General features: G+C 36.4%; 1 long non-coding RNA gene across 3 annotated transcripts; it reads right to left on the minus strand.

Annotated features, from left to right (window-relative positions):
- Positions 1 to 197,003: 197,003 nt before the first annotated feature.
- LOC105485348 (uncharacterized) lies at positions 197,004 to 469,531 on the minus strand. 3 transcript variants are annotated; one of them, XR_011615103.1, is made up of 6 exons: positions 468,955 to 469,531; positions 412,389 to 412,429; positions 388,732 to 388,832; positions 212,755 to 212,816; positions 197,940 to 198,004; positions 197,004 to 197,401 (listed from the first exon to the last, which is right to left on the minus strand). It is a non-coding gene; the product is annotated as an uncharacterized lncRNA (long non-coding RNA). The 3 variants fall into 3 exon arrangements; XR_011615104.1 differs by lacking the exon at positions 212,755 to 212,816 and having other exon boundaries at positions 197,005 to 197,401; positions 468,955 to 469,527; XR_989527.2 differs by lacking the exon at positions 412,389 to 412,429 and having other exon boundaries at positions 197,006 to 197,401; positions 468,955 to 469,527.
- Positions 469,532 to 476,929: the final 7,398 nt, after the last annotated feature.

Consider the following 476,929-nt stretch of genomic DNA (forward strand, 5'->3'; position numbering starts at 1 on the left):
ATTATTGCAAATAGTGCTAAGATGAATATAAGTGTGCATGTGACTTTATGGTAGAACACATACATCAAATATTTTCTAGGCAAACTGGGATATATGGTCAGCCTGACACATAGCTTTTATCTTGTCTTGCAATGGAATAATTCTCATTTGGATACTATTTATTCTTCAAATTATAATGCAAATATTACTTTCCTTCTATTTTTTCATCCTCTAAGCATTAATTCATTAATTAGACTTTTTCAGGTTGCAAATAAGAGTCACTAAACTCAAATCAATTTATTGTCAAATCCTCAGATGAAACTAGACTCAAGCATGCATGACTGAATCATGGACCCCACCTCACCAACCTGTAGCCTCTTTCTGTTTTACTGTGGATTTTTTTTTAATGCAGCAAGTGGAGGAGGAATATGGTGTCAGAGCAGAATTAGCTAACGTTATCACAAATAGAAATCCAGGAGAAAAGAAGGATGATCCTTCTCTCAACATCACTATAACATGCTGCAAGGAAGGGATTTTACTGACTTGACTTTGCCCTTCATTATTTCCATTCTAATTACAGTGGCTTGGAGGCTTGAGTCATATTTCTGTACACCCTTATGTACAGAAAGACAAGGTGTCACCATAATTGACATCCATCAGCGCTACACCCACAAAGGCTTTCACCAGAAAAAGGGAAAGAAATTTCAGACAAACAAAATAAAAGGAGTTCACCGAAGCAAGTAGTTATGTGGTTGTAACAAAGACGTCTTTGTGTTTAAAAGTGTGTTTGAATCTTCACTCTATAACTTGCCAGCCAACTCGCTCATCTTTAACTTTCTTATCTATAAAGTCCATTGTTTGGGAGATATGAGATCATTTCTGTAAACAACTTACATAGTTGCTGTCAGAGTTTAAGCACTTCGTAATTACTGATATCAGTATCACTGCTTCCTCTTTTGGTGTCTCATTGAGTGTATTGTGCTTTCTCCTTTTTAATAAAGGTGTCTTTTATCTATACATGTCTTATGTCTTTCCTTAGACTAAGTTTGCTGCAGTCTATGTCCCTATCTTCTTTGTCTTCTTATCCCCACAATACCTAGCGTGACACCCTGAACAAATGAAGCACTTTGTCTGTATCTCTTGATCGTACAGTACTTTGTGTTTTCGTATAGCAGACATTGAGGTTGTTCATCTTTACCCAGAGCTCCTTAAAGCCAAGCTCTTGCTTCATTCTTTTAATGTCTCAAAGGAGTTCAGGCAGTGTTTTCCACACCGTAAATATATAACACACTTTTGAATGAACTCAGTGGAAAATCTGATGGATGTAACATTGCGGGTGATCCAATGATCATGTGCTCTCCTACCGAAGCCTTGTCAGAGCATGCCTCATCTATGTTTACATAGGGTGTATCCTGTCTAACAGCCTCTGGTGTGTGGCTATTGGTTCCATGCCCTCTAGATGACATTAGCACGCCCTTGAGAATGCAAGAGAGCTTTATGTTAAGATTATCACAAATCTAAGGTCATTTAAGTAATTAAAAAAAAAAAACAAAAACTAACGACTATATGTTTGAATTTTTAGTTAGGAAAATTTTTACAAGAATTTTCATATTTAAAACCTCCTGCTTTCTGTTCCCATAACCGTAAAGCTGCTAACACTCTCCCAATTTTGATGTGTTTAAAGGGAAAAAAAGGGGGTGAAGAGTTCATGCCGTCATTTTTATATGCCACAAATAAAATAACTCGGCTTCTCTTTCGGCACATGCAGAAGTCTGAAAAGCCTCTCAGATTCCTGACAGAACTGTCATTGTTTACCATTAGCACTGTCATATTTGTGTGCCTTGTCATTCTCTACAGCGGAGCACGGCCTGGCACCGGGCCTGATGCTGACTTGCACAAGGGAAGCCTCCTGTCTCTGACTTCCCAGGATAATTCCTGGGGAAAGTGTGCTCCCTAGTGTTAAGAGCGGTTTAATGGCTGGAGGGTTTCAGCTGGCTGACCAGGCGGAGAAGGCGGGTGAATCACCTTTCGGCACTCTCTACCTAAGAGTTTGCGTAGTCGTCGGGTGGTCCCACCTTCTAACTCGTTGTATCGCAGATTTGACATTCCAGTGCAAACGAAAAATAGAAACACGATTTTCACATGCTGTCCAGAGATCGTCTGGATATCAGATAATTCCATTTTCAAGTAAGTTGACACCTTTGTGAAAATCATTAATTATCCTGTTTATGACCAAAAAATAAAATCCCAATTTCTTCTCTGCATTTCTTATCTGTTTTAAAATTGGATCCAAAGTGTGGAAGTCAAAGATTCTTCTGTTTATTTTTCATTTGAAATCAGTATTTTCCTTTTCATGTATTATGACTTTTTATAAATAATTTATTTTACTTATATCAAAATGAAAGAGTTAACAATTGATAAAGAAATTAACCTCTAAGAGGCAAAAGTTAGGTGTACACCCCACTATTTTTCTATTTTCTAGTTAATAGCTATTTAATTCAAAGTATTTTCATTTGAGGATTTGTTTTGCTAGAATAACTACAGAATATAGCTCCTAGAAGTACATTTTTGTCTTTTTATTTCAAAATAAGTCTGCCTAATGTCTTGGATTTTTAAAATTTAAAAAATGTGTTGGAGTTTTTTTATGCACCTGCATATATGCATTTTGCTTACAGAGCAGTTTGATGAGAGAGGACCGGTTTAACATGTCTAAAATAAACACTTTAACATTACTTTGCTAGTATTGGTACCTCAAAAACAAATACAACCCAAAACAATCTTAATAAATGTGCTAGAGACATATATTTTAATATTACTCTTGGTCAACTGTTAAGTAGTTTAATGATTTGATAGTCATCGTGTAAAATGTTAGTTGTAAAATGGTAATGTTATTACCTCAAGATTGTCATGCCTCAAGATTCTTTAGTCATCTGTTTCTTCCAGGATATGCACTATACGTTACTTCATGAAATATGAAAATAAATGTTACTTTAAGTACTTATGAATGAATATTAGAAATATTATTGTTATAAAATTAGGGTAAAAAATACTGTTATATGTTAAATAAATGTTTTCTAGGGATGTAATATAACTCCTGCCATCCAAAGAATCTGAGGATGTTAAATAGCCTCAAGAATAGTCCGGTGTTTTGGAGAATCAGGTGTTGAAAATTATAGAAGTTGGAACAACACTAGAACAAGAACATTTTACTGAGTTTTTACGATAAATCTTACTTTGTGCAAGGACCCTGGAAAAAGATAGGATAAATAAATACGTGTGAAATTTTCTACACTTACACCTGAATAAGGCAAAAATACAAAAATGAATAACATTTACTTGGTAAATACTGGAATGGGATACTAGGAGAGTGCCTGTAATTTCCATCCTTAACTTTCAGAGTTATTTATCTTGTTATTGATAAAACTTCTCCAATCTTAGGGATCTGCAGTACCATCTCAACATTTCTTACAAAACCTATGTATTTTACAACAGTGTGAGTATATATTAGGTGAAAATAACCAATTTTTAAAAAATAGAATCTTTGTTTGTTTTTAAATTATTACCTATGAGAGAGAATCGTAATCCTGTTTTAGATATCAAAGTGAAGTAACTTTTGCGTTTAGAACTTTGTTAGACATTTGTTTTTCTACAAGAAGGTATTGAATCCAATGATGTTTTAGCCATAGCTCAGTTGTAGGGATCTGTGATGTGTAAGTTAAAGTTTAAAATAAGGGAAACATATAGAAAATACTAAAAGTAGTGAATAAAATATTTGTTCATTTCCAAAAGATGCAAATTATGTTACTTGCAACCAGTGTCTGGCCCTTGTTCCCACCTTCTTCTTAACATGTTGCTTCAATAAGTTTGATTGGTGAGGATACTTAAAAATTAGACTTCATAGAAATAGTTTTTTTCGTAAATATATAGTTATTTTGGTATCATATGTTTAGCCTCTTTCTAAAATTTATTTTTTGATACTGCGGGGAGAAATAGGGAGTTATTAATCAACAGGCATAAATTTTAGCCAAGCAAAATAAAACAGCTGTAGCGATCTGCTCTGTAACATTGTACCTACAGTCAACAAGTATATGTTGTCCACTTAAAATGTGTTAGATCTCACAGTAACTGTTCTTAACACAATAAAGTAAAAATTCTGAAAGAATAAGTGAATACATAAATAATAGAAATAAATACAATATTTTAGTTTTGGGCACTTAATAAATGAGAGCCCTATTTGTCATTTAGAGATCATCACAAGTTAGACAGATGACAGTAATCATAAAAGTTACACTTTTTTATGACCCGCAAAGTCTATGTTGTAGAAGGTAAATTTTCCAATACCCACCCTAAGAATTAGATACTTTCTGGCCAGGTGCGGTGACTCACGCCTGTAATCCCAGCACTTTGGGAAGCCGAGGCGGGCGGATTATGAGGTCAGGAGTTCGAGACCAGCCTGGCCAATATGGTGAAACCCTGTCTCTACCAAAAATACAAAAACATTATCTGGACTTGGTGGCGCGCGCCTGTAGTCCCAGCTACTCAGGAGGCTGAGGCAGGAGAATCGCTTGAACCCAGGAGGCAGAGGTTGCAGTGAGCCGAGATCGCGCCACTGCACTGCAGCCTGGGCAACAGAGGGAGACTCTGTCTAAAAAAAAAAAAAAAAAAAAAAAAGAAGAAGTAGATACTTTCCTTTAAATTTACATAATGGAAAAACAGAGAGAATGAGCATAATCTGTAGTTAGGCAGATACGGAAGAAATGAAGAAGAGAAAGACTTAACCAAGCAGTCCAGGAGCCTCTCCCAAATTCCAAACTCACCGATGAGACACGTCATTTCTCCTCTATGAGAAGAAATAAGTGAGGCACAGCAGAAAGCCCCGTCTCTACTGAAAATACAAAATATTAGCCGGGCGCGGTGGCGGCACCTGTAGTCCCAGCTACTCAGGAGGCTGACGCGGGAGAATGGCGGGAACCCGGGAGGCGGAGCTTGCAGTGAGCCGAGATCGCGCCACTGCACTCCAGCCTGGGCGACAGAGCGAGACTCTGTCTCAAAAAAAATAATAAAATAAAAAATAATAAAAATAAATAAAAATAAAAAATAAGAAAGCTGCCAGGGATGTTGCTCTAATTGAGGTCCCTCTATGTAAAAGCGAAGGAAAGAAGCACTCCCAACCCCACTCGCTCAACAAAAAATCACTTTCCCAACCAATAACTGAAATTACTGGCCGGGCACAGTGGCTCACAGCACTTTGAGAGGCCGAGGCGGGCGGATCACCTGACGTCGGGAGTTCGAGACCAGCCTGACCAACAGGAAGAAACCCCGTCTCTACTAAAAATACAAAAATGATCCAGTCGTGGAGGCACACGCCTGTAATCCCAGCTACTCGGAAGGTTGAGGCAGGAGCATTGCTTGAACCCGGGAGATGGAGGTTTCAGTGAGCGGAGATTGTGCCACTGCACTCCGGCCTGAGCAACAGAGCAAGACTCCGTCTCAAAAAACAATAATAATAAAATAAAATGAAACAAAAAGTAAAGAAAGAAATTACTTAGATTTACTTGAAACCACTGAACCTTATAGTTAAGTGTGATCAGACATGTTATCTCACAATTTTTTTTTTTTTTTTGCCCTAGAAAATCGCAGTTATTAATGTAAACTATTTCAATTCTGTAAGAAAATCAGGGAGGACTTATACTTGCCAAAGATAGTATTCTAAAACAAATTAATTACCTAAACATTAGAGAGCTACTTTGATTCTAACGGTGTTACAAAATTGTATGAAAATTTAAATGGCATAATATGCAAGTAAAATAGAATTGGTTTCTTTGTGTTCTGATTTCAGCTTCATTTTTTAAATGTAGTATTTGATCTTTACATTTTTTTTCTAGAAATGTAGTGAAATTAATGTTTTCATTTGCATAGGTACTACAATGCCATATGAAAATATATGATATCTTTTTCGTCCAATATTTCAAATGACATACATTACAATTCAACTATAGATATTAAATCACATTAAAATCTACATAAGAATATCAACAATCGGTCTACATTTTATATCATATCCACACGATACCATAAATATTTTTGTCGAAAGTGAAGCTGAAACTGCTTAAATATTTTCTGTCTGCGAAAGATAGCTCTTAGAATTAGGCAACAGTCTATGCTACAGACTTGGATCAATTGGCTCTCCACCTGTGGAGGAGACAGCCTGAAGATTATGAACAAGGCTGAACGTGTCACTTTTCAAATGTGAGAGGATACAAAACTGGAAGGCATAAGCAATGTAACTGTTGATGACAAAATTGAGATTCAGGTTATCTCGAAAGACTGGAATGCTGGGTGAATACCAAGAACGTGGAATTTGATAAAAATTAATCTCAAGGCATGCTTTAGATTACAAAAAGAAGAGAAAAAGAAATGTAAAGTAGTAAATACTGCAGACAGTAGTTTATGGTTATCAGACCTGACTTGGATGTAACTCAATAATCACCAACAGTGCCAAGAAGCTGCTAAAAAGAAAAGCATATGTTGCCTTAATAAAAGTTGATTGTACATAAATGTGAAAACCATAGCCTTTTCTTGGAATGTTAAGTATAAATATCTGAAATGCTGGGCTTGATATGTCAACAGAAGACTGATGGATAAAAACATAATTTTATATAAAAAACAACTGGACATATTAGATTGTTAACTTGGAAGAAATATCATATTCAAAGAAGAAAACATAGCAACTAATTTCAAATAGTTAAAGATTTCCCTGTGGAAACAAAGGAATATCTTTGTTCTAACACTTCAAAGAACGGGGTTAAAAAATAAATGCACAAAGTAAATGCACAATTGACACTTGTGAATGAATTAAAAACCAAACAAAATATTTTGTCAGTTTTCTAGCTATTAAACTAAGAAACAGTCCTCCTACTAAGGTAATGAATGTAATTCACAGAGAGCATTCACGTATAAGTTTCATCCATGTTTCAAATTTCATTGATTTGGTCAATGGGTTATTCTAATACCCTCCCTTATTTCTTCTGAGATTCTCTTCACTTTTATAATCATTTCATTTTTCCTTGAAAATTAGCTCTATATGAATTTATGTTTATTTCAATTTCTTGAAGAGTCTTAAGAAGATTGCTTAATATTGAGAAAATAATTAACTCTCCAATATAAGATTCTTAGGGATTAGTAATTTTACAACAGCTAAGACCAATTAATTAGCAAGCTAGTAGCTTCATTTTAAAACATGCACAGTCTAGAAAAAGAGATGTTCCCTTGTCACCGATCACATTTATGTCTCTGCATGGGGTGATCCATTTCACGTGGAAATCTCTTGATTTGGGTGTGTGTTTGGGGGTGGGGATTACAGCCAAAATGGCAAAAATTCTTAAAATCTTTGACTAGCATGGTTTTCTTCTCATGAGCCACAGTTGACCAATGCTTCATTTGCCATGTTTCTTTAACATTTCTCTTCTTTCTTCAAGGTCTATTATTCTGTTATAACAAAGGTTATGAGGGCAAGTTTCTATTTCTCTCTTCGTTAAGAGAATATTATCTCCACCTTTGGTAAAAATGCACACAGCAGCAAATGAGAAAGAGTTTAAAGCTAGAAAGATAAAGAGTATGTTTATATATTTGGCATAAAATCTTTTAAGATTTTTAAACGGTTAATACTTAAATATTCATAATGGATTACACTATTTCTGCAGTGACACTAATTGATTATTAAAATGACTTAAACTATTGATAAGAATGTGCTAAGTGTGAAGTTTTTTTGGACATCCTGAAACTGCCTAAGGTGAAAAGGACTCAGGTGTACATAATGTATGAATTGATTATCATACTGTCCAGAAAAGCTTATATGGCCTCCAGGCTATTTGGGTGCTACCATATCAAGTGCACCTTATTTAAATGCATCAGCTTTCTATTTCCAGGTTCATGGTTTGCCATCCTGTATGAAATACTTCAAATTAAATAATAATGGAATAAGAAAAGTAAAATGGATAATAATAAGGGAACAAACAATAATATGCTTAACTTCCAGGTCAAAATAATTTTGCAAGATCTTTCATATTAAAAAGAAAAAATTCTGTAAGGGATTAAAAATATTAATACCCTTTCTAAAAGAAAAATAATGGTAAGTATAATAACTAACCATTACACTTTTCTCTATGAAAGTAATAAATAATTAGCACAAAAAGATGATATTTCCTGAGAAATAAGCTTAAATAGATCAACAAAATTAAGACTCAAAACTTTTGCCTTTGTGAAGATTCAGTAATTCAGCTTAAACTTAATTCCAGTTGTGGAACAGAAAAGAAACACTTTTTATTTTCTTTCCAGCTCCTTAATTTGTCACTGCTTATACATTTTTCTCAGAATCTCCTCAACAAAAAAATTAAACTATCATGGAAATATGAAATAACTGCCACATCGTATGCTTCTGCTCACTGAACTATGGGATTAAGATCAGAAAATATTTGCTAAAGTACACGAAAGTGGCACTAATAGTTTAAATTCCATTGACATGTCAATGCTGAGAATGTTTCTCTAAGAGTCTAAAACTGCCTGGAAACTGTATAAAGAAGAAAAAGTGAGACTCTATTAAATCAGAATATGCAATTTCTCTTACGGCATATGAATCAATAAATGCTGCAATGAGGGCTAACAGAATAATTTTGGCTTACCTTGCAACTCCGTGTTCCCTTACTTTTTATTTTTATTTATCATGCGGCTTATCATTTGATTTATAAAATTAACATACCTTTGATCAACTGTATCTAGAGCAACGTCCACTAATAGTGGTAATGCAACAACTTAGTTACATGGTTTAAGTGAGGCATTTTTTAAAAAGAGAGAAGCATACATTTACATATAAGATTGCATCAAAATTTTAATTACCAGTACTATTCATTAGTTACATTAAGGAAATCTCTTTGCGGCTGACATCTATGGATGTTACCCACTTTGTTTGCATTCCTCTCTTTGTTTCTAAGAGAAGCCCCGTTTTGTTAACAATGGCGATGTATCCAGTCAACCTGACTCACCTCCTTCTGAACTTGCTTAAGGCTGGGAATAGTTATGTGATGTAATTCTGGCCAGTGCGATGTATGTGCAAGTGAACACGGTGGAGTCACTAGTAGGCTATTTCTTCTCAAGATAAACAGTCTCAGCTACTGTACACCTTCATTTTTCTCCTCTTCCCTTTTTACTGCATGTTATGACGGCAGAAACCTAGAGATGCAGAAAACCTGACAGCCATGTGGTAGCTATGAAGACAAAGTGCCCTTTGAGGTGATGTTAGGACTGGAAGCAAGAAGGACGCTGAGTCCACAGTCACTTTTATGTGAGCGGCTGTTCACGTTCTGAATATTCTTCGTCTTTCTTGATAACTTAGAGCTGCTGGGGAAGTGCTTTCTGGTTAAGTCATGATCCTAAAAGGTTTTGTCTTTTACAAACAAAATAATTAGGCTATTTCCGCATTTTTTCTCTGGATATGGATACAGAATCACTAATCTGAAAACCTGAAATCCAAAATTTGAAACTTTGAGCACTGATACGATGTCACAGTGGAAAATTTCAAACCTGACCTCCTGTGAATGGTAGCAGTCCAAATGCAGTCAAAACATTGTTTCATACACAAACATATTTAAAATATTGCATAAAATTACCTTCAGGCCATGTATATAAGGTGTAAATGAAACACAAATAAACATTTCTGGTCCTAAGCATTTCAGATAAGGGATACCTAACCTGTAATTAGATAATTTGTGTGTTTGGAATGATACCTTGTTTAAAGCCATTGGGGAGAATTGTCAGGAAGCAATTCAAAGTACAGAAAATAATAGTACTACCCTAAAATAATAATAAAATAATTTCTTATGGACAGCACTACTGCTACTGCCTAGAAGTGTTAAAAATCTGAAAAATATTGATGAACAAATCAAATGTTATGATACAAACCCAGGGATGAGAATTAAAACAAGAGAAAGGAAGACTACATATATTAGAAAACTTTGTTGGATGGTATAACTTATTTTTCAGTTATATCAAAAATTGAAGTATTTTTAGAAATAAATGAAATGTGTAGTATTCCAAATAACATTTAAGTAACACAATATAAAGATCATGGATGTATTGATAACCCATATAAGGACCAGGCGCAGTGGCTCATGCCTGTAATCCCAGCACTTTGGGGGACCGAGGCAGGCAGATCATCTGAGGTCATGGGTTTGAGACCAGCCTGGCCAGCATGACAAAACCCTGTCTTTACTGAAAATATAAAAATTAGCTGGGCATGGTGGTGTGTCCCTGTAATCCCAGCTACTTGGGAGGCTGAGGCAGGAGACTCGCTTGAACCCACGTAGCAGAGGTTGCAGTGAGCCGAAATCACACCACTGCACTCCAGCCCTGGCAACAGAGTGAGACTCTGTCGAAAAAAATGAAAATAAATATAATGGTCAGCTTTATTTGGAGTACATTTATTTTATTAATACATTTACTCATGAATTTCATTAGCATGATTTTGTATCTTGTGCAAAACAAAAAATTCACATTTCACACTCTTATAATTGGTGCATTATTTGTCACCTAAGCAGTGAATGTTATCTACACAGCAAGGTGTTGTGAGACACCAACAATGTAGAAAATGAACAAAAAATGTTTCCGCCTACAATAGCTTACATCCTAGAAGAGAAGATGAGCAAGTAACACGGAGCAAGTGACAGAATTCTTTTAGAAGGAGATTGTCTTTCATTATATAGTACATCTTGCTTGATCGGTCGTTGTGATTGGGTTTCATAAAAATGTTACCTGACAAAGAGACGTACTTTGCCATGCAGGAAAAATAAGAAATTGGAATAGCATGGGGTAAATGTGCTGAGACTGGCAGAACAAAGAAGGAAGAACTAAGCAGTACGGTACAGTGCTCAGCCCTGACCATTGAGAAGTGAGCAAGAACAGAAATGTCTCACATTTCAATTTAAAGGCTTCCCTGATGTGTAATTGACAGCCATTCTTCCCCAGTTTCCTCTGGCACCTTTGTTCCTTAACTTAAGTGGCCATGAGAATCACTTGTAGGACACATAGAAACAGATTTAGGGACTTAACATTGAGAGTATCTGATACAGAATGTGTGAGGAAGAGACAATGATTTGCATTATTTATTTATTTATTTATTTATTTATTTATTTAGACAGAGTCTTGCTCTGTCGCCCAGGCTGGAGTGCAGTGGTGCCATCTGGGCTCACGGCAACTGCCACCTCCCTGGTTCAAGGAATTCCCTTGCCTCAACCTCCCGTGTAGCTAGGATTACAAGCGCACACCACCACGCCCCGCTATTTTTTTTTTTTTTTTTTTTTTTAGATACTGGGTTTCACTGTGTTAGCCAGGATGGTCTTGATCTCCTGACCTGGTGACCATCTATCTTGGCTTCCCAAAGTGCTGGGATTACAGGCGTGAGCCACTGCACCTGGCCTGTGACTTTCATTTCTAAAATGTTCTCTTGTAATTGATTCTACTGATCCAGGGAGTATGCTAATCAAGAATAACCTTAGATCAATGAAAGGATGTTTTGACATATGAAAACCAATAAATGAGATTCACCACATAAACAGAATTAAAAACAAAAACCATATGATCATCTCAATAGGCACAGAAAAAGTATTTTATAAAATCCATCATATTTGGCCAGGCATGATGGCTCACATCTGTAATCCCAGCACTTTGGGAGGCCGAGGTGGGCAGATCACGAGGTTAGGAGATCGAGACCATCCTGGCTAACACAGTGAAACCCCGTCTCTACTAAAAAAAATACAAAAAATTACCTGGGCGTGGTGGTGGGTGCCTGTAGTCCCAGCTACTTGGGAGGCTGAGGCAGGAGAATGGCATGAACCCGGGAGGCGGAGCTTGCAGTGAGCAGAGACTGTGCACCACTGCACTCCAGCCTGGGTGACAGAGTGAGACTGCATAAAAAAAAAAAAAAAAAAATTCCAACGTAACTTTCTGGTAAAAACCCTCAATACACTAGGCATCAAAGGAAAATATCTCAAAATAAAAGAGCTTCTATGATGAAACTACAGCCAACATCATACTGAATGGGAAAAAGTTGGAAACATTTCCACTATGAACTTGAGCAAGATAAGAATGTTTACTGTCACTATTCTTATTCAACGTAGTATTGGATGTCCTAGTCAGGGCAATCAGGCAAGAGAAGGAACTACAAGGAATCCAAACAGAAAAAGAGGAAGTCAAATTATCTCTACTCACCAATGGTATAATTTTATACTTAGAAAACCTTAAAGACTCCTTCAAAAGACTCCTGGATTTGATAAATGTCTTAAGTAGAGTTTTAAGATATAAAATTAACATACAAAATCAGTAGTATTTCTATAAACCAATAATGTTTAACCTGAGAAGCAAATCAAGAATCCAATTCCATCTGCAGAAGCCACAAATAAAATACGTACAAATACATCTAATCAAGGAGGTGAAAGAGCTTTGCAAGGACAACTACAAAACACTGAGGAAAGAAATTATGGATGTCACAAAGAAATGGAAAAACATTCCATGCTCATAGATTGGAAAAGTCAGTGAGTACTCATGCTGTCAAAAGATTCCATAAACTGCCTATAAAATTACCAATATAATTTTTTACAGAATCAGAAAAAAATTATAAAATTCTTATGGAACCAAAATAGGCCCTAGCAGCCAAGGCAATCCTAAGCAAAAATATCAAACCTGGAGGCATCTGGTATGTTTTAGAGATCTGTATCCCCATCTATATCTCACATGGAACTGTAATCCTCAGTGTTAGAGGTAGGGTTTGATGGGAGGTGATTTGATTATGGGATGAATTTTCCCCTTGGTACCGAGTTGAGATTAAGATCTAACAAGATCCGGTTATTTAAAATTGTATAGCCCCTCCTGTCCACTACCCACCCCCCCCCCCACATACATGAACATGACAGAGATAATTTAATCTGGCAGCAGAAATTTCTAAACAGCAAAGCTTCAAGATTTGGCCTATGCTCATACGTGTGGGCAAAGAAATTACATAAAACTGAAACTTACGTTTAAGGAGTAACAAGAGTTCAAAAGTTTGGAAAAATTGCAGTCCAGCCATTTTATAGAAAAAAAAAACTCATTTTCAGGAGAGGAATGGGGATGCAGAAAGTTGCATAACTAAAAGGAAGACAAATGCTGATAGCCAAGACAATGAGAAAAATGTCTTAAAGGCATTTCAGAGGCTTTTGAGACAGCCCCTTTCATCACAGACCTGGAGGCCTAGGAGGAAAGAATGGTTTCCTGGGCCAAGCTCAGGGCCCTGCCACTCTAGAAAACCTAGGGACACCACTCACTGCATCTCAGCCACTCCAGCTCCAGCTGTGGCTAAAAAGAGCCCTAGATACAGCTCAGGCCACTGCTTCAGAGAATGAAAACCATAAACCTTGGTGGTTTCCATGTGGTGGTAAGCCTGCAAGTGCACAGAGTGCAAGAGTTGAGGCTTGTGAGCCTCCACCTATATGTCAGAGAATGTATGGAAAAGCTTGGATGTACAAGCAGAAGCCTGCTGCAGAAGCGGAGCCCTCATGGAGACCCTAGGGCATGGAGACTAGGGCAGTGCAGAGAGATGCAGAGTTTAAGCCCCAACAGAGCATCTCCACTGGGACATTACATAGTGGATCTGTGAGAAGAAGGCACTGTCTTCCAGATCCCAGAATGGCAGATCTGACAGCTTGCACCATGAACCTGGAAAATCTGCTGGCACTCAATGCCAGTTAATGAAAGCAACCATGGAGGCTGTACCCAGCAAAACCTCAGGAGAAGGATTTCCCAAAACCTTGTGTGCCTGCCCACCCTTTGCACTGGCATACCCTTGATGTGAGACATGGAATCAAAGGAGATTATTGTAGGGCTTTAAGGTTTAATGGCTGTCCTGCTGGCTTTCAAACCTGTGTGGGACCGGTAGCCCCTTTTGGCTGATTTCTCCCTTCTGGAAAATGTGTATTTACCCAATGCTGTACCCCCATTGTATCTCAGAAGTACCTGGCTTACTTTTTTTTTTAACAGACTCATAGGCAGAAGAGATTAGCCTGTCTCAGATGAGACTTTTGACTTTGAACTTTTGAGTTAACATTGGACTGAGTTAAGACTTTGGAAAACTGTTGAGAAGGATAACTGTATTTGGCAATGTGAGAAGCACATGAGATTTGGGAAGGGACAGGAGTAGAATGATATGTATCTTTGACCCTACTCAAATCTTATGTCAAATTGTAATCCTCAATCTTGGCGGTGGGACCTGGTGGGAGGTAATTGGATAATGGCAGAAATTTTGCTCTTGGTATTATGTTGAGATAGCGAGTGAGTCCTCACAAGAACTGGTTTTTAAAAGTGTGTAGCACCTCTGCCCCCTTTCTCCTGCTCCAGCCATGTAAAATATACTTTCTTCTCCTTTGCCTTAAACTATGATTGAAAGTTTCTTGAGGCCTCTCCAGAAGTCATTATACTTCCCATACAGTTTGCAAAATCATGAGTCAATTAAACCCTTTTTTCTTTATAAATTACTCAGTCTCAGGTATTTCTTTATAGCAAGGCAAGAAGAGAGTAATATAACATCCCATTACCTGGCTTCAAACTACACTACAAGCCTATAGTAACCAAAACAACATTGTATTGGTACAAAGATAAACACATAGACAAATTAAAAAGAATAAAGAACCCAAAAATAAAGCCACACTCCTACAATCAATTGATATTTGACAAAGTTGACAAAAACAAATAATGAAAAAGAGACACCCTATTCAATAAACAGTGCTGGGAAAACTGGCTTGCCATATGCAGAAGAATAAAACTGGGCCCCTCCCTTCTATCATGTACAAAAATTAACCAAATATGGATTAAAGACTTAAATATAGCACCACCAACTATAAAAATCCTAGAAGAAAACCTAGGAGATACTCTTCTGGACATTGACCTAGGTGAATAATTTATGACTGAGACCTCAAAAGCAAATGTAACAAAAACAAAAATTGATAATTGGGATTTAATTAAACAAATGAGGCCATCAAAACAGAAGAAACTATCAACAGAGTAAAAAGACAACCTACACAACAAGCAAAAGTATTTGCAAACTATGTATCCAAAAAAGGACTCATATCCAGAATCCGTAAGGAACTTAACAATTAAACAAGATAAAAACAACTTAATTGAAATGTGAGACAGACATGAACAGACACTTCTCAAAAGAAGGCCTATAAATGTCCAGCAAACATATTAAAAAAAGCTCAACAAAGCCTGTCACCAGACAAATGCAAATTAAAGCCACAATGAGGCACCATCCCACACCAGTCAGAATGGCTCTTATTAAATATCAGAAAATTACAGATATCAGTGAGGATGAGGAAAAAAGGGAATACTTATACATCATTGGTGAGAATGCAAATTAGTTCATTTCCTGTAGAAAGCAGTTTGAACATTTTCCAAAGAACTAAAACTAGAACCATTCAACACAGCAATCCCACTACTGAGCATCTACCCAAAGGAAAGGAAAGTGTTCTACCAAAAAGACATTTGCGTATGTATGTTTACTGGAGTACTAGCACAATAGCAAAGTCATGAAGTCAACCTAGGTGCCCTTTAGTAGTGCATTGGATAAGGAAAATGTACATATATGACACAGAATACTACAAAGCCATAAAAAATAATAAAATAATGTCCTTTGCAGCAATATGGATGCAGTTGAAGAACATTATTCTAAGTGAGCTAATGCAGAAACAGAAAACAAAATACTACATGTTCTCATTTATAAATGGGTACTAAGCAATGGGTACACATGGACATAAAGATGGAAACAATAGACACTGGGGACTCCAAAAGGTGGGAACAAGGGAGGGCGGTAATGACTGAAAACCTACCTGTTGAGCACTATGTGCACTGTTTGAGTGATGGCTTCAATAGAAGCCGAAACCCCAGCATTAGGCAATATACACATGCAACAAAACTGCACATGTACCCACTGAATCTAAAACTTTTTAAAAAAAGAATAACCCAAGATCTTGCTAAAGTTTGAAGTCTTTTCTGAGTTTTCCCCTTAAAGTATTTCTTCTTTATTTGAATTTGCCTACCACATATGTGTATACACAGTCCATGCACTGCTTAATACATTTCTTTGGAATTCTTGTTTAGCGTAAATATGTATATATCTTTTTATGTGTGACATATTTCACTTTACCTAATGTCTTTCAAACTCATCCATGTTGTTACCAATAACAGCACTTCATTCTTTTTTATGGCTGGAATTGTGTATATATGCAATATTTCCTTTATTTATTCATACACTGATGGGCTTTTACGGAGATTTTGTCTCTCTATAGTATATATTGTAAATATGTATATATTTATGCTAAACATGTATATATATGGGCTACACACACACACATATATATATACACACACACACAGAGAGAGAGAGAGTGAGCTCCTCTTGCACAGTGTTCACCTAACTTAAGGTGGCTATCAGAGAATATGGATATATATTCATACACACACATGCATACATAAGATAGGTAAAGAAATACTTTATGTTACTTCTTTGATTTTTCCTGAAGCAATTTATTTATAGCTATAAATGCAGTTCGTCATTAGCAACATAATTGTTTAGTCTAAAAACAAAATAAATAAGTGGATATCGTAATGAATTTTGTTTTACATATTAAAATTAAATGTTTATTGTTGGTATACACTTTATATATTAAAAGAGATAATAAAAAATTAATTTTCATGCATCATTCTCCTAAACCCTTTGGACTTTTTAATCCTTAAAACCACCCTTTGAGGTAAGTGCTATTATAATGAGCCCGTTTTATAATATGATGACACTGAGCCATGGAATAAGGTAAACATCCCCGGGGCACACATTGGGAAACTAGTAGAACCTAGAGTTGAAATTAGGCACTCTGATATGAGAAAACCTGTTCTAAACTACTCTATGCTCTACTGCACTTTATGAGAAATTATTTCCCCTAAAATCCTGTTTTAAATTAATTCTTTACATTTGAAGGCCAGAATTTTTAATCCAGGTTAAGTCAGTTTTCTTTTTCCTTTTTTCTTAAATTGCTTGACTTTTTTAGTTTATTAGTTGTGTTGATATGTAATAACTGTACCTATTTATGGGGTGTATGTCATATTTTGATACATGCATATAATGTGTAATGATTAAATCAGTGTAATTGAGATCTACAGCACCTCAAATATTTATCATTTTTTGTGTGTGTTCAGAGCACTCTGTATATTCTCTTCTAGAGAAGATTAATACAAAACATCTTTATGCCTATAGTTACTCTATGGTACTATGCAACACTAGGACCTGTTTCTTCCATCTAATTTTATATTTGTACCCATTGACCAATGCTTCTTTACTCTCTTTCTGTGCTACCGAAATACACCCTTTCCAGTTTCTGGTAACTATCTTCTACTTTCTACCTCCGTGAAAGGTAGAGAGTAGCTCCCACCTAAGAGTGAGAACATGCAGTATTTATGTTTTCATGTGTGACGTATTTCACGTGACATAATGTCTTCCAAACTCATCCATGTTGTTGCCAATAACAGAATTTCATTCTTTTTTATGGCCAGAAAATGTTCCATTGTGTATATGTATGTGTGATATTTCCTTCACTTATTCATCGATTGATAGGCTCTTCGGTAGATTTTGTCTCTCTATTGTGAATAGTGCCACAATAAAGCCAAGATGATAGTCATTTATAATTTTCTGAGAGTTGAGAGAATGCATGCTCACCAGCATCATGTAGGAGCAATTTGTCACAGTCTGTCATGGCACAAGTCATCATTGTTGCTCCTAAGTTGGCAAGTTTTATCATCTACTAAGTAATAACAATAATTATAATGGTAAATATCATCCAGAGAATTCTTGCTATTGCATTGTCTAATTTAATCTTAATCACACAATGATGTAGGAAATGTTATTTAGCAGATGAACAAATTGAAGGAGAAAACATCATACTCAAGTTCATATAGCTCCTCCAAACACAATATGGTTAGTGTCATGATTTCTACAAAATTATCAGCTAAAAAATGTGTTGAATTACAAATGAATGAAGTACAATAAACTACAAAATTATGATTTAAATATAAAACCTATGAAAAGAGTGGGTTGTAGAAACTGATAAACCTGTAACCAATAACCAAAGATGACCTAAATGCTGACTATGATGCCAGATGACACGGTGACTTTACCACTTAGAGGTATTTATTGAATAAAACCCCTAAATAAATAAGTCCACAATTCCTTTCTCTTTTAATATTGGCATACTTTCTGTCAATTAAACACATTTGTCTAATTATTACAATCTCAGAAATATTAATATTAGAGATTAATATTAAAGATTATTTTGCATAGTGTATTTCAAGAAAGAACACTAAAGACTGAAATGACAATAATGATCACACACTTATAAAATCTCAGGATTGAAGGGAATCTGGAAGATCATAGTATTGTACATCTTTTCATTTAAGCGTAAATTTCCTCAGCACTGTTCTTAAACATTTTCAGATTTGAGAAATTATTGTCCATCTTTTTACAAATTTAATTATTAATGCCACTGAAATGAATAGCGAAATCATAATATGCATAAATAAAGTAAATAGTTTTCTATGTTCCTATTGTAGTAGACATTAATTATTGGTGCTTAATATCTGTTGCTCCCTTTCCCTTGGCTAAGCGTCCCTGATTTCAAATTATGTACTCTTTAACCTAGCCCTTACTCTTTTCCCCAAAAAATGCAGACCACGATTATAGCACTTTAAAGACACTGACTGAAGACATTCATCATGATTCAGACCAATACGAGCAAAGAAAATGTGTCTATGGACTTCTGGGAAGTTTGAGCTTTCTCCTCTGTTAACACTGCATGAAAAGTTCACTCCTGCTAGTTAGTCCCATTTATAAATATGTGGGACTGATACTGTTGTAAACAGCAGACTACCAGAGAGAGAAGTCAGTTGTCTGAAAGAGAAAACCTTAAAGAATCCCAGGAATCCCTACTATTGACTCCAGCACTAAATTTCAGAAAATGAAAATAGAAATTTTGGTTTCCTCAAGCGAATTTGATTTAGATGATACACATTTGACCTAGCGTGTTCCTGAAAAAAAAAAAAAAATAAGATAGTATACACCATGGAAAAATATTTTCTTAGTCGTGCTAGGTGTATTAAACAACAAGAATTAGTTTTTGCACAATTCTGGTGTCTGGATATCGAGATCAGGGTGCCAGCTCAGTCAGTTTCTGGTGACAGTTCTTTTCTCAGGGCTGCCTTTTTTTTTTGCTTGCAGGCAGCCGACATTTTGCTGTGTGCTCACGTGGCCTCTGCTTTGTTCACATGGAAAAAGAGAGGGCAAACACTCTGGTGTCTTCTAGGTTTTGGCGGAGGTACTTGAGATAGGCTGGTAGGAAAAACAAGAACCCCACATTCAAGACTTCATCTGATGCTCATTTACTCCCAAAGGCTCCATCTCAAAATATGCCATTGAAGGTTAGAATTTAACATAAGAATTTGAAGTGGAATGGGGCAGAATCATTCAGACTGTAACAAATACATTATACATTAGGAGGCTGATTCTATCTATATAAAACAAAAAATGGGATTCCTCATGACCCATGGACTGAAAATTTTTCATACTCTGTAAATGTGTTCTTTTCATTCATAATTAAGCACACGATTTATTGGGTTAAGTTCATTGAGCATCCAATTGAGATTAAAGATTCCTTGCTTTAGCATTCCTGATAATTTTCAATTTAACTCATTTATATTCTGTGTATGAGACTCACAACTGAATCAGCACATCACTTTTGTCCAATTTTTTTTTAAAGGAGCAAATACATTGGAAATATTAAAATGAGCAAGTGTATTAAATAGCTAAAAAGAGAATACTACAAAAAGTGAACTTCAAGTTGTATTTTTCAGTTGGTATACAGAGTTAAGGATGATATACATAGAGAGATAAGTACTTGTGGACATCAGTAGGAAATTTTATCATACCATAAATACATTGACACTTGAGTGAAGGAAAAAGAATAATACCACAGATTGATGAAAAAGAACAGTAGGGGAAGAAAAAGAGCAGGATTTTATCTACACGATGGCCTTTGCAATTCATTTAGTAAAATATTTATAGTACAAATAATTAAAAGTTTTCAATAAATATTTGGATATTGAACCGTGTTGACAGAAGTTTTATTTTAAAAACTTATCTAATATTTCTCACAGCAAAACTGTAAAAACCCAAATCCAGAAGTCCTACTGAATTTTCATACTTTTCAGTCATTCTATTTTAAAATGAAATATATTTTTGTTCTGATGAGAAATATTACTTTTTAAATCAAGACTTTGTTAAAATCATTTATTTACTGGACAATGCATTTTGAGTGCCTTCTAGTTTTAGCATAGGCAGTTGGGATACATTGGTAGGTAAAACAAACACCTTCCTTACTTTCTGGCTTGGCACATACAAAGCACCCAACAGGCAAGTTTTAATGGATACTTAGGAAATGATGCTTGACTCCATAAAGGAATATCATCATGTAGAATAGACCAACATATAAACTTTTCTTTTCCTTTCTATTTCCAAGTAAACAAATTAGAACATTGGTTTATGCAGTTTTGTGACAATAGAGTTGTTGAGAATAAATTAACAGGAAAAAATATGTTATTGATGATTTTTTTTTTCTTAGACTGGCTGGGTGTATTAGCCAGGGTTCTCTAGAGGGAGAGAACTAATAAGATAGAGGTAGATATAAAGGAAAGTTTATTAAGAAATACTGACTTGCCAGGTGCAGTGGCTCAAGCCTGTAATCCCAGCACTTTGGGAGGCCGAGATGGACGGATCACGGGGTCAGGAGATTGAGACCATCCTGGCTAACACGGTGAAACCCCGTCTCTACTAAAAATACAAAAAATTACCCGGGCATGGTGGTGGCCGCCTGTAGTCCCAGCTACTCGGGAGGCTGAGGCAGGAGAAGGACATGAACCCGGGAGGCGGAGCTTGCAGTGAGCCGAGATCGCACCACTGAACTTCAGCCTAGGTGACAGAGCGAGACTCCGTCTCAAAAAAAAAAAAAGTACTGACTCACGTGATCACAAGGTGAGGTCCCACAATAGGCCATGTGCAAACTGAGGAGCAAGGAAGCCAGTACGAGTCCCAAAGCTGAAGAACCTGGAGTACAGTGTTCCAGGGCAGGAGACGTCATCAGAAAGATATAGGCCAGAAGACTAAACCAGTCTCGTCTTTCCACCTCCTTCTGCCTGCTTTTATTCTGGCCTTGCTGGCAGCTGATTACATTGTGTCCACCCAGAATCAGGGGAGGTCTGCCTTTCCCAGTCCATGACTCAAATGTTAAGCTCCTTTGGGAACACCCTCACAGACACACCCAAGAACAATACTTTGTATCCTTCAGTCCAATCAAGTTGACACTCCGTATTAACCCTCACTGGGTATGGAAAATGTAACAATAGGTTTAAACATTGGCTCCATTTTATTCTGTGGAACAAAATGATCTTAATCTCAGGGACTTAAAAATATTTCATTCAACAGACACTGACTTGATGCCTGACTTATCCCACAGAGATCTAGAATCTTTTGCACTATGAGATGAGTAAAACACCATTATTTACTACTTTGAGGAATGCATGCTATACTAAAAAAGAAGGGCATACAAACAGTGATTGCAATAATTCCCAATGCTTTGCCCTTCTCAACTGTGGGCTCTTTGGAAATAAAACTGGGAGCTTGAAAGGTTTAGAGGCTACCTTACAAAAACTCGTCTTGGCACAACTCTGTTTTTTCACACAGGCTTAAAACCACATGTAATGAACTAAGTATAACCTCATCCCTGAGATCAATCACCCATTCATCTTCAGTTGCATTAGAATTTTCTGTTCTTTGGTTGAAAAACTCTTCCAGAAATGACTGCATCCTTATTTTCTCCTTTATTCTGGGCTTCTACCCTGGTCAGAGAAAACTTCTCTGATCACCAATGACAGTACATCAGTTTCTGTTCATACCCGGACCCTGCCCAATTACCATTCAATGCTCATATCATGACCTGAAATTGTATCTCATGTTCATTCACTTATTTACCATTAAGGTTGTCAACATTCCCAACAGAACAAATATCATGAAAGCAGAATCTTCCTCTCTCTTGGTTAATCCTATTATCTTAGTGGCCAGGTTAGTACCATGTATACAACAAGCCCTCACTGTATGTGTTAAATTAATGAATTAATATAAAATCTAAAATGTACAATAATTGTATAAAAATAACAAAAGTTTTACTGTGGGTACATAAGGTGGATGCATAGTGCTGTTTTTGGAAAAATAAGCTCACTGAAGTAAATATTTACTCTTTGTTGCCTTTTATTAAACACGTTGGAGTTAAGCAAAATAGAAAGTGGAAATGGTGCTCTAGGCCAAATTACACAGTATATTTGGCCTGAGGGATTATGTCCAGAGAGTGCCCTTGCCTGTTCATTTCAAAACACTATCACCAAACTTTGTTCTCTACTCTTGGGACCCTTTAAAACGTCCAGAAATATTTTAAGGTTTCAATATGTTTTGAAGGTGGTTTTGAGGTTTCCTTTTTCTTTATATTCAGCACAGTTTTATATTCGATTTGGAACCAGAACTTAAATTATTTGAATACCACCAGTGTATTTAATGGAAACAAGTTTGGCTAATTTTTTACAGATTGCCATGAAATTTCTCAGACATAGGAAATTTAGGCACCACACTGTTCATATCGGTTGGCTCATTAACACTCTCCTTCAATGTCTTGACTAGCCCTTCCAAACATAAAATAAATTTTATAAGAAGGTTCATTCCTAGGAATTTTTAAAAAATGTCATTATTGATTTTTATAAACAATTATGTATATTAATAATGATTGAAACAGTTGAATGCATTTGCTTCCAAAACCCTATAAAAGTTATTCAACTCAGTAATAAATATTCTTAGATAACATCAGTATATTTAAGCATGAACATTTATTCTACAAGAGAAGAAGTTTAAGAAATACCAAATATACGGGAAAGTGTTTAATATGACTGGTGTCCAAAGTTATGCAATTACAATAATAGCTAACATGTATTGAAAACTCATTGTTAGTTGTAGGTCTAAGGACTTGTCATAAATTAACTAATACATTCATCACAATGATTCCATTTGAAATAGCATCATTGTTATTATAATCTTCATTTTTATCAATGAGGGTCTCATGAGTAGCAGGTTGTGAAGCTCATATATAAAACAAAGACATTTTGGTCTCAGAGAACACATCCTTACCCATAACACAACCCTGTCACTCTTAGCTCTATCTACTTTTGTGTGTCTGAATAACCACATTGCTTACCAGACAACCAAATATATGCACTTTTGGTTTCTTATTTCAGAGAAACATAAATTTATGTTCCCCAAATCTTGTACATATTAACTTTATGTATAATAGTCAAGAATAAGGACAACCCAAATTTTTCTCGATAGAATAGTTACAGAAATTATGGTATTTCACACCATGAAATAGAGTAATGAAAGCTGAATAACTATTGATGTACACAACTACAGCAATTTGGAGGAATCTCTCAAGGACATAGTGCTGAGTCTAGAAGCTAATTCTCAAGAGACATGCATGAATCATACTGTATGACTCCATTTACATAAAATTCTCGACCTGGCGCGGTGGCTCATGCCTATAATCCCAGCACTTTGGGAGGCCAAGGCAGGCAGATCACCTGAGGTCTGGAGTTTGAGACCAGCCTGACTCCATGGAGAAACCCCATCTCTATTAAAAATACAAAATTAATCCTGCATGGTGGTGCATGCCTGTAATCCCAGATACTCGGGAGGCTGAGGCAGGAGAATCACTTGAACCCGGGAAGCAGAGGTTGCAGTGAGTCGAGGTCCCGACATTGCACTCCAGCCTGGGCAACAAGAGTGAAACTCCATCTCAAAAAAATAATATATATATATATAAATATATATATATATAATATATATAATATATGATAGATACTACTTTGCAAACTACTTATTTAGCAGTACTCCTTTGTACACTTAATGTCAAATTTACCCCAGAAGTTGTTAAAAGGTAAAGATGCCCAACTCCCATCCATAGAGATGAGTTTGTATTGACTGGGATTCACACTTGGGCAATGGCATTAACTTAAAAACAAACATCAGCAACAAAACCCCCGTGATCTGAGGTGCATCCTGTAGCTTCTCTACACTGAGCTGCAAACATGAATACTTTCACTGAACTGCATGTACCTTTGCTTTTTCACCTGATGTTTATAGGAGACTTTGCAGCAAACAATCTGGTTCTCTAAAAACAAGATATATATAAAATATATACATCTGGTTCTCTAAAAACAATATAATATATATAAAATATATATGTAATATATAATATATAAAAAATATATGTGTTATATATAACATATATATAATATATAAAATCTATATGTGTTATATATAATATATAATATATTATATATAATATATATTATCTATATCAAAATGATAAAATTATAGAGATGTAGAAGAGATTAGTGGTGGACAGAGTTTGGGGATGTTGACATAGGGCATGAGGGAATCTTAGGGTGAAGAACAGTTTTAAATCTTGATTATGGTTGTGTTACAAGAAATCTACACATGTAGCAAAATTGCATGGAAGGTCTCTCTCACACACACACACACACACACACACGCACAAACAAATGAGTGCGTGTAAAACTGGCAAAACCTGAATAAGCCATGCATATTGTACCAATGTCCATTTCCTGGTTTTGTATTTAGTCACTTAACCTCTTCAAGCCTTTGTTACTTTCTTTCAATAAACTGAGGATGATAACATTTTCCTTCACAGAAACATTGCTAATTTACAAAAATAAATGGAGTATCACACGTAAAAGCACTTTATTTCTTTGAAGGGGGAAAGCTATTTGTGACAAATGATAATAGCCTCACAATTACCATTGACATTCTTCTGCTCCACAAAGGCAGGTGATAATCTTGTGAAAATCATAATGAAATATACTTTACAAGGTGATGAATTTAATGTATCTATATAAACTGGATGATAAAGCCCTTTAACATAAACAATCTACAAATGCTTTTTGCTCTATCCCCAAAGGTGATTCTCTTTGTAGCTATGATCCCTTTAACTATCGACATCCATAAATAGAACTTTCATGAGATCTAAACAGTACACAGTGCTTTAAAGCATAAGGCTTCCTCACTCCGTAAAAACAATCCTAGTTAATTCAACTTGTGCCTCATAATCATGCTGTAGTAAGACTTCTCTTAGTGAGTTTATGACTACATTTGCTGTATTGCCTGTGACAACATATGTACCACAAGCAAGAGGAAGACTTTTAAATGATAATTTTCACCCAGGAGACTTCAAGGGAATCTTCTTGAATAATGTGCTTCTTTCCATGGTATAAAAGTTGGCTGAATCCCAGTGGTTTTCAATTGAAGAAAACAAATACATTAAATTATAAGCTCAGAGTTTCTCTTCTTAAGGGCAGTTACCAAGCAGCAGGACAGTAGTCAGGATTTATATTTGTAGTTAAAGTATGGTGATATGTGAATTAAGGCTTTTCTGATTCAAAATGTATTTGTAAGTATTCCAATCTGAACATTTTATCAGACATTAAGTGTACTATTTCATGTTCAGTATGATGTGACTATGTGTGAACCATGAGTTGCTCTAAAGAATGTTGAAACTAGAAGCAATAACACTTTTGCTCTTATTTTTTTGCTGGGAATAGGCTGTTTCTATTTATTCTGCTTTTGAAGTGAATATTTTTGTAATTACAAATGATGTGAAATTTGCATTCACACTGAAAGAGTGCAAGTATCTGACAGCTCATGGTAAACTGGGCAATTATAAAATCAAAAACATTACTATAATAACTTTATAAGGAATTATTTTCTACTGTCACTATTTTTCTATGTCCTTTCTTATTACTGAAGCGCATCCACTTATTAAACCAAGAACGTATCTGAAAATATTCTTATCAGATTTTTTAATTGTAAATAAATGTGTAAGCTAGGTTAATCATTAGAAAAGCTGAGTCTTAGAGTCAATAATTATGTAACTATACAGTTTTAAATAACTAAAAGAGTATAATTGGATTGTTTGTTACACAGAGATAAATGCTTGAGGGGATGTATACACCGTTTTCCATGACGTGATTATTTCTCATTTCATGCTTATTTCAAAGTATCTCGGCCGGGCGCGGTGGCTCAAGCCTGTAATCCCAGCACTTTGGGAGGCCGAGATGGGCGGATCACGAGGTCAGGAGATCGAGACCATCCTGGCTAACACGGTGAAACCCCGTCTCTACTAAGAAATACAAAAAATAGCCGGGCGAGGTGGCAGCGCCTGTAGTCCCAGCTACTCGGGAGGCTGAGGCTGGAGAATGGCGTGAACCCGGGAGGCGGAGCTTGCAGTGAGCTGAGATCCGGCCACTGCACTCCAGCCTGGGCTACAGAGCGAGACTCCGTCTCAAAAAAAAAAAAAAAAAAAAGTATCTCATGTATTTCATAAATATGTACATCTACTATGTACCCACAAAAGTTAAAAATATATGTTTATATTAAAAAGAAGTCTTCTTAAGAGCTTTTAAGGAAAAATCTTTTGTTAATTTTTCCCAGTTGAGATAGTTACTCCTGTAAGCACTTAAGAGGAAGAGAAAGCAGTATGTTGCAGAGCCAGTTAATACAGAAGTGGTAATACTGCACGTATGTGACAAGCATAAACCCTACTGATTGGGGCAGTACTCATTGGAATGTTCTTTAGAAGATATCATGACCTTTATCTTTACTTTGCAAACTACTTATTTAGCAGTCCTCCTTCATACACTTAATGTCAAAATTACCCCGGAAGATGTTAAAAGGTAAAGATGCCCAACTCCCATCCATAGAGATGTAGTTTGCATTGACTGAGATTCACACTTGGGCAATGGCATTAATTTAAAAACAAACAAACGTCAGCAACAAAACCCCCGTGATCTGAGGTGCATCCTGTAGCTTCTCTACACCTAGCTGCAAACATGAATACTTTCATTGAACTGCACGTCCCTTTGCTTTTTCACCTGGTGTTTATAGGAGACTTTGAAGCAAACAATCTGGTTCTCTAAAAACAAGAGGAAATTAGCAGGGAAACAAACAGGGTCATCCATAAATTGGTCAGTCAGGTCTGTGAATGGCAAGGTAAAGGAAGTAGAAAAGTTAAGACGATTTAGAAAGAAGAATAAAGTTTAAGAAATTAGGTTATATGGCCAGGTGCAGTAGCTCATGCCTGTAATCCACGCACTTTGGTAGGCCTAGGAGGGAGGATTGTTTAAGCCCAGGAGTTCAAGCAGAGTCTGTTCAATGTAGCAAAAGTTTGTCTCCACTAAAGATTAAAGAAGAAAGGAAGGAAGGCAGGGAGGGAGGGAGAGAGGGAGGGAGGGAGTAAAGAAGGAAGGAAGGAAGGACGGAAGGAGGGAGGGAGGGAGGAGGGAGTGAGGGAGGGAAGGAAGGAAGGAGGGAAGGAAGGAGGGAAGGAAGGAAGGAAGGAAGCAGGGAGGGAGGGAGGGAGGGAGGGAGGGAGGAAGGAAGGAAGGAAGGAAGGAAGGAAGGAAGACAGATAGGAAGATAGATCCAGGCATGGTGGTGCATGACTGTGGCCTCAGCTGCTCATGAGGCTGAGATGGGAAGATTGTTTGAGCCTAGGAAGTCAAGGCTACAGTGAGCCATGATTGCACCCCTGCATTTCAACCTGGGTGACAGGCGATGTAGTGATATTTTGTCTCAGCAACAACAAAAGAAAAGTAAAAGAAAATCATGCAATACAATTTTAAGACTTACTAGAAGGCTACAGTTATCAAGACAATATAATACGGTATTGCAAATTTAACAAAAGAGCTGTAGAGAGAGTCCTGATATCCACACATATGTTACAAATTCATTTTAAATTGAGGTGAAAAAGTAATTTAATGAGGAATGAATAGCCTTTCAACAAATGTTGTTGGAAAAATGGGATATTCACATATTTTAAAAAATGAACCTCACACCATATATGAAAATTAACTAGTAATCTATTATAAATGTAGATGTAAAACACGCAAATGTAAAGCTTGTGAAAAAAAAGAAAATAATTCCTCAAATGTGGTTATGCAAAGAATTCGTTAATAAAAAACAACAAGCAAATCCCCCCAAAGAAAGACAAATTGGAGAATAAAAAAAGTATTTTCTTGTTAGAAAGTCAGAACAATAAAGAGGTAAGCTATAGACTTAAAGATAATATTTGTAAATCACATATCTAGAAAGAATTTTAATTCAGAATTTATTTTTTCAAAACATTTTAGTACTCAACATTTTAAAAATCAGCAACCTAATTACAAATAAGCAAAAGACTTGAACAGATTCTTCAACAAAAAGAATATACAGATGGCAAATAAGAAATGAAAATATGTTCATCATTGTTATTCATGAGGACGATGCAAAGTAAAATAATGATAAGATGGCACTGCACCCCATTAATATTTGCGGACATATAAAATATACCTTTTATTTAAATAAATGAGGTTTTACCTGAAAATCTTAAGACATCCTCCTCTGAATTATGTGCTATTTGATTGTGTTTATGTGCACTATGTATACACACACACACAAAACACACACACACACACACACATATATATATATATTAGAGACAGGATCCTGTCACCCAAGTTGAAATGCTGTGGGACATTTTTTATGTTGTTGTTGTTTTTCTGTTGAATTATCTGAATTCCTTGTAAACTCTTCATATTAATTCCTTGTGAGATGAATAGTTTGCAAACACTTTGTCCTATTTTAGAGATTGCCTTTTTTACTATTGATTGTTTCTTTTGTTATGCAGAAAGATTTTTGGTTTGATATAATCCCATTTGTCGATTTGTGCTTTTGTTTCTTATGCTTTTGAGGTCTCATTCATAAAATATTTTACCAGTCCAATGTCCTAAAGCATTCTGCCTTTGTTTTCTTCCAGTAGTTTTATAGTTTTAGGTTCTCGACTTAAGTCTATAATTCATTTTGAGGTTTTTTTTGTTTTGTTTTTTTGTTTTTTGTATATGGTGAAATAGAGGAATCTAGTTTTATTCTTCTGCGTAACCATTTATTGAGGAGCCTGTCCTTCCCCTAATTAATGTTCCTGATATCTTTGTCAAAAATTGTTTGGCTCTATATATGTGGATTTATTTCAGCGTTCTCTATTCTGTGCTATTGATCTACGTGTATGTTTTAATTGCATATAATTTTCAAAGGAAAAAAATACAGTGTAACGTACAATATACAAGAAAATCCTGCCTCCCCCAATCTTTAATGACACCACCCAGTAGTAGCCAATACAATTTGTGGCGTAGTTTATTAATACCATTTCTTTTGTTGTTGTTACTGTTTTAATATTTGTGATAAAATATTATTTAGCTTAGGATTCCACTTACAGCTAAGACGGAGGAAAAGGAACTGGATTTACCCTTACATTTGAAGTATGAACAACACTCAGAACAGACGGCATACATACAGAACAGTTTTCAAGACCCTGAGCTTCAGGCAGCGAAGAACAATGATCCCCAAGAGGTAGAATACAAATAAGGTGAGTTATACAATAACTCTAGCTTATAGCCTTGATAATCTCCAGGCCATGGCTTAGAGGAACTGAGCCAAGAAGCAGTCCAGCAAACTCCCTGAGTGGAGGAGATGGAGCTGAGAGTCAGAAACCAAGGTGACTAGACTTTACAGGACAAAGTACTGGGCAGGAGAGAGCTGTGAGGAGTGAGGCTAGAGATCTACAGAAATCTCTTTTGTATATGTAACTGAGAGCTAATAAACACATGCTATAAGGAGTAAAAGAACCATCCAAAATGATTAGAAAGAAAGCTGCCTATCGTTTATATTGGGCAAAGAATAGTCCCTGTTCCCTCCAGGTAGACTGGAAAAACCTCATGTTTCACTGGACATTGGGGAAAGCGCATAGAGGAGTTTGCCTCGATAGTGGGCTCTACTTAGTCTTATAATACTGCACTATTCCTACTTAAATAATTTCAAAAGCAAGAACCAAACAGATAAAACTGTTTAATTGTAGTTTAGCTGTGTCCCAAAACAAAGACTAAAAATATTTATAAGAATACAAAATATGCAGCACCTGACAATATACAATTTATAATATCTGGCACCCAATCATAAATTTCCAGCAAGTAAAGCAAAAAGGAACATTTTACCCATAAATGGAAAAAAATATCATTCTAAATCAACCCTGAACTGCCAAAGATGTTATTGTTAGCAGACAAGTACATTAAAACAGCTATTGTAACTGTATTCCATATGTTCAAAAAGTTAAGTAGAGACACAGAAGTTATAAAAACAACACAAATGCAAACTAAACAAATGAAAAGTTGTGTTTTCTGAGATAAAAATATATTGTAAAGGTTTGATATCAGAGAAGAAAAGGTAAGTGAACTTGATGATATTGCAGTAAAATCAAAATGGAAAAAGGAAAAGAGATAAAATCAAACGTCAACAAACAGTGGGATCATTTCAAGTGGCCTAATATACTTGTAATATGAGTCTTCAAAAAGAGGAGAGAAAGAATGGGAAAACTATTCCAAAACTTAATGACTAAAACATTTCCACATTTGTTGCAAGCTATAAACCCACAGATCTAAGCAACTTGATGAAAACTCCTCACAAGAAACATGAAGAAATGTACTGTCAGCCACATCATAGACAGATTACTCAAAAAGAAAAAACATAAAAAGCAACCAGAGCAGGAAGAAGGGGAACATATACAGAAGAACAAAACTTATAATGATAACAGATTTCTCTTTGGAAAAAAATTGCAAACAAAACGTGAGTGGAGCACCATATATAAAGTACTGGAAGAAAATACTATCAACCTAGAATTCTATACCCTGCAAAAATACTACATGGCAAACCCTAGATGAAATTAAGAGTTTTAATGTCATATGAAAGCTGAAATAATCCACCACCAGCTGATCCATGCTACCAGAAGTTTTCAAAGACACGCCTGGAGGCAGAAGGAAAATGATACCAATTAGAAAGATGGATTAAAAATATCAATGCCATGCTAAGCCATACTGAAGCCTGAGGCAAAAGGTAAAATTTTGTCCCCATCACGCATATTTTTAATGTATTTTACAATATTAGTTTTCCTAGCACTGAAGTGGTTGAAAAGTATTAAAAAATGGAAAAGTGAATAAATGTATCAATGCTGTATTTCATTTATTTATACTCAATACAGAATTAACTATGACTTTACTTTTGTGGCTTTAATTGAAGCAAAGTCATCCACCATGTTTTCCTTATTACATTGATTGTGGTGGTGTTTTCATGAGTGTATGCATATGTCCAAACTCATCAAGTTGTATGTATTAAATATATGTAGGTGTTTTATATATAAATAAGCACTCAATAAAGCTTCCAAAAAAGTACTGCTCTGATTATCTCATTTACAAATGACAAAATTGCACTGTCAATTTATCTTAACCAAATAAAGACATTAAATAAATTTTAATTACCTTAAGCTTAATGCAACTTCTATTACAGGATGTCAATGTGAATAGATTCTTAAAAAAAATTAAAGATACGTCAAAATTTGAATAAGATTGCACTAAGTAAAGTTTATAAATTAGTTTTAAAAGGCAGACACAATGAAGATTTCTAAAGGGCAAATTTTGGTAATGCAGACTGTTTACAACTAATAATCATTTCAGCAAAAATTTCTAATTAAGTAATAAAACTACTTAAAAACCAGGCAAGGATTGACTTTTTGAGAAGTATTCACAGATAATAACAATTCCTTTGTTAAAAATTTCAAATCTTAAAAAACATGTTTTTTTTTCATTTATCCATTTATCCATTGTGAACTTAGGGTATGTATAATCCTTGTAATTTCTATTTCATTTGTGATTTCTCCCTAATATTTAATACTCTTAGATCTGGTAATTTATTACTTTTAAATCTGGTAATCTGAACTTTTCTAATTTGTTTACTTTTAATTTTTATTTATTTTCTAATTCAGGTAATATATTTGTCTCTTGCTAACACTTTACATTTGTCAAATGTGCCTTCAAAGTTACTTTCTCATTTGTTTCACAGAAAGTGATGGTGTTTTATTAATCATGCAACTTTACATGTAGTCAGTTTTTTTTTCTTTGTAGACTTCTATTAACTTTCCCCACATAATTCAAACTATCAAGAGACATGTTACTTTAAGCTCTATAGTCTATTTGCTATAAATGATAGGGTATTTTATGCACAAAACATAGTATTTAAATTTTCACAGAATATTTGGTCATTTCTGTATCCCTAATTTTATTACTTTCTGCAAAATGTTATTAAACAGTTTGAATGTTTCTAAAAACATTTTATAAAAGTGTGAAAATGAATTATGAATTTGTACAGGCACAAATTCTCTTTAAATTTTTTCCAACATTTAGAATTTCCTCCTTTTTTTAAAACTTGCAAATATTTTATTCTGTTTTATGTAGGCAAGAAACTGTTTACAGAAAACAAATAAAGCCAAGTCTTCTTTGGAATAAATAAGCCTGTTCCTATGAATCAACTCACGATTAGATCATTTTTCTGAACCATCTTCTAAAAATATTCAGATATTACATGAAATATTTTTTGTGAAATTGTATCTTTTTCTTGTATATGTCCATGTTCTATCACAGTGTTTAATTTTAAACAAGCTATCGGAGGCCATCTTAGTGTAGTACTAACATTTCAAACTGCATCTTCTTATTTTCTTGATCACCTACCTATTTATTGGTTTCTACAATTTCTACTTTCTACTTTATTGATTTTTTTATTGGACCTCAAAATTATTTAGTTAACCCTGAATTTGCTTATTTTGTTTTAATAATATCAATCCTAGAGACTCATTTATGTTAAGATCAATTTCATCAAAATGATGAGATACTGTGATTTTCTGGCCAAGCATTTTAGTTATCTTTATAATTCAGATGCTTTTTTATACCCATATTCCTTCTTTTTTTTTTTTTTTTTTTTTTTTTTTGAGATGGAGTCTTGCTCTGTCGCCCAGGCTGGAGCGCAGTGACCAGATCTCGGCTCACTGCAAGGTCACCTCCCGGGTTCCCGCCATTCTCCTGCCTCAGCCTCCCGAGTAGCTGGGACTACAGGCGCCCGCCACCTCGCCTGGCTAGTTTTTTGTATTTTTTAGTAGAGACGGGGTTTCACCGTGTTAGCCAGGATGGTCTCGATCTCCTGACCTCGTGATCCGCCCGTCTCGGCCTCCCAAAGTGCTGGGATTACAGGCTTGAGCCACCGCGCCCGGCCGGCTACCCATATTCCTTCTTTCTATAAACATTGAATTACTTGGCTTTCTAGATGCTATTATTGTCTACAAACTTTGGTGAAACTTAAAATATATACACTTTAACGATGCATATTTAATTAATGTAAAAATACCATACAATAAATATTTAATTAATTTATATCAATTAACTTATTTCATATAAATTATAATACATAACAAGTAGGCATATGTAAAATTTGTATAAAAGTATAAAAACTGTCATTAAAAATGACATGAAAGTATACAGTGTGTTTCCAGACATATTTGGTTAAAAATAGTGAAAAATGTGTTTTTAAATATAAAGAAGTAACAGCCAACTATTTATCACAGTCTTAGGTAAATAAGCATGCATATTCCTGATAAGCTTATTTTGCTGATTAAAATTTTTTTTTTCAGAAAAAATTTGATATTTTATTAAATCTCATGAATGATAAATTTTAAAAATTAATGCACGAAATTTGAATTAAAGTTCTCTTAATTATACTTTAAATAATGTATGTAATGTATTTGTTAAGAAATAAACCTTTTCTTTTACCAGTCCGTGCTATGAATTGTCTCTGTAAATAGCAGAAATAACTTGTCATCTTCCCAAATGACAGAGCAAGCCTTGTCTGCAGAGTTGCAAGTGAGAGCTGTGTTTGCTTTGTTGTGCCTCTCTGCTGCCTGAGTTGCAGGGCCCTGGCCATGCACGGTCACATCCCAATTTTATTTTAAGGGTTGGATATTGGGTTCATCATGGATATGTTGCATTAATTTTAATATTAAATATGAAATTAAATATTATTCATCTTTGAGTTTTCCTGCTATACTCTTAAATATTTTCCTTGAGGCAGATGATTCAGTCATCTCAACCTCATCTGGGACCAAAGGAATAGCTACTTGGGTAAATACTTAAGATTTTTTAAAATTTAAATTTCTTTACAAGGAAGTGTACTATATTAACAAAACTAATTGCAAGGTAATGTGGCATTTATGAAATAGATAGAAGAAAATGTGAAACTATAATAGTACACATTTCAGGAGAAGAGACATGGAATATTCTAGAGATGAACAAACGTGTGCTAAACATGAAGTGGCACATCACCTGAAGGTCAGTTGTGATAGCTTAAAAATGTGCACTATAAACCCTGAAACAGCCACTAAAATCACGAAACAAAGACGTATAGCTAACGTCCAATAAAGGACATAAAGTTGCACCATAAGAAATAGTTTAAAAGAAGGTGGAAAAAAAGAAAGGAAAAAAAAAGAAAGGCAGACAAATAGAGAACAAATGATGGACCTAGGGTGAACCAGATTGATGATCATATTACATGATAATTGTCTAAATACCATTAGCAAAAGCAATAAATTGTTGGATTGGAAGCAAATTATGACCTCATTATAAGTTTCCTATGAGAAAGTCACTTTTAACATGAATGGAAAAATAGCTGAAAAGTAAGGAGAAGTGAAAAGATATATGATGCTAACACTAGTCAAAAGAAAACTGGAGTGGCTATGTTAATATCATATAAAACAGTTTTGAGAATGAACGAAAAATATCATCATGGAAAAGCAAGTCATTTTATAATGAAAAAGGGCACAATTAATCAAGAGGATGTAACAATTTTAAAACTTTATGCATCTAATAACAGAACTTCAAAATACATAAAGTATAAATGGATGGAACTGCCAGAAGGCAGGAACAAATCTGCAATTATAGTTAAATATTTTCATATCCCACCCTAAATAATTTATAGAATGACAGAAAATCAGGAGGGATACAGAAGATTAGAATAAGATTATCAACCAATGTCACTAAAGTGATATTTTAGAACAATCTTATCAAACAACAGTAGAAAACATACAATTTTTATTGTACGTGGAACATTTACTAAGGCACACCAAATGTGTAAAAAGTTTCAAGTCATACAAAGTGTGTTTCCAACCACAATGGAATTAAATTATAATCTAACAGAAAGATCACTCGAAAATCTCCATAAATAACACACTTCTAAATATCCCATGGGACAATAAAGAAATTATAGGGAAATTTTAAAGAATTTGGAGCTTAATCAAAATGATAACACAACATAAAAATTTGTAGGAAGCCACTATAACAGGTTGCAAATCACATATTTGAAAATGACTTGTATCCAAGTTATATAAAGCATTTTTAAAATTCAATAATATTAAATAAAACAAGTGAGCAAAAGTTTGAAAACTTATTTCACAGAAAAAATAATGATGGCAAATAAGCATATGGATATTTTATCAAATAAAATATTTAGCACTATTGGATATTAGGAAAATGCAAATTATAACTGCAACATAATACAAATAGACACCTCCTATAACGACTAACTTTTAAAAACTGGCTATTCTGAGTGTTGGTGAGAATTTCAAGGAACAGGAACACTCTCATAGAGCTGAAAAACATGTGAAATGATGCAATCACTTTGGAAAACAGTTTGGCAGTTTATGAAAATGTAAACATTTGCCAACCATTATATTAACTCCACCCCTGGATAATTCAGGAAGACAAAAATAAGAATATGTTTGCAAAAAGTCAAATAAACTCATGTTTACAAAACCTTTACTTGTAATAGCCAAAAACTGTAAGTCACTTAAATGTCCACCAGCAGTATGAATAAGTAAACAAACTTGGTATAACTATACAATAGAACATTACACAGCAATATAAAAAGAATAAACAATTCATATATACTACAGCATGGATGATTCTCAAATTACGAATGCCCGTGAAATATGTTAGGCAAGAAAGTGCAATTGCTGTATGAGTCCATTTATATTAAATCCTAGGAAACACACATTAGTGTTTAGGGAAATAAAGTAGTTGAGTGGTTGCCTGGCGATGAGGTGTGGTGGTGAGAGAGTGGGACAAAACTGTTAAAAGGATTATGACAAAGTTTGGGGAGCAATCAGTCTGCTCCTGATTTTGAACCTGGTTTTACAAATGATTGCTAGTATTAAAACAACAAATTTTACACTTTAAATATTAGCAGTTGACTGGATATCAAATATTCGAAATAAAGCCTTTTTTTTTCTTAAAAAGAAAGAACTTTGGGACTTGTGTCAGATCTGATTTAGAGCCTATTATTTCCTCGATAAGTTTATGACTTTGGTCAGGTGATTTTCTACTTACACACTTCAGTTTTCTCATCCATAAAATGAACAAAATGGTACTTAAGTCATATTTGCATAGAAGCAACTAATAGAGATAAGCTCTATGCCCATTTTCACCATCTCAGTCATTTCAAACCATGATTCTGCCTATTTCAAACTCCTGACTGGAAGAATTGTAGTGGTTCATTAAATGGGATTTTTAAACAATTTATTTCACCTTAAGCTCTGGAATACTTTTGCAGAACATGCAGGTTTGCCACGTAGGCATACATGTACCATGGTGGCTCCCTACACCTTTGGAGTTAGTTTATATTTTAATGTGTTTCCAAACAATATACACACTGCTTCTTTCAAAATATGTCTAAGGCCATATCTTGCAACTTTAAAAAATTCTTGTACACAAGTGGAAAATATTGTTTTACACCAAAACCTTCTATATCAAACCAGATAGCCAGTAGTAGTCATATGTATACTGATTTTGTGTCCATATTTGTAAACATATATTGTATGCTGCCCACATGAAGAATTCATAGATATAAATTTGCTACGTGCATGCATGAATGACAGCATCAATGTTTTTTCCTTTGTTTTGTGATTTTGTCACTAAATCTCAAAATAACCTTAGTAAACATCATTTGGCAGAATGTTGTTAATCTGAACATCTTTGAAACATTTATTGAAGGTGCATGTTGTGAATCTGAAATGTCTGGAAACTGAAGCTCTAGCCTCTTAAAGCAACGGCAAGACAGATGGCCAGTTGTTGCATAAGGCAATAGTTGACGAATATGCCTCTCGGCAACCCTCTTAAAGCTAAGAGTCAGCATCTGGTGAGAATGCACGAGTCACTGAGTGGACTACAGAGTCTGGGAGGGAAGCCACTTGGCTGCTCTAAGTTACCCAGGCTTTCTTAGAGGCAGCACCATATGGATCTGTGTGGAGAGAAGAGTAGCTCAAATGGAAACTGAATAAAGAGATGAGCTAAAGCAAATTAGAAACAGAAGGTGAGTAGATCTGTGAAGAACTAACATCAGAGACCTAAACTTGAGCTCATAGCTTTTTTTCCTTCGTTACACAAAGTGTATGTCATGACATTTCCCTGCCAATGCAGTGCCATTTAAGGACCGACATCGTGTGATTCATATATTCCTTCACAAAGAGCTATTTTGTGATTGTTTTGGATGTTGGGGTATATATGTTTATTTGTTCTCTACATATGTACGTCATTCTGATATCAACCACTTCTTTTGTAGTCTTTACTTGACAGAAAACACGTGTTACCATTTTGTTAAGAACAATGCTTAGAAACTAATATACTCTTTCAAAATGGTAAATGTTCAACATATTTATGTATATATGTATATGTGTGTGTGTTTATATCTATGTACGTGTTGATTTTATTCAAATGCATGATTAGAGGTTACCAGGAAAGAGCATTTTCAGTATTGTTTTAAAGTTCTTCTTTTCACTACGTGTTTTCTGAACATTTACTATATCTGTGGTTCTGTGCTCTGACATGAAAAAAAGAATTTTGAACCTGAGTGTTTAACCTTTATGAGTAGGCAGTGTCTGAGCAGAGACAGCCACGTGAAGAAGGACATGTCGGACATCGTGGTCAATTCTGTAATGGTGATATGTACATGATGCCGGGAAGCAAGGATGGATACCAAGCCTAGTCTGGAGTCAGTGGTAGCAGAGGTCAGAAAGGTTTTCCTGGAGGGGTTGGGCTACAGTCTGAATGTGTTCCCTAAAATTCATGTGTTAGAAACGTAATCCCTAGTGCAAGTATTGGGAGGTGGGGACCAACGGCAGGTGAGATCATAAGGGCTCCACCCTGATGAATAAATTACTGCTGCTATAAAAAATTCTTGAAGGAGTGGCTTGTTCTCTTCCACTCTTTTCTGCCATGCAAGGACACAGCGTTCCTCTCATCTTGAAAACGCAGCATCAAAGCGCCATCTTGGCAGCAGAGTGCAGCCCTTACCACACACCAGATTTGCCGGTGCCTTCATCTTGGACTTTCCAGCCTCCACAACTATGAGAAATGAATTCTTCTTCTTTGTTAATGACCCAGTCTGTGGTATTCTGTTATAGCAGCAAAAACTGACTAGAACAGGTTGACATCTCTGCTAGATATTAGTCAAGTCAAATATGGTAGAGAAGGAAGAAATGCATGGAAGGAAAACAGCATTATTTGGAGAGACACGGAAGCTTGAGAGAGCTAAGCATTTTAGAAGAATTGGTATGTCCTGAGGTTAGTGGAGAAGTAACAGGGATGCAGTTTGGTGAAGAAGGTGATGAGCTCATAGCAAAACGGTTATGTTCTGTTCTGCTCATCTTGAGGTGTAAGTATGGATTCTGCTCTTTGCTCTCCCTGTGGCTTCCAGTCCCCGCTGTCAGGTTACCTGCTATTTCTACCATGCTCTAAGGCCCTGGCTTCAGGAGACACTGAGATGCACACCTGCACTGAGGCATACATGCCAGCTCTGTTTAGTGCTACCCCTTTCCTGGATATTTGCATTTTTAGGGCTTAAAACACATAAAATCCTTTGGAATTGCCCTGATTATCTGTAAATGGTCAGGTATTTGGAAGACTGTCTTAAATCATACTACTTTTGAGTACATTTCCTGTAAGTTCAGGACAATCTTGTTTTGAGGGGACAAAAGTGAGCAATCTGACCAATCAACAGCTTTCTTGGAGGTTCCGAGTGCTTTAAGGTCTCGCAACATGGAAACAATGCGTCTGTTTGAATACCTTCGATGTCCATATTTGCACAATTCACCTTTCTTTCACCTCTGGGGTGAGCTTTTCTTTGCTTGCTTTTGTTCTTTAATCCTGCGTTATTGGTATTCAGACTAAGGCTGCAGTAGAGGGCTTGCCAATGGAAATTAATCTTGAGCAGCCACTTGCTACCTGCTTGCTTGAGGCCTTTTAAAATTTTCTTACAGCTACCTCATGACAGGGCAAATGAGAACAGCATTGTCAGCTAGGAAGAGTTCATTAGCCAGAGTTCAAACCTCCAGTAAACAGCGCACAGCAGCTCTCCTTCAATCATGGCATCCAGAGGCAGATTTCTGAAATAATGCACGCAGACTTCTGGGGAGAAATGGAAGCATCAGATCCCACTTCCCATGGTTTGCCCTGTGCAACTCAATTTACCTGCTCACTAGTAGAAAGAGAATGCATTTGCCAGGCTAGAAGGAATCCTGCAGCCTCAGCCTGTGAACGTTTTACATGAATAGTTTCAGGCTTAGTATACTTTGCCTCGATTAATGGGATTATTAAGAGCATATTATCACTTCCATTCAATAGTTATATAATCTTTGCATCTCAACATGTCCCCCTCATTATAGGTACTTAGAGGTTACTTTCAAAGCAGTATGTCACTCGAGAAGGAAAAAAATTGGCTATGGAATAAAAGCCTTCTACAATATTAATATTTGATTTGGGGAAATAAGGTTTAATTATACCATATTGATAAACTAAAATTGTCAAGGAATAGTCAACGATCTTTGGTATTGGTTACACATTATGTCCCAAATAAGACGGGCATTGCTACTAAAACATTTATTGTAGGAAAAAAAATTAAAAAGGCAAATAGGGCAAATGATCTAATGGTTCATAGGTGTACAGAAGTTCCCTCTGTCACCTCCACAGTTATAACACAATTTTATTAAAATGTAGAATTTTAATTGAAAAGTACAAAAATAACTTTATCATTTAAATATGTACATACATGCATAAATGTTGATATATTATACTGAGGGTCATTTAATAATGTACGATATAAATGGAAGCAAGAGCTTATAAAATACATACTTTTCTAAATTAGAGGCTAAAAGTGGTTTGCCATAAATCTTTTGCATGAGAATTTCTGCGGGTTTACATACATTGTTCATGAAGGCAATAGGCAGTATTTTTCACTTTTTTTTTTTTTACCATAAGAAATCTAATTACCATGTCTCATCCTTAGCAGCAATGCCCCATTCATGGTAAAACAATTTCAGAGTAGAAGGGCCCAGAAGTCTTGTATGTGAAAGACTGCATTTCCTCTACCTCCACCCCACCCAAATTTTAACCAGTTCTTTTTTTTTTTTTTTTTTTTTTTTTTTGAGACGGAGTCTCGCTCTGTGGCCCAGGCTGGAGTGCGGTGGCCGGATCTCAGCTCACTGCAAGCTCAGCCTCCCGGGTTTACGCCATTCTCCTGCCTCAGCCTCCCGAGTAGCTGGGACTACAGGCGCCCGCCACCTCACCCGGCTAGTTTTTTGTATTTTTTTAGTAGAGACGGGGTTTCACCGGGTTAGCCAGGTTGGTCTCGATCTCCTGACCTCGTGATCCGCCCGTCTCGGCCTCCCAAAGTGCTGGGATTACAGGTTTGAGCCACCGCGCCCGGCCTTTAACCAGTTCTTAACATTGAGCTATTACCGTCATGAAATCAGGCATCTAGGTGGTATACCCGAAGAAGAACAAATTAAAGTAGGGAAATGGGCCAGGTGCGGTGACTCACGCCTGTAATCCCAGCAGTTTGGGAGGCTGAGGCAGGCGGATTACTTGAGGTAGGAGTTTGGGACCAGCCTGGTCAACACTGTGAAACCGCATCTCAACAACAACAACAACAACAACAAAATTAGCCAGGGGTGGTGGTGCATGCCTATAATCTCAACTACTTGGGAAACTGAGGCAGGAGAATTGCTTGAACCTGGGAGGTGAAGGTTGCAATGATCCGAGATCACTCCACTACACTCCAGCCTGGGAAGCAGAGTGAGTGAGAATCCATCTCCAAAAAAAAGAAAGAAAGAAAGGGAAAAAGTATGGAACGGGAATGGGCAGGGCCAATGTTTCATTATTTCAGAAACTATTGAACATACTGAGAAAATTCAGGAGGTGATCCAAGAGTGTACCTGAGGTCCAATGATGACTGCCATTAGGGTTTCTTTGCTTAATTCATTAGCTCTTGCCTTGGGCAAGTCACTAACTTTAAAGTGATAACAATACTAGCTTCGGTTGATTGAATATTTTCCATGGTACTATTACTGTGTTCAATACGTCACATGCAGTCTATTTTACAAGTGAAAAAGAATAAAAGTATCCATTCTTTCACCAACTATTTCACGTTGGGATAATTGTCCCCATTCGATGGAAGAAATAAATTAAGTTTATACAGGTTAAATGAGTTATCAAGTCCATAGTGCTCTTAAGTGGCCATCCCAGAATTCAAATATTTGTACTTTTAAATTTTCTGTATTTTATTTACCTTATTATCCTGAGTAGTATCATTTCAGCATGGTACCCATCCTATATTTCAAGTGCTGTGGCTAGTGGCCACTGCATTAGACACTTTGTTTTCTTATAACTCTCCAAAAAATACCAATCTCCATGACTAGTTATTTACACTCCATCTGCTTAATCATCTGGTATCACTGACTCCAAATTTTTATAACATCTTATGAATTTTGAAAGACTCCAGCCCCAACCACAACTGCAAAAGCTTACCCATATCCTCTGGTATAAAGTGATCTTTTTACTGTTTTCTCATTGTGTTTTGTAGTTCTTCACCAACTTAACCTAAACCTTTCTTATTGTAGTTGTGTTTGTGTTCATAGTTGTCACCTACTGTGCTATTAGCTATTATAAGCCACAAACTGGACCTAGTTGATCTATGAATACCCCATATAGTCCTTAATACGATACCTTATATGCAGTGGCTAATCGATAACTGTCAAAATGAATCAAATCAAATGGCCAGGGAAGGAGAAACAGTAAAGCATATTTGAAAAATGATCCATTTTGTTATGTAATTTGTTTGATGTTAGAATGGTTCAATTTACATGATATTTTAAGACTGATATCTGTAGTGTACTAACCATTTTCTGATATATTTACCTTCTAGAACACAATAAAAGAAAGAGGCTACAAATAAAAATGTCTGAGGATTCTACTGCTAGCATTCAAATTTGTATTGGAAAATCCATTATTTATGTCCCTCATAAGTGCATGTATATTTATTTCAGTAACCAACTCATGACTCTATCATCTGAAATGACATTTTGTGATGGCCACATTATGCTAGGTAATAGAAATCATATATATGGAAAATAATTTCAGATGGATCAAGCAATCCACATATTAAGAAATGAATGCAGAGGTAAGAAGCAACAAATCAGTAAATAGCTTATACGTCCACCTCACACAAAGAAATGTCATAATTTTTCTGGCCGTTGACTGTAAAAATTATGAATATTCACATACAATCCCCAAGAGGAAAACAAATGAAAAAATAAACAGGTTTTTCAAATCAATGAGAAACTGTGAATCAAACTGAGGCAATGGCATTTTGATGACAACTGTATTTTAAATTATTTCTTTAGCTAAAACTTCCAGCATTCTTTCCTATTGGCTTGCATTAAAGATGTACTCTTGCTTATTCTTGTTCATTAAATCGAGACACTCTTTATACTAGGGTAATTTTTAGTTCACGAAAGAGAAATAAAAGCTATCTTAAGCTTATCTTTAATTGCATAGTTGATATCAACACAATGGAAAAAAGAGCAGATCAGAACAAATTGCTGTAATAAAAACTGGTTTAATTTTCCCATGATTTCCAATATCTTACACAAAAAATTACAGAATTGATCAAACATAAGGTAGTGTTAACCAAAAAAAATCTATTATTTTTCCAGTTATAAGTGTTCACTCTTATAATTATGGTTTGCTGTTATAATTATTTTCAGTTTCTTATTTTTGTGTGGTGTGTGTATGATTTCTCTCTAGCAATGAAAGCTATAGTATCACAATCAGGATCAAAATATTCAGCCATTGCAGTTAGAATTAAAGAACAGCACTACACGTTCTTAATATTTTTTTGTATTTCCAAATTAAGTTTACATAATCCTCCATACTACCTTTGAGGAGAGGCTTTTAATATAAGTTCAACATATTTCTGTAATGATATTTCTAAATATATGAATTATGTTTTATTTTAATGTTGGTGTTATTGAGATGAGTTTTATCCCCATCCCTTAATTCATCTTTGCTGTCATGTAGAAAACCAATATTTTGTGTATCTTTACACAATTGAATATTTTACTAAATTTTCTTTAAATTTGCTATTAGCATCTCTTAATTTACTTTTAAATTGAGTCATTTTTTAAAGGTGTATAGGCATACCACTTAAAAAATCAAAGTGTCCACCTGATTATGGAGAGCCTTCTGTCCTTTCTTCTTCCATCTTGTAGCATCACCCAGAAGAAATTGCTTTTAATAATTTTCTAATCATTCATCAGGTACCAAATTCCATATCTCAACATCGATTATGTTGTTAGTTCTTGAATTTTCAGGTTTCAGTTATGATTTAATGATTTCCAATTAGGAAATTGAGAATTTCACCCTATCACATATTTCCAACTCTGACATGCATAACACACTTTCTTTTCCCCTTTACTCAAACTAGTTCTCCGAATTTCATTTTAACAATGTAAGTGTTTACATAATTATGTTGAGGCACACATCACCCTGAGGAAAGTTACGCAGTACCTAACATTGCTTGTTCCTTGTGTTACTTTGTCTTCCCAGGAGTTCCTCAGGGTCTAATTTTAAACTATTTTACTCTTACTCATTTTTTAAATTAATTCATCTCCTAACACTCCCCATTTGAATACTTTCAGACAAATGAGTATTTTCTTCTCTCTCCTATGTCAAGTACTCTGTCAAATGGATCTTTCCTGTCTTCCTGTTTCATGTTTTTTTTTTTTTAAAGGAGATTATGTCAAAAATAAAGGTAATGGTTTTGAGAAAGTGCCATGTATGAAACTGCCTTTATTTTAGGCTCCTACTGAATTGGTTAAATATAGAACTAAGGTTGGGAATTTCTTTTCTCTACAGTAATACCTTTTCTTTAATCCTCTCTAGTCTCCAGAATTGAGTTTAAGACATGGATAGTTATGTTAACGAGTTCCTTGGAAGTCTTTAAGATTATCTTCCAGCTCCTGGTAAACCGAAATTTGAAAAAGTGGCCCTTCTTGCAGTTCTAATTTTCATTCATTGTTTGGAAAGTAGGTGACCCTAACAGTTAGGAAACTCTTTTTTTTTTTTCAGTTTCAAGAAATTTCCTGGGCTTACAGTTTTGATTATTTCATCTCAATTTTCTCTCTCTCTCTCTTTTTTTTTAATTGAGAAACTAAAATTTGAGCTCTGAGTCTATTATACTGATTCTTTAGTAATTGAATAATTTCTTTCTTATTTCATTCCATCTTGTTTGTATCTTTATTATACTTTCTGTATTGTTTCCTTAACTGTGTATTCCAGGCATGTTCCTTTTAAATTTTATTTTTGTATTTCTATTATTTTGTTTTTCTATGCTGTTGGATTTCTATTACTATTTTCTTTTATTTATTCTCAAAATGTTGTCTTGCAACTTAAAAAAAAATTCCTATTTTATTCACCTAATGATGTGTTTTCCATTCATTTTATTGTTTGTTTTAAGTTAGGTAAATGAGTTTGCGTCTGTCTGCATGAATGCGTTTAAGAAATTGTGACTTTGGTTTTGGAAATTTTACTTAGTAAACAATAGTCACAGAGGAAGAACTACAAAGTTTCTGGAATAATTTAAGTTTGCTCCCAAACCCAGATAGTTACTGTGCTGAGCCGGAAGTTGAGAGTGGAAGTGGAGTGCACAATCTCCTTGATTTATGAGGAAGTTCCTGTTTTTTCTTTGTATTAATACAGCCTGCAAGCATTATAGTTAGAATAAAATGATCTAGAAATCTGATATTGATTTTACTTTACTATTTTGAGGGGTGCTAGTGATTTGCATTGCAGATTTTGTGCTACTACAGATATTTTTGTAATTGGCAAAGGCAAGGTGACATCTTAAACTAGAACAGGAAGACTTGCTTTGTTTGATTAAAGGTAAAACAGAAAATGTCCACAGAAATAACTTAATTATATGTAGCACTACTTTGTGTAAAATTTTAAAATACATACTTACACTAAAAAGTAATGCTATTTGATACCAAATTTATTGTTCACTATTTAAGGACCTTGCTCCAGAATCAAAATATGAAATCAGATATTCATCTTTTCAACGCCAAACCAAGATGGGTAACTAAGAACAGGGAGAAAAGGAATCAAGCATTTGCTGCTATTCGAGATTTAGACCTTGTGCAAATAAAACAGAAAGAGAGGAAAATGCCTTTCTTGCTTTTGTTCTAATATTTTACATTTCTAATTTTTTTAAATCAAAGAAAATATCTATGATAAATCAATGAATAAACATATTCTCAAACATGGAGAGTAGAGATGTAGTGTGTGCCATTTTGGAGTAATTTCTACTCTGAAAATATTTACTGAAGATTAAAATATAGTAATTTTTCAGTTTATCTACAATATTATCATAATACATTCCATCTTTTGCTTATACTCATTTAGTTTTTTAAAATATGTAAGTTTCAGGAGTTTACATTTCTCATCTATATATGTATAACTACACTTTTAAAATTATGATTCTGAAAAATAAAAATGTCCATTTCTATCTCTGTGAAGATATGAAAATCCCTTGTGAGGAGATAATCAGCTAGCAAAGGACTTCGATTTGTTGGCAAACATCACTGTTTTTAAGAATGTGAAGATTGTTTCAAATGAAGACATTTTTATTTGGATAGCTTTTCTATTTCTATTAATAGGCTTAATGACATTTTAATATTTTCCATTTGATTCTAATTAATATTTGCAAATATATATTTCTGATTGCAAATAGATAAAATATCAATATTTTTTGTAGACGACAACCCCTGAAAAAGTCATACAGATGTGTTTAAAGGTGACATGGGCCACCGGAAAATGGAAAGAAGAGATTTAAATGCTACTAATGATTCCAGAGAAGGAAATCTCTACCTCTCCTCCTTCCCTCTAGGATAATATTTTCTGGAAGGACCAGCATGTAGTCAATTTTGTAAAATGATCCAGATCATCTTGAAAACTGCCTGTCTCCGAGTAGGGTAAAAGAATCTGTTTATGTCATTTAGTTCCAGTGTTTTAACAGTATCATTCAAATGTCTGATGATCTTATGATTTTTAACTTGATTAGATAAGCATTTACTCAGTTGGTGTGTTAAAATGCCTCACTGTAAATATAGACTTGTCTGTTTCTCTTTGCAATCATTTTATTTTGTGCATTATTTGAGTCTGTATTACTATGGATATGCCATTTATATAGTTACATATTGCTGTCAAGTTGACATTTTACCATTATAAAATACCCCTATATTGCTAATAATGGCTTTTGCCCTAAATTATACTTGTTGTAATTTATTATAGATGTAACACTTTGTTTGTATGTTAAAATTTTTCTGTTCTTATGATTCAACACACTCTGTATTCTTATATTGAATATGTGTCTCTTTTAAGTGGAGAGGTTATTGTTGTGTGTCTTGTTTTTATTGAGTCTGACAATGTACACTGTTCAATAGGGCATTTATGAACAGTGTACATTGTCAGACTCAATAAAAACAAGACACACAACAATATCTGCAAAAACATCAATTACTGATACATTGCAGTTTAAATTTACTATCTAATCATTTACTACTATTTTATTATTTTGTTTGAATTGTTGTTCTGTGTCTCTTCCTTTTTTCCATTCTTGGTTTGAATGAATACTGAATATTGTATCATACACTTCATGTATGCCGTTTCAAATCTTCTTGGTCTCAACTGTCACTCCATCCACTGCTGAACCTACGACATTCTGCTTCATTCAGGTACAACTTGATAGCATGTTGCTTCAATTTCGTGCATTACTCTTCTTGCTTCCTGCCTTGGGACTCATAGATCATCCATAAGCAACCTGGGAACAAGAGGTGTTTTAACTCCAAAAGGCTAGACTTGACTGTGGCCTGATGAATGTCAATGAATTAATGTTTTTGCAATTTCTAGCATAAATGAAAGTCTCAATTTGACCAGTAATTGGAAGGTGTGGAATCAGAACTTAGGAAGTTTGACTCGAGTTTTTGCTCTTACATTCTGCACTAGTAAGATTTATTTTCAATTCTTTCAAAAGAGCAGTCAATCATCCCATCACGAATTACTAAACAAAATATTATCTCATTGCTTTGAAATGCATCCTTTGCATAGAAAATTAACTGTTTCTAAAATATAAGCCTCTTTTAACCCTAAATGTCTATAGTCCTGAATGACTGCCATCCTACATCAGTTACTATAATTGCATGGTAGTGTCCACATCTGAGAGGAAAAATGATCTTCATCATTTCTTTGTTTTTAGCTTTTCTCTTTTAGAAACATTTAAATCTTTTATCAGAAATTTATTTTACATTTACAATTTAATTGTGAATTTACTAAATATATGGATAACTTGGAGACGGTATAATCTTTTTATCTGAAATGTAGTTCATATCTTTTTGTCATTAGATCTTGTATCCTAAAGAATGTATTTCATCAATTTAATTAAATATATCTTGTAAAGTTTATGAGTTGATAACTTAGGTACTTCATATCATATTTCTCATTAAATTATTTCATAATGTGCCTAAATTAATAACATTGAAATATATTTAAGATAATGTTAAATTCTGAAATTTAATTCGAAAGCTAACTACTAGAACAGAATAGGCATTTCGTGTGAAAAAAGATAATGTCTTAGTTTACTACACACAAGAAAACTAAAAATAATGTGGCTTTTAAAATAAACTAGTAAATTATAGGTAGACTTAAGAAAGTCTTGTTTTCAAATAAAAGAAGTTAAGGAATTTACAATATTTTCAATAAGTCAGTAAGCCTCTGGCCTTTTACATTTTATTCCATGCTTCACAATTTAGGGATTTTAATGACTGTGTCTAGTTATAGCATCTAATTCTATATTAATTTCTTGTTGTTGGGAAAACAATTGAAGTAACTTTTAGGACATCCAAATAAAGAGAGGTAAAAAAACAAAGCACTTCAAATGCTTTAATGTCATCTTTAAAACAGAATATATAAAGTGAAAGAGAGTAAGGTGAATTATAAACATAAAAATAAAATTATTTAACAAGATTGAGCACAAATGACTCCTTCTTAAAACCATCGAAAGTAAATTTGCTTTGACCACTATTTTATGTTTACCATATTATTGCACTCTCACAACATATATGTATAGTGTTCAAATATTCAATTCTTAGATTTTTATATTCTGAAGTATAGACTTAATCCCCACTCGTGTTTCTAGTCTGAGATACTAGTATTGCAGTAAGAAAATACAGAAACTAAATAAATGTATGCCAAATGAAGCAATATTAATCTATCAAAGATTTTTGCATCAGATTGATTTTGAACTAAACTTCAAAATTTAATATTACCTTATTAGTGAGAAGTAAGTTTGTCAGGTATTGAATAAAATATAAAGCAAGACAACTTAAAATAATAAAGTGAGTAAAAAGTGAAAGAAATGAGATAAGAATTGTTCATAAGAGAATAGCTAAAAAGGAAGAAATACAGGGAACAATTTTCTTCACTGCATTTTAAAAAGTTGTTTGCCTTAGGCATTTTCTCTGTACATTAGCAATTTTATGAACTGGATAAATAGATAAACACTGAAATCAAAAAGAAAAGTAAAAAGCTAAATTTACATATATATCTAATTGACAAGTTAATCTGCACATAAACATATTAGAATTTTGTAGATTTCAAAATGAATCATTTAAAAGGACCAGTAAATCATTCTATAATATTGACTACATTAGACTTAAGAAAAAATAAGACTAAAAGAAGCAACATAGGATCATGTGAAAATGAAGCATACACTAACCAAAACATATTACAAAAATAATGCAGGAATTGCCAACGATAAAATATGTCTGTATGAGGAATCTATGTCATCTTTCTTTATCACCAAGACTCTCTCACAAAAGGATGGCATTTCAAGCAGGCTTGATAAAACATAACAGAATCAAAACTCTGTTGAAAGGCTTCAGGCATCTTTCTTTGAGCATTGAGAACTTTTCCTTCACACAGTATCTGTCTCTGTCATTTTGGGAGGAAACAATATGAGGAAGAATAGCACAATATTCTTCAAGGTGATTTCATACAGAAACCAAACTCTCACCTGAATTTAAAAAAGGATTAAAAGTAACTAAAATATGGAATTACTTGCTATTTACATTGGTTATTTTCACTTAAAAAATGGGCATTCACATTCAGTGACTATAAACTAAATAGACTTTTTTCTTAGTTTGAATTCATTTCTTAGTTTAAATTCATTTCTTAGTTTAAATTTATTTCTTAGTTTAAATTCATATTTTAAATAAGTAAACCTTAAGTTAAAAGACCACTCTCTTTAGAACTCAAAAGAAATGGAACCTATAGTCTCTAATTTCATTTTGATCAGACTAAAAGAAACATCTGTGGTTATTTTTAAAGTGTGATGACTGTCAACACAAACCAAAAAAAGAAAAAGAAAAAAGTGTGTCACCTAACACCTGTCCATCACAAAACAACAATAATTTTCCTTTTGTAACTATACTTAATTTTGATTGAAGAAGAATTACTATTATCACTAACTGATATGATGTTAGTCATTTCCCTGTCTATCAAAAGAAGAAAGTCCCTATTACAACTGAATCTAACAAATAGGTAAGGCCTCTGACCTTACCATGCACAGACATTTCTGTCTCCCATTTGTCATTTGATCTGAAGTTGTCAGCAAACAGATGTCTCCCTTAGCCCAAGGCATACTCAGAGCTACTAGGGCAGCTGTTGCTATGACATTTGATGAAGGTATGGAAAGTGATGATAATGTGATTTGTAGGTCTATCCGCATTAAGTGCTTGAGAGCATAAGATGGGAATGATGCATTCATTCCCAGCTAATTTGTTAAAGCCCATTTTAAAAAATGCTTTTAGTTAAATGCAATTTCCTGTGCCAAACATATTTTTTCCTTTAAAGTGCCTCCTACAATAATTTTCAAGGAGTTGATCTGTGCCTGGAAATGCCTCTATTTAACATCCAAACTTTGAATGTTATTTGCATGAGAGAATATAATAGAACTTCTAATAGTCTTGTTTTTTTAAAGGCAAATGTGTTCTAATCATCAACACCACCTTCTCATAATGGATTTATATACAAACAAGGGATAATTTATTATAATAATAATATTGCAGCGGGATTCTAATATGCTTTAGTGAACTTAAAATAGTCAATAAAAATTTTTGGTTTGGGGGTATGAGATAAAACTCCACATATGGGGTGTGTGTGTGTGTGCGCGTGTGTTGTTAATAAGAGTATAATTTCTACTTTAAAATCATGGACCCTAAATTTACCTAGACAGGCATTTTCAAAGTGTGCATAATTGTGTTTCAAGAGATGAAGTGCTATGCATCTTAATATTTTTGTCTTAGAGGATTTTTTGCTTTTGTTTTTAGTTCATAGAATAGCATTGAACATGAAGATAAGATTGTAAATAGTGATTTCTTTATTTTTAGAAATATGGCAAAATGTATCTTTGTGTCTGTGATCAACAATTTGTTATTTGGTATAGTCACATGAGTGATTGAAATTCATCCTAATTGAAGTCAGAAAGCAGGGCCATGAGAACTAGTTAAAATCTCATACTATGAATATGTTTATCATACTTCTCTAAAATCTACGGGAAGAGAGAAAATGTGGAATTTAAAACTAAGCAGACATGATCTCTAGTACTTTGATACAGGTAAATGCTGTAATCTCCTTAAGCTCTATATTCTTGATTTTTAAAATGGAGCTAATAATAACTATCTTGAAAGATTATTGCCATCACTGAAAATAATATTCATGAATCAACCAATACCACAATTTCTCTATAGGACATGAAAGAGTATTATATATGACAAATGATAGCTATGAGTGTTATTATTATTCTAATCCTAAGTGATCCAATAAAAGAAAAATATATCTGTGCATGTACATATGTGCACGTGTGTGTAGTCAAATACATATTGAGTAAAGGAAAAGTCTAACTGTATTTAATCAACCTACCTGAATCCTCAGGAAAAAATTCTAAACCTAGTTTAAAACATGCAAACTCTAGGCTCTCTCCTTATAGTAAGTTAGTAGCAACACATCTTAAAATCTATTGTGAATGTTCTCTTAGTTCTACATGGGTCTAACTAAATGGAGGATTATTCTTAGGTGTTTGAAAGAGGCATATGTGACACTGATGTTTTGAGAAAAATGTAAATGTTGTCTTGTCATGTACTGCAGTTGTCACGTTACTTTATATAAAAGGTTGCATAATTGTTTTACAGTAAATAATAGGCTGACAATATTTCTAGGATAACTCCAAAACAAAATTTCCTAGAACACATTTTGAAAAGGGTGATTTGAATGACAGCTCAACTGAGAATTACTAGCATACTTGGATAGTCCTGCCTTCTATAATATAAACTAATTTGATTTTAAAAAAAGACTTACTTCACCTGGTACCAAGTTATTTTTTAAATTTTTATAATGTAGTTATCAAAAACATATGTTAATATTTTTGTAAAATAATTATCTCCAAATATAAGTTGATTTTAAACAGTTCTAAATCATAGCTATTGGTTTTAAATAGTTTTTTCATAGAATATCCAATATTGTATGACCCTGTTGACTAATAAAATGTTGTTAAAATTCACTGCAAACAATGTAAAACACAAATTATCCCAGTTAAAGTAAAAATATTAATAATATGCTGCTGTCAAATATCATTTTGTGAGTAAGGTAAGAGGCGTAACCATGAAAACTGTTTGACACTGAAATTTTTAATAAGAATTACTGTCAATAAAAACTTTGTGAGTGAAAACAAATAAAATTGGAAAGCACGTATTTCATAAATGCCTTTGATACTCTTTAAAGCTTATTCTTTTAAATTTGTTAGGATATGTTCACATTGTGGTTGAAATAAAGAAGAGACTATATTTATAATCTTGTCAGTTATTCTAAAATGTAATCAGTGAAAATTAGAATGAAAGGGTTCATACAAGTTGTATGAAAGACATATTTAGGTTTTAATGAGATTTTCAGTTCAATTATATCCATAAATGTTCAATTATATCCATAGATTCTATTGAATCTCCAGCCAAAGATATTAAAAATGCACTCTCATAAAGTTGAATACACATTGCGTTAACAATGTTTTTAGAATATTATGAAGAAGAAATGAAAACAGTGAAAGATTTATACAAGGCTAATATGGCTAGAACCAGTCATCTTACCACAGAGGTAAAATTTCTTAGTAGATTGTACCAGTTTCAATGAAAAAGAACCCAAGGACTGTATACTTGCCATTAATTGCATGTCTGTTATGATAGCACACATCTGATTCCCAACAACGTTTGCAGCATTTAGTGAAGTAGACATTACATGACCCTTGATGTAATAAGTATAGAGAAAATGATGATAAAAACACAGTGAGAGACTTAATGGATAAGCATCAGGAAAATGATCATTGAATCAATAAAAAATGTTGTAGATAAAGTCATTGCTGATAAGTATGTAAAACCCACCAAAAACGACACAACAAAAATTTTAACAGATGGCAAGTCATCTTAATCAAGCAAATTAAGGAATCACACATTTAAAAAATAAAATAGTGGGTTATTTGACATGCACTATAATTACATTGGATATATTGCTTTCAATAAACACTAAAGGACAAATTAACATTAGTCGTGCCAACTGCATTTCTAAATCTGCTTTTCAGGCTTATAATTAAAATCCTAAATTATTACTGCCACAAATTAACAGTTTTAATATAATGCAGACATTGTAATCATCAGCATTTAGTTGTTTCTTAAATGGATTGTCTAATGCAAATTTAAACAATGTTCACCTCAGTAAACAGTAAATACTAATAGCCTTTTCAGTGTTGCAAGAGAAAACTGTATAAGGCGGACTCTTCTGCTGTATTTTCTCAAACAAAAAAGGGAGCTTCACTCACTAGAGAAACAGTGTAATCCTTAGTGAAATAATCACGTTGGCCTCACCTAGACTCTTACAATACAGTTGTTTAGAATCTTCCAACTCACAGGAAGGACAGGAAATACCATTATCTACTGTTTGAGTGAGCAATTCCCTGAGTTACCGTATAGGAATGACCCCTTTAGTTACAAGATGACTCCAGTTGCATACCAGGGCTTTGCATCCCAGCAAGATTCCCATACACTCATTGAACCAAGGATCTCATTTAATTCTCACAACTTTTAAAAGTCTTTTCTATATATCATCTTATAGGGAAATACATTTTAAGACATTTATTACATGTTTGGAGTTTGGTCAGATTCCGTTTGAAGCTATCCACGTTTAAGCATGTTGATGCAAAGTGATGTTTTGTGGACATTTGTCTTTATTCCTCTGCCTCATAGTGTATATCTTCTGCTCCTTAAATCATTTTAGATTGAACGATTGAATAAACGCTGAAGTTAAAAAGTGTGATTGGAAGAAGCAAGGTGTGATAATAAAACGATTTATAATATAAAGTTTGGTATAATAAAATTTCATTTTAAATTATTGTAAAATAAATGAAGACTTGATTATAAAAGAAATGAATTAAGAATTATGTATAGAGACAGTGTTTCCTTTTTTAAAAAGAAGAAATGAATAGGATATACTTGCAAATCTTGGATTTAAATTTGTATTGGTAAAAGTTTTATAAATCAAAAATGATTATGGAAATGCACACTTGTAGTTATCAGTATTGTTATTTATTGTTATTTGCATATATTATTTTACTTAGCGTCTACAACTACAATATACTTTTAGTCTCCACTACAGTTTTAATTATAATAATCGCTACGTGATTTAGCAGTAGCTCATTTCTAGAATTGCTTTTAATTTTATGATTGAAACAGCATGAAAAATCTTTAATACCTTATGGGGCAACCCAGAATTCTGAAGACAAAATTGTAATGTTATTCTAATTTATAACTGCCAAATTAGAATTAGAAAAAAATGTAATGATAGAAAAGAGAAAAATATAAAAATCTCATCAGTTTATTTCTGAACCTTCTTATCTGTACTTTGTATTAATAACAACACCTTTATTATTAAGTTCAAAGGCATCTTTAATGATTTCTTATTGATTACCCCATACTTTTGTAAATGGAGATGATGGTCATGATAATGATAATGATGATGATGATGATGATGATAATGATGATGCCATCAATTCATTTATTGTGAAAGATATTGTTGTGAATACAGGACAAAATGAAAGTGTCTTTTCAACTGCACAATAATCTACAAATATAATATTAGTAATTAAAAGCTGAATTTATTCTATTTTACTTTCTGGTTAGTTGGAGAATCATTAGGATAAGATATTCATCTTAAATAACTCCAAGATATATTAACTTTAACAAGATAATCTGGAAATTAAGTTCCTTTTAATCTCCATAGCATGTATCTTTATATATGTTAAAAATATTTTATAATGTTTACAGTCCTGGAGTCTGTAAGGAAGATAATTGCATAACTTATTAAAAAAAAAACTCATAAACCTGGAAAACCACCTGTATTAGTCCATTGTCACACTGCATTAAAGGACTGCCTGAAACTGGGTAATTTACAAAGATAGAAGTTTAATTTAATCACAGATTTGCATGGCTGTGGAGACCTCAGGAAACTTACAATTATGGCAGAAGGGGAAGCAAACATGTCCTTATTTACACCATGGCAGGAAGGAGAAGTGCCAAGTAAAATGAGGAAAAGCCCCTTACAAAACCATCAGATCTTGTGATAACTCACTCACTATTATTACAAGAACAGCAGCATGGAGGTAATAGCACCCCATGATTCAATTACCTCCTGCTGGGTCCATCCCATGACACATGGGGATTATGGAAACTACAACTCAAGATGAGATTTGGGTCAAACCATATAATTCCACCTTGGTCTCCCCCAAATCTAAGGTCTTCACATTTCAAAATCAATCATGCCTTCCCAACAGTACCCAAAAATCTTAACTCATTTCAGTGTTAACCTAAAAGTCCAAGTCCAAAGTCTCATCTGAGACAAGAAAAGTCCCTTCTGCCTATGAGTCTGTAAAATCAAAAGCAAGTTAGTTACTTCCTAGATACAATGGGGATACAGGCATTGAGTAAACACAGCCATTCCAAATGGGAGCAAGGAGCTAAAATAAAGAGGCTACAGCCTCCATGTGGGTCCAAAAATCCAGCAGCACAGTCAAATCTTAAAGTAAGCTCCAAAATGAACTACTTTGACTCCATGTCTTACATCCAGGTCACACCGACGCAAGAGGTGGGTTCCCACAGCCTTGGGCAGCTCCACCCCTGTGGCTTTGCAGGGTACAGCCCCACTCTCAGATTCCTCCATAGGCTGCCATTGAGTGTCTGTGGGCTTTTTCAAGAACATGGTGCAAGCTGTCAGTGAGTCTACCATTCTGAGGTCTGGAGGACTGTGGTCATCTTCTCACAGCTCCACTAGGCAGTGCCCCAGTGGGAAAACCGTGTGAGTTTTTTCTGTTCTGCACTACCCTAACAGAGTTTCCCATGAGGGCTCCACCCCTGCAGCACACCTCTGCCTGGACATTCAGGCATTTCCATACAGTCTCTGAAATCTAGGCAGAGGTTACCAAACCTCAATTCTTGACTGCCATCCACACACAGACTCAACACCACAAGAAAGCTGCCAAAGCATGGCACTTGCTGAATAGGAACAGCTTTAGTCTGCAGCTTCTAGCAATATCGACACAGAAGGCAGGTGATTTTTGCATTTCAAACTGAGGTACTTGGTTCTTCTCATTGGGACTGGTTGGACAGTGGATACAGTCCATAGGGGGTCAAGCCGAATCAGGGTGGAGTGTCACCTCACCCAGGAAGCACAAGGGGTTGGGGAATTTTCTCCTCTGCCCAAGGGAAGCTGGGAGGGACTTAGCCTGAGGAACTCTGGCACAGATACTCTGCTTGTCCCACAGTCTTGGCAACCTGCAAACCAAGAGATTCTCTCCAGTGCCTACCCTATCAGGTCCTGGGTTTCAAGCACAAAACTCAGCAGCCATTTAGGCAGATACCAAACTACCTGCAGGAGTTCTTTTTTTCCATACCCCAGTGGCGCCTGGAACGCCAGCAAAACAACCATTCACTCACCTGGAAAGGGGTGCTGAAGCCAGGCAGCTAAGTGGTCTGGCTCGGCGGGTCCCACCCCCAGGGAGCCCAGCAAACCAAGATCCACTGGCTTGAAATTCTTGCTGCCAGCAAAACAGCAATCTGACATGAACCCAGGATGTTTGAGCTTGACTGGGGGATGGACGTCTGCCATTGCTGAGGCTTGACTAGGTGGTTTTAAGCTCAAAGTGTAAACAAAGTCACTGGGAAGTTCAAACTGGGTGCAGTCCACTGCAGCTCAGCAAGGCTGCTGTGGCCAGACTGCTAGATTTCTCTCCTCTGGGCAGTGCATCTCTGAAAAAAGGCAGCAGTCCCACTCAGGCATGTAATAGATAAAACCCCCATCTCCCTGGGACAGAGTACCTGGGGGAAGGGGTGGCTGTGAGCACAGCTTCACCTGACATAAACATCACTGCCTGACAGCTATGAAGAGAGCAGCGGACCTCCCAGAACAGTGTTCAAGCTCTGCTAAGGGTCAGACTGCCTCCTCAAGTGGGTCCCTAACCCTTGTGTATCCTGACTGGGAGACACCTCTCAGGAGGGGCCAACAGGTACCTCATACAGGAGATCTCTGGCTCGCATCTGGCAGGTGCCCCTCTGGGACGAAGCTTCCAGAAGAAAAATCAGGCAGCAATCTTTGCTGTTCTGCAGCCTCCGCTGGTGATACCCAGGCAAAGAGGGTCTGGAGTGGACCTCCAGCAAACTGCAGCAGACTGGCAGCAGAGGTGCCTGACTGTTAGAAGGAAAACTAACAAACAGAAAGGAATAGCACATACACTCAAAGACCACATCCAAAGGTCACCAATATCAAAACTGACAGTAGATAAATCCATAAAGTTGAGGAGAAACCAGTGCAAAAAGGCTGAAAATTCCAAAAACCAGAACGACTCTTCTCCCCAAAAGGATGACAACTCCTTGCCAGCACAGGAACAAAACTGGACAGTGAATGAGTTTGACAAACTGCCAGAAGTAGGCTTCAGAAGGTGGGTAATAACAAACTCTTCTGAGCTAAAGGAGCATGTTCTAACCCAATGCAAGGAAGCTAAGAACCTTGAAAAAAGGTTAGACAAATCGCTAACTAGAATAACCAGTATAGAGAAGAAAATAAATGACCTGAAGAAGCTGAAAAACACAGCACAAGAACTTCATGAAGCATATACAAGTTTCAATAGCCGAGTTCTATGAAAATGGCCATACTGCCCAAAATAATGTATAGATTCAATGCTATCCCCATCAAGATATCACTGACTTTCTTCACAAAATTGGAAAAAACTACTTTAAACTTCATATGGAACCAAAAGAGCCCCCATAGCCAAGACAATCCTGGGCAAGAAGAACAAAGCTGGAGGCATCACGCTACCTGACTTCAAACTATACTACAAGGCTACAGTAACCAAAACAGCATGGTACTGGTACCAAAACAGATATATAGAACAATGGAACAGAACAGAGGCCTCAGAAACAGCACCACACATCTACAATTATCTGATCTTTAACAAACCTGATACAAACAAGCAATGGGGAAAAGATTCCTTATTTGATAAATTATATTGGGAAAACTGGCTAGCCATATGCAGAAAACTAAAACTGGACCCCTTCCTTACACTTTATACAAAAATCAACTCAAGATGGATCAACGACTTAAACCTAAGACCTAGGACTATAAAAATCCTAGAAGAAAACCTGGGCAATATCATTCAGAACACAGGCATGGTCAAAGACTTCATGTCTAAAACACCAAAAGCAGTGACAACAAAAGCCAAAATTGACAAATGGGATCTAAGTAAACTAAAGAGCTTCTGCACAGCAAAAGAAACTATCACCAGAGTGAACAGGCAACCTACAAAATGGGAGAAAATTTTTGCAATCTATCCACCTGACAAAGGGCTAATATCCAGAATCTACAAAGAATGTAAACAAATTTACAAGAAAAAAACAAACAACCTAATCAAAAAGTGGGCAAAGGACATGATCAGACACTTCTCAAAAGAAGACATTTATACAACCAATAGACATATGAAAAAATGCTCATTATCACTGTCATTAGAGAAATGCAAATCAAAAGCACTATAAGATGCCATCTCACACCAGTTAGAATGGCGATTACTAAAAAGTCAGGAAACAACAGATGCTGGGGAGGATGTGGAGAAATAGGGATGTTTTACACTATTGGTGGGAGTGTAAATTAGTTCAACCATTGTGGAAGAAAGTGTGGCAATTCCTCAAGGATCTAGAACTAGAAATACCATTTGACCCAGGAATCCCATTACTGGGTATATATGCAAAGGATTATAAATCATTCTACTATTAAGACACAAGCACACGTATGTTTATTGCAGCACCATTCACAATAGCAAAGAATTGGAATCAACCCAAATGTCTATCAATAATAGACTGGATAAAGAAAATGTGGCACATATACACCATGGAATACTATGCAGCCATAAAAATGATGAGTTCATGTCCTTTGGAAGGACATGAATGAAGCTGGAAACCATCTTGCTCAGCAAACTATCACGGTAACAGAAAGCCAAACAGCACATGTTCTCACTCGTAAGTGGGAGTTGAAAATGAGAACACATGGACCTACGGAGGGGAACATCACACACCAGGGTCTGTAGCGGGTTGGGGGTCTAGGGGAGGGATAACATTAGGAGAAACACCTAATGTAGGTGACGGGTTGATGGGGGCAGCAAACCACCATGGCACGTGTACACCTATGTAACAAAACTGCATGTTCTGCACATGTAGCCAGAACTTAAAGTATAAATAATAATACTAACAATAAAATAAAATAAAAACGGAAGTTTCTGTGCACAAGCTCTCGTTTTGCCTGCCGCCATTCCCATAAAATGTGACTTGCTCCTTCTTGCCTTCCACCATGATTGTGAGGCCTCCTCAGTCATGTGGGACTGTAAGTCCATTAAAACTCTTTCTTTGGTAAATTGTCCAGTTTCAGGTATGTGTTTATCAGCAGCATAAAAAACAGACTAATACGCTGCTCCCATGATTCAATTACCTCCCACTGGGCCCCTTCCATGACATGAGGTTTATGGGAACTACAGTTCAAGATGACATTTGGGTGGGGTCACAGCGAAACCATGTCATACCTGTATTATATACACTCTCCTGCAATCATTCAAACTTTTTACATGAAAAACCTTTAAATAATTGTACGACACACAATAACCCTAGAGAGAAATATTGTAATTGTTCTTATTTTCTTCTCATTTTTTAAGACTCCCAAGGCTATTTAGATTCCATAATAAACTTGTATGTTAGCCATTTTACAAGAGAGAAAGTTGGCAAGTACCATGCCACTCTTTACTATGCCACTTTTCATTTGTTGCACTAATCATTTAAAATAAGCTTTCCCTGCTAAGCATTGTTTCTGTGGATTCTGTAGGTAGTATGTTGACCTTCCAGCACAATTTATACATCTTTCAAATGTTCTGATTAGCTTGTATTTCCATACTTGGGGGTGTGGAGGGCTTTCTAAGACTCCCTGAATCATATACAAAAGAAAATGTGGAACATTTACTATGAACCCTTCACGAAACTTCTGTGCTCCTGCATCCTGTGAACTCCCTTTCACATATTTCACTGTTTATTATTTCATTGAACACTTTAACTATTTAACAAATTTGGTTATTACTTAATGACTAACCAAAATAAAGCCTAGTACATTCACACACTAAGGTTCACACAACTCGTTTTTATGTTTGTTTGTTGTTTATTCTTTTAAACTAGCTTAGTTTTGGTTTCACCCAAAATAAAACTCACATCTCTTCCCCAGAGTAACCTCTGTTCTTCTCTCTATTGGTCAGCAACCTAGAATATAACCAATTCAAAGTTTATCATGTAATTCTTGCCCCAGTAATCTTCCATCCTTGCTAAGACATTTTAGTTCATTTGTACACAAAAGAAGCCGTCTCATATCTTCAGGGTTTGACAGACCAGCCAGAACATCAATGAGGAATATGTACATCCATGAATACTAGCTTACATAAATTATATAAAAGTACTATTAAACACAGGTTAAATGGGCAAAATCATTTTTAGTTCTAGAGATTAAGAACACACAGTCTAGAATTGGAAGGCTTGAACTCGAATCTTGAGTGTGCTCTTGATCATATGACAGCAGCTTCTGCACCTGTTTCGTAATCCCATTCACAATCTATATTCTTGAGCCATGATTGCCCTCGTTGGGGTTTATCACTTGACAGCCTCCATCCCACATCCCTTGATATAGCATCCTGGGCTTGGCACAGACTTTATGTCATTCCTCTACTTATAGATTTAGAATGACTTTCTATTGTCCATTTTTGCAAACCAAATCCTTCCACACAAGTCAGAGGATTTTTGTATTGGTAATTAAGGAAAAGCTTTAAGTCACTGTCAAAAGTGTCAGTCAGAGATGTGGCAGCTGAAATGAAGCTGGGTGCAGTGCTGACATTGCTTATGCTTTGTGAAATGTTGCAACAGCCACGAACCACAGATGACAGAAAGATGACGATGGAATTTTGTGGACTAATAGACTTTATCGATCAAGGAAAGTAGTTACAAAGATGAAGGTAAAAACCATAAACACCATCCAAATGTGCTATTCCTTATATAGGGTTGAATATAATAAGGTAATTATTCATTCATTGAAACAAACACCTGCCCACAATATCTTTATAAATGTATTCTTCAGAAAATAATTTTCAAGAGAAGGTCTTCGTAATGTACTCTTTAGTCAAATCGTGAACTTTGTTAGAGATGTATCTAAGAGTGAATGGAGTCATGTTGCTGTATGGCATAATATTTTGAAGGCGTGTGGACTCTGATAGCCATAATATGAAACAAAATGGAATGTAAATAAGAATAAAAGAAACAAATTTAAAGTAGGTTTAACTATCTTATTTACATGTTCAGTTTTCACTTTCTTTTTTTTTAAATGAAAATTAACCTTGCCTAAATATGTAAGCATGAGAATGTCACACATAGTAAAGAAAATATATCATTGCAAGGATATCCTGATAATGAATAAAAATTATGGTATCATAAATTTATTTGGGGGTAAAACTACAAATCTTAAGAGTATTGGATAAGGGAGCTCACGGATGAGCTATATTATTTTGAAAGTTTCATGTTCCTCATTTTTTTGTCATTAGAAATCTTTAGGTAGAGCTATAACTGGAAATATAATTTCATGTCTTGTTTAAATCATGCGTTCATTTTGCACATACATTAAACTGACAAAAAATCATATTCTATTTGATATTCATGCTAGACTTCAAATAGAGAATATTCTTAAAACACGAAGTGATGAAGCATAAAATAACACCATTATGTTCCCTAAACGCACAGAATCACATTTGAGATATATTATTCCTAAGTTCAGCACTGATGCTGATATCACATTTTCTTTACCAACTGTGAATAGCAGTTTCAGAAATTTGATATTTTCAAGGGATACTTGAACTCTCTGACGCTTCATTCATTGAAATATTATTGCTCATATTTCTATCATGATTGTCGAAGTGAAACATGATACCCATTTTTTCTCTGAGAAAATTTCATTGTTCCTGTTTGCAATGATATGAGATATGTGAGTTGAGTTCTTATTGTGACTTCTTGCTACTACAAAATTTGGGGCTCAGTCTTATCAAATTCTATTGAATATTTCTGATAATCTAACAAAAGAGAAAGTCAGCATATTTTTGTTAGGGGGATCTTCAAAATGATTAAACACATGGTAGTTTTGATAAATTTATCAATATCTAACATCTTAATATATTGTGAAGGAAGCATTTATTGTCTCAAAGCTTTGATTTTGAGATATTATTGTTCAAGATATTTTTGTGCCACTTGGTCTTGTGACAAAAGAATATAATAAACAATAGCAAAAATAAGAGACAAGGCCAGGTGCAGTGTCTCACACTTGTAATCCCAGCACTTTGGGAGACCAAAGTCGGGGGATTGCTTGAGCCCAGGAGAAATCAGCCCAGGCAACATTGTGAGACTCTATCTCTGCAAAATATTAAAAAATTAGCCAGGCATCATGGCATGTGCCTGTAGTCCCAGCTCCTCAGAAGGCTGAGGTGGGAGAATTGACTTGAGCCTGGCAGGTTGAGGCTGCAGTGAGCTGTGATCATACCACTGCACTCTAGACTTGATGACAGAGCAAGATTCTGTCTCAAAAAGAAAAAAAAGAGAGACAAAGAGTGAAGTTTCATCATGAAAATAATTATAGACAATGATGATAAAATTATAATTTACATACACATGTGACAATTGAATCGAAAATTTTGAAATTTTTAAATGATGATAAAAATCATTTGTTACAGCTAGATACTGTTCTCTAATAATCACCTCATGGTTTTAAATTTATACTTCAACTTATCTTTTTCATTTCTTTGCATAATAAAACAACCATTTAAATTCTTAGACAAAAATATAAATAAAACAAAAAGTATATATTTCTCCCACTTTCTAAACCAAATATTCATCTAATGGTTAATTTTACAACTATGGGGTTGTTTTTTTTCTGAGACGGAGTCTTGCTCTGTCTCCCAGGCTGGAGTGCACTGGCGCCATCTCGGCTCACTGCAAGCTTTGCCTTCTGGGTTCACGCCATTCTCCTGTCTCAGCCTCTCGAGTAGCTGGGACTACAGGTGCCCACCACCACAGCTAATTTTTGTATTTGCAGTAGAGACAGGGTTTCACTGTGTTAGCCAGGATGGTCTCAATATCCTGACGTCATGATCCACCTGCCTCAGCCTCCCAAAGTGCTAGGATTACAGGCGCGAGCCACCATGCCCATCCAATTATGAGTATGTATTATATTTGATGAACAAAAAAATCAGATTTTAAAAATTAATACACTTATTATAATTAAATAGAAATGGTATATATTTATCATATACAATACAATGTTCTGAAATATTTACATGTTGAGGGCCGAATAAATCAAATTAATTAATATGTATATATTATTTCACATACTTACCATTTTTGTGGTGAGAACACCTAAAATCCCTCTTATTGATTTTTTTTTTTGAGACAGAGTCTCGCCCTCATTGATTTTTAAGGTAACACCATGTTGTACAATAGATCTCTAGAACTTATTACTCCTAGGTGAAATTTTATAATCTGACTAACATCTTCCAAACTCCTCCCCCAAGTCCCTGGTAATCACCATTTAACTCTCTATTTCAATTAGTTCAACTTTGTTAGATTCCATATGCATTGAGATAATGCAGTATTTGTTTTTCTCTACCTGGCTTATTTCACTTGACATAATGTCCTCCAGATTCATTCATACTGTCAAAAATGATAGGATTTCCTTCTTTTTAAAGGCTGACTAGTATTCTGTTTTGTATCTATAGCATATTTTCTTTATTCATTTTATATGGTTTCAATGTTTGTCCCCTCCAAATCTCATGTTGAAATGTGACCTCTAAAGTTGGAGGTGGGCCTAGTGGAAGGTGTTTTGGTCATGGGGGCAGATCCCTCATGAATAGGCTTGGTGTTGTCCTTGCAATAATAAGTGAGTTCTCACTCTATTAGTTCATGTGAAGGTTGGTTGCTTAAAAGAGCCGGGCATCTTTCTTGCTCCCTCTCTCACCATGTGACACACCTGCTCCCCCTTCACCTTCTTACATAAGTAAGAACTTCCTAAGGCCTCACCAGAAGCCAAGCAGATGCTGGTGAAGAACCATGATCCAAATAAACCTCTTTTCTTTATAAATTATCCAGTCTCAGGTCTTCCTTTATTGTTCCGCAAAACAGACTAAGACACCATGTATTTATCTGTTGATGGACACTTCATTTAATTCCATGTCTTGACTGTTACAAATAATGTTGCAATGAACAGAAACTTAACTATTAATGGTTTAACTAAAAAGGAGTGTATTTTCCTGACGTCACCGTGCAATTATTCATTTGTTGATTCTCATGTCCAAATTCACCCTCTTTGTACCAGCTTCACAATAATAGATAATTTTTCTTAAACATTTCTCTTTTATACTGGGCACCCTCATAAACTTTATCAGCTGAAAGACATTGGAGGTACCCTGTGGAAGGAGGAGGTTCTTTCTCCCAGCTCTGGTGGCTGTACCTCCAGCAAGTGTGGCTAGGAGGGTCATCAGCTGGTACTCTGTCACAGAGAGATGCCCAGAGTGCCTGGAGAGCAACAGCTTTGCAGAACAACATGGCAATCGCCTTTGCACTTTGATATGGTGTGGCTGTGTCCTCACCCAAATCTCATCTTGAATTGTACCTCCCATAATTCCCAAGTGTTGTGGGAGGGACCTGGTAGTAGGTAATTGAATCATGGATGCAGAAATTTCCCATGCTGTTCTCATGATAGTGAGTAAGTCTCATAAGACCTGATGGTTTTATAAAGAAGAGTTCCCCTACACAAGCTCTTGCCTGCCACCATATAAGACATGACTTTTCTCCTCATTAGCCTTCCACCATGATTGTGAGGCCTCCCTAGGCATGTGGAACTGTGAGTCCATTAAACCATTTCCTTTATAAATTACCCAGTCTCAGGTATTTATTAGCAGCATGAGATCAGACTAATACACACTTGATGCAGACATCATATGTCCCAGACCTCCTGCACTGTGTGCTCCTGGTCTCCTGCCTAAACTGGTGCCCCACACCCTCTGACTGCACAGCTCTCTCTCCGGGTTTATCCCCTGCAGCCTATCCTAAAGAGAACACTGCCCGCTACATACCTCCTCTCCCCTCCCCACTGGCTCCTTTCCCTTCTGCACAATGGTGCATGTAGACAAGGCTCAGCAGTGCCCCAGAAACTGCTTCTCACTTGCCCAGCAGCTGCACACCAGCTCTACTCTGTGCAAACCAGAAAAGTTATCTGCCATTCACTGGCCTGCAAATACAATTCGGAAGAAATCAGAGCCCCAGCCTTGGTGGAGAGGGTCCATTCCAAAATTGTTCATCTTTGGATATGCTCTCTAAGCTGTAGGGTAGCATATCGTACCATTATTTTTTCTTATACTACGGTAATTATTTAGATTAAACCTCTCCTATTTAAGTAACCATGTAGGTCATGACTGGACCCAAACTGTCACAACACCATGAAGCAGAGATTTAGGTAGAGTTGGTTAATTCAGTGCCTCTAGGACTTCAACAAACTCCTGCTGACTGAATGCAAGGGTAATATAGAGTGAAGAATGGAAGCTGGAAATTACAAACACTAACTATGTACTCATGACCGGCTGCAGAAATGAAGACATTATAGTTGTGCATATACCCTTTCATGCATAAGTATAAACATAACAATTACTATCTAATTTCTCCTCTACACTATCCCAACAATGTAATCACCAAGAAAAGGACTAAAGGAGTATAGGGCATGTGTATCCCCATTTTGCATCTCTCCCTTTTGGGGTAGGGAGGAGCATATCTTAGCTTGTATGAAGCATAGGTTTATCACTCTGGATGACAATGCTGTTCTTTTTAGGGCATGAACATTTAGCTTTGAGTAAGAGTGTGTGGAAGATTACGAATAGTTTCACACATTTCTACCATCCCAGATTGCATACCTCTGTTCAGGGACTTTGCCTCTCCTCCAAGTAATATATAGAATCTTGAATCTCAGCTGGCTCAGTGACTTAACAAAATGTAACTGATCACTGCTCCATAACTTCTGAGACTAGGCGTTGAGAGAACATGCAGCCTCCAGTTTCACTCTTTGGATTGCTGGTCTGAAAGGAAGTTAGTCTAAGCCTTCTGTGCCTGTGAGCTCGGGTGGAGGACTCAGTGTCCTCTGTCACGTGCAGGTACCAACTGCCAGAAATGTGAGTGAGCCTACCTGTACCTTCCACTTGGATGTAGCTGCATCAGTAAACCCAGGTGAAACTAGGAGAGAAACAGAGAACCCATCCAACCACACCACAGAATCCTAAGAAATAATAAGTCATTGTCAAGTCACGGAGTTAGCAAGAACTAACTGAAACAAAGTGTGTGTGTGTGTGTGTGTGTTTATTGACAAAGAAGTAGACTGTGCTGGGTCCTGTTCTCTGTGGTTGATTTGGCACCATTGCCACCCCTTTCAACAGTCTCTGCCTTATTACACTCACTCTGGGAAAGTGCATTTCCCAAGTCCCTGCCCTCTATGCTAGACAAGAAATTCCAAAAATAAAAGCACTTCCCTGAAATTTGGAAATGAGAAGAGATGGGAAAATCTACCTCTTTCATAATTATATATTATTACCTATGACTGTATTATTATTTTATGTATATTATTAATTGTAATTATATATTATTACTTTTATTCTATCTCCAATTTCAAAGCATATCTGATTTTTATTCTTCAAGACAGATGCTTAGAATTTGGATTTCTGAATCACAGTATGTATACTTCAAACATGAACAGATACTGTCCACTTACTTGGAAAAACTAGCATTTTATATTAAAATTGGTATTACATGATAATGTTTTTTCTTAATTATACTAGTAATACATTTTGTCAACTCTTCCAACAGGGAAGAAATAGTATCTTAATGTTATAAGTTGCATTCCCCTGATTAGCCATGAAGTTGGGTATATTTTCACTCATGTATTGACAATCTGTATGTTTTCCTATAGATTGTCTATTCACATCCTTTGTCAAAATACATTTATTTTTATTTTTCTAGGAGCTACATGCAAATAATGACTATTGATTGTTTTAAGTGCTACAACAAATTTCTCTCAGGCTATTTTGACATTTCTTAAAAACACAATTAAAGATACTGAAATTTCTCATGCCTATAATTACAACATTTTGGGAGGCCAAGATGGGAGGATCACTTGAGGCCCAGAGTTTGAGACCAAGCTGGGCAGCAGAGCAAGACCCTGTCTTATCAAATAAATAAATAACATAAAGGTATGAAATTTTCAGTTGATTCTTCATCATTAATTGTACTTGATTCTTCATGTATTTGTTTCATGATTCCTGGGGTTTTCCCCAACCATTCATTTTACTAAAATTCAATCTTCAAATAAAATTTAGTCATCTCTCTTTGCCCTTATTCATAGTTTTCGTTGATTTTTTCATTCCTCTGATTAATCGGTTTAAAGAAAACTCTTCAAGCATTTACTGTGTAGCCAGTATGGTTCATTTCAACATCTGTCACCACATAAAATGTCTTTCCAACATTATTGGGCCATCTGGCTTAGTTAGGCATCGTCTGTTTGCTAGAACAGCGAGAAATTCAACCTTACTTAGGCAAAAATCAAGACCCATGATATGAATAAATGGATATGCCACATTTCCTAGTAAAATGAAATATACAAAGCCTTCAATAAGAGGAAAGGAATTTGGCATTATCTGTCTTTTTCATGGCACAATACTACTCAATTCTACAGGTCTCTGTATTTCTGTTCCCTTTGCCTTCTTCAAAATGCCAGAAATTCTCTATTTATTTGAAACTTTTCTTTGTCTAAAAACAGCCACAAAAATGAAACGCCCAGGTCCTGAGTTTATATGAACACACACATTTCACTATAGCATCTGGGTGGTGTAAATCTTACCTGTATATACTCTTTAGAGGTAGAATGCCTGTATTCAAATCTCAGCTTTGCCACTGAAAATTCAGCAAACTATTTAACCTGTGACTCAGGACTGCTTTAATGAGAATTAAACAAGTTAACTGATGTTAAAAATTTTAAGAAGTATCTGCATACATAAATGTTCATTTTTCTTACAGAATGATTAATTCCTAACTTGTTATTTCTTTACTTCATTCCAAAATGCTAATGAGGCAAACTCGTTCAGAAGTGAGTATGTCAGCTTTTCTGTATTAGTCAGCTTTCACAACAGTAACAACTAACCAAAATGCTTCAGTGGCTTATGAGAACAACTTCTACTTCCTGCTGAGAGGTGATAGATAATGTGCTAGCAACCCTTGCTCTTGGTGCCTCCTCAGCCTCAGAGTCCACTCTGGGTGCGCTTGAAGACCCTTCAGCCCTCCAGGCACTGTGGGAGCCCCTCTCTGGGCTGGCCGAGGCCGCAGCCTGCTCCTTCTGCTTGCCCAGAGGTGTGGAGAGAAACGCCTGGACTGGAACTCAGGTTGTGCATGGCGCTCGTGGGCCAGCACGAGTTCTGGGTGGGTATGGGCTCGGCAGGCCCCGCACTTGCACTCGGAGCAGCCAGCTGGTGCCACAGGCCTGAGCAGTGAGGGGCTTAGCACCCGGGCCAGCAGCTGCAGAGAGTACACTGGGTCCCCCAGCAGTGCCAGCCCGCTGCCGCTGCACTTGAATTCTCGCTGGGCCTCAGCTGCCTCCCCGTGGGGCAGTGCTTGGGACCTGCAGCCTGCCATGCCTGATCCTTCCCCTCCCCCTCCCCTGGCTGCAGGTTCCTGCATGGCCCGAGCCTCCCTGACGAGCACTGCCCCCTGGGCCACAGCACCAGTCCCACTGACCACCCAAGGACTGAGGAGTGCCGGCATAAGGCACGGGACTGGCGGGCAGCTCAGCTTGCCGCCCTGGTGTGGGATCTCCTAGGTGAAGCCAGTTGTGCTCCTGAGTCTAGTAGGGACTTGGAGAAACTTTATGTCTAGTTAAGGGGTTGTAAATACACCAATCAGAACCCTGTGTCTAACTCAAGGTTTGTGAATGCACCAATCGGTACTCTGTGTCTAGCTGTCCTGGTGGGGACTTGGAGAACTTTTCTGTCTAGCACTCTGTGTCTAGCTAAAGGATTGTAAACGCACCAATCAGCACTCTGTATCTAGCTCAGGGGTTGTAAACGCACCAATCAGCACTCTGTCAAAATGGACCAATCAGCTCTCTGTCAAAATGGATCAATCAGCTCTCTATAAAGTGGACCAATCAGCTCTCTGTAAAGTGGACCAATCAGCAGGACATGGGTGGGATCAGATAAGGGAATAAAAGCAGACTGCCCAAGCTAGCAGTGGCAACCTGTTGGGGTCCTCTTCCCCACTGTGGAAGCTTTGTTCTTTTGCTCTTTGCAGTAAGTCTGGCTGCTGCTCATTCTTTGGGTCTGTGCCGCCTTTGTGAGCTGTAACACTCACCCTGAAGGTCTGCAGCTTCACTCCTGAGGCCAAGAGGACACGAACCCACCAGGAGAAATGAACAACTCTGGACGGGAGGAACACACAACTCCAGACACACCACCTTAAGAGCTGTAACACTCTCCACGAAGGGCTGCAGCTTCACTCCTGAAGCCAGCAAGACCACGAACCCACCAGAAGGAAAAAACTCCAAACACGTCCAAGCATCAGAAGGAACAAACTCCAGACACACTATATTTAAGAACTGTAACACTCATCGCGAGGGTCTGCGGCTTCATTCTTGAAGTCAGTGAGACCAAGAACCCACCAATTCCGGACACACTGCTGATGATACATTATGATTTCTGGTCAGCACTGACTACTCTGAGCTCAGCTTGGCTTGATTTCACAAGTCTTCTGTAACTCACGTGGAAGGGATGTTTCTCTTTGGGCCTCATGGTGATGGAGTAAGAGAGTACAATATGCTTTCTTGTATTAGGTGTGTATTGTAGTCCTCATTAGTCTGGAGTTTTGTAATTAAGTAAATAGGTCTACTCCCTTCAAAGCACACATGCCGTCCAAGAAAAATATTAAAGAACAGCAAGAAGATTCTGGATTTTTCTAGAATACCTTTCATGGCCTTAGTTCTGATGGGCTACATCTGGACTGTTCTTTGCATCACATTCCCCCTGACTTCTTCCATCCCATGTTCTCATCATTGCTTGACATCTCAAGTCTGACAGGCTTCATATTTTAAAACACTAACCTTATCATTTTCTTTATAAAAACAATTTTTGAGTATTAATAAGTTGTATCATATTTTTTAATGCTCTACAACTCTAGGAGATTTTAGAACATGGAAGAATCTGCGACAGAGACCATATGTGGTTCCCAAAGTCAAAAATATTTACTATCGACCCTCTTCAGGAAAAGTTTCTAGAATATAGTTAGGACTTTGTTCTAGAATATAGTTAGGACATCAAGAGGAAGCTCTAAACAAAGGTAACTAAATCTAGTTAGTCTAATGGAAAGCAGAAAAGAAGTTGTGGAAACACTTTTGATGATATGTCTTCAGATTTACTGGATGGCTGTAAATTCACCAGCTGCTGTGAGTACTGGCTGTACAAGTTGCCCTCAGTGAACCAAAGCCACCCTGCTGAATGAGGGATTATGCGACAGATCTCCCCAGCACCCCATCTCACCTCACACTGAGCTCTCAGCCAATGACTGACCAGTAGATTGGTACGATGAGCCACCTGACCCCTTAACCCAATGGGAGGGCACCTCGGGAATGCAATTTTTTCTACATAGTTTCCTGTGGAATCGGGTTGAATCTAGACTGCACCTTAGACCACATTCTTGCTTAGATATTTTTCTGTGCCTTACTCTTTCATTCTTTCTCCAGAGAACACATTCTGAATAAATAATGACTCACACAAGATTTCTTGTCTAGAGTGTCATTGTAAGGAAAATACCCTAAAAGAGAAGACAGTAAGAATAGACCAATGGAACAGAACAGAGTCCTCAGAAATAATACCACACATCTACAGCCATCTGATCTTTGACAAACCTGAGAGAAACAAGAAATGGGGAAAGGATTCCCTATTTCATAAATGGTGCTGAGAAAATTGGCTAGCCATAAGTAGAAAGCTGAAACTGGATCCTTTCCTTACTCCTTATACGAAAATTAATTCAAGATGGATTAGAGACTTGACCTAATACCATAAAAACCCTAGAGGAAAACCTAGGTAGTACCATTCAGGACATAGGCATGGGCAAAGACTTCATGTCTAAAACACCAAAAGCAACGGCAGCAAAAGCCAAAATTGACAAATGGGATCTCATTAAACTAAAAAGCTTCTGCACAGCAAAAGAAACTACCATCAGAGTGAACAGGCAACCTACAGAATGGGAGAAAATTTTGCAATCTACTCATCTGACAAAGGGCTAATATCCAGAACCTACAAAGAACTCAAACAAATTTACAAGAAAAAACAACCCCATCAAAAAGTGGGCAAAGGATATGAACAGACATTTCTCAAAAGAAGACATTCATACAGCCAACAGACACATGAAAAAATGCTCATCATCACTGGCCATCAGAGAAATGCAAATCAAAACCACAATGAGATACCATCTCACACCAGTTAGAATGGCGATCATTAAAAAGTCGGGAAACAACAGGTGCTGGAGAGGATGTGGAGAAATAGGAACACTTTTACACTGTTGGTGGGATTGTAAACTGGTTCAACCATTATGGAAAACAGTATGGCGATTCCTCAAGGATCTAGAACTAGATGTACCATATGACCCAGCCATCCCATTACTGGGTATATACCCAAAGGATTATAAATCATGCTGCTATAAAGACACATGCACACGTATGTTTATTGCGGCACTATTCACAATAGCAAAGACTTGGAATCAACCCAAATGTCCATCAGTGACAGACTGGATTAAGAAAATGTGGCACATATACACCATGGAATACTATGCAGCCATAAAAAAGGATGAGTTTGTGTCCTTTGTAGGGACATGGATGCAGCTGGAAACCATCATTCTCAGTAAACTATCGCAAGAACACAAAACCAAACACCGCATGTTCTCACTCATAGGTGGGAACTGAACAATGAGATCACTTGGACTCGGGAAGGGGGACATCACACACCGGGGCCTATCATGGGGAGGGGGGAGGGGGGAGGGTTTGCATTGGGAGTTATACCTGATGTAAATGACGAGTTGATGGGTGCTGACGAGTTGATGGGTGCAGCACAGCAACATGGCACAAGTATACATATGTAACACACCTGCACGTTATGCACATGTACCCTAGAACTTAAAGTATAAAAAAAAAAAAAAAAAAATGAAAGCTATGGCAAACCTTTCTATGTTTCTTACCACAATTTTACTGAGAGAATGAAAGAAAACAGTTCTCTGGCTTATGTGTTGAAACATGACATCAAGACTTTATTTTGAACTGGTTAGCTAATTGTCTGGCCACAAACAGATAAACATAAGCCAATATACTTGAGATTGTCTTGGAATTAAACTTTCCATTCCTAAGAAAGCACATACTAGTGTAAATTCAAGCCCCCCCCCCCAAAAAAAATAGTCAATGTATTATAGAGTTAGATATGTAAGGGTTGCAACAAAATTAAAGTACAAAAACACATAGATGTATATATGCATACTTGTGTGATGACAAAGCTAATATTTATGTAAAATCTATTTTCTTGACACTGCCATATATTTTACAGAATAACAGTTTATGCAAAATTATTTAATAAATTTAGTTTAATTTCATTATTATAAAGATATATTTTCAAATGGAATATAGGTCTAAATAATTTGCCAATTACAAAGATAGGAAGGGATGTTTAGGGCCCGATTCAGAGAATTTGTAAGATATGCTGAATTTTTTTTTAACCATTAAACTTTTCTTCAATAAATACAATGTACCTATAAAATCATTAATTCTTTTTCAAAACAGATGATTACATGGTAAAAAAAAATAATAAAGAAATGGCTGACTCAATTACTACTTCTTTTGTTTGTTTTCCAGAATGGATTTTTAAAAACTGAATTGACTAAACGGAACAGCTAATTTTGGAAACAAATGGACACAAACATGGAGTTGAATGGAATGGAGGATATTGGAAAGGGTTTGGAAGAGCACCAAGAATAACTTAACTAAGCTCCCGAAGGAGCACAAAGGAAGAATGTGTCTCAGCATTTATTGTAAGAACACATTTTGATACAAAGTTGCTTGTATTTCTTAATGGCTGTGCCCAGGAGAAAACCCCTCATATTATAATAACACATGGGCTTTCTTTTTCAAATAAAATGTAAGTAGGTAAAGAGAATGAAAGGTTTGTTCAACAAAAGAAATATATATGCTGCTGGGTGTGTCTAGTTGAGTCTGCCTCTATGTCTTATACATGTATTTTACTAATCTATCTTTAACTGTTTTTTAATGCATTTTTGTCTACATTTTAATTCAACTCTCAGAAAAGTCAATTATGTGAACCTCTTATCTAAAAAGCTCTGTTATCTGAATTAGGCCATGTTTCTGTACATGCATCATTTACGTTAAGAACTTCCCATCCTTATCTGAAGTCCTCATTATCCAAATTAAGTCTCTGACCTTCTTTCCATTTTGCTAATTGAGGTTTAACGATATCAGAATTCATATTCTCTGATTTATGAGAATAAGGAGAGAATAAGTTTCCTGTGTAACTGGACCAAAAAAATAATCTTTACTCAACTGTGTAAAATGGCTTATTTTGTGGCTGTGTTTCAAGTTTTCGGTTCATATATTTAAAAAAAAAAATCACAAAAAAATCATTTTTTACAGGACACAAATTGTAACATATGAGTCATTGGTGAACTGTCCTCTAGACAGGAAGAAATCAGTAACAGGGGCAGTTACTAATTTCTCTGGGAAAAGGTGAGGGACAGAGAGGTAGACAGAGAAAGCTTTAATCACTTTAGATCTTGCCGCATCTCCACATTGGCATCCAGGCTTTCTTGGGAAGGGAGGCAAGGAATCTCTTGGGGTACCAAGAAAGGTAAATCAAAGAGCAGTGGAAATGGTGAGGACTTCCAGAGTTAACCCACCTCAGAGCGAGCAGGTGACAGGAACCAGGAACACTATACTGTGACTCCAGTTGGCCACTCTGCCCATTTTCCTCCGGTTTCTTTCTATCTCTCTCTTCTTTTTTTATTTTTTGTAGAGACAGAGTCTCAACTCTATTGCCCAGGCTGGAGTGCAGTGGCAAGATCACAGCTTACAGCATCCTCCAACTCCTGGGCTGGAGAGATGCCCTTGCCTCAGCCTCCCATAGCCGGGACCACTGGTGTGCACCACCATGTCAGGATAATTTGTTAATGTTCTCGTAGAGATGAGGTCTCTATATTGCCAAGCTGATGTCTTCTTTGTTTTTTATACCCATTTTCAGCTTTCAAAATAATGACCAATAACAGGAACTAAAGAAAGTTATAAATATCCATAATTCATAATGTTTAAGGTCTGCAAGTTTAGATGGACAAATATAGAGATATGTAATTAAAGTATAATTATGTTCAAACATAGGTTTATATTTATTTTATATTTTATTAATCTATTTCAGAACCTAGAAATACATGGGCTGCAGTAAAGGAAGGAAATCTGAATGCCTGTGAAATGCTTTTTTAAAATACATGATAATATATTATCTTGATCAGAAACATTATTTTAGCTTGTATTAAACAATATAGTGTCCATTATTCCTGATTAAGTATGCTTATAGGATTATACGAGAGACCCATAGGATTATACGAGAGAACCAAAGGGTCTCTCGTATAATCCTATGTGGTTATGTAATCCTAAAAGAGCCTTTGGTTGTCTTGTATAATCATGTGTACTAATTTTGTACAATCCTGAGTGTACTCGTTTTGAGAAATGTATCTGCAAGACGAAGGGTTAATCATATAGTAAGAATAAAATACAGTCCAAGTGTTATGTTATTAGAGGTTACATACTCTGAGAATGACTTTCCTCTCACTGGTTTCCTCAAATAACAGTTTAAGTGGAAACCAACATTTTATTTCTCAGTTAGTTAGATTAAAATGAAAATACCATTATTAGTAATCTACATCACATTTCTTTATAGGATGGTTTTATAATGGCAGATTGAGGCAATAAAATAACATGAAAGGCTTGATCCAGATTTACTCAGTAAATTGAGTTCAACTTATTATTATCTCTTCAAAGAGCAAACCTTCTGTAATAGCAGCTCAACTTAGACATTATGCATCCAGTAAAACAAAAAGAATGAGTACATCCTGGAATACTTTAAAGGAAGGAAGGGCTATGTTCTGGTACTATCCACAGTGCTCATATAATTAAGGCTTCACACTGTTCCCACCTCCCAACGGCTGCCCCAAGAATCTGGACAAAGTAGTGAAATGTATCCAGTGCATTTCCTCCGTGCACTTAGTAGGCCCTGCTCCTCACACCCAGGGTTCCATCCAATCTTTGCAATAGGCTTAGACATTAGAAGTACGATCACTTCCGTTTAACACGAGGACTGTTAGCTAGGGCAGTCAACAACCCTGCCCACTGCCGGTCTGCAAGACTGAGGTGCTGACTCCAGGGTCCCTGGCCTTAATCATCGAATAGCACTGCCCCTGAAGCAAATTAGGGAAATGTGGGATCTCCAAGAAACACAAGATTTGAGAACGAACCTGAATAAAATCTCTTACCTTCTCCATATTCTCATCCTATGGCTAGGACTCTCTGTATCTGATGGAGAGAAGGTCCTATCACTCTCTATTGAGGAGAAAACTGCAAACATTTGAGAACTAGGACAACTTTTTCTGGAAAAGCCTGTGTTGACAACAACAGTAACAAAAATGTCATGAGAGGTAGGAGGCTTGCATTAATCAGGATTCTTCTGGTTGCATTTAACACACATTAAATCGGGGATGCTTTCGGCAAAAGGCTGCATTTATTGAATCGTAAAATACTTCAAAGGGCACAAGGCCTCCAGAACAAATGGATGTGGCATTCAGAAATTCCTTCCCGACTCTCCACTTGGTCTCTGCATCTGTCTCTGTTTTTGTAGAACACATGGTCCTCAGCTGACCTGAGGTTTTGCAGCAGCTTCTGGGCATTTTACGGTGAGACTCTCACCTTGACGCAGCAAGCAGGAGTGATTACAGAGTAGTTTCCAAATTCTCTTCGAGACAGTGCTTAAAATTAGTTTTCCGTGGCCTTCTCTGAGGTTCGCTCCTTCCAGCAGTCTTGTAAACACATAATTTTCAGAATTAAACATAGTTTCACCTGAAATAACCAGAGTTGTTTCAGTTTTCCTGTGCAAACCCTGAGTGATGCAGAATCTTAATAAAAGAATTTTAAGTTTTGAGTAAATGGCTGTTGGGACTCTGTTACAAATTGCCTTGCACTCTCAAAGTCGGCCTTCCAAAGTCTTGCCCATCCCTGGGAGGATGTGCTTCTTCTTTGATGCATTTCCAAATCTCCCAATCCAAATTAGGCTTAGTTCTAATACAGATAATAGAATCATAAAGAATATTTTTATAACATGGATTGGAAAATCTTTTCTATAAAGTAAATAAATGGAAAAACTTTTACAAAGGATGCTGTTCTTTTTACATGAGATTAATGTATACATTAATTTTGTATACATTGTTACTCAGCTTCAGAGAGTTCACAAAGAAAAATATCCAATTCTGTTTCATCTTTATATGGTATGGAATTCCACGGTGTGTTCGCAGTTGTTGTTTTAATACCATAATTTAACGTATTCATCCTTATATTCCCTCACCTTCCGCTGACAGGCATTTAAAACACCCAAATGAAACTTCCATTACAGTTATGTAAACATGATAGCAACTTCTAGTAAGTTTTCAGTTCTTGGCAGGAAGGTCCTGTGGTTTATTTATTCTCATCAATATTGTGACCCACTGTTTTTTCTACAGTAGGAACTTTTGAACTTTTAGATATTTTTGAAAATTAATAAAAATCAATTATAATGATAATGTCTTCATAATTATATAACAGCAAAACAAAACATTATTTTATTAATTCATTGATGTACTATTAAAGGCACCAAATATTATTTTTAATAAAAATTTTGAAGCAACCCAGTCTAGTCTCTTCTTTAAAAATATTGTTAACTGCAAGTAAATCTCTCTTTTATTTAGGTACTTATAGATTCTTATTTGGGAATATAGATGAGAAACCTGGGCTGTTGTTTGTTTTATGTATGCATGAATGTATGTTCATAACATTTGGGGTTTCTCTGATAGTTTTTTTTTCCTTTTGATTTATAAGAATGCTTCACAAAATAGAGATAAAAGCCCTGCTCTCTCATATGGGATACCAAGAGTTTGCAAGGTTTATCTTGATTTTAAGCTTTTTTTGATGTTTTTACTGCTTTCATGGGCTGGTGTTGAGTGTCTGCAGATTTTCTAGGCATGCAGTACAAGTTGTAAGTTGATCTACCATTCTGGGGTCTGGAGATCTGTGACCCTTTTCTCACAGCTCCACTAGGCAGTGCCCCAGTAGAGAATCTGTGTGGGAACTCACACTGCACATTTCCCTTCTGCACTGCCCTAGCAGAGATTCTCCATGAGTGCTACACCCCTGCAGCACACCTCTGCCTGGATATCCAGGCATTTGCATACATCCTCTGAAATCTAGGTGGAGGTTCCCAAACCTCAATTCTTGTCTTCTGTACACCAATAGGCCTGGCAACACATTTAACCTGCCAAAGGTTGGGGAGTGCACCCTCTGAAGCAACAGCCTGAGCTCTGCCTTGGCCCCTTTTAGCCATACCTGGAATGGCTGAAATGCAGGGCACCAACTTCCAAGGCTGCACAAAGCAGCAAGACCCTGAGCCTGACCCACAAAACCGGTTTTTCCTCCTAGGCCTCCCAGGGTGTGATGGGAGGGGCTGCTGTGAAGATTTTTGATATTCCCTGGGGACATTGTCCCCATTTTCTTGGCCATTAATATTTGACTCCTTGTTACTTATGCAAAGTTCTGCAGCTGATTGGCATTACTCCCCAGAAAATGGAGTTTTCTTTTCCACCGCACTGGCAGCCTGTCAATTTTCCAAACTTTTATGTTTTGCTTCCCTAAAATGATTTGCTGCTTAGAAATTTCTTCCGCCACCTAACCAACATGGTGAAACCCCATCTCTACTAAAAATGCAAAAATTAGCCAGGTGTGGTGGCATGTGCCTGTAACCCCAGGTACTCAGGAGGCTGAGGCAGGAAAATCGCTTGAACCTGGGAGGCAGAGACTGCAGTGAGCTGAGGTCACACCATTGCACTCCAGCCAGGGTGACAAAAATGAAAGTCTATCTCCAAAAACAAAACAAAAAAACCCCCGAAATTTCTTCCACCAGATACCCTGAATCATCTCTCTCAAGTTCAAAGTTCCACAGACCTCTAGGGCAGGGTAAAATGTCACCAGTCTCTTTGCACAGCAAGAGTGACCTTTACTTCAGTCCCAAAGTTTCTCATCTCTGTATGAGACCACCTCAGCCTGGACTTCATTGTGATTGTCCATATAACTACCAGCATTTTGGTCAAAGCCATTCAGCAAGTCTCTAGGGAGTTCCAAACCTTCCCACATCTTCCTGTTTTCTGAGCCCTCCAAGTCTCTGGGAAGTTCCAAACATGCCCACTATCTTCTTCTGAGTCTTCCAAACTGACCCAACCTCTGTCTATTTCCCGGTTTCAAATTTGATTCCACATTGTCAGGTATCTATTTAAGAGCATCCCATTCTCTGCAGTACCAGTTTACTGTATTAGTCCATGCTGACACTGCCAGAAAGAACTGCCCGAGTCTGGGTAATTTATAAAGAAAAGACGTTTGATTGACTCACAGTTTTGCGTGGCTGAGGAGGCCTCAGGAAACTTACAATCATGGCAAAGGCACCTCTTCACAGGGCGGAAAGAAACAGAATGAGTGCCCAGTGAAGGGGGAAGCTTGCAATAAAACCATCAGATCTTCAGACAACTCTCTCATTATCATGAGAAATGCAGCATGAGGGTAACCGCGCACATGATTTAATTACCTCCCATCAGGTCCCACCCAAGACAGGTGGGGATTATTAGAACTACAATTCAAGATGTGATTTGCATGGAGACATAGCCAAACCATCTCATCAACTAAATTATTATTTAAAAAAAAGAAAACAATACTTTCCCAATATGATTATTCAAACATGTTTGATTCTTTATAGTCAAAGTACTTCATTAAATATTAAATACTTCAGCATTATCTATTTTTCAATCTCAAATTGAGCTAATATTCTAGATGGTCATTGCATCATAATTAACGTTAGCTTTTTATTTAGACCTTAGACCAATCTCCATTCCAGATCCATTTCTGACACTTATTATCTCTTTGAATTGGGCAATTAATTTAATTAAAATTAAAACATTTTAAGGATCAGTTTTTTCAATTTTAAAATTAGTATGAGACTATCCATATCTCAAGGTTTTTGCACAAACTAAATGAAATAAACTATCTAAAATGCATATTTCTGAAGTGAGTAGTAAATAAAACCTACTATTAAGCATAATTATTGTTTTTCCCCTTCAGATGAAACTATAGACATTGATGCTTCCTATTCTTTTATTTTGACATGTAAAATTGGATGCCAATATTTTTCTGAGTAGATATAAATTTAATTAATTATTACAAAACACTTGGTGAAACTACCAGCCTCAGAATAAGATATCATAACTGCTGCTGAACTATACGATTTTTATAAAAATTTTATTCTGCTTTTGCACTCAGTTTTTTGGGGAAAAATTAATTCCACCACTGAGACTTAAAGTACAAAAAAAAAAAAAAACCGTAGAAAAATATTGCAGAGGTAGCTCTGTGCTCACACACGTGATCGGCACCCAAATGGCTTGCCATTACATTCTGGTGATGCTAAGTTCTCCACTAACTGCTTATGATAAAAAGGGGTAGAGGGGAGACAGATTTTACAATCACAGCAATTAAAAATAACCCCTGCTACTGCAAACATTTCAGTAATTTAAAATACAGCAGAGTTATGAGGAATGGTTATTGATTATATGAAAATACCGTAAAATAAAAGTGACAAGTATAGACCTTGAAATTGTTTGGGGTCTGCTATTAGGTCATCTTAGTATTGTGAATTAAAGGGGCATACACTTTTCACGATGTCAATAATGAAGCATTTGTTCTCACTCTTTAAAATTCTTACAATGGCTTTTCTCTACGATCAGGTGCCCTTTAAACGGATGGCAGTTTGTATCAGATAAAAAGTCAGTAGCCATTTCCTGAGACAGAAGCTTTTTAGATCCTTAGATTAATATGCCTTGCTCTGTACTTTTAGCTGTACTTTGCTGCAGACTAGCAAGTATTTTCACAAGTGGAGATAAAGCTGAAGTCTACGCCGATGACATGTTAGTGGCACCTCATGGAAATGTGGAGGAAGGGGATTATTTAGAGTTCAAACTCAGGCCAGCCCCACCCACTTCCCCGATTAAAAGTAAGGGTAAAGAGAAGGTCTTTTATATTTTGGGGGGTAGGGGAATCAGTACCTGTGAAATAGAAACTAAAAATATTGTGTGTATAACAATTATTTGAAAGATTGAGTGTAACATTTCAGGGGATATGAAGGTTATAATAAATTCAGTCAAATTGGTTCAAATATAATTATGTCAATTACACTTCACGAAATTCTCTGATATGGGTCCATGTTCATCGCTTTATTGTTTGTAATATGCCAATCCATGCCTTGTTTCTATTATACAAATGGAAATTCTCTTCAGACTCTCATAAAGCTTTAAGCAAATTAACAGTCAAGTTACATTTCTGAACTCAAATCCAATGGCCATAAATCACCTTCAAACATGGCCGATTAATAATTGATATGTTTTGATTTTGCATTATATTTGGTGGTCTTAGAAAATAATAGGAATGATTCAGTATGAAATTACATTTTTGATTTGTTCTCATGAATTGAGCCCACAGGCATAGATGTGATTTACTCAAAAATAACTGTTTTGTGAAACTTATTCCTTTCGTGTTAATTTTATCTTTTATCTTAAATAAACAACTATCTATCTAAATGTATATTTCAAGTAAAGATTACTAAAGGGATATTGTGCTGAAGTTACCAGCAGGTGAGGAGATAAAGATTTATTTATTTTAATATCTATAGAAGCATATTTTGCCAAACTGGAAAAGTTTTTTCCCTGTTATTTTTCTCTTACATTAAGTGGATTTGATATGGAAAGACATATTAAAGGATAGAAGACAATTAGCCTAACAAATATCTCAGAAACTGGATTAAAAACTTGGTAAAACTCAATAAACTTAATTTATACACATGTATCTCATGACCAGTGTTGTATTGAGTAAATAGAGATAAAAAAAGATTCTTATGTTCATGATTTTCAAGAGTGTAACTTTGAGCACTGTATTGAAATATTCGAAATGTACTAAATACTATTAATTTTCTGAGTCAAATGAAATAGCACATTTTCATTTAGCAATCAAAATGGCCATGCATAGTATGTAGTCTACAAAGATTAGTTTATTTTCACCTTCTATGCTGAAAAATGATAGTTTTATCTATGATTTTCTAAATACCTGAGAAAATGGAAGCTTTATACCAATGGAAGTGTTGATATTTCACATGGCCCCATAGTTCTTCATTAATAATGGCCAATCTCTTATTGAGCAAAGGAAGATTAGTTTTGCATGATAGGGTTTCGGGTTATAAACCATTTTCAGGTTATGAGGTGATACTACTCTATCTCATTTATTGTAGTAGGCTATAGTCAGGTCTTCCAAAAGAGAAGGATGTTTTCTAATGTGCTACATTTGATGAGAAAGTTGGAGAATGGTCAGGAGAACACTCGGTCTATCTCACTGCATAACTTCAATTTGTTCCAGATCATCTGAGTATTCTAACCTGCACCCAGCACATCAGAGGCAGTGGTAAATGTGCTGGAGAGAACTGTTTTTGTGAACTTTGAGAGTTGCTTGAGTAAATCTCAATGATCTTTTATCTGTTATCATTTATTTTTTGTCATACTAAAGAGAAAAAAATATATAGCATGCTTTTAAGCTTGCCTCCCCACTGCCCCATCCCACCATAGTCTATTTCTTTAAGATCTTGTTCACGCCTTTAATTTTCAGTTGGGATTAGAAACAGGAGAAGGGGAGCACATTTAGTTGATGTAAAATGCCTATATCAATAGTGTCAATCTGCAGTGCTTTTATACTTTTATAAACAAATGTAAAATGATTAGGGAACATGGCAGCAAAGAAATTGGTGTTCCCCATTAGCATGCAACATTATATGCCATTGCCCAGGAGCATTTCTCAATATCAATTATTTTTAGGTGTATCTTTCTCCCAAGTAAGTCATCTATAAAAATGTGGGTAAAAATAAAACAGCTTCCAAACCAGACAGTGATTTAAAACTCTACACACAGACCCATAACATTCCATAATTTAGAAATCCCAGACTTTGGGAACTGAAGGCTCAGAGCAGCATGCTGAAAGCATGGAGAGGGCTTCACCCTGTGCACCTTGACCTTCCGAACCAAAGCTGACAGCCAGTCAACTGCGAGCCTCAGTGGTGCCCCAGTCTAACACATGACACGTGAGTATTAGCTGCAGTGACAGGCTGCTCTAACTTAGCTGTCATCTGGCCCATTCTCTACACAAACCATCAACATAATTCACTCTAAAGGGCTTTTGCAGAGGGCTTAATGCTTTCTCTTTCTTCCCTTGTACAGTGCAGAATTTAGGACAGCTTATTTTAATTTGATGACCTGAACTATGATCTAATAAGGGACAGCTGTGGCAGCTAAATCCCCAGGCTACTTATTGTCAATTAGAATGAATCCTAAATAAACTCCCTTCATTCCAAAGTTGACCCATTCTTAAACGGTAGGCAGAAATGACACTTAGAAAGGGAAATGCAGGGAACTGGAAGAAAGAGCCAATGGAATGCAAATACTATGAAAGAGAGGACTCTTCAAACAAAATTAGAAGGATGAGCAGTGATAATGACATTTTGATGTTGAATAATTGCTATTGAATTTTTTTTGAATTGTGAAAAATATCCATGGGGAGAACACAAAGGAATATCAAGCTGTCAAATAAAATGTACCATGTTATTAGAGTTCAGCTAAAAATAAATGTGTTCATGTGAATAAAAGTTATTTATTTAAATATAGAAGATAAAATGCCCTAGAGCAGTGGATTACAAACTTTCTCTTCTTGTTATTCATAACAAATATACATTTTGCAACAAGACTCAGGATATCAGTACAGAAATCTATATATATCTGTTAAACAAAAGTTTCTTGAAATAATATTGATCTTCCCATGTGGTAGGCACTCCAGCTGGTGTTCTGTTCTGGTTTCTCACTTTGAAGGAAAGCTGATCACTACCCATCAAATTCATATCACCACCCCCCAAAGGACAGGACCCGCAGATTGAAAAACGGTGTTTCAGAACTGGGAACAAAATACAAAGAGAAAATTTCCAAACCAAATTTAAAGCACTTTAAGATACTCGTAATAAGAGACGATTTAGCAGCCCCATGCAGAGTCAAATACATTATTGACTCCTGCAAAAGTAACTTATTATAACATTGTTTGCTGGTTCCTTGAGTGTGAAGGGCATACAAAATAAGTGAACAATGTATGGCGTGACTATTGCTCTCAAACCCCAGCCATGTACTGTTCGTAAGCACTTCTTACTTAAGTTTATAAAATATGAAGAGATAATCTTTTAGTAACATTGGCAGCCCTCACCCATGTAAACACTGGAAGTGATAATGGATGCAATCTAAAACCAAGATGCAAGGGAACTTAGAATCTGAGTAGGTAAAACAGTTGTTTCTCCTTGTTTTAAGGAGATATAAGGCTTTTAATGGGGTTCCCTTGCCAGAGCTATATTGAGCTTGCAGAATCGTTTTCAGAGTGGTTGTAGGGGCAGAATTGACAAGTGGAATTGTTTAAAGAGACCAGCATTCCCTCTTGGAGGACCAAATGCTGAAGAGTATTTTCAGTTTTTAGGCAGAATTACTTGCTATGAAAACATTTACTTGTCTCTCAGTCAGAACTAGCAATCAGCTGTGTTTCGGCTGGTTGTCTCAAGAGGACACCTCTCTAAGGCAAAAGGTACCACTGGAGTTCATCACTTTGGACTTAAAATGCAGGAAAAAAAAAAAAAAAACCTCCTTTTCAGTCTGGTAGGGCCTTTGGCCTAGAATATTTATCTGTAGTTCCCTCAGCTCCTCCAAATGTGATGGACTTCATTAGTGGGCTAGATCTTAAACTGTGAGCATTCCATCTTTCTTTATGTGCATGTAAACTATTACATCAATTGTTTGCATTGTTTATAAATTAAAAAAATAAAAACTATCAAGAAAACGGATGACCAAGTAATACAGTCTAGATAAGACTTCAAACATTCTAATATGAATCATAGTCAGGCAGATTTCTCCAAGTTATAGATCCCACCAAAAAGAATACTTTTACTGTGTCAATCATATGCAAAAACAGAAATATCTTTAGAGAAGACAAGATATTTTGTAATGTTTCTCTCTATGCTAAAAACGGAACATGTATTTTATAAGCCAAGCTATAGGCCAGATATTATTTGTACTGGTAATATGCCCTTTACATGCCATTAAAAGTCACGATGAAAAATCAAAGGACAAAATGCCTAATGTTCATTTTGTTCTGGAAAGGAGCCCAGTTCTCAACCAACATACTGACTACAGAGATGCCTGAAACGACAAAAGGAGCATCAGACAGAAATGACAATGTCAATAGCTGAGATTCACCGTAGTGCAGCAGTGAGACGGGTCACTTAATGCAGCCCCATGTAAGCAGAACAGAATTTCACAACCACTCGGAGACTCTCTGACTTCTCTTACTTATCCTTGCAGAGAAAGGAAAACCGGTGGCCATCATTTAGTAAGACTTAATGTATGTAACCTTGCTGCTTCTCTTTGGCGCTTTCCTCTCCTCTCCTTATGTGGGGGACCTTAGTCTAAGCAATAAAGACTTTGAGACTTCACAGTTCCTCAAATTTGAACTCATGTAAATTATGGGGATTAAGAAGCATCACATGTTACTATTATCTATTTTTCTACCTTGGCCTCAGTGATGGAAAAAAAGCATACATTTAATGCTTCCGTTTTATGAAACAGGGCAATCAACCAGGCTAGTGTTTTCATTATTAGTAATAACTAAGCGGAGAAAAACCAAAACCATTGCTGCTGAATTTTATTATTTAGGAATTATGAAAAATAAAGACTAGCCCTGCCCTGCAACCTACCCCCTCCACACACACGTAGTAAAATAAATAGCCAAAACTTAATTTTGAAATACAAATTACCCTCTGTATTTATTTTCTGTTCTTTTTTTTTCTCCCTTTAAAAAATGTAAGGTAAAAATAATCATAATTTTACTTGTCAGAAAAAGCCTTTAATATCAAACCTGGATTCACCTTCTTTCAACAATAGATGAATGGTTGAGAATTACCTCATATTGTCTTAATGGAATCTTACATACCCATTATGTAGTGCTTAAGAACCATTTAAATAACATTATAACACCTATAATATGTAAGCAAAAAATAAAAATAATATGACCTCAACATAGCAATGCATGTAAGGATAAAAATACGTTAACCTATCTAGATAATATTGAGTGTCGTAATATAATGGGCACTTTCACTTGCTTAGCAATAGGAAATGTATTTTATTTCCAAGTATATTGAATCTATACATACGGTTATCCACATGTAAGGTGACTTCTTAATCAAGGTAACACACATTGGAGTTTCAAAGCTCTCAATACCTTTGTATGCAAGACATACACACAACTGTATTTTTCCACAAAGTATGGGGCTAAGAAATACAGATGTAAAACACGATGCCAATCTCACTTTCGATCGGAAAAGTGTGAATTAAAACAGCATTGTGACACCAGCTAATAGGTAGAATATTAAGTGTGATAATTTCAAGACTGGATGGAGTTGCAGAGATATGGAAACTCATATGTTGCTAGTGCAAGTATAATTCGCTAAAGCCATTTTGGAGAGAAATTTGGCAATATTTGGAAAAGTTGCAGGTTCAACAATTTCACTTTTAGAATTCCATGCCATAAAAGTAATCCTCCATATGCAGAAAGAGAGGTGTATCTAAGTGTTATTCTTAGGGTATGATTTGCATTAATGCCAACTTGGAAATTAGGAGAGTGAATAAATGATTTGCCATAAATTGTGACGAAGAAAAGCAGCTAAAATGAGTGAACTTGATCTTTATGTACCCAAACGAATAAATTTTGAAAGCAAGATTGATTACGGAAGCAAGCTTCAAGAAGATACTTACATTACAACAGTGTTTATATTTTAAAAAGGTAAAAATACTACACATTTTCTGGATATCAACAACCAATAAAGAGAAAGATAAAAATCAACGTAAGAATAGAAGTTACCTCTAAAAAAGAAGGGAAGGAAGTAGAAAAAAATGAAATTACAAGGATTTCATTGCATTTAAAAAGCTGAGGTAATTGCCACACGGTTTTACCTTTATTTTTACCTGAGTTCAAACTGTATAGGCATCTGTTACAATATTCTTTCTGCTTTTCCATGTGTTTGAAATAATTTGTACAATAAAACTTTAAAAGTATACAGCTAAAATTAATTCAATATGAAGTTCTAAAATTGGGTTTACCTTCCTCTAATGATTTCTGTAATCGTTTTATCTTATATCTTACAAGAGTACAATATAGGTCAGGTCATGTATGAGGAGAACTCGTTTACAATAAGTGCGATACAATAAGAAGCCGTTTCCTCTTCTGCTGTAAATTCATCTGCAACGCCTCCTTGTGTTTTCTGTTGTTTCCTAGATGAGAACTGTAACTGGTACATGTGCACACAGTTACAGGACTCGCAGTCCTGCCAAACTAACATCCCTGTCACTGGGACGCTTACCCCCAGCACTGCGAAGTGTGCCTTTTACAAAAGAGTCTCTTCTACCTCCACTCTCCTCACGTGATCTGTGACCTGTGAACAACTGGATGGATTTAGTGATGATAAGCCAGTCTTCTTCACAAAGAGCAACTCAACCTAATCCGACGATGATAAAAGAAAAATAAATGATTTGACAACGACATAATAGTTTCCTAAATTACTTTAGATTCTAAAACAAAACGACACTGCAGACAGGCCAGGAAATGCATTATTCTGAGTGCTGAAATAATTAAACCCCCATTTTGACTTAAGAACTCCATTTTAAATGCTGAAGAACATTATGAAAGCTAAGTTTGACGTTGGCCTTTTTCTATCTGAAAAGTAGTCGTTTTCCAACTTCTGTATAGAACTGCTTTCTTAAAAGTAACAATCTCACTTTCGTTTCTGTTGCAAAAACATTATCAGTATGCTTAGCATTTACATTGACTGAGTATTTTACTTGTTCCAGGCTGACACTATGTTCAAAGTGACTTATAAATTAGTGATACATTTTATAGGAAAGATATTTGAGGCTTAGAAGATGTAAATATTACCCAAGGACCCGATGGTTGGAAAGTGGCGAAGTGTGGCTCCGAGGTGGGTGTGGTTAAGCAGGATGTGCCCTGCACAATGTTGAGTTCCCTGCAAATGGTGCTCCCTGAGAAATACGCTATCCCACTCACTTGTTCCAGTTGTGCTGAGAGTCCCTGCGTTGCACTGGCCACTGCTGCCTGCTTCTCGCTCTGAGCATTGCTTGGAAGGTGAGTGGGTTGGATTTTACACCTTATTCCATGGCTAGTTTGAAAGCTGGTGAGCCCAGTAACCTTCCTTGGATAGGTCTAATACCAGGCAAATTGTCCTAGGACCTGACCTACACTAAGTCACCTACATCAGATAAACCTCATCACCGACACGCACAGCATCAGCAGATGAAAACACATGCAATGCAATGATGGGCTTCTTGTTTTTGTAGTGAATGATCTTGATGAAAACTTCTGAAATAGACCACAGTGAAAACGGACTGTGAGGACTTTTTTTCATTCATTCATTCATTACGAGTATTTGATAAAGACTTAACGATAGGCCAGTTACTATTTAGGGCACTGTGGCTACATCAGAGGACAAAACAAAGAGAACAGCTTATGTTCAGGTGAGATGAAAGGCAAATGAGAAATAATAAGCCTAATCAATCAATTATGTATTCATTGATAAGACGATGAGTGCTATGGAAAGTTAGAGGAGGGTAAGATGGTGGCCTCAGGAGTGCAATGAGAGGGCATGAGCTGCAGTATTAAATAAGGTCACCAGGTGGTCTATGGGGATAGGGGCAATAGGCAAAGCCGTGGAGCTGAGGAACGGAGTCACACAGGAATCTCAAGGATTGCATTCTAGTCAGAGACCGGGCCTACAAAGGCATTAACCGGGGTGTGTCTTGCCTGTTCACTGCATGGCAGGGAGGCTGCCTGAACAGTACTCACAGGCGAGGTCAGAGTGCTGGGGGCAGATCAGCTGGTATACAGAGAGCCATGTTTGGGTATTTCACAGTGAACGGTCATACATAGTACTTTCTGGCAGTAAAATTTTTATCAGTGAAGTAAAAATTATATGTGTGTATGCCTCTCTCTGGGTGCGCGTGAATGTATTAAGGATATGCTCTTATCTTAAGTATAAGGCAGGTACACACTGTTTTTGAAGATTATTATAATAAGAGGTAGTTATACAAAAATATTAAGTGTTCTGTTTAGTAATAGAAAGTGGTATGCATTTAACTTGTTTTCGTTTTTGTTTTGTTTGTTTGATGCAGTGTCTAGTTTTGCTGCCCAGGCTGGAGTGCAGTGGCTCCGGTGTGGCTCACTGCAGTGTCAATCTCCCCGGCTCAAGCAATACTCCCACCTCCGCCTCTCAAGTAGCATGCAGGCTACCATACCCAGCTTTTCTTTATTTGTGTATTTTTTGTAGAGACGGGGTCTCACAATGTTGCCCAGGCTGGTCTCAAATTCCTGGGATCAAAGGATCCTCCTCGAGTCCCCAGCCTTCCAAATTGCTGAGATTACAGATGTGAGCCAGCACACCAAGCCTTGGTTTTGTTTTTGAAGAAAGGTAAATGATTTCAAAAAGAGAAATTTATCCTAGACTCATGTGTTTTTCACTGAGGCTTTTGGATGGAAAAGAAAGATATTAAAGGTATTTTCTTTTTTTGGTGCTAAAATATATCTCAGTCAAGCTTTGGAGTAGATAATGAAAAGGGCTATGTTCCTGCTTGGAGTCAGATGGTAGAGCAGGAAGTTTGGGGGACCATGATGAATGGACAATGGTAGGAAATGCCTTCATTTAGTAGCCTTAGGTAATGCTCTGTTCAGCAATATCAGTAGTGAGCAGGAACTGTCCAGACTGCCTGGTGGAGAAAAGAGCTCTGTGGTGGATTAACAAATTGTCTGATATCAATAGTGTGCTTTAACCCTTTGAATCTGTAAGCAATTCTAGATGACTTTGGACATGCATAAAAAAGACATCCATTAAGAGGCCCAGGAAATAACGGACCAGCTTGGCATAAAAAAACTGAAAACAGTATCAAATTTAATAATCAAGAACTAGAACTTTACTCCATAACTCTCAGCTGGTGATGCAGGCATTCCAACTATGACATACCTTCAAACCAACAGATGAGTATCTTAGTCTAAACATCTTTTTCTAATAAAATGGATGAATATTGGTGTATTGTTCATGACTTATACTCTGTTAGGAAGAGCTGGGTCGTCAGACCAGGACTTGGCACTGCCCATGTATGTCTGCCTTATCTGAGCTTGTGATCATAGAGTCCAAAAGCAATGATAACCTCTGCAGATCACAGTTGGATGGAACATCTGTCTCTAATCTCTATGTGAGCTCTATAAACAACTGAAGGGAAAAAAGAGCACTGACCAAGGGACCTGACCATCTTGCCAGTCATGGCAAATCTGTGAGGCTCTGTTTATTCTCTTAGTGCTAATAAATAATTCAATTTACAGCAAACATATTTAAACATTTCTATGGAACCACTATTACAGATTTATAGACAGGTAGATAGATAGATAGATACATACATACATACCTACATACATACATAGATACATAGATGGATATGAGATTTTCTTTATATCTTATATATATAATTTTTGTGATAGATACATTACATTTATGCATTTACTTGGCTGAATAGACTGTTAATGCATACTTGTTCTAAAACCTAAAGACTTTTAATCAGTTTGGGTTTGGGTAACAGCTACATTTTACAACTAATCACATTTAAGAATATAAATTGCTACTCTTTATTCTTATCATTTCTTTGCTAATCTGCACTACAACTTTTGCTTTCCAAGTCCAAACCCACCATTATTTTTTCATTTATTATTTCCATGTCAAATTTTTTTTCTAATTTATGTGGACCAACTATATAAGTAACCTCTGCTATTGCGAGAGAGGTCACATAGAAAGACAGTTTGAAACACAGCTTTCAAAAGATCCAAAAAATAACTTTGAAATCAAGGATTTTAACATGCATTAGTATATTTTTACCATAATATCTTCTGAAAAAAAAACGCCTATAATTGCATATATTTATGGTGTACAACGTGATATTTTTGATGTGTGTATAGATTGTGAAGTGATTATTATAATCAAACTAATCAACATATCCATCATCTCACATAGCTACTATGTTCTTGTGTGTGGGAAGAACACAGATCTGCTCTCTGAAATTTCAAGTATACAATACATTATTTTTACTATAGTCATCAGGCTGTATATTTGTTCTCCAGAACTTATTTATCTCATAGCTAACTTTTTTACCCTTTGGCTTATATTTTGAATTAATGGATAGCATCCCAAAATAGTTTTCAAAAAGTTATTAATTTTGTCTAGCTTTTAAAATCATATTCAGAGTGGCAAATACTGCAATTTTCCTTACACAATATCTGTTCTCAAATGCATTATTTCTTACCTTTCCCCACTTAACATCTAGAAAGCTAAATACACAGGACTTCTAGCCACTCTCTAGGCATGGAGGGCCATTTGATTAAATTTCATCCAGTAATTTATTAATGGAAGTTTTCTGAGAGGAGTATCCCTTTCCAAATAGAAAGTTCAGTGGAGGGCAGGACTTCCAAGCCATCCAAACCCTCTCTGTCAGGAACTCAGAGATGACCCTGGAATTTTGTCAGGAAGCACAAAGAACAGGAAGAGAGCAGCACTCTGGCTTCTGGATGTTATCCCTCATCAGCCGAACATTTGTTGGACTGCTTCATCCAGGCCTAGGCATGAAAATAATCACATGTAGTTTAACCTACTGCAAGTCAGGATTTCTCTCACTGGTGGTGGATGTGATCATAACTGATATACAAAAATGACCCTTAGCCCATTAGTCATCGGGCTTAGTGTTAACTTTGCATAAGCTAAAATTATTTAGGCTACATCTCTTCCTATCTTTACTAAATGCATCTGAGGCATGTGTTTTTTCAGGAGATGAAATATTTGTGTGAGCAAATGAACATCCCTGCTTCTAACAGATGGAGCAGGGCAGGAGCAAGGCATGGGGAGAACTGAATCTTGCAGCAAGCCAAGTCTTTTGTCCACTTCATTCACATCAATATCTTGTTGATAACAACAAGATGCGTGGTGCAGTTTCCAAAGTGGCTTTTCAAGGATCTTGACTGTATGCCAGCTCATTCATGGTAGCCAAATTCAACTGTTGTTAATTTAGCCCACAATTGTCTTTCCTCCCATTCTATGCACCACAATGCCGTGATTTCAATGTGGTTAAAGATAACTTCTGCTGTACTAAGAAAAATAGTTGAAGTGGCTCTCCATCGTATAGACATGCATTCCATCTCATTTCCTTTCTGCCATCGCCTTTCATGTGCTATAAATATCTCCTACTCTGTAGAGTAAATGGTTTTACACTCTCAAAGCATATTGATAAGGTTTCATGTAACAATCAACTTAGCTGTGTTGAAACTGACAAACCATGTTCTAGAACATAAGAGTGATGTTGCTGTAATTCAAACCCAATGATTACCTCTGGCCCATACACTAGTCTTAATGTGTTTTTGTTGTTCGTAATGTCAACAGATGCCCTGAATTAAATCTCAGAGCTTGATCATGATGCTGCCTGTCTCAGTTCACCTTGCAAGAAACTTGGAGGCAGACTACCGTCAGCAAACACAGTGTTGTTTCTCATTGACATAGTAAGAAATGTTATTTGTCTTGCTGTTTTGAGTGAAAGTCATGTGTAAGTAAAATAATAAAATAATTCCCAACTGCTCCTTGACCTTGGCATTTCTGGGGAGGGGAGCAGGAACTGCAGAATAGCACTAGGGAGTAAATACTAAAACCTATTGACAGGGTTTTGCTGTGTCCCCACCCAAAGCTCAACTTGAATTGTAGCTCCCAGAATTACCACGTTTTGGGAGGGACCCAGGGGTAGGTAATTGAATCAAGGGGGCTGGTCTTTCCTGTCCTATTCTCATGGTAGGGAAAAAGTCTCAGGAGATCTGATGGGTTTACCAGGGGTTTCCCTTTTGTGATCTTTGAAATTTATCTTTAGATCTTCTCATTTATTTCATGTTCTCATTTTTTTCTTGCTGCTGCCATGTAAGAAGTGCCTTTCACCTCCTGCCATGATTCGGAGGCCTCCCCAAGCCATGTGGAACTGTAAGTCCAAATAAACCTCTTTTTCTTCTCAGTCTTGGGTATGTCCTTATCAGCAGCATGAAAATGGACAAATATAGTAAATTGGTACCAGTAGAGTGTGGCATTGCTGATAAGAAACCTGAAAATGTGGAAGCAACTTTGGAACTGGGTAACAGACAGAGATTGGAACAGTGTGAAGGGCTCAGAAGACGACAGCAAAATGTGGGAATGTTTGGAACTTCCTAAAGACTCGTTGAAGGGCTTTGCCCAAAATGCTGATAGCAATACTGACAATAAGGTCCAAGCTAACATGGTCTCAGATGGAGAAGTGGAACTTGTGGGAAACTGGAGCAAAGGTGACTCTTGTTTTAGCAAAGATACTGGTGGCATTTTGTGATTTTGATAGAGATTATGGAACTTTGAACTTGAGACAGTCTATTTAGGTTATCTAGTGGAAGAAATTTCTAAGCTGCAAAGCATTCAAGAGGTGACTTGGGTACTGTTAAAGACATTCAGTTTTATAAAAGAAGTAGAGCACAAAAGTTTGGAAAATTTGTAATCTGACTATATGATAGAAAAGAAAAATCCATTTTCTGGAGAGAAATTCAAGCCAGCTTTAGAAATCTGCATAAATAGCAAGGAGCCTAATGTTATTCCCCAAGACCATGGGGAAAATGTCTCCAGGCCATGTCAGAGACCTTCATGGCAGTCCCTCCAATCACAGGCCTGGAGGCCCAGGAGGAAGAAGTGATTTAGTGGGCTAGGCCCAGGGTCTCTGTGCTGTGTGCAGCCTAGGGACTTGGTGCCCTGTGTCCTAGCTGCTCCAGCTGTGGCTGAAAGGGGCCACAGCTGAGGCTGTGACTTCAGAGGTTAGAAGACTCAAGCCTTGGTAGCTTCCACATGGTGTTGAGCCTGCGGGTGTACAAAAGTCAAGAACTGAGGTTGGCAACCTCTGCCTAGATTTCAGAAGATGTATGCAAACACCTGCATGCCTTTGGCAAAAGTTTTCTGCAAGAGAGGTCCCTCATGGAGAATCTCTGCTAGGGCAGTGCAGAAGGGAAATGTAGAGTCAGACACCCCATAGCGAGTCCCTACTGGGGTACTGCCTAGTGGAACTGTGGGAAGAGGGCCACCACCCTCCACCCTAGAATGGTAGATCCATTCTGACTGACAGCTTGCACTGCACACCTGGAAAAGCCACAGACACTCAATGCCAGCCATGAAAGCAGCTGGGAGGGAGGCTCTCCCTTGCAAAGCCCCAGGGGCAGAGCTGCCCAAGACCATGGGAACCCATCTTTTGCATCAACATGACCTTGGGAACCCACCTCTTGCATCAGCATGACCTGGGTATGCGACCCGGAATAAAAGGATATCATTTTGGAACTTTAAAATTTGACTGCCCCACTGGATTTGGACCTGCATGGGCCCTCGTAGCCCCTTTGTTTTGGCCAATTCCTCTTATTTGGAACAGCTGTATTTATGGAATACCTGTACCCCCATTGTATCTAGGAAGTAACTAACTTGCTTTTGATTTTACTGGCTCAGAGGTAGAAGGGACTTGTCTTGTTTCAGATGAGACTTTTGACTATGAACTTTTGGGTTAATGCTGAAATTAGTTAAGACTTTGGGGGACTGTTGGGAAGGCATAATTGGTTTTGAAATGTGAGGACATGACACTTGGAGGGGTAAGGGCAGAAAGATAGATTTTGCTGTGCCCCATCCAAATCTCAACTTGAATTGTATCTCTCAGAATTCCCATGTATTGTGAGAGAGACCCACGGGGAGATCATTGAATCATGGGGCCAGTCTTTCCTGTCCTATTCTCGTGGTAGTGACTAAGTCTCACGAGATGTGATGGGTTTATCAGGGGTTTCTGCTTTTGTTTCTTTCTCATTTTCTCTTGCTGCCATCAGGTAAGAAGTGCCTTTTGCTTCCTGCCATGATTCTGAGGTCTCCTCAGCCATGTGGAACTGTAAGTCCAATTAAACCTTTTTTTTTTTCCCGGTCTTGATTATGTCTTTATCAGTAGTGTGAAAACAGACCAATATACCTATATCTTCTTTTTCAATTAGAAATAATCATTATCCTATAACCACAATCACTAACAAGCAGCTACATGGTGACATACATTCTCGGTATCTCTGTGGCTCAAAAAATGTCCAGATTGAATCATTTACATTACAAATGTGTGCGTTTGAAAAGTAAGATATTTTATTTTCCTCCATAAAAATACAAGATTTGTTCATTTTTTGGAAACTTTTGTTACCTTAAAAACATCCTCACAACTTTCTGTCAGTGTTAACTTAGGTAACCTGCATTGAAACTTTGGTCCCTAGCTATGTAAAATTTAATGATTCATTAAATATTAATATATTTATCTAAAATCAATATTTTAAAGCATTTGGCTTTATTACTGTTGGGAAGGTAAAAATGAAGAAGGCTTTACATATAATATGATAAAGGTAGACTTACCTTTATCATAATAAAAGGAGATATTTCTGCAAATACACAAAATAGTAAATTCAATAACTAAAAATTTGTGAGATATCTTATATAAAAATATATGCTATTTATATTTACATATTATAACTTATTTATATTTTCATAATATTATATGTATGTTTTTTTGGAATTTATACCATAAGAGTCACAGATGGCAAAAAGAAAACTTTTTCCTGAACAATTGCCTAATTTTGTATAGGAATTTTATGTTATCACTGTTATAGTCTATATAAATTCATCTAAAATGTGTGAAATGATTTTATTCTTCTCATCTTCTATGAAGTTGAATTACTGAATTTCTCCCTTCTGAATTTCACTGTAAATGCTGAGAATTCTAATCAACAATCTACACACTATTTATAAACATGCAATCTGGGCCACAGCCACTCCGTGTTGGGTCACCCTGTGGACCACCTGCACTCCCCTGAGATTTTATACAAAACGTTTATGCTAGGGACTCTCCCTAGACTCTTGCTGATTCCATAAACTGATTTACACTTGTATAATGTAGACTTCTAAATGAGTATTACTGTAAATTTCCCAGAGTGGGAAATGTGGGCTACATATTATTTAGAACCCTATTATTTTTTCTTATTGATGGAAACATTGCATTAACTTAAAATCTCTTGAGTTCATGCTAAATATAACTTTATTAAAGTCTAATAAAAACCCAGTCCTAGGCTGAGAAATAGCATAGAATACACTCAAGTGAAAAGTCATCGGAATATTAAAAATGACAGATATAAAACAGGTTGTTTTCTGATGGACTGATAATAGAAAAATGGATATCTACAAGAGGAAATAGGATGAGCTTGATGTGTCATGCTGCTTCTCGCCAGATAAAATATTTAGTGTGATCAACAGTATTTCTCAAATCAGCTAAGAATAAAGAGGTGGGCGGGTCACACAGCAGGGAAACTAACAACTGTCTGGTGTCAGTGTTCTTAGCTGACCTCCAGCCTCTGACATCGATAGCTGCTGGGTGACTTTGGGTAGATTATTTAGTCCCTCCAGATCTATATTTATTGACTCACATAATTATGTTGATGAATGTGTTTTGATTCTTTGCTGAGATATGGTGAATTAACCATAATTCACAGAGGAAACACAGAATGACTATACAACTGCCATCTACAAAAATTTTGGACCTTTACATTATAAAAAATCCAGAATAAAGGTTAAAAGGACTAATGCTAAGGTATTTCATTAATAAAAATAATTTTACAATACTGAAGAGATAAAAATCAAAACTAAAATCTACACCTCAGGCATCAACATCCTCATCAATGTATGATAGTTTTCTGGGAATAGAACCCGTGCTGCTCTGCTAAGTAGAGAGTCTTATTTTTGTAGAGGGCTGGCTGCCTTCTGCAACAAATGGAATCATGGCTGTCTGCTTCATGAAGTCTTCTCCTCTTACTCTTGCCTGGTGTTCAGTGGATGACCAAGGACAGGTACTGCAGGGCTTCACCCTTCTCACCCTCTCCCTCCTTTTCTCTTGTCCTTTTCCTTCACTTCACAAGAAAATTGACTTTATTCTGCCTCTTCTGACCACCTGAACACCCCTCAATCATTTCAGTCTTTTCAATTAATCCCTAAATGGACGTTACCAAAAACTTTCACTGTCGGTTATTTTTTTCATTTGGGAAAAGTGAATGTGTAACAGAGAAAGGAATAAAGTGACAGAGAAAAGTGAGAGATATAGAAAATGCTTTCTGATACCACAGACATTAAGACAAACATTTTAGAAGGTGCTTCAATAGAGAAATAAAATTTTTAAATGTCTGCAAAAATAAATGTAAACAATTACAACTGTTTTTGAACATATTTGAGTTTAAATAAAAATTGTATTATTTTAATATTCACTGCATTTAAAATTAAAATTTAAAAATTATGTGGAAAATGGTCACTTAAAAGTCTCGAAGTGTCCACTGAAACAATAATGGCAATTCCATTTTTACTTAGAAGCTTTTATCTTTATATCTTTTTTCTATTTTTTAAAAGAAAAGTGCTAAAGGAACATAGCTATACTAAAGTTGATGGGTATAGACAGAGATAGATAGACAGATAAGATACAGATTTTTATATGCTGTATATAATGATATATAATTAAATTACATAACATTCATGTTAATTATTGATCAAAATATCATGTAAAATGTTAACTATGTATCACTGTATTAGGCAGAAAAGGCTATGCTGAGGTGAGAAACACAAATATCTCAGTGGCTTATCACACAAGCTCACATCCTTGATCATGAAAAATCAGCTGTGGATTTGGATATTCTCCAAGACATCAGCCTTTAGGTAGAGACTGAAAGGCCCAGGTAATATAGATTATGCATCTCTGCCATCTCACTAGGGGGCCTCTTCCACAGTTTTCAACAATCAGCCTGAGGTTGCTACACTGCCACTGGGAAGTGTGACTTCTCTGTGTCTTTGACAGAACAGCATGAAATAAGACACGAGTTATGTAAGCTGCAATAAATCCTCTATTTTGGTATAATAGCCAAACTATTTGCCAGATGAAGTAAATAGTTTTATTCACAACGTCCATGAAGAAGCCCCAGAGGCCACCTGGTGGCGCTGTGGAGTAGTGGGTCATGGAGCACCATGCCAGTTTGACATTGAAGTTTTGCAAAGCTGTCAGTGCTGAGTCTGAGGCACCTTGCTCAGGGGACACAGAAGGACTGATCCACAAACACAGGCTAGTAATCAGGAGAAGAAAAGCCAGAATGAGATAAAGCCACAAAAAGGGTGAGGAGGGTGATTCAAATATTAAATAGGGTTTTGGGATGAATTCATTCGGAAGTAAAACACTGCCTTCAAACTTGGAGATGAGGGGATGATATGGTTTGACTTTGTCCACATCAAAATTTCATCTTGAATTACAGTTCCCATAATTCCCACATGTCTTGGAAGAGGCCTGGTAGGAAGAAATTGGATCATGGGTATGGTTTCCCCCTTGCTATTCTCGTGATTTGAGTTCTCATGAAATTTGGTGGTTTTATAAAAGGCTTCTCCCTTCGCTTGTCTCTAATTCTTCCCTCTCCTGCTGACCTGTGAAGTGCTGTCTTCTGCCATGATTGTAAGTTTCCTGAGGCTGCCCCAGCCATCTGGAACTGTGAGTCAATTAAACCTCTTTTCTTTATAAATTACCCAGTCTTGGGTATTTCTTCGTAGCAGCATGAGAACTGACTAATACTGAGAATTGGTACCTGTAGTGTGGAGTGCTATTATAAGGATACCTGAAAATGTAGAAGCAACGTTGGAACTCAGTAACAGAGGATGGAACAGTTTGGAGAGCTCAGAAGACAGAAAGATGTGGGAAAGTTTGGGACTTACTAGAGACTTGTTGAATGGCTTTGGCCAACGTGCCAATAGTGATATGGACCATGAAGTCCAAGCTGAGGTGGTCTCAGATGGAGATGAGGAACTTGTTGGGAACTGGAGCAAAGATGACCCTTGTTATGCTTTAGCAAAGTGACCAGCGGTATTTTGCCCCTGCCCTGGATATCTGTGGAACTTTGAACTTGAGGGTGATGATTTAGGGTATCTTGAGGAAGAAATTTCTAAACAGCAAAGCATTCAGGAGGAAGCAGAGCATAAAAGTTTGGAAAATTTGCATCCCGACAATGCAATAGAAAAGAAAAACCCATTTTCTGGGGAGAAGTTAAAGTCTGCTACAGAAATTTTCGTAAGTAACAAGGAGACAAATGTTATTCATCACGACAATGGGGAAAATGTCTCCAGGGCATATCAGAGGTCTTCACAGCAGACCCTCCCATCACAAGCTGGGAGGCCTAGGAGGAAAAAATGGTTTCATGAGTCAGGCTCAGGGCCTTGCTGCTCTGTGCAGCCTTGGAAGTTGATACCCTGCATCTCAGCCATTCCAGGCATGGCTAAACAGGGCCAACGTACAGCTCAGGCTGTTGCTTCAGAGGGTGCAAGCCCCAACCCTTGGGGGATTACATGTGGTGTTGGGCCTATTGGTGCACAGAAGACAAGAATTGAAAATGTCTCCAGGGCATGTCAGAGACCTTCACAGAAGCTCTTCCCACCACAGGCCTGGAGGCCTATGAGGAAAAAAAATGTTTTCCAGGGCTCCCCTGTTGTGTGCAGCCTAGGGACTTGGTGCCCTGCATCCCAGTCCCTCTAGCCATGGCTAAAATGGGCCATGGTGCAGCTTATGGCAGCTTCCACATGGTGTTGAGCCTGCAGGTGCACAGAAGTCAAGAACTGAGGTTTGGGAACCCTTGCCTAGAGTTCAGACGATGTATGGAAATGGCTGAATGTCCAGGCAGAAATTTGCTGCAGGAATGTAACCAACCCTCATGGAGAACCTCTGTTAGGGCAGTGCAGAAGGGAAATGTGGGCTCGGTGCACCCACACAGAGTCCACACTGGGGCACTGACTAGTGGAGCTGTGAGAAGATGGTCACCAGCCTCCAGACCCCAGAATGGCAAATCCACCAACAGCTTGCACCTATGAGCCTGGAAAAGCCAGAGGCACTCAACGTCAACCAATTAAAGCAGCCTGGTAAGGGGCTGTATCCCACAAAGCCACAGGGACAGGGCTGCCCAAGGCCGTGGGAGCTCAGCTTTTGGATCAGCATGACCTCAGTGTGAGACATGGAGTCAAAGGAGAATATTTCAGAGCTTTAAGATTTAATTACTTCCTCATCGGATTTCGGACTTGTGTGGGGCCTGTAGCCCCTTTGTTTTGGCTAATTTGTCCCACTTGGAATGAGTGTATTTACACAATGTCCGTACCTTCATTGTACCTAGGAAGTAACTAACTTGCTTTTGATTTTACAGGCTCACAGGCAGAAAGAAATTACCTTGTCTCAGATGAGACTTTGGACTTCAACTTTTGAACTAATGCTGAAATGAGCTAAGACTTTGTGGGACTGCTGTGAAGGCATAATTGTGTTTTGAAATGTATGTAAGGATATGATATTGGGGGTTGGGGGAAAGAATGATATAGCTTGGCTGTATCCCCACCCAAATCTCATTTTGAATTATAGTTTCCATAAACCTCATGTGTGGTGAGAGGGACCTGGTGGGAGGTAAATGAATCATGGGGACAGTTTTCCCCATGCTATTCTTGTGATAGTTAATAAGTTCTCATGAGATCTGGTGGTTTTATATGGGGCTTCCCCCTTCACTCAGCTCTCATTCTTCTCTCTCCTGCCACCCTGTGAAGAGATGCTTTCCATCATGATTGTAAGTATCTGAGGCTTTCCCAGCCATGCGGATATGTGAGTCAATGAAAACTCTTTTCTTTATAAATTATCCAGTCTTGGGTGTTTCTTCATAGCAGTGTGAGAATGGACTAATACAGAGGGTCACCATGGGGATGTTAAGGCAGAGCATGCTGAGTAGAGAGTGCAGCCAACCAAATCCTGGGAGCCAGGAGTGAGTCCCATGTGCTGATTTATGAGGCCCGCAGTCAGCGCGGTGGGAGGAGCAGGAGGCAGTGGTGGAAGATGAAGTCTCTTGAGTTATGAGGCAAGGGAGAGCAGAGAGAGAACATGACATGACGGTCTGCACAGGTCTTCAGCTGTTTCTCCAAAAGAACTAGAAAGATATTGGGAGACTTTGAGCAGAGTGAAGTGATGAGATCTAATTCCAAAGGGTCACCCAAGAAAGGGTCAAAAACCAAAGACCACGTAGGAAGCCATAGTCTTAACCGAGATGAGAGCTGATGATGATTAGCACCAGATGTCTTCTGTGACTGTTGTGGTAAGTGGCAAGTTCTGGATCAATAGTCACACTGAGCCATCACACATTGTTTATTGTGTGTGGGTTTTTTTGGTTATTGTTTGCTTGTTTGTCTCCAAGTGGCTATATATATGATCTGTGTAATGGGCAAAAAAGCCAAGGATTAATCTTTCCTGTATCTGGGGTGTGTTACCTGTGCCTTCACAAGGCACCCTGTGTGCAGAAGCGTCCAGCATGTGGCTCAATGCTCTGTTGTCATCATCTTGGAATTGTTAATAATTTGTGAACAAGGGCCCATTTCTGCATTTTCACTCTACACTGAGTGCCACAAATTATCTAGCCAGTTAATCCAAGGTTTGACTTCTCAATAACTGGAATAAAATCCTTTCATTGAATGTACAGTGTTGCTGGTGAATATGATATTAGGGGAAATAAGTTGAATTCATTCTGGGCATTTGAGCTTTAGGTCCTTACATAGACATCCAAAATATATTTTCATATAATTGCTATGTGAGTGCATAGTTCAATAGTGAGTCTATTCTGAAGTTATAAGTGTGGGAGTCATCAGCGTATCAGTGGTATATAAAGCTAAGAGAGTAGGTAAAACCACCAAAGGAGTGAGTGTACCACAGGGAATAGAGCCACAGTGGGTGGGGGAAAGATCTGTATCCTGCCTTTGGTAACTTTGCCTGGCAAAATGTATGAAGCAGAACTACAGGGATTTCTTCAAATAAATAAAACTCTGAGATAAATAGTAAGCCTGAACTGTTTTCTAGTTTCCCTCTGTGTTGATTTATTCCCACTCTGTTAAGGCAGTACTGTGATCTTGCAGAACTGCTGTAGAGCATGATTTTTCATTATCAAAGAATATTTTTTAGGCTTTATTCTCAGAAGAAATCATCATAGCTATTTGAAAAATGCCATTCCCTACAGTATTATTGACAATGATAATGTAATCTATTGATTTTGGGTGGTTGGTACAAATATACATATATTCAAATAAATAACGACCTATAGTTTTTTATTTAACCGTGTATCTAATGTTTTACATTTATGTTTATGAGCATTGCCTTACATAATTAATGCTGCAATGAATATCTTTGTGTACAAAAGTTATTGACCAATACATTACAAAGCATAAAATTGTGGGTGCATTATATCTTTTGAAAAACATATATATATATGCATTTATCTGGGTCTTTTTCTCATGAGATAGCCCAAACTAACTGTAGTAACATATCTTAGAGCTTTGTGAGCAGTGGGTTTTATCTCTTACACATATATTTTAAAATTGATGTAACCATTGTTCTAAGATCCATTTCCAATAATGTATTTTCATATTTGTTAATGGTTTTATTTTCTAATTTTTGGATTGTTTTCACATCATATTTCCACTTCTAAAGAAACAAAATTTTGTGTTCTTTTGATGAAACCTCTTTTGTATCATATTCAATGCAAATAAAATTATACATTTCTATCTTTTTTCTTAATTATGAGATATATGTAGATACTTACAATAAATATGAAAATAACCTTGATATGATTTGGCTGTGTCCTCAGCCAAATCTCAACTTGAATTGTATCTCCCACAATTCTCATGTGTTGTGGAAGGGACCCAGTGGGAGGTAAATGAATCGTGGGGGCAGGTCTTTCTCATGGTAGTCTCATGAGAGTGAATAAGTCTCATCAGATCTGATGGTTAAAAACAAAAGGAGTTTTCCTGTGCAAGCTCTCTTTTGCCTGCTGCTATCCATGTAAGACATGACTTGCTCCTCCTTGCCTTTCACCATGATTGTAAGGTTTCCCCAATCACATGGAACTCTAAGTCCAATTAAACCTCTTTCTTTTGTAAATTGCCCAATCTCAGAAATGTCTTTATCAGCAGCATGAAAATGGATTAATACAAATCTATAAACACTACTATATAAATTATGTCTGAGTAATATATTCTTATTCATAGGGTACAACTGACATTTTTAGAGACAGCCTTTTTTTTTTTTTTTTTTTTTTTTTTTTTTTTAATGTACAAGCATCTATCTGTAGCTCAGCAAGAACCCATCTCAGCATTTTGGTGTTGCAACAAATTATGTTTTAGCTCATGGGTAATAATAAAATAACTTAGTGTTACATTTAGATTCAAATAATGTTTAAACTTAGGAGTTTAAGTTATATAAATATATCTTGCAAATTCAATTATTTATTTATTCCACAATTACTTATCGAATACTCTAGGATGCCATGACTATTCATAATATTAGTGCATAAATTTGCACCTGAACCCATAACATAGAACATAGTTTATATGTTTAAATAATATTAAATATATTGTTAGTTTCCATAGACATGAAGAAATTAGAAAATGACTGGTATAATTTAAACCTTCCTTTAATCATGTCTTTGAAGTATTAAAGTAGCTTGAAGCTCTACATGTTTGATTTCCATCTAGGGATAATAACTTATTATTTATTACTATTTGCTTTAAAGAAGGAAAATAGTAATGCATTCTACAGCCAAATAAAGATATAAAGATATCTTACAAGATTTCCAAAATATTTGAATCATTTTGCAACACGTTGGAGCTGTTTTTGCAAAACTAGAAATTAAAAGGAGCCGGGGAGCATGTGATTATTTATCTTTTTTTGAGAACTAAAACAATATGTACTGACAGGGAGATCAAATCTAGAAAAAAGGTTTTGTAACACATCTTACAAAAAGAAAAAGGTGGATAAAAAAAATAGAACCCTGGAGACTAGCACAGTTATCAACAATTTTGCTTCTTTTCTGAAGTATATCTTACAACTAGAATGATCGTATGTTCTGGTCAGCTTGGGAAAGCCCTGGTTTAGAATTACAGGTTCCACCAATTTACTATTATCAACTATTTTCACTTTCACAAATGTCCCTGTTTGAAGTTAAATTATGTGTTCATTCTTCTTATAACCAATACAACAGGGTTATGGTTGAAACATAAAGTGCTTTTTGGCTCAAGCCGAAACTGAAAATGAATTAATGGCATAACTACTGAAAGAGACATATGTACAAATCTCTGAATTTGCATTTAACAAAATTACCCAAAAACATGGAATCCTAGGCAACAATCACGTCTTTTCTTGTCACTTAGCCTTTTGCCTGCAGTGTGTTAAGTGATGATTATACTATAATTACTCCCCTGCATCAAATTTGGGGCTCCCGCCTAATGTTTACCACAAGACTTTTCAAAGGATAGTCAACTCAAGATTGATGAGATGGTAGTTATTGGGCTCCCTAATCTTGTTCAAAATAAATAAATACCAAAATAAACAAACATCAAATAATAAAGCCAGTTCCTGCTAATTGGAGGCAAATGGTAAAGTCTTGGAACAACAACAACAACAAAATGCACTTTGATTAACAAAAGGTAATATTAAAGCACTGCCTTCAACATCCTTAAGATGATTAATAATTTCTATTTTTATTCTGCAACTCCATTAAATGATTAAAGTAAACTGAAAAAAGAAAATAAAAGGAAATTCAGCTAACAAAATAATACATAACTCTAAACAAATCTGTATGGTATTATATATAAAACTGCATCAAAACACATATTTAATGTATACCTTATAGTTCAAAGGAGTGCCAAACATAAATTATGACGGTAAAACTTTAATAATACTCATCAACTAAGTGTCTCCTTTAGTCCATTTATTGTCTTTATTGATTTTCCAATAATGCAAGTTCACATTTTTGCTTTATGTATACTCAGTCATCTTACATATATGCATTTTTATTTGTCTATAAAATTAACTTTAGCTTACAGTGAAAGACAAAGTGTTACCTATAGTTATAGTATCAAATATGTGATATATATATAATTACTGCAAATTTTATTTTATACAGATATTTATGATTTACTATATAGTATTAAATAATACTATATAGTTTTGGTGCAAGTGTCTGAGTTTAATTAAAAAAACACATATAAATAATGCTGCTTTGAAAACTCAAATGAAGATTTCATATCTCTGGTTACTGCTTCGTCAACCGTTATTCTCGTATCAGTGTCTCATAAATCTTACTGAAGAAGATTTAGTTACATCAATATCTTGTTGATTTTATATGGTATTTTGGGCTTAGGATAAAGAATAACAAAATAATATTGATTTAATTCAAACTAGGTAAATCTTCCATGACCTTGTTGCTTAACAAAGTATAATGTTTATGACTTCTATATTAAACCATTGCAGAACACACTCACAGCTGTTCTTGAAATTTGAAGTGTAAATGGAGGATAAAATAACTATTTCTGGCACATAGATTATATGTCCTGTTTGCATCTTCTGCCTATAAACTCTCTTCTCATTTATTCATCGGCACTACCATCCTCATATGCAATTTTATTCAGTATAAACAGTTATTTCAAAATTTTTCAAAGAGTAAGTTGATACAGACTGGAAATATGTCATGAGTAGTAGAAACAGATTAGAACTGAGGCAACAAATAGTAGACAAAGAGATGAAGGAGCAAATATAAAAAGTATAGAAGAAATGACTTGGTCACTGGTGAGCATATGGTGATCATATGGGGACATATTTGAAGGCATAAAAATTTAGAAGAGGGAATAGGTGAGAATAACAAGATAATACCATGGAGAATAATATCTTGGGTGAGTATGTTGGTGATACTTAAATTAACTGAGCAGCAGACCACAAGAGTTTAAATAGATATGAAGGAAAAAAATAAATTTAGTTTTAGGTTGGAAATAAGGTGCACAGCATGGGGCAGAATTGCACACTTTTGAAATGACTGTGCCGGTGATGACTTTTGTGCTAAACTCTTCACTCAGTTTCCACATTTAGGGTGACTTTTTTTTTTTTGAGACGGAGTCTCACTCTGTCGCCCAGGCTGGAGTGCAGTGGCCGGATCTCAGCTCACTGCAAGCTCCGCCTCCTGGGTTTACGCCATTCTCCTGCCTCAGCCTCCTGAGTAGCTGGGACTACAGGCGCCCGCCACCTCGCCCAGCTAGTTTTTTTGTATTTTTTAGTAGAGACGGGGTTTCACCGTGTTAGCCAGGATGGTCTCGATCTCCTGACCTCGTGATCCGCCCGTCTCGGCCTCCCAAAGTGCTGGGATTACAGGCTTGAGCCACCGCGCCCGGCCTAGGGTGACTTTTTAAATCAAGTTACAATACCCACTCATTTATACCAAAGAGTAATACAGAAGAACATATATGTATAAAGTTCAAGAAAATACGTATGACAATACTAGCACACAATCAGTGAATGCTTTGGCATTGACATAATCTCAGTAAAAGTTGAATAATGTATATAAAATAACCATAATACAACTCACATGATTTTAGAGCTATAACGAACACTTTATTTAGTATTAGTCAAATTGAGTTTAATAAATATCATACAGAGATACTACCAGTGTTTAGGAAAAGACTCTTACGTGTTATAGAAAGAAGAATTTGTAAAATGTATGCCACAACACATATAAGCATACCTTGTTTTATCCTGTTTTGCTTTCTCATGCTTGGCAAATATTATGCTTTTTAAAAATGGAGATTTATGGTAACCCTGCGTTGAGCAAGTCTACTGGCACTATTTTTCCAATACCATGTGCTCATTTCATGTCTCTCTGTTACATTTTGCTAATTCTCACAATATTTCAAACTTTTTCATTATTATTATACCTATTTTGGTGGTCTGTGATCAGTGATCCTTGATGTTATGGTGGTCTGTGATCAGTGATCCTACTGTAATTGTTTTGGTGCCATGAACCACGCTCATATAAGACAGTAAACTCAATCAATAAATGACATGTGTATTCTACTCCATGGCTACTCTATGAACCAGCCATTGTCCCCAGTCTTTCTCCCTCTCCTCAGACCTCCTTATTCCCCAAGGTACAATGTTGAAATTAGGCCAATTAATAACCTACAGTGGCTTCTAAGTGTTTAAGTAAAAGGAAGAGTCTAATATCACTCACTTTAAAACAAAAGTTAGATATGGTTAAGTTTAAATGATGAGCAAAACAGGCTTATTGCTGATGCAAATTTCTGTGGTTTGGATGGAATATCAAATCAGAAAAAATATTCTCTTAAGCCAAAGTGCAATCTAGATCAAGATCCTAACTCTTGTGCATCCTATAAAAGCAGAGAGAGGTGAGGAGGTTGCAAAAAAAATATGTGAAGCTGTCAGTGGTTGGTTCATAAATATTTTAAGCCCACTGTTAAGACCTACTGCTCAGAAAAAAAAATATTCCTTTCAAAATATCTGCTCATTGACAATGAACTTAGTCACCCAAGAAATCTGATGGAGCTGTAAAGGAAAATTAGTGTTATCCTCTATGCCTACTAACCTAACACTCACTCTGCAGCTCATGGATCAAAAAAGTAATTTTGACTTTCAAGTCTTATTGTATAAGAAATACATTTCATAAGGCTATAGCTGCCATAGATAATGATTCCTCTGATGCATCTGAGCAAAGCAAATAGAAAACCTTCAGGAAATAATTCACCATTCTAGAAACCATTAAGAGCATTCACAATTGAAGGGGGAAGGTCAAAATATCATCAGCAGGAGTTTGGAAGAAGTTAATTCAAACTATCATGTATGACTTTGAGGAGACTTTTGGAAGTAACTGCTGATGGGGTGAATATAAGAACTAGAATTAGAAGTGAATCCTGAAGATGTTACTGAATTGCCGCAATTTCATGATAAACCTTTAATGAAAGAGAAATTGCTTCATATGGATGAAAAAAATATAAAATGGTTTCGTGAGATGGAATCTACTTCTCTGTTGAGAGGCTGCGGACATTATTGAAATGATAACAAAGGATTTGGAATATTCCATAAACTTAGTTGATAAAGCAGTGGCGAGGTTTGAGTGGATTGACTCCAATTTTGAAATAAGTTCTACTGTAAGCAAAACGCTATCAAACAGCATCACATGCTACAGAGAAATCTTTCATGAAAGAAAGAGTCCATTGATGGAGAAAATTTCATCTTTTTCTTATTTTAAGAAATTTCCACAGTCATCCCAACTTTCAGTGACCACCAACCTGATCATTTAGCACCCATGAACATCCAGGTAAGCCCCTCCCCAGCAAAAAGATTAGGACTCATTGAAGGATCAGATGATTGTTAGTATTTTTTAGCCATAAGTTATTTTTAAATTAAAATATGCATATTTTTAGATATAATGCTGTTTCATACTTAAAGACTATAGTACAGTGTTAACATAACTGTTATATATACTAGGAAACAAAAAAATGCGTGACTCACTTTATTGCATTATTGACTTCATTGTGTGGATCTGAAACTGAATCTATAATATCTTTGCATACAGCATAAAAGGAGAAAATGTCTTTCAGTAGCTACCTCTCTTACTGAAGGCAGTGCTTATATCTCTAAATAGATTATCTACTCTTTCTAGGGTGATATGACTTTAACCCTAGACATGAGTTTTCTAATTAGAATATAAAAAAAAAAAAGAATTAGATGTAATTTTTAAAATGTTACATATGTAGATATAACTTTATATACATACAGAATTAGATGTGATTTTTAGAAAGTCATATATATAGTTATATGAAGTTATACACATACATAAAACTATCTAAAAATTAGATTTATGAATTAATGTAATTAGGTGTCTTACAACGAATGGGTGGGCTGCCATTTATCAGAGGTATTTATGGTGAGGCTCTATGACTATAGGTCAAAGATGTTATTATAGGCAATGAATTGACTTGGAAAAAGTGTTGTATAATTACCTTCCGTTAAAAAAATTTGTACTTCTCAAATTATATTGTTTAATATTTCCAGGCTGTTCTTGGGGTTTCTCAAATGCTTTTACAAAGAAAATACCAAAGAGTCTGGAAATAAACCCATACAGCTACGGTCAGTTGATTTTTGAAAAGGGTGCCAAGACCATTCGATGGGAGAAAGAATAATCTCTTCTACAGCTGGTGCTGGGATAATGGGAATGAAGTTGGACCCCTAATGGACAGTATATACATAAATTAACTTAAAATGGATCAAAGACCTAAATGAAATAGCTAAAAATATATAACAACTTCAAAGCAATCAAAGGTGTATAACCTTGGATTTGGTAATGAACTCTTGGATTAAGCAAAACAAAATCACAAAACTGTAAGAAAAACACATTAAAAATAGATAAATTGGACTCATTACAATTAAATAAAAACTTTTTTTGCAACCAAGATAACTATTAAGACAGTGAAAAGACAACCTACAGAATGAGACGAAATGTTTTCAAATCATATTATCTGATAAAATGTAGTATCTAAAATACATATAAATAAGTCTCTCAGCTCAAAAAACAAATATTAAACAACCTAAGTTAAAAATGGGCCAAGGTCTTGAATAGACCTTTCTCTGAAGATATACAAATTGCCAACAAATACAAGAAAAGATACTCAACATTATTAGTCATTAGGGAAATGCAAATCGAAGCCATAATGAGATAACAATTGAACCAACTAAGGTGATTTATTAAACAACAACAACAGCAAAAAGCACAAAAGAGCAAGCATTGGTGATGATGTGTAGAAATAAGAACCCCCATATGGTTGGTGAAATGTAAAATGGTGCAGCCTTTACAGAAAGCAGCTTTGTAATTTCATTGTTACATGATGCAGCAAGTCCGCTTATAGGAATATATCCGAAATAATTAAAACCAGGCATTCTAACAAACATTTGTACACAAATAAATGTAGGAAAAGTATTCACACTAGCCAAAAGCTGAAAATAACCCAAATGTCCATCAATGGATGAATGGATAAAGAGTGGTATATTCATACAACGGAATACAGTCTAACCAAAAAAGAAGTAAAGTTGTGATACGTGCTACTATCTGGAGGAACCTAGAAGGCATTATACTAAGTGAAAGAAGCCAGACACAAGGGATACACACTGAATGATTCTATTATTCCAGAACAGGCTAATCCATAAGACAGAAAGCTGACTAGCAGTTGTCAGGGACTGGGAAAGGGAAATGGGAAGTAACTGCTTAATGGGTACAAGGTTTTATTTTATGGTGATGAAAATGCCTTGGAGCTAGATAGAGATGATTTCTACACAATATTCTGAAGCATATTTGATGCCACTGAACTTACATTTTAAAATAGTTAATTTTATGTTATACAAATTTTACCTCAGTTAAAAAAAATAAGTTCCCAATTTATTCAAAGTACAGTTTCTATGTTAATCTTCTATCCTGGTTCTACACTTTTCTAGAGGCTGTACTTTAAAAACACATAAATAAAATATAATTGTTCCCAAATAAAATAGATATTCTTTATTTAAAATGTGTCTTTTGGAAAGTACTAATGTATGTCTTTATTCAAATAGAAAAAGCATAAATTAGAGTGAGATGTTTGCTATAATGTAGTCAATTTTAATGTAAAATACAAACTCGAAAACAAATTTTAAGAAATTAATCCACAATTTTGATAATGTTTATGTGATATTTTATTCTATTTTAGATTTTACTGTTTCAATGGTTATCAGCATTTCAATTCATAATAATTATTTGTTAAACCTAGTTAAGATAGAGTTAAGAACTTTTCTCTGAATTTAAACATTTAAGTTTAGCTACGTTGAAAAATAACAGTGTTTCTGAAATGTCATATGAATTAATATTATATTGTCATTGACACTAACCCTAGGAAGTGCTTATTGCACAATTTAAACTATGGCTAGCTAGGCTAAAATTCTCTATAATTTATTTAAATAATGTATTAGCACTGCTTCAATAATTAATTAATATTGTAAACCTGGATTCAATATACTGCAAGTGTGTATTAAAGCATTCGACACGGACACAGTCAGGGAATACCCAACAGTTTTCTCCTGCATTCCTCTCCTCCACTTAGGTCTTAATTGACCTCAAACATGGCCTCGGGTCTAGCTAAATGTTGACCTTAGTGTGGTTCACAAATCAAAGTCATACTAGAGACTGGCTCCAGGATCTGCTTGAATTCTTCCAATCTGTCATTTAGACATTTCCTAAGAATCCATTAGTTGCTTTGTATTTGTAAACTTCTTGTGACTTAAGGCAATGATGAATAAAGCATGGCAAATAATCTCGAAGATGTGTGGTTTGATGGAAGAAAATGACAGGTTAAATAACGCTAGTGAAATGGAATACATTTTTAAATACCTGAGGGAGAAGAGAAAACAGACGATCCAACTCAGCAGGTGAGACACATGGTATGTACATATTTAGGGAAAAAGTCGCAGAGAAAACAGCCTAATAAAATGATTCTCCAGGGATGTATAGGAGTCACACATTCAGCATCTCAGGCTTCAGCCTGGCTTACCTAGTGAGAAACTGCAAGACCTCTCTCCTTTCTTTCAGCACTACTCTTTTGAACTCTGTGGCTGTACTTGGACATCTGGTCCACCTGCAGACTCCCGAGTCTTCACTAACCTCCTCTCAGGGACCTTACACTTCACCAGACTGTCAGGATCTATCAGCTGTTCAGCAAATCCCCTAGTCAGACCTCTTCAGCTTGCTCGTCTCACAGACAAGTGGGAACTTACCTGTGAGAAAGAAAAGTCCCATCCCTTTGAATGAGCAAAGCTGCAATACTCAACACCTTACGGCTTTGTTCCTTACTACGTTCCGAATCTTTACAAAACAAATAGAAAGTCCTGAATTGTAGAGCAAAGCATTCTCATATCCTCAACAGCTACCTTCTCAAAACTATCATCTTTTAAAGTTGATACTACCTTTTCTTCATCAACTTTTTCTACCCCCTTTTTTGTCTTTGCAGAAACCTCCATCAGTTAGGTCTAAATCCAATGTTACCTTCCCTAGGTGACTTCAGTGAAACACATTCACCCCACTTACAACTAGTTACCGGTTCCTACAATCTCTTACAACAATTTGTACTTGTTCGTGGCATTTGTCTTTGTCCATCTTATTGAGCAAATACCTGCCTTTCCCACAGATAACAGGAGAAATTTGAGAGCAGTAGTTACTCTTTATTCTTGTGTGCATTCTGTAATGCCCATAGTCATTACTTGAGTCCACAAATTCATGTATTCATTGAACAAATATGGATTGTGCTACATACATGTGCCAGGTACTCTCACTGGTAGTGAATTGAACTGAAGTAAGTTGTAACTTCTAGTAGGGAGGGAAATAGACTTACTATTATTATTAAAGTTCTAGTTAATGAGGAGAATATCAAAACACAGGACATTCCCCTTTAATTCCCAAAATGACACACAACTAGAATCCCGGGCTCAAAGGGGAGAATCAAGGGCTTTATAATAAATCTTGTCATTCAGCATACTCATGCGAAATCCTGTGATTTAAATATTTTTTTATATATTTCAATGCTCCTTGTTCACATGTCATTTTAATTCTCAAATCAATTCCACGTGTTAATACATTGGAATGAAGAGGTCACACTGCATACTCCTTGAGGAGTTATGGTCATGTCCCTCTTGCTTGAAATTCCAGATTGAAAACTGAAACGTCCCAGGATGCTTTAAGCAAAAAGATGTGATGCAGCTGTGCCTTTGATACTTAAAAAAACTCATGGCATCAGTAGTTTATGTTTAAGACATTTTAGAAAGCTTGTACACCCTTGTGCTTCAAGGCCCAAAACAAAGCCCAAAGGCCAAAACAGCAGCTGTCTGGAGGTGAAAGTGCTTATGGCTCTTGCCTGTTTCAGTTGGGGTTAGAGATATTTAACATCAAGCACTTTCTTCATAATTGACTATGTTGGGGAAGGAGTTAGTCTTTTTACAGCATGGGTTTGTCTGTCCAGAGCAAATAATGGGGCAGGGGTTGGGTAAGGGGAGTGGGAGGAACATGTCAATATCGCTGTTAACACCACTAGAAAATGTAAATTGTGAAATAATTGTAAACTTTCTAATATCAGAGGTAAAGGCATAGAGCTACAGAACAACAAAAAGTAAAAATTAGTTGAGCCAGTAAGGAAAACGTTCTGTCAGGGAACACAGAAAGGACATGCGGTCAATTAAAAGCAGAAATGCCACTCTGCTCCAGCATCGGAAGAACACATTGTGTGACTGGCCTTTCCCACAGCGCTAATGAACCAGCCTTGATTAACTGTCGCCTTCTCATCCCGTGCCTGTGATCACTAGCTCATAATTTTTTAGGAACCTGACTGTGAATTTTAGATTCCAAAATGGAGTTTGTACTTGGAGACCCTCTTATCTATCCTCTTGCAGGAAGTGCTTCGTTCATCATCTCAATGAAGAGTTGTCTATCTCTAACGGGAAAGTTCTTGAAAGTTTATCTCACTCTAGAGAGGACTTAATGCTCAGAATTCCGACAGTTTTCTATGGTGAATTTTCATGCTGTTTCTTCCTTTTGAATACTCAAAAATATGTGAGTGCAAAACCTCTTATCCCCTCCTTTACAGGCCACAAGAATAAAAGACAGACAATAATGTCAAAAAAAAAAAATAAGACAATAATATCCAAGGAACACAAATAGTAACAACAATAAAAAACATCTAGTCTTTGTCTTTGGAAAAACTGATTAGGTGAACAAATATCCTGACACTATCCATTGATTCATCAAATACTATGGCTGGGTCACAGGCATACCCTGACTTCTGCTTTCTCCTACCATCTTCAGTTCCACCACCACGCGGTGGACTTAATCTGCTGTTATTTCCACCATCAAACTCGAGATGGACATCAACATCTCGATGGTTTGTGAATCATCGAGTGGTTTCAGAAAGTACTGATGCTGCCTATATTGATGTTAGTTATTGCAGGCCTGCTTGTTCCATTGTTTTCTCAAAATGTGACCATTGAATTTGTTAGAGGAGATAAATATATCTTCTATTTATTTTCTATCATCTTTTACATAATCATTACAAACACAGGCAATACATGTTATAAGATGATCAAGCAGATAAAAAGTACATTTCATCTCCCTGTTTCTATTTGTTCTTTTGCTTTGTTTTTACAGCAACATTTCCAAGATCATGCCCTTTTTATTTTGCCTATCTTTCAGCTTCTCTCTAAACCCTTATCCGGGTAGAGCATGATGCTCTGGGATCTGCAATAAACACAGCTATATTTGCATGACTTGTAAACCAAAGCATCTGCAAGACTTAATCATGGTGTGTTTTAGAGACTGAAGGTTGTTCCCCAAACTCATTTTTGCCTTCCTCAAAAACAGCTGCATGCCCAGCTAGAAACTGCGTTTCTCAGCCTCCTTTGCTTTTAGATTTGGATGCCACTCTATGTTCTGTGTGTTCTCACCACTGGAGTGTGAATAGTGATGACTGGAGTAATCTCAGAAGCTACATGTTGAAGAACATGGAGATGCCTATTAGTCCAGTTTCCTGGAATACATCTGTGAATAGGCCCCCAACCAGCCTAGATTACAACTCTAGGAAAAAATGACCTTAGATTTTGTTTGAAGTACTGCGTTTGGAACCGTGTTTGTTATAGCAGCTCAGCCTTATCTTCATTCACACACATTCTCATTTGTACTGAGTGGACCCAGGACATGTGTGAAATCAGCACCTAGAGAATCTCCTTGGGTAAATGGTATTGTTTCCATGGTCAAACATGATAGGAAGTATGGAAAAGAGACTATTATATTTGTTATTTAGAAATATTTATGTACAGGCAACAGTATATTAGATACTTTGTGTTTAAAAATGAAAGCTAGGACATAGAATACCTTTTCTGCAAACTGTACAGGTTCTTGACAACATTTTAACATGATTAAGAATCGTGTATTTGTGCATGTGTGTGTGTTGCATGTGTGTGTATCTACCTAGACAGAGCAGCAATAGAAAGACAAAGAAAGAGGGAGAGAGAGTTATATGTGGAAACTGAGGACATTTTTTGGACAGCAAAGTATAAAAAGAAAATGAAAGTAACAGAGTTAATCAAATTCTAATATTCAACATTTGAAAACCTTGATTTCAGGTTTTAAATATTTAAATGTTTTATTGAATATATTTTAAAATTAATATTATTAATATATTTAATTATAAATTGATACATGCTACTATAACATTTCTTAAAATATAGAATGATAAATAATAAAATGTAAACGCATTGTCTTACATAATATTCCCATCAGAAGAAGTAACCGTGCAAGAAGCAGTTTTAGATTACAAGGTAGGTGCTTTGCCATTTAATGCAATTGACTCTCCCTTAAGGAAATATCTTTTAAAGCTTGTATTTGTTAGAGAAGATAAATACATCTTCTGTTTATTTTCTATCATCTTCTACATAACCTAGACTGTCTACATTACTGTCTACATAAACTGGGCTGTCCATCCAGTAAGATACAGCTCTTTGTTCACCCCATCCCTTCCTTTCAGAATTACCATTCGTGGTATCACATTTCCATTCAGTCTTTGATAATTTTGGTCTTCTATCCTCAAGTTTTACTAGGTTTAATTATAAAAGAAAGTTAAAGATCTCACATATTATCTGTCCTTTGCAACAACCTGTTAATAATAATAAAAAAATACCTATTATGTGTAACCTGAATGTTCCTGGTCTGTGGCCCTAGAACATTTCACAAGGGACTTTCCCTTATGTCAATAGGGAAAGGACCTCAGAATCACCCAGTATCTTACCTGTAGCCAAGAGAGTAAAAAAAAAAAGTCTGCGTTTGCTTTTGGAAGGCAGCTATCTTTATATTACACCTAAGTTATTCAGGGACTTGGGCAAGGAGTCTGAACTATTTCTAAAGTTTTGAGAGGTCATGTTTCTCTCCCTAGAGCACATTGAATCTTTCCAGCTGTCTCTAATTCCATTTTTGGTAATGATGTTAGGAGATTTTACTTTGCAATTAGAAATAAGAGCATTCATATGAACTTCGTCACACAAGGAAACAACTTCCAAGTAATGTAAGGTAAATATTCTCAGTTTAAGGTTTAGGGTCATCAGTTGTAACACCAATGTTACTACTACTACTGATGATGATGACAGTGATAAGAACAAAGGGTAGTACTTATTATATAGTACTTACCATGTGCCACATAATGTTATATGCACTATATTCTTATATAAATCATTTAATCTTCATCCAAAGCAACACTATGATATGAATACTACTTTTATCCCATTTAACAGATGAGGAAAATGAGGCAAAAAGGAGATATGTGATTTTGGCCAAGGTAGAAACTGCCGCCACTATTTGAAGGCTCTGAAAGAATCTGATTTGGGAATGGATACCTGCTATCACAAGTCCACTGGAATGAAATGCTAAAGCAGAGAACAGAAACTTGGGGAATGAGAAGAAGAGGCTGAGTCTAGCGAGAGATGTGTTGTTGAGAAGCATAAGAATTCACACTTCTGTGGCAGGGTCTTTAATACACATTTGCCATTTTCCATGGTAGGACTTAGCAGCTTATAAACAGAAAAGGAAAATAGATCTATTTCGGTTGAATTAATCCAGGAAGCTGCTCAAAACATAGTCCCAAACTCAAGTTTCTACATAATATAGGTTAAGGATTGCCAAACAGAACATGAGTTAGTGCCAAAATTCATCAGGGCCATACACCAGGGGTGCCTTATTTAAAAAGTGAATTTGTAATTAAATTATTTGACTGGGTGGAACTAAGCACATTTACCTTTTTTTTTTTTTTTTAAATTTCCGACTGTAATCTCAGAGTGGAAGCTGAGCATACCACAAAGTTAGGCAAAGCATAAACACTGTGATCTACCATGTATAGACTTCAGTATAATAGACTTGTGAAGTGATATGGTTTGGCTGTGTCCCCACCCAAATCTCATCTTGAACTGTAGTTCCCATAATCCCCATGTGTCATGGGAGGGACCCCATGGGAGATAATTGAATCATGGGGATGGTAACTTCCATGCCATTCTCGTGTTAGTGAGTGAGTTCTCACAAGATCTGACGGTTTTATAAGGGGCTGTTTCCTCTCTTTGTTCTGCACTTCTCCTTGCTGCTGCCATGTGAAGAGGGACATGTTTGCTTTTCCTTCCACCAGGATTGTAAGTTTCCTGATGCCTCCCTAGCCATACTGAACTATGAGTCAATTAAACCTTTATAAATTACTCAGTCTCCAGTGCATCTTTATTAGCAGTGTGAGAACAAACAACTAATATAGTAAATTGGTACCAGTAGAGTGGGGTGCTGCCATAAAGATACCCCAAGATGTGGAAGTGAGTTTGGAACCGGGTAACAGGCACAGGTTAGAACAGCTTGGAGGGCTCAGAAAAAGACAGGAAAATGTGGGAAAGTTTGGAGCTTCCCAGAGACTTGGAGGGTTCAGAAGACAGGAAGATGTGGAAAAGTTTGGAACTTCCTAGAGACTCATTGAATGACTTTGACCAAGATGCTGATGGTGACATGGACAATTAAGTACAGGCTGAGGTGGTCTCAGATAGAGATGAGAAACTTGTTGGAAACTAGATTAAATGTCACTCTTGCTATGCAAAGAGACTGGCAGCATTTTGCCTCTGCCATAGAGATCTATGGAACTTTGAACTTGAGAGAGATGATTTAGGGTATCTGACAGAAGAAATTTCTAAGTGGCAATGTATTCAAGAGGAAGCAAGGCACAGAAGTTCAGAAACTTTGCTGCCTGCCTATGCAATAAAAAATAAAACCTAGTTTCCTGGGGAGAAATTCAAGCAGGATGCAGACAATTATATAAATAATGAGGAGGCAAATGTTAATCACCAAGAAAATGGGGAAAATGTCTCCAGGGCATGTCAGAGACCATCATGGCAGCTGCTCCAATCACAATCCCAGAGGCCTAGGAGGAAAAAATGGTTTCCTGGACTGGGTCCAGGGCTCACCTGCTCTGTGAGCCTCGGGATTTGGTGCCCTGGGTCCCAGCTGATATAACCATAACTAAAAGGGGCCAAGGTAGAGCTCAGGCCATGGCTTCAGAGGGTGCAAGCCCCAAGCCTTGGCAGATTTTACATGCTGTTGGGCCTGCAGGTTCACAGAAGACAATAATTGTGATCTGGGAATCTCCACTTAGATTTTGGAGGATTTATGGAAATGCCTGTATATCCAGGCAGAAGTTTGGTGCAGCACTGGAGTCCTCATAGAGAACCTCTGCTAGGGCAGTTCAGAAGGGAAATATGGGGTCACAGACCCCACACAGAATGTCCACTGGGGTACTGCCTAGTTGAGTTGTGAGAAGAGGGCCATGGTCCTGCAGAATGGTAGATCCACTGACAGCTTGCACTGTGTGCCTGGAAAAGCTGCAAACACTCAACACCAGCCTATGAAAGCAGGTGGGACGGGGGTTGTGCCCTGCAAAGGAATGGCAGTGGAGCTGTCCAAAGTCATTGGAGCCCACCTCTTGCATCAGTGTGACCTGAATGTGAGATATGGAGTCAAAGGAGATCATTTTGGAACATTAACATTTAATGACTGCCCTACTGGATTTTGAACTTGCATGGGGCCATTAACCACTTTGTTTTGGCCAATTTCTCCCATTTGGAACAGGTGTATTTACCCAATGCCTGTACCTGCATTGTATCTAGGAAGTAACTAACTTGCTCTTAATTTTACCAGCTCATAGACAGAAGAGAATTGCCTCGTCTCAGATGAGACTTTAGACTTGGACTTTTTGGTTAACTCTGGAATGAGTTAGGACATTTGGGGGACTGTTGGGAAGGTATGATTGTGTTTAGAAATGTGAGGACATGAGATTTGGTAGGGGCCAGGGGTGGAATTATATGATTTTGCTGTGTCCCCACCCAAATCTCATCTTGAACTTTAGTTCTCATAATCCCCACATGCTGTGGGAGGGACCCAGAGAGTGGTAATTGAATCATGGGGGCAGTTACCTCCATGCTGTTCTTGGGTAGTGAGTGAATTCTCACAAAATCTGTCTGTTTTATAAGTGGCTTTTCCCCCTCTCTGCTCCTCACTTCTTGCTGCTGTTGTGTAAAGAAGGATGTGTTTGCTTCCCTTCTGCCATGATTGTTAAGTTTCCTGAGGCCTCCCCAGACATGCTGAACTGTGAGTCAATTAAACCTCCTTCCTTTGTAAATTACCCAATCTTGGGTATGTCTTTATTAGCAGCATGAGGACGGACTAATACATGAAGTATATACTCAATATATCAAAAAGCCCTATTCGTGTGGACTTCATTCTTTAGAGATTACACTGGTGTGCTAATCATGTAATTACAGCACATACTTTTACTCTATTAATGTATAAAATTGAATCAATTTTCCACTTTGTGATAGTTAATACTGAATGTCAACTTGATTGGATTGAAGGATACAATGGATTAATCCTGTGTGTTACCTGTGTGGGTGTTGCCAAAAGAGATTAACATTTGAGTCAGTGGGCTGGGGAAGGCAGACCACTCTTAGTCTGGTGGGCACAATCTAACAGCTTCCAGTGAATATAAAGCAGGCAGAAAAACGTGAAAAGGAAACACTGGCCTAGCCTCTCAACCTACATCCTTCTCCAGTGCTGGATGCTTCCTGCCCTCAAACATTGAACTCCAAGTTCTTCAGTTTTGGGACTCAGACTGGCTTCCTTCCTCCTCAGCTTGCAGGCAGCCTATTGTGGGACCTTGTGATCGTGTAAGTTAATACATAATAAACTACCACATATCTATATCTATATCTATATATATCAACACTATCAACATATATATCAACATAGGATATATATGTATATCTCCTAATATATATAGGTAATATATAGGTATAATATATATATCCTATATATAATTGCTGCTACTATATTTCTTGATATATCCTAATATATAGGATATATATAGACAGAACTAATAGGATATATATATGTCCTAATAGTATATATATATTTATACTATTTATGCTATTTATAATTTATAATTATACTATTTCTATTTATAACAGCATACATATATCCTAATAGTATATATTTATATATAATATATATAATAGTATAATTTATAATTATATATAGTAGTATAATTTGATTATATTTATAAGATAAATATTCTAATAGTATATATTTATATACTCTGACATATAATATATTATATATATATATACACACATACACACATATATCCTATTAGTTCTGTCCCTCTAAGAGAACCCTGCCTAATACACACTGTATGTGATCTGCATGTATAGTCATTGTCCAGGTGGGTAACTAATTAGATAGACATCAATTAAAGCATTTGCAGCTAGGCGTGGCGGCTTATACCTGTACTCCCAGCACTTTGGGAGGCTGGGGCGGGTAGATCATTTGAGGTTGGGAGTTCGAGACCAGCCTGGCCAACATGGTGAAGCCCCATCTCTGTTAAAAATACAAAAATTAGCTGGGTGTATTGGCGGGTGCCTGTAATCCCAGCTACTCGGGAGGCTGAGACAGGAAAATCACTTGAACTCGGGAGGCAGAGGTTACAGTGAGCTGAGAGTGTGCCACTCCACTCCTGCCTGGGCAACAAGAGCAGGAACCCATCTCAAAAACAAAACAAAACAAAACAAAAACAAACAAAAAAAGATTTGCTATTGTGGTATATCTGTTCTTTGCCTGAATGATATTGAATGAATGATGTGGTTCACTAAATGAATTCAAAATATAAAAATGAATTATGCAAATTGCAGAAACTAATAGCTAATTGTTACTAAAATAATTTACTTTTTTCAACCATAGATTAGTTATTATAGCAAAAGTGTTTTATGTCATTTATAATTGCTGCTACTATATTTCTTGAACAGCTATAGGCTGAGTCCAGTAAGCTGTATAAAAGCATGGAATTATGTAAAAAATATGATACTCTAGGCAAAACGAACACATTTTATGTAAACACTGTGCCAGAGACATGTTTAGGACAAAGATTATGATTTCAGTGTTGGCTCTTCGATATGCCTGAGAGTCAGAGAAATATAGCTGTCAAATGAATATTTAAACATGTGTACAGGAAGATCTTTCGAGAGATTTGTATTAAAGATACACTTTGAGAGCCCTTGAAACCATGAGGATGAATGCAATCATTCAAGAAAACAATATTAATTGAGAAGTAAAATAAAACTTATAGCAGAGTACTGAAAAACTCATTTTTCAGTGATGAAAACCTGCAGAATATTCAGCAAAAATTACAAACAATAGCCAGAAAGGATGGTAGAAAAGGGGCAGGGCTTGTAAGTACAGGACAAATTCAGTTCACGTTGTAGGACTGCTTGTTTGCAGACTGATCAAAGGAGGCTTGGCCCCAGTACGATTTTCCTCTAACAACTTTAAATTTGTCTATGTTTGAGGCCTAAACTAGACATAAACACACACAAGTACACATGCACAAATGTACATACACAAGTGTTCACAAACACACATGCACACATGTGCTTGCAACAGAGCCTAAACCTCCACTAGGAAACTGAAAAGTAATATACAAAAGGAAGTGAAAGGAGCCAATTAAATTCTTTTGAAAAGACATGTAAGATAATGACCAAACAGAACCAATGTCTTTTATTTAGGACATAGGTAATTATGAGCATTAATACAATGAGAAACCAGATTTGTTTGATTTGAGGCAAGACAATTCATCTATAATGTCAAAACCAAAAGGCAAAATCATAATTGGAGTCAAGATTTACTGTGTTAGATAGGGGGGATAATATTAACAGGCAGTTTTATAGTAGATGTTCAATTAACAACTATATGAAGCAGGGACAAATGTAATTTTTTATATAAAGAAAATTGATGTATATGTGACTTTAGTAACTTGTTAAAGATAGATTAGCTAATGAGTGAAAGAGAAATGATGTATATTCAGGTGTGTTGGGCTTCAAAGCTCATGAGTTTCAAACAAATGATCACCATTGCCTGTGCTTCCATAGGAATAAAATGAGAATATGATGACGCTTCCCCTTGTAGCAATGGCACTGCCCAATAACTTTGACAATGTGTCCCTGACCTTCAGTCAGGCCAGGTAAGTGTCTCTTCAACTCTCACAGGAGGGTGGGTATGTACTATAATTAAAGGCTCCATCTAAAGCAATTCTCCCAACTGAATCACTGAGTTCTCAGGAAACCACAAGGATTTCCAATGAAAATGATAAAAATTAAGATTCAGTGTGTGTGTGTGTGTGTTTTTTGGTTGGTCTTAATTTTCTTACAAATACGTTTATATTAACCAGGTCTAAATTATTTGAGAGTGTGTGTGTGTGTGTTTGTGTGTGTGTGTTTGTGTGACTGGGGTGGGGGGGACGCATGAGTTTCTTTCCTAATGTATATCCCATAACATTAGCTTAAATTTCCTCCGTATCATCTTTGTTGTTATTGTAAGTGTCTTTGCTTCTTATGACATCACCTCTCTTAAGCCAAAAACATGTCTAACCAAGATTGGTTAGGCCAAAGAATATTTCTGGTGCGCAGATAATAATAATAATACTATGTGGAATTCTAAAATGCAATTTTAGTTTATTAAATTCACTGGGAATAAAAAGGACTCTTGCATTAAGTGCTATTAGGGGCAGGAGAAGAGAAAGAGCATTTAGAATGCTCTGGAGAAAACATTTTGTTCCATTTTAATATATCAAGATTAGCAAACAAGCAACATCTGAAATACTATTTTCACAAATGAAAAATCTTGCTTGCTAGAACAAGGGGATGAAGGTATATAACTTAATGGTAAACTGGCATTAAAAGGAATTTTTAATGTAAAAAAGAGGCATTTACTTGTGTTTTGTGGCTACACTCTCCTGGTGATATTAACGCAAATGCAGTTTCCTAATACACGTAGGAAGAATTAATTTCCCTTCCATTTGTATATTAGCAGTAAGATTGTTCACAAATTAAACACAACACAAAATCATAGATAACATTAGTTTTAGGGTCCTACAGCAAGTAAATACGTTTTTTTAAAACTCTGCAAACCACCAAACTTCTAAAACAATCATTTAAAAAATCAGGTCTCATGAATATTATTAAGCTAGTCATTTCAAAATTCTGAATGAAATCTCCTAAGTAAAATTTAATTGCACTAGCTAAAATAATTATATTTATTTGGCAGCTAGAGTCTTCATTATTACTGTATCACAAAGAGGAGCAAGATTTGACACATGGCACGTTCTTAGACATATTTTCTTAAAAATCTAAATCTGTAGCATTTAGTTTAAATTAAATAAAGAGAGAAAGAAGTAGTCAAGGGAGGGACTAGGAAAGAAGATGAGAGAAAAATAATAATTTTATCTACAGTTATGTTTATTTCCTGCATGGCTGGATATACATTTCATATAAGGATACAGTTTTTATGTTACTTTCAGTCATAATTTTAAAATTTGTCATTCATAACTTTTAGATCTTTAATTAATATCAATATATATTCATCAGATAGGATAAAATGGAATTAATGTCAAAATGTTTTAATCAAAATTATATTAATTTTGCAAGATAATGGAGACATTATATACATTGTAGAAGACAGGCTTCAGAAAAAGAACAAAGAATAAGAATCTGTATGCCAGCTCAGTGAAATCCTACTTCTAGTGAGCGATAGCCTTTATATAAACAAAAATATATCTCTAGACTAGATAAATCTGTCTTTATAAAGTGGCCGTACATGCTTTGCTCCAACTGTGAATTCTCCAAATACATTTTGATCCGTAGTTTTATCCTAAGTAACTTTGCTCCTTTAAAATGGCTGCACCATGTAAATGAGCATTATTGGGTATGTTAAAAGGTAAGATCTCCATTGGTGAGTAAATACTTTAGCATTTATTTTATCAATTAATCTATTTATATTAGATGTGATTTAATTGGTTACTTCAATATAATCCCTCCTTGAATTAGCTGGCTAAATACCATTCCTAGAACTCTGATGCTTAGGACTGGACTATGAACTCATGGTTAATGGCCCTGATGTTCAATTAACGACTGTATGAAGCAGGGTTGTTCTATTATAATAAACAGTTCTAGGTGTACTACCGCCCTGCTGGCCATATCACCCACCAGGAATAAAGCCAACATCAACTCAGAGAAATGACTCCTCATGCACTCCATTCTAAAACAATTTTCGAAAGGTACATTATTGTAAAAATGTGAGAAATACTTCACTAAACATAGATTGTGTGATTTAGACAAAAGAAATATATATTTTTTTGAAATATAATGGCTATTTATTGGACATAATTGAATAGCAACTTAACTCTTTCCTTAACACATAGAAGACTTGAAATTTTATGTTTTTAATTTTACTTTTTTATTGTGAGATATAATTGTATGTATGCATTGTGTAAATGATGTTTTGAAGTATATATATATTGTGAAATGGTTAAGTCTAGCTAATTCACATATACATTACCTCACAGAGTTTTTATTTTTGTGGTGAGACTGCTTAACATCCATTTTCTTAGAATTTTTCAAGAATACGGTATAGTTAATGGAAATATATTTTGTTTATGAAATGCATTCTAGCATCTTTTGTATAATAAATGTGGCCATTTCCACATTGCTGTCACTTCTTTTAGAGAATACTATTATAGCATAATGACTCTTATGGTCAAAGAAATTATTTTTAAATCCAATATGCTTTTTTAACTTATTTTTATCACTTCAGACTCTAGAATGCTTTTTGCATTTATTATAGAGGAATTATATGAAATGGAAAATAGAATTCAAAGAGTAGTAGTTTAAACTTTCCCTCAGACCATACACTAAGAGTGAAAACTGTTTCAGCTAACTGAATCAGCAGTTGTCAACAGGAGTATCAATGCTGTCCATCATTTAATATTTATTGAGGCTCTACAATATCATATTAATTTCATTAGGTAAACCAATATATTTAAAATATACTGATTATAGCTCTAATTCAATGACATTAACTTGGTAGTCTGAGTGTCTTCTTTGACAATTTCCAATTGGCTAAGTACCACCATGAGGATAACTTATTATGTCATTACTGTGATAGCTAAATGTTCCTCTTAATATCAACTATCAGCAAAGACACCTGGTATTTTGAATAGGTACTTCTGTTTTATTGAAATATTTTAAAATTCAATATAATGCAGTACAGCAATTCAAAAACTCATAATAAACAGCATTGTGATCTTCCAATGCAAACACTGTTATGTAAGATTAATGATAAGGTTCAACATTTATGTTGAAATAAAATTAATACCTCATTATGTGATTATTTTAACACTTATTCAACTCATTCTAATAGCATATCTTCTACAATATCTGCTCTATCATGAGAACTATGAAGTTAAAACAATCAGGAATATCTGACTTTCCCTGAAGAATCACACAATCTTCTTAGAAATACCATACACACAGATTCAAGCTGCTAGAGAACAGATCAATGCCATACCTAAAAGAATGTGATGGTTAATCACTCATGGCTCAGTGCGACGTTTTCATTTCTTTCCCTGTTCCATGAGTCCAGTAATGGGTAAAACTCTGTGTTAGTCTGTTTTTATGTTGCTGATAATAACATGCTCAAAACTGGGTAATTTGTGAAGAAAAGGAGTTCAATGGACTCACAGTTTCATCTGTCTGGGGAGGCCTCACAATCATCGCAGAAGGCAAAGGCATATCTTTCATGATGGCAGGCAAGGGAAAGAATGAGAGCCACGTGAAAGGGGAAAGCCCTTATAAAATCATCAGATCTCATGTGAATTATTCACTACCACGTATGAGAGAAACCGACCCCATGATTGAATTATCTCCCACAGGGTCCCTCCCACAACAGGTGAGAATTATGGGAGCTACAATTCAAGATGAGATTTGGGTGGGGACACAGCCAAATCATATCACTATCTAATTTTACTTTTTCAAGAACATTTGTGCTTTTCCCGTACTATGAAGCCAATTACTTGGGTATATGGAAAAAACACAAGATGTCTTAAAACTTTCATTCTAAGGATTAAGATTTAGTGTAAAGAACCGGAAGTTTTTCTCTATAAAGTGTCAGGTACTACTTTAGGCTTTGCAGGCTACAGGTCTCTGTTGCAACTACTCAACTCTGAAGCTATAGCATGAAAGTGGCCATAGACAATACCATGAGAACACCAAGGGGGAAATCTGTCCCCATGATCCCATCACCTCCCACCAGGTCTCTCCTCCAACACTGAGGGTAGATTTGGGTGGAGAAGTAAATCCAAACCATATCACCAGGTTATCTGATTTGTACAAAGTTTTCCAGAGGCTTCCTTGCATTTTTTATACTTTTCCTCCATGTTATAAATTAAGTCGAAAGCAGTCTTGAAATTGAAACCTTTCAGCCAGCTTGTCTGATGTCACTTTGGTTTTTGGCATCTTCTAAGTATTTTTCCTCATTATCTGGTGCTGGTTTGGAAGCAATCATCTCCATCAAGTCATCTTCAGTTAACTCCTCTGGTGTGGTATCTATCAGTTCTTGAATTCTCCAAGATCTGTGTCTTGAAACCCTTCACTCTCCTTTTTTGCCATATCTGCAGTCTCTTTCATGATTGCCTTGATCAACTCTGCCATAAATCCCGTGAAGTCATGCACACCATATAGATGCCTTTTTTATCCAGCAGGAATTTATTGCTTCAGGCTTGATAGCTTTCATGGCATTTTCTATAAAAATGATGACATCTTTAATGGCATAATTCTTCCAGATTTTTATGTTGTTCCCTCTATTGGGGCTCTTCCTTAGTATTGGGAATCCCTTCCATAGAATACCACGTAGAATGAAACTTAAAGGTTCTTATGACCCCCAGTATAGAGACTGAAGTAGGGACATTGCGTTTGGAGATAAGTAGACCACATTGATGCCTTCCCATGTTGAATCATGGGGTTCTGGGTGCCCAGAAACATTGTCAATATCAAACTTTAAAAGGCAGTCATTTACTGGCAAGGTAGTTCCCAACTTTAAGGACAAAGCATTGATGGAATCAATTCAGTAAAAGGGTTCTCATTGTCCAGACTTTCTTGTTGTACAACTAAAGACTAGCAGCTGGTATTTATCTTTCCCCTAGAAGACCCAGAGATTAGCAGTTTTATAGATAAGGGCAGTCTGACAGCACTTGCACAAAACAGTAGAGTTGGCCTATTCCTTCCTGCCTTAAATCCTGGTGCTTGCTTCTCTTCCTTAGCAACAGATATCCTTTGTGATACTTTTGTCTGTATTAAAAATCTGTTCAGAAAGATATCCTTTGTCCTCAATGATTTTCTTAATGGCATCTGGGGATTTGTTTGTTTCCTCTTGGTCAACAGAAGCTGCTTCTCTTGCTATCTTTACATGTTTTAAGCCAGGCCTCTTTTTAAAAATATCAAGCCATCCTTTGCTGGCATTATATTATCCAGATTTGGATTCTCCACCTTCCTTTAGCATGAAGTTGTCATACAATGATTTCACTTTTTCTGGAATCACATTAGAATCTGTGAGTATGTCTTTTCAGAGCAATTCTGCACCTATGTAGAAGCTCCATTTTCAGTACAAGATAGAAAGGCATTTTGCAAGAAGTGTAAGGTTTTTGATCCCGCTGGTATAGCTTCAGTGATAGTTTCACAAATTTCCTTTTCTATTTTAACATTTGTCTTTGTACCGAATTCATTTATCTTGAAATGATGGGCAGCCACAGATACAGATCTTAATCTATGGCATATATCAGAACAACTTTTTATTATAATGTCATGAGTTTTCTCTGCTTCTTGGGAGCACCTCCAGCATCACTAGTGGCAGTTTGTATGGGTTCCATGGTATTATTCAAGGTTTACAGTATTGAATTAAACTCGATTGAAAACACACAAGGACAGTGAGTGATCAGTTTTTACCGGGATATCCAGTTTACTGAAGAGATGAACTGCTCACACAGAGATAATTAGTGTCATAGGACATTTTTAAGAAGATGCTTGCAACACTTGGGCTCACCGCAATAGCAACAGGAGGGGGCTAAGAAATAATTACAGTTGTGTAGTATTACTACATTTAATTGTATGTAGTTATGATTTAATATTATATCTTCAAATTTGTTTACCTTTCTCTACACTGCAAATAGTGTCATGTATGGTTTGTATTTATATGAAATATTTACACTCATGTGAAGTGCCAAACATATAGTAAGGATTCATTAACTATTATTATTAGTAGTATTTTATATTTCATTGCATAAACCCAAGACCAGTCCCACTCCACAACCTTAAATGTTCTGCTTATAATACTTTAATTTTCTTTTTCCCCAATATTCTATATTGCTTATTACGAGGTGGAAGCTGAGTAACAGGGAAAAAGATCATCACCAGATCAGTCATTATTGAGGCAGAGGCTGTGGAAACCAGTCCTTTATGCTTCATAGTGTCCCATTAAGCTACAACAAAATATAATTAGCTTGGAAAATTAAGCTTTTAGATATAAGTTTTTGAAAATATGATTGTCATATATATATATAGATAGATAGATATCTGGAAACAGAAACATATTGAAGTTTGCTTTTTAAATATTTTTTGTCAAAGTGCAGATTATTAAAACTGGATATAGTACAATCTAGAATGGAGAGCATGTGCTGGCATCAGTAGAAAATTTGAAACTTTAACATGCATTATGTTTTTCATTAACTTCTAATCTGCAATATAACTTTGTACAAATAAGATTTACAACTTGATGCATACTTCTACATTCATACCTAGTTGCATAAATAGGCTTATTAACGTATTGTCTTGACTCAAAAGAATGATGGCAATGCCAATCATAAATTTCATAATGCAACAATTTTATTGTTCTTTTATAAATGTTTTCTATTTTCTTTTTCGTTCTTCCTATATTTCACTCTTTTTTACTCTTTCCTCTTTTTTTACTTGGTAAGATACTTAAAATTTATTTTGTCTAAGTTAATGCCATGCTATCTTATATGAATTGTAAAATTGTATAAAATAATTTTATGTAGAAAATAGCATCAGTTACACATGGCATCATGTCGTAATAACTCAGAAAGCCAGGGCATATTCTCACATTACATCTCTGCCAAATTGGTTTCCATGCTGGTAAATGGAAGAATGATTGATCTGCTGCTGCCTAAAAATCTACAGCCTTTTTTCTGTCCTAAGGGTGACAAGATGTCTCAATAAGCAAATTTTCATTGCTAGTAAAATAATGCAGAAACTAGAATAAAAAGAACTCTGATGAGGATGATTTCACTAGACAAGAAATCAAATAAATTGCTGTGGAAGAGAGAACCAAAATAACAGATGAATCTTAAAATGCAAATGCATTATCCATGCAAAATATGTCTGGAGAGGACCAAGTCGCAGCTGGACCTGCACAGTGGCAGAAAAGGCACTTAAATCTGGAGAATGCAATAAAAGACTATTTTTACTGTATTTATCAAGTAGTGACAGACTTAAATTCTCAGACATACTGTAAGTGTTGAGATAGTATCTAAAAAGACATCAAAATCCTAAGTGAATTAACACAAGAACAGACAATCAAATACCGCATGTTCTCACTTATGAGGTGTTCCCTCCCCCCACCCCTCACCCATAATAGATGAATAAATGGTGATGCAGAGATGATGATGATATCCCATTTGAAAGTACCACATCCTGAGAACTAAGCTCTTGCCAGAATTGCAAAGGGCAAATTCATAAAATTCATAGGCCTCTCTTCCCTAAGGTAAACATGGAATTTTTGAAATAGATCTTTTCCTAGAAATATATCAGCTTGGAGGAAGCATTTAAAAAGGCAATTGAGAAAAACACCAGTAGAAGAAAATGCGTATTTATTTTCTGACTTTTCTAAAATATATCTTTAAATTTATCTACTTTAGCAAAATTAGAAAATATGTAGGGAAATCTGCATCATCAAATCATGTCTATACAGTATCTACCAGTATTATCCTTGCCAAACAAGGATGAAGAGAGTTGCTATAAAAAGTAGAATACTGAGAATGAGATGCAGGAAATACTAGGCAATGTAGCAATAAAATTCTATTTATAGATTCCCTTTGTATATCTTTCTCTACCTAGCATTTCAACAGATGTTTAAATCTAATTTTGTTTTTTTGAAAAACCTGAACTTTGAGTATACTAGTTAATCTCAACTATGATCACACAAATACACAAAACAAATAAATAAGCGTGTGTCTATTAATATTATACATTCATTCCTATGCAATCTAAATATATTTGGACATTAAAAAAGATATACCAAAATATTAATTTTAAAAGAGTAAATAAATGTTCACATGGTTTTCCTACAATGACTTGTATTTTCTTAAATACTGACTGAGTTATTGCAGCCTAATTTGGAGGTTGTTATCTACCATTTGTGGGATTTAAGAAGGAGACAATCAAGATGAGACAGAAGAGGCTGTAAGGAGTGTAGGCATTTGCTGAACAGGGGTCCATAAAAATAATTAACTCTGTGTAACTAGTGAGGAGTTCACAACACATATGCTGGACTTGTTTTCCCAGACATCCCAACTTTGCTTTTCCATAGATCAAAAGATCATCTTACTTCCTGTTACCAAAGTGTGATCAAGGAGGGGGCTTAATAATCTCCTGGTATATTTAAAGGAAGTGAAGTATGTGCATGAGCAAAATTTCAGTGACATATGACTGAAATATTACTGCCCAAGTAAGTACCTACTGCTGGATTACCTAGAAAGAAATTCAAAGAACACGGGCTGATGTTTTTCCCTGCACTGATGATCTTGCATGTTCTCCAATGGCAAAAATATTTTCCAACTATTAGCTCTGCTTCCAAGTTGGCTGTAATTTAAGTCTCTCCCTAGTAAAGAGCAGCAAATAGGCCCAGCATTGTGAAGATACTAACCGTCATCTACTGTTCCCAAGTCATTATTTCTGTTTATGAACATTCAGACACACATGTCCTTGAAAATTAAGTCATATGTATATTTATCATAATTCTAACCCAAGTAACCTATTCTAGACTTCTCACTGTAAACACATAAAAATGTACTTGCTTTACTCCCTTTCCAATTCTGCTGTTAAATTAGAAACTCAGATTACCTAAATCTAAAACTAAAAGTTCCCCTTTTGTTATTATTTAATTTCCCAATCTAACAGTTGAATTTTGGGCATTGTTGCCTTTACATCAGCTCCTTTATACAGATCATGAAATTTTTAAAGTTGAGCTCTTCTGTCACAGATCTAAAATAAGTTCAACACCAGAAATTATTTAAACAATGATATATCAAAATGGCTTACAGAAATCACCTACATATTTTTAAAGAGATTGGTTTATATAAGAATTTTTCCCCAGGGTATGCATAAATAGTTTATTGAACTCAACACAAAGCAAGTGGATGGTATTTTAAAGAGCAAATTTACATAGGCATATAAAAATCTGATGACTTAATAGACACAGTCTTTGAAAATAAAATACTGATAATGGGAGCATAAATTTTTGTCTCTTTCAAACAAATAGATTCTAGAGGACATATATTAAAAATAAATTAGACTTCCTTACAGGAATAAAACATAGCTTTAAGCAAGAATTTCAAAATATGATCTGTAGAAAAGGGAGCAGGATTCAAAGATTTTATTATAAATTAATTCCAGATAGTGTTTTGTAGGTCTGTCTTTTCTTGAAACTTTGTGAAACATGTCTATTTAAAGCTCTGATGTTTGTTTTTACATTACAACCTGAATCTTAAAATGCTTTATTTTTACTTCAATGGTGTATTTCTTAATGTCCTAGATAGTAAAGTTATGTGTATCTTGGTTTAAGTTCCATCAAGCAAATGCAGATACATGAGGTAAAGTGCAAGAAAATGATCAATGGTGACTCTGTAAAAGGGTTCTTTCAAATTGATTACTCATTTCAATTGTGATTTAGTTGCTTTTAACAAGAAAGGCATCTACTTATTCTCCATGGAAGTGGTACCACATTTGTTGCCTTAAAAATATATAAGGAAATTGATTGTGTCCCCGCCAACATTCCACTTACAAATACTATCATTTCTGATACTCGCTTATATTATTAAATAAAGGATTTTTTTTTCTGTCAAGCCCTCCATTTGTTAGATTTTGATATGTATTATTTTAAGTTATGTGCTTGTTTTACTGAAGAAAGTTGGAAGCACAGGGCATTGCAACTGGTGACAATTATTTTACTAATTTTATTCTCTCTGCCTAAATGCCTTCTCCCATACACATTAGTAATTCCCATGGCTTCCTTTCTCCCCTCTTTCAGGGCTTCTGGTTCAAATGTCGTTTTATCATGATGTTTTTCCTGACTTCTCACTTCTAACGGCAAACTTACCCACAGGATGTTGTATTCTGACAAGATAGCCCTTTTCTGCGCTTTTCTTGATCAGAAATCGTGATTACCAAGTAGATTCTAAACTCCACTGAGCCAAATGTCTTGCATCAAATGCTTTTGTCTGAAAGTTCTTTTCTAAATTAGTTGTAGCTGCATTCATCACTTCTCCCAACCTTGCCTCATTTCAGAGACAAGCCATGGGTGGGTGAGAGATGACAGCTGCTACTCGTCAGGAGCCCCCTGAGTTTCTCTTTACCATGGATGACTGTAGCCCCAAGTACACATTCTTTATGTGTTGACTGGGGTTGATCAGATTGAGGTTCTAGTCTCTCTTCTACTTGATACAAACAGACATCTGCTGGGCCAACATGCGGTTATGTGAACACCTTCTCTTACCCATCTCCACCCTTCCAATGCTTACTGTAAAAAGAAGAAGTAAACCAAGTTTACACATATTTATATGTGGCTATGAACAGCTGTAGACAACTATATTACCAGGACAGATACCCAGTATAAAGTCTCCACATAGGAAATAATTCTATGGTATTTTTTTCCTTTATCTATATTGATTCTCTCCCTGCTTTTATGTCTTTCTTTTATGAAGATTTTACATAAATTTGAAAAGAAAATACATTTATCAACAGTAACATTTGAAAAAGGAGAGACAATTCTCTCTGCCAGAAGTGTCAGGGAAGTATGCTGCATGAGATGAATTTCGAACATCATTTTGAAAGAAGTCAGTGTTAGAAGGAGAATTCTAAAGCTAATCTTCTCTCTTCCATATTTCATCTGGAGCTTGCCCAGTAGACAATTACATGCATTGACCAATGTGTCTGGAATGTGACTCAGACAGACATAAACTTGCCTTTGAGGGTCGGTGATGAAGACCATCAAATCTGTCAGCTCTTTTATGTTGTGATTGGTCTAGTATTTACTGAAGATTTTATCTTCTGTAGATAAACAGGAATGTTTTCTAAAAGAAACAACTTGATATCTGTGGTAGTGTTTTATATACAAAAGAAACTCAATCAATAATTTTAAGCTTTCCGCTACAGTACCTGTGCAATCACCTGTAAACCTCTAAAAATTAAAAATTCTAGATACCTATATCTGTGCACGTTTGTATTTTTGCATATCTGTCAAATGTAACTCACACATATCTCACAATATTATTTGGGTTGCTATTTATCTTGTTTGAATTATGTCTGCAAACATGAGGGCCATAAAATGATAATAAACTGAGCTTTTTGAGGCTTACCTATGTCAAAATATGCTAATAAGTTATCTCTGTATTTACCAAAAAAAATGCACCTTATAACTGTATGCAAGCAAAAAGAATAAGTTTAACAATATGGCAATTAGTTTAGAAAAGAGAGCAACTCTGACCCAGTCAGAATGTCTTCATATGATAAGAGGTTTGGACTTGTGAGAGTTAATGGGGCCTCTCCAGCTGTTGAGAAGATCTAATATTCACTGCCCTGGAGGGCCTCACTCCACACACACCGCCTTGTCCATTAGGCCCCTGGGAATAGCAAAGAGACATCAGGGAGCCCTATCTCCTTAACATGCATTTTTAAATATTGTATTTATACTTTGCACTCCAATTTGTTTGCTTGGTGGAAAAGGAGATTAACATAGTCTGAAAACAGGTCCAGTTGCCCATTTGCTTCAATTTTCAAAACTGGACTACCTAAGCTGACTCTCAAAGCTAGTGCTAAAATGATAGTGATGACCTTCTCGTCATGTGAAAGAATGAGTTAAATGAGACGTTATATGTTAAGACCTTTATTCAGCCCTTAAATATCACTAATAAATATTTTTTCTTGTTGTTACTATTGTTAAAAGTAATTTAACAACATATTACAGTGAAATTGTTTTTTCTATATGTCGAAAATTGGTAGGGAAGGGTATATAAATGTATTTCATTAATTTGTTAGTGATAGATTTGCGGTAAGTTTTCCAATATTCTCCACAATATTATTAATAGAAGCATACAATTTTCCTAAAATCTTAATGTCTTTCAGGATTTAAGTATCCTATATGAAAATGAATATGTCCCATTACCCCACATAAACATTAATATAATCTGAGTGAGAAATTTGAACCAATTCAAATTATTGAGATATCTTTTACAAGACACTTATAGGCATAGTGACAAATTCAAAAATGGAAAAGACTTAGTACTACCAGTGAAAGGGCTCTAGTTTTAGCAATAAAAATGCCCAATAAAAAGCAAAAAGAACATGTTCTGTTACGTTAAGGTGAGGCTAACAGCTTGCTTCTCAATAGCTTTTACAGATATTTACTAAAATCATGGGGTTGGAACTTGCTATAAAATGGTTTCAATTCAATGTTAGGTAGGGTGATATTCTCTCACCTCTTTTCCTCTCTAGAGTTTGCTATCATTCATTCTAATCTTGCTTTCTCTCCCTCTTTCCTGATCTCTGCCAAGATTTAGATTTAAAATTATACTCTGTGGTTATGCTTCAGTAGATTTAAAATTACTAAGCTCATATGTTATGATTTCACATGGTCAGTTATCGATGGGAGATTAGTTTATCCTCCATTACCTTCAAAGAGAACTTTGACTAAAGTATTTCTAATATAAAATCCAATGTAAAGCTACAGTTTTTCCCATTATTTTAAAAAGCTGAACACTCTTATCTTTCTCTTTTAGCCACTGTTAGTTTAAATGACCTCAATACTACAGCCATAAAGACACTTCCAACAAAAGAAAAATAATTTTACTTTATGTATTTTTTCTCACTAAAATCGGATTCATTTGAACCACTTTGAAATGGGTTTAATGGTATTACCTTCAATTTCCACTTGATTTTGGAGGTTATTGTACAAAGTAAATTTATCTGATTCAAATTGCTTACAACTTTTTGAATTGGAGCTAGCTTAACCTCAAAAGTTAATATACCCTAAAATGTTCTAAAACGTTTTTCTAATTTAATAACACAACTATAAAGCATGTTCTTACAGAAGTGAATTTGTAATCTGTCTTTACAATTTACAGACTGAGAAAAGTTTGCTATAATCTCTATTGAAAATCATTGATTTTGTTTATGTAATGTCTCTCTGAATGCAAAATTTGCTCTGAGGTGAACAAAGAAATTTGTAAGTAACGAACTATTTAGACTCTAATCAAAAAAGAAATGACACTATTGTATCTACAAATTACAAATAACCACATATCAGATTCCACTTATGTAAGCTTCTGTAGTTAATTTTTATCTCTTTTGCATAAATCAACTTATCTTATCAGGAGCATATATTATGTAGTACAGAAAGTTTAAATAGTTCATCCAAGGGCATGGTTTTGGTAGAGTTGGAACCAGAGACTAGGCTGTCTTGCTGTATAATTCCATTAGGTTCTTAATCAACATATGCTGATTTCCAGCCTGAACATTTCCAGGCTGGTGCCCTTTCAACTAGACCAAAGTACCTCTCAATTATAGTAATCAATGTGTTATATAAAAAATCCTTCAGCATTCTGATGGATTACGTCAGTAGCCAAACCCATTCAATATCTTCTAAATTATACTCGTAAGTGGTGTCTTAAAATCAACTTATTGATATACTTATGCCAACTTAGGAATAGCAGGATACTTGTTTTACCTTGCAGTATTTACTTAGAGTTGTATGTCTTACAATGGCTATTATAACAAAAAGGTGGACTCGCTGGGATAATATCCAAGAAGAGTTTGCACTTCAGTCATTGCTGTGGTTTGAAAGTGTCTCTCAGACTTAATCCCCTATGTGACAGCGTTGGGAGGTGGGGCCTGCTAAGAGACGATTAGGTCATCAGGCAGAGCCCCTGTGATGGATTAATGTCCTTACCATGAATGGGTTAGCTATCAGCAGTGGGCTTGTTATAAAAGCTAGCGGGATTCCCTCTTGCTGTTGCAAACATGATCTCCTGCCCTTCCGCCTTCCACTGTGGAATGATGAGGCGAAGAGTCCTTCACGTGATGTGAGAACCCCCACCTTTGACTTCCCAGCCTCTAGAACTATAGGAAAAAATGAAATAAATGTATATTCTTTAAAAATTACCCTGTCTGTGGTGTTCTGTTATAGGAACACAAGGCAGCCAACCCATATAATTTTTTAATATGAATGTCATATTTTATTTTATTGAAACTATTTTCAGAATGTCTCCCTTAGATAAAAAGTTAAAATAATCTAATGACAAGGCTCTTCAATGATAGTCTGGTAACAGTGAATTTGCAAGCTGATATTCAAATCAAAGTGAAAAGTGCTGATGGCTGTCACTGCTGCTGATGTTACTGTATGTGTTGAAACTTGAGGGATGCAAGGTTAATATTTGTAGAAACAGGCAAATGTGACTCAATTTTTTTATCCCATTCTGTCCTCCTATATGCAGGAAATTTTAGGCATCAGCTGTTTCTGCCATTGTTGTAGTTGCCTGAAAAATGCAGTTTTTTTATACTCTGTGTATAATTGTACGAAATGACACATAGCAGTAGGTATTTGGTAATACCTCATACAAACTTCCTGCCTTCAGTTTATTGTGGATCCTTCAGAAAATTAGGTTAGCAATCTAGATGTGAGAAGGATGCAGATATAAGCAAAGGTGGTACACAGACGCACAATACCAGGACTTCTTGTTAATCTGTCTGTGTTGGTTAAATTAAGCTTGAAAATGCTACAAGCCTTGGAAATTGAGCTGCTCACTGGTTTGAAATCATTGCATATGAAATACTATAGAGGGTAATTTTAAAGAAGCATTTGCTTTGAAAAGAGAGGGAAAACCCTGGCTATGTAAAGTCAGAGTAGCAGGACAAATATTTTATAATAATTAGAGAAAATTGATGGAGGTAAAATGAATTGTTGCAAACTCAAGGTATAACTATCAGGATTGGAGACTCTACACAGAAAAAAGGGGTAGCCAATAAATAAATCCTAATTTTGGTGTGTTAGGCCAGAGAGATTTTGGCTAAGTTAGAAACACTAGTGTTTACAGAAACACCAGTTGTATCCTGGAATTGGAGAATTACACTGGAGTTCAGGAAGCTAAGATTACGGATTTCTTTGAGAAATCTGCAATCACACAGAAGAATAGAGAGAATTGTTATTTACCAAGACTAAATCTAAAAATTTAAATGTAGGAATGAAATGGCCAGAGAATAAAAACACGAGGCTCATAGACAGTAACATTTGATGCTTTCAGTTGTGAATATGCATTTGAGTAATAAGAAATTATGCATCTGTCACTCATCTAAATTGAATAATTCTTTCACTCAGACACTTTATTTTTAAAAAATCCTGTTAAGAAAAACAATTATGTTGAAAATAATAGTTTGTTGTACATTGTTATGCAAACTGACAAAGTAAAGCAAGGCATGGAGTAGTGTGAAAAGGTTGCTAGAAAGCAGATTCACAACCTAAAATAAAAGGACAATTTCTGGAAATAAATATCAAAAAAACTATTATTTAAATATACATCTGTATTTTGTAATCCAAGGGGTTGGACAACACATGACATTTTCAGTGTAATTTCTTTTTACATAGTATTGTAGATATTTTTATATTTCAATGATTATGTAAGTCATAATTTTGATGGCTCTGTAGTGTGTCATTGTATCCCATAATGAATTCAATCTCACTCTTTTTTTTTTTTTTTTTTGAGACAGAGTCTCACTCTATCGCCCAAGTTGGAGTACAGTGTCAAAATCTCAACTCACTGCAACCTCCACCTCCCAGGTTCAAACGATTCTCCTGCCTCAGCCACCTGAGTAGCTGGGACTACAGGTGCCTGCCACCATGCCTGGTTAATTTTTGTATTTTCAGTAAAAACAGGGTTTCACCATATTGGCCAGGCTGGTTTTGAACTCCTGAAATAAATTGTCCCCTTAATAGTTACCTAGTGACTATCTTTGACTCTCATAAGAATTTTGGACTGAAAGATTATTTGGTTGAATGTTAGGATAGACATTAAGGCCCTCATTTGATGACTATTTGCGCAGAATATCTTTTTTTATTTTCCACCTATTTTTGTTTGTGGATCTAAAGTTAATTTCTTGTTCACAGCATATAGATGGATCATGAATTTTTAAATTCATTCTGCCAATCTCTGCCTTTTGATTGCAGTTTAATCCATTTACATTTGAAGTAATTACAATTAAGATAGGACCAAATTCTACTATTGTTGTTTGTTTTCTGTATATCTCATAACTTTTCTCATTCCTCATTTCCTCCATTACTGTTATGTATTATATTAAATTGACTTTTATAATTTACCATTGTAATTCCTCTTTCAATTGCTTTTGTGTATGTTTTTAATATTTTCATAGTTATTACCATGATGATTAAAATTAACATCTTAAACTCATAATTATCTAATTTGCATTTTAACAACTTAACTTCAACAGCATACAAAAATTATTCTCCTATTTTTCTCCAATACTGTCCCCCACTCCCCACATTCTTATGGTCACATTTATATCTTCAAACATTTTGTGATTTTTAATATAAATTTAAAAATAATGTAGCAAATTAAAGCAGAGTACAAACTAAATATACATTAATGCTGGTTTTTATATTTGCCCATGTATTTTTCCATACCACACTTCTTTTTTTCTTTATAATGCTTTGGGTAACTGTCTAGTGTCCCTTCATTTCATCCTGAAAAACTGCCTTTACCATTTTTTTCAAGGAAGATCTACTGGCAATAATCTCCCTCAGCTTTTGTATATCTACAAGTGTCTTCATTTCTCTTTCCTATTTGAAGAATAAGTTAGATGGATACAAAATTTTCTGTTAACATTCTTTTTTCTTTTAGCAGTTTAAAAATGTCACTCCACTGTTTTCTAGCCTCCTGCTTTCGGATGACAAGCTGGCTATTAATCTCATGCAGCATTGCTTTTACGTTAGTTGTCTCTTCTCTATTGGTGCTTTAAAGAATCTTTCCATTTTTGTCTTTCAATAATTTAATTATAATATGTCTCAGAGTAGATCTTTTTGTGTTTTTCCTTTTCAGGGTTTGTTGATAATTTTGGATTACAGATTCATGCTTTTCTTCACGTTGTTGAAATTTTCAACTATTTATATTCTAGTATTTTTTCTGTCCTTTTCTTTAGTCACACTTTTAGGACTCCTATTATGTGCATTTACTACACTTAATAATGTTCACTGGTCTCTTAAACTTTGTTTCTTTTTCTTTATTCTTCCTGTTGGCTCCTCAGTCTGAGTAATTCCAACTGAACTTTCTTCTAATCCACTTACTCTTTCCTCTGCATATTCAAAACTGGTATTGAAATCCTGGGGTACATTTTTCATTTCAGTTATTGTATTTCTTAGTTCCAAAATACCTGGTTCATTTTTCTATATCTTTATTCATGTTCACTATTTGTTCATACTTCATTCTCCTAGTTCATTTAGCTATTTGTCCATAATTTCTTTTTGAGCTTTTTAAGAATATTTCAGAGTTGATTTAAAATATTTGTTTAGTAAGTCCAATATCTGTGCTTCTTCAGGGTAGGTTTTGTTAATTTCTGCTGTCAGTAAGACATTATGCAATGTTTCCTGTCTTGCTTCATAATATTTTGTTGAAAATTGAACATTTTGAATTTTATATTGTCGTCATTTTCTTCAGGGTTCATTTTTGTTGTTTGCTGTGGGTTGTCACTATTTATTTAGTGACTTTTAAAATTTATTTCTGTTAAGTCTATATTTTTGGTATTATGTGGTCTCTGCAGTCTCTATTTCTTGAGATTTTGTTCAGGTGCTATTTACAGTTTTTATTTTTTTTTAATTTTAATTTTAATTTTTTTGAATGTGGGGAGCTAAAGAAAGAAAGAAGGGAGAGGAGAAAAAAGAGAGAGAAACAAGAAATAAAAGAAAACAAAAAGAAACTTCTCTTCATTGCCTCTTGGCTTTTTTTCTGGGTCATTCCTTCAACACTTATCCGGGCTACTTAAAACTCTAACTCAGCCTTCATTTTCTATCTGTGCTAAGCTAGAGATCAGGTAGGGGTGAAAGCTTCAGGTTCTCTCAGATCTTTTTGAGACTACATCGTTCCCTGGGCATGTGCGTGGCTTTCTAAATTTCCCACTGTATTTGGGCTGCTTTTGAATATCCTCATTTCTCATATCTTCTACTTGCTTTTCCTCTCAGGCCTTTAGTGCTTTATCATTACCTCACCTGAAATGTTCGACCTCAGGTAGCAGTGGGTTGTTCCTTTACCTTAAAGTATGTTTAAAGAATACCTCTGCTTTTTTGCCCTGACTGAGTTCCAAATGAGGCAAAACAAAGGCAAGCTGCTTGTGCCAGTCATTCAGGCAACAGCCAGAATGATCAGACACTGGAAGCACAGTTTTTTCACAGGAAGATCTGCTGTGCTCCCTGCTGACTCGGGGATTAGGGTCCCACACTGCAAATGTGGGCTCCTGTCTTCAAGATTAATTTGGAACTGGACGTGATGTGGAGAGGCAAGGGCATGGAAAATTGCACGATTTCAATTGATTTTTGAGTTGTCTTTATTTGGATTCAGTGATTTCCCTGGTTGTTGAAAACTTTAGACTGTTTTCCAGAGTTCTGACCACTGAATTTTGACAGTTTTTGCTTCATTTTTAAAGTTCTTAAAGAGGGATGGGTTTTTGGAGCTAACTACTACACCATTTTCACTGCTATCATTCTTGTTATCCATTATTGGTTACAAAAATTATGTGAAAGTATAGACACACACACACACACATATATATAAAATATGTATTGGTATACTTTATATACCAGTAATTTACATAATCTATATTGTATGGTACTAATACACATACTATAAAATATACAAACATCTATATATTAAGTATGTTTAATATATATAAAATATACATATATAAAATATATTAGTGTATTATATATAGTAGTAATATATAATTATATGGTAGTAATATATACTATATAATATATATACCTACATCTATATATTAAGTGTATTTAATGTATATATGTTATTGTGTATAGTCAATATTATATGTTTGACATAATTTTATATAGTAAATAATAAAATAATTTGAGATTTTGGAGACATGCTTTTAATTGTGGATCTACAATTGCCATGACATTTATGGTAAAGTGACTTCCTATTGAAAGTAGCATTTTAGTCCATTCGTTCTTTAAAATGACAGTTATTTACTTTACCTCTACATTCTACACGGCAAACATGCTGTATGTCAGAGCACTTGTGTGATCAAATTTCAGTGTGTCACTGCAGGTTTATACCAGACATTTTCAGCACCACCAACCCTTAGTTCTTAGCAGCAAATGGTGTGCTTTTGCATGGCACCATTTTAAAAGTCCATTCATGATATTACCAAATATGGAAAACAGTTTGTTCCATAGACTGGCAAAACAGAGAAGTGTTAGAGTTGCCTTTGAATTGCATGAGTCATGAAAATATGAAAACTAAGTAATGTATTCTGAATAAGCTAGTCTTAGCAGTAATGACTATTCATTTATAAATGTGGTGTGAAAAAGCCCATGCAATTCATTTAAATCCTCCTAAGTAAACTTAAAGTCTAGTTTATGTGAAACATTTTGAAATAAACTACAACATAATTTTCTATTTGAATCATCTCAGTGGTTTACTTTTCCATCTTATTGTTTTAAATTTTTACTCTATATATAAGCAGAGCAGTACCTAGCATGAAGAAATTACACAAGGAATACATATCTTGTAAAGTCATCTTTAAATCATGTCTTATTCAGAATTATGTTCCAAGAAATGAACACTGCAAAACTAAATATTAAATTCCTTTAATATTACAAAAAATTGATAGTCTATTTTAATTCCATTATTAGAGCATTTTCAAAATGTGCCATAAATAATTGACCATTGTAAGAAGCAGCCAGTTGAAATTTTGCTCTATCAACAAAAGCATGTAGTATTCATATTAGCAGTAGGATATCCACACATTTAATTATGAATAGGGCATATATGTAAGACTTGGCCCATAGTATATATCAACAAAGGCCTCTGAAAGAATGAATCAATGAATTAAAAATAGGTAAACAAAGAAAACACATAATCCTTATCAAATTACTTCATACTCATAAATAAAATGTTCCCTTTATCCTTTTTTTTCAAAATGTTGATTTTATAGTGCTGTAAATTTTAAATTCTTTAACATTGATTAATGTATAAGGTATTGAAAATTTCGGCCGGGCGCGGTGGCTCAAGCCTGCAATCCCAGCACTTTGGGAGGCTGAGACGGGCGGATCACGAGGTCAGGAGATCCAGACCATCCTGGCTAACACGGTGAAACCCCGTCTCTACTAAAAAATACAAAAAACTAGCCGGGCGAGGTGGCGGGCGCCTGTAGTCCCAGCTACTCGGGAGGCTGAGGCAGGAGAATGGCGTGAACCTGGGAGGCAGAGCTTGCAGTGAGCTGAGATCCGGCCACTGCACTCCAGCCTGGGGACAGAGCAAGACTCCGTCTCAAAAAAAAAAAAAAAAAATAAAAAAGAAAATTTCAAGAGGAATTAGACACATTTTATCTGAATTATATATGAAAATGAAATTCACTTGAGAAGTTAAACTCTCCAAAATAAAATATTAAGTATATAAGAACATAGATTTTCTGTTACATGACTATTCTATTGTATTCAGATAGAAGAAACAAAATATTGATGGAAAAGCTATTCCATGCTATTGTTATAACTGTGTTCAATGACTTCCTTTAATTTAGAATGCAGAAATTCTAAGGCATCATTGCCCTCATGTTATTATTTTATACGCCAACATTTATTAAGGGAATTTTCTGTGTCGTCTAGTTAGTGATGAACATCTAAACATCTTCTATCTCATTAAGATGGACATTGCACTCTTAAGGGAAAAAACTCTGTTCTTTCCACTTTAACAAGATAGATGCCATGTATGAGCAGGTGGCATATAAAGAAAATTTTCATGTCAGGAATGAAAGAAGCAAATGAGAATATAATAGATCAAAGTTCAGTTTAACTAAGGAACAGTGAGTTGATAAATGGCTAGTTTACACTAGTTAGTCTAGATTTAATATATGCCACAAAATGTAATGTCATCAAAATTTATTAGTACTAAAGTTAAAGAAAGCAATGAGATACTATTGAAATATTTAAAAGTACTACCTTTTAGCTAATATATATTGAAGTATATAAAACGGAAGAGAGATAAAAAATAAAAAAAAGTCTCCCATAGTTTTATATATCAAGAGGAAGAATTCACCACTGAAAACATAATACAATTTTACATTTCATTGTCTAAAATTTTGTCTGTAAAACACTTTTGTGTACTGCTTTTTGCTTTTGATTATGTTATGCTTTTGTACTTACTAGGAGTTCATTCATTCACTCATTGCATAATATGTGTGTTTAGTACTTGCTTTGGAAAGAACCATAGATGACTAGATAGTATCTAATTTAGCCAATGACAAAAAATAAAAATAAAAAATATATAAATATTCATAGCAAAGACTAAAAATGAGATAGAATCTTTGAGCTCAAAGTTTTAAGAATCTTCAATACTTGCATCTCACATACTTTTCCCAGAACTTCTTACCAACCTATCAAAATTAGCCAAGCCCCATTCACACTGTAACTTCAAATGCAGTCCTTCGGATCACTGAGTTTATGATTCTCTTAGCACTGACGATTATCTCAGATAATCTTGTGTATTTCATCATTTACTTCTGCATTTTCCCTCTGCTCCCATTTGGAATATAAACTCTGTATATTAGATAATCTTATTTCTCTCACTTCTGTGTGTTTAACTCCAATAAAACTTCCCAAAGCAGCCAGGTACGTCGTCTCATGCCTATAATCCCAGCACTTTGGGAGGCTAAGGTAGGAGGATTGCTTGAGCCCAGGAATTTGAGACCAGACAGGGGAACACAGCGAAACTTCATCTCACGACATAGATGATACATTAGACATATATGATTATATATATTTATTAAATAAGTAAATATGTACTTAATATTGAAAATTAGGAAGTTGTTTTATATATACATGATATCACATATATATGACAGCAGATCTGTTATATCTGCAGACATCTGCTGTCTTATATATATATATATCATATATCTGTATAAAATAATTTCCTAATTTTCAACATTAAATGCATATTTACTTATTTAATAAATCAAATGAAAAATATAAGACATGCTCACATACTACCACAATACAAGAGCTTATGTATTAGTTGCTACAAAGAAACTAGAAAGTGACAGCATCTTGCAATTTCAGAGCAAGGTTTGGAACGTTTTAGCTTTACTAATACTATTCGTGAATCCAGGGAGAGTTTAAATGCAGATGGCTTTGACCTACAGCAGAGCAGAAGACAGTCTGTAGAAGCAAAGAAATGAAACAGGTTTGAGTGTACCGCTTTAAAAAGTGGGAAAGTATTTCAGGGTAGCTTTTGTGAAGAATGCAATAGTATGATAATAAAGACATGCCTACTAGGAGAGCTGAACAAAAGTGAGGGTTTAGCTGAGGCTAGACAGCCAGACTTGCTGGTAAGCACACTTTCGTTCATTTATTCAAAATGCAATGGACATCTCCTTTATTATGAACTATCCTGTCCAATTGCTTCTTTCTTTTCCAGAGTTTTAAATCTATGCCCAAATGGTCCTCATTATTTGCTAGACAGACACTCAAAAGCTAAGAATATTAGACTTTATATTTGAACATAAATATGTGACAGGTGCTATACCGTGTCTTTGGAAAGGGTTCTGAAGCAATGAATGATTACTAAATAACTTTATATAGTGTATTTTTATAAGCATATCAAATTTTAGTGAGTTTATTCTTTAAAACGCTATAGACTCTAAAGTAGAAACGCTTGTTATCATAATTTAGCTTTACAGTTGTTTCCTTGAACATAAATGTATCTATTTCAAGGTGCCCATAAAACAAATTCATCAGTATTCTCTCTTGTGATGTATATTTACCATTTTACGCACCGAAATAAAGAAAAGCTTGCTCAGTCTGTCTCCATCTCTTTCTCTCTGTGTGCCTTGGCGAGAGTCACATGCTGTAATAAATGGCTGGGGGGAAGTTGTACATATCACTGGATTTGGATGCTACAAATAAGAGAAATCGGAAGACTTTTTGCCGGAGAAATAGACAAAAGCATAAACATCATTTGGAAAGAAGAAATGACAAGACAGGAAGGCACAGGAGTACAGTCTTTCAGAATGACTGAAAAAGGAAAAGGTGGCAATGTTTTGTCTGGTGGGCTCAGACAATACTCAGGTATGAATATAGGTAGAGTATGATGTCCTCTCCGAACTCACATCTACTGATGCCATGTCTTTCTTCCTTTCCCGGTACTTGTTTACTCACAAGTGAATGTTTTGCAGTATTTTCCGCTACTAATTACACTGAATTTGTTTTTGCAGGCCCGGGGATTCTCTGAAAGGAATGCTGCAGCTGTCTTATACAACGTGGCCCTTATTACCTCTAAGCACTTCCCCTTGCTCTTTCCCTTGTTCATGGATCTTTCCAGAACACTGGCCTCCTTCTGTACTTAGTATATAAGAGGCAGCTTTCTACAGCCTTCTCCTCCCGCTGGAATACTCCACTGCCAGAGAGCCTTACTTCCCTATCTGGGGCTTCCTGAAAAAGAAACAAATGAGGGAGTGGAAGGTTAAACAGAGGAAAATACTAAAGAATGGAATATTGCCGGGGTTGCTGCTAGGCCCTGCCTAGACACGTTCAGAAGGGCTCCAAGAACTGTCTGCCTAAGTCATCCACCGGAGGCTTCCGTCTCTGGTTGGATGAAGGCTTCTGCTATGATGGAGAAGGCCCTGGCACAGAAAGTCCGACTCACAGCTAGTGCTGGAAGTGAGATGCCATTAGCCAAAATGAGCCCGTCCTTGCAGACAAGTATCTGCTGCAAAAATCAGAAATGGGCTGAGGGATGCCAGAGGACTCTCTTCTCCTCCCGCACCCCTTCAGTTATGTGATCATATCTGACTGCCCTGGATAAAATCCCCGTAATCTCCGTATTCCCAGCTTCTTGCCCTGTGCCACCTCCCCCTGCTCTGTTTATCTTCCGTAGTACTTATCACCATTTGCTACCTGTCAGTGGCATACCACATTAGGGAGGCGGGGTGAGCCTGCCTGGGTACAGGCAATGAAGGGTGCAACCGTAGAAAAATTAAAGACGTGATAAAATAAAATCTTCCACTTTTCATTTTCACCATGCACTCCCAATTCTAAACAAAGTCAATGACGAAGCCTACTTTTTCTCTGGGAGATTGACCACCTCACCACTGCCTAGCCTCCTTGAGAGTCTTATTTATTCAGTTAAATTCTGTCTCACTTACTAAAATGTGCTTTCTATGAACAGATCATTTTTTACCTATTTTTTCAGTGATGTAACATTAGGGCTTGAAAGACACTTGATGTATTCACATTTGTTGGTTGAGTGCGTGAATGTCCTGCCTCTCCTCTCCAGGCCCCACTGTCATCAGAGTTAGGCCTTGTGCTTCAGGACTGGGGCTCTCCTTTCCCTTCTGCTGGAGAGGAGCAAGTGGATGGGAGGTTGGAAGTGTCTTATTATATTTCACATTTTAAAAAGAAAAAAGAAAGAGAAATTCTAGAGTTGCTAGGAAGAATTCCTAAAAAGAGAAAAACTCCTTCTTTGTTGAAAAGTCTAGACCCAACTTATAATCTAGCCACATTTGTTTACAACAGAGAAGGGATAAAATAAGCTGTATTGCCACCGGATAGATAGGGGAGCAAAGGGATCTGGGTTCTTTGGAAAAGTAAAGAACTGGGCCCTCCTCAAAGCCACCCTTTGCACAGAGGTGCCCTGAGGACTCTCTCCTAATGCTCTCATCCTGGAGAGGTTTTGTGATGTTTCTCTATGGCCTGCATGGCTCGGCAAGAAAGAGTCCAGTGGAGCTCAGCTTTGAATACACTTGTGAGTCTTCACCAGACCCAGTGCCTGCTGTTACCATCAGAAACCAGAAAACAGAAAACAGGTTCCTCCTTCTGTCTAGAACCTGTTAAGCCTAATACTCTTCTATGATAAAATGAAGTTCAAGACCCACACAGGAAACTGATATTGAACCTCAAGCCAGCTTCGAGGTCAAACAGAATTAAAAATTCAATTTTATGTTTAAAATAGAGGTGACAATTCTTGCTTGCCAAAAGTACTAGTACAGTGAGTAAAATTTACATTCTCATCCCTTCTTTTTGTCCTCCTACATTCTCTCCTCTCCCCCTCTTTTCTTCCTTCCTTCTATATTTTCTCTTTTGCTTTCTCAAGAAATATTTTCAGAATACCTTCAATTTACTATTTTCTCATTATTTTATTTATCCATTCATCTCACAGGCTGTGGAGAAAGAAAAAAGAAAACATAAATCACCTGACCAAGTCCACGCAATGATTAAATGTTAGAAGTTGAACTCAAACCCAAGTTGCCTGGGTTCAATTTCTCCAGTCTTTCTCCGGCAGTACTTTACTTCTGCTCTGTTCTTCCATCCCTTAAATCCTATTAGTACGCAGAATATTCTTGTGCTACTTACAAAAAGCTACAGGGGAAAGCCGTTTCAAAAAATGCTGTGGCCTGGGGAAGGACTCTGGATCCCAGCCCCGATCTGTGCCATCCACCTGGAACTCTGCAGAAAGTGACTGCCCCCCTGAGTCTATCTCTACCCTCTTCTAGTACCTCTCCCTTTCCTTCTTCCTCAAAGGTCCATTGTGCTTATTCAAGGTGCAAGGTTCTCTAAGCAATGAAGACATTTATACAGGTATTCTTTTTAGCTAAATTGTCAAAGCAAACTCTAGGACTTCAAAAATCCTATTGATAAGGACAAAGCAGCGCATCATCATTGCACCGGGATGTAGACATTCCTGAAAGGCCTCCGTTTCATGGAATGTGCATAAGCGATTGGGCAGAATCCAGTGGTGTGTGGGTTTGCCCAGGGAAACAATGTGCTCAGCTTGTCTTTACCATCTTTCTCCTCCCAGCTCGAGATAAAAGTGAGGCGTTTGAATATTATTTGTATATAGAAAACCATCATTCTCAGCAAACTATATCGCAAGAACAGAAAACCAAACACCGCATGTTCTCACTCACAGGTGGGAATTGAACAATGAGATCACTTGGACACAGGAAGGGGAACATCACACACCAGGGCCTGTTGTGGAGTGGGGGGAGGTAGGGATAGCATTAGGAGATATACCTAATGTAAATGACGAGTTAATGGGTGCAGCACACCAACATGGCACATGTATACATATCTAACAAACCTGCACATTGTGCACATGTACCCTAGAACATAAAGTATATTACAAATACATAAAATAAAGAAAAAAAGAAAATCACTGTTGGTGAAAGAGAAGAAATAATAGGGAAGAGACAGTGCCAAGAGATAATCAGAGGCACTAGGAGCTGCCCATGGCTGCCATTTTATAATTCATCTCTGCTACAGAGGAGCTACTCCAAATGATTATGTAGTACAGGAAAAAAAAAAAAAACCATTAAATTGCATGATTCAAAGAAATATATACTTACAGTACAGTTATAACCTTTTCTGAAATTATACTAGATTCACTTAAAACTTGATTGATCAGGTCTTAACATTTCTATTCAATAACCAAAGATTGTAAGAGGAACTAAAAAATGATTTGGCCTAAATATAGCTTATTAACCATCCCCCTAACCCACCCTCCCCCCACCCACAAGACCTGCACTACACTTCCCAGCCTCTGCAAACCTTTGTTCTACTTTCTATGTCCATGAGTTCAGTTGTTTTGATTTTTGTATTCCACAAGTAAGTGAGGACATGCGATATTGGTCTCCCTGTGCCTGGCTTATTTCACTTAACATAATGATCTCCAGTTCCATCCATGTTGTTGCAGATGACTGGATCCCATTCTTTTTTTATGGCTGAATATTACTCCATTGTGTGTATGTGCACATTTTCTTTATAATAAATTAAAGAGTGTAATTGAATTGTTTGTAACTCAAACGATAAATGCTTGAGGGTACAGATACCTCATTCTCTATTATGTACTTATTTCACATTGCATGCCTGTATCAAAATATCTCTCGTACCCCATAAATATATACACTTACTATGTACCCACAAAAATTAAATAATAATAGTAAACAAAAATAACATAAATAAATTTAGCCTAACTCTTTCTTCCATTGGTGGCCCAATCAAACTAACTGATTTTAAAACACAGTATATAAACCACATATCCCTGGTGAGACAGTTTCAAAAACAATGAATGCAAAGAAATTATAAGCTCTTTCATTATTAATATTTTATCTGGAAATTATGAGATTATATATACATAAGTTAATAGGTGAATATGAATAAATTGATAAATGTATGATAGAGCAAATTAAAATTGCATTGTTAAGATTTTCAGTAGAAGAAAAAGATACAAATATAAACTCAAAATATAAATTGATAAATGTATGATAGAGCAAATTAAAATTGCATTGTTAAGATTTTCAGTAGAAGAAAAAGATACAAATATAAACTCACAAAAGTCAAGTAAAAATTCAACACTTTTAAGTTTGAATTAGAAATATCTATCTAAAAATATTTTGTATATTAAAAATAAAATTATTAGCTCTGCCCACTGGAAAAGGCCAGTAGCAATAGCAATCCTAGTTAGCTATCAAAAAACAACATTGGCACTTTGGGAAGCTGAGGCAGGCGAATCACTTGAGGTCAGAAATTTGAGACCAGCTTGGCCAACACGGCGAAACCCTGTCTCTACTAAAAATACACACACAAAAATTAACTGGGCATGGTGGCTCACGCCTGTAATCCTAGCTACTCAGGAGCCTGAGGCATGAGAATCACTTGAACCTGGGAGGCTGAGGTTGCAGTGAGCCAAGATCGCACCACTGAACTCCAGCCCAGCCTGGGCAACAGGGTGAAATTTGTCTCAAACCAACAAAATAAAACAAACAAACAAAAAAACCACATTGATAAGCATATGTGATCAACCTACTATATTTAGCTTCAGTCAACTGAGCTAATTTTCAAAGTTGAAATCAAAGTTAACTTTTAATTTTAAAATCGAAAAATGATGAATTCACTTTATAAATGTTATGTTCAGAACTTAATGTATTCTGCATATCCTATTATGATTTTCAACCATCTTCAAAAATCTGTCATGTTTTATACAAATATTAACAGTTAATTTCATTGAGGTTAATATGGAAGTTTCTTGGGTTAAAAAATTGCCAATGACATTTGTTACTCCTTTGGATTTCACCTATTAACTCACATTTGCCTCTATTTCATCAATTAAATACAGCGGCACTGTCTAGTAGTAGAAATTATCTCCACAATCAATATTTCTGCACATATAGGACTTATCTTTGGCTTTTTAAAAGAATATACACAAGCTAATGAGTGAAAAAAAGCACTTTGTCTGTGATCTAAATAATGAATCTAATATTGGGACAAGCCTCATGCCAATTGCTTTTTAAATAAGCATTGTCATGCTAGGAAGTTAATTGGAGGTATTGTTCTGCTTTGCAATAAGAAGAAAAACAAAACAAAACTTCTGTAAAGCAGAAAGAGATAAAGGATTGATTATTTTGTCTATTAATCGTGTTTCCTAGTTCTCAATTTGTTTAATAACCTATTAAGACGCATTGTATTTCCAGCCTTTCTTGTTTCTCTAAGTGAAACTGTAGATAGCTTGAAAAAAATCTGCTATGAGTATCGAGGTGAAAGACTATATATCAAAAGAATGGTAGCTCAGAAAATATACAACACTGAAATCATGCAGGTATCAGATTGTCAGTATTATTTTATGACAAGAATTGGCCACTGAACTTGAGACAGGCTGCCTGGATACCCCACCTCCAGCTTTTACTAGCTGTGTGACCCTGGACAAGTAAGTTAACTTCTCTGAGTTTTTGTTTCTTCATTTCTGAAGTGGAACCTACCTGATGGGAATGTTGAAGATGCAATAGATTGACAGTGGTTGATAGAACACATTTAGAGGGGTGTCTTCCATATGGAAAATATTAGATAGGTCAATATCTCCATGTTGTCTGTGCCTTTTTTTAGTTACCATGCCTTCTTTTGCTTTGCCATTCTTTGTATTTTCAGCGTTATTGAAATGCCAGATTTACTTATTTTTTTAATTAGAATCCCCTTCTAACAAAGGGTGAAAATCACATGTGTAAAAGCTGATGTTTGACTTTTAAGTCCTATGCCAGAAGAGTGCCTGTATTTATCAATTCAATTTGTTACTAGATTCACTTGACTTTTGGAGACTAGCAAATATTCTCAGAATCAATCGCTCAAACATTTTCTTCTACTGCCGCCTTACACATACATCAAACATAGCGGCAGATGTTGACGGCACCTTCAACGACCACATTCCTGACCTGTTCACAACCACTCTTGCCCAGCTCTTATCAATCATCAGAGATGGCCTGCAGGGCAGCTGGGGTGCGGAGCCACCTTTCTCAGGGCTGGTGTGGCATCTTGCCACGCGTTCCTGCTGACCTATTTCTGAATATATCTTTGACCTTTAAAAATATTGCGGATAACTGCTTCTTCTTTCACAGGTATAATAGCATCTGAAAGTTATGCTCTTGAGTTCAACTTTAAGGTCCCCTTTTCACTTTTAAGGACAGTTGATATTTTAATAGATTGCTTTTACTGTATCACTTTGTTTTAAACCTGCTCATCCATCTCAACCCATTCTTGTTTCCACTTCAATTTTTCTTAAATGTTTTCCAGTTTTTATTAGGAATTAAAGGATTTTTTATGGTTAAATAAATCTAGGATAGGTTTGAGAATTATCATTCATTTACTATCAACTTCATATATTTGAATTCATAAATTGTATACACATTATATTGTACCTAATGGGCAATAGCACTGATTTTTTTCTTTTATATACTTGATTCTGCACATATTTATTCACCTCTCTGTACTTAATGTATTACCGCCAATACGTACCTAAGCTTTTAAACTGTACGAATCAATATATGCTCTTTGAATGTGATTTCATATTTGAATGTTATTTTGATAAGCACCTTAACTCAAATCCTGTAAAATAACAATATTTTCTTTCAAATAGGTTGAACAATAAATCAGTGGAGAGAAATTGCAGTTGGCATGAAAAACTTGGCAATTAGACAGTTCTTTAAAAGTGTGTTACCATTCTTGCAGGAAATAACTAATGATGTTCAGAAAAAAAAGAATTCAAGTAGCAAACAGCGTGAGACACACTGAGACTTAGAAATTGTTAATTGTGAGTATCATGTCTCTCTGTCTTGTAAGAAAAAAGATGACTCCATTGTTCCAGACAATGAGACAAGCCAATTATGTACCCGGTATTTTCCTCTCTCGGTCTGAGGAAGTTTGTTTGACTTTTGATGCTGGACAATTAGGCGATTGGACTTCATCTTCTTTTTAAGCGCAGAATCTGAACCACTGGGCTACAGCCTCCGCCCAAGAGCTGAATGCCTGAGGATTTTTGTCTGTTGCCCAGGCTTTACTGAAGTTCCACGTGCAGCTTAAAACAACAAAAATATATTCCCTCATGATCTTAGAGACCCAGAAATCCAAAATAAAGGTGTTGGCAGCGTCATGCTCCCTCAGAGGCTTCTCGGAAGAATGTTCTTGCTTAGTAGAGTGACTGGTAGCCCTCGGTGTTCCTTGGCTGGTGGTGGCATAATTCTGATCTCTGCCTCTGACTTCTCATGGCTCTCTTCCTTCTGTTCCTCTCCCTTCTCTCTGTACCAAACTAGATATACTGAATCAGAGCCCATCGTAATAACCTCATCTTATCTTAACAATATCTACAAAGATTCTATTTCCAAATAAGGTCACCTCCCACGTGTTGAGGTTAAGAGTTCAGCATATTATTTTAGCAGAAACAATTCAACCTAAAATACAAGACTACTTCTGATTATTTTATATCTAGCAGGATTTGAACCTTTTACAAATTAAGAATAAGATTACGGTATTTGATTACCACTAACTTTAGACTATAATGTCCTTTACATTACTTTGTTATATTTATGATGATGGGTGCATTCATTGAGTAAGAAAATATTTATTGATCAGTTATAGTCAAGCCGAGCTGAGCAGTGAACCCTATACATGTGATTTAGACACAGAACTTCTTTTAAAGGAAATTACATTTTAGAGACAGAAATAAAACATGCATAAAATACCACCAACTTAAAATAAAACATACCCGGGTGCAATGGCCCATTCCTGCAATCCCAGCAGTTTGGGAGGTTAAGGCGGGCAGTTCACTTGAGCTCAGGAGTTTGAGACAAGCCTGGGCAACATGGAGAAACCTCGTCTCTACACAAAATACAAAAATTAGTCGGGTGTGGTGGCATGTGCCTGTGGTCCCCGCTACTTGAGGGGCTGATGTGGGAGAATCGTTTGAGCCCAGGAGGCCGAGGTTGCAGTGAGCTGAGATGGCACCACTGCACTCTAGCTTGGGCAACAGAGGGAGACCCAGTCTCTAAATAAATAAATAATGAATACCCTAAGAGATTCAGGGTAAGATTCTAAGAGGAAGGAGAGCATTGCTAACTAATAGGTGTGGTCAAGAGAGGGGGTTTTGTCTTCCCCATCTAATTCTGAGCTTTGTGAAAAGCTTCATCACACTCCTTAAATACATCAGCCTGTAAGTCTTCAATCTGACCATGACTTAAAGCAGCGCCGCTCAAGTGTGGCCCAAGGACCAGCGCTATTCTGTGAACTGTGTAGGTCCACGGCAAGATAAATACAGAAACTGAGAGTCCGTATTTTGAAACTTGTAAAGAAATTTCAATAATTTTGAGTAAGTTGAATGTCGTAATAATAAAGAAATGTTGGTTTGGGTTTTTTATGTACTTTTTTCACATTCTTTTTCTAGTCGTTACTTTTATTATGTTTTATAGAGGTATATCATAATATATGGAAAATTTTAATTAATTATTTGCCTCATTTGAAATGCTCTGAAGCAAGGACTTTCTTCTGGAGAAGGCCCGCATTTAAAAACACAACACTTGAGGGCCTCAGGCCAAATCCCTTTTTCACCCTCCCATCCCACAAGGCTGTAGCTGACAACAGCTTTGGTGACTAGCAAGAAATTTAATTATTTTTCTTCATATCCAGACTTGCTCAGAGTGTCTAGAAAGGCATCCCACGTATAAAGATAATTACTTTTTTAAACAGAGAAAATGCTTGACCTCATTATGTGCAGGTCTTGAAGTCATATTCCTATATTCAAAGCAGAATGGCAGTTAAAAAAATAAAACACTCAACTAATTGTTGAAGGACTGGTTCCACTTTCAACTCTCTCATGTCCTAGTTGAATGACCTTGAACACTTCTGCACTCAATCTTTAAAATTTGCTACCCATCTACCACAGAGAGGTTCGTATTAAGACAAGTCTTTATGAAGAGAATATTTTCATATACCAAATCTTTGAGATCTGATGACAGTTTTCTGTGGTATCCAAAATTTCTTCAGACATGCAAGGAGTTAATATTTTATGGCAGGCATATTGCTGATTCTTCAGGAATATGCCAATGAGAAAAATGTTCCTTAAGTTAAATCTTAGACAAAAACGAACACATGAAGTTTTCTTGAGCCTTTCTATAATGACTTTTGAGCTAAGACATCATGAGGACTCTTAGTAAGGTAACAATTTTCACTTTTTAAAATAGCCTGAATTTAAGATAGACCTAGATATATTTTTCTACCACTCTTCAAAGATGGACTGTAAAAGCATCCTAATAACCTGATATTTCTGGACCACTTTATTTTGTTCAAACTGAAAATATATTGAATGTAGTTAAAAATTTTCCCAGAAAGGTTTTCAGAGTAAACACAGTACAGCCTGTTGGGGTCACACTATTATGTAACCAGCGTGCTCCCGAAACTACTGGGAAAGTCAATCTCCAACGGGAATCCAGAGTCCAATCATGATTCCTCTCGCACTAGGAGCGCTATAGTGAATATTGACTATGGGAATCCAGAGTCCAATCATCATTCCTCTCGCACTAGGAGCGCTATAGTGAATATTGACTATGGGAATCCAGAGTCCAATCATGATTCCTCTCGCACTAGGAGCACTATAGTGAATGTTGACTATGGGAATCCAGAGTCCAATCATGATTCCTCTCGCACTAGGAGCACTATAGTGAATATTGACTATGGTAGAATCTTGCATTTGTGAATTTGTGTTTTGGTGAAAATTTGTGTTTCGGAAATGGTAGATAGCTGAGAAAAAAATCCTTAGCGTTTTTATATAGCTCTCTAAGAACTTCTGGGATGGTATAATAGGTCAGTTTAAGACCAAGAACTTAAACCAGCTTAATTCCTGTCTCTGTGTTAAACAATACTAGGACCAAGCATCCTTATTATACCAAGGTCAAGTAAAAATAGCTTATATTATTGTTCCAGGAATTACTTGTTCCTGGAAGATAAGAATATGAACCAACTAAACCACTTGTCTATTAAACTAAATTAGCTCATTAGGGCTTACTTCAAGATTCTCACTTCTTTGCTGTGCCTGCAAAACCAAAGGTATTTTATCATACAAAATTTTCCTTATTCCAACTAGCTCCACACCTTGAAATATCTACCTTTAAATCACATATCCCAGGTTCTAAAGCATCTATATACTTCCATAGTATCACTGCTTAGAGACTCCAATGAGACTCTGTTAAGGTTTTTCTTTTTTCTTACTGCTACAGCCTAACAAACTTAATTTGCTTAATCAATAGGTTTTTATGCCGGTCATTTGGGGAAAAGATAGAAAGAACAAAGTCTATCAAAATAGTTTAGTTAATATAAAATTTTACGTCAACCTATGTGGTAGCATTTTTCCACAAACAATGCCCATTTCCCTCTTATTATTCCCTATGAACCAATATTGTTAGAGATGTCGTTTCAACTATTTCCTTTTTACTTATTAACTCTCTCCCACACTGTATGAAAATTGAAAGCCTCTTTCTTAGATAACCTCCAGTATAAATGTATTCAATCTATTCATTACCGCCCCCTAAATGTTTTGGTGCCCTTCTCTTCTTATAAAACATAAAGGATAAAAGGAATATACATTATGTCAATACCTGTATGTAGACACTACCTACACATAGAGAAGTTGAGTTCAGGCATGAGTCTCCCATAGAAAATGAAGTATGTTAAAACTGTTGTTGGAGGCACCAACTGGGAGCAGCTGTAGCTTGAGATAACCAAGTAGGAAGACCATAGCCTGGAGACCCATAAACAGGATATGAGAAGCACAGTTTCTACAAGCAATGAGGCTGAGGAAGTAAGGAGCCAATGAACGGCTCTTCTGGACAATATTTGGTACATTTGTGGCCTTAGAATAGTTATTAGGATTCAGAGGTCAGAAGCCAGTAGTCCCAAAGAGCAACGGTTTTACAAATGTGTCAAATTCGAGCATGTTTTCCTAAAGAGAATTTGCCATGAATCCAGTCTCCAAGGAAAGTTTTATTATTCACAGAAGAAAATTTAAGGCCAAACTAATTTCCCAACATAGCAACAAAAGTTTATAGTCAAGGAGGTAGCTCTGTTTTAAATCTAAGAAACAACTACAACTTTAGTCCTACACCACACATTCACACAATTTAAAGGATTCGTATTAGTTAACTTGTCATTGTTTCTCATTGTTTTAGGGGTAACATTATAGGTTGTTTGAGCATAGACATTACTTTTTAAGCTTTTAATTATTAACATTACAGATCTAAGTCTTACAGCACAGGAAAAACTCCATGGGTGAGACAACATTGAACAAAAGTCAAATACTAAGAATCCTCTTAATTTTACAATTACTCTTTTGCCAGACACTGAAAAAAAAAAAAAAAAAAAGCATCCTCTTTATCTGCATGCCATTTCACTTTGTGGAGTTTATGTCTGGGAAAAAAATGAGAAAAGAAAAATATTTACACAAAATTAATTCTGAAAGTTATTAAAAGACAAATCAGCAGATATTAAAACTGCTAAAATTCTTATAAATTCAGATTTTTAATATTTGAATTAGACACATTTTTAATGGAGATATATAAATGTTCATAGTTTCATTTCTCTTGGAGAGATTTTCCAAGTATGTCTGGACACTTTGTTACTTGAGTTATGGTTGAATAACTTCATTATTTGAGAGATCAAAGACTAACTGAAATAAAGAAGCCAGACAAATAATATATTTTTAAAAATCGGATTAATTAATTAAAAACACCATCTAATGTACTTTCACTTAGGATAATTCTTTAAAATTTTCTATTAAAAGAAATACACATTTTTACCAAAATGTTTATCATTAACTTGTCAAATACAGTTTTTTCAATGTTAATGAATAGTTTATTCTGTATTCCTTAATGCTCATGATAGAACAAACACAGTGCTTCCCACTAAGAACACATAGACCCAAAGTCTTCGTCTTAGTCATTATGGAGTTCTAGGTGTTCTAAATGCAAACTGTGATAAATTCACTACTGAAAGTTGTCATGATTAATTTTTTGTGTCAACTTGCCTGAACCAAAAGGTTTCCAGATATTTGGTCAAACATGATTACTGGTGTGTTTGTGAGGATGTTTCTGGATGAGATAACATTTCAATCAGTAGACTGAGTAAAGCAACTTGCTCTTTTTTGTGTGGATGGGCCTCATTCAATCAGTTAGAGGTTTGGATAGAACAAAAAGCTGACTATCCCCCATGTAAGAGGAAATTCTTCTTGCTCAACTGCCCTTGAACTAGGTTGGCTTTTTTCCAGTATTTGGGCTCAAACTGAAACATTGGCTCTTCTTGAGTCTGGCCTTTGAAATGTAAGGCCAGACCCACTGGCCTTTGAAATGTAACACTATCAATAGCTTTCCTGGGTCTCCAGCTTGCTGGCTTACTCTGAAAATCTTGGGACTTACCAGCCTCCATAATCACTTGAACCATTTCTTTATATTAAATCCCCCTAGAAAGACAGGTAGATACATGGACTTATAGATAGACAGACAGACATCTTATTGGTTCTGTTTATCTGGTGAACCCTCACTAATACAGAGGTTTGCACAGAATATTATGCGATGTGTCGAAAGATCATATACTTTATCATGGGGTGATCACAAATGACTTCTCACTGGAGTGAAAACACAATAAAAATCTTAATTTAAGTATTTTGAAGACATATCAGAATTGTAGCCTTCATCAAAGAAAAAATACAGTTCACTTTAGTATATTTTAATATAGTTAAAGACAAAAATTAAATGAGTATGACACATTTCAATAGGTAAGAAGTCACTTTCTCCTTTACAAAGGTATTTTTCTTCCTTTTTTATGACCAGTTAAAAGATTAAGAACTCCCTATTCATTCAGTCTTCTCTACCCAGCCTGACATGGTTTGGCTCGGTGTCCCAAACCAAATCTCATCTTGACTAGTAATAAGCCCCAAATGTCAAGGGTGGGACCAAGTGGAGATAACTGAATCATGGGGGTAGTTTCCCCATACTGTTCTCGTGACACTGAGTGAGTTCTTACAAGATCTGAGCCCTGTGCTCAGCACTCATTCTCTCCCCTGCTGCTATGTGAAGAGGTGCCTTCAGCCATAACTGTAAGTTAACTGAGGCCTTCCCAGCCATGCAGAACCTTGAGTCAACTAAACTTCTTTTCTTTCAGGGTATTTCTTCTTAACAACATGAGAACAAACTAATATATGGTCTTTCTGAGCTGTGCTGGATGTTTGTGTTGACAGCTTCGACAGAGGCTTGTTTTACAGTAATTCTCCAACAGTCATATTTTCTCCAGGCTGAGTCATCTCCACTCTTTATTTATTCTCTGGCTGCATTTGAAATTTGAATTTTGTCATTCTGCTTTCCAAAGGCAACAGATTGGGAGAACTCCAGAGTGTTAGATAATGGAACATAGGCTGCTAATCTTTGATAAAAGACTATAATCCTAGAGAACATGGTGCCAGACTTTTTTTGTTCTTTCATTTTAAATCTGAGGAAGAATGGCTGAACACACTTAACTGATCAAAGCATATAAACATACTTTTGGAATCATATTGCTTGAGTGATAAATACCATAATTTAACCTTTATTTTGGAACATGTGGCAATGAAGTCCATTTCCTTCTTTCCTGTAATTTTGTTCACTCTGATAGTCACACGATCTCCACCCTGCCATCTATACTTTTCTGTTGACAGGAAGAATAGTGATTATTCAGGTGGGTGTGTGATTAAGGTGGAGTGACACTGAAAACTGAACGTTCACACTAACATTTAGCCCTCCACCTTTCTTCAAAATTCAGTGTTTGCATCCAAGTGTTATGAACATATAGTACAAATTTAAAAGAGAAAAGAAGTGGAAACACCCCAAAGTCATGATTCCACATAAAACCGAGATTCTAAAATCACTAATCTGAATACCACAGATAAGTTCTTTACCCCAAAGACTGCCTGTTGAATCCTGGTTTATAGACCTGAATTATATATAATATTGAAGACCTTTCTTCCAGTGGACACAGAAATAAAAGCAGACTAGGGAAAATCTTAGACTAAGGCCATTTTTGCACTGTTTCTGGTCTTACCCAATTTCCACTCTGCTCTTTGCAAAGCACCTCAAAATCTGAAATAAATTCCCATTCTTTATTATACACCAACTACACAAACCTGAAGAAAATAGCACACAAAGAAAGCAATTCGACATCTATTATGTTCCATGTATATAACTTATCTCCTCCAGAAAAGGACCAAATACCTTCTTCTGTTGCCTGTCTGTGGATTAGTGAACTCTATTTTGTCCTTTGACCTCTGTCAGAGCATTTCTTCCCTTGAGGCGGAGAACACAATGGCTACGGTGTGGCATTTTAGCAATATATAAAGCAGGGATTCTCAAGGGTGGTTTCTGGCCCTGCAGAAAGTAGCAGATTCAATCTTTGGATTTAATTCATTTATTCTCCCACTGTAAAGTGAGGGTAGAGGATAGTTGAGCTATGAGACTTCTGCTGTACTTATGTTGATCACATTGCACGGGCACAGAGGCTGCTGTCCTGTGGTTAGGGTGTGATGTGTGATAAACACATCTTTTCATCCAACAGCTTTTAAAGCTTAAACCTGATTAACTTCTCCATATAGGAGAAACATCATTCCTGAAGAGTTCTGCCTGCTCCTTAGGGAAGCTCTCTCCTAATAACCTGTGTCACTCCAATGGATCAACAGTCTAAACAGTAAGTGAGTCAGGTCCCATGGCCTTTTCTCGACTCTGATCAAAGCTATGCATAATTGTGATAGCTGTCTGGAGAATGGGATGTTGGGTAATAAAACAGAAGCAAAGAGACTAGGCTGAGTACGATGCAGTAAACCAGGTGAGGTTCTTTGGTTGGATGGTGATGCTTTGGAGTAAGGTAATAACAGCAGAAATGGCAAGAAGTGAATGAATTTGTGCTACATTGTGAAGGTAATATTGATCGCATTGACTAATCAATAACACATTATTAATATGTCATTCCCATTCCTCACCAAGTCAGTCCTTGATGTCACAGAGAAATTGGAAGCACTACAAAAAGTAAAAGTTCACCCAAAAGTACCATAGCATTACCCTCACATCCCCTCAGTGTGGAAACAACGTTAATGTTAAGAAAAGGAAGCCTGATGGATGCTACACGTGATGTGAATTTGGCTTGAGCAATGCAGTGAACTGCGACGTCATTTGCTGAAACACAGACGGTTGGGGAAAGAAAAGTTTGTACAACTGTTGGGAAAAATCAGTTGTTCTGCTTTGTACAAGTGAACTCAGAGGCTTCTACATGACGTCCAAGTGAAGTCATTGAGTAGGCAGTCAGACACATGGACTCAGGGCAGAGACACGGGGTGGAGGTGTAACACTAGGCATCACTAGAGAAGAGACTGAACGAGGGTCCTGGAACAGAGCTATGCTCATGCAGGGAAATTGTGCCGATAAGCAATATGCAACACTATAAACTCCCTCTCGTCACCAGGTCAGTCCTTATTCTCATAGAGAAATTGGAAGCACTAAAATCAATCAATCAATCTATCATAGCCCACTCTCATGCCCCCTCAGATCACTTGGAACATTGTGAGTACTAACATACATACAAAAATCAAACACACCACGTGGCTTCTTATTTCAGCTGATGTTCAGTGTGGGGAGGAGGAGTCAAGTGAATGAATGGCATTCCAGGTATTTCTTCAACATCTGAAGCCTGGACCATTTTCCCATTGAAATTATTTCAGCACCTCCAAAAACAGCTTTCACTAGCCCCATTTTTGTATAGCTTTTGGTAACACTCAAAACACCCAAGAGTACCATAACATCACCCTCACATCCCCACAATGTGGAAACAACGAAAATATCCATTAAATGTGACAAACAGCAGTTTATAATCTAAATTCCAATTACTCTATGGTAAAATTTTGTTGCAAAACAAGACATGTGTGCCTAAAATTAAAGATACATTGTAAATTCTAGAACTGAATTTTCATGACCAGCTGCAGACAATTATTGTTACTTAGCAGGAGGTAGGGGGAAGAAGATGTGAAGAGAGTAAAAGGAATAGATTTCCAGATTTCTGAGTCCTTGAGGGAATTATTTCATCTGTGCCAACAAGTTTTTCATTGACACCTTGTGTAGATAAAACCAATTGCTTGAGATGCTGCTATAAGAATAAACTAAAAATGTAACGATTAGTAAAGTGAATTTCAGAGCATGGAATACTGTGCTCAGATCTCAATTTTGTCAACTAATTGATGTTTACGCTCAGATAACCCAGCTTCTCTCTTTTTCAAAGTGCTCACCTTGGAAATAGTTACGATAATACTGCCTAACTCATATTCCTACACAGGACCTGCCCATGGACTAGGGCTGTTCAAGCTCCCCCTCCACCTCCCCGCCGTTAATGCATATTCACTCTTGTCCGTCCCCAAAATGCCGTAGTCCCATCATTTCTCTAAGACATAACTAGAATTTATTTTTTCTTTCCCCTTCATATTTACATTTTTCTCACTTGGCATGGAATAAAATGTGCAATTCCAAAACTCAGTAAAGATGTCTAACCAGCACAAATAAAGGGAAACATTGTACTTAATTTGTATTTTACACAAATATTGTTCTCTATGTAATTTGTTTTTATCTATAAACTATAGCTTACTTATCATTTATTATGTGTCAGACTCTTCTGCTCTGTGAACTTCATTTCATTTCGTTTTCACAGTGACCCCATGAAGTTGGTAGTATTTTCATCCCCATTTTATCAATAAGAAAACTGAGGGATAAGTGAAAGTGTGTGTGGATGTGTCTGGAGAAAGAGAGAGTAAGTGATTGCTCAAGATAGCACAGCTAGAGAGTGGTAGAGCTGGGATTTGAACTTAGACACTCTGGCTGCAGGATTTGTGTCTTCTTAATCTCCCTGCTGTGTTGCCTCTAGTTGAAGACAAAAGACATTGTGCAGTCACTTAAAATACTTGGTGAAAAAATAAAATGGCCTCTCTGAGCTAAAGTCTTCTCTTGTTCACTTTGGTCAAATGATACAACATCCCTCACAACACAATTTATCCTATTAGTGGTTTCAGGGTGTGATGATGTGAAGAAGCTTGCCTCATTTGCAAAGCTAGCATTTTGCAAAATAGCTACAGTTTAATTTTTAGTATGAATGTTTGTTGAGCTCACATATCTACTAGTGTTCTCAGAAACTGAGTTTAGGAAATGCTGATCCAAGTTCCCAACTCTCTTCTTTTGCAGAAATATTCTGAAAAGGAACAACTAAATCTTATTATCAAGAAACATATTTATGAAAAAATAGGAAGGGTGATTTTTAGGGGGTCCATTTCATTTGTAAAAGGGAACTTAAATATCCCTGAATAGCGGAGGTTATAAACTCAGTCCTAAATATTAACTTGAATTTGGTTAACTAGGTATTGGCAGGTTTCTGACCGTATTTATGGGGTTGGGAATTTGGAAGGTATGGTGTCTGACACGGTTTAGCTGTATGTTCCCTCCTAAATTTCACATTGAATTGTAATCCTCAATGTTAGAGAAGGGGCCTTGAGGGAAACTTTTGGGAAGGCATGATTGTGTTCTGAAATGTGACAAGGATATGAGATTTGGGAGGAGGGAAGCAGCGGAATGACAGAGGTTGGCTCTGTGTCCTCACCCAAATCTCATGTCGAATTGTAAACCTTAATGTTGAAGGAGGGACCTGGTGGCAGGTGACTGGATCATGAGGACAGATTTCACCCTTGCTGTTCTTGTGATAGTGAGTTCTCATGAGGTCTGGTTATTTGAAAGTGTGTAGCGCTTTCCACTCCTCTTCCTCTCTCTCTGTTGCTCTGGTCATGTGAAGACTGTGCCTGCTTCCCCTTTGCCTTCCACCATGATTGTAAGTTTCCTGACGCCTCGCCAGAAGCAGAAGCCTGAACAGTCTGTAGAACCATGAGCCAATTAAACTCAGCTATGTCTTTATAACAGTGTGAGAATTGACTAATACAGTGTCTGATGAGACAAACAAGATGTGTCATCTATGTTTACACATTTTATCTGCTCTCCTGTTCCTTTTCAGGATGAATCTTGCAGTAAATCTCTCTCTCTCTCTCTCTCTCTCTCTCTCTCTCTCACACACACACACACACACACACACAAAAAAAAAAAAAAAAAATTCATCTTTACCTCTGACTCTCCTCCCCAAACCACTACCTTGGTATCACAAGGTGTGCATGTGAGTCCAAACTCTATCACAGAACCAACCCTACACACTGTCCATTAGCCCAGCCCCTCCCAAGTTGAGTCCTGGCTTTCTCTGCAACCCTCTCTCAGTGTGGCTGAGTTCTTGTCTGCCTCACGTTTAAATCCTCTTTAGACACAACAGTTATGATAAAAAGACAGTTTCTTACTTTTTTGTTTTTTTGGGGGGAGTTCTTTTTTTGAATTTTGAGACAGAATTTCTCTCTTGTCACCACGACTGGAGTGCAATGGCAACTGCAACCTCCGTCTCCTGGATTCAAGGGATTCTCCTGCCTCAGTCTACTGAGTACCTGAGATTAACGTGCACGCCACCATGCCTGGCTAATTTTTGCATTTTTAGTAGAGACAAAGTTTCACTGTCTTGTCCAGGCTAATCTCGAACTTCTGACCTCAGGTGATCCCCCACCTCGGCCTCCCAAAGTGCTGAGATTACAGGCATGAGCCACCGCACCTGACCGACAGTTTATCTTTTAAAATGAGATGCTATTCTGCTATATAAGAAGTTAATATTAATCTGTTCAGATGAGAGAGAACATTTTAACATCAGTGCTTACCAAACCAGAAGATTTAAAACATCTAAAATAAAAATATTGCTAATATTAAACGTTTATTGTTTACTCTGTGAGGCACCAGAATTTGCATATCAAATTCAAGGGCACACAGTTAGTATCAAACCAAAGGGCCAAGGGAAAGAAACTTTCTTATGAGATTGAGAACCTTTCTTATGATCCTATGAGATTTCTTGTTATCTCTTTTTTTAGTTTTCTTCCTGTGTAGCTGGCGTGGAGAGAGAGCTTTGTGTAGGCTACCATTTGAGGGAAGGCTGGAAGGCTTCTGCTATAGAAAATCCTAGGGAAGGCATCCAAGGAATGTTCCACCTTACACAATATGGAACTGTTCCTGTACCTTCGTGAGGAGTTGTTCTTGGATTCATCTTTCTCTCTCTTTCTTGGATTTGGACATGAGATAATAATTGCTATTATTACAATGTAAAACAAAGAAAAAGGGGGCAAGTTAAGGGTAAATAAATTCCTGGTTTTCTGTATTGTTACAGCCCCATGTGCTAAGGTCAGATGTCCAATAGATAGATTTAGAAACAAGTCCCCCCATGTTTAATGGCTGTGTGAATTTAATTGAAAGCACCTCTCCCGTGCACCTCCCTTTGAACCTGTGGCAGCATTAACACCTGGAAATGAATTCAGCCTCTCACGGTTCTAGTGGCTCTTCCACCTATCCATCACAGAGACAAAAAGAACCAGGTTGGCTATTAAAATGCTTCTATGTGGAGAAGGTTGAGTAGCTGGGTGTGTTGTGTAACAGGGGTTGAGTTTCTGCTCAGCATCTGGGAAGAAGGTTTGGTCTGCATTAAAGACAGGGAGGGTCATTCAGGAAGTAAGGAGCTCATGTGAGGAAAAGACTGTTGTAAGACACAGCCACTATCTGCCATCTATCTAGAGGTTAATTACGTGAAGCCTCAGAAGCCTCTGGGAAAAACCAATGGGGAATTAAGTTTATGTCCTTTGGACACAATTGACACAATTGACTTTCAGGAGGCCGTAGCATGGATGGCTACCTGTTGGAACTGCTGTGATTGGCATTCACTTTCCAATCTGGTGGCATTGGCTGGTGGACCTTGGGGCAGCGAAGTGGCAAAGTTAAACAAGGATGAGTAGCACTAATGGGAGATGAATCAAGGCCAGAGGTTTCAATGTCAGTTCGGTGGAAAAACAAAATCTGCAAAAAGATGAATGAAAATAGTGCAATCTGCTCCCCAGGTGAGTGGTCTTCTGGACTACATATAGGAACTCTACTGTGGGCTCTTGGGACCAACTTGTTGAACCTTACTCCGAGGGCAATTGTGACTTTCCTGTTGTCACAAGACAAAAGCCACCCTAGATTTGCATCAAGGACACTCTAAGCGGGACAAAAGCATTGGCTGAGATGAAGCTAGAAGCCTAACGACATCATAATTATGATGAGTAAATAAGTACAGCGTGGTTACCATAATTAATAATAACAACATATTGTATACTTGAAACTTGCTAAGAAAGTAGATCTTAAGAATTCTTAACACAAAATTTAAAAAGTAACTATGTGAGATGATTGATATGTTAATTTGCTTGATTGTGGTAATTATTTCACAATGTATACATATATCAAAATATATTGTGCAACTTGAATATATACAATTTTTGTTTGCTAATTATACCTCAATAAAGCCAGAAAGAAAACCTCAGAGCCATCAATTTTCTCAGTGGCTTGAATCACTTGGGAAAAAATGGCTTAGACATGCAAGTACAAAATGATACTTGTTTACATAACAGAAGAAGGCCAGGCAGGTGGATTCCGTGCATGAAAACTGCATTTAAAACAACAATGTGTTTGATATTTTTGAATATTGCAGAAATAATATATGTGGGTCATTTTTCATTCAATGGAAATAATTTGAGATAAGAAATAGAAGAAATTGGCCTGGCGCGGTGGCTCACATCTGTAATCCCAGCACTTTGGGAGGCCGAGGCGGGCGGATCATGAGGTCAGGAGTTTGAGACTAGCCTGGCCAACGTAGTGAAAACCCATCTCTACTAAAAATACAAAAATTAGCCAGGCGTGGTGGCGGGTGCCTGTAATCCCAGCTACTCAGGAGGCCGGGGCAGGAGAAACACTTGAACCTGGGAGGCGGAGGTTGCAGTGAGCCAAGATTGCACCATTGCACTCTGGCCCGGGCGACAGTGACAGTGAGAGACTCTGTCTCAAAAAAAAAAAAAAAAAAAAGAAAAAAAGAAAAGAAAAGAAAAGAAAGAAATAGAAGAAATTTGATTTTATACCCTTAAGGTAAGTGAATATTTGATGCACAATTGCTCAGGTTCATATTTTATACGCAGTTGGAAGGTGCAGAAGGGTTTTTTTGAGCCTGTGGTTTGGAGTTTGAAGACAGCAGAGGGCGTGTGTCTGTAAGCACTCAGAACCACAGAGCTGAAGAGCCATCACCAATTGTCTGAAAAGAAATGGCAGCAATAAAGCAAAGCAGAACTGTCAGAAGTCCTAAGGCCAGTTTCCAGGTGTGCCTCTTTAATATGTTTGGCTTGGACCAAATTGTTTAAGTTTTCAAGCCTAAGCTTTTCTAACTGTAACTGAGGATGATAATAATTGTTTCTATTTCATAGAGTTGTTGTGAAGAGCACTTGAGATACTATATATGAAATGCTCAACACAGTGCCTGGCACAAAATTCGTGCTCATTATAAATCAGCTGCTGTGGTGTAGGTTGCTAGTTGCCTAATACACATGCTACTCTTCCATTGATCTAGCAAAATCACAGTTTTGTTGGGAGTTGCATTATATCTACTAAAATCTGTTTTCCAGGCTGTTTCGCAAGTAGAGGTGACCATCTGAAATAGATACGATCAATGAGATGCCAGGTAACTTGTGACATCCAGGAAAGCTCAAAAGGAACAGAGGCAGTTTTTACCAGCAGCATTCATTTTGCTTTTCCCTTTCTCCCTGGCTGGAGTCATAGCTGTGTTGCATGAATGTTAGAAGCCATTTTGTGACCACGAGGCAGCCTAGAAGGTAAAAGGCATGGTATTAAAACTGATGGAACAAAAATACTGAAAGGGCCACGCACCGTGGTTCACAACTGTCATCTCAACAATTTGGAAGAATGAGGTGGAAGATCACTTGAGCTCAGGAGTTTGAGACCAGCCTAGGAAACATAGCAAGACCCCATTAAAAAAAAAAAAAAAAAAAAGTACTGAAAGACCTTAGGTCCCTGCTGGTAGTGCACAGCTGCCATAACAACCCTCAATTGCCCACCCGTGACAACAAATTTTGTGTGTGAACTTGGCTAGGCCATGCTACTTGGATATTTGGTCAAACATGTTTCTGTGAAGAAATTCTTACAAATGAGATTAACATTGAAACCAGTAGGTTTTGAATAAAATAGATTACCCTCCATAATGTGGAGAGCCTTATCCAATCAGTTGAAGTCTTTTATAATTGAGACTGACTTTCCCTGACGATGAGGAAATTCTGTCAGCAGACTGCCGACTGCCTCTGGGCTTGAGATTTGAACTCAAACTGCAACTCTTCCCTGGACCTCCAGCCTGCCAGCCCCACTGCAGATTTGTATCTTGCCGAGTCACCATCACCACATTGGCCAATTCCAGTTAAATCTCTCTCTAGATAATTACATAAATATAGATATAAAAGCAGATACATATATAGATGTGTAAAAATATGTATATATACCATATATAATCTTTTTGGTTCTGTCTCTCTAGAGAATTTTGACTGGTAAAGCACCAAGAAATATTTCGTTTCTCATTTAGTAAAATAAAACCTAATCTATTTACACCTCATTTCCATGTTTTAGGCTTCTGTTGCTCACCATGGAGCACACTCCTTACCAGTACATTAACCGTTAGGAATTGGTCCGATGTTATGAGCATCACCTTGTGTCAAAAAGACACAGTTGGTTCCATCCTTAAATCCTATTGGTGATACACTGTCTCCAGACTTCAAATATGTCACAGAAGAAAGCAGTAGAAACAATAAAAACTAAAAATAAAAAGATGGAGCCTCACTGAACTTTCTTTTGGTTCTGCTGTTATTCTCAAGTCATGATTTTAAGACACCAAGGTAACACTTGTGTGTCAAAAAGTGTCAGACAACGAGGAAGACAGATGGATTCTCACTTTTAGAAACCCAGTCCCCTCTCTACATGTGCAGGCTACATGAACAACCCTGGAATAAAACTAAGATGTTCACAAAGTTCTTTGAACTTCCTGTTTACCTGATATGGCTTAAGAGCAACGCTGCTGAACACACTGAATATTCTGGTAGTCTAATTAATGTAATACCAAAGAGTACTATTCAAATATTTTTAAGCTTCAGGTTCAGTTTTTAAGCGTGATTTTACACATGTGGTCTGTAGAGATGATGTTAAAAAGATAGCTCCGCTCTTGGGCATCTCTGACCCTGCCGTCTCCTTCTCAGTCCTAAAGAATTCTTGTGGGACCCCTAGGGCTCTGTATAGCCAAGATTGAAAAAGAGAAAAGCCTGACCTACAGTTTCCACTGAGGATATGTGTCCTTGTTCAGTATCTGAGCTTTGCAAAGACTAGAGTCAGGTCTATTTATCTTGATCCCAATTCCGTTTCATCTGCCTCATTCTATGTATTTACGACCGTCTCTATGTTTCATACACAGCTTGTACTGAAGGTTTATGTTTCCCTTTTTTGTCGCTTTTGGCAAATATTCATTCATTCATTGTTTTACTAATAGCAAAAGTGCTTTGCATGTGAAATGATTCTCATCATACAAGTAATTTCAAACAATATTGTTTACAATGAATGCTCATTGCTATGTAGAAACAATTTGGCATATCAGAAATCTGGGAATCTATTGTGAGCTACAATCATGCAAGGACAAGTTGATCAGACATTCAAAAATCATAGGTAACAGTGACCTGTTTTGATCCTTACAGACAATTCTACTCTTGTTTTTGAAAGATAATGTGAAAGTTGACTCATTGGAAACCTTGTAATTTATTTACGTATTTAATCATGTGTTGAAGAATGCTTTAAGGGTTTGGATTTATGTTTGAATATTTTAATGACCATATCAAAATACTGAGTCTGCTACCATTCAGCATTGCAAAGTTGCTCTCCTTGAGGAAAACAGGATTATTCATGTCACAACGTTATTTGAGATAACATATGGAATAAACATATGAAGATAATAAAATGTTACTCATGCGGTTTCATCCACCCAGACAGATTTATCATATAAAATACTCCATGCAATTAATTTTAAGGCATATTGTTAAATATTGGTACTATTTTCTGAAACACAGGGATATGTTACTTGGCAAATTTAATTAAGAAGTGATAAGGAGCTTCTTTGGGTTCGAACATGGAGGCAAAACTTTAGTTTTCTATTATCTCATCTCAGAGGTCAAAAAAAGAAAAAAACACTCATCAAAAAGAAAAAAATCCCTTTTCAATAAAATAAAGAGACAGCTGGGAAGCCAGACACCGAAACAGATGGAATAGCTACCAGGGAAAACACAGATGAAGCTAGCACACAGGAAAAAGTGAAGCTAATTGACCAGTAGAGAAGACTCAGATTTAATGGATCCCCAGCAAAGACAAAGGAAGCACAACCCTCTAAAGGTGAGAAGTACACACTTACTTAAAAAAACACTAGGTTACCGTTTGGATGGTCGGTCCTAAGAAACAAGGGAGGCAGAAGCAAGTAAGGACTGATTTTTTTAAAAAATGAAGAAAAGAAAATAAAGAAAGCAGCCATTTATATGGAACGTACGCTTTCTCTAAAACAGTAAAAGAGAATCTTTGTATTCTGGGTTTGGTTTTGTAATAAGCTGTTTATCTTGTTTAAGTAGGAAGAAGGAATGCATGATCAAACTCAGACAAAAAAAAAAGCGGATTGACGAAAACAAACAAACAATAACAATCAAAACTCCAATTAGCTTGGAACATGTCCAGACAACTACCAAAAAAAACATCACTTGCAAATAGTTGCTGTGGAAAGGAACATTTATCTCCTTCCATGATGTATAATGAAAGAGGAATAGCACAGACTTTGCAAATACACTACCTGAGAAGAAGGGAATGGAATGAAAAATAACAGATTAAGTGTCTGCAATACAAAGTCTTGCCATAGAAAAGATGAGATTGGTAATCAAAAATACAGTCAGAAATATTTTTTCAATTGGAAAAACAGCAAAAATAAGAAACATGGAGAGATAGCAAGATAACTAGAGGAATTGAAAGTGAGGCCAACAAAACACATTTTTTAAAGAAAGAAAAAAATTCCAGAAATAAGGTGAAAACTTGAGGGGAAAGGAAAAGACACCACTTCGGTAAAAACTTTCAGGAACATTGGAGATAATAGTGAGAAATCCACAAGGATCTAGAACTAGAAATACCATTTGATCCAGCAATCCCATTACTGGGTATATACCCAAAGGATTATAAATCATTCTACTATAAAGACACATGCACATGTATGTTTACTGCGGCACTGTTCACAATAACAAAGACTTGGAACCAACCCAAATGCCCATCAATGATAGACTGGATAAAGAAAATGTGGTACATATACACCATGGAATACTATGCAGCCATAAAGAAGGATGATTTTTATGTCCTTTGCAGGGACATGGTTGAAGCTGGAAACCATCATTCTCAGCAAACTATCACAAGAACAGAAAACCAAACATCAAATGTTCTCACTCATAAATGGGAGATGAACAATGAGAACACATGGACACAGGGAGGGGAACATCACACACCAGGGCCTGTTGTGGGGTGGGTGGCTGGGGGAGGGATAGCATTAGGAGAAATACCTAATGTAAATGACGGGTTGATGGGTCCAGCAAACCACCATGGCATATGTATACCTATGTAACAAACCTGCATGTTCTGCACATGTACCCCAGAACTTAAAGTATAATAATAAAAAAAGAAAGCAAAGCAAAGCAGAGGTAAAGAAAAAGATAAAAGTTTTTAAAGAAAAAATGTACTACATCTCATACTACTCACTGGAATGAATCCCTGGTGGATGGATGGTTATATATAAAAAACAAAAACATAAAATATTCAATGAAACTGTAGATAAGTTTATAAGAAGGACATGAAATTATGTTCATAAAAATTAACCTCCTGCATGGTAAAACCCACTGTAAGTAACACAAACACTTGGATATAATATTTGCCACTCATAGATAGCCAAAGGGCTAGCTGAAAGATGATGGTATGATCCCACTAAGCACAGCAAAGGAAATATCATCAAATGTTTGAAAATGTGTTAGGCTGAAAACACAATATGTTAAATATAAATTAAAAGTTTATCGATATAATATTTTTCCTACCAATGGTCAAAAGATCTACATTTGTGGCAGTCAATATTTGGTAAATGATATAAAACACAATTGGCAGTCAATATCTGGTAAATAAAACACAATTTTGTACATTGCCAGTGGAAGTTCACGTCTAGGAATTTATCCTCTAGATACAATTGTACGCCTTCAAAATAATGAACAAGTGAAGTTAATATTTCAGAATTCTTCATAATAGAAAAAGAGTATAAAGAATTTAATTGTCTAACAATAGGGGTCTTTTATAGATCTGTACAAAAATTAGACTATACAACAATTTTAAAAAGGGTATTTTTAGACAATAATATGGAAGTCTCACTAAAGGATATTAAGTAGGAAGCCATAAACGCACGGCAGTGTGTACGGTTTGGAAAAAGTGTGTGTGTGGTGTGAGGACTGGTGGAAAGAAAAGAGAAAGAGAGTGGATGAACGAATGGATGGATGGAATCAAGGGCAGATAGGTAGATAAACAGAAGCACGATAGAATCACATGCTTGTATATGCATCGAATATCTGGAAATACATACAAAGAACTTGTAATGCTAATTATTTACTGCAGGTGAATCAGGTGGCTGGCACAGGGTTTAGAGGGATACTAACCATACCTTGATATGTACAACACTTACATGTTTGAACTGTGAACAATGTGAATATAATACCAAATCAAAACCTAAATAAATTTTAAAAAAATACTGTAAGCAGTTAGTGGGTAAGTAACGTATAGGAAATTCCTGGACGATTTCAAGACAAAGAACTTTTACTTAGCTTGCAAATTATAGCAGCTCCTTCTTTTGTCCAAGTTGATATGTGAACTCTTGAGATGCATGGAGTTTGGTGTTAAACTTTCAAGAATTTATTCAGACTTAGCACCCACCAACTCTCTCTTTCCTGATGTTCTCTCTCCAGTGCTGATGTTCCACTCCGATTTCCTATGTATCTGGTTGTTTCTTCAGTTGTTCTATCTTCAGTTGTTCTATTCCAAGGAGTATCAGGCCACACAGAATCTCCACTTAATTTATTTTATTACATTTTTTCCTGTCTCTCTTTTCTTGTTTATTTGCTTCAGAGTCACTTCCAAAGGACCGAATCGTAAGACCAGTCATGTGTTCTTTTGTATTTAAGAAAGTTGAACCTAGAAAGATTAAACACTTTGTCCCAAGTTCACACAGTGTAAAAACAGAAGTGCAAAGGGCATGCCTTTTTTTTTTTTTTTTTTTTTTTTTGAAGACAGAGTTTTGCTCTTGTTGCCCAGGCTAGAGAGCAAAGGTGCGATCTCAGCTCACTGCAACCTCCGCCTTCTGGGTTCAAGCAATTCTCCTGCCTCAGCCTCCTGAGTAGTTGGGAATACAGGGGCCCATCACCATGCCTGGCTAATTTTTGTATTTTAGTAGAGCCGGGGTTTCACCATGTTGATCAGACTGGTCTCGAACTTCTGACCTCAGGTGATCCACCTGCCTCGGCCTCCCAAAGTGCTGGGAATACAGGCAAGAGTAACCACGCCCGGCCGCAAACTGCTTGTCTTGAATCTCACGTTCAATATCCTTTATTTTACCTCCTATATTCTTTTAAATATGAGTCACTTTTCATCTTGCAGGAATTGTCACTATAAACAAATATTTAATTTCATTGACGTAAACAGCAATAAAATCAACTTCAAAATGTAAATAAAACATGCTTCTTTTCTTATCATTTAGGAGACATACCTTCTATGTTATGGACTAAACATCATTTTAAAGTTTCAGTAGTTTCAAATATTATATTTGGATGGGGGGAAATAAAAAACACATATCTTTTGCTCATATTTTACTCAGATTTTTTATACCTCAGTCAGCAGTTTGATAAAAACCACATGCTTACTTTGGTTTTAGTGCCTTTAAAAAAGAAATCTAGTTATTCCCCAAGGATGTCACGGTTTGCTGACTCCCAGATCTGACATCATAATCCTTTACTCCCACAATTTGAATTAATAAGTATATAACGTATAGAGCCATCTTGAATGTATTTATTATTTATAATCTACCACATATCCTGACTGTGTAATTATGGTCTCCTCCCTGATTTTCGCAAGGGATAAGTTATCGTTCCTTTATTCTATGCACAAGTAATTTCACCTCTGCATATATTTTCAATCAGTCGGGATTTCACCTTCTATCTATAGCTTACCTAGAGCCTAATGAAGGACGAAGCAAGACATCCTCTCCATCTGTCTTAAGTCAGTTTGCTGCTATAACAAAATACCATGAAATGGATGAATTACAAACAATGAACCTTTATTTCTCACAGTTTTGGAGACAGAAGTCAAAGACCAGAGTACTGGCAGCCTCTGGCGAGAGCCCACTTCCTGGTTTATAGATGAGTCTCTTGCTAAGTCCACACATCTACACATAGTGGAAGCACTGAACTAACTCTCTGAGGTCTCTTTTATAAGGGTGCTAATTCCCTTACAAAATCCATTCATGAGGGCTCCGTCCACTTCTCAAAGGCCTCACTTCCCAATATCATCAGCTTAGGGGGAAGGATTTTAACACAGGAATTTGGGGAGCATGAAAATTCAGATTCTAGAACCACCTGATGCTTTAATGTTTCTGGTGTTATCACTTTCTTTTGCTTTCAATCAGAAATTCATCGAATGAATCATGCAATTACAATTTCTTTTTTTTTCTTTTGAGATGGAGTCTTGCTCTGTCGCCAGGCTGGAGGGCAATGGCACCATCTCGTGTCACCTCAACCTCTGCTTCCTGGGTTCAAGCGATTCTCCTGCCTCAGCCTCCCGAGTAGCTGGGACTACAGGTACGTGCCACCCCCGCAACCCCCTCAAGCTAATTTTTGTATTTTTAGTAGAGATGGGGTTATCCTGACCATGTTGGTCAGGATAGTTTCAATCTCTTGACCTCGTGATCCGCCCGCCTCAGCTTCCCAAAGTGCTGGGATTACAGGCGCGAGCCACCACATTCGGCAGCAATTACAATTTCTTAAATCTCCCTTTCCCCTTTTCTCAGATCTAATATTGATCAACGCCATGCATCAGAAAAAGGATCCCTTGGAGTAGAGTATGTGAACATAAATTTTTATTCTTTACTCAATCCAGTTCCTCCTCCTTCATGCTCAATTCCACATCTTCCAAAAACTTAAGTTTGGAATAGAAATTTCTCTATTTTCTGTGTATAGATGATCTATAGCTGTAATAATGTTTATATTGTATGTCTTCTGTAATCTTTTTAAATAGAAGCAATGTTATTCATTTGTGACGTCTCATTGTTTTAAAGCCAGTATAAAAAAATCATTTCCAGTCCGCTAGAAAAGATATATGCTACATATTGTGGGTGATTGAAAACATTAATATGTCATATCTCTAATTTTCAAAGCTCCCAATCTAGTTGTAGAATATCCAGATATAAAAATAGCTCCACAACAAAGCAATTGTTCTTCAGAGATGTACTATAATTACCAACAACGCCCAAGGGATGACACAGCTCATTGCATTCAGGGGAATATAAGAATGGTTAGACACTGTGTGGAATTTCAATTGTCTCATAATTTTTGCAGAATTTTACCTAAAGGCAAAAGAGGGTTAAAGAACAGAAAGTATAGGACGAATCCATTCCAACCCTGAAGGCGAACTTCAAGGGTGGAGGAATCATGACAAACCAGTATGACAAGAAAATAAAGCAGGGTAAATAAATGTCTGCAGTGAGATATTAGTCTCAAGCATAAAGACTTGGAATTTGGAGCTTAACAAAAAATGTAAGGTATTTTAGTTCATGCAATGGATGAAGAATACAAGATTGTAAAAGTGCATTGCTGGCATAAGGTCACAAACATGAACAGGGTCAAATTCAGCATTTGAATCTATATTATCCGTATTCCAAGCAAGGGGTCTTTCGACATGATCACCTGCAGGCCAAAGGCACATGCTCATGAATATCAGGAGGAACCGTTTTGCCCTTGCTCTGTAATATTCTTTGAAGTCAGTAGAGATGTAAACGAAGCTATGGAAACCATATGAAATTTCCTTTACAGAGTTTTAAAAAGATTCCACTTTTTATGTGACACATTTTGATAAAATCAAGAAAAGAGACTTGATGTGAAGTGTGGCAGAAGCTGAGAATGTCATTCTAAGCCTGTAGAATGTCCAAGTATACCGTTGCATGAAGGTATCTCAGCAGCAGAGGAGCAGGTCATAGCAGGCAACAGAGCAGAGGCCAAAGGAAGAGTGAAGGGCTCCAGTTCCTAATAGGAGCATCAGCCACTATGAATCATTAAATCTAATGAGAGATTTAAGCAACTTCCAAGCCATGATGACCTTCTAGAGTCAGACATTTGTTATTATTATTAGTGTTGTTGTTGTTATTTATCTATAATTACCATCACTACAGAGGGACCTTGACTATATCCACTTATTATTTCTGAATGCCCTTAAGTCCCCAAATTGCAGGTTTTTAAAAAGGGTTTAGAATTCATGTGTTGTTGTATGTTTATTTTGAGGTATGATATCTAACAAAGATTTTACATGGATTTTTAGCTACGTACATAGTCATTGAAGTTTTAAAATATCTTCACAAGAAAGCATGTCTTCAGCTGTGTTTCCATACTACTTCAAGGCATTATTAAATAGGTTTAAGATCAATCAATTTTAGAGCCTTGCTGTCTGCGCTGAAATCCTAGCTCTGCCATAACTTGTGGGACTTCTGAGCCTTAATTTTCTCACTTGTAAAATGGGGATAATTATATTAGCCCCCATCATTCAGTTGTTGTAAGGATTGCCTATTAATATATAAAGCACCTAGAATGCTGCCTAGTATGTACTAATTTTTCTAGTGTTAGTATTTTTCTATTATTATTGCCAATGTGAAGATAATCTACAGTCTTTTTATAGTAGTTGAGTGAATTAGAGCTATAGTGTATAATTCCTATGATTCTTTACCATTGTAAATAATTCAAACAGAAAAGCATAAAGATAATTATTTCAGCTGGGCAGGGTGGCTCACGCCTAAAATTCCAACAGTTTAGGAGGCCGAGGTGAAAGGATCATTTGAGCCCAGGAGTTTGTGACCAGCCTAGGCAACCTAGGGAGACCCTCATCTTTATAAAAAATGTTTTAAAAAATTATTTACTTTTTTGTTTATTTATTTTGAGGTGGAGTCTCACTCTGTCACCCAGGCTGGAGTTCAGTGGTGCGATTTTGGCTCACTGCAACTTCCGCCTCCCGGGTTCAAGTGATTCTCTTGCCTCAGCCTCCTGAGAAGCAGCTGGGACTATAGGTGCATGCCACCATGCCTGGCTAATTTTTGTATTTTTAGTAGAGATGGGGTTTTGCCGTGTTGGCCAGGCTGGTCTTGAACTCCCAACCTCAGGTGATCTGCCTGCCTCAGCCTCCCAAAGTGCTGGGATTAAAGGTGTAGACACCGTGCCTGGCCAAAAAAATTTTTTCAACATAGCCAGGCATGGTGGTGTGCACCTGTAGTCCCAGCTACTCAGGAGGCTGAGGCAGTAGGATTGCTCGAACCTAGGAGGTTGAGGCTGCAGTGAACTATGATGGCACCACTGACTCCAGCATGGGTCACAGAGTGAGACCCAATCTCAAAAATAAAAAGATAATTTATTCATAAAATGTTCATGAATTGAATTGAAATTCTGCACATTTTACAACTTCATTTTGTTTGAACACATGTGAATAACACAAAAGCATTCATACATGATTTATTTTGCCAAGTTAATTTGCAAAAAAAGAAAATATTGAACTTAGTAAGAAATTTTACTTGTATATGGAAAAAAGTTAAAGCTAAAGTTCTTAATATCACAGTGAATAGCATAGTTCCCTCCATCCTTCTAGAAGAGAGAATGACCATGAATACATTAATTAACAAACTCTAGAGTAAGCAATTGCACATTTACTTTCATTGACCAATATGTAGTAGTTTTTTATTTGGTTCACTCAGAGCCTAACTACCATTTATATTGCAAATTTCTGCACATAAAGAATCAGATATTTACACACATAGATAGAAATTTACACCTCTTTTTAGCTTGAAGTATCCCAAATTAAGTGAACCTCTAGCTATCCTTTCTTTCATGACATGTATATTTTTAACCCTCTCTCCAGTTCTACCACTCATCAGCTGTTCTGCCTGCATTGTGGCCACCTACCCAAGCAGGCCCATCATTCAGCCATGGAACTGGCTGTACCCTCTAGCTTAGGCACCTCTCCACAGGTAACTGCAAAAACTTGCAAAGGAAGAGAAAACCATTTTAGTGAAAATTTTCAGAGCTACTATAATTTCAAAAAATTTTTTTTTCTTTTTTGTCACATGCCTCACTCCCAGTAAACACATTTCTTTGAAGAAATACCAATATTTTGGCCCCCAGTCTATATCTGTTAGACTTCTTCTTCCTACCTGGAAATAACACAGAAACTCTGTCACTTAGATAAAGATATGCTTGGTGTATACACAATTAAACTCTGCTTTCACTGTGTCTCCTGATATAAGGGTCCGTATGGGACCCTCTACCCTCTCCTCCCATGGTAAGACCATAGGTTACTTTTTTAAAAATTCTATTCATTTAATAGTATATCATTTTAAAACAATCTTACGTTTAAGGTTAAAAAAAAAAAAAAAAAACCTTTGTAACTTTTGCTTTACTGTTACAAACCAAATGAAATTAAAGGTGTTAATTGTTAATGTTACAGAAAACAATTGACATTATTAGTTTTATTAACCTTATACAATTATTATAATAAACTATCTTCTGGTTCACATCAGATAATTGTCAATTTGCCATCTTAAAAAACATTGAACTAAAAATTTGTCTATTGCTTAATTCAATGGATTTACACTCATTTTAGGACCCTTGTGTTCCTCTCAATCAACAAGTGCAAGCATAGGAGACATGTGATGTGTAAATAGCAAGAAAGGAGACTGAGAGAAAAATGGATGGAATGCAGAGCTGAGGTCTCTGACATGTGAATCTCTAGCAGGAATGAATAGAGAGCCTGAGTCCAGCCTCATGCCAAAAGCAGGTGGATGCAGTGGCTAAGGAATGAATTTTTTCATCACCCTCGAACTTCCTCCTGTGCCTGTGCCATGGACCACCTCTCCCCACCCCGAACCCAGGTGACCATTGATCTGTTTTCCATCACTATAGCTGTGTCTGATCTAGAATTTCATTTACATGAACCATATAGTATTATAGAATTTATAATGTCTGGCTTCTGTCTTTTTCCACAATGTTTTTGAGATTGTAGTTGCATGCATCAGTGACTTTTTTCTCTCTTTATCTATCTATGTGTCAGTGGTTTTCTTTGTTTGTTTATTGCTGAGTATTCTATTTATAGACATACCACAATTGCTTTGTCTGTGAATTCTTGATAGCAGTGGAGGTTGTCTCCAGTTTGATGCCATCATGAGGGAAGCTGCCTTGAGCATCTGGTTACAAGCCTGTAGGCATGTTTCTGTTTCCCTTGATTACGCAACAAGAAGTGACCACACTGAGTTTGGTGACAAGTGTCTGCTGAGCTGTTTCCCAATGAGGCTCTGCCATTTTGAATTTCCACCAACTCTGAAGGAGCTTTTCAGTTTCTCACATTCCCAACTACATTTGGAAATAAATTAATAAAGTAGCTATTTTGGGGTTGTAGGGACATCTGAGTTTTAATTTTCATTTCACTGCAGATGGTGGGAATCTTCACAAGTGCTTAGCTGACTTTATGCATCTTTTGGCAAAGTGTATTTTTAAATAATCTGACCATTTACTTATTGAGTAGTTTAGTGATGAGTTAAGGAGTTCCTCAAAAGATATATGTCTTTGTGAATATTTTCTTAGTAGTTAAGAAGCTAGTGTGTCTGTGCATAACAGATATGCAATAAATATTGAAGAATCTGATTCCAAAGATATCTGAATCTGAAAGATTGTAATTTGATTATAATTGATTACAAAAGAAGACGAAAACACTTTATAAAACACACAGATACAATTTCGAGGTTGTTTAATGTACCTAGATAAAAAGTAATTCCACTGTTGCTGAATCAAATGTAGAATTAAGGTATCTCTACTTTCACCAGATTTTAATAAGAAGCTGTACAGGAAAGCTGTTAGCGTTACTCATTATCATTGCGGATACAACAGTGCCAAATGTGACACCTTTAAAACTTGCTTTGTGTCCCTTATTTAATCCTTCTTGTGCCTTATTTAAATTATTATGATATGAAAACGTAAGCAAAATAATGCAGCATTTAATAGCCCACACCTGGGAGTCAGATGGTCATGTGTTTCTGACTTTGACACTTGACTTAACCTCTCAAAGCCTCAGCTTGTTCATCTTCAAAGTGAAGGAAAATGTCTTACCTCATAGGGTTGTTGTGAAGAAAAAAGAAAAACATCTATAAAACACTCAGGATGATGCTTGACACATAGCCAGTGCCTAAGACACCTTAGTTTGTTATTTTGATAATTATTATCAGTTTCAGTGAAAATGTGAAATATAAATATTAGCATAAATTAGTTGGAAATCTATAGAGGGAAGTAATGAGATACAAATGCAGGCTTTCATTTCTATGGTAATTTTAATATTACAAATGTGTCTGAGATTATACTGTTTCATGACACATAAACTAACTGATTTTCATCTTCTTCCCTGTCATATCCCAAATAAGCTGTGATGCCGCATCTTAGGGTGTTAGGTCAGTGGCCTTAATTTCTCTCCATTTTTTTTTTTTGTTTTTTGGACAATATGCATTCACACCATTTGTTTTCCATTCCAAAAAGGAAATGAAAAAAAAAAAAGAGGCTGGAGCTAATGACATTCTCTAATGCCTTTCCAATTCCTCTATATGTTATCTAATGTATGTAGAGTAAAGGAAATCACTCCTTGGACGTTATTACTGGTACATGCCCAGAGTTTAGAGCAAAGGAGTCGGGTAGGCTCCAGCGATCAGTGTGGACTGCAAATGTCATGGCGGGAACTCAAAGAACTGTGTGTGCAGACAGTGGGAGAAGAAAACTTCAGTGCTAGGGTCAAGAGCAGTAACTGTGAGCAGCACTTTCTAATGAGCAAGGTTCACACGGGTTATAGACTTTTGACCTGCAGACTGTGATGACAGCTATGGTTCAGGAGACATTCTGTACAAAAATCTGGACAAGTTATTTCATGTGGATTTGTTTGAACGACAGAAAATGATTCAGGTAGAAGAGGAAAACCTTTAACTAAAAATACATTTAAATGTATATATGTAGAAATATATCACATACAAACTACTAAGATATGCATATAACACATGTGAATTTTTAAGATGCATATTATATTATAATATATATATTGCTACTTTATGTTTCTTATACTAAATATCAATCTCATCATTCTAGCTTATTGGGACAATCAGTAGCTAAATGAGATGAAGGATTTAGGAACAGGCCATTTATCTTCTATTTTCATCTTCTGGTTCCTGGTCACTCCAGTCTGCTTATGTTAATATTATAATTATAACTATAATTAATATTGTAGTTACAATAATATTAATTATAGTTATAATTATAATATGTTGATTTAATTTCCTACCTTTCTGTCCAAATTTCTTCTCAACCTAAAACACTCTAAGTTAAATTTTGAAAGTACATGTACTTCATTAGCAATATTTGCAATGTGTAGTGATATTTAGTTTTCTCTCCTTTTGCAAGAGTATCTTTAAATGTGACCACTCCAAGGGATGTTTTGTAAATGCACTCAGGAAAAATGTCTGGTTCAAAATTTCTGTGAATTTCTGTCTGCTGTTGAAATGATAGAATTGTTAGAGTGGCACAGCATTAGCCAAGCATAGAAAAATTTTCCAACTAGTTTTCTTTTTGAACACTCTATTCGAATAAACATTAGCATTTTTTATGATCATGCCCTGTTAGTCCTTCTTCCACTCATCCAAAGTACCCTCACCACTTAAGGGTGTCTGCGCCACTGCTCAGGGCCCATCCAAACACTGGTGCTGTTTCCTACATTCACAATTGTCAGGAAACTTGGCCTCTTTTCTTTTCCCATTTTTGTGGTTGTGTGCTTTTTGTTTTGTTTTTGTTTTTGTTTTCAAATGAAAACAAAAGAGATCTTTCAAGGAGAAGAAAGATCTGTAGGTTTTTGTCCTAATGATCTGCAAACAAATAACCTTACTGAACAATTTCTTTGGCCCATACTTTTGCAGGCCTCCTGCTGGAAACCTTGAGTCTAATGTCCACCTATTCCTCCCTAAATTATTTGGAAAGACTGAATTAATGCTTGGCGTAAAGTGCTAAAATGGAAAATGTTAAATATCAATGAACAAATCTGGATTTGACGCAGTGGACATAATAACCTCAGCTAAATCAAAACCCAAGGATAATTCAAATTTAAATAAAGCTTTTGTTTGTTTGTTTGTTTCTGATCGGCAAGGAAACAAACATGAGAAATAACTGAGGTTCAGTTAAAATGTCATTGAATTTCCATTAGTAAAACCAGAGCATTTTATGCATACATTTAAAAATCTCTAGTAAATTTTGAAAACAAATGGTTGAAAATCCTGATTAAGCACAACCTCCACCCAGACAACTGCCCATGATTGGTGTTTACTGTGAGGGTTCAGCTCCCACCATGGGGTCTACCAAGAAAAACAGTACCATTGATTTAATCCCTTTCTGGCAGACCTTTAACTGCAACTTAATTATGTTGTTTTTTGTCTGCAACCTTCCCCCAAGGTTTCTGTGATATTAGAATACCTCCTTTAAGTGTTATGAAAAGAGCATTAGAGAATTTTTTCTCTGATTATTTCATAACATAACATAGCAGTTCCTTCTGCCAGCAAGCCCACACAACTGTTTTCAATAAAGCAGCTTTTTTTTTCCATTTTATAAAATATAGATTAAACATCAATTAGTCATAGCTAAGTTTTCACATTTTCCTTTTACAATAATCTTTTTATGGCTAGTTCTCAAACAACACAAATAAGGTCCTATAATGTGTGAACAATGGCATAGTATTCTGTTTAATAAAGGGTGAGGATACTTGGTTTTGTCAATCTTGAACTGTTTTGCAATAATTTCATGCTGAGCAATTATTTCTATATTTCTTAAAAATTGGAAATTTTGAAAGCATGGAGTAGTATGTATTTTTATAGCTAGAAAATCCTACTAAATGAGTATGGCCTTCTGAATTTCTTTCCTTCCTCTTTTCTAAACTCATAAAATGGAAAGCGGTCAAATCAAATGTGTACTAACCATAGCAGCTTGCACATCTTATGGTCACCAGTGTCGATTCCTGTCATTTTTGTTTACTATTATTGGCTTGTCACAGTCTCCATATATCCAAAAATAATGGAAAATGAAAACAAACATTTGTATGGGTCCTTCTTCTCCCCAGCAATGTGTCAGCCTGGGAAAATGCTCTCTTTGAAAAGAAAGCAGAGCTGACATATAATTGTTGCCTTTACCCCAGCTGTTACTGACATTACACGCTGAACCTTCCTTGGAGACACAAAACCAATTTTGATGTGACACTCTGAAAAGTCACCACTGGTACTTTACAAATAGTTCAAGGTCACAGAAATCTTGCCCTGGACACCTTCGTGTAAACCTCTGGAGGACTTTTCTTTCTTAGGAAAAGCTGTGTTTTTATTGATTTTGCAAATTGTAGACTTAACGTCTAACAAAGGAAAAGCTATAAAGAGAAAAGCTAAGTATAAAATCAATGCTTTTGTATTGAAATTTTACAAAATCTATACCATGCAAATATTATAGTGAAAGAAAAGTTGAAAATATGCTTAAATTTCAAAACTTGTGTACAGGAATAGACAAACACAGTATGAATTTGACTAATGGGACATTTGGTAAAATATTTAACTTTTATTACTTACATATAATTCAAGTTTTTTATTGCCATTTAGAGTATTCTATTCATTATATTGATATTTTGTTAGTAGTATTTTTTCTTTATTGTAACTTTTCTTATTCAATCATCAATGTGTCACTCAACAATATTCTCATCAAAACTATTTTTGCAGTATCATCTGATGAGTAACTAGTGCTGTGTGAGTTTCCTTTCTTGTCAGTAATTTCTAAGATAAAAGAATCTGCCTTCATTTCATTCTTTCCTTTGACTCCTCTTATCAAGGCTGAAATACCTTGTAGCTTCCAAAGTATTAAGTTGGCCAATCCTCTAAGAAAAAGAGAATTGGCCACATCATTAACACAGCAAAGGATCAAGACCTCAGTGGTCTTACTCTATTTCTGAGGTTGCTGATCATCTAATCTAAACTGGCCAATAACCAAAATAGTACATTTGACTCAGAAATAAACTGGCCTAATGCTCATGCTGTAAATTATATTTTTTCTCTCATTTCAATGCTTGAGGAAATTTACACTTACCCACATGGATTGAGTTGCTAAAGATCAATTTCCTAATAAAATGTCACTATGAATAAATATCCTTTTGAGAAATAATGAACTCTTATCTATTCTCTTTTCTTGTCATCATCTTTTAATGATATTCTCATTATACGAGAGCCTTAGGGTGAGAAGAAATACATTTAATTTATAAAGTTTATGATTTACCTTCACATTACTGCTATTTCAAAGACAGCCATTTTTATACTTCTAGAAAATTTGCTTTGTCCTAAACCAATATAGATAGATTGATGGGTAGCTGGAGAGATAGGCAATAGATCGATAGATCAATAAACAGATGACTGATAGATTTTTTTTTTTTTTTCCCTTGAGACAGAGTCTCGCTCTGTGCCAAGGCTGGAGTGCAGTGGCACGACCTCGGCTCACCGCAAGCTCTGCCTCCTGGGTTCACACCATTCTCCTGCCTCAGCCTCCCGCAACTGGAACTACAGGCGCCCGCCACCATGCCTGGCTACATTTTGCATTTAGTAGAGACGGGGTTTCACCATGGTCTCGATCTCCTGACTTCGTGATCCACCCGCCCCTGTAATCCAAAGTACTGAGATTATAAGCGTGAGCCACCGCGCCCGGCCAACTGATAGATTCTTTCACATTCACTACAAGAAACAAGTTACCTAACAAATTTTGATATACTTAGATCGGTAAAGACACAATGACAAATCCCATTACATTTAACAAATGCTTATTTGATGCAGGATAGAGAAAAACATTATATTTGCACTGTAATAAATAAGGAAATGATTGTGATCAGCTAACTTACACACTTTTAGTGATAATTCTAATTACAGTAATTGATTGAGTTTTTTCTAAGTGCTATGCATTGTTCTAGGTTGCCCAAGGACATGTGGGTTTTAAGTGAAATAACCATAATTTGAACCCTTGTCTGTTGGACCTAAAAAAATCCATATTTGGTATATTTGACCATACCAATCCAGGAAAGAGCTTGACAGTTATACAAATCGCTCTGTAATTGAGCAAAATGTGATCACTGTCATTTGACATATAAATATTTTTACTGATACTCACATAGATTCGTGGTCACCCATGGCTAGGAAGGCTAGAGGGAAGGAGGGGATAGAGAGAAGTTGGTTAACAGGTATGCAATTATAGTTAGATAGGAAGAATAAGTTCTGCAACAAAGTAGGGTGACTATAGTTAACAACAATTTTCAGTGTATTTTCTAATACTGTATTTTCTAATAGATAGATGAGAGTATTTTGAATATTCCTAATACAAACAGATAATAAATGCTTGAGGTGACAGGTATGCCAATTACCCTAATTTGATCATTACGCAACACATACATGTATCAAAATGTCACATGTACTTTATAAATATGTACAATTATGATGAGTCAATTAAATCATTAAAAAAGAAACTGATCTTACTAAGGTTGCCAATGGCCTCCACATTTCTGAATCGAAATTTTAGTTCTGACTCATCACTTTACTCTCAGAATTATCCAGCATCCTGCTACTTAATATTGTGAGCTGGATTTTTATTTATAATTTTAAAAATTGAGGTGAACAGAAGCATTTGCACAACGTAGGTGGGGTTTATTAGATCACTACTTTGTGTCTAGCTCCGCCATCATTTCACATAGTAGTGTGTGAGATGAACATATCATGAATGTGTTCTCAATTTTAGTTGCAGTTTAAATCAGAAAGAAGCACATCAAACATGCTTCACCCATTCTCTTTTCTCAACCCTGTCCAGCTATAACATAACTAACATCTTAATTAGTATCATTATTATTTTAGCTAACACCTTTGAAGGACAGAATGCAGAGTGCTAAGATAGATACTTCCTTTGGTCTCGGGCGATTTTGAAAAATTTAGGTAATGCTGCTCCTTGCTGGTCACTATTAGTACCAGCCAGTTCAATAACCTGGGAGATGCATGAACTCACTGGGCCTCTGTAAATGGTGTCAGTGAGGAAAACAATGGGAAATTACAGATTAGGTATTCATGAACTAAAGAGTCTGGATGGACGGTGGTCTGGAAGCTATGTACCAACAGTATAAATCTACAACTTTCAAAGTATATTTCATTATGGGTAACACTTTGCAAATTATTTCAACAAACCTTTTAAGCGAAAATGAACACAAATCAAATAAAATAGATGTTTCAGGGAATTTTATTTATTTAAGTTGCACTACTTGAGAAAGTTAATGATGAACTATAATTTTTATGAAGGTATTGATGATTCATTTATCATTCCCCATGAACACCATCTTAATGTCACTAACCACATGAAAACCAAAAACCGTGAATTCGCAGAAGAATTAGCATCTACTTCAAAGGGTCACATTTAGTTTAGGAGAAGCATGCCTAAAGAAAATTTGGCACATGAAGCAGAGGCTTGCTTATCCGTCACTCTGAGAGTGCCTGGTTATTAAGATCAAATGACTGTTGTTCTGACTGAATTTTGTTTAAATCCAAAACCAAATCGTATTAATTTTCTAGGGCTGTCATTAAAAAAAACAAAAACAAAACAAGTGCATGCATGCACACACACACGTGCACACATACACGTGCACACACGTACGTGCACACACGTACGTGCACACACACACAGACTGAGTGGATTAAACAATGGAATTTTATTTTCTCCCGGTTCTGGTGCTTGGAAGTTCAAATCAAGATGGCGGCAGATTTGGTTCCTTCTGGGGCCTCTCTCCTTGGCTTGCAGATGGCAGCTTTTTTGCTGTTTCCTTCCAGGCCCTTCCCTCTGTGAACACCCATCCCTGGTGTCTCCTTGTGCATCCAAATTTCTTTTTATAAGGATGCCAGTTATGTTGAATTAAGCCTCCCCACCATGTCAGGTGATTTTGACATAATCATAAAGGCCCCATCTCCAAATACAGCATGTATCTCAGTCACATGCTGAGGACCTGGGAGTGAAGGCTTCAAGATATTAATATATTTGGGGGAATAATTCTCCTCATAACATAAATTTTCTTGTACCCACATGTAAGTGACATGATTTCTACTTAACAGTTGGCTACATTAACAGAAGAATTATTTTAAAATTCAATGATGCCAGTTTAAAATCTGGTAAGCACTTGCTTCAAATTGATTTCAGTTAACTTATTACCAAAAATGGTTTATTTTGCCAGGCACAGTGGCATGCACCTATAGTATCAGCTACATAAGCATCTGAGACAGAAGAATTGCTTGAGCCTGGATGTTTCATGCCAGCCTGGGCAACATAGCAAGATCCCGTCTCTAAAAAATTGCTTATTTTTATCCGATGTATAAAATAATAAAAATAATACCATATTGGAAAAAAAAAGCGTCAAGAAAATTCCAGTGGCCTGTGACTAAGAAACTGATTAAAGTACATAAAAATGTGTTAAGAATATTTACTGCTTATATTATTTTTTATATTCAAATTATAAACAAAATAATTTTTCCAAGGTACATAGCCATATGTTATTTTTATTTTTGAAAATAATTTCATTTTAAAAATCATTTTAAGTGGATTGTTTCAACATTTCACCCAATATAATGAAATTAATTTGAATACTAATTAATAAAAATTTTCATAAAACAATATCATTTTAATATGTTTAGCACTCCCTTTACTCTCAAAAGTGAAGGTGTCCTGCTTTGGGACACTTATGTGGTCATTCAATAGCATTTGACATAGATAGCATCCTTCTAAATATACTCTCTTTTCTTGATTTTCAAGTTAATGCACCCTCACTGGCCATTTGCCAGTCTCCTTTGCTTGTATCTCCCCTTCCTATGAAACTCGTAAAGTAGATTGTCCTTAGGGTCCCTCTTGTCATTTTCCCATCTGTCTCGCTCCCTCTTAGTCAATCCAGGCTTACCACATTAAACACTATCTGTAACCTAATGGTGCCAATATTTTCGTTTCCAAACAATACCTTTCTCCAAAGTCCAGACTCATATGTCCAACTGCCCACTCAGCATATTCACTAGGATGTCTAGCTCTTATCTCAAGGTTACAATGACCAAATCTGAAATTTGTATATCCCTTCCATTCAAACCTTCAACACCCACAGTATTGCCTCAACACTGTCATTTCTATTCTTTGGGAAAACACTTTGGCAAAATCCTTGACTTCCCTCTTTCACACTTCACATCTTATCCACCAGGAAATGCTCTTGGTTCTACCTTCAAACTATATCCAGGATGGCCACAGCTCACAAACTCCACTGCTACTACCATTATCTGAGGCCCCATTGTCTCTAACCCAGATTGTTGCAGTGATTGATCGACCGGTTTTCTTCCCACTGATGCAGCTCTTAGTGGAGTAGCCAGAAAAGCCTCTCTGAAATATCAGTTAATTATGTTCATCTACTGAAAATTCCTGGAATGCTTCTCATTTCACTCATTATTAAAAGCCACAAAGCTTATAGGGACACACAGGTGTTACATGATTTGTCTCTATTACTCCCTGTCCTCGTGTATTAGTCTGTTCTCACACTGGTAAAAGACATACCCAAGACTGGGTAATTTGTAAAGGAAAGAGATTTAATTGACTCATAGTTCCACATGGCTGGGGAGGCCCCAAAATCATGGTGGAAGGCGAATGCGGAGAAAGACACATCTTACATGGTGGCAGGCAACAGAGTTTGTGCAGAGGAAATCCCATTTATAAAACCATCAGATCTAGTGAGACTTACTCACTATCACAAGAACAGTATAGGGAAAATCACCCCCATGATTCAATTATCTCCACCTGGCTCCACCCTTGACAGCTTTGACATGTGGGGATTATTACAATTTAAGATGAGATTTGGGTGGGGACAGAGCCGCCTAACCATATCACCTCATATCCCACCTTTTCTGTGCCTTCTCTCCACTGCCTGCTGCAGCCACAAGTTTGAACTTGGAACTTTGCCCTTGCTGGTCTCACTAATGAAATATTTTTTTTCAGATGTCTCCAGGGCTCCTTCCCTTCTCTTCTTCTAATCGTTCCTTAAATGTTGCATTTTCAGTGGTCATGCTATTAAAATTGCGATTTACCCCTCAAACAACAGTTACTTTGGATCACTCTTGCCTGGTTCTACTTTTCTTTTCATTTTCATAGCATTAGAATCACTGAATATTTTAGTTTAAAGACAATGGATTATAACTGTTGTCCTAACATAATTATAAGTAGGACAATCTTTCACTCTCCAAATGTGTCCTGTAGCGAAAAATAAGTAGTTTGTTCACCCCATATATGAAACACTTATTTACTGTATCTATTGTTTTCACACTCTAACATGAAATCTAGGGGATCAGGGAGTTCTGTGTGTTCCATTCACAGTTATGTCTAAAGTGTGAAGAATATTTTTGGCACAGAATAGTCATAATAAACATTTTTAATAATTCAATTGACTTTAGGAAAGTAAAATAAAGATGAAAAAAGCTTAAGATAATGAGGTATTTTTTTTTAATTTATTTTTTATTATTATACTTTAAGTTGTAGGGTACATGTGCATAACGTGCAGGTTTGTTACATATGTATACTTGTGCCATGTTGCTGTGCTGCACCCATCAACTCGTCATTTACATCAGGTATAACTCCCAATGCAATCCCTCCCCCCTCCCCCCTCCCCATGATAGGCCCCGGTGTGTGATGTTCCCCTTCCTGAGTCCAAGTGATCTCATTGATCAGTTCCCACCTATGAGTGAGAACATGCGGTGTTTAGTTTTCTGTTAGTTTGATAGTTTGCTAAGAATGATGGTTTCCAGCTGCATCCATGTCCCTACAAAGGACACAAACTCATCATTTTTTATGGCTGCATAGTATTCCATGGTGTATATGTGCCACATTTTCTTAATCCAATCTGTCACTGATGGACATTTGGGTTGATTCCAAGTCTTTGCTATTGTGAATAGTGCTGCAATAAACATATGTGTGCATGTGTCTTTATAGCAGCATAATTTATAGTCCTTTGGGTATATACCCAGTAATGGGATGGCTGGAGGCATCACGCTACCTGACTTCAAACTATACTACAAGGCTACAGTAACCAAAACAGCATGGTACTGGTACCAAAACAGAGATATAGACCAATGGAACAGAACAGAGTCCTCAGAAATAATACCACACATCTATAGCCATCTGATCTTTGACAAACCTGAGAGAAACAAGATATGGGGAAAGGATTCCCTATTTAATAAATGGTGCTGGGAAAATTGGCTAGCCATAAGTAGAAAGCTGAAACTGGATCCTTTCCTTACTCCTTATACGAAAATTAATTCAAGATGGATTAGAGACTTAGATGTTAGACCTAATACCATAAAAATCCTAGAGGAAAACCTAGATAATGAGGTATTTTTAAAAGCACCGTGGCCTCTCAGACTAAAGTGACCAAGTCTATTTGAGGGAGTGAAGACAGATTCTCAGAGAAGTTGACACTTGACATATGTTTTAAAGACTGATGGATTGTTTGTCACACAAGGAAATGGTAAATGCTTAAGGATGGATACCCCATTTCCCGTTTATGTGATTATTACATATTATATGCTTGTATCAAAATGTCTCATGCATGCCATAAATATATATTTATATACCAAATATGTATCCATAAACATTAAAAATGTAAATAAAGAATGATTCTGAGAAAAATAAAAGAAGAGGAAGAAAAGGAAATATCAGATATTAAAAAAATCAGTACCACATGTAAAACATGATGACATAAAATGCTATTGTGTGTTCAGAAAACAATGGGAGTTTTGACATGGATGAACACAGGGTGTGGGAGGCATCATGGAGAAGATACTGGAAACAGGTTGAAAATAGAAGATAAGCTTTCGGACAACAAGAATTTTGTATCTAATACTGGGATTCAGCAAGGAAGAAGCAGGAGCTGGGGTGGTTTCCCACATTGCTCCCCACAGACTTCTTGTTCTTCCTTGGGACAGAGGGTAATATCACAAGGCCATACTCTTTTGAAGTTAGATGTGACCATGTGACTTGCTTTGGCCAAACAATGAGCAGAAATGGTAGGTGCCACTTTCAGGCAGGAGCTTTAGGAGTCAAGGCACAACCTCGTGATCGCTTTCTCCTTTCCTGGCAATCATGGATTCATGAAGGAAGAGGGAGCCTCTTGCAGCTTGGGTCGCTGAGTGTGGTTGGTATAGAGAAGAGCACCCCACCCAAGCCTGCCATAGTTGTCTGCTGCGAGAGAAATGAAGCATTCCTGTTTTAGGCCTGAGCTATGCTTTTTTTTCTTTTTTTTCAATCATAGCATAGCTTATTGCATTCTAATCTAAATATCTTTAAACAATGAACTAAAATAATTACCCAAGCAATCATTTAATTACTCTGCAAATTGTGATGTAGAATTTCTGCATTAAAATATATGCAATATAATTACTTAACATTTTAAAAATTATTTTTGTAGTAAACCTAACTTAAAAAAAGGAAAATACATGGCTATTGACAATTTGAAGTTCTTAATCCTAAGTAACACATCAAATATGCTAAATATGCTCTAACTGAGTTAGTAAACTGTGGTGTTGCATGTGCCCACATATTTAAATAAACAAATAATATATTAGAAAGTGCTTTAATTTATACTTCACAAAAGGTGAAAAATATTATCTATGTCTTTGTTCATTTCTTGAAATCCTTATATTTCATTTATATTACATAACAAAAATTAACTGTTATTTTTTCAAGTATCTATGATTTTATGATTTAAAAAAGGCATATTCTTATTGTAATCAACATCTTTAGTACAAAATACATGTTTAATTCCCGGTTTGCTGTGCCAAGGAAATCATCAAAGTAGACAAGGGGTTGTCTGGGTATGTAATAGCTCAATAAGAGTTGGTAAAGAATGGCAGACATACAAAGGGTTGGCTGTTTTATTTTATTCCCATATAGTATGAAAAGCAATAGTGCATCAAGTATTTATGCACTGGAAAGCTAACTCCCTAGAGCTTATGTTTTTAAAGGTTCAGCAACTGAGCAGAAAGAGTCTAGATCAACAAATTAAGTTATATTCACACTGATTGGCAGGGGCAGATGCAATTCCATTCTATCTTTCTACCAATGATACTGGAGGTCACATCTCAGAGGAAAATGAAAATCTCTGCATCTCAACCTGACACATTCCATTTGGTTCTCGAACATGATTCACCTAAGTAGTTATGAGTATGACACAGTTAATTTAGCAAGCACAATGGTTTGTTCAGTAACATTAACCTTCTATAAAAATATCCCCACCTGTTCCCTAGAGTAAATACTATAAGATGTAGGCACAATTAAAATGGTAGGCCATATTCTACTCTATGGAATGTCAAAACATCCAATAAAATGAAATGACATAAATATTTTTCATAAGGTATAATGAATACAAAGTTTAAATAAAGGTGCCTGCATTTTTCAGGATATGCTTTTTTATACTATGCAGAAATAGTATTTGGTGGTCAAAGGCCATTGAGACATTATTCTTAGCTAGAGGAAGATATTATGTCTCACTAAAATATTAGAACAAAATGGAAACTCTCTAACATGGCCCACAAGACTTTACATGATCTTATCCCTTTCCAATTTAATTTTATATCCTTTTGCCCTTATTTATTCTTGTTAAACCACATTGGCTTTCTATTTTCTTTAGAAATCAACTCTCATTCCCACCTGAGGGCCTCTGCTCTTTCTATTGCTTGGAATCTTTTCATGATGGACTCAGCCTTTCACTCTCCACTCCAGTGTTGCCTGAGAGAGGCTGTCGCTGACCCACCAATTGGAGGTAACTCCCTTTTTGCTCCTTTTATTCACATATAACAGTGTTGCATTTTTCTCTTATCAGTTACCAGTATCTAATACCATCATTTGTATTTTAATAGGTTATTATGTGCCTTACCTATGAAAATAATAAATATTATGAAAGCAGGAAACTTCTCTGTCTCATTAAAATGTTCCTTATATTCCACTTAAATTTGTTGCATGAGAAATGAAAGCTTCTTTTTCCCTTTAATTTCCATGAATTCATTTTATGAGCAGTGCTTAGATATATTATACTTCCTTACCTTTTACATTGAAACTACAGAAATAAAATTACATAATATATTTTCTATAAAGGTGCTTATGTATATTTTCAAAAAGCTCATATGGCATATAATACAGGCAGGTATGTAACATTGAAATCATCAAGATAATTTGCTACACAGATCTTTGACCTTCTGTAGTGACCAATTTTATATCTATTTATTATCTTTATGCTGAATATTTCTATTTTAACATACTGGAAAAGAGATAGTCAGAAGGTGGGTATACCATCTAAACGTGTGATCTTAATATCGTAAATAATGATCAATGCTCAACCAATATCAATGTATTAATTTTACTATCATGCCAACTGCTTAGATTATTCTGAAAGATGCTTAGCACCATTAAATTCTGTTATGTGCTCATTATGCTTAAATGACAAAAGCGGACATTGACTCAGAACAAATGTAATAATATTCTTTAATCATTTATGATTTGTGAAGCATAAGAAGTAGCAACTATATCTTAATTATTTTATTATTTTATGAGGTAGTAAAGCAGTAAGATTAGAAAGCAGGTAAATAAAATCTTCAGAAAGTGAGAGATTTTTCTTAGTGTGCTAGTCAAAATATTTGGTAGAGTTACTTCTTTGCCTTTTTTTTTTTTTTTTTTTTTTTTTGGGAGTTTTGCTCTTGTTGCCCAGGCTGGAGTACAATGGCATGACCTCATCTCACGGCAACCTCCACCTCCCGGTTCAAGTGATTCTCTTGCCTCAGCCTCCCGAGTAGCTGGGATTATAGGCATGTGCCACCACTCCCAGCTAATGTTGTATTTTTAGTGGAGATGGGTTTTCTCCACGTTGGTCAAGCCGATCTCAAACTCCCGACCTCAATTGATCCACCCACCTCGGCCTCCCAAAGTGCTGGGATTACAGGCATGAGCCACCACACCCGGCCAAAGTTGCCTCTTAAGATTTGATCCAGAAAATACAAGATGAGATTTTGATAGATGCAAGGATGGGAATTCAATCCCTGTGGAAGAAATGTCATAAGTAAAATTATGGTAGAAAGATGAGAAACCTAGTTTATCTAGAAGATAGGTCATACATAAAGATAAAAATACAGTGAAGGTAGTTTGAAACAAGGTCCTGGATAAAACAAAACATGAAGCAAATGGGTTTTGAATTTCACTTTTCAGGAAAATGAGGTACTATTGAAGGCCTTTGAGAGAGAGAATATTGGATCAGTTTAGTGTTTTAAAATTAATAAATATGTGTGAATCAATATCTATTGAATAAACTAATAAATGAAATAATGGTTCATACAAATGAATACTTCTCAATAGATTAGGAAGACTAGGAAAACCAATGTAAGAATGATATACAGGGAGAATCACAAGAGTAATTCTAAGTAATAAATATTTTTAATGAACTATTACTGTTGGAAAGAGAGTAAAGTGGTATCAAGACTTGAATTAGGATAGTGGTATTATTTATGTTTGGACTATGGGACCACCACAGCTGGGACAATGGGAAAGAAAAGTATATGAAAGCTAGATTGGATTAGATACCACAAAGGTAAGGTAGAAGCAAAGGGAAACGAACAAGCTGTCAAACCTGGTCTCAGAGAAAAGTAGTATGAATAAAACTAGAGCAATCTCAAGCGTGACTTTGGGACACCATGGTTCTTGAATGCTGCAATCACAGTGAACAGAGGACCGCACTGGGAAATCGATGCTGCAGATGCAAATCAGAAGCCTATTGAGTGACAGTTCATTCAGGGATGTTTATCCAACTACAGGAGAACTTTGGCCAGAGGATAGGGATAGGTAAAATGTAGATTACAAACCCGAGGAAACGCAACACAGAAATGACCCAAACACGAGCTGGTTTAGTGTGGGATCCCAAACCTAGCAAGAAAGCTCTGTTCTTGATAGACAAACTAGGGAGATATAGTTCAATCAGAAACCAAATTTAGAGAACTGATTCAGGTCCAGGAAATAAAATACTTGGTGGGTGCTGGGCATATGTCTGCTTGCTAGGAAAAAAAAAAAATATATATATATATATACACACACACACACACACACACATTTCATACATATATTTTTTTCAAACATAAATATATATTTTTATATATAAAACTGTTATATATGTAACATGTTATATATATAGTTAGTAACTAACATATATAGTTAGTAACAGATATAACTATATAGTTATATATTTTATATATATATATGTGTGTGTGTGTGTGTGTGTTAGTGCAAAATGGAACCCAGAAATACAGGCTGGCTTCCAGATCCAACATCCGTCATAAATGATGGACTTCATGACTTGATTGTGAGTATGTAGCTATTGAAATATATCCTAACTCACCAGAGACTGTTTTGAGAACTAGAATTGAGTGATGAGTAAACATTTGTGAATGATCAATGTGGAGAAAGAAAAACGTGGAAGCTGAAAATAGAGGCAGAGGATAAATGGCGGAGGAACTATGAACACATGAACAGCTGAAAGAGTCAAGTGAAGGAAAGATTTCAGTGAGGAGCACCAAGAAGACAAGATCGGTTCCATAAGGTCTTAAGTTTAGTTGATGGAAAAAGTAGACAGCAATATATGGTCAAAAGGAGGAACTGGTTTTGTAGCAAAATGTAATGAGTTAAATAATAGCTAAGGTGAATGGCTTTGATTCAAATATAGCACTGTAACTATAATGACAGATCACAGCAAAAGATGAAGCTGTGTGGAATGCATGAAATTACCAAAAGAGGGAACGTATCAGAAAAATATGTTTTGGGGAAAAACTTACAGAGTAACATCATTTAGAGTGTGAAAAAAGTAAGAAGTGCAAACATGGTGATAGACAAACTATGTTCAAAAAGGTAGAAAGGCAAAGCGGTGCATACAGTGTAAAAGGGGGATTTTACTCATGATTGAGTGGTCAAAACTGACGTAGTAAATGAGGACAAAACAGAAAAATTATTTTCATGTCATATTTAGAGGACAATTATTAACATGCGAAACGTGGTTTTTCTAGACTAATAGACATAATGTCAGATTTTAAAAGGTTATCAAATGAGTTTAAGATTTACAAAAGTATCGGCAGTGAGTGCGTGATTCTCTCATTGTGAGTTTGGGTATAACAGTAACAAAGGAAGACACATAAACCATATGAAGAATGTTAATCTGATAAACAACACTGGAACACGTTAGTGTACAGGAAAGGAGACAAAGTAGGTGAAAATGGAAGACTAAATGGAAGTGATATATTTAGAAGAAGGTAGGCTGGCTGAGATGGAACTAAGAGCACTTAAATAAGAGTTTGCCTTAAAGAGGACAGACACATATCTACCAGAGCAGAGGACAAAGAAGAGGATGAGTGTAGATGAGCTGAATAAGCATTTTGAGGTGAGAAGAAGAAAACTTAAGCAGGTTTTTAAAACTGTCTTATTTAAGTAAGAGACAAAAAGATATTTCTCCTAAGAATTGAGAACTAAAGTTTGGGGGACCGAGGTTAAATATTTGTTTTTTGGAGAAGCTACTTCGGGAAATTTGATAGCAAATCAATAAATGATATGTGAAACTATAGAATAGCACTTATACATTTATTGTATTTGCCATTTTTATGCAGTTATATTCAGTATATCACCCTTTACATAAACTTTTTGTTTTAAATTGTTTTATAATTCAACTGAAATAATATATGCACACATGGTTTTTAAAAAATTCTAATAGCAAGAGAATTTTAATAAAGAGTATGAGGCCCAGTTAACACCAACTCCCAGTTCCAATCTTAAAAGGCAAATATTATTAAATAATTATGAAATGCTCAACCTATTTTATTACTACATTCTGTTAACATATGTGGATTTATAACACTATATTTTCTCCTACCCCTTTTCTCCTAATTTTATTATATCCAACTTCATAGTTCACTTGCTGCTCAACTCAGAAAATTCAAAAATCAAACTTCAGCTTCTCTTTTTATTCCTTAAGAGGTAAAAATGGTTCCAAACTCCAACTTTAGAAGAAGTCTGTTGCTCCCTCCGCTTTACCTCTCTTCCTTCACTTTTCACTTCAGTGTATGTGTAACTTTGTCTGTGATGTGTCCATTGTTGATTCTACCAGGAAAAACATTTGTTTATGAAGTTAAAATATATAAATATAAATATATAATATATATAAATATATAAAAATATATAAATGCTGTTCGATATAAATCCAAGTATGACACTTAAATTAAGAGCATCTCGATGTAAACTCTTCAATGCAATAATCATAATTCTTTCAACGTCACTTCTCCTATGCCATGCAAAAAAATTTCTTTTATGTATAGGTCAAGTAAAATTGTGTGTGATAATGACATTCAATGAGTTGCTTAAGTTAAGTCACATTTCGATTTGCTTTTTATTTTTATCATGTCATTTTGAGAGCCATCGTTTGTTTATCCTGCAGTTTACAGTTACCTATTTGCTTATTTAATAATAATTATGTTTATTATTTACTTTTTAATTTTCCTAGGATTTCACTTACTTGAATTTTAAACATATACTCCTCTGTTTACGTCCTATCACCCCAGCTTGTCCCAGAATCTACTGTCCTGCTCCAAACTGAACTGCTTGGGGACCTTACATCCCCTGTAAGATGTTTGGGGCCTACCTTCAACACTCTCCTGAGTCAACTGATTTTTCTCATTTTGCTCCAGCACAATTTCAAGTAGCTTTCTAGGAAAAGATAAATTGGAGACAAATTTTTTACGTCTTTGAATATCTGAAAATATCTATACTCTCCTTTTCATTAATAAATTGAATCACGTAGACTTTTTGGCGGGTCTTTTCATTCCATGATTTGGAAAGCACTACCATTGCATGCATTTTTTTGTTCCATTTAAGGAAGTTCTATTAACATTTTTAGCAAAAATAATGGAGATTCAAAAACACACCTGCAATAAGAGATAGTCATAGGTAGTTCCTAATAGAATATAAGTACCTCAAATGAAGAGCCTGATTTATTTATATTTTTTAGCCATAATATACCAGTTGGTTGCTTCTGTTTTGGTCTTTCCTGAATACAGTTCCACTTCCTCTTGATGACTGGGTAGTGCCATGTTTTTTTGGTTTGCATTTTGTTTTTTGTTTTTGATCTTGTTTTCGGCAACTGGCATAGTCTTCACAGCCCTAAGACACTGGTTACACATCCATTAAGAAGCACAAGTCCACTTCCTTACATAATGTGAATTTTGGTTATTATAGCACATGCATACAAAAAGGAATATGAAAAAATTCTATTCTGTGTCAAACTAATATACAATCTATTTCTAGTATGTCTGATTTGACTTGGGGCACATTTTAAAACTGTAGTATAAGACTATGAATTATCAGACTTTAATTAGACTCCAATTAATGAGTTTTTAAAAGGATTTACCCAAATATACCACGTTATAAGTTGTATGTATATGAACTTTATTTAGTGTACACACTACGTTATGCAATTTGTATATTTGCACCACATATTAGGAAAGAAAGAAGAAATAAACAATGTTTCTTCTTTGTAATAGTTTATTTGGTTCCCTTGTGATTTTTTTTCCATGACACATTTCTAGGCCAAAATAAACATGCATAAGAGCTGCCATTACTAGCTGTTGACCTAAGTATCGCTAATGGTATTGCTGTTACAAGTTAGGAAAATTTTTGAATGGAATGCAAAAGGAAGAATGTTTCCTACCAATCACAAGATAAATTATGGTTGTAGCAATCTCCATATGAAGTGGGCCATGAGACTGGAGACATTTGACAAGACACTAAAGGGAAGGCACTGAGAGCAAAGGTTCAGGGATTTGTTTAAAAGTAATTTATTTTTGGCTTCATGCCATCTTTGAAAATCTTTCCCCAGGCAATAAACATTAGAAATTTTATTATCAATGACATAGTCTCTGGCTTCTCTGGGAATCAGATAACTTGTCTCATTGTAGCCTAAGGCTACCTCGACGGTTTCCTTCAGGAAAAGTGGTCCTGGTTTGCAATAAAAGTCACAAGGTTAATCTGGTACTTGGAGTTACTTTTCCCTATAGATAGTAATTCTTACACTAAATTACACTTTTGTCATTATCTATCTCCCTCATTAATATTATTTGCATTAAAACCTTTCAAATTATTGCATAGTCAGCCCCATGTACTCTGAGAGATTCTGGCATTTATGTTGTGGTCATTCTCTGCTATAAATTCTTTGGTAATTCAATCAACGTAAGCTTCATTTTTTATTTCATTAGCATCTCTTGGTGAAGAGATGTATGAGAGGTTAGTCAAACAGCCAGAGCTGTCTTATATGTACCCAATACTATTTCATGAATGAGGAAGTTCCATTTTATTTTACTGACAGTTTTATGACAAGTGCTATCATTTCAGTGACATCTCTACTTTAAAAATACCCTTCTCACTCAAGCATTACAAAAACCAAAAAAAACCCACAATAACAAAAAAGGTACGAATACATTATTTTACCCAAAGAAAAGTCTTTCTGATGTACAAATCTGTAATTATGAAAACTGATATAACTACACAACATAAATAATACAACTGTATACCCAAAATTATTTTTGTATGTTTTATTTTCCACATTGTTTTATTATGTTTTAGGAAAATAATAAGAAAGAGAGTGCACAGTAATTCAGATGAGAAATGATAATTTTTTCCCAGAAAGAAAAGAAAGTAGGAGGAGATTTAAAAAAATCTAACACTCATATAATGTTGACCCTTGTCTAATGGAATCTTTACATGTGTTATATCTTTTGAACATCTGTCAGTCAGGGTAAGATCAGAAAATTTAAAGTGATTCTAGTTGGTTCTGGTAGAGACAAACTTAATACAGGCAATCAAAGACCACCTAACAATTAAAGGAGTTGGGCACCTGAAGGCCAGGAGGCTGCTTTCAGGAAATCAGGATTTTCAATAATTAACAGGAGCTGCCTCTGACGACCCCAAGGGTCTGCAGCACCAAAATGGATAAGAAGAAAATGAGAAGTCGAAAGCACTTCTCACCAATGATCTAAGCTACCTGATCAGAACTGTCCTCATTCAATGCCTTTCATTGTTAGTATTTAAGTGTAAAGAGGTTTTAGGAAACTGTAATTTCAGGGTTCTCCCTGTTATGCAAAACTAAAAGCAAAAGTGAGTGGCAATGATGCTGAGTTGATAGGAGACAACCCTGCATATAGCCATCAAGATGAGCAGAGATGGAGGCTTGGCAGTCATGCGCAAAGTCATTTTAAACACGAGAGACTGTGATTCATAAAGCTTCAATGACTTCGGGAGGTAAATTATACCAATTATAATATAGGTATATTAGATACAAAAATATGTACATATAAACATGTATGGTAAATATATGTGTGTGCATGTATTATTGAGAGAGTGTGTGCACTTGTAAGAGGTTTTTTGCAATATAATATACATATTTTATATCAGTTAGCCATTACACAATCTTCCTATTACAGATGAAATAAGTGACATCCAGAATAGGGAATCTATGTCTGAATACACTGCCAATAAATGCAAAACTGAGATTTGAACTCAGTTCTATCTGACTTCAGAGTGTATGCTTTTGACCAGTGCTATCTGCAGACGGATTAATTTCAAGGGGCATGCAAGATGATTCATTGGATTGAAGGAAACAGATATTATTATTGCAATCCCAATCAGTTTTACCTTAAATTATTAGGAAAATGCATTATTTATATTTAATATTCAGGTTGCCATGAGGGCTCACAGTTCTTCCACATAATACTTTTATGTTACTCAAAACACCCGGTGGAAGAGAGAAAGTTCTGAACTCTATGGAGTTGATATAGGTATGCCCACTTTCTTCTGGTTTTTTTTTTTTTTTTTTGTATGTGTGTGAATATATCTGGTGCAAGTTACATATAACATGATTTCAATAAAGATAAGATTTTTTATTTTATTTTATTTTGAGACTGGGTCTCACTCTGTCACCAAGGCTGGAATACAGGGCACTGTCTCAGCTCACTGCAGGCTCAACCTTCTGGGCTCAAGCAATCCTCCCACCTTGGCTTCCCAAGTAGCTGGGATCACAGGTGTACACCACCACATCCAGCTAATTTTCCTATTTTTTTTTTTTTTTGTAGAGGCAGGGTTTTGCCATATTGCCCAGACTGGTCTCAAACTCCTGAGCTCAAGTGATCTGCCTGCCTCAGCCTCCCGAAGTGCTGGGGTTATAGTCACAAGCTACTGTACACAGACAAAAAATAAGATTTTTGAATGCTTGAACCTTTGTAATACTTTGAAATCAAAAGCGCTATCCTTAAAAACATACAGTGCAATTGCTGAAGTCCACTGGGTAATTCAGAGTAAAATAATTTGGAGTATTTGAATTTAAGAATGAGTCTCATGGACACCCAGCGCTGGGTAAGATGGAGTAAGCTCCTTACACTTAAAAATGCTGGGTGGGATAGAAAAAGCAACTGCCAGAAGACTTTGAAAAGGAATCAGAATCAAATCAACTGGAGAGTGGAGTCAAAACTTGAATAAGCAACCTCATAGAGTGACATCCCAGAATTTTGTAACTGATTTTTTTTTTCCTTTTCTGCTTTGTGTCCTGACATTGTTTTGAAGATGAGTCCTGTCTATGTCCATACCACCCTGAATGCACCCAGTCTCGTTGGAAAATGAGTCCTCAGCTAGATTGCATGGACAGCAACACTCCAAGAGGAACCTTGTCTTTCCAGACAAAGGCCCAGGAATAGGGGCCACTGTGGGCAAAAGAATATAAGAGAAGTCTTCTTCCCCTCCCCTCTCTCTTTTTTGCTTTCTTGGTTATGACCCGAAGGCGGTTCCAGTTATGAAGCTGTAGCAACCAGGGCAAATAAAACTCAATCTATCTGGCTAGAGGAATGGAAAATGGAAATGCTGCAAGTAGAAGACTACATAAGAAATTCTGAAGAGGTGGAGTGGGAAAGGCAATCTCCTCTGTCGGTGCGTTAATTAGCAAAAGGGCCAGATTTACCCTTGGGCTGTGCCTGATGGTTCCCCCCAAAACATAGTAAAAATCATAAAAAACTTCATAATTATTAATGCTCTATACTTAGAATTTCTTCTTGTTCAAAAATATTCTATTAGGGATGATAGTAAGAAGAGTTAGAAAAGAAAACATATAAAATAAAAGTCTTCTAAACAAAGATTTAAATAAGTTTTTATTTATAGATTTTTCATTCGTGTATTCATTCAATCTACATTGATTTCATGTAGAAAATAAATGTGGACTGCCTACAGTTTTTCAAGCACTGGAATATAGCAGAGAAGAAAATGAAAAGGAAGAGGGGCAAGAGGAAGGAGAAGGAGTTAATGATGAAGAAAAAAAGAAAATGGATCAAAATATTTATTATATGGAATATCATATTCCAGTGAAGAAGAGAGATAATCAAAATATAAATAAGTAAATTATATATAATATAAAGTATTGATAAGTACTAAAGAGAAAAGTATGGACCAGAAAAAACTATATATAAACATCTAGGCTGGGACTGAAATTTTAGTGTAGCCAGGAAAGACTTCATTGATTAAGTGATTTTCATGAAATACTTAAAGATGTGTGGGAATAAGTATGCCAGTAATTTTTAGAATATCCCAGGCAAAGGGAAAACAAATAGAAAGTCCCAGAGTTGTTTGAAATATGCCTGGTGTGATGGAGAAACAACAGAAGAGCATAGGCACGAAGCAGCAGGAACGAAGGGGACGAAGTCAGAGAGAGCGCAGGATGCCAGGTCATGTAAGAAGAGCATTTAGAGTCATCAGTCCTGGAAGGTACTGAGAACTAACATGTCATAAAACTAAGGTTTCAATAGGACCACTCTGGCAATTGTGTAGAGAATGGACCAGTTGGGTGCAACAGCAGAAATGGGGAGATCAGGTGAGCGGCTCCTTGGAATATCCCAGGTGAGAGTGATGGGGATAGCAGTGTGGCCATCACGAAGGAGACAGATTCTGAAAGTACTTTGAATCGAACCAAAGTCTTCCCCAACGGCTGATTTGGAGTGTGAGATAAAGAGAAATATCGAAGATGACTTTGAGTTTCTTGGCTGGAATACCTAGAAAGCTGCAGATAAGGAATAGGAACTTTGGTGTGGGAGGATATTAGGAGCACAGTTTTGGGGAAGATACTCCTGAGAAAACTATCAGATATATAAATGGATGTATCAGGTACACATGAGAGTGTAAAATTCAAGGAGAGATCTAGACTACAGGCACTTGCAAACACAAACTCACACATTTGAGAGTTGCTGACCAATTTCCGGGGTGTGAAAACTCCCACACGGCCCATTGCCAGTTACTAGTGTGACTTCACTGAACACAAGTGAGAAGAGAGAACACCGGTGGAGCTGGTACAAGGTGGCTGCAGCACATCGCTGGTGGCTGTTGGTATACACATGTGAGCAGCTATTAATCATAAAAATAAGTTCGAGGACTAGCTTCAGAGAACTAAAATAGTAAGAGGTCAGAGCTAGGATGAAAACCAGCAGAAGAGACTGAGAACAGTGGTCAGGATGGGAAGATAGAAATATAAGGACAGTGAGCTGTCCTGAAAACCAAGTGAAGAAAGCATTTCGGGGCAATTTTGTGATTAACCTTGTACGTTGCCGATGATCGATCAGATTGGATGACAGGTCGGAAAGGCCATGGACTTAGCAACCTTAGGTCATTGGTTGGCTGATAAGAAGATTAGTGGAATGACTAATATGCACGCCTGAGTGAAGTGGTTTCAAGAGAAATCAGAGGCTGGGCATAGTGGCTCACACCTGTAATCCCGGCACTTTGGGAGGCAGAGGTGAGCAGCATACTCAAGGTCAGGAGCTCAAGACCAGTCTGGGAAACATGGCAAGACCCTCTCTCTACTAAAAATACAAAAAATAGCCCAGTGTGGTGCACCTGTGGTCCCAGCTACTTGGGAGGGTGAGGTAGGAGGATCAGCTGAGCCCAGGGGACAGAGGTTGCAGGGGCTGAGATGGCACCACTGCACACTTCAACCTGGGTGACAGAGCGAGACCCTGTCTCTGTCAAAAAATTTCAAACAAGAAAGAAAGAAATCAGAAAGAGAATTTGGAGACAAAGTCTAGACAACAGGTAGATGCTGAAGAGAGAATGGGAATTGAGAGGATATTGAATATATTTGCTAAAAACAAAACAAAATGAATGAGAAAGAAAAAGAAAGAAACAATGAAGACAAAAGAAAAAGCAAGAAAAAGACTTTCCAATTAGATTGACGGAACAGATCACAGATACCAAATACAACAAATTGATACTAGTCAAATCTAGGAAAAAGACTTGTTGGTAATTAAGTTTGAAAAACAAGCCCGATATTTAGCAAATGAAGCCTTCAGAGAACTTTAAAAAGTATTTATATAGTCACTTCTTTGAAAACTGTGATAAACATTGAAACAAAATGTATTAATAAACTGAAATGAGGTATAAACTTTCCCAATTTTGTATCACAAATCATTGAAACAAAAATTCACTTTACTTAATTATATTGTTCCCACCAAAATATTATTACTAATAAGATGTAATATTTACCAGAAAACAAAAAAGTTTTATCTTATTTAAAGTAAATAAACTATTTTATTTTTAAAGTGATGATTATTTTATATTTATTCATCATTCAAAATACTATGGTTTCTGCATACTATATTAGTGAATGTGTAAAATAAATTGATAAAAATTAATGAATGACGGATCAATGATAGATGGATAAATTGATTGACAGAATAATTTCCTGAGTGATTGATTTTTAGATAGTGTTCAGAATTATGTTGCTTATAAAAGTAAACTTTTGTGAGAACAGTGCTCTTAACTATTATAATATACTGCCTCTATATACACACTATTTCTCCTATTAGAAAGACTATAAAATTGAATACGGGAAAAGGAAAAGAGCCAATGGAATATCAGTTAAGTACATGAAAGCAAAACAGAACAAAATACAATTGAAATCATTCTATTGTATAGTCTTCAACAGAGAAGACCTGTTTCCAAACAATAGAGTTTTATCTCTATTCAGATCTTCCTTCAACAGGTACATACTTGGTTATACTTTTCAGCTGCTGCAAAAGATGGATTTTTGACTTTTATGTGTCCTAAAATGATAGAAATAAAAGTGATTGTGAAACCACAGCTTCCTCATCGTTGCCCATACATAATCTTTCCTGCTTTGCTGTTTTCTCTGCCTATGTGGGATGATTACAGTTACAGACTGAAGGAATATGTCTATTTCTGAAGAGTTCACTCATCAATTTTCTATTTTATATTTCTACATTTTTGTAACATCAAGAATAGTTATGGAATTATTCATTTCTTTTTATCTTACATGATAACATGAGAGCGATGGCAGATTTGTTTTTGTTTTCCTTTAAGAGTGATACATAGATGAGGCAAAACTGTACAGCAACAACCCATACACAAAATGAATGAAGAAAAATGGACAAAGAAGTGGATGTGAGTAAATAGGTAATGTTTTCTTCAAGGGGAAATTAGAAGAAGGGAGAAAGAGAAAAAGGGTAACGCATAATATATCGCTTCGAAGAGAACGAAAACATTAAAAACACTTCTTTCTTACCATATAACATATTATCATAGGGTATATTACCATAAAGTTTGTTCACATTTATTTATTACCATAAGAAATAAAATTTAAATAATAAATTTACTCATTCAATAATTCAACCAGTATTTACCAAGCATCACTGCAGGCCAGATCATTTTTCTGACACTGAGTATCCAATGGTGGACAGAAGAGTCACGATCCCTACCCACATAGAACTTTTAATTTGATGCTGGGAATAGATATTAAACACATAAATCTAAATTTTCGTATGTGTCATAAAGGAAAATAGGCTAGAGCAAAGAATAACAAAGAGTAAAAGAATTTAGGTTCTAGGATACTATGTTTAAGATGCTATTTAAACTGAGACTTCGTGGCAGGAAAATGGGGACGAAACTGGCTCATGAGCATAGTTGAATAAATAAGTAAAGAACTAAACAAAAGGTATTGTGGCTGGAACTCAATGAATAGGAGAGTTAGAGGAGACAATACTGAAAAAAAGGCAGAGATTGAATTATGCAGCACTTGGAAGGTGAAGTCATTGACCTTTGGTGCTTATTACAGTTGAAACAGCACTCTAATTGCTTCTGTAATTAACTAGTTTTATCTTCTCAAGCACTCTCTGAGAAATAAAGTTTCACTATGAACATTCCCATTTTAAAGATGAGCAGACTAAGGGTTGTGCTGAAGTTCACACAGATAATACCTGGAAACAGCCAGAATTCTATGCTGCCAATCTTTGTTTTCTCATACTTAAATACTGTATTTTGCTGAATCTTAAAGAGTTCCAGCTTGCATTCTAGAAGTAATCAAAGGTGACTACAGGGTTCTGGGTGGTGAAGTAATGGGTGCTTTTGCTTTTCAAAATATATCTGGTTATTATGGAGCAAGTGGATTGAAGTCGGGCAAGAATGAATTGGGAAACCAATAAACCAGACAGGACATAATGGAAGCTCAAGATAAAGGGTGAGCATTACAAATAGAAACAGAAGATTTGGGAAATATTTTGCAGGTAGAACTAACCCAAGTTGCTAGTGAATTAGATGAGAAATGTGTCAAGGACAATTCCCTGAAGTCTTGCTGGCACACTTAGTTGGATAATGTGCCCTTTACTAGATGGAAACACTAGACTAATTGCAAGTTCAGTTTATGACATGTCACTTGAGAAATAACCGTGGCATTTCTATGTACTATTCAAATAAGCCATTGTATAACTATGTGTTAGATATGACTTCTAAATTTCTTTTCAAAGAATTAATATGTCAGTATGTTCAATTCTCTGCCTTCTACTTTTAAACTTAACTTCCTCCTAAAGCAACCTTTTTTGATTACCTCCTCCACCCTGACTCATTCCAATTACCTACTCCACCCTGATTCATTCCGATCACCTGCTCCACCTTAGCTCATTTTGGATCACCTGCTGCACTGTGACTCATCCCAACTACCCGCCAGCAGCTCTGCCCCGACTCCCACCACAGCACTCACCCCGCCATTCTCTTTAAATTAGCTGATCAGAATTAGGTTAGCCTGTGCTGTCTAACCCTAGCCAACAGGGGAAGGACACAGCATCAGGGCCCACATGTGTCAGGGATAAGAACCCCTTCCCCTCCCTTGTCTAAGTGTGCGCTCCCCATTGCTCCACCTGTAAGGGCGCACCCTTCTATAGAAATAACTTGCCTTGCTGAGAATTAAAAAGAAAATTTTATATTCAAGTGCTATTCCTTTTGCAGCATCAACACTTTTTATATAACATATGCACCTTAGAACATATACCAGGACTAAAAATGTAACTTTAGGTGTCAGAAAATATCGATGGCATTGAAAGCAATGAGAATGAATTTGATGACCTGGAGGGAAGGTGTAGAAAGAGAAGAAAAAAGAAAGTGGGAAGTCAAGGCTTTACTAACACCTCCATTTAGAAAATGGTAAAGGAGATACTTTTGGCCACAGAATGTTCCGGTTTTCCTTTTCTCTCTGAACACTTTTCCTACTTATTCCTTGGCTTTTAATCTAGTAATGTGATACACTCATGTTCTTCCTGTGCTTATAAATCAGTCATGAAGAACAATGGTCATGGTTGATCAATGTTCCTTAGAAGTTAAATGAAACATTTAAGTAACTAGTGAATAATACCCTGCGAGACTGCCTTAAGAGTCCATTCCTCCTTGACCTTGGTTTAGCACTCTACAGCAGAGGTTGTTGTCACAAGAAAAATGTCACACCAAAAGATTGTTAAATCAAGGGAAGATCTCTTGTTGGCTGTTTGTATACACTTTGTTGTGGAAATGCTAAGTCCTTTAGTCTTTAATCTTAGTCTGCCAGCCTGACAGCTTTGAAATTGCTGCAGAAAAGCTTCCCTGAAAGAGATAAATCAGTATATCATCTGCATAAAAAAGACAATGTGTCCTCATGGTAAATAAGAGAGCCAAATGAAGTGAGATACTGGGGAAAAGCTCTCATAGGAGGCTCCATAAGAAGAAGAGGGAATTTAAGAAGTTTAAGAAAACCAAAGCCATATAAACCATACAGTAATATAAAATTTCATCATGGAATTTATACATACACATGCACACACACACAAATCTAATTATGAGCTTCAAACATTTCCTGAAAGTCTCAGGACATCCTGAGTCTGTAATTATAGTTAAGGAATAAACAAAAATAAAGATCCCAGGCATCTAGTGAAAAGGTCAACATAATAAAAATAATAAGCTTCTTCAGATAAGAACTCTCTGTAGGACCAAATTCAATTTGGCATTTAAGTAATAATTTGATACATCTGATCCCCATGTCTAAATGGATCCGATGTGAGGAATACAATATGACACATAAATTGGAACTACCATACCATGATACGCAGTAACATCTTTGTGTAAAAAGAGGGTGGCTTTGAAAAATAGCAGAAACTTAATTAATTTCCTGAAGTCAAGGAGGCTCCTGCTTTATTGAAAGCCTAACTAACCATTACAATCTTGCTCGACTGAAAAACTGTTTGGTAATGGGAATGTTTTTCAAGGCTACAGGGTCTCTTATGAGCTAATCCATAAGCCCTACTGGAAGCAGAGCCTGATAGTGGTATTGTACGGCTGCTCTCATGCCCTTGTGGTGATGAAAAGCAGAAGAAATTTCAATATATGCTATAGGACCTGAAATAGGTCAGAATAAATGGATCATTCAATGTCAGAAAAAAACATGACAATGGTTGGAGGTGCCAACTAACTGCAAATGTTCTCAGTTTTCTTCAACAACAAATTCCAGTGGTTGAACTTCGGCTCAGTGCACTGTTAACCATCTGAGAGATGAATTAACACTGAAACAACTATTTTCATCTTCATCTTTTTTCACTTCATTTTTCAAGAAACATGATAAGACTTTTTTTTTTTTTTTTTTTTTTTTTGAGATGAAGTCTTGCCCTGTCACCCAGCCTGGAGTGCAACGGCGCAATCTCAGCTTACTGCAACCTCCACCTCCTGAGTTCAAAGGATTCTCCTGCTTCAGCCTCCGGAATAGTTGGGATTACAGGTGCCCACCACCATGCCCAGCTAATTTTTGTATTTTTAGTTGAGACAGGGTTTCATCATGTTGGCCAGACTGGTCTTGAACTCTTGACCTCGTGATCCGCCCGCTTGGACTCCCAAAGTGCTGGGATTATAGGTGTGAGCCACCACACCAGCCATGATAAGCCTTTTATAAAAACCAAAGACTCATTTGGAGAATATCACAATATAGCAATAGTTGCTGAATAAAACTACAAAACAAGAACAAGAATGCTATAGGGAAAAAGGTGGGGACAACAAAGTAAAATAAGCTTCATTTTATTTTATGTATTTATGTAGATATGTAGTTATTTATTTAGACACAGTGTCTTGCTGTGTCACCCAGGCTGGAGTATGGTGGCACCATCATAGTTCCTTATAGCCTCGACCTCCTGGGCTCAAGTGTGTGTTCCACCATGCCCAGCTAGCTTTTTTCATTCTTTATAGAGATGAGGTCTCGCTATGTTCCCTAGGCTGGTCTTGAACTCCGGGACTCAAGTGATCCTCTGACCTTGGCCTTCCAAAATGCTGGGGTCAGAGGCGTGAGCCACTGCACCGGGTCAAACATAAGCTTTAAAATGATGTTTTCAATTGTGTACTGCACTTGAATTACTCTTAATACTACCGACCAATGCTACTATTGACAATGCTAATATTTAGACAACTGATTAACATTGTCAGGGAGAAAAACTGAATTTGAGGAAAACAGCCAAAGTATCTTTTAGAAAGCTGATTGGATATGATATTGGTGTTGGCATAAATTTTCTAGGTAACTTGAGATTTCAGAAAACAGCGGTTAGAAGTTTCCAACTAATGATGAAATACACGATGTTAATTTATTTTATCTCCCTTTCCATACCCATTTTGTTTTCCCTACATTATCATACAGGTAATTTGAGTTTCTCAACATTGCATCATCACAGAGCATCCACACTTCACACCCTACTGTCTCATTTTAACCCTCCCACCTACCAACGTAAAGCTCTTTCTGTATCTCATTCCCTCCACACCTACCCTTTTCCTAATATTAATGCATAGTTGCAAGTTAGTACGTTGAAGACACATTTTAATATTAAAAGTTTGGACTCAATTCCCAGTTCTGTTATGTAGAAGAAAGAAACTGAGAACATTATAAAACCTCTCTATATGTATTTTCTGTTCTGTTGAGTAAAACTAACAACAATATCTGAGAGTTTAAGTAAAGATAAAATGAGAATGTGGATGTAGAAAATTGTTTTCCATATATGAATGTCACTATTAGCCATGAGCTACCACATTCAGGTATCCATGCCCATTAGAAATGAATCTAAATTTAAACTTTCAGGCACAGAATCTAGTTAACACATAGAATTCTTGTGACATTCCAGAACCTATGTGCAGAATTTGTTTTCGTTTTGGTTTTTGGTGTTGATAAAGATCCACTAAACCTCCAGCGTGAATGTTGGAAAGGATATGAGATTGTGAACATCGTGTATTTTCTCTGCCAAGAACATTTTGAACATCTTAGCTATGTTTGGTTAATTTTTAGACTTATGAGTTGACCCCCTCAAGGAAAAACCCAGAAAACATCTCAAGAACTTCAATTTAACAGTGAAAAATTTAGGAAGTAGACTCATCAAGAATTTATTTTGTTCTCAAGGGCAGTAGTGGTGAGGGCATGCAATCATGAGGCCAGCAGTGATGACAGTTCCCTGGGACAGACCTAGCTTCAAGCGAGCAGTGGCGGTCATGGTGTCTACTGACATTGCTCCATGGGGTGGTGGCAGCGTCAGTAATGCTTCATCAGGTGAACTCTGCAGGAAAGGTGTTGGCATCATTCCTGGAAACATAGCCTGAAGCTTGGTTTTTCCATGCCAAAAAATTTGTGTGAGTTACCCAATATTCTTTTAATAGACACCATTTCTGCTTAATCAGCCAGATTCAGTTTTGGCTCCTGGCAACAAAGAACCCTGACTAATGCATCCATTCATTGCCAGTTTGCAACCATTGAAGTGATATTCAGAGTAGGTGCACAAGCTGCAGAGAATAAATCCACAACCAGACTCTGAGTAAAGGTGAAACTAAAAGAGAAGCACCCACTAACTCATTTTAATTGGACAAAATGTCCCACAGAAGAAAGGCTAAGTGTGTGGCTCTCTCTCCAAGGCCTGATCAGCTTAGCTGCCCACAATTAAGTAGAAACACACACACATACACACACACACACGAGAGAGAGAGAGAGACAGAGAGAGAGGCATAGGGGTAGGAAAGTCCATAGGTATAATTGAAATATGGATCTGCCCATTGTCATATGGGGCTATCTTGAAATGAAATCAATAAGCAGACTTAGTTTTTAAAGTGTTTTACTATCTAAACTACAATTTTCCGGGACTAAAAGAGACTATTTGAGACATAAAATGACCCTGATCCCTCAGTAGGTGACAAGCAGGAGGCAGGATGAGAAGGTTGCTCAGCCCCCGAGAAGGCCATATCCTCCAAGTTCAGATGTGGCCAAGCAGAAGGGTGGAAGAGGAAGAGCATTAAAAACAGTGGATGTGGAAGCACCTTCAAAGACCAAACAGAGCTTAATCAGCGAACATTCCCCACCCTTGGAGTAGTAGAACCACCAGGCAGCTCCAACTCACTGACATTCCAGATTGCTCTGGCTAATGTCTGCTGTTTGCCCAGTATTTCTCCTCTCAGGATAAGATCATCTTGTACCTATTCCACTATTGTGTATCTGGGGTTTGAAGGAGAGGAGAGGACAGGACAGCAGATTTCTTTTTAGTTCACAAGTCTCAGGTCCCAGGGGATGCTCCTGTGAACTTGGGCATAATCAAAAGCTCTAGGACACTGAACTGGATTCAGTGGGTGTTTAAGACATTTAGGCTTTCCCGCTGGAAAAGAGGTTAGTGTGTTCTGCATGTAAGAAGTCTAGTGAACTGACCATTTTGCAACCTGAAGGGTGGATAGTGATAGTCTATGTTGCATTGGTGTCGATCACAGATATTTCTAACTGTCCAACATGCATGATATAATTGTGCTCTCTGGGCCTTAGGAATAATGAATGGTAAGTTTATTTCTTTGCTCACTGTAAAGTAAGTGTCACTTATGATAAGAAAGCTAAAGAGACAGCGCGCAATTTATTACTCTCTCTTTCCTCCCCTGCCACAGGGACAATATTCCTGGTAGTGGCTGTTCCACCAGCACAGGACCCAGGGTGGCAATGAGGAGGAAGAGAAATCCCAATGACTCTTGCTAGACACACAGCAAGCGCAAGAATAAAACCTCTGTTGCCTTACGCTGCTGAAAGGGGAGGGCATTGTTTTTACCATAGCATGTTTGAGACCAACCTGCTTGGCAGAGATATCATGAAGCTCAGTCTCTAATCCTGTTGCTGCAGGCCATAGGTATGCTGGAGAGGGGGATAAGGTAAGAGACAGACAGATTGATATCTTGCAAAGAAATGATCTATGCTGTCTTAAATCTAAGATTTCTTAATGCTAAGTGTAAGCGCTACAAAGCAACAGAATATAACCTTGCAAATACAAGGTTTCCACGTGTCTGGAAGTAAAATAACTTTCATTAGAATTAATGTTTTGATTCCAATTGCCACGCATAAATAATGAAAAAAGGAAAACCTACACAGCAAACAGTTAACTGTACTACTGTCTATGCACGTGTACACAAAACCTACACTCACACGAGGAAAAGCAATGAATATTGGTTAACTGGCAGAAGACCCCTCTGGATTAGGAATATGTGGGCAAATAATATTAAAACTTTACCAGACTATAATCTGATTTCTAAAGTTAGTTTTATCAATCTATCAAAATAAAGTTGATAAACTGAAACCCTTCCCAGAAGAAATGAGAAGCTTCATCCCAGGTTCACAGGTGGGAGTGACTTATAAGTCTCTAATCTACCCACTCACCTAAACCACAGATCCTTTGCTGTCACTAAATCACACTCCTTTTATTTGCTTTCTCTTAAAAGTAAATATTCACAATCTGTTCTGATTAACATTATTATTTCTTAGCAATGTTTATCTTTTTAATGGTAATACAAAAGCAAGTTTATATCTAGTATTTTCAGAATTAATATCGGCCAGGAGCAATGGCTCACATCTGTAATCCCAGCACTTTGGGAGGTCTAGGAAGGTGGATCACTTGAGGTCAGGAGTTCAAGACCAGCCTGGCCAACATGGCGAAACCCCAGCTTTACGAAAAATACAAAAATTAGCTGGGCGTGGTAGTATGCACCTGTAACCCCAGCTACTTGGGAGGCAGGAGAATCACTTGAAACCGGAAGGCAGAGGTTGCAGTGAGCCGAGATCCTGCCCCTGCACTCTAGCCTGGGTGACAGAGCCAGACTCTGTCTCAAAAACAAACAAACAAACAAAGGTTAACATAGAGTTTTATTTCTCCTGGAAGGTTAATAAGGTTAAGGATCTAACTTTATTTTTCTAAAGAGATAGTTTGCTTAACTAACATATCAAAGAAGTAAATAAGCATACCAAAGAAAGGAAATCAAAAAACACTTACATGAATTAAAAACAAAAGCAAAAATACAAAAATGATTATAGAATTAGGGAATAAAGGAGCTATTTTGATTGAGGAAATACCCTGAACAAATAAACAGAGAATAAAAGTAAATGCTCATATTTCTAAATGAGAAAAACTCCTGGCAAAATCGTATTTATCATTCTTCTACTTGTGACATCTCCATTGTCTTGCTTTAAGAAGAAATCACTGAGGAAGTATCAAGTTTGTGAATCGCACTGTACTCCTTTAAACTCTTGTTTTTCTCATCTTCCTAACTCTCTCATTTAAATTTGATTTTAAAAACTTAAATTGCAGAAAGACATCTACCCATAAACATTAGGTTTATTTTCTAGGTTAGCTATGGTATCAAATTATTAAGGCCTAAGCTCATGAGGAAGGTACTTATTTATGTTCTTATTCTTAGAGAGATCAACTTTAGTATAAATAGTACAGATTTCCTCCATTAGTCCTAGAGAAAATGTAGTTCCACAGCGAGAGAAGTGTTATTAAGCAAAATAAATAAATAAATAAAAAGGGAGATATGTGTTGAAATGAAGTGTCTCTTGCAGAACCAGCATAAGAAGAGTCCGTACATTCATCTGATAATCATGTTGTAGCAGGCCAGGAGTCTGAGTTTTGTAGTCCAAGTCGGATATAGGACTTTCATAGCTGTCGTTGCTACATCTACCTTGGAAAAGTTACAAATCAGTTCTTGGATGAGTTTCACAAGATTAAGGGGCATTCCCAGTCTGTCCTGGGAGGTCCTTTTTGAAGGCACAAGACTTTGCTCTCACACGGTTGCTTTTTGAGATCTTAAAGTCCCTGCATGTTCAAACTACCATTTGAATACCTGACAAGTAAAATATGAATTCACTAAATGACAAGTTAGCATAGGTAATGCCAAAAAAATATTGGTATTGGAATGGTGTAAATGAAAGGAAAATGACAGATAGCATGTTACATTTGGAGAAATATAATTTTAAGGGTACTCACTGGGAAAAGGGCTAAGAACCAATGTCAGCTTTAAAGAGACTAGACCTTCCTGCAGACCAGGGGTTCTCACGAGAGTGATTTTGACACTCCTCCACCCCTATCCCTTGAGACACTTTGGCAATGTCTGAAGCTATTTTTGGTTGTCACAACTGGGTGGAGGTCAGAGATGCTGTTAAACATCTTACAATGCACAGAAGAGCCCCATTAAACCAAGCATGATCCTATGATCCAGCAAAAAGTGTCAAAAACTCAAGGTTGAACAACTCTTCTGTGAACAGTTCCAGAATTACAGAACTGCACATATTCATCACCTTCCCAAATCCAGAAAGAAAACAAACAAACAAAAAACTATATTTAATATATCTTTGGAAATGTTTCTTTAAATAAAAAAGAGAGCTAAGTTTTTCTTATGAACGTTTATATCACATCACATCACAACACCTTGAAGGAGTATAAGTGCTTTGATTAGCCAGATCTCACTTAAAAAAAATTCATTTTGCTGATTATCAGCTTTCTACTTTGGATGCACTAAACTCTTAGTACCAGTTTTCTCATTCGAGAAAATGGACGTTTCAAAGCTTCATTTCGGCAATGCTATAATGAGTAAATGACAATATTCAGAAGGACCATTCAAAGCAAATAATACCAAACAGTATTATTATTGTTATCATTATCACTATTTTGTATGGGATAATACAGGCTACTAAAATCCTATGCAATTAAAATGGAAAAACTCTAAAGAATACTGATATTGTTCTAGTGGAAGATCTCAGTATGAAAGAATAGACACAAAATACATTATTCTCAAGCCTCAAAATTTCCAGCTGACATGGTTCCTTTTGGAAAATGGGACACTAAGTGATAGGGTTTGGCTCTGTGTCCCCACCCAATCTCACCTTGAATTGTACTCTCATAATTCCCACATGTTGTGGGAGAGACCCAGTGAAAGATAATTGAATCATGGGGGCAGTTTCCCCCATTCTGTTCTTGTGGTAGTGAACAAATCTCATGAGATCTGTTGGTTTTATAAGAGGCTTCTGCTTTTGCTTCTTCCTCATTCTCTCTTGCCACCGCCATGTAAGAAGTTCCTTTCCCCTCCTGCCATGACGGTTAGGGCTCTCCAACCACATTGAACTATGAGCCCATTAAACCTATTTTTCTTCCGTCTCAGGTATGTCTTTATCAGCAGCATGAAAATGGACTAAGACACTGAGCTAAGACTAGCTTGTCTTCCATATGAAAGAGAACATGCTCATAAAATAGGTACTTGCTATATTTTAAACTAATGGAATTCACTAATGTAATGGGGGAGGGATATGTCATGTGCAGACTCTAAGATAAATCCCAGTGAGTTGCACTTTGTATAATCCAGTCTACTTGAGTGGGAGCAGAAACTGACTTGTCTCTAACCAATAGAATATGGCAAAGGACATACGCAACTCTGTGATTATGTCAAATTATGTAAGACTCTCTTAGCACTCTGAAAAACAACTCTTGTTGACTTTAAAGAAGCAAACAGCCCCAGAGCAAGGAACTACAGGCAGCCTCTAGGTTTTGAGGGTGGCCTTTGGTCTGTAAGCCTGTGTGACTGGGACTCTCAGTCACAGCGCCACAAACAAATATATTCTGCCAATGCTGAACAATCATGGAAGTGCATTCTTCCACTTAAGCCTCCAGTTAAAACTATATCCCAGATAACAAATATCCTGATCTTCATTTGGGGAGACCCTGAGCAGAGAACTAAGATAATCCATGTTCAGAGCACTGACCCATGGAAACTGTGAAACAATAAAAGTGCATTGTTTTGAAGCCACTAAGGTTGTGGTAATTTGGTGTGCAGCAATAGAAAACTAATGCAAGAGGACTGGCTGATTATATAGCATCCCTAAAGTATGAGTAAAATCTTGGATATTTACGGTATAAAGGATCATTCAATCAAACTAGGACATAAACAGGTTCTATGAGTCATGGATCCAAACCAGTTAGGCATGATAGACCTATCTTACAATTGTATTGTGTGAGTACACACACAGACACACACAGACACACAGTGATACATAAGAAAATAAGAGTATTCAGAGCTGTGAAAATATTTCATACTTATTTTACTAAAAATTTACAAGTGGATCTTCAAAATCTTTGTTTTAACGCATGAATTTCATATCCTCTGGAGATAAATGAGAACCAATTAAACCAATTTACTACGCAGGAACTCTTAATTGACAGTACTCCTACAACATATTATCATGTCAGTAATCTGGATGGAGTATATGAATATTTCAAAATTATAAAGGTTATAGTAAATATTATAGGTACATGAAAGTCAACATGAAAAATCAGAATGCAGTTATTCATTGACAAAACATAAGATCAAATTAAATAGGCCTAGGGAAAAACTCTTGCAATTGAATAATGCTGAAGTCAAGGTCAAGTTTTAAAGGAATGCATGATTGTATTCCACCTTACTTTTTTATCAGCAGCCTGGAGAGGACATTTTAATTGACTCAGAAAACATATCACTATGGAATTATATATAAATGTAAAAGAAAGTCACTTAACCTGGTAATCAGTAGGGAAAAAAACCATACACGAAGCAGCATTACATTTATGCACATAATAAATATAGGCAAAATGTGGAAGAGAAAATTGTGAGCAAAATGAAAGATGATCTTGTCTGAAGAGGACAGCAAGCCTCACAGAGGGACATATCTTCTCTCTGCGCCTGTGCATGTCTTCCACATAGTTCCCTTCCTCACATTTAAGTTAAAAGATGATTTTCAGATAAGGGTTGTGATTTTCCTGGTCTGAAAACCATACATGGCTTTTAGGGACTCTGAATCCTTATTAGAGTTAGATGATAATACAATCTGGGCAACATTTACACTAATTAGCTTGTTTTATACAAATGCACCAGGCTGATATTATTGATGTCACCATGAACACTTGGTTCCTTTTGTATTTAAAATAAACATGCAAATGGATAATTAGGTAGAAAAGCCTCCCAAATAACTTTGAACAGGGTGAAGTCACAGCAGCAATCAGTATCTGGTTCAAAATCAGGACTGAAAATAACAATAGGTGAATAGGTTAATCTGGTGAGTGTGAGTTTTCTATGTCTATAGAATACAATAATAACACATATGCTTATTGTGCTAGTCAAATCGTATTGTGTTTATTAAAAAATAATGTCTTACAAATGGAACAAAATTTCATTTCTTCGAATGTTGTTCTTGCTGGTTTTAAGTTATCCAATCACTAAATAAAACCACAGCCACCATTTCCTTTGATGAAAATAGCAGTTTTCACACTGGATTCCATTATAAAAGGCTCTCAAAAAACATTAGTTTTAAAGAAATATTCCCTTTTTATTTAAGATGCCAAGATTGTAGATGAGCACAGAAAGCTATATGTCTTCTTCCAACTCAGTGTCATTGACGGCATGAAAGTTCTGTTGGCAACAAATCATTGCAGTGTAGCATCGAAAGGAAGAAAACCCAAGGTTATACTACTTTGTAGTGTGGATTAGGATATTCACGATAAAGCAAGAGACTGCAAAGCCAACCCCAGTATAAATGATAATCACAAACCACTGGATTGTTTCTGTACTATTCTGGGCAAACCTTCCCGTGTAATTGCCACAACAAGGAAGGACCAGTCTTTTCCATCTTTGCATAATGCGAGGAAAATGTTGGGTCAGATGGCAGGATACTTTCTTTCATTATTGTTCCATGATTGCTGAAGTGAAGAAGTATAACAGCAACCCATTTTAGAGACAGGTGCGTTTCCTAGTAGCAAATTCAAATGGTGTTGGTTTTAGTAGTATTGGTAATTCCGACAGCAAATATCTTTGCACAACTCAAATGAGGTAGATAAACAAATTCAGATAATGCTACAAGGCGAGTGCCTCCTGCGGTTCTCTCAGCCTCCTGAAGCTGTGGTAGTGACATAGTATAATTCACGGACTCTCTAGAGTGTCACAGTCTAATGGCATTTCACAGCCATGGAACATCACATTACATTATGCTCACAGTGTCACCACGTAAGCCACAGCACCATAAAGTGATAACATCACATAATGAGACATGCAAACTCAATGTAATGTGACATACAAGAAAATCAATGCAGCATATCACTAAAAGTACCCCAGTTTGGAAGGGGTGGGGGTACCTATGGGCATTTCAAATGAATTTACAGATCATTCATTTCCTACATAATTTTACTGTATTTAATTTCTGTGCATCTACAGACTTCCACAGAGAAATCTCATGTTGAATTTGCAAGCTGTACAACTACGCAACCATATTTCTTTTCCATAGGAAGCCATGTAGTAAAATGTAAATACGTAGCATAAAATATTTGAAAAGAATTTAAAGAATGGCAAGAATTTCATTTTAAAGGGATGTTCTCTTTGCAAATATTGTGTAAAGGGCTACACATTTCTTAAATTAACTGGCATAATTCTGACCTCTCAACATGAGAAAAGACCCTTTCAAAAGAAAGAAATAGCAATTATAAAAGGATTAAAAGGTAGGATTTATCAGGAAAGACTACGCAGTACAGGGAGTTCTGGGTAGAATTAGAAACTAGAGCAACAAGCATTTCTTCAACAATACAGTCTTTTGTTGTAGGAGGAAACTCTCTCAGCTAATATTATCCCAAAGCCAGGCAACCAGTTACTATAGGAACTCTCTAGGACTACATTTCTAATACCAAACCACTGACAACATTGCCTTTGCATTTTACACCAAGAAGCCCAACAGTGCGCCCTCAAATATGATAATGAGCACACCAGTTATAGCAAATAAAATGAAAGATAGAGTTAATGTCATTAAGAAATAGTTTAGGGCCGGGCACGGTGGCTCACGCCTGCAATCCAGCACTTTGGGAGTCCGAGGTGGGTTAATCAGAAGGTCAGGAGTCTGAGACCAGCCTGGCCACCACGGTGAAATCCTGTCTTTACTAAAAATACAAAAATTAGCTGGGTGTGTTGGTGGGTGCTTGTAGTCCCAGCTATTCGGGAGACTGAGGCAGGAGAATTGCTTGAACCCGGGAGGCAGAGATTGCAGTGAGCTGAGATGACGCCACTGCACTCCAGCCTGGGTGACAGAGTGAGAGTCTGTCTCAAAATAAATAAATAAATAAATAAACAAACAAACAAATAAATAGTTTAGACAATTGATGGTGTTTCTAAACAACAGGAGTCACTGCATTTCAAGGTAATAAAACATGCCTAGCAACATTGAATTAGACTAGAAGATACTCTTTTTTGAGACAGAGTCTCACTCTGTCACCTAAGCTGGAGTGTAGTGGCGTGGTCTCGGCTCACTGCAACCTCCGCCTCCTGGGTTCCAGCAATTTTCCTGCCTCAGCCTCCCAAGTAGTTGGGACTACAGGTGCCTGCCACCACACCCAGCTAATTTTTGCACTTTTAATAGAGATGGGGTTTCACCATGTTGGCCAGGCTGGTCTCGAACTCCTGACCTCAGATGATCCGCCCGCCTCAGCCTCCCAAAGTGCTGGGATTACAGGTGTGAACCACCACACCCAGCTGAAGATATTCTTAAGATAATTTTTCACTTTTGAGGGTATTGTTTTCTAATTTTCATGGCATAGTTTTTCAGACTGAGTCAAAGAAATTCGGTAACTAGATTTAAAATAACAGAAAAACGTAATGAAAGAAAAAATTAAAGCACTGTTATATACATTTATGCAAGTTCGAAACTCTCCCTTGTGTATTTTTGATGGAAATACGTTTTGCCATGTACCTTCTTTGATTCTGTCCAACATAAACATTAGGAAAACAATCACTTTAGCACTGTTTCCAATGTGGGAATGCATGTGGATCACACGGAACAGTTGTCTATCCCCTTCCTCTGCAGTTCTAAAACCATCTCCTTGTCTATATTGCCATGCTTGACAAGATACTTTGGGGTTGAAATAGGCACAGCCTGAAAGTGATCAAAGTTTATTTAGAAGCTAATGTAGACGGGAAATCATAGAAATTACAATTCTGTTGTCAAATTTTAAAAAATTCTGGATTTTCCTTATTTTCTTTTTGTGTGTTGTAAAAGTAACACAGCATGAAATTTACCTTCTTAATAAATTTCTATTAATAGTAATAGTGCAGAATTGTAAACCCGAAACACAATGTTGTATAGCAATTTTCTAGAATCTTTTCATTTTGTACGACTGGGTCTTTCGACCCATTGAACAGCAACTTCCCACTTCTCTCTTCCTCCTAGCAAGTGGCAAGCAATTCTCCTTCCAGCTTTAAAGAGTTTGACTACTTTAGATTCTCATATAGAGGAATCGCACACATTTATCTTTCTGTGACTGGTTTATTTCACATAGCATAATGTCCTCAAGCCTCATTTACATTGTAACATCTGAGAGGAGTTCTTTCTTTTTTATGACTGAATAATATTCTATTTTATGTATAAAATACATAATCTGGGTAAATCATGGGGTAAAGCCATTGATGTGGAACGTTTAGATATCCTTTTAGATCATTTGTTAGCAGGTTTCCTGGTCCATTTCTGGTAAATATAATATAAACGTATGATATGTAAAAACTGTTCACCTTGGCTTACATGTAGCTTACTCATCAAGTTCTCCAATGCTGGGCTCTGTTATGCACCTGCTCTGACTCAATCCTGTTCTTGTGTGTTGTGATATATTATTTGAGTGTTTATGGCATGCCCCCCCTCCCCACTCAATAATGGCAGGCACCTTTAAAATTAAGTTAACACTGAGTTGCAAACCAAATCATGCAAAATAATATACAACTTAAAGAAACATATAAATTAATTTTTGGCAAATGCAGGCAACACTCATCTTAGAAGGATAAAATCAAGGTATTAATCACAAGTATTGATCCATTAAAAGCAAAGCTCTTTTAGACTCAAGTTCCCAAGAGGACGGTATCTAAACCTCTGATATCCCTAAAAACTATAGCACATGACAGTCCCAGGGTGTGTGACAAGATGTGCATACAACACATGTCAGTGCATAAATAAATAATCACCCGTCTCTGGGAAACGCACAGTTTTCTGCTCCAACCAAGGACACATTCAGTACAAACATTGCATCCGTGTTCCCTCCCCCACTCCTTTTTGGCCTATTCTCTCTGCCTCAATAACAGGAACACTGTCATTAGACCTCCCTGTGAGCATTCAGAGCCCTCAAGTCAGGGACACATTTCACCAAGAGAGACTTAGTCAACAGTGCAACGCTGGTGCCATTTTCCGCAAAATTAACTCTTTGATTTGATTTTTTTTCTCCACTCCCATAACGTGGCACACCTTAATCCAAGGCCATTAGAGAGAACCCACATCCCCCTTCTCCTTAATGTGGCACACCTTAATCCAGGGCAATCAGAGAAAAGCTACTTCCCCCACATCAACCAAGCCCCAGCCTCTCCCATTACACATTTAAAAAATGTGTCAGAGGCCGAGCGCGGTGGCTCAGGCCTGTAATTCCAGCACTTTGGGAGGCCGAGGAGGGCGGATCACGAGGTCAGGAGATCGAGACCATCCTGGCTAACATGATGAAACCCCCGTCTCTACTAAAAAATACAAAAAATTACCCCAGCGTGGTGGCGGCGCCTGTGGTCCCAGCTGCTCCAGAGGCTGAGGCAGGAGAATGGCGGGAACCCGGGGGGCGGAGCTTGCAGTGAGCCAAGGTGCCGCCACCGCACTCCAGCCTGCATGACAGAGCAAGACTCCGTCTCAAAAAAAAAATAAATAAAAGTATCAGAACCGTTCTGGCTATTATTTGAAAGGATTATGAAGATGTTGTTTTGGTGTTTGTTTTGTTGTTTACTTACACAGGTTGCTATCTACTTATTAGAACTGGGTTTTATTCATTATCATGTTTTGATAATTTCAGAAAAATGATCAGATTTTCTTAGTACAATTAGCATTAATTTATTCTATCTTATTCAAAACTACATTTCTAATACTACATTATCTCTTATTTTGCCTTACTTGATCTTATTAAATTTTTACCTTTTTTGGATGCAAAGTTGCTCATCAGTTGTATTTCTAAAGAGTAATGTAAAAGATTCATTTTCAATGGATGTCACCTACAAATTTCAAGGTATGAAATATAATCAGGAGTGTTTCTGTTTGCTTTCTTTCTTTCTTTCTTTTTGAGGTGGAATCTGGCTTTGTTGCCCAGGTTGGAGTGCAGTGGCGCGATCCCGGCTCACTGCAAGCTCCACCTCCCGGGTTCCCGCCATTCTCCTGCCTCAGCCTCCCGAGTAGCTGGGACTACAGGCGCCGCCACCTCGCCCGGCTAATTTTTTAGTAGAGATGGGGTTTCACCGTGTTAGCCAGGATCAGGAGTGTTTCTTTTGTGCTTAAAACATCATTTCATTATTTAAACAATGTTTACAATATGAAATGAAAACTCAAATTATCTAGATAATTCCTACTGGATAAGGAAAAAAGGCTTTGCTTGAAACGCTGGCCAATCAGAATGAAACAAAACAGTTTTTTTTGTGTGTGTGTGTGTGTGTGTGTGTGTGTGTGTGTGTTTTTTTTTTTGTCTGCAAATATTTTAATAGCCTCACTTTTGCCCTTATAAATACACAAAGATACTTTCTGAGAATAAAACTGCACTTAAAAGTATTTTTTCATTAAAAATTAAGTTATCAGCTTTCCACAAGGTTGTCAGTCCCTATTACCTATCATAAGTTACCTTTTAACAAGCTCTTTATGGACATAACCTCTCATCTATCACACCATTCAATTTATTTGACCTCATTTTGCTTAAAAGAAAAGCATCCTACACATGTTGGTTTTTTTTTTTTTTTTTTAATTCTAGACGAAGGAAGTAAAATGAAAATAAAGTTTTATAATTTTTGGATATTAAAGTGTTGGTACATTGACTTTCAGGAGACCAATATATGCCATAGATTTAATTGTCAAAAATTATACTTTCACTTTTAATCATTTGTGGCTCAAACAACTGAATAGAACCTTTAGGTTCTCCATGGAACCTACAGTAGGACAGAGTAGACAGAGTCTCTGGAAGGACTTTCTTCTGCTTATTAGAATGAAGTGTCACTACTTATTCCCTAAATGGCAAAGGGAGGTAAAGGAAGATCTGATAGGGGGACGGAAAGAGATCCTGAGCTCACATCTTTCCAGCAGATGTGGGTGACATTTTATTACTAAAAAGAAAACATTTATATAAACGTTGATCTCAAAAGTAAAATCAAATGCTAAACTTGGTACCATATTGGACTCTAATAAGCCTTCCTCTCTTAACGTTTAAAACTATGTTTTTATATGGTGACAGTGACATTTTATATATTTAGCCCATAGTTTTAACAGCTCCTAAATATTCATAATGCTAATTTTAAGTCACAGCATGATTTGTTAATTCTTATAACTCTGCCAAACCTTGATAAATTGGGCTAAATTTGAACCAGATTTTCTAAGGCTTGCAGAGACATATTAATTCAATATTATTACTGTCAAGCATAAAATATGTTCAGAAGCTTCCAGCATCACATCACACCACTTCACAGCTGAACTGGCACTTCATTCCCTTAAACTGACTAACTTATCTGCCATTGAAATAACCAATAAGGTTGTCTATTGTTCTTGCATTTAATAGGGTTCATTCTTTTGACCAAAATTGTAGAGTAGGGAAAGGAAATAGAAAAATTCTTTTGAGAAAAGTAATAGCTTAGGTAGTTAATAAATATGAATGACCATGTTTCACAAAATTTAAAACTGTCAAGAATGAAAAAGAAGCTAATTGCTGTTGGTCTACTGAAAGCTAAATATGGTAAATGACTCTTAATGAGCACAATGTAGAAATGTCTGTTCTTTCCTTGGGGCATTTCAAAGGAAATAAAAATAGTTTACTGGGATTCTATCATTTACAGTACATTATAAATATGCCAATATCTGTTTATACTCTTGAAGAAAATTTTATTTCTTGGATATAAAACTGTTACTGTGACATTGTTTCATTTTCATAGCAAGTCTGAACCTGATTTAGATTTTGACTCTAGAGAAGGAGAAGTTGCCTTGTTTTTTTATCTGACTCCCAGGACAAGTTCTTAGCCTCTATGATTTTGAAAATATAACAGCAAAATGGTCTTGAGTACCAATAACTTGGAAGATAAATGATATAGATACTTCCCCAATAAAGTTCTTCTCTTGAAGTATCACTGCTATGACTTTTCACATAAGAGACTATCCCTCTGTCTCTATCTGAAGCTCTTTCTCCAAACTTATGCCTCCTCTCTCATGCCCTTAAATCTTATCCTTTTTCACTTACTCAAGACTTTTTTTTGAAATTGTGTTCCTCTTACACACGTTTAATATTTCACTCTCTGCTATGTTCTGCTTTAACTGATGCCATCTTGTGGGTAGAGGGTATTTCCCTGGACCCCACTTGTTCCTCTGGCCACCATTTCATTCTGTGGTCCTCTTCAGAGCAAAACATCTTGAAAAAGGTATCTTGGTTTCTTTCTCAAATTCCTCAATATTATATACCGTTTTTCCTTTAAAATGATGCATTTAAAATGTACTTGCTTCTTTAAAAAATTGGTCTTTATTTTTTAAAGTAGCTTGAGTTTTACTGCAAAATTGATCAGAAAGTAAAGTTCTTATAAGCTGCCTTCCTCCACGTACTCACAGACTTTCCACTATCAGTTTCCTACTCCAGAGTGGTTCATTTGTTACAATCAATAAACCTACATTGGCACATCACTATCACCTAAAATCCATAGTTACATGAGTGTTCCCTCTTGGTGTTTTAAATTCTGTGGGTTTTGACTAAAGTATAATAACATGTATCTACCATTACACTATCATACAGAATAATTTCACTGCCTTAAAAATCCTCTGTGCTCTGCTGAACTATTATTTCCCCTCCCTTAACTCCTGACAACCACTCATCTTTTTACTGTCTTAACAGTTTTGCCTTTGACGTTCAGTTTTTAAGCCATTTAAATGTTTCCAAGCCTACTACTACAAAATTGTTTCTAATAGGATCACTAATAATTTTGTTAATCAATATACAATGGTCAATTCTTAGTGCTTATCCTAGTTCAATATTTCAGCACCATTGACAGTTGACCATTCCTGCACTGATGAAAAACACATGTATCTTAGTTTCCATGATGCCTCCTCATTCGGTTTTTAGCCACTTCCTTTCTAGACATTTGTATTCAGTCTCATTCATTGATTATTCCTTTTCTGAAAACACTTAGATGTTAGGACAACCTTAGACTTTGATCTGCTCCTCCACTCCATTCTAACTATATGACTCTAATTTACAGCATTTAAATGGAAGAATTCAAATAATTTCTATTTGTTAAAGTTGCTGTCACTGTATATGATCCTAGTCTCCAGACATGATAGGGTAGATACATTCCTCCCTAATTAAAACTGCATATTACACATAAAACAAAGTTAAGAAGACTCTGAAAGATAGAGAGGAAAAGGCAGGCCTTACAGCAGCCTGGGTGGTTACCCCGTATTTATTTTTCTGAGTCTACATTTTGCCTAGTACGTTCCATACTGGATGCTAAGGAATCCAACAATCTGCAAACATTGAGTACAGATAACAAAGAAAAAATGCCAAAGGAAGCTGCTCTTTCTAGGCAAAGGACCAAGAAAGGGGCATCCAGCTCAGACAGTAAACCTTCAGAGAATAGACACTCTACCCAAACACCATGAACCAAGCATGCCCCGTTATTATCACTGTTGTCAAAGACCAAACTGAAAGCCTCGACTTCCAACTTTACCCTGCTGTCCTAAGGTTCCTCTTTTTCCCCACTGGGGTAATTCTTAAGAAGGCTTAGAGGGAATAAGGATTTCCATCCCTGCCTGGCAGTAAGAAGGACCCACCTCACACACTCAGAGTGTCAGTGGAGACCACATGGGACGCAGTAATAAGGCCTCTCTTTCTACCCTAGCTGAAGTGGTGTCCGCAGAAGTATTCTAGGAAGCCTGAACTATCATCGCACCCAGCAGTCATGAGGTTAGTTCCATTGCCGGGATGATGTTGAAGGAGGACTGCTAAAATTATATATGTAAATAAGATCCAGAATATTATGACATAATATTCAAAATGTCCAACATATGTAGAAAATCATGTATCATGCCAAAAAGCAAAAAAAAAAAAAAATCTCAAATTAAATTAGAGAGACAATCAACAGACACCAATGCTGTGATGACACAGATGAAGGAATTATCTGACAAGTATTCTAAAGCAGCAGTTGTAAACATAATCCAATGAATAATTACAATCATGTTTGAAGACCCACCAAAGAACAGAAGGTGTCACCAAATAAAAATATTTGTAAAAAAAAAAAAAAAAAAAAAAATCTAACAACAAATCCAAGAAGAGAATAAGAACGACATAGGAAATAATAAATTAACTTGAGGACAAAAGATAAAAATTACACAGTCTGCGGAGGGGGGTGGGGCTTCAAGATAGCTATCTAGACACATTTCATGTCCACCTCCTCCACTTAGAAGAACCAAAATCATGTGTAGATAGTCACACTCACAATACATTATCTGAAAGACCATGCTGGATTTCAACAGAGAAGTGATAGGAAACACCAAAAGCAGGGAGGGAGAAGGAAGAGAGGTCGCCTGCCTGGCCAGGATTGACTGGGAACTAACAGTGACCTCCAAACACAGGGAAGGAATGAGTGAAGGACTTCCACGCCACTCACATCCTCACCATGGAATCATGCAATCCTGGCGACAGGACAACCGCTTGATCCTTCCAACCCTGAAACGAACGTGAGGAGCTTCCAGAAGACTGTAGGACAAAACTACTCCAAAGAGGGAGCTCATGCTGTCTCTGATACCCTTTCTAGGCATAAGCAGCTACAGCAAGGTGCCACTGTCCGACTGTGCTTTTGGCCAACTGCCCGCTGTCCGGGGACCCAGCAGCACTGGGACCAAGGCATTACAAAAATTCAGGCTGCCACTACGGAGCCTGGGGAGTGAGCTAAGAATGCTCCTGTAGCCAAGGCTAAGAAGCAAGTGAGGCACGGGCTGCAGCTGCCAGTGCTGGGAAGGGACCACTAGTGGGACTGAGAATGGGATGCAACTGGAATGTGAGGTGCTGTTGAGACTTGATCAACAGCGAGGTGGGGAACCCTGAAGCCAGGAGAGGGGTGCTAGCTAGGCATGGGTTACCACCACCAGGGCAAGCTCTGCTGAGACTGGGACATAAGAGGGATGTGTGTTTCTCAACACAGGCTGTGGACGTCAAGGATGGCCTCACCCTCTGCAGTAACAGGGCTTCAGTGTGGTTGCTACTGCCCCCAACTTGAGCACTTTGCCTGGAGTCTGAGGATTGCCTCATTATCATCCACCAAGGCTGGGGCCTGCCCTCACCTTTGAGCAGCTTGAAAATAAGCCCACCCAGTCAAGTTTTGCCACTACCATCCTCGAGACAGAGCACAAAGCCTGGTGTTCGGGGGTTTGCCTGACCCAAACCAATCCTTAGGCACCTGAGCACTCCTCTCAGAGTCCTAGGGTTGGGCCTAAACTTCTGGCTGCAACAACTTTCGCTAGCATCTGTCTGCAAATGCCATCTTTGGGTCTGGAAACTGGCCGGCTCATTCCTTGGAAGCCACTGCCAACATCAGTGAACACTGTTTGCACTTGAGAAAGCCACATGAGGGCCCAAGAATTGACCTGCCCATAAGCACCAACACAGGCGCCAGTGCACGCCATCCTGGGGTAAAAACATAGGCACACTTAGCCCATTGCTACCACTGCTAGGGCCTGAAGAATGGCCCACCTAGAATCCCAGTCCCCAGTACAACTTCTCCACAACCTCCACTAATAACCTCATCATAACCCATCAAGAAAATCACAGATGCCACTAATGTGGTTTACAGCCAAAGACATCATACAGAGAGTACATTACTGCACACACGCAGAACTAGAAAAGAACAAACTAAACCCAAAATTAGCAAAAGAAAAGACATTAATAAATATTAGAGCAGAACTTAAAGAAATAGACTAAAAAATACAAAGGATCCACAAAATAAAAAGTAGGTTTCTTGAAAATTTAAATAAAATTGATAAACTGCTCCCTAGACTAACAAAGAAAGCAAAAGAGAAGACCCAAAATAAAGAGAATCAGAAATGAGAAAGGACACATTACAACTGATACTACAGAAATACAAAAGATCATCACAGACTTTTTCCTTTTTCTTCAATTTTTATTTTTTAAGTTCCGGGGTACATGTGCAGGATATGTAGGTTTGTTATATAGGTAAACGTGTGCCATGGTGTTTTGCTACACAGATCAACCCATCACCTAGGTAGTAAGGCCAGTATCCATTAGATATTCTTCCTGATGCTCTCCCTCCCCTGACACCCTGCAACAGGTCCCAGTATGTGATGTTCCCCTACATGTGTTCATGTGTTCTCATTGTTCAGCCCCCACTTACAAGTAAGAACATGCAGTGTTTGGTTTTCTGTTCCTGTGTTAGTTTGCTGAGGATAATGGCTTCCAGCTCCAGCTCCACCCATTTTCCTGCGAAGAATGTGATCTCATTTCTTTTTTTTTTTTTTTTTAAGATGGATTCTCGCTCTGTCTCCCAGGCTGGATTGCAGTGGTGCCATCTCGGCTCACTGCAAGCTCCACCTCACGGGTTCACGCCATTCTCTCGCCTCAGTCTCCCTAGTAGCTGGGACTACAAGCGCCTGTCACCACGCCCGGCTATTTTGTTTGTTTGTTTTTTGTATTTTTAGGAGAGATGCGGTTTCACCGTGTTAACCAGGATGGTCTCAATGTCCTGACCTCGTGATCCGCCTACCTCGGCCTCCCAAAGTGCTGGGAAATCTCATTCCTTTTTATGGTTGCAGAGTATTTCATGGCATCCCAGATGAACAACTATACACTGACAAACTAGAAAACTTAGAGGAAATGAATAAATTCCTGGAAACATACAACCTACCAAGATTGAATCAGTAAGGAATAGAAATCCTGAACTAACCAATAATAAGTAGTGACATTAAATTAGTGATAAAAATGTCTCCCCACAATGAAAAGTTCAAGACTAGTTGGATTCACAGCGAAATTCTACCAAACACACAAAGAAAAACTAATTCCAATTGTTTTCAAAGTATTCAAAAAAATTGAAGAGAAAGGTATTCTTCATAACTCATTATCTGAAGTTGGCATCATCTTGATACCAAAACCAGACAAGGACACAACCAAAAACAACAACAACAAAAATCTACAGACCAATATGCCCAATGAATATATGGAAAAATCCTCAACTAAATACTAACAAACTGAATCCTACAGCACATTAAAAAGATAAGACGTAACGATCAAGTGAGACTTGTCTCAGGGATGTAAGGATGATTCCACATACACAAATCAATAAGCATGATTCATCACATCCACAGAATGAAACACAAAAACCATATGATCACCTAAGTAAACACAGAAAAAAGCATTTGATAAGTCATCCCTGCAATCTGCCTGCATGATAAAAACTCTCAACAAACCAGGGATAAAAGGAATATGCCTAAAACCAATAAAGACCACATACAACAAACCACAGCTAATGTTATACTGAATGGTGAAAATTAAGTCATTCCTCTAAGAACTGGAATAAGACCAGGATGTCCACTTTTACCTCTCCTGTTCACCATGCTACCAAAAGTCCTAGCAAGAGCAATCAGGCCGAGAAAAGAACAAAAGGCATTCAAACTGGAAAAGAAGATAAATTACCTCTCTTTGCTGATGATATAATCTTATACCTGAAAAAAGACTCCACCAAAAAACTCTTAGATTTGACACACAAATTCAGTAAATTTGCAAGATACACCAGTGTCCAAAACTCCGTAGCATTTTTATACACCAGTAACCATCTAGCCAAAAAAGAAATGAAGAAGGCAATCCCACTTACAATAACTCCAGAAAATAAAAATAAACTACATAGGAATATACTTAGTCAATAAGGTGAAAGATCTCTGCAGGAAAACTACAAAACACTGATGAAAGAAATTCAAGATGACACAAATAATTCAAAAAACACACCATCCTCGTGGATTGGAATAATTATCATTGCTATTAATGACCATGTTTCTCAAAGCAATCAAAAGATTCAACACATTCCCTATCAAAATGTTAACCTTATTCTTCACATAATTTGAAAAAAAGCAAACCTAAAATTCATATGAAACCAAAAAAGGGCCTGAAAGGCCAAAGCAATCCTGAGCAAAAAGAACAAGGCTGGAGGCATTACATTACCTGACTTCAAAATATATTACAAGCCTACAGTGATAATAATAATACAAAACCTGACATTGGTATAAAATGGATACCTAGACTAACAGAACAAAATAGAGAACCCAGAAATAAAGCCACATATTTACATCCAACTAATCTTTGACAAAGCCAACAAGACCTTACATTGGGGAAAGGACTCTTTTCAACAAATGATGATGGGAAAATTGGATAGTCACACGTAGAATAACGAAACTGGACTCCTATCTCTCACTACATACAAAAATCAACTCAAAAAATGGAATAAAGACTTAGATGTGTGACCCCCAAACACAAAAATACTACAAGCAAACCTAGGGCGAACTCTTCTAGACATTGAGCTAAGAAAAGAATTTATGACAAAACCTTCAAATGCACAGGTAGCAAAAAAATAAAATAAAATAAACAAATGAGACTCAACTACAAAACTTCTGCTCAGCAAAATTAAAAATAACTGACGTGAAGACACAGTCTGAGAAATGGGCAAAAATATTTGTAAGCTATTCATCCAATATAGAAGTAATATCCAGAATATAGAAGGCAACCAAACAACTCAATAAAAAATACCTCATTAAAAAGTGGGCAAAGGACATGAATAGACAACATTTCTCAAAAGAAGAAATACAAATGGCCAACAGTATATTTAAAAAGTGCTCAACATCACTAATCATCAGAAAGATGAAAATCACAACCACAATGAGGCATCATCTTACCCCATTCAGAATGGCCATAATAATAGCCAATTTAAAAGACAAAAAAAAAAAAAAAATAACACATGTAGGTAAGGATCCAAAGAAAGTAAACTCTTATACACCGTTGGTGAAAATGTAAACTAGTAGAGTCACAAGGGAAAAAAATATGAAGATTTCTCAAAGAACTAAAACTGGAGCTACTATTCGATCCAGCAGTCCCACTACTGGATATTTATCCAAAGGAAAAGAAATCAGTAAATCAAAGGGATACCTGCACTCACATATTTACTGCAGCACCATTCACAATAGCAAAGATGTGGAATTAATCTAATTGTTCATCGGTGGATGAATGAATAAAGAAAATGTGGTATACATACATGATGGAATACTATTCAGCCATACAAAAAAAAAAAAAAATTATGTCACTTTTGGCAACCTGGATGGAAGTGGAGGTCATTACTTTAAGTGAAATTAGCCAGGCACAAAAAGACAAATAACACATGTTCTCACTTATATTTGGGGGCTAAAATATTTGATGATGTGGACGTAGAGAGTGGAAAGAGAAATAACAGAGATTGTAAAGGGTGAGTGGAGAGAGGTTGGGAAGGATAAAGAGAATTGGTTTAAAAGATACGAACATGTGTAAGCTGTAAGAAATAAATTCAGTTTTTGACTGTAGAGTAGGGTGATTATACCTGACTAAAATGTACTGTATTCAGGTAACGGATACCCTAAATACCCTGACTTGAACCTTATGCATTATATACATGAAACAAATTTATTATGTACCCTATACATTGGTCAAAATAATAAAAGTGCTGTTTTAAAACCTGAAAAAAGTAATTGCCCTATGTGAACAACTGTAAGAAATTATGCTAAAGTAAGGTGAACAGAATCTCATGAACCTGTAGGACTAAAAAGCCATCTAACATTCGTGCCATTCCCATTTCAGGAGTGAAGAAAGAGAGTAGCGCTAAAAATGCATGCAAAGAATGAATGAATGAAAAATTCTCAAATTTGGCAAAAGGGAAAAATGTACAATTCAAGACCTGAGTGAACTCCAAATAAGACAAACTCAAAAAATCAATTCCAATACACATCATAATCTAACTTTCAGAAACCAAAGGCAAGGAAAAAGTCTTGAAAGCAGTAAGAAAGAAATGGCATCTTACCTTTAAGGACAAAACAGTTCAAAAGACAACAGACTTCTTATAAGAAACCATAGAAACCAGTAGGAAATGGCACAATATTGGTCCAGGGTTGAAAGAAAAGCACTATCCTTTTAACCAAATAAACACACGAAAAAAAACTTAGGAAATTATGATTTTTTAAGCCTTGTGTACTTGATTATATTATTTTGTGAGTATTGTATTATTTTGTGAGTCTCAAGGAGCCAATTATTCTTGATTAGCTTATGTAGCCAAACATGTTAGTGAAAGCTCAGAGTTTTAGTCTAATATCTAGATTATTTCCAATGTGTGTAATCTTCATATTGCAATAAAAGGAAGCTCAGAGTAGATGACAGAGCATTAATAGCTGTACTCACATCCTTGTTCAAGCACTTACTATGTGAATATGGACAGGATCTTTTGTCTTTAAGCCTTACTTTTTTCATTAAATGGGACAATAATATCTGTTGCATATCTAACAATGAGGATAAAAAAGGACAGTATATGACAGTTTCAGATTGAATTTAATTATGGGATTATATAGAGATGTGGATCATTTAATTCATTAAAATATATTGAGCATAATATTTCCAGTCATGGGAGGAACACAGAGGTCCATCCCTTTTTCTTAGGGTAGACAGTTAATTCGAGAGATAGATAGACTTGTACACATTCAATAAAGGGCAAGCAGGGGATGCAGGATAAGTTTATAGATGCATAAATACATTTCTATGGTAGCAACATGTGCCTTAATATTAAACACATGAATGTAAGTCCTGACTCTGCCACTTATTAGCCATGAATTATGGGACAGATTGTTAATATCTCCAAAATTTTATTTTCTTATTGACAAAATAGAAATATAAATAATGTCTTCAGTGGAAGGACTGTAAAGCTCAAATAAGGATAATTCCTTTGAAGCACTCAGCCAAGTGTATGATCCCTAGGATTTTAGAAAGCAACAGATGATGGTTGCTATTATCACTCGTAAGGCTATTTATCAAGGGTATCTTTGCCATGAGGTAGGCTTTAGGGACAGCAAGCTTTCTAGAGGCAAGTGTATCACAGACTGCAAATGCATTCCAAGCTACTATCGTAGGATGCCCAAATCCAAAGAGCTGGAAAGCTTCAGGATAAATTCATCCTTCTGATAGGGCTGAAATACAAACAGAAATGGCAAGAGAGGTACATTTCCATTTCATTTTAAAACATAATTATTGACAAGAAAGAGCTATTAAGAGTCCTAGAGAAGAGACAGGCATGATAATCACTGCATTGCTTAAAGATAATTCTGATAGCAGAGAGAACAGAGTATACAAAAGTGGAGAGGCTAGAATCAAGAAAATCAATTCTAATGTGGTTTAAATAATCCAAGCAGTAGGTGATAAAGGTATGGAAATGCGTAAAAAATCATGATATAAGCAGCAAGAAAAAGAGATCTTGGAATAATACAAGTGAACAGACTCGTTGAAAAGAATCACACACAGCAGTAATGGAAAACAAAACAGAAAAAGATCTTCTGATCTTGACATTTTACCACCAAAAAACTTTGACCTCAAAGAGTTTGAGAATTGTGTCAAAGACTCAGATCATCTATCTTAGATAGTCTTTTATTTCACCTTTGTGCCAAGCCATCTGCTCCCTCTCAAGGGCAAATACAGTGCTTTACTGACTGACTGACGCAAATATCCTGAATGCCTAGTTATTGACATTTAAGACTTACATCTTTTCTAATGACTCAGTGGGTGTGATACTCAGTAATGGAAGTTTTCATTTGTGATTTTGATACACCAAGACCTTTCTCTGCAGCTGGAATGTTGTCTGGTGATGTCATGGTCTGCAGGGATCCCATCCACATATGCTGCATGCAATTTCCTATTATGTACTCCACATAATTGAATGATGCTCTCACCATTTGTTTTCCAATAAATATCACTCATGATGACCTTGAAAATACCTTTTCTCCTTCAGATATTCTTTTTGAAGCCCTAGTCATTAATCAAAAGAACTAACATAGTAATGTTTATGTTACTCAGAAAAGTAGCAAAAATAGTGTAAACAAGATATTCCGGTGGTTGTTTTTTCCTAGCACTGTATTAAATGATACTTTGTTAGAATAAATATATCTGTCTATATTAACATGTATGTATCTACATGAATACACATGTTTATACTCAATGATGTTATCCAGTAACTATTGACAGTCGCTATGGGCCAGACCCCGTATTAAGCACTTTACATTTGTGATATTATTTTCGTCCACAGAGGTAGGTAATATTGTTAGACCCATTTGACAGATGAGTAAAATGAAGCTTAGAGGGTTTAATGGCACTGCTCAAAGTTGAGAAAGAAAGGTGGCGGATTTAGCAAACTGGACACAAAGATACTTCTTAACGCTATGACATGACAGCGTACATTCTAGCCTGTGCATATTTGTGTAAGTATACATGTGTACATATGTGGAGACATAGATGTACTTGACTATATACAGTGTTGACATGTATACAGTATATCTAACACAGGTGTCAGGAAGTGTGTGCCAAGGCCCTGTTATGGAGTAATCCTTTGAAACAAAAGAGAACAACTACAGTTTTAGTTTATTATTTATTTCCCTCTTAGTCGATTTATTCAGAAGTATGATTTAAACTGCATAAAAATTTCTACTATTCCACTTTCATCAACAATTACTAGCAACGCCAATCCAATTAAATGTCCAGAAACCTCGTAAGAATTTCTAAAAATAGCAAGATTTAGAATTTCAGTTTTCTATAGCAACAACCTTGCAAAATACCTGTAATCGGGGCATTTTAACTTAACTTAGGGAAGTATGAAAGTGTAATTTGCAGGTCACTCAGTTAGTTAGAAAAAAGTCTGAGTTACTCTGAACAGCAGCCTGAGGTATGACTACACATTAATGAGAGTGATTTAATAAGCAATTTTTAAAAATCAATCTTATTATTGTAGAGCAGAGGTCAAAAACTGGCAGGCTACAGGACAGATTTTGCCCTGAGATATGTTTTGTTTGGCTCACATAACTGGCCTGCACAAGGTTGTAAATCTTTTGAAATAGTTGCCAACATTTGAAAATCAGGAGATACATAAAAACCTGGGTTTCTGGCTTCTTTTAAAAGGCCCGGAGGTCTGGCAAGCTGGGCACTCATTCTCTCAAGACAAGTCTAATTTGTATCTGGGCAATCTCATAGCACTCTGTTCCCTATAATTCTGTCTTCTCTCTATTGCTCTACCTTTGTTATAATTTCCTAACACTCAGTGCTCCTTATTCATTTACATTATCTGTGCAAGCTCTGTAACTATTTGAGTCTAGCTGTGCTGTTTGAAATTTATAGCTACTATATGGGAACGTCTGTTCATCCATCCAAATTTTCTATTTTTCAAATAGTACTGTGGGGTAGAATTCTAAGATTCTACCATCCCTAACTCCAAGACACCCAACCCTGGTGAACCCACCCTTTCTTCTAGTTATTCAATCAAGCACTAATTGGGGTGCTGCCATGAAGGGATTTGCAGACGTAATTAAGGCCCCAAATCAGTTGACCTTAAAATTGGGAGATTATCAGGGTAGGCCTGATCTAATCACGTGAGCTCTTTAAAAGTGGAGAATTTCCTCCAGCTGTTTACAAAAGAGGATATCAGTAATTGCATTCCAGCTGGAATGGGAGAGGGCAAAGATCCTGTTATGAACATCCCCCAGTGGCCAGTTAGCAAGGAATAGAAGCTTGAAGAGGTCTTTGAAAGACAGAAGGAAAATGGGAACCTTGATCATACAGCCATGGGTTCTGCCAAAAACAGTGAGCTTGGAAAAGGACCCTGAACCCATATGAGAAAAACAGCCATGGTGGTCACCTCGATTTCAGCTCAGTGAGACCCTGAACAGAGAACCCTGTCATGCAGTGCCTAGACTTCTGACCTGCAGAACTGTGAGATAATACATTTTTGTTGTTTTAAGCCTCTAGCTTTATGGTGATTTTTAAAACCACAAAAGACATCTAATACAATATCCAATCATTCTTCCAACATCCTGACGTGAAGCTTAATATTAACATTAGCATCCCTACTTGCAATTAGTTGCCAAGATGGGTTGATTTTATTTACTTTGCTACTTCACTGACCTAGTTTAAACTTTTATCCTCCTGTGTCTGAAATTAAGTTATCATTCTTTCTGGTTTCTATATATCTAGTTTTTGCCCCACAAAAAAATACATGATTTGCAATATTTCCATTTTAAACTTTCAGAAGCACTTTTCGAAGTCTTTAGTGAATCCCTATTGATTCATTAAAAAGGTAAGATTTCTCAGCCTGGCCTTCCCAGTGCTTCATAACCTGAGTCCTGCTGACATATGCAGGTTCAGTAATACTACCTCCTTTCCAAGCTGCCTACAACCCAGTACAATTAAGTCAGGCAGTCTTCACATTGTATGTATGTATTTTATTAGATGGTAAACTCACTGGGGGTGTGGTGCCTATCTGAAAATTACCATGGTCTTGAGGCATATGGACACACATTCATGGATCTCAGGTTTCTCTAGAAGACTCAAATTGTATGCTTCCTAGTTTCACTACATCTCAGACTGCATTAACAAATAACAAAAGTATATGACTAACAATTTGAAATACAGATTTATGACCAAGTTTTGCCACTCAATGTCTGTCCTTATTTACACTTGTTTGTATTTATGGTCCCTGCATTAAGTTATGCTACACAAAATGTCTTACACAGTGAACTTGGGAATAAAGGAGGTTTTAGTAAGAAAGTTGTGCTTCAGACCAAAAGTGAAGGCCTAATAGTAAAATGCCAATGAAAATTTCAGTGTGGCTTAAATGGAAAGCAAAAGAAAGATGAAAGAATTGAGTGACAGAGGACCCATAATAGCATAAATTCACTCTGTTTATTTTGTGATTAGCAATTCAGTTTTGGCAAATTATGCAATTACGTAATTTTGTTGGTGGAAATTTAACTGGTTTGCCATTAGATTTATATTTAATTCATAAATTTACTTTAGATTTATAGCTATTTGTGAACTGGGAGTTTATGTACAGATTTATGTTCTTGGATGTTTCTGAAATAATATGCCAAATTAAGCTAATATAGAGATAGGAGTATATCTGTGAATACTATTTTTCTTTGTAACGAGTTCATATTTTAATTAAATATGCAAACAAGCTTAGAGCTAGGAACAATGGATTTCCAATGAAAAAGGATAGTTTCAAGTGCTGCCTTTGCTATTTGTAATCTTAGAATGACTGAATTTATGACTTGAGGTCATGGTTTTCTCATCAGTATAAGAGGGTGTTCAATTATACACATTTTAAGTTAGCTTCTCATTCCTAAACTTTTAAATTCATTTTTGTATTCTCCATGGCAGTAAGTCTAAAACCTGGTCAGTTGTTACAATTACCTGTGGAGATTTTATTTTATAAACCTTGTATTATAGAAAAACTTTAGATTCACCAAGAAGTTGCAAGTTAGTGCTGAGAGTTTCTGTATACCCATGCCCAGTTTTCCCTATCATTAATATCTTACACCAGCATGGTCCATTTGCCACACTAATCAACCAATATTGACACACAATGCTTAACTAATGTCCACACTTTACCCATGTTTTCTTAGTTTTTACTTAATGTTCTTTTAATGTTTCAGAATCCTGTCCAGGATATCATCTTGTGTTTAGTCATAGCATTAGTCAACATTCTGCAGAGAATCAGAATCAATAGAACATACTAAAGAGATTATATTAGTTTGTTCTCACGCTGCTATAAAGAAATGCCTGAACTGGGTAATTTATAAAGAAAAGAGGTTTAATTGGCTCATAGTTCTCCAGGCTGTACGGGAAGCATGACAGCATCTGCCTGGGGAGGCCTCAGGGAGCTTTTCCTCATGGTGGAAGGCAAAGCAGGAGCAGGTGTCGGCAGAAGCGGGACAGAGGGGGTGGAGGTGCCACACTCTTTTAAACAACCAGATCTCTTGAGAACTCACTCACTGTCACCAGAACAGTACCAGGAGATGGTGCTAAACCATTCATGAAGGACCAAACTGTACACTCTCATGATCCAAAAACCTCCCACCAGGCCCCACCTCTATCATTGGGGACTACAATTTGATATGAGATTTGGGTGGGGACACAGATCCAAATCATATCAGACTTGGTATAAATAATTGGATAATGCAATTATGGAGGCTGAGAAAGCTAAGAGTTGCAGTCAGCAAGCTGTTGACCCAGGAGAGCTGATGATGAAATTCCATCCTAGCCAAAGGCTTGAGAACCAGGAGAGCAGATAGTGTAAGTTTCAGTCCAAAAGCCTGCAGGTGCAACACCCGAAAAGAGCTGTTCCTGTCCGAGTGCAAAGGCTGGAAAAATAATGTCACAGCTCACAGAGTCAGGCAAGAGGAATTCCTTCTTACTCAGCCTTTCTGTTCTTTCAGGTCTTCAGTTACTTGGTTGAGGCCCACATACATTAGGGAAGGCCATGTATGGTATTCAGTCTATTAAAACAACTGTTAAACTCATCCAGAAGCACTCTCGCAGACATGCTCAGAATAACATTTGACCAAATGTCTGGGTACCCTGTGGCTCAATCAAGTCAACACAACCTAAAATTAACCATCACAGCCACCATGTTTCCTTAGCCTCTTCTTGGCTGTGACATCTCAGGGTTTTCTTGTTTTTGGTAACTTCGGTATGTTGAGGAGGATTGGTCAGGTATTTTGAAGAATGTGAATAATGAGAGATTTGGTTAGGGTTTTTCTCATCATTAAGGTGTGGTTATGTTTGGGAAGGAAGGTCACAGAGGTAAAGTACCATTCTTCTCATATTGTTTCAAAGGTTCCCATTATCAACATGATTTAGCATTTTTTTTTTTTTTTTTTTTGAGATGGAGTCTTGCTCTGTCACCCAGGCTGGAGTGCAGTGGTGTAATTTCAGCTCACTGCAACCTCTGCCTCTGGGGTTCAAGCGATTCTCGTGCCTTCAGCCTCACAGGTAGCTGGGATTACAGGTACGCACCACCATGCCCGGCTAATTTTTGTATTTTTGGTAGAGACGGGGTTTCACCATGTTGCCTAGGCTGATCTCAAACTCCTGACCTCAAGTGATCCGCCCACTTTGGCCTCCCAAAGTGCTGGGATTACAGGTGTGAGCCACCTTGTCTGGCCACAACTTAGCATTAATCACTTGAGTGACATAGTGAATTAATTATTATTACCTCTTTGAGAGAAAATTATTTACATAAATTATTTGGGATTTTTCTTCAGGATATGGAGATTTTTAGTATAAAGAATCCCATTTTTCAGAACAAGTGAGTTTGAATATTTAAGGAAAAAAACTAGGTTCTCTCAGGAAACTATTATTTAAATCTTTCTAGCGATTAAACTACCAGATTTCCTTTGTCAAAACTCATGAAACTGTTCCTTAAAATGCCCTCATTTGTTGTGTAAATTATACCTCAATAATGTTGATTTTTAAAAGCAAAATACAGACCAATTTTTCAAGATTTTTAAACTCAGACAACAGAGAAATGCCCAAAACTGCGAGGAGAAATAAGTCTAGAAAATGATCAAATGAACCTAAATTTACTAGTTAAAGGGGAGTACGTCGGAGAGACAATCATTATGGCATTATTATCTGCCATCATAATGGAGTCGTAGCATGTAGCAAGCAGTGTGTACGTATTTCTGGTTCCTTTTGTTCATAGTTATCCAGCCACGTACATGTCTTCACCAAATGATTCTGCACAGAAGTGATGTGTACAGCTTCTACCTTGTTGCTTTACAGAAAGTAACTTGTGTGACCTTCCCCGAGTTCCCTTTCCTGACAGTTACAACACGGATGTGCCTGTACCCCAGCTTTGATTGTGCAGATTAAGATAAGAACCTAGAACCTAGGTACTGATGAAGCTAGTTATTAAAGAAACTTGAGTCACTGAATATCCATATGGAGCAGAGCCTCCCAGGCAGCCCTACCCAGGAGGTGTATGTGTAAGTGAAGCAACATTCTTTCTTCTTCGAGCCACAGCTTGTTTATTCTGCTGTGAAAGTTAACCTTTCCTCTAACTGAAAGCAGAAGGACTCAGGGCATTTCATGTTGAGGTAGTAAGACGAATAAAGGCAAATACGTATAAGCGGTGAATACACATGACTCCCTGTATTAGAAAAAGGATTGGGAAAAATGGCTAGGAAAGCAGGGTAATGGCGAGAACTGATTATTGAAGAATTTATAAAATACAGTTCAATTAACACATGATATTATTACAGAAGAAATGAACATGAACATTGCAGGGACACAAAATCATTTCTTCAGGAATATCAATTATACATATGCAACTCATTGGTAAAAAAAAAAAAAGAGATGCTGGAAAAATAAAAATATAGTAATTTTTTCAAAATAAAGTGATATGTATGTAATCAGGGCCTGACCATAAGAATAGGAGAAATGAAAACAAAACAAAACAAAAATATTTCTTGAAGAAAGAAATGACCAAACAAGGTGCTGGACTCAAAAAGTAGGTAAAAAAATAAATAAACCTAAGTTACAAAAGCTCAGACAATGCTGGTAATTGTAGAGAGAAAAAGCCTCTCTTTAGGACTCTGTTGTATAATGAACTACTTCACTGCTATTTTCATGGGTGCTACCTTGTGCTGGACTTTCCAATTAATTTTAGCAATACAATTATTTTTTTAACTGAGTTGCCTTTCTGAATTAAAGTGTGATTCTCTGTTTGAATAATATTGGCTTTCTTTGGAAATTAAATTCAAATTATATTTGTTTGCTCTATGTTTTCCTTTTCTAGGAGGCACGAAAGTATATCTAATAGTGTAGAATGAAAAAAGAATGCCTTCCCAGAGATGATAACTCTGCTGTCTTAATTAATAAATAAAAGTTTACAACGTGTATGGAAGAAATAAGCTTGCCGTATAGTCTGAAAAGCATATAAACAAGAGAGGGTATATGTAAAAAACGGTAAAAATAAGAAACTGCTAATTTCTTAAATGACCAATACCTGAAGTCAGTACATTAGAAAAATGAAACAAACAAACAAACAAAACCACTTTTCTTCCTATTTGAGTGCAAAACCTCTAGGTCAGATCGACATTTTTCAATGTTTGCATGATAGTAGGCTTCAGTAGAATCCTTCTCCAATCACTGCTGCACGTTTCCAATCATGCTATGTTCTATAATGCATATTGGAGCGAGGCTTCCTTTGTTCACAACTCTGTGAGAGCTCCCCTTTCCCTGAAGAGTGTAGTTCAGCGTCCCGCATGGCTGTCAAGGTTCTTTAAGATCTGACTCCAAATTATTTTTCATCACCTGCTAAATCATCCCCAAAGTTCTACTCTCTTTCTTGCATACAGCCTGCTGTGTCCTTTCTTTATTCTTGCTCAGTGCACTCATCCTTTTTCTTTTAAAAGATCTACTTATCTCTAAAGGTTCGGATTAAATAGCACTTCTTACGGGCTATTCTACTACATTTAGATTTGTTGCATGGCTTATCACTTTTATTATATTTAGTTGTGCATGGCATTTTTCTGTGAAGAACTGAGTTATCGTGCTCAAATATGAGACTTTATAAAAGGCTTCTTTCTGTGATTCCATATGCTTCCTCCCACCTTCTCCAGTGAAGCACACAAGTCTTTGTACTGAGAGAATAAAACTACATACACACTGATACAAATGTGTTCTCATAATTGTTTCACCTCCCTATGTGGTTCACTGGAGATAAAAATTTTAAAAAACGCTTATACATGTTTACCAAATGCATCCCCTTTCGCCTTAATTATTCAATAGACATGGCAATTTTCTGACAACTTCAAATATCAATTTGTAGGTGGTGATAGCAAAAATTATTCTGATATTGTCTTGTTTGGAATATTCATAATGTGGAGAATGCAAATTGTCATTCAATAAATAGAATAAAAAGTTTAATTAATTGTAGTAACAATTATAATAAAGAATGCTTTTAAGATATTTTCTGGACGAAAGTAACAGAAACCTAATTCAAACTTATTTAGGTGAAAAAATAAATAAAGGAGTTTATAAAAAATGTATTGACTCAAAAATTGAAAAGTAAAAAGAGAGTGGTCTAGCCTCAGACATTGCTTGATTCAGTCCTCAAATGACATCAGTTATCATCTGTTGTTCTTTATTCTTCAGTTAGCTTTAATCTCAGACTTCATGCATTAACTTAAAATTTCTTTTGTGTCTATGATATCTCAGGTACTATTCAAAACACTGGCTTAGAACAGAGAACAAAACACATGAAATATCTCTTCTCCTGGAGCTTACATTCTATATCTGGGATTAGAAAGTGTGTGTGTGTGTGTGTGTGTGTGTGTGTGTGTTTGTGTGTGTGTATCTACCTAGAGAAGAAAAATAATTCAGGGTGAGGGTTAGAAGCCTCTATGACGGGCCTTCTAAGCAGAATCAAACCAAGAAAAACATTATTTTTGTTGTTGTTGTTGTTGTTATTATTATTATTATGTTGAGACAGGGTCTTACTCTGTCGCCCAGGCTGGAGTGCAATGGCGTAATCTTAGTTCACTGCTGCCTCGACCTACTGGGCTCAAGCGATCCTCCTGCCTCAGCCTCTCAACTAGCTGGGACTTCCAAGCGTGGCTAAGTTTTTAATTTTTTTGTAGAAATGGGGATTGGCCATGTTGCTCAGACTGGTCTTGAACTCCTGGGATCCCAGGGAAAGCATTCTGAAGCTAGCACTTGTCTGATGTGATCGAGAAAGACTGAAGAAGCCAGTGTGTCTGGACCAGTGATCAAGGGGCACAGTGGTGGGGAAGAGAAAGAAAAAGAGTTCAGGCAACGAAATAATCTAGAGCTATTTATGTCATAAAAAGAATATTTGCTCACATTCCAATGAGATACAAAACTGTTAGAAGGTTTAGAACAGAGATGTGGCATGATTATCACATTTTAAAATAATAACTACTTTTGAGGTTCAGGATCATATATCACAACCCTGAAGCCAGAAGTGAAGAGTGCTCTTTTCCCAGAGACAGAAAAGGAAATTCAAAGATAGGAGGACTGCTATCACGAAACTACCTGTCCTTTTCTAAACCCATCACTGGGGCAGGAAAGGGGATGGAAGGCAGCTGAACTGACCAGCTTAGCCCCACTTATGGGTTTCCTCTTTGTATCTAGTAGTAGAGACATCAACACCTGAAATATATAGAAAAAAAACCCATAAAATTTAATAATTCAATTAATAAAAGAATAGAGATGACAGAGAAGTCAGTGAACTTGAAGTTAGATCAATATGAATTATCTAAGTCAAAGAAGAGAAAAAAAGATTGAATTAAAAGTAAGGCCTCAGGGACTCTACTAGTAACCTCAACACATCTAAACTATGGGTAATTGCAGTTCCAAAGGAGAATATAGAGAAAATGGGTCAGCAAAAAGTTCCGTGGATGCAGAATTGCTAAAAACTTTCGACATTAGGTAAATCTAATTTTATGATTATGTAAAAGTCCTCCTTTAAATTCTGAAAGAAAACAAACTGTCACTTGAATTCTATCCAGCAAAAACATCCTTCAAAAATGATGGTAAAATATAGACAACCACAAGTAAAGAAGAAGAAAGATAATTTGCCACCATCGGACCTGCATTGTAATGTTAAAGGCAGTTGTTAAGGCTGAAGGGAAATGATATCACAGGGAAATGTGTTATCATCAGAAATAAATAGAAAGCATCAGAAATGTAAATATATAGACAAATACAAAAGACTGTTTTCTATTTGTTTAAAATACTTACATCCTTTAAAGAAAAAATATAACATTTTCTTGTGGGCTTTTCAACGTATATTGATATGCTACATAACATAAAAGATGATGCAGTGGTCAATACACCCACATGGTTGCAATTTTTCTAAATATCACATGAATAAGATGGTAGAATAGAAAAAGATTGTCAAAAAGAAATAAGGAAGTATACAGTAATCTCTAGCAGAATTACTAAAAAATATAAAACCAATAGGTAAAAAGTCAAGAGATGAGTTAAAATATAATTCTTAATATTATTCAAAGACTTCAAGACAGAGAAAGCATAGAAAATAGAGTAAAAATAGAAAATAAGTAACAAATTAGTAGACCTAAATGCAATGATAAAAACAATCATACCAGATCTTAATGAAGTAAATATTTCCATTAAAACAGAAGTTATTAGAGTTGATTAACATGCAAAACACAATTATATGCTGTCATAAGATGCATTTTAAATACAAATGCAATACACCAATCAGTTAAAATTAAATAGATAAAATAACTATCAAGTAAATAATAAATATTAAAAGTCTGGAGTGGTCACAATATTAGATAAATTAGTCATCCACACAAAGATAAAGACTGCCAGTTCATAATCACAAAGGGATCAATTTTCAAGAAGACAGAACAATAATAAATATAGATTTGACTACTAAAAATACTCAATACGTAAAACAAAAATGGACAACATTAAAGATTATGTCCTTAATCGTAGTAGCAGTTGGTACAATGTATGTCAAAAATATCAGGGAAATATTGATAGCTTCATTAATATCTATAGAGCATTGCCCCCAACAACTGCAGAAACAATATTTTTTCAAGTGCACACTGTTATATTTACTAATACAGACTAATATATTGATCCACATTAAATAAGTTCCCCAAATTAAAAAAAAAAAAAACATTTGAAGTCACAGATAGTATATTTTCTGACCACAGTGGAATTAAATTAAAAATCAATAACTATAAAATTTTAGAAAAATATTTTGAGTGTCTGGACATGTTTTAAAATTTAAAAATACACTTTTAAATAATACTTGGGTTAAAGACTAGAGAAATCAGAAATGTTTTAATTGTTGGATTTTAAATACAACGTATCAAAATGTATAAAATGGAACTCAAGTGGTACATAGAAGAAAATGTTCTAACATTTAAAATCCTTAAATGTAATAAATTAAGTATTAAACTTTTTCATCTCTTCAAAACTAAGAATGGAAGGAAACTCCCTCATGCTGATAAAGGGAATAATTGGAGGTTAAATATTGAATGCTTTTCCCTCAATTCTCCAACGCGACAAAATTTCTCACTCATAATTTACACCCAACATTGTACTGGAGATCCTAACTGTGGCAATAATCCAAGGAGGGGAAAAGGCATTCAGATTGGAAAAGAAGTAAAACTGTCTCCATTTTCAGATGTCATAGTTGTTCACACAAGAAACCTTAAGAAATTTACAAAAGTACGTGAACCAATAAATTAGTGTAGAACAGTCGAAGGATACAAGGTTAATAAACTAATGGCAATTGTACTTTTATATACTAGCAGCAAACAATAGGAAAATGAAATAAAAATGCATTTATAATAGTGCCCAAACCGAAGTGTTTAGGAATAAATTCAACTTAAGATGTGAAAGATTCCTAGAATGAAATTAGAGGTAATCACTAACATAACAACAAAACACAAACTAAAATATGTAGAGATGGAAATACACCCAATTCACAGACTGAAAGCCTCAGTATCATAAGGTCAGTTCTCTGAACTAGATCTATAGGCTTACTTCAAGCCCAGTCAGAATTCTTGCAGGACATTTTGTAGGTGTTGGAAGTTGGCTTGACAATGCATATGGAAATTAGGAAGATGTAGAGTAACTGCAGCAAATTTAAAAAAGGAAGAGCAAAATGTGAGGGTTGACACTATTTGGTTTCCAAATGACTGTAAGGCAGTGTGGCAGTAATTAAAGCAATGTGGTAATGAAATTAAGGTAGACAGATATGTCAAAGGAACAAAACAGTGTACAGAAATAAATACACAAATACATAGTGAATTGATTTTGCCAAAGATGCCAAGGCAGTTCAATAGTTAAATAAAAGTTATTTTAACAAATGGTGCTGGAACGAGTGGATATGTACAGAAAAAAAAAAAAAATCCAATAATTCACTTTACTCACACCATGTACACAAGTAAAATCAAAATAGATTCTGACCTTACTGGAAAAAGCTAACACTATTAAGCTTTTAGAAAAAAAAAAATAGAACATTTTTGCACCCTTGGAGTGTGTAATTATTTCTAAGTTAGGACACAATAAGCATAAATAAGAAAAGAAAATATTGATAAACTTGATTTCATTAAAATGCTCTTTGAAAGGGGCTATGAAAAAAATGAACAGGCAAGCTACAGCATGTGAGAAAATATTCCTAATACTCTAATATGAAACAAATCATTTTCAGAATATATAAAAACTCTTACGACTCATTAACAAGAAGACATACAACCAAATAAAAAATAAGCAAAAGATTTAATAGACACAATAGAAAACAGTATGAATACACTCATGAAAAATGATTACTTAATAGAAAAATGCAAATTAAGCAATTTTTCATTCCTTAAAATGTCTAAAATTACAAACTATTACAATACTAAGCATTGATCAAGAAGTGGAGCAACTAGAGGTTTCATAACAATTTCTGGTAACATATAAAATTATACCACCATTTTAGAAAGGTCTCTGGAAGTTCCTTACACAGCTAACCACATATTAACTCCAAAGCTCAACAATTTCAGTCACAGGTGTTTATCAAAGAGTAATGAAAACATAAGTGCACAAAAATACTTTCAAAAGTATTTCTGACAGCTTTAGTGTAATAGTCAAAAGCTGGAATCACCACAAGTGTTGATAAACAGAAGAATGAATAAATAAATTATGGTATGTCATTTCAAAGCATTATATTTGGCATAAAAAAACAAGATTAGGCATTGCCTATGCCTCAAAAACATTATGCTAAACAAAAGAACCCAGACTAAAGAATTTAGGCTTTGTAATTCCATTTATATAAAATACATCCTTTATGATTTCATCTATATGAAGAATAAGCAAAATCAGAAATTAGAGCAATAGTTACCAATGGCTTATGGAGAGTCAATGAAAGGAGGTAAATACATATATATCCCTTTATAGTTTCTAATACTTTATAGTTTCTAATACTTACCCCCAACTAATTTTGGCAAATCAGAGCTATGAAAAGAAATTAAGAAATTAAGAGAAAACACATATGCCACAAATGAGCAAGTCTGGAATTCTGTCACTTTTCAAAGGAATATATATATATATATATACATCTTTACATATATACATATCATTTAAAGACATGTTATATACCTTTATTGGGGTGATTCTTAGACAGTTGTATACATTTGTCAAAATGCTCAGATATTGAATTATATTTTTATTTTAAAAATGACCAATGTACTGTTTTAATGATGCAACATTGCAGGTGTACGCTATTGCATTTGAAAGAGTGGCGTTTCTAGGAAGCTAGAGTGTTAAATTGTTCATCCAGTGAACTATAGCAATCACCCAAGAGGAAGATAGAATGTGAAAAGGAGAGGGAGACTAAGCTAGTTACGTGGGAAGAATTTACTCCTCTCTCTTTAGATTATGAGCATGACCAGAGACCTGAGAAAATCTACCTACTCAGTATTTGACCTAAAGTAGTAACAGCCAAAATAGTAACAACTAACACACAGTGTTACTGTGAGCCATATTGTGCTTGTAAGAACGTTAAATATATTAACTCATGTATAGAAAGTAGTCACTTATGCCTGATAGATTCTTAAAATCTTTCATTTACATTATAGAAGCCAGGTATGAAATTTGCAGCAGGCGTTGATCTTGTTGTGAGACTCGCATATCAACGTATTTAAGTGCTGATATGAAATAATAGATAAAGCAGTGTATTGCTCTTTCATGTATTCAAAACTGAGAATATAACTGAATACAACTGAATTCACAAGAATGACTGAACACATCCAGAGGAAACTAATGGTTATTTCTTTAGTCAGTAACCTTGCATGGTTTGATTTGTTCATAACTAAAGCTCCTGCAGTGCCTGCCATCTGAGAAAACCTGTGTCTAAGACATTCTGTAAGAGTTCGTAGTTCTCTTTCAGGGAATCCCAGCTATGTCACAGATCCTTAAAAATGTACCTGTTGCATGTTCCTTTGTGAATCTGCTCTCAGTTAAAGGGTTTGGTGTAAATGTTAAGGGGTTAAACTTGCCATTAAAGGCTTTTTCTCATGAGACTTTCAACCAGAATATAGCCTGGGCACACATCTGATCTGGTTTCCTGGAAGGGCATCTCTTAGTACATAGTAAAGGACCTTTTAAAAATAATTGCCTTGTTGAATATTATCTTTAAAATTTTAGAATGTCATAAGTAAATTAAATGTTATATTTAATTTCATTTTATTTATTTGAATGTATAACACTTACCCCCAACTAATTCTGGCAAATCAGATCAATGAAAAGAAATTAAGAAATTAAGAGAAAACACATGCCACAAATGAGCAAGTCTGGAATTCTGTACACTTTTCAAAGGAATACTTAAAAATAATTATTTTACTGAAGTAATAAATTTACTCCAGTGTACCCTAGAGAAAGAAAATCTCCAGCACTTATTGTCTTTACTTCTATATGGATATCCTCAGCATCTTCAATGTTTCAAAGACCATAACTTTATTTATGTATCTATGTCTCTTTATTATATGCATAGTACAATTTTTCTCATGAACATGTACTAAAAATCTTACCACTAAAGATTAAGTTGTAATAACTTGCCCTTTATTTATTGTCAATATTTTGGTGAGATCAGGATGATCTTTATAAACTGTAGAACCTTTAAACAATATGAAGTATAGTAGTTTAAAAAATGTCACCCATCTTTGTGCTTCCATCTAGTTGAAATATTAAAATTAAAATATCAAATCTATGTATCTTACAGGAAGAAAACCAATTGTCTAAAACTAGCCTGAGGAGGGTATAATGAAGACCAGAGAAAGGAGAATGACTCTGGGTACATTTTACAGCCTCAGTTTGCAGAGCTATTAGCAAACAGAGTCAAAAAGTCAAGCGCTTGAGTAAACGGCTCAGCAAGAAATTACTTACTGAATGCTATCAGAGGCTGTGGTCAAATACACTTGCCACAGAGCTCGCTGGTAGATAGGATGATTTAGCACTGCATACAAATCAGTGGCATTCCATGTGTGGGTGCCCAGTGAGAGGCTGGCAGAGAGTAGGAGAATGCCAATCATGGAGAGAGTTGCTTCTTCATTTACATCACGTTGGAATTCAGATGGTGACTGAGAACCCAAAAAGTGAATTTATCGTTGCAAGAAAGTCAATATTTTAAAATAACTGTAGGCAGTGATTTAAAAGGCCATTTTGTGCACACCATTTACTTCTTTATACACATGTACATTGCTATTCATTGCCACAAATACCTAAGAGCCGAGTAATTCCATGAGGCTACTGCATTGGAAACACTGGGCCTTTACAAAGCAGAGGCCTGTATCTCATCAGGAAAACTGAGTTATTATAAAGAAAGTTCTCTCAATTTCAAGGCAGGCTATTTACTGCACTTGTCTCATTTTTTTTTTCTATTTTGCTGTTATTCTTAAAGAATATTTTATTTTTAATGAAATCTGTCACAAAGTCACCCTGTCAAGTCTGCCCTCTCTACTGATGACGTGCCAACATGATGCTATGAAAGCAGACACAGATAACGGAGTGTAAACTTGACTTTTAGAAGTGATATATTTTGATTGAGGGAAAACTATATTCATAAGTCTCAAATAAAGCTAGTGTCCTTTTCTGAACTTGTGTATTCTTGCTTATTTATACATTGAAGTACATACATATGACTGATACCAACATGCATTTTAGTTGAACTTAGGTTAAATACGAGATTAAATGTTTTAAATATAGTTGCCGCTTATGGCGTGCATATACAAAAAAGTAAACAGATATGTTCTCTATTAGTCTTCGAAAAAGACAATTCAATTAAGACAAAGAGAAAAATGAATATACTTAATGCAGCTATTCCCTAATGTTTCCATTTTCTTAATGGACTAGGGTAAAGATCAGAATTCATGTCCACTGACACGTGGCTCATTTTTATGCTTGTGTCAAAGAATAGCTTCTCCCTCTATTTATTTTTTAATTATCAATAAGAACGATTTTGCTGAAACATACTGTCAGCTCTGGGCCTAAATTTCGAAGGAAGATATTATCAAGGAGTGAAAAGGAGTCCCTATATACCATTCTCCAACTTCTTCAACCACTGAAAAACACATGAAACAGCCACACGTCCTGCTGACATATGTACTGCACCGTATGTCTACCTGAATGTTGGAGTTTGAGAAGGAATTGGCCTTGGAGCTTATGCACACATTCCTGATCTGCTCACTACTGTACATCTTCTTGCTGTCTCTTATTGCCCTCTGATATTTCTCCAAACTTCCAACTACTCCAATTCTTCTTACAGTTTTGAGTCAGCTTCTCTAGATTCCTCACTTCCTACATTGTTCTCGAGTTTATAACCAGTTTTCTCTTTTCCATTGCAGCCCTTATGTTCAAAGTCCTCTGAAATTTGTGTGACTTGGTTTCAAGACACTTTTTAGAACATTTGGAATATGTGTTCTCAATGGTGGAACATCTCCTGGTCTAGCCCTTTCTCTGTTCCGATCCATGACGGCTTAAACTAATCATTTTGCCAATTCTACTCGAAAATAGAAATGCTTTTCTCTGTTCAAATACTTTATCAGTAACTTCTGAAATCCTTAAATTTACTACTAAAACAATTAGCCCAGAGTATTTTGTGTTTGTGTCATCATCTCTGAAGGGGAGAAAGGAGAGAGCTATGAACCATGTCTTAAAACTTGACTTCAAGTTTCAAGATAAATACTCCCATACCTCTTGAATCTATAAATCATTTTTTAATTAAAAGAAAGCTTTTAGTGATATTACAGTGCCAAAGGTCAATTTCCATAATTATATTTACTTTTGAAAATAATGCCAGTTCATTTACATTCAAATAGGGTACTTATTTACATCATTACTTTTGCCGCTCATGACATAATGGCCTATTTAAAGATAAGATTTGAATTGATTACATGTGAGAAAGGGTTTTAAGGCAGAGAAGGAAATATTTATAAAATTCTATCATTAGACAATAATCTTCTCACAATTAAAAGCCCTATTCCTCAAGTCTGTGCATTGAAAGCTTACTGCAGTTAAGTGGACAGTAGGTGAGGCCAGCACCAGGTTCAGAATTTTGATAAAATCACCTCAGCCTGAATCCAGTTCACCACAAACGGCAAAAGTTACATTGGAAATTAATTTTCGGAATTACTTTAAGTCAGGTTACTGGAACTACATAGGCTCCTTTTATATAAATTTGCCAGAGTTGCTAGAAATATGAATGTCAGGAATGATATTTGTTAAACAAAATGAATAATGCCAGGAAGCCTTGGAAACAGAAGTGGAAGAAGTGATGCTCTGAGAGCAAATAGCACCTGGAGCTTTTAAGACAATCAAAGGATATAAAGTACTGGGACAGATTGGATAGATCCATACACATTTTCATCCATCACTGCTTTGAGAGATGAAACACATGTAAACAAGACGGAAAATTGGTAATCATAGAAGCAAACCCTCCAGCCGCTCCATTGTACTCATCTCAAACACTGGGCTTGTGTGCCTATCAATCAGCATGTTGCTTATATCAAATATGCTAAATGACATACATCTATAAGGCCAGCAGTAGAAAGACAAATTAATCCCTTGGAAAAAATCTAAAGGTGAGAATTCTAATTTGCAAGCTGCCGTTTGTAGAGTGGAATGAAAATAAGAAAAGTATAAATTATACCAAGAATAAGCAGTGGAGGCATGCAACAACCTGAGTGAGACTCAGACATAAGACTGAGTGAAAAAATACAAAAGGGTACATACTGTTGGATTTCATGCCATGATTACATATGTTCTAGAATATGCCAAACTAATCAATAGCAATAGAAATGAAATTAACATTTGTACTGCATTGTAACTTGATGGAGTGGTAGGTTACATGGCTATATTCACTTGTCAAGAAATCTGAAATATGTGCTTAAGGTCTGTGCATTTTACACTATATAAAGTATACCTTTATTAAAATATGCATGGGTAGAACTTACAACATAGCTGGAAAATACTAAAGCCCAGGGACACAAACATCTTCACAATATGTGAAAAATCGTAATTTGTTCAACAAATATGTGCCAGGTACTTTTTAAGTGACAGAAACTTTTTGGGGCATTTAGGATACATCAGTGAACCAACCAGAAAATGATATCTGCTTATATTTCAGCCATGAGAGAAAAACATAAAAGAGGTGATATGTAATGTATAGTATAGTAAACAGGAATAAATGCTATGGAGATATAAAAATGTACAACAAAGTACAGTGAATTGGGATGCTGCTCAGGGAAACAAATGGCTGAGGTGAAATATTTAATAAGTTTGTCAAGTCAGATCTCATTGAGAAAAGCACGTATGAACAAAAACATGGAAAAGATGAGGGTTTTTCCCATGTGAATAACTTTGGTTTTGTTTCAAGGAAATTGGGAGCTTTTTAAGTTTTAAAAAGTTGTTCTAGCAGTTGGTGATGATCATCGTTGGGGAGACAGGAAAGAAACAGACACCTGCTGGCAGCAGGAGGTGGTGGAAAGTAGTCATGCTCTGGGTATCTCGAAGGAAGAGCTCAGTGGATTTGCTGAGCACTTGGAGATGCAGAGTCAGAGAAACAGGTCAAGTGGATTTGAAGTCTTCTGGTCTGTTGAAGGCTAGCGGTAGAGGAGGTTCAGATAAACAGTAAGACAAAGAAAAACAAAGAAAGCCAGACTGAAGGTATTTATTAGTGAAGTTACCTTGGAACAACCATAGCTTCCGCCCCCATTTAAAAAAAAAAATGAAAATCACAGCCTCATCTGAAGTATCGAATACTGCTGGTCCATCCATAAACAGGAAGATGGATGCTGTCAAGAAAGTCCATTCCATGACTGTATTAATTGAATTGCAATCAACTCTTAGGTAGATCAGCAAAATTCTATATTCATGTAATGTCTACTTCTGCATTTAGTTTTGTTTTTAACATCTACACTGAGAAAGCATAGCATTATTTATATGACCATTATACAAATATTTCAGGACAGTCAGCATGTTCATCTACCTTTGGGAGAGTTCCACCCTTGCTTTCCTCAGATGTTCCTCATTTTCTATTGTTTGTAAATCCTTTGTTGTTCTTGACTTCATCTTCTGCTCACAGGGTTTTCAGCTCTTGCTCAAATGAGCCAAGGCCTGAGCAGAGTCTCAGTAGTGGAGAACAGATACTTGGTTTGCTTTGATTCATGTGCTCTACTCCTATTACTACAGATTTAAAAACACTATTATCATTTTGGCACTCCTGACATAGTGTTGGTATATAATGAAACGAGAGCAAAAACCTCATTAAGTCCTTTAAATTTTTTATTTAAAATTTTCCTTCTATTTAGCCATGCAGTCAAACTAGATGGAAATTTGCAGTTGACAATTTTACTTTAAATGTGGACTTTCATATTTCACATTACTCAATGTGTGATATTTTGGCTTACTGCTATAGTCACGTTTAGATTATATATGCCTTATGCCAAATGAAAACATTGGCTATTATACTCTGATTCATGATACCACTGCATTAAGATGATAATCATTTTAAAGTGAAAAACTGAATAATATATAGCATATAAAATGAGTAATTCAGAAAAAATTTTAATTAAGAGAAATAAAATTAAGTAAGCATTTGACAATATTAGTATGATCATTTTATATGAAGTTCTTAGTATATCAATATGTTGTACAGTATTCTTGACCTACTTTTTATTTTTGGTTAACTGAATAGTTTACTCACAGAAAACTTACTGAATATATGAGTCATGGTGATGTAAAAGATAACTTTATTAAGTATGATTTATTAAGTAGAGAAGTGATATATATTATGAATTTGTATCATGCTCCACTGATTGAAATTGGCTTCTCTCCCTTGCCTTATAATATGCTATTTCTTCAAACCTTGCTACTGACTAATGTTTCTATTCAATTTCATTCACACTCATTATATATTTGTATATTTATTTACATCCTCAGGCTAAGGAGAGAAAAATTTGTGACTTCATTTATTAAATTATAAAATGGGAAAAGATAAAAATTAAGTTAATGGATGAATATTTTAAATAAAATTCAGACAAAAGAAATAGCTGGCTTGGAAACAAATGAAGTTGCTGTATTAAATAGAAAATTAATACAAAGAAAACTAGCATTCATCTTGCCTTGGCGGGCTAAAATAAACTAAAAAATGTACATATGCTGCATTTCTATGAAGAAAAATACTTATTTAGTGATTCTTAGCATAGGCAATAGTATTCTTCAAGACAAACTACTGTACCTCCGTTATTAAAATGTGTAAAAACACATTAACATTTCAGAAGGATCATTACAATTCATCATACTTTTAGAAATAAAACATAATGTTAACTGAAATATGAGATTGAATTGAAATTCAATTGAACAAAATTGAACAAAAGAGATAACCCATAAGAGAAAAAGAACTATAATGAATGAGTCCATCTCAAATCCCAACCTGACAAAATAAAATGCATATTTATGTTTAGTGAAAGTGCTTGAATTAAAGTACCTTTAATTTTTGCTTTGATTGTGTACGGTGTTACTGTGTAAGGGGCAAATAAAGTTATAGCTTATCAAGTCTTCCTATTACCAAGAGTAGTTTACAGTTTACTAAGAGGTACAGAAAGATTTGCTTCCTCAGTGACTGATAATACTTAATGGGGGCAAATATCTTCCGTTCCTTTGCCTTCTCCTCCAGCTTTCCATTAGATCAATATAAATAATGGCGTAAACATGCTAGGTTCTTTATTCATTGCTCACTGAAGTATCTTTTAATAACCTTTTTAAGAGTGAAAAAAAAAAAACCCAGCAATTCTGGGCATCCTCTGTTCACTAGAAAATGTGTCTTATGTGAAAGCATTTTTTGATAAAAATAGTTTTGTTGTTTTCAAGTAAAGCCAAGAATGTATTCATTTCTAGAAAGTGGATACAATAAACTAGGGTTTTGGTAACCGTAGTTATATTTCTTTTATACAAAATTTGCAAAAAATCAAAATTATAAGATGCAACGAATTGCATTAAAGAGAAAAATCCTTTCTGTCTGAAGACAATTATGAAGTAATGACTATTGAAACCATCTAGCTACCAATGTGGTAACATTTCATCCTTTTTGCAGCAGTATGTACTGAACTTATATCTGTTTTCTTAATTGCCAGAAAGTCCTCACAAGCTACCTCTTCCAAATATTTCCTTTTGTTATTCTCAGAAAGCTAAAAGTAGAGAGAGGTCAGGACAATGAGACTTCCTTGAATGTTCTAAGTAGAATAAAGGAGTTTCCATTCTCCATTTTCAAGTGAAAAGAAGGAGAAAAGGAGCTTCACTAAGAATTACATGATGTTAACTTCTTACCGGTGTTGGGAAAACGTACTTTGCTGTGGATTAGGAAACCATCAGGCACACACACCTTGTATGAACACATATGAGCATCTGAGACATGAATCCCTCAAGCTGATGCCATATTCATGTGTTTTTTTTTTTCTTTCCCCCCGCCCAAGATTAAGACTCAGCACTTGAAAGACTGCCAAAGTAGAAACCCTAAGAAAACTTTGCCTCAGGGACACTTTTGTCCATAGAAACCATGGGGAATGTCATGACTGTGAGGTCTGGGAATGAGAGGTTAAATACAGAAACTCAATTAACGAATAAGAAACACTGACTGGCTTCAAGTGGAAAAACGATGCTTTCTTTGCTCCACGTTACTATGTAGCTTCTAAGTGTGATTTTACTAGTAAGGAAATCAGGGGAGGGGTTAAGAAAAATAAAATAAAATGTGACTTATTAACTACTATTTTAAAATAGGAAACCCATTAGATGATCTGTGATATGTCATGCAGTAAATTAAAAAACGTAGTGGAAACATGGGCCATCTGCTTTGATTACCTATCCTGTCATGAGCCACAATTAAATCAGTGAACTGCATTTAGAATCAGTGGGTAGGAAGGGACACTGAATGACTGTCTAATAAAATGCTAAGCAGTCACCATGGTTGCTGTCATCCTTTGGGTGAATGAAGATGAGGCTAGCCCTTAGGAAAAGTGCAGTCCAGCTGCAGTATATGACTTGCAGAATCCAACAATTCTCATTCAGTAGATATGAAGGAGGGTCTAAGCATCTGATATTTTAGTTAAGTGCACAAGTTGTTTTGAGAAACGTACATAGTAATTCAATTCCCCTCTATCTCATATGCTTCCATGAAAAGACCACAGAGTGAGAAACAGTGGATGACAGTGTAAGAGGATTATACACACTGAGCACTTGGAGGTCAAATGATTGCTGAGATTGGAAAAGGAGTCACTGAAGAGTGTGGAAGCAAAGCAAGAATTCTGGGGAGTCACATGAGGGTCAAGTGAATTTGACATGAAAGAGGGACATGAGTGGAAGAACAAGGGCAGAGACAGGGATGCATACTCTAAGCATGTAAATAAGCCAGCTTGATTCAAGAATGCATAGCAGCTTGTATGGAAGACCAGTGGAAGATGGGTCTGGAAGGTCATGCTGAAAACCAAACTTCAGGCTAATTTTTTTTTTTTTTTTTTTTTTTTTTTTGGCAGAATCTTACTCTGTCTCCCAGGCTGGAGTGCAGTGGCATGAAACTGGCTCACTGCAACCTCTGCCTCCTGGGTTCAAGCGATTCTCCTCCCTCAGCCTCCCGAGTAGCTGGGACTACAGCGACGCACCACCACCCCCAACTAATTTTTGTATTTTTAGTACAGACAGGGTTTCACCATGTTGGCCAGGATGGTCTCAATCTCTTGATCTTGGGATCTGCCTGCCTTGGCCTCTCAAAGTACTGGGATTACAGGTGTAAGCCACCATGCCTGGTCAGGCTAAATTCTTGATTTATTCTTTATTCCACTGGGAATAGAGGGGTTTTGGAGGTTTTAAAGAGATAATTCACACAAACTTAATTGAGTCTTAAAATGATTCATCCTGGTTAAAAACAGGACATAACCTAGTAATATTTTGCAATCTTTCAGGAGAAACACAAGGGAGATTAAGCTCAGAGGGGAAGCAAGAGGATAAGAAAAGAAGGAAGGATGCACAGGTGTCAAGCACAGGACTTTGTGTATGATTAAATGCAGGGCGTGGAGGACAACAATGACTTGGAGATGACTGAGAATTTAAACTTACAAGATAAGAATTATAATATTATTTAGTGATAGAAATAGGGAAATGGGGGTTAAGATACATGTCTGGAAAGAACGAGGAGACTGATTCTATAGAAACTCTCAGTTACATTCTAAAGGATACAGGAGGAACTTTCTTCAATGGCATAGTGGTTAAGTGCTTAGGCTCTGAAGGCTGCCTGCCTGCCTGCCTGCCTGCCTGCCTGAGTTCAAATCAGGGACTTAGGATTGGCCAGCAAAATAACCCTGGGTAAATGATCCAGCCTTTCTATGCCTCACCTTCCTCCTCCTTAAGATTGAGAAAAACCATAGTAATACTTCGTGACTGTTTAATTTTGCTTTTTGAGTCTTAAATGGGTTAATGCATTGCTAAGTGCTGTAGTTATACTGACATCACAGTAAGCCTTTAATAGACGCCTGTTGTTATCATAGTCATTATTTTATTGACTGGAATATAACCATTTTTTTCTTTAACACATTCTATCTTAGATCTAATTTCTTCTTCCCTGTACTTGCACTACGTATCTACTATGAAAATAGAAAGCAGTTGTTCATATTGCTCCCTAATATAGCCCTTCATATATCAATTTATTTTCTGTCCATCCTAACTGTTATGCTTTCCTAACTGCTATGTTTCCACTTTTTAATAACTGACTTTCTTCCTCTTAAACATATAATCTAATACAATGCATTTCTTGCAAAACTATTCTTATAACTACTAAATGCTTATTCCATAAAAATATTATCTCAAAGCTATCATAATACACTGCATTATTTAACCTGAATAAATAATGCCTTTTCTGCAAAAGTGAATACTGTAAAAATAATGCTTAGTAAAAAATTTAATAAGGTGGAAGCTTTATTTCTACAAAATGAGGATTAAAAGCACAGCTCACTTACATGTATACATTAATTGTATACACGTGTTGTGTTGGAAAACAAGAAACATTCCTCATGTTCTATATTTCTCTAAAATTGTGTGTTTTTCTCATGTGTGCAATGGCCACATTGGTTTTTATGCACACACAGATCCTTCTTCATAATCAATGAGATGTCATGGCTGAAAATCACAAAACTAATCCAGCTCTTCTATTGTATTTTTTCAATAAAATCTGGGCCCTTCATCACTCTTGATCTCCACACAGAAGTTCTATTGATGTTGCTAAGAGATGTGCACATGAATCAAGTCTACTAAATGACACATAATAACTAAGAGACTGAATTGCTCCAAGGATTAGTAATGGGCCTGTGACCTACAGGTCAACAATTTGAAACCAGACTGGGTTAATAGTAGCTAAAAATTGCTACAATCTGATATGTGATTGAAAGTCAGTGAAAGGAGACCTAAGGTCTCTATGGAATTCCAAGTTAACAGGTGCCCATGGCACAGAATCACAAAAACAATGGCCAAGTTAAAAGGTCAAAGATGAAATTGGTGTGGAAATCCAGCTACCTTCTGATTAGTTGCAGGTAGTCCCTGGAGTACTTACTGGCATGCTGGATATGTCCTTAGTTTTCACACATACATAGGACCGCTTCCTTTCAAGACAATGTCAGTGGAACCCGACAATGTACAAAATTAGTTAATAAATTTGTTTATTAGCCGAAGATGTTTGTTTGCCTCTGGGTTTCTATAAATTTTATTTTAAATACAACTCCTAAATTAAGAAGAATCCATTATTAGAATTTATATTGATGCACAAAAATAAAAAGCATGTTGTTATGCGCGCACACACACACACACACACACACAATAAGAAAATGATCCCTCACAGATTAAAACTACATGAATACTAGCTCTGTTATTTAATGAGTACATTCACTGTTCCTGTATTTTCCTGTTAATGTTATCATTAAGGCCTCCTCTATTGGCCTGTCTGAATATCTTTAAAAAAAATCAGTAGTGCTATTTTTGTAGTATTGCATTCATAAGTAATAATTATTGAGCACTTATTATATGTAAATATATATTATATATAAAATGAATACTTCTAAGTATTCATTGAAGTTCTGCATATCCAAGTGTTGATAGAGTAATGTCAGATCAAAATTTTAGTAATAGCAAAGAAAGATAAGCTTATATAACTTATCTCTGAAAATAAGGACATTTATAGGGTGTTTATAAATTCCTAGTGCAACTTTAACTTTCTTTTTTTTTTTTTTTTTTTTTTTTGAGACGGAGTCTTGCTCTGTCACCCAGGCTGGAGGGCAGTGGCCGGATCTCAGCTCACTGCAAGCTCCGCCTCCCGGGTTTACGCCATTCTCCTGCCTCAGCCTCCCGAGTAGCTGGGACTACAGGCGCCCGCCACCTCGCCCGGCTATTTTTTTGTATTTTTTAGTAGAGACGGGGTTTCACCGTGTTAGCCGGGATCGTCTCTCGATCTCCTGACCTCGTGATCCGCCCATCTCGGCCTCCCAAAGTGCTGGGATTACAGGCCTGAGCCACCGCGCCCGGCCAACTTTAACTTTCAATAAATGTGAACACATTGACAATAGGAAGAAAACTGCAAAAGTATGTTATTATTCTTCCAAAAGTATGTTATTATTCTTTCAGATGATATGATTTGGAGGTAATTCAAGCCAACATTGCATATTTGTCAGAGAATTTTTCAACTAAAATTGGAGAGCATTTTCAAACTGTTAGAATAGAAAATCACATTATGTGTCATAAGAAAGCTGGAAATATTGACCTTTTTTGTTCTGTACATACTTAAAATTATTTCACAATAGAGATTTTTAACAACTTGACATGATTTTCTAATCATGCTTGGAATTATTAATATATAAGCAAGGTATTTTTATGTGGCTTCTATCTATTTCTCATAGCATGTTTTTTTGATTTGTTTTTGTTTTCGTTTTTTGTTTATTCGAGACAGTCTTGCTCTGTCACCAGGCTGGAGTGCAGTGGCATGATCTCAGCTAACTTCAGTCTCTGCCTCCTGGGTTCAAGTAATTCTTCTGTCTCAGCCTCCCGGAGTAGTTGGGACTACAGGCACATGCCACCACACCCAGCTAATTTTTGTACTTTTAGGAGAGATGGGGTTTCACCACGTTGACCAGGATGGTCTGGATCTCCTGACCTCATGATCCAATCCACCCACCTTGGCCTCCAAAGTGCTGGGATTACAGGGGTGAGCCTTCGCACCCAGCCATGTTTCCTCCCCTCCCCTCCCCTCCCCCCCTCCCTCCCTCCCTTCCTTCCTTTCTTCCTTCCTTCATTCTTTTTTCTTGGAGCTGTTCGTTTGTTTTTTGAGACAAAGTCTTACTCGGTCTCCTAGGCTGGAGTGCAGTGGAGCAATCTTGGCTCACTGCAACCTCTGCCTCCCGGGTTGAAGCGATTTTCCTGCCTCAGCCTCTTGAGTAGTTGGGACTACAGGAACTCGCCACCACACCTGGCTACATTTTATATTTTTAGTAGTGACAGGGTTTCACCATGTTGGCCAGGCTGTTCTTGAACTCCTGACCTCAGGTGATTCACCCGCCTTGATCTCCCAAAGTGCTGGGATTACTGGCTTGAGCCATCACATCTGTCCCATGTTTTTTTAAAAAGGAAAAATTCCAAAATTGTATTCACTGTATTTTAAAATCATTCATATTTATATTTACTGTCAAACCAAAATGCATCATCTATCTGAAATTATTCAAGTAATCTGAAAAAACGTCAGCATCCTAAGTGAATGCTGGTCTGATGAAACATATTCTGCATCATAGTGATGAAAGAAATAAAAACTAATATTTTAAAAATAAGATGTTTGAGAACTTAAATTCAGTAATATTTCTGACTGTACCCCATTTTGTTTACTTCTATAATCATCTATAAAATGCCCTACTATACTTTTTTACAGTGTTCTAAATCATCTTTTCTTTACTGACATAAAAACCCTTTTCTTTCCATGCCTCTTGATAAGATGATTTATTTATAGAAGCAAAGGAAGATAAGCCCACAGATGCTATGGACCCCCACGCTTTATAAGTGGTTTGCAAAAGGGCAGATGCCATTGACCTTTTAGATGACTAGGGTAGTTGATCTCACAAAGAGGCCACTTTTCTATCCTTAATTGAATTTGAGATTGCCTTTCTCAACTAAGACAATATGAATGGATGGTTTTTAATATGTTCAATAACCCGATTTTTTAACATCCAAAAATATTAAAAAACGCTTAACCCTAATATTAACATGTCTCTTGGTGCTAGGTAGTATTTTCCACTGAAGACACTCATTTGCAAATGTAAATAATTTTTTCATTTCTCTTTTAAAAGCACAAAAATTCAATAAAAGCATCTGACACTTAATTACGATAACTTGTTATGCTCTTTCTCTGTTGGCTTATTCATTTAACCCATATCCTGCCTCATTTCAAAAAGGCTTTAAGCTAAATAAAAGAAAGATATGGAGTAGAATAAGATGAACAGCACAAATCCAAAACATGGATTTTACAAAATGACAGCCAAGTAGTAAAATAAAGCAATCAGAGATGGCAAAATACATATATGCCAATTTTAAAAGGCTCAGTGTACATATAATGACATAAACATGGGTGTGTTTACAAACACACACAGGCAATTACACACATGCAATTATATATTACAATGTACACTCATGCATACACATATTCACTATTATTAATTTTAAAATTTATAATTGACACAGTAATTGTACATATCGATGGGATAAAGGGTTATGTTTTAATGCAAGTATACATAATTTAGTCATCAAACTGGGGTATTTACCTTATCCAGCACATTAAACATTTATCGTTTCTTTGCTTGACAACATTCAAAACCTAACTATCTTGAAATAGATACTACATTGTTATCTGCTACAGTCACCCTACTGTGTAACAGGAACATCAAAACATATTCTTCCTAAATATAACGTTGTTCCCATTGTCTAACTTTTCCAGATCCCCTCCTTTTTTTTTTTTTTTTTTTGAGATGGAGTCTCACTCTGTCGCCCAGGCTGGAGTGCAGTGGCGTGATCTCGGCTCACTGCAAGCTCCGCCTCCCAGGTTCACGCCATTCTCCTGCCTCAGCCTCCCGAGTAGCTGGGACTACAGGTGCCCACCACTACACCTGGCTAATTTTGTTTAGTTTTGTTTTGTTTTTAGTAGATACGGGGTTCACCGTGTCAGCCAGGATGCTCTCGATCTCCTGTCCAGGTCCCCTCTTTCTACTTCTCCTCACAGTCTCTGGTAACCACTATTCTACTTTCTACTTGTATGAAATTAATTTGTTTCAATCCCACATATGAGTGAAATCATGCAGTGTGTGTCTTTCTGTGCCTGGTTTATTTCACTTAACCTAATGTCCTCCAAGTTCATCCACGTTGCCACAAATAACAGGATTTCATTCTGTTGTATGCCTGAATAGTATTCCATTGTCTGTAAATAGCACATTTTCTTTACCCATTCATCCTGTAGATGGGCATTTAGATTGATTCCGTATCTTGGCTACCATGAATAATGTTGCAATAAACATGAGTGTGCAAATAACTCTTTGATAGTATACTGTTTTCTTTTCCTTTGGATACATATCTGGTAATGGGATTACTGGATTATATGGTAGTTCTATTTTTAGCTTTTGTGAGGAACTTCCATACTATTTTTTATAATGGCTGTACTAATTTACATTTCCACCAATGGTCTATGAGGTACTTTTTCACCACATGCTCACGAGCATCTACTTGGATTTTTTTTTTCTTGGTCTTTTTGATAATAGCCATTTTGATTGGGGTGAGGTCCTATCTCATTGGGATTTTGGTTTTCAACACTGATGATTAGTGATTTTGAACATTTTTCATATACCTGTTTTCCATTGGCACATCTTCTGAGAAATGTCTATTAAGGCTTGATGCTATAGTCTGGGAGATAAGGACTTTATATATTGGCGAAAGATAAATATTTTAAAATCTCAAGGAATATGACAGTCTCATTTTATTTCTGCTGCTCGGCCATACCTAGACTACTAGGTTCACATTTTCTTACCATATTTATGGGGGATATTGATAATTTATTCATCATTCTTCTCAAATTTTTTCTGTCCAACATAACATGACTATGGCTCTATACACAGTTCTGAAGTTCAGAGCATGTACATGGGGAAAACAAGAGGGAGAGAGTATAGAATATACCACTTGCAGTGCATATGAAAGTTTGTAGCCTTCTAGTCAGAACTGTTGGCTCTGGAGCCAGAATCACTAATCATGGTTCTACCACTTTCTAGTGATGTGGGTGACTTATACAGCCTCTGTGTGCCTCAGTTTTCCTGTCATTAAAGTGGAGGTGATAATAATGCCCACCTCATAAGATTTTTTTATGGGTAAACATCATTTTCTGTACGTATAACCCTTCAAATATTTCTTAGCATATTGTTAACACTCAGTTAAATTTATCTATTACCTGTTAAAAGCCTGACAATAGTCTTTACCAGACTAATCATATTAATAAATGTGACAAGCTAAAATTATATTTACAGTTAATTTTAGGAATCATTCTGAAAAATCTAGTACAAATTTGACTTCTCATTTTAGAATAAGATTGAAAGAATATTTTAAACCAAATATATATTACTTGGCTGCTGCTCAGCTTGGGATCCTTTAATAGGTGTCCCTGCACTCTTCCTTCCCTCTGCATTTGCTACTTATCTAACACCCTGTACTATTCTAGGAGCCATAAAACAATGAATAAGGCAAAGTTCTTACCATTAATTAAATTTAGGCTACCGTTTTAAAGATTAAATTGACAAATAAATGCAAGGATTTTAGCAATGCAAATTCTGCTACGATAGATGGAAGCACAGGGGATTAAAGAAGCACATTAGTTTATGGAAGGAATTCTTCAGTCATGATGTAGAGGCTGGGGCTGGGGGCCTCAGACACAGCTCCTTAAAGAAATGATCCCAGTATAAAAACTGGACGGTGATTACAGTGAGCCTGTTGAAATAAGGAATCAAACAAAGGCACAGACTGAGGAAGATTATGGAACTTTTGAGTGGGGCAAAATCAGACTGTGAAAAATGGGGAATATAGGAAGATGGTAAGGAATATTTAGGAGCTCAGATGCTCAGATCATGAAGTGTCCTGCAAGTCCTTCAATAAAAGTCTATATTTTAAAGAACTGAGTATGGAATTTCAGCCTGAGAGAATTCTGTATCTATAAAATATGAAGAGATTATCATAACACCAAAAGTCATTAGAAAATCTTGATGAGCTGTATGCAGGAGAAACAGGAAGAGATATGAATGACTTTGGGTCCAGATGTTTGCCTCCAAGTTACGTGATTTATTTAACTAATAAAAATGTATTGAGTACCTACTATAGGTGTGGCACTGTGCTAGTCTCTGAAGAAAAAAATGTTAAGAAAAAGGGGATGAAGGAGAGGAACAAGAGGAGGAGGAAGGAGAGAAGAAGACTTTTTAAAAAAGAAAATAAAAATGCTCTGCTCTCATGGGTTTCTAGTTAAATAGTAAACACTATCATTAATTTATCAAAATATTACACTATGGAATATATAATTAAAACTGACATATGTATTAAGAAGTAAAAAAATAGCAAAGGGATTAAAACAATCTTCTAAAAAGAAAAGACAATTAAGTAGAAATCTGAAGGATGAATTTAGTTAAAATATGTTAAAATATGTATGAATTTCGTTAAAATATATATTACACACTGACTAATTCAAACCAAATGAACATGCCATCTGGCTGATTCTCTAAACTTTATTTTTATTTTAAAAGTAATAGCTGTTCATTCTTTTAACTTCTCCAACAATATACAAAAGCACAAAGTCTAAATTATAAGTCACTCAACATTATGATACTCTGCAGAGCTGTATTTTAATGATAACTGTACTTTTCTAAAATGTATTTCTTGATTGAATTGTCATTAACTGTGAAGGGTCTGGGATTGCTACACTCTTTTCGAGCTCACACATTAACCTGTTACTGTCTCCATTGATGCTGGCAGAAAACATGAAGCTCCTGGGTCAGAGAAAAAAGGCACAATAGCATGATTGTGATGTGGTTGGTTTCAGGTTTCTATGCCACAAAGTGTCATGGAGATGACACATTTGGGCCTTACTGAACGCTTATATATGCGGTAAGTTGCACTGAGGAAGAACACAGAGCTTGGGGGATTCACTGCCTTCATAGCAAATAGAAACAAGTCTACACTTTACTCAGAAAAAAAAAAAAATTGAGAGAACATCATCTCTCAAGTTTAATGACTGCAAACCCAACGCTAAGAAATAACCTGGTAAAGAAAACCCAAGGCTTCACATCCTTGGTATCCCAATCGAAAATGTGTTGAGATGCTGAGGGTCCATCACAGTAGCTGGTATCAAATCTATGGGGATACAAAAATGGGTCATAGAGATCATATATACATTTATTTACATAGCTTCTCGAATAAAAGAATAATAATGAAAAGTGACAATGTGTTAGACATTAAATTGTAAATATCTGACTGTGTTTGATTAGTAACAATGGAAAGAGACTTCTAATGTTTTTTATTCTGAAATTTGAACACTGACTGTATTTTGAGGCCAGGAAGACTGCAATCAGTTTTAGAAAAGTGGGTTACACATCCCTATCCAATATAATATGGAAAAGTTATATGTTATAATGATGAAACGTACCTAACATACTGCTGTGGGTTGAATTGTGTCCCCCTAAAAGATGTGTTGAAGTCCTAATTCCCAGTACCCGTGAATGTAAACTCATCTGGAAATAGTTTTTTGCATATGGAATTGGTCACGAAAAGGCCATACTGTATTAGATTGGATTTTTAGATTCAAATCATTGGTATCTTCATAAGAAGGCTGTATAGAAAACAAAGACACACACACACAGAGGAAATACCACGTGACAACCGAAGCATGATGGAGGCAGACATTGGAGTGCTGTGCCTACAAGCCAAGAGGCACAGAGGACTGCTGGCCACCATCAAATGCTGAACCAAGAAAACCTTCTCCTCTAGAACCTTCAGAGAGCCCTGGCCCTGTCACCAACTTGATTTTGGACTTCTTATAGCCTCTAGAACTGTAAGAGAATACGTTTTTGTTCTTTTAAACCATTAAGCTTGTGGTAATTGCGTACGGCAGGCCTATAAAACACACACACACACACACACACACACACACACACACACACACACACACACACAGAGTCTCCCTTTCTTCTACTCATCAGCTATATATAAAGAGACATGTATTAACATACAGACACCCACATTTTTATAATTCCATTGTTTCTTCATTTGGGTTTCCCCAAAGCTAACACTGACACAAGAAATTTGCTGGAAATTATTGGAGAGAGAACACCAGGAAGCATAGTGGGGGAATGGGGAAGCGAGACAGAAACTTCAGGAAAGTACAAAAGGCTGAGGTCAATGAGCAGGTGTTGGTGCGAAGGGGCCAGTCCCACTGCCAATCCTTTGAGAAACTATATGAAACACATGTCTGCAATGCACTACCAAGAGGCAAAAATTTAAGATATAAATCCACCAGTTCCTGTTCTTTGTTGGTTGACGGTTCCTACTGGAGACACTACTCCTTTGGCACTTCAGATCTACCTGAGCTTGGTTCTGTGAACAGGATGCCCTCGGTCCGAGAGGCACAGCATTTGAGAAAGGAAGCTACAACCACACATGCAAATTGCCCATTGAAGCTGAAAGTGGCTTCTAGATTGACTTGAGAGAATATGGACCAGGTACTAAGAATATATACAATGTTAATTTTTAAAAAATAATGCCTTATTATTGGAATCCAAGGCAAAGATCACCAATAAAGTCAACATTACCCATTGTTTCTTAAGAAGTAAATATACTAAATTTGCTAAAATAGTGGCTGAATTTAAAATATTTTATTGGACTATTACTTCTCAAGAACATTTTATGTTAGACAGTATTTGTAGATTCTTATAACAAAGCCTATTACACAATGATGTTAAGACACTTTAAGTTACATATTATGGCACACACTTCCGAATTGAAATACTGGACAAAATCAAGTTTATTATTGATGATTACCTAAGGAAATGTCACTTTTATTAGAAGTAGACAGAAATAGAGATATAGAAATAAATGTTGTGTGGTTGGTCATGTGATGCATTGTTCCTTATTTCTTTGAACAAGGGAAAAAATAACTTTAAATCAGTGATGGTTAATATTGAGTGTCAACTTGATTGGATTGAAGGATGCAAAGTATTGTTCCTGGGTGTGTCTGTGAGAGTTGCCAAGGGAGACTAACCTTTGAGTCAGTGGGCTGGGAAAGGCAGACCCACCCTCAATCTGGGTGTGTTAATCAGCTGCCAGCACAGCCAGAATAAAAGCAGGCAGAAGAATGTGGAAAGGCTAGACTGGTTTAGTCTTCTTATTTACATCTTTCTTCTGTGCTGGATGCTTCCTGCCCTCAAACATCAGACTCCACCTTCTTCAACTTTAGGACTTCGACTGGCTTCCTTGCTCCTCAGCTTGCAGATGGACTATTGTGAGACCTCACCTTGTAATCGTGTGAGTCAGTACTCCTTAATAAACTTTCCCTTTATATATATATTTATCTATCCCATTAGTTCTGTCCCTTTAGAGAAGCCTAATACAATCACCTTTTAAAACTATATTTTCTACTACTTAATGATGATATTTATAGACACATTATCACATTCACACATAACAGTATATGATTATAATAATTCCAGGGGGAAATATATCCATACTAATGCAATATAATAAAGTGTTGTTGTTGTTGTTGTTGTTGTTTTAAAAAAGCTCATGTTCTTCTCCTGGTGATGTTTTTTAACTTCTTATTTAGGCACAATTTTATAATTGCAAAGGAATTATACAAGATAGTACAGAGAATCCCAGATACCCTTCATTTAGGTTGCCTGGAAATTAACATTTTACATGACCATAGAACAACTGTCATAGCAAACAACAACTTTAGTAAAAATAATAAGTAAACTATAGAATTTATTCAGATCTCTCCAGTTTTTTTTTTTTTTTTAACATCCTTTTCTTCTATTTCGGGATACAGTTCAAGAGCCTACATTTTATTTGGTAATCATGCCACCTTCGCCTCCTTTAATTTTGAGTGTTCTTCCAAATTTCCTAGTCTTTCATTATCCAGTTTTGCAGTATCTCTTAATTTGGGTTTATCTGGTATTTTCTCATGCATAATCAGACGACATAGTGTATTTTATCAGGGGTAACAGGTGACATTAACCTTGGACACTTGGTTTAGATGGTTTCTTCAAGGATTACCCCCTGCAAACTTGTTCCTGTCCCCTTTGTAATTACTGAATATTTAGGGGCGATGCTATCAAACTATGCAAATAAGCTATTTCTTCTTTAAAGTTTGTGCACTAGTTTTAGCTTTCTTCAGTTAACCTTGTCTGTGGCAATTACTACTATCGTGCTTTAATGGTAATTTTCTGTTCTCATCGTTCCTTCTACATTTATATTAATTGAATTTCTTCTCTGAGGAAAGGTTATTATTTATCTCTAGTTAGTTAAATGCTTAGTTTTATGTTTATATTAATATGGACTCAAGGATTTTTACTTTTTTATGTTATAATCCAAATATATCACTGTTTATTTTATTGCTCATTTTGTTTCAATTTTCGTCATTGGGAGCACCTTTGGATTGGTTTCATGCCTTTTTCACATGTTCTCATGGTTGATCATTGGTTAGTCTGTTTTTAGCACATTCTTGCTTTCTTGTTCCAGTGTCATCTTGTCAGAGTAAGAATATTCTCTTCTATTCACAGTGTGATAAAAGGTTATTTCCTTTTATCATGAATGAACGTTGAATTTTTACATTCTTTTCTCTATCTATAGACATGATCATGTGATTTTTCTTGATGGTGAATTGCACTGATTGCTTTTCATACATTGAAAAAGATTTACATTCCTGGGATAATTTCCACATGGTTGTGATGAATTATTCTTTTTACATATTGCTGGATTCCATTTGCTAATATTTTGCTAGGTATTTTTTGCATCTGTATTCAAAGGGATATTGGCCTGGAGTTTTCTAAGCTTGTAATGCCAGTGTATAATATTGGTATCAGGATAATGACGGTCATAAATAAGTTTAAAAAATGTTTCCTTTCCTGTTATTTTCTCCAGAAAATTGCATAGTATTTGTACCATTTCTACTTTAAATATTTGATATGATGCACTGGTAAAACCATTGGAAACTGCAATTCTCTTTTGTATTAGGTTGGGGTGAAAATAATCGTAGTTTTAACCCAATCTAAATAGAAAGATTTTAAACACAACATTAATTTCTATAATAGATACAAGGCTAGTCAAGGTATCTATTTCTTCTGGAATAGGCTTTCACAGATTGTGTATTTCAAGAAATTGATTCATTTTCAGCAAACCAGCCTTTGGTTTTTAGGATCTCTATCATTTTTCAGTTTCACTTTAATTTTTGTTCTTCTCATTATGGTTTTTTTTCTGTTTATTTTGCATATAATTAACATTTTTTCTTTTTTTAAGTTCCCTGAGATAAATTCTGAGGTCATTGATTTGATACCTTTTATTTTATGTAATAAAATATCATATGTATGCCATAAATATGTATAAACTTTGTAGTATTTGCTTCCTATTAAGCTTATTAAAATTTGTTTTATAACTCAGAATCCTATTGATCTTGGTAAATATGTACATGAAAAGAGTGTGTATTTTGTTGTTGTTGGGTGAAGAGTTCCATAAATGTCAATTTGGTCTAATTGCTTGATAGATTTCTTCAGTTAATCTCTACCTTACAGACCTTCTGCCTATCTGAGTTATTAACTACCGAGGAGTGCTGCAGTCTCCAATTAATTTTCAATTTGTATGTGTCTTCTCTAAGACTCACTACTTTTGACGTCATGTCATGTTCTTGCTTGTTAGCTGCATATTTAGGATTTTGATGTTTTCTGGGAAAATTAAAACTTCATTATTATGTAATATATTTCATCTCTGATGATATTTTTGCTCTGAAGTCCTCTTCATCTGATATTAAAATGGCCACTTCAGCTTTCTTTGGGCCAGTACATCTTTTACTTTTAAAATGCCTCCATGTCTTTATATTGGCAGTGGATTTTGTACTTAGCATATATTAAGGTCTTGCGTTTTTATAATCCAATCTTACAATTTGTCTCCATTCTCATTTAATATGAGTAATGATATGGCTAGAATCATAATTCACCATTGAAAACATTTTTCAAATTGTCCCATCTGTTCCTTGTCTTTCTATCCTCCTTTCTGCATTTTTCTAACTGAATTTTTATTGGTGTATAATATTTGTATATATTTATGGGGTACATATATCTTACTACATGCATAGACTGTGTAATGATAAAGTCATGGTATTTGTGGTGTTCAACACATCAAGCATTTATAATTTCTATGTGTTAGAAACACTTCAAGTCCCCTCTTCTAGCTGTTTTGAAATATACAATAGATTGTTGTTAACTATAGTCACCCTACTCTGCTTATAAAAATGTGGAGCTAATTCCTGCTATCTAACTGTATATTTGTATCCAACCATAGCTCTCTTTTTTAACCAAGTGTGGTAAGATACACATAAAAGTTACCATCTTGACACTTCCTCAGTGTACAGTTCAAAGACATTAAGTGCATTCACCCTGTTGGCCTTACATCACCAGGATTCATCCACAGAACTCTCATCTTGCAAAACTGAGACTACGTACCTATAAATATTAACTCTCCACTACCCCTTCCCCTCAGCCCCTGATAATCACCCTTCTACTTTCTGACTCTGAATTTGTCTACTCTAAGTACCTTGCAGAAGTGAATCACATATTATTGTCCTGTCTTGGCTGGTGCATTGTCCTTAGCGTAATATCCTCAAGGTTCATTCATATTGGAGCATGTGTCAAAATTTTCATTCCTTTTAAGGCAAAGTAAAAAACCACTGTATGTAGATACCACATTTTGTTTGTCTTTGTCTGATGATGGGCATGTAGGCTGTTTTCACCTTTTGCTATTGCAAATAATGCTGCTATAAACATGAGTTTACAAATATCTTTTTAAGAGTCAGCTTTCAATTTAGCGGGTTATAGGAGACATGGAATAGCTAGGTCATATACCAAATCTATGTTTAATTTTTAAGGAACCACTAAATTGTTTTTCTTGGTGGCTGCACTATTTTCCATTCCCACCAACAGTGCACCAGGGATTCAGTCTCTCCACATCCTTACCAATGTCAGCTATCCTAATTGGTAGGAGGTAATGGTTCAATTTGCATTTACCTAATGATTGGTAATGTCAATCACCTTTTCATAGGCTTGTTAGCAATTTGTATATCTTCTTTGAATAAATAACTGAGCTTTTGATATGATTGCATTTTATTTACTCAACCAACTCACTACCCCATTTTTATATTGTAATGGTTTCACTAGGTTTTACAACATATGTTTTTACTTAAAGTCTTCTTATATTGTCTCATACGTAGTGTAAGGAACTTATAAGAGTGTATTCACCTTTCTCACTCCTGTCTATGTACTATTTTTGTCATTCATTTAAATTTTACATATAAACACAGAATTTTACATATATTATAAACACAGAATTCAATCTTTCTATATTATTTGTAGAAAAGTTAACATAAGAAAAATGTCTTAAATTCTACCATCATGTATTACATTTGCAGTCACTTTTTTTTTTGCTCTAATTTTCAGCCTAATATATTTTTTCTACCAAAACAAGTATGTTTGAAATGCATTTTCTCACTGTTTGTTTATTTGAGAAAGATTTCTTTATCTTATATTTCTTCTTTATGTTTGAAAGAAATTTTGCTGGTTACAAAATTATCACTTGGAGACTTTTTTTTTCTTCAGCACTTTACAGATGCCATTCCGTTTTCATCCAGCTTCCACAATTCCTTGTGAAAAGCCTGCTGAAATCCCCATTTTTGTTCCTCTTTTGTAATGTTTCATTTTCTCAGGCTGGCTCTAAGATTTTCTCTTCCTCTTTTATCTCAGCAGTTTAAATATAACTTGCATAGGTGTGTCTGTCTGTCTGTACGTTTTATTTATCTTGTTTGCTTTTCTGAGAGATTCTTAGATATTTCATTTTGTTTCTGTCACTCATTTAAAAAAATCCATTGTCATTATTTCTTCAAATAGACATTCTCCTCCTTTCTCTCTTTGCTTTCTTAGATACAGATTATGTCTAGATTAGAACTTTTGGTATTTCCAAAGCTCTTGGATAGGTTGCCAATTTTTATAACTCCCTTTTCTCTTTGTTTCTTAGTCTGGATGATTTCTGTTGACCTATCTTCAAGTACACTGATTCTTTTCCCAGCCATGTCAATTTTAATGATGAACCTATTGAAGGCATTCCTTGTCTTTGTTATCATGTTTCTAATTTCTAACATTTTCATTTAATTTTTTTCTTATAGTTTCTGTCTATCTGTTGAAATTACCCATCTGGTCTTGCCTTTTATCCACCTTTCCTTTTAAAGCCTATAGCAAATTAATCAGAGGTATTTTTAATTTTCTGTCAAGATCTATGGTTATATCAATTTGTGATTATTGCTTTCTCTCTTGGGAGTGTGTTTTTTTCCCTTGCCTTTTCAAACACCACATATATTTTTTTTACTGAAAACTAGACATGTATGAACCATGGAGCTTATTTCCCTCAGTTTTATCCCTGGAAATGGTCATTCTTTTCCCTGTGCTAGACCTTTAGTGCAAGGGTTTGTGTTAATATAGTCAGGAGTGGGGCATGTTTGTAATTTATTGTTGCTGTGTTACCCTGAATGTCACACAGACTTCAAATTCGAGGAGGTATTGCTTCTGTCTAAGGTGGGGAATGAATGGATTAACAGTGTCTTTTTTGATTCTGAGTTTTAAGGCTTTCCTTTGTGCTGTGCTGCAGAGTGGGCCACTCTTTAAGCACTTGTCCATCTCTTGCCCCGGTCCCAGCCATTTTCTGCTATCACTTGTTATTTGCAGCTTCCTAGTTTGTGGATGGATGTACGTGGATGCCGTCCTTATTCTAATTAAGGCTCTCCTCTTGACAGGCACCATGTCCCTGGCCGTGGGAATGCGGCATTTTCCTTTCTCCTGCTCTTTTCCGGGCTGACACTGTGGGCTCAGTACTTAATTCTGCTCTTCCCCCAAGAGACTGCTTTTTTTCTTTTCCTTTCCCTGTGTCAAAGAGAGTGCGCCAGTGCCCAAGGGTAAGCAGTTTTCCTCTTCCCCTCACACACAAATTCAGGCTTTTGTTCAAAATGGGTGAACAAAATGGGGAAAACAGAAAGGATCCCAGAGGGTGGAGTTTCTTATCCCTCCCTTATAGCTATACTTTCCCTGCCTCAAGCCTGAAACATAATAGACGCTTATTATAGGTATTTAGACGCTTATTAATAATAGACGCTTATTATAGGTCCTCAGATTTCTTCATCCTCATCAACTTTGCACCATCCCCCCAGACCGCACTCAGCATCTGCGTATTTATCAGCTACTGTATGTAAACTCTTGTCACTGGTGTCCTGTTGCATCTACAATAATAGGTGAATCAATTTCAAGACTGGGTGCAATGGCTCATGCCTGTAATCCCGGTGCTTTGGGACGTCAAAGCGGAAGGATCACTTGAGACTAAGGGTTTGAGACCAGCCTGGCAATATAGTGAGACTCTATCTCCACAAAAATAATAAAAATAAATTAGCCAGGCACAGTGGCGCTCACTTGTAGTCCAAACTACTTAAAAGGCTGAGGTGGGAAAATCACTTGAGCCTAGGAGTTTGAGGCCACATTGAGCTATGATTATACCACGCACTCCAGCCTGGACAACAGAGCAGAGTCAGACCTTGTACCTAAAAAAAAAGAAAAAAAAAAAAAAAAAAAAAAAAAAAAAAAGCTGAAGTTTTCTCTCTCCCAATAGGCACTGTTTCTTTCGGAGTTTCTTCAAGTAATCTTCACAGCAGTCTCAGCTCTCTGCTATGTTTGAAAAATCACAAATTTGATGTTACTCTGTGTCTTTCTATTGTAGGGATAGGGGCTATGCTCCTTGAAGCTTTCCGTATCCTAAAGTCAAAGCCAGAAATCATAGATTCCATTTTAGTTACCTTTTAATTTCTATCAAGTTGACAGCTACAAAATCTCCCAATGTCTTCCCTTACATACAAATAGGCATTTTAAAGTGAAACAAACATGTAACATATGGATCACATTAATGGATAACTGTTGCATTGTATCAACTAATTAATTTGCAAATTATATTTCAGAACTATTTGGCTATAAACTTTCTTCTAAGTCAAAAATTTCAGGTGTTATCTAGAAGTGGTGGCACAAACCCATAGTCCCAGCTACTAGGGTAGCTGAGGCAAGAAAATTGCTTTAGAACAGGAAGCTTGAGGCCAGTCTGGGCTACATAGTAAGACCCTGTCTTTAAAAAAAATAATTTAGTTTTCAAAAAGTGTACCATGATTAATGCCTTCTTCTAGTTAAATCCATTACACCCCCATACTTTTTCTAGACGTTAGTATAATAAGCGTCATTCATCTGCAAACATCGATATATCAATTTCCCTTACAAATAGATCCCCCACATACCTGGAAATATAAAGATAAAAATACATAGTCTCCTATTCATGTACATTTTATAAGAGCATTATAATGATATATTGATACTAACAACATGAAATATACTTGTAATTTCTGCACTAACAGATTTTACTCACCTGTTCTGACCTATGCACACACCAGCACTCCACTGTTCGTGTAATAAATATGCAAATGCAATAAAGACATTTTCCTCCAATAAAGATTCTAGGGCCCCTTAAAATAGGTTTGGCCTTTCTATACAGATGAACAGCATGGAAGAATTTCTATGATATAGCTAAAGCTGGATAGCAGTGGGAGAGCTGCAAGGTTTCAGCATGAGAGGAGCAAGATGTCTCAAATAGATTTTTTGACACAAGAATCAAAAAGCTGACAGAAGCTCCATGGCATTAGTTGGTAAAGACCCCCTCATGATCTTCAAAACTACCACATTTATTCCAAGTAGCTATTAGCAACAAGATTTTATTTAAAAACACAGGTTAAAAAGCCAATAACAGTCAGTATTATTCTTTATTCTCAGTGTCAAGGATATACATCACTCTTGCTTAGAATCTAAATGCTCCCAGAACAGTCACCATTTTGAAGTTTAATAATATATCACCAAATTACTGTCATGTGCTTATTCCATAAAAATCTTGCCAATTTCCATTTTTAGGCATTATTAATTTGATTCTGATTTTAAGAACATTATCTATTTGCTATAATCAAGAAAGAAACATAAAAAATCAATATTTGATAAAATTATAGATTTTTTTCAAAAATTCATAAAGCAAGTCTTTTTTAATGTGAAAAAGTTTTAAAATATATAACTAGTTTCATATTTTAAAAATAATTACACCAATAGATAACAGCTCTTACATTAGAATAGGTACATTATGTATAGATATATATTTTTGAACATGGCAGCATAAAATGACAGGGTATGATTACAAAACACAAATATTTAATTTTTAAAATGCTTTATTGTATGGTGTCTATGTAAACCAGTAAGTTTGCATATTAGTGATATGATGAAGCACATTTTGATGAGTTTTTGATGAATTATGTTTCCAAATATGAAAAATTTAATTACTACCTAGTATAAGCTGCTTCCAACATTAGTCAGTTGGCTTTTATAACATAATATTTATTTGTTTTTGAAAATCTGAAGTTTTCATTTTTTAGGTTATTTTATCTGAATTTAAGTGTGTCAAAATAGTAATTTTTTAAGTTTGTTAAGTTAAAAATTAAAAAAAAACTGTTTGACAGATAATATTGTGCATTTTAAAAGTATTATTTGTCTCAGAAAAATAAAAGTAGAGTCATATCAACACAGTGATTATGAGTTTTCTACAGTTGACAAATAAAATATAAAATATCTCCTAGGAAATTCAACTTTGCCCTAAATCAAGAACCAGAATTAAATGTAGCCTCTACTGTGTCTGTTTGATTCCACAGTGCTGCTCATTTTAGCTTTATTTGAAAAACTGATCAAGGAATAAATATCAGTTTTACAAACATCCTTTTTGTTTGTAATTGTTTGTGATTTTATGTAAGGAAACAATGAAAAACCATGTTTCCCAGCATCCTAGACTCTAAAGTTTAGTCATTGTATTAGCGAAACAGTCCATACCATTTCCAATTAGCTCTCTTTGCAGAGAACTGCTCCCTGACATTCCTACAAGTGGTTTTGAGGCTTAACTTTCAATACTCAAAAATAAAGTATGAAAAATTTTATTGTTTTTAATTTTAAAAATATTTCCTTACAGACATTTATTTCCAAAATGGTTGGTATAATGCCCTTCAGATTTCTAGACAATACACACATACTATTGCCATTATTACAAAAGTCTGAAACATTATCAGATGAGAAATAATTTGCACAATTTCATGAGCTTTAAAAATTATCCATTTAACCAATGTAGTTTTTTTTTTTATTTTATTTTACTGTAAGTTCTGGGATACATGTGCAGAACCCGTGCAGGCTTGCTACATAGGTATACATGTGTCATGGTGGTTTGCTGCACCTGTCAACCCATCATTTAGGTTTTAATCCTCTCATGCACTAGGTATTTGTCCTAATGCTCTCCCTCCGCTTGACCCCCAACCCTCCGACAGGCCCCGGTGTGTGATCCTGCCTTCCTGTGTCCAGGTAACAAATGAAGTTTTGAACTGTACTAATTAATTAGCTACTTTAAAGGTATTAATACATTTTCTAGTACATATTATCTTTATATTATGTGTGCTGGGTAAAATATGAAAATAGAAGGAAATACATGCTGCCTCTTATAAACTTAAAGGGAAAAGTAAGGCAAGTATCTAGCGTAGAAATATGTCACAGTTACACTGCATGTGGTAAAAGAGGTATAAATCACAATGATGATTCACAAAAGAAAGCAATAACCTTCATCTTCAGGAACCAGAAAATGTATTATGATGAAGATGGCACTTGAATTTTGTTTTAATGCATTCGTAGAATTTCGACTCGTAGATTTAGTAGGAACTATGCTACATAAAGAAGAAACGACATGAGCCAGTTTAGTAGGCAAAACAAACAAGGTGGTTTTGGAGATTCCTTGAGTTATGTTGAGTTATGTGGGAACAAACAATAATATAAATGGATTGGTGGGGATTGACATGTCACTACCACTATCTGAATAGGCCATTAGCATGTTTATTTTGCAGTATTGTAAAATGCATCAATTTATCTCTTTCCGGTGTTATTCCTTCACAATCCTTCCTTCACATTTTCAACAAGGGGATAATTCTAAGTCACAAACCTAACTGTGTCTTTGGCTATTTGCTAGTTGATCTGCACTCTTTACGATTAAATCGATTGCTATAATACAGTTTGCAAGGGTCTGCATAACATCATAACCTAAAATCTACGTAAGTTTCAAACGCTGCTTTCTAACTGAAGCCTACCCTGAAATCTTATTCTCCAAGTCATATATTTTTTTCTTTGCCTCAAAGGGACTTAATACTTTCTATAAAACGGCAATTGGTACACTTCATAAGAATGTGTTATTTCACTGTCTACTATCCTGGACTACTATCCTTGTTGTTCCACAACAATTGGGATCATCTCCTATGATTGTTCTTCATCATTTTATCTCTAACATCTTGCATTGTGACGGGCATACCTTAGGCACACATAGATGATAAATATAAAATAATTAATAAAGTATTTTCATTATTTTACTCCATGCAGAGTCTGTACCCTTCTCAATAGCCATGTGTGGTACGTGCCTATGATGCTGCACAATGCTGCTCTAGAATAAGGAAAAGTGAGCGCAAAGATTTTGCCTTCTGTCTGTAGCACCATAGGAGACTTATCAGGTGATGGAAATGTCCTTATTCACTTGATGCAGTCAAATAACCTAAAATCTTTAGTTACTATGTTTTATTTTTGAAAAATATATTTTAAGTGTTATATTGTGTAGCTGAATGTGTGTAGGCAAGATTGCTGAACCCTGAAGAAGATGGCCTATTTCTGAAAAATACCACTAGTTTAATAATCTTGGCTCAGGAGAGATGGTTGATGACATGCAGACAGAGAACACTCAGTGTTTAAATTCCTACCAGTAACTCCTGAAACATTTTTGGGTGCTTATTGAGTATTTTTTGAAAGGGTATCAATTTCAAAAGATCTTCTTTCTACAACAGGAATTCCTTCCTCACCCTGCATTACCCTTTATATGGTCAGTTTGAAGGTAGCCTTACAAGAAAGCATTAAAAAGGAATTTAGAGAGGTAGAGGGATTGCAACAACATTTCTCCTTTCCCCGAAGTCTAAAAATAGGGAACCTTTTGATTGAAAGTGATCCTTGGAAGATGCAGCTTCAGCTATGTGCTTATATGGAAATGAGCTACACTCAAATTCATTAGTGTTCAAAACTGCCTCCTTCACTAGCTCACTGCTGAATCTAAACATCGACTAAGGCTGCTCATTCTCCATGATCATTTTGAAGGCAAGATTTTCAACAGGATTGCAGTTTCAAACAACTCAGGAAAATATTCTGATACTTTCTTAGAGTATTGGTGGGTATGGCTATTTTTGATTCATCCACCTGCAAAGAGTGCTGCCATGTACTGAGGCAAAGACAGGAAAAATACATGCTATGAATGTTCTTGGAGTTAGGTGCTTAAATGTGGATTTAACTCAATCAGCAAACTTTATCTCTAAGGAGCCATGAGGCACTGCAGGCCAAGAAGAAAGTCAAGAATATTATACAGAGACTTATGGAATAAGAGAGGAAAAATAGTTTCACAATGTTTTTATTAAGGAAATTTAAAATACAATAAGCATAATTGAGTATTTTTTTGGTAAAACCATTGTTCTAATGAGAAGAATAGACTTCTTTTTTTGAGGGGAGGGATAACGTTTCACTTAGTTGTGCTTCAAAGTTAGTGTTCCCTATAATCAAATCAATCACACATGTTCATTTCTAAGAAACACTCAGCTCATGGTAGCCAAAAACAGGTGCTTACCCAGATTTGGCCTTCATAGGTTGCCAATCCCTAAAGCACAGGAAAGCAACAGCCACCTTGATTCTCTGTGTGAGCCTGCGTCTGTGTGTTTGCATGCGTGTAAAGTCAGTGATTGACATCAAATCACTAAATAAGTGTGGGAAACAATTCTGGTATAATTCACTCTTTTTAAAGAACTGGCCCTAGACCTTCCCACTGTATTAAGAGAATACTTTCAGAGAGCGGTGTCAGTTTTCTGTTATTGCTGTAACAAACTACCACAAACTCAGTGGCTTAAAATAACAGATTTATTATCATAAAGTAGATAGGATAGAAGTCCAAATTAGTTTCAGTTTGCTAAAGTCAAGGTGTCAGCCAGACCGGTTCCTTCCAGAGGCTTCTAGGGGAGAATCTTGCTAAGCATTTTTTTTTTTTTTTTTTTGAGACAGAGTTTCGCTCTCGTTGCCCAGGCTGGCATGCGATGGATGGCGCAATCTCAGCTCACTGCAACCTCCAACTCTAGGGTTCAAGCAATATCTCCTGCCTTAGTCTCCTGAGTAGCTGGGATTACAGGCATGTGCCACCACACCTGGCCAATTTTGTAATTTTAGTAGAGATGGGGTTTCTCCATGTTGGTCAGGCTGGTCTCGAACTGCCAACCTCAGGTGATCCACCTGCCTCAGTCTCCCAAAGTGCTGGGATTACAGGTTTGAGCCACCGTGCTCAGCCTGAATCTTGCTCAGCTTCTAAACATGACTTGCATTCCTTAACCCTTGACTCCTTTCGCATGTCACTTTAATTTCTGGCTTCCATTATCATGTCTCCTATTACTAACTGTGATCACCCTGCCTACCTCGAATAAGGACTTTTGCGATTATATCAGACCACCTGGATAATCTGGGATAATATTCCCATTTTAAGATGCCTCCTTTCCAGATTTTCACCTGTGCAATGCCCTTTTTCCCATGCAAGCTCACATATTCACAGGTTCTAGGGATTATGAATTGGATATATTTGGGGGGCCATTTTTCAGGCTACCACAGTAACTTCCTATATTTTACGCAAGATGCTTGTTGATGTGTACTCAGGGAGTTTCCACCAGCTTTCCTAGGCCAGTTAAAAGAGTTCTCAAGAACACTAAGGATGTAAATACCTTTCTCTTCTAATGTACATAAGTAGTTTACAAAATGGTAGTGTCAATGCTCAATATAGTATTTTTGAGTACGTGAGTTTGATGTGCATTTTCTAATGTAACTATTTCAGAACAACCTAGTGAGGTATGTATTATATTCTAATTTTACTTTTATTTGGTTGTTCAACCTCAGCTGACTGCAACTATTAAATCTGTTGGAGTAGCAGTGTATGACTGCAGTCCTCCTGATACGTCTTCAAAAACACCGACCTCTGCTGGAATAATCCCAGCTGGAACAACATGTTTGAAAATTCAGTGAAGAATGAATTTCATTGTTTCTTACCAAATCAAATGCAAGAAATCAAGCATATGAAAATCATATTCTTCTCTCATCTTCTGAATGTAGATTACAATATGTTTATAGAAATAATTATGTGTAGAATGAACAAAGAGTTTTACATTAATTAAATATAATCAGGTAGGCTCTCTGCTACCGTAGGTAGGCAGGAAGGAAATAATTTGAGTAGATTAATGCATGATATTTGGAAAACTCTAAGGAGAATTTATCAGGATTGATTAACACTTATCTTTAAAATATAAAAATATCTTCAAATTTGAATTGTTAATTTAGACCATGTTTTATATAGCTACATAAGAAAAGTATTCTATGAAACAAAAACCATTAGGCATCTATTCAATAAAGACAGGGGTTCAAGAACTATGAACTTTAAAATGTTACTTTATTACATAATTGAGATTGTTTCATATGTGTGAAATCTAATCTGAATCAAATGTATTAACCTTTGAAAACTAAATTACTCCATAAGTACTGTATTATATTAATAAGTAGATATTTTTCAAAAATATGGAAATAAAAAGTTTTGGTTCAATATTAATCAGTAGCTTGATACATGAACAGGTGATCATTTGAACAACTCTCATCACTATGTACTCCATTAAATTTTCAGATGAATTATTTAATTGATCAAATCTCTCTTATTTTGTGCACCCAAAACTTAGATTTGTGAAAACTTTGACAGAAGCATATTTTATTCCAGAGAGAAGAAATACTTGAAATACTTGGAACATTGGGAATACCTGTCCAAAAAAGACAAATATGTATGGGAGATCTGTTTCTCAGAGTATTAAAAATGTCATTTTTCCTAAAAGAGACACAGGTCAGAATTTCCTTCTCTTTACCGTGGTGTCTAACAATGTGGAAACCAGGGAAGTTCTCAAAGCGTATTCCCCAATTACAGAGTGGTTATATAATGGCTTGAAGTGTAAAATACGCCTGTGAAAACTATAGTACCTGTCCTAAGGAAAATCACACTATGAAAACTTTGAGAATGAATTGTGCAAAGAGTGATGTATCCATGAAAGCAAATGACGATAACATTCTCCATCTTAATCTAAATAGAAAAATGTTGTTTGGGAGATTAAATATTGTGAGGTTTCTCAAAAGACCTTACTTTAGACATAGATTAGGGAATGATAATTCTAAATATTCTAAAAAAAACCTTGCCATTAAAAATTCAAGTGAATGTGAAAAAAATTATATGCAAGAAAATGTTAAAATAACTTTTAAAATTGATAACCTGACTCTCTTGATAAAAAACGATTGTAATAAGGCACTAAAAAGAGAAGGATAAATTGAACATAAAGAATGCATAACATTTCTCTCAGTTAATGGCCTCAAGGGAAAATATAATCTATATTGCAAAAATGAGAGCAAATTATTCAATAAACCTGGAAAAACAGTTATATATATTACCAGAAGAGACAAAAGGAATCTTATGGTTTGTTTTGTTTTGTTTGAGACGGAGTCTCGCTCTGTCACCCAGGCTGGAGTGCAGTGGCGCGATCTCGGCTCACTGCAAGCTCCGCCCCCAGATTCCCGCCATTCTCCTGCCTCAGCCTCCCGAGTAGCTGGGACCACAGGCGCCACCACCACGCCCAGGTAATTTTTTGTATTTTTAGTAGAGACGGGGTTTCACCGTGTTAGCCAGGATGGTCTGGATCTCCTGACTTCGTGATCAGTACTGGCTTATATTCTAAAGTACACCTGCATTTCAAGCCATTTCCACCGGGTCAGGGGGCTCTTTGTAGGGGCAAGGGCCTGAGAGCCACACCCTAATCCTTAAAATGTGTGAGTTAATGTTTGCATTTATTTATTTGTTCCCATGTAACATGAACTCAGTGCACAGCACGTACCAGCCATGGGGCTGGGCAGTTTCACATGTATTGACTCATTTTATTCTAAGAAACATTCTAGGAGGGATTATTAAATAGACAAGGGAGGTGAGTTCACCAGAGTTGTGTTGCTTTGTTTGAAATTATGAATTTGAAAAGTAAGAAATCCAGGATGAGATATGCAATGATCTCATTCTAAACTCAATGCCTTGTGCAATATTCAACACTGCCTGTCATTAGGGAAGAAGAAGAAAAACATAGCATCCTCTCGTATTCTAGTGTGGATTTTCGGGTTTGGGGTACAAGAGGAGATATGCACCTACTTTGTACAGTGGGCACTGTTTGATCTAAGAGTAGCTAGCAAATGTGTCCAGTGGCCACCACAAATATATGCTAGCTCATGTGGCCAAGTAGCTCACCAAAATTATCTTCATATGAAGTGTTTTATTCCTGTATAAGTTTGAATGCATGTACGATGTTCTTTTTCCTTCTTCCCCGACTAAATAAAATCTAGGTTTTTTTGTTTTTTTTAACTGAATGTATCTTACCATATATTCTATTTGTATGTGGTTATGGTGGATATGCGACAGGACATCGTTCTCATTAACTGAATAAGTATTTACTGAAGCTCTACTATGTATAAGTTACTGTGTTAAACACTATTGGGAAAGAAAATATGTTTATAACACTTGCTTTACTTTTAAGGGCTTAATAGTCCAGAGAAAATATCATCATAAAAATACATTATATGTAAGTGTGTGTGTGTGTGCATGTGTAGTTTTGCTTTTAATATTAAATGACTATAGTCAATAACTATTTAACTGCACATTTTAAAATAACTAAAAATGTATAATTGGATTGTTTGTGATATGAAAGATAAATGCTTGAGGGGATGACTATCCCATATTCTATGATGTGATCATTGTGCATTGCCTGCCTGTATTGAAACATATCTTGTATTCCACAAATATATACCCCTACTGTGTACCCAAAAACATTAAAAATAAATGATTTTTTAAAAATAAAATAAGTTATATCAATACCACATAAAGAAGGAATTTGTTAGCTTGATTGTTTCTAATACACCAGTATAGCTTCATAGGAATAGAAGGTATATTCTCATATATTAATGTTCTTTACCAAGAACATCATGTTACAAAAAAGAAAACAGAAATGAGATGCAGAAAGTTTACATAACTTACTCACAGATTTAGTTTATGAAATAAAAATCTGCACTAGAACTCACATCTCCAACTTTTCAGCCTGTAATATTTTTACAGCACCCATTTAGAGGCATTAATGTATACAACTTATTTTAAGAAGCTTTTGTGGACAATGATGACATCTCTTAGAATCTTGGGTAGAGGTAGAAAATACTTTTAAATAAATTCTAATTTAATATTTTAGGAATTTTCTACTGTATGTTATATGACTGATTGATATTCATAAGACTACTTGAAATTGAATATTCCCAACACAAAGAAATGATAAATGTTTTCGATGATAGATATGCTAAACTCTGATCTGATCACTACATATTGTGTGTATTGAAACCTCACCATGTACCCCATGAATATGTACAATTATTATTTGTCAACGAAAGAAAGGGAAAAATAAGGAAATATTCCTGTGCTAATAAGCTCACGACCCGATAAATGAACCCATTCAATGTGAGAGCTTTGCTATTTGCTAGGACGCTTCCTCTTTAAACTTAAATCTGAATTAACATAATTTTTATCCATTGGTTCTGAATATTTCCTTTGAGTTACAGGGAATATATCCAATCAGTCTTATCTTTTATCAGTTCAACATCTAAAAGTAAATAAACGTTTTCTCTTTCCTGTATGTTTTCTGTATACTTTCTCTTTTCCGTAGTCAATTTCCCTAGTATGTCTCTACTTCCCAGACCTCTTCAAAAATCATAGCCACTTTTATCTGGATATGACCCCATTAGTCAGAATCCTGTGTGAAATTGTCATGTTTTTCTAGAAAAGAATTCAAAACTCTGACATAGTTTGCCAAATCAGACAAAAGTGATTAAAAAAAAAAAAAAAAGATACAAACCCTATTGTTATTGGCTAGAATAACTTTAATTTTTTTGGCAACCACCTCACATGTTGAGCTTCTTATCAATTCAGAGATGGCCATTTTTCACAGACCACATTTCCAAGAACCCAGATGGGTATTCTACTGAGAAACAGCCTCTTCCAGATGGCACAAAGCTCTCTCCTGTAATTGTGTTAGCAGTAGAATTCCAGCTGAAAACTTCAGGTGATCTTATCCTCTCAATCTGAAGTTTTCTTTTGTTACTGTTATTTGAGGTTCTCCTGTTATATGCAGTCAAATCTAATCCTGGCACAACCACTCTACAAAACTGCTACCTTGAACCAGTATCCAAAAGTTCTTCCTCTCTTCCTAATAGCCAAATTATTGGATGCGTCTTACAACTCTGCCCACTGGCACAACAACTATATTTTCATCCTCAGCCTCATAAGACACTGCTGTCATCTGGTAATCCTTGCACTCATCTTTTGGTTCAGTTAAATCTCCATTTATCCTCAGTGACTACTACTCCCGGGTATGTCTAATTACTCTCATCTACATGGTATCCCACTTCTTCCTTTACAGAGAAACACGAAGAACCCAGGCAGGAACTCTATTTCTCACCAACCATTATCAGAAACAACCGTCCCTCCTCTTTATCTCATTTTCAAATGACAGAGTCCCTTTCTTCCAGTCAATATCAATCCTTCCATGTCTACTTTTTATTTTTCTTCTGGGGAATTTGTTTCTTTTCTTTCTATATTTTAAATTTCAAAAAGTTATTTGAAAAAAAGTAATTGAAATACATTACTGTGGTTATTTCAAACTAGTCTGTCTTCCCTATGATAAAAAAAAAAAGAAAAACTATTTAAAAATCTGTTTGGATTATGCTTTTTGCTACCAATACCACCCTCTTTTTTTTTTTTTTTTACCTTTCTCAGCCACATTCCTGACAGAGTAGACTACACTCGCTCCATGAATCCCCTTAGTTATGAACTACTGTTCCACCCAGTGCCTCGTGACTTCTACTTTTACCAAGCTGCTAAAACCATCCACAGCAAAGTCATCCATGTCCTCAGCGTCTATAAATTTTTGTCTTACTAAAATAATTTCATGCTTTTTTTAAGCCATTCTTTACATAATGAAAGTCTCTAAACCTTTGATTTTCACTGTATTCCTGTCTTCTGAAATTTTCTGCCTTAGTGGTTTTCTTTCTTCTCCATACAATGCCTGTTGGAATTATCAAGTTCCCTTTCCTTTTTCCTCTGCTGTTCCTATCCATACATATTTTACTTTTGATAATTATATACATTTTGTTATTTTTATTGCATCAAATATTTCAGTCATGACTTTCGTGATCTATCCACAAAGATCCAGACACATGTATGTAACTGCTCATCAAACATCTTTACTCAGATATTGTGATGGTTAATACTGAGTGTCAACTTGATTGGACTGAAGGATACAATGTATTAATCATGTGTGTGTCTATGTGGGTGTTGCCAGAAGAGATTAACATTTGAGTTCAGTGGGCTGAGGAAGGCAGATCCGCCCTTGATCTGGTGAGCACAATCAAATCAGTTGCCAGCGAATGTAAAGCAGGCAGAAAAACGTGAAAAGGAGACACTGGCCTAGCCTCCCGGCCTGCATCTTTCTCCTGTGCTGGATCTTCCTGCCCTCAAACATCGGACTCCATATTTTTCGGTTTTGGGACTTGGATTGGCTCTCCGGGCTCCTCAAGCTTGCAGACAGCCTGTTGTGGGACCTTGTGATCATAAACTCCCCTTTATATACACACACACACACACACACACATCATATATACATACCTACATACATATATATCATGCATACATATATACCCATATATCATATATACAAATACACACACACATATATATCCTATTAGTTCTATCCCTCTAGAGAACCCTGACTAACACAGATATCTAGTGGATATTTAAAACTTAGTATGTCAAAAACTGAATTTGTCAGTTCTAAAGGTCTGTTGTACAGCAAGTACTTATAGTATGCATTACTGTGTTACACACTTAGCATTTTGTTATGGGAGTATATCTCATGTTAAGTGTTCTTACTACAAAAACCACTAACTAAAAATGGAACACACAGAAACTCTGGGAAGCATTAGACTTATCTACATCCTCAATGGTGGTTGTGGTTTCATGGGTATATGCATATGTCCCAACTCATCAAACTGCATACATTAAATATGCGCAGTTTGTTTTATATCAGTTATACCCCAATAGAGTTGAAGTATTTAAAACCCGAATTCATCATATTTCCCTCATATACCCTCTTCTATACTATTCCTAAATTCATTTATGATGAATTCACCAGTTACTCAACCCAGAAAACTGAATTATCCTATAAGGTCATTCATTTATATGTATTTATTCACCAGTTTCCATGGTTTTACCTGTCAATTATAAAAGCTGTCCCTTTCTCACTGTTATTCTTCTACTGCTTTAATTTCTGCCTTCAGCATTCCTGACTTGCACAACTGCTTGTAGTCTTCAAGCTGACTTCCCTGACACCAGGGACTCTAGTGCTCAATTCTTTTCTATAACATATATATAAATCAGGCTTTTTTTCCCTTCTCTCTTAAGAAGACTTCAATCACCTCTTATCATCTGCGACACAGAAAATAAACAACATGTAAACACTACTGTCCTCTTCTCCGCTCTCATCTCAGGCTGCTAACCACAAAAAAACATGCCCAAGGAATGACAGACTCCGTATTTTCCTTGCATCTATACAATTCCATTAGCCTGAAAAACTACCCTCTATATCATTTCCTACATGCTTCCCAGAATTTAGCATCTTCTTCTACCGAGCTGGTCACTTATATTTCACCCAATTCTGGTTGGTGGCCTTGTCCTCACCCTATAGCATCACCATACTTAGTGCACTCTATATAAGTCCTATGTTGATTGGCAGATCCTTGAAAGGAGATGCTCCTCATAATTTATCTTTGTGTCCCTGATGCTAAATATTTGGGATAATATGTTTAATAAATGTTTATTGAACTTTGAGCTTTTTCATATGAATAGCTGGAACACTGATCCCATTCAATACTCACACGTCTGATTTCTAATTGCATTTATTTTCTATTGCAGATGTAACACACAGAGTGGCCTAAAGCAACACAAATTTATTTCCTTACAGTTCTGGATGTCAGAAATCTAAAATGGTTCCACAGTGCGGCATTCTTTCCTGGAGTCTCTAGGGAGGGTCTATTTCCTTGTCTTTTTCAGCCTCTAGAAGCTACCTTCATTCCCTGACTCTAAGTTCATTCCTCCACCTTAGAAGCCAACAGTGTGACATCTCTGTCCTCTACGACCTCTGCTTTCATCTTCAAATCTCTCTGTCACCCTGTTCCTTCTACCCCTCTCTGCTAAGGAACTTGTGACTATATTTGACTCAACCAGATGATCCAGGATAACTTCCTTGTTTCCGAATTATTTAATTTATGACATCTGCAAAGACCGATTTTCCATATAAAGCAATATGTCTACAGCTTCCAGCAATAAATGACTCGGTTATCTGTTGTGATATGAATGTTTGTATCTCCCCGACAAAAACAAGTGGAAATCCTAACCCCCAAGGAGATGGTATTAGTATGTAGGGCATTCGGGAGGTGATAAGGCCTAGAGGGTAAAGCCTTGTGAATGCAATTACTGCCCTGATAAAAGAGAATTGAGAGAAACTCCTTGCTCATTCCGCTCGGTGAGCACACAGTGGAAAGTTGCCATCTATGAACCAGGAAGCGGGTTCTCACCAGACACTAAAAATAGCACATTAATCTTGGACTTCCCAGCCTCCACAATTGTGAGAAATAGATTTCTGTTGTTTCTAAGCCATCGAGTCTATGATGTTTTGTTACAGCAGCACAAATGGATCTAAACCTCATATATCATGGAGCTGTTACGCAGCTTCTCACAGCAATGTAATTGCAAAAATTACATTAAGTGCCCCAAAATCATATCCTGTTAATGTAGGCTTATTTCTTTCTCAAATATTTATTACAAAGTAAAAAATAAAACTGTCAAAATTGTATCACTTCCTAATTTAATAATTGTGCTTTTATTTTGCTTTATCTAAATGATCCATTAAACATATTGGCTAAAACAGTTGCTACAGAGATTTGTGGCTTATGTACATCACCTTTATGTAACTGGCTTCTATTTATTTAATTTCAACCAGCAGTGACTTAGTCTGACTTCACTTCTACCAGGTCCACATGATTCCCACTTGTCCAAAAAGAAGTTGTGAAATCTGTGTGCATCCCTTGTTAAAGATAGTACATAATAACTCTACTCTCAAAATATACTCTAAAGATTTTAGTTTGTCTTGACATATACTACTGGCTTTTGCTATATAAATAAAACATTTAGTAAATTACAGTCTGTAAAGAATCTGTGTCTGAACATCTTAAAATAGTCAGTACCCTTCATCTCTGATATGGTTTGGTTGTGTCCCCACCCAAATCTCACCTTGAATTATAATAATCTTCACATGTCAAGGGTAGGGCCAGATGAAGATAACTGAATCATGGGAGCAGTTTCCCCCATACAGTCTCACAAGAAATGATGGTTTTATAAATGGGAATTCCGCCGCACAAGCTCTCTTGCCTGCTGCCATGTAAGATGTGTCATGCTTCCCCTTCACCTTCCACCATGATTGCTAGGCCTCCCCACAGTCATGTGAAACTGGGAGTCAATTAAAACTCTTTCCTTTATAAATTTCCCTATCTCGGGTATGTTTTTATTAATAGCATGGGAACAGAGTAATATAATCTCTATTTTTTTAAATATTGTTTTGCCTCTTTTTGGAAATTAGGATACTTCCTTATATCCAGACTCTTTGCACTTTTTCTAATTCCTCATTATTCCTTATACATTTATAACAGTGGGTCTGTGATCAAATATAAAAGTGTATAATTTAAAATGTTTTGAATCTTGTAGACTTATTAAATTTACTCTTTGCATGCTCCAAAATAAGAAAAATCAATAATAAGATATACTTATATATATAATGTGCACATATACTATATAAAATAAATATATTTAGTATATGATTTATGCAATAAACTTCAATTTATAAATATGTATTGAATGCATTAAAGGTATTACATATGCTGTTATATTTAATATACAACTTACATATAGTGAAATCAAATTATATTTAGAAGTACACATTACATATACAAAATGTATTTCATAAATATAATTATAGACATATGTTTTATATTATATATTTGTATTATGCAGATTCTATATTCTTAATTTTTTTTATTTTGTAATGCAGGTGTCTCAGAAATTAGAAAATATTATGGATTTGGAGTTTTCCTTTATATACTACTTTGTAAGTATCATCAGAGGCAAACTGGGGTGCAAGGCAATTTTGAAATGTACATCTGCTTGTCTGTATGTAGAATTAGTTTCAAAAGGTAATAGTAAAATAGATACATGAAAAAAGTAATGACGATGTTGTTATCATCCTTGGAACGCAAGTTAATAAATATCTCCTTTAACTATGTTTCAGTTACGACTTCAGGTAAATTCAAATTCATGTCCCCACACAAATCCATATGTATCAAGAACAATAGGTTCTCATCAAATCTGACCACTTCTGTTCTATAGAATATATTCTTACCTCTCTAGACTAAAATCCTAAAAAGTAGGTAAAATAGAATGAAACATTACTAATTGTAGTGTGAAATTTTTTACTCCAATACTAAAAAATAAAATGTACACTTACATATTTGGTCACCATATAGTTCTATTTAAATTTCATAATCAACAAAAATTGATTATTTATATCATTTTTCCTTGTTAACAAATAATTTTATATACCATTTTGAAAAGTATATGTATATGTATTTCATAGGTTTTCAAAGTTAAATTCACTTAGTTATTGATTCAACTATGGGCCAATTGAGGAAGAGGTTAATAAACATGGTTAAGAAGTGATCCCAAAAATTACAGAAAGCCTGTATAGTTGTAACACTCACCATTATAACAATAGGTGATTACTATGTACCAGAATACAATACTCTAATTTCTTCTTCAAGTGGTTGTAATTTATGTTGTATTTCACACTTGATTTCAGGATGGTCATTTTAAACTATATAGTTAACATCCCACTCATAATATCCTATCTAATTCTACAAATATAGAAAATGTTATCATTGGTAAACAAGAAAAGTCACAATTGTACAAACATATTTAAGAAAACCCAATTGGATATTTTAAGTATTGACTGGGTTGGTGATTTTGCTTGTTTACTTTTTAATTTAAGTTCAGTTTATGTGACTTGGGAAACCCAGAAACCCCCAGTTCACAAGTGCAAGGTTTGGATCAATGACAGAGTATAAGAAAGCCAACAGAACTTTAGCAACTTTCCAGCACCTCAGCTGTATATGTGGCATTCATTACCTGTCTTCACTTAGGCAGGGATTGAGAAGTGAAGTGAGACCTGAACCTACAAGGCCTCAATGCTGGTGTATGTGCCTAACAGGAAAAAAAAAAAAAAAAAAAAAATTGGGTGCGCTCTCCCGACTACGTTGTGCGTCACAACTAACACAGAGGAAACATCAAATCATGGCGTTGGCCATGGAATCAGCCATGGAAAAGCCACTTGGATTAGCACCATTGGTAAAGCCCAGGTAGAGCTGGGGGCTGCGTTCTTCTCCATCTGACAACCTTCTCAACAGCTCATTCTATATGCCATTGTCCAGCTGGAAGACTGATTTTTCAAAGTAAAATTTAAAAGTGGAACAGTTTCCCTTTTCTCCTGTGTTTGACATAAAATATGTGAATGGGACTTATTCATTCAACATACGAATTCAATAACTCTTATACAACAAATGATGTATAAAACTTAAACTGTATTGAATAAAATGAAAATGTGGACCAGCACAAGAATAAGATACTCTTGTGGACCTCAGACTTGGGGAGCTACTATACTTCCATGGGCTTTCTCTAAAGAATCTCCTAAGATTCTCAAGATAAATATTCAGAAAGGATCTCCTTCTGACTCTGTCATAAGAAGGGAAGAGTAAACATAGTCAAACCCAACCAGAGACTTCTCCATAAATGTTTCTACTCTTTGGGATAAAATACTTCACCACAGTACAATTCTGAAATATTATCCAAGCTAGGGGAAAGAAATGTCTTCCCACTCCAGCCCCACCAGCTTTTCTGTATCAAATAAGGAGGAAATATTTTCAAAACTAAAAACTAGTCAAGAAGAGACAGGGTTTCACAGAAATACATTGAGAATGCCACAGCTAGGAAAAGCATAAGCGGGGAAAGCCATATTTTCTCTCTGGAAGGGAAACACAAATATTTGTAAAGGCAAGAGTCCTAAGACACAAGTCCACTAAAAGACTGAAGATTAATCAGAAAATTATAGCATGTTCCCCTTTTCCCAAATGATGCAGGATTTTTCTTGGTCATTTTGCAAGCCGGGGACCTCCAGCTGGCGATGCCCCCACCCAGGCATCAATCGGCCACACTACCTGCTACAGGAGATGGCATGCCCAGTTGTCCCACCCAGGATGCCCCTGCCTTGCCCACCAGCTCAGCTCACCAGCTCAGCCTGTGGCTGGGCTGAGAATGCCCCAGCCTGCCTGTGTTATAGCGTGTACTCACATTTGAAGGTTCCCAAGATCTTGTCCCATGCCCAAGAAGAATGAGGATACACTAACAATTGAAGGGTGAGGAGGGCACAGAAGAATTTTATTGAGTGACAAAACAGCTCTCAGCAGAAACAGGACATGACGGTGGTGAACCACCTAGAGTCAGGTAGTTTCTCTCCCACTGTGGAGGAGTCTGGGGCTTTGATGAACTCAGAATAGGGGAGTGTCTGCTGATTGCTTTGTGAGTATGCAAAAAGGTTAAAACAAAGGCATCACTGAAAGGTGGTCACGACAGTGTAAACAAACAATTAGGGAATGGTAGGCATATGTAAAATAGGTGAAGGATAGGGATCAATCAGAGGAAAGCATGCCAAACAGGAAGAGAGGTTCTCAATTCATCCGTGGATTTGACCGTAGCTTGGTTTACAAGCTTTAAACTTTCTTTGGCTTGGAGGTGGGGTGTCACCAGGGGCCTGCCCCTAGCTGCATAGGTATTTGTCTGCTTCCTGCTGCTATCAATATCCTACCACCCCACCCAACAAGGCTCTGGATTAATAACAGTAGATTATAGCTGAAAGAAGTCCAAGACACAGGCTGTCTCTCTGGAGCAATACAGAGAATCCTCAAAGCTTAGAGAGTGCACAAAAACAAAGATACTAAAGGTGTTTGAAGACTCTGGTAGCTATAGCCATAACAAAACTTCTGGTTGGTTGTATTTTGGAATACAACCAAACTTCTAGCCACATTAATATACATATGCACACAAAATACACATTTACTTCAATATTTATTATCCATAACAACCTGTCTGGTTTTCAATGAAAAAGAAATTCAAAGTATGCCAAAACACAAAAACAAAACAAACGAACAAAATAGTCTGGACAAAGCAATAATCAAAATGAGACTCAGGTATGACTCAGACATTGACATTATCAAAAAGAGAATTTAAAATAACTATGAGTAATATGCTAAGGGCTCTTAAGGAAACCTTAGACAACATGCCAAAACAGATGGCCAATGTATGAAGACAACTGAAAACTCAAACAAATAAATTTGCAATGCAAATGTAACTGGAATACCAAAGGAGAAGAAAGAGAGAATGGAGTGGAAGAAATACTTAAAGTAAAAATGACTGAAACATTCCAAAATTGATGACAGGCACCAAACCTCACATCCAGGAAATTCAAAGAACACCAAGGAGGATAAACGCCAATGAACTACACCTAGGGTATCATATTCAAACTGTACAATATTCAAACCAGAAACAAAGAGAGCCTTAGGAAAGGGAAGAGAGGTGTAGGGAGGAGAGGGGGATAAACACCTTATAGAGAAACAAGAGTAAAAATTACAGTGGATTTCTTATCAGAAACTGAGTGTGAAGTGAGTGGAGTGAAATATTTGAAGTATTGAAACCAAAAGAAGGCCAATCCAGAATTCTACATCCAGTGAAATTATTAGCCTTCTAAAGTGAAGGATAAAGACTTTCTTGAACAACAAAAATTGAGGACATCCATTGCTAGTAGTGCTCTTTGGGTAGAAGAAAATGTTACAGGTCAAAAATTTGGATCTTCATAATGATAGGAATAGTGTAGGAGAAAGTATATATGAAGGTAAAATAAAATCCTTTTATTTTTCTTATTTTTAAATGATCTAAAAGACAACTCTTTGTATAAAGCAATCATAATAAAGATATCTCTGTTTTTTTGTTTTTTTGTTTTTTTTTTTTTTGAGACGGAGTCTCGCTCTGTCGCCCAGGCTGGAGTGCAGTGGCCGGATCTCAGCTCACTGCAAGCTCCGCCTCCCGGGTTCCCGCCATTCTCCTGCCTCAGCCTCCCGAGTAGCTGGGACCACAGGCGCCGCCACCTCGCCCGGCTAATTTTTTGTGTTTTTAGTAGAGACGGGGTTTCGCCGTGTTAGCCAGGATGGTCTCGATCTCCTGACCTTGTGATCCGCCCGTCTCGGCCTCCCAAAGTGCTGGGATTACAGGCTTGAGCCACCACGCCCGGCCTAAAGATATCTCTGATGGTTGTAGTTTATGTGTGAATGAAATGAATAATAACAATGTCAGGAGGAGGAATAGGGATATAATATTGCAGGGTATATACACTGTGGGTGAAGCAATATAAAGTTATTTCGAAGTAGATTTATATTATTTAGAAATGTATGTCGTAAAATCTAAAAACACCACTGAATATGTTTTTTAAACGTATAAAGATAATATAAGATTGCATTAAATAATAGAAAATAGTCAATTAAAACCAGAGAAAACAGAAGAATATGGGGAAGTCAAATATAGTGAATTAAAAAACAGTTAGATAGATAGATATGATTTTTTATGTTAAAGGCATGTTTGACAACCAATAATAAAATAAAATGACTCACTTGAGAATGATCAATATAGAAGACAAGAAAATAGATGGGATGACTGAAATTCATGAAACACATTAAACCTAAATAAAGAATGACAAAGAATTTTTGAGATATGAGCAAGATGTATAGGAATGTTAAGTTTGTGTAATAATAATGAGTTAATGTGTTTCTTGTGAGAGATAGACATAACACTCAAGAAGGGATAAATTTTGATGATAAGAAAGTAACTGGTATGACATGCTAAAGAAAGGTACAATTAATAGAAAATAAGATCGAATAAAAAGGAATATCATTTAAGGACAGAAAACAAGGAAAAGATGAAGTCATTGTCATGCCACCTCTAGGCTGACAGCTCTTTCACTGCTAGGTTATAAACTTTTTAGAGACATGATGGTTTATCCTGACCATATATACACATCCCCAAGATATGTAGATAAAACATACAGTTTTTCAGCAGCTCATTACCAGGGTACCGTTTTGACCCAACTTGTCCCTGCCTCTTCCTTATAGAGTTAAGTGTGCACCACTAGCCTAAGAGTCTTCACTTGCCTATGTTTCTTCACTTTTGACTCCATTTGGAATCAGTTTTACTAAGCCATGTGAGTTGTGCATATTCACTTGGTGTTTGAGATTTTTTGCCAGTATCTAGGATAATTCAGTTGCTAATGTTGTTGGACCATACCGCTGCATCAAAGTAATTTTCTACACAAGAGCTATAAAAACTGTATGTTTCTTGTCATTTGCAATTTACTCAAATGAATAAAGTCTAGAAAAGAGGTTAATAGTTGTTCAAAATATCTAGCAAAGAAGGCAACTACCATATAATTTAGGTCCCTCTTTTACTGTACGCCACAATATTCTATTTACCAAAATGGGAAGTTAAAATTAATGAGACTGTTATAGAATGATTGTGGTAGAATACAGCATAAAAAATAAATATGATAATTACATTATTATACTTAGTTAATACTTATCTTTTTTCCTTGTAAAATTAAGAAGCAGTAGAATTTTAAAATATTCAACAAAGGAAAGAAACATTCTAAATATGAAACATTATTCAGGCTGGTAATGGTGACTCACATCTGTAATCCCAGCACTTTGGGAAGACAAGATGGGAGGATTTTTTTAGCCTAGGAGTTCGAGACTAGTCTGGGCAGCATAGGAAGACCCCATCTCTATAAAACAATTAAAAACTTAGTCAGGCAAGGAGGTGTGTGCCTATAGTCCCAGCTAATCAGGAGACTGAGATGGGAAGATTGCTTGAACCCAGGAGTTTGAGGATACGGTGGGCCATGATCACATCACTGCAATCCAGCCTGGTCAGTTGGGCAACAGAGCAAGAACCTGTCTCTAAAATATACATATATATATCTCACATAAAATAAATTATTATATATTTTAAATTATATATTTTTAGAAATTATATATTACATATTAAAAATATGTATAGCAAACATATATACACACACTAAATATATACTAAAATATATATATATAGCCCTAATTCTACAGGTGCATCTGTTTGCCATATTTCTGATGTACATTTACTTTTCCAAAAATGAATCCATAAAAAATTTGCGTCATAGTAGATATTGACATAGATAAAATAATATGTTTCTTAATTACTATAGTAACAACTACACTACTCTTTACAAATATTGTGAATCAAGATGAATTTTGAAGATATAATAAAAATATTTTAAATTATTATGTTTCATCATCATGGTACAATTTGAAGCAGTGAACACATGCTCATAAGAGTGACATATATTTCAGTGAACATTTATTTAGGTGGAAACAATATAGAAACATCCGTATTTGATGACATAGGCCATTCTTGTAGTATTTTCTTAGTTAAGGAAATCATCCTGGGATGAAAATATTTCATAATGTACTTGAAACATTCAAAAGAGAAAAATAATGAAGTTCCTTCAAAACATAAATGACAAAACTGTTTATATTAATGTTAAAAGTTTACATAAGAAAATCACTTCTCTTACAGATCATAAAAAAATATTGAATAATGAAATGCTTAGTATTAAATATCCCAGAATTAAATTATTTATTAAAAGCAAAGACAGGAAATGTAATCTACCATTCTCTAAAGATATTAAAGTGCTAGCCTCATATTGCTTTAGAAAGAAAAATATAATATTTATTCAGTATATTTTTACAATTTGAAATAAAAGGTAGTCCAATTTTACATTCTCAATTATTTTAATTATGAAAAGAAACAGCAAAATTAGTCACTTAAGGAAGAAATACAATTGTCCTGAGAGACTGGAGCTAAGTGGTCAGAGCAGATTGTAAACAACAAAGGACTTAATTTTGAGGCTTGGGATCTTGGTTGGCTTACACAAGGTATGTTAAATATCTGAAAAAAAAATGTATATTTGTTTTGTTAAATAGTTTATTTGTAGATAAAAATATATGTCTCCCCGAGGAGAGCTGCTCTCCTAAAACATTTAGTACAATAGAAATTTTAAAGATCTGGAGAAAGAAGAGTAAAATTTTACATTTCAAATGAATGGTGGCTTTTAGGAAATGCTGACACTAAAATAAATTCCTAGGCAAGGCATACAGTTTGAATTTCTGCCTTGATTTCTAGAAAAAGTATTCAGCAAAGATTAGCAAAGTTAACTGTGCTTTCTTTTCTCTACAAGACAATTTAAAAATTCAGTTCTATGTAATGCATCTATTCCATTTTTGCCACATGAAAACATCTTTTAGAGATACATATCGGGAAATAACTTTGGGCCCCCATGCTACTGTGTGGCACTTGCTATTACGCTATTTTTGTATCCACTCTAGAAACACTGCCTCTGATAGCAATGATAGAATGAGGGATTTTAGAGTGCCCTAGATTCAGTTCAGATGTTCGGTTTTGTACTTGTACTTTTAAAAATATGACTTCTCAGCAGTATGCTACAATCAACAGAAGAGATTCTGTGTGTCCCCTCATTAAGAAATAACAAGTACCCCTTCCCCATCACCCCAAATGTAATAATATCTCTGCTCTGTTACAATTATTTTTGATAGAATATGAAGAAGAATAGATGGATTGTAGAAACCAGAGTCCTCACAAAAGAGGGAAGTTGAGGAACTACAGGAGAAAGCAACAGAAAACAATGTGTCATGATGTTTGTGAAATTTTTATTTCATAATAAAGCAATATAGTAGCTTTACTTTAAATTTAAAAAATTGCTACATTGTAAAATATTTGCATGATCTAATATTAGCTGCACTGCATCTTAGCAATTGTTTAAGAAACCCAGTCTAAATATCATCCGCACAGAAATTTTCTCTGTATACCATTTTTTGAAAACATTTTTAAATAAGTTTTTAATGCATGAACTTTTTGTGGGGCACAGTGTCTCCGTTTAGTAGACTGCTGATTCTGTTTATTTAAAGTTATGTTGTATAAAAATGGTGTGCGTAATGAAGATTTAAGCGCCACATGAAATGTGCATGTCAATTGAAGGACATTACTGAGGACTCCTGCTTGGTGCATTAATCCCTAATTGCACATACAGCACCCAATTTCTTCAGGAGAAATATGGACCTAATGGAAATCCTTTGACTGGACTGGAAAACACGCTTGTCACCAGCATCCATCGTAATAGATAAGTAACTGCACTTGTTCATTCCAGATCCAGATTTGCAAAACACCTCTTTATAATCATCATAAAGCCTCAAGACTGCCCGGAGAGCACCTTAACGATCTAGGAGATAGCTCAATCCACAATTTTAATAGAAGAGTTTGTTTTTCCATTTAGTTGGGAAAACTTGGATAGCTCTGTTACCAAGCTCTGATAGTCTATCAGAGACTGAAGCTCAGATGTCTTTGCTTCCTTAACATTTGTGCTCTCAAAGTTTCCCATTTGGAATAATACAACAGAAATCACAGGACTCCTGATGAATTCCATTTTCCTTTGGCTATCATTTCCCAAAAAAAAAAAAAAAAAAAAAAATTAGTACATTCTTTCCCTGTCTGGGTGTATTTGGCTATCGGGTGTATTTGGTATATTCATATTTGTGTATATAAAATATCAATATGTGTATAGTAAAAGCATTGCCTTTTTCCTCACACTACATACTTATGGAGGTGTATAAACATTAGAAATAATAGTGATGGGATATTTGAGTAAAAAATGCATTGGATAGTTCATATATGTTATCAAAGTTCTATATAAATATAAGAAAATAAATCTGGGGAAAAAGTATAAAACATATGTTTTTTCAAAGACCACCTGAGGAAAGGTTAAGTAATAAATGAATTGTGCGCTGGCATTATAAATACGGAAATGTGAACAACACGCAGTTCTCGTTGTCTGTGTCAGTTACAGGCTGTGTGAAGAAACCTTAGTTATTTGGTATTATGCTATTTTTGTGCCCAGCCTAGAAATACTCCCTGTGATACCAATGATAGAATGAAGGATTTTTGAGGTCCCAGTGTTCGTTCACACGTGTGGTTTTATATTTTACTTGTAAAATAAGACTTCTCAGCAGTGTGCTACAACCAACAGGAGGAGCTGACTAACTAAAATGTATCTGGAAGAGGCTGGTCAAGTCTGGAATGAAGAGCTTTGTAACAGTAGGAAAGAGGCTCTCCTTTCTCAGAAATACAAAGGACTAAAGATTGGAGAAGAGAGAAGGCAGTGAAGAATTCTATACAAAAAAAAAATTTCAAAGTTAAGTCAGAGTTCTAGAGCAGAGAGGGATTTTATGTGGTTACAAGGGAAAAGAGAAAATTCTGAGGGGAATGTTTATTATTTTGGGTAAAAATTATTAACTTTGTCATACACCTTGTTTACAGATAGCTAAATTAATAACCAAGAAAGAACATTCCTACAACGAAAGCATCAAATATATATATTGACTTTGTCTTCTGGTACCAAATACTGTGTTTCTGTGTAGTCAAATATAGTCTAGCTTGTAAAAGACAACAGAATGTACTGTAAAGATTTTTCTTTTCCAGTGGTAGTTCCTGTTTGCACACAGTATTTTGAAACTGACACTCTAATAAATGTAAAGAAATTACTCTTGTGATCAAAAGAGGTGTGATTTTCTGTCTACCTCAATGTCATTCTTACATTTTCACTTAATAAAAATATTGAAAAGACAAATACACAATTGCAGACTGAAAAGATTTAAACTGACTTCCAAATCGCATGTTGCTCATTTACTTTTTCTCCAGACAAAATTATGTGCAAACCATGTAAGTGAATAACAACTTTTTTCATTTTTAAAATATCAAGTATAAGTCTGCTTTTCTGTAGACATATCATAGCCTGTTGTATATTTTTAGCCAGCATTGGTTTCGTATGTGCTTTGGCAATATAAAATAAGAATTTCTCTATTTCACCAGCACTTGAGTACAAAAAAAAGAAAAAATACATAGTTTCATGTTAAAAGACTAGATTTATGAAGAATAATTTTAACTCTTTCCTGCCTTTTACAGTCCCTTTCAACTACTGGAAATGTAAATGAATAAAACAAAAAAAATGAGTTTTATAAATATGTGAACAAGTTTTTAATAATTCTTAGAATATATAATCCAAGAAAATTATGCTGATTTACCCCGTATTAGGAACTTGAAATATAAGTTAATTTAGTCTCTAAATACACATATTATTTGTGTAAAAATTGACACATATTAATTTAGTATGTTAAAACTACACCTTTTAATCTCATCTGTAACATGCAGTTTATGATACCCACTGATATGGTTTGGATGTGTGTCTCCACCCAAATCTCATCTTGAATTGCAGCCCCATAATCCCCATATATTGTGAGAGGGACCCAGTGGGAGGTAAATGAATCATGGGTGCAGTTCCCCCCATGCTGTTCTTGTGATGCTGAGTTCTAACAAGATATGATTGCTTTATACGGGGCTTCCCCCTTCTCTTAGCACTCATTCTCTCTCCTGCCACCCTGTGAAGAGATGCCTTCCACCATTATTGTAAGTTTGGTGAGGTCTCTGCAGCCATGTGGAACTGTGAGCTAATGAAACCATTTTTCTATTTATGAATTGCCCAGTCTTTCTTTGGTGTGAGAAAAAACTAATAGAGTAAATTGGTACTGGAGTGGGGCACTGCTATAAAGATACTCGAAAATGTGGAAGTGACTTTGGAACTGAGTAACAGGCAGAGGTTAGAACAGTTTTGAGGTTTAGAAGAAGACAGGACAATGTGGGAATGTTTGGAACTTTCTAGACACTTGGAGGCCTCAGAAGAAGATGGGAGGATATGGGAGAGTTCATAACTTTCTAGAGACTTTTGAATTATGTGAACCAAAAGACTGATAGTGATATGAACAATGAAGTCCAGCCCGATGTGGTCTCCAATGGAGATAAGAAACTTCTTGGAAACTGGAGCAAAGGTGACTCTTGCTATGCTTTAGCAAAAAGACTGGTGGCATTCTGTTTGTGCCCTAGAGATCTGTGGAACTTTGAACTTGACAGACATGATTTAAAGTGTCTGGTGGAAAAAAAAATTCTTAGTGGAAAAATGTTCAAGAGGAAGCAGAGCATAAAAGTTTTGAAAATCTGTAGCCTGACGATGTGATAGAAAAGAAAAACCTATTTTCTGGGTAGAAATTCAAACCCACTGCAGAAATTTGCATAAGTAACAAGGAGCTGAATGTTAATAATCACCAAGACAATGGGAAAACTGTCTCCAGAGCATGTCAGAGACCTTCATGGTAGCCTCTCACATCACAGACCCAGAGGACTAGGAGGGAATCATAGTTTCATGGACCGGACCCAGGCCCCCCAACCCAATCTGTGCATTGGCAGCTGTGTGCAGTGCACCCCTCCTCTGTGCAGACATGTTACCCTGTATCCCACTTGCTTCAACTTTAGCTGTGGCTAAAAGGGTCCAAGGTATAGCTTGGGCTATTGCTTCAGAGGATGCAAGTTCCAAGCTTTGGCAGCTTCCACGTGATGCTGAGCCTGCAGGTGAACATATGTTAAGAATTGAGGTTTGGAAACTTCCACCTAGATTTCAGAGGATGTATGGAAACACTTGGATATCCAGGCAGAAGTTTGCTACAGGAGCAGAGCCCACATGAAGAACTTCTATTAGGACGGTGCTGAAGGGAAATGTGGGATTGGAGCCCACACATAGGGGCACTGCCTAGCAGAGCTGTGAGAAGAGGGCTACCATCCTCAGGACCCAAGAATGGTAAACGCACAAACAGCTTGCACTGTGCACTGGAAAAACCATAGACAATCAACAGCAGCTCTTGAAAGCAGCTGGGAGGTGGACTGTACCCTGAAAAGTCACAGAGGCAGAGGTGTCCAAGGCCATGGGAGCCCACCTCATGCATCAGTGTAACCTGGATGTGATATATGAAGTCAAAGGAAATCATTTTAAAAACTTTAAAGTTGAATGACTGCCCTGTTAGATTTCAGACTTTCATAGGACCTGCAGCTCTTTTGTTTTGGATAATTTTTCCCATTCAGAATGGGTGTATTTACCCAATGCCTGTACCTCCATTGTATCTAGAAGGAACTAACTTGCTTTGATTTTACAGGCTCAAAGGTGGAAGTAACTTGCCTTATTTCAGATGAGACTTTGGACTTGGACATCTGGATTAATGCTGGAATGAACTAAGAGTTTGGGGGACTGTTGGAAAGGCATGATTGTGTTTTGAAATGTGAGGACATGAGATTTGGGAAGGGCTAGGGGTGAAATGATATAGTTTGGCTTTGTGTCCCCACCCAAATTTCATCTTGAATTGTAATCACACAATCCCCATGTATTGTAGGAGGGATCCAGTGGGAGGTAATTGAATCATGGGGTCATTTCCTCCCATGCTGTTCTCATGATAGTGAGTTCTCACAAGATCTGATGGTTTTATAAGGAGCTTCCCCCATCACTTGTCACTCATTCTCTCTGCTGCTACCCTGTGAATAGGTGTCATCTGCCATGATTGTAAGTTTCCTGAAACCTCCCCAGCCATGTGGAACTGTGAGTCAAACTACTTTTCTTTATAAATTACCTAGTCATGGATATTTCTACATAGCAACATGAGAATAACTTAATACACCTGGTGCCATCAAGTTAAATTATTGAATTTTTATTTTTAAAGCTCTTCTTGTTCAAATTTATCCCAATTATATTTAATAGTTTCCTATTTTGCCCACCACCCTATTACATTGTCAATAAGAATAAAGACTATTTTTTGTATATAAATTGTCTGGGAAGTTTTTAAATGTCAAAACATTTTACATGTTTTCTTCTAAATTATATTATAATTATGTAAGTGCTACATGGCAAACATATAAACATGCCAACCTCTAGGCCAGTCTTGTGGCAAACTGGTAGAAGATGCAGAAGCAAAAGAAACTGTCATGCTACCTGACTTCAAACTATACTACAAGGCTATAGTAACCAAAACAGCATGGCACTGCTACCAAAGCAGTTATATAAACCAATGGAACAGAACAGAGGCTTCAGAAGTAACACCACACATCTACCACCATCTGATCTTAGACAAACCTATCAAAAACAAGCAATGGGGAAAGGATTCCTTATTTAATAAATAGTGCTGAGAAAACTGGTTAGTCATATGCAGAAAACTGAAACTGGATCCCTTCCATACACCTTATATAAAAATTAACTCAAGATGGATTAAAGACTTAAATGTAAAACCTAAAACCATAAAAACCCTAGAAGAAAACCTAGACGATACCATTCAATGATAAAATCTTAAATTTCAGGGGGAAAGGCAACAGAAACTAGCCTTAGGTCACTGGAAATCCACAGCAACTCAGGGAAGAAGAATGACAGAAGAACAAAAACCATAGGACCAGGAATACATACTAGATCCAGTGTTGCACCTGGAGGAGGGGAAGGATCATTAGTGAAGGCTGTGCCACTGCCACCCAGGTTCACAATGCCTGCCTGACTGAGGCTAAGTATAAAGATCAGGGCACGTACTTGTTCTTCATCCCTGCTATGCTGGCAAGCATCAAGTAAGAAACTGTCAAATACAGCTACAAGACACAGGTTCTCTCTACAGGGCAGTACAAAGGAGAAATCTAAGAAGGGAACACCACAAAGAGGAGCAGACGTTGGTAACCCCCACTTACAGAATAAGATAGAGCATCAAACGTTAAGGTGTCCAAGAAGAATTTGAAGCCTCTGTTGCACTGTGGGTAACTACAGCAACGGCAAACTCAAACCCAGTCCAATCCCTGTTTAGCTGAACACAAATCCCCACGTGAAAACTACTTACCTTATTCTATACTATCCTATACATAATTGTCAGATTTCAACAATAAATGGAGAGTCACACAAAAAGGCCTCATGCACATTGTTAGAAAACTGATTATGTAAATTATATATCTCATTTTATATTATAGGCATTGTAAAACCTTTGGAAGTCTCGTGGCTATGTGAAATTACTTTATGTGTAGGAGGAGGTCAACAGACTGTAGATATTTGATCAGAACACTCTTAAGTTCTATAATTGAGCTATGTAAATTTGTTTAATTCAAGATGAAAAGGTGAAAGATACCTTAGGGTACCTCAAGTGTGTAAACTTTAAAAGATAATTTCATTAATATGAACTGATTTCAAGGGTGACTACAAAGAAAAGATGTGAGTAATAAGGATCAAAGAGGATCATGGAATATTAGACAAAAATCAGTTCAACTGAAGAACAAAACCTACCAGGCTATTCTACAATGGAATGAGAAACCCTCTAGCAGGGAAAACAAAAGATGCCTTAAGTATTACCTTCAGAAAGGCTTTGATTCAGTGCCGTATTAATCGTTAGCAAGGCAATAGAGTTTGGATCAGAATCTGAAATAATGTCACCAATTGAGAATCATATGTAAAATATCTGGATTAGAGAACACATATAAAAATGCCATTTTATTACTTTGAATTACACACAGAAATTGTTACCATATTATTGAAAATTTTGACAAGAAAATAACTTTGAGGACTTCCTTTAAGTAATAAACTATGTACCAATGGAGACTATCAATACATTTGCAACTGGGCCAGCACACAGAATTTGCCCAGATAGAAAGACAAGCTTTACTTAATTTTAATTAATATGATTTAATAAATGAAAATAAAAATAAATAACATTAAGAACTCTTAAAATAATAAAATAAGACTCTTTTTGGAAGCAATTAAATGCAGAAATGCTTTGGGGTTAACTCTGTTGAATGTTGGTCATGAACAAATAGAGTGATGAATTTTTAGTAAACACAATGCCTATCACAATAAAAATATTTGCTTTGTATTTGAAATCTGTTTTGCAAGTTTTTAAAATTATTATTATACTTTAAGTTCTGGGGGGTACATGTACAGAATGTTCAGGTTTGTTACATAGGTATACATGGGCCATGGTGGTTTGCTGCTCCATCAACCCGTCACCTACATTAGGTTTTTCTCCTAATGCTATCCCTCTGCTAGCCCCCCACCTCCTGACAGGCCCAAGTGTGTGATATTCCCCTCCCTTTGTCCATGTGTTCTCATTGTTCAACTCCCACTTTTGAGTGAGAACATGTGCTGTTTGGTTTTCTGTTCTTGTGTTAGTTTGCTGAGAATGACAGTTTCCAGCTTCATTCATGTCCCTACAAAGGACATGAACTCATTCTTTTTTATGGCTGCATAGTATTCCATGGTGTATATATGCGACATTTTCTCTATCCAGTCTATCAATGATGGGCAACTGGGTTAGTTCCAAGACTTTGCTATTGTGAACAGTGCTGCAGTAAACATACACGTGCATGTGTCTTTATAGTAGAATGATTTATGATCCTTTGGGTATATACCCAGTAATCAGATTGCTGGGTTAAATGGTATTTCTAGTTCTAGGTCCTTGAGGAATTGCCACACTGTCTTCTACAATGGTTGAACTAATTTACACTCCCACTGACAGTGTAAAAACATTCCTATTTCTCCACATCCTTTCTAGCATCTGTTGTTTCCTGACTTTTTAATGATCACCATTCTAACTGGCATGAAACGGTATCTCATAGTGGTTTTGATTTGCATTTCTCTAATGACCAGTGATGATGAGCTTTTTTTCATATGTTGGCTGGTCACATAAATGTCTTATTTTGAGGAGTGTCTGTTCATATCCTTCACCCATTTTTTGATGGGGTTGCATTTTTCTTATAAATTTGTTTAAGTTCTTTGTAGATTCTGGATATTAGCCCTTTGTCAGATAGATAGATTGCAAACATTTTCTCCCATTCTAGTTTAATTAGATCTCACTTGTCAATTTTGGCTTTTGTTGTCATTGCTTTTGGTGTTTTAGACATGAAGTCTTTGCCCATGCCTATGTCCTGAATGGTATTTATTCTTTGTTTAATAAATGGTATTTATTATTTATTTTATACCTAAATGGTATGTATTCTTCATTTAAAAACTGTCATTCTTCATATAAAAATCTTCCAGACAATTTATATTCAATACATCAATGGGATTTTATCCCATTGAGCTATGTATTTGTGTTCTACAGATGCATAAGAAATTATCACAAACTCAGTGGCTTAAAACAAAGCAAGCAAAAAATTTTCTCAAAGTTTCTGTAGGGCAGAAGTCTGGCCTGATGTCTTCTAGTTCTCTTCTCAGGGTATGTAAAGGTTGAAATCCAATTATCCAGAGTAAGATTTCATCTGGAGGCTCTGCGGAAAAATCCAATTCCATGCACTTGCTTGCTGATAACAGAATTCAGTTTCTTGTGGTTGGAGGACTGGAGTCTCACTTTCCTTGCTGGCTTTCAGGCAGGCAGAATCGTCCTTCTATTCTTTTGAAGACAATGCATTCCCACCATGTGATCCTCTTTATCTTTGAAGCCAGTGTGTCAAATCCTTCTCACACACTGAATTTTTCTGAGCACAGAATATCTCTCCTTGTAAAGTGGTTTATTGGATTAGGTCAGATTCACCTAATGAATAATCTTCTCATTATAAAGTGTATTAGTTCGTTTTCATGCTGCTATCAAAGACATACTGCAGACTGGGTAATTTATAAAGGAAAGAGGTTTAATTAACTCATAGTTTAGCATGGCTGGGGAGACCTCAGGAAACTTATTATCATGGTGGAAGAGGAAGCAAACACATCCTTCTTCACACAGCAGCAGGAGAGAGAAGTAGGAGTGAAGTAGGGCAGGGGGAAGTCTATTATAAAACCATCAGCTCTCATGAGAACTCACTCAGTGTCACAAGAACAGTAGCAGGGGGGTAACCATTTCTGTGATTCAATTACCTGCCACAGGGTCTCTCCCATGACACATGGGTATTATGGGACTACAATTCAAGATGAGCTTTGGGTGGGGAACTACCCAAACCATATCAAAAGGTCAGCCTTGCCACAGGATATATCCTAATCACAGGAGTAAAATCCATCCTATTCTCAATTCCAGGAGTTTTGCAGGGCATGTATACTAGGTGAAAGGGAAATTCTGGAAGCTACTTTTTAATTCTGCCTAGTTTAGAGAGACAGAGACACACCAGTCAGGTTGGATTTTCAACAGAGGCTGCTATTTCCTTCCTCAATCCTCCCCCTAGGGGAGGATTTCTCAGAATTCTGCCTCACCTTCTATGTGAGCTCCTGGTAGGTTTAGTGAAGGAAACGTCTGAATGATGGTTTGAAGTCCCCTTTCCTGTGGTCCCCAGTGACTGCACACTCTCACACTAAATCACATTTTCCTTTAGCCATCTAGTCTATATTTTTTACTGATTTTTCTTTCCAGCTTATGTGGAATTTAGCAGTGTCTATCCCAGGCAAACAAATGCTCCAACCATTCTTCCCAATAGGCAGTCCTCTTTCTCCAGATTTTGGAATGGTTGTTTGCCCTAACACCTAAGTTCTCTAAAGGGTTAAGAGAAATTGTGTTTGTAGTTTGTTTTACTTTTGTCTCTTGTTATAAAGGTAGCCATAATTCCTCTTCAAATCTTGGTTTTATTCTTGTTGCAAATCTTTTTCTCTTTAAACACATCGAAGAGTGAAGTGGAAAATTCCAACACATGATTTGATGTCCAAATTGAAACACGAAGGAAAGTTCCCCGAATCAAAAGTGCTTCATAACTCTAAGCATTCAACTTTATTATTCTCTCATTGATTGACTGATTGATTGATTGATTTTCCTCATCTTTAATCCAAAAGAGCCCAAGGGCTTTGGTCAAATGCTCTATGGAAAGGAAGATTTTCATGGCATGAGTGAGTTGCATCATTTCTAGGCAATGTTCCATTCAGCATGCCTCAGGCTAGCAGGACAGTTGAAGATAGATGAGGATGTCAGGTCATAGTAAGTTGTACATTAATCCATGCTCTCACGATGGTGACAGTTAACTTTGTGTGATGGGCACTGGCAAAGAGCAGTGATGTAAGTGTGTATGCTTGCCAGCTTTTGCCATTTTTCACATCGCTTGCTAACTACTCCTGAAACGATGAGAGAAAGCTTCCGAAAAATCTATTTCAGACAAAAACATGTTCTATTCCAAAGGCAGTTACTGTTATTTCATTCAATGACATTTCTTTAGGCTTCAGATATATTTTAACTCTACTAAATATTCAGATAGATTTCTGTTCCATCTCTTAGACTGGGATATTTTTGTCTTTGAATTCAATGTGTTTCAGCCTGTTAAGTCATGAAAGAGCCTTGAAGGCAAATGGGCTTATTTTGTTTTGTTGCTTTTTATATAATCTATTGCTCTCCTCTTTTTAATTTTACTTATATTAATTCTAATTCAACATCGGTTGAACGCCATGGTGTTAGTTGAATTACGTACTGCTGATCATTTTATAGTAGTGATATTGATTTAGTTTAATATTTCCTTTTGTTCAATCAAACTCTATTTTTCTAAGATTGTTTCTATATTTAAATAGCTAAATGTATTTGTTTCATAATTAAATACCAAAGACTGACTACTGCCTGAAGCAGAGAACAGTTTGAAAATTTTATAATCATGATAACATTCACATTTCTACATAAAGGCCAGCAATGAATATTTACTATGTCAATCACAAGAATAAGTCAAGAATTGAGCATGGCTCTGTTATAAAACTTGAAAAAAAAATCTGAAGAACACTTAACATAAATACTGGCAAAGCAAAGCTGTTTATTCACACAAGCAATGAGTTTTGGAACCAGGGCTTTAGGCTGAGAATATTTGATCTTTTTAACTTCTCATTATCCTTTGCAGGCATTAGCTCTTTTTGCGGTTTATGACATGGAAATGCAAACCTAAACATAGGCTGGTGGAAGTCAAGTGAACACATCGTTGTGGCTGGAAGAGTGGAATCATGTGATTAGCCAGTTCTGGGTTGTTTATCCAGGCTAGCTTGAGGAGGTCTTATCAGTTGCACATGAGCAAATAGATGAGATCTGGTTATTGTAAAATGGAGTAGCAGTTGTTACCTGCAGTGACCTGAATGGTGGCCCCTAAAAAGATATGTCTATATGCTAAAATCTGTAAATGTTACTTTAGTTGTAAAACAGATCTTACGGATTTAATTAAGGATTGGGAAATGAGATCATCCTGGATTATCTGGATAGACTAAATTTAATGGCAATCATCCTTAGAAGAGAAGAAAAGAAGACATAGACAAATAGAGAAGGTCATGCAAAAACAGAGGAAGAAATTAGGGTTGTGCAGCAACAAGCCAAGAAATGTCTGGAGCCACCAAAAGTTGAAAGAAGCAAATAAGGATTCTCCCCAGGAGCCTTCAGAGAGAACATGGCCCTCCTGAACCTTGGTTTCAGAGATCTGACCTCCAGAACTGTGAGACGCTCTGTTTCTGTTGCTGTAAGTCAGTAAGTTTGTGATGATTTGTAATGTCCGTGTGTAACCAATATAACATCAGAACAAGCAAAGACTGAGCAGACAGGATCTGTAAAATCATATTTTAAATATTTTTAATATTTAAATATTTACATTCATAACTCTTCCTGAAATCCTACTGAGATTCTGAATAAAACTGCATTCAATATAAACTTAGAAAGAACTGACATCTTCCAAGTGCTGATTCAGAAATGTGGGACTTCTCTCCATTCATGCAGCACTGTTTATATATCCTTAAGATTTTATAACTTTCATGATGTATATTCAGTCTTGATCATTAAATGTTAACAAATATTTTGCCCATTTTTGTTCATAACCACTCTTGGAAGTTATAAATGGACAATTTGGAGATACTTATTCTGCCCCTAGACTTCACATTAGGGTTTTTTTTTTGTTTTGTTGTTTTTTTTGTTTTTTTTTTTTTTTTTTGAGACAGTCTCGCTCTGTCACCCAGGCTGGAGTGCAGTGGCTTGACAGCAAACCCCACCTCCCAGGTTTAAACAATTCTCTGGCCTCAGCCTTAGCCTCCGGAGTAGTGCACCAACACACCCAGCTAGTTTTTGTATTTTCACTAGAGACAGGGTTTTACAGGCTGGTCTCAAACTCCTGAACTCAAGTGATCCACCTGCCTGGCCTCCCAAAGTGCTAAGATTACAGGCATGAGCCACAGCACCCGGCTCACTCCACATTAGTTTCAATATTCAGTTAAGTCTCTGTTTACATGTCGTCTTTGGAAATATTAAAATACAGAGGAATAAAAGAAGAAAATAAAAATCATTATGTTTTCAGCAGAAGCCATCATTACTATACTTGTTTATTTACTATAAAAATCTATTAGACATCTGCTTCTCTCTTCCTCTTGAACATGGAAAAGCAAGCATCCTATGTTTCCTACAATATCTGTGTCCTAGATTTGTTTGAATTTCATTTTCTACCTCCTTGTCTAGATCCCTCTATATTAGCTTGGGTTAAAAAATACATTCAGACTTTTTGAACTTGTAAGACATGGATATACGGTCCTCTACCTTGATGGTTTGCTCATGACAGGTAGAAATGTCCTAAAACTCCTTCCTTACCCTATTCCCTTACTGTTTTTGAAATTTCACTTCCGGTTCGTGTATATATATTTTATATTTATATTAAATTGTTGTATTTATATTTAATGTAATTGCTATTATTTATGATCATGTTTATCAACAGAAGCATTATATCCATTCAGGATAATAGGACACTATTCTATGTTTGAAAGTATTTCCTGCATCGCAAGTACTAAGTACTAGTAGCACCCTTCTATTATTTTGACAACTAACAAAGACCTAACACATTTCCAAATGCCTTCTAGGGAAATAGTACTATTCCAGGTGCGAGTTCCTGACATTTATTAAAATGTATTTAGATATACTAATTTGGTTTACTAATATATTTGATTACTGTTCCTTTGACATTTTACCCTTGTCTCTAGGATTAATTTTCTTCCTCTTTGCAAATGATAATAATAGTTTTTCAAGTGAGTGGAAACTGGTAAATTTCCTAAGTCTTTGTTTTTCCTAAATGGCTTAATTTCACCCTCAGTTTTTTATGAGTATCAGAGTTGATCTTGAAGGTTTGGTTTCCTTCACCCCTTTTAATGCTTTGCCCCTCTGTCTACAAATCCAATATTGCCAATGGGAAATCTAATGCAATGACTTGCTTCTTGGTAATTAACCCATCTCTTCCTTCTGCTTAAAAACCTTTTTTAAATTATATTTTGTCTTGCAACAGGAGTTTAGCTGTTATATGTATATGTATCAATTTATTTTTATTTTTGTTTATTCTGTAAAGCAGTTGGTGAACATTTTAAACACACACAAAAATTTTTTTTAGTACCTGTTGGGAACTATTTCTTCCAATATTTCTTTCTGGAATGCCTATGAGATAAATGCAGGGCTTTCTGATTTGGGCCTTTTGGGATCAATTTTGCTTTTATAGATTCTCTCCACATATTTTGTATTATGTCCTACAAAATTATTTGTTCACTCTATTACTCAATAATTTGCTACTTTATTGTGCTCAGTCTGCTAGACAACCATCTTAAAATTTATTTCAAAAATTGTGTTTTTTCTTACTAAAATGTCTCTATAACTTCTTACTTTCTTCTTCTGCTTTTGAAATATTTGCATTTATTTGAGTCATATATTTATTATGGTGATCCTTGAACAATACACAAGTTAGGAACGCTAACTGTGCAGTACATGAATATCTGTGTATAACTTTGAATTCCCTGAAAACTTAACTAGGATATTAATAGCCTACTGTTGACTGGATACCTCCCCAATAACATGAACTGTCAATTAAGACATATTCTGTATGTTATATGTATTACATGCTATAATCTTACAAAAAAGTAAGTTAGAAGAACAAATGATAGAAAGAAAACTATAAGGAAGAGAAAATATATTTACTAGTCATCAAGCATATTTGCATCATAAAGGTCTTCATTCTCTGCTTCATGTTGAGTAGGCTAGGGAGGAGGAGAAAGAAGAGGAGGGGCTGGTCTTGCTTTCTCAGAGGCAGAAGAGATGGAGGAGGAAGAAGGGGAGATGAGAGAGAGTGACAGTCTTGGTGTAAATTTATGGAAATAGAGTGTAATTTCTGACTTTTTTGCTTTTTTCCTTTCTCTTAACATGTTTCTATATGGTACCAATCCTTCTTCCACCATTCACTTTAGGTTTCAGTGCCTGTATCAAAGAGTGGCCCATGCCCTAAAAAAAAAAAAAAAAAAAAAAAAAGCCAAAAGCAGTCTGATAATTGGAAACCATCTGCCAGATTATCTAATGTCAGTTTGTTTTCTGGCACTACCTCTTCTACATCTTCTTACTCATCGTCTGGCCCTGATTTTGATGCACTCATCTCCGTCAATTCATCTTCAATTAATTCTTCTGGTGTGGTGCTACTAGCTTTTGAATTTCCTCAAGATCCATACATTGAAACCACTTGCCACCCATTTTGCCATATCCACAATTTCTTTTTTTTTTTTTTTTTTTTTTTTTTTTTTTTGAGACAGAGTGAGACTCTGTCTCCCAGGCTGGAGCGCAGTAGTGCGATCTCGGCTCACTGCAACCTCCGCCTCCGGGTTTAAGAAATTCTCTGCCTCAGCCTCCCGAATAGCTGTGATTACAGGTGCCCGCCACCACATCCAGCTAATTTTTTTTGTATTTTTAGTAGAGATGAGGTTTCAGCATCTTGGCCAGGCTGGTGTTAAACTCCTAACCTCCTGATCCACCCACCTCAGCCTCTCAAAGTGCTGGGATTACAGGTGTGAGCCACCATGCCTGGCCCATATCCACAATTTCTTTCACAACTTCCTGGATTGGCTCCATCATAAATCTGGTGAAGTCATGCACCTCTGGACACAGTTTTCTCCAGCAGAGATTTCTTGTTTTGGTCTTCATGTCTTTCCCAGCTTTTTCTATAATAACAATGACATCTTATGGCATCTTGTATAATCCTTCCAGACTTTTATAATGTTTTATCAGGGTTCTCTTCCACAGTGTTGATAATTCTTTTCATAGACCACTGTGTATAATAAGCCTCAAACGTCCTTATGATACCCTGATACAGACACTGAATTAGAAATGGTGCGTTTGGGGCCAAATGGACCACTTTAACACCTTTGGTGGTAAACTCATGGGACTCTGGATGGCCAGGGTCATTGTCCAATATCAAAAGAACTTTAAAAGGCAGTTCCTTACAGGTAAAGTACTTCCTAGCTTCAGGCATAAAGCATCAATGGAATCAATCCAGGAAAGGTAGTTCTCATTGTCCAGGTCTTTTTGTTGTACAACAACGTAGATGGTGTTTGTCTTTACCCTTCAAGGGATTATAAGCTCTATAGATAAAGGCAGTTCTAAACATAAATCCACTGGAATTTGCACCAAACAGTAGAGTTAGCCCATGCCTTTCTGCCTTAAATCCTGGTGCTCACTTCTCTTCCTTACTAATAAACTTCCTTTCTGGCTTTTTATTTTTTCCCAGAATAGCGCACATTTGTTTGCATTAAAAAACCTGTTCACGCAAAGATCCTTTCTCCTCAGTGGCAGTTGGGAACTCACCTACTGCCTCTTGGTCAGCAGAAGCTCCTTATCCTGTAATCTTCACATTTTGTTTTAAGCCAAACCTCTTTCTAAAATTATCAAGCCATCTTTACTAGCATTAACATTCTCTGAAACTCTCCAACTTTTTTAGATACTTCACCCTCCTTTCTTCAAGCTGTCATATAATGATGTCAAATTTTTTCTGAAAATGTGTTAAGAGTCTATAGGTATGCCTTTCTTGCAGCAATCTTATGCCAAAAAAAGCTGCATTTTCAGTATGGGATAAAATGATATTTCACCAAAAGTGCAAGGTTTCCCACCTGCTGGCATAACTGCAATGACAGCTTCACAATTTTTCTTTTTTTTACAGTAGTGCTTATGCTGCAACATTTATTTGTAAATGACAGATAAAAGGACCATTTATCATCTTTTGGGGCCGGTTCTCAGACTTACGTTCACATTGTTCAAGAAGGTGAGGATAGGGTAGATATATCCTACAATGCCAACTTGACTTTCAAACTCAACACCAATCCACTTCCAGTGTATTTTTAGGAATTATCTCCCATTTGTAGTAAAATAAGACAATTAAAAATTGTAAGTTTGAATTAATATAATTAACTTAGATACCTATCAGAATAATAGGCAATATGTATAAGTATTATATATAAGTATTATAATATTTATATTACTATAAATATTAATACTATAAATATCAATTTTACCCTCATAAAAAACTGAGGGTGAAATTAAGCCATTTAGGAAAAACAAAGACTTCATGTTTTATGATATATTAACAAGCTTAGCTATGGCATCTACAAATCAAAAGAAATTGTTTCCTTATTTTTTTCTATCTGCCCCAATTTTTTGTTATTAGAGCCAAAATTTAGTGTTTTTTTTTCCAAATGATGTAAAGGTTTGATGTGTGAAGAAGGCTGTTTTGAAAATATTGGAGATGATAATTTCCTAACACTTCATTCCAATATTCATAAATAAGAGAACATTCTGAGTGATTTTGATAAGTGCACAAACAGGAGATGTGAGATTTACAACAGAAGCAGTCTGTCTTATTCAAAGACAGACATACATTTTCTCAGTTCTATAATTTCTAGAAGAAATGACTTAGTTAGATTTGTGTAACTTCTACTCATGTAGAGAATTATCTGTGTTCACCTCTATGCCCACGCTTGCATAGATAAACTTGGATTAGGAAACAGATTATACACTCTCTACTGATGCAGTTTTAAAAGTTGGTGATGGGGTATCTACCCCTTTGGAAATAAAGTTCACGTATCTCGGAACACCTACCTCCACAGAAAACACCTCTATTATATGAATAAAATTATATTTTTTTATAAATCAGCCATGATTCTAATAATATTATTCTTGAAGGGTTCTTATACTTAGCTTGAATGTGAAACTATTTCTATAATTGCACATCTATAAGTTTTATTCAATTGGATGTTGCTAATTGCAGACTTTGTACATGGTCAATAATCTTCCTTATATTACTAGAAAGAATTTGTGCATTATTGTAAAGATTTGACTTTAGATTTAATTCCTCTAGCTAGAATATATGATGAAACAAAAAGAGTCACAAGAATATTTAGGGGTAATCTATTTTATTATTTTTATCTATCAGAAGATAAAGTCCTGGATAGGTTATCTTGACCAAAACATATATACTATTTGAACTTCATTTTAAAACCTGATTATTTCTAACGTTGTAGGATTTAGGTCAGGTGGTCCTAATTATAAGAAAAACTTATAGGGAAAGATGCAAACCTTCTTGGAAGGACAGGAGGTTTTGCAAAGCTTTGGGAATTTAGCTGAAGGCAGCTAAATTCTCGTAAGAGCAAATGGTAGATAACAAGGGAATGTAAGGGAACTTATCTAGATAAATTGATTTACTTATGTCTCTAGAAATCAACCTTGATCATTCATGAGCAGGACTGCTCTCTGCTTGGGGGGTCGACAATGTTTATTACCCACAAATTGTGTTTGCTCCAAGCCTTTGTCATTAAATCTGTACTAAATAAATGCTAGCATTGCTGGCTTAGGGGGGTGGATGCACTCTCATCAGCAGTGCTAAGCTGTGTGGTCCCTTCACTGTGCTATTAGGCAAAATACCTGTGTCAGTGTCAGTGTACTTCTTTCATTGTCACTCAGCCAGTCTGTGGGATGGACCCGGCATAATATCACTTCAGGTCATTCAGAAATTTTATATACCAAAATTTCAGAATTGTGAAGAATTAGAAATTATTGCTGTAGTGCATTGACTAATGTCCCCCCAAAATTCATATCCACCTGGAACATCAGAATGTGACCTTCTTTGGCAATAGAGCTTTGCTAATATAATTAATTAAGGATCTAGAGATGAAATACTTCTGGATTTAGCATAAGCTCTAAACCAATGAGTTGTGTTCTTCTAAGAAAAAGAGAGACAAAGAAAAGATGTGAAGATGAAGATAGAGATTGGAGGATGCATCTATAACCCAAGAGAAGTCAGGGATTTACTGTAACCACCATTAGCTAAGAGAGAGGTGTGGGATGATTTGTCCCTCAGAACTTTCAGTAACAACCAACCCTACTGACAATTAGAGTTCAGATTTCTTGCCACCTGAACTATTAGAGAATAACAATTTATGTTGTTTAAACCAATGAATTTGCAATAATTTGTTATGGCAGTCAGAAGAAACTAACACAATTCCATATGCTTTGAAATTTATGACTACTTAAAATTGCTCATTTAACAATTATGTCTTTCATTAGCACAATCCAAGGTTGTTTTATTGCAATTTTTAAGAATCTAAGTAATATTTTGAATGTTAATTGGCCTTATTGACAATATGATCTTCATTTGTAAATTTAGCCCAATGTTATTGCTGTTTCACTACTATTTGAAATTGAGATAGGAGTTCAGCAGGACTGATTTCACAAAGTACAGGTCACAAAGAGCCCACTAATAAAATAGGATGCTGTAAAGAAGCTGGCAAAATCCTGTCAAATCCAAGGTAGCAACAAAAGTGACCTCTGGTTGTCATCACTGCTCACTCTATGCTAATAAAATATATAACATGGCAAAAGACACTCTTGCCAGCACCATGACAGTTTGCAAATGCCATGGAAATACTTGGAAGTTACCCTATATGGGGTCTGATAGAGGGGGAAACCCTAAGTTCTGGAATTCCCCGCCCCTTTCTGCAGAAAACTTATGAATAATCCACTCCTTATTTAGCATATGATATGGTTTGACTATGTCCCCACCCAAATCTCATCTCAAATCATAACTCCTACAATTCCCATGTGTCATGGGAGGAACCCGGTGGAAGGTGATTGAATTATGGGGGCGGGTCTTTCCTGCACTGTTCTCATGACAGTGAATGAGCCTCACAAGATCTGATGGTTTTTAACAACAGGAATTTCTCTGAAGAATTCACCCTGTGACAAAACCAAAAACTATTGTCAATTAAACAACAATTGAAAGTCAGTGCTGTACATAACTACCATACCTTGACTGATAAGCATTTTGTTTTTCAAATTTACAGAGGCAAGAAGACAGATGGTATCATTTATTAATATAACCATTAATGATGGAAGGCAGATCTTCTCCATTCCAATAGTTGAGTTTAATTACATACACTATAAGCACTCATTCATCCATTCAGCAAATATCTATTAGCGTCTCTTATGTGCCATTGTGTTAAATGTTAGAGATACAAGAATGATGGCAATGCATGAGAAAGCTCACAATACAGTGATAAAGAATAACAGCACAGTGCATTAGGTAAAAGAGATTAAAAAGTTGCCATGGAAACATTAAAAGGGATACCTGTGTCAGTCTTGGGAGGTCAAGAAACTCTTCACAAAGAAAATGATTTATAATTGGAGACCTAATGGATTAGTAGAAGTTAGGCCAGCAGAGAAGAGGGAGTGGCTGATGGAAAAATGTCCCTAGCCTTGGAAAGGCATAATGATGCTCAGAGGCAAGAGGGAGCATGGTGCATTAACAGATTTGATGCTGAAAATAACAATAGCACACAGTGCAAATATTGTGATACACTCATATATGAAATGGAAAGGATCATAGAGATCATAAAGAACTTAAATCCTAAAGGCAATGAGAAGCCATGGAAACATTTTGAGCAGTAGTCTAATATGTTTGGGCTTGCAGTTTAGAAAGTTCCCTAGAAGTGTTGTGGACAGTAAAGAGGAGGATGGAGAAGAGGAAAGTAAATGCATGCTCTACTGCTTTAAATCTAGCCAAGATCATAGTGACCTATGTTACAGAAATAGCACTAAAGGCAGAAATAAGCAAACAGTTATACAGAGGAAAACTCAGTTGGATTGGTGATTCACTGGATGGAAAAGGGAGTAAAATATGGAGAAAAAAGACTCAATGTGAGGTCTGGGTTCTGGCATGAACAAATGGATAAGATTAGGGATATGGGAATGGACCAGGCTTGGAAGCAAATATAATACATTCTTTTCGTAGATGCTAACTTTGAAATGCCTATCCCTGAGTATTAAGGGACAAATATCTAATAGAAAATTACATATAATCATCCAAATTCCAGAAGAAAATGTTATAATAAAAATTTGGTAGTCAATAAACCAATATAATTTTATCATTTTTCTATGCAATAAATTATCTCAATTTTCTATTATTGCTGCAACAAATTGTCACAAGTTTAGTGGCTGACAATAATACAAATTCACTATCTCACAGTATTATGGTCTAGAAGTTCAACACATGCCTTGCAGAGCAAAAATCAAGGGGTCTGCAGGGCTGTGTTCCCTTATGGAAGCTATAGGAGAGAACAGTATCCTTGGCCTTTCCAGCTTCTAGAGTCTGGCCTCATCCGTTGGCTCATGGTCTCCCTCTGCTATTTTCAACCCTAGCAACATTGCATTTCTCTAAGCCTGCCTTTCTTCTGTAGTCAATTATCCCTCTCCCTCTCCTCTTCTTTCTCTTCATGTTCCCCTTTCACTTTAAAGGACCCTTGTGATAAATTTGTACCCACCTGGTTAATCCAAGATAACCTTGCCATATCAAAGTCAGTGGATAAGCAACCTTAATTTCATCTACAGACTTAACTCCCCTCCCCTTTGCCATGTAACATAACATAATCACAAGTCCTGGGGATTCGGACATGGGCATCTTTCGGGACCACTATTCTACTTATCATGCCAAAAAAAAAAAAAAAAAAAAAAAGAAACCACTCGAGTCCAGCCAGGAAAAGAGAAAGCGCACTTGATATTTGAGCAGAGAGGAGTTCTTTGGGGAACTAGTACACAGGGATGGCAAGCTCAGAGAACAGAAAGGTAACACTGAAGAACCTGGAGGTATTAACTATAGGAAGCAGCTACCAGTCTTAGTGCTTGGGGAACAAAAGGAAAGAATTTGGCATTGGCAGAACGTGGCATCTTAAAAGAGGGGTCCCAAAGTAGTGAGGTTCAGACATCTGAGGAAAGGGGCACTCTCTGGTGGTGTTGGTGCTTCTAAAGGGGTGCAGTGAAGCTTTGTCCTGGAAATGCCAAAAAAAATCTGGAGACTGAAGACAACTGCCTTGGTAAAATGCCACTGCTGGGACAATACTGAGCGGAACAGTCAGAAAAAACAATGAAGAAAATTTCTTTCCCTTTTCCTCCTCCTGTCTTCACATCAACTCTTGCTGTCTCTTATTAAGGAAGTCTGAAATGCAACTTTTAGACTCCCAGCAGCAGTGTCACAGAACAGGTATAGAAGAGTAGATCTGTATCTTGAGAGGCAATGGGTAACTTTTTATCACAGAATTCTGCCACCAAACTCTAAGAATGTAGATTGAGTGAAGAAGAGGATCAGATCCTGTAGCAAAGAAGAGATAGTGAAAAACATGATCTTTGCACTCTAGGGGATGGGGGAAAATGTAGATAGAGAAGAAGGGCTGGGTCTGAACGTGCACATCCTCATAGCAGAAACACCATGGGGAGGGTACAAGGGGTAGGAGGACCTGCATGGCCTGACTGTGGGGAATGGGACATCAGCACATAGGAATTATAAACTAGGAGGAAGCTAAGGCCTCTAGAGCCCTACACATTACCACTCCCATAGCAAAGGTTGGAATCCTGGGAATGTACAAGTTTCTACAAGCCCCTGTGATGGCCCACAGAGGTGCTAAGAAGACTAGAGAAGGCCAGGAGCAGTGGTTCATGCCTGTAATCCCAGCACTTTAGGAGGCTGAGGCAGGTGGATTGCTTGAGCTCAGGAGTTCAAGACCAGACCAGGCAATCTGGTGAAACCCTGTCTCTACAAAAATTAGCCTGGCATAATGGCTTATGCCTGTAGTCCCAGCTACTTGAGGGGCTGAGGTTGGGGGATTGCTTGAGCATAGGAGGCAGAGGTTGCAGTGAGCCGAGATCCCACCACGCCGCTGCACTCCAACCTGGGTGACAGAGTGAGACCCTGTCTCCAGAAAAAAAAAGAAAAAAAAGAAAAGAAGACTAAAGAAGCATTAAAGTCCCGCGATTTTGCAAAGAAGCTTGTGTCTAACTGTGAGACATGATGCAAAGTATTTCAGACAATGAAATACAGGTGTGGTGCCACCATATTGCCTGAAATGCCATATGTATTAATACCTCAGTTATCATGAGTCCGAAGGGCAGACTATAAGTATCACACCACAGAAGAGAACAGCAAAGTTTTACAGAACACTGGATGTACCTACAGCCTCCCATCCTCCTCACCATGAGGTCAGTAAGCCTACACAGGAGATACCATGCAGAGCGAAAATCTGAAGAAAAAACAACAAACCGATATTTACTAAAAATAAAAGGAGACCTCCAAGAAAGAAAATTTAAAGCAAAAATTATGGATATACCTATACATTATTACTGAAACATTAGAGATTTACTTTAGGGTCTACTGCTCACCACACAGAAAGCCAATCACTGAGACAAGGAGCATTGCCAGAAAAGAGGCTTTAATTGGGTGCTGCAGCCAAAAAGATGGGAAGTCTTTCTCAAATTCATCTTCCTGACTGACTAAAATTAGGGGATTTATAGGCAGGGAAGAATCGTAATCATGTGTGAAAAAGCAGGAATTAGGGAGGGGTAAAGAAGAGGAGTTGGTCAACAGGCAGCAGGTTGCCATCAGGCAATCATTGTGGGTGAAGGGTCTGGCATCTCATTGTCCAGGTGCAGTGATCTGGTGAGTTTCAGATTCTTCATACTATCTGGGAGAGCTAATGGTTTGTTTTCTAAGAAAGGAACTCAGATAAGACAAATGCAACTTTCTCAAGTTTTAAGATTGGATGGGGGAGGCCAAGGCAGGCAGATCACAAGGTCAGGAGATCGAGACCATCCTGGCTAACACTGTGAAACCCCGTCTCTACTAAAAATACAAAAACAATAGCCAGGAGTGGTCGCGGGTGCCTGTAGTCCCAGTTACTTGGGAGGCTGAGCCAGGAGAATGGCGTGACCCCAGGAGGCGGAGCTTGCAGTGAGCCGAGATCGCACCACTGCACTCCAGCCTGGGCAACAGAGCAAGACTCTGTCTCAAAAATAAAATAAAATAAAAATTAAGATTGGAGGGCGGATCACTTTCTAGGTTTATTTGAAATAAACTATAAACATCAGTTCTATGAGACAAATGGGCTGGTTCAAAATCATTGACATGTTTACATTTTATCACTCCCTGCCCCTACCCCCACCTGAAATGTACATTTTGAACAACAGATTAGGTCCTATGGGAGGATTAATAAGGTGAGGGATTATAATGAGACTATGTTTACGTTGCATCTCTTAAAGTGGCGTGAGGTTTTCTGAAATGTGCCCATTCCATAATCCATTAGGATTGGGAACTGAGTCACTTTATTACATGAGTCCTGAAGACTTGACTCAACGTAGAAACAGCACTGAAACCAGGAATCAGGAATTTTAGGAATAAGAATATCCCAGTTTAAGATCCCCAAGCTATTATTCTGGTTGTATACGGGTCATATATTATTACCTGATGGTATTTGAAATAGCTGCAATTGTATAAGGAGGGTTTGTAAATTTAAAAGACAAAAAGGCCCAAGACAAAATCCTAAATAAGACTTGATTCATCAGACTCTCAGAAAGAGAAAAATAGCAAAGAAGACTGCAGATTCTGAGTCTGATGAGAGTATGGCCTCATATAGGCCATGGAAAGAAAATAGGCTTAAAAAAAAAAAAAAAAAAAAAGCAGTGCCCCATTGCATCAAATGTTCCCAATAAAACAAGAATAATGAGAACGAAAGAATGTCCATTTAATTTAGTTACAAAAGGGCCATTATAAACCCCTAATATCTGTGTCCACAAAGTGATAAGGAAGAAAGCCACCTGAAGTGGATCCTAGACTAGTGAAAGTGTTTGGCAGTGAAAGAATTAAGATACCCTAGAAAAAAAATTCCTTCCCTCTCTCACTAAAATGTTCACCTGATAATGAACTAATTATGCAAAACAATAAAATAACCACTATGAAGGGTAGCAGTGATGTCAGGGAAAGCTGAGTTTCCATGGCAAGACACATAAATTCTTCTTTTACCATGAAATAACCAAAATTCAACTGTGCTTCACACACACATATATAGTCTGAATTTAGAAAATGCTGATATGTTGTGGATAAAGATATCAATAACAGCAATATCTAAAATATAGAGCATTATTATGTTAGGCACTGTGCTGGATACAGTACATAAACCTATATAATCTTGTTTAATCTTCATGTGCAGAGGTACAGTAATCAAAACAGCCTGGCGCTGGCATAAAAACAGACATATAAACCAGTGGAACAGAATAGAGAATTCAGGAACAAATCCACACTCCTACAGTGGACTCATTTTCAACGAAGGTGCCAAGAACCTACACTGGGGAAAAGACGTTAGATTCTTATGAGGCCAATTTTAAGATTTCAAAAAATGAGTTTTAGAGATATTGAGTAATAAGCAACCATTCTACCTTTAGCAAGTCTATCTTGTAGAGCAGTCATGAAGAAAAAACATAATAATGCTTGTGAAGTACCTAAACCAGTGTCTGGCTCATAATAAGCACAGGGGGAAAAATATTGCTCAGATTTCCGTCAATGTTCTTTTGCTTATCTTCACCCTGAAAGGGCCTTTTTCTGTATCTCTTGATCCCTTAATGTAATATATAATACAAAGACCTAGAATACTTTTAACTGCATTTGCCTTTCCTAGTATATATGTAATATAGTTTGGAATTGTGTCCCCACCCAAATTGCATTTTGAAATATAATCCTCAATGTTGGAGGTGAGGCATGATGGGAGATGATTGGATCATGGGAGCAGATTCCTCTTGAATGGTTTAACATCATCCGTTTGGTTCTGTCCTGAAGATAGTAAGCAAGTTCTGGTGAGATCTGGTTGTTTAAAAGTATGCAGTACTTCCCCCGTCACTCTCTTGCTGCTGCTCTTGCCATGGGACATGGCTACACTTCCTTCATTTTCCACCATGATTGGAAGCTTCCTGGGGCCTCCCCAGAAGCCAAGCAGACACCAGTATCATGCTTCCTGCAGTCTACACAACAGTGAGCCAGCTAAACTTTTCTTTATAAATTACCTTGTCTCAGGTATTTATTTATAGCAATGTGAAAATGGACTAATACAATATGTTAGTGTTGCAATATACTTTAATTTAATGTTGCTTTCAAAAAAAAAAAATTAGATTTTAGGCTGGGCGTGGTGGCTCATGCCTGTAATCCCAGCACTTTGGAAGGCCGAGGCAGGTGGATGACTTGAGGTCTGGAGTTTGAAACTAGCCTGGCCAACATGGCGAAACCCCGTCTCTACTAAAAATACAAAAATTAGCAAGGCGTGGTAATGGGCACCTGTAATCCCCGCTACATGGGAGACTGAGGTGGGAGAATCACTTTGACCTGAGAGGTGGAGGTTGCAGTGAGCCAAGATCATGCCATTGCACTCCAGCCTGGGAGTACAGTGAGACTCTTCTCAAAAAAAAAAAAAAAAAAAAAAAAAAAAAAAAAAAAAAAAAAAAAAAGATTTTACCAAGATTAATTTATTCGGTTAATTATTTGTATAAAGCTGTATATTTCTACTATATTTGCTTTTAGTTTTTCTTGAATTTATTGGGATAATTTTCCTTCTTTCTGAAATAAGTTTCTTAGAAATCTTAATACCAGAGATAATCTTGCCAGATGGTTGAGTTGGGTGAGGAGGGACTGTCATAGTGGTTAGGAGAAGAGACTCTGGATTAGAGTGTCTTTAAGCCCTGCCCCGGCTTGTACTATGTGGTTTTGAACAAATTAGTGAGTTATGTGTACTCTGGCTTCCACATCTAAAAAACTGTGGATAATTAAAGTAGCTACCTCATAGGGTCATTTTGAAGATTATATATAGATATATAGATATGTGTATATATGTATACATACACATATATAGTATGTACACACATATATAGTATATATGTATACGTATATATGTATGTATACATATGTATACGTATATATACATATATGTATGTATATACATGTGTATATGTGTGTGATATTATAATTATATATAATTATGAGTAATTTATGATATATTTATTCATGTGTTATTTATGATTTGTTTACATATGAGTTATTTATAAAACATTTATTTTCAGGTGTTATCTATGATTAAAATTTTGGTTACCTGGAAATATCTTTTTCATTCTCCTTCTTGAAATGTATTGTTTTAGCTGTAAATTCTAAGATACCATATTTTCAGTATCTTACATGTTTGCAGATCTGTTTGTCCTGCTGGCACACACTCACAGAAGTATTATTTCTTTGGTTTCTGAGATACACACATGCACACACACATATATATTTATTCAGTTAATTATTTGTATAAATCTGAATATTTCTACCGTATTTGCTTTTAGTTTCTTCTTGGATTTAAACCCCATTTTTCTTTTTTTTTTGTGCTATAAATACTCCTCTATTTTATGTGATATTTGCTTAGGTTTTATTTATTATATTAAACTGTGAGCTCCAAGTGGACAGAGATCATGCCTTTTAAAGAATCTTCTGTCTCTTATTTATTTCAGGATAATTATCGCTGAAACATAACAGAAACTTCTTGGATTTATTGGGATCATTTTTCTTCTTTCTGAAATAAGTTTCTTAGAAATCTTACTTTATATAAACTTTAGATTTATTTATAGAAATTTTACTATATATAAACTTTATAAAATCTTATTATATATAAACTTTATATATATAAACATATATATAAAACATATATACATATATATGTTTTAATCCTTGGATAATTATTTGTGTAACCATTTGAAATGTATGTTGGGATAAATTCCTCAAGAGAATATCTGCATTTCCTTTGCTGAGTACCTGGTCCCTTCTAGTACAGAAAAAATTCATGGCTTAAGTTATTTTAAAATTTCCAATAATTATGACTTGGGGCTCCAAATCTAAAGATTGTTTTATGGTTTTACTCTCAGCTTGCCTTTGCATCTTCCTACTGCTTTATTTAGCCTCTAAATAACTTCCTTTGCAGTTCCTACTTTCAGGGTGTGTGTGTGTTTGTTTTTAATTCTCATCCTAGTGACATGCCGTTTGCATTACTCAATTAATGTCAAGAGGTTCTCCAAAGACTCTCCCTCTCCTAGACAGACTATAAGCTTTCAACTCTGTTTTTCATAGTGCATGAAACTTTCAAAACTGAGAATCAGTTTCATCAAGGCCTGGAAAATTCCTCAGGACAAAAACAGCTACAGTGGTCTCCCTTTAGATTCCTGTGTCATTTAATTTTGCAAGATAGTTTACGTCAATATTATCTCTTTGCCAGCACTTTAAAAAGATGTATTTAATGTTTTACCCAGCAATTTTAATTATGTTTTAAAGGATGATTGCCTTAAATAACCCAGACTATCATATTTGCAAAAATGAACTGGCTTTCTGGATTTTGTTTGCAACAAGACCCCATTTTTCTTTCTTTTTTTGTGTGTGCTAAAAATACTCCTCTATTTTACCAGATATTTGCTTAGGTTTTATTTCTTATATTAAACTCTGAGCTCCAAGTGGACAGAGATCATGCCTTTACAAGAATCTTTTGTCTCTTATTTATTTCAGGATAATTATCACTGAAACTTAAGAGAAACTCAAACATTTGTTGAATAGAAATGTGTGCATTTGAATTTGTGTTAGAACCTTCAGAAACTTATCACAGCAATATTATCATCATAATTTAAAATAACTTATGTGGATTTTCACTTTTAAAATTATTCTGAAAGCCTAAAGCATATTCATTTTTGTGACATTCAAAAGTGCTGTATATTCATTATCTGGAAGAAAATTTTTATTTGTTGGAAATACTTAAATACAAGTTAGAACCTAGTTTAGTAATGAGAAGAGTTACCAAATTGCTAAATAAATAAGTTTTAATTAGGAAAATAGATGTGATTGTAGAGTAATGAGTTTTAAAGCATAATTCCTGAATTGACTTAGACTAAAATCTTAAATTCCATAATCTCATGATAATACTCATTTAGGGAAATAAATTTGGGTAGATTTATTTAAATGTCTCTTTACCACTTGCATTTTCGCAGATTGATGCATTTGAGTAAACGTTTCTATATTTTCATTTCATTATACTTGATGTCTAAATAAATGAGTGTTCGGAAACATCTGCCTCAAAGTCACGAAAACTTCAAATAGTAGCACATGTTAGTGAATCAGTTCTGAGTGCATATGTGGATGCATTAGTATCTTAACACTTTCTGCCTTCCACATTGCACACATGGTAAATATGAGTCTGTCATTTTGAGATTTATTTTCTTGTGTTTAATTTGAGGTGACCGCATAATAAATATGTCAACAATGCCAGCTACTGGTTTTGCCTGACAGCTGGTATTTTTCATTTTTATATTCAAATTTTAATATGTTAACAATATTTAAACTTACAAACATTACTCAAGCATTCAATATTTAAATATGTAGAATTAAGTTTGAATTTGAAAGTATGTAGTAGTAGTAGGTGGATACGATGTGTTCATATGTATAGGGGTGAAAATGTAAAATATTTGGGGAATAGGCTGCTAGTTGACTGTATTGTTAATTTTATTCCCCATTTTGTGGAAGTGAGTACCTCCCTGAGGATACTGAATCATAGACATTGTGGACAAAACTACCATATACAGAAAGAACATTAACTTGCTGAACAGTTAAGTTTATGCAGGAGATTACAATAGTAGCTACAGTACCTAGTTCATCTATCTAGAGAGATGAAGCATTTGAGTTTTAATTAAGTGGATATATTTGTAAAATTTATGTTTACGTATTCTATAATTTTATTAAACATAAATATTTTAAAATTATAAATTTATATTAAATAAAATAAACGTTATTTATTTATCCTGCTTTATATATCAAAGCAGAAGTGTGAAAGACAAAATTTAAGAAGGAAAAATGCCTAATTACTGCAGATGTAGAAGAGAAATCAATACTGTACGTGTGAGACATGCCAGATGATGCTTAAAAATTGTTGTGAATTTTACAATGTCATATAAAAAAGTAGAATCTGCTGTTAAATCATTTGATAATCTTCACTTCCTTTATTATGTTGAGAGTTGGGGAGACTGTCCCCATTTGTCATTAAACTAGGTGTTTTCTGGTGTCATGACTCTTTCCACCCCCTCCCCTTTTTGTCTAACCTAACTACGTTTCTTAGCAAAGCATGCATTAGTGTTTATTTGTCTCTGCAAACAATACAAATGGTAGAAGCAGCAGAGGAGCCAGGAAGTGCTCAGTGAGTTGCTGCTGCCTTCCATTACATCTGGCTGCTCTGATCGTTAATTGCCTGTCACAGCCACTGAGCCGTGGAGCCAGCAGGGCTGCCACCTCCTGTTTGGTCAAGTTGTCATCTCCTATTAATCTGAACCCTGTTGTTTTTTCCATCGCCTTTTCTTTCTCACTCTAGACAGAACGAAAATCTATTATCTACATGAGATATGAGTGCATCGAAATTTTAATTTTGAAGAAAAAACTGAATAAAAAGACTTTCTCATAAAAAGTGAGTCTCCCACCAGGGCTGCATAGTATTTTCTGTACCACGCTGCTTTTAAGGGCTCATGTCCTTTTTTTCTTTTTTTTTTTCCAACTGAAGTGTGTTTATAGCAACAGAGATCACCTGGTGAAATTTTGCAAACTATAAACACGAACAAAATAAAAACACAAAAATTCAGGGAAATTTCTGAAGCCTGTTTGCTAATGGTCAGAAAGTCTTTGTTGAGTATTGCTTTCCACAAAAATACTAGGGAAAACATAAAATTTAGACAGAGCCTATTGTTTTCAACATTATAATTAGTTAGCTCAAGAGGCAGTTATTATAACATTGAATGTATTCTATGCTGATATATTTTCAACTACTCAACACCTTCCAAATGACCTCCTCATTCCAGTTTCACCAGAGGAGCTCATCCATGAGTCAAGGCTTCTAGAATGAAGACCCCTGTACCTCCACTTGTTTGGGGCTGTGAGTTGAGACTGCAGTCTGAGAAGCAGCAAACAACAATAATCAATAAAACTGAATGGATAGATATAGATGTAAATACAGATACAGATGTATAATCTTTGCTTTCCTGCTGAATTTTTTTTTAAGATAAAAGGAATAGTCAACTATTCCTTCACTTTGAAAGTATCCGTGGACATTCTAAGGCTGTTTTTGGGTATCTGCAATGAGAAAACATATGGCTGATTAGTTCTAGGATTAACCTAAGCTTTAAAGGAAAACACAGGAAAAAAAGTGCCTCAGATGTTTGCATAGTGCACAGAAAACAGAAGCCAAGCAGAAGCCAAAAGTGAAGGGTTTGGATGCGTTAGGTGTCTATTCTGTATAATACTCATTTGGAAGACTAGCTAGAGTGACAGCTGAAAGATCTAAGATTATAAATATATTACTAAGGGAAAGAAAGAGAAAATTTTAACCTTCTGAGTAAATTCATATGCAATGCCCACTAATTTTGAAACTTGTTATATGCAAAAATTTGCACTAGTTCAGGTTATCCTCTCAAGAAAGTTGTAATAAAATACAGAAAATGCATCAACCTAAGTAACACTTACAGAGTATTAGGATCATATATTATATAACTTTACGTTTTGTGAATGTCAATTATTTCAATAATGACAACAGAAGGTTAGACTCATTTTAGTCAATGGTTTATGAATATAGATATTCCCATTCCATAATGAGGTTTAATCCCACAATACAACTGTTTTCAAGAACCTGGTCTGGAAGAGCTCCACCATTATACCAAAGATATAAAGTTATACCAAAGATATTAAAGAGAGTAATTCTGGCGAAAACAGCTTTAATCTCTCCCTCTCTAAACACACACACCTACCCCACACCCCAGTGAACTAACAACATGGTGACCATCAGATAAAAAAAGCACTCTCTTTGCAGCAAGCTTATCCAAAATCAGATTAAGAAGAAGCATATCTGAGTTTCTTCTCCTAGACTTGCCAGTCAGATAAATAAATTGATTGCTCTTCTTCTTCTGTGGTCAAGTGGAGAGTGGAGGAGAAAGCCAAACATTTGCATAGTCTTCTTAAGCTTTTCATTCACTACCCGCTAGAATCAACTATAAAGAATGTGCTAAACTAGCCATGTACTATGCTCATCCTCAGGGCAGAAGACTGACGACCTGAAAGGGAAGTCTCCCTTCCGCTACCAAAAGACCTACAAAAGAATGACCCAGGTTTACATTCCCTGATCTCATTTCAAGGCTGTTGAAACAATCTGAGCCAAAGCCAACTCTAAGAGAAATACTTAAACACTCCTGGATCACAGCAAATTCATCAAAACCACCTAGTAGCCAAAAATAAAATAAATAAATACAAATAAAAGAAAAAGAAAAAGAACTTAACCAGAAAAAATATTTTAAGATTCTTGCAAATGGAAAAATCCCTGAACCAGGGCTGCTGAATACTCAGGAAGGAACAGGCTACTGAAATTTATTTTACCTTTGACTATCTGCTTTCAATCTGGAGCACTACAGAATCTCTCTTTCTCTCTCTCTCTGTCTGTCTCTCTGTCTTAACCAAGTTCAGCCTGCTCATTCGGAACACTCCAATTCAATAAATAGGATGTTCTATGGTGACGCTGGCTGCAAGTACCATGCTAATTTTACTGGTTTCATAATTCCAAGGCAAGCTTCTACTGCAGCTACCCCCACAGCCTGCGCCAGGGTAGACATCCTCGAAGATGACAAGCACAGAGGATGGTTGTGGGGAAGGTGGTCACTTCACCCTGACTTGATCAGTTAAAGAGCTCTGCAATAAACTTCAAGTCCCTGAGTATGTGTAAATATATTTTGTGGCGAAGCCTGGTAAAGCTGTTGGGATGAATTTGAGTCTTTCTTTTAAATGTTAAAATAGATATTTTTCTAAAGGCAAAAAGACTTGCTATTTCAATTTAGTGTCCTGCCATGGGTAAGCTTGTGGGACTGGCAGTGGCCTGCTACCATTTGCTCTTGAAGCCATGAAATTGGTCAGAGCAGGACATTCATTTATTTCAGGATCATATTTTACCCAAGGTTGAAGATTTATGTACCCTCTAGTCTAATTTCTGCCCCAAAGTTGGCCAAATCTGTTCATCCAATATATTTTACCAGTCAGGCTAAATAATAGTACAAAGATCAACCTATGTAGTATAGGAGGTCCCAAATGAAAAATGAAACTTAACCTAGCAAATTATGAAGGAGAAATTTCAGCTCACGAGATTAATTCCTATTGCCTTTATAAGTCAAATTCCAAAGAAAGTTTAACATTCTAACTTTAAGGTCTAAAGAAGTTAAAAGTCAAATATCAGTTCCAACTTTTTTATCTTGCTCAACTTCCCTCAGAATTGTGTAGCGAAAGCCTGCATTTCCTTTGGGGCAATGACATTTCAGTTCTTTGCTTTGTCAACCATGCCCATTGCCCTATAGCCCTACAATACCTGTTAAACTCATGTCCACGAAACTGAGGAATCACCCTTCTTTAAGAACTGGTGCTGCTCTCCGGTTTCCTGAAAGCTGGCACATGAAGGGCCTATTGAGGGCTCATAAGCAAGTCTGACTCTGCCAAAGAATTGTGTCTGTACGCAGTGTTTCCTGTGGCTCTGGGGCCTATTTCTATCTGCTTCTGAATTTTTCTACTCCTTTTAGAAGAGATGTGCCAGGTGCAGTAGTTTCCACCTGTAATCCCAGCATTTTAGAAGGCAAAGGCATATCGATCACTTCAGCTCAAGAGTTCCAGACCAGTCTGGGCAACATGGGGTAACCCTATCTCTACAAAACATACAAAAATTGCCTGGGCATGGTGATATGTGCCTGTGGCCCCAGCTACTTGGGAGGCTGAGTTGGGAGGACAGCTTGAGCCCAGGAGGTCAAGGCTGCAGTGCACTACGATTGTGCCATTGCACCTCAGCCTGGGAGACAGAGTGAGACCCTGTCTCAAAATAAAAATAAAAAAATATATAAGAGATTAGCCATGTTCATGCTTTTTTCATTTGTGCTTTCCCTTTTGTACCTCTAATAGTGTTGGCACCATTTGTTGTATTTGGATATCCAACTGTTATTGTCTTTTCTTTGTTTTCTGGCCCTGACATTGCTTTTGCTGATGTATTCTTAAACATCTTCTACGGTAAAATGTGTGGAATTATGAATTCCATGATTCAAAGCCATCTTTTTCCATCTTTCCCTTCTGCATGGGAAAACTGCAGCCTGGAGTTATTATTTCATCAGATCACCCCGCACATAGGACTCAACTTCTGCTTTCCTTAAAGCTTTTTTTTTTTTTTTTTAATGCAATAAATGGACAAAAAAGTATTTTTCCAAATTAACCAATGAATTTTCTTACATTTAATACTGGTAAATTTGAATGCTACAAAGTATAAAAAGAATAGTACATTAAAAACTCATTACTTTTCTTCTGGGTTCAGCAATTTCTAGCATTTTTGCTACATTGCTGCTCTTTCTTTCTACATGTATATTTTTGTTGTTTTTAATGACATATTTGAGAATTATTGGCAGGCACAATGACACTTTACATCTAAATTTTTCAACACGTGTCCCTGAGGAATAAGGCATGTCTAAATATCCACACTAGAATGGTCACATTTGGGACATCTAACATTAATTTTCTAATGTTATCTAACATACAGATCATATTCAACGTTCTCCAAATGTTTTAATGTTGTCCTTTAGGGCTGTTATTTATTTGGATTTGTCAATCCAGGTTCAATCAAGAATTATACCTTCCATTGAATGGTCATATCTCTTTTGGCTCTTTTAATCTGGTAGGTTTTTCAGCTTTTTTTTTTTATCAAATGAATTTTTTCCCCTATTAGTTTCCTCGTGGTTAGCCACAGATTAAACACCTTTGGCGAAAAATGTTTAATGTAGGTGGCAGCTTCCTTTTTAAGTATCTTCCTTATACCTTCCTTTAGGAGCCCTAATCCCATAAATCTTTTAGGCATGTTCTCTAGGGGAACAAGCAACACCAGCCTACATAAACTGGGTCATCTTAAAACTCATCCAATAATTCTATGAGTATTGTACTTCATCTTTCTGGTATTCCCTGTGAAATTCACTTACATTTTTAACAATTTCTTAGTATGATGGCCCAAGTCTTCAAGAAACATCTCTAAATGCTACATGTGGCTTCAAAAAGGTACTTCTCCGTAGATTCTAGGCTGCTTTTTGGGGACTCATTCCTAACTGCTTTCTGAGATACATAGATAAATTAAGGCCCCAGTCATTCTTGCTGATATAGTAACAGTTGTAATATCTCCCCGTGTTTAAATACTCTGTTTGATGCTGTTAAACTGCAGTGAGTATTTTCAGGTCTAATTGTGTTATCATTTCATATAGATATAGAATTATTTCTAAAATCCCAAGTCTCTTGATATATGTCCAGCTTCTCCTTCATTACAAATTTGCCTAGCTAGTTCGGTGTTTTTTGTTGTCATTTAACTAAAACTGTTTTCAGATCAGAAATGTGAGAAGTTGGAAATAAATATACCCTCAATGTTCCACAAAACCAAAGACATGGTTGATGTCTCCGCTTCTCTTTCTCTTCTCCCTCTCCCTATATCTTCATCTGTCTAACCAGCTACTTCAGCTGGGAGGTAAATATGTCTCAGGATCTTTACAAAGCAGATTCTGAGACAGGGATATGAGGGCTCAAGATTTATTGAAGATGTAAGGGATGGGCCTAATCCACAGGGAGTTCTAAGGATGTATCACACTGCAGCGTTGTTCCCGTCTGGAAGAAGAGGAGATGGACATTGGAATCCCGGCTCAGTCCATTCATCCTTGTCTGCAAGTTACTACAGAAGCAGGGGTAAATGGGGATGGAGAGACAGTAGGGTTGGTCATAATCTCCCAGGCAGCCAACCTCAATGATTTGAGGGCAATTCTCTGGAGAAGGGAACATCTGCGAGCCAATAGCAGCTAACTCATTGTTGAGGGCTGGGGTTGCTAACTTCGTCAGTTGATTGCTGGTAATTGACAGCATCCACTATATGGGAGTCAGCTTAATCTCTGCGTAAAGCCCAGAGAAGGGATCTTCTTAGAATGTGGGGGTATTATCTTCTGTTGCACCTCAGCTCTTTACTCGACAATTATAGAGAAACTATAGCTATACCATTCTATTTCAGTGTGTATGCAAAACTCCATTTAATCTTCCTAAATAAACCTTTCATGTAGTTATTATTTAGTGCCTTCTGGTATTGTTTGCTTTAGTTTCCAGCTTCTATTTTCCCTGCCTAACCCCAGCCTTGGAGAGAGGCTAAGCTCAAGAGTCCCATCTACTCTACAGGGGAAGGATGGCTCTTAGAGGTTCCACTCCTCTGATCCTTCCTGTCCCCACCTCAGTATGTCCAAAGCATGATTTTTGACCTAAGCACAGATTCAGAGTTCACTAATCTTAGAGACAGTGCCCAGGTGAGATGTTTGTGACTAAGACTCTTTTGGAGCCACCTAGGTTGTGCTTGCTACAAGACTGTTCATCAGCCTTCTGATCCTTCCTGAAGGGTTCTTGGCAACCAGCTAATAAATTCTCATTTTCTGGAAGTTAACTGGATTCCATTTCTGTTGCACAGAATAGAAACTTTCTATTATGTACGTGGTTTTAAGGTTCACATAATCTAGTGTTCCAAGTGATATAGCTAGTAAGCTTTTTAGCTGTACCTAGAACACAGAATATTTAAGGCTGATCTCTTAATCACCATTCTTTTTCTATTTATCATCAATTACAATGCACAAACTATACAGTTACTCAAATTATTCAAGGACAAATATTTTACTAGGGAGAAAAAAAGGTCTACATTGCTGTATGGCTATATGTGGGTGAGAACTTCTTTAATAAACATCATAAAATTTAATTTTAAATAACTTTTCTTTAACAGCATCCCAATGGGCCAGTGAAAGATGTCCAGGATGAGGCTTCTTTGTAAAACAGATGATTCTGAGTGGGTCTTTCTCTGGTTGAGTTGCCCTGCATCCTGTACCCCTTTAGAACAGCCTACTGGAAAACGTGAGAAGGACATTTCAGAGGGTGAGGCACTAACAAGTTCTCTTTTCTGAAGGATGCCTAAGAAAGGGGAACAAGGGAGAGATTTTCCTGGGGACAACACCCCAGCATGTGCTCTGGTAAGACCAGTCTGTTTTCTTTTGCCCTAAGGGGCAGGCTGGGCTTTCAGGGGTCTCCAATTCTTACAGCTACAAGTGTGATCCAGGGACTGTATTCCTATTTCCAGGAAGTTATATCTTCACAGTCAAAGTAAAAGAAATACACAATGAAATTATTTACGAGATTTTACCAATCAAGGTAATTTGACTGAAAAGCCTGGCTGTAGACTGACCCTGTTACACGTATCTCTTTCCAGGAGCTGCTTCTTTATATACTGCATGGAGTTTAGAGTATATTACACCCTTCTTAACATGTAGCTCAATTTCAAAGGTCCTTCTTTGCCTAACAATCAGTCAATGCATATCTTATGCTTCTGCTTCAACACTATTCTCTTCTTTCTTCAGGGACTACTAGTTAACTAGTTAACTCAGTGACGTTTATGTCACTGTTTTTACGTTAGGTCTTTTCACTGCAGCAATTGTTTTCTTTTACTGAAATTCACATTCAATCTATCTGGCTAGGAACTTAGGGGCTAGAAGACATTCTGTGTTAGATTGGATATATACCATATTTTAGGCAAGAATTTATTTTATGTACACATGATAAAGAAGTTTAGAGTTTCAAGTGGAGAAATCTGGTAAAAACATTCAATGACTTCTTTCCTTTAAGAGGAGACAGGTTTGAAAGGTATTTTTTTCTAGAGTTTGGAATCATCTTTATCTTTCCAAGAATGCTGATGGCAAACACACACACACACACACACACACACACACACACACACACACACAGAGTAGCAAAATCAGTGAGAACAACCAACCATACAAATACTATTTCTCACTAGGAGGTATTGAGTAAAAAGGGTGCTCTTTTCCCTATTCCCAGATCTTTCCCTTTGCATCCCAATTCTTGGGATGGACAAGTGATGGTAAAAGCATAAAATAGGCCAGAAGATGAAAAGGCTAGAAGGTTTTCAAGACCAATGGGTATTCATGGACTTCCAAGATATAGTAAAGACTAGAGTTGATTGAGGAAGTTTAGAAAGGTAAATATGGAACGGATTGTGAAATAGACCATATGACATGTGGTGGAATTTAGACTTATTGTGCAGTAAGTCACTAAAATATCTTTAGCATTGCAATGACAACATAGCTATATTTAGATTTCAATAGATAGCTCTCTTACCAGAGGGTGAATCAGAAATAGTGAGATAAGGCAGAAGTCATTTGAAGCAACACAAAGAAACATGATGAGAATCTTTACTAAGACAGTGGCTATAGAAATGCAGATGAAGGGGCATAATTAAGAAAGTTATCAAGATAAAAACAAACACACTTGGTGACAAGTTTGATATGTAGAAAAAAAGGAAAATGTGTTGTGTCTGTTTTATTCTTCTTAAAAATATATTAGAATAAAACTCCTTTTTTGCCCTTTGGTGTTTATTGGGTCTCATCACAAAACTGCTAGTCACTTTGAGAGTTATTCGCTCTCTAAAGATGGGGACAGTCCCAGCTTGGGGCATCTCCTGCTGACCCAGAGGTCCTACTGCCTTACATTTTACAGAAAGGGACAAAAAACGGTGTGATTAAAGACTAGAGTATAGGATCCTTTACTTCCAGGACTTTATGTAATAATGACTGACATGATACATTATAGCGTAAGGCACAGATAATAAGGAGTGTTTCCAGGTAAATGGAAAATGTATAATTTCCTTGACTCTAACCCTCTGTCTTCCTGTAATTTCTACTTCCAAATCCATATATCTATCTATAAACTAAGCCTCTTGAAACCTGGTATCAACCTTGTTTTTAAGAAGCTTACCTCAGTAGTCTGATGATTTAACATCAAATAGATTTCACCACGGGTCCCTAAATGAACACATGTGCTGGTCCAGTTACTGGGTAATTCCCTTGCTTTCTCAATCTAATTCTATTGCATCCTTAGATTCTGGATGCCTGAACTGACTACTCTGGTCCCTTTGGGCCAATTTGCAAATACCCAAATTTCTTCAGTACTGGAATGTTTCTTCCCTTTTTAATTATATTGGGAATGAGAGTGGTATCAGATTTGCAAATGGTTGTGTTCCTAGCATTTGCTTCTAGTCCATAGTGAGTTGTTTTAATTGCAGATTTTAAGTTATGGATCCAAGATATGGATCTACCTTTATAGAGCCATATAAAGATCCATATAGATCCATATAGATCCTGGATCATTTCTCATTTTCTGGAAGTTAACTGGATTCCATTTCTATTGCACAGAATAGAAATTTTCTATTTCTATTCTATTCGAGAATAGAATAGAATAGAATAGAATAGAATAGAATAGAATAGAATATTCTTCTAGAATAGAAGCCCACCCTTCTGAAAACCACTTCCTCCATTTCACCAGGCCCCACTAGACTTCCTGACTTCTTACTGTGATCTCCACCTATAGTCTACCCCCAGCAGCCCTTATAATACCTTATAATACCTATAGTTCCCTTATAATACCTATAGGCCTCCTCTCCTAAGCTTGTATAGCCTCAGCATTGTGAAAGTAGAAGTTTCTGCCTTTTCCATTCAACTTAGATCAGCATTTAGAATCATTTAGCAATCTGTCATGTCTACATTGTTTTCCCACTAAATTATATAGACACAACTAATATGAAAAGGAAAGTGTTTAGGGTTAAAAACTCAAATTTTTGTCAAACAGAAATGAATATATTTTCCTTAGGTCCCAATTTCTCTATTTTCTCTTGTCTGATTTCACTGGAAAAGAGTCCAGAGAAGAATGTATGTCATATTCTGTTGCATTCTATTATTTCTACCTTCTACCAAGATAGATAATATAATGATACTGTCAAATAATAAAAACTCTGCTAAAAATAGAATAAAGGTTTTTTAAGTCATTTATCTACAAAGACAGGGGGAATCGGAGAAGAAACAACTCCTGCAAAGTTTGGATTAGTAACTTAGTGAACTAGAGAAAGCTAACCTAAGTTGTACCTAGGGGTTGGCCAGAAATTTCTGATGGAAATCCAGGAAAAAAAAAAAAGCCTGTTTACACCATAGAATCCCAGGATGGCTCAAGAATTGGAAGCTCCAGGTTGCTTTGGAATTTCCCATAGGGGTAGAAAGAGGAGACTCACTTGAGTCTTCTCAATTATAGTTGAGAGTTAAGCAGTTGTACTTCTTTCCCAAGTTACTGAGCCAGACAACCAACACCCAACTCTGAGACAGAAACTTGGAACTTTAAAAATCAAAAGAGCAAGCCAACTAAGAAGCAAACGAGAAAGAAAAAGAGGAATTCTTGACTATGACGTCAGACACCGCTGATGTCAGACACATGGTACTGAAACAAGCAAAATTAAATGAAAACCTGCATGCTGAATTGCGAGATCTCCACCTCCCAGCATTTGGCTCCTGTGGGCATCATTGCTAATTTTTAATCAATATCTATTCTCTTTTTTTTCCTTTTAGTAGTAGAAATGCTCATTGCTCTAAGCTTTGTCTAAGCACATGGTCACCCAGCTAAAAATGACTCCTCAAAGTTTCCATTGCAGCTGGTAAAGTCATATGACTCCATTTTCGATAATGGGATACAAGTGGAAATGATGTGTACGATTTGCATATCACATTTTTATGAGACAGCTGCTTACTCTGCACTCTTTCCTTCTTTCCTCTCATCAAGAAATAAATAAGTTTTGTGGAACAGGAGTTTGTACCTGCCCTGTACTACTTGCTTACATTGAGTCTATTTCATGAGAGAGGACCAAAACTTTTATCTTGTTAGAGATACTGCATTCTTATGTATCTTTAATATAGAAACTTAACCAGAAGTCTAAGAAATGCTTAATTGCTGGCAACATGTTTAAATTCTACTCTGGAGAAGCTGATATGCCTAATAACATATGACATGACATGGAGATACCAACAATTGGAGGCAATAAAAACCTTAACATGATCACTGAAGTGAAGAAGAAATCAAATGTCTATCCAGGATTGTGATAAAATGTTTAGTGCTTAACCTTAAATACTAACACACAGATAATAACTAGTAGACATTTAAGAAAAGCCTGTGTCCGGAAAGACAAAGACACATGCAAACTAAAACAGAAACACAGGCACTGAGAGGAAACCAAATATAATGTGGGAACCAAGAAAACATTAAACATCTGTAATTGTTATCTTTAAAAGGTAAGAAAGTATATTACATCCATAAACTAAGAACAGAGGTAACATTCGGGAGAAAAAAAATGCTGATATTTAAATAATTGGATAACAAAGTTTCAAAAATCTGTAGCATATTTAAGAAAAATGAGATAATTTCCACAATAGTAGTACAAAAAAAGGAGGAAAAAAGTTAAGAAAACATCAAGAGCATCCCAGGAAGCCCAATATTTACTTAATAAGGTTTATAGACCACAGAAGTAAAAATAATGAATAAGAAATGAAGAATAAAGAGAAAGAAGCAAAAAAAAAAAAAGGGAAGTTAAATGTCCTACTAAAGACATGACTTCACAGGTATAAATGCCATGGTCCTCAACAAAATGAAAATTGACTAAAACATTTTATCCTCACAAAATTTCAGAATCTTAGGGACAAATAATATTTTTAAATTACCAAATAAATCAGTTACATGCAAAAGATTAAAATTCAGGATATTTTTTGATTCATCAGTAACTATGAACCATGTAGAATAATGATTTTAGAATATAAATTAAAAAAGATTTCCAGAGAAGCTTTTTATACTTGTCAAAGGACAAAATTACAACAAATTAGTTAAAGATATGGTTGATTTTTTATTTGCAAATCACGAATCAGTGCAGCCTCCATTCTACAAAAGGTCATGAGGGCTCCCACTGGACAGTGCCAGAACGGTGGGTCTTGTAAGGTGGGAACAAGAAAGTAGAGTATTGGTAGAAAAGTTAATTGGTTAACATCAGGTTACTTTTTTTTTTTAACACTGAAACGGAGAGGAATTTCTTATTATGCTGGCTCAAGTAGACTGGAATTTCTTGTTCTCACGAAAAACTGGTGTGTTTGGGATCTACCTCCTTCCTTAAAGTTTTAGTTTGGTTATGTGGCATTTAGCATGAGTGACTCCATTTTTATTTGGTCTGGCCTAGTAGGTTATAGTAGGGTCTAGTGTAATCCACTAGATTACACTAGTGGATTAGGCATTCCATAATTTTATCATATTTAATGAAATTATCAACAAAATGAAATTGTTGAATAATAAAGGTGTGTTCAGACATTAAAAGTCTCAAATTTACCCTCCATGCACCCTTCCTCAAGAAACTGCTAAAGATTTAGTCTACCAAATTGAAGGAACAAATGAGAGAAAGGGAAGGGAGAACGCAGAACTAAAAAACAGAAGATTCTGCTGGGAGAAAATTAAAAGAAATTATCAGAAGAATGTGAAGGAATATACTAAGACATTAGCCCGGTAGCAGGCCTGGAGAGTGAGCAGACTGTTAAATCCAGAAGAATAATTCCAGTGGGGAAACAGATGATGATTTGAAAATATTGCAAGTTGAGATACATATTGGAAAGAGATTTGGGGAATGGATGATTGATATCTACTAGATAATTATAATTAAGCAAAATGAAAACAACAGGCCTATTGCTAATGCTAGAGAAAATACATTTTAAAAGAAAAATAGATATTCATAGACCACTACTGTGATTTAATGGCATATTATTCAATAGCCATAATAATATAAACACTTAGTATTGATTTAACTTAAAATTATGACATGGCTATTTCAATACCATCAAAGGGAGAGGGAAGTCTATGTGTGTGTTTGATCTCAGGGTAAGAGGGGAGAGTAAAATCTTAGAGTTTGAATTTAGTACTTAATATGCAAAGCATAATTTTTAAAAAACAAACATGGCTTACTTACAAGTATAAAGGTGTATGCCAGGATAAATATTTTAAATGGTAGAAAATTTTTCCTAGAAAGTGAGAATCCAGAACTATTTTTTAATGCTGTTGTCTTACTGTTATTTAAGAAAATCATGTAATTGTTTCACCATATCACCTCATTTATGTATTACTGCTTTTAAAAATTAAAGCAAAAATGACATTTAAACATAAATAGTTACTCTCACCATATTTATCTTCTAGGACTATAGTAAGAGAAGACCACAGATTAGGTGGCTTAAACAAACAGAAGAACTTTATTTTCTCACAGGTTGAGAGGCTGGAAGTCCAAGATCAAGCTGCCAGCAATGTTGGTTTCTGGTGAGGTCTCTCTTTTTAGCTTGCAGACAGCTGCCTGGTTACAGTGTCTTCACACAGTCTTCCTTCATATACTGACCCCTCTGCTGTCCTTCTCTTCTTATAAGGACACCAATCCAATTGGATTAAGTCCCCCTCCTACAAACTTACTTAACCTTAATTACCTCCTTAAAGTCTCTATCTCCAAATATAGTCACATTGGGAGTTAGGGCTTTAATACATGAATTGGGGGTGTGTGTGGTGGGAGAGACACAATTCATTCCATAATACCCACATATCTCTAATTGTTTAAGAATCTGTCCAAGTCACACATTCACACGTGTTGTTTAAGCCAAAATTCACTCTGATTAACCGGAGCCAGAACTGTTATTGGTTGTTAAATATTTCTATTATAATTTATTCTATAAACACACACTAATTTATTTGAGATATTTCCATCTTTAATAATGAATTGAGTCTTTTCCAATAGCTTTCTCAAATGTTTTTAGCAGAAAAATATTTCTATTCATGAGTATAGAATATTTCTATTAGGAGCTTTTCAATTGCTAAAGGTATGTAACATAAACTAAAGCATCATGGTCTTTAGTTTAAGTCAAAGAGACATAAGAATGAAAAGATCACCATATATATGCTCTTAATTTTCAAAACCAGAAATTGCTAATGCTAATTTTTATTTGTGCACCTGCTGCTAAAAACCAACTGGGCTACTCACTTCCTTTCCACAGTTGCAAATACATGCCCTTTGATTAGTGGCTGCAGCTGCTCTCCAAAGAACATGAAATTGATTGCAAATCTGCCTCTTAAATTAGAGGTCAGCTGTAAATGTTTGTTCCAAAAAGCAAGTCTTTGTTTCAGTTGCTTGCCATATTTGACATGAGGTAAAAAGCATGAGCTTTGGAGTTGAGATTTAATTCCTAGGTCTGAAACTACTCTCAGCCGATCCTTGTTCTTTCTCTGCAACTTGGTAAAACTAATGGAGTCTACCATATGTAATTGTTTGTAGGTTAAAAGAGAGAGTCATGGAGAGGACTTAGATCTGTGCTGACTCTCTAGTAAGTGCTCAGTAAACATTAGTATGTTACAAACCCCTGTTTGTCTCAGTCACTTCATTCATGCCTTACTGCTTAGGATTCTATTGCAATAAACATTTTCTAATGGTTTTATGAACCTCTACAAACTGTTTCCACAAACAGCAGTGCCAATACCTCACTGCTTCCTTAGGCTGTTACAGTGGGCCCAAAACTTATGTGACATTTCCCAAATAAATTAGGCCATTCAACTCAACAACTGCTATTTTTAAAATTACATTTGGTTCCTCCAAAAGATGTCTATAATGTTGATCAATAATTTTAAATGAAAAATAAAACAGACTTGCTTTGTCATTTTTTTTAAAAAAAATCATCATTTTCTAGTAGAAAAGGTGTTTGGTTAAATTAACTGCTGAATAAATGTGAACTCTTAATTCATAAGCAATGTTTTACATATATTAGGTGGTCAATAAATATGTGTTATATAAAAGTACAATCCTGTGTATAGTGGGGATTTTATTCTATGAACTGAGCTAATTATTTTTAATCATGCATGATTTCTTATGCACCAGGAAAACCATTATGTATATTTTTATTTAATTTTTAAAAACAAATAGTGATATGTATGCACTTCTGTGAATGAGACTACACAGATCAAGTCTACGCAATACTACATTTATTTAGAGAAGACATAAATTATTTGTATCACTAAATAGATCTTTCCTTTAAAAAAAAATCCATACTTTCTGACATTTGTTGGTAATGTTACATTTTACAAGGTGGTTGTCATGTTGGGTGATGTGTTGTATTTTGTTTACTATCCTTTTCCAAAAGAGACTTACAAAATAGATATCAGTTATATAAAAAAGAATAAGAAAGTATAAGAAGGAGAAGGAGAGATGTAAGAGTTTTGGTCGTGTTTCAATCTTAAGAACTTTTCTGGAAAAGCCTGTAGGCAGTACAATGTCTCCCTTCAAGCAAGGAGCTCTGAAGGAAATCTATGAGTCAATAAACCGCTGTTCTTTTCCTTAAGTATTAAGTGCTCCTCTAAAACTCCCAGGTTTGCTTGCTTTTTATCATTGTTGTTTTCTGATTGTTTGCTTGATTTCTTTCTTCTTCTCTGGAGGTTGCATAGAGGTAGCCTAGTCCTGTGTTAAATAAGCTCTTAGCCATAAAAATAGGTTTTTAGCTGGGGAGGTTTGTCTTTTTCAATGATACCTAAAGAAAACATTTAGAAAAATCTCCTATGGAACGACTTTCACCTGTGGCATCACCCGTAGCAGAAACCACCACCACCACCAAAAACCCTTCTCCTTTAAGTGGGCATCTCTGCAAAGAAAGGGTGCTAATCTGGAGTGACCCTTCTACGGCATTCGTTAATCGTGGATGACAGCTAGTGAAATGGGAATGGACGCAGAGCAAATTGCTTCATTAGTAGCACAGACTAAAGGACCTGTGAAGCTGTAACCTGCATTTCCTAACACACGGGTTGTGTAATTTCATCATTTAACCCCCACCATTTAAACTGAGATTGTCTACTTAAGCTGAATTCTAAAACAAATTTTAAACAAGTTTTAATAATTTCCCTGTTAAAGTACAAAATTGTTTTATTTTTCTGATTTTTCTATGTTCAAAAAGAGTCATACTTCAGAGAAATTGTGAGTTCGCTTCCAGACGACTGTAATAAAATGAATATCATAATAAAGGGAGTCACACACATTGCTTGGTTTCCCAATGCATATAAAAAACTATGTTTACACTATAGTCTATTAAATGTTCAGTATCAATGTACATACCTTAATTTTAAAATACGATATTGCTAAAAATGCTAATGATCATCTGAGACTTCAGCAAGTCATAATCGTTTTTCTGGTGGAGGATCTTGCTTCCATGTTGGTGGCTGCTGATGGTCAGGGTGGTGGTTGCTGAAAGTTTGGGTGGGCTGTGGCAATTTCTTATGAAAACTGAACAAAGTTTGCTGCATTGCTTGACTCTTCTTTTCATGAAAGTTTTCTCTGTAACATGTGATGCTGTTTGATCATATTCTGCCCTCAGTGAAACTTCTTTCAAAATTGGAGTCAATCCTCTCAAACCCTGACACTGCTTTAATCACTAAGTTTATAAAATATTCTAAATATTTTGTTGTCATTTCAACAATGTTCATTCACGGCATCTTCACCAGGAGCAGTTTCCATCTCAAGAAACTATTTTCTTTGCTCATCCATAACAAACAACTTCTCATTCATTCAAGTAGTATCATGAGAGGGCAGCAATTCAGTCACATCTTCAAGCTCTCTAATTCTAGTTCTCTTACTATGCATCCCATCTGCAAAGACTTCCTCCATTGAAATCTTGAACCCCTTAAAGTCATTCATGAGAGTTGAAACCCAGTTCTTCCAAACTCCTGTTAATGTTGGTATTTAGACCTTCTTCCATGATCACAAATGTTCCTTATGGCATCTAGAATGGTGGATCCTTTCCAGTGGGGTTTTCTTTTTTTTTTTTTTTTTTTTTTGGTATTGTTTAAGTTCTGGGATACATGTGCTGAACGTGCAGGTTTGTTACATAGGTATAAAGGTGCCATGGTGATTTGTTGCACCCATCAACCCATTATCTAGGTTTTAAGTCCCGCATGCATTAGGTATTTGTCTTAATGCTCTCCCTCACCTTTCGCCCCAACCCCTGACAGGTGTGATGTTCCCCTCCCTGTGTCCACGTTTTCTCATTGTTCAACTCCTACTTATGAGTGAGAACATGAAGTGCTTGGTTTTCTGTTCCTGTGTTAGTTTGTTGCACATAATGGTTTCCAGGTTCACCCATGTCCCTGCAAAGGACATGAACTCATTCTTCTTTCATAGCTGCATAGTATTCCATGGTGTGTATGTGTCACATTTTCTTTATCCAGTCTATCAATGATGGGTATTTTGGTTGGTTCCAAGTCTTTGCTATTGTAAATAGTGCTGCAATAAATCCATGTGTGCATGTGTCTTTATAGTAGAATGGTTTGTAATCCTTCGGGTATATACCCAGTAATAGGATTGCTGGGTCAAATGGTATTTCTGGTTCTAGATACTTAAGGAATCACCTCACTGTCTTTCCCAATGGTTGAACTAATTTACACTCCCATCAAAAGTGGAAAAGCGTCCCTGTTTCTCCACTGCCTTGCCAGCATCTGTTATTTCCTGAGTTTTTAATGACTGCCATTCTAACTGGCATGAGATGGTATCTCACTGAGGGTTTTAAGTGTACTTTGCCTAGATCCGTCAGGAAGGAATCACTGTTTATAGCAGCTATAAGCCTTAGAAAATGTATTTCTTAAACAATGACTCAAAAGTCAAAATAACTTCTTGATCCATGGGCTGCAGAATGGATGTGGTGCTGGCAGGCATGAAAACAATTTTAATATTCCTATACATCTCCATCTGAGCTCTCAGGGGACCAGGTGCATGGTCAATGGGTAATATTTTGAAAGGAATCTTTTTTTGAGGAGTAATTCTCAAGAGTGGGCTTATAATATTTAATAAATCATGCTGTTAACAGATATGTTGTCATCCAGGTTTTGTGGTTCCATTTATAGAGCAAATCCAACACAATTCTTAAGGGCCCTAAAATGTTTAGAGTGATAAATGAGCATCGGCTTCAGCTTAAAATCATGAGCTGCATTAGCCCCTAACAAGAGAGTCAGCCTGTCCCTTGAAGCTCTGAAGCCAAGTATTGACTTTTCCTCTCCAGCTGTCAAAGTCCTAGATGGCATCTTGTTCCAATATAAGGCTATTTCATCTACATGAAGAATCTGTTGTTTAGTAAAGCCACCTTCATCCATGATCTTAGCTAAATCATCTGGATAACTTGCTGCTAGCAATCTAGCTTTTAGCCTGTCTTAGCTTTTGACATGTCTTCCTCATTAAGATTTTGATTTCAAATGAGAAACATGTAACTCTTCCTTTTACTTGTACTTAGAAGCCATTGTAGGTTATTATTTGGATTAATTTCACTATTGTTGTATATCAGTGAATAGAAAGGCTCAAGGAAAGTGAAAGAGATGGAGAAATGGCCAGTGAGTGGAGAAGTCAGAACACACAAAACATGTAGTCTTTGCCATCTTCTATGAGCATGGTTCATGGTGCCTCAAAACAATTACAATAGTAATGTCAAAGATCATGGATTACAGATTACCATTAGAGATACACTAATAATGAAAAAAGTTTGAAATATTATGAGGTTTACCAAAATGAGACATAGAGACATGAAGAGAGCACATGCTGTTGGAAGGATGGCACCAATCACCTTGCTCAAAGCAGGGTTGCCACAGTCCTTCAATTTCTTTAAAAAAAAAAAAAAAAAAAGGCAGTATCTGAGAGGCATAAGAAAATGAAGTACAATAGTACAATAAAACAAGGTGTGCTTGTATAGTATATAGCCATGGTATAAACAATAGGACTGTTACAAAAATAAACAATTAAAAGTAATTGACTATAGTGTTTAATCTTATAGCACATGCATGCCCTAAGGGAGCAGGTATAGGCAACAAATTGACGCGCTTTCATTATTTCATTTACTAATCCTATCAGGACAGAATGGAATTAACCATTTTAAACAATCATTTAGTTGGTTTTAGCAATATTTTGTAACTGCAAAAATAAGTGTTTCGAAATTATGCTGTAATCATGAAGTGTTTTTCAATATATATGCTCTTAATCTTCAATAGCTAACAGCGTACAGTGCACGCTCATCCTGCTGCTAACTACTGGAAGAGATACTTGACCACTGGAAGCAATTTGAAAACAATGTATGATACTATATGACTGTGAAAAATTTCACAGTACACTCTTCAATGAAGAGGAAGTGTGACATTTTTGAAAATTAGTTTTGTTTTGTTTTGTTTTTCCCAAGAAGAATTCTATTATACACAGTAGAAAAGTATAATGCCTTGGTAATCAAAATTATAAGTTAAATCATACAAATGGATGACAAAACAATGAAATTCATTTCCAATATACTTCTAGGCATAGAAGAGAGTAAAAGAAGGAAAAGGTTTAAAAATGGTCTTTTGTCAAACACGATAATGATGTACCTTCTCATGAATTGTAAACATAGAGCTGGGGAGGGCCGACTCTGTGAAGTGTCTGGTGAGTCATACAGGCTCTGTTGCTACTGCTCCACTCAGCTCTTTTAGCACAAAACAGCCACTGACAACGCACAGGCAGAGAGGTATGGCTGTGTGTCAATACAACTTCATTTACAGAAACAGGCAGAGAGACACATCTGGCTCAAGGGCCATTATTCGCTGAATATTTATTCTGGAGGAACTTTCAGAGACTGTTATTTTTCAAAGAAACTCTGCTATCCAAATAATCTCTTCAACCAAATAAAATTAATTTAGGATGGATCAGAAAGATAACTGGGCATATTTCAAGATACTCTATTCTATCAAATCTCTAAATATTATTTTAAGGTCATTTAGAGTTGCAGTCCTGTGTCCAAAGCAGTTAATTTAGGAAGTTTGGAAGCACTGGCAATTGATACATTAATAACACATTAATTAATATTGCCATTGCAGTATCTCATGTTTGAAAATTATCAATTCAACTCAGTGAATGCATAGAGCAGGGAAGGTGAGCAACACTTGAATTTACCCAAGTTCAAGTTCATTTTGAAAAGGATAGTTTTTTTCCCTCCCATTAATGTATTCCAATAGACACAGGCAGAATGAGCTATATTTTATGTCTGTTTTCCAAACCACCAATAGGTATATGCTATTTCTAAGTGATTCAACACAAGTTTTCATCAGTTTGGTTGTCAAGTTTTTTGTTTTTTGTTTTTTTTTCCCAGATGGAGTCTCACTCTGTCACCCAGGCTGGAGTGCAGTGGCAGAATTTCAACTCACTGCAACCTCTTGCTCCTGGGTTCAAGTGATTCTCCTGCCTCAGCCTTCTGAGTAGCTGGGACTACAGGTGTGCATCACCACACACAGGTAATTTCTGTATTTTTAGTAGAGACGGGGTTTCACCGTGTTGACTGGGCTTGTCTTGAACGCCTGACCTCGTCTCGCATGCCTGACCTCAGGTGATCTGCCTGCCTTTGCCTCCCAAAGTGCTAGGATTACACCACGCCTGGCCATCAAGTCATTTTTTAACTACAAAAGCAACACAATGGCAATACTAGCTACAATATATTAAGCATAGTATCTCATTTATCAATTCTCACAACATTAAGAATAACACTCTTATTTTAAAAATGAAGAAAATATTTGGAATTTAGGTAATTGCCAGAGAAGACGTGGCCAATCAGGAATGGCATCAGAATTTAAAGCTAGGTCTCATTTGCGATTCTTAAACTTTTTGCACCGCAAAATAGTTAACAGGGTCCTACTGTGAATCAGGTGCTGTATGTACAGAATTTTACTCTGCAACAACCCAGCAAAGTTAGTGTCCATGTTTCTCTTGTGTAATTGAGAAATTATATGTGAATTACTTGTCCCTGGTCACAGAGCCAGCAGAGCCTGGACTGGAACTTGATCTCCTTGTCTCAGAACTAATACTCTCCCTACTAGGCCCAGCTGCTGATGTGTGAATGTGAATGTGAAGGCATACTTCAAGCAAACTAATTTAATGCTTAGATTTGCAAAAGCAAGGCCTAGTTGAGATTGATAATGAAAAAGACAAAATGGGATTCTGAGTATGAGAGAAAGTAAGAAGACACGTTTAAATCAGAGGAAAATAATGATGGAAAACCAAAAGGTTTAAATCCTCTTCCCTATATTAACAGTTGCATCAACTTAGATGAAGGACTTAACTTTCTGAAGAACTTCTGTTTATTTATCTTCAAAAGGGAAGTAATGATACAGATTCAGAAGGGGTAGATGGGAACATCAGAAAATAACTCTCACATGAAAATTGTCTTCATAGCATTCTAATAATAAATATGTATACCTCTAAATGTGAACATACAAAGTTAAATAAGGATATATTCTATATTTTTACTTCAATCTTTTTATGTGCTTATTTGAACAGTTTTTGTTCAGTTGTATCTTATTTCTAATGTCTAAATACATAGGATTTTAAACTAAGCCTTCTGGAAACAATTTCTAGTTAATGAATCAATGATTTATACAAAAATTATTCTTTGATCTTTACTAAAATTTGGTCAATTTTCATGAGGTTCTGTATGCACTTTGAAAAAAAAAAAAAAAAACCTTTGCTAACACTAGCGTGCACTAATTGTGTTATTTAAATCTGCGTTATACCCAGTTTATTTAACTGAAACAATTACAGTGTTAAAAATCTCCTACAATGATGCCAAGTTTGCTCAATTCTCATACCATCACCAGCCTTAGCTCTAATTTAATTCTGTGGATTAGTGCTTTCTTGTTTTATTTTGAGAAATTTGAAGACTTCCTGTATATTCTTGAAGTTTTATGTTTTATCTAGTATTATCTAGGTGTTTCGTACTAGATGGAATTTCTGGATTTTAAATTCACTAGAATTAAATGAAAGTTAATATTCTGAATTTATTTTCTGTTCTGCTAATTCATGAGAGTTAAAAAAAATGGCAAGCATACTAGGCTGTACGAATTTAGCAAGCAGTATAAACCTCATCATGTCCCCATTCCATTGCGGTTTGGTTCTCTGTTCCCTAGTATGTCCTTTAGTGCCACTTAACTAATCTCCAAGCTGAACTCTGCTTGCGTCTACTTACTGATGCTAGGGAAGTCTGAAAGTGCTGCTTCCATGTAGTTAATTTGTTCTTTCAGAAAAGGCTGTGGAGTCACACAGAAAGAACTCTCAGTGGCCTCCAGATACCCTGAACTGAAACCTTCCATTCTAACAAGAAGCATTAACATTTAGTTCCAACTTGGTGTAACCATTACCTTGTTTGGCTCAGAGGTTTCCCACAGGAAATCAGATGTAAACAGTGCTTTCTATAAATGACCTTTGTTTCTCACAACTGAACCTCACACTGATGTTGAAATCCAGATTTCCTCTTTATTTATTTTTTTTAATCTCCAAATGGGCTTAAGCCACAGAAGTAATCATGGTGTCTATGCATAAAGTGAAAGCCATTTACAACTTTGTTTTCTTAAACATCATCAATTTTGTAATGCAAATATAAAAGAAATTACCTAGAGTTGAATATAAACTCCTAACACATTTTGTGTTATTGTCATTTTCCTATGTCCATGCTGACGCGGGTGTAGCTAGAGAAGAACTATTGAAAGTAAAGGGCAGTGTCTGTTCCGCAGCTGTAATAGCTGCTTATGGAATCTACAGTTTGGTTTGTTTCCCAGCTCATCATTTCACACATGGTACTTAACTTTCTGACTGCAGGGTGAAATATACCAGCCATGACCCAGATGACTACCAGACATTTTGAACATAAGAGCAAAAACATGGGTCTTATTTAAGCCCCTCTCAATTTGTTGTGTGCTGTTGCCATCACTACACTCACAGGCAAACCTAGTCCCAACTAGTATTTATTTATTTATTTATTTATTTAGAGACAGTCTTGCCCTGTTGCCCAGGCTGGAGTGCAGTGTCTGGATCTCAGCTCACTGCAACCTCCGTCTCCTGGGTTCAAGTGATTCTCCTGCCTCAGCCTCCTGAGTAGCTAGGTCTATAGGCATGTGCCACTATGCCCAGCTAATTTTTGTATTTTTTAGTAGACAGGGTTTCACAATGTTCGCCAGGTGGATCTCGAACTCCTGACCTCAGGTGATCTGCCCACCTCGGCCTCCCAAAGTGCTGGGATTACAGGCGTGAGCCACCGTGCCGGGCCCCAACTAGTATAGATGTAGGTACCAGGAAGTAGGGGGTTCACAAGTAGCAGGACTTAAACTAATAGCACTTGTTTGGTGGAATTAGTAGGGAGGGGTATTTCACAGTGTGGGCTAGTGTAACCTGAAAGCTTCTCATACCTTAACAAAACCTTGACAAAAGAAGCTCCTGCTGTTTCTTAGAAGGCAGATCACATTTCAACTTGTGCAGCAACATTACGAAGAATACTAAGAAAACTCAGATTATTGATTTTTGCTGGCGGCTTCTTGCCCCTTTTAAAAAGCCCTAAGGAGAGATGAGCATTGTCTGTGTTCTCCACTTTGCACTCAGGGATGGGAGTGCATAGCAAAGTACTTTCAACGTCAACAGAGTGAGAATCTTATAAACTGCAACTTGCAGATCTGAAGGGAAATACTTCTTTTTCTGAAACCACAGCAGTTGTCTTTCATGGCTCTTAAATAGCAGCCTCAATGGGAGACTGAGGTCCAGTGCTTTTTAGAGTGTCTTCCATTGAGTGGTCTATGCTGGACAATGTGAGGTAGCCCAACAGTAAACTCAGATTAAAGGTGCTGCCTTCGTCCTGAAGCCTCTATTTTGAGAAGTCCCTGAAAGAGCTTCAACCAAGGAAGCAGAAGCAGTCGAAGACTTTACATATGAAGATAGAGAGCTATGTGTAGATACAGAGCTATGGATACAGAAATGTACAGAGGTGTAGATACAGATTATTTATTTACCTATCACAATAAATTATACAATTGCAAGGACTTGCTGAGCAAGCTGAAAATCCACAGGGCCAGTGTCCAGGAAGAAAAGACCACAGCCTGGCTGGAACCCGGAGAGCTCGAATTAAAGCCTAAAGTTCACAGGACAGGAAGGACAGGTGATCAGCAGATCAGCAACAATGAGGAAGGTCAGCAGATCACAACATCAAGATGATTGTGAAGGTCCCAGAACACAGAAACTCTGCAGTTGTTCTTCCATTCTGCCGGTGGTGGGAGTTGGGGGAGAAAGACTGATAATGGACGAAATATAGAAACTACTAGGTGAAACGGACTAGAGGTCTTAATTTAATTTTCTATTTTGACTATTATTAAATAACACATTGTAAGATCACAGAGTACAGTATACCCACTGTATCAGTAAACACAATCTCTAAGATAGTAGAACAATTGCGGGAAATAATATTGAAAATTGTACACCTGATATATCAAACTTTAAAATAGTTTTATGCCAGCATTTCCCAAATTCTGTCCTAGTGATAAGAGTTCCACCAGATACAAAGAGATTACATGTGAATAAAGAAATTATGTAATTTAGTAAGTTTAAACAAGCAAGAGTTAAAGAGAATATAATGGATTTTAAATGTATCAGAGTACTTGTTATGGTCTTCAACATGCTAAAATGCAAGTACATTTCTCAGCAGTAGTGGCACATGCTATGATATATGTTACACTTGTATTTTACACAACATTTCTCAAACCCATTTGACTTAGAATCCTATTCTCCTCCATAGCCCACATTTTGTGGCACACTATTTTAAATACACTGTGTTGCATTATCAATAAAATTGACCTTAGGGAACTCTTAAGCAAATTTGGGTGCTTGGGATCTTACAATTCATAGTGGAGTTTTGATCTTGGCCTGGATAGTAGCAACTTATTAGTTTTCTCTGTTCGTCCAAGTCATGGAGCCAGGTTAAATAAATGGATCTAGTGTATTCAAATTAATTGAGAAATGCATAAATTATAAAATGTCTCGCCATCTGAAAAATGCTAAGGATAATAAGAGATTCCAGAGCCTTCTGGGGGTTGATGACTGTGTTCAGCAAACTCCACATAGGATGCATAATAAATCATGGGCCGTTTTGCAAAGGTGCCAAATGAGGCATGCAATTTCCAATCAACCTGAAGGCAGAGTTTAAAAGCCTAATGCACCAGGGACAGGTGACAGAGAAAGATATTCAGTGATGGAACACATCTCATATAGGGCATTATATGCAAAAGATTGATAAAATCTTTCACAGTAAAGGATTGGCAAGGGAGGTAGCATCTGAATGGAGTTTTTGTAGTTGTTTACTCTCATGCAAGGCATTTTCCAAGGGTATTATTTGACATTTTAATAACAATCAAATTCATCATGAAGTGTGAATAACAGAATAAACCCCCTTGAATGAAAAATGATTTTGCCCTCATAATAAATTGGACTCAGAAACACCTAATTACCTTACCACCACCATCCAAACATTTAAAACTCAGTACTGATCTCAGTAGTACTTTCTCATAACTGGACAACCACAGAAACCAAAACTCACACGTTTGTGTGTGGGGGACATGGGTGGGGGATAGGCAGGGAGAGAGGCTGGGCATTTCTGCCTCAAAAAATGAAATGTGAGATTTTTCAGTGTGTTTTATTTGTAATATATAACCTACAGAATTTTGATGATTTAAAGTTCAGCAATCCACAATTTTTTTCCAAACTGTTCATTTCCACTCAGCATAAAAAGAGACTAATTTCTATACTACTTTTCAACAATAAGAAATCATGTAGAAAAACATGTATATATGCTACTAAGACTGCGTCTGATTGGCAATGGCAAAAAAAAAAAAAAAAAAAAAAAAAAAAGACAGTAGCTCTCCACTGGCAAATTAGCTCTCCATTGGCAAATCGCTTCCAGGGCTGCTTAGAGTGGAAGAGGATAAGCAGCTCTGAAATGTAAGGCACATAAAGCACCTACAGTAAAGCACGGAGCTTCCTCCCTGGTTAAATACGTAAGTCTAATACAGTCAATGTTAGTGAGAAATGCTTAAAAACATAAAAGCTCTCTGGAAACAACTGAGGCCATTTCCCTCTTCTTCCTTGTCCTGGTCCTCCGGGTTATTGACTTATATTTCAATTCTAACCTTTTCTCCTCCCCTCAGTTCCACAGCCACAAATAAAAGGCAAAACAAAAATAAAAACGAGAAGTAAACTCTGGAATTGATTTCATTCACACAAAATATAGAAGAGCTCTCCTTAATTCCTTATTCCTCCCAGTGCTGATCCTGGCTCCATGAAAATTACTAATACAATAAAAACAATCTTCACAGAACTAGACCAGCTGCAGTGGCTCATGCCCGTAATCCTGTTGAGTTTGAGACCAGCCTGGGAAAGACAGCAGGACCCTATCTCCACCAAAATTTAAGAATTAGCCAGGTCTGGTGATGTGCACCTGTAGTCCCAGCTACACAGGAGGCTCATGCAAGGAGGATCACTTGAGCTCAGGAGGTGGAGGCTGCAGTGAGTTATGATCGGGCCACTGCACTCCAACCTGGGTATCAAAGCGAGATTCTCTTTCTCTCTCTCAAAAAAAAGGAATCTTTACCAAACTTTAGATAAATAAGTTTCATATTTAGCAGATACCCGTAACCAACACCAATCCTAATATATCTCATTTTTAGGTCATCGTTTCTGAACATTTTGTCACTAGGCCACGAGCTACCTGGCTAGAAGATTGTGGTCACCAAACCTTGCCCCAATTCCTGGTCCAAACTCTAGACCTGCTGAGTTAGAATCTCTAGGTATGCAGCCAGAACACTGATCTATTTACTTCTTGTTATTATTATTATCATTATTATTATTATTATCTGATAAAGGGGTACTCAAATTGTGATGTGGTTTGGGGTTACCTGGGGTGCTTGTTCAAACCTCTGAGGTCCTGCCCCACCATGGAAGTGGCAACAGTTGACTGGGCTCTGGGCACCAGTCATTTGAGCAAGCTTTCAGGGTGATTCAACACTACCCAGAGTCTCAGACCATAGCTTTAAATCTTTGTCATATAATCAGAATAACTTTCATTAGTCAGGAAAACTTTTATGGATTAGTTGAGTGCATGGTCACTATTTCTCCAAGTGAATATCAAGGATTTGAGATATAGCTCATGTTGGTCTGTTGCAACGAGAAGTAAACTTTTTTTAAAAAAAAAAAAAACGAACTTTAATTAACATATTCCATAAGATACATGTAGCAACAAACATAAATTTTACAATAAGATTAAGGAATGTCTTATTTTAACAGTCAGGTGTTTTGTGGACTACTAAATTTATTTACTTATCTCTATTTTCCTGGCTTAATGGACTTTCCTAGAAACCTGGAAAGCAGAAAGACACAGTATGTGGGTTTTTTTTGTTTTTGAGATAGAGTCTCACTCTGTCATCCAGGCTGGCATGCAGTGGCACAATCATAGCTCACTGCATCCTCGACCTTCTGGGCTCAAATGATTCTCCGGCCTCAACCTCCCAAAGTGCTGGGATTCAGGTGTGAGCAACCACCTGTGGCCCCACAGCATGGTTCTTAGGAGGTATATAAAATCTCTAGACTTCTCTGTAAACACAGAAAGCCCTAACTAGTATTACTAACAGGTCTCTAAAAGTTCAAAGGCTGGGGCTGTCTCTCCTCTTTCCTCTCCTTCCCTCCTTTCTCCAAGCCTCCTGTATTCTCATTCTTTGTCTCACACTCTCTCTCCCACTTCCCCTCTTATTTTCAGACAAAAATGCTAGGACCCTGTAAAATGCTCCACCTAAGTTGTGTAAGTGCTGGAAATCTTTGTGGTCTTGTTAAGCCACCCCCCTCCTCTTTCTGCTTAGATTCAGAAAATCCTTCCTCCCTGTTCTTCAATACCTCGCAGCAGGGCCAGGCACAAGAACTAGGGCTGGCTTCTCCAATCAGTCTGTTACACAATGTTTGTTTATTTGTTCTCCTTCCCAACAGGCACGTGGGACTTTCCCCCCTCTGGGTGGGGTCTTCTTAATAATGTCACTCTTCATTCCTAGGCTGAATCCTATTGAGCAGAATAAGAAACGATTTTTCTTTCTAGAAAACTTCTTAATAGAAAATATAATACTTCCCTTTCAATTTCAATTCTAGCCAGATATTATATACTAGGTCCAGTGTTTCCCTAGGAACTAAAATTTCTTTGAAAACAAAAGCCCCCAAATATGGCAGCTCATATACAATAAAATTCAAATTACTGACGTTTCCTCATGCTGTCAAACACTGAAACCCCTTGCACCATATTTCCCAGAATGTTCTCATACAATCACACAACACCTATTAATTATTTTGGGTCTATTCTTATATTTTTCTTTTCTTTTATTAATTAATCTCATTGAGTTGCTATGACATTCAAGAACCATAAGATTTGTTTGGGTTGAAACACTTTAAAATGTAGTTCCCATCTCCAGAGGCTGCAGAACTGCCTGGTAACCACGTACTTGGACACAGGAGCTCCTCCCTCAATTTACCCTACCTGGAAAAGGAAGTTTAGACAACTTACGTCTTTGGCAAATATGTATAGAAAATAATTTCCCTTAAAATGTCAATTTACACAATTTTGGAGCTTAATTTTAAATCATACATGAAAACTAATCTTCTTAAAGATAAAAAAAACTATGTAAAAATAAATGTTCATTTTTCATTAATATGACAAATGCCTCTTCTCATCTTATCTCTAGTCCTTTTCCCAGGCCTTCTTATCCCACTTTATTTGCTTTTCTCAGAAATGTTACAAACTTTCACTTACAGACTGGTCTTTCCCCAACTCCCCAATTTTAACTAATGACTGATTTTCCACGGCAAGAGTTCTATACACATGAAGTAAATGTGCATGTCTTTGTTTTAGCACTACTCTAATAATATCTTCCAGTATTGGTTTCTCTCCTTATGATTTGTCCTTATGATTATGTGACTCTGGTTTATTTTAGGTCCCAGGCATCCAAAAGGAAAAGCTTTAAATTGTTCATCCAGTTTTATGGGATTCTCATCACCTTAGCATGGTTATAAAGTACTTCACAGATTTAAGTACTTAATAATGCTAATATAAACAGCAACAATAAGCCAATACATATTTTTGATATAGAATTATGCCGAGTCTGTGCCTTGTTTGACCTTTCTACATTATACAAGTAAAAAAATCAAATCTCTATGCATATTAATGTAAATATGGCAATATTTTTGTCCATTCTGTATTATTTGTTAAAGGACTGAAAACATGCCATTCTCTCATTTCCATTATTACTTTCGGTGACACATTGTTCCAATTTCTCTCCCTTTTCTTTCTTTTGCCAACCCAAACTAAGTGGACTGCCAAACAGTTTCTTAGAGCACTCATGGTACTCTGGTTCCACAAGCCTGCATAATTCATTCATGGAGGGGCAGAGTGGCCATCGTAATTCACTACTAACTGTGAGCTGCCCCACGTAACACCTAAAATTCAATATGCTGATAGAGGCCAAAGTAATTGAAAAAGGAAAATACCTAAAGAACTTAAACCTTAGCACAACCTAAAAGGATTTCTAATGGCCGCGATCTCATTAAAAGATAAAGTTTGCATGTAAAGCCAGACAAAGGGAAAAGAGGCCAAAATGGGCTACGTGATTGACAGTGCACCTGCACCCTTTGTCCACCAGAGACCTCCATGCAAGTGGGTCAGCAGCCAGGGCACACCGCGCTTTGGTTTAATTTATAAGAAGAAAATGCTCTGCTACACTTTTCTTTCTCTTGGCTCTGTGTGCCATATTTTTTTCCACACAGGTCACTTCATTTTTTTGTTTAAAGAATTATAAAAACTCCAGTTGTATATTCAAAAAGAAGACCAGGGCTTGACTACTCAGTGGTTGTTTTTCATTGACAGTTTTTAAAGCAATTAAGGCCTTCGTAGATAAATACTGTCAAGTCCAAGATTTGGTAGCAACAAATTCGATAAATATAAACAATCACACACATTCTCTCTCTCACACACACACACACACCCACACACACACACACACAATCTAAGTATTATTAGATTGCATTTCTATGGCTTACTCATAATTTTTTCCACTGTTTTTCCATCAATACAATATGAATATATGCCAACTTGGTTTTTCAAAATGTGACTTTGCATTGTCACGGTCATTGTCAAATTCACATCCCCAATCTCCTACCATGGTATTCAACGTGGACACGTGTTCTTTCTGAGATGACTGTGGACCTAGTCCTGGGTCTTCTATGGACCAGGTCGACAACGTTGGGGAAGGCACTTAACTTTCTTAGGACATAGTGAAATAAAGGAGTTGCAAAAACATTTTTACTGCATTATTCTTTAAACATGTGTTGAGCTTCTTTGTGAGAAACTCTGTGAAATGTGTAAATGACACAATGACACGTGTGATTCAGTCTCTGCACACAAGAAGTTTAACTTAATAGATGAGAGTCACAGAGGAATGCTGACCAACACAGTGTGTCATCAGCAGTCCTGGCAAACTTCTCCTCTCACTTGACTTCTCCTCTCGCTTGACTTCTCCTCTCCTCTCCTGCACTCTTCACCTCTCACTTGCCCCACCTCGCCTCGCCTCTTATTCTATTTTATTCAATTCTGTCATCCACACTTAGGTAACCACAACAGAGACCTTGTCATCCCCACAACTCCACCATTTAGGTAACAAAACTCTGAACCAAACAGCCTAACTTTGAATTATTTACTTAATTACATCTAACACAATAATAATTGGGCTATCAGAACCATATTGGTTCATTGGCCCTTTTAAACTTTGCCCATATATCTGAAGTATGGTATTACTAGGTGTATAAAATACTTAATAAAAATAAGATCAGAAATCAATGAAAAAGAAAAATATTCAATCAAAAAATATTAAAAGGCAAAAGTACAGTTCTTTAATAATAAAATTTATACAACCATAGCAAGATTATTTGAGAAAAAACAAAAAACAAATTACAATACTACAAATACAAAATAAATAAAATAATAAACAAAAAAATTACAGATCCCTAAAATATTAAAAATATAATACAAATATAATGAACAATTTTACGTCGGTACATTTGCAAGTTTAAACAAAATAGGAAAATATCTTTACAAATGAAATGTACTAAAATCAAAATAATAAGAAACAGAAACCCTAAAACATCTTACATCTGTTAAAAGTTTGAATCTTTAACTAAAAGCATCATGTGAAAATATTTCATGACCAGATAACTTTCCTGAAGAATTTATCTTAGCATTTAAGGAAGAAATAATTCTGATTTTACATAAACTTTTCTAGAGAACAATATAAAAGATGGAAGTCTTACCAGTTCATTCGAGGTGGCCAACATAAGCTCAATGACTAAAACTTGCCAAAACATTACTGGAAAAGAATTTTGAAAGGCAACCTTTTTAATTAGTCAGACATAAAAATCCTAAATATAATATTAAGAGTAAAGCCCATTATGAATAAGTGAATATTATTTCAGAAATGCAAGGTTGGGACATATCAATTTAGGTTAACAGAATTAAAAAATCATAATCACTTCAAATTTAGTAAAAATATGTGACAAAAAATAAATGCATATTTATGGCTAAAAATTTTCCAGCAGGCTCAGAACACAAGAAAATTAAATTCCGATTGCGCGCCAAGATGGCCGAATAGGAAGAGCTCCAGCCTCCAGCTCCCAGCATGAGTGACACAGAAGACAAGTGATTTCTGCATTTCCAACTGAGGTACCGGGTTCATCTCACTGGGGTGTGTCGGATAGTCAGTGCAGGACAGTTGGTGCAGCCCAATGAGCAAGAGCCAAAGCAGGGTGAGGCATCACCTCACCTGGGAAGTGCAAGGGGGAAGGGAATTCCTTTTCCTAGCCAAGGGAAATCGTGATACACAACACCTGGAAAATCAGGTCACTCCCACCCTAACAATGCGCTTTACCAAGGGTCCCCTTAGCAAATGGCACACCAGGAGATTATATCCTGCGACTGGCTTGGAGGGTCCCATGACCACAAAGCCTCCCTCATTGCTAGCACAGCAGTCTGAGATCTAACTGCAAGGCAGCAGCGAGACTGGGAGGGGCGCCTGCCATTGCTGAGGCTTGAGGAGGTAAACAAAGAGGTAGGAAGCTCGAACTGGGTGGAGCCCACCGCAGCTCAAAGAGGCCTGCCTGCCTCTGTAGACTCCACCTCTGGGGACAGGGCATAGCTAAACAAAAAGCAGCAGAAACCTCTGCAGATGTAAATGTCCCTGTCTGACAGCTTTGAAGAGAGTAGTGATTCTCCCAGCAGGGAGGTTGAGATCTGGGAATGGACAGACTCCCAGCTCAAGTGGGTCCCTGACCCCCGAGTAGCCTAACTGGGAGACATCCCCCACTAGGGGAAGACTGACACCTCACACCTCATGTAGCCGGGTACACCCCTGAGACGAAGCTTCCAGAGCAAGAATCAGACAGCAACACTTGCTGTTCAGCAATATTCTCTCTTCTGCAGCCTCCGCTGCTGATACCCAGGCAAACAGGTCTGGAGTGGACCTCAAGCAAACTCCAACAGACCTGCAGCTGAGGGTCCTGACTGTTAGAAGGAAAACTAACAAACAGAAAGGACATCCATACCAAAACCCCATCTGTACGTCACCCTCATCAAAGACCAAAGGTAGATAAAACCACAAAGATGGGGAAAAAGCAGCACAGAAAGCTGAAAATTCAAAAAATCAGAGGGCCTCTCCCCCTCCAAAGGAATGCAGCTCCTTGCCAGCAACGGAACAAAGCTGGATGGAGAATGACTTTGACGAGTTGAGAAAAGAAAGCTTCAGTCATACAAACTTCTCAGAGCTAAAGGAGGAACTATGAACCCAGGGCAAAGAAACTAAAAACCTTGAAAAACGATTTGAAGAATGGATAACTAGAATAACCAATGCAGAGAAGTCCATAAATGACCTGATAGAGATGAAAACCATGACATGAGAACTACATGAAAAATGCACAAGCTTCAGTAACCAACTGGATCAACTAGAAGAAAGAGTATCAGTGACTGAAGATCAAATGAATGAAATGAAGCAAGAAGAGAACTTTAGAGAAAAAAGAGTAAAAAGAAATGAACAAAGTCTCCAAGAAATATGGGGTTACATGAAAAGACAAACTCTACGTCTGATTGGTGTACCTGAAAGTGACAGGGAGATTGGAACCAAGTTGGAAAACACTCTGCAGGATATTTTCTAGGAGAACTTAACCAACCTAGCAAGGCAGGCCAACACTCAAATTCAGGAAGCAGAACGACACAAAGATGCTCTTTGAGAAGAGCAACTCCAAGACACATAATTGTCAGATTCACCAAAGTTGAGATGAAGGAAAAAATGTTAAGGGCAGCCAGAGAGAAAGGTCAGGTTACCCACAAAGGGAAGCCCATCAGACTAACAGTGGATCTCTCGGCAGAAACTCTACAAGCCAGAAGAGAGTGGGGGCCAATATTCAACATTCTTAAAGAAAAGAATTTTCAACCCAGAATTTCATATCCAGTCAAACTAAGTTTCATAAGTGAAGGAGAAATAAAATCCTTTACAGACAAGCAAATGCTTAGAGATTTTGGCACCACCAGGCCTGCCCTACAAGAGCTCCTGAAGGAAGCACTAAACATGGAAAGGAACAACAGGTACCAGCCATTGCAAAAACATGCCAAAATGTAAAGACCATCGATGCTAGGAAGAAACTGCATCAACTAACGAGCAAAATATATATGCAACCAATACAGGAGCACCCAGATTCATAGAACAAGTCCTTAGAGACTTACAAAGAGACTTAGACTCCCACACAATAATAATGGGAGACTTTAACACACCACTGTCAACATCAGACAGATCAACGAGACAGAAAGTTAACAAGGATATCCAGGAATTGAACTCAACTCTGCACCAAGCAGACCTAATAGACATCTACAGAACTCTCCACCCCAAATCAACAGAATATACATCTTCTCAACAACACTTATTCCAAAATTGACAACATAGTTGGACGTAAACCACTCCTCAGCAAATGTAAAAGAACAGAAATTGTAACAGACTATCTCTCAGACCACAGTGCAATCAAGCTAGAACTCAGGACTAAGAAACTCAATCAAAACCACTCAATTACATGGAAACTGAATAACCTGCTCCTGAATGACTACTGGGTACATAACAAAATGAAGCAGAAATAAAGATGTTCTTTGAAACCAATGAAAACAAAGATACAACATATCAGAATCTCTGGGACACATTTAAAGCAGTGTGTAGAGGGAAATGTATAGCACTAAATGCCCACAAGAGAAAGCAGGAAAGATCTACAATTGACACCCTAACATCACAATTAAAAGAACTAGAGAAGCAAGAGCAAACACATTCAAAAGTTAGCAGAAAGCAAGAAATAACTAAGATCAGAGCAGAACTGAAGGAGATAGAGACACAAAAAACACTTCCAAAAATCAATGAATCCAGGAGCTGGTTTTTCAAAAACATCCACAAAACTGATAGACTGCTAGCAAGACTAATAAAGAAGAAAATAAAGAAGAATCAAATAGAAGCAATAAAAAATGATAAAGGGGATATCCACAACTGACCCCACAGAAATACAAACTACCATCAGAGAATAGTATAAACACCTCTATACAAATAAACTAGAAAACCTAGAAGAAATGGTTAAATTCCTGGACACATACACTCTCCCAAGACTAAACCAGGAAGAAGTTGAATCCCTGAATAGACCAATAACAGGCTCTGAAATTGAGGCAATAATTAATAGCCTACCAACCAAAAAAAGTCCAGGACCAGATGGATTCACAGCCGAATTCTACCAGAGGTACAAGGAGGAGTTGGTACCATTCCTTCTGAAACTATTCCAATCAATAGAAAAAGAGGGAATCCTCCCTAACTCATTTTATGAGGCCAACATCATCCTGATACCACAGCCTGGCAGAGACACAACAAAGAAAGAGAATTTTAGAACAATATCCCTGATGAACATTGATGCAAAAATCCTCAATAAAATACTGGCAAACCGAATCCAGCAGCACATCACAAAGCTTATCCACCATGATCAAGCGGGCTTCATCCCTGGGATGCAAGGCTGGTTCAACATACACAAATCAATAAATGTAATCCAGCATATAAACAGAACCAAAGACAAAAACCACATGATTATCTCAATAGATGCAGAAAAGGCCTTTGACAAAATTCAACAGCCCTTCATGCTAAAAACTCTCAATAAATTTGGTATCGATGGAACATATTTCAAAATAATAAGAGCTATTTATGACACACCCACAGCCAATATTATACTGAATGGGCAAAACTGGAAGCATTCCCTTTGAAAACTGGCACAAGACAGGGATGCCCTCTCTCACCACTCCTATTCAACATAGTGTTGGAAGTTCTGGCCAGGGCAATCAAGCAAGAGAAAGAAGTAAAAGGTATTCAGTTAGGAAAAGAAGAAGTCAAATTGTCCCTGTTTGCAGATGACATGATTGTCTATTTAGAAAACCCCATTGTCTCAGCCCAAAATCTCCCTAAGCTGATAAGCAGCTTCAGCAAAGTCTCAGGATACAAAATCAATATGCAAAAATCAATCACAAGCATTCTTATGTACCAATAACAGACAGAGAGCCAAATCATGAATGAACTCCCATTCACAATTGCTTCAAAGAGAATCAAATACCTAGGAATCCAACTTACAAGGAATGTGAAGGACCTCTTCAAGGTGAACTACAAACCACTGCTCAATGAAATAAAAGAGGACACAAACAAATGGAAGAACATTCCATGCTCATGGATAGGAAGAATCAATATCGTGAAAATGGCCATACTGTCCAAGGTAATTTATAGATTCAATGCCATCCCCATTAAACTACCAATGACATTCTTCACAGAATTGGAAAAACTACTTTAAAGTTTATATGGAACTTACAAAGAGCCCGCCTTGCCAAGACAATCCTAAGTCAAAAGAACAAAGCTGGAGGCATCATGCTACCTGACTTCAAACTATACTACAAGGCTACAGTAACCAAAACAGCATGGTACTGGTACCAAAACAGAGATATAGACCAATGCAACATAACAGAGCCTTCAGAAATAATACCACACATTTACAACCATCTGATCTTTGACAAACCTGACAAAAACAAGAAATGAGGAAAGGATTCCCTATTTAATAAATGGTGCTGGGAAAACTGACAAGCCATAAGTAGAAAGCTGAAACTGGATCCCTTCCTTACTCCTTATACAAAAATTAATTCAAGATGGATCAGAGACCTAGATTTTAGACCTAAAACCATAAAAACCCTAGAAGAAAACCTAGGTAATACCATTCAGGACACAGGCACGGGCAAGGACTTCATGTCTAAAACACCAAAAACAATGGCAACAAAAGCCAAAATTGACTAATGGGATCTAATTAAACTAAAGAGCTTCTGCACAGCAAAAGAAACTACCATCAGAGTGAACAGGCAACCTACAGAATGGGAGAAAACTTTTGCAATCTACTCATCTGACAAAAGGCTAATATCCAGAACCTACAAAGAACTCAAACAAATTTACAAGAAAAAACAACCCCATCAAAAAGTGGGCAAAGGATATGAACAGACACTTCTCCAAAGAAGACATTTATACAGCCAACAGACACATGAAAAAATGCTCATCATCAGTCGCCATCAGAGAAATGCAAATCAAAAGCACAATGAGATACCATCTCACACCAATTAGAATGGCAATCATTAAAAAGTCAGGAAACAACAGGTGCTGGAGAGGATGTGGAGAAATAGGACCACTTTTACACTGTTGGTGGGACTGTAAACTAGTTCAACCATTGTGGAAAATAGTGTGGCGATTCCTGAAGGATCTAGAACTAGAAATACCATCTGACCCAGCCATCCCATTACTGGGGATATACCCAAAGGATTATAAATCATGCTGCTATAAAGACACATGCACATGTGTGTTTATTGCAGCACTATTCACAATAGCAAAGACTTGGAACCAACCCAAATGTCCATCAATGACAGACTGGATTAAGAAAATGTGGCACATATATATCATGGAAAACTATGCAGCCATTTAAATGGATGAGTTCATGTCCTTTGTGGGGACATGTTTGCAGCTGGAAACCATCATTCTTAGCAAACTATCGCAAGAACAGAAAACCAAATACCGTTTGTTCTCACTCATAGGTGGGAATTGAACAATGAGATCACTTAGACACAGGAAGGGGAACATCACACACCGGGGCCTGTTGTAGGGATGGGGAGAGGGGTAGTATTAGGAGATATACCTAATGTAAATGACAAGTTAATGGGTGCAGCACACCAACGTGGCACATGTATACATATGTAACAAACCTGCACATTGTGCACATGTACCCTAGAACATAAAGTATAATTAAAAAAAAAAAGAAAATTAAATTCCCTTCTATAATCTTATCTTTTTCTTTCTGTGCACAAATTTAATCTCTCCTTCATTGCTGAACATGAATATTACCTTCTATATGAAAATTCATTTGATCATTTAATCCATGGTTATCTGCTTTTTTCAGCTCTCATTTTATACAATAAACAGCTTATTCTTCTTGCTACATTTCTGGTATTTGCTTGTATAATACATATATTGCAATTTAAGTCTTACTGTATATGCACGGTCTCACAGCTAAATTATCACTTCTGTGAGGTGTGAAACTGAATAATATATATATTTAGAAGATGAAAACCAATGCATTTGTTCCTTTAGCAAATAGATATAAAGTTTCAGCTATGTTTCAGGCACTGAAAGGTTAGGTGCTAGATATACAATAATAAGACATGAGGCTTGCCCTGAAGAATTCATTCAAGCCAGACAGACAGACATACCAATTGAAATAAATAATCCTACTGGGCAAAGTTCAAGACTACATAGAATAATAAAATAACAGAAAAAATGATATTCAAGTGGACAGTAATATAAATCTTTATAATGTTAATAGCATTTTCTAAAATTTTCTGATACAATAAGTTTACATTCATTAACTGCATGCATTTCGTTCATATTAAGTACTTATTGTGTTCTTACATATACAAAGATGAATGAGATTTTATCCCTGTCTTTACCAAAATCAAAGTGTGAGTGAAGAATAGATCATAATGAAATGTGGCAGGTACATTACAAGATAAGGACAAAGTCATCTGGGGACACCAAGGACACAGACACCAGCTCTGTCTGAGGAATCAGGGAAGGACTTACTGCATTGGACATCAATTATTTGTTCAATCAATATCTATCAAGTTCTTTTGATGAGCCTGGCACTGTGCTGTGAGTCAAAAGACAGAACAGCAAAACAAACAAAAATAGACATGGATTGTGGAGGCATTTCATCTGAAATTTACAAAATAGTTAATTTTGAATAAATACAGTTGGGACAAAAATTGCAGGCTTGCAAAAAAAGCTTGAGAGACAATATAATTGCTGAGAGATTAGTCAGTGCAGTGTGAATGCCTGTGGTGTATTCCTCTCTTAGGCACTTAAACTCTTTAGGTAAACTTGGGCAGGTTGCTTAGCCTTCTGATGTCGTTTTCCTTATCTTTACAATGGGAATGATAATAGTATATACCTCTTAGATGTGTTGTAACTTTTATGTGAGTTTATACATGTTGCAAAGCACTATCACCACATTGAGAACAAGGTAATTACTCAAGACAAACTCATACAAAAAAGGCGATTTTTAAAGCAAAACCAGCTAACTTCAAACAACAATCAAAGTGAAGTTTATATATGTGTGAACAGACCATGGTGAGATTTAAGGAGGTTAAAAAAAAAGATAATGGAAATGATATAACATTTTATTGCTTCTGCTGAGTTAGCACATGGGGTGGCAAAATATAGCCCATGGGCCCAATTCACCCTGCTCCTGTTTCTGTAAATTAACTTGTGTTGGACATAGCCACACTCATTCATTTATCTATTGCCAATAGCTTATTATACCCTACAGTGGTAGAGTTTAGTTTTAGGGACCAAGATCACGTGACCTGCAAAGACTCTATATTTACTCTCTCTTCTTTGCTGAATAAAGTCTCTTGGCCTCCAAGTTAGAGAAATGGAAGAAGCAAGATCTTGCAGGGGAATAGGAAAATTCCAGCCAAAGCCCAGGGTAAGAAGCGGGATGTAAAATTAGGACAAAGCTGGATTGCAGGAAATGATGAACACTTGCACCATGCAAACAAAATAATTGTAACATATCCATCGTATTCCTCAAAATGAATTGAGACCACATAGATGAAATTATCGCTGTTCGATGTCAGAACTCCTAGATTTTCCTAGGAGATTTTTCTATCCTATAGATAGGATTTGCCATCCTATCTATAAAATGCTATTTTATAGATAGCATTATCTATAAAATAAACAGTTGGACTAGATAATCTCTACAGTCCCATTCAGACCTGAACATCCGCAACTCTAAATATTTCTTAGTATCTCCTGGAGTGTTTTGCTATCTTGCAGGAAAGATTACAAATTGTATTTATTTTATTACAAACCAAATGGAAGAAACACTTATGTAGACTGTTAAATTTTTACTACTTAATATATGTTGATCATAAAAGTTGATTCTTGTGGAAAGGACCTTTTAAAAATCTGAAATCACAGAAAAACTCTTCATTGGGAATTTCATTCACATTTTATGTTGATATATTTGTAAAGGTAAATATATTAAAACAGCAGAATAAATATCTTTCAACTGTGAATTCAAGAGCCAAAACTCATCATCACGCTCAGCTCATCCCCATTTCTCTCCATTCTCCTATGTCCCCCACATTGGTAAAGGGCAGCATTATCTACCCAGAAGCCAAGGCAAGGAACCCAGGAGTCATCCTTGGCTTGTTGGCTACTCTCTGCGGCAACTCCTCGAGGACCTGCGCAGTCTCCAAGTCCTCTTCAATATCTCCATATCCCCATTTCTCTCCGTTTCTGTTGCTACTCCACTACATTTAATCTGCCATCCTTTCTTTCCTTGGTTATCACCACGGCATACCTAGTTCACTTCTACCCATATTGTCCTCTACAAATGATCAGCTCTTAGAATTCACTGCTTTCAGAATAAAGCAAAACTCCCTTGAAATCATTTGCAAAGTGCTTCATGATCTTGCTCCCTACTTAGCTCATTAATCATTTGCCTTCTTTATCTATTCACTGGGTCACCAGCAATCTTTACAACACCTTTGGGTATGGCCTTGTTCGCCTGCGTGTCTTTGTACACACTGCTTTCTCACCTTGGAATGACTTTTCTGAACACTGACCAGTCTACATTCACCTGGCTGATTTCTGTATTCAGAAATCAACTTAGATGTCATCTCTTCATACAAGCCTTATATAACCCCATGAGAAAGGACAAAGTACCCGGACAGAGTAGTCCACACAATCCTGTGCCTGTTTATACCATAACATAAACAATAACACTCTGTTGTAACATAGTTGCTTGTTCATCTCCTCCACAAGACATTATATACACAATCTGTTAGAGTGTTTGGCTTACGCCAGGCAATAACAAATACGTTTTGAGGAAAATAAATTAATATCCAAGTTACTGTAATATTTTTAAATAGAAGACAAAAACTCAGTAGAAAGTAAAGGCATAAAAATATAGCCTATTTGAAAAGTGATATTCTCTACCATAAGAAAAATAGCTTTAACAGTATATGTGTTTAGAACAGTGTAATTATGCAATTCATCGTGATGACTTTACTACATTTTGTCATATTTGCCATGTTTTTAGAGTGGGGAAAATAGGAAATAATTCAATCTCAGTCGTCAAGCAGCAGTTAAAAAAAAAAAGAAAAAGAAAAAAAAACAGATATGCATACATACAAAAACCCAAATAATTTGATATGAATTAGGAAAAGGAGTAAAATTGTCAAATGAAACACCTGTGTTGCTGTTTGATCCTCTTCATTTAGGTGTCATTAAGCAATGTGTGAAAGGCACCAAGGAAAGAGGAATGGGAAAGAGGGAGGCAGAAAGAAAAAAAGAGGAGGAAGGGATAGACAAATAGAAGGAGATATGAGGAAGAGGAAGGGCAGGAAGGCAGAGGGGAAGGAAAGAGGTATCAAGAAAGAAAGAAAGGATGATTTTCTTTGGTTTTTATTTTTTTCTGATAGGAGAACTATCTGTAGGAGAAAAGCGATATATGTCTGCCCCGTATGTAAATTGTAGTTTTCACTCTTTTAAACAATGCAGAAATAGAAGGCCAAAAAAAAGAGCTTGTACCAGCAACTTTACTTCTAACAATAATCAGGTGGTAGGCTTCCAGGCTCCTTTCCACCCTGAGAAAGCATCCTACAATTTGTATTGAGTAAAATTCAGCTTTCAACACCTCTAAAGCCATTTTGTTCTGTATCTTTCATTTTGACTTTTTATCATGAATTCTCTGTGGTTTTCTTTACATCTCATAAAATTTTAGTATAATTTATATTAACTTTGTAATCGTATACTCTGATGATATGTGGAAGCATAGTCAGATATTTTTCAACTTATTGTCAGACCTTCAGGAATCATTTCTGCCAATTAAAGCAGGACATCTTACTGTTTAAGGCCTCGTAACCATCACTTGTGAGTTTCACAGATTGCAGAAATATATCATACATAATCTGTTTCAAATTCTTGCACCAAAGTCACCATACGTCACTTGTCAAAACTACGGATACTTAACCTCACTGCAGATCCACCAACTCAGAATTTCTGCATTTTTAACAAGCTCCTCAGAGTGATTTGATCAAGCTTTAAAATCTGCTTTCAGGGAGAAGCTGTACAAATTTAAGCCCCATTCCAATGATGTAAAATGCTAATAGGAAAAAGTAGAAGTCAAAGTGGATTTTGTAATACCATTAATATGATGGGCTTACTCTGTTTTATTCTGGAAATGGGCCAGTGCTTCTGAATATGTAGCTGGGGGTTAAACACTCGAAGAAAACTGGAATTCTGTGGAAATCTGAGAGAAAAGGGGACTGGATACAAATGAGACAAACAGCAGAGCCGCCATCCAGGTACTCAGTGTCTCTACCAGCCCGGGGAAGCTCTCAAGAAGAGAACATGGCATCGGTAAAGTATGCTGGGAAAGGCTTCGGTGCTTGTTTCACTCAGGGTTGTTTCTTTCTTATTTCCTCAGTTTTACAGCTGCTATTTGTATGACTAGTGTGGGTGACTGAATTGTGGGGAAAAGAGAGAGAGATCAGACTGTCACTGTGTCCATATAGAAAGAAGTAGACATAAGAGACTCCATTTTGTTCTGTATTTGAGATGCTCTTAATCTGTGACCCTACCCCCAACCTTGTCCTTGCAAGAGACATGTGCTGTGGTGACTCAAGGTTTAAAGGATTTTGGACTGTGCAGGGTGTGCTTTGTTAAACAAGTGCCTGAAGGCAGTATGCTTGTGAAAAGTCATCACCATTCTCTTAATCTCAAGTACCCATGGAAACGTACACTGCCAAAGGTCGCAGGGACCTCTGCCTAGGAAAGCTGGGTATTGTCCAAGGTTTCTCCCCATGTGATGGTCTGAAATATGGCCTCGTGGGAAGGGAAAGACCTGATCGTCCCCCAGCCTGACACCCGTGAAGGGTCTGTGCTGAGGAGGACTAGTATAAGAGGAAAGAAGGCCTCTTGGCAGTTGAGATAGAGAAAAGCATCTGTCTCCTGCCTGTCCCTGGGCAATGGAACATCTCGGTGTAAAACCTGATTGTATGTTCTGATTACTCAGAAAGGAGAAAACCGCCTTAGGGCTGAAGGTGGGATGTGCTAGCGGCAATGCTGCTCTTTATGCACTAAAAAGGTTTATGGAGATGCTTGCATATGCATATCAAGGCACAACACTTTTCCTTAAACTTATTCATGTCACAGAGATCTTTATTCATGTCTTTACTGCTGACCTTCTCCCTAAAATGATCCTATTATTCTGCCACTTCCCTTTTTCTAAGATGATAAAGATAATGATCAATAAATACTGAGAGAACTCAGAGACCTGGTGCCAGCATGGGTCCTCTGTACGCTGAGCGCCGGTTCCCTGGGCCCACTTTTTCTTTCTCTATACTTTGTCTCTGTGTCTCATTTCTTTTCTCAAGTCTCTCATTCCACCTAACGAGAAACACCCACAGGTGTGGAGGGGCAGGCCACCCCTTCACTGAATAATGGACCCCAAAGATATCTATGTCCTAATCCTCAGAACCTGTGCATGTGTTACCCTACACAGCAAAAGGGGCTTTGCCTGTGTCATTAAATAAAGGGTTTGGGGATGGGGAGAGTATCCTGGATTACTCAGGTGAGCCTGATGCAATCACAGGGGTCCTTTATAAGAGGGAGGCGGAAAGGAAGATAAGATAGAGGTGACATGATGACGGAAGCACTGGGAGAGATCGGAAGACACTAAGCCTCTGGCTGTCATGGTGGAGAAGGAGCCACTGGCCAAGGAGTGTAACAACTTGGAAACTGGAAAAAGCAGAGAATGGATTCTCCCCCAGAGCCTGCGGCAGAAAGCAGTCCTGTTCACACCTTGTCTTTAGCCCACTGCCACTGAACTTTATCTTCTAATCTTCAGAACTCTAAAATAATACATTTTTACGTTAAGCCATTAACATGGTGGTGATAAGTTATAGTAGCAATACAAAACTAATACAACAGGCACTGCAAAAATGAACACTTATTAGAATAAAAATTAAAGGTTCATATATTTGTTAATGAATAAAATATGTGGCATTAACATATTTGACAATAAAATATTTGAAATTAATCCATATCTACCAAGTGTTACTATCATATTTCATGCCATAATTGCTTTAACAGTCTGGTGAGTTCTATGAATCTCATCTCAGAGTATTTTTAACACATAAAATAACATCCATGGGAACAGAAGCCCATTAAATTGCAATACTGTCTGTACCCTAATTTATGTACCTTTAATACAAGGTAGAAATTATTTAAATGAAGAATAACGTCATCCTTTGAGTCAAAGATTTTATTTTATTAATAAGAATATGAAGGGTACAAAGGAAGTATTTTGCTTATCTGCTTCATTTAATCTGTCTGTGGATTCTATGTTAAAATAATGAATAATGACAGTGTCTGAAACACCTTGCTCACATGTATTAAATCTGCTATGTATTAAATCTGCTGGTCTGGAGGCCTGTCTTCCTCCAGCTGAATCTTAGACTCTCACCCTGCTAACAAAACTTATCTTTTGATGCCTTCAGGCACCTGATTATAGTTCCAGAGATTACAATGGTCAGAGGTGTAACAAAACCACTAATCCTAGAGATTGTAAAATAAATAAATAAATAAATAAAAAGTAGCAAACTACTTTCAGTTATAAACAACCATACAAAATACACGATTAGTGACTTATATCTTATATGATGTTTTAGTGTAACACATATATAGAACAACGAATCTACACGGATTGAGATTAACTCTGTATGCTTTTCTAGATGCACTAGTCATTCTATTCATTTGCCAACGTCAGATTTATTTTTTGATATTGACATTATATGCAATTAGAAAAAATTATAAATGAGTATGCCTAGTTACTCAAATTAGACATACATACTGTACATATAATATGATTGAGTATGTTAAAATGTAGAGTAACAGGTGATTGACTACATAGAAAAAGTAAAATTAGGTCCTCACCCTACACTGTATATATAAAAAAAAATCTAATGGAATATAGCAGCAGGCATACAAGTTCAACTAAAAACCATAGTCGTCTGTATATTTCTACTTATCTGATGGAAAATACCAAATGGCATTCTAAGCAAAAATCTTGAGAGGAAGTTGATAGAGCTAACAATATAAAAATATGTAAATAATATCAATATTTATTTGTATAAACATAAAATATAGACATATTTGTTTAAAATATAAAAATCTAATGGGGCACACTGTTTAAATAAATATTACATATTATGTTTAAAATTTAAAAATAGAGGCCGGGCATGGTGGCTCTCTCCTGTAATCCCAACACTTTGGGAGGCTGAGGTCGGTGGATCACCCGAGGCCAGAAGTTCAAGACCAGCCTGGGTTACACGGGGAAACCCAGTCTCTACTAAAAATACAAAAATTAACTGGATGTGGTGGCAGGCACTTATAATCCCAGCTACTTGGGAGGCTGAGGCAGGAGAATTGCTTGAACCTGGGGGTGGGGTGCGGAGGTTGCTGTGAGCTGAAATCACACCATTGCACTCTAGCTTGGGTGACAAGAGAGAAAAAATTAAATATTTCACAAATTATCATGAAAAAGATGATACAACTAATAGAGAAACAAGTGAAGAAACATACACAGTTCAAAAAGAACTATACATGAGCATACTTACGATAAATTCTATCTCAGCAATATCTAAGAAACACTAATTAAGATGAAAGTTAATTTTTTCTCAGAACAAAAAATTAAGCCCTAATTTTTTACCACTAGCATAGGATAAAGAGAGTGTCTTTGTTGGTGGTGCTAATTTGACTACATGTACCAACTTTCCAAAAAGTATTAACTCAGTTTTCACAATTTAACCTAAGGGAATGATCAGAGATGTGCTGAAAGAGTTGTGAACAAAGGTTTTCATCTCCAACAAGATAGAATAATAGGAAAAACTTTTTGAAAAGAACAAAACGTTCTCATCTTTTATGAGTAAAGAGCAATCTGAAAAAGACAAATGTGTAAGTATAAATATCTAGAAAAAATACTGAGGAGACGTGCACCAGAATATCATGTGAGATTTCTGCTTCCAGGCAAGATGGCGTAACAGAACAGATTTATCCTCCCACTTGAAATGACTAAATATGAAAACAAAATGTGTGAAACAACAGCCCTCAGGACTTAGATAACAAGGAAAGGAAAGATAGTAATTTCTGACAAATGGGAAATGAATAAGATGAGCCCTAAAACTTCTCTCGACTACTGCTTGAGGAAAGTTTCAGACCACAATGCCGAGAAAGGAACTTCAGCCAAATCCAGGAATTGAGGCAACAAAACTTGGATGCTAGTAAAGTCAAGGTGAATAGAGTTATCAGGGCAGTGTCTAGAGACAAAGCAGCATAGGGAAAGCACACCACAGATCTGCAGGGAGTATGCCTTCAGAGCTTAGCTGACTACTACTCATCTGTGCCTTCACATGAAGAAACAACCTGAGACCAGGGAAGGAAACACCTCAAAAGATTAAAGGGAACAGTTCCTGGAGATCAAACAGCACTAGGAATAGAGCCTTTGCCCAACAGCCAGAGTAAAAGCCATTATTCAGAAGGCACTGATATGAGATTAATAAGAAAGGTCTTACCTGAGTGGAAGGAACAATTATCCCTATAGAAAATGAAGATCTAGTTCCATCTAGAAAAGTTTTAAAGGAACATGTGAAAAACAAACTGTTTCCACATAACATAACCATGTTTAGAATGAAGCTCTGGAATGATGGAAATACAAAAATATAGACAGCACCCCAATACATTCACATTGTTCGGCAATCAATTAAAATTTACAAGGTATATACATATATCACCTGTAATTAGTATAAAATCAGTTAATTGAAATCGATCCAGAAATGATAGAGATGATATAATTAGTAGGCCAGTATAATACAATAATGTTCACCACTGTATCTTATATCTCGAAGAAAATAGAGGAAAAATGTTTATTTAAGTAGAGATATGATGATATTAAAAGACAGAAATTGAACTTCTGAGCTAAAAACAATGATGTCTGAACTAAAAACCACACCAGATGGGACTGAAGGCAGATAACTTAGACATGGAAGGGGAAGAGATTAGTAAACTAACTTAGTGACTAGCTTTGCTTAGCTTTTCATTGCTGTTGTGAAAAATTACTAAAAACTAAATAGTATAAAAACACACATAAACATGTATTATTGATGCTTCACCAGGTTAGAAATTCAACAGAGGTCTTAATCATTGTATTAAAATAAAGGTATTGGAAGATTACATTCCTTCTGGAGTTTTTACAGAATAATCTGTTCCCTGGCTCTTTCCAGCTTCTAAAAGTTGCCCTCATTACTTGGTTCACGGTCCTCTCCCTTGACCTCCAAAGCCAGAAACACTGGGTCAAGTTCATTTCACATTGCACATCTTTGATCTGTTATTCTGCTTTGTTTTCACTTTTAAAAGCTCGTGTGATGGCCAGGTGCAATGGCTCACATCTGTAATCCCAGCACTTTGACAGGCCAAGCCAGGCAGATCACTTGAGGTCAGGAGTTCAAGACCAGCCTGGCCAACATGGTGAAACCCTGTCTCTATCAAAACTACAAAAATTGGCCAGGCATGGTGGTGGGTGCCTGTAATTCCAGCTACTCAGGAGGCTGAAGCAGAACTGCTTGAACCTGGAAGGCAGAGGTTGAAGTGAGCCCAGATCGTGCCACTGCGCCACTGCACTGCAGCCTGGGTGACAAGAGCGAGACTCCATCTCAACAATGAACAAACAAACAAACAAAAATTCATGTGATTAGATTGGTCTCATCAAGATAAACCAGGATAATCTCCCTATTTCAATATCACCTGAGCAGCAATATTAATTCTGTTGTCACCTTTAATTCCTCTGCCATGCCATGTAATATAACATGTTCGAAAATTCTGTATTTAGGATGCAAACAACATTGAGGTGCCATTATTTTACCTACCACAATGACATAGCAATATAATCCATGCAAAATGGAACACATAAAAAAGAAAAGATTGAAATAAATGAACTGACCATTAGTGAGCTGTGTTATAACTTCAAGTGATCAAATATATGTATAATTGGAGTCCCCAAGGAAGAGTAGGGCAAGATAGTATTCAAATAAATAGTGACTGGAATCTTCCATCTTTGCTAAAAATTGTAATCTTATGGATCAGGGAATCACAAAAAACTCAAAGCACAAGAAACATGAAGAGAGTTACACCAAGGCACATCATAACTAAATTACTTCCATCCAGTCACAAAGAGAAATGCTTAAAGGAAGCCAAAAACAAAAGACATATTACATACAGAGGAACAAATATAATGACAGCAAATTTCTAATTGGAAACATTTAAGTTAAAAGACAGTGGGAAAACATTTTTAAAGTACTGAAAGAAAAAAAAGCAACAAATTTTTTTTTTAACAATGCAAAAATATCTTAATGAAATAAGAGGGAAAAAATTCTTGTTCAGAAATATAAAAGCTGAAAGAATTCATCACCAGCAGGTCTACAATATAATAAATACTAAAGGAAGTCCTTTAAGCAGAAGGAAATTGATAAAGATATGATCACCTGGATCTATGAAAGAAAGGCATAAGCCCAGGAATGTAATTACATTGGCAAATAAGAAGGTTTTTTCTTATTTAAGTATCTTTAACAGGTTTAATGCATAGGTGGCACACATTTACCTATGTAGCAAACCTGCACATCCTGCACATGTACTCCAGAACTTAAAATAAAATATAATTAAATTAAAAAATAAATATATTTAAAAGACATATAACAAAGTACTATAGGGTTTATAATATACCTAAAAGTAAAATGTATGACAAAAAATCACAAAGTTATGTGAAATGGCATAATACCCCTTGAAGCTAGATGGTGTACTATAAACTACAAAGCAAGCACTATAATTACAAAACAAAAAAGAAATAGAAGTGGAAATTTAAAAATATTTTGAACCAAAGATGAAATGACAATATATTAAAATGTGGGCAGTACAGCTTAAGCAGTCATTACAGAAAAATTTATAGCACTAAACAACAATATTAGGAAGAAGAAACGTTCAAAAAATAATCTCAGCTTCCTCCTTAAGAAACAAAAAAGAAAGGTAAACTAAATTCAAAGCAGAAGAAAAAAATAAGTCATAGTAACAATTAATAAAATGAAATAACACATATACTCTGTATATTTTACATATTATATACACAGAATATATATTTACTAGGTATTTTAATTTAAAAAGCACAGCTCTATTTTCAAAATTTAAGAAATACATTTTTAAAAATCTCCAGCCTAATAAATTTAAAACAAAGATTACTTTTAATAAAGGACATATAATCCACAATATTAAAATGTAATTATACTGAAAATCCTAAATAAATCAATCAAAACCATTTCTGAAGAGGCAAAAATAATATTCTTCATCAAAGCCATGTTTCAGAAGTATGCACAACATGGCACCTTCAGGCATGTATTCATTAATTCCACAGACAATTATTAATTATCTGCTTACTATGAACTAATCCGTGTATTGGGATCCACTGAAACTGTAGTCAGCCAAACAGCCAATGCACAAAGCGGTCCTGAGCTTTTGTACTGCAGTGTGTGAAGACAGATGGATCTCAGCTTCCTCTGGACCACTCACTGTGTGTGCTGCGCCCCTCCACCTGAGAAGCTCACTTTGCCTCTTTTGATGGCATTTTCAAAGATGTTTTCCACGGGATAAGGGGTTGCTCTCTGATGACAGTTCTTCCCTATGGCTACATTCTACTCCTTCCCAGGACACAAAGACACTCTGAGTAACCTAGGTGTGTGAGTGTGCATGTGTGTTTGTCTGCGTGAGGGTGGAGGGTGGGTAGGGGAGAGGAGTGGAGAGCCTTGCCAGAAACATCACTTCTTCCCACTGTGCAGATCTGCCTTTTGCTCTGGCCCAAAAGACCACACTTAATCACACAACGTGGCCTCCTTTGCACTTCGTAAATCCTATGTTCTCACTCCAATTGGCTCCCCTTTAAATTCCAGGAAAAAAAAATTCAGTAAGTTTCACTATTTCCACATCTCTATTTTGATCTGAGTTTAATCTTTTATCCCAGGGTTGCTGGGCTTTTAATCAAGTGGTAGGGCAGATATTTTTTCTTCATGGACCTAACTCAAGTATTATCAAGTTCCTGCATAGGCTTCATGGCAATTAAGAGGCTGAGATGGCAAACACAGAGAACATCTAGAGAATGGTGTGGCCTAGAGTTATCAGTTAGCCTAATTAATATCAATGTCATCACTCTCAAATCACTATATGTATACCTTTTGTTTTCAAATTTTTCCCACTAAATTGTGCCTTTTTAGGGCTTATGACTCATTGAATTTTATATCTTTAATATCTTGCAAAATATGTGGCAGGTAAAAAGTAGTCAATAAATATTTACTAACTAAATAAAAATAATCATTAGTTTAATCTAAAGGCTTTGGACTTTATTCTGATTTTATCAAGCATACCCCAAAATAAAACTGTCTTGCTCTTTAGCTTTAAAAATTGTTGAGAAACTACTAAAAATCACATAAACTTAGTGAGGAAATTAAAATATCTTTTTCATAGGTCAGACTAGGAAAATATGGTACCCTTCCATTTCCTCTCTAGTACCTTACATAATTAGGATTCACCTAATGTGAGTTCCATCTGCAAACCTCAGAATTCCTCTGACAATTTTATATGTAAAATTAGACCATTTTGGAAATGACCCTTAGACATTGCCACTTATGTTTAAACTTGAATCCTTTTAAACATGAGTTTGCTTTTCAATGCATGAAGATAAAAACTAAAATTGGACAGTATCTTAGTGATAACTGGGATCCTCAATCTTCTATGTCCAGAAATGATTTGTTTTCTTCTTTTATGTCTTAAACAGTGTTATTTATTTAAGGAATCATGTTCACAAACACTTGTTTATGTCGTGTATTCAGTTCTTGCACCTGCTTCTTTGAAATATCAGTGGAAGGAATGCATTAATAATTCCCTGAGCTGTTATATTTTTTACTGTTTTTTGGAAACTTGTGAACATTCAAACATAATTTGCTCTCAGAATTGTCCAATTTGAGTAACCTCACAAATATGTTCGCTTAAAACACCTGTGTCCTTCAAAAGCGTCTTCAGCAAGATTTTCTCAAGAACTCCAAATAATGGAACTATCACTGAGTGTGAGTTGTCATTAAGAAAAATTATTTTTACCAAGTTGCTCGTAGAATCCTCTTGGTGTCATGATCTGTGAGGAAACTTGTGCTTGGAAACATATATTGGTATTGTCTAAACATGCATCTGGGGTTAATTAAGATAAGCTTCCACAGCACCAGATATAAGATGAAAATTAACCTCACAGCTTTGGGATGATGCTTACCTTGTTCCCATCCACAAGGTCTCAGTAATACCACTGTTTCAATTATTTATCTTTTGCTACCTGACACATCACAGTAAGGCCAGCTGGAAATGAGATAAAAATGTCAACTAGATCCTGCTGGCAGAGCGAAGTCAAATGTGATGATTCCTCCATACAGTTAGTTTCTGACTTGGTAGATAAGGCACACCATCCCCTTTGTCACCTATTTGTGATTTTCCATGTTCACAGAACAGATTAAAATTACATTTTTTTAGCTTGCTAATTTACATCATTATGCCCAATCTTTCATTGTATCTCCCCAGAATGGTGACATCAAATTTCACCGCTAATGTTTTCAGTGCTTTCATTAGTGAAACTGATATTGGTAAATAGATGTGCTGTTTCTGTAAATTTTTCTTTACAATTAAAAAAAAGAATAAAATTACCTACAATTACATTAAAAGAATAAAACATGATGGTAATGTTAAATTAAAAATAAATAAGATAAATTCAACTTTATCTCAAAAGATCAGCTAGAAATTTGAGTCATATATAATCACAGGAATAAATACATGAAATAACATGTCATAGATTTATTCAAGAACCAAGGATCAGAGAGGCACCCAGTTAAAGTGACCATTTATTAACTTTATTTTCAGTCTCTTTGATCTGATCACATAAAAAATTTTAAGATTTGCTAAGATGCTTGACTTATCCAGAAAAGTCAATACAAGCAGAAAATAATAAATGTGCTACAACTTGGAAAAACAATACATTTTGAGAAAAAAAATGTAGATGTTTTAAAATGAAAGATACTTGTCTAAGACTTCTAAACTTTTTTTTCAAAAACTTTTAATTTCATTTGTTAATACCAAATGCAAACATGGGCCCTATTATTAGCTGTTTATTAAGAAAATAAACTGTGGAAATGCAAATGCTCCAAGGTAGTTTCAAAGTCAAAAATTTCTCCATAACCCTCATGTAGAGATCTAAATATTTCCACAGACTGTCCTACAAATGCACTACTAGAAATCGTAACTATGTTAAAACAATGATCCTAAAATATTCTGTAAATTCAAAAGTTCACACAGGAGGAGAAAGACTAAAAGCATATGACATAATTAATTAGTGAGCGTTTTTCTTTTCTTAGAGGATTTAAACACATCTAGGTACTTTTATTTTGCACACAAATTGCAAGGCTATAAACTGTAAAGCACAAACCAGCAGAAAGTCTATACGATTAAGAAACTAAACCGGTTTGAAACTGAGGTGGAATTTGAATTCTGTATATTTTATAGAATTATAAAGATTGTGAAAGTGTGTGGCATAAGTGCATATCCACACACACACAAACATTGACTTAATGATGTCTTAAATCCCAGAAGAAATATAGAAGGAAATAGTGGTGGTCAGAGTTACACTGGCCCAGAGGAGCAGGGGTAGGAACTTGGAATGATATGACTGTTTCCAAGACCTCCAACTTTGAAAAGAGGAATTAATAGCTATAGAGGATGTGTGACAGCAGAATTTCTCAAACTTCTGGCATGCTATTTGTCCCAAACCACAAAATGATGTGTAAGCACTTCAAGAAAATCTCAGGAGTAAAAGAAAATGGTTTCTACTTGCAAAAAAAAAAAAAAGGATCTGACAATTTGTCACCTTGGAAAGGTTCCATTTCATTTTTCATGAACTTTGTTTTTTAAGTGTGAAGCAGAGAAATCTTCATACGCCACAGTGCATACACTCGCTTCATATTCACAGACTAATTCACAGGAGGACGTATGCATACGTTAAACAACCAATGTGCAAGGTTGAAGGGTTCAAAGGTTGTCTTCTAGTAGTTTTATTTATTTTATATGAGTTTAGAAACAGAGAATTCTTCTTAATGTATAACAAAAATATGAAAGCCCCACTGATGCTGTTGATGTGTTCTCATGTAACCATGCAAGAACAGCTTCTTAATCAGTTGGTCACTGTTGCAGCCCGAATTAACAATTGTATAGAACCACACGGCATGCATCTTCTTGCGTGTTAGCTTTTGTTGGACCAAATTAGGCCATTGTATACTACTTATTTTAATCTGACTTCTAAAAACCATTTTTTACCTTCTCCCTCATTGTCTCAAGTCTATTGCTGTAAAACAACTAAAATCATATGGTAAAGTACATGGATTATTGAAAAATAAAAGAACAAAGTACACATAGATATACTCAATTTCTAAAAAATCAATAAAGATTTAATACTATCTAGAATATTGATCTCTCCTATTTTTCAACTCTTAGTGTCCTAGTTATTTATTTCCCGTATTTTACTACTTTGTTTTATATATTCTCATCCTCTTGTTTCTTGTGTGCTTTAATATAAATAAGTTATCTGACAGCTGGTTGTAAGATTCCTGCAGAAAGAAATTCAATCTCTTCATTTTATTTTGTTCAGTGTTTAGTACACTAGCAAATGCAAGTACTCAATGACATTTGCGCTTGATGTGATTACGGTGGATATATTCAATGGAGCTCCTCATGTCTTTCCCTTTCAAAGACCAACTCGTGTAATACCCTTCTTCCATTTATGCATTTCTCTGCTTTCTTTCCACTTAACATATATCACAAGAAGAGGACTGTTATTGTTGAATTCTACACTTCTTCACTGATCCATCCCAGCACATTAACTACACATGCACAAAAACACACACACATTTGCACACTAGAAGCATTTAAATAATTCATTTATAGTTTACCATTTTGTTTAGGTTTTAAATGCTTCACTGTATGATTAATGAATTTGTATTGGAGAGTAAGAAAGACAGCTGTTTTGAATTAATAGATTAATGTTCAAATGATGTCTGCTACAATCCTACCTTAATTTACACACACACACAAAAAGTATTTAAGATAAGAGTGATTTGGTTACTGAGAAAAACCCTCCCTAATTGGGGTCTTAAAAGATCATCAATTTGAAGGTGAAGCAAAATTAAATATGGCTATTTTCCTTGTTTTCTCTTATTGAGTTTGATCTTGTGCTGGTATTTCACTGAATCTCGGTAATCACCTTCCTAGCTCTTCTGAAACAATCTATTGTGGGGGATTCATATAAGTATAATATGTGCCAGGATGTGCTTACGTTCAGGCATTTAAAAAATTATTTTAGAACGTATCTTTCTAAACATTTTTTCAAAGAATCTGCTGCACTGGACTTTGCACAATACATGATTGAAACAAATAATATTTTTATACATATACCACATAAAACGCATGCAATGTTATTTCCCTACAGTGGTGGTCATCACAGCCAGCAGTTGTGAAAGCACATTATCATCTAGTGGCCACCAACTGATAATAAATGGTTTCAGTAAAACAGATACTAGCAAAGCCCTCATCTCTCCTGTTGCATATGGAGTTGATTGATTATATTAAATAAACTTGGCATGTGATTTTCATGTTGTAAAATCAAAATAAAATAAATGATCAATCATTATTATTACCACCATTATTATTCTCAGATAGAGTCTCATCCCATTGCCCAGACTGGAGTGCAGTGACACAATAATGCCTCATTATAGCCTCAACTTCCTGGGTTCAGGTGATCCTCTTACCTCAGCTTTCCAAGTGGCTGGGACTATAGGTGTACACGACCACACTCAGCTAATTTATTGTATTTTTTACAGAGACAGGGTCTCAGTATGTTACCTAGGCTGATCTCAAACTTCTGGGCTCAGGTGATCCACCCACCTCTGCCTCCCAAAGTGCTAAGATTACAGGCATGAGCCACCATGCCCAGCCTGATGAATTATTTTTAGTAAAGAGCAAAAATAAAATGTACATGGGACATCCCTAGTAAAATGTCTGTAAGTGGGAAAGAACTAAAGACACAAAATTTGAATCAAGTTATTAAAAACCCGTATATAAACACATGTTCCTGCATACAGTAAGAGGTGATCTTGGGAGTATAAACTGCCCTCATATTAGCCACTATTTCTTACTGTCTAATAAACTCAAAATCTACTTCTAGTAAAGAAAGAAGGACATGTGTTTTTAGGATCAAAACAAACTTGAACTTTCAAGAAAAGTGGAAAAAAAAGAGGAAAGAAGAAGTGACTATTATTTTGGTTCATTGTCTAGTATGTAAAACAAGCCTTTGATATTTCAAACTCAAAAGAAAAAAAATTTTTTTAAATTGTTTCTGATAAGAATTATATACTCTGAATACAATCACCACAGTCAAACCAAGACAAAAACCATCAGATGTCCCAAATCAAAGCTATGCTCCTAAGAAGCAGCTGCAGTATGCCTGGTCATATAACCTGAACTCATCAATGAAACAAACAGCACAGCAAGCCTGGGAGCAAGCACCCCTACTCCACCACACACTTTCATCTCCACTCAGTTCGCAGATTATGTCTGTCATAAGAGGAAAGAAAAATGCCTTTGTTCTCTTCCATGTATAAAAGTGTGCTGATAGCACCTCTAACTTCATAGAAGTTGACTTTCCCCATGAATAAATTTAGTATCTAGAAAAATTTATCCTAAATCCATTCCATGCAGTCAATGATATATAAAGCCTGGCATTTGTACAACCAGATAGCACACCAGACATCAAGAATAGCTCCTAAGCACTCAAATTTATGAAGCAAACACTGATAAAACTAACAAGAGAAATAGAACACAAAAATAGGAATTTCAATACCCCGATTTCAGTAACGGATATGACATCCAGACAACAAATCAATAAAGAAACAAGACTCAAATAACATTAGAGATCTAATAAACCTAGCAGGCATATACCTGACATTCCACCCAACAATAGCAGAATAATCATTTTTTCAAGTACACATGAAACATATTCCAGGAAGATCACATATTAAGTCACAAAAATAATAGTAAATTGTAAGACTGAAATCATATCAAGTATCTTTACTGACTGCAATGCATTAAAACTGAAAATCAATTGGAAATCAAGAAAAACTGGAAATTCACAAGTATGTGGAAATTAAACAACGCACTATTGAATAACCAAATGGTTTAAGAAAAAACCAAAAGGGAGATTAGAAAATATCTTCAGATATCTGAAAACAAAATACAACATATACAACATACCAAAACTTATGGATATAGCAGAAGTAGTGTTAGGAAGGAAGCACATAGTGATGAACACCTACATTAAAAATTAAGAAAGTCATCAAATAAATAATGTAACTTTAAACATGCAGGAACTAAATCGTGCAGGAACTAAAAAAAGATAACAAATTAAGCCCGAAGATAGCAGAAAAAGGAAATAAAGATTAGAGCAGAAATTTAATACAGAAAAGAAAAACAGTAGAAAAATATATAAAAATAAGTGTTTTTAAAAACTGTCAAGTTGACAAAAATTTAACTAGACTAAGACGAGAAAAGATGCTAATAAAATCAGAAATGAAAGAGAAGGCACTAGAAGTGATCAGTGTCATAATAGTCAAGAAGACATAACTAGATAGAAAGACATCACATATTGATAGAATAGAAAACTTAATATTGTTAAAATGTCCATACTACACAATCTATAGATTCAATAAAATTCCTATCAAAATTGCATTGACATTATTTATAGAAATAAGAAAACCATCCTAAAATTTATATGGAATCACAAAGAAGCCTCAATAGTTATTACAATGTTGAGAAAAAAGAACAAAAATGGAGACTTCACACATCCTAATTTTGAAACATACTACAAAGCTACAGTAATCAAACAGCATGGGACTGGCATAAAGATAGTCATATAGACTGATACAATGCAATGGAGAGCCTGGAAATAAGTCATAGAATATCAATATTCAGCCAGGCACAGTGGCTCACACCTGTAATCCCAGCACTTTGGGAGGCCAAGATGGGTGGATCACGAGGTGAGGAGATCAAGACCATTCCAGCTAACATGGTGAAATGCCATCTCTACTAAAAATACAAAAAATTAGCTGAGTGTGGTGGCACATGCCTGTAATCCCAACTACTGGAGAGGCTGAGGCAGGAGAATCACTGAACCCGGGAGGCGGAGGTTGCAATGAGCCGAGATCGCACCATTGCACCCCAGCCTGGCTGACAGAGTGAGACTCCATCCCAAAAATAAATAAATAAATAAAATAGAATATTAATATTCAAAAATGATTATTTTCATATATTCATTGACATGATAAATCAACACAAATAATATGGTAGAGAGATATAACTATGAAAATCCTTTGTTTTAGAATATGTAAAAAGTAAGAATCTAAATATTTCTCAAATGTTATCACTCAGGATATTTAAAAATATTTAAAAATGCACACACACACTCACATATATATATACATATGCGAAAGAGAGAGAGAAACAGAGAGGAAGAATTGAATGTTTAGACCTTTAGGAAGAAAAAAACTGTGTGCAATCCTAGTCAGAGGGCCAAAATTCAGGATGAATGGACTCCATGCCAGTCTGTCATGGTACACTGGATGGGAAAGGGAATTGTTACAGCTATAAACATAAGTGGGTAGAGACAATGAGTAATTTTGAACATCAGACTGATAACCTTTCATTTTTGTTAATAGGTAAGTAGTCATTTTAAACACTATTTAGGGTAGTCAGTACTTATAACATCTAATTCTGCTACTGAGACTTTAAGAAGTTGGAAAAATATACACTATCCAACCATGGCAATCAAAGGCACACAAATTTATGTAAGAGAATCTCGAGTTTGAGTCTCAGTCACCAAATTGCCTCTCTCTACCATATTATACAACGATTATTCATGTTTCCTCTCTTCCTAATTAGCACAAGTTTCATGAGGTTGAAAAGAAGAGTAATAGAAGAAAGAAAATGAAAATATTTAATCTTTGGGAGTAATCTTCTACACTTACTACAGGAAAATGTGACTAATTCTTCATGAGGTTAATAAAATTTCCCTTAATTTCAAAGGAGGAATACAATAGTGGCAGACATATAACCTGCAACCAGAAAACCACTCCTAAACTCTTGTCATATTTCACCTTCTTACTAAAGGGGCTTACACACAAAAGCCTGCCTACCTAGGTTCCGATTCTTCTTGGTATAAATGTGACTGATTCTAACACCTGAAATGTAAATAGATGTAAAAGGAAGACTTCAAAGGATATTCCTGGGAAACCCAGTGAAGAGAGAGAGAGAGAGAGAGTTGTAAACATGAGTATATGAAACATACATATCTTGCTCAAGATGTGATGCCTGGAGCTTCAGCAGCCATTTCGTGCCCATGAGAAAAATACCAACAAAATTACTGGGTCATTGGCCCTAAGAATGTTTAACTGCTCCACCAATACCACCAAAAACCTTGTTATGTGAAAACTCCTTGTTATGTGAGAAAAATAAACCCCTATTATCAAGTCATTGTAACTTAAGCTTTTTGTGTTACTTGGACTTGAGAATTTATTCCTGATCAATATAAAATTTCCCTTTAAAAGCTGGCATTGTTGAATAAAAATAGTCTAGTGTGGATGACTCTGAAGAATAACACTGTTAAAAGTTAAAAAATGATATGAAGAGCCATTCAGTTTTCAGAATTATGATCCAATACATGGAGATAAGTTTGAGTTTGTCATGCATTTGACACAAGGCCAAGTTTCCAGGCTGTTTATGTTGTACAACAAAAGAAATAAATGTTTCAAAAAGTAAAACTTTCAAATAAATAAGCATTATTTCATATATTTTAAAAGTTAGAACCACTAATTGAAGGCAGCTTCAAAATATATAAGTTCTGTTTTAAAGGTATCAAAATATCTATACTTCATAACATAGAGAGATTTTTCAATGATAAGACAACGGTGGTAAACATGTATCCAGATCTTCTCAAAAACGCTCATTAATTACGGTTCAAAAAATGAGAAAGGGGCTCAAATCATTAGACACATCAAACACTGAAGCTTTTAGCTAATATACTTTTATTTTCTCATGTTATATAAAATTTTAACAATTGTCATACACTAGAAGATGAATATCATCCTATTGCATTTTAAGTGAATTGAAAATAATATGTATCAGGTACAGTTTCTCTGTCTTTGGACTCTTATCCAACCAGACCCTGACTGTTGGAGATTAAGTGACAAATATTGAATATCTCTTAATGTCAGTCTCCTGGCATTCAATTGAATGAAAAAAGCCTTTTTATTAAATAATACTTTTTCAATAACATTAGCTCAACTTCCTGAAAACTCTGGAGAAGTTTAGCTCAATGTGAATGCAACTTTTCAGGTGTAATAGAGGAAGAAATCACTTGTGGCCTTCACCCAAAAGTATGACAGTTACTGAAGAATAAAAAGTTTAAAAGTTAAATAGTAGTTTTTTTTTTTCTGGAAGATTACACTTCTCGTTGGTGTTTTAAAGAAAATAGACCATCATTCAGTAGTGCCACAACTGCTTAAACAAACTTCAAGAAGCGAGGTACATTAACAGGAAGCTGTCATTGCTATGTACTTTTATAAGTAATTCAACTACTTTAAACTGTTTTCTAAAGTGAAGAATGCAGAGTAGAATTTTGTGCTGTGCTTTGAGTCTATTCTCTGTTAACCTTTCTCTGAAAAGACATGCCAGACATTATTTTCAGACAATTGTTCTGTTCAGAGAAATACTAAGAACAAATAAGCATTTACACTTGAAGTGTGAAGAGCATTTTAATGGTGTTAGAAATAATTTTGCTTTGTGAGCTGCAGGTCTAACAAAAATAACTAAAGAAAAATAGTACAAAATGTGATGAAAAGATATTTAGATTTATCACTGAACTTCGTCTGCTCAGACCTTTCCTTTCACCAACTGATAATAAATGTCATATATCCTTCATAGTCGTGTCCTGAAAGAAAAAGTAGCTCTGCATTGAGGTGTAAGGTTCTTCATCTTTTCAAAAATGACAGACATTCCAAATAAAAGATTGAAGGTCTAAGATGTTAATCCTTCAATGTTGAAAAAGAAAGTTTCAGAAACTTGGATATTCTCTCTCAATGACAAATTATCTTAATGTAACCGAGATAGATAGAATCTTAGCTTCTCGAGTAATTGAAATTACAAATAATATATATCAGGTAATATTAATTCATCCTACCAAGGATATGCTGAAAATCTGTAATGCAGGTTTTACTGGCTGCTTTAAAACAATAAGTGACTATATTATTTAGAGTAGATTTAGGTTCACAGCAAAATTGAACATACACTGTAGAGATTTACCATTCGCCCCCGCCCCCATCCCCATTGCCACCTCCCCCACTATCAACATCCTCCACCAGAGTGGTACATTTATGACAATTGATGAATCTACATTGACACATCATTATCACCCACATTCCATAGGTTATGTTAGGGTTCACTCTTGGTGGTGTACATTCTATGGATTTTGACAAATATATAATGACATGTATCTACCATTACAGTATCATAGTCTGCACGTTTACTGCCCTAAAAATCTTCTGTTCTTTACCTATTCATTCTTTCCTCCCACCAACCCCTAGAAACCATGGATCTTCTTATTATCTACATAGTTTAGCCTCTTCTAAAATATATCTTTCATATACTTGGAATGATACTAGTCTTTTCAGATTAGCTTCTGTCATTTAGTATTATCCTTTTAAGTTTCCTCGCTGTCTTTCTAAGGCTTAATAGCTTATTTCTTTTTAGCCTTAAATAATATTCCATTGCCTGGATATAGTGCAATTTACTCACCCACGGAAGGACATCTTGGTTGCTTCCAAATTTAGCAATTACATATAAAGCTGCTATAAATCTTCATGTGCAGGTTTTTGTGTAGACACAAATTTCACCTCCTTTGGGTAAATGACAAAGAGTACAATTGCTAGATCATATGGTTAGAATATATTTGGTTTTTAAAGAAACTTCCAATTGTATCCCAAAGTGGTGGTACCATTTTGCATCCCAACCACCAAAGAACAGACTTCTTGTTGCTCTATGTCTCTGTCAGCATTTGGTGTTGGCAGCATTCTAGAGTTTAGCCACTCATATAGGAGTATAGTATTTCATCATCATTTTAATTTGTATTATTATTGTTTTGCTGTTTAAGTATATATGCAATTAATGAACTTAAATCTTGTAATTGAAAAGACAAACATACAGACATAAAATAATGATCTAATGTCCAAAGAAGAATATGATTAAACGTCTTTCTTGGGGACATATTCCACCGAGGGAGGGTGATATAATGCAATGATAAAGAATATGCATTTCTCGTGGTGGCAGGCGCCTGTAGTCCCAGCTACTTGGGAGGCTGAAGCAGGAGAATGGCGTGAACCCAGGAGGCGGAGCTTGCAGTGAGCCGAGATCGCGACACTGCACCCCAGCCTGGGTGACAGAGCAAGACTCCATTAAAAAAAAAAAAAAAAGGAATATATACTTCTAAAAATGGAGCTACCCTTTATCCCAACAATCCCACTACTGGGTACCTACCCAAAGGAAAAGATACTGTTTTATCAAAAAGACACCTGCACTTGTATGTTTATTACAGCACTGTTCACAATAGCAAATTCATGGATTAAACCTAAGTGTCCATCAACAGTAGATTGGATAAGGAAAATGTGGTACATATACACCATGGAATACTACGAAGCCATTAAAAGAATGAAATCATGCCCTTTTCTGCAACATGGATGCAGCCAGAAGTCATTAACCTAAATGACTATATACAGAGACAGAACATAAAATACTACATATTCTCACTTATAAGTGGGAGCAAAACAAAACATACTCATGGGCATTCAGATGGAAACAACAGATACTGGGGATTCCAAAAGGGAAAGAGAAGGAGGGATTAAGGGTTGAAAAATTACCTATTGGGTACTGTGTTCATTATCCAGATGATGGAATGGATAGAAGCCCAAATCCCAGCATTATGAAATATACCCATGTAGCAAACCTGTACATGTACCTCCTGCACCCCTTGAATCTATAGGTTTTAAAAAAGAATATGTGTCATATGTTAAGATATTCAGGATTCAAATATATCCTCTCTTGCCTGATTCTCATGTTTGGAAATGGACCTTATCTCAATGAGCTTCAGTTCCCTAATCTTTAAAATAGCTTTTTAAACCAGTTTTTTACACCTGTTTTCTGTAAGACAGTTTAGAGTCTACGTCTCTGCTGGAGAAACTTTCTTTTCCCTCCTTTTCTCTCTCCTTCCTCCCATCATATCTTCCTCCTTCCTTCCTTCTACCTCTTAGGAAAAAATAAACATCCAACACAGTATTCTGCAATCTTTTCTACTCAGGCTAAATATCTTAGAAATAACCCCTTCAATTCAGTTTTGCAGCTGTATTCCAATGACTACCTATGTTTTGTGCTTTCTGTTCTCTTGTTTTCTATCTGTATTTGCATGTGCACACACACACGCGCGCGCGCACACACACACACACACACACACCAGCCACTGGAGCTCCACAATCAAATAGACTTCCCAAATAGTAGTAACTCAGAGTCTCATTGGGTCTTTATTCTTAACTAAGAATCTTCTAGACATCCTGACAGACCATCATGAAGTTCACCCATGTAATAGGCTTTCTTGGGAGTGCGTCTGTCTACCCAACAAGAACACACTAAAAACCAAGGGTTATTTGGGAGATGGTGATAGCATTACGTTCACTTTGTGGTAACTCATTGTGCTGTGCACTCATAACAAAATGCATCAAATTTAAAACATTTATAATCTGACTCTTGCTCTTGATCTACCAACCGTCTTCCCAGTTATCCAAGTCAGAAGTGTGAAAATCACTTTGCCTTCTGCATGTACCTTTTCTCAGTTATATTTTCCCTTGTGCCTCTGAAATGTCTTTTGACTCAGACACACTGCCCAATGTCAGCCTGCTCTGATTGGTCAAACCTACATAATCCCACCAGCATCTCATTTCAATGCCCTCCCAAACAATTTTGGCCTTTGTCTCTCCCTCCTCTAATTTATCCTGTGCATCACCATTAGAATAATCTTCTCCCATCCCACAGCCAAATATGATTATCATGTCTCAGCTTTCCCATTGCCAAAATTCCAAAATGAGTTTGAGGCACTTCACAATCAGACCTCAACCAACTCTGCAGTCTCTTCTCCATTCCAGTGGAAAGTTACTCCATTCCAATTTCCCCAAACATCCCCAGTGCCTATCCTGTGTAACTTAAACTCTACCCAAGTGAACTGACATCTTAGTTCTGTCCATGCAAAACTCAGTATTACTGCAATTAATTCAAATGCCCTGTGAGGAGGACGGACTCCCACCCTTGCTCAAAGATCCTAGCAAAATTACTTATCACATCGTGTGCAGTACCACACAATATACATGTATGTGTTTCATCATTTTTATATGTCAGTCTCTCCATTAAATTACAATAAGCTCTTTGAGACCAAGTCTCTGTCTTATCCATGATTAATATCTATTAAACAACAAAGAGTTGGGTCTCACTGGACACTTACGCTTATCAGTGTTTCAGGAAAGGGATTGCCATCTCTCTTAAAACTACATTTTACATGTTAGTCTCTTTGTCCTCCCTGATATACTTTGTTTCCCGGCCCTTAAGTTTTCTTTTCTATTTTGAAATCTGCTGGCTCTTCCTTGCTCCCCAAAACCCTTTCCAATCATTCTGAGCCAGAGTTGGCTCAAAAAACTTTGTCCAAGCTGTAGTCTTCCTGGTTTACCTCTTGTGGTCACCTGACTTTCCTTCTGTTTATTAGGGTAATTTTCTCTTTGTATGATGCTCATTTTTACTTCATTCTAAAAGAGTTAAGGCACAGTAAGTTTCCAAAAATGACACAATACTTAACCCAGCCTATGAAGTAAGTACTCAACCCCAGCCTATCAATGGCATTCCCAATTTAAATGAAATCCCTTACCTGATCTAGACCTATTCTCTCTTCTATCTACAACTAATCACCATCCTAACTTTAGTGATCATTATGATGAAATTATATAACTTATGTTTGAATATGTTATTTGATTATGTATAAATCTTATCACATAGCATGTCTTCTATAAACTGCCTTGCTGAATACTGTATTGTTTCATTCATATTCACATGTGTAGCTCAAGTTAGTTTATTCTTATTGTCACGTAAGACATAACTTATGTTACATATAATACTTTATTCTTATTTTGATTAACACATTTGTAGTTTTCTTTGTTTGCAAATATTCTTTTAAGAATATTCTTGTGGCCGGGCATGGTGACTCATGTCTGTAATCCCAGCACTTTGAGAGGCCAAGGTAGGAGAATTGCTTGAGCCCAGGGGTTTGAGATCAGCCTACACAACAAAGTGAAAACCCATCTCTACTAAATACAGAAAAATCAGCTGGATGTCATGGTGCACGTCTGTACTCCCAGCTACTCAGAGGCTGAGGTGGGAGGATTATTGGAGCCCAGGAGGTGGGGGCTGCAGTAAGCTGTGATCACTCCACTACACTCCCGCCTGGGTGTCAGAGCAAGACCCTGTCTCAAAAAAAAATTATATATATATATATATATATAAATTTATATATATATATATTCTTGCCTGTGTTTCCTTGGATACATATGTAAAAGTTTCTCTGGCCTACAATATGTACATATAATTGGTATTCTGAAGAAGTAGATATTCTTATAATATTTCCCTAACATACAATAAATACTAAATATTTTATTGGAATTAAACTGATTATGCATTAAATTCAAGAGAATTGACTTTTTACAATAAGATTCAGTAGTTCTCAATATAGTCTAATATAAAATGTTATAGTTTTCTTTCAAATATTGTGCACAAGTTGGCTAAATCAAGCATGTCCTAAGTGACATAATTTTTATTGCTCTTTAATATCTTTATATAAAATTACATTATATAAAGTTTCATATTTAAGATATAGAGATCAACTGATGTTTTTATATTGATCATATATCTAGCAAACTTGATCACCTTATTAAGAATATTAATTACATTAACTTAATTGATCACTTTGAATATTTTATTAGATTTCCCTCCTAGGACAAAATTATATTGTCTGTGAAGATGGGCTATTTTCCCTTTCTTATCAATTCATATACATTTTGTTTTATTTATTTACTTTTCATCTTGCTAGGATCTACACAACAGCAATCAAGAGAAGCAGTGTTGCGAAGCATCCTGGTCTTGATCCAAATTTTAACCAGAATACTTCCAGTGCTTCAACTTTAAGTAACACATTAGCTGGAAGATCTTCATAGTAACTAGTTATCACATTAAGAAATGTTTCTTCAATTCTGACTTGGTTAAAACTTGATTTTTAAGAAATCATAAATGTGTGACTGATTTGACAGAATCTAGTAACCTCATCAAATGTTTTTATTTTTATGACAAAATATATTAATGACTATCTAATATCAATACATTCTTGAATCTATGGAGCAAAATTAAATTTATTCATGAAGGATTATTTGTTGCATACAGTGTCATATTTTGATTGCTAATGTTTGTACTAGTGTTCACATTTATGACAGTGGACGAGAATGCTTTATTGTTCTTTTTTTAAAAAACATACACCTCATCTGATTTGGGTATCAGGTATCTAGTAGCTTCATGAAATAAATTTGAGATAATTTCCCATAAAAAGGCACAAAAAGTGGGAAACCTTGTTAGAAACAATATATATTTTAATGTATGTAATAACTTACTGTAAAAATACCTGTCCTTTTTTTTAACTTTGAATATTATGTGTTTAGTTGTGATAAAATTCATTATTTTAAACGTATTTGATCTCAGTGGTATCAGGTACATTCACACTGTGCATACATCACCTGCATCCATGTCCAGAAATTTTCATCTTCCCCAACTGAAACTCTGTCCCCATCAAATACTAACTGAGGATTTTATTTTTAACCAATTATGTTCTATTGAGTTTAGAATGTTGGTTTTAAGCCAGACGTGAAAATATCAAGAGGAAAAATAATGGAGGACTTTTTATTTGAAACAGAGGTCAATTTATCTGTATGATGTTAAGAAGATAACCAGAATCCAGGAAGTGTCTTCCACAAGTAAGTGTTTTGCTTATCTAAGATACAGAAACTACTGTAAAATCCTGGAGAAGAGAGGGTCCCTCAAGAGGAGCACCCCCTAGAATGTCTATTATATTCTACCAGAGCCGTCAATGAACAATTCACAGGGCCTACAAATTGGAAACTAACTTGAGTTAGGAAAAAAATAAAGTATTTCTTGTTAACCCAACTTAGAGTGCTGAGATTCAAAACCACTGCATAAGAATTAAAAAAAATAGATTTCTCATGATAAGATATTCTCTCGAAGGTTGAGGCAAAATTCTTTCACGATATGGAAACTTCTACTCAAAATCATAACAGGAATGGTGGGTCAGGAAAGAAGGTATGAATCTGGTATCAGCTACACTGGAAATATTTTCTTAAAACCAGTTCACAAGCTGATTACCTTGACACCTAAAGGTAGCCACTACATGTTAAGAACATTAATATCAACCATAACTCTCCAAAATTATTATTCCTCTCTAAATATTGGTGTCTTCTCAAACAAGCTTCATCTTTTTGGGATGCAATCTTGCCTTTATATACCTACTGTGCTTGAAATTCTAGATGGTCCATAGGCTAGCCATAGAGGACTCAAAACAGAAACTTGCTGTGTTGATGGTGATACTGAAGATGAAACTCAATCTTCTATTCCGAGCTTCAGGGGAAGAGACATAGCTCAGAAGTGTGTGGTAGAAGTTGGGTTATACTGCAGAACCGTACTTTTTTTTTTTTTTTTATCTCTCCCTAACATGTTTTTACCATGGGGCTTTAATATTTTGTATGAAGTGAATTTACACAGAACTAGTCATACCTCTATCTGAATAGCAGTAGAGGTTACATTCTAAAGACAAAACAATGTAAGCATTACTCATTGGTACTATGATTAATGCGGGTGCTTCTGTCTTTTTAGTTTCCGATATTTTCCCAGTTCACTTGTCTTTCTTCCAGGTCCAACATGAGTGATAAACAGGCTCCTATAGTGCAAAGTTCCTAAAAGAGCATACACTTTAGCGCAGAGTGAGCAAATTTTCCTGTAAAGTTTCAGATGGTGAATACTTAGCGCTGTATGTTTCTGTTGCAGTTACTCAAGTCTACTGTTGTAGCTCAAAAGGAGCCCTACAAAATATTTAAATGAGTCAACAGGGCTGGGTTCCAGCAAAAATTTATTTATAAAGTAGGCAAAGCGTTGAATTTTGTGCAAGAAACACTTTGTCCTCCTCTGCTTTAGTGTGAGGTGTACTCTTATGCTCTCACCTTCCCCTATGGGAAAGGAATGAGGAAAATTCATACGTCTGTTAACCTCCATATTTCCCAACAAGCTTCTCAGGTTGACAACTTAAGTTTGACTTACTCATTATTGAACAAAGTGATGCTTGAAAGCTGTCTCATCCAGTGACTTCTTTAAATGTATAATTTTGGCTGGGTGTGGTGGCTCACACCCGTAATCCCAACGATTTGGGACCCTGAGGTGGGCAGATCACTTGAGGCCAGAAGTTTAAGACCAGCCTAGTCAATATAGGGAAACTCTACCTCTACTAAAAATAAAAAAAAAAAATTGGCCAGGTTTGGTGGTGCACACCTGTAGTCCTAGCTACTCGGGAAGCTGAGGCAGGAGAATCTCTTGAACTCGGGAGGCAGAGATTGCAGTGAACCGAGATCATGCCACTGCACTCCAGTCTGGCTGACAGAACAATACTCCATCTCAAAATAAATGAATAAATGTAAATAAACAAATAAACAGTTAATTTTTAAGTCTAAGTGGTTAGGCCTTAGAGGACTGATTTGATTTTGATCGTTATTATTAGATTATTTATTTTATTGAGTTTTGCCTTATGGTCAGAAAATCGATTTTGATCTTTATTATTAGATTATTTATTTTATTGAGTTTTACCTTATGGTCAGAAAATCCAGGAGAAATATATTGTTGTAGAAGTCGCTGGTCATCCTGAAATGTTTATTACACCTGAGTGTTATTTGTAACATGAAGATAACACATGACACATTAGGGGACTAGGCATCATTGCAGAATTGCAATGTGTCTGCATTGAGTAATGTTTAACGTATATGGTACTGTTTCCCCCATAGCCAGGATGCATGGGTCCAGGAATCAAGGGGTGGAAGTGGAAGTGGCACCACTCACCATCACCCTTAGTGACCCACTAGCAAAATTTTTGCTTCCTGTTCCCGTGACACAACATTCTGCGGGCCTAGAGGTTTTAGTTTCAGAAGGAGAAATGCTGCCTCCAGGAGACACAACAATGATTCCATTACATTGGAAGGTAAGATTGCCACCTGGCCACTTTGGCCTCCTCCTACCTCTAAGACAACAGACTAGGAAGGTAGTTACAGTGTGGGCTGAGGTAATTGACCTGAAATACGAAGATGAAATCAGTCTAGTTGGCCGGGCGCGGTGGCTCAAGCCTGTAATCCCAGCACTTTGGGAGGCCGAGACGGGCGGATCACGAGGTCAGGAGATCGAGACCATCCTGGCTAACACGGTGAAACCCCGTCTCTACTAAAAATACAAGAAAATTAGCTGGGCGAGGTGGCAGGCGCCTGTAGTCCCAGCTACTCGGGAGGCTGAGGCAGGAGAATGGCGTGAACCCGGGGAGGCGGAGCTTGCAGTGAGCCGAGATCACGCCACTGCACTACAGCCTGGGGCACAGAGCAAGACTCCGTCTCAAAAAAAAAAAAAAAAAAATAAAGAAATCAGTCTACTACACACCACAATGTAGGTAAGGAATAGTATGCATGGAATACAGGAGATCCCTTAGGGTGTCTCTTAGTATTACCATGCCTGTGAGTAAGGTCAACGGGAAACTATAACAGCCCAAACCAGGGAGAACTACAAACGGCCCAGACCCTTCAGTAATGAAGGTTTGCATCACTCCACCAGGTGAAAACCAAGACTTGCTGACATGCTTGCTGAAGGCAAAGAGAATACTGAAAGGTTAGTAGAAGGAGGTAGTCATTACTACTAGCTATAACCATGTGACCAGTTGCAGAAATGAGGCCTGTAATTGTCATGAATATCTCCTTATTTTGTTAAGAATATGGTTGTGCATGTATACACTTGTACTAAGAAAATATCTTCATTTTATTTCCTTTCTTTTTCCTTTATCATGTGACATAAGATTTATTGACTTGATATCAGCATTTAAGTGTTGTTAACGCTATGTAATAGCATTTAGGTTAAGGATTAGTGCACTTCTGGCTGTACTAAAGATAGCTATATTATATTAGGTATAATCATGACCTTATTATTGTCTTTATTTAAAGATCATGTATGATTTCAGGAGGTGTATATGGGTTCAAGTCGACAAGGGGTGGACTTTTGATGGTTAATATTGTCAACTCCATTGGATTGAAGGATGCCAAGTATTATTCATAGGTGTGTCTGTGAGGGTGTTGACAAAAGAGATTAACATTTGAGTCAGTGGATTGGGAGAGGCAGACCTACCCTCAATCTGGATGAGTACCCTCTAATCAGCTGCTGGTGCAATTAGAATAAAGCCAGCAGGAGAAGGTGGAAGAGCAGATTTGCTGAGTCTTCCAGCCTTTATCTTTCTCCCATGTTGGATGCTTCCTGTCCTCGAACATCACACTCCAAGTTCTTCAGCTTTTGGACTCTTGGACTTAACACCAATGGTTTGCCAGGGGCTCTCAGACCTTTGACCACAGACTGAAGACTGCACTGTCAGCTTCCCTACTTCTGAGGTTTTGGGACTCGGACTGATCCACCATGGGCTTCCCTGCTCCTCAACTTGCAGACAGCCTATTGTGAACTTTACCTTGTGATCATGTGAGTCAATTCTCCTTCATCAACTCATTTTCATATACACATATATCCTATTAGTTCTGTCCCTCTAGAGAACCCTGACTAATACACCTAGGCATGATTATCTAACTGGTCCACAAGTGATAAGCTGATATGGGCAGTGTTTTTAGAAAGCACACTCACAACCTAAATATTAAACTCAGATCACCTGACCTGCAATCATTAAAGTTCATAGCTTCCAAACTGTATGCCAGAGGCCTGGCAGGCTGCAGTAAACTCACAGAGTGCATGGGAGAGTTTAAATTTTCAAAGAAAAAATAGTGATACTCCATACTTGTCTATCTCTATCTAACATTCTGTATTCCTGTCTTGTCCTTTTGAAATCTTTTACACCAAAATGTAAGGTGGTTTTTTTTTGTTTGTTTGTTTGTTTGTTTTAGCTCAGTAAGATTTTCTCTATTTAGTTAATTATAGATATTTCTGTTAGCTATTCCTTTCTAGTCCTGGAATTTTCATGATTTAGGTATTAGCTATTCTAAAGTTACCCATAATATTCTTTTTTTTTTCTTTTATCATTTCCATGTCTTCATCCTTTGCCTTCTTTTGAAATAAATCATCGGGTTACTCTTTTATATAATTTAACTGCTGCTGCTTTCCTTTCTAAAACTGCCTGCTTGTTATTTGATTTATTTCACCCGTATCTTTTTCTTTGGGAATTTGAGAATAGCTTTTCTCAGAGCCAGACCTTCAGTTTTTCCTAGAGCCAAGACTTCCATACAAAGGCAGAACTCCATGCCAATGTGGCAAGTAATCTTTTGGAAGTAGCTGTCTGAAATTATGTGATCCCATCCATCTATCCTACATATAACCGCTGAAATAGTCTTCAGAAAACACCATTTTAATCACACCATTACCTTGTTCAAGAAGTAGGTAGTGACTCATTGTAAATACATTTGGGTTGATGGTTATCCATGTTCCTGACTGTAATTCTTTGAGCACCACCTAGTTAAACTCATTTCATCTTTTAATTTCATTTCCAATATATTTAGAAAAATAAACAATATTCTCTCAACAAAGACTCTATAAACAAGTTATTAATGAAAGTAAAATTAAATGTATATTTGTCTTAATATGAATCTATTTTGTGGAGAAAACATAATTAGAAAACTTGTTTTTCAACCTATAAATTATAATACTAAAAATCCCTCTAGATATAATACTGTCAGTGCAACAAAAAAGAGAAAGGTATATTTGAAATTTGCCCTTAATTGTAGAAAAATGTTTTCCATTCTAGAAGCAACAATTCCTGCTACTACTGTGGGATCCATCTAATTTATAAATCCTTTACACTCGTAGCTAGTAAACTTTAGTAATTTTTTTCTATAATGGTCCATGTTCAAGAAAGCATCACTTCTAAACAGTATTGAAAAAAATAATTTAAAAAAACCGGGATGATATAAATTCCCCAGATAGCAAATTAACTAGCTCTGATCTTGGCTAGTTTTGCTTCAGGATGAAAGCATGTGGGGGGGAAAAGAATTTTGTTAAACTTTTCAGCTTCATATCAAACTAAATGCTGTCTTGAATGCCTTCACTGTGTAACATAGTATAGATCTGCTTCAGTATTCAAGAAGCATAAATTCTCCATCTGGATTATATTGTAGGTGTGAAAGTTTATAGTTGAAAGACATGTACTTGGCAAAAACTTAAAATTACAGGAAGCTTTTTGAGTAAGTGAAAGGTGAGAAATTACTACAGTCAGAAGATCTGAATATCTGATTTCTTCATTTTGAGTTTTACAGTTTTCTTTACAGCACTTGGAAACTTAAAGGAGACTAAAATCGCTATGATTTTACGTTTATTTTCAAAAACTCTTCTTAGGAAACATTTTCCTCAGAAATAAAAGACTATTTCTTTATAAGAATGCTATTAAATACACAGAAAAACTTGTACCTTAAAACTTGGAAAATATTGAGAGTCAAGACCAAAAAGGAGGGAAAAATGAGAGCATATGAAAAACCAGGCATTCACAGGAGTGTATGTTTCCCAAGCTACATTTCTGTAAGTTTCAAAACTTTAAAGCAGAATGGCTAAGATAATATCCTAAGGCTAGAATTGGAAGGTCCGCCTGAACACAAATTTCCCTGAAATCCTTGCACTAATTCAGAGCTAAGGGGTGCAGATCCCTGCACACAACCAAGTCAATCTCTCAGGCTTTATGCCATTGACCTGTGATCACATCCACTTTTGTACAAATGATTCCACATCTATGACAACAATCCACGATGCTCCTCCAACTTGTATTTCCAACCCCCTACTCATACCTCTCAAACTGGATGTTTCAGAAACACTGCAAACACAAGTACAGAAATTAACTAGTTATGTATTACATTCAAATTTAACCTCTGTACGAATTCCTGTCCAGATAAATTTATAGTTAACTTGGAAGTCATCTTGAATTCTTTTTCCCTGATCACCTAAAATAATTCATTCACCCAAAACATTCCCATATATTTCTCACATTTATCTTATCTTATTTAAAACCTAGGTCACTCCATTAACTTGAAGTCTTACAATTTCTCACCCAAGTAAATAGCCTGTAAGTTCTCACAGTGGCTTCAATGTTGTCCAACTTTAAAAATTGTCTGATTATGGCACTTGGGGTTAAAATCCCTGCAGTGAGCCCCCAATTACCACAATATTGAAGGCAAAGTCAATGACAAATAACTAGAAGACTTTATGTCATTTATAAACATATAAGTAATATAGGCAATAATTATATGTAACAATGTTGTCTAACTTGTGGATATAACACAAAAAAAGGTATAAACCCAAACTACTTGGCAATAGTATATAATGTGAGGAAAATCACTGATATTAAAACAAAGACGTTTTATGTTTTAAAACAGAATGAAATCATTAATTTTGTACTATACTATCCAGGGGATCCACTGCATGTAGAGAACATGAGTAAAATTTTTTTCTTTCCCTGATCACCTAAAATAATTTTTCTGCTGAAATAAACTTTTCAAGAACATTTTAGTTTCTATGTCTCTCTCACATTTATGAGGAAAATTTCCAAACAAGTAGAGGAAAGATAAAGATAGTTATACTTGATTTAACAAACAATACCCTCTGAAGTATCAAGGAATAGAGAATAGAGAGGTCTAAGAATAAAGGATGGAAAAAATCTACTCCAGTTAAATGCTCAACAGGAGTCAGTTGATGCAGCCGTAATAATATCATATAAAATAGACTTTAGTAGAGGTGATGTGGTATAATTATATAATGATAAAAAAATTCATTAATGAGAAAAAGAAAAAATGTTCAACTTATACACTTGTAATATTATTGCCACAAAATATATATAGCAGAAATTGAAAGAAGTATAAAGATGGTACAAATCTATCATTAGAGTGGAAAATTGTAACTTCCCTTTATAAGTAGTGGAAGCAAACCATAAAAATAGATGCCGGAGAACAGCAATATTGTATTAGAGTCCAATCAAGAGAGAGAAATCGCAGGCAGCATGAACAGGGATATCTTAATATTACTCATTATTAACTATGACTGAAGGAGTATGACGCATAAAGTTAACTTTAAAGATTATAGGAATAGCAGATACAGGAGCACCCCCTACCTCTATGACTGAGCTAGAGTAACTAAAGAAGGAAAAATTCAGAGGGCTAAGATTGAGACCTTGTCTCAGAGGGCATAAACAGAGTCACAGAACAGGAAAGGTCACTGGGTGCTGGCAGAACCCACTGGGAAGCCTCCATCTGAGTTGCCAAGAAAAGCCAGCTTTCAGGAGGTATCACAGTACTGATGTTGCGAAGCCACCTAAGGAGGTGGTGAGCTGGGTGAGCTGTCTCGTGAGCAGGTGCCCCACACACAGTCCCACATACTGCAGGAGCCTGCTGAGAGGTGCTCACCAGGACCAGAAGGAAGAGCCCTTCCTCCTTCCATGTCCCTCAGGCCTCTGCTAACATAACTTACTACCAAGCAAATGTAGCTCCCAAAGTAGCTTAACACCATCTGATAAGAGAAAAAAAGAATGTTCTAAGGGGGCTATGGAGCATGAATTTGGAGCAAAGAGGCAATATATCTGTAACTGGCACAACAAGCCTGATCTAATGAAGACAAAGAAAACTGCACTTCATTTTCACTCTTCCATGGAATATTTCGGAAAATATAATTATAAAAGTTGTGTGATTTGGAAATTTTTAAAAAAATTGAAAATGCTTATGAGTCAGAGCAGGAATTATAATGGACAAGTTTAGAATGGACAGAGAATGGAAATCATATACATTAAGACTTCAGAATGCAGCTAAAACGGTTCTTATAAAGAGATTAATAGCTTAGTTTAAAAAGAAAAAGGCTCATAATTAACAAGCTATGCATCTAAAATATAAAGCTAGGAAAAGACTATCTAAAACCTGAACTATGTGGAAAAGAAATGCAATAAAAACAAAAGCAGAAATTATTGAAAATTTTAGAATAAAATACATTTTGAATGAAATTGAAAATAACGTTGCTTCAATAAAGCAAAACATTGGTTCTTTGAAATGCAATCCTGTGGTTTGGGAGGACAAGGTGGGTGGATCACCTGAGGTCAGGAGTTTGAGACCAGCCTGGACAACATGATGAAACCCTGTCTCTACTAAAAATACAAAAATTAGCCAGGTGTAGTAGTACATACCTGTAATCCCAGCTACTTGGAGGCTGAGGCAGGAGAATCACTTGAACCCAGGAGGCGGAGGTTGCAGTGAACTGAGATCACCCCCCTGCACTCCAGCCCGGACAACAGAGCAAAACTCCATCTCAAAAAAACAAACAAACAAACAAAAAATGCCACCCTATGGAAGGCTAATAAAATACATATTTTAAAAGAGCCAAAGAGATGAATAAGTAATGTTATGAATGATACTCTAAGAAAAGGAAGGAGAAGAACTGGGAGAAAGAAGGAGGAGCAGGAAAATGACGAAGAAAGAAGAAAAAGTTAAAAGAAGAAGTTAGAGGAGGAGGAGGAGAAGAACTATGATAAGAACAGATGATGACATGATGATGTTATTTCTTCCATTTTTAAATGAAGAGAAAAACCATAATATATTGTTAGAATTTGCCCTTTCAAATATCAAGACATCATAAATTTAAAACAGTTTAGATAAAGTGGAATTGGCACTGAAAATGGACAAATAAATTACTGAAATGCAGTAAAATGGGGTCTAGAGACTGATCAAATATATGTAGAAACTTGATTTAGGATACAGTGACAGTTGCAAACCCACGGGAGAATAAAAGATTATTTAATAAATGTTGATGTGGCTACTGTTTTATGTATGGAAAAAGATAAAATTCAATTCATCTATGACATAAAAATTTCAAATCTAGAGAGATTAAATATATAAATATGAAAGCATAATTAAGATTTTGAGAAAGGGGAATGATCTTTTAAGGCTATTTGCAAAGCACATCAAAACTAAGCTTTTTTTTATATTAATAAAAGAGAGACCATAAGAAGATATGCATGACAAACCATTGATTAGAAAATATTTGCAACCAAAGCAACAAAATAACCTCCAACAAATTAGTAATAATAACTTACAAAGACATACTTGTGGAAGACAACTTCTGGAATGACAGAATGAGGATCTCCATGGGCCTTCTCTCCAGGGAAACAACCATAATTGGTCACCACTACTTAAAAAGTAAAATAAAGTTTCTGAAAAATAACCTGTACAACAAATTTTTAAAAACAGAATCAGGAAAAATCTATTAAATCTTGATACAATCAATGAGGAATCTCTGGCACCTGGGCTGCCATCCACTCCTTCCCCACCCCCTTGACACAACATGAAGAAAGCTCCATTCTGGTCATGTGTGGCCAAAAATACATAACTTACTCTCACTCCAGCTGCCAACCAAATGCTTCAGTGTCTCCCCAGGAGTAGACCACCAACATTTCTTATGCCCCCAACTCTGTGTTTCAGAGATGACATTCTAGATGACAGTGGCTAGGAGTTCACCAAGCTCCTTCCTTCCTCCCAGCCCCTGCCCCCAGAGCAGCAGGCCTGGAACACTGAGGCCTGGACCCCCCTCGTGCCAGCTCACATCAAAAGACACAGCCAGGAATGCCAGAGGCTGCTGGTCCCATACATGAGAAAGAATGAAATAAAATAATCCTGAACTCTTCTTTTGTACCTATAGAAAAATTAACTTTTAAGTGGATCATAAACCTAAACATACATGCTATTAACTTCCAACAACAAACAGAAGAAAATCATTTTGAACCTGAAGAAAGCAAAGATTTCTCATATAGAACACCAAGAGCAGAAAGCATAAAAAGACTCGGTAACCTGGACTTTATCAAATTAAAATATTCTGCACTCCAAAAGACACTGACAGAATGAAAACAATAGCTCCACTAGAGAAAATATTTGCAATTCATATAGCTAGCAAAGGACTGGTGTCCAGAATGTGTTGAAACAAAACACTGTAACTCAATAACAAGAAGGCAAATAACACAATTCAACTTAACCAGAAGATCTGAATGGCAATTTTAATAAAGAAGATGTAAATGATCACAAGCTCATGAAAATGCCATTAGTCATCATGTAAATGCAAATTAAATTCACCAGATACTTTCCATATTCATTGATTGCCTAAAATTATAAATACTGATAACACCAAATTTTGGTGGGTATGTCTAGCAACTGGAACCCTCTTAAGAGTGTAAAATTGTACAAGTTGTTTTAGAGAACTGTTTCTTTTAAAGTTAAACTTCCACTTACCATACAACGAAGTAATTCTCATTCTAGCTATTTTCCCAAAAGAATGAACATGTGTGTTCACCCAGACTGATATGCCAATATCCACAGCTTCATCTATCCATTAATACTTTCTATAAAAAGTAGCCAAACACTGGATACAAATTAAATCTCCACTAATGTGTTCATGGATAAAGACTTGTGGTATGTACCTACATTGGAATACTATTCAGCAATATAAAAGGAGTAAGCCACTGATACTTTTATCAACATATACATCAACAAAAATATTATGCTGAGAGAAAGAAGTACATGTTGTATGGTTATGTTCATGTGAATTCTAGAAAAGACAAACTAAGCTTTAGTGACAGAAAGCAGAAGAGGAGTTTCCAGTGATGAAGGTAAGATTAATTGCAAAGTGACAGGAGGAAATTATTTGGGGTGATGGAAATATTCTATAACATAATTAGTACTGGTTATCTGAGCATATTCATGTGTCAAAATTACCCAAGCTATTCTTTTAAAGTAGATGCATTCGGTTGTGTGTAAATCATACCGCCATAAAATATGTTTTAAAAAAGAAGAAATAAGCATGCAGACTGCACAGATAGCAAGTTTGTTTCTTAGCATTTCCTATATTGCAAACACAAACCTTTGAAATTATTGAATTAAAAATTTTTTAATTCTGTGAAAAACATCCCTCAAGCTAAATAACATACTGCACAAAAAATAAAAAAGCTTAAAAAATCTTTTAAAACTTTGTGTTGGGAACATTCAATATCCTCTTTCTAGCGATTTGAAATTATATGATACATTATTGTTAACTACAGTTGCCCTATGGTGCTGTAGAATACTGGAATGTATTCCTCCTATCTAACTGTTCTGAATGTTCTCAACACAAAGAAATGATAAATGTTTGAGATGATGGATATAGTAACTACTGTGATCTGATCACTAAACCTTATAAGTATTGAAACATTACTAAGTCCCCATAAACACGTACAATTATTATGTGCTTACTTTTTTAAATTCAAAAATAAAATGAAGGGTACATTTAACCAAGCTTCTCCAGAAAAAAAAATAATCTTTTAAAACTGCTGCAAACCAAAACAAAGATTTTTCTGGAATAGAAATCTCGATAACTCAAAAGTGGGAGGTGCTTATTAATTATGTAAATGTTGCATAGAAATATTCAAAGGTTGTAACATCAAAAGATGAAAGTCTGAAAAACACATTTTTTAAACAACTGGTAGCTATTCGTTAGTTATACTGTTCAGTTAATGACAATAATCAGTGTGAAAAAATTTAATGTCATAAACTAATTGTATAAAAAATCACATGGCATATCAAAATTAACCTCCCAAATCATGGGAAAAAAAAAAAAAAACAGAAGCTAATTTGTGGGCTTTTGCACTCATACAATTGGGACAGTTTAAGCATATATTAATAATACTTATGACAATGGTTACATCACAGTGAATTAAAAAACAAAACCACGTATATATCATATACAGTAATGTTTATACAAAAAACAAAAACAGGAAAAACAGAATGCAAACTAATAAATATGTAGGGAAAATTAAAGTTGGAATAACATTCTATTACAAACTCAAATTTAATAATTGATTCAGACAAGAATTATCAATTGGTGCTAAAGTCATTGGGGGAAATATAGTTGAAGAATATTCACATGGTTTGAAATTAACATCGCATGAATAACTCATGAATTGAAATGCATAAAGAACGAAATTCAGTCTTACAATAAATAGATCCATGATCTCCACCTTACCAAGTGATCGAATTTTACATCACTAATAAGTGCAATTACTAAAATGACACCATATTATTTACATTTTTATTTTGTAACTAATCTGTAATATGTTTCTATCACAAAGAAATACTCAGATAAATTCAGAATGCATGGACTTAAATTTTATAGGGATATATTGCAGACAACTTGACTGGACTTTCAAAAATTCTGTGTAAGAGAAATGAAAAAAGTAAGACTGTTCATAATCCAAAGTGAATAAAGAGACTAACAATCAAATATGTATGTAATCCTGGATTAAATCTGGATAAAGAAAAATTGCATATATATTTTTTAGTTACTTGGAGGATCTGGATATGAACTACAAATTAGATGATATTCTAAAATTAATGTTAATAGTCTTAGATATAATTATGTTATTCTGGCTATGTAGGAGAATGTGATTATTCTTAGGAGACACAACTAATTGAAAGCTCTTGGGGGGGTGTGTGTGTGCATGTGTGTATTTATATGTGTATAAGAGAAACAAAAATGTAACAAAGTTTAACAAATTCTGACTCAAGCATTTTATGTTCATTTTTCTACATTCCTTAAGTTTGAATTTTTTCAAAAGTAAAGATTTTTTTGACTTTTAGTTTAGGTTCTGGGGGTACATGTACAGGTTTGGTACATGGGTAAATTGCATCTCATTGAGGTTTGGTGTACAAATGATCCCGTAACCTAGGTAGTGAGAATAGTACCTAATAGGTGGTTTTCCAACCCTCCTCCCTTTAGTAGTCCCCATTGCCTATTGTTGCCATCTTTATATTCATATGTATTCACTATGTGTGACTCCTGCTTATAAGTGAGGATATGTGATATTTGGTTTCTGTGGCTGCTTTAATTTGCTTAGGATAACAGCCTCCAGCTGCATTCACATTGCTGCAAAGAACATGATTTCATTCTTTTTTATGGCTGTGTAGTATTCCATGGTGTACCTACAGCACATTTTCTTTATCCAATCCAGCATTGATAAGCATCTAGGTTGATTCCCTGTCTTCACTATTGTGAATAGTGCTGTGATTAACCTATTAGTGCATGTGTCTTTTTTAAGCCAACTTCCTTTTATTTATTTATTTCCATAGTTTTTTGGGGAACAAGTGGTATTTGTTACATGAGTAAGTTATTTATTGGTGATTTGTGAGATTCGGTGCACCTATCATCTGAGCAGTATACACTGAATCCAATTTGTAGTCTTTTATCCTTCTCCCCAATTCCACCACTTCCCCTGAGTCCCCAAATTCCATTGTATCACTTTTATGCCTTTGCATCCTCATGTCTTAGCGCCCATTATGAGTGAAAACAAACGATGTTTGGTTTTCCATTCCCAGGTTACTTTACTTAGAATCATAGTCTCCAGTTCCATCCAGGTTGTTGCAAATGCCATTAATCCTTTCCTTTTTATGGTTGATAGGAAAAACCCTTCTAGACATTGGCTTAAACAAAGACTTCATGGCCAAGAACCCAAAAGCTAATGCAATAAAAACAAAGATAAATAGGTAGGACTTAATTAAACTAAAGAGCTTCTGCACAGCAAAAGGAGCAGTCAGCAGAGTAAATAGACAACCTACTGATAGGGAGAAAATCTTCACAATCTATACATCTGACAAAGGACAAACATCCAGAATCTACAAGGAAATCAAACAAATTAGCAAGAAAAAAAAACAGTCCCATCAAAAAGTGGGCTAAGGACATGAATAGAAAATTCTCAAAAGAAGATATACAAATGGCCAACAAACATATGGAAAAATGCTCTACATCACGAATGATTAGGGAAATGTAAATCAAAACCATAGTGTAACTCCACCTTACTCCTGCAAGAATGTCCATAATCAAAAAATCAAACAATAATAATGTTGGCATGGCTGCAGTGAAAAGGGAACACTTCTACACTGCTGGTGGGAAGGTAAAGTAGTACAACCACTATGGAAAACAGTGTGGAGATTCCTTAAGGAACTAAATGTAGAACTAGCATTTGATGCAGCAATCCCACTACTAGGTATCTACCCAGAGGAAAAGAAGTCATTACACAAGAAAGATACTTGCACAGACTTTTATAGCAGCACAATTCCCAGTTGCAAACATACGGAAACAGCCCAAATGCCCATCAATCAATGAGTGGATAAAGAAATTGTGATACACATATATACATATATATATATATATGATGGAACACTACAAAAGTAAAAGTTTTTCAAATAAATAAACTATGTAGATAACGCAAAGAAGATACAATGTTATTAGAATGCTATTATACCACTATATTTTAAAGTATAAATCAAGACATAAAATATTTGAAGTAACTTAAAAATAATTATATTAATAGAGTTCCATTATTGCCATATTTAGTTATGGTTACACTGGCTGCAAAGCCTATCTACACAAACTCAAAAACAAATTCTCAGAAAGCAAATAGTGCAATAAAATGTATTATATATGAAAATCTAACTTTTTACATAAAAATTTTAAACACAACTCAAAGAGTTTCAGTATACATTAAAGAGTTTTTTTCTAATTAAACTAAAGGAGCAGGAAAATATCTGAACTAATATATAAACATTAGCACTTGAAAATAATTTTAATAAAAATGTTACTATAAAACCATGAATTTTCTAAATTTTGTTGTTTAATATTAATGAGAAAGTCCGAAGTTTCAGTCAACATTTTTTAAAAATCTGGATGTTTTATTTAGCAGTATCTTTATTTATTTATTATTTATTTTTTTTTTTTTTTTTTGAGACGGAGTCTCGCTCTGTCACCCAGGCTGGAGTGCAGTGGCCGGATCTCAGCTCACTGCAAGCTCCGCCTCCCGGGTTCACGCCATTCTCCTGCCTCAGCCTCCCGAGTAGCTGGGACTACAGGCGCCTGCCACCTCGCCCGGCTAAGTTTTTGTATTTTTAGTAGAGACGGGGTTTCACTGTGTTAGCCAGGATGGTCTCGATCTCCTGACCTTGTGATCCGCCCGTCTCGGCCTCCCAAAGTGCTGGGATTACAGGCTTGAGCCACCGCGCCCGGCCTTTAGCAGTATCTTTAATTACTATGTGTAATTCTCTCTTAGAAGGCAATAAAAAATAAAAAAAAATCTAAACCTCTGCCAATATTTTCTTGAATTTAATATTTGTTATTACACATCAAAAGTCAGCCAGGTGTGGTGGCTCACACCTGTAATCCCAGTATTTTGGGAGGCAGAGGCCGGCGGATCACCTGAGGTCAGGAGTTGAAGACCAGCCTGGCCAACACGGCGAAACCCGGTCTCTACTGAAAATACAAAAATTATCCCAGCTACTCGGGAGGCTGAGACATGAGAATCACTTGAACCCGGGAGGCGGTGGTTGCAGTGAACCCAGATCGCGCCACTGCATTTCAGCCATGGGGACAGAGCGAGACTCTGTCAAAAAAAAAAAAAAAAAGAAAAGTCAATTAGATAATTAAATAAAATCACTGATGAGCGGGTAATTGAAGTGATACAATTTGAAAGAGTATTTGCACTTAGATGAGCAGTCTGTAATGTCAGAGTATGGATTTTTTTTTTCAAAAATTGTAAAATGATAATAAACATTTGGAAAAAGTTACAGTTCCGTCTCAATAAATGATCACTATTCAGGTTTTAATGCTTTATTTGACTTTATAAGACATGTTTCAATTCCTAAAGCCGAGAGATAGTTCAACTGCTGTTTAGAGTGCTTGAACACATAAAATTAAAAGGAAACTTTGAAAAAGTAATGGCCATACTAGAAAACAAAGAATTGAACTCATAATTGACCGATTGTTATCTGTATGGCCCTTTTTTTGTTTAGTAACAGTATAATGTTAGACCTCAGTTGTATAAATTTGAATGTAAATTAATTCAGTCAAAAGTAGTGGACTTCATTTCAAACAAAGGAAAATAATGTACATCTGATTTCACTTTAAACTTAACCTACAGCAGCTCAGATTTATACATAAAAGACATCAAATTTGTATGCAAAAAAGGTCTTTGAAATGAAGTTAATATATCAAGTTCTGAGAAGCTGGGGTATTGAACATGGAAAGAAAATCTCATTAAATATTTCTCACAGTGGATCAGAATTTGTTTCTTTTTGATTCTACCTTCAGGTCCTGAAAGAGTGAGCAAGCTAATATATGAATGATGGGATAATAATAACATTTTTTATATCTCCCATCTCCAAGGAACTCAAATTCTTTATAGGAATGATCTCATTAATCCTCACAGCATCCCTGCAAGGGAGGCAGACGAAAAGAGCTGTAATAACCACTTTATAAATGAAAATAGTGGGAATTTTTACAGTTTCATATAAATGGGAAAAAAAAAATGGTACCTTTTGACTTGGAGTATGGCAGTTTGGCTTCTGGATTGCTGCTTTATTAACGTTGAGCGTGGTTTTGTTTTGAAATAGTTAAACTCATTAAACAATGCCTCACTTAAAAAAGTCTATATTCCCCTAAGTTTATAAGGTTTCGGTAGTTATTATATTTAACTGGAAGATTTAAATTGTAATTGTAAGATTCTTTACTAAAACTGTGAAAAATTAACAAGACCTAAAAGGGTGAAATAGTACATCATGTACACAATAGACCATCAGAAATGAATGTAAGAAAAGAATATTCCTGATGGAGCGCGGAGGCCCACACCTGTAATCCCAGCATTTTGGGAGGCCGAGGCAGGCAGATCACCAGAGGTCAGGAGTTCAAGACCAGTCTGGCCAACACAGTGAAACCCCATCTCTACAAAAATACAAAAATTAGTTGGGCATGATGGTGGGTGCCTGTAATCCCAGCTACTCAGGAGGCTGAGGCGGGAGAATGGCTTGAATCCAGGAGGTGGAGGTTGCAGTGCTCCAAGATTGCGCAATTGTACTCCAGCCTGGGTGACAGAGGAAGATTCTGTCTCATAGAGAGAAAAAAAAAAAAAAAAAAACAGAAAGAAGAAGAATACCCCTATACACAGGATGTTTTACCTCAAAATAACCCAAAATAGATCAAATAATTACTACATACATAATTTTTCAACTCAAAGTAAATGAGATGAACATTCATACAGCTGTCAAATAAACTACGTCAGATCACCTCTAGCTGTGCACTTTCTTGTTGATTATTGAAATAGTAAAGTTCATGGTAAACATTTTGAAAAACACTAAACAACTACAAAAAGAATTTTATAATTACAAAAAATATAAAAATAATTTTCCATTATTAAACAATTCAAAATAAATGATTGTAAATATTGGCATGTTAAATTCCAAGTCGACACACACATATTTCAGTACATATTTTATAAAGTGTATATTTTGCAATCAGGATGAACTATGCAGTTTGGAATACACACTGTAACCTAACATTGCAGGTGTTTTTCAATTCTTTAAATATTACCGAAATATTAATTCTAATGTCTATATTCTGATATATCATAAATGCATAACATAATTTATTTAAAATGTTTCTTTGGGGAATAATAGATTGCATCTAATTTCTGTATTATGAGTAATGCAAGGAAGAGTCTCCACAAGCCTCGATTCTTTTCTATATTTCACTTTATTTCTGTAGATTGTTTCCTAAAGTGAAGTGCAGAGATAAAAGTCATAAACTGACCCCACGTTTTGAAATTTTAAAATCCACACTGTTGTCAGAAATGTGATGGGTTTACACTCCCAGAACCCATCGGGCCTTGTCTTTATAGGCATTTATTACTTTAGTTCCTCTTTTAAAGATTGTTGAAATGGGAAAACAGTTATCTCCGCCTACTTTTTAAAAGAATTTTTGATGTCTTTATTTTGTTATCGGTGAGGTTAAACCTCCCCCACACCACCCTTTTATTTTCATTAAGTATTTGTGATGCTAATTTTTCCATTATCTGTTTCGTTTCTTTTATCTACTGTGGTGTGTTTTAAATGTGTTTTAGAAAAGAATGTATTGATTTATGAAAATAATATATACTCTTTTAAAAATGTCAGGCTATGAAAAGGGAGACAAAAAAGAAAGCAATGAAACCTTACCACCTAGAAATAGCTTGAATGATGATCTGACATCTACGATCCTATAAATAAGCACATGTGTGGATAGACACACAGATTGATAACGAATGAGGCTGTGAGCAAGAGCAAGAAACAATTTTAAAATAAAAAGATTACATTAAGCATACTTAAAATATATTAAATTCAATTTTAATTGAATTCAAGAAAAGAAATGCAAACTCATTTGATACTGAAGGGTTTCCATACTTTGATATAAATGTTTCTTTACCACAGGAGATATTATTTCCTTAAAAATCTGTTTAAGGTTGAGAAAAGAGATTCTAATAGCTGTATTCGGTTTGAAGTCATTATGGTTTTATTTAACTCAGAGTTTAACTGCTATAATATTGATTTGATATTATAAAAATTAGTTTTTTAGTAGTCATATATTTTCCTCCTACCTCTCTGTCTCTACTTGCCTATTTTATTGCTTGGATTATTTTTTTTCTTTGTCATGTTTTGTTGCATTTATACTCTGTTCAGATATAGGATTTTGTTTCTTTATCTGGATGAGTTGAATTCTCAATATCAGTCACTTTACCACGTCTAATTTCGTGACTTTTTAAAATGTCTTATTCCTTTATTGATTGACTAAATTTTTATTATAGGGTTGCTTATTTAGTTGACATAGAAACAGCATTATTTAATCCTGTTTGAAAATGCCTTCATACTTGGTATTCAAACGACAGCTTTCTGTGGTATAAGATTTTGGGGTCACATTTCTTTTCCTCCAAAAATATAAGCTTTTTTGTATTGTCTTGTCTCCTTGTTGTAAGACATTTGGCCAGCCTGACACCTCCTGTTCCAAATGCTGTTTTATCCTCTAGTCCTAGGAATTCTTTCTGTATTACTGCACTTCATTATTTGAGCTGGATACATTTCCATGTTGATTTCTGTGCATTTGTGTGTTCATATCTACTGTGATTTTCCAATGATCATATCCACTTCTTCATTTTATCTTTCTTCTTTTCATCATTTCTTTTGAACTTCGCATTGTTCTTTGCCACTGACTCACATTTCCACTCTTGCTATTCTATTTCTGTTGATTCAAATTCACATATTAGATCTGTAATGGCACAGTTTAGAATTTGTATTTATTGCTCATATCCATGTGCCTTTTCCTGTTATACCTTTTCATCTCAATGTTTCTAGGGCTGAGCATGGTGGATTACATGCCTGTAATCCTAGCAACTGAGGAGGCCGGGAGTGGGAGGATGGATTGAGGATAGGAGTTCAAAACCAGTCTGGGCATCACAGCAAGACTTTATGTCTACATTTTTTTTTTTTTTTTTAAGTTAGCCTGGCCTAGTGGCTCAAGCCTTAGTTTTAGCTATTCGGGAGCCTAAGGTGTGAGGATCACTTAAGCCCAGGAATTCGAGGCTACAGTGAGCCATGACCGGGGCACTGCCCTCCAGCCCAAATAGCTGAGACACCATCTCTACAAAAGAAAAAAATGTCAAATAAAGTTTTAAGAACATTAAATACCTCACACATTCCCTAAAAATATTGAGAAGTTAAATATATGAATGAAATGTATTTCTTTTTTTTTTTTTTTTTGAGACGGAGTCTCGCTGTGTCTCCCAGGCTGGAGTGCAGTGGCGTGATCTCAGCTCACTGCAAACTCCGCCTACCGGGTTCACGCCATTCTCCCGCCTCAGCCTCCCAAGTAGCTGAGACTACAGGCACCCGCCACCACGCCCGGCTAGTTTTTTGTATTTTTAGTAGAGACGGGGTTTCACCGTGTTAGCCAGGATAGTCTCGATCTCCTGACCTCGTGATCCACCCGCCTCGGCCTCCCAAAGTGCTGGGATTACAGGCTTGAGCCACCGCGCCCGGCCGAATGAAATGTATTTCTATTATAGGCTTCCAAAAACTATTTTAAAGAGAGTCCATTTTCCTTCAATCTTTATTTCCTGTAGCATCTACTAAAATTTACCTCAGTGTTAAAGAGAGTTCATTTCTCTCCAGTCTTTATTTCCTGTACTACCTGCTGAAATTTATCTGAATTTTCCCTTAGCATCTACTAAAATTTACCTGAACTATTATAAGTACCAAAAACCATAAAATAATGAATAACTGATATACAAAGATCCTGACTACATGAAGATAATATGTGACATCTTACTCTTTAAATACAATAATGAAAATAAAATAGATTAGTGTGGATAAACTAATTCTTATGGAAGGACTCTACTAATGAAAATGATTTCCTTGATTTATGATTTTGCATTTATCAACAGAGGAGTTGTAACCAAAATGCCAGAAGAGAAAAAAAAAATCTCTTTGCATTTTTAGATCCCTTAGCTACAATTCTAGAGACACCTTAAAGATAGAAACATAAAGAGTATCACGTATTTTATAATAAAAATATAATTTTTAAGAACAAACATCTTTGATAGATTTTGTTCATTTTAAATTTCTTTTATTTTACCGTATTTATCTTAGCTATTTCCCTGAAATCTACATGATTTAATTTATTTTTTCTGTTTCACTGTATTTGTTTTAGAAAGCCTGAACGTAATTGCCTGGGTTTATATCCAACAGTATTTTTGCAAGTTTTTGGAAAGTAACAATTGTGTCAGTTCTCTTTTAATTCAGCATTATTTGTGGTATCAAAGAGCTAAGTTTCAGAAGAAAACGATGATGTGTTCTACTCTGGGGATTTAGGGACTCCAAAATACAATGAAGAATATGCCTTTGTATTAATTATGGCTTTGACATTGCTCCAGATGTACATAATGTGTAAGCCAGATGCCCTGTGCGTTCCTGCCTGCACCTGTCCACCGCGGCTAAGGAAATCAGAACCCCACTGCTGCAGGTGGGCCATGGCTGACTTCCAACATCTGTCTCATGATACTTTTGCTGCCCTCTGGGGAGACGTGTAGGATCACTCTACAGAAACATTTATGATTTCATTATAGAATGAATCACCAAGAGTCAATGGGGGCCTGCTAATTGGCATTTAGAGATATAAATTTATTTTAACTGCAAATGAAGGTATTTCTGTCTCCTTCTCATATAACCACTTGCAGAAGCCATATATCCTCTCAAAACTTTCTCACTAGGCTTGCCACTTTTAAAACTTCCTAATGGTTTTTCAACTAAAAAAGGAAATTATGTTTGCTTGGGAATTTCTGAAAAGCATTTAAAGAAATGTACATATCCCTTCAAATTTTTAATTCTGCATAGCTTCTACTGAAATTTCAACCAATGGTTCAGTAAGTTTTATTGTTAGGCTGCCCTCCAACAATTCCAGAATTCAGACATTTTGCAGTCTTCCCTCTAATACATTGGTTATAGCAGCACGTTTACCTTTAAACTAAATGTATTTTTTCTGGTATTTATATAAGGTAAAAAATAATCTCTCTGACCTAAAGTTTTTTCTGTGGTAATTATTTCTGCAGCTGTTTCCCAAATACCTATAACCACTTAACAAATAAATATTTATGCACAGGATGTTTAAAATTATCATCATAAATATGGTTTTAGTTTGAACAGAAAGAATGGTTATCTGCCAACCTCTATAAATAAATTAATTATCTGTGTAAAGAAAATTCAGTAAAATGTATTGCTTCAAGCTATCGTCCCTTGTTGCTTTATAAAATTCTACAGCTGAAAACATGTAACTCTTTTTTTTTATTTTGGCTAAGATTCTATAATTCTGAGATTTTTTATTCTAGTAGAAAATACGATAAAGAAGCCTATACATTCGGAAAGAAAACATCTTTAAGAACAAACATGTTAATAAAGACCATTATTTTACGAAAAGCAAATACTAGAAAAAAAGACATTTTCCATTTTTTTGTTAACTAAATCTATTTTTTTGAATCTAATAAAATCTAAAAATATCTTGAAACATCTATAAGTGATTTTAAACTGTATTTAATTGTATTAAGCAAACATTAAAAGAGCCAAAATTTTACACTACCAATGCCTCTAATTATTCTGTGCATTATGAATATGTAATACATCTTTACATCCTCTAAAATTGATAGATCACCATCCTTATTTTTAGCTTGTGAAGAAATTTTGTCTACTGTTATTAAAATTGTAATCTTTATTCACACACAACCATAAATGTATATACTTAAAAGTAAACAAAAGAAAAGTTTTAAACAAAAATAAATGTGGGTACAATTTCCCAAAAGCAAAATGATTTTCCGCAGGGCACGGTGGCTCACGCCTGTAATCCAAGCACTTTGGGAGGTCGAGGCAGGTGGATCACGAGGTCAGGAGTTCAACTAGCCTGACCAACATGGTGAAACCCCGTCTCTACTAAAAATACAAAAATTAGCCAGGCATGGTGGCACACGCCTGTAATTCCAGCTACTCAGGAGGCTGAGGCAGGAGAATCGCTTGAACCCAGGAGGTGGAGGTTGCAGTGAGCCAAGATTGCACCACTGCACTCTAGCCTGGGCAACAGAGTGAGACTCTATCTGAAAAAAAAAAAAAAGAAATGATTTTCATAACGGATATACCTAAGGAAATAAATGTCTGGTTTACCACCACGGCTAAAATATAAAAACTAGCACAGTTATGGAGTTGCACAGTGAACTTTAGCTAGTTTCTATATTTCTTATTGATAACTCAGTTTTATAAAATTTGCATCTAATATGGGGATTCTCAGTTGTTAGTATTACAATTCATTTTTCTTAATATCTTTCTGCAAAGTCTGACTCCATTTATTAGAAGCAATGAAATTTTTACATCATTTCTTTCATTGTTCTGAAATAAACCCTAAATCACAGGATGTTAAAGTCCAATGTCTAGAATTCATCATTTTTCTTTAATCTGGTGAATTGAATATGTTGATTATCCAAACATTAATACATAAGCCATGTCCAGTATAAGAAAATCACAAAAGTAATGAACTATAGAATTAACACTAAAAATCACATAAAAGTCATTTTAATATTCTAAAGTATTCCAAAGTCATCACTATAAATATCAATTATATTAATATCTGTATAGATATTTATGTTATAATATGTTGGGCTAAATTTATACTGGCTGGTTCTATATCTTTGAATAATTTTGAATATGATTTTATGCCTCTATTTTATTTATTTTGAAAAAACTTCAGGGAGAAAAAAAATTTGTTGTATTTCAATACTGTGCATGAGATCACCAGAAAATATACATTTTACTTGAATCTCCACAAATTGGCTTCATCTTTTTGAGAAAAGATTGTTTCTGGTTAAGAGTTTATATAACAGAAGTGCTTTTGTTTAGAACACCCCAATTGCTATGCACTATGTCTACTTAATAGAGACAATAAATAAATTATAGCATTCTTTATCACATTATATAATAAATGATACTGATATTTCTTAATTCAATCTTTATATTTGTGGATAGAAAATCTAACCTTATATACTGTATTAGTCCATTTTTATACTGCTGTGAAGAAATACCTGATATTGGGTAATTTATAAAGAAAAAGAGGTTTAATGGACTCACAGTTCCTCATTGCTGGGGAGGCCTCACAATTATGGTGGAAGATAACGGAGGACCAAAGGCACGTCTTACATGGGGGCAGGCAAGAGAGCGTGCGCAGGGGAACTGCCCTTTATAAAACCATCAGATCTCATGAGTCTTACTATCACAAAAATAACACGGGAAAAACCTACTCCCTTGATTCGGTTACCTCCCACTGGGTATCTCCAATGACAAATGCAAATTCTGGGAGCTACAATTCGAGATGAGACTTGGGTGGGAGCACAGCCAAACCATATACCAAAGTTTTATTTATATATGTCATAGACATGAATATCACAAGTCACTTAACAGTATTCCTATATATCTAAAGATTGTACTTTGGAAATTTGTGATCTAGATGAGATTATAGCACTAATGAAACAAACTTCATTTGAACTTCACTTCCGTAAACTATTTCAAAGGACTGAGCTTTATTAAAACTGTTGGGAGGGTGAATTTGTATAGATTTGAAAATAGTATATGTGAGTTCTATTGCTATTTTTATTTTTATTTTTATGCTTCTGTTCCTTTTATAAAGTTTAACACTAAGCCTAAAGTCATATTTTCTATTTGAACTCATAATCATTAGATTCTCCAGGTTTTTGATTTTACAAATATTTCATTTCCAAAGGAATTGCTTTACTTTATCTTTCAGTGTGTTTTAGTTTGTTTCAGCTCTCAGGTCAGCAACAGACAATTGAAATAAGAAACATTTTCATTGTCAGTGATGCTGATTTCATCAGGACTTAAATAATGCACAAAATTATCTTTTGTTAGAAGATGAAGTCTGTGTTCGTTTTATTGTTTCTTTGTAAGTATAGATGATTTATAAACCTTGCACTTCATTTATTTCTCTATACACATGATGTTCCTTGACCATCTGTTTTGGTGCTTCCCACTGTGCTATATTCTGGTATAAATAAAGATGTCAATAAGGGCTTGACCTTGAGGGTTTCATACAATCTGTTAGGGAATTCAAAAATAAATATATAGATGAAATCCAATGGACAAAGTGTGACGTTAGTGTTATACATGCTATCGGCTCACAAGAAAGAGAGTATCTCACTCTTAACAGTAGAACAGCAGAAAACTTCACGAAGAGCACATCTTCTGAATTGAATTTTCAAGAGAGAGTTGGAGTTTGACAGGTAAAGAAAATGGCAAATGTGGTCCAAGTGGAGAGAACTCAATAGTAAACATGTAGAAACATAAAGACCTTGGCCCCTTATAAGAACAGTAACAGATACGGATTGCTTGGCTTGAAAAGTGTAATTGTTAAAACACTATGGTAGGAGCCACGTAGGTTTATACCAGATGTCAAGCTAAAGAGTTAGCACTAGATTATATAGGAAATGTGGTAAAACTTTAATGATTTTATATCAAGAAAACAAATGCTGAGGTTTTTGTTTTAGAAAAATCAGTCTGATCAGTCTGAGCATGAGGAAAAGATGGCAAAGAACAGAAAAGATAACTAAAAGTAATTTACACAGAAAATTACAAAAATCTAGATGAAAGAGAATATGACTTAAAACAGTAGATGATATTGAGAACAGGAGACTCCCAAGAGATTTGGGATACACTTTGGAAATAATAGCTATTAAATAGAGGGCTTATTTTTCTTGCGTTATCAAACAGACTGATGAAGGTAAATTTAATTATCAATCCAGCTATCACAGAGACATGTGTTTGGCAAATGTTGTATGGGTATTTAGAATATCTTACCAAGTTTATTCTCATAAAAATCCATAGTATATTGAGGGGATTAATAAAGAGAAACATAGAGGCATATGGGGATCTCATCTAGTAAGTCAATTTTCTGCTGCAACTTTAACATTTTTTATGCCTATTAGCTCTTGAGTTTTGAAGATATTTAGTATCTATCCATTCTAGACATCTTTCTCTCCCCTTTCAAACTGTAAACATCTAAATTTACACTTGATCTAAAACATTTTTCACAAGTTGCTGAATTAGGAGGCATGTTGATCCGACAGATGTATCAAATCAATTAGCCTGGAGGATCAGAAACAATATTTAGCCATTCAAAGTCAACTGTCATAAGTCACTGTGATTCAGTCACCTGTCATAAGTGCCATCAAATGAAAAAGGGTAAATTTTGTCCTATTTATTCCACCTTGTAATAGCACTATTGTGGTAAAAGAGAAGTACCAAAATGTTTGGTTTTGTTTTCTCATCAGATAAGGGCTGGCTAGAGGTGGTGGGAAACTATTTATACCTGAAGTTTTTCTCTTCAGTAGCCAACAGATAACAAGGCCATTAACTCAGATTGAGATTAAACAGAGGGTTATTGCTCTGTTTACTTACCTCCTTAGACTTGGGGGCAAATATGTTCAATTTAGAGGATTTTTTTGAGATGTTTGAGATGTATGAAAGACATGTGCTTAAATTGTTTAGCAGATAATTGTGTAGTTGAATAGCAGTCAGATATGACAGCAAAAGCACAGGCAACAAAATGAAATATAGACAAACCGGAGTTAATGAAAAATTTTTTAAACTGTGCATCAAAATATAGTATGAATAAAAAAGCAGCTCACAAAATGGAAGAACATTTTTGCAAAGCATATATCTGATAAAGGATTAATATCCAGAATATATAGAGAACACCTCAAACTTCAAAAAAAGAGAAGATTTAAAAAATGGACAAAGGTATATACCCAGTACTGGGATTACTGGATCGAATGGTAATTCTGCTTTTAGTTCTCTGAGAATTCACCACACTATTCTCCACAGTGGCTGAACTAATTTACACTCCCACCAACAGCATATAAGTGTTCCCTTTTGTCTGTAACTTCACCAGCATCTGTTACTTTTGTTTACATTTTAATAATAGCCATTCTGACTGGTGTGAGACAGTATCTCATTGTGGTTTTGATTTGCATTTCTCTAAAAATCAGTGGTAATGAGTTTTCCGTATGATGGTTAACCACATGTATGTCTTCTTTTGAGAAGTCTCTATTCATTTCCTTCACCCACTTCATAATGGGGTTGTTTTTCTCTTACAAATTTGTTTGTGTTCCTTATAGATGCTGGATATTAGACCTTTGTCAGATGCATAGTTTGCAAATATTTTCCCCCATTCTATAGCTTGTCTGTTTACTCTGTTGATAGTTTATTTTGCTGTGCAGAAACTCTTACATTTAATTAGATCTTATTTGTCAATTTTTGCTTTTGTTGTGATTGCTTTGGTTCCTTTGTCATGAAATCTTTGCCCGTTCCTATGTCCAGGATGGTAGTGCCTAGGTTGTCTTTCAGGGTTTTTATAGCTTGGAGTTTTAGATTTAAATCTTTAATCCATCTTAAGTTGATTTCTGTATATGGTGTAAGGAAGAGGTCCAGCTTCAGTCTTCTGCATATGGATAGCCAGTTATCCTAGCACGATTTATTGAATAGGGAGTCATTTCCTTATTACTAGTTTTTGTCAGTTTTCTTGAAGATCAGATGGTCATAGATGTGCAGCCTTATTTTTTGGCTCTCTATTCTGTTCCCTTAGTCTATGTGCCTGTGTTTACACCAGTACAATGCTATTTTAGTTACTGTAGCCTTGTAGTATAGTTTGAAATTGGGTAACATGATGCCTCCAGCTTTGTTCTTTTTGCTTAGGATTGCCTTGGCCATTCAATCTCTTTTTGGGTTCCCTATGAATTTTAAATAGTTCTTTCTAGTTCTGTGCAGAATGACATTAGTAGTCTCATGGGAATAGTGTTGAATTTGTAAATTGCCTTGGGCAATATAGCCATTTTAATGATATTGACTTTTCCTAACCATGAGCATGGGATGTTTTCTATTTGCGTGTGTCTTTGTCTTCTCTGATTGCTTTGAGCAGTGTTTTGTAAATTCTTATTGTAGATATCTTTCACCTCCCCAGTTAGCTGTATTCCTAGGTATTTTATTCTTTTTGTGGCATTTGTGAATGAGATTGCCTTTCTGGTTTGGCTCTTGGTTTGACTTTTGTTGATGTATAGGAATGCTAGTGATTTTTGTACATTGATTTTGTATCATGAAGCTTTGCTGAAGTTGTTTATCAGCTGGAAGACCTTTGGGGCCAAGACTATGAGATTTTCTAGATATACATTCATGTCATCTGCAAACAGAGATAGTTTGACTTCCTCTCTTCCTGCTTGGATACCCTTTATTTCTTTATCTTGGCTGATTGCTCTGGCTAGGGCTTCTAATACTATGTTGAATCGAAGTGGTGAGAGAGGGCATCCTTGTCTTGTGCCAGTTTTCATTCTACCATAAAGACACATGCAAGTGAATGTTCATTGCATCAGTATTCACAATAGCAAAGACATGGAATCAACCTAAATGCTCACCAATGAGAGGTGAGGTGTCAGAGAACAAGCTAGAGAACCAGAAGGCAAAGCTGACCAAAGAAGGGCTAAGATTGAACAGTTCTGCCTACAGAGGGAGGAAGAGTTCAAGGCCAAGGAAGCCATGGCACTAGTATCCCATGGCAGCTGCAGCACTGAAGTGGAGAGGGTGACCCAGGAAAAGAGAGACTTTACTCCAGATTTACTTCCCACTGGGCAGGTATGAAGTCTTGGATAACCTCTTCGCCTTTGTCTGCAACATCTGGCCAGAAATCTGTAAAACCACTGCATAAATGGATAGGAGAAGAATTGCCTGTTTCATGGATTGGCATTTTACATGCATTCATAAAATATGAAGCTTTAGCAAAGCTTGAATTCTATTCTTACAAAAAGGCATTAAGTTCTTTCTGTATATTATGCATTAGGTCCCTTCACACTTTGGAAAGTAGCAAATCTAGCTTCTTTGTACTGTCTTAGAAGTTATCTAAAGATTTCATCTTTTTAACCTCATATGTCTTAGAAATTTAATGGGTATATTGTCTTCTGTTTCCTATGCCTTTTGGCTGAAGCAACATTGATATATATGTTGCATAGAATTCACATAGTATGAACTCTCAGAGAACTAAAAGCAGAATTACCATTCCATCTAGCAATCCCAGTACTGGGGATTCATCTAGTAAGTCAATTTTCTGCTACAACTTTAACATTTTTTATGCTCATTAGCTCTTGAGTTTTGAAGATATTTAGTGTCTATCCATTCTAGACATCTTTCTCTCCCCAAGCAACATTGACATATATGTTGCTTGAGCCAAAAGGTATATCTAGTAAAAAAAATTATTTGAAGAAAGAAGGATGTCATATGTTTTTCCCCCTAATGCTGTCTTGAAAGTCAAGGGCTTTATCGCTGAAAAAGTGGCAAATAGTTATTTGTAACATGTGTGAAATGGCAGCCAGCCTTCAAGTAGTTCATTCCTGCTGATGCTTAGAAAAAGGAATACTAGTATAATTGTTTGGGTTGCTTTTAGTTTCTCTTAATCAAAATTGCCAGATGACAGAATTTGAGAATTTGTTACATGTTATTAGATGGTGTACCAGTAATCACTTTAAAGTAAAGACTCTTTGTCATGCAAAAAATGGACAAAGACTTGAATAGACATATCTTTAAAAAATACAAATGGCTAATAAGCACATAAAATGATACTCAACATCTCTATTCACTAGGGAAATGCAAATAAAAACTACAATAACACACCACCTCACAACATTAGGGTGGCTACTATCAAAATAACAGAAAATAGCAGGTAATGGCAAGGATATGAAGTATTTGGAACCCTTCTGCACTGTTGGCAGGAACGTAAAGTGTTATAGCTGCTGTGGAAAACAGTGTGGTTGCTCCTTAAAAAAATTAAATACAGAATTACCATGTAATCCAGAGGTTCTACTTCCAGATATATATACCCAAAAGAAGTGAAAGCAGAGTCTTGAACAGATATGTCTACACCTATGTTCATAGCATTATTTACAGTAGCTAAAACACAGAAACAATCCAAGTGTCCATTGACAGATGAATAAATAACAAATGTGGTATATGCATATGATGGAATATTATGCAGCCTTAAAAAGGAAGAAAACTCTGATATACATGCTAGAACACGGAGGAAACTTGAGGGCACTATGCCAAGTGAAATAAGCCATATTCACACACAAAAATGACTGTATGATTCCACTTATATAAGGTTCCTAGAGTAGTCAGAATCATAGAGACAGAAAATAGAATAGTGGTTACCAGGGACTGGGGGAAGAAGAAATAGGAATTGTTTAACGGCTATACAGTTTCACTTTCACACGATGAAAAGAATGTGGCAGATGAACATGCTGGCGATGGTTGCAGACATTATAACTGTATTGAATACTGCTGAATTGCACACTTAAAATCACTAAGATGGCAAATTTTATGTGTATTTTGTCACAATTAAAAAATTGGGGAAAAAGTAGTCAGATATAAAGTCCATCAAAGGAACTAAGAAGAAAGAAATCAGAGAATTAGAGTGGAAGAAAAAGAAATAAACCTTAAAACCAAAGAGAGAAAGAATTTGGATAAATGCCTATTGATCTGAGTCATATTAAAAATCAGAGATTCAACATTACTGTTCCAAGGCACATGATGTTACCTCTGAATGAAAAGGAGGCAGCTATATTTTCTGATGTCGTAATTAACACACATTTGTTTAATGACATTTACATGCAAAATTCTTGAATGGTGGTAAAGTGAAGCCTATATGGAAGTATGATCATCTTAATGACATATTATTTATCTTTTTCTTTTTAAAAGGATACAAGTGCAGAATGTGTAGGTTTGTTACATAGGTACACCTGTGCCATGGTGGTTTGCTGCACCTATTAATCCGTCATCTAGGTTTTAAGCCCCTCATGCACTCGCTATTTGTCCTAATGCTCTCCATACATTTTACTTAACCAACAGCTAACAGCCCAGTTAGAATGAAAAGTTGTGTGAGAGAAAAGGAGTTTGTTAAGTTCACCGGCAACCAAGTCTCCAAGACTTGGTAATCATAATTTTTTATAAATCAAAAAATAAGTGATATAACCAAGATAGCTGGAACCGAGATGGGAATTTCTGTGGCATCTGATTAACTGCCAGGAAATGACTGATTCTCTAGAAATCAAAATGAAAAAGGAAATCAAGTAGGTTTATAATATATACCACCACAAATTCTAGGATGCACAGTACTCACCAATTCAACCTTCTTGTGGATTAATTAGCAACATGAATACTCAGCATATATTAATGGTTTACAAGTAAGAAATTACAAACATTCTGCAGATTCAAAGGATCTCAAAACAGTTCAAGGGACTAGCATAAAACATGGTGATCTTTTAGAAGAGCACACCTGTTACAATTAGACGCTGTCAAAAGCAGTGATTAGAACAGAGAGCATTAAAAATCTGTTGTGTTTGGGTTTTGAGGACGTTACCATTAGAGAAAGTTAGGAAAAGGGCCCTTGAACTCTTCTGACCTCTTTTTTCCCAGACAGAATGAAAAATATAAAAACAAATGCTTAGAACACACAGAATATTCACTGAACAAAACATTTTCCAGCCCAACTTCAAGTAAAAGCCCATTCAGATGAGTGCATAGCTAGCAACATTGAATAGACTTATGAAGTACGCTCGGACAAGAACAGCACCGAGTGTCCTCATGGAGTGAGATGGCAACTGAATTGCAGGTCTTGTGAGTCCAGTTCTCAGAGAAAAGTGGATTCATAATTCTAAACTGTTCCAGAAAAGAAAACTAATGAGAAGTTTGTTTTCCATATAGGTCTTCACTGTCACATTTGTCAGAAGGAGAACTAGAGAAACACAGTATATTTCTCCTCTTCTGAAAATGCAGACATGCCTGTGTATGGGACCGTTCTGTGGCCAGCCAGCCCTGTTATAAGGTTCTCATAACCTAAAATTCATAATTTGTGACCTAATCAGAGCCCATTTACAACATTCACTGCTGGGGAATTGAACTCTTTGAATGAGAAAAGTGCCTCCTTCACATTAAAAGGCCAAGTTACAGTCATTTTCAACCCCTTCTGCAAGCATACCTTGATGATGGCCATGTAATTTAGTTACCTCATTAAAAGTAGTGGCAAAAAGCACAATTACTTTTGCACCCACTAATGCATGACTTTTTCTCCCTGAATCTCACTTGCTGGATCGTGGAGATACCACTGTGGATTCAGTTCAGTCTTTGGGATGTGAATATTAGGGTTCCTACTGAGGTTTCCTTATGTTGGCACATGAATAAGCAGAATGTACCCTCTGACCCAAACTCCCATGGATGAGTTGACGCCAATACAGGTGGCTCTCAGAGCAGTGCTTTTAGGGTAGCAGAAGCTATCACAGCAGGCATACTAACCTGAAGAGACTGATGTGCTGCCCTTGACACCCTGAAGTTGGCCAGCCAGCTCTTTTCTACCTGAATAGAACCTTCTATAAGAAGAGGCTATTTCCTCGTGAGGTCTCCAAAAGTTAGAATGCAACCAGAACATTATTTGGTGCGCAAAATGCTGCCTAGATAGATGTTTTTATTTGTATTTTTCATGTGTAGAAGTGAAATTAATGAATAACATTTGTCTCTTTCTAATATGTCCGTGTGTATATATGTGTGTGTATGTGTGTTGTGTATTTTTGTGTATGTATGCACATTCCAGCCAAACTCTCACCAGCTGCTGTTTTATTATCCCATATTTTGACATTTATTTACAGCAAATAGTTTATCCATCTGGCCATAAGGAGAACTTTCATAAACATGAGCATCTGACCATAACATTACTCACATTGCGTTTGTGTTCAAAAACTGTCCCCCAAACCCTTCTTTCTTAGTATTTCATGTTGTATTTTTTAAAAAGAGATTATATAATTATCTTCTACTTGTCCAAAAGACCTGTTACCACAGTTGCCAGGTGATTATTGATTTTGGAAGCAACTTTCAAATTTTAAATGAAGAATGTCATTTAACTTCAGAATAGAAGATAAGCTTAACGTTCATTATAAAACAGACATGATCCACTCTTTGAAAATAGCATAAAATGGTGGGTCAGCCTTCGTCACTTCTGTGATTTGATTCAGTGAACTGTTGCCATAAACTTCAAAGGCACAGGGACAACTTGGAGGCAGTTCAACGGATAGCAATGGAATCAGAGTTTCAGAGCTGGAAGGGACACTCGGATCAATGCATTCTCCTAACTGCACAGAGGAGAAATAGATAGATTGTAAAGATAGCTAAAGAAAATATTCTCAGAAAATAAGTTATTTGTTGTGTTAAAAGACAATATCTTCCAATTACAAATATGTAGATGAAAATAAAGTATAAGGATGTCTTTGCCACTACCCACCACACCACATACATACACACACACACAATCACAATCACAATCACAATCACAATCATACTCACATATAACAGCAATATATACCCCAATCAAGACAAAAAAGTGGAAAGAAATTATGCTGTAAGTTGAGCCAAATGCAAAATAAATTAGTAAATGCCCAAGGATGTGAGCTGTTGTTCCGACTATCTGAAGAACTTAAGCACTGAAATCTTTACTTTCTAGTGGTGAAAATATTACAAATATTTGCATGGCAATTTTAGATTTTGAAACACTTTTTTCCACATTTCATTAAGTTGACACAATCATATGACATAGGCATTAATATTCACATTTGTCATACATGAAAACTGAAGGTCAGAGAATATGTAATTTAACAAAACTGCACAGTTTGTAAGTGACAGTATCAGAAATCTATTTAGGTGTTCTGATTTAAGATATTAGCCATTTCTTTGTGTCTAGTGAGCACTTCTTTGGAGATAAAGAATAGTGATTTAAAATAATACTTTGGAAAAAACAGGGCCCTTTCATGACTCTCTTAAAAATAGCAAATGTGGAAACAGGACAAACTAACTGGAAAAGGGGGCTCATCTAGCACTACCTTTTCCTAGAACAGCCGGCAGAAGTGCTTTGGTATCCCTTGATGATAGCACTGCCCTGCCTGTGTGACAACAGAAGAGGTAACAACATATCAACCTATCAAGAGATAACGTGCATAACAACAACCCATCCTAAGCCCAGGCTGGGTTTTAGAAAGGTTGCTGAATCATTTAAAACAAAAAAAAAGGAGTGCTTTACTTCCAACTATGTGGTCAATTTTGGAATAAGTGCAATGTGGTACTGAGAAGAATGTATATTCTGTTGATTTGGGGTGGAGAGTTCTGTAGATGTCTATTAGGTCCACCTGGTGCAGAGTTGAGTTCAATTCCTGGATATCCTCGTTAACTTTCTGCCTCGTTGATCTGTCTAATGTTGACAGTGGGGTGTTAAAGTCTCCCATTATTATTGTATGGGAGCCTAAGTCTCTTTGTAAGTATCTAAGGACTTGCTTTATGAATCTGGGTGCTCCTGTAATCCTAAGCCATGAGAACAAAGCTGGAGGCATCACACTACCTGACTTCAAACTATACTACAAGGCTACAGTAACCAAAACAGCATGGTACTGGTACCAAAACAGAGATATAGACCAATGGAACAGAACAGAGACCTCAGAAATAATACCACACATCTACAGCAATCTGATCTTTGACAAACCTGACAAAAACAAGAAATGGGGAAAGGATTCCCTATTTAATAAATGGTGCTGGGAAAATTGGCTAGCCATAAGTAGAAAGCTGAAACTGGATCCTTTCCTTACTCCTTATACGAAAATTAATTGAAGATGGGTTAGAGACTTAAATGTTATACTCAAAACCATAAAAGCCCTAGAAGAAAACCTAGGTAATATCATTCAGGACATAGGCATGGGCAAGGACTTCATGTCTAAAACACCAAAAGCAATGGCAATAAAAGCCAAAATTGACAAATGGGATCTAATTAAACTAAAGAACATCTGCACAGCAAAAGAAACTACCATCAGAGTGAACAGGCAACCTACAGAATGGGAGAATATTTCTGCAATCTACTCATCTGACAAAGGGCTAATATCCAGAACCTACAAAGAACTCAATCAAATTTACAAGAAAAAAACTAACAATCCCATCAAAAAGTGGGCAAAGGATATTCATACAGCCAAAAGACATATGAAAAAATGCTCATCATCACTAGCCATCAGAGAAATGCAAATCAAAACCACAATGAGATACCATCTCACACCAGTTAGAATGGCGATCATTAAAAAATCAGGAAACAACAGGTGCTGGAGAGGATGTGGAGAAATAGGAACACTTTTACACTGTTGTTGGGACTGTATACTAGTTCAACCATTGTGGAAAACAGTGTGGCGATCCCTGAAGGATCTAGAACTAGAAATACCATTTGACCCAGCCATCCCATTACTGGGGATACACCCAAAGGATTATAAATCATGCTGCTATAAAGACACATGCACATGTATGTTTATTGCGGCACTATCACAATAGCAAAGACTTGGAATCAACCCAAATGTCCATCAGCAACAGACTGGATTAAGAAAATGTAGCACATATACACCACGGAATACTATGCAGCCATAAAAAAGGATGAGTTCGTGTCCTTTGTAGGGACATGGATGCAGCTGGAAACCATCATTCTCAGCAAACTATCACAAGAACAGAAAACCAAACACTGCGTGTTCTCACTCATAGGTGGGAATTGAACAATGAGATCACTTAGACACAGGAAGGGGAACATCACACACTGGGTCCTACTGTGGGGAGGGGAGGGTGGAGGGATAGCATTAGGCAATATACCTAATGTAAATGACGAGTTAATGGCTGCAGTACACCAACATGGCACATGCATACATATGTAACAAACCTGCATGTTGTGTACATGTACCCTAGAACTTAAAGTATAATAATTAAAAAAAAAAGTTTAGGTTTTCAAATGATAAATTCAGTTGTTTGGGAAAGAAGACTCAAACCTACATGGTTAATCCCAGGTAAATTAGTGTTGTCTAGTGGAGGAAACACAGGTTTGAGCACAGTCAGATTCATAATCAAATCCAGGCTTAACTCTTCACTCTTGGGTGTATTGCTCTATTTATTATTTGCATTCATTGAACCTCAGTTACACCATCGATAAATGGTGGGAAGTGCCTGTTTCAAAGGGCTAGCCTGAGGCTCAAATGAGATTGCTTGTGTAAACTGCTTTCTACCAGCCCCTGCAAGAGTGCCATTCTGTTATTTTTTGTAGTTATGCACAAGACCTCAACCCCATGCAGACATACTTAGGGTTAGAGTGTTAGCATTAGAAACAGAGTTAGGGTCAGCATTAAGGATTTAGAGACCTTTGTTTTCTTCTCTTAATAATTAGAATGCAGAAGTACTTTCTTTTGTGACTGTCGTATGACTTACATGCCCAGCAACAGTGACCAACACAACTAAGTTGTTTTAAAAATATGGTTTTTAATATTACTGAATTTCCTGCTGTCCAGTTATTGTCTAGTGCCAAAAACTGCATGTCATAGCTTTTCCCTAGAACTCACTAAAAGAACAGCTACAAAATATTATTTCTACATCTGGAGAATTCAAGTGTGGCATGAGAGTTTAAGTCCTGCATATATGAGTGAATAATGATCCTCCCACATCTGAACAAGCTGTGCAAAATGCTCCAACTGTATACCTCCTGTACTGCTATTTTTCTACAGACAGTGATGTGCTATAAAATAACAAATTATTAAGAATTTGATTATGGTCTTGAAAATAGCCTGATTATTTAAACTTTATTTCTATTATTTAAAATCTATGCATGTTCAAATACCCTTTGGCTAAGCTACCAATGAGTATAGGAATATTTATTGAGCATCTACTGTGAATTAAATATTCTTTATGCATTAGCACTGAATTCTTACCAGATCACATATCAGTATTCTAAGTTACAGATAGACCCAGTAACTGAATGGCTCAAATATAATGCATGCTCATTTCTTGCTTACGTAAGCTACTGGGTGGGTTTTTATGATTACAGCTCTCATCCAGGCCATCATTTAGGGTGAGCTCCTTTCATCCGATGGTTCTGCCATCCCCTACTGCCTCATGATCATTTGAATCCAGTTAGAAGAAGGGAGAATGTCATGTTGAAGGTTTTATGGCCAGGTCTAGAAGAGGCACACAGCCCTTCCACTCCCATTCTGCAGGACAGAATTAGTCACATGTCCATACCCAGTTCAAGGGATGCTGGGAAATGTTTTCTACTTATGTCTAAAGAAAGAGTACCTTAGGCTCATAGTGTTAAATAAATAATTTGTGGTAATGACCAGGTTTTGGGCCCAGGCTTATCTAACTCCAAAGTTCATGTTATTTCTGCTACCATAAGCTGCCTATCAGATTTTAAGACTTATGTTTCTACCACACTATAGCTCAAAATTTGCTGTACATTTTCTCCTGTTCATCCTGTTACTGGAGAAGCCATAAGTGACTCCTAAATTCAGTATTTTTAGATACACAAATTTCTATTGCAAGTATCTACTTCTCTTTTGATCTTTTAAGTGTGCATTCTAGAAGAGAAACAAATCCACCAACGTTTGTATCAAATATTAAATGAGAGTTACCTAAGACCCAAAAGGCTTGGACCCTCATCTTTCACTCAGGAAAATGTGAGGGTGTCCTAAGAGCAGAAATGCAAGCATTCTACACAAAAATAAACACAACCAGCAGTCAACTACAAGTATAATTGTGTGGAAGCCACAGAAATGCAGTTCTCAGCTCTGATTCAATAGATTCATTCCTGCGGGGAGCACAGCAAGCATGGCTAACAGGCAGCCCCAGCCGACCCCCGTCGGGATTTCCACTGCAGGCACATGGAGACCACACATCCCTCAGGATTCTCCCAGGCAGATACAGAAGGGACACGAAGGAAGTCCAATCCTGCAGATCCGCAGAACCCTCTGATGGGAATCTTTGGCTCAGGAACTCCACATCACTGTGACCAAACATGCTGAGAATAGCACTAGGGTCTGAGAGCCTTCTTGTTAGATCTCCCTTCCTCCTATCCCTTATTTAACATTGTTGGTCTCAGGCCTGCCTTGCCGTACATAGGCCTACCAACTCCTGCTATTTTATTTTTATGTATTTGTCTCAATAAATCTCGTTTGTCTAATCCTTTTTGAACATTTATTTCTGAGAGGACTTAAATTGATGCAAATATTAAGTTGAACTATGTAGATGCTAAAAGCGCATCAATTTATAAATATACACACTCATATACATACATTTACAGTGAAAGAGAGGGGTGTCTAAGCCCAAAAGTCAGCAAAATGCTTGAAACAACAACAACAACAACAACAGCAAAAAAAAAAAAAAAAAAAAAACCAGGAATAATCTCACTAAAGTCAGGAACAAAACAAGCATAACTACTATAAAAGCCATCATGTAATGTTGTAAATGAGGAACTAAGCAAAAATAAAACAAAATAAAATGAAAAGAATTACAGCAATAAAAATTCAAAGTAAAAAGACTGTTAATTTTACCTGATGTGATTATATCTGAAAATCACAAAGGGTAATAAAACATACTGCTAACAGTAGGTTCATAAAAATTGCAGAAAACAAAGATGGCCGAATAGGAGCAGCTCCAGTCTCCAACTCCCAGCGCGAGCCACACAGAAGACCGGTGATTTCTGCATTTTCAACTGAGGTACTGGGTTCATCTCACTGGGGAGTGCCGGACGATCGGTGCTGGTCAGCTGCTGCAGCCCGACCAGCGAGAGCTGAAGCAGGGCGAGGTATTGCCTCACCTGGGAAGCGCAAGGGGGAAGGGAGTCCCTTTTCCTAGCCAGGGGAACTGAGACACACAACACCTGGAAAATCGGGTAACTCCCACCCCAATACTGTGCTTTAAGCAAACAGGCACACCAGGAGATCATATCCCACACCTGGCCGGGAGGGTCCCACACCCACGGAGCCTCCCTCATTGCTAGCACAGCAGTCTGTGATCTACCGGCAAGACAGCAGCGAGGCTGGGGGAGGGGCGCCCGCCATTGCTGAGACTTAAGTAGGTAAACAAAGCTGCTGGGAAGCTCGAACTGGGTGGAGCTCACAGCAGCTCAAGGAAACCTGCCTGTCTCTGTAGACTCCACCTCTGGGGACAGGGCACAGTAAACTAAACAAACGCAGCAGACACTTCTGCAGACGCAAACGACTCTGTCTGACAGCTTTGAAGAGAGCAGTGGATCTCCCAACACGGAGGTTGAGATCTGAGAAGGGACAGACTCCCTGCTCAAGTGGGTCCCTGACCCCTGAGTAGCCTAACTGGGAGACATCCCCCACTAGGGGCAGTCTGACACCCCACACCTCACAGAGAGGAGTACACCCCTGAGAGGAAGCTTCCAAAGCAAGAATCAGACAAGTACACTCGCTGTTCAGAAATATTCTATCTTCTGCAGCCTCTGCTGCTGATACCCAGGCAAACAGGGTCTGGAGTGGACCTCAAGCAATCTCCAACAGACCTACAGCTGAGGGTCCTGACTGTTAGAAGGAAAACTATCAAACAGGAAGGACACCTACACCAAAACCCCATCAGTACATCACCATCATCAAAGACCAGAGGCAGAAAAAACCACAAAGATGGGGAAAAAGCAGGGCAGAAAAGCTGGAAATTCAAAAAATAAGAGCACATCTCCCCCGGCAAAGGAGCGCAGCTCATCGCCAGCAACGGATCAAAGCTGGACGGAGAATGACTTTGACGAGATGAGAGAAGAAGGCTTCAGTCCATCAAATTTCTCAGAGCTAAAGGAGGAATTACGTACCCAGCGCAAAGAAACTAAAAATCTTGAAAAAAACGTGGAAGAATTGATGGCTAGAGTAATTAATGCAGAGAAGGTCCTAAACGAAATGAAAGAGATGAAAACCATGACACGAGAAATACATGACAAATGCACAAGCTTCAGTAACCGACTCGATCAACTAGAAGAAAGAGTATCAGCGATTGAGGATCAAATGAATGAAATGAAGTGAGAAGAGAAACCAAAAGAAAAAAGAAGAAAAAGAAATGAACAAAGCCTGCAAGAAGTATGGGATTATGTAAAAAGACCAAATCTACGTCTGATTGGGGTGTCTGAAAGTGAGGGGGGAAAATGGAACCAAGTTGGAAAACACTCTTCAGGATATCATCCAGGAGAACTTCCCCAACCTAGTAGGGCAGGCCAACATTCAAATCCAGGAAATACAGAGAACGCCACAAAGATACTCCTCGAGAAGAGCAACTCGAAGACACATAATTGCCAGATTCACCAAAGTTGAAATGAAGGAAAAAATCTTAAGGGCAGCCAGAGAGAAAGGTCGGGTTACCCACAAAGGGAAGCCCATCACACTAACAGCAGATCTCTCAGCAGAAACTCTACAAGCCAGAAGAGAGTGGGGGCCAATATTCAACATTCTTAAAGAAAAGAATTTTCAACCCAGAATTTCATATCCAGTCAAACTAAGTTTCATAAGTGAAGGAGAAATAAAATCCTTTACAGATAAGCAAATGCTTAGAGATTTTGTCACCACTAGGCCTGCCTTACAAGAGACCCTGAAGGAAGCACTAAACATGGAAAGGAACAACCAGTACCAGCCATTGCAAAAACATGCCAAAATGTAAAGACCATCAAGGCTAGGAAGAAACTGCATCAACTAACGAGCAAAATAACCAGTTAATATCATAATGGCAGGATCAAGCTCACACATAACAATCTTAACCTTAAATGTAAATGGACTAAATGCTCCAATTAAAAGACACAGACTGGCAAACTGGATAAAGAGTCAAGACCCATCAGTCTGCTGTATTCAGGAGACCCATCTCACACGCAGAGACATACATAGGCTCAAAATAAAGGGATGGAGATTTACCAAGCAAATGGAGAACAAAAAAAAGCAGGGGTTGCAATACTAGTCTCTGATAAAACAGACTTTAAACCATCAAAGATCAAAAGAGACAAAGAAGGCCATTACATAATGGTAAAGGGATCAATTCAACAGGAAGAGCTAACTATCCTAAATATATATGCACCCAATACAGGAGCACCCAGATTCATCAAGCAAGTCCTTAGAGACTTACAAAGAGACTTAGACTTCCATACAATAATAATGGGAGACTTCAACACTCCACTGTCAACATTAGACAGATCAACGAGACAGAAAGTTAACAAGGATATCCAGGAATTGAACTCATCTCTGCAGCAAGCAGACCTAATAGACATCTATAGAACTCTCCACCCCAAATCAACAGAATATACATTCTTCTCAGCACCACATCGTACTTACTCCAAAATTGACCACGTAATTGGAAGTAAAGCACTCCTCAGCAAATGTACAAGAACAGAAATTATAACAAACTGTTTCTCAGACCACAGTGCAACCAAACTAGAACTCAGGACTAAGAAACTCAATCAAAACCGCTCAACTACATGGAAACTGAACAACCTGCTCCTGAATGACTACTGGGTACATCACGAAATGAAGGCAGAAATAAAGATGTTCTTTGAAACCAATGAGAACAAAAATACAACATACCAGAATCTCTGGGACACATTTAAAGCAGTGTGTAGAGGGAAATTTATAGCACTAAATGCCCACAAGAGAAAGCAGGAAAGATCTAAAATTGACACTCTAACATCGCAATTAAAAGAACTAGAGAAGCAAGAGCAAACACATTCGAAAGCTAGCAGAAGGCAAGAAATAACTAAGATCAGAGCAGAATTGAAGGAGATAGAGACACAAAAAACCCTCCAAAAAATCAATGAATCCAGGAGTTGGTTTTTTTGAAAAGATCAACAAAATTGACAGACCACTAGCAAGACTAATAAAGAAGAAAAGAGAGAAGAATCAAATCGACGCAATTAAAAATGATAAAGGGGATATCACCACCGACCCCACAGAAATACAAACTACCATCAGAGAATACTATAAACACCTCTACGCAAATAAACTGGAAAATCTAGAAGAAATGGATAATTTCCTGGACACTTACACTCTTCCAAGACTAAACCAGGAAGAAGTTGAATCCCTGAATAGACCAATAGCAGGCTCTGAAATTGAGGCAATAATTAATAGCCTACCAACCAAAAAAAGTCCAGGACCAGATGGATTCACAGCTGAATTCTACCAGAGGTACAAGGAGGAGTTGGTACCATTCCTTCTGAAACTATTCCAATCAATAGAAAAAGAGGGAATCCTCCCTAACTCATTTTATGAGGCCAACATCATCCTGATACCAAAGCCTGGCAGAGACACAACAAAAAAAGAGAATTTTAGACCAATATCCCTGATGAACATCGATGCAAAAATCCTCAATAAAATACTGACAAACCGGATTCAGCAACACATCAAAAAGCTTATCCACCATGATCAAGTGGGCTTCATCCCTGGGATGCAAGGCTGGTTCAACATTCGCAAATCAATAAACATAATCCAGCATATAAACAGAACCAAAGACAAGAACCACATGATTATCTCAATAGATGCAGAAAAGGCTTTTGACAAAATTCAACAGCCCTTCATGCTAAAAACGCTCAATAAATTCGGTATTGATGGAACGTACCTCAAAATAATAAGAGCTATTTATGACAAACCCACAGCCAATATCATACTGAATGGGCAAAAACTGGAAAAATTCCCTTTGAAAACTGGCACAAGACAGGGATGCCCTCTCTCACTACTCCTATTCAACATAGTGTTGGAAGTTCTGGCTAGCGCAATCAGGCAAGAGAAAGAAATCAAGGGTATTCAGTTAGGAAAAGAAGAAGTCAAATTGTCCCTCTTTGCAGATGACATGATTGTATATTTAGAAAACCCCATTGTCTCAGCCCAAAATCTCCTTAAGCTGATAAGCAACTTCAGCAACGTCTCAGGATACAAAATTAATGTGCAAAAATCACAAGCATTCTTATACACCAGTAACAGACAAACAGAGAGCCAAATCAGGAATGAACTTCCATTCACAATTGCTTCAAAGAGAATCAAATACCTAGGAATCCAACTTACAAGGGATGTAAAGGACCTCTTCAAGGAGAACTACAAACCACTGCTCAGTGAAATAAAAGAGGACATAAACAAATGGAAGAACATACCATGCTCATGGATAGGAAGAATCAATATCGTGAAAATGGCCATACTGCCCAAGGTAATTTACAGATTCAATGCCATCCCCATCAAGCTACCAATAAGTTTCTTCACAGATATGGAAAAAACTGCTTTAAAGTTCATATGGAACCAAAAAAGAGCCCGCATCTCCAAGACAATCCTAAGTCAAAAGAACAAAGCTGGAGGCATCACGCTACCTGACTTCAAACTATACTACAAGGCTACAGTAACCAAAACAGCATGGTACTGGTACCAAAACAGAGATATAGACCAATGGAACAGAACAGAGTCCTCAGAAATAATACCACACATCTACAGCCATTTGATGTTTGACAAACCTGAGAGAAACAAGAAATGGGGAAAGGATTCCCTATTTAATAAATGGTGCTGGGAAAATTGGCTAGCCATAAGTAGAAAGCTGAAACTGGATCCTTTCCTTACTCCTTATACGAAAATTAATTCAAGATGGATTAGAGACTTAAATGTTAGACCTAATACCATAAAAATCCTAGAAGAAAACCTAGGTAGTACCATTCAGGACATAGGCATGGGCAAAGACTTCATGTCTAAAACACCAAAAGCAACGGCAGCAAAAGCCAAAATTGACAAATGGGATCTCATTAAACTAAAGAGCTTCTGCACAGCAAAAGAAACTACCATCAGAGTGAACAGGCAACCTACAGAATGGGAGAAAAGTTTTGCAATCTACTCATCTGACAAAGGGCTAATATCCAGAACCTACAAAGAACTCAAACAAATTTACAAGAAAAAAACAAACAACCCCATCAAAAAGTGGGCAAAGGAGATGAACAGACATTTCTCAAAAGAAGACATTCATACAGCCAACAGACACATGAAAAAATGCTCATCATCACTGGCCATCAGAGAAATGCAAATCAAAACCACAATGAGATACCATCTCACACCAGTTAGAATGGCGATCATTAAAAAGTCAGGAAACAACAGGTGCTGGAGAGGATGTGGAGAAATAGGAACACTTTTACACTGTTGGTGGGATTGTAAACTAGTTCAACCATTATGGAAAACAATATGGCGATTCCTCAAGGATCTAGAACTAGATGTACCATATGACCCAGCCATCCCATTACTGGGTATATACCCAAAGGATTATAAATTATGCTGCTATAAAGACACATACACACGTATGTTTATTGCAGCACTATTCACAATAGCAAAGACTTGGAATCAACCCAAATGTCCATCAGTGACAGACTGGATTAAGAAAATGTGGCACATATACACCATGGAATACTATGCAGCCATAAAAAAGGATGAGTTTGAGTCCTTTGTAGGGACTTGGATGCAGCTGGAATCCATCATTCTTAGCAAACTATCACAAGAACAGAAAACCAAACACCGCATGTTCTCACTCATAGGTGGGAACTGAACAATGAGATCACTCGGACTCAGGAAGGGGAACATCACACACCGGGGCCTATCATGGGGAGGGGGCAGGGGGGAGGGATTGCATTGGGAGTTATACCTGATGTAAATGACGAGTTGATGGGTGCAGCACAGCAACATGGCACAAGTATACATATGTAACAAACCTGCACGTTATGCACATGTACCCTACAACTTAAAGTATAATAATAATAAGTAAATTAAAAAAATAAAAATAAATAAATAAATAAAATTGCAGAAAACAAAAGTAATACTAACGTTAAAAAATCAGTTGTTTTTATATGTGCAAACAATAGCCAGTCAGAAAGTATAATAGAAGGAAAGGTCCTATATGATAAAAGTATATTATAAAGCCCTTAGGAATAAATTTAGTAAGATCTGTGTAAATCTATATGAAAACAATTTTAAAACACAATTGAAAAACAAAACTTAAGAACTGAACAAAAGACACTGCATGTGTTCATGGAGGGAATGGCTGAACATCGTACAAGAATTATTTCTCTGTTAAGTTTATCTGCTCCTTTGAAATGTACCCAATAAAATGCCACAATTATTTGGAATTACAACATTAATTGTTGTAATTAATGTAAAACATTAATTACATATCTGTAATAATGTAAAACATTAATACAGATAAATAAACAATGTAGTGAAGAAATATTTGAAACAGAAGAGCAATGAAGAATTATTGGTTTTAATAGATATCAAAATATTATAAGGCATTAATAAAAAATAATACGGTATTGATGCATAAATAAGCCATCAAACGTAATTCAGAATCTAGAAAACCTAGAAAAATCCCCAATTTGAAAAAATTTCCTTTCAAAAAAAGGGAATTTAGTGTGAGGTAAATGTTGTTTCTCCCTTGTAAAATCAGTAGGGAAAAGGGGACTACTAAAATTTGTAATAACGAAGTAGACATTTGGAAAAAGCATAAAGTTAGATTCATATGCCACATTCTACACCATGATAAATTTCCAGTGATCAAAAATCTATATGTGAATTAATTAAGCTGTGAAACTACTAGAAGAAAACATGGCTAAATTCTTCATAATATTGAAATAAGAAAAGTCTTTTTATTAAGACTCAAAACTCAAAAGCCATAAATCTGATAAATTTAACCACATGAGAATCAAAATTTCCTTCAGGTAGAAAGTTTATGCAAAACAAAATCAAGCTAAGTGCAGTTAACTGTCAGGGAACAGGGAAAGGGACTGAAGGGTGCTCAAATTTCCCATTAGGGTCAAGCCTGGTTAATTAAATTAATGAGAAACCAACCCAAATCCCAATAGGAAGGAAATGAACAGACAGTTCACAAAAAAGAAAATGGAAATGATGCTAAACGCATGAAACAATGTTCAGATTTACATATAATGAGTGAAATGCTAAAAGTGAATTCAAATATATTTCTCTCCAGATCTTTTTTTAAAAATGTAGGTTTTGATAACTGACTCTGGGCTATGGTTTGAATGATATTGATTGCTCCAAATTTCATGAAACTTGACCCCCAATGCCACTGTATTAGGAGGTTTGGTCTTTGGGCGGTTACTGAGTCACGAGGGTACTGGCCTCACAGGTGGGATTAGCTGCTCTCATCAAAGGACTTGATGGAGAAAGTTTACCCCTTTTGGCCCTTCCATTCTTCTGCCTCATGAGGATGTCACAAGAGAAGGTGCTATCTGCGAAGCAGGCCCTCACCACACATCAAACCTGCTGGCACCTTGATCTCAGCCTTTGCAGCCTCCAGAACTGTGAGAAATAAATTTCTGTTCTGCATAAAGTACCTGGTCTCAGGTATTTTGTTATAACAGCAGACTCGGACACCCTGTTATGAGGTTATAGGGAAACAGGTGCTTTCATATATCACTGGGCTAAATTAGTACTATCCTTTCTGAGGGCAAGTTGGCAATGTCATCATTATGAAAATGGACCCAGAAATTACATCCTGGGAATTTAACTGCACAAATATGAAATGATGTAGGGCTCTTTACTGAAGCATCCTTTATGGCCACCAATACGAAACAACTCAGATGGTTAATAAATGATGACAACTTCTCACAATGCAATGTGATACTGCTTAAAGGGAAGGAATGAAAGAACTGTATCCAAACATGGAAATATTTCCTTCCAAAATACTTCAAACAAAGACCAAGATATATAGTAACGTGTGTGATATGATACACATACCTTCTGGACATTTAAAGAAGGAAATAAGAATGCACATGTGTGTGTATGTGTACCTGCAAAACCTGCAAAATGAAACCCTGGAAGAAAACATAAGAAACTAATGACAGCGGTTACCCACAGGGGGAGCAGTAAGAGGTGTGCAGATGAGGGATGAAAATGAAGGCAAGACCTTTTATTCTACACATTTTTATAACTTGATTCTGCATTCAATTTTTTGATCATCTATTCAGTTTCTATAATCATAAGAAGAGTACCAGAGCAAGCAAAGGTTAAAATATATATACTCATTTATTTCAAAAATGTTTATTCAACAACCACAGTGTAGCAAGAGCTGAACCAGGCAACGAAGAATAAAAGATGACAATTCCAGTATTTAAGGAGCATACAATCTAGTGAAAGAAACTGACAAGCAATCATGACCTAGATTTAAAACTTGAATGATTGAGCAAAGGAAACTGCACCAGTAAAAACAGAAAAGTCAAAAGGGAAAGCCACTTTAAGAAATAATATAGATGATAGGAAATATTCTATGATTTGATGAAACGAAGGATTTATGCAAATTGAAAATTCCATCAGTTAGTGGATAAAAGACTGGCATTTATAAAGGACTCCAAAACTGGATTTTGAGTGTTATTCTGAGGCTGAAATTCTAGGAGAGAAAGCAAAAAGAGAAGGGAATTCATAGGAAATCTTAGCCAATGTCCACATGTATTGGGTTTAGGACATTTTTCCTTTCATTGAAATTTCTCTTCAAGATTCTGCCCTGAAAAAAGTAGCCTCAATAAACATAGGATTGAAGTATTTTTCATATACTACTAAACAAAAGGCTTAAAACTCATAACAGTCTCTGTCAAAACATCTCTTTAAAATAATCGTAATTTTAAAATCCACAGTAAGATAACTAGTCTATGATATGATATTCCTGAAGCTGTACATCTGACATCTGGTGAGATGTCTAGTACCATTTTATGATTTATGATACAGGAAATATGAAGTTCCTTTGGATACGGTATGATTCATGTAAAAAAGACACTTTGATTCAAATCCATTTACTTTTATTTTTGATCATTCGGAGAAATTATTTCATGTCGCATATTAATTCTTCCAAGAGCCATCTGGTAGGGCACAATGCTAACGAGGCCAAAGTTGCTGGTTCCATCCGTACACTGCAGACAGGCGTCACGGAGGGAGCAGCTTTTTTTTGTATGCGCCTCTAATCAGGTCCAGCTGTCTTCCAATTTTGACATTGGGCACAAAGGGACCCAGGTAAGAGAAGGTGAATTCCTGATGAGGAATCATCATCCACAAAAAGTAGCAGAAATTTCTTAGTTAATCTTACATCTCGCAGCATGACAGGCTGTGGACTCAGTCATCTACTTTTGTCCTTGAGGGGTTTTTTTAATGTAAGACAAGATTATTCAAGTAAGCATATCACAAATGATTCATTCAACCAGGATAAAGGGAAAATGCAAGGTAATGCATGCTCAGTGCCATTGAATTCCTCCAATTTCTCCTAGGCACCGTTAGTGTCAACCAGACAATGCTGTGTTGCTCCTGTTTTAAAATCAGAATGTAACTTTACCATGCAGGAAAAGAAAGTCACAAACAAAATGCATTTTCAGACTCCATCAAGAGTTCTGCCAAGCATAGAGTTTACAAGTGTAACAATGGCAGCTGTTCCCACTAGTAAGAACAGCTGGGAAAAACAGAACTAGAGTCATTATCTCTCAGATTATGATCTGCTGGAACAATGCCCAAACTATCACCACTGACACTGAGTGACAGCATTTAGCCTCTGATAACCCCATTTAAATTTTCATTTCATTCCACTAAAATGCATTAACACTGTCACCTATTCAAGAATAAACAAAACATTTCAGAATTATTCCAACAATATATGTGGAAATCTATTTTCTTTTAGAGACTTTGAACTGGCTGTATTCAAGATTAGCAAACACCTTCGTCACTTCATTCCCCTGAGAGACCACCATCTAAAGGAAGCACACTTTTTTGGAAGAGAATAAAATGGATATGTATTGTTAAAGCTATCCATGAAATACAATACAGTTTTGATTATTAGATACCTACACAGTTAGAAATCGGCACCACAATGTCCAGAGGATCGGGGATAGAGAAACCTCCTGTCAATCTTATGCTCTATGGGCATGAATGAGGATTATGAATTCAGAAAGTAAGTTACATTTACAAACCACTCGTGTATACAGAATAATAAATCTATGTGTGACTCTGCAAGAAAGCAAGTAGAATATAAAATAATAAAGAAATAATAGCCCCTCTCTCTATGAAGGAGAAGTTATAAGAATGACAAAGATAGAAGGCAAATGAACAAGAGGATGTCCTAGAAGTCAAGTACAAAGAAACCCTGCTGAGGAGTCAGCAGTGGTCCGTGGCATGTGATGGATGACTCTTCATTTGTACTGCATATGGTCTTAACATCTTTTCGGAAAGTATGAGCAAACAAATGTAAATACTATACTTGTGAGGGCACCATTATAGAAGATAAAACTCCAAAGAATGACTTAAAGGAATTAGAAAAGAGAGCAATGCATTGTGTAAAAGAAATGATATTTATTGTTTCCTGTTATTGAGAATATCATAGAGCAAAGAACAGTCCACCCAGTATCAGGTAGCTGTGGAGATTACTTTACTACCTGCAGAATGGCTATGAAAGACTAGATTCTGCAAATATTTGATATTAAATTAAAATCTATCTGGAAAATTGAGACAGGAAAAAAAAACAGGTGGCATCTGTAAACATCATGCATCCCCTTCTGCTTCTGGAATTCCATGTTTAATAGAAAATTTTAATTCAAACACTCTAGGTGACTGATGAGGTTACAGTGACATAGATGATATCCCAAAGCATGAGTTTCAGAATCAGGAAGAACCCAGATTTATCCCGTAAGTCATAATTGTCAATGTTTTTCAAGCGGTTCCCACATGCTCAGGAAGCTTTTGGTGGGCTGCACATGGATTGTTTTCTCACAAAATTCTCCCAACCCCCCTAAGGTTTCTTATTGTTATCCTCGTTATATAGATGAGGAAAATCTGCCACAGCCATATTAAGTAATTTGGCTAAGGTCACAGAGTTGGTAAGTGGTAAACTATAAAATATCTCACTTCCTCCAAAATGTCACTATCTGGGTGACTACAAGTCACTACACTTCTTGGCATCTCACCATGCTTTTCTGTACAATATGAATGAATCTCATGCTCTACTCACAAGGGTGTTATGGGAGAACATCAAAACCATTGCCTTCTATAAAACAATGGTTCAACGCTGCTGACATCTTTATGACCATCATTAAAGATTATCAAGGACTTGAAACGAAGAGAGAAACAATAATCTTCTTAAATGTCTAAAATGAGGAAATCCTCTTGATTGCAGCTGACTAATAGCTGGGGACTCTTATAAAGCCATCTTCTGTTTACATCGTATGGAAAAGCAGCTACTTGTCCTGAGTTCCACACCTTCCTGCTGTAACCTCCCACTGCGACTTCTCTTTCCCTCCATATTGATTAAATAAACCAAGAAAGTTCTACCTATTAGAGGTGCTAAAGAGAGAAGGCAGTAGGTCCAGATAGGGGGAAGAGGCTGGATAGCTGTATATATAATTATTACTCGACTATATTTCTTTCTGCAGGGACCAAGGGAGCCTTAACGTTCCCCTCAGTTTAACTCAACTTTAGTCAGGTTTCTTCCTAACTCTAGGCCCCTGACCTCCTTTTTCATAGAAAAACTTTACTCTAGAACACTTGCAATTGGAAACTCTCTCTGCCTCTTTAAGATATAAATCTTCTCCAAACCTCTTGCAAGTTTTACAACCTACGAATGTCTTTTTCAAGGACCTGGGAGCCACCACTTTGAAATGGCATCATCAAGAAGGAGCCCCTATCTCCCACTCTCTGTGAAAGGGCAGGAGCCGAATTTCCATTGGCACCACTTGGGACACACAGGAGGCCTGACCCCACTGACCAACCTCCCCGGTCATGTCATTCAGTACTTTTCCACTAGTTCACCCCAGTGTTTAAAACCTCACCCACCTTTCATTTTAAAGGTGTGGAGTTTAGTCTCCCAATTGCAATAGTCTTGAATAAAGCCTTCCTTGCCTGTGTAACTCTGTCTGTTGCAAGTTTCCTTTGAAAGTGGTGGATTTTACAATCACTTGAGAGAGCAGAAACTAGGCAGAAAGAGGAAAGAAAAATATGTAGTGGATTTTCCGATAAGAGGAAAAAACGGAGGCTGCCTTAGTGTAAACTTTTTATGTCAAAGTGCCAGCACCTCCAAGACATCTTGATTGGGTCATGAAAGGAGTCATCCCCGAGCATGCAGACATCATGGGAAGAACTGAAGGTGAAATACGGGGTGGACAAGGCATGAAAAATAAATGATAATAAATTTATGATTTAAGTATATTTATATATAATACATTTATAATTTAAATAAGGACAATTATAAAATTTATACTCTACAAGAATAATAGGCTTTTATGTAGATTAAAATGCATTTAAATGCAAATTCAAGGCATATTTTTATGGAAATTTATATGTGGTCCTCTTGTCTATTTCATGTATTTGGCTGTGACCTTGTAAAGACCTTAGCAACAATTCCTCCCTACTGCTTTAGAACTGTTAGGCAAGGAAAGGTCTATTGTGAGCTCCTCTTTAAGTAACTGGGTGAGGTTTGGGGAGGAAAAAGGGTAACTTTCTAATGATCTGAAATTCTGAAATACTTAGGAGTATTTAGAGCAGAGAATATATTTAGGCCTAAATACTCAAAGGTTTCCCTGGATAGTTTCCATCCTGATGGTCTAGTATGGATTTCAGAGCTCTCAGGAAACATTAAAACCCAGTGCCTACCCAGGGTCATTGATGGAGCCTGGGGAACAGAGCTGACCTTTTTGGGGCAGATGAACCCTTTGAAAGTGTCTGACACTCCTTGCAAGAACAGCACGTGCCTATACCATGTCCCTTCCACCAAGAGAGCTTCGGGTTAGAACTCAGATGAATTTATATTTAAAATTCTAGCTATGAGAGCTTGGGCAAACAAGACAACTTATCGAAGCTTTAGGTCCCCAATATATAGATTAATTGATAGGTGACTGATACAGATAGAGTTCCTTTGAGAGAAACAAAAATCTCTACTAAAGAGAGGTGTTGATGCTTACTGCCATATGTGGCACAGAGAAGGCATTCAGTGTAGCCAGCTTCTATGGTCATTATTACTGTTACTACTGTGATTTTTCCAATTTTTTAAATTCCCATTTACCAATAATAAAAGTCCCACCTCACTTGACTTTAGGTTCCTGGATATGTGTGTGTTCCTCAGATACCCAAAGTGTGATTTTACTTGTCAGAGAAGGGAATTTCGAGGAGCTTTGGGCCTAGATAAATTAATGTCTTCTATGCAGCGTTTATGATAATGATACATACACATGATTTTCTCAGTAAATGCATTTGAATGACTCCAAGTTTGATGCTGTATTAGTTTTCTAGGGCTGCTATAACAAAGTACCATAGACTGAGTGGCTTAAACAAAAGAAATGTATTTCACAGTTCTGAAGACTAGAACTCCAAAAGCTGGGTGCTGGCAGGGTTGGTTTCTTATGGAAATGCCTCTCTCCTTGAGAGGCATTTCTTATGGACAGGCCTCTCTCCTGGTCTTGTAGATGGTCATCCTCTCCCCGTGTCTTCATATAATCTTCCCTCTGCATCCAAATTCCCTTTTCTTATCAGGATGCCCATCTTGTCAGATTAGAGCTGACCCTAGTGGTCTCATTTTAATTTAATTCTTTCTATGAAGACCCTGTCTCCAAATATGGACACATTCTGAGGTACTGACCCCAACGTGAATTTTGTGGGGGACACAGTTTAGCCCATAACACACGACTTAATTTTATACATGTCTATTTGATCTAATTTTCTACTTAGTGGCCTTTTATTTTCCACCTCATCAATTATATTTTCCCAATATTTATCACTTTTGATCATTATTAATTATTGAAGCACCTTTAAATTTAATCTGATACAAAAATGTCCTAGACCAGGTACCAGGTAGAGCAGGCTGGGATCTCACATAAGAATATATGGTAGAAAGAATTAGAATTTTATTTCATAGAGAGTAAGCCCCAAGTATTTTCTTTCTTTATAACCTCCAGTGTCATGCAGTACAGTCAACTCACAGCACATGCCTGTGGGAAAGATGAGTGAGTCAATGAATCAATTAGCAGGATTCAAACAGCAACAGCTGACATTTATAATCCCTCTTCTAAGCACACAGAATAATCGTGTTGCCTTGTTGAAGACTTTAGAGTTGCCTGGCTGGGGAATCTTTAGTTTGAGAGAGAGCCTGGGGACTCACACTCATCATGGAGTAGCCTGAACTGCATCTTGAGATTTGCCAGTGTTTCCTGAGTAATCTGAGCATTGCTCCAGCAGTGTGAAGTTATGTCAGGGACATAAAAAGCCAAGGTCTCCAGTAGACCCTGGGGAGAATGAAGACAAGAACATCACACCATTTAAATGATTAAAGCAAGAAATTCAATAGTGAAAAGTGATATGGCATTGCATTTTCCCTTTAAAAGGATGAATTCTGTTTACTTTGACCAAGAGCAGGCTTAATTTAAAAACAGGGTGGTGATCCAGTTTATACCAAAATACCAATATATTCAAATAATAAAGTAAATTAGCCCTTCTGATAAAAATAAGATCTTATCAAAATGCTAACCACTGTGGCATATCTACAAAGAGAATATTGCATAAGTTCAAAATTGTCCAATTCCATGGAGAAAGCTTTTATCTAGTTTCTTAAACACTTGTAGCTTCCTTAACTCCACAGTTTATCCCATCTGTAGTTTCCAAATCCCTATGTGTTCATTTTCTTTTCCACTTGAGAACCGAATAATTAAGATACATATGTACATGATATCTAGATAGACACATAAATATCCATAGATAAAATAATAAAAATCCTAATATCTAGCTAGCTAAAGAGTATTGTTCCCAGTACACATTTCAGTTATCTTAAATGTTTGCTTTTTTTTGTGGGTTTATTCTTTGGGTGGGAGTGCCTTGGTTTTTGTTTTTATTTTTAACAAAGACAAAAGAGAAAGAGTAGAGAAAAGATAATTGCACATTCTAAGTGTTTTATCAGAGTCTGAGAGTAGAGGCTGTGTTATGATTCCTGGTGGAAATCTGTTTTCATCACAAATCACCTCACAGTATGATGCAATTTATCATGATTGTCATCCTAGACTCAAGGGGGAGCAGAAATAGAATTCCAGCAGCTCTGTGCATAAGGACCTATGTACTCAAATGCATGGTTAAACCTCAGTGAAATCGTTGCCATCATTGGGTGCCAGCCACCGGCTACTGACAGTAGTTTTTCCCAACTGCCCAACTTTTAAGAGGCTGGTTTAAATTCACATCAATCAATAAATATTTAGGGCAAAAATCACTCAAGTGCATAAACATACCACCCCAAACTCAGCAACACAATACTATATGCATTTCCAATTCTTTATGTAGACAGGACATTTTACAGTTAGTTCTTCCTTTTTTCTTTTTTAACTGCATTTTAATGCCCCAGGTTTGTTTAAACTTCTGTCAGAATGTTGACTCAGACCGAGATTTTATTTTTAATTCAGGAAAGAAGAGGATATAATGTCTTTAAAAGAAGAAGGAAATTCGGTGAGTCTTCTGCAATTAGCACCATAGAAGTCAGTTAAGATGCCTTCTGGAAATTTCCAATAGATAGGGGTAAGTTAGAATGACAGCAGGCAGCAAATGAAAACAGCACTTGGCAATTTGGGAATCGTTTTTTGTGACAAACTATCTGGTAGGCAACAATTTTGGCTTTCTCTAAACTTGTATAACTTGCTGTTATTTTGGCTGATTTTGATCATTAACACAATTGCACATAGAGAACTGTCAGTAAAATTAACTTCGGGCTGAATTCACGCCTACTTTCCCACCTCATTCTACTTAAGTACTTTCAGAAATCCCATGCTTTCTTCTAGAAACTTTGAAGCAAAAAGAGCTAGAAAGGAAGGTGGCCAGACTGCTACACCTCCCCTCCTTCCCATCATTATAGATCAAGCACTTAAAGTGAAGTTTAGACCTCAAGTCTATCTCTCCAATTCATGCTTTCCTATAGACTGGATTTTTTAGTTCAAGTTTATCTGGCTAAAATATAAGTATATATTCATATCACTAAATAGAAAGACAATGGTCCACAAATGTGCTCCACTTTGTTTCCTACCTTTAAAATGTTGTATCATTATCCAGTTGCTCAATTCATAGCCTAGGTCTTCTCTTCCTTTTCTTTTTCTATGGTAACACTTAACTAATCACTTTTTTTTTTGTTTGTTTCAAATTTTCCTTTTCCCGTATCTCTTGCATCTGCCCATCTTTTCCATGTGCCAACAACATCCAGTTCAGACCTCAGTCATTCCCTACCTGTTTATTGCAATCGCTGTGAAGAAACTGTCTTCCTCGAGCCACCCTTACACATTAATTCTATGATGCAGCTAGTCATCTTTCCAACATGAAAATCTCTTCATGTCACTTTTACAAAGACTCCGCATAAAAATCCAAATGACATGGGATAGTTAACAAACCCTCATGACTTGTCCCCAGCAAACCTCTCCAGCCTCATTTGTCACTTCCTTAACTAACCTTGAGCCCCAGTATTCGGCTACTCACTGGTGCCCAGAGCAGCCATGATTTCTTTACCCTTTTGTCATTTTCCCTGTGCTTGGAGCTTCACTCCTTCCCCTGCTTCAGTTCTTCCTTGGTTTCTTGTAGAAGTCAGTTCTTGCAGAAAACCTGTGACAGTAGAAAACTTGTGACTGTATCTCCAGCAGGGTACTGTGAATCCTGTGTACTCCTTAAATAATTTCTTGCAAAAGGGGCTTACTTTTATATTCCATCTCCCTCTATCTTAAAAGCTCCTTAAGAGCAGGAATTCTTTTTAATCATCATTTATTACTGAATCCTGAGTATATAATGTAACACCAGGGCCATAGAAATTTCATGCTTTATAAATATTGTTCAAAGAATGAAAGAAGAGATGGCAGAGGAAGATGTCTTAGAAATCAATATTACAGTTGTGTTGCTGTTGCTGTTGCTCCAGTGAGGTCTTGGGGAAATTATTCACCCCGATTGGATAGCTTTAGCTCTTTCATCTTTGGAGTGAATATTTAGTGAGGACAACCCGCTTCTTAACTGAATGATATTGAGGTGGTAACAAGAATTCCATCCACATTTTTACTTTCCAGTGTTTGGGGCAAATTCAGTCATTTTGTAATCATAAGTAGAAATTTAGTAACTTGTTTTCTAATCAAAACTAGAAATCCATATAAATGCAAACAGTGAATGCTCTACCAAAATTACATACAAGTCAGCATTGAAAATAAGAAGTGGTTTTTTACACCCTAGGCGCTTAGAAAAAGATGGTTCTTATTTTTTAAATGGATTATGTTCTGCAATAAAGCATATGTTTTATATTTTCCTAGGCTACAAACATATGTCACAATGTACACTGTCTATTTGTACTATAAGTAGTTTGCTTTAAAAAATAAAAACATTGATTTTTAAGCTTTCTCTCCAAATCTCTATTTGGTTCTCGGGTTTTTTGCTTTACTTCTGTGAAGAGAGAGTTCATGCCACTTTGATACTTTCTAATTTTCTTCCTGCGCTTCTGAAAGACAACTATGTGTCTCCTTTTGTAAAGGTATTCATTATGAAATTATAACATGGTATAGGTTGAGACATGACAGGCTATTTTACCGACTATGGGGAGTCAGTAATAGACCTCTTTATTATCCTAGCAGTCAAAGCCCGGCTTTAAAATGTCAAGTGTCTCTGCAATGCCTAATTCCAATTTACTGGGGAAGAGGAAGGAAAGATTAGAAAGAGATTAAATGTATGGGTATTTAGTACCATGAAAAATTGAATTTATTAGAATTAAAATTATTATAAAAAAAGACCAAACCATGGTAGTCCTTGGAATGCCACCTTCTCATTTTGAACTTCTTGAGATGGAACATGAATTAGTGACTATCTAAGAAATCAGAAATAAGATATCCTGGGCCTTAGAAATTTTTGGTTTTTATATCTATAAAAAAAAGGACACATCCCAAGTTGTACTTACATTCTTAATCAAACATGTTTTTAAAAATATACAAACATAATTAGAAGGTGAGTAGGTAAATTGGATGCCTAGTAATCAACATTTAGTTATAATTTATGATGTCTTAATTAGTTTCCTTATAATTTAATTGATGAAAATTATTTACATGTACAAATAGCCACTGACTGTGAAAGCTAGTGGAGCCAAGATCCCACTTACATTATTTTCCCAACCAATAAACAAACAAACAAACAAACAAACGCTTTTAGCAACCAAATTATTTTTGTAGTCTATTGTTTAGACATCTGTTCTGTTTACTATTACAGTGTGAGAATGCTGTACTAGGGAATTGAAAAACTGTTATTGTGAACAGTGGAGTTTCCCCCCCTCAGTACTACTGACATGTGGGATGAGAAGATGCTTTGCCTTGGGCAGCTGTCCTGTGCATTGTAAGAGGCTGAGCAGCATCTCGGCCCTGCTTCTGCCTACTGGACACCAGAAGCACGCCCCTCCCAGTAACAACATCCAAAACCGTTTCCAGGCATTGCCCCCAGTTGGGCCACCGCTCTAATCTCTTAGTGTTCTAAGTCGGGAACGTGCCATTTGTCATTATTTAAAGCACTCAGTGATAGTACAGCACTTAGTTAAAAAAAAAAAAAAAAAAGGGAAAGGTATGCCTATAATGTTGTGCTAGATGGTCCAAGAGAAATAGGAACCCAAAGTGTAGAAAGCAGCAGGCCTGGGGTTGACCTAACAAATCTTCTCAGTCTCTACAGGCTCTTAGCCAGCCCCTTCACTTTTTTTTTTTTTTTTTTTTTTTTTGAGAAGGAGTCTCTGTTGCCCAGGCTGGAATGCAGTGGCACTATCTCGGCTCACTGCAACCTCCACCTTCCGGGTTCAAGCGATTCTCCTGCCTCAGCCTCCTGAGTAGCTGGGACTACAGGTGCATGCCACCATGCCCTGCTATTGTTTGTATTTTTAGGAGAGATGGGGTTTCACCATACTGGCCAAGCTGTTCTCGAACTCCTGACCTTGTGATCCTCCTGCCTCGGCCTCCCAAAGTGCTGGGATTACAGGCGTGAGCCACCGTGCCTGGCCACCCTTCACATTTTTATCCCTCAATTTTCTACCGTAAAAATGAATAATACTAATAATTCTCTCATAAGGTTGGGGTCCCAATCAAGGGAGCAAAAACATGAGAAGGACCAATGAACTACACAGATGGACGAGCCTGGAGGGCGTCATGCTAAGTAAAATAGGACAGGCACAGACACACAAATGCCGCATAGTCTTACTCATATGTGCAACCTAAAAAGTCAAACTCACGGAAGCAGAGAACAGACTGGTGGTTACCAGGGCTGGTGGACTGAGGGTCAGGGGAAGATATTGATCAAAGGGCAAAAAATTCAGTTAGATAGGAAGAATATGTTCAACAGATCTATTGTACAATATGGTGACTGTAGTTAACAACAATGTGTTTTATAATTTAAAATTGCAAAGATAATAGATTTTAAGTGTTTTCACCATACACACAAAAATGAGTATGCAATTTAATGCAAATGTTTATTCGCTTAACTATTCCACAATGTATTCATGTAGCAAAACATGTTGTACATTATACACATATACTTTTATATGACAGTTAAAAACTGGCCAAGATAATAAATAATAATCTCAGCCAAAAAAAAGGCCAGCAAAGATACTAGCACATAATGAGTATTCAAAAATTTGTTTTATTATTAACAAAACATGATTCAAAAAGTAGTTCAAAAATATTTTTTGCTACGCTGTTTGCAGAGAGAATTTCTCTTTTTATCATGGATCAAATGATTTTAGATAAATGGAGTCAAATTCTCCCACATAGCCCTTATAATTTCAGGAATTTATAATTAGTGTAACACTTCTTCTTAGCCTTAGTTATTAAGAAGTAGTGTAAGCTAATGGTTAAGAACACGAATTTTAGTATCAGACAGATCTAGGCAAATAACCCTTCCTCCACTGTGATTTTCTACGCCTCACTCAGGCATCAAACCAAACAAATCATAAAGCTGTAGTTTTGTTTTTGAATTTACTTTCTACTGATATGGGCTTGGAGGTAGTTCTAAGACAAAAAAAAAGTACTGATGCTTCAGAAACATTGAATTAATGGTGTTGCTTGGAAGTTAAGAAACAATAGAAAAGGAAAATAAAAGAAAAAATGTGTTAGCAGAGTAAGGAGAAGGGAAGGAAATGTACATTTAGTGCCCACTACACACCAGGGACTACAGCAGCTTCTTCAGCAAGGACGATCTACTTAATCCTCACCATGATACACTGTTAGCTTCATTTTACAGAAGAGCATCAGAGGGGTGTTGTAACTTACTTGATGGCACACAGTAAGTAAATAACGGAATGAGAACCAGCACAGAAGTCACTCTGACTCCAGAACAGCTGTTTTTATATAAGACCACGGGCTGCCCGGGTACACCCCAGTCCTGACAGTTACAGAACTGTTCTTTACGTCCAGCTCTTGCTGACACTACACAGAGAGAATACTGAATTTTAGCAGGTAAGAAAAAGCAATAGTTATCTTCACAAATGTTACCATCTCAAAGGAAGTAGCTGTATCGTTATGATTATTTCATCAGTTGGCTTGGGATACTAGCCTGTTTATGGAGATTAAATTCAATTTTAAAAAGGTTTCGGTGGGAGGCCGAGGCAGGTGGATCACGAGGTCAGGAGATCGAGGTCAGGAGATCGAGGCCATCCTGGTTAACACAGTGAAACCCTGTCTCTCCTGAAAACACAAAAAATTACCCAGGTGTGGTGGTACCAGGCGCCTGTAGTCCCAGCTACTTGGGAGGCTGAGGCAGGAGAATGGCGTGAACCAGGGAGGCAGAGCTTGCAGTGAGCTGAGATTACAAAAATTAAAAAGGAGAATGCAAGTTTCTAAAATCCAAAACATTTCTATAAATGAAAGAGTCAAGCTGTCAAAGTACCAAAGTGATGAATTTTTTGTGTGGTTGGGGTAAACTCCTTAATGTTAATACAGTTTTGTTGTATTATAGAAAAATGTGTGACACCATTATCTTATACAAAAGATCTGCCCATTTTATAGACACAGCAGTTCCCCTTATCCCCAGTTTTGCTTTTGAAACTTTCATTTACTCGAGATTAACTAATTGCAATCTGAAAATATTAAATGGAAATTTTCAGAAATAAACAATTCATACGTTTTAAACTGCCTGCTGTTCTATGTAGTGTGATGAAATCTCACACTGTCCAGTCCCTTTATGCCTGGAGCACGAATCCTCCCCTCTTCCAGAGGGTTCCCACTGTGGATGTTCCCTGCCCACAAGTCACTTAGCTGTCTCAGTTACCGGATTGACTGTCCAACGTCTCCATGCTTGAGGTCACGTCATCCTTATTTTACTTAATAATGGCCCCAAAGTGAAAGAACAGTATTAATTTTTTAAATTTTCCTGAATTCACAATCCAGGAAAAAGATATTAATGTACTCAGAGAATTTGTTCAAAATGCCATTTGCAATCCCTAGTCCTATTCTCTGAACATAGTATTGCATAGGTGCTTAGGGTACTTTTGAAATGAGCCATGTCACCAAAAGAAAAGTGACATTTGCTTTGTTATATTAAAACAACTTCAGAAGCATGCAGCAGCTCCTGAATTTCTTGGGATGGAATGGAGCAAGTTTTAATATTAGCTCACACATATATTTGCACTTCATGAAATTTATTACATAGCCTCGACTAATAAAAAAGTTAAAAAAAATTAGAACCAACTGAGGCTTTGTAACTCGGCTAAAAGCATGTCATTATAAGTGGTTTGTAGAATGAAATGCTTTTAGACTGATGCCCTTTAATGTTCATATTTGTTTCATAAATTTGTCACCCAAATCCCTTGGTGAAATTTCCCTAATGTACACCGAACAAATAAAAATGATTCAAGATGTAAGTAACAAAATCTTCTCATTAAGAGGATGTCACTAACTGACCAAGAATATGTCACTTCATCAGCTCTGAAATCTTTAACAGATCAGTAAAATAAATCATACCAAGTGCATGAACTAAGAGCGTGGTTTCTTAAAAAATGCATCAAGTGAATTTTATTTTCATCTACTCAGATGGGCAATGAGCACTCAATGGGAGTAAAGATTGTTTTGGAAGGTGCAGATAAATTTCAATAACAATATCTAGGTGACTGCAGTGTTGCTGGCTGTAGCTTATCCTAAGTATCTGCTCTTATTTTTTTTACAAACTAAAGATCATGTTTGGGATGAAAAGTTTTACAAAACACACCCAAGATTTATTTTATGTGAATGAATGAATAAGTGTATAAATAGGGATTTTTGTTTCATGCAGTATTTTAGAAACTTGACACTAGTTTGTCTGAATTTCTTCCCATCTAGAAGTGAATCTATGCTCCCACTCTTTGAACCTGGAGTCTGAGACTGTTTGGACATGGAGTACAGCAGAAGTGAGGCTGCGTTGGATTTTGTACCCAGATCTTAAGACACCCAGATCTTAAGACGCTCTTGAACAGAACGACCAGCACGTTGGTGGCTTTTCAAGGTATGTTTCAGGTTACCTCACTTTGCTAGATTACTCAGCTTCTGTCACACACAGTCTTTATTATTATTATATTTTAAGTTCTAGGGTACATGTGCACAACGTGCAGGTTACATATGTTTCCGTGTGCCATGTTGGTGTGCTGCACCCATTAACTCATCATTTACATTAGGTATATCTCCTAATGCTATCCCTCCCCAGGTGTGTGATGTTCCCCACCCCGAGAATTGAACAATTCTCATTGTTCAATTCCCAACTATGAGTGAGAACATGCAGTGTTTGGTTTTCTGTCCTTGTGATAGTTTGCTGAGAATGATGGTTTCCAGCTTCATCCATGTCCCTACAAAGGACATGAACTCATCCATTTATATGGCTGCATAGTATTCCATGGTGTATATGTGCCACATTTTCTTAATCCAGTCTATCATTGATGGACATTTGGGTTGATTCCAAGTCTTTGCTATTGTGAATAGTGCCACAATAAACATACATGTGCATGTGTCTTTATAGCAGCAGGATTTATAATCCTTTGGGTATATACCCAGTAATGGGATGGCTGGGTCAAATGGTATATCTAGTTCTAGATTCTTGAGGAATGGCCATACTATCCTCCATAATGGTTGAATTTTTAAAGCAGGAAAGGGAACACAAACATATTTTGGAACTCTCTCTCTCTCCCAATTCTAATATACATGTCTATATGTTAAATATATATACATATGAATTAATTATAAAATCAAGTATTTGTTTCAGGTTCAGAATCAAGGTTTTTAGGTTCTACAATGGGACCATGGATATTTACATGGGCAGAAGAGATGACAAAGGTAATAAATTCCCTCACTGTTAGACACAACGCTGTAAGCACTGCCTTTCTCTTGAAAATAAGGAAGTCTTGGATACAGGCCCACATGTGGAGAACCCAAAAACCAGCACCAACTTGCAGCCATGTGAAGGAGTCATCCTGGCTGTGGATCCTTGATCCATGTGAGCTGCCTGCGCTTGCCAACGTCCTGTGGAATGCATGTGAGCTGTCCCCACTAAGAGGTGACAAAGATGCAGATTCAGGAGCAGCATAAATTAATGCTGTTATTTTAAACATGAGTCTTGCAATAGTTTGTTGTACAATGGTAGATTAAGAAGAATATTTGTAAAACCGACAGATACACTAAGCAGTTATTTTCAAGAGAAAGACAATGCTTACAGTTTTGTGGTCAAGAACAAAGAAAATTATTACCTTCATCATGTATTCTACTCATGTAAATATCCATAGTCCCATGGTGGAACCTGAAAACCCTGATTCTGAAGCCAAAACACAATACATGATTTGATTTATATATAAATATATGCACACACACATATACACATATATATGCACAATACTATACTACATGTATACTATATGTGTAATTAATGTGTATGCATATACATTAGAATTGAAAGCAAGATCTCAAAATATTATTTTCTGCCTAAAAAGTAAATGTAGAATGTATATGGCATAAACTAGGTAACCTAGGCAAGTGAGGTAACCTGAAACACACTATGAAAAGTCACTAACTTACGTAGGTGTCTACAAGAATCCTCCCAGTCCCTGGTTCTAGCAAATTGACTGTCTGAGGTTTTGAGCAGAGACTAGAAAAATATATGGACTTCCCAAAAATAAGAGTTCTCAATACTAACATGTAGGAAGTTAAAAAAAAAAAAAATCTCTAGCTCTGCCTCAGAACAATTAAATTAACATCTCTGGTGGGGTGGATTAATATCACTATTAAAACAAAGCTAAACAGAACAAGAAGGGCCTAATAATTATAATATGGAAAAATCTAATAAATATTAGTCTAGAATTTCTAAAATATTAAGTTTGTTCTTCTATTTTCCAAAAAAGTGAAAGCAGGGGAGGAGTAGAAAGTGCTAATTTTCCTTCCTTCTCTCTCACTTTTCTCTAAGCCTAAATGATTCCCTGTCTTAGGGTAAACAGTTGAGCAAATGGAAAAAAAGTAAAATGAAGAAAAGTAGTAAATGCTAAAGGAAAAAACAGTGGCATCTACTAATAGGTATATATGTTTTTAAACCTGTAAATTCATCTAATGTTAAAGAATTTAAAATAAAGTACCCTGACACAACCAGAAGTTATTTTTTACTTCCCATCAGATTAGGAACATTTAAAGGAATGGGTAATATCTAGTCTTGGTGAGGGAATGGGGAAATAGAAACTCAAACATAAGAGACTGAAACATAAAGTTGTGAAACATTCATGATGGTGATTTAGCAGCAAGTATCAAACGTAAAATCCACATTCTGTGAACTCTGCAGTTCTGCTTCTCAAAGCTCTGGCCTGTGAAAGCACCGGCACATGCACACATAATACTCACTTTTGCATTATATCTAAACTCTAAAAACTGGAAGAACTCAAATATCAGCCAATACCACAAGAACCAATCAACTGTGGTGTATTTCTTCTGTGGAATATTATATAGCCATTGTTAAGAATGAGATATAAGTGTATACACCTTCTATATACACACAAAAATTAAAAATTAAGAAGCCTTAAAATAGAATGAGATAGATTCATAGGTAATGACAAACCCTCATCTCCAAAACATAGAATTAGCACAAATAATACATCTAAACCAATACATACTATCTATTGTACTTACTATAAATAAAACATAGGCACGTGCCTTTGTGTGGGATACATACCTTTATGTACACATACATATATGTAGATGTAAATGTATATAAAATTGATTAGGAGAGCCACTCAAAATAATACAAAGTGGTTACCTCTGCATAAGGGAGAGAGATTTCAGAGAGGGATGTGAGACAAAGTGGAGAGAGGATTAAGGAGGATTGTTTATGTACTGCTGGAGTGATTTATTGTAAGATTTCTTCTCAATGAAAAGTAAAAGTCTTCAACACCAGGCTGTTGACAAAGGCTCTGTACCTGCTCATCCTCACTGGGTCTAAGAAATTTTGCCTTTGATCTTCTCAGTTTTCACAGCTAACAGTTACCTTGCCCATTCCCCTCGCTTGGGATTTAATCAATCGACAGTGTTTGTGCACAGTTCCCATGTCCCGGCTTCCTCTTGGGTTTCTAGGATTATACAAATTTGACACAATTGTGACCCATTTCTCTACTGCTTTTCTAAAAATAATCAAGTTTTGTTTCATCAATTTCCTAATTTTCACTACTTTCTTATTAATGTAATTTAGTTATCACTGCCTGCACTGAGAAAGTGGTCGAATAATTCGACACAAAGTGTTTAGAATTTCAAGCTATTTACACCAGTGTTTCTATCTACCAACAGTGCATATTGTCACAGTGACATTTCCATTGTTATAATTGCTAGTCAGTAAGAGATGGAAACATTGCGTCCTCCAAGATGACTTTGCCATGTGTGTAAGTCTACTTCATTTGTATTCGATGTTCTGAAAATTGTGTAGAAAACACGACTTATAGAGAACTCTGCACTGAAATTAGCTTTGGAAGCATTGTATTCCATAAATGTGCATCATCTCGGAAGCATTTATTGAGCACCTTCTACAGGAATAAATATGTTCTAATCATTCTGATAAAGATTATGAGCAAAAAAGTGAAATCCCTGACATCAAACAAGTTTGAATTCACTGAAAGACACTGATTACTCACATCTAAGAGGCAACTCTTTAGAGACATTTAATTGTTACTTTGAAAAGATTCACTGGACTCTTATTATGGGTTGGGTATGACTCTGAGTCCTGAAATAAATCAGGGAATAAAACAGGAAAGAAATACCTCCCTTCCTTCATGAAGCTCTTATTGTCCTGGGGGAGGCAGGCAATGAGAAACAACTAGATGATAATAATATGTAGATGATACAAGAGAAGAAAATCAGTACTATAAAAATAGGGGGAAAGAGTTGATGATTGGGAGTACAGGCAAGAGAGGGAGAAGCAGTAGGCATGGGTTACAGTTTCAGAGTGGTGAGGGTCACCCTCAGCAGGAAGGAGGAGTTCTGGAACTACCTGAAGGAGTGGAGTTAGCCATGCAAATGTCACAAAAGAGATTCCAGGCTAAGGGAACAGATGAGGCAATGTCCAAGGGCAGCTGTGTTCCTGGAGTGTTTGATGAACATGATGAAGGCCAGTGTTTTGAATTGCAGGGGTAAATTGAGATTACAGATGATGAAGTAGGTAGAAAGCAGAGGTGAGGCCACATCATGTAGGTCTTTGCAAGCCCCTGAAAAACTGAATGTTTTTATTCTGAGGGGGGAGAAAATCGTTTGAGCACTGGAGGGACACTGCTGAACAAGGTACTTAAAGGGATCACTGTGGATATTGTGTTAACAACAGAACATCAAGGAACAAGAGTAAAACTATGAATTCCAGTTACTCAGTTGCAGAAATATTCCAGAAAAATAAGTGATTCTGTTTGGGCCAGGGTGGAAGTGGTCCAGATTCTGGACATATTTTGCAGATAGATTTGACAAGATTCCCTGGGGATTGAACAAGGGGTGTGAGAGAAAGGAATCAAGGATATTGACCAGAAAAATTGGAAAGATGAAGTCGCCATTAACACAGATAAGAAGAACCAGGGGTGGAAGTGGTATAATAGGGAAGATGAAGAGTTCAATTTTGACTTGCTGAGTTTGTGCTTGCCGATTTGGTACTCAAGTGGAGAATATATAAGAAGGGCATGACGTACAAGGCTGGAATTCAGAACTGACTCTGGGTTTTTGATATGTTTGGGAATCCTTATCATGCAGATGGTATCACAGGAAATAATAATGAATAAAACCCTCAAGGAAGTAAGGATAGCTGTATTAGTTCATTCTTGTACTGCTATAAATACCTGAGACTGAGTGATGTATAAGAGAAGAGGTTTAATTGGCTCATGGTCCTGCAAGCTGTACAGGAAGCATAGTGGCTTCTGCCTCTGGGGAGGCCTTGGGAAACTTACAACCGTGGGAGAAGGTGAAGGGGAAGCAGGCACATCTTACGTGGCTGGAGCAGGAGGGAGAGAGAGCGCAGGGGGAGGTGACACACACTTTTAAAACAACCAGATCTCATGATCACTCACTCTCATGAGAATAGCACCAAGGGACAGTTGCTAATCCACTCACAAGTACTCCTCCCCTATGATCCAATCACCTCCCATCAGGTCCCACCTCCAAATTGTGAATACAATTTGACATGAGATTTGGGTGAGGACACAGATCCAAACCGCCTCAATAGCTATGGAAGAGAAAGATGATTTAGCATAAGCCCTGGGTACTCTAATATTGAAAAGCCAGGAAGAAGAGAAGGAACAAACAATAGACTGAGAAGCAGCAACAAGTAGAAAAGTCAAAAGAACAGGGAACCCGGAAACCAAGCAAAGTAAGTTTTTCAGAGGGGGAAAGTGATGAACAGCTATATATTCTGTCACTTGGCTGAGTAACATAAAGACTGAAAAGTTCCTATTGCATGTAGCCACGATGAGGCCAATTGGTGCCTTCAGCAAGAGCAGTTTTGGTGTTATGGTGAAGGCATATGCCTGGCTGGAGTGAATGTCAGAGATGATGGGAAGAGTGTAAAGTACTTTTTCAGGAAGGTTTGCTAACCTGAGAGACAGAGATCTGAGGAGCTAAAGGCAAAGGGGATTAGGATGAAGGGACTGGTGTTTTTAAGATATATTTCTATGCTAATGAGAATGGTCCAGGAAAGTGGAAAAGAATGATGCCAATTGGAGAAGGTAGATGCCCTGGAGCAGCCTCTTCCACAGGCCAGGGCAGGTGGGCACTCATGCACAGTGGAGGAATTGATTCTGGATAAGAGTAGGGGCAGCTTAGCCATTAACAGAAAAGAAAGCATACAGGAGGTACCACAGCTGGAAGGGGGACTCAAGACATGATGGGGTCTGCAGACATTCTCTTGATTACTTCATTTGTCTCAGTATGGTAGAAATCAAGGTCATCAGTTCAGAGTAATGGTGAGAGAGAAGGTAGGAGAGGTTTAAAAAAAAGGAGGCAAGAAAGCATAGTCTAGGTTGGAAGAAAGATACATCCATGAACTAGGGAAATAGAAGAAGGTTGTCAGGCAGTATTGATAGCTCACTTGGGGTTCCTGGTTAAGGATTTAAAGTGAGACTATCAGGAGGATGTGTGTTTTACTTTGGCCACATTGAACTGCATAAGAGAAAGCACAGGTTAAAAACAGAGTCAGTTTTAACTAAGGTGGTAGCTAAGCCAAGAGAGCACACAGAACAGGAGGAGAAAGTTGAGGACAAGAGCCACAAATTAACAGGCAAAACAGATACATAAGGATAAATAACCTCATACACACACATGACTCAGAAGCATTTGTGCAACAAGTTGTTCAAATTAAACTCGAATAGTAATAATCCACCTTCAAAGTGATTATTTTCACTACCAGTATACTCGGTCTCTCAAAGTTCTGTGCCTCAAAACCATATGAAGTCTCCCCTTTGCCATTCTCTTCACAGCCTATGGCACAATCTTTCCACCTTAGGCAAAGGTGACAAATCTTCATCTTTTGAACATTGATTTTCATGTTAGAAATACTGGAAGTCCTTTTAAACCAAATCTAGTGAATTAAGTGAGTGATAAAGCCCTGTAATTCTATTTGGGGTTCCAAACCAGGTGTGATCCCAAAGTAATGAGTCTTATTTCCTTGAATGACTCATAAACTGGCTCTGAAGAAAATTCCAAAAGAAGAGTTACACAATTTGGAATTAGGGACAACTTAACTGAGAAAGTGCTTCTAGAAAGAATGTTTTAAGTTGGGCTTATGAAGGGATGGAAAGATAACAGATTGGAAGATATGAGGAATGACCTGAATAGGTAGTGCTTACATTTCTACAGGCATTTTAACTGTAAACTTCTGATTTTATTTGTATGTATCACCATTTATCCTTAAAACAAATGAGTAAAGCAGGTAGCATACATTCACTGCATTATAAAGAACATGGAACACTCTATCCTGTCAATACTTCTAATTTGTAAATGAGGAATCCAAAGTCTTCAGAGTTTTAGAAACTTGTTCAAAATCGCAGAAGTAGTGAGAAAACAAAACCACTAAAAGATAGGTCTCCTGCTCCTAACTAGAAGTAACTCAGAATACTCTCTCTCAAACTGGCATGGTCCTCAAAATTTTGCAGAGGAAATGAGAAGAAGAGTTCTGTTTCTTAATTTCCTGCTGCCACTTGTGATAATGTACACAGAGAGAGAGGCAGGTGAAATATTTTCCTCCATGAAGGCTCTAGATCAATGATTCTCAACTAGGAATAATTTTGGCCCCAAAGAGACATATGGAGACACAACTCTGGGAGTACCGGAAAGGGTTGCTCCTGACATCCGGTTTGCAGAGGCCAGTGATTTGCTACACATTCTACAATGCATAGGGCAGCACCTTAATAAGGAATTATTTGTCCCCAAATGTCAGTAGTGCTGAAGCTGAGATGGATATAGTTGAGAACATGAAGATATCTCATAAACATATGGTTCTTATATTTCACATATTAGAAACTAGGAAACATTCATGGAAACGAGCCCTAGGGTTCTGGGTTTCAACAGGTATTTGAACAGGAATACATTTGTAAATTTGTCACTGAGCATGCAAACTACCATTCATAAGTAGCCCATTATGTGTAATTATTTTCCAAGGAATCAATTTCAACTTTGGAAATTAGGTTTCCTAGGTATAACCGTATTCTTCTTTAGACCCTAAGACAGCTGGCCCAAGGTGTGAAAAAATGCTGATGAAAGATGGTATTGGTGGAGTCATCTACAGCAGACTGTGGTGAGAAAGGATAAAGGTAGGCAGACCAACTGGGAGAAAAAGTAGGTCTTCACTAAAAGTCTAAAGAGGTTTACCAAGAAGAAAGTCACATTTGACAAAGTCAGGAGGCCCAATAAAGTGTGACTGAGTCAAGCATCTATTGGAGAGATCAAACAACATATACAATGAAATCTTAAACTTAGTGAATATAAGATTACGTACGTTACTGGGCAGGCTTCTACATTGAAATTAGGCATGTTTTTCATCAAATTGTTCCTCTATGGATGCTAAAGAATATTTTAGAGAGGAACTTAATATAATGTGGATATAAATGACTTCCAAAAGAATAATTATGGATACTGACATTTATTATTTTCAGATTTTATTTTCTATTAATTAGGAAATAAGGTTTTGTCCCTTTCTAGGTGTACGGTAGTTAAGTTTCAGTTTATGAATCCTTATTACTATTGCTGTCTTTGGCTCTATATTTCATAAATAGAATGTATTTATGTATGAAACCAGCAGCAAGAGAATTTGCTTCACAAAGCCATATTTCAGAACTCACCAGATTGTGTGGCTGTTGAAAATCGATTTTCCCTCACCTCCTGGTATGAACATGCAGTTTTTATTTTCCAAGGGGAAACACCTGCAATCAATTGATGAACTGCTGTTTGTGGATCCAACTGTCACTGGGACCATGCAGTGGCAAAAGTCTCATTAACATGATAGGAATGTGCCCACAAACGTATCACTGAGATGCAGGCTGTGAACGCATATATTATTGTCTTTGCAGATGCTACTTTTTTTTCAAAAAGCCTAACTTTTAGAACTAGATGTTCTGACTCTTTGGAAATAAATGCCTCAATTTGATCATATGTTAATGGCTAAGACACACTGTTATTTTCCTTCTTTGTCAGCTAACAGTAATTTTCCAATTTCTTCTCCCCAAAGAAAGAACAGAAAAAATTCACAGAATCTTACAAAAGGTATTGAGTCTGAGAGTCTACTCAGTTTAGGTACCGCGTTTGATAGTATTCTGCACTGTCACTAAGATGGTTTCTTTAAAAAAAAATGAGAGAAAAGTTTTCATCTTATAACGTTATGACTCTTTGTATAAGTGTACACAATTGCTGTTTTCTTTTTTTTTTTTTTAATTTATTTATTATTATTATACTTTAAGTTGTAGGGTACATGTGCATAACGTGCAGGTTTGTTACATATGTATACTTGTGCCTTGTTGGTGTGCTGCACCCATCAACTCGTCATTTACATCAGGTATAACTCCCAATGCAATCCCTCCCCCCTCCCCCCTCCCCCCTCCCCCGTCCCCATGATACGCCCCGGTGTGTGATGTTCCCCTTCCTGAGTCTGAGTGATCTCATTGTTCAGTTCCCACCTATGAGTGAGAACATGTGGTGTTTGGTTTTGTGTTCTTGTGATAGTTTGCTAAGAATGATGGTTTCCAGCTGCATCCATGTCCCTACAAAGGACACAAACTCATCCTTTTTGATGGCTGCATAGTATTCCATGGTGTATATGTGCCACATTTTCTTAATCCAATCTGTCATTGATGGACATTTGGGTTGATTCCAAGTCTTTGCTATTGTGAATAGTGCCGCAATAAACATACGTGTGCATGTGTCTTTATAGCAGCATAATTTATAATCCTTTGGGTATATACCCAGTAATGGGATGGCTGGGTCATATGGTACATCTAGTTCTAGATCCTTGAGGAATCGCCATACTGTTTTCCATAATGGTTGAACTAGTTTACAATCCCACCAACAGTGTAAAAGTGTTCCTATTTCTCCACATCCTCTCCAGCACCTGTTGTTTCCTGACTTTTTAATGATCGCCATTCTAACTGGTGTGAGATGGTATCTCATTGTGGTTTTGATTTGCATTTCTCTGATGGCCAGTGATGATGAGCATTTTTTCATGTGTCTGTTGGCTGTATGAATGTCTTCTTTTGAGAAATGTCTGTTCATATCCTTTGCCCACTTTTTGATGGGGTTGTTTGTTTTTTTCTTGTAAATTTGTTTGAGTTCTTTGTAGGTTCTGGATATTAGCCCTTTGTCAGATGAGTAGATTGCAAAAATTTTCTCCCATTCTGTAGGTTGCCTGTTCACTCTGATGGTAGTTTCTTTTGCTGTGCAGAAGCTCTTTAGTTTAATGAGATCCCATTTGTCAATTTTGGCTTTTGCTGCCGTTGCTTTTGGTGTTTTAGACATGAAGTCTTTGCCCATGCCTATGTCCTGAATGGTACTACCTAGGTTTTCCTCTAGGATTTTTATGGTATTAGGTCTAACATTTAAGTCTCTAATCCATCTTGAATTAATTTTCGTATAAGGAGTAAGGAAAGGATCCAGTTTCAGCTTTCTACTTACGGCTAGCCAATTTTCCCAGCACCATTTATTAAATAGGGAATCCTTTCCCCATTTCTTGTTTCTCTCAGGTTTGTCAAACATCAGATGGCTGTAGATGTGTGGTATTATTTCTGAGGACTCTGTTCTGTTCCATTGGTCTATATCTCTGTTTTGGTACCAGTACCATGCTGTTTTGGTTACTGTAGCTTTGTAGTATAGTTTGAAGTCAGGTAGCGTGATGCCTCCAGCTTTGTTCTTTTGACTTAGGATTGTCTTGGAGATGCGGGCTCTTTTTTGGTTCCATATGAACTTTAAAGCAGTTTTTTCCAATTCTGTGAAGAAACTCGTTGGTAGCTTGATGGGGATGGCATTGAATCTATAAATAACCTTGGGCAGTATGGCCATTTTCACGATATTGATTCTTCCTATCCATGAGCATGGTATGTTCTTCCATTTGTTTGTGTCCTCTTTGATTTCACTGAGCAGTGGTTTGTAGTTCTCCTTGAAGAGGTCCTTTACATCCCTTGTAAGTTGGATTCCTAGGTATTTTATTCTCTTTGAAGCAATTGTGAATGGAAGTTCATTCCTGATTTGGCTCTCTGTCTGTTACTGGTGTATAAGAATGCTTGTGATTTTTGCACATTAATTTTGTATCCTGAGACTTTGCTGAAGTTGCTTATCAGCTTAAGGAGATTTTGGGCTGAGACAATGGGGTTTTCTAAATATACAATCATGTCATCTGCAAACAGGGACAATTTGACTTCTTCTTTTCCTAACTGAATACCCTTGATTTCTTTCTCTTGCCTAATTGCCCTAGCCAGAACTTCCAACACTATGTTGAATAGGAGTGGTGAGAGAGGGCATCCCTGTCTTGTGCCAGTTTTCAAAGGGAATTTTTCCAGTTTTTGCCCATTCAGTATGATATTGGCTGTGGGTTTGTCATAGATAGCTCTTATTATTTTGAGGTACGTTCCATCAATACCGAATTTATTGAGCGTTTTTAGCATGAAGGGCTGTTGAATTTTGTCAAAAGCCTTTTCTGCATCTATTGAGATAATCATGTGGTTCTTGTCTTTGGTTCTGTTTATATGCTGGATTATGTTTATTGATTTGCGAATGTTGAACCAGCCTTGCATCCCAGGGATGAAGCCCACTTGATCATGGTGGATAAGCTTTTTGATGTGTTGCTGAACCCGGTTTGCCAGTATTTTATTGAGGATTTTTGCATCGATGTTCATCAGGGATATTGGTCTAAAATTCTCTTTTTTTGTTGTGTCCCTGCCAGGCTTTGGTATCAGGATGATGTTGGCCTCATAAAATGAGTTAGGGAGGATTCCCTCTTTTTCTATTGATTGGAATAGTTTCAGAAGGAATGGTACCAACTCCTCCTTGTACCTCTGGTAGAATTCAGCTGTGAATCCATCTGGTCCTGGACTTTTTTTGGTTGGTAGGCTATTAATTATTGCCTCAATTTCAGAGCCTACTATTGGTCTATTCAAGGATTCAACTTCTTCCTGGTTTAGTCTTGGAAGAGTGTAAGTGTCCAGGAAATTATCCATTTCTTCTAGATTTTCCAGTTTATTTGCGTAGAGGTGTTTATAGTATTCTCTGATGGTAGTTTGTATTTCTGTGGGGTCGGTGGTGATATCCCCTTTATCATTTTTAATTGCGTAGATTTGATTCTTCTCTCTTTTCTTCTTTATTAGTCTGGCTAGTGGTCTGTCAATTTTGTTGATCTTTTCAAAAGCTGCATGGTGCAGCTTTATAGTAAAATATTCCCACTTCTTGGGACATCTACATACCATTCTGACACATGAAAGCATAGAATTTTGTGTTCTAAGTGAACTAGAAATAATTCTCTGTTTCACTAATTTTGGAAGAAGACATGGGACCCAAAGATTACACAAATTGCCACAGTTCACTTAATTAGTGACAGTGGTAACTTGAACCTGGGTCCTTTTTTATGCCACATAGGGACTCAAATCCCAGAATAGTTTGTCTTATTCAACGGCAAAGCTGAAGCTTCAGTTGATTAGACACCAAAAATTCCCTAACCTGGTCAATTTGGGAAATTATGTAACTTCGCATACATCTACTTCATACATATTAAGTGTCCAATAACCTTTGAATGAACTGAAGTTTTTTACGATCTTTAAAGAATTTTTCAATGAATGTTTATTAAGCACTTCCATTTCCCTGATATTTTGCTTCACCCTCAGTATACTATGGTAAAAGCAGCAGCACTTCTACCCTTGAGAAATTTGAAGACTACTACAGAAAACACAAAATTGTGTAAACGCAAAATAATAAGATAGATGTTAAAGGAGAAGGATGTGATAGGCATAGTGACCACAGACAGGACAGATGTTCAGTTTCATCTAGAGGGGTTGGAGATGCCTTCACAGGTGAAACAATGATGTTAATGTATTTGAATGACTTTTCTAATAAATGTGGAGACTTTTTTCCAGTATACCACATTGTGTCAAGGTATGTTATGCAGATTCCCTTAGAGTTAGGTTCCAAATACAAGATAAGAATAATGCTTTAATAGGGCAATGTGAATTTTTTTCTCTTTATTGTATAAATAAACAAAAATGTAAAAGAAATGAAAATGAAAATGTTTCCCTCTTTCCCATTCTCCACGTTCCTGGTAGTATTTACAGAAAAAGTCTTTCCTGCTGTCTAAGAAAAACTCACTCATTATAATTCTAGAAAATTGGACCATCAAGCACTATTATGAAAGAACATATGGGGAAGACGCAGGAAAAAGGAAGGCGGTACCTCTGGGGTACTCTGGGATGATGAACTGTGGGGATGAGGGAACGTGGAGCAGGAGTTGGGGATAAATCTGAGAAATGTGCTTTAAAAGGAAGAGTAGTCCCCATGAGACCAATCCAGGACCACCAGTCACAACACACGCAGCCCACAGGAGCTGAATCTTACCATTCCTCCTACGAGCTTTCCCACCATAGCTCCCAGGGACCAGGGAACTCTCACTATTCCTTGTTTTCTCAGCAAGTGAAGACTCGCCTTTGCCTTTGTGGGCTTCCAGCATCTCATCCACAATTTACCACTAGAAGTGACGCCAGTCCAGGCCCCAAGACTTTTCTCTAAGACAGTATGACTTTCTGGTGTGGATGGTTCTGCTCTCCCACTTGAGCATCATGTACCACAAGTACCTAAGATACTGTAAACCCAAGCGAGCAGGGTGCCTTCTGTGGAGACACCATTTTTCCACACTTACACGTTCACCAAATAGAGGAAGATTGGAGGCTAGATTGAAACAGCTTGAGATGCCCTGGGGCAAGCTGGTGGTCTAAGAGTTATGGGAGAAAAACTGTATTCTCTGTTGGCTGGGAAAATGAAAAGGGCTTTGATGCCTCACTGAGCCCCTCCTTTCCTTCCCCTTCTAGTAAGTGGGCTTCTCAAACCTCAGACGTGAGAGTGCATACATTTAGTATGTAAAACCCTGAAACTGTCATTAGGTTGAAACTCCTCTTCCTTTCCACTCTTGCCCATGAAAATGCTTTTTCAACATGTCAGGTTCACGGCTACTGAGCAATTCATGGCATAATACAATGCATGCCCTCTTGACATTTAAAAATGTGATTTCTGAATCTTTGAAAGTGAATTGTCTAAGACCCAAATGCTGCTCTAAAAGGGAATCACTAACTTGGAAACATTTGCTACCTTGGCAGTCACTCCTTGACCTGGCTGAGTAGTCCCTTCATTGCGAGATTAGCTCCCGGGAGAGGAGTTAGAACAGTGCTGCGTTTCTACAGTGACCTAGAATCTAAGAAAAAAGTCTGGGACCCAGAATCTAAGAAAGGATCTGGAATCTGGAATCTGGAATCTAAGATCTGGGTGCAAAAGGAAGAAAGCAAGTAGCTCCCATAACTCAAGAAAACTTGCAAGAGCAACTACGGCGCTTCTTTACTATAAGCTCAATTAAAATCTTTATGGGAAGGTGCTAGGAACTCAGCTTCATGTGTTCATTCTAAGGAAATGCTTTCTGAAATGCTGGCTTCGGAGCCAAAACTGTATGGATTCAGAGTAACTCTGGCAAGTTTTCAGAATTTCTACATTTTAATCTAATTGTTTGTAAGAGGGAAATATTAATGCCTCAGGATAGCTGTGAAGAAAATTTTGTTTTTAAACATCCTTGCAACAATATGGAAGAACCTGGAGAATGTTATGCTAGGAGAAATGAACCAGACACAGAAAAATAAACACTTTATGATCTCACTTATACGTGAAATCGAAACTAGTCAAACTCATAGAAGCAAAGAGTACAATGGAGGACGCTAGGGATGAAGCAGACGGGGAAATGAGGAGGTGATGGTTAAGGGTACAAAGTTTCAATTACGCAAGATACATAAGCTTGAGAGATCTGCTAGCCAGCATAGCTCCTATAACTCAAAATAATATAGTGTATACTTAAAATTGCTGAGACTAGATGTTATGTTAAATGTTCTTGCCATAAAGAAAAATACATTTTTATATATTTACTGTTATTTATGTGTATTTTTCATGTCTATGTATGTGTGCATATATGTCTGTGTAGATATGTGAATATGTACCTATGCATATATGTATTAGCTATGCATATATGTATGTATGTATTAGCTATGCATATATGTATGTTAGCTATAGGTGTTACGCTAAATACCAGATCTCCAGAATTCATTTATCTTGCATAACTGAAACTTTGCATCCGTAACCATCACTTTGCCATGGCCTGCTCTGCCTCATCTCTGGCAACCCCTATCCTACTCTCTGCTTTTGTGAGTTTAACTATTTTAGATTTCTTATATAAGTATTATGTGTCCTTATATATGTAAGTATATCTATACATATATGTGTGTATATACATGCATGTGTATGTGTGCATATATTTATATATAATATAGTTATATCCAGTTCAATATTCAGTAAATCCCACTTTCCTCTCCTCTATTATTGCATTTGCTGGTGTCCCCAGAAATCACAAAGCCCTTTGGAAATACCAACTCCCACTGCTAACAAATGCAAGACCTGAAACCAAAAACCAGTTTCGCTCCATCACTGGTTCTATTCCATGCCAGCAGGCATCCCATTGGACTGTGATTACCTCCTTATCTGCCACCCCACTAGAATGGGACTCTTTGTAGGTGAGGGTGGCAGTTATACTATTTCTCCCACATTTCTCACCATGATCAGCACTTAGTAGGTGCTAGATACAGCTGACTGGCTAAAGTTAATAATCAAATAACTGAGTGAGTGAATCAATCAATCAATCAATCAAGAATAAATTACTTAGAGGGGTGCATAATCATGTTGGAGAGGTATTAAAGAACGATTCAACACACAAAATGATAAAGGACCTATAAGGGTGTATTCTCTGAGAAGTGTCTAGTCAGAGATGTCAAGTCAGCCCTTGGAAGGAGTTGAATATCTTGCAAGTTCAAACCTCCAATGCCTGCAGGGCTTAAGTAACAAAAATAACAAAAGAGAAAGTTCTGGATACAGAGGCAAAGGAGAGCACAAGCATGCATTCCAAATATTTTTAAATTGTTAATGTTGCATATGTGCTTTTTGTTTTCCATTTGCTGGGCAGGCAAATCCAGTACATCTGTAGTACACCTCTCAGGAGGTGACTTGCTAAAAGGCCTTTTGCAATGTTAAAATAGAATTCATCTTGTTTGCAAGACAGCTAACAAAGCAAGTACCTCGATGGCTAATGTCACTCTCTACCCCTGCTCCCTAGTTTATGGTTTCATTCTTCCATTACCATAAAATCATAAATGACCATATTCAAAGCTCCAGCTGACACCATAAGATGTCAGGAGGCTGTGTCAGTGTCCTCACAGGCTACTCAACTGTACACTGTGGCCTCTCAACAGTTGACTTTGTCTGCATCCCCTATCGTCTTCCTACATGACAGCTCTGTGAAAAATACTAATTGATCTTGAGATAGCTGCAATACAGACACAAAACAGCTTGGGTTGCACCTTCACCAGGGATTCCTAGAGGAAAGGAAGAGGTAAGGTGATTAATGACACAAGCAAGGAAGGTTTTATCTCAAATGAGATGCTTATGTAAGACAATCTGGCTTTTGCAACTCTCCTTTTCTGCTTGTGTTTTATTGGAGGTCAGAAGAAAAGTGCATTTGTATGTGAAGTTTTTCCCCTTGTGCTTTCATGTGTTTTATGGCTCTGTTCTCTAGCCAAGTGTCCAAGCACAGAGGAGAGGAAAGAGCACTAGACTTGGAGTCAAAAGGTCTGTATTCAGGCCTCAGCTTTGTGAACTTGGGCAGATCAGTTGACATTTCAGAGCTTCAGTGTCTTCCTCTGAAAAATGAGCTAGCAATCTATGCCTTGCCTTTTCCCGGGCACTGCACCAATTCTGCCTACACTCCTCATTTTGTTCTTTTAGCATTAACATCCTCCTAAGTAAAAAGTTGAACATGTACTCAAATATAGATATATGATTTTGTTTGTCTTATACATGTTTTATCACTTAAATATGTCACGTTTGCTAAACATAAACAAAAATAGAAACTTTTGGAAGTTAACATGAAAATAAAAGAAGCTGTGATACCTCCTTCCCACGCCCACCTTGCATGTCCCACGGGACACATGCCCCTCACTTTGGAGACAATGATCTGCCTGTGATAGATTATTTATATTTCTTTAAATGTGACTTTTTTGGAGTCTTGACACTCAAAGTACGGTTCACAGAACAGCAGCATCCGTATCACCTAAGACCTATCAGAAATGCAAAATTGCAAATCCCACCCCAGATCTGCTGAATCAGAATGATCTGCATTTTAATGCAATCCCCCCAGGTGATTAGGTATGCACTGACATGGAGCCTCTTTCCTGAAATAATTTCCTTTACTTATAAAGAATGTTTGCTCACATTTCAAGACTCCAGGTATACGCAGTGTTAGTCTGCAAATCCTTCCTCCTGTCCCTGCACTATTCCCTTACATCCCACAAAGTTAGATTCAGTCAGTTTTGATTCCGCATACCTTTGTGTGTCCATCGTACACTGGCAACTTAGATGCCTATTTGATGCCAGAGACGTTCTTTTAATTATATTTGTCAGCCTTCTTGGTGTTCGGTAGTACTCATTAAAATAAAATTCAAGGGAGCCTGTTGTGAGAATCAAATGACACAATGCGTGGAAACACAATCATGTATTTAATTCATTCATTTAAAAAACTTGCCTTAAGCAGCCACCAGGTGCAAGGAATATTCCCAGGCATGCGGTAAAAAAGAAGGCTGCGGCACAGTCCTACCTTTGGGACCTCAAGGTCTAATGTGTAAAAACTCATGATTTGTATCCTCTTTCCCTGGTCATTCCTGTGACTATTGCAGCCCCAGGCATTTCAGAGAGTAACAAGCACTCCGTGGGAGTTCAGGTGTTCACCCTTGGGATGGCCTTTGGTCTGGAATGTCCAGCTACCTTTCTCAGGGAAGCCAGTCTCTGAGATTCCCTAGGACCCCAGCACAGCTCACCATGCCCCAGACTGTTTCTTCATTCTCCTTCCTTCTGGGTTCAGCTCTTTCTTCTTGGCTGAACTATTTTCAGCTGCCAAACAAAGGCAATCTTATTTATATCTTTAGTGGGGAAACCCAATAAATAAACCCAAATGGATGTTTGAGAATTTAAAAGAATGTAGTAGAGGAAAGGCAATCTCTGCAAAATGTTATTATTCTTTTCAGTTGATAGATCCTAATTATAATGGCCTTTATATGTGGTTCAATGAAATTGCCTCCAATTACAAAAGAAAGATGCTTAAAATTAATTTGTTACCACTAAGGAGTAAAATTTTAGAGCACCTGATATCATGGCCTAAATAAAAACTTGAAGCCCAGAAAGTATGCTCTAAAAAACAGACAATGCCATATTTGGTGCACCATCTGTCATGATGGAAGAATTAGTCTCTAAATAAACACATTTAGTTAATTCCAATGGCTCAGAGCAATTGATGCACCTTGCCTGCTGCCCAAGCCTCAGCTATAAAAAAAATCTTTACTTCCTGGTTACAAATATAGGAATTAAAGTGTAGAAGAAAAAAAGAATCCTCCTGTGAACTCTCACTCCTATATTACGCAATGTAAACCTTCAGTCCATTAGTCGTCAGCTTTTATACCACCTTTAGTAGCTGCTGTCCCTGCTTGAACTGTCATACCCAGTATTCAACACAAGAGATGAATTTTCTTTGACTTTACCTGTCATCTATAATTTTATTGCACTTTATTTTTATTTATTATTTTTGAGATGGCGTCTCACTCTGTTGCCATGCTGGAGTGCAGTGGTGCGATCTTGGTTCCCTGCAACCTCCTCCTCCTGGGTTCAAGCAATTCTCCTGCCTCAGCCTCCCAAGTAGCTGGGACTACAGACGCATGCCATCATACCCAGCTAATTTTTGTATTTTTAGCAGAGACGAGATTTCATCAGGCTGGCCAAGATGGTCTCAATCTCTTGACCTCATGATCTGCCCACCTTGCCCTCCCAAAGTGCTGGGATTACAGGCATGAGCCACCATGCCCAAACTATTTCTAAAGTATTTATTCATCAATTGAATTTTAGCCTATCACAACTGTAGTTTATTTCCTGAGTTACTTGTAAGTTGCTTAAACTAATTAGTAAAATGAAAATGATGATGTATAGTTCTATGTGAATCGCATTCTCTGGAATTGTTCAGTGCCCAACCTGCACTACATGACATGGCTGCCTTGTTTTTATTGTTTCTCAATTTTACTCTCAAGCTTACAATATCAGTGTTATTGGTTTGTATCTTTTCTTTCTAATTTAAATTTGTAGACTGGTTTTATAGGTGAAATATTAATCTTGGAAAAAAGACTGGTTTTTCTCATAAAATGCTTACCCACAGTAACATGAATGGTGTCACTATCATTACCATTTAAAGAGGGAAGTGGAGAATGAGGCAGAGTGGTGGGCTCATTAATTTCACTGCCACTAATCACCAATATTCTGATACAGCTCACAGTGAGGCCAAAAGCCCTATCAATCTACACTATGAACATTCAGCACAGTGAAATGGAATGACACAAAGCAAAGAAAGGAACAGGCTGCTCTGCCACCATGTTGACCTTGAAGCAACAAAATAGAAAAGTTAATTACCATTTGGATTACCATTCTATAATGATATCTTTATTATGGTAATGATTAAATTTTAAATAGAGTTATAAACATTAAATCAGATTCTTAGCAGATTCCACTGCTTGAATTTGTAAAGATGCCCACTCCAAATGCCTTTGAGGGTAAAATGTATATAGTCATTTATTTTGGATTTGCTTATGAATATTACGCATAAAGAAGTCTATAATATTTGAAAGTTATAATTTTAGTGCTTTTGTAAAAAACATTTTTAAAATCCTATGTCAATACTATATTTTAATAAAATAATATATTTAATAAATATATTTTACAACTTTTAAATAAAATTAAAGGAAATATATATGGAATATATGGGCAATTATAATTATTTTAAATAGGGAAAATATACAATCTGTTTACTATTTTCACCAAGTGGCACAGTTCTTAGGAAATAGAAACTATGATAAATTAGTGAGTGAATTAAACATTTCTATAATTTTCACCAAAGACCTAAACAAGGTGACAATAAGGCACATGTCAATGCGCTAAGCAACATTTGACGACAAAATTAGGATCCAATGAATATTGTCCCTGAAATTTTACTATTATGATTTTATAAACAAATGAAATAAACATATTCTTTGAAGCATATTCTTTGGTTAGCAGACAGATGTGCTTACATATTGTGCATTTTTGTCTTATACAGGTATCAAAATTTATACACATTCATGCACCCACAAACACACGAAATATGGGTTAAATTATGAATTTTATAATAAAAATATGATGATTTGCATATTCTGCAAATTCGTATCTGAATGGCCTTGCACAGATTTTTAATCTCAGTTTCCTTAATTGTAAATTATGACTAATGAAATCTACCTCATGAGAGAGGGTTGAGAAGTAAATGTGTGCCTGTAGGTAAAGCTGGCAGTGCAGAAGTGCAAAACAAACCTGGCTGCTCTCTGTCTGTGGCCTTGCTTGCAGGACTGAGGTCTGGGCAACGTTACAAAGAATCCCTTTTTTCATATCAGTGGCCCACAGATTTTCAGTCCGTCTTTCCCTGTCACCCTCCTCTTTGTGTTACATCCTATAATGCTGAAGTACATGTGAGATTCAATCTTCCCTTAGAATCACAAACTTGGGTTTTTGCTTCATAGAGTAAAATATAGCAGACCTCACAGTATTCTTTAGTCCAAACATATATATTAACCTTGTTAATTTGACAAAAAGGAAAAATACTTGTGAAGAATTTTCCATGTGGATATTTGGACCATGTCCCCAGAACTATTTTCATCTTGCAAATTCAGAACTCTATACTCATTAAACAATATTGGCACTCTCTTAATTCTGCCTGAATATACAATGGTATAAGACAGATCTTATTTAAGTTAGGTAATAAAGTAGTAAGACACTCAAAGCAAATATGCTATATGAGCTTTGAACTTCAGAAAGAGGATTTAGAGTATCTGGTGGAAGAAATTTCTAAGTGGCAAAGCATTCAAAAGGAAGCAGAGCATAGAAGTTTGGAAAATTTGCAGCCTGATGATACAATAAAAAAGAAAAACCCATTTTTGGAGGAGAAATTCAAGACGGCTGCAAAAATTTGCATAAGTAACAAGGAGCCAAATATTAATCACCAACACAATTTGGAAAATGTCTCCAGGGCATGTCAGAGACTTCACAGCAGCCCTTCCCATCACAGGCCTGGAGGCCTAGAAGGGAAAAAGGGTTTTGTGGGCCAGGCCTAAGGCCTTGCTGCTTTGTGCACCCTCAGGACGTGAGGCCCTATGTCCCAGTCATGGCTAAAAGGGGCCAACCCAGAGCTCAGGTAGTTGCTTTAGACGGTGCAAGTCCCAAGCTTTGGTGGCTTCCACATGATGCTGAGCCTATGGATGCACAGAAGTCAAGAACTGGGGTTTGAGAACCTCTGCCTATATTTCAGAGTATGTATGGAAATACCTGTATGTCAAGGCATAAGTTTTCTGCAGGGGTAGAGCCCTCATGGAGAACCTCTGCTAGGGCAGTGCAGAAGGCAATTGTGTGGTTGGAACCCCCGCAGAGTCCCCAGTGGGGTACTGCCTAGTAGAGCTGTGAGATAAGCGCCACTCTCTAGACCCCAGAATGGTAGATTCACCTATGGCTTGCACCATGTGCCTGCAAAAGCCACAGTCAATGCCAGCCTGTGTAAGCAGCTGGGATGGGGGTGTGTACCCTAAACAGTCACAGGGGTGGAGCTACCCAAGGCTGTTGGACACCACTCCTTGCATCAGCGTGACCTGAATGTGAGACAGAGTCTCAAAGGAAATCATTTCAGAGCTTTAAGATTTGACTACCCCACTGGACTTGCATGGGGCCTGTAGCCCCTTCATTTTGGTCAACTTCTCCCATTTGAAATGGGTGTGTTTACCTAATGCCTGTACCCCCATTTTATCTAGGAAGTAACTAACTTGCTTTTGATTTCACAGGCTCATAGGTCTTGTTTCAGATGAGACTTTGAACTTGGACTTTTGAGATAATGCTGGAATGAGTTAAGACTTTGGGGGACTGTTAG

Source organism: Macaca nemestrina, chromosome 16, assembly GCF_043159975.1.
Source record: "Macaca nemestrina isolate mMacNem1 chromosome 16, mMacNem.hap1, whole genome shotgun sequence".
NCBI lineage: Eukaryota > Metazoa > Chordata > Mammalia > Primates > Cercopithecidae > Macaca > Macaca nemestrina.